Raw genomic sequence first — 462914 nt, forward strand, 5'->3', positions numbered from 1 at the left:
TTAGATAAATAGAATTACTAAGATAGTAAATTAGGTCCTTATACGCCGACTATGACCCTTTATTAATTACTACTAAAACGACTAGTCTAATCTTCTACTATTAATAGATTTAGCTTAGGCTACCCTTCTATATAAGGCTATAGGTCTTATACTAGTAGAAGTAGACCTTAGCTTCGTGCTACGTATGTATTATAACTAGACTACTTACATAATAATAACTACTTTACCTAAAGGTAGAACATAGTCTATAGCTTAGTCTCTCTAAAAAAGAAGATAAGAAGCCTATAAGTACGCCTATAAATTAATTCACTAATTATAAGAAAAGAACTACTAATAAGCTAATAAATACCGTTATATACCTAACTTTAATATTAGAGACTTTATTTATATTAAGAAGACTAGCTAGATAACAGACCGGCTAAATCTAAAATTAGACGCCCCTAATATAGGACCATTTAAGATTACTAGAATGAAAGGACATTCGTACGAATTAGATCTTCTAAAAAGCATGAAGGTTATAAACCTTTTCTACGCCGATTACCTACGTAAAGTAGCTATAGACCTATTACTATAATAGAGATATACTAAGCTAGAACCTAAGGTTATTAATGACTAGTAAGAATAGAAAGTTAACTTTATCCGCGTAAGTAAGGTTACTTACGGAATTTTAAGGTATTAGGTCTAATAGGTAGGATATAATTAAGATAATAAGTAGTATGTAGTAAGTTCTTTTATTAGGGCCCCCTAAAAAGTAGAGGACTTCTATACTACTAATCCTTCTACCCCTAGACTACTAAAGAACCTAGAAAAGTAGAAAAGAGCCTTCCTCTAATAAGAATCATAGGAAGAAACATAATTAGATAACTAACCCACCTATACTCTAGTAAAGAGAATCCTTTAATGCCGTAGTAAATAACCCTTATCTATATAAACTAATTTATCCTTATCCATCCTATTTTCCTATTTTAAATTTATCTCTTATCCTTTATACCCTTACTCCTCTTCCTCCTCTTTAGTAGGAACTAGAGCCGACTTCTTAAGTTTAGGCCTTATTACACCTTTAACTAAGTTCTAGAGAAAGTTATTAACCTAGTTATATGTTACGTAGCGAAGAGTAAGGTACTCTCTAGGCTATATCTCATCCTTACGCCTTTCGCGTTAATTAGGAGGATGAGTACCGGTAAGGTCACTTATAGTATAGTTAAGGTTACTAGTACCCTAGATGTAGTTCGCGTAATAACCCTATAAGAAACCTAGTAACTTACGGTAACCGTAGAAGACGTAAGTAGAGAGATTATCCTAGTACTTAGTATAACTAGTAGTCTAATTAATACCCGTATATTAGATTAAGTAAGCATTACGCGAAGAACTACGAGATTCCGTAGACATAATTAGCTATCACGCGAGGATAAGTAAGTAGTAATACATACCTAGACCTACTATAAACGGGAGGACTTACTATTATTACTAGAGTTATTACTAGAGCTAGTTACTTAAGTAAGAGATGGGCTAAGAGTAATAGTAAGATATAATAATAGAAGTAAGGTCTATTATTATTATTAAGGTAGTAGTAAAGAAGGTTAGTTAAACTATAAACCTAACGATAAGATATACCTAGTAGTCCTATACTTTACGCCCTTACCGAAATAGCGCCGGTTAGTCATCCGCGTAAGCACCTAATAAGCTAACTTAGGCTTCCTATTAGGGGGGAAATGTCGTAATAGCTATTAGACGCTAGTCGTAATAGCTATTAGATGCTAGTAACGCGAGTATATATTAGATACTAGTAATATAAGCACATCATAACTACGCCCTTACGCGATTACTTAATAAGCCGAAGCTAATTATAACTAAGCCGCGTAAACCGGCCGAGCTATATAAGCCGGCGGTACCGATAGATAATAAACACTCCTAAGGATATATAGCCTACTTAACGGCTAAACGAAACTTCGCGCAGTAATAAGAAGATTAATTTCTTATCTATTTTAATAATGTAACTAAAGTAGTAATTCGCGCAGTAAAGAGAGAGTTTAGTTCTCATTTTACTTCTTATATAAATACATATAGAAGATAGAAGAGTACATAGCATCTTCTATATTTACGATAATTAAGAAGACTTCACTTAACTTTATCTTTTAACTACTTAACTTTAATTAAGTTCTTTTTAATTTTATATACGTCCGACTAAGTAGACGTCCGACTAAGTAGATAGCCTCTAGGTAAACGCCTACATATTAGCCGCTTAACGATTCGTAATAGGTAAGGCGCTACGGTAACGGTTTACTTACCGCTCTTAGGCTACCTAGGCTATAGTTATTACGTTTTCTACCTAGGTAGTAGCCTCTTAGATCTTCACTATAATAGCATTACTATATACTACTAGCGTTTACGGGTTAGTAACGCTCTAAGGGCTTTCTAAGAGTCTTATCTATAAGGGGTTAGCGTAATAGCTATATAATAAGAAGAATAGGCTAAGGCCTATAGTAGCTAAGGTCCTATTATTTAGCGTAAACTTAATAACCGGTAGGTAGTTAGCCTAATTATTTTATGTACGGTTAACTAGTATGGCTAGTATCTATTTAACCTCTATGTTTACCCTCTTAGTTTAACCGTCCGTCTTAGGGTAGTAACTAGTAGAGAGGCGCCGTTAGATCTTTAATAGCTTATAAACGCGCTCCTATAAGAGACTTATAAACTAAGGACCGCGGTCTAATATAATAGCTTTAGGTAGCCTATAGTGCTAATAATACGTCTATAAGAATAATATTACTATAGCCTCCGCTATTAGATTATAGTAGGGCTCTAGGATTACGCCTTTTAATAGCCTATCTATAATAACTAATATATAGGTGTTTCCTTTACTTATTATGAGAGGGCCTATAAAATCCATAGATACCTCTTACTACGGTTAGTCTAGAACTAGGAGTAGTTAGAGTAGTCCTTATTTCTAGTCTCTCTAAAATTTAGTCACTCTATAGATGTCGTAATTACGCCTAAATCACTTTACCTAGGTACTATAGTTTAGCTAAAATAGCTTTAGGTAGTAGAGCTAGGATACTATTTTATTATTACTAGGGTAGATTACCTCTAGGGAGTTATATATTATCTAAAGGATACTCGTCCGAAGAGGTTTAGAATCTAGGACCTATAACCGACCGCGCTAATAAAGATTGCCCCTATTATCTATAGTAAGGTCGGACATTAATATCTTACTAAGAGAGAGTTCCGTTAGTAATATCTAGCTCTTACCTAGCACCGCTATCCTTAAAGCTTAGTAGGTTTCGTCTTTTTCTACTACTTCCTTCTACGCGTTAGTTATCTACTTACCCCTAATCTTATTATCTACTAGCATGATAGGATAGACGTACGCGGCGTCCTCTTCTACTAGTTCTTCCTCCCGGCCTACTCTTATTATTATAAGACCGGTAGGTAACGGTTTAAGTACTTACGTAAAACGGTACTTTAGGCGGCTATTATCCGCGTTAGTAGGTAAGTCTTACTCTCTCTATAATAACGCGTCTAGTTAAGCGTTATCTTTTCCTAGGATATACGTAATTATAAAGTTATAACGACTAAGCTTCTCTACCTAGTAAACCTAATGCTTATTTAGTTACTTACTAGTCGTAAAGTACTCTAGGTTTTTATGGTCCGTCTAGATAGTGAAGCTGCTAATGCTCCTTAATAGGTAGTCCTATTCATCTAACGCTTTAATAATCGCTAAGAGCTCTTTATTATGGATCTTATAATTCGCCTTATAGACGTTATTCTTCCTTAAGTAGAAGGCTATTAGCTGAAGAATGCCTTAGTTATCGCGTTAGTAAAGTACTCCTCTAGTAGTATAGCCTAATAAATCCGTTACTAATACCGTTTCCCTATCTAGATTAAACTATATTAACATAGGCGCCTCTATAAACGCCCGCTTTAACTGCTTAAACGCGCTCTTAGTCTTATTATCCTATTAGAACTCTTTATTCTTCCGTGTAAGTCTAACGAGAGGCTCCGCGATCTCTAAGAATCTACTAATAAAACGACGGTAGAAGTTAGTAAAACCTAAGAATCCTTATATAGCCTTAATAGTAGTTAGCCTAGTCTAGTTCTTTACTACCTTAACCTTTAATAGATCTATACGTACTCCCTACCTAGCCTTAATAATGTAGCCGAGATACTTTATTAACTAGACCTTAAACTCACATTTCCTAATATTAACGTAGAGGCCTGCCTTAAGTAGGCGGTCTATTACTATCTTAACCTAGTAATAGTGCTCTTTACGCGATCCTTTAGTAAAGATTAGAACGTCGTCTATATAGGCTAAGGTGTAATCATCTAGGAACTCCCTTAAGACCTAGTTAATATATTATTAGAAGATACTAGAAGTATTTACGAGGCCGAATAGCGTCACTATCCTGTTAAATAATCTAAACTAGGTATAGAAGGCCGTTAGCTACTTATCTCCCTTAGTAATATAAACGCGGTAGAACGCTAAGACTACGTCTAGTTTAGTAAACTAGCGCGCTTATCCGATTTAAGCTAGCATCTCGGTAATTAGTAGGAGCGGATAATAATCCTTTCTTATTAGGGCATTAAGGGCTTAGTAGTCGTAATAAAACCTTAATCCTCTACCGGGCTTTTTTATAAAGAGTACTAGAGCCGCGGCTAGAGAGCTACTTACGCGTATAAACCCCTTCTTAAGGAGCTCATATAACGTCTTATATAAGACTAGTAGCTCTTTACGGCTCATCCTATAGAGTAGCCCCTAGGGTAGATCCGGATCCTTACTATTAGGTAGTTTATTTAGCTTAATCTTATAGTTAATACCTAGTTAGTTAGGGGGAAGTAAGTCCGTAAGAGCCTTACTAAATAGCGGTAAGTACTTATTACTAATCTACTCCGGTAGCTAGCGGCGGATCTCCTCTTTACTAATAACTAGTTTAGTTATTAAGGCCTTATTAATATTAGTAAGGCTTACTATGAATACGTACCCCTTCTACTATTTCATTACCGTTTAAGTGAGTAGTTAGTATGCCGGGGTAGAGATGGCCTAAGTAAAACGGATTCCGTCTTTTACCTTTAGTCTTCCCTCCTCCCGTACTATTAGGCTAATATCCTTAAACGTAAGGTTCCTAGCTAATAGGTCTAATAGGACCCTCTCTTAGTAGAGCTATAGCGCTCCTATTAATAGCTTAATACTATTAGGGAGTTAGGGTACTATATAAGTAAGGATTATTTTTAAGTATCCTCCTAAGTCTAACGTAAACTCCGTTACTATCTTTACTAACCATCCTAAACTCTTTAGCCTAAGTATTAGTATAGGCGTAATCTTATAAGTTAAGAGATTTATGCGCGTTACGAACTAGAATGTTACTATTACGTATAGTTTACTCCCTAAATTAATAAGAGCTCTAGTATAAGAAGCTTAATTAACTAGCGCTAATACTAGTAGGGATTTACCCCTTATATACCGCTTAGCCTTATGCTAATAGGCTACTATCTCGTAATTTAACCCCCCCTAGTTCGTAACTTTACTCTAGACCGCGACTATAGCTAGAGCTCCTTATTTTCTAACTTAGACTCTAGGGCGTCTTTAACCTCGTCCTCTAGTAATAGTTAGATAACTATAGCTTAGGGAGGACGAGCCGGCTTATATAGGTACTTACTAATAAAGTAGGTGTTACTACTATAATATAGGTAGAGTTTAGACTCACGCTATCGGCTTACCTCTAAGTCTAATACCTACTTAGCGCGTTAGACGGCCGAGTAGGCCGGACTAGTAGGTTCCTATTCTATAGTTTTAGAGGTAGTACTTATTTAGTTTAACCGTCCTTATGATCTAGTTATAGAGCCGCTAGCGGCTAGACCTACTAACTTACCTCCGCGGAACTATCTATTAGCCTAATAACTACCGTTATGCGCGCTACTATTATTAGCTCTAAGCCTCTCTATAGAGTTACTAACCTAAGTAAGTAAGGCGACGTACTATTCCTATAATTCTCTTCCTAAGGCTAGACCTACTATCTAGGCTAATAACTCATAACTTAGCGCGTTTTTAAGGAGGCCGACCTTAGCTAAGTCCGGCTACTTATTACCTCTAGCTAACTATAAGACTCGGTTAAACTTAGTAAAAAACTCCTAAAATAATGCTCCTTACTAGTATAACGCGTATATTTAGCGTTACGCGTTCGCTACTTAGTAAGGATCGCTATAGATTAGTTCTAGGTAAGTAAGTAGTTACTTAAAGGTTATATTAGGATCGTCCCTATGTTATTTAAACTAAGGCGTCATTTAGTAAGCGGCTTTACTACCTAGTTTAGCCTAGACCGTAAATAACTAGGTCTTTAGCGCGTAGTTAGTATAGTCTAGGTTCATCTTATTATGAACTATATCTATCTACGCGTCTAATCCGTCCCTATTACCCTTATAAATAGGCATCTTAGGTAAGATCTTAGTTAGTTTACCTACTTAGCGCTCATACTCCTTCTTACTAGCCTAGTAGGCTATCTACTATTATAGTAGCTAAATAATGTTAGGGTTTAGTAGACTAGCGGCGGGTTAGTAGTAAGGCTACTAAGTCTACTATTACGCGCGGAGCGCTTCCTACTATTATTCTTTAAGTGCTTACTACTATTAGTACGCCTATTCTATAAGGTAGGCCTACTTATTTAGGGGTGTCCCCTATTACTACTATAAGGCCGCCTATTAGGGGGCCTAATCGTCTTACTACTACTACTACTCTATCGTCTAAGGTCTACTATAGACGACTAATTAAATGTTAGGAGATTAAGACGTAGGCACGTAAGTTAACTCCTTTTTAATAGTAATAATTAGTCGTAGTAAGCTAGTCTCACGACGGTAGGATTAAAGTACTAATCTAAGTAAGTATATATAGAGAATCGGCACTTTAAGCCTAATACTTTAACTATAGGATCTATCTAAGGATGTAAACGGTTAGAAACCGTAATAAGTAGTAGCTAGCTTTATAGTTATCTTTAGGTAAGGAGTTATTATATATAGTTTTCTAGTAGTAGTTACTTTCTAGGCTTAGGTTATATATAATAGTTTAGCTAGGTTTATAGGAAGGATAACCGGCTTTTATAGCTAGTAAACCTTTACTTCTAGTATATAAGTAGTATTTTTAAGGGAGTAAACTTAAGTAGTAAGAACTAATAATATATTACCTATATAACCTATCTTAGTATAATCCTATAGGATGTTACTAAGGTTAATAGAGTCTTTACTTTTTACCTATATTATATATAAGGTTTATTATATATAGGATGTAAGAGAGGGCTATATTAATTACCTTCTAGATAGTATTAAAGTTTAGATAAAATCTAAACCTAGTCCTTTTTTCTTAGTAGGTAGGGTTAGGTTTAGAAGTATCTACTAGGATAGTTCTCTTTAGTATAGTATACTATTTCTTAATTAGGCCTAGTATAATAATTAGTAGGGATAATAGGGGGATAGGGCTTATAGGGAAGTCCTAGTCTATTTTCTTAGGTTTATTAGCTAGTTAAGTAGGTAGTAGGCTAGGTAGTATAGGGGTATCCTAGATTTTATAGTTATAGCCGTCTAGTAGAAGGGAAACTAGGTTAGGTAGGGCCTTCCCTAGGGGGGTAGGTACGGGTATACTTATAGTATAATACTTTAGAGGGTAGGTTTTTACTTTCTAACTTTAGTTATATACGTATAAGCCCGTACTATAGAGTTATAGCGGGTATAGTGATTTTTAATTTTTTAAAAATTTTATATGTAGTAATAACTTATTAACGCATAGGCTTTTTCTAAGAAGTGGTGGCTAAACTAAAGAAGAGTGATGATTAATTAATTAAAGTGGACGGGTGAGCTTTACACCATGGACGTCTTCACCATCCATCATTTCCCGCCCACCTCAAATTCACTCGAGCATATGCTCCGAATTCATTCTTTCATTGCAGTCGGTGACACTCAAGAAACTAGATGGGGTTCGCGCTGTCCTTTAAAAGGCTAACCAGCGGATCTTCTAACCACGGGGACCAGATTTCCGACCTCAACGATTAATCCCCCGACGACTACATAGCGCTCCAGCACCTTGCCATGGCTTGCCAAACTCCCAACTCTTTGTCAATGCAAAAAAATTAAGAGGCCACGGAAAGTTCTACAGCGGCTTCAATGCAATCATCATCGCCAAGCCCTCCTAGACAAGCCCGCGAATCAGCGAATGCGCTAGTTCTGCATGGCCGGATGAGATGTACGGAACCAGCACAGTTCCGTGGCCGATCCGGGCGTGGCTAGACGACGGTCGAGGTCTGAGGGACGGATTCGCTTTTTCGGTGCGGCGTCCGGGGAAAGCGAGATATTAATGCGCCGTCAGCCTTGTGCGGACTTGAAGGTGCCTGGGACACGACTCATGGGCTTGAAATTATGCCGTCTGGGTGTTGGTAGGCGGCGTGCCTGTCTTGCTTCTTGAACCATCGAGTTGGTGGCTTTGAAAATGGCGGCGGAAAGAGAGGGAGAAACAAAGGAGACAGGCAGCAAAGACAAGTACTGAGAGATCTTGCTCGGATTCCTCGCAGCCGGCGGGTACCCTAGGCCGACGCACTCACAGACAGACGTATGCACGCTCGAGGGTCTGGCCTTTCGCAGAGCAGACAGACCACGCCACATCTGGCCAAACGCTGTGCCTTGTGGGGAGGGGGGGGGGGGGGGGGGGGGGGAATCGGCGGCCGCGCAATCGGGATCCCTCACCTTTCCCCTCGCTAAACGATACAAGACCGAGAGGGATCAGAGACGAAACCCAGAGACCACGCGTGCCGCGTGCTCGCCAGCAAAAAGAAATGGGGCGCCGCGCCGCCGCTCGGCCCGCTCTCTCCGGCTACCTTAGGTACTCTATATCGAAACGGTACGACATCGGCTGCGCTGCTTGAATCGGCCGTGTGACATGATGCCTCCTTAGGCCCGGAACCTGATCAGCTCCGCTCCCGTGAAGGAGACTACCGGAACTTCTGGACACCATGAGCACTTCGGCCTCCATCCACCCCACCGCATTACTTCGGCTCCCATCCGGGCCACCCAGGCAGCCCACCACCTCGCCGCAAACGGCTAGCGCCCGCGTTCGGCAAGAAGGTCTACGCGCCGACCCGTCGCCCGGGCCGGGATCTGTCTGCAGCCGTCTTCCGACCCACTCGCGCGCTCTTCTACTTCTGCCGGTCAGGCCCGCGATCCAGGCAGAGAGCGCAAGAGGCCCATGACGTAACTAATTTCTGCCGCGCCCAGTGGAAAAAGAGGGGACGACGACAATACAGCCGTTTGCAATAACGGTGTACAATCATCGTTTCGTTTACAATGGAATCCCTTACCACTTACTCCTTGATAAATCCCTTACCCTACTTGAATTTTCAGAGTAAAGCCTATGCCCCACCATATCTCTACGCCACTATTTACCTCGCATCTAGCTTTTAAATGAAGGGGTCAAGGGGGCTGTAGAGGCTGGGGTAACGTTGGGTACCTGAGATTTCAACCAGGGTAAGGGATTTATCTGTCAAGCAGTAACAAGGGATTTCATTGTGAACGAAACGATGATTCCACACCGTTATTGTAAACGGCTGTAGTAAAGAAATCGGGACTCGGCAGATGAAATTGAGAAAGGAGGGGAAATGCACCTGCCATGTATTTCCCGAGGCCTGGTTGCTTCGCGCCGAGGTTGAAAGTCCAGGCTCTCTCGTGCTTTTGAGAGAAAAAAGAGGAACCAACCTATTTTGGTCTTGCCGACCCATACTTGACTTGATTAGCGCGCATAAAAACTTTTTGTCATTCGAGACGACCTAAGCATACAAAAGAGAGCGGACAGAAGAGCATTGAAAGAAGTCAAGAGATCAAGAGAAGACCACAAGAAAGAACACGCACACCATGGCACAAAGCTTCGCGTTTGACGCGCTGTCTTCTACGGCCACACAAGCAATTGCAAGTCTCCAGAGCCTCGCCACAAAGGCAGAACCGTACCTCGAGAGGCTCCTTGCTCTGGCCGAAGAGCATCCAGGCAGCGCGGCTGGAGGTGCCTTTGTCTGCTACCTCGTCCTCTGCCGCGCGCTGCGCTTCCGCCGCACGCGCAAGAAGATGGCCTCATATCCGTACCGCACGCGCGCCGACTACCGCCACATGACGGCCCAGCACGCCTTCGAGATCCAAAAGTACCTGTTCGAGCTCGAGTTCCCCTTGTTGGCCAACAGGTCGCTCGAATTCGCCCTATTCCGCACCTATGGCATTCCGACCATCAGTCGGCTGCTGGTTGCGACCAAGCAACTGTCGACTCCGGAGTACGCGCCCAAGCGCTATGTCGACACCGAGGTCATTACCGGAGAGTTCATGTCGTTTGCGCCAGGCTCCGAGCGCGCCAACACGGCCATTGCCCGCCTGAACTACATCCACAGCATGTACCGAGCCAGCGGCAAAATTTCGAACGCCGACATGCTGTACACGCTCGCGCTGCTTGTGCTCGAGCCGGTGCGCTGGATCGACCGCTACGAGTGGAGGAAGCTGACCGAATTGGAGCGCTGCGCTTTCGGCACGTTTTGGAAGAGCGTGGGCGACGCCATGGAGATTTCATATCATGAATTGAAGAGCGCGGAGACGGGATGGACGGATGGTCTGCACTGGTTCGAAGAGCTCGAAGAGTGGACCAAGCAGTATGAAGAGACGCACATGGTACCAGACGTGGCCAACAAAAAGACGGCAGACGAAACAACGGCCATTTTGCTGTGGGACGTGCCCAAGGCAATGCGCCCCTTTGCCTTCAAGGTTGTGTCGTCGCTGATGGATGACCGCCTCCGCAAGGCCATGATGTGAGTGAATTGACAGGCCAAGTGGATTCCATGCTGATTGCACGCAGGTACGACGCTCCGTCAGACAGGTTCCAAAAGAACGTCTACTTGGCCTTTAGAATCCGCGCCTTTTTCATACGCCACTTTGCGCTCCCTCGTCCGTGGTTCCTGCGTTTCCAGAGGATTTCCGAGAAACCCAACAAGTATGGCAAGACGTACTTGCTGGAATGGCAAAACGAGCCATGGTAGGGCTCCACACAAGCTGGCATCCAAGTCGACCCTCTTTGCTGACCCTTTCTCAAGGTACTTGGAGCCCACCTTCTTCAACCGCTGGGGACCCAAGGCGTGGTTCAGGTGGGCAATGGGCCGGCCTTATCCCGCTGTAGGAAAGTATGGGTCCGAGGGATTCGACATTCAGCGCGTCGGCCCGGCAAAGTTTGATGGCAAAGGGCTGTCGGAGATTGACAAGACAAAGTCGATGCTCATGGCGCAGGGACGAAGTGGTTGCCCCTTTGCTTTTTCTGGCAAGCATTGATTGCCGGGCGTGGCCCATATTGAGTGTCGCAAGACGTTAAGCGCACTGTGATAGTGGATGGCAGCTGCCTAGCTTCATCCGAATGCTCACTGAGTGCAGTCGTAGGACCACAAGTCACCATTTCCTTTGACGCCTACTTTGGACCTATTGGCTTCATCTTCATTTCATATTCCGGCACCTGCGTGTCTTTTCAAATCATTCATCGGGTTGTCATAATAGCCCCATCGTCTCCTCGTATGAATCAAGTCAGCGTTAACCTTTTCCACTTCTGGCCAATAGTCGCCCAGGAGAGATCCACACTCAACGCCTGAGTCGCGCTCGATCTCAAACACTTTGGAGAGGTGCGCTGCGAAAGAAGAACCTTGATTCCCGGTGAAATGCCTCATGAGTTGTATGCTGTTATGCCGACGAGCCGCAAGATCTCTAACCGCCCAGACCTGCTGCCTGTCGAATTGGAACCAGAAATTGATCTGATCGCTTTGATTAGTTTCATGTAGAAGCACGACGTCTTTCCAAGCGATTGGGGATACTGACCGATCCCGAGATAGCCGTAGTGTTCCAACCCTTGGCGTTCCGAGTGCCCCCACTCTTAAAACTGTGCCACCAACCCTCAGGAATGAACAGAGACTGGTTCTTCTCGATTTTGCCCTCGAAAATCTCGATGTCCGGGTCTTGATTCTCCCAAACTGCGCGGTACAATTCTTCCCGCTGTGGGGAAACCATCATCTCTTCGCTGCGGATTATGCCTCTGGGGTCGGCGCCCGAGGCCAAGTCATAGGCAACATCGCCGCCGACAACCTTGCTGTAAACCTTGAGTCCCATTTCGGGGGACATGAGGCGGACCGTTTTTGAGCCGGCGATTTGTTGGAAGTAGTTGTGGTTAGGGTCGCGGTGAAGCGGCGTATACGTTGGCGGAAGACCAATCCAAATGTTGCGGCCATATAGGTGTTTTTTCGACGAGTACTTGCGCAAGAATCGAGGGTTTTCATGCAGGTACGCCCGCAGCTTTTCCGGGAAAGAGGTGAAGTCACATTGAGCGAGGTAGAGATTGAAATTCTTCGAGGGTGCCTCGACAAAGCTGGCGAATGTGGCCAGCGGGGCGTTGAAACGTTTGAAAGTAAATTTCTCGTTCGAAGGGTCCACTCCTAGGTATTCGAGCGGGACTAGCGTATGAGTTCCGTGTTCTTTGAAAAGGTCGGTCCTCAGCACGCTCTTATCAACGCCCTTTGTTTTAAACCATCCAAAGGACGCAGGAGAGGTCTCTAGGTGAGAAGATCTGACCCGGGAAGGCTTGTCCAGATTGCATGCAAGTGTTGAAACTCCAGGTTCGTTCAACTCGGCCGGTAGCGGCAAAGGTTTGATGGAGGGGCGTTTGGTTTTGGGAATGATGTATTCGGAAAGAGTGCCAATTCCGCGAACTTGCTGGCGCCGAGTCACGACGCCTTTCTGTAGCCTGGGCGGTAGCCGTGCCACCAGTCGGACCATGGTATACAGGGAGGGGTTGCTGGTCGAGGAGAAGGAGAAATGATGCCGGCGTTGACGTCGAAACAACATTTCATCTGACTCGCTCAGGCTCCGCCGCATGCATTGACCTGACTCAATCAAAAACTCAACACCAAGCAACTGCATCATCGCCCGTTCCAGCTCCGCAAGCAGTCCCGACAATGGCATCATCGAGCGAAAAAGGCGGACAGACCGGTGAGCCTGGCCCACGACAATCATGATCAACGACAGCAACTCCTCTAACAATTGGAATTTCCAGTCGATTTGGCATCCCTCTCCGTGCAACAGTTGTCGCAGCTCAAGAAGCAGCTCGACACGGAGCTCGAACACCTTACTGGCTCCTTCCAATCCCTTCGCGGCGCTCAGACTCGCTTTCGCGATTGCCTCAAGTCCATCAACACGGGCGTTTCGTCTGGCTCGACCGGTACGCTGCTCGCGCATCGCTATGCGCCCGCCATTCACACCCCGCCAACATCCCCTTAATATCTGCCCTCTCGCCGCGACACTTTCCCTCGAAGTCTAGGTACGCACAAGACGCTAACGAGCGCATCGACGGTCTTCACAGATAAACCCATCCTCGTTCCCCTCACCTCGTCCCTCTACGTTCCCGGCACGCTCGCCAACCTGAGCAGCGTCCTTGTCGACATCGGGACGGGCTTCTTTGTCGAAAAGAGCACGGCCGACGCCGCCGACTTCTACGACCGCAAGATCAAGGATCTCGAAAAGAACCTCAAGGATCTCGAGGCAATCGTCACTGGCAAGAGCGGTAACCTGCGCGTCGTCGAGGATGTTCTGAGGCAAAAGGTCCTCGCCGCTCAGGGGCAGGCGGGCGCGCAGGCGGCTGCGGCTGGGCCTCAGGCTACTGCTGCTGCGTCGTAAGAGAAGGGCAGCGTTGATTGGGACAGCAACGCAAGGCTCGGGTAGGCGAAAATAGGCCAGAGCACACTTGCTATGGACGGTGACTGGCTCCTGGTATTGCAAGAGACCTAGCAGGAGAAGCATTGGACATGCCAGAAGCTCGGAAGGGCGGGGTCAAGCTTGATACGTTACCTTGAATATGTCAACGCCATCGAGGCCGCGTACTGGGAGAGCAGCGAGAGCAGCACGTCGACCTGCCGCTGTGTCTACAAATGACACCAGCAACGTAGACTGTAGTACACGATGAAAATGTAATACACCAGATAAGGCTCAATGCTGAATCACACGTTGAGACTTTAATTCAACGACTGAGTTTCATTTGTTCTACTGGAAAGAAAGACTATCTAATGCAATGCGTGGTATTCGAAATTTCTCAAGAAGAAGCGCGTTCGTCGACGATAGCATCATAAAGACCATGGAGCAACCTCAACAACTGCGAGAGACCCTTAGACCTGTCGGTGTCAGGAACAGAATTTCCCATAGGATCTCCCGTGCTCTGTGGTTGCCATCCAGGTGGAAACAGTCCAACGACTGGGTCTTCCGACTCGCCCCATGCTGCTCTTTCTCCGATCTTGACTTGAGCGTTCGACTCGAAGTCGGATTGGTGCTTCGTGTTGAACACGTTTAAAGACCACTTTGGGTCCTCGCGCGTCATCATTCCTCCCACGTGGTATGTTCCGTATCCTTCAACTACGTCCACGGCCCAATAGCCGAATCCTGTTTCAAAGCGCCATATCCGCTTCTGCGACACCGAGAGCAAAGGGATAGCGGCGCCTCTCCTGTCTTGTGGAGGGACAACGAGGAAGGACTGGCTTTCAGGATTGATGCTCAAGGACTTAATGAAGTGGTCGTATTGCTTGGGTAGGGTGGATTTATCAACAGGATTGGCAGCGGTCATTTCCAGATGCCATGCAAAGCCTCGGCTCAAGTTAACCATGTTGACGTCGACAAGCCTTCGGACATCTTCCCTGCAAGACTCTGTTCTGTACCAACGACTGGAGGAAACTCCTGTTGATCCTGCCTCGTAAGAGAGCTCAATATCGACCATCAATTGACCACGCCGACCTGGATCGTCGAACTCGAGAGTTGCGGCGTAGATCATGCGCTTTGATTCGGGATTCTGCACGACAAGAAGATGGGTCGCCTGAGAGACGCGCTGGAGAAGAGTTGACTCTATCTTTGGGTCACCGATTTCATCTGTCACGAAGGCCTCCATTGTATCCTCGTCCATAATGTCATGGAAATTGGCATAATCGAATTCGCTGGCGCCTCGGGGATAGGTGGTCATGACAAATGTGCCAAGACGAATGTCGAGGCGGACGTAGCTGTGATAGGATCGAGATTCACTGATCATCGGTTCAATGTGTTCGAGAAAGCTTTGAATCGCATCCGATCCAGTATTTTCGAAGAATGTGACAGGGTTACTGGGGATGACGAAATTGGGAAGCTTGCCAAGAGACTCGCCCGAGGTGTCGAAATATTCTTGAAGCCGTACACGGGGCAGGGCCGAGTCATCAGCAACGTCCATGATGTGGAGAGTTTCGGCTTGGAACCGCTTTGCTTCTGCCTGGGCGTGAATATGGCCGACTCTTTGAGCAGCAGAGCGGACTTCTTGCTCGCTCTCTCCTTCAAGCTTGAACACAAAGTGGTCGCCGACTCTTTCGCATGTAATCCAACAGCTGTGTTGCATGCGGATAGGATCTAAGGCCTTGCAATTCGTCCCAAGCATGTGGTGAGGCGGAATCTTCGACGTCCATGGCACGCGATCGGTAGTCAGGGAAGCTGGGAGGACATCCGGGCGAGGCGTCAGGAATTGCTGTCTGCTTTCCGTGTCTCTCTGTTCCTTGGAACGTTGCTTCTCGACTTTAGGGATGAAGCCTCCAGGTCCATCAGCCCAAGTTTGATTGGGCGGACTGTGTTGAGGACGGCCGACGCGGCCAGCTCCACGGGGAGGAGCAGCAGCGGAGCGAGAGCCACGACCTCGGCCGGCTCCACGCGGAGGAGCGGCAGCGGAGCGAGAGTCAAAACCTCGGCCAACTCCACGCGGAGGAGCGGCGGCAGAGCGAGAGCCACGACCTCGGCCAGCTCCACGCGGAGAAGTGGCGGCGGAGCGAGAGTCAACACCTTGGCCAGCTCCACGCGGAGGAGCGGCGGCGGAGCGAGAATCACAACCTTGGCCAGCTTCACGTGGAGGAGCGGTGGCGGAATGAGAGCCACGAACCCGGCCCCAGGGACCACGACCTGCGCCCTGTTGAGTTGAGGGAGCTGGGCGCGTAGAGTTGTCGGTCCAGTCCTCGCTCCACTCTGATATTGGTTAGCATTTTAAAAGCAGGCGCGGCTCCCGGTGGTTGTGGGGACCAGGGATACAAGCTGGGCACGATCTGGACTGGGCGAGTAGAGTTCTTACCTTCTTCATGGTTCTTCTCAAAGCTGGACATGTGTTAGCAAATTCCTGAGCATTGGTGACTGAGAACTTGCATACCTGTTCATGTTGGGCGAACGGCAGAGTTAAGAGAGAGGGGGTGGGCGAAGGGTGGAGTTGAAGTCGTGAGAGAAGGCAGCAAGTGCGAGGGTTCGCCATCATGTTCGAAATGGGAAAATGCTGGCGGACACATAGGAATAAGGCAGTCGACAGCAACTGCTCCCGGCTTCGAATGCATCATATCTTTCCATTCTCTTCCACACGACTTGGCTGATGACGCTTAGTCACCTGCAAGCACCAAAGTCCACCGTCAAAGCCGCAGAATTGCAACTCTTCCGTCTTTCCGAGGCTACATCTTTAAGACATCCCCTAGAGCAGCTCGCTAACAGCCCAACTTTTTCGCGATGCTCGAAAGTTAAACGAGAGAGATTGCTTGCTACTGATTTGATGCACAAGGACAAGCTCAGCACCTGTAATCTAGTGGTCTATGGAACATGGCGGATTGTCCATGCGATCAATTGCAGCTTGATAGCAATGACCGACGCGTCAGATGCTGGGCTTGTTCGTCGGCATTTTGCCTTGCCATGTTGATGATGGTGAGGCTTCGGTCGGCAGTGCGGACAAAAGCAGGAGAGCCAACGAGCAAGGCGGCGCGTCAGCTCGGTTGAAGAATCAGACGGCGTCAGGGCATCGACGTGGGTGGTTGTGAGTTGGGGAGGCCGTGCCTATCGCATGGCGGCTCGCATCTGAGCAATTGACCGGTTCTGCCAACGCATCCTCACCGCCCCAGTCACCGCATCCCAAAAACTCCCCATAGCACACGCCCATTCTCCACCTCCAAGCTCCGCTTTGAACCTTCGAGACCCCCGAACACTCCTCGCCCGGCGCAATGGCTACCGCAACTACGACAAGAATAGCTTCGAGGCTCCTCGAGCCTTTTGCGCCTTTCAAGGTTGGCCAGAAGCAAGTCTTCATGTACGACACCAATTCCCTCCGACCATCTCGCGCATCTGGGCAGACAGCTAATCATATGCGCGGATATGCGCGCGCCGCTTCGATAGGCCCATGTTCACCGTGACACTGGTCAGAACGCCGTTCCTGCCGCCCAACTACGCCAAGTTCCTGGTGCCGCTGCACTTCAACAAGCTGGACATGCGCGATTACCTATGGCACGTGTACGGCATCGAGACGGTGGGGTCGATTCGGTCGTTTGTCCAGCAGCAGCCGCTGCGGATGGACAAGCCCGGCGCGACGCTGCCTCGCCAGCGCCATTGGTACCGCGAGCGCTCCATCAAGAAGATGACGGTCGAGATGGACAAGCCGTTCATATGGCCTGAGAAGCCCGAGGACCTGAGCCCGTACGTCTCATATGTCTTACCATTTCTTATTTGCGCCAATCTTCAGAACACTGGACCAATCGCTCTCATGGCCATTGGCTAATCTCTGCAACAGCTGGTCCCATGATCTCTACCACGCCGCCGAGGAGTTCAGAGGAGATCAGGAGTCAAAAGAGGACGACATTCATGCAAAGCCGGCAGATACAAAGACATTGCGAGAACAGGCCGAGGAGCTGCTCAGCGGCAAGACAAAATGGCAACCGGGTGGGCCGTTTCGGGTCAGGGCACCAGCGCAGTCCTTGGATGAGACTCAGGCAGGGGAGACGCCATCAAAGCAGAGGAGATCGTGAGGTGAGCGAGACGGCATGTCTTGGTGGATAGAGCAAGCCAATTTTCTGAACGCAGCGGCGAGCAGATACCTTTGGGGCGATGTATGGCGGTACGTGCGGTTCATCTAAAGGACCAGGATCTCTGTAGTTTCTGATTGGAACGGACGGGGCACAGCCAGAGGCGGGCTAGATATCCCCTGAGCAAAATTCCTGCCAACTTTAGCCCGGGTCAGATGCGACACGAAAAGGACCCACCGACGAGCGGCGTCTCAACAAAGGTGCCTCGCCCACGGTGCGGTGCGGCCGGTTGCCATCGGAATCCGTACAAGGCTCGAGAAAAAGCCTTGCTGAACGGGCTGAAAGGGGGCGATTTCATACCGCCGGCAAAAGACAGTGTACAAAAGGGCCATAGGAGGATCCAAGCGATCTTAGATAATAGGTAGAAAAGCATTCTCTGCTCCACTTCGAGTTGTCTTTTAAATGTCTCTATTGACGGAGAGCAAGGGGGGAATTACGTAGCTAGGAAGGGTATCTCTTTCGCCTACGTACGTCTGCCCATGGACGTTATGCCGCAAACGCAATGTCTTTGAGCTCCACGCGCCAAAGGAAAAAAAAAAAAAAAATAGAAAAATAAAAAAATTTGAAAACAATCCCATCCCATACCAACGAAGAGGATGCTTCGCTTTGCAGAGAGTACCAACAATGCATTCACCGCAGATGTCCAAAGAAATGACAGCTCCCTGTACGCACCCATGGTGGTGAACGCTTGCTCCCTGGATCCCGCTGCAGCGCAAGGAGTTGTCATTTCATCGGACACCTACTCATTGTGCCTTGATCATTTTTCAAATCACAAGCTAGAAATATATGCCACGACATGTTCCTCCACGCCACGCACGGGTCTCCCAACAATCAAGCCGGACCTTTGGCCTCGTACAAGTGGCCTGTCTTGCTCAACACGGTGCCCAAGCCGCGGTGGACCTCCGCCTGAAACGGCTCAAACGGGACGCGCTCGCCGTCGATGCTAATGTAGCCGTCCTTTTGGTCGCGGGGTACGATACGGTAGCCCGAAATCTTGCGGTAGCTGACGTGGGGCATGTCGAAGAAGGTCAGGCTCTCGACTGCGAGCATCGTGTTGAACGCCTTGGAGCGGGGGATATCGCCGTCGATGCAGACCAAGTCGAGGCAGCCATCCGACGGCAGCGCCGCCTGGAAGAAGTTGGCGTCGGCAGACATGTACGCCATGTTGCCGGCGTAGAAGTTTCCCATGTTGTCGTAGGGTTTGAGGCACCAGTCGCCGGGCAAGGCGTCGTTGATTGTGCCAAAGCGAAGTTGAGGGAGCCCAGTATTGTCTGGGTCGGAGCTGCAGATTGGCGAGCGTTCGTCAGTGCCATCGTTTGGCGGCTTGGCCGCCTCGTGGGCGTAGGCCTGCTTGATGGACGCCTTGTCTTCGATTTCTACTCCGACAGCCAAGTCGCATGGGTACACTGTCTTGTTGATAAGGCGGAGCAAGAAGCCAACGGTGAAGCGCGCTGAGCCCATCCAACGGATGTTATCCGTAGCCAAGTCGCTCTCGGCAACAATACCGACTGACTGAGAGAGAAAAGATAGGTAGCGCCGATCACCCTGAGTGATGGAGACCAGATCCAGGGGAGTTCGAAGACCCTTGACAACTGCAAGAGCTGCAGCGCTGCAGCTATTGGTTCCGTTCAAGTTCAAGCTCATGGCATTCCCACTTCCGCAAGGCAGTTGGACGACCGCGAGCTTCTGTAGAGCTTTGGCGGCGTTCTTCTTCTTCGCAAGACCATTGAAGACTTCGTGAGGGATGCCGTCCCCCGAGCAGCAAGCTACAACATCCCAATCGCCAATTTCGAGCTTCTCTGCAAGGTCGACTGCTTGCCCTTGGAAATTCGTTTGTTCGGCGTCAAGCGTACAGCGAGCTGCGGCGAATATGGGCTCAATCTCCTTGATGTACAGCCTTTGCGCATTGCCTTGGCCGCCGAACGGGTTGACCAGAACCTTGATGCGCTTTTGCTTCTGCGCCTTGCCATATGCGCGGTCAAGCAGCTGTTGGACCCAGCTCTGAGCATCGTCGTGACTACTCTTGTTCAAAGCGTAGTTGATGAAGGCCGGCCGGAGCACATCCGGGGACTCGTTTTGCGCATAGTGGACGGTGATCTCGAAGCCAGTGAGCTCGGCCCAAAGCACATTGTAGAGTGGAATGGCTCGCGTGGCCTTGAAATCTAGAACAAAGTGCACTCGTCAGCGCATTGGGGTCCAACAGAGTGCGGCGATGCGCGTACTGCACGGAACAAGACCACAGCATTTGGCGGAATCATCGTCGGTCAAAGCTCCATCTGCGGGGCGCAATTAGCCAAATGTGTCGCTAGAAGACGTCAAGAGCCGAGCGGTACCGAGGATGAGCAGCGAGTCGCCTTCAATGGTCAGGGTGATGTCTATGCCGACCTTGAGCATGGCGGGGATGTCGGAAGTGAAGAAGACGTCAGGCAGCGGGCGAGGCTCGAGTAGAAAGAGGCCTTGAGGTTGCTGAGGATCTCGGAACGGGTCGTCGCGGGACGACGGCTGACCGGGAGGGTCCTGAAAAGGATTTTGGCTTTGGTCCGAAGTCATGATGATGGCGGGCGGGAGAGAGCAGCAGGCTCGGGCATCGTGAGGCTCCAAAAGATGTCGTCGGTCATTAAATGCGCGCAAGAGACGACGCGTCGTGACAAGATTGCGATGGCGGGTGCGGCGGCGGGTCGAAGGGGAGGGAGGGAAGTGAAGGGAAGCGGTCCGTCTGCTCCCTCCTGTCGTCACACGCCACGCCTCACTCTTCGGTTCGGTGGTGCCCATTTGCCCATGGCAGCAACCGGGCTGGAGGTTGACTGCCCCTTGTCACCTCGTCCATGTGCTGTGCTGAATGAATGCTCTCAGTCAATAGCTCATCTCCCCCGCGCTTTTTGCCATGTGCCTCGCTTTTGGCACCAAGCCTCGGTGGCTGGCTACATGTGGTTTCTGGGAGCAGCTAAGGTAGGTAGGGACCGGCCCGCCCTGAAGAATCCACGAGGGATATCCAACATGCAGCCCCTTGCCGTCCCTCTCCGCATCGAGCTTCCTCCTTAAAACACTTTGTTCCGCATTGGCGTTAACTTCTTGCTACTTAATAAACTGCCGTCCTGCTTGCCGTCTGCAGCTCCTGCTAAGCTTATTTTCACACCATGGCTACTACGTCCCTCGCCCCAATGCAAGCAAACCACGCGTCTACCTGGCTCTGCCCGAGAAATTTCCTCCGCCAACACCTGCGCTCTCCTTCATGACATCCAACTAGACATGTCGTTAAAATTCCCGCGTTACCAAATCAATACAGACCGTCGACCGCCTCTCATGAATCGCCTGCCTTGTTGATGCCCTTGAGATGACCAAGCGCGAGAGCCAACCCTTGTGACCTGCTGCGGATGCGCACGAAACCCGTGATCGGCCCATCCTCGCCCTCCTTCTCGATGCTCAAGTTGGCCAGAGCATCCTCCCCTGCAATGACGTCAGCCTCAGCCCCCCCAGTCATGTCATGGAAGCGGGCAACTTACCAAATATGCTACGTGCGTACAAGTTGGCACTCAGGAACTGACAGTCGCCCTTCATCGAAGCTTCTGGCGTCAGGCAGCTCATGTTGGTCGCCGCCATCAGCTGCTTGAGGAACTCGCGCAGAGACTTGGCCTTTGAGTTGATATTGACCTTGTTCTCCCACTCGAATTCGGTCCACATTGTCCTGAATTGCGTTTCCGAGCAGTGAGCTGGTTGGATGTAATCCATAAAGTCCAGATGGACATCGTTGAGAATCACAACGTTGGTATCCGTCGAGCTGGGGCCGTCATAAACGACATTGCCAAAGATGACGCCCGTGTCCGTCGAAGACACCTTGATCGTGGCCTGCACGTTCAGGAAGTCGTGGGGTCCAAGGTTTTGCGTCGTTGGCCTCTCAACCACCTTCAGATCTCCGAGAGTGGCAAACTCCACCGAAAGATTCTGAAGCGTGTCTGTAGTCTGGTTGACAAGTAGCACGTCCAACATAATGTCAAACTGGTGAACCTTGACATACGCCTCAGCGTAAACCTGGTCCGAGAAACCAGTGAGCTGCACAACTCTGCTGAGCTTCGACGACAGGTCCTCGGTAGCCGTGTCACCACCAGTGGCTTTCTCCAGGTCGAGCTCAATTTCGTCGGCGCCATCAATCGTGTTCTTCTTGGCGAGCTGTCTGATGGGAATCACGTCGTCAACCTGGATGGCCGTCTTTGCCCTCTCGATGGCCTCCTTAGCTGCGCGCTTCTTCTCTTCAAACTGGACCATGGTGCGGAAGGCTTTCCGGGTGTCCTCGAGGAAAATAGCTTCAAGCTCCTTTTTCTGCTGGAACTCGGCCAGTGCCCGGACACAGGTCATGATTCTGTCGACAGAATCTTCATCAATTTGGTTCTTGACAAAGTGCGACTGTCCAACGCGAATAATGGATATCATGATGAGCATGGCCTCTGCCTTGAGAGCATTGACTCGAGTCACGTCATCGGTGATGTGAGAGTAGCGCATAAGAAGCTTGGTCAGGGTCGACGACAGCACTGTTGCGAGGAAGAAGTCGCCATCGAGGATGAGTTGGCGGAGCGGAGGTTTTTGAGCCGCCTTGACGGCTTCCAGTCTGGCGGTTTGCGCAGCCTGGCTGGTCAAGGCATTTTCAGTAGCGTAGGTGCCGTCTGGAAGCACTTTGCGGGACCCGGACGGCTGCGAAGGATTTGCGTGGCCATTGAGTTGATCCTTGGAGTCTTCTTGCCCATCGCGAACCTGATCCATGAGGCGTTGTTCAGAAGCAAGGATGGGGATTTCTCCAAGACTTGCACGGATGCGCTTCCAAGCATCGCGAATGTCCTTGGCCTCCAGCGAGTACTCTCCAACAATCCACAGCACACCACGGTACACCTTACCGGCCCTAACCTCGTTCAAAGTGGAGACCAGACGTTCGACAATGGCTGGCCTGAGGTCTGGGAACTTTTCCACAACTTCCTTGACAAACGAGATGACGTCGACAGCAGACGCGTTGTTGAAATCGGCAATGAAGTCCATAAGAGAGCCAACGACGCTGGCCGCAACCTGGGAGAATTTGATAGCGCATTGGTGAATGGAATGGATGAGCAGAGAACGGTACTCCGAGTTCTGCGACTGGTCAGCATTAATCCCAGGGTTGGAACGAACACGCTTGTTACCTTCTCGTACTGTTCATCCACGGTCTTGGAGAGCTCTTTCTTGAGCAGCATGACTACCTCCTCGACGTTCTTGCTGGACACCATCTCCATGGCGAGCTCCAGAGCCTTCTTCCGCACATCAATGTCGGGGCTTGAGAGCACACGCAAAATTTCCAGCGTCAAGTCATCAAGTATTCCCTCATTCTTTTGCCTCAACTGGTCAACCTTCTCAAGTACGATCAGCTTGACATTGTTGTCTGGCTCCTTGATGCTGAGTTCGATGAATTTAGAAGCGGCAGCTTTAACGGCGACTGGGTTACTCGTGAGAGCAGTGAGGGACGAGGCGGCTTCATAGACGACGGTCGAAGTGTTGGATTCGAGGAGGTCGAAGATGAGGCGCAAATATCTAGCCTGCGTGAAGTCAGTGCCAACACTCTCTTGTGGTCATGGACATTGTTGAACCTTGTTTTGCGGGTTGGTAACTGAGTCCTTGCGAATGAACTCGAGCTCCGCCAGCTGCAACAGCTCATCGGCGTTGGGGATTCCATCAAAAACGCCGCCGAGATATTCCAAAGCCTTCTCATGACTTATCGAGGCCAAGGCCGCAAAGGCGTTCCTCTTGCAAGTATGATCGCTCTCCTCCCCCAAAAAGTTCAGGAGCAGCTCCGGCGCATCGGGAATGAGCGACTCCAAATGCTGATATATCGACGCGATTGCAAACACGGCATTCTTGCGGACGTAGGCATGGCGGTGCTCGAGACATTGCCTTGCAGGTTGGAGAAGGGGCTCGACAAGCTCAGCGTCCCGAAGTTTGCATACGAAGCGCAGAGTGTTGCCGCGAATGTACTCGTTGGGGTGTTGCAAATCAAAGCGCATGCCGTTGCTTGAGGACATCAATCATCTAAGCCTCTAGCTTGCTCAAGCGGGTAACTTACCAAACCAAGATCCACTCTTGCTTGAGCTTGCCATTGGCGTCATGCTTCGGGCATATTTCGTAGTAGAGGTAGAGCAGCTTCTTCAGAGGCTTGCTCTTGGAGGGCATGACGAAGCGGATAATGTGCATGAGCAGGCCAGGCATTGGGTCTCCGTTCAACATGATTGTCAGGATCCTCTTCATCGTGTCAATCTTGGTGTCATCGGTCCCCTTCTCCAGCTGTGTCTTGAGCTCCTGCAACGTGGGCTGATCGGCGGCATTGTCCTGGTGCACCAGGCTGTAGGCATGATCCAGAAAGGTCGCCATGGTGAGAGTGTGGCAGCGACTTGAGAAGAAGATTCGTGTCGGGGGAAGCTAAGGCGGCCACCTGCTCCGGTCTCCCGCTGCGGCCGTCGACGGTGATGCGCTGCCCAGTGCGGGGGGACAATAATTGGGACGGGGGGCGAGAGACGGAGGGAGCTGCGGGCGAACGGTTGAAGAGGTGGAGCGACAACAGCGTCCGACGCAGGTGGAGGAGAAGGAGTTGTGGCGTTTGGCGCTTGATGTGAGCAGTTGGGCCCCTTGGCTCGTTGATGACCTTTGGGATCTCCAGGTGTTCAATTTGACCCATAGGTCGGCTACACTCACCGCCTAGCCGCGTATCCTTGCTCCCGCCGCGCATCACGTCTCCCGCGGCGACAACATCCATCTTCAATCAACATTGGTTCGTTTGCTCGAGCCATGGCGCCCGACGGAGAGCAATTCTATCTGCGCTACTAGTGAGACCCTGTCTACCGTTGCTTGGATCTGGAGCTAATTTTTTTCAACAGCTCCGGGCACTCTGGCCGATTCGGTCACGAATTCTTGGGTACCTATGCGCCTTTCGCCTGTCAACCGCGACTTTGATACTGACCGGCTTCAAGAGTTTGACTTTCGCACCGTCGGCGATGGCCGTAGTGCGACTGCTCGCTACGCAAATAACTCCAACTATCGCAATGACTCTTTGATCCGCAAAGAGAGTGAGTATTGATCAAATCACATGCCATGCGCGAGAGGCTGATGGCTGTGCAGTGTGCGTCAGCTCTACTTTGATTGCTGAGATCAAGCGCATCATCAAGGAGAGCGAGATCATGAAGTAAGCTGTGTGCCAATTCCGAGCATCGACTGAACCGCGGCTGACTCTCGCAAAGGGAAGACGACGCCAAATGGCCCCAGAAGAACAAGGACGGTCGTCAAGAGCTGGAGATCAAGCTGGGAAATGAGCACATCTCGTTCGAGGTACCCTCCTCTCTGGAACTCCAATCCGTGCTTGCACTGACGCCGAGCGCAGACGGCCAAGATAGGATCTCTGGTCGATGTCACCGAATCGGCGGATCCTGAAGGCCTTCGCGTCTTTTATTATCTCGTGCAGGACTTGAAGGCGCTTGTCTTTTCGCTCATATCGCTCCACTTCAAGGTTAGTCTGATGCCGCGCCGTCACTGGAGAAACGTAGTCTCACGCGTTGCGCCCACAACAGATCAAGCCCATTTGAGGCCGCTAAGGGTGGAATAGACTTTGAGGAAGATTCGCCGGTCTATCTGTCTGTCTGTCTGTCTGTCTGTCTGTCTGTCTGTCTGTCTGTCTGTCGACCAGCATCGGGCACTTTTGAACGGAGGGAGGGCTGGGTCAACTGAATGCCATGCGACGTCACTTGATCATGAGTGCATCCAGCACGGTCGGAAAACAGCCATTGAGAAGTGGGCTGTCGGAGCGCCAGCGCCAACATTGCGCCTCTTCCGGACAAGAGGAAACAACTGTACAGCACACAGGAATTCGACGCCAAGAATAAATGATGATGAAGCGTGCGAGTTATCAATGGGGCCCCACCCACTGCTGGAGAAGCACACACCGAAGTTGGCAGTGAAGCGATGATGCAATACGACACAACAGGTCCCTCGCTCAACGACCCTACTCCTACCTTACAGCAGCTCAAGAAAGGCGCAGCGCCGTTGAAGTTTGCAGCGCCACGTGATTGTCGCTCATGGCTTCCCCGCAGGGCGCCGCCGACAAGCAATTCCTAGGCCCAAAAGGTTAAGCCCCGAGCCGGGGACCACGAGCCTCCCGCCGCTGCTTTGCGCTCGCTCGCTCGCTGTCTCCATCTCTCTCCTACAACCCTACTCAAAAGCCCGCCATGAAAACCGCCCTCTCGCGCAGCTCCCTGCTGTAGCCGCTCTCCTCTTTGCTTGCCTTCTTCTGACTTTGCGCCCCTGCTCAATTCCGTTGGGGCCGCTTGACGCGCTCTTCTGATGTTGATTCTCGCCTATCTCCCTGATACCTGCACCGAGCGACCTCCAGTACCATGCCGCAACCGAGTCAAGACACCCTGATGCTTTCGCCTCCACCAGACTCGACCTCTGCTCGCACGACATGTCCCCCGGAGAACACGCGCCCTCACGCGCGCCCCGAGGATAGTGCAATCCATAGCCAGCCCGCAGACCACGACCACCTCTCTTCGCCCCATCCTGAACCATCGCAGCTCGCAACGCCGCCTGCCGACCACGACAACGTCAGACCGGATGGCTTGCCCCGGAGTGACATGCAGACCAAGCAAATGGACACTGATGACGATGGTCCGCTGAGGGACACTCCCAGCCCTCTCAGCGCCACCGGCGACGCTTCCTACACCGACCGCGCCTTGCATCAAAGCCCTCCGCTTCCGCCAGCTGCCTCCTGGTCCCCCAAGCTTTTAAGCTCTGCGTGGCCTGAACACAGAGTAAGTTGCCAATTCGGTCCTGACCACACCCCTTCTGTTCTGACACAAACAACCGCAGTTTCTACCCAACTCGACGTCTTCTTTCCTCAAACCTGGTAGCAAGTTCAAGGGTACCCAACAATCCGACCGCCAAGTGTACGAAGTCCAAGTCGAGATCAAATATGTCGACATGGAACAACATTGTTTGTGTGGCTATCTCCGGATACAAGGTGGGTTTCACGCGCAAACCTCCATCACGCCATGTCATGTAGTACAAACTGTTGACGGGCCAGCAGGATTGACCGATGACCATCCTACCCTCACGACCTATTTCGAAGGCGAAATTATCGGCACAAAGTACACTTTCCAAACCAATCGGCCGGAGTGGGGGTCCAACGAAAAGGTTGACATGCAACACTGGGGCCGGTTCCCTGCCTGGCGCCCCTTGGCCAAGCAGGCCAAACGTGCCGACTTTACGTACAAGAACTTTGCTCAACGAGAGTACCTCTTTATGAGATGGAAGGAGCATTTCCTCGTGCCCGACCACACCGTCCGGACTATATCCGGCGCTAGTTTTGAGGGGTTCTACTACATATGTTTCAGTCAGGTTACAGGCAAGATCAGCGGCATCTACTTTCATGCTAAGAGCGAAAAGTGAGTATGGCTCATAATCACGGCAGTCGTCGCACACTAACCCACTCTTCTTCGACAGGTACCAGCAGTTGGACTTGGAGCACGTCGACGACCACGGGTGCTCGGGCGCGATTGAGTTTCGATGAGATACGAGTGACGACTAGCAGTTGCATCTTCTGAGATCCCCGCAGCGTTAAGCTGCGAGTTTTATGGGGTCGCCGGCGTGAATTTTGTGTCTCCAAGAGTTTTGTGAACGGGATGATTGCGTTAATATCATGGCGGGCTCTGGTTTCCCAGGATGGCACTTGGGGGTTTGGGACTCTGCGGGTATTTGGAGCCCCTCTATTCGACTTTCTTGATGTAGTGTGTACACTACAGCTTTCGGGACACGACACCACGGTGCACAAACAGGCGAAAAGTGCGTTTTGAGGCGGAATGAATTCAGTCTTCTTCCTATTGCTTTTGGAACAGAATTGCATGATCTAACTTGGCACGCGCTCAACAGAGACCAAGCTGCCGTGCCGCAAGGCGTTGGTGGGCTTGCGGACGCCGATGGTGGCGTTGTGGAGAGTGGTAGCGAGCGGCAACGACTAAATTCTCCCGACCCTTGATGGCGCTAGCGCAGTTTGGCTGCACTTTTGAGTCCAGGTCAATAGATCTTTCAACTCCTCCACCAACACTACACCATGGCGGGCCACGCAAGTAAAAAGCAAAAACGAGATGCCTACCGCGATGATCTGGCGCACAAGGGCGGCGAGGCGCAAATCGCAGAGCTGCCCAAGAAAAAGTTCTACCGGCAGCGTGCCCACGCAAATCCCTTCTCGGACCACATGCTGACTTAGTACGATCTCACCTTCCTAAAGAGAAAAGAGTTGCAGAGCGTGGGAGAAGCGCGTCTGTTGTTCGGTGGATCGGTTTTGGGGGGACTGGGAGGAAGGAAAATCTGGGGCTTTTGTTGACTGATTTGACTGACTGATGATGCGTCCTACAGCCCCGTCGCGCCAGAGCATATGGACTGGACCAGCCTTTACCCAGCTTATGCGGTGGAGAAACAGCCCCAGGAGCAATCCCAGCAGCAGCAGCAGCAGCAGCCGGAATCGGAGGACGCGCAAGGAGCAAGAGCAGGGGATGTCGAAATGACCGATGATGCTGCGGGGGAGCAGCAGCAAGAGGGGGAGCAAGCAGAGAACTCAGAACATCGCGTGGCTGAGAAGACCCTGAGCCAAAGGCGCATTTCGAAAGACGTCGAGATTGCTGACATAGGCTGCGGTTTTGGTGGACTGCTGTTCGCCCTGGCGCCCAAGTTGCCCGACTCTTTATTGCTAGGTTGGTGGAATTGCTTTTCCTATTCTTGCTTCTTGACTGTTGCTCTTAATCGATTGCTCCGTGGCTATTTTGATGAGCTTTGCTCTGCACAGCCCAATTCTTCCCATCCAGATTATCTAACCGCTCATGCAGGCCTCGAAATCCGGACGTCAGTCACGGAGTTTGTGCAAGAAAAGGCCAAGGCGCTGCGTATCCAAAATGCGTCGACGGGCCAGTATCAGAACGTGGCGTGCCTGCGGGCCAACACGATGAAGTTCCTGCCCAACTTCTTCCGCAAGGGCCAGCTGTCCAAGATCTTCCTTTGCTTCCCGGACCCGCACTTCAAGGCGCGCAAGCACAAGGCCCGCATCGTCAGCTACACGCTCAACTCCGAGTACGCCTACGTGCTGCGCCCTGGCGGCATCGTCTACACCATCACCGACGTCGAGGACCTGCACCTGTGGATGGTCGACCACTTTGAAAAGCACCCCAGCTTCGAGAGGATTTCGGAGGCGGAGCTGGAGAGCGATGTTTGCGTTGAGGTCATGAAGACGGAGACGGAAGAGGGTAAGAAGGTCACAAGAAATGGCGGCAAGAAGTACGTCGCTTGCTTCAGGAGGCCGGAGGATCCCCCGTGGCCATGATAGCTTGGCTTCCACATGAAGCCTTTTCTATATGACCATGGCAAAAAGTATCAATCAATTCAAATGAACCCATTTTTGACCCAAAACGCCGCGCTGTGATCCCCAAGAGAATAGAAACGAGTTTTGGATATCAGTCGTCAATGCCGCCCCATTCCTCATCCTGGTCCTGCTCGCCATTCTCGTCCTCTCCCTCCTTCTCTTCCCCCGTCTTGTTCCAATTCCTCAACTTCTTTGCCTCGTCATCCAACGTCTCCTTGACTCTTTGCCGCACAGCCTTGGTGACGCTCTTCTCGCCCAGCTCGCGCAGCGGCGCCAGCACCTCGTCCAACGGCATATTGCCCTCACGCTTCTCATCCACCTTGTCCAACTCGTCGACATAAATGTCAACGACGTGGTACCTCAGACCGTTGGGAATGCGAGCGTCGGTCGGGTTCAGCGGCGTCGCGCGCAAAACGTCGAGGTATTCGTACAGGCGGGTCGAGTCGCGCCAGCGGCGCGCGGCAAAGTGGCGCCAACCGGCGGCCAGGTAGCAGCGGACGAGGTACAGAAACTTGTCCATGCGCAGCGCGTCGATGCCGTTCCACTCGCGCGCCATGGTCTGCCAGAAGGCGGCCAGGAAGGGCAGCACCAGCGCCTGCGGCAGCGTGTCGACGATGCCGGCCAGCTCGCGCGCCAGGTTTTGCTGCGTCAGCATCTTGTCGGATTGCCACATGCCTGCGTGCGGAGCGTGTGGTGGTTAGCGGGATCCGTCGTTGCTGCGTCGAGGGAGCGTTCGTGTGGAGCGCCGAGGTGGTTGTTGCGTACAGAAGAAGAGGCCTTTCCATAGCTTGAGGAGCTCAATCTCGTCAAGTCCGTCTGTCCGACTCTGGAGGAAAAGCTTGAGGCTTTCGAGCGCCTTGTCGCGAATGCGCTTGTCTGTTGCGAGTCTGCCATTAGCACTCGAAGTCGATCCACCAAGGCAGGGAAATTGGAGCATTTTGCGCATTACCATTTGCAGCGAGCTGCCTAATGAATGGACTGTTTGGGGAGGTGGATTCGGCCATGGCGCTCGACTTGCTTCGACAATCTTTAAAACAGTCTCTCGAACAAACGTGTGTAGAGGTTGAGGATATATTGCTGGAGAGCTCTGAGCAAAAAGTCGCGGAGGACCGTTATCGATAAGCAAGGCATATGCAAAGGTTATGCAAAGGGGGAACTTCGGGTCAAACACAACGTCGAACGTCGCGACATTGCTGAAGGTCTTGGCGTTGATTATGCACGGACCCTGGCGTCTTGAGATGTGTCTGCCTTAGGCTACATTTGAGGGACCATCCTTTATCTCCTGCAAATGAAGAAATGTAAATGGCTTTAGCTGCTAATTTGCGCCTGAGATTCTGTCGTCCTATTGAAACTAGACCTAAGGAGGATCACCCAATGTGGACCAAAGTAACTCGATGTCTCAGCTCGTAGAGCCTCGCGCTTCAGGGTGTTATCAAGAGGGACAGGAAGCAAACAAAATCAAATGAAATGAAAGACTCCTTCAACCAGGGTTTCGGGCAGAATCGCTCCATAGACTGGTCCCTGGAATTGGTAGAGAGAACAAAGTCGAAAGACAGAATTTTGATCGATGCCATGAACTCAAGCTGCTCGAGAAATTCAGGAAATCGTGTCGTCTGTATCTAGCCGCTCTTCTTCTGCCCCCTTCCCTGCCCCCTCCTCCTTTCGTCTTGTCTTTCATCGTTGATGTACAAGCAAGGAAATTTAGGAACAGGCAGATTTTGAGCTCACTCAGTATATGTCCCCGAGGAGCATTCGCGGCGACAATGGCTTAAAATTAAAAAAACAAGGAAGTCGGTATCCAGAGGCTTTCAAGCGAGTCTGCCTTTTCCTTTTCCTTTTTTTTTTTTTTCCTTTTTTTTCTTCTTCTTCTTTTTCAGGCTGATAGGAAAGCGTCCGCTCGTAATGGCGTAATCCTTTCAACAGAAAGCGTGCGTCGTGGGACCTTGCATGTCATGTCTCGTCCATTGCCGCATTAAAACACCATTCAACTGTTCGACTACGGACTCTTCTTATTTCTTATTTTTCTTCGACTTCTTCGCCTTCTTCGACGGTCTGTTGGCTCGATTCGTGTTCTTGGAAGACCCAGACGCGATGCTCGCTTTGGAAGCCGCGCATGCACGGCAATTGGTGACATTGACAGGCGTCGGCGGTTTGCAAGCCTTCTTCTTCTTACAACGGGTTGTCTGCCCGGGGCAACCACAAGCGAGCTTGGTTCTGGTGCACATTGTTGACTCTTGTTGTTTGAGGTGGTGGTTCTGAGGTGGTTCTGGAGGCTGGTGAGTAAGTAGTCTTCCTCCTGGCGGATGGGGGCTCCTTATAAGCAGCACGACCACTGTGAAGGGAACTTGTAATGGAACTAGTATTCACAAATCCTTTTCAGCATGCGGCGTCACAGAGTGACTCTTTCGACTTGAAGCTCGAGCTTGTCTCTCGCTCGAGGTGTTTAGGGGCGGTCTGAGACTGCATTGTTCGTGAGACAGAGAATGACCTTGTGCGCAACAATGCCATTGAGGAGTCTCGCGTCGACATTGGACACTCTAAGCAAGACTCGTGCCGTATCTGTGAAGTTAGAGCAGCTGGTACGCATGCTTTTTCAGAAGAGATCACCCAGACTGCAAACAGGAAGCATGCTTGAAAATACCGAATGTCTAGCTTTTCCCAAGTCTATCCAATCAACCGTTTGCAGGCCGTGCGTGTCGCATAGACGTCGTTACATTCAACCCGTCCAAAAGAGTCGGTCTGTTTGTACCTCACGTCACAGTGTCGATGCCAACTCTCTTGAGCGTGTCTTTTGCTGTGACAATCTTGAGGCCAAACCTGTCATGTGGTTAGTAAGAAACTCAAAGTAGACAGCGTCTCATGAAGAAAACTCACCTGGAATCCAAATCGTACCCCTCGCCCCACTTCGCCACTTTCTCAACCCACCTTCCACACTCTCTCAGCCTCTCCTTCTCCTGGGGGTCTTCGCCAACTGGTCCCACTGTTGCCGGCCCCTTTTTCTTCCTGAGTGCCTCGTTCTCAACCCACAGGCAAGCTGCCATCTCGTAAGTCGCGGCCGGCAAGACCCAAGTGTCGGCCTCGCGGCCGAGTGCCTTGAGTGCCGTCCAATCGTAGCACAGCACGCCGTCTCGGAGGCGGTCCTTGGCGGCGTCAATATGGCCACGGGCGCGCAGAGCCACGGCAGTCAAGAGGGCGTGCAAGGCCCGCTCGTCGATTGGTTCTGAAGTCGAATCGGGCATACTGGGCGCGGCTTCGACTCCAGAGGCCGAGTCTGACTCGAGCGAGTCGGCAGTCTCCCTCGAGATCGAGGTCTCTGTCTTCTTGATCTTTTCCGGGTTCTCTTTCTCTAAGTCTTTCGACCCCGGGGTCGACTCTGCCACTTTGCCCTTTCCAGCTTGTGCAGACTCGCTCAAGCAGCTCCATCGCAACGCCTCCATCGAATCGCTCAAATGCCGGTCGCCCATGCGCTTGTAACCGTTCCAAAAGTAAATCATCTCTTCTATCGGTGAGACGCCGACTGCATCAATCAAGGATACACCACGTGCGGCTACACGTGCTTGCCATTTTGCCAACTTGCGGGCGACAAAAAGATCGAAAGGGAGCTGGCGCGCCATGAGTCGGCGCTTGGACGTGTGTGCCGGAGTGCGGAGAAGCAGGTCCTCGGCGCGTTTCGCATGTTTGACCTGTCTTCAGTTAGCTTGGGACGAGTCGGACGATAGCCTGTGGGTCCCCAAAGTAGGAACCATCACGGGAGCCAGAAGCAACAACAGGTCCCGAGGCACGGCTGCAAACGTGTTGACAGCTGCCCAGGTGCCGCTGTGATGGCGGAAGGCAGTCTCCTGGGTCTAGCCGCAATTCGGGGAGGTGCCAATCTTGTCGAGAGCCGCTGTGGGACGAGAATTCAAAGCGCAAACGTACCGCAGCTTTTCCATCTGACTTCTGCAGCTTGCGATACACCTCTACATGAGCGCAAGCCGAAATGTACAGATACAGTCCCTGGCTCCAGTTGTTCATTTCGCAGCAACGCTGGAAGCCCTCGCTACACTCCTCGTACCGATGCACAAACATCAATGTCAAGCTTCGCTCGAACCAGTGAAGCGCCTCCACCTGTCTGAGAGGACTCGCCTTGCTGCCCTCAAGCAACGCCAGACTCTCATCCAGCTGCCTTTCCGCAACTCGACGCCGCGCATCCTCTAGCAACCACAAGTGGCTACGTGGATAACGTCGCCGCATCTCCTCCAGAAGAAGCTTGCATCTCTCGCGGGGATACGAACCACGCCCACTGCTCGGCACAATGTCACACACGCCCATCAAGCCATTGTAGTAGCCTAGTAGCATGAGACCGGCAAGCCCGCCGTAGATGTTGTCGTACAGAGTGCTTTGCCACAGCATGGCGAGACCTCGCTCGCGGTCTCCACGGAATCCCACGATCTTGAGGAGCGTTCCAAAGGCAGGAGGTACAAGGGAGAGGAGGATCATGAAGACTCCAAAGCACATGTTGGTTGAAGAGTGAATGTAAACGTCAATGGGGTCCTGGCCAATGAAAGACGGGTCCGTGGCGTTGATATCAGTTGCCATGTTGAGCGCCTCGTTCAAGTCGGAGGCAAGGGCTTCGACGTCGGCAATGTCCGAGGAAGCTGGCGAGTGGGATGCCGGAGTTGAGTCTGACGGAGAAGACTTTGATTCTTCTTGCCCCTGAATCTTGCTGTTCTTAACCTCCAAATGTCCCTCGTACTTGGAGGTCTTGGGCGAGTCTGGATGCGACTCGTCTGCATCGACAAAGCTGTTGACGCTGTCTGAGTCGTCCGAGTCTTTCTCAACTCCGGTAGAGCTTTCAGTCGTGATTTTGGAACTGCTCCCTGCTCCTGAGTCTGGCTTGGAGTGCGTCAGGGCAGCCAAGCCTTTTGCGTCTGTGGAGTTTAAGTCTCGCTGCTTGCTTTCTCGGAAATTGAGGCTCGATCGACTGCTCTGAGCTTGCCCTGTACCGTTTGCCTTTGCGGTATCCAAACTCTTTAGGTAGGTCAACTCCGACTCCATGATTGTGGTCAGCGCAATGAAGCCTTTGCGCAATTTGTAGAATCCACGAATACTCTCAGTCAAGCTCTCGTTCAAGATGCATATTATGGCGTTCATGAGCTGGGCCTGAGCCTGTATTGACGCATATTCTGATCCAGCAGGATAGATTGCGGAGCGCGAGGGGCGTCGTTGAGCGCGGCGCAGATAGTCGGCGGCCGTGTTCTCAGCTTCGGAAAGGGCGTCGGCGGCTTTGTCGAAGGACGTATCCTCAGTTCATCTGTTCCTCAGGCTCTGAATATTAAGGGACAGCTGGCGCACCTTCTTTCATTGCGCCTTGCTCGAAACCAAGTGTTGCGCGCATGAAGACGACGACTCCCCATCCTAGCTGATGAATGTCAACCGATGGAGACTTTTTAGTGCGGCAGCGCTCGTACTTTGTGGAAGGGCGTATGCTTGTCTTTGAGAAGACGCTCGGCAGTCTTCATGTCGTCGTTGATCATGTGGGCAGCAGCTATCTAGGTCAGCGGCTCGGGTTCTAGTCTGCGCATGTTTCCCGTGGTATAGACTCGTTCGCACCGGACAAGGCATCTTGCACTAGAAAAGTGTCAGTTTTCGGGAAATGTGTATGGTGAAGGGCTTGGGGGTTACATTGCTGGGCTTCATCCTCGGTGCTAAGAGAAGAATTGGAGCCGTTTTTTCCTCTGGAGCCCAGCAGCCCGCCGAGAGGCATGGCGGGCAGCAAAACGGTTGGAGAGCGTGTAGCGAAGAGGCGAGGGAGAAACGAGAACTAGAAGTGCACAGCAGGCAGCAACGAACCAAGAGCCGCAGCATTCAGGGTTTTGGGGCTGGAGCTGAGGAGGTGGAATGAAGACGGAGCGGGCTAGCTGGAGGCGGGCGAGGAGGGGCGGGCTGATATGCGGAGGGGGAGAGTTGGAGATGATGTAGGGGAACAGGAGTCGAGGAGTAGTGCCCTGGCATTATTCCTTGTCTGGCTCGGGATTCGAGCTGGGTGGCGTCCACTGCTCTCCACCACTGTCAGTCGTCGACGTCTAAGGTACCGGCACCTCGACCTGTGACATCGCCTGGGTGGTCCGTGCCTCGCGTCTCCTGCGCCCCGGCCGGCTGCCTGCCGCCTTCCTCGCCTTGGCGCGCCGCATGCCTGACCGCCCCAGAAGCTTCATTGACCTCCATCTACACCACCACACCTTGTCCATCCCCGCTACGGCCATCACGCATTACCCGTCTACTTCTCCACCGCCAGTTCCAGTCCACGTGCCGCACACCTCTCGCTTCCTCCTCGCATCTCGACAGCGCCGGCCTGATAGCTAGCCGGACTCTCATCCTCCCACCAACCCGCCCACCTCCCAAGCTTCCAAGCTACCAGCCCATCTCGCCGATCCGTCCCTCCGCCCCTCATCCACCATGTCTGCCCCGCAAAACAACAACAACAACAACAACGCCGCCGCGACCAACAAACCTAGCACCGCTGACCCCAAGGACGCGGGCGACAAGGCTACCGAGAACAGCAAGCCCGCCGCCGCGCTGGAGGAGGACGACGAGTTTGAAGACTTTCCCGCTGAAGGTATATAGTCTGTCTTCGCCTGCTGTTAAAATGATGAGCTAGGGAGGGATTAGCCGCTAATACTCCCATCACTGCGCAGACTGGGCCACCGAAGACGCCGAACTCCCCGCCGCCGCGGCCGCAAACACGCATCTGTGGGAGGAGAGCTGGGATGACGACGACACGAGCGAGGACTTTTCAGCACAACTAAAGTATGTTGGTCCCATCTTGGGATACTTCGCCCCTCAGTCATATCGCTCATATCGCCGGCGGCTGCTATCTGGTACGGATGTAGCTAACACTGCACACAGGGAGGAACTGAAAAAGGTCGACCAGAAGAGGGCTTGATTATTCCTGCCAGCGTTTACGGCGTCATAGCGAACACCGCGGCATTGTGCCCCCACGAATGGAGAGGCGAAGACGATTGTTGCCACTCGCGGCATAGAGATACAAGAACCACAAGGAATGTCGGGATAGAAGTTTACGGGGCTTGAACATCTACACAAGGGCATGATGAAGAAGGAGTGCGAGCGAGTCTAGAACTAGGCTAAAAGGAAATCTATAGTCACACAAAGCATTCGACGTCTGGTGACTCCTATCGCAGGACACAGGAAATGAGATAGAAGTGCCCAATCGGATTCCTCCCTGTTGAATGCGGCACTTGGGGCCGATGCGCATTGAAGAAAAATTTGATTCATCATCGTCGTTATCTACTATTATATGCCAATGAGCCGCCCAGAGAAATCAAAGCCTGGGGGGGCTCCCTTTTCGATGCACACCATCAGAGCCATTCGCTCACTCGTGCGCAACCGTCTAGGACTTACTCGACAGGGCAACAACACCGGGCAGAGCCTTGCCCTCGAGCAGCTCGAGCGAAGCACCACCACCCGTCGACACGTGGCTGAGCTTGTCCTCGACGCCGTACTTGGCCGCCACGGTGGCAGTGTCACCACCACCAATGATGACAATCTTGCCGTTCTGAGCAGCGGCGACGACCGTGTCGAGCGTGGCCTTGGTGCCCGAGGCGAACTTCTCAAACTCAAAGACACCGGCGGGTCCGTTCCACAGAATGGTCGACGACTCGTCAATGGCCTGCTTGTAGAGCTTGACCGACTCGGCACCACAGTCGAGACCCATCCAGCCGTCGGGGATGCCGTCCTTGTCGGTGGCGTAACCAGTGTTGGCGTCCTTGTCGAATTTGTCGGCAGTGATGAAGTCACAGGGCAGAACAATCTTGACATTGTTCTTCTTGGCCTTCTCGACCAGGTTGGGGACGGTCTCGGCACCGGCCTTGTCGAAGAGCGAGTCACCAATGGCCATGTTCTCGAGCGTCTTCTTGAAGGTGAAGGCCATACCACCGCAGATGATGATGGTGTTGACCTTGTCGAGCAGGTTGTCAATCAGCTGGATCTTGTCCGAAACCTTGGCACCACCGAGGATGGCGAGGAAGGGGCGCTGAGGGTTCTCAAGAGCCTTGGCGAAGTACTCGAGCTCCTTCTTTACGAGGAAGCCAGAGGCCTTCTGGGGCAGGTCGACACCGACCATGGAGCTGTGTGCGCGGTGGGCAGTGCCAAAGGCGTCGTCTGTGACAAGTCAGCGTCTGCTCAGGTGCGTCGCATTTCTTGACAACTGCGGGTTTGGTGACGACTCACTGATGTAGACATCGCCCAGAGCAGTGAGACCCTTCCTGAATTGGTCAACGGCGGCCTTGTCGGCCTTGACCTTCTTGCCCTCGGCATCCTTGGAGCTGCCCTCCTCCTCGGCATGGAAGCGCAAGTTCTCGAGCAAGACAATCTGGCCGTCGGTGGCCTTGTTGACGGCCTCCTCGACCTCGGGGCCAACGCAGTCCTTGGTGAAGACGACGCTGCGGCCCAGAAGCTTCTCGAGCTCGGGAACGACGGGGGCCAGGCTGTACTTGGGGTTGGGCTTGCCGTCGGGACGGCCCAGGTGCGACATCAGGACCACTGCCTTGGCGCCATTCTCAATGGCGTACTTGATGGTGGGCAGAGCACCGACGATGCGCTGGTTGTTGGTGATCTTCTTGTCGCCATCGAGGGGGACGTTGAAGTCTACCTATGGATGTATTAGCCCTGCGCCTTTGCCACTGTGAATGTAGTTTTTAGGAGACGTACGCGGATCAGGACGCGCTTGCCCTTGAGGTCGACGTCAGTGATGGCGAGCTTGTTGGAGAGAGACATTTTACTGTGCAGTGGTTAGCTTGATCTGACAGGACGCCAGAGAAAAGAAAAGATGGCAAGCTCCAGAGATTGCGCCTAGTTCTTGCAGCCCGGAATCGGCGTGCCAACGTGGAGGGATGTCTCCATATGAGGGGCACTCTTGGCGCGGCAAGCCGTGGCATCGTCACCAGGGCAATCGATCGCAGCTCACAAGCCGTGAATGAAGCAAGACAAGGACAAACTTACTTGTGTGGTGGAGGGTATGTGTTGAGGAATTGAAGAGGAAACGATGGAGGGGGGAAGAAGAGGGGCTCGACTCAATGTTTTCTGTGCTGAGGCGCGGGGTCTTTTAACTTGGGTAGTGGGGCAGACCCGAGAGTCAGGGACGCACGTCCGCCCCTCCTGCCTGACTGACAACAATAATCGTCAACAACATCATACATCTTTCGAGATGACATTGATATCGTCTGATTGCGCTTCTTTCGCTGCCGTTTTGCTCCACTGCGAGCCCCTGGATCCGCTCCCTCACACCAGCTCCATGCCCCGCTATAATTCACCTCGGACGCTACGGCCAACTGTGTCTGACTTCGGGACTTTTCGCCGACCTTCGCCTCGTCGGATACCGTGATGGATGCTCCACAAATTGTTGATGGATTCTTTGGCTGGAATACTCCAATGCTGGCCAAGCCTCGCCAGGCTGGAGTATTTAGCCGCTCGACCTCGCACAAGAGACTACCAACATGTACATTGGTCAATTTCAAGTTTATCACATGGATCCAACCATCAACTTTGCATCGAGGCTTGGAAGCAAGAGTCGTAGCACGCAGGACCAAAGACTGGCAAGCAGTGAGCATTCATCGCGCCAAAGGAGTGCGGACATGAAGCAGTCAAGATCTCAGCTACACGGGGACAGGGAGCGCTCACGGATGCATCATACCAAGCGATGATGACAGGTGAGGTAAGCTCCCCTAATCCCGTCTTTGCAGATTTCAGAGTCTTGTTCCCCTCGATTCCTTCCTTTTCATGAGAATTCCTCAATTACCATATCCTTCTCCAAACACAACAGGAACAATTTCAGAGGTGCAAGTAGAGAAGTAAAAAGTAAATTATTACCCGTTCGCCTTTGCACTTCAACGCCTCATCCTCGTCATCTCAGTCATTTTCACTTCTTCTCTGCACCAGGCACTTGTATCTTTTCCTCCTTCTGCCCATTCTCTTCGGCAAATCTAACCCTTTTGCCGTTTTCATTACTCCCACCGTTTCTCCCATGGCCCCCGCCGATCCACCACTCTCTCAATTCCTTCGTCCTTCCCAGGGAGGCCTCGATCCTTTCACCCCAATTCGCCCGCTCAACTCTCCTGGCGCTCTCTTCTTTCCTCGCCGCTGCAGTGCGTGGGTCGGTAGGTCCAAACACGCGGGATGTGGCCTTTACCCAGACTCGCGCGTTCAGGATTTGCGTGAGGAGTGAGGGACCTCGTGAGCTTTGATTCTCACTACCGCTGGGCTGCAAAGATGCCGAAGAAGGAGGGCCAGCTGCAGATACTAACTGCGTCCCCAAGCGTATTCGAGATGGAAGAGAAGGCGGTGCAGGTGCTGCACGCAGCGGCGTCATCGCCTCATTGCTTCCCTCCCTGCCACCCGTCGAACGGGACTGCGATATTGAGCCCAAGCCCCAAGGCAGACTTCTTTTCCAGCCCCACAACTTGGCAGCCTCTCCCTCTCTTGCCGTCGTTGCTGCCTTCGCGCGGAATGGACTCCAGTCGATCGGCGAACCAGATCCAGACGACTTGTTTGACCGAAAAGAAGTGGGCGACGAGGAAGATGACGAACCGCTCGTCCACGGCCTCGCCACGACGTTGACGCCCGCCAGCGCCAGTGGGTACGGCGTCGCTGGCGGTGCGAAGATTGCGTCGCGCGTCGGCGGGTGTCCCGGAGGTCGCGCGATGCCAGCTGGAAGCGGCTGCGGCGTCCAGTCTCGCTGGTAAGTGCATGAGGAACCATTAGGATCGGAGGGGATGGCACTGTCGGAAATGGACCGTGTATGGCTGTTTAGGCGCTGACCTTTGTGGTATTGACTTGGACAGCGGTCCGAAGGAATTGGGGGAGTTGGGAAATAAGAGGGGGGTTGCTCGAGAGGGCTACACTCGTACCCGCTGTCCGATTGCGGGCAAGAAATTAAGTCCGTTGGAGGGCTGACAGGCGAAGGTACGGTGAATCCGTGCGGTCCTCTTTCTTCCTCTTCTGCATACGTATAATCTCCAGCTTCCACGCTCGTGTTTTCTGGGAGCGCTTTTCTTGTCGCCATCTTCGTCCTCGTCGTTGTTGATTCAGGCGAAGGACTACCACTTCCCAACCTCCGCAAGCCTCGGTCACCTCGGACCCGACCGGTAGGTAGCGCAGCAGGAGAAGTCGTCGGTCGAGGCAGCAGTTGCTGCGCAGGCATGCGGCGATAGGGCCGCAGGAAAGGCAAGGGACTCGTTTGGTGCCGCGTGCGGCTGCACGGTTCAGGAGGGCTTGCTTCTGGCGCCATCTTTTTTGATGGTTTGATGGGACACAGGCTATCAAAGACTGAGGTCAATGTCGGTCTCCTTCGCGGAGAGCTAATCGAGAAGTTGGTGAGAGGGGGTTTGACTGAACAGACGCGCCGGGCGTCAGCAGGCTTGGTCAATTGAAGTTTTGTTGGTCCTTGGCTGAAGGATAGAGCTGAAGATGTGGAAAAAATTTCGTCGAAGTCAGGTAAGAATGATGATATATGTAAATTTAGCAGTGTCGGAGCTACTGAACGTCACTGCGCCAGGAGGGTTGAGTGAGTCAAGAAATGCAACTGAGACAGTTCCTGGGTTGGTCTCTGCGTTGTCTTCGAAAGCACCGAAGCGAAAACAGAAGCACATTTGGCACAGAGCACAGTGACAACGGAAAGTGGAAAGGCTCCTGCTTGCCGTCATTGGTTTGACCACAGACATGTCGTGCGAACGGACGTCGAATAGGCTCGAGCTAAAGCGCTGAGTGATGCACATATTTCTCTCTTGCAATACTTGCCATGCCATGTAGATATGCCCAAAAAAAAAAAAAAAAAAAAAAAAAAAAAAAAAAGGCTTCCAGATGCAATTGAGCATGTCAACAACTCATGATTTGACTTTGCAAAATGCAAAAAGGGACGCAGGAATGTTTAAAGCTTCCCCCTTTCCAAAAATCGCACCGGCAAGTCGACATGTCGTGCGCGCAAAAACTCGGCAATGTTCTTGCCCAAGAAGTCGTAAGAGCTGGAGCAGCTGACGCCGCGGTCGAGATGATCGTGGAGCAGGAAGTGGACGGCACGGAGATTGGGAAGTTCGAAGCGGTCCTGAACATGGATCAGCAAATCAGTCACTTAACACCAGGTATCAGAGGCATCACAGCGGGTGTCGAAAGGAAATGGCAGGTCGCTCGGTCTACCCTTGGGATAGAACAAGTGCTCCTCCGGACCGGCTTCCTTGCCAGGGACTGCCGATTTCCGCCGCGCCATGGGGACATGAACTCACAATTGCCTTCCCGGTGTATTCCTCGGCCAACAACTCCTTGACCGCGTCCACGCTCAACAAGCCCTTCAGCCAGTCCCACTCGTCCGCAAAACGTACCCAGAACCCAACGTTGGCGTTGCTGCCCTTGTCGCCGCTTCTGGCATGGACAATCCATCCCAGAGGGCCCCTGACCGTCTTTCCGTATGCTTCCAAGCTCACTTGTCCGTCTGTTGTCGGCTGGCTTGGCTGCTGCTTTGGCCAAACCTTCGTCTCCGATGGTGGCGCTACTTCCACTTCCTCACCTGTGTGCATGTAGACTTTGTGCTGCAGGTCTGCCTGCGGCAGCAGAGTCACGTAGTACTCGTAGATGGGGCGGGGGAAGGCCTGACGGAAGTCTAGATGGGGCGTCGCACCCGGATAACCTTCCATGACAGGATCCATACACGGCCGCAAGAAGCGCTCGGGCATCAAATCTTTGGCATTCGGCGCCTGGGCAAAGACGCGAAAGTCGACCGTGGCGGCATTTTGATTGGTAGGATTTTCCGGAACTGACCCGTTGGTGGTGAAGGCTAGCTTCGAGAAGCGGTGGATATGCGGAGACAGCATTTTGCGGATTTGAGACTCCATCATGGTCGCCTTCTCCTTGATGTCCAGCCCAACGAGGAACCAGTGGAATTCGGCTTGATAGCCTCCTTTTGCCGTGATGCCGACCTTGGTTGTTGGCGGGGGAAGGTCTGCCTTGACACCATGCAGGGCGACTCGGTCGGTGGAGAGCTGCTCGAACCAGAGGTCAGAAAGCAGGGCGGTCACGTCCGAGTTGAAGTACCAAGGCCCTTGAATTTCGTACAGTAGTTGACTGGTGCAGGTGTCGACAGACACCTCTCCGCCAGTACCGAGATTTTTGGTAATTACGACGGCCCCTGAGCTCGAGATTTCGGCAATGGGGTACCCAATGTCGTCCCAGCCCTTGGATGCGAGACGTTTGAAGCCACTGAAGTTACCGCCGCAGACGTAGTTGGAACATTCAATCAAGTGGCCGGCTACAAAAGCGTTGGCAAGCTGGAGTAGGTCGCTACGAGTCCAGTTGTGCCACCAGTACGCGGCGCCGATTACCGGGGCAGCGTCTGACACTCGGCCGCAGACGACGATGTCTATTTGATTCAGCATAGAGATTCACGATGAGGGCGTGTCTACAAACCGGCTCCACGAGCAAAGGCCTCTGCAATGCCCAAGCCACCAAGATAAGCTTGAGCATACGTGGGTTCAAAGTTCCAGTCTTTAAGAATCTCTCCAGTGCAAATGTTTTCAAATTGAGACTGCCCCGACTCGAGAGCGTTTTGGACTGCTGGCAGGACCTCGTCTCCGGATATCCAAGCCACATTCAGATCCAAGCCTTGGTCTTGGACCATCTTGGTGACGATTTCATGGAGCTTGCGGGTGTCGGAAGCCCCGGCATTGGCAGCGACTTTGATGCCATGTTTGGCAATGTGCGGCAATGCTGGGCCAAGGGCTTCGAGAAATGTTGGCTCATAGGCATCCCCTTCGGCATCTGTTTTGGCAACGCCACGGGAAGTCATGTTGGCCTCTGACATCCAGTCTCCGATGATGACGTCAACAGGGTCCGTAGCAAAGTTGGCTGACAGAGCGCGCATGGCATCGCGCCGGTCTGTTGTTGAGCCAGAGCATCCTGTCATTGTTGGCAAACGGATTTGACAAATGGGAACTGAGCGGCTGGGTACCTGCAATTCGAACTGGTCGCTTCTCAGACATGGCTAGAGGATGTTGAGTTAGATTCGAAAAAAGAAGAAGACAATCGGATGCTGCTTCTACGTCCGGAGAGAGTGGAGGGCAAAGAGTGAAATTTGCAAGTTATAGGAAAAGGAGACAGCGCGTATCACTTTCCAGGCCGAGGCTAATGCCATGACGTTGAAGAGGGTCCTGTCGTGGGGAAGCAGTAGTCCATAGTTGCCCCTCGGCCGGATACCGAGACGTGCGGGGACGTTGCTCGAAGCTGGAGGCTTGTCCCCGCCTGTGATACTAAGGCACACATCAGTCATCGGCTAGCTCGGTCCGGGCCTTGGAGACGTGAGCACAACAGCTGGTCGTTCTCAGCATATCGGCCGTGTCTTGTGGAATCGAAAGTTGCAGTCCAAGATGGGCGACAGTGTTTGAGGTGGGTGTGGCTCGAACAAGCCTCTCGGGGAAACTTTGTGCCTCAGGCATAAGTCGACGCTAGGCAGCAAGAGCATGTGAGGGCGCGATTCGCCACTCCACTTTGCCAACGCGTCGCCTTCGTCTAGGTGTCGCGCGTCCATTCTCCCTCTGTCAACACGCCCGCGCCACCCCAACCCTCGCTCACCAGACTCCTTTGCAGCCAACAACACACTTCACCCAGCCTCCAGAAGCCGTCCGTAATCATCATGAGCGCCGAAGAGGACCAGCAGTCCCAATCGGGCTTTGACGATGGCTCCATGGGCGCGCCCGGTGCCCCGACGCCCCTCACAGCGCTCGAGGGTGTGAATGGCCTGACGGCGCGCGACATCAAGCTCATCATGGATGGTGGTTATCATACCGTCGAGTCTGTGGCTTACACGTATGTCCCCACGCATTCCAAGGCCATCTTTCCAACGCTGACATGACCACAGGCCTCGGAGGCTATTGGAGCAAATAAAGGGAATCTCGGAGCAGAAAGCCTCAAAGATATTGGCTGAAGGTCAGTCATGATCATCCGGGCCTCGTCGACAGCTCCGGCTGACCCTCGTCTAGCGTCGAAACTCGTTCCTATGGGCTTCACAACAGCAACCGAAATGCATCAACGTCGAAGTGAGCTCATCTCCATTACAACCGGGTCCAAGCAGCTGGACACCCTTCTCGCTGGTGGTATCGAGACTGGCTCAATCACCGAGATATTTGGAGAATTCAGGACCGGTAAAAGTCAAATATGCCACACGCTTGCTGTGACATGCCAATTACCCTTTGACATGGGTGGCGGCGAGGGCAAGTGTCTCTACATTGACACAGAAGGAACTTTCAGGTCAGCATCATTCTCACCAAGATGTCCTTGCTGCGACGAACCCACTGACCTGAATCAGACCTGTGCGTTTGCTAGCTGTTGCGAACCGCTACGGCCTCTCCGGCGAAGAAGTCCTTGACAATGTCGCCTATGCTCGTGCATACAACTCGGACCATCAACTCTCGCTTCTCCAACAGGCCGCTCAGATGATGACAGAAACGCGATTTTCCCTTCTTGTAGTCGACTCCGCAACATCCTTGTATCGTACAGATTTCATGGGCCGAGGAGAGCTGTCGGCGCGTCAAGTTCACCTGGCCAAGTTCATGCGCAACCTGCAACGGCTTGCCGACGAGTTCGGCATCGCGGTCGTCATCACGAATCAGGTCGTAGCCCAGGTCGATGGAGGACCCAGCGCCATGTTCAATCCAGACCCGAAGAAGCCTATTGGCGGCAACATAATTGCCCATGCCAGTACGACAAGACTGAGCTTGCGCAAGGGCCGTGGCGAGACGCGAGTTTGCAAAATCTACGACAGCCCGTGCTTGCCTGAAAGCGACGCCATGTTTGCCATCAACGAGGATGGAATTGGTGACCCAAGCCCGAAGGATCTCGAAAAGGACTAGAGGGCAAATAAGCAGGTTGATCATCAGACGAACTTCTCTTCTTTTTGCATGTTTTGTTGCTTGTCATGAGTGGCATCGATGGAGTTTGTTTAGCAAGGCGTTGTGAAGGACTTTTGGCTACGGAAATGGTGTTTTAGCTCAGGTACTTGCGTAAATGGTAGATTGCTAGAGATTGTTCAAATGAACAAAGCAGCGAGCAACTGTGGCTGTTGTGGCGGTGCACGCGTCGATCCCAGTCGGCGAAGCTCCAAAGTTTCGCGTTGCGTGTAGCTGCAGACGCTCCAGCTCCACAACCGTCAACACCGCTGCCTGTCCCCCGCGCCCGTCGACCACCACCTTGCCATTCCAGCCCGCGCCTGTTCCTCACTGAATGGCGCAGGCATGGCCACCTCTGTTGCTCCTCTCCTCCATCGGGAGACGCGCCTGAATCTCGACCCATCCTACGCCGGCACCACCATTGGCTTCATCCTACCGTCCCACGGCAATTCGTCCTTCTTGTCCCGGTCCAAGGGCACGCGCCGAGTCCTCCAAGACCACTACCAGGGCTCTGACGAGACTGGCTTCGTGCGCCAGCATCTCGCTGCGGGGGAGTCATCCATCTTCTTCCGCCAGAAACACACCCATCCGCGAAGCTTCCTGTGGAGGATCTTGTCTGAGCGCAAGATATTAGAGTTGCGCTCGGTGGACCTCACAGTCGACAAACACCAAAAGGGTGAAGCTATCTTGACCCTACTCCTGGAGTTTCCAAATCCAATCCAGCCTTTTGGTGTCGCCCTCGCGGAGCCTGCTGAGAAAGACTCACTGAATGTTTTCGTCCTCACAATCGCGCGCGAGCTTTACACCCTCGATCTTCCGAAGGACTTTTTTATCCGACCAGCAGCATCAGAAGTAGAGGCCGACATTTGGTGCAAGTCATGCATTCCCTCGGCGTTCACTTTGCGCACTCCGTACCGCTTAGTCGCCCCAAGCGCTCAAGAGCTGCTCATTTCTCTTGAAGATGGACTTTTGTTGCGCTTGACAAGGAATGCTGCCGACGACGGTAGGAGCGATCCAGCACACTCATTGAGATTCCGCTAAACTTGCTACAGGCTCATCGTGGCGCGAAACTTTTTATGGCGAGGGCGGCTTTGGCTCTGCATTGAAAAGCTTCTTGCCATGGAAGGGCAGCCGAACCATTCGCTTTGGAGATCGCGACCTCCAAGCTTCGACCGCCGCTGCGATAGAGCATTCCCCCGATCAACAACACATATGGACCGTCTCGCTGAACCACACACTCAGATCATGGAATGTAAAGAATGGCAGAGTGGGGCTGGAGACTGACCTCCTCGGCGAAAACAATCGAGATCCACAGAACATGGCTCCGTTTTTCGTCGGTGCCGAGCAGCGCAAGCTGATGCAAATACTGGAGGTCCAGGCGCCTCGGGACGGTGATGAATATTTCATCGTAACCTACTCGCCAAAGCGCCACCAATTCAAGTTCTGGGGCGTAAGAGATGCGGATTACCAAGGCCATGGCATCCATGACGTCCAGCCCGATTTTGTCTTTACACCTCCAGTCGACGAGCTAATGAACACGACGGTTTGGAACTTGGAGGAATTCTGCATCAAGCCCAAGTCTGGCTGGCGAGATGCGGACCTCTGGATCCAAGTCAGATCAGGGCCAAGATGCTCCGTCTTCAACCTCCGTTTCAGCCTGTACGACGACCTGGAGCAGCTCGAAGACACATGGAGAAACAACTGGACCACCGTCGATGCAGGATCGCTTACCGCAGATTCGTTGAAGGCAACTCCATCAAATCCGCGTGATCTCGATATGGAAGACCCGTCATTCCATTCCCGCAGCGTCACGGAGAAGTACCTCGAATTCCTCTTCTACCCCGGCCGATTTACCATTCCCACGCTCGAGGCGGCTCTTGGGGTTTATCTTAGGGGCCTGTCAGACGAGTCTATGCGGCTATACACCGCTGCAGGCAAGATGTCTCTGAAGGAAAAGATTTCCATCGCCGTTGCAGTAAAGGTTCAGAGACGACAGGGATCAGACGGCTTGGATCACGATAAGCAGGAGCTGGACCTAGCAAATCAATGGCAGGTGTTTTATGGAGTTGTCGAAGACTTCCACAAGCGACGAGGAGAACCCATCGGTCTTGTTTATGACTTCGACAACAGCCTGCCATGGTTACTCCACGCAGACTACGTGTCTCCAATCCGTACATGCTCCGAAGTCGAGATCCTTCGTTTGAACGAGGACAAGTTTGCCGGCTCTGAAGATCCTCCGCTCTCCCGACCCTTATTCTCTTCTCTCCAGGATGACTTGTCGATCAATGTAGCAAAGCTGCTCACAGCCGCTGCAGTCTTCCGCAAATCCTTCCCTTCTTCCTTCAATTACCAGCTCGAACTCGCAGTTCGACGCGAGGTCGCGCAAGAATCGTCATTTTCAATTCTCGACCGCATGGCGCAATTTGAAGCCTACTGCAGCATTTGCGATCAAGTAACGGATGACGATTTTGAGAAGCTCAGCTCACATCTCGACGATCTGGGTGGCTTCCAGGGAATTACGCAAGAGCTCGTCGTCGCTGCATTGGAACGACTAGACGAAAGTACCCGTGGACATTCGCAGTTAAAAGCTATTGCAGGTTATGGGGCAAAAACGCTCATCCGCGGTGCACAAGAAACCTTGGAGTTGACATATGAGATTCTTCTGGACCTCCTGGTGCTCATTGCCTTTGTTGGCACAGATTTTGAGAACCCCCAAGAGTCTCTACCCGATCTCGATGTGGCCGAAATATACCCCGTGTTGATAGAGAGGTTGAAGGGAGCTCTGATTACCAGGTGGCTGGCACGAACCGTCCGGGCAGATCCACAAAAGACTCGGAGACGGTCTTCGTCAGTGACTTCTGAAATGGACATTGGCGAAAACCCCGTCAAGAAATGCACAGCAACAGTCACCATTTTCGAGAGTCTATTCATCGGCGATTGGGCAACAATGCGCACGCCTGATGGGACTCTGCCTGAGCTCATCACCTACTGGTGTCGCGCGTGGACCTTTGGACTCCCATTGCCTGAAAGCTGGGAATTTGTGTCTGGCGGTGTCATGAGCAATCTGCTCAAGCATGGAAATATCGACCTCGCATCAGAGTTTCTGCCTTTTCTGCCAAGTAATGTCTGGGGAACCTATCTCAGGGCTCGTTACTACCTCGCCATCGGAAAGGATGAGATGGCGAGCATCTACTTCAACAAGGCGAGCTACGGTTGTGGTACGTTATGGACACTCTGCAAAGGGGAATTCTTGCTGACAGTAGCAGGTTTCTTTGACATTTTCAACGTCGACACGTACGGCTTCTTGAATGCGGAAGAAAGAGACTCGTTCCGCAGGGGACTTGGCCCTTTCTGCCATCACGTAATGAACCTCTTTGACCGAGCAAAATCTCACGTTTTCGTGGTGCAGTGGGCGGAACAGGCGCTCATGTACCAGGAGGCAGCGTCACACCCCAAGGTATGTCGTAATTGCAAGACGCGAGCGTCTATATTGACATCAGCTCACCTCTACGTTCTGCAGAGCATTCAAGAAATCCTTTCTCGCCTCTTTCACGCCAGCGTCGCCTGCTCCAACTTCCGCAGCGCATACGGCGCGCTCATCCGCTACGAAGATGTGCGACTTCGCAAAGCATCGCTTGCTTCGCTCGTCAAAGCCATGGTGACGCAGCATCGTGAAAAGGCGCTCATCGCCCTGCCTTTCAGTCACGATCTAGACGCCGTCGACGAAGTGCTGGCCTCGCTAGCGCGCGACGCGCTTAATGTGGCCTCAGGGCCCGGCGAGTCATACCACCGCACGCTGTACGCGTTCCCGCGTCGCCAAGAACAACTACCGCGGCGCTGCGCACGCCCTGTACGACCAAATCTCGCGGCTCAAGGCGTCGGCGACGGCGCTGCACGACCCCAAGGACGCGCGCATCGTCAATCTCTTCCTCGTCCTCATCAACACGCTCGCCCTCGTCAAGGACGACGACCGCTACCTGCTCGTCGGCCAGCGCGAGAGCACCTCGGCCGACGGCGTCGGCTTGGCCAAGCAGGTCGTCAAGCGCCGCATCCTCACGCTCGACGACATCCGTCGCGAGTACCAGGACGAGCTGGATCGCGTCGCGGCCATGGAGACGGGCAGGTTCGCTTTTGGCATGGCGGCAGCGGGCGACGGCGATGTCGATATGCTCTAATTGATAGAGTGATGGGATGAAGGCCTTGCTTGCAGCATGGTATGGCATAGCGTAGCCTAGTTTTGGGGTTGCTGCTGGCTGGGGATGGATGGCATCTCCTTTTCTTTTCATGATTCACTTCCAAACGTTTCTTCCATGGGTCTGTCTGTCTTGACAGCAAAGCGAGGAGTTTTTTCGGTCGGGTGGTGGGGAACGTATGGGGGTAGGTAGTCAGGCAGGATGAGACGAGGCCAGAAAAGGCATATGCACAACACATACATGGCAGAATCATTCAGCTTTTCTTTCCAGCAGACTTGCGCGTTTCATACTTCCATGATGGACAAAAGTTTCATCTGCAGGCGTGTCACTGGAGGGGAGTGAGTGCACAGACGAGATGGATGATCTCATAGCCGCCCGCACAACGGCGAAATTTTCATTTGTGCTTGCATCACACCACGTCGTACCCACACACATGTTAGAGCTTAGATTTCACCTATGCAGGTATCCACTATCATACGTAGCTGTTGTACGCGACACATTATCGGGCGCTTCCATTAAATCACAGACCGCATCATCATACTCTATGGGTTGGTTGATGATCTTGGTGGTACAAAGAAACCGTTGGGGGGAGGAGAGGGGGAGGGGAAAGGAAAGAAAGGAAAAAAAATTTCATCATTCTTTTTTATGTGCGCACACCTTCAAGGTGTGGCTGGCGGCTGCACAGAAACGTCGTACAGAAAAATTGGGAATAAGTAAAAGCCAAAAAGGAAAGAGGACCTGACGGCGAAAACATGTCTCTCGACGCAAGCGATCAACGACAATATCATGGATAATGGCCAAAAGGCAAGGGACAAGAGAAAAGCGGCATTTCGTTACTCGCAGGAGGAGAAATCTTACAATACAACGACGGGCAACAGACTGGGTGCTTAGACTCCCTAACCTGATCGGCTCGTTGCGACCAAGATCCATCCATCGTACCACACTGCTCGGCTTGCGCTTTAACCTATCTGCAAAACTGAAACTGCTATCCCCAACGCAAGGAGGGAGAGGGAGAGAGAGAGATAGAGGAAAAACCTGCGGAGCGCAAACGCGGGCATAGACAGGCATAGAACGGCTATTGCTGCTTAAGAAGTTCGCGGCAGGTCTTTTACGCCCTGGCGCGGGGGGCCTCGACGCCGAAGACACTCTTGTACTCCTTCAAGTAGCGCTGAAGGTCTTGAAGGGCGATTTCTTCGTACTTCTGCAAAAGTTGGTGAAAAGACGCGTGTCAGTTCCAATCGATCAAATTGATGCGCTTTGGATGGGGCCAACACAAACCTGCTTCTGAGCGGCAGACATGTTCTTCCACTCCTGGCTAGCTTGCTTCGCCCGCTCTGGGACGGACCCTTCGCTCGAGCCAGCCCTTTCCAGAAAGAAGGTGAAGTAAGCAGTCTTGGGCGCCTTGACAAGACGATCATCATTGATCTTGTTCTTCTTGTAGACAGCCAACTTCCTCTTGAGAGAATTGCGGGCCTTGTTGGCATCAAGAATCTGCTGAGGCGTGTGCGAGCGGACCCATTTCGTGTAGGCCTCATGGTTGCGCTTCTTGTTGTCGCTGGCCTGGGTTTGGAGGCGCTGTATCGATTCAAGTCAGCCACAGCGTTTTTGAAATGGTTTCCGCTGGCACACAGGATGCAAACATACCTCCAGCTCAGAGGAGCCAATGTTCTTGAAATCGGCCGCGGCCTTCTTGATAACATCGACACTGTTGGTCTTCTCGCCCTGCGGCAGCTTGCGGAACACTTCAGAAACGTAAAGGACCCATGCACTGGCCGGAAGCGCCTTGGGCTCCTCGAGAGCAGTAGCTTTCAGCTGCGCAATGTTCTCCCTGGTCTTGACCTTCTCCTTCAGCAGCTTTTGCCTCTCAGTCAAACCTCTCCTCTTGGGAGCAGGCTTCTTGACAGGCTTCTTAGCGGCCCTCTTCCTGACAGGCTTCTTGACGGCCTTCTTGACGGCCTTCTTGACAGGCTTCTTGGCAGTCTTCCTGGTGGCAGTCTTTCTGGTAGCAGTCTTCCTGGTAGCAGTCTTCTTGGCAGGGCTCTTCTTGGTAGTGGCCTTCTTGGTCTTGGTGGCAGTAGCGTAAGAGCGGAAGGTCTTGACAACCGGGGCGATGGCCAAGTGGGTGGTGGCGGTGGTGGACGTCAGGTAAGTGTGGGCAAGCTGGCGCGAAATGTGTGCGACGTCGCGTGCTGAGCTCGCCGGGCCGTGGGCGCGCAGGCGGGCCAAGGCGGTGCGAGCGAGCATTGTGGCGGATGACGCGATGGGAGCAATTGGAGCGATAGACGGGGTGGAACAGAGATTGAAGCGCCGGCGAGGTGCGTGCAGGTGTGGTGTTGTTGATGGCTGAGGTTGGACGTGTTGGAGAGCAGGCGCTGACTTGTTTGAAGTTAGGGTGCAAGCTAGCCGCCTTGAGAGTAGCGCAACGCAACACGGGCAGACACGTCGGCGGGCGGCAGAACTTGGGCTCCGGGTGATGACATGACAGTTGATGACTGATGATAGCATTGTTATGAAATTAAAAGACAAAGGCGCTGATTACGTGCCCGTCGCTGTGCGAGTGGCTGTGGCTGTGGCTGTGGCTGTAGCTGTACCTGTACCCCTGGCCCGCCAGACTCTCGTTTTCGCGCAGCAGCTTGCCCATGTACGCCAAGCGCACCCGACAACCTGGCGGTAGCTATCGTGTGCCCTCTGTCAGCATCTCAACATGTCTCTTTCTTCCATTTCAGTTCGACTCACCTCGGCTGCTTGCACCACTCTCGCAATCACGTTGCGCACGTTCTCGTCCAGGTCCACCTTCACCACCGCATCTGTCCCTCTGTCGCTGAGGCGAACCCTGATCTTGACCATGTCTCCCATCTTGCCTTTGCCCTTTTCGTCGACTCCCGCCATGTCCTCGCTCTCGCCTTCGCCATCTCCGCCCTCTTCATCGTCATCCACTACAATGTCCGCCGGCTCGACAACCACCCACTCGGGCACCTTGTACTCGCTGCCCAACTCGTCGTAGATTCCCTTCCACACCTGACCCGTCGGACACGTCCCTCCAGCAGCATCCAGCACGCCCTGCGCTCCCTTGACGTCTCCCTGCTGTACCATTTCCACCACCAATCGCACCGCGCCCCACATCTCCGCCCTCCCCGTTACCCGCGTCTCCCAAAACGCCCTGCGTTCCGTTTCGAGCCGCGCCCGCGTCAGCGGCATTCCCGGTGACGCCGCCACGCTGCCCTCGAGCACCGCCTTTTTGCACCGTCGCTTTCTGTCCAGCCCCGCCAGCGGCCTGTTGGGTCTGCTGTCCTTTTTGCCGCGACTCCTGCCTCGTGCCGACGACGCCGCTGCCGCCGCGTTGCTGTCGTGGGCCGGCTTGTTGCCATTTTCGCCGCTGCGTCGCGACGCTGCTGCTGCCGGAGGGGGCCGAGAATGCGACGCTCGCCGACTGGTGCCGATGGATTCGGTTGCCGATAGAAAAGACTGCGTTGAGTGTGGCTGTGGTGCTGTGCTTGGGTTATAGATGTGAGCGCGCGAAGAGTCGTGGTTTTGCGACGTGGACAAGGAAGATGCGACGCCATGGGAGCGCCTCGATGAACAACAGGAGCCCTGCCCTCTGTTAGTAAATTGCGCTGCAGCGTGAGACGGCGAACGTCGTCTCGCAAGGAAAAATGCGCAAGAAATGCTGAGAGTCGAAACATGGGCTGGAATGACGCCGGCCAGGGGAGCTGCGCTGCCGCATGCATCGCGAAGCTAAGACGTCGTACTCACCATGGTCGTCGCCCTCCATCAAATGCAACAAGTTCGACCAAGTCCGAGAATCAGTTGAGCAAGCGCATCAGAAAGCTGTTGAGTAAGGTAGGTAGGTAGGTAGGTAGGTAGGTAGCGAGAGACTTCCAACGGCCGTGGCAAGCTAGCCTGGAACTTGGGCCGGTAGCGCGAGCGGAAGTGGAAGAGCGCAGTGGTGCTGTCCACCAAAGCGCACGTAGCGTGGGTAGGCCGGCCACTCGCAGGCTGTGCAGTCGACCGTTGTGGTGCAAGCTGACCAGGGATGATTTTCCAAATTTTAGCCTTCGGTCGACCTCAGTCAGTTGGGCAGACGGGGACGAGGTCTTCGCTCCGCCAGCTCGTTCGCGCTTCGCCCTAGCTGTGCCGTTCGATCCATGAACAATCGGGGTCCAGGCCGTATCTGCACCTCGTGCTTGGCTGCAGCCGTTTGTTGGTGCCAGGTACACCTTTTTTTGAGTCCTTCTGCCATGGCATTTGCAGACTTGCATGCCATTTTGCAAACGCCAAATCCACTCCATGTTTCGTGTCTTGCGCCTTGGCAGCCGTCACCAAACAAACGGCATGTTTTCAGCCATGTGTTTCGACAGGCATGATTCAGGTTCACTCTGCAAACAACCATATGGTCAACGGCAATGTTGTATTAGATATTACGAGTGTCGGTGCCCTAGCGGCCACTTGTACATGTCCCGATAAGGCTAGTACGCAGGGTATCAAGGGGGGTATACGCAGTTGCCTCAAACCCAGAGCAACGCAAACTGAAAAAGCAAAAAGAAACGTCAAAGAAAACCCAGACAGCTTAGCAGCGCAATGGTGGTATCAATCTAGACGGAGGAACGAAAGACCGCCAATGAGCCGCAGATGCAAGGAAAACAGCAGACCCCTTGTAATGAAAGACGCGAGTGAGAAGAGGATGTGGAAAGTGGGTATTTTTTGCACGAGGAAAATTTTGGAGCTTCGAGGAAGAACGGCGCCTGTGATCGCAGAATAGCTTAACCAACAAACGGCGAGTTGCGGCCAGGCTTTTCCGTCGTTGCATCATGACAGTCGTCGACGGGAGCGATCCACCACACCTTAGGCCGTGGCCTGGACGGTGGGCGTGGCCTGGTTCTCGTTGGTCTGAACAGCCTCGGGGACTACGTCGCCAATGGTGGGCTTGGTCTCTTCAGTGGTGTTTTCCTCAGCCTTGGGCTCCTCGACCTTGTCCTCAGCCTTGGACTCCTCAGGCTTGGCCTCTTCGGCCTTGGTCTCGGGCTCCTCCTCAACCTTGGCGGGGGCGGCCTCCTTGTCTTTGTTGGACTTGACGGCCTTGCTGGGGTTGCGGAACAGACCACCAAGACCCTTCTTTTTCTCACCCTCGGTCTCGCCGCCCTTGGCACCAAAGTTGCCGAAGAAGGAAGTGCGGCGCTTCTCCTTGTTGATGGGCTCAGGGGTGGCCTTGGTAGCGGCAGCGGCCTCGCCATCAACAGCGGGGGTGGTGGTCTCCTCGGGCTTGGCCTCGACGGGAGCAGGGGTCTCAGCAGCGGGAGACTCGACCTCCTTCTTCTTGCCGAACTTGCTGAAGAAACCAGCCTTCTCCTTGGCGGGAGTAGGGGTCGTGGCCGGCTTGGGCTCAGCAGCCTCATTGGCGGGCTCGATGGCGGTAGAAGCAGGCTCAGCAGCTTCGGTGGTGGCGGCAACACCCTCCTCGGCGGGAGCAGCGGCGGCAACCTCGTTGTCCTTGGGCGGGACGGTGGGGGCGACATCGGCCTCCTTCTTCTCAGCAGCGGGGCTGCGGACCTTCTCGAAGAAGTTGCCAAAGATGGAGGTGCGCTTGTTGGCCTTAGGAGTGGGCGTAGGCTTGACCTCAGGCTCAGCAGCAGCAGCCTCGCCCTCGGCAGGTTTGCTCTCCTCAGCGGGCTTCGCCTCGTCGGCAACAGTCTCGGCAACAGGCTCGACTGATGATGCATTAGCAACTAATCGACAAAAGTGCACGTTACGATGCGTACCAGCAGCGCCCTCGGTGGTAGGAGCGGCCTCGGCCTCAGCCTTCTGCTCCTCCTTGGCCTCTTCCTTAGACTCCTCCTCCTTCTTCACCTCCTTCTTGTCGTCCTTCTTGCCGAGGAGACCAAAGACGGACGCCCTCTTGCGGGAAACAGAGCGGCTCTTGTTCTTTTTGGTGTTCTTCTTGCCCTCGGCGTTCTCGTCAGAGCTGCTGGTGGAGGAGGGGCGCTCAGCACCCTCGGCAGGCTTGACCTCGGTACTCTTCTTGGGAGCGCTCTCATCAGCCTTACCGGTAGTGGCGGCGGCGGGTTTGGCTAAGCGAGTATTAGCCTGATCCACTTTGGAACATGGAGCGTGGAGCGGGAGCAAGCGAGATGCAGGCGCATTGACATCCGTGCGCCGACGCTTGGCTGATAAACACAACTTACCGAGAGCCTCAATGGTCGCCTTGTACTCGTCGCTGCCAGTAACCTCCTCGCTGGCGGCCTTGGCCTCTTCGATGCCCTTCTCAATGGAGACGATCCAGCCGTCGCGCTCGGCCTGGCTCGAGGCCTCGAATTGGTGCTTGTGGCCGTGGAACTTGAAAAAGAAGGCAACGTTGCCCTCCTTGGTAACGTCGGAGGCGTCGGCCTAAGAGAAGTTAGCGTGTGCGCGCAGGTGGCGAAGTCGTTCAAGTGTTGACATACCAGCTTCAAAGCGCCAGCGGGGTTGGCCTTTTGCTCAGCGTTCTTGGCGAAGAAGAGGATGCCCTTGCCGGTCTTGCTCGCCCAAGCAGCGGTGGAGTGGCCAACTTCGGCTTTCTCGCCACGGAGGTAGGCGGAAAGGCTGTCCTTGGAGACGGGCTCCTCGCCAAACCAAAAGAACTTCTTGGAGTAGGTCAGGCTCCTTTCGCACGGCGTTAGAAACCTAGATGTTGTGTGGAAGTGGAGGGAAAAACATACTTGAGAAGACCAGGAGCCTTGTAGCCCAGCGAACCCGAGTAGATGGGCTCAGCGGTGATCTTGACCTCATCCTCACCCTTCTTCTCCTCGACGGGCAGAGCGGTCGTCTCTTCGGTAGCCGGAGCAGTGGCCTCGGCAGCAGGAGTTTCGGTGGTGGTGGTGGCGGCGGGCGCGTCGGTGGCGGGAGCTTCAGCAGCGGGCGCGGCCTCGGTGACAGCGGGGGCAGAGGTGTCGCTGACGGGAGCAGCGGCAACAGGCTCAGTGGCCGGAGTGTCGACGGGCTTGGAGTCAGACATTTTTGATGTCGAAGTTGTGGATGTTGTTTGTTGGTGGGTGTGGGTGTGTTTTGGAATAATTAAGGGTCGGCGACGGGTAGGCGCGAGGGAGGAAGGGAAGGAAGGTGGAAAGAAAACAAAGACGTGAGTATCTAGGGTATCACTGGAATGGTCGAAGCAACAATGAGAGCCTTTCTCGTGGGAAGTCGAGGCTGGCGGATTGTTGGATGGGGAGAGCGAGAAGTAGGAGGAAGAAGAAGAACAAGACGAAGAAGGGGAGGGATGGCAGGATAAGAGGACGAACAGAGGCAGGGCAAGCGAACAAAAGTAGGGGAGGGAAGCGATTTGGTCTGGGCGCTAGGCGCTAGGGCTTGATCTGGGCTCGTCTCTGAATCCAGCAATCAACGTGAATCGTCATAACATTCATGCACCATGAGATGAGAATTAACGGCCACGACGGCGAAAACCCGGTCGCATGACCTGCCCGACGACCTGATCTTTGCGCCGTCGCCGTCGCCATCGCCATCGCCGCCCTCTCCCACAACCTCTTTTTCTTCTTCTTCTAATTCTTCTTCGTCAATGAGTAGGTATTGACAAGCAGCCAGGTCGTCGTCGTCGTCGTCGTCGTCGTCGTCGTCGTCGCAGGGCGCTAGTGGACCGGGCGAAATTGCAGGTTGCAGTCGATCAGTCGTTGGCGCCGGCGCGACCCTGTCGCCAATATGTCAGTGCCAGCCCCTCCTACTGCCCCCAGTCCACACCCAGTCCACACCCAGTCCACACCCAGTCCACCCTCCCCTGCACCCACGCTGCACCTCTTCCGTCCCTCACCTCAACCGTGGAAGCGTTGGGAATGCGTCAAGCCACCACACAACTTACTACTACCTACCCATTTTGCCCACTTCCTCTGCCTCTGCCTCTCCCTCTCCCTCTCCCTCTCCCTCTCGCTCTCGCATCGCACGGCGCCGTTGCGTCTAGACACGGCTGCGAGACACAAAATCAATGCAGCCGACCACGTTGCGCAACGCTGCGGTTGAGACGAAATTGTCGACTGCTGCCACCTGCGTCCATCATCCATCGGCTGCACGGCTGGCCCGTCATGTGAAGCTTTTTCCGCTGAGGTGCCTCGTCGTAGGGCGCTAGCGCTATCATATCTCTCTCTCTCTCTCTCTCTCTCTCTCTCTCTCTCGCGTTGTGGCCCGCTCGTCGACTCGGCTGCACATCATTGGGCGATCCCATGGCTCCACCGCTGCTCTCCTTTTCCCGCTCAAAAAGGGTCCGCCAGAATTCCTGTGCCTCCGCCCAAGCCACGCGCAGCCGCCGAGCCTCCAAACCACCCTGCTATGACCCGTGGTTCTGCTCTGAATCCCATGGCTGGCGCGACACAAGAGAAGGGGGTCGACGTTGGACAGCAACCAGGGCCAAGACCCAGTCCTCTCCCTCAAGGCCCCAAATTATTCTTCACCCCCTGAATCACCCTTTTACCCCTCTTGCAATCTTGCCGTGCAAATGAGAAAAGACTTCCGTCCGTAACCCCTGCTTGCTGCCCTCTTTCGCCATCAACGTCTTGGCCACCACCTGCCAAGTTCCGCGCTACCCCAATCTCCAGTTATGGCCAACGTCGTCCATGGCCAATATTCCTCCCGCCCAAACTCGGTGCATTGGGTGGGGTTAAGTGTCTGAAATTGCTCATCAAGACTATTGCCCGTTAGAGTTGGCTGCTACATGACAAGACATGAACCTCTCGACGCCATGTTACGTACCCATCTTCATGTGAGACCTCATCGTTCAGAATGTGAAACGTGCAGCATTTTTTCTTTTGCTGAGCCATCACATTTTTTTGCCGCCGGTCGGCGATCGATCTGCTGGGATTTTTAGCGGCGCTTTCGGCGACATGACGAAGATCACGACCAGGTGGACTTGTTCCATGACCACCAACGGTGCTGCTTCTTGTTGGTCTGATAAGAGCCGTCGAACCCCTGTCGCTCAGCCATTGGGCGGACCATGGCGTCAAATCAAGTTCGATACCGAGGCCATGAGAGCCATCGCAAAGACTATCGCTGTCAGTTTACACGCAGAAATAGCGACTCATGAATAGCCTCAGCGCACAACGTGGGTGACCACGACCTAGGAGCAGAATCGCAACATCAAGCCACCAACATCCTTACCTCAAGAACCCACCCCACCACAAGAACTTTTCTCCAATGCAAAAACAAAGACCACGGCCAGAGTCCCGCTCGCTCGGGAGCGGAAGCACCCATGACGCATCATCCCGGCCACCCATTGCTCGCTCACCACTCAACTCCGCCGACCTGACCGGACAAGTCACTCTCTCCTTGCCATGTGTTTCAGAACAGTCGTCCGCCGCTGCGCCACGAATGTCATGGCCAGGGCCAAAAAATAGCCAGAGCCAAGGACAATACAACCTTGCTTGCCGAAATCCGCTTAGCACCTGATGGGGTTACCTTGGCATCGCGCGCGCAGCGTTATCCGGCTGCTGGATAGGTAGATAGGCAAAGGAGAATCATGGGCCAAAAAAAAAAATAAAAAAAAGAAAAAATTAAAAAATAAAAAATACTTAGCATCACCTGCCTCTCCCCAATATCGTCCGCCCTTTCTTCGTCTTGGGAAACCGCTGCCGCCGCCGCCGTCTCGTGTGGGTGGCGGGTAGGCAGGTAGGCTGCTGATCTCTCGCCTCGTCGGTGTGACGATGCTACTCCCCCGCCCGCAGCCGCAAATCTAGACACCATGCTCTCTCACAGCCACATGACCGTCTCTTGCCATCTTTCCAGCGGATCCCGTCATCATCATCCTGCTCTTCCTCGGACCGGTGAACCCGCATCGCAGCGCAGCGCAGCGCGCCGGTATTATGCTCCCGCGCCGTGTCAGCGGCACAACGCAGCGAAACGCAGGGCAAACCGGTGGTTGACGTCGAAACGGCGGGTCGTCGGCCGGCTGGTGCCGTCGGTTGGCGGACTGGCTGGCCACCTAGCTGGTGGTTACTACATGCGGGGATGGGTGGTGGGAAAGAAAGACGTACGTTCGTGGCTGAGGCACGACTTGGCCGCCCTACCTAAGGGTTCCTACCTACTACTAGGCGCCGTGTCATGCCCTGGCGCCGCCTTTTTTTCGGGCATAGCTGAACCAAACGTCGTCGCAAACGTGGTAGAGAGGGTCGTATTGCCTTGCTCGCGTGGCTCTCGACTCAACTGTGGATCTGCCAGGTCCGTATCAACGTCGGCTCAGCTCTATGGCTTGCCGGAAATGGAAGCGAGGGTGCTCTTCGTGTCTATCTGCCTAGGGTACCGCGCTATCTGCGTGCGGAGCTCCCCCTTCGCAACCTCCCTCATCGCCCGATTTGACGCAAAGACGATTTTGGTCCCGGCACTTGAACATTTGGACGCCAAGGTCCTCTGTTGATGTCTCGCATCCATGCATCTCTTTACAACCCTCTCATCCGCACCCATGCATCAACAAGAATCTCGCGGAATAGTGCGCTTTCTCTCTCTTCTCTTCTATTCGTTTCTCTTCTTTTCGGACTCTTCTGGCCACTTCGACCCTCGCTCTGGAAAGTGGGTCCAATACTGACAGACATGTGTTTAGAGTATGCGTAGTGACATGCATGCACACATCCATGCCTACCCGCCCCACCTCTCCACATGCATCAACCAAGCATTCAACAGCGGAGGAGACGGCGAGTGGGTTGGATTGGGTGGGTGGGTACATGTGGGGTAAACTTACTACTTGCAGTACGTACCCATCTGCCCACCTACCCCCCGGTAGCCAAATATGCATGGGAGCCATTATGGCAATGGGCCACGTGAGGAGAGAAGAGAAGAGCAGGATCTCGGCCAGCCCATTGTCTGCTTGCTTGCTTGCTTGCTTGCCCGCCCTCCGAGGCTTGATAGCAAAAAGTACTGGCACACGCACCATTCGCTGTATTCATATCTCTTTTCTTCTTGGGAGTACCCCTAGCTTGAATGCTCCCTGTCTGCGCTCTTGGACAAGAAACATTTGATCTTCCATTCCGCTTGTTTCTGCCACCATCTATTGCTACCATTGCCTCCCTTTCGCCACTCACCCACCCACCTCCATTATCTCCACATGCACTAGGCAAAGGTGTGCATGTCGGCACGGGAAATGAACGGCATCGCCCACTCTCAAGCGCGCGTTGGCAGCTTCTTGGCCGCTGGTACGCTCCACATGGTCGGCCGGCTAGTTCGCCTTGTCTCGTCTTGTCGTTCCATGGTAGTGGCGGTAGTGGTAGTAGTAGTAGTAGAGGAAGCAGTAGCAGTATCATCTGCGCAATCGTAGGATTGCAGCAGTGACCTGTGTCAGTGGGTGGTCCGCGTCTGTGTGTTTACACATGAAGTTGGAACAGATGGCTGGCTGGTGGGCTGGTCGGGCTAGTGCCCGCTCCGCATGCATGCATTCATACATACATGCCGCCTGCGCAATCCATGTAGTCTGCGTGGGTTGTGGTGCTGGGCTGCTGGGCTGCTGGTGGCTGGAGTCGACGACGACGACGACGCAGCATCAGTGGCGGGGTCGATCACCTACGTTGGGTTGGCAACGTGAGGTGGACGCATGAGCATCGTCGTCACAGCACGAACAAGCTGGCTTCTCCGCCTCGGCATCTTGCAGTCTTGGTCTCCGTTTTCAGTCTTGTCCAAAACTTAGGTTGGGTGACAAAAAAAAAAAAAAAAAAAGAACGCCGAATCAGCAAAGGAGATAATACTTTTGATCCTTGTCCCACAGAACGAAGACAGCGAGAATGAGTACAAGCGAATGAGGACGAAGACAACATCAATGCCTCGCAATAAGAAGAACATGGGCTCGCTGTTGCAAAGATGCTATTAAAGCCGCATGACATCACTACTAGAACATGCACGGTCTCGACGAATGACATTTGACGACAACGCTTGCTCGCTCGCTCGCTCGCTGGACTTTTGACATGGACCAAAAGACCACTTGCCTCCAAACGACCAACCCGACATCCCAAGAAATCCAAATGGGGTCAGTCTTTACAAATTCATTAAAAAGAAAAAAAAGTCCAAAGGCTGCCAAACTTTTTTTGTAATGTCTATATGCGGCAGAGAACAGACATGTATCTGTGCCAATGACGTATGAACAAGGAAAAGTCGAAGAGCGCGATCAGAAGAAAAATAGACATAGCGAGGGCGTGAAAGACGTGATACTGTATCTTTGCCGGCCGCACGATTCAATCATCAGGAAGAACGTGGGTCTGGCCAGCATCGATGGAGAGCAGTGTCGAGGTCGAAAGGGAGCGTAGTTTGAATAAGCCTCGGCTCCGGTTGATCTCCCACTCGGCCAGCGAGATGAGCAGGCGACGGGGTGGAGAGGAAGGAGCAACAGTAGGCACCCTCCCGCATAGGGCGTGCCCAACTCGCACGTGCTTGCGTCTGGTAAACAACAAGACGCAGTCGAATAAGGACCCGTGCGCTGATTCGGCGACACCCGCGCTGCTTCCACCGAGCGATCCCATGGGAAAGGGCGATTGCATTCGGGCTAGCGCCAGGGCCAGAAAGAGTTCGCAGCGACGAAACAGTCCAACGGCCTTCCGCCTTCGAGATGAGTCGATATTCCAACATGGTGGAGGTGATGTTCGCAGTGGGGTTGCGGCGGCGGAGATTGACGAAAAAGGAAATGCTCATATCCGGCCGCGAGGACCAGCGATCGGTTGATCGTCGTTGTGCGCGCACTACGACGCCGTTACGAGCACGTACCTGCGTCGCGCATTTCTCGTTAGCCAATCTTTATTGCCTCTTTTTTTTTTTCCCCCTTGTTTCGCCCCTTCAGACAATAAACCACTTCGGGGAAAATCGTGCGCGTGGGCCAAGGCAATTTCTTGTGTTTGTGCTTGAGTGGTAATGAACACATCTCAGTTCAGGGGGGCGGATGAACGGCTTGAAATGAGGGGTGGGGGAGTAAGGGTTATGTGCGATCCCTCATTTGATCAAGGGGGCGACAATATCTTGAGGAGAGAGATGGAAAGGGGTATTGAATGGAGGGCGGGCATTGCAGAATGAGCTGCAAAATGGACAAAAAACGAAAGAGAGAGACTCACGAAGTAATGGCGTTCATCCGCTCACAAGTTAGCTTGAGGCAAATTCGTAACAACTCGCTCGCAACCTCGGGCTGCTTCCTCTCCAACTCGCGCCACTTCTCGCGTGTCATGACCCAGGCTACGGTGCTGGCCTCCGCCGCAACGGTACCGCTCCGTTCAGTCTCGCTAAAAAAGGGCAACTCTCCGCACGTCGTGCCTGCTTGGATGCTTTCATGGTACGTTCCTTGCTCAAGGATGTAGTCTGCACGCAAGCTGCCGCTCTCGACCAAGTAGAAGCCATTCGGCTTGTCACCGCGGGAGTAGAGTACAGTACCGGCCGGAATCTCTCGGCGTGTAAAGTACGGCACAGCGCGATGCCAAAAATCAATATCCTTGTCAGACAAGTCTTGAAAAGTGAGGAGCAGGAGCGGGATTGGCTGAGCAAAGTTCTTCCATTTGTCAGGCGTGAGCATGTTGGTGTTGTTGTCGATGATCACATTCTTTTGGTTGCCAAGGGCCATCTCGGCAGCCTCCTGCAGGAGGGCTCGGCGTGGAGAATTGAAGGCCCCGTCAAATGGGTTCGGTGCGTTGCTTCGCTGCTTCGGCGGGGAGATCGAAACGGGCGAGGCTTCCTTAGGCGATCCCAGCGATCGCGTTCGCTCGTGCAACGTCCCCAGAAGCTCATTCTCACACCATTCAAGAGCCTTGTTGAGCGTCTCGAACCGCTTGGGCGGGGGGCAGTGCTCGTCATTGCTCTCGGCAGGAGCAAACAAGCCTACCATGGAGAGGCCCTGGCCTACGTCATCGTTGAGAGAGACGCTGGAGATGACCAGTTCCACGTGGCGGCGGTGGAGGATGCGGTTTAGCCGCACCAGCACTTCGGCAGCCGAGTAATCTATGCCAATTACGTGGACTAAATCAAGCACGACATACTTGATCGGACGCGCGCGAAACTGCTCCTCATCCACGAGCTTCCGGATGTTGTTCTCAACCGACACAATGGTGCCAAAGAAGAGATAGCCCGCTATCTTTGCCACGAAGATCTGTTGGCCAACCTCATCGAGGTATTTGCGGTGGAGAGGAGGCCGGCGCACAGTGGATTGCGCAATTGTGCCGGTATAGGTCGAGCGGATGACGGGAGTTTGAGACGTCTGCACGACGTACGTGAGGCAGGCAAGCATGATACCAGCAAGGACGCCCCAGACGAAGTCATAAACTCCCATGATCAGAACAATAGTGATGATCTGATTTAGTAAGCTTGTGCACCAAAGTTGACCAATTGAACCACTTACCGTGAGGTACTCCAGCAGCCGCAACCTGCCAAAGGTGTCCCACAGAGCCTCCTTGAGAAGATCAATGCCCAAGTAGAAAATCAGGGTTCCCACTACCATGACGGGCACGTACCCAATGAGACCCGGACCGGCCATCCAGACCCCTATCGTGGCAGCAGCAAGCAGCAGGCCTGCGACACGGCTGTTGCCTCCATGATCCATGAACATGACGCTGTTGACGTAAACAAGGTAGTTCTGCTCGTGTCAGTCAGGGTCTAGTAAACCATAAATCTTGACGCTTACCTGGATGGATCCGACGAAGCCCGATAGGGCATTTGACAAGCCATGAGCTACGAGTTCACGATTAATGCTCACATCATCCTCCTTGGCTGAAAGCGCAAGAGCGGGGACATTGATGGGCACGTGGATGATGCCAAAGAATGATAGGGCAAACATGGTCGGGATCGTTTTGGCAAGCGCGCCCCAGTCAACAACGCTGAAGTCTGCACACAGGTCAGCATCGTCTTTCTGCTTACACGGCGTGTTTTGTATACTTACCATATAAGGAGTAAAAGTGGTAAAAAGGAACACCAGATTCAGGTTTCTCGAATACCCAACCAGCATGCCGGGCCTTGTCGAGGTTGAAATGATCGACTGCCGCAACGACAATGTGGAAGACAGCAGTGATGAGAACAATGAATGCAGGCATAAGGGCCGGATGATCGTAGAAATGCTTGATGACCATGTACATAATGGCCAAGGCAAGAGGTGACGTCCAGAGTCCAACGGTGTCGCCGGAAAAGAGAGCTTTGAGCGTTGCGAAATTGTACTCGAGGTTTCCCTTAAGCCGGGCGGAGACTTCAATCCCCGTGACAAACAGGAAAAATCCAACGCCTCCAATGCATCCGTTCAGAATGTTGCGAGGAAAGAAGCTGACGAGATTTCCGAGCTTGAATACGCCGAGCGCTAAGAAAATTGAACCTGTTATGATGGAGCTGGTGGCATATGCCAGGACGACGGTTGCGATGATGGCATTCGGTTCAGCCGGTCCCATGTGCCCCATGATCACGTATGTCATTTTGTGAAAGAAAGGGACCACCTCTATCTGATGATCAAATCCGCGTCAGTGACATTATCAATAATGTGGTACTATAGGTTATGTTTGTACTTACCATCTCAGAGCCAACAGCCCCCTTGAAAGTCGAGCCACCCAACGAGTAGACCAGCTGCGACACTATGCAACTGACGAAGAACATGGACAGCCCATCCACGCCGAGCTTCGCAAATATTGGCTCCCCCAGCGGAAAGAGAATTATGCCTGAATAAGGTTAGAATTTTGGATTGGCTGGAACGATGAGCGACCCGCAGTCATGGTAGCGAGAAGCCTTCGGACAACCCTGCAAGACTAAAAAAAAAAAAGCTCGTTCCCTGAGAGCAACCGGAGACGACATGCGGAATTGCTTTTGCGAGTGGGCCCCCAAGGTACACCATCGCGCTAAACATGTGAAATCAGGAAAAAGAACCATGGCCAAAAATAACCAGACTTTGAAATGCGGAGTCTGCATGAAGCAGTCGGATTTTGGGGTACAGAAAAGCGAAAAAATGAGAGCAAAACGACACCCACTTACCATAGGAAAGGCCATCAAGAACGTTGAGCAGCAAACCAAGAAAGACTGCAGGAAGACTCTTGACGGGATCAATGAAGCCCGCATGAAGAATGGCTTTCCTATCCCAGGTTTTGGGATTCCTGGCTCTTTGAAGAAATTCTGCCGCCTGATGGGCAGTCTCCGACGCGCTGTGCCAAAATTTTGAACGTCTGCCACGGAGCTCCCCTTGGCACTCGACGTCTGAAGTTGTCCCGTACGGCTTCCTGTCACCGGTCCTGGACGGAGCCAAGAGAGATGTGGTCTCGGTAGCTCCATTTCCGTGACCAGCAAGATGGTCCGTTTGTCCATTCACCGGCGTGGGTGACTTGCCAGCCCTTGGGATCCTCTCCTGGGGCAATCCTCCGAATACTTCGGGTGAAGCGGTACCGGACTGTTGTGATATGATGCCAGACGGAGGGATATCAGACGAGGTTCTGCTCCAATCATGGTCGAAGCTGTCGTGGGGAAAGTCCGGGGAATCACGGCCGTGGGGGCTCTCTGCGGCGGAGAGGCGTCGAGCGAGGATGCTTTTGGAGCGGAACGAGCCTGACTGGGACAGAGCGTGCATGGAGAGCTCTTGAGTTTTACCCCGGACGCCGTAGGAGGAGTACTGGGGAGTATCTGGCACGTAATTTGTTAGTAATGGAAAAGCACGAATGGTCCAGGGAGAGTACCTAATTGGCCATGCGAGGTGTGATGGTGAAAGGACCGGGCAGGAGTTCTCGCATAAGACGAAGAGAGGTAGCCCCCTGGAGCGGAATTGGATTTTGAGGGAGAGGGGCATGAAATGGGCTGCGGATGGGATCCAGTTGCGGTCCTGGAGGTCTCGGCAGCCGAGAAGTCGGCATCGTCGACGGCCAGGCTCGTAAAAGGCAATTGGTGTTGGACGGCGGCAGCGGAGGTCGAAGGACGGTCGGGACTGGGCCTGATGCTATCATGGCCGGGCATGGCGCGTTTTTCGTGTCAAAGGCGGGAGCTGCAGAACAATGCGTCGAAAGCTTGCCCACTAAAATGGCGCAAGGAGGCTGGCGGGCGTGCGCGGTGTCGCAGCGTCTGCGGAACGAGTTTGCGAGGCTTTTGATGAAGCTTCTCGCAAGAACCGGGAGCAATTGCGTGTCTCTTGAAGCGGAAGCGGTGGGCAGTGGTTGGAGTGATTGGGCAAAATGTCAAGCCGGGCAGATCAACGGCAGCGGGCGGGCCACAGCCGGGGTCATGGATGCTGTGGTGCTGTGCGCTGAGCTGTGCCTTGGAGCGGACCGCGTCAAAAATTTCTCATGAGGCAGCACCATCATGTCGAGCCGTGTTGGATTTAGTCGCGTCAAGGACGAGAGGGGAGCCGCATCGAGGAACAAAGGCCATGGCTTTTTTTTTTTTTTTTTTTTTTTCCAGCGCCCACGTCAGGCGGGCCGGGGTAGACGGCCTTCCGCCCCAGCCTACTGGCCACGGCTGCACGCGCATGGTCAGTATGGATAAGCCAGTTCGAAGAGGATAAGCAAACCATGAGTCGTTGTTGTTGACATTGTCTAGGATGCATTACATGGTCATGTTGTAGGCGCCGTCGTCTGTCGGCCACTTGTTCCTCCACTTGTTCCACCACGTCGGATCTCTCCTGGCTACAGGTACAGCACGCCACACAACTGGAATGCTGCAGCCAGACCGGTCACACAGCTTCTGAGGTGTTGTGCTGCGCTGTGCCATCGCACCGTCGCTTGTAGCCATCCGCTTCACTCTGCCCATGACTTAGTCCTGCCCAACACCCCCATCTTGCCCATTCCCCGCCTTTGCATGTGCGCAGTCTTCATTTGCTGTCGGGAGTCGGTGAAGTCAAGCGGGCTCGTCCCGGACGGCTTGCTGAGGGGTGCTGGGACTGCCCTGCACCGTCTAGTTGCAATCACCCTGTCTTTGGTGGCGCCTTTCAAGCGAGTCGCTGCAGGTAACCTTGGGCAATAAGCCTTTCAACGTCGCCTTGCCGTACGTAGAACTGGCTGTTCTTGGTCAACGTGATGGCGCTGCCAACATTGATTGTGTCAGTACGCGCACCCTTGAAGCAGAACAAGCACTTGCCCGTATTCGGTTTGGATTTCCCCCGCGTCCTTCAGCACGCGCACGTCGATGAACAAGTCGCGCGGCGGTTCCAAGCTGCCCGTCAGATCAATGTCCGTCCACTGCCCTTTGTAGGCAGCCAGCAAGTCGCTGTACTGCCGAACATATTCCTCCTCCTCAGGGCTCAGGCTGCTAGTGTTTCCCATTTCCCCGCTCAAACCCTTGCCAGTTTGCTGCTGTTGCTGTTGCTGCTGCTGCATGAGCTGCTGCCGCTCCAGTACGTCGACGCCTGCCCAGCACATTTCTTCAAGCTTGTCTGACCGCACTCTGTGGTATGCCAACAGGCACCGTTTGTTGCGCCGCATTGCGAGATGGTCGACGAGCAGCGCACACGCCGTCGCAGGGTCTGCAGAGGGGTTGAAGAAGCCCGAAATGGACGACATGATGTCGTTGACATGTTGGTTGAGCTCGCGCACCTCGCGCGTCACGGCGCGCACAATCTCCGTCTGGTAGGGTGGTAGGTGGGCGAGCGACTGGGTACGTTTGGCATGTTGGACCTGCTGCGCGTCAGATGTGACATGCGGACGAGGCGAGTGATGGAGAGAAAATCACCAGCTTGTTGCCCAGCTCGCCGTACATGGTGATGGAATCGGGTCGGTCGTGGGCGTGTTCTGAGGGCGCGAATCCTCGGGGATTGGAACGGACCGTGGGTCCCGACGGCTGCCGGCAGTGGAGATCCCTGATCGCCTTACGAGATCTTCCTGCCCCATTGGGACGTTACCTCTTCGACCTCTATCAAGCGTCCAAAACACCAAAAATGGTGGCAGAAGCATTGTTGCTGTCCTCCCACTTTTGTGCCATTTCATCGCTCTGCCGCGACCTCCTGAAACAAGTCCCAATGTGCACACGTGCCTGTAGTACAACTCGCTGCGGAGGACCCCTCTCCTGCCAACGCCCCCAACAACAAGGGTCGTGTTTGTTCTTCCAGCCACTTGTGTTGGCTTCCCTTCAATCTTCTCTTGTCGTGGTCTCGGAAGACGTCTTTGTCGCCGCCGCCAATCTTTGATCCATACCTCACGCCCTCTCCCCGTTGAAGCCGCCACATACAAAAGACTGCCCCCCTCGTTAGTCTTTTCATTTACTCTCGTCGAAACCTTCCTGTTGGACTTCGCCTGTACACTCAGAAGTCGGACATGGATTAGGTCTACCGCGACTCTACAAAGCCACCAAAGCCACCCACACAAACCCTCAACCATATCGTTCCCCGTCACCATGCCTTTTTACAATAAAATAAGCCAACCAGTACAAGAGAGGCCAAGAAAAGAAACGGCAACAATAAAATATGAAGAATGAGGGTCGGTGAGCACCAAAGCAGAAGCAGAAGACGAGCGTAGCCAAGAACCCACTGACGCAAATAAGCCAATCAGCCGCCACCGCTGGCAGGCCAAAACAGTATACAGACAGCCTCTCCACAAGTTATCTCCATCGCGGATTGTATCCTGACGCCGTTTGCTGTCGAATTCCGCAAGGCTTTCTTGGCGAGAACACCAAAAGTCCCAACGCCCCAAGGCCGAAAGAATCATCCTCGCTGTCAGTTTCCTTGCGTCGCCTCGTCCACCCACTTGTCGAACTCACTTCCAGACTCCAATGGCATCAGGACTGAGTCGACCTGCCAGTCGGCAGATCTGGCACCTCCGTTCGTACCGCTAGCTCCAGCGTGCAAAGCGCCAGTCGCGTCCCCCACATATCCAGCAATATCGTCGTCCGTGCCGTATAACGCTGTGTGAAAACCGGTACCGTCGTCATGCGCGAATGGGTGCTCAGTAGTGCTGGCGTAAGCCAGCAGCATGGGGTCCACCTGGGCTGGGTCATGCGGACCAGTTGTGCCCGCCACGTTGCCTGACCCAGACCCAAAGGACATTTGAAGAAGATCGTGGTGCTGGCCGCATCCAGGAAGCCCCAGTACCGATTGTGAAACCATGTGCTGAGGCTGCAGCAGCTGCTGGTGCTGTTGCATTTGCGGTTGTTGGTGTGCCGCAAAGTGTCGTGGGTAACCAGTCGCGCGGAAGTTGTTTGCAGCATGCTCCATGCGGTGTAGTCGAACATCTTCGACGCCAGAGGCTCCATGTGGCTGAACAGATGTTTGGTAATACTGGTTATGGCCAAGGTCATTGGAGCCTAAGGCCATTGGCAGCGGGCGGCCTTCATTGGTCGCCTCCCAGCTCGACTTGTTGATGCCATGGTCGTTTGGGCCAAAGTTGTGGTCGTCAAAGGCGGGTTGGCGCCTCGTACGATCAACACGGACACGGCGTGATGGCGCCCATTCTGCGTCAGGATCGTCCACATCGCTGGCTTGACTGCCGGCCTCATCGTCAGAGTGAAAGCCTTTGCGCTTGCGCGCCGTCGACGCAGACTTGCTGGGGCAGAACTTGTATTCAGGATGCGCCTTCTGGTGGTTTAGTCGCTCAATCCTGGCCAGTTCGTTGTAGTGTTCCCTGATTTCAGGTGGCTCCATTGGCCAGCTCTCGCCGGAGACCGAAGACACAACCTGGTGGTTATTCTGCAGACACCAGATCTTCGTGCGATCGGCATACGCTGACCGATACAGCATGAACGAGTTCATCGGCCTTGTAATGTAGCCGTGACGCTTCGCAACCTCTTCTCTGCGGACCGCTTCTGACCTCTTGACCCATTCTTCCATATTTTTGACAGGTATTTCGTCGTAATCCTTGGTCAAAACGCTCAGTGGTGCCGTGAGCTTCGGCGTCTTGACCTTGGTCTTGTTTTCCGGCTTCTTCTTCGGCTTCGATGGACGCGGTTTTGAGGTTGGAGAGGCAGTGCGGGCCGCCGAGGTACCACTCCTGGTCCTCCGACCAGCGTCGCTCGCAGTGGCTGACCTTGGAGTTGGCGGAGTATGCGAATGTATGCCCTGTTGCATGTACTGCAGCGCGTCGTCAGCGAATCTCCAGGCCGTTCAAAACGACATAGCACTCACGGGAATCTGGTGGTAAATTTGGCCCTCATTGTAGTAGGTTTGACTCGATGTGCCATAGCCGTCGTCCTGAAAGAGCCGGTTAGTTGCCAAAATACCCGCAATCGAAAACATTGTCTTCATTGTCGGTGATGTTGAGTTGGTCAAATTGTGGGGGGTTGTGTACCTGGTTGCAATAGAAAGGGTGGCTTACAATAGAAATACCCAGGCCAACGTCGCCGCGATGGTCATGAGGTGGCTCTGGGTACTGATTGATGGCGTACTGTGGGCTCAAGTATGGGTCACCAGAGTGCTGCTGGTGCATAATTGGAGTAGGAGACCCAAAGACGGAGTATGACTGAGAGTGTCCATACGGCGAGTCGTCCAAGTCATGCTTGAAAGAGGTGTTGGCATTTTGCTGGGCCAGCTGACGAAGGTCATAGTGCTGCTCAGAAGGTCCGCTGGGCGGTGTTGGGGGATGACGCTGGACCATCGATTCCGTTTTCAACATGATACGTCAAAATTCGTGCCGTACGAAGCCGCCGATGGCCTTCAAGAAAATCGCCAAAAAGAAAAGGCTGTGCGCCCCTGACAAGTCAGTCAAGGCTGAGAGAAGAGGCGACTGCTGTGCCTTTGCCTTCGAGGCGTACAAGGCTTTCCGTGTTTCACTGTTCCGAATCTCGCGATGGATGACGTCGAATACTGCTCGATGGTTGAATCACGAAGGCCGTATGAACAGTCTCGACTTGGATCAGCCAATCTTCCGCGCGATAGTCTTCTGGAAGAAGACTCTAGATCAAAGATGGACTCCTGGCCAAAGTGTCGTGGAAATCAATTGGCCTAGTTGCATTAGTGAATGATTCTCCCATAAGTTCTGCACTGCAAAGGGTTTGTAGCTGACGGATCGTTGCAGCAGCAGACTGTGGGAATTCTTTGAGACGAACCAGTTGCAAGTACCCGCTGTGACTGTGCGTTGTTGGCTCTGGCGAGCATGCGAGAGGACTGGGATTCCACAGAAATCACTCGCAGAGGCACGGCGCGGCTCCGGGCGTGGCGAGCGGACGCCGTCTTAGAGCTCGTTCTTTGTTGCGGAAGCCGGAGCGCGGGCAAGCAAACGGGGGCAAATTGGCTGGTAGATTTGGCAGCAGTTCCTCTTTGTCTGAGTCTGGTGAGTACCCCGGGCAGTTATTTGTAGCGGAGGCGAGGTTCAAGGTTGACCGCATACGTATCAGATCAGAGGCTGGTCAACTGAGAACGGACAGCCAATGAGGACCGGATTCGTAGAGGCGAAGACCACAGCCCAAGATGGCCTCTTGGTGGCTGCTTTGGGAAGATAGCTCAGGATTGAAGTCTCGAGAGATTTTGAGGACTCAAGAAGTGGAGAGGGGAGAGAGATGGCACCCGCCACGCGCGGACGTTGCTTGGACGGCCTGAAATGGAACGAAAACGGTCAAACAAACCAAATGTCCAGGCAGAGTAGGATATCAGTAGTACAGGCAAGGCTTCGAGGGCTTCGCATTCCATCTACCAGTTATCAATTTACCAGTCTCTGTCCACCACGACGCCAAGTCGCTACGCGCCTTGGTTGGACCGAAAGCAGTATGTTTCGCGGCCATGGTATGCGCGGCACCACTTGCAAAGCTCTAGAGCTGCCTCCCCGACTCAATGGCACAGGCGCAAGTCCGTTTGAAGAATGACTGTCTCACACTGGGACTGGCAGGGATGTGCCAACGCCGCGGGTGACTAAGCTTAGCAGCATATTGAACCTGCAGCTGTGTTAAGGGCCGCGATACTGAGACAGGATCCAGTGTCACGGCTGCGAGGGCCTCTCCCAGTGGATGCGGGCTATGGCCCCGCCCTTCCAACCGGCCAGCCGTGGCTGTAGTAGAGGCGTCAAGGCCGTCATGCCCACAGACGGCGACGAGTTTTCACACTGCGCAGTTCACAGCTGAGCCGCATCGGGCACTTTGCAGGCGCCTTGGGCATGTTTTTGCCTGATGCAGGGTTCGGTTGCTTCCGGACGATGCGAGAGACGGCGCATGCGCGCGGCCGATTGGCGCTGCGCCGTCAAGCGGTGACGGGGAGGTGGGCGCTGCGGCGTCCCTACGCAATGCGGCTGTCCGACTCTTGGATGCGCCCTCCTTTGGCGTTCAACTTGTTATGCGGAACCACTGGAAGCAGAGCGTATCCCAGGAATTAGATGACGAGTCTGCTGTGATGGCACATTCGGTCAGCAAGATATCACACCAACAAATCTTCCGATTGTTGTAGCACAGATTCTTCAATTGGCAAGGGTGGTAGCTCCACAGAAACTAGAGATGCGGAGATGGGCGACGATCAGTGATGAATAGCCGCAAGCATGCTGAGATGGTGGCCCAAGATGCGAAAACGTTCGCTTGGAGACTCACAATGCCACATGACTCGATTGAGCCCTATGAACAAAGGGGGTTTAGGGCAATTACCTGAGCACTTGTGCAAAGGTTAATTCGTAGGTTGTCAGGCTGAGTTGGTGAATGGGGCGTCTCGGTGAGAGTTCCGACTCGAAGCCATGAAGCAAATGTTCCAAAGTCGAATGTGCTTTCGTTCAGAACACGGCCATGACCTTGGCCCGGAAGGGATTGATAGGACCCTTACCATCATTTGCTTCCTGGACAAACCTCAGCCAGCACTGTCGAGAAGCCAACGGGAAGGGCGACACGAAAGTGACGCCAGGAGTTGGCACTGCCCTGTAGCACTTCTAAACTCCCACACGAGGACGCTGGCGGCGGTCACTCCGAGAGAGCCTAGCACGCCAGTCTCCCTTGACAGTGCAATGTCAATGATGGCTCAGTAGTCTTCAGGGTGGGATGCCGGTCCCCAGAATTCGCGATCCATCCAACACTGGCCAAAAGCTGCCAGGAGGCTACACGCAAATCCACCGGACCAAGTGGACGTGACGCAACACTTTACCCTTTCTTCACAGCAGGGGCGCGCCTGCGGAGACTGGGAAGGTGAAGGTGTCGTCGATCCAAGGCCGGTTGAAGGACGCAGAGGCGTCGCGGAGTCGTACAAAGACTCTCGGGAGATGAAGATTCGCAAGGATCAGGCGCAACTCGGCGGATGGAGCACGTGTGATGTCTGCACAGGAGCGGTGGCGCTCAGGAGGACCAGGTCGACGAGTAGAGATCCCTTTGGTGCACGCAGACATGCACTGGAAATGAACCAGAAAAGTTGGTTCCTCGTTCCACCTTGGCCATTTAGACATTTTGCCAAGCTCATTCTTCAAGGGACGCCAGTGCATGCTGCAAGGTACACGGCGTCTGCCCAGCCGTGACGATGGTGTTCTGCAGCGCCTGCTGGTCGCTAGGAGGATGGATCCATTCCTCGTGGGCTCAAGTCTGCATAAGGACGCTCATCCGACTCGACTTTGACAACGGTCAAGCCACGGCCAGCAAAACCAGGTCCATCGCAACGACGGCAGCTCGAAGAGTGCGGCGAGACAAGGACCCAAATGAGACGAGTGGTGGGTGGGTGATTCACACACAGGATTCCGCGGCAGGAGAGGCGACTGAGACAGTCTGGTTGCGCGGATGGCGACGTATCAGGCCAGATCCGACGCGTGCACGCCGTGACACGGTGGCGGGCGCAGCCGAAGGTCGACGGTCGGCCAGGGATTCAAGAGGGGGCTGTACATGTCGTCGCGATAGAGTTCATGGGCGGAGCATCATTCTTCCCGTGGTGAAGACTGGAGCACGGCGACGGGGATGGTTAGATTCGTGTTGGGGATTGCGCGTTAGCGGGCCAGGAGCCCTTGCAGTGGGTTGCGTAACTACCAACGCACCGTACCTTTCCCCAGCTGGTAGTTCAGGCCACTCAAGCTCTTCCTATTGCACCTCACATCGCTCAACCATCCCGCGCCTTCACGTCCTCCGTCTGTCCCTCCCGCATGCTTGCCGTGCCGACGACCTGCACCACACTCCCTTGTCCACCGCCCTAGCCGTCCGAGCAATGACTCTGCCGAACCCAAGTCGTTACACTGCAGCATGAGCGCGCCGCCAAAGCCCAAACAATCCACCAAGTGGGGTGGCTTCCTGTCCAGCGCTGTTGCAGGCCTCGAGTCGCGCCTCGACACCATACTGGCCGAGGATGACCAGGCCTCGGCGCGCAGCAGGGCTGAGGAGGCCGCCTTGAAGAAGGCCGCTTATGAGCAAGGTAGCCCGCCGTGAGCTGTCTGCGCTGCGCACTGCGTGCTGAATACTTTCGTAGCCCTCAATCGGAACCCCTCTCGCACAGGGAATAAAGCGAATGACCGTCTCCAGGAGCGACTGGCGAAAGCCGTCAAGGAGCAGCGGTCACGGTCTTCCTCCGAGTTGCCCTCCCGCACAGCTTCTCCCAGTCTCGCCGAGACTTCACGAACCAGTGTAGATTCGCGCACCTCGGACGCGCCGACGCCTGCGATCAAGGAAACAGCGAAACTTTCCGATGAAGTCGCGGAGCGGATGGCCGCCGACGAATCGAAGGACGACGACGCCGCAACGATCCCGGACATAGCAATCGAAGATGACGTGCTGGAGCAAGACGACGCCTCGACACCACATGAAGCTCTCCAATCCGATCCTTCCATTATACCAATCTCACGACCCGATATCCCTCAGAAACCACAATCTGCCGTCCCAAATTTCACAGAAGAAGCCGAAGACGCAGCTGCCCTCCGCGAAGCTTACGAAGAGCTCTCCAAGACGCACCGCGAGGAAATCACCGCAAACCTCGAGCGAATAGATGCACTCCAAGCAAAGCTCGAGTACCTGGCTAGCCAAGCGGCTACCTCCGCTCGCTCCGCCGCCGACGATAGTGAGGCTGGGTCAGTGGATCGGAAGCTGGCGGAAAAGGATGAGCAGATAGCGCTGCTGATGGAAGAGGGCCAGGCACTATCAAAAAAGGAATTGAACTACTTGAATACGATCAAAAAGTTGCGCGCCAAAGTTGGAGAGGATGAAAAAGCCATTGCTGACCTACGACGGCGATTGGCCAAGGCCGAGGGAAGCGTCAGCGATGTTGCAGACCGAGCAAAGAGGGCTGAAGCGCAAGCCAAGGCCACAGAGAGCAAGGTGAAACAGCTTGAAAAAGCGGAGAAGGAAAAGAGATCCTTGAAAGCTGAGCGAGACGAAGCCATCCGCCAAGTGGAGGAGCTCAAAAGACAGCTGGTCGCAGCCAATGACAGGGCTGACGAGGCAGAGAAAAAAGCACAAAGAAATGCTGGTGAGGATGCTAAACGACGTGTTGCTGAATTGCAGGACGAGCTCTCCGACGCTAGGATAGAGAAGAAGCTGGCGGAGGACCGGGCAAGGAAAGAAGCACAGGATGTCAAAGATGAGGCCGCACGGCAAAGTGAGCGGGCCAAGATCGTCGAGAATGAGCTCCGTGGAGAGATTGGGGTAAGTACGCCATGTTGGTGATGTTGATCAAGCAAAGCACTGACACGTCTCCAGAATCTCGAAACGAAGCTCGAAGTCCTCCGCTCTCGCACTGAAGAGGTGTCCTCAGCTGCTTCAGGTGACTCTCAAATCAAGCTACTCCGGCAAATCGAAACCCTCCAAACCCAGTATGCTCTCGCCAGCGAAAATTGGCAAGGCATTGAAAGCAGCCTCACGTCGCGAGTGGTGGCATTAGGGAAGGAACGGGATGAGTTGGCGAAGCGAGAGAGCGAGGTTAGGCGCCGCGCACGAGAAGCCAACTCGAAAAGCAGAAAACTGGAAGATGAGCTGGACAGCACAGGTGAACGGGCGAGGGCGCTGGAGCACGAGCTTAGCCAGCAAAAGACCGCAATGGCGGATCTTCAGGCCAAAGTCAAGCAAGCCGACAAGGAACTCGAGGCAACTAATGCGAAACTCGAGCAGCGCAAGAAGATCTGGGACACTGAGCTGCAGCAAAGGCTCGATGAAGAAAGGTCAAAGTTGCGCAACGTAATGCAGGCTGCGCTACAATCGCCAATCAGCCCGGAAGCGCCCCTACCGCATCTCCTGGGCCCACAGACACCATCGACACAGGGTGGGACTTTCAGTCGGAAACAGTCATCACCTGCAGGAGATGGGGGTATTCACAGTCGCCGCAACATCAGCAGAAATGTATCATCGGAGCTCCTCCTTTCTCTGGAGCACCAGTCCCCAGGAAGCGGCCGGCGCACGTCCAATTTTGCCCAACGCCCACCGGGTGTCCCCCCCTCGATTCGCCAAGAGTCTTCTTCGTCAGTGGCTCGTCTCAACGGCTCCAAGAATGTTCCAAGTCCTCCTTCGATCCACCCAATTGAGCCCGAAGAAGACTTTGAGCGCACATCATCTCCGCACCGTACAGTTGCCGACATGATTTCCGTCTCGACCGTGGGCGCAGGACCGTCGGTCCAGCTCGTCGAACGTATGAGTGCCGCAGTGCGCCGTCTCGAGTCGGAGAAAGCCGTATCCAAAGAGGAAATGGCGCGTCTGGCGGTGCAGCGAGACGAGGCGCGCGAAGAGGTCGTTGCTTTGATGCGCGAGATTGAGACCAAGCGAGCGGCGGATCAAAAGGTGGAGAGGCTCCAGAAGGAGCTCAAAGAGCTGAATGACCGGTACGAGACGACGCTCGAAATGCTGGGCGAGAAGAGCGAACAGGTCGAAGAGCTGAAGAACGACGTCGAGGACCTCAAGAAGATCTACAAGGATCTGGTTGAGAGGACCATGAAGTGAGGCAGTTGGGAACATTGGACAAAAGGGATGATCAACGAGCTGGGGCTCTGCAACATCTCAACTTATTGATTGACGAATTTATGGTATCTCCGGGGAACCAAGGGTTGCTTCTCTTGTTTGTATCTATCTGTGACGAGGTCGGGTATATCATGGTTCATGTCAAGTCATGCCTACCGCAAATGGTGCCAGTGAGTCGTCGTTCTCAACATCGACGCCATCAAGAGTGTGGGCTTTTCCAGGCTCCCGGGTCGCGCAGGAGCGAGGTGCATCTACCTATGAAAGCTCAATGCCTTCCAGTTCGGCGTTGTGGATTACGTATTTTGCAATCTGTTCAATTAGCGTCGCAAACCGCCGGTGGTGCTCGGGTCGAACGATACCTTTGCGTCAGGGGCCAGCGCGATGGCGGTCGCGCCGTCGGTGTTCTTTTTGTCCGGTTCTGCGCCAGCTTTGAGCAATTCGACCGCCGCGTCACCGTGGCCCTCGGCAACAGCTTCGGCGCGTTAGCGAAGAAGAGGTGAAGTGGCGGATGGTTTCTTGCTCACCGTGGTGCAGCGCAGTCATGCCGTCAATGTCAGTCGCGTTCACCGGGCTCTTAGCCTCCAATAGTAATTTGATCAGGGGTACCGAACCAACGGCAGCAGCCCGGTGCAGGGGTAGCTGGCCACGCTTGTCCTTGACGCGCGCCGAAGCCTTATTTTCGACAAGCTTGCGGGCTATGTCGAGATTGCTTTTGGAGGCTGTGAAATGGAGCGCCGTCTGTCGCAGTGTCATTGGCGGGGCGTTTGCGACGTGTGTGCGCCGCGGGGGGGCGGGCGCGAGAGGAGGCTCGTACATTACCGTTGTTGTCTGCCGCAACGCTGGTCAGTTGGTGCGCGTCAGAGCTCGAGCATGGTTGGCATACTCTTGATATTCACATCTGCACCGCGCGAGATGAGCAGGTCGACGAGCTCGTCTGAGTCCTTGAGGCTCGCGGCCATCATGAGCGGCGTCCAGCCCGAACCGTCCTGCAGCACACATAGTCTTAGCGTGCGGAAGCGTCGGTTTCCCCGTGGCACAAAGTACCTGCTCATCGACGTCGAAGTTTTTGGTCTGCACGAACAAGCGGACTATGGGCATGTGGTTGTAGGACACGGCCCAGTGGATAGGGAGGCGGTCATCGTCGTCTCTGCGGTTGGCGAGCTTTGGATTTGCCTGCGATTGCGGGGTTGAGCGGTTGGGGGATGTTGTTTGGAACCATGGCAAGGCATACGTTCAACAGCGACTCGACTACCACGGCTGGGGGTTGAAGGTTAGCGGGTGCAGAAGAGCGAATGTTGGGAGCGTGCGTACTCTTGCCTTCACGACAGGCTTCGTGGATGGCAAAGCGAGCGTCGTCGGTCGCCATGGTGGAGTGAGCTGGAAGGCGATGGTGGAGAGTTGGCGGCGGCGCATGAATCGGAGGCGCGCATGGAGCTGGGTGGGAGCTGGTGGACATGGAGCAGCGGTCGGGCATGCCCCTCACTGCACACTCACCCCTTGACCCCCCTACCAGACTTCCTCGGTGCACACCCACCTCTCTCCCCCTCTTTGTGCCGTCCGTCCTGTCTCCTCGTCGCCGGTTCCTGTCCTGTCCTATCCTGTCCTGTCCTGTCCTGTCCTGTCCTGTGCTGTCCTGGGGTTTCCTTCCCTTTCCTTTCCTCTTCTCTCCTGTCCTCTGCCCTCCTGCTCTACTTCCCTCCTCTCTCACTCTCTCACACACTCTTTCTCTTTCTCTCTTTTTCTCTCCATACTGCTCCCGTCCCGTTTGCATGTCTTGCGCAGGTTCCCGTCTCCACCAAGGGCGCTCGCACAAGAGTCGCCTCCGCCAACATGATTCCGCTCATCGCCCTCGAGGAACACTTTCAAGACGCGCGCCTGCTCCCTGAGTCGTCGCCGCACGATGCGCGCCCTCCGCCTTTCCCAAAGCCCATCATGGATCGCCTCTATTCGCTCGGCGACGACCGTCTCGACGACATGGACCGCAACAACATCGCCCTCCAGGTCCTGTCCCACACCCCCGTCAATCCCACTCCTGACATGTCACGCGCCGTAAATGACCGCCTGGCCTCCATCACCAAACGCCACCCCTCACGCTATGCCGGCTTTGCCCTGCTTCCCCTGCGCGAACCCCAACAAGCCGCCAAGGAGCTCAAACGCTGTGTCCGCGAGCTCGGCTTCGTTGGCGCCCTGATCAGCAACCACTGCAATGGCCACTTTTATGATGGCCCCAAGTTCTGGCCCCTCTTTGCGGCTGCCCAGGACCTCGACGTGCCCATTTACCTTCACCCCACCTTGCCGACTGATGAGACCAAGCAAGCTCTCTACGATGGAGAATATCCAGAACCCATTGCCCAGCTCCTTGGTTCTTTCGGCTGGGGATGGCACAGCGAAACTGGACTTCACATCCTGCGCCTATTTGCTGCCGGCGTCTTTGATTGCTTTCCTAGATTGAAAATCATCATTGGCCACATGGGCGAAATGCTCCCCTTCCAGCTGGATCGCATCATCGACGTCACCTCAAGCATCAAGGATTCCGAGTGGAGTGGCCGCGAGTTCGACCTCAGCCATGTCTGGAAAAACAACATCTGGATCACCACGTCTGGAATGTTTTCATTGGCGCCAATGGCCTGCCTGTTGCGCGTCACAACCATCGACAAGATCATGCTCAGCGTCGACTACCCATTTTCCAAGAACAAACAAGCCAGGGCTTTTGTTGAAGAATTAGCTCAAAGCAACCTTGTCAGCCGCTGGGAACTCGAGTCTATCGCCTACAGGAACGCGCAAAACTTGCTGCGTATTCCTGCCGTGCAGGAGTGAGTTTTGCCCCTTGCTCGAACCCTGGTCCCCCTCTTTCCCCCCTTGACTTGTGTCCACCATTTCGGCATAAATTTGCCCAAAGCCAAGGCTTTTGGAATTTAACAACATGTGTCAATAGGGCACCGGCAGTGCGCTCTCCGGCGAGAAATCAGCCTCAGCCAACACCCAATACCCCCAACCAAGTCGGAACCAAGCGCTCTCGATCAACAGAAGATGAAAACGAACCCAATGTCAGCAAGTGAGTAATGAATGTGACCCAATAGCCTCAGTCACTGGAACTCTAACGCCGCTTCAGACGAGTGGAGCGATCCGTCTTGCTTGAGACACCCAACATTACACCTGCCATGCAAAGAGCTGTCCGGAAAGAAGAAAGGCGTAAATGTCAGTTCTGTGACCGCGTGTTTAGCAGGGTGGAACACAAAGTCAGGCACGAAAAGACGACGCGTAAGTATTGCGTCCTGCCACAAGTCCATCACGTGCTTACAAGTCTAGACATGGGTGAACGTCCTCACAAGTGCTCCCACTGCTCCAAAGCTTTCTCCAGAAGCGACAACCTGCTCCAGCACTATCGCACCGTGCATGGCTTGGATGGCGGTCCGCCGCACAACGGGGAGCGATCGCGCGGTGGCCGACGAAAAACAAAAGGCACGCATGCAAACAGCCCTGAAATAGACGGTTACGCTGGAAACGATGAACACGGCTATATCCACCACTCGGATGAGCTTTCGCCCGGCATTGATTCGAACTCGAATCCACGTTCTCCGGGACAAGACTCGCTCGAGCTGGATCGATTGGCAGGAAATGATCCCGATCAACCGGAAGATCAAGAGTCAGAATATGAGCAGGTTGAGAAGGTTGACGAAGACGTGGAAGACCAAGACCAAATGGATCTCAAGCCAGACGTCAACGCGGAAGGTTCGTCCTCAATACGCCATCCCCAAGTCGTCTGTTACAGGTGTAACGAGTCCATCACCCAGACTCCGCTCCGGGATCGGGATAACCGCCCAATATGTGAAAGCTGCCTCGATAAACTGCCCGAAAGTCTTTCAAGTCTGGAAGCAAGCACAGCGAAACTTCAATGCCGAAACTGCTTCGCAAAGAAAACGTCCAAGTGGCGCAAAGATGGGAATGGACATGTTGCTTGCAGCGCCTGCTATCTCTATTTCCGAAAACATAAGAAGAACAGACCTCGAGAATTGCAGGATCTGAAAGACATGAAAAGCTGCTACTACTGCAACACATATCTCGGCTTTGTGCCGCCCACGTTGGACGAGGATGGTCGTACTCGATGCGAATCATGCTTGGGCCCAGCTCAAAGATCTGTTTTGAGAGGTGGTTCAAGTGCAGCTGAGCTTCGAGTGATAGACAAGCCTGATCTATCGGGCAATCGACCATCTCAATCCGGTTCTCTTCTATCCCGTTCACAAGGTAGCGGCTGGCAAGCCATTAATCGGAATACTTCTGCAGAGCCCGCCGCTCATCATTTCCTGCAGCGCGCCTCACCACCAGGGCCAGGCAAGAAAAGTCAGAGTGAGCCAGTCGAAAAGCGTCCCAGGGACATTGGCTCTGCAAAAAAGGGCTCGCAAGACACGGCATCGCTCGGATGTCAAGAGGAGGAATCTTATGATCATTCTTGTTCCAATTGCCAAACTGCAGATACTTCAGTGTGGCAGTTTGACGTAGTCGGCAGGCGCGTTTGCAATGCTTGTTACCAATATCACGAGATTCACGGTGTCAATCGTCCGCCGTATCTGAGAAGGGAGCATGTCTTGGAGAGGAGTCAATCCAGAGCACGAGATCAAAGTCACCGTCCTATGGCCGTGGGCAAAGCTGCACAAGAAGCTTCTCCAGAACAGGAACCATCTTCAGCCGTCAACGAAGCTTCTGCAATGCAATCTGAGGCGGAACCTGCAAACTTGGAAGACGTCCAAGATGACAGCAGCGGCGAAGAGAAACATGCAACTGCAGGCGGCACAGCCGGTGAGGAGATGCACAAGAAAACGAGGAGTACTCCAAGAGAGCAAACCGGCAAAGACACTGATGACGCGTGTAAAGCGAGAAACGTCAATGATGAGGATGACAAAGACTAGGCCGCCTACCTTTTGATCGAAGGAGAGATTTGCTCCACTACCGGCACAGGTCCACCATTAATTTGGCATTCTTTGATTTTTGGTGGCTCACGGGGGAGCATGATTCACGAGATTTATTTCAGCTTCATTCTTTACTTTTCTTCACCTTTCAACTGTCGAGCACTTCTTTTCATGGCAGATCAGCACCTGGTCTGTCCAAGCTTCCGGCGCATTCTCGACATCTGGCTGGAGTCTCTCTGCGCATGCTCAAAGGTTGGGCCATATGGTTGCATTCCCGAATACAGATAGTTGATGGCTTCATTGCTTAGCATGCTCGCCGCTATCAAGTACGACTGCTTCGCAACATGCAGCACACGTGGGTGCATTAGCTGCGGCTGTGGTTGCTACTATGTCAAAAGCCCTTCCTTCGGCGTTACTGCAGTGTAGCTGTCGTGGTGCTTTTCCTTTCGTCTCGTGACCTTTTGCCTGTTCTGCTGCCATCTGCTTTGGGTTTCCGGCAAGCACCCTGTCACAAAGTGGCTCCGACCCGTTGTCGACCAAGCCTTGCCAGGTTGCGCAGTCCAGTTTCCCTGTGTCTGTCCTTCGCGGTTAAGTGCCGAGACCAAAACAAAACAACGCGTATGCGCGTACACTGTCCGCGTGTATAGGTACGGAACTTAATCTACACACGAGCAGCGAAAGAACAAGCAACTGCACGCCTACCCAAGGTAATCAATGCTACAGCAGGCGTCTTCCTAGCCACACCAACAACCCCGCACCTCACAATCTATCCAACCATCTATCAATGCCGTCCACCCTCCCCGAATCGTCCCCGCCTCTTGCCGTTCCCTACCGCGGCGGATCCAGTGCCTGAGCACATAGGCCGGCTAGCGGGTTGACAACGTCGGATCTCTGACACTTTGCAACTATCCACCAACGCCATCATCAGCGGCAGCCGAAGCAGCAACGACACCCGCTCGACCGACCTTGTTCCTCTCTTCCCCTCCCGTACGCCGACGTATTGACTCGCCATGATCAACCTCGAGCTTGGAGCCAAATTGGGCGGCACGCTTCATTAACATCGACGATGTCTCGAGCCTGAACATGGTTACTTGCTTGTGCCTGGCCGTCCTGTCGCCTTGCCCCGCATGTACTTTGACGAGCCAAGAAGCTCGCGCGTGCGTGGGCCAGGTCGGGCCATGCAAGACGAAGTCGTGAGCCGGGTCAGGTCAGGTCAGGTCAGGTCGCGTGCGCGGTTCGTCGTACCGCATCGTGTCGCAGCTGCCTCGCAGCGCAGCGCATGGCATGGCATGGCATTGAAATTCGCATCGCACCGTACCGCTGTGACTGAGACGTCAGTCAGTGGTGGTTCTCGCAGCAATTTGGCTCAGCCTGACTCGTATCTTCTGCTGTCGTGAGCTGGGTTATGGATTCCTCGCCGGGCCTCGAACGCTCCGTTTGCTCTGTCCCCTCTTGGATGACTGGTCTTTTTTCTACCTCTCCTTCGCAGTGACTCAGACGACAGCTGCTACAGGTTTGTCATGTGTGATGACGATGGCTACAGTAGAGAGAACTACCATGGCCGCTGTACTTTGTCTGCATCAAATTGCTGACTGTCTCCCGCTGCTTTCTTTAGCGATTCACTGCATCACAAGTTCGCGGGCACAAAGGCGTGAGGTTTTGAATGACCTACCTAGCTGCTCCAGCTGGCATATTGGGGACCAATGCCAGACGAAATAGCGTCAAGATTCAATGTGGTTGCATGGGACAGGCGGCGACTGAAAGCAATTGCCAGCTTAAACCCGGGGCTAACCTAGATTGGACGGGTAGGAGGGGAGCGAGGGCCGGGCGGGCGGATTCGGTGCCTAGGTACCGGCTCACTGACATTTCTAGATCCCTTCGATCCAGCCAGTCAACAGTTTTCAGTGTGCTTGAACGATGTTGGTAAGCTGGAGCTGCTGAACCTTCGTCGCCTCTTCTCATGATTTCTCTCCTTCCCGTTTTCTGGGAGAACGCTCTGCCGAACTGGGATCGAGCTGGACGCGTGCGCGCCCGAAGAAGTGCTCCCAACAGTCGTTTAAGGCTGCAGCTGGGATAACAAGCTGAGGGAGACCAAGCATGCACTCTCTGCAGTGGCAGACCAGATGTTCAGCTCAGTCCAATTCGGCAAAGCGCGGCGGCCGGTTCGTCATTCAGGTACAGAACCATTAGTGCCGGCAGCGGTAGCGGTAACGGTAGGCAATAGTGTCTTTCACGGCTCTGTCTGCCCTGGATGAACCGCCCTCTGTGCGCGCGAGAGCCCCAATTCCTGCTTTGCACCAGTGCCACCGCGCAATTCCAGTGCCTTCGCGAGTGAGGCGGCGGTACTGGCTCACGGTTCAGGCTATTGGCCCAACCATCAGCAGTGCATATTAGACTCCTCCCACTGTCACTGGATGACAGCAAGACAGTCTCTAGGCACACAAGACAGCAGGATAACACACGTGTCAGCCACACACTTACCAGCACCGCCGACGGCCGACGTCCATGTCGACGGAGACGGGAGCGATGCTATGTGCGATGACGACAGTTCAAGAAAACGTCGAATCTGCACATGTTGCCGCTGCTGCTGCGCCCGCCCCGCCGGCCGAGCTCCGCATCTCTGCAGGCCTGATCTCATCATCATGAACATCATCATGGTTGTCGTCGTCGTCGTTGTTGTCGTCGTCGTCGTCGTCGTCGTCGTCACCTCCATCATCGATTTTCCCATGCACAGCCTCGACTTGGAGAGGCTTGGCTGACGACATGCACACAACAAGCCGCCGTATGAATGCCGCCGCTCGGTCCCCTCGCGTCCGTTATCCGCCCGCGCTTCCCTGCCCTGTCAATTGTCCTTTGTCGGTCGTGTCTGGAGATGTGGTTGACGAATGGACTGGTGTGGTACCTGATCTGGCTTTCAATCGTGGGTCAGTTGGCAGTTTTGTTTGGTGCCGGCGGGTACCCACGATGACAGGTGCCCGGTTGACCCCGGATGCGGCGTTTGTTCTTTCGATAGGGCGAGATTGTGTGGAGCGGGCGGCGGAAGACGATGAGGGGCTACTGGTGAGCGAGGATAGTGTGAGCACTCATTGGTCTCGATTTTGGCTCCCTGACTATTGGTCGCTGTAGTGCGAGCAACATGGTTTTCTGTTGTCGATGATGTTTGTGAACTCGGTGAATTGCGCAATAAGTTACGTGGGCGGCAGCATGTGCGCGGCGCTGCGCGTGGAGCAGTACTTGCCAGAGCACGAATGAAATAGGGGAAGAATAACACGCACAACACATTCGGAGTATCCGGATGGGTATATTGTTGATTTTCGGGCTCAATTCATGGTGGGTGGGAAAGGGACATGATAGGCAAGTCAATACGACACCACCCACTTTCATCCCAAAGGCAACTGACCATGGCGCCACGACACTCCATGAAACTGCTCATTGCCGGGTCCAACCTCGCGATTATTCCTTCTTGGAACTATTCAGTACTTCTTGTCTTTCGAATCAAAGGGATCTTTATAACTCCGAAGTGACGCGAACGTGTGCTTAATCATACTAACTCTGCCATCCTGTCTTCAACCCTCCATTTCCAACGTCAGTAGCCGCTAGCAATTGCCTTCAAGCGAACAGTATTTAGAGAAGTTGTATGAGAAGACGTAACAAAAAAAAAAAAAATTCAAAGTATCCACACCCATGGCAAGCCGTAACGTACTGAAGAGCGGCGTGGGTAGGGGACAAAAGTTGAAGTGTAAGCACTCAGAATCCCGGTGCACTCCTCTCTTGGATTGATCAATACACAAACAAAGCACATTGACGAGCGGCCCAGACGGGGTCGCGTCAGCCGTGTTGGCAGTCAGTGTTCGGCCGGACGAGGAGACGGCCCGGGAACTCTTGGACAGCATCAAAGCCACTCGGGAGGTGCGGCGGGCGAGAAGGGAGGCCGTCCGACAATGAGAGACTGACGGTAACCAGCCTTGATGGTGGCCCATACTCAATTCTGTCGGCAGCAAATCCGAAAGCCATGAAGAGCCGGTAGCGCCGGGATCAAAAGGCGCGCGAAGGACCGACTAAGGCCCCAAAAGTCAAACACAATTGCAAAAAGGCAGTGCGCATCCTTTTCCGCGAGGCTATGGTCTTTGGATTTGAGCTTAGAATAGAGTTTTGGAGCTCGCGTCCGACAGGCGCGCGAAGGCGCAACGGTCAGCCGCCAGAGCGTGCAGGCGTGCAGTGCAAAACAAGATGGGTAGCGCCAACACCCTCAGCCGATAAGGCTGGGCATTTCGGGTTGCCATCAGGGGACGGGGACCCCCTGGTTGCGCATCATTTCAGTCGCTCCAGCCACCAGCCGCGCACGGCGGAGCCATTCATGGGGCCAGAACTGCTGTGGCTGGGATACGTGCCCAAGGATAACTGTAGGTAGCTGGTTGGGCCTGCCATGATCCATGGTCGTGGAGGTGAGCCAGGCGAGGCTGGCGGACGGGACGGTGGAGTACTAGGCAGCCCCCAGTTGTCCCGACAAACAACAATGGTGCGGGTTGAGATTTCGAAATGGCGCAGTCATCCAAGCCGTGCGTTGACGGGTGGCACCGTTGCAAGCACAGAGTCGGACGGCGTGCATTGGGTGCCTCAGTGCCTAGGTCGTTCCGCCGTCCCAGACGTCGTAAATAGATGTGCTGACATGTGCATGGTCGCTGATCTAGCACTGGGTCCACGCATGGCGCGGTCGGCCGACTATAGTGCATCCAATAAGACAGCCGGGAAGGTGGCGCCTGGCCTAGACATGCAACCAGTGGGTCGACTACTTGATCAACGTGGGGAAATAAGGCGCAACACAACGCTTGGCGAAGGGTGAAGCAGAAGTGGTTGAAAGTACTTCTTCGGTCGGAGTTCAAAGCGTTGCTGGGAGACAGCGGGGAAGATCGGACGTGTAACACGTGAGATGAGCCACGACAGATTCAAGTCGTGTGACGAGCGCCACGAAACATCGCTCGACCATGCTTCCACCAGATTCCGGGCGGGAGCGGACAAGTCCCCGGCAACGCACAAGAAAACGACTTGTTGATGTAGTACATGGCTCAAATGCAAAACGCGAACAACGGCAGGATGCAAGTACAACAGTGTCGGAGATGTCGCAAACGCCCGCTTTCCAAAAGTATCAACGACTAGAATGATCCAAGCTCTTTCATGGTGGTGAAGGTGACAACAATCTTTAATCGCGACTTGGGCTTCCAGCGTGGAGGTTCAACCGCCGCAGTCGTGTCTTGACAGCCGCAATTGGGCTGGTGGGGGATGTTGGACTCGAAGGAGGGCTGGATGGATTTGAGAGGGAGGAGCTCTTGCGGTTGTTGCTAGCGCTGCTGCGGCTGCTTGAGGAACTGCTGGCGCTGTAGCGGCCAAGAGCATTTTGCTGGGAGAAGAAGTCTGCGGCAGATGCGCGACGAGCTGTCTCAGCGAGGATATCTTCGAGGGAAATGTTGTAGCCCGGATGTGTTGGCTGTGTGTCGGCGTCGAGACACTCGACGAATTTGGAAGTAGCCATGATGGTGACGTAGAGAATGGAAGAGGTTATGATGGCGGAGAAGAGATGTGGACTGGACAGTGCTTGAGAGTAGAAGGTCGATCCGATCGGAAGAGTAATATTTAGATCTGGAATATTTTGGAAGATAGTTTAATCAAGGGGCCGGTGTGGGTGGGAGGACTGACTCAATATAACGTTGTCGGCAGGGTCGTGGGGCTTTTGAGTTGAGGTGCAGGCTGGCGGACCTGGACCTGGACCTGGACCTGGACCAAGCAGCCAACCCCAGACGCTCCGTCCCGCATGGTCCACCATCCCTACAACGACGCGCCGATCGAGCCCAGGTTGCGCCTCCCGCTAGCACTGACAGCCACGGACAGTAGCGCTCTCGTGAGCACGGCCTGGACGGCTTCTTCTTCTTCTTCTTCTTCTTCTTCTTCGTCTTCATCTTCATGTTGCGTAGACTCTGGTGATACCTATCTACATGTAGGTATCTACAGCTCAGGAATTGAACTGAAGGGAACATGGCTCCGACGTCATTGCCAGGGTCTGGCTGCGCCGATCTTGGCCGAGGCTCAGAAGAAGACGAACACGAGGACAAGGACGACCACAACCAACAAAACAAGATGCAGATGAAGCCAAACACAAAGCATATGCACATCAACTTTTGCCTGGCGACTAATCCCGAGCCCTGGCCGTCCTCATTCTCTACTGCACATGTTTCTACTCACTTACTCGTTGGCCAGTTGCACGCCTTTTTGTGCGTCGCCCGTTCCCTTCACTGCCCCATTTCCCGCTGCGTGCCGAGTGGGGTCTCTCTCCAAGCCCAATGACGACCTGAAGGCTGCTCCACCGTCGTCTGCCCGTCATCATCTGCCATTTGCAATATTTTTTTTTTTTTTAAATTTTTTTTCACTTGTTGCAGTGTAGCCGCAACTCTCCCTGACTCGCTCCGTCCCGCCGCCTACAGAGTTTGATTACATGAGCCTCAATCAAGACTTGGAAATTGCGGCGGCCCATCACCAACACATTGTAGACGCGCAACAACTGAGCGCCACCGTCTCTTGTCGACATGTCGTGATGCTGGCCAAGCCACCAAAGCCCGGCGTCCACGTACTACAGGGTCGCTCCATTTCCGCAGTTGTTGATTCGCCACTGCCAGCGTGGAAGCCTCCACATCAGCCTTTTGCCCTGGATATGCAGGGTCTTCAAGACGGCTGCCAGTTTCACCATCCGGTCCCCTTTCTCAGCCCCAGCCGACTGTTTGGAAACCGCGAACCTGGCGTCCACCTGCTGTACTTACAGTGCTGTACACCTCTGGTCCTACCCGCGGCCTTGGGGAAAAGCCGTCAATATGAGTCGATGGCTGCTGCATCCACGACACGCAAGCTCTTGTGTCCTGTGGAATAAGGTCCGATAGCCACAACCTGACGGCAATCAAACCGAATACTACTGGACAGTTTTTTGCTCTTGCATCTGCTGTAGACGCTCAACACACGGAGAAATGGTGGTGAACGTTATGCTAGCGATGCGGCACACGTATCATGTCGGTTTCCGCTCCTGCCTCTTGCATCGGAAAGTTTCAAAATTCACTGTAGTGGGAGCCAGAAGCCTATTTCAGCCATGCTTCAGCGCGCGTGGCGGCCAGAGCACAAAGCATTGAGGCTATAGCCTTCTCCCGCGGGCGCCATCTTACGCCTATCCGCTTGACAAAATCCATGCCGTGCTGTCTTGAGTGCTCGTTGGCCGGGCAGCTTCATCCTTGCAAGCAGTGCCTCGAAATAGCATCACCTTTCGTCATTACACTAGCTCTTGTCAGCATCCATCAACGACCTCGATTGGCGGGGCGAGGCTGATCACACAAACCATTGAGGTAGTCAGCGGCCATGAGCAGCTCCAAGCACAACTCCGGCGGAATGTCCATGTCCGACACGTCCTTGGCGTCCTGGTGCTTCTGGTTGTAGTAGAGGTACTCGCAAACCTTTTCGAGCACATTGCCATTGATGTTTTCGAATACGCAGCGGTTGCTTTTGGCTTCTTGGAAGTTGTCTGCAGAGCAAAGTGTGAGAAGACGCGTCTGTGTTCGGGGAGCGGCGAGGAATTTTTTCTGTCGGTGGGGAAAACGCACTGGTCGGGTCTAGCATGCGCTTGACAGCGCCCGAGACGCACGCCGCAGAGCGCAAGATGTTGAACTCGAAGCCATCGCGCGACACCAGCGTCACATAGTCCGTCTGCGAAGCACTGCTCTGCTCCTCAATATCCGCCATGGTAAAGACTGCGGCTGCGGTCGTCGAGAATCGGGCAGGCGAGATGCTGGAGTTGGGCGATGCGGGTGGATAGATGGCTCTCTGTGTCGGCGGTCGGCGGCCAGTGCATCACCTCGGGGCATACCTACCTGGCAGACGTCACTTTCACAGCTCCCGTCCGCCCGCTTCACTCACCATCAAACATCTTTCGCGACCGCCAAACCTCCATGCGTCGTTCAGCACTTCCTCGCCTGCAAACGCTCAAGACTTGCACCCATGGTCGCCAGCTCCATCATGACGAAAGCCATCGCCCATTGACTACCAACCGCCATCTGAGCATCTTCATCACCGGAGGCTCTCGCGGCATAGGCCTCGCCATTGCCAGACAATTCGCTCGTCATCCCAACGTCAACACTTGTATAATCGGGCGCGACGAAACCTCGCTCCGCTCCGCCGCTCAGTCCATTGCCGATTTGCATGCAACCCCGGCGAACGCACACCCTCCCTCCCCCGCGCGGGAGCGTGCAAGCAGCTACATCGTCGGCGACGTCACGAGCAGGGAATTTTGGCAATCCCTCGCTCGCGGGACCTTGTCTGTCACGGAAACATCGGGCAAATCCGCGCCAGCTGACCCCGCTGCGTGGGATGTTCTTGTTAACGCGGCAGGCGTCTCCAAGACGGCCATCTTTGTGCGCCAGAGCGCCGACGCCATCGACCACGTATTCCAAACAAATTTAATGGGTACGACGTGGGCATGCAAGTACATGATTCCTGGCATGATGAAAAGGCTGCGCCTCTTGCGCGAAGACGTTGAGCTTGACCATCACCCAGGAGCGTCCATCGTGAATGTAAGCAGCCTTCTCGGCGTCAAAGGCGGCGTTGGAAGTGCTGCCTATGCTGCCTCCAAGGCTGGTGTCTTGGGTCAGTATCCCTTCCGTACTTCTTGACGTGCAAGTCGCGCTGTTTGGGCGTCGACGGCTCACCTTTCGCCAGGTCTTACTCGAGCTCTGGCCGCTGAGTACGGTCCGCTCGGCCTACGAGTCAATGCACTAGTCCCAGGTTATGTTGAAACCGCCATGACCGATGGTACGTGGTGAAATCTTTTGCTTCTATCTGTTTGAATGGGTCCATTCCGGTCTTTGCCGGAATGATACCTGATGCCGACCTGCGTCTCGCAGATGGCATCGTCTCATCTTGTGAATCTGGGGGATGTTCTAATATACAAGAACTCGCAGCCATGGAGACCAAGGCTCATGATGCAGCTCGCGACTCCATTCCCTTGAAACGCTTTGCAACTGCCGACGAAATCGCTTCTGCCGCCGTCTTTCTCGTTACCAACCGGTACGCCAATAATTGCGTCCTCAACCTCGATGGTGGGTTGAGCGCCATGTAGGGCTTGGGCTGTCTCTAGGTGCTGTTCCGCACCAAGCCTGCTGCCTCGCGCAATCCCAAGGTGCGGGCGGTACGGAAACCGCTCCTGTGCACATCAGATTCAACCAATTCGGTGTTATGCAAATGAGCAGACAGGCTGTCCGAGCCTTGCCTGGTTCCCAGAACCCTTAAAGACGATGTGGGCTTTTCTTGACAACTAGTCCAAAGGCTGCTGGAGATGCAGCCTTGTCTCAGTCGTCGTCTATGACAATGGGTGCCGAGTCCTCGACATCGATGGTTTCCGGGTCCTTGACTTTGGGACGTTCCTCAAGGACTTTGCCGCGCTTGTGGCTTTGCTCTTCATCGTTCGGGTCGAGGCCTGCGTCTGCGGCGCCACGCTTGACACCAGTGTTGACCCCATTGGTGAACGCGCGGTCTCCATTCGTGGCATTTGCCTGCTCATGATCGCTAGCTGGCTTTGGCTTGATCGGGAGGTCTGGTTTGCTGGGAAGATAGATCGGTTTGGCATCTTCAGATATTGTCCTGAACATATAGACCGTCAGTCGGCATTTCACCCAGCGGAACTCAAGTTGACTTACTTTTCCGAAATAGACAAGCATAGATCAATGCGAGGGTTGTCTTCCCCATCCCTGACAATGACGAAGCTATGACCACTGATGCCCATCTCTTTGAACTTCTTGGCCAGGTTGTCCTCCAAATCAGGCTCGTAGACGACGCCTGCGTTGGTCTCGACGCTGAGCTCTTCGCCGTATCCCAGCTGTAGCCGAAGCACGTCCTCTACGAGCTCCTTGAGCGTCGCGCGAGACGTGTCTACCTCGAGCAAAGCCTGTGCCGGGCTGCAGACCGGACAATCAGGCTTGGGCTCGTGCAACCGCAGAGGATTGAGCACTCGATCCACATCACGAGGCATCAACAACACATCCCTTGCCCTGTCATACTCTTCCTTCATCACCTTGAACGCCTGCAGGACGCACAGTCCTGCCACCATGGCGTTGGTCGTCGCAATTGCAGGAATGATGTTGCCAGCCATCTCTGTCGTTGCTGGTTAGGGCTGTTTTGGATCACGGCGTGCCGGGATGGGGAACGCTTACGTTTAATGTCGAACTTCGACTTGTTCTCGATGCCGAAAATGTAGGACCGGAGATTCGCTGCTGCCGCGACGAAATCCAACGTGTCCGCATCGTCCTTGTCGAAACTCAGCACTGGCGGTGCGTCTCCAGGTGCCGCCCCGGACTTGAGCGCTTCCAAGCGAGAACTGAGCCGACGCAGACTGTCGTTGAATACAACAAAGTTTTCCACCAAGCTCCAGGCGCGTTGGTCTTGCTGGGCAACAGTAGGTGCGACGTCGCTGCTAGCTGCTGACAATTCTTCCCACTCTTGAGGCTCAGGAGCTCTCCTGTGACGCCACATGTCTTCCGTTGACAACAAACGTTCAATGTCTTCCTTGAAAACCTTGTTGAACAAGCGTTGAGGAAACTCAATCGAGCCCATAGACTTGCGAACTTCTTTCAATGCCGTTGCCTCCTTGCGCAGCTTTTCAATCTCCTTGCTGTTTTCGCGATCCTCGGTGTGGTCAAACTCAGGCATCTCCGCCTCATCTTCGCTAACACCAAATATTTCGGCGAATAGATAGCTTTTGGCCCAAACAATGCAGTGAATCGATTGGCTAGGCGTGCTACGAATCGTGCATGTAGGGAAGGTCTTGGGTGTTTCTTTTGGATTGCAATCATAGCATTCCGTCTTGCCTTTCCTGATGACGTGGACCTGGCCATCGAAACCAGTGGTGCCACTCTCAATCAGAGGAATGTCGGCCGCCAGGCACATCTTGTTTACATGACGGCGCGCGTCGAGATTGTCCAGCGCATTGAAGACGACGGTGAAGGATTTGAACCAGTCGACGTTGAAATTGAGGTCCTTGATGTTGGCGTGGTGTGCTTCGATATTCACCTTGGGGTTGAACTTTCCAGCAGACTCTTTGGCCACCTAGACATCGTCAGCCCTCGACTCCGAGCCAAGGTATAGATTTTGTAAGGATTCGAAAAGTAGCTGACCAGAGCCTTTGGTTTCTTGATATGCTCCTGGCGAAACAGGAACTGGCGGTTGAGGTTGGATAGGTCGATGGTATCGAGGTCGACGATGTGAATGTCGCCAAAGCCGGTGAGGACGAGGTTTTTGAGCAGCTCGCATCCGATGCCGCCAGCGCCTACCATGAGGACGCGCGACTGTGACGTCGTTGTCAGTGAAGGCGAGGCTGGAGCGGCAAACAAAGGTACCTGTTGGATGTGACTGTACAGGCTCGTCCCAAGGGACTGCTTTGCGAACTTGTCGCGACCCATTGTGAGGGTAGCGGTGCTCGTCGGGCTTGTCGTGGTGACGAGCAAGAAGGGACAGGCGAGCGAGTGAGCTAGAGGAAGTAAAAGTCCATGCAGGAGGACGTGGGAGGTGGACGCGACTTGGAGGTGAACGGGACTCTCCCGCGGCGCTACAGCTATGGAAATGGTTAGCGTGACGACGGGACAATTATGTCAGAGGGACCGGACTGCAAACGCAACAAACTCGGACGTTGCGGCGAACACGACTCAATCCGGAAGGTGGTCCTGACTCGCGGGCGCGCTTCGCTTCACTTCGCTTCTTGCCTTGCACCAGCTTGGCGCAACCCGCTCGCGCTCGAACCCATCTCGATCTCCGCCATCCGTGCGCAAACCTCAGTCGAAAAGCAACTCTTGTGTATTCACGATCCGCTATCCATGTCAAGTTTTAGACGACTACCCAGAGAGAGCCACAAACAGAGGAGGCCGACCACGTCCCCCCAGAAGCGAAGCCCAGAGCGCCGCTATACAACGAGAACAAATCGACGTGATGAGAACCAGGGCTCGTCCGGACGCTCCAGTGCAACCGCTCATGCTTCTCCATCTCTCTGGCACCCACTCAGGCACTTGGGTCCGTTCCCATTTTCCCTGACGCTGTGAAAACAAAACTCTCCATTGTCAACGGCAGAAGACTGGTCGTGGAGGTCTATTTTCATGAAATGTAGCAACCACAGCAATCATGCATCGCATCCGCCCCAATATGCCCGAAGAAAACGCCCATTAGACACTTTTTGTGTGGAGTTTGACCGCAAACCGAATGCGCGGTGATAATGACGTGCTGAAAAAAAAAAAAAAAAAAAAAAAACAAAGAGGGGGGGGGGGGGGGGGGGGTCGGTTCGGCGGGGAGAGAGAGGAGGGGAAAAAAGGGCCCTCGAAAAAAGGAGGAAAAAGCAAAACAAGAAATTTGGAGACATGGCAGGTTGATCGCCGCCGGGAAATAATTGTGCAGAAGCGCTGAAACAACCAGAATGTCGAGACATGCTGAAATTGGATGCAAGGGGAGTTGAGACGATCATTGCACGAGAGCCGCCTTGAGATCGTCGTCCATCAAGGCACTCAGTTTCTTCCGGTTCCTCCCAGTAACCGAACCATTGCGCCAGTCTGATCGAAGTTGCTTGAGCGTCGGTTGATCCTCATGGCTGCCTTCCGATTGCGCGAGCTCGACGTAGTGTTGGGCCACGTGCTCCCGAATTTCGACATGACTTGTGAGCGCCTCGCTATAGTACTTGATCAAGCTCGTCAATCCCACGTCAGTGGCTCGATGGCCAGCATCTTCGAGGGCAAGCCGCCGGAATTCATGGTACATGCGAGAGTTGAAGTTTCGAACAAGGAAATGAGACCAGAACTGGTAGAGGACGTCCATATCGTAAGGGCAACTGCCCATTGGAGCAGCATCGCGACGACTAGATGCTGTCCTGTACAAGTCGGTGTAGAGAACAACGTGAACGTCAGCAGGAAGCGACTGCGACGGATCCTGTTGGTCTTTGACCCAGTATAGTCGCATAGAAGAAGTTTCAGATGGTGAAGGGGGATTCAATGATCTCGTGAGGACGTCAGATGACTTGCGAACCTCATTCCTGATCGTGCCGTTAGCACGAAACAGCTCCCGTTGCGCTTGCATGGTTGAGCTTACGCTTCAACTAGACCGTGCCCATTGATGCCTGGCCCAGTCTGGTGCAGTTCGCTGGCAGAGGTTTCTTCTTCCTCATGGTTCGAGGGAACCGACTGAGGCTGAGACTGCTTTTCAGTCTTGCGTATGATGACGGTGAGCCCCTTGGTCTGAGAGTCCGCGAAAGAGTCCGCTTCGGGATTGACGCCATTCGAGGAAGAGTTGGGAGCGAAAGAAGGAACAGCAGCCACGTTCAAGCCCGAAAACTGTGAAGGCAGTGCCTCTGAGTGAGGGCCGCCGTTGGGTAGATCAGAGCCATTCATCGGCGAAGAGGCGTGAACGACCCCATTGAGAGGCTGGAAAGAGCCCGGGCCCGGAGTTGGACTACTTGGCATTTCCGCTGGCGCCATGGGGTACTGCATCATGTATCGCGGGTCGAAAGGCTGCGGGGGCACGACTGAAGGCTGGTTGACCTCCCCCGGACCATCATTCTGCGCCGTGGAGTCTCGGTCACCCATAGGCAGAACCCACTGCTCCCAGCCCTCCCGACGACGCAGTCTGTCCTTGCCGTCCGAGCCGACCTTGATCTCGATGGAAGTTGAAAGCGAGCAAGCATATCTGACGAGGTTCATGTCTGTCGTCAATTGCTTGACACGGTTGAATTCCGAGATGAAGTTGAGGAAGACGAATCCCTGGGAATCCATGTGCTTGCGCAGGTACATGTCCTTGCACAAGTTGTCAACCGAGAAATAGTAGTCCCTAGACGAGCCCGTTAGTTTGTTTCCAAGGGAACCTGGGGCTGCAGCACTTACAATTGCATCAAAACAGCTCTGACCAGGTTGAACGGATCAACGTAAGAAGCGTAAGGTACTGCACTCAGCGGCGGCATTGTATATTCATAGGCTCCGTTCATGTAGGTTTGAACAGGAGCCATGCCAGGCTGGCCTCCAGGGTAGCCTGGGTGGGGGCGTCCGTAAAAGGCATCAGTTTGGAGTGACTGCGAGCGAGCACCTCGGTAGCCGCGTTGCTGCTGCGAGCCTTGGGGAAAGTAATGTTCTGCAGAGTATCCTCCAGGCGGCGAACGAGGAAGAGAGAAATGGCCGTTCCCAAAATTCCCATGTTGGCCATTCGAGTAGCCGTGTCCGCCGTTATTACGACCGCGGCCGTTTCCTCGACTGCGATTTTCACCGCGCTCCCGGCCAGAGATTGATCCAAACTGACCGTTTCGGCGCTCAGACCCGTTTGCGCGGTGTGGAAATTGCTGACCATCGCCTTGGGAGAAAGACCTCCGGCGACCTTGTTCTCCTAGACACGTGTCTGTTAGACATGGACTTCAAAACACAACTTGCAAGCCTCCTTACCATCGTTGCCAAACGCAGATGAGCGTCGAGGTCCATTCGCGCCTGTTTCGGAGGGAGAGACGGAGCCGTCGTCCTTGCGCCTGTCTCCGAGGCCACCTTGCATATATTTGCGACTCGACTTGTGACGAGGTGCGCCATTGTTCCTGCCTGCGTGGTGGGAACCGGTGAAGGTTGCGGATGATCCTTCTGCGTGAGGGGACCTTGCTACCTGCGCATTGCCCTCATTCCTTTGGATTTCCCCATTTCCATCGGCAGAGGAGCCGGCACTAGAAGTCCGCTTCGACTTTGTAGGAGCAGCTTCCTGGGAGGCAGCTTCGGCTCTACCGCGTCGGGGCTGTTCGCTGTTGGCTACGCCAGAGTCTTTGTCCGAAGCAGAGGAGCCGTTTGTATTGGTAGGCGCAGAGCGTCCTGGGCCCACACCGCTGCGACCTCCGCCACGGCCACCTCTCCTTGGGTTCGTGTTCGGAATAGCTGTGCTGAAAACCACGGACGGCACATAGGGCATGGACACCCACTCATTCTTGCCGTGGGTCTTGAGAGAGCTGGAAGTCTTGTCCTTCTCGCTCTTCTCGCTCTTTTCTTGAGCCTTTCTGCGATCCTCATCCACGGCGCCAACAGGGGTCGGCCAGGACTCTTGGTCCTTGACTGGTGGCAACTGCTGCGCCGAGCTTGGTTGCTGGCCTGCTTTTCGTGTCCTCGTGGCGTCAGTCTGAAGCCTCCGAGCAGCATGCTCATCGTCCTTGCTCTTGCTAGAAGTCTTGAGAGTCTCGTCTTCAACAGATCCATCCTTGCCCTTCTTCCCAACATTGACCTTGATGGGCTCGTTGGCCTTGGCAGCACCAGTCTGCCCGGCTGGCTTCGAGGCCGTGGGCGTCTGTTTGGACGGAGCAGGAGCAACTGTTTTCGCCTTTGCGCTGGCTTCGGCCCTTTGCTTCCAAATGTTGACAACGGGAATGGGAGCATCCTGAAGCGGCTTGGCCGGCACCTTTTCCTTTTCCTTCTCTTTCTCATTTTCCTTGTCGTCCTTCCTGTCCTCTCTCTTTTTCCTTTCCTTGGCCGGCTTCTTGTCCAAATTCTGTTCGCTCTGCTCAGCAGGCTTGTCTGCAGCATTGGACGCCTGCGACTTGCTGTCCCACGTGGATTCTGAGGAAGCGTTGGGAACAGAGGAAATGTCGTCCTTCTTGGTAGCAGAAGTAGAAGAAGCGCCGATGCTCGGAGAAGAAACGCCAGAGTCGGCAACCTGCAGTGAGTTTAGTCCCTGCTTCTGGCTGTGGGTGGCTGTGCCATTGGAGGCGGTCTCGTCAGTCTTGGCCGGAGGCGGTGCGCCATTCTCGGCCACAGAGGCAGAGGCAGAAGCTTCGGAGTCTTCAGCCCAATTTGTCGCGCCGGGCTCCGAGGTGTATGGAGTAGTGGCTCCAGATGGAGCTTTGCTCGATTGCGAAGTGGTCGTGGGAGCCGAGGACATGCCCTTGGCGGCCTGGGCGTAGGAAAAAGTTGCTGCCATGTTGGTATTGCGGAGAGAGGGTCTCTGGAGCAAATTCCAGCAACAGGCGAGTGGTCTTTGGCGGCGCAAGGACAAGCGTGGCCGTGTGTTCCTGGCTGGAGAGGCGCTGCGCTCAACCTCCCCGCACCAAGCAGCTTTTTTCTACGGAACCCTTCAGGCCCGCGTGGGTGTGGTGCTCGCCCAGGCTGAGGAGCAGAGCAGAGTAGCGAAGTGAGGATCGAGGCGGGAGTCAATGACGGCGCTAATGGAAGGGCGGAGGAAAAGTTAGCAGAGACGGTCGACGCGAAGCGAGACGGGCGCGAGGATGAAGCAGGCGCGGGAGCGGCGGGGCGCGGGCGTGTGAGGGAAGCGGAGTTGGTAGCGCGACGAACCTGAGGAGCGAAATCAAAAAATGGTGTGCGGTGGTGGAATTGGGCCTTGTGCGGGATTGGCGATGACGGTGCTTAGGCACGACAGGACCCACAACCAGACGAGCGGGCGGGCAGTCAGTAGCAGCAACGCGAGAGGAGGCCGTGGCACGAGGGCAGCGAACAGAAGCGAAGGAAGCGTGTGAGGGAGGCGGCGGTAGGAGCAGAGCAGACGGCACTGACGGACGAGACGAGCACGGGAGAGGAAGAGGACGAGGTGGCCAAGGTAAGAGGGAGAGAGGTGGCAGAGCAGCGGACAGAGGGCGCAGAGAAGGTACGTGGATGGCAGCGTTGTGGGTTGCAATTTGGAAAAGTTTGGACCTAGAAAAGCCGGTAGCCGACCTTTCGCCTGCGGAGTGCTGCTGACTGACTGACTGACTCCGGCCGCACACGACGACGACGACGACGACGACGACGACGATGACGACAATGACGACAACGTTTATCTGTCTTTCTGTCTGTCTGTCTGTCTGTCTGTCTGTCTGTGTCTATCTTCCGTCTTCTGTCTGCTTGGTAGGTGCCATGTATGCGCTGGTATTTGCTTGGCTCATTCAATGCCCTGCCCTGCCCTGCTTACATGAGGTGTACCCTACTACCCTGCGCCAACCAGGTACCTAAGTCACAGCTAACACGGTTACAGTCACAAGCACAGTCATATATTTCTTTGCTTTGTCTGTCTGCCTGTCTGTCTGTCTGTCTGTCTGTCTGAGGCTGCTGCTGTTGCTACTGCTGTGACCTGCCTCCCTACCTTGGCCGTCGACACGAGAAAAAAAAAAAAAAAAAAAAAACCGCTTAAAAAAGACGTCGTATTTGCGAGCGACGGCCGAGGCCGTCCGATGATGTTTTTTCTTCTTCTTCTCTTTCTTCTTCTTCCTGACCTTCCCGGCTGTACCGGCTACATGTACCTAATCTGAACATCTACCTACCTAGGTATCTACCTTGGTACCACTGCACCTCCGCTTCCCTTCACAACCCACCTCAACCAAGTGCAGTGAGGTGCCTGGACACGTGAACCGCATCATGACCTCACCTTTGCCAAGCCCTGAGGTACCTGACCTACCGGACCGTAGGTCAACCGGCCAACTCCGTACCTACAGTCCCTTGTCGTCCGACTCCCCCTCTCTCCAGTCGTCTTTACCCGGCTCTCTACCTAGTAGTCCCTCAATCCCTCTGTCAATTCAGCAGACTCACTCGCCCTGCCGCTATCGCTGAGCACGCGGCCGTAACCTTGGTCCAATCCATGCCCTCCATCAGCTCCATGTGCCCGACCCTCCTCCGTTGCCTGTAGCCCGCAGCATCCAGCTCTTTGCACTCGCCGTGCGGCCCAAATGCAAACGTCTGCCCGCCTGCCCATGGCTCCTCGCCCCGAACAAATGCAATCCATCGCCGCCGCATCTCGGCCCCCACCGCCTCGGCCGTTGCGTTGAACGACAGATCCAGTCCGTTGAACAGCATCAGCAGCTCCACAGCGTGGTGTGCTCTGCTCGATGCTTGCCAAGGGTTCGCCTGGTCGAACGCGTACGAGTATACCTTCCGCCCCGCCGACAGCCACAATTCGCTCAGCTTCCTGATGGGAAACGAGTACCGAACGTCGCCGCAAAAGTCGAGCGCTCCCGTCTTGCTCGCCGTCGGGCGATTGGCCGAGATGCCATACATGCGCCCGAGGTCGCGGCTCCCATGCCCAGCCAAGTTAAACGCGCTGAGGATCATTCCTGGCGTCATTTTTTCGACCCCGTTCCTCCACAACACCGACTGTCCGGCGTCAGCCGCCCTTCGCACTTGACAAGACCCTTGCTTACCTCGTACTCGTTGTCCCCAATCACAAATGCTTCAACGTTACCTGTCCTGGCCGCCCAATCATTCAGCTGCGGTAGTTCGTCGTCCAACTGCAGCCATAACGCGTTGACCTCCAAGACGGCCAGATTCTCCACAATCTCCTTGACTGCCGCTCCTCGCAGCGCTGGGCCTCCCAAAGAGGCAATGATCGCGTCGCCTCGGGAGGGCGGTTGCGGAGGCGACATTCCAAGCGACCCCGATTGCAAGATTGCTCTTTTCACAGGAGCATCCGTTACCACGTGTGCGTGCACGTAGACTGCCCCTCCACTCTCACCCGCCAGGGTGATGTTGCTCTAAGCCTTCTCGTCAGTTTGCTTTTTGACTTTTGCCCGGGCGGCCTCTCCTTACCGGGTCACCTCCAAAACCGCCTATGTGTTTTCGAACCCATTCGATGGCTAGTCTTTGGTCTTTTAGCGCGAGATTCCTGCTGCCAGTTCCGTCCCCAAACCCGAAAATATTCAGTCGATACTGCACCGACACAAAAATGATTGGCTTGCCCAGCCTTGCCGAGTCTTGGACAAGGTGGACAGGGTCTTCGCCCGAATCAGCACATTAGCTTGCGGGATCGGAGAGTACTCACCGCATATACCAGAAGCTGCGCTGCCAAAGGTAACGACCTGAGAACCGCCTTTACCAATGTCAAAAGAGCATGAAGACACACGTGCACTCCGGAAGGAACTGACCGTGAATCCAAACCATGACAGGCACTGGACCGCTGACTCCAGCCGGGACACAAACGTCGAGGTTGAGGCACTCAAATTCGTCTTCGGGCTCATTTTGGAAAGGGATGTCCTCGGGCACACGCAACAAATGGCCGACATCAACGTGTACCTGGGGACATCGTGGCCTGCATTCGCTGTTAGCGTTAATAAATAGTGAGCGGCAGGAATTCATGACAGACCCATACTGGGTGCAATTCATGTCCCTCCCGTGCCAGTCGTCCACCGGAAATGGTCGCGCAAACCGCGCTGGGACGTATCCATAGCGTATGCCACGAAAGTGGAGAGTGGAGCCGGTGACGAGGCCAAAAAGAGTGGCATTGAGAGTGCCATGCCTGAGAACGGCCATTGGCGTGGCTTCAAGAGCAAAGACGATGTGTGCGGCGCGCGACGCGTCTTGGAGAGCTGGCTGGAGAGGTTAACATTGAAAGAGCAGAGCGACAACGGCCGAGTAGGGTACATGTAGGGATGATGGCGGCGACCAAGGAAGTGACGCGACCATGGGGTGGCCAACTGAAGGGAGAGCATCAATCCATTCATCCATCCATCTCGCGTCCTGGCCAGGCTTGCTCGTATCGCCCGGCACTTGCAGCCAACGGCGGCCATCCGCCGAGCCAAGCCATGGATGGGCAGGATTCAAGACGTTGCGGCGGTGCCTATTGCGCTGTGCCTGATTGGTCCAATCCGACCCCCAGACGGCACATCCGCCTATGCCGGCCAACTCGACCTGGTTGTCCATTGTTGGACCTGGTCCTCCATCTCTTTCAAAAACACCGGTCTTTTGCCCGGTTGCTCGCATGCTCTCTTTACCTACCTTTGCCAACGGCATGTGATGGCCTAGATCTCTGATCTCTGATTGTTGGTTTCCTTTTGTTTGGACTTGACTCGCAGACTTGGAGTTGCTGCCCAGCCTCGTTGCTCCTTTTAGCCATGCTTTTGGTGCATGTCTGGTCGACAATCTGGTACTCGTCCTTTTGTTTTGACCCACTCGAGGACATCACTGACATGGAAGACTGCTCTGCACAGCATTAGCCCTCCTGTCCAATTCGCGAGCATCGCTCTATTGATGTTGCTACAGAGGCTTTTTCACGAAATCAAGTAAATGAGCCTCACTGGGCCAGTTGAGAACCGTCGATGCCAGTGGTGAATCCACGCTTTGCGGACGTTTGCCCGACAGCGAGATGCAAATGAGCCTGGAAACCGAACCGCAACCCTGACTCCATGCCCTGAATTTGAAGTATGCACCAACTCCTTCCGCTGTTGTCATGTGCAATGGCAGATGGGAAACGCGTCAAAGCCAAAGGTATTTGCGACACCTCCTGCTTCCGCAGCGGCATTTGACGCGTTCCTTGCCCGGGCCCGCACCGTCATCCATGTCTTCTTCGTCCCCTTCCTCTTTATCCAAGTAATCGAACGTCAACTCTTCTCCTGCCTCTATGTCTCGGGTGGAGAAGAAGGCAATTTCGTAGACCTTGGGATCATGTTTGTTATATGACACGACGTACTGTCGACAATTTGGATCGCATGAGTGGTTGAGGAACCGTGTCGGCCCGCCGCAGAACTGGCCATCGATGACGTAGAGCTCTTCTTGTTCAAAGCCACAGGTTTCCGCAAACTTGTCGAGAGAGTACAAATACGAATCTTTGCTGTCATGGGCAAGTCTCTCACGCCGCGATGCTTCTGCGTCGGTGATAATTTCGCCACGATACGTGTCGACAAACTGCCCCGTCCTCAGGCTAGTTTTGCAACGAAGACCCCAGCCTCTCCCGTCCGATGTTTTGAATATCTCCAATGGAACTTTTCGGCCGTGTTGGACTACTCTTGTCTTGCATCCTGGTCCACACTTGCATTTGGTGTTGCATTCATAAATGGGGTGCCGTCGTTCGAGGTAAAATGGAACAAGGCAGCCTGTGCGAGGTCCGCTTGAAAAATATGGAAATTTCTTCGGCAATCCAGATGTGTCGCCGTCCCCAGTACGCTGGATGCGCTCCCAGCGCTCTCGCTCCTCGGCCAACATGCGCTCCGTGTCGTTGACGGCGGCGTACTCGAGGCAATCGCAAAGCTTGGAGTACTCGCAGCCGATCCCTTGGCCCATGTGAGCCCGACACTTGCTACAGCCGGTGATGGTCTCTTCATGTGCAGCATGTACGCCGTCACCGAGGATGTTGCTGTCAATGAAGGTGAAGACAAGAGGGGGGGATGAGTTGTCGACGTCATTGACGATGCTGACTTTTGGGCCAGGTATTTGCTCCAGGCGCCGTAGGACCTCTTCCCACACCATTCTCTCCGCTGTAGTGGTATTGGCGCGCTTTGCAGCTTGGAGCATTGATGGCGTCACAACATGACGAATATCCATGCGACGGATGCTGGGATGTGTGGACTATGATTTTTGTGAGCATGATGGATGATTCTAGCTGTTCAGCTTGCTTACAGGCACCGCCACCGTCATCCCATCGACCACCTTGATTATACCGTTGTACACCTGCGCATCGTCCTGCTGCGTCTGCTGTTGTGTCTGTAGTTGTGTCTGCCGTTTTGTTGTGTCGTTCCTGCCTTTGACGCGACTACCAGTGCCACGACACGCGCTGAAGTGCCATCACGTGATAAGTCAGCTAGCGCGATTCTGGGTTCAACAAAGCAAGGTGAGAGAGGGTAGCGAGGCAAACGCCGCACCTGCTTGACACCGACTCAAGGTATAGCTGTAGCTTATCCACGCATGTAGCCAGCTCGGCGACGCTGTGCCATGATAGAGGTATGGCAGCAGCGTCACCGGCTGGCGCTACCCATCGGATCAAGTATTCCTCAACCTGAAGACGCGTTAGCTTTGAGAGTGCCCAACAATGAGTTGAAAAGTCTTACTTCTGAGTCTTTATTGGCGCGATGGCAAACAATTTCAGCGACCTGGTGCCGTTTTTAGTGACGCGGTCAAGACGTATGACAGGTAGGTCACCACTTAGGTTCAGGGGTTGACAGACTTGACCTCGATTAAGTGCCCGGCGTGGAACCTGAACCACACCTGACGACTGGTTTAGCATGATTGGCCCTAAATAGAAACATTAGTCCTCCTTCTCTAGTCATGTTTTATAGGCCTATATTTAGAAGAAAGGGTATAATTAAAGGAAGAGAAAGAAGAGAGTAATAAGAGAATAAGAATAAGAGGGAGATCTTACCTCTTAGTTTTTTCTTTAGAGTAAGTAGGAGTATATAAAGTACTAGGCTACTTAATAAGGTAGAGGTAAATCTTAGATATTCTTAGAAAAAAAAATCTCGCTTAAATTTTTTAGCTTATATAAGCTAAATTAGACTAAGCCTAAAAGAGAATAGCTTCTAAAAATTATTTACTTAGTAAATTATAAGTCTTAGTATTCTTTCTAGTTTACTTCTTTAACCTAAAATAGAAGCTTAACTAAATTTATATCTAAAAAGCTTTAAGAGCTAAAATCTACTCTATTCACTATCTACTACTTTAGACCTAGTACTTTTCTATCTAAAGAAAAGTAGGTATAGTGAAGGATAGTGTATAAATAAGAAAAGTAATTAAAGGCGCCTTATTCTATAGCATATAGCAATCTAGAAGACTATATAATATGATTCTGTCCGTTCTCCTGATCTCCTCCAGGTCAGGGGGTATCAAAGTATTCTTTCGAAGACTTGCGCGGGAAAACGCACGTAGTACCCATGAGAGGGGAAAACTATGGGGATGTTGAAAAAGAAAAGAAAACATCAAAGTCAAGCCTCATCATGTAAGGCAGGTAGTGAGAAAGAATGTACTTGTCGCCGGACAAGCGAGGCGATATGTGAGCAAATATCGACACGACACTCTGGTGGAAAACATGATAAGAAATCTATGAGAGATTGTTTCAATCTTGATGAAAGATGTGGCCGGCCGCCACATTTATCCCAAGCCTCCAAATGGTTCAAATGGCTGCAGTCCATCCATAGGGTCGCGGTCGTGCATTTCCATCGATGCGAGATTCCGGTCCATGGTCATAACCTCGTGGATGCTCAAGCCCTCGTGCCTAGTCGATGCGTCGTAGTCAAACCCACTAGGCGAGAACGTGCTGTCCTCGGCGTCTTGATCGTAGGCTCCTCTGTGGAGTAGACCGTCACGACTCCTGGGCGGAGTTGCAGGGACCTCGCTAAGCCGCGGATCTGCTTGCATGGCTGAGCTCGAAGCAAGACCGCTGTAGCGACTCGAATCAGAGGTGAACGAGGCGCCACGAGGGCGCAGACCTGATCTCTGGGGCAGTTTTCCAGACCGCAAGGCACTGGTCGGAGGTGTCATGAGACCAGAGAGCAATCCAGACGTTGATGGAAGATTTCTCGAGGGTGTTTGCTCCGGGCCACTTTCCCCATTGGACCTGTTGCTTGCACCAACGATGCTCTCTCGTCCCTTGCGCCAGTTGCCGAATGCCGCAGCAAGCTGTGCAGCCTTGGGCGAGGCAAAGTTGGAGATGCTTGCGAGAGCCGGGAATGACAGGTTGCCCCCACCCGCTATAAGCCGTTCTTTTTCGTGCTGCTCCATCTGCAGGTTGGTCCGGATCCTGATGGCGGCATTCTGCACAACCTCACGATCAAAGTTGGGCGTCGCGAGCGCGTTGACAAGGTCCGTGATGTCATCAATCCGTACGCCGAGAAGCTCCCGCAACCACCCGATTTCTGTCTCCATTTGCTTTACCCTCTGTGGTGAGTCTGGTCCAACTTCATGCAACTGCTGTTCCAAATGCTCGATCCGCTGCTCGCGCTCTTGAAGCTGCTCTTGGAGCACGACGATGGATTCACGAAGAGCTTGCGGCGACACCTTTTCCTGGGCGCTGGGGAGAGCTGATTCTTGGGAAGGTCCAGATGGAGATTTGGCAGTCTGAGCTGCGAGGGCAGCGGCGTGTGCGGCAGACTTCGCGACCTCGAGCTTCTCTTCCATATGCAAGACCTTGTCCTGCAGGTAGTCGACTTTCTCGTTGGCAAGAGAAAGACGATCATTCAGGTGCTCTTCGGCGTGTTGCTTGTCTTCGATGGTTGTGGCCAAGTCGCGGTTATGCTGACGGTGCAATTCCTCAATCTCCTTCTCATAACGTCGCTGCTGATCTTCCATCCTCTGGGCAACCCTCTGTTGTTGTATCTGAATCTCTTTCTCGTAGCGTTGCTGTTGCTCTTCCAGACTTCTATCATAGCGCTGTTGTTGTTCTTCCATCGCCTTCTCGTAGCGATGCTGCTGCTCCTTCAGCGCACGGTCGCGACCCTCATGGGCCTCGCGAACAGCATCCCTCTTGGAATCAGCTTCGCTTTCGAGCAGGATTTCATGCCGGGCCTTTTCGGTATCCCTTTCCATCCGAACGCTGTCGATTTCTTGCCGGAGTCTGTTGTTCTCGATTTCGAGTTCAGCCCGAACAACATTGACCTGATTGTTGGCAGCCTCGAGGTCTGCTTCCATCAGGACCCGCGTGCGCTTGATTTCAGCCCGCGCAGCTTCCCGCGATTCGTGGAATTCGCGTTCAAAGCGTTCGGCCCTCTTCTGAAACTCCAAGGACTCCAAACGAAATTTGTTGGCAGTCTCTTCCATGACCACGGTCTGCCTCTGTGTTTGCTCCAAAACGACCTTTAACTTCATGCCCTCGCGCTCTTGAGCTTCGAGTCTTTCCATCTCCCGCTCCAACCTTTCGCGGGTGCGAGCCTCGGCCTCGATCCTCGCACGGAGCGTCTCGAATCTCTTGACATGATCCTCTTCCTGTTTCTGCCATTTCGCCTTCTCCTCTGCGACTTGGCTCGCCGCGGAAACCATGTCCTTCTGGAGCTGTTCAAGTTTCGCGCGCATCTTCTCTCTGCCGCGAATAGACTCGTGATTCTGTGACTCGAGAGTACTAATATTGCGGCGAAGGATTTCGTTGTCCTCATTGGCCTGTTGAATCTCCGAGTGCCATTTCTTCGATGAGAGACGGTACTCGTCCAGGGTTGCTTCGAGAGCTTCATTCTGCGTTTCGAGTGTGATCAGACGACGGCGAAGCTCTTCTTGGTCCCTTTCCGAAGATTGCAAGCTCAATTTGAGATCGTGGATCCCCTCAGTCATGGACCGCATTCTTTGGTCATCATCCCGAACTTGGGCTCGAAGAAGCTGAAGCTCTTCCTCGGTGAGAGCAAGTCTCCGTTGCGCATCATGCTCAGCACTTTCAGCGATCCTGCGACTCTCGGTTGCGACTTCGATGAGTTGCTTGTTTTCATCAAGTGTCTTCTTGAGCTCTGCAATCTTCGCTTCAGCCTCGGCATCCATTTCAGCTCTCTTAGCGTCAACTAGTGCCATGCTTTGGCGGTTGAGAGCTTCTTCCATGATCTCTCGTAGGTCATCCAACTGGCCAGTCGAGGTTGATCTGGCGATGGACACCTTGAGGTCCGCCAGCGCTTGGTAGAATTCGGCAACATCAAGACCTCCGGCATTGTTGGCTGACTGCGTGGGAATGTGTTGGCTCAAGGCATCGGCAACGACGCTCTTGATCTTTTCGAGTTTGCGATTCCTTCCGGGAGACCGATTGCGGTGGAACGACTCAAGTTCATCGTCCTCGTCGTCGGCGTCGCTTTCTCCAGTCCCGATGGATGGGCTTCTTCGGAGACTGCGCCCGGATTGTTTTGCTGTTAGAGCGGAAACAGAGTCCCGGATAAGGCGGATACTCTTTTCAAGAGGGCCGAGACGGCTTTGCAACACACTATCGATAATGTTGTCAACATGATGATCAAAGAATCTGCTTCGCGCTTGGACTTTGGCTTCCTCTTCTGTCGAGACAATGTCATCCCAATCGCTGACTGGCACATCGTCTCGATCATTCAATCTGTGCACGGGAGAATCGTACGCCAAGCCAGCCTTTGAGTCGCTGAATGGATCTTGAGCTGATGGAGAGTCCTGTGCCCCAGCAGATGGATACAAGTGCTGAGTCTGAGTGCTAGGGGATGGGCTCCTGAACAGAACCGCTTCGGGCCGTTCGACTGGTCGCCTCCGAAGGGGACTCGAACGTGTCCAGGGAGGAGTTTCTTTCAACACACCATATTCGGATCCTTGGTCGTTCATGGCCCTCATGACGTCGTCAATTTCATCGAATGTGGGCCTCTCCTCAACCTCGCTGTCGCCATAGTGTGCAGGCTTGTTGGGTTCCAGAGCTGTCATGAACGAGCCGCCCTCGCTGGGCTGGTACGAATTCGTATGAGCCGGGCTACGAGGCATCGCACCGAGACCAGTACCAGCGCGTTCGGTGATGTGATCGCCTCCGTCGACATCAATCGAGGGCTTGGTGACGTGCAAGCCGAAATTTAAGGTATTCTCCAACTCCAAGTTCTGTGGGCCAGCAAAGTCTTTGCTTCCTTGTTGGTGGTGATAGGCCAATGGTGAGTGCATGGGCGGTTCAAAGATCGATGAAGCAGTGGGATCAAATGGCGAGGCTTGGGGTGACCGGCTGTCGGGGGTTTGGTTCTCTTTCCCTTCCGGGATTGGGCTGACTGCAGGTCGAGTCAAATCCAACCTTGCTGCATTCTGTGCAAAAGTAGCATCACCAAGGGGCTTGGTCGGAGCATTTGATGGGAGGATATGCGGTCTAGCAAATTGTGGCTCCGTATCGCCGTCCTGGCCACCGCGACGCGCCTTCTTTTGCCGCCACTCGGCCTGAACTGGCCGACCTGATTCGTCGAGCGTCTCTTCGTCTGTTTGAGCCTGTTGATTCGGATCTGGGCGGATGATTGGAATCGCTTTGGAGCGTCTGGCGGGCTTGACAATGTCCGCATCTTGGATGTCAATGTTGAACAGCCTCTTTCCTCCAGATTCGTTGTTGGCTTGGGCACGGCTGGCAGCACTGTTCTGCGCACTCGCGGCATCTGATCTGAAAGCAGGACCTTGTGCGGAGAAGTCGAAAGTAGAGCGCGGCATAGAGGACACCGTTTGTTGAGGCTGCGCGGAACCGAAGCTCGCAACTTTGAAAGAGGGAACGAAACTGGGGACGGCAGCATGAAGCTTGGTACTGCCTGTCCTTGAAGATGGAGCGTGGACATTCTGCTCTTGTTGTTGCTGTATCGGAGCAAATTGGAAGGTGGTAGGGGTCGAAGAGGCGGAGGAGGCGCCCGGGTTGAATTTGAATTCCTTCGCATTGACATTCAATCTTGATGCTGTCGATTTGATAGAGCCCTGGCTAGAGTGGCTGACATGGAGGCTGCCGTTGTTGTACTGGGAGCTGCCGAAAGTCTGTTGCGAGGAAGACGTCCCAGCGGTAGCTGTCGAACGATCGTTCAGGCCCTCGAAGCTAGGGTTAGTTCCAGCATCCGAGCTGGTCGTCTTGGTCTCTTCGTCGCCACGCTCATGATACACCGGTCCGGGCCCTCCGAGATGCTCTGAGAAAGGTTGGTCTGATGGTTGAGGCTGATTTGTCTGCCACATGGTCTCATAACCATTCGCCTGCGTTGGTTTGTTTGGAGGGCTATGAATTCCATATTTGTTGCCAGTGCCAAATTCACCGTCCTCGTCTAGTTGGCGATCGATGGCTTGCTCAAGATGATATTCAGCATCGCGTATTTCTCTTTCCAAATTCTCGCTGATGTTGTGGCGATGACCACCACGCGGAGTTGGAACGACGATGTTCTGATGGTGGTTCTGCATTTGAGTTGGGCGTGGCGGGGTGCGAGGTCTCTCCTGAACGCCCTCCTCCTCGGTTTCCTCTTCCGGCAACTTGTCTAGTGTTGACTGCGGCCGAGTAGAAAACAATTGTTGCTGTTGCTGCTGCTGTTGCTGGAGGAGTTGCGCCTGCAAATGTTGTTGCTGCTGCTGCATTTGAGAGAAGACGTCATTCGACTTGGGAAAGGGATATTGATGAGCCTGCTGTGCGCCAAATGGCAAGACCGGCGAGGTTATATCCCCAAGCATAGGCGTGCTGGTTGGCATAGCCGGAGAGCCTCCGCGAAAGGCGTTGTGCCCCATGAATAAGCCGGGCGAGATGCCGACAAGTGGGGGCGTTGGTTGCTGCTGAGGAACGTTTGCAGGCGATGCATATGTCGAGTGTCTTGACAGGTGTCCACTGGGGCGGGCATTCCCGAATGGCGAGATTGGCGAGGCGATTGAGGTTCTGGACATATGACCTGGAATTCCTGGAGAGGGTCCAGAGGGCAGGGAAAAAGGCGCAGAAACAGCTCCAAATCCAGAGCTTCCCACAGAAGCAGGTTGCGGTTGGGGAGAGAAAGCCGAAAATTGTGCAGACGCTGAACGGGACATTGTTTGTGGATCATCCACTGGTTCATCGCCTCCCAAACTGACTCCGAGAGCGGCAAGCCTCTGTTCAGTCAGAAAGTTTACATATCGCTCCCATTCCGCCTTGTCGGGTATGTGGATACTGGTTCTCCCAGTATTCTTCCACTGCTCGGCCTCTTCCTCGGGGTCCGGGAAAATTGCGCGTGCTTGGGATAGCGCAGATGGCTCTTGATCATTGCTGTCACCTGTATCGAAACCCCGAGTGCTGTACCCGGCCTGCTCAAATTTCCTCAATCGCTGCTCCAGCTCGCCACTGGACAGGGGAGGCGGTGGCCCTCCCTGCCTGCCTCTCAAGTGATCCTGCGGGACTTGAATGACAATGTTCCGACCTCTCCACAGAACACGCTTCTTCGGGCGCGGTTTAGGATAATCGACGACCTTTGGAGGAGGTGCTGGTGGATTTTCGATCTTCGACGACACGGTCGAAGAAAGTGCACCGGGCGGTGCTGGAGAAGAAGCTCTCGAGCCCGGACGGGAGGCAAGTGGAGAAGGGGGCCGTGAACGAGACCCTGGAGGTGGAAGAGTATCCTTTGGGGGGGGACGAGGAGGTGCGGAAACTTTGTCATGGGACTGCGGCTCTGGACCGTGGCGACTTGAGAGGCTACGCACGTCACTCCGAGCGTCCGCATCGAATATGATTTCGGCCTTGAGATCTGAGTCGCTTGGCTCAGGCACCACAGGGGGTGCTGGGTCTGCAAACCGTGAAGCCATCATCTTTTCAATGGTCTCTCGGCCCTTTTGGCCGAATTGCGCCCAGAAATCAGCTTGCTTCAGAGTCAAATTGCTTTTATGTGACTTGTGGCTTTTGCGTTTCTTTCGTGTCGATCCCTCAGCTCTTGGGCGGCGCTTGAAAGAAGTGCCGGCCGGATGCTCCTCGTCAGACTCGTCTTCAGTCGAGCCGTCGCTCCACCAATTGGCCTTTTCTGACTGCCACTGGCCGGTGAGGAACTGCTTGATCCAGCGCTCTGTAGGCTCCTTGGGGAAAAAGAGCTGGGGTTGGCCGGTTCTGGACGAGCCGGTGGCCTGGTCCTGCTCCTTTGCTTGCCAGTATTCAGCAGTCAGCGTCGGACTTGAAGGGTCCTGTTTGAGAAAGGGGATTCGCTTTGGGAGAAGGTGGTCAAGACCAAAGCGAAGTTTGGGCGAGCTTGAGTCTTCCAAGCGATTGGGAATTAGGTGGTCCAAGCCAAACTTGGGCGACGGCTCGTCTTCTTCGTCGCTGCTCACAAGAGTGTCCCTATTATGGCGCGTCGACTTTTCCTTGAGGCCGGGCGGAGGGGCTTGGTATGGAGATCCCCAGCTGGTGGTGAAGTAGGCCGCGTCGTCGGCCGGACGCTTTGACGCGCTCAACGGCGTTCGAGGGAGGCCCCCAAGCGACGGCAAGGTTGGGAGCGGAGGAAGCTCAGGACTCGAGTGACCGAGGGTCTGGGTGGGAGAGGGTGCAGACCACGAATCTTGCGAAGGAGAGGCAGCGGGATCTCGGCCGCTTTTCCCTTGGACTGGAACGGTGGGAGCGCGTTGGGCTTGCATCCAACATCAAAGTTGCGGCTTGGCGAGGACGGACGGCGAGCGAGCGGACGCGTCGCTGCAAGGACTGAAATTCTCACGAAAGCCGGCGTGGCTATGACGCGCAAAGATGCACGGGAGGGCGGACCCGGGAGACGAAAGGAATGTTGACAAGGCCAAGAAAGGACAGGACGCGGCGGCGGAGCTTAGACAAGCAGGGTCGAAGGCATAGTCGTGCGATGGTTTGGATTGGTTTGGTTTGGTTGGACGAGGAGTGCGGTGCAGGGTGCAGGCGCGTCGCAGGGCAGAGCAGGGCAGGGCAGGGCGGATTGGTTCGAGGAAGAGGAAGCGGAGAGAACAAGAGCAAGCGAGCAGCAAGAGGATCGAGCACGAGCACCTCAGGTGGAGAGCGCAGGGTGCTAGGTACGTGACGACGATGATTCGGTTGGTTGTCCACGACAGGAGGCGGAGCAGCGCAGAGCAGGTTTGGCCGTCGGCAAAAGACGCGGAGCGCGACGCCCGCTTCCCTGCTCCCGTCGCCGTGATGCGTTGGCACCACCCACAACAAATAAACATCAACACCATTGGATTGACTACAATCGTCGGCCCATGTCGGCGCCTTGTCCACCACCGGCTCTCTGCCATTGTGTCAGGAAACAAAAAAAACATCCCTCACCACTGAACTCCACGTCGTCCACATGGTCGCCCGCCCCGAACGCTGTGCGGCCCGCTGCCACTCTGTCTCATCCCTGCCCGTGAACCTTAAATCGGCCCTGTGTGTTCCCCGGATTCTGGCTGTCTGTTGCTTGTCTTCTTTCCCTGTTCCCTTGACCATTACAACTGTCGGTCCTTCGGTCCCACGACGGCACCAAGCCACCCGCGCCACGCCACTCGTGTTCCATGGCCATGGTACATTCATCCAAACGTATCTCTTGATACACTATCAACGCCTCAAAAAAAAAAACCCCCCATCTACAGGCCCGAGTCACCCTTTTCTCTTTCCCAGTACGGCTTGTAAGCTTTCCAGTCTGCGCAAGTTTGCTGCATGTCTGAAATATCCCCAATCGTCCCCAGAATCTGATCCGCCGATTCGAGAAATTGTACACTCAGTCCGTCAGTAACGTGCCTAGGTATCCAAATTAGTGATTCGTGGCCCCGACATCGTGCTACGGAGCATTGACTCACCAAGCAATGTGGCAATGCATGAGCTGGGGGAAAAAAGGTCAGCATGATTTGTCTGCGCACAGTGGACTATAGAACAAGGGGGGTTGGCGAAAAAATCCGGGGGGCGAGACTCACCCATGCGCCGGGATTATCTGCGGGAAATGCGACTAGCAAATGCCCACCGGTCGCCGAGCCGGGCATAATGGCGACATCTCGGCGCGGTGGGTTGTCCCACACAATGTCGTCCAGGTTGCCGTCCCAGTCTCCGACTCCAGCTTTCAGGATGAAAAAGTCGTGTCCATGCAGGTGAATTGGGTGCTCGATTGGAACTGCAGCCGTATTGTGGATGACCCAAAAGTACCACTGGATTATTACGTCTGTTAGTAATTGAACATGGCAAACGTGCCTTGTCTTCCTACGTACCTTTCCAGGTTGGTCCATGTGGTAGATGTTCTGGCTCTTCTCATAGCTGCTATCTCCATCCAAGACATACTGCAACGTCGGTCTCGACCAGTCGATATCCATTGCACTGTCATTGAGATACCACCTGCGCAGTTTAGCAACGATAGGGTTGATTCCTCCTTAACCGACAACTTACTGAACAAGCCCGTCAGATGTCGCGCCGTTGAACGTCAAGCTGAGTCCAGAGAAGAATTGAGCAAACTCATCCCTGGGCACTTTGGTTTCCCAGTACGGCTGTAGTCCCGAAGGGTCATTGCAAGCTTTGTCGATGCCCGTTGCAGATGCCGTCGTTGGCAGAGCCGTCCCTGCCAGTTCGTAATGCAGGACAGCCCCCAGCACAGTACTGGCTGCCGCAGTAGTCATGGCGTTGGTGCTGCACGATGCAATGTCGGTCCGTATCCAGTAGTTGCCATTTTCTTGGTCCGCAGTAAAGACAATGTCATATCTTTGACCAATTCCAATCATGATGGACGTCTTCTGAATTGGATGGATTGGGACAAAGTCTGCTGCGATTACTTCGAAGTCATGTCCATCCTAGAAAGGGTTAGAATTTCTCTCATCTGGCGCTTTGTGCATGTTACTTACTATTGAGAAGACAAAATAGGTATCGACAGACATGTTAATCAGTCTGAGGCGGTACTTTTTGCCCTTAGTGACTGTGACTGTTGTGTATTGGCCGCCGCCTGTTGCATTGACCATGGACCCGTTCACTAGCACATTCAACGGGAGAGGCGGGGCAGGAAAGTGAAGTGCGAGCGAGTTTTTCGTCCACGCTGTCTCGTCGTAAGTTTCGGAGAGCGGTAGAGGACCAAGATCAACGTCGTAGTTGGCCGTCGCTGGACCATTGATCACGAGTGGGCCAGTAATCCCATCTCCGTACTGAGCAGAGTGATGCGAATGATACCACGAAACTTGCGGCCATATTAGCCAGTGTTGATGAAAGCAACAGGGAAACCAAACCTCCAAATTGGGTTGCCTTGAACCGATATGTGTGGCTTTTTCCAGGAGCAATAGGACACTCGGTGATACCATTGGCTCCATCATGCTGATTGGTGTTCAATTGTCTGATGCCATGCCAGTGAATGCTGGTTCCGTTGTCTTGCATTCTGTTGATGACTGTCACCTCGAAGTAATCACCCCAGTCTGGGCTCGGTTAGAAACGTTGATATCTGTGAGATAAATTGGGAAGCATGCACACGTACTTCCAGTGAGGGTAGGGCCTGGAAATTGACCATTGATGAGAAGCATTGGTCTGCAAAAGCCATCACCTATACCTTTCCTCATGTATTCAGCACATTCCGTGACGTTCGAAATCTCAAGCGTGTAATAATTCGTCTTGCCAGTGGTTGGGTGCTTGGTGTCAAAATCAGTTGCGATGCTGAATCCACCGCCCCAGCAAGCTCTCGAGGTCGGTCCATTGGTGCATTCCGAGTCAGGGACTCTTGACGTGGTGGAAGTGCTTGTCGTGGTCAACGAGGCGTCAGCCCGCCGTACAAGATCCGCAAATGCGGGTGGAATAGTTGCAGCAAAACCCTGGGTGATGAACACCGCGAGGAACGTCCCAAAGACCCAAAGTTGAATCATGTTGAGGCGAAAGAGTACTCAGTGAGAGAAGGGTGTTTGGCTTAACGAAGGAACAAGCAACGGACTGGTCGGTCCTCAGCCTCATCCAAAACGAAGGTGAGAACTGGAAGTTGACGATGATACCAAGGAACCGGGCGAAGTTGGAATTTTTAAAGCAAATCTGTGTTTGGTGTGCTTTCGTGGTGATGAGGATAACATGAAGGCCCTGAAACGCCATGATGCAGCCAGTCTCAGGGGGCCAGAACGGCGGCAGAGAGGTTCAGAGTGGTCAATTCGTCTGGCCTCAAGTTCAGCAGTGATTGTGGATGCCCATGCAATCCGACTAAGCGATGCTTAGGATGAACATTGTTATCCGCCAGCATCCACAACTCGAGCGTCTTGGGCCTTGTCGGCCCACAGCTTCTATTGTCCGCTGTAGCTTATGCTTGGCGATGCGGCCCTGGCAATGGCGGAGGATCGTGGGATGCCGACCCAAGAATATCTTACTTTGGCAATATATCCAAGAGATGAGGCGTGATGCAGCTTCAAGGTGGAGTGGCAATAAGGCTGCCTAGCCCTTCAGCATGCGGAGCTGAGCTGACGTGCGGACGCCAGATACAACCACATGCCCGACAAAGCCTCTCTGGTCAATTCTTGTGGTTAGTGTGCTCTGAAACATGAAATGACCACTGCTTTCTCTGGGTCCCTTTTTCTTTGCTTTCTTTTTAACTCCTGGTTTTTGTGGGGAAAGTCCAAGTGCGCAGCCTGTCCAGTGACGAATCCGAGACGGGTTGAAGCCTTGAGCTTACATTCATCTTACCGGGCAGAAACCTCCGCACACGGTAATTCAATCGGTTTAGCCGGGATACGCGATGAGTTATGCGGGTCATTTTGGCAAGCGAGTGCCAGAAAGCCAGGCTGAGCAGTCAGTAAAATGCTAGATTCGGTAAGTGAGGGCAGGGAGTCTCCAATTGCCTGCTCAAGTGACTTTTCGAAAGGATGTTAACTTTGGAACGGGTCACCGAGTGGTGGCACATGGAGGACCAGAGAGCGGGAGTCTGGCCTGTCTTGCGTAGGAAGTAAGAGGGTTGGAGCTTCCAGGATGTTGGCTTCGGCAGTCACCAAAACAGCCGGAGGGGAAGACCTCATGGCAGGGAAATTTTTATTTCGTTCCTCAGCACGAGGTCGGCAACATGGCAGTCAGGACTTGGGTTGGATTGACGTAGTCATTGTGCATATGATCTGCCTACTGGGATAAGACACATCAGCAATAAAACCCAACCGAACGCCTTCGCGATTACTCACCTGCATGTCCACCACCACCAATCTGTCAGAAGGTTTCCAATTCGGGCTGTTCGACGATGGAGGTTCGAAAGCACAAGCAACAGTGCCTGGGCTGGGCTGAGCTGGTCAGCCGCATGGCCAATGGTAGTTGGCAGCGCTGGTTGGTGGCGACATGCAGTCCGGAGGATAACACCACGGGGGATTGCTGGCTCCGCGAGTTCCTTTTGCGAGTCGGAGGAAAAGAGGGCTGCAGACACCAAACAATGAGGCCGCGGGTACCCAAAGGCCCATCCATCAAAACTGGCTTTCCGATCGTCTGCCGAGGCTTCCCAGGGCCCTGGTAATTGGCTTGCCCAGACGGTGAAGGCTTTGGCTGGCGACTGCATCATCAACACCACGTTTTTGGACCATCAGCATCAATAATGGATCACGAAGACAGCGGACGAGATGGCGCGCGCACCCGACCGGGGACCCAAAATTGGCGATACGAAAAGCCCATCGTTGCAGCAGAGCAGAACAGCCCAGGCAGGCATCCGTGAGAGCTGCAGTTGACGTATGACACAGCGCGCTTGACGTCGCCGTCAGCCAACAACCTTGAACAGAAGTCTAAAGATAGTTGGAAGAGTGGCGTCAGTCCCGCTACGCTACAGTACCGTACTGATCTGATAAGATCATGCACCCTGACTCGACCCCAACCGAGAGATGGGGATTTTTTGGTGTCTGTCCGCGCCTCATCCGCCTACCCCTGCCCCTGACCCGCTGGCATGCCTGACGAATCCCAGAGCAAACAACAACAATCCTCTCTCTGCGAACCTCCTTTTCCCCCACCTCGTCACTCTTGACATCGCTACATCCGGTGGCTTTTTGCTTCGCTCACGAGAGCCGCCACACTTCGCTTCCGTGTGACTTTCCGCCCGGTTCTCTGTCACGTCACTGTTACTGTACATACCCTTTCCATGCGACAGACCATTGTGCCTTGGCAGCTAGGAAGCATCCTGGCAACATTCGTCTCAATGTGGTCGGCCGTTTCTGCGGGATGGAGTCATTTTCCTTCTTTCTCTCCGCCTCCAAAATATGCTGAGGGTTGAGGTCCTTGCCTCAGCACCCTGCGACTTATAATCCTGGATTGTCCATGCCAATATGACTTGTCGATCAAGTTCACTCTTCACTTCAGTTTTATTCGGAGGCGCTCCGCTTCGTTCGTTCCATTAACCGGAGCCTCGGTTTCGTCCAAATAATGCCGTTGTCTATTTTGTTGGGCATGCCTTCTTATCGGTCCATCCTCGTTGCTGTTGGCATTGTGCTTTTCTCTGCCGGCGCAGCCTCTGCAGACTGCGTCTCTTACGGAATCGATTTCCAAAATGGAGGTCGATACTTCATCAACAAAGCATTGACACAGAACTTCACCTCTGTCTCGCAGTTCGAGGGTTGCTCGGCTGGTTACTCGGACGTTCTACTCGTGGATCCCACGGGAGAGGAGTATGTCTGTACTGATATCCCCGTCACTCCCGAAGACGTCTCACAGCTATCTACCTGTCCCATCTTCAAGAGCCAAATGTTTTCAGGGGAATGGAAGCTACTCTTGCTTGGAAACAACGGCCCCAAGAATGCATCCTTCGCATACGAAAGAGATTTGTTCCTCACAGTGGGCGAGCAAATCACGAGCGCCATAACCAGCACCGTCACATGGAATGTCACGTTAACGCCAATTACTACGACCACCTTGCCTTCGACTGTCACGGTTGTAAATACTGCTCAGAACAATCAGACAATTACCTCGCCTTCAGCTACTGCCCGAAGGACGATTACACCCCAAGCAGTCACTTCAACTTTAACCAAGTTCTTCACCCGGACTCGCCAGAGCTTTACCAAATCCCTCAAAGTTGTCACAGAGACAGAGACCGCATCATGCACGATTCCACCAAAACCCAAATTCCCGGACCCCAAGGCCACCTTCGTCCCGACAAAGCCCAGATTTGCAGCATTCGCAAGTCTCATTGCTGTCCAGGCCCAGGGTGTGGACAAACCCACGGATCCTGTGGAAGTTCGCCGCCGGATGCGAGAAGCCCGTCTGAGACGTGGCATGGAAATTCCCGAGCGCCTCTTGGAGCATCAACCCCGAAAGCGATCTCCGGATTCGTCGACCGTGTTTGTCACTGCAGATACGGTTGTCAACACGACCATCACGTACATGGCCCCAGCTACGACGACGACAGAATACGAGTTGACCACACGTACGGGCACAACGACGCTTCCGCCAAAGACCGTCTTCTCGGGAAGACAGACCATTACAATCACAGCGCCGACTCCCACTAAGACTCGGACGACTTTCGCATACATGACCATTACGAAGATAGCAACACTGTACAAAACGTAAGTCATCCAGTGTTCGCTCATGGAACCCGCCGTAAAGTCTAATATTACCCAGGTTTACTTTCACAACGACTGTGACGCCAACAGCATCGGTGTCTGCGTGCAAGCATCATGGAGGGCATTTTCCAGGGCATTGATAATTATGGGGTGCTTGTCCCTTGTTCCATCGCTGCAGTCAGCGGCGTTTGCTCTGGCTTTTCAGGTTTTGCGAAACCTGCCATTTAAAGTAATGTTTTGAAGCTCAACGGGCCCAAGGCTCGTAAAACTGCTTTTCATGTCCGGAACTATTCGAAACCGTGCAAAAGCGGCACGTGGCCGCCTGACGTGCAGAAAACTGATGCATGCGCAGTTGTCCAAATGAGGCAACAAGTCCAGACTGGGAGCCGATGTGTTGTTGCCAGGCGCCACCTACCGACGGCGGCGTCATCAGCCCTACGAGCTGCACGATAATTTTCGGCTCGGTCACTTTGACCAAAACCGCCACTGTTCCAAGAGGGTGGTCAGCATCGCCGCCGAATAGCCTCCCATATCTGGACCGGCCTTGTTGTATCTTCAGCATCCCACAAGGCAGATGCGCCACTCGCGCCTGTCCTTGTGGAGATTTCCAACTGATAGAGACGAGATCGACGTCAACACCTAGAGCGGCCGAAATACCAATCCATCTGCCAACTTCTTCTGGGCGAGATGATGATGATGATGATGAAGATATTCATTGGTCGTCTCAGCTTGCGTTTTCGCCTGCTGAGAACCGGATCTATATGCCGCCGACACCCGTTCCCACGTGACTAACACTAATCCCGTTTGGGCGATCCCCCATGTGGGGGGCCTTTTATGGCTCCTCGCCACTAAAGAAAGTGGTCTTCTGGGCGAGAGGTGCGCCAACCCGGAGCATTCAGCATCTACGCCGGGACCCCAATCTGAGCGAGAGGTGCGTGACCGGAGCATTCAGCATTTAGGCCTGGCCAAAGCCATCGGATACCATCCGACGCTCTGTTCGCAGCACCCCTACTCCTAGCAGGAGTTCTTGAGAAATCCAACCATGTCGTCGATTCCTTGGGGTTCGTTAATCCAGTGGCCGCCAAGCTTGTAAGTATGCCACTCAACAGACATTCCCAGCTCTATAAATCCTCTTGACAGCCTTTCTCCATTCTGAATAGGGACTACGTCGTCGTCTTCGGAGTGGGCAAGCAGTACGGGAGTCTCCAGGGCGAAGTTCGATTCACTTCCTTCGTTTTCGCTGTGGTGCCGCAGTTGGAACAGACCGCGCAGTCGGTTTTGTTTCTCTGCTGGAGTTCTTGAGTTCTTTGCGATTGACTGTATTTCGCTCTGGAAAGGAAGCCAGCTGCATACTCCAACAAAGGCACCGAGTCTTCGCTCTCCTTGGAGGAGGGCATGTATGGCCGTAGCACAGCCCTGGCTGATGCCGGCGAGGATAATCTTTTCCGTTCCTATTAAAGAGGCTTCGAATTCGATGACTTCGATGACAGAGCTGATGCTCTCAGACAAACCCGCTTTTTGTATGTCCTTCAGTTCCTCCGGATTTTCTAGTGACCAAATATCGAACCACTGGGACATTTTGACACCGAATCGTGCGGAATTCCGCGTGGCAGAGGCTGGGAAGACCCACTTAAAGCCTGGAAATATTTCTTGGAGTGTTTTGTCGTCGGAGGCCTGACTTTCGAAAAACTCTCCGGCAAATTCTAATGCCGTACTATCGCGTCCATGGAGGAAAATTACCGTGTGACTGTGTGTAGCACTAGGTGTCAGAACATGGTGTGCAGCCATTATTAGTGATTTTGCCTCTAGTGATTAATTAGTATAGTAAGAACAGGTATCTAGACGAAACTTAAATAAAAATCTTAACTAAAAATCTTTATACCTAGATTCTATCGCGATGGCTGCTAGGCTACGTAACCTAAGGCTACACGATAAGGTTAGCTAGGCTACACGCTAGTAATACGAAAACACTGCTACTATGCTATTACGCGATCATTTAATAAGCTAAAGCTCATAATAACTAAGCTATATAAGCTAGCTAAGCTATATAAGCTAACTAAGCTAATAGATAATATATACTCCCTTAACCTTACGGCTAAATAGAGCTTTATGTAATGATAAGAAAGTTTAATTCTTATTTATTTTTAATAATATAGTTAAAGTAGAAATTCGCGTAGTAATAAGAGGAGAGGGTCTAGGTCTCATTTTAGTTCTTATATAAATACATATAGAAGATAGTAGAGTACATAGCATCTTCTATATTCACTATAATTAAGAGAATTTACTTAACTTCTTCTTTCTACTTAACTTTAATTTATTTCTTTTAACTTTATACATATCTAACTAAGTAGATAGCTTTTATACCTAAGCCTATAAATTAGCTACTTAATGATTCATGATAGATATAGAAGATTATTCTATATATTATCCCTATCCTACTTTTTTATCACCTAAGGGAGGTATTAGAATACCTAAACTAGGTATACTATATATATAGCCCTAGCCTTATACATGACTATCTATTATTTAAGAAGGTAATTTAAGTTATCTTAGTAAGGTATATTAGTATTATCTAAGGACTAAGGAGTATTAAGTATATGTTAACTATAGAAGTCTTTAGAAACTATAGGGTAGTATATAAACTTTAAGGAGGTATCCTCTCCATACCTACTTATAAGAAAGTAGAAGACTATTCTATATATAGATAGTATAGCTAAGAATTAAGCCTATATATCTAGTACCTAAGAGGGGTCTAGTAGTTAATAAATATAAGAAATTCCCTTATATAGAGGTACTAAGTTACCTTACAAGTCTAAGGAAGGAAGAGGATAGGCATTCCCCTTCATATTATAATCTTTTTACTCCCTTTTACTAATAGAGCTTAATACATAACTATAAGAGAAAGGTATATTTTATATAATATAATTCTAGGTTGAAGAAGCCTTTAGGCATGTTCTACTAGAATATATAAGCCATTATTAATAAGATATATCTCCCCTTATAAAGGGATAGACTTAGGAAATTACTATTTACGCGAAAATATAAATTAAAACTCTTAAATAAGTGATCATTAATTTAGTAGAAAAGATTATAAGTCTTTTATCTTCTTTACGTAAAGATACTATTAAGTTAATAAATTCATAGTACTTAGAAGAAGGTAAACTCTAAAGGAAGAAGAAATATATACTAAAGGTATCTAACCTACTAGAATTAATAAATAGCTGAAATCCTATATATAAGTATTAGTGTCTTCTTATAAATAATAAAATCTATAGTAACTAGGACCACTTTAAAAGAAGTACTACTACGGAAATAGAAGAAGCTATTACAAGTTATATTCTCTTAAGGATATAAGGTAAGGCAGTAAAGTATCTAGTACTATTCTTATATACTTATATAAAGATAGATGATCTAGTCCTAGATACTAACCTATACCACTAGCTTAAGTAAGTATTTAATAATCCGTACTAGTAGAAGGATATAAAGAAGTTAAAGGACCTCTATTCTATTCTTCCTTAGATTCCCTACTATAAACTCATTTAGTAGGGATATAATAGGATAACTCTATCTTATTTAAGGAGTATCTTTAAAAGGTATATCCTATTACATAAAGCATCATTAAATACTAAAATAATAAAAATGTACCTTCATCATTATAGGAAGACTACGTAAAGAAATAACAGTGGGAATAAGCTAGTAAATCTACTTTTTTAATAGGTAGAAGTTTAAGAGAACACCCTTCTTCTAAGCTATTATAGCGTTCTACTCCTTACATGATAATAGAAAACCTAATATATAAAGGTAGAGTAGAGCTTTAAGGGGATATTAGGCCGTACTATTAGTATAGAAAGTTTAGCTACCTTATTTAATAGTGCCTAGAAACTAAAGTAAAGATAGTAGATACTATATTAGAATAAGAAGATAAGTATATAAACTTTAAAGCCTACTCTTCTTCTTTAGAAAATAATAAGTCTTAGGGGAAGTCTCCTCCCTAAGACCTAAGCTTAGAGCTCTATAGATTACTAGTTCCTAGGTAAATATTTATGACCTTATTAGAGGAAATCTATTTACTATATAAACTATAATTATAGCTAGTAGTTATGCTATGCCTATTTATACCCTAGTTAATACTAGCATAAATAGATCTAGCTTTATGTACCCCTAACTCCTACTATAACTTAAGGAACTAGAGGTAAAGAAAAGAAAGATTACTAGCGGGAACCTTAAAGTCTCTAGGTTTAACTAACGCATAAATAAGTAACTTAATTTTATTTATTAATTAACATTTCATTTTTAATACTAGCTAGTTATAATATATACCTTTATACTAGATATTAGGCGCTATAATATTATCTTAGGCTATTAGTTCCTTATATAATATTATATCCTTCTAGATTACTCTAGCTAATAGCTTATTTAACTAGACTCTCTAGATTAAATTTCTTTTTAAAATCTTTTAAACATTCTAAAAGCACTCATGTAAAGTAAAATTCTATAGATAAAATAACTTTAAACTACCTATTAATTAATTTCATTAAAATATATTTCTAATAATATTAAATATAATAATTAAGAAACCTTTCTCTCTTTACTTATAGAAATTAGCCTACCTATAAATGCACTAATAGAAGTAGTAGATCTTTATTCTATTATACTAGATAATACTAATAAAGTAATTAAAGATAATACTTTTAAAGGATATCTTAATAACTATTTAACTCCTAAGTATAATAGCTATTATAATATTTTTTTAAAATAGGAATCTAATTAGCTACTACCTTATCATTTAGGAGTAGATTATTAAATCTCTCTTACGGATAATGGTCCTCTACGGTTACTACTAAGCCCTCTCTATAGAATATCCCTAGAATAGCTTATAGCTATAAAGGAATATATCTAGGAGAACCTAAAGAAAGGATTCATTACTAAAAGCTATATACCTTATACTTTACCCGTATTAGTAGTAAAAAAACCCGGAAGTAGATAGTGAATTTATATTAACTACTAACGGTTAAATAATTAGACTAAGAAAGACTTACACCCTTTACCTCTTATCTCTAAACTCCTATAGAGAGTAGGTAAGTGTAATGCCATAACTAAGGCGGGGCCTAGGGAACTCTAACTAGGACCCGAAGAGGGCTATGCGTATTAGTAAGGACATATAAATGCCTAAAGAGACGAAACCTTATAAACTAAGGTTTAGTCTAATATCTATACTAAATACATTATTATTATTCATACTCGATTTAACTCCCTACGGTGCTAAATCTCATATTTAAAACCTTTAACTACTACGGCTAGTTAAATTAAAAATGGCTCCTATAACTCGTTTAGGAAGCATTAACCTAGAGGCTAGCTCTCTAGCTATAAACTAGCTAGTTAGAGGCTAAGAGGCTACTAACTAGAGGATAGTCCTCCCCCTAGTTAATGAAGATGCTTATATTAAAATCTAGTCCCTAAATAATAGTGAGAGCTAGCTCTTAGCTACTCTAATACTAAATCTACACGTTATAACCATTAATAATAAGATCATGGCGCTCTTAGTAACGCTTAATTCTATGAATGTAGAGGAGCTTACTAGTATATACTAATAGGTTTAGGGGCTTTAGGAGATTAAATAAAGTCTCTTAGGGCTACCTATTATAACCCTAGTTAGGTCTAACTCATAACCTAACTTATAAGCTCCCTATTATAACCCCCTTAGCTCCCTTATTAAGGCCCCTACGCCTAAGCTTATAAGCTTAGAGGTAAAGGATATAGACTCCTAGTTTTAGGCCCTAAATAACATGTTTAAGACATACGGTGCCTCTAAAGATTTAGGGTATTAGTTATAATAGGCTACCTAGAGGTTAGCTATTAGTAAGGTAAACCTGCGTGATAAGGTATTTAACACCCTTAACTTAAAAATAGACCCCCTAGTCTACTTTAAAGACTTCTACATGTTTATTACGGACTAGATCTAGGACCCTAATATATAGAGGTTTAAGATATACACGAAATTCTTTAGCATAACCTAAATAAAGGGGTAAGAGTTTAAAAGCCTATAGTCTATGCTAGAAGCTAAGGAGTAACATCTTAAGTTTAAGATTATTAATAAGGAGCACTGCGTTACATACTAGTTCTTATAGGTATACCTAATCTTACGCACTAAGCTAACTAAGATGAGCGCTAAGAGTCATATAAAGACTAAGTATAATGTATTTACTAAAGTTAAGAAGGTAGAGGAGCTCCTAGGATAGGCATCCCTAAAGGGTAACCCTAAAGGGGCGCCTAAAAGGGGCCGGTTTAAACCTAGCTTAGTACGCCCCTAGGGGCTAAGGCCTAAGAAGAAATACTAGGGCTCCCTATCTAGAGGCATGGCTAATAAAGTAACCTACTAGGGGAGTAGGCTAAAGAATAATTAGACTAGTAATTAGTACTAAAAGGGTAGTACTCCCTAGCTAAGGAGAGACTAACCGCTACTAACTAATAAAAAGTTAGAAAAAGGCGTGCCCTAGTTACATACCTAAGAGTATCTTAGTAACTAGGGTAGGAGAATTAATAAAGAGACTATTAAGTAATATATAACTTATTAGTAGTTCATGTTATATGTAATATAGCTACTAGGACATACTCCCTAATAGCCCTTATTAATAACGGCGCTACCCTAAACCTAGTTTAGAGGTTAGTAGCTTAGGATAAGGGCCTAGTCCCTACCTAAGAGCTACCTAGTTACTACCTAAACGCTACCTTAGCTAATAGGTCTCCTCTTACCTTAGGACCGGCCTATTAGCTCACTATAACTATATAAGATAATTAAGGTCGGAGCTAAGCTATAGGCCCCTAACTATTCTAGGAGAGCTAAGATATAGTATTTAAACTCATCCTTAGCCTAGAATAGATTTCTAAGGCTAAATACTATTTTAAGTACTTCTAGGGACGTAGGCCGTCTTTCTTCTAGGCTAACCTAGACTATAAACCTATAATTAAATAAGTATTATTAGAGGAATTAAGAAAGGAGGTTAGCCCTAAGGGATATATCTATAGTGCCTAGACCTATAGGTCTATAGTATAATAACCTTAGTAGGTTAGCTACCTAGGTCCTAGTAGGACCCTATAGGGCATATAATTACTAGTAACTACTAGTTACCCTAATAAAGGTAGTTATACTCCATACCTAGTAGCCTATACGGGTACTAGTAGGAGCCTAATCTAGGGCCTCCTAGAGTAATACGCTAAATTTAATAACGTCTTTAACAGTAATCTTACTAGTATATTAGCCTAGAACTTAGTATATAACTACGTAATTAATCTTAAGAACGGTAGAATGCTACTATAGTTACCTATATATAACCTATCTAAGAGAGAATTAAGTATCCTTAGAGAGTACCTAGAAAAAGTGCTACACCTTAGATAGATTAGACTAAGTAAGTCACCTATAGGGGCCCTAATCCTCTTCGTGCCTAAGGCTAATAGGACCCTATACCTTTATATAGACTACTAGGGACTTAATAAGGTCACTATTAAGAACTACTACCCCTTACCCCTTATTAGGGAGCTAATAGACCGTATATTAGGGGCTACTATGTATATAAAGTTAGACCTCCGTGACGCCTACTATAGACTCTAGATTAAGGTAGGAGATGAGTAGAAGACGGCCTTTAAGACACGGTATAGCTACTATAAGTATCTAGTTATGCCTTTTAGGCTAGCTAATACTCCTATATCTTTCTAAGCGTATATCTACTAAGCTATAGCTAGGCTCCTAGACTCTATCTATATCATCTACCTAGATGACATTCTTATATACTTCTAAAATAAGGTAGACTATATACGGCACGTAAAGTAAATCTTATAATATCTATAGGAATAGAGACTATATGCTAAAATCTTAAAGTGTACATTCTATATAAAACGTATTAAGTTCCTAGGTTTCATAATTACCCCTAATAGCGTCTAAATAGACGCTAAGAGGGTCTAGACTATTAAAGAATAGCCGGAACTATAAAGCTATAAGGATATCTAAGTATTCCTAGGCTTTACTAACTTCTATTACTAGTTCATTATGAGATTTAGCACCGTAGAGAGTCGAATCGAGGGTGAATAATAATAATGTATTTAGTATAGATATTAGACGAAACCTTAGTTTATTAGGTTTCGTCTCTTAGGGCGTTTATATGTCCTTACTAATACGTACGGCCCTCTTTAGGTCCTAGTACGGCCCCCTTCGGGTTCTAGTTAGAGTTCTCTAGGCCCCGCCTTAGTTATGGCATTATACTATCCCCCCCTCTAAAAGGGCTATCCTTAGACTATTAGTAAGTAGCCGTCTTAGGGGCGCTAAGTTAGAGTTAAGCGGTAGCGTTACCTATTAGGTCATTATGTTATCCGGCCTAAGGGTATAGTTATGCTATTAGGCGTGTTCTAGCCCGTAATTAGCGTTGTTATGGCCCTAAGCATTATTATATAGTGATAGGGTTTTCTTTATTTAAGCCTATAGAGTTATCTACTTTATTATTAGCCTTATAGCTTATATATAAGCGCCTAGGTGTTAGCTTATAGGTGTAGAGTTAGTAGCTAGTAGTAGCGGCGTATAAATAGGGTCGCTTATCTTGCCTACTATCTATCTTTTTTAACTATTACCTTTATACGACTTTTACTATAGCCCCCCCCCGTCTTATATATAACGAGGTTTATAGCTACCCGGTTTATTTCTAGCCTTAGCTACTATTAGATCACCCTACTTATGCGTAATACATTTACTACTAGTCTAGAGTGCTACTAGGCGACCCTTTAGCCCCCGTTATAAAGCTATAGACCTCTCCTTATAAGTATAAGGCGCCTAGCAGCTCTCCTAGGGGTAATACTAGTACATTATCATCCGGTAGTTATAAGCTATAGGCTTACTTATAGTAAGTTATTAGGGCTAATTTCCTAAACGGCCGTAGCTAACTATTCTAGGGACCCTTTAATTATTTAGGCCTAGATCTATATATTATTTATTAGTTATAAGGCGCTAATAGGTAGGAGTAGTAAGTATATATACTATACTACTATAGCTGATTAGTATAAATAGGTATGCTATTCGGGTACTACTTAGGCGTGTTACTAACCGGTTATTAGTAGATTAATGAGTATTTTTACCACGCGGTTAACATTATACTAGAGGAGCATAAGTACTTAATTAACTACACTTACTATACTATAGTGTATAATAAGTTAGAGTCTTATTACTAGACCTAGTCTTAGACTTAGGTATCTTATACGTCTCCTATTCCTATATCTACTAGCGGTATAGCTACTATTCCTCTACTAGCAGCCTATTCTAAGGCTAAGCTAGATCATGCTTATAGGCTTTTAGATAAGGATACGTACGACGCTACTACTCTAGCCTAGTAAGACATATTTATGCGTCCCTTAGCTTTATAGTTCGGCTATTTAAACATACTAGAGCGTATAGCTTAGAACTATACTAAGGCTATAGGTAATAGTATAAAGAGTAAAGGGGTTATGCTAGTAGAGTTAGGTTATCATTATTAGGTAAGTTACCGCGCCGCGTAGGAGTATTAGAAGGTAAGTTATCACCATTTATAACCCTATTTAGGTTCCTATTAGCTAACCTATAGTAGAATACTAGCGGTCTCTTTAGCCCTAATAAGCCTACTAATATTATTATGAATAAGGAGTTAGAGTAGTTATAGCTATCGCGTATATATATTATGCCTACCTACCGTAACACCCTTTACTATAGTAGCTAAACTAGGTTTTCTTTTCTACAGGATCTATTTATGCTAGTTAGGTGTTCCTATTATCCCTAGTTCCTATGTAGGGTCTAGTTAGTAGAGTAATTAGGTCTTTTTTAATACCCTTACGTACCCTTATGGTGATTAAGGTCTTTTACGGGTATAGTTAGTAGAATAGTCTACTTACATTAGGCTAAGTCTATAGGATAGTTTCTAAGATATGCTTATTCCTATCTAGCGCTTACTCTTACCTATTACTACCTATAATCCTTTCTATACTCCTCTTTAAGTTAATATATCTATGTTATTACTTAGGCTATTACCTAAGTTATCTCCTAGTTTCTATAGGGTGTTATTAGGGTCTATTAGGGTCCTAAGGGGGCTCCCTACTACTACTATTACCCCTTTAGATTTATTTTAGGACCCTAGGGGTTATCCTTATCCTTACTTTATAGGGCCTACTAGGGCTAGCCTATTAGTTACCCCTTTAGGTACTATCCGCTTATGTTTAGCCGGGTTTTTTAAAACGTTATAGGTAGACTTATACGCGTCTATTATTTCTTAGTAGTTATCTAGGCCGTCCTTATATATCTATTTATTAAATTTATTCCTATAGCCTACCTACTTAACATAGTACTATACCCCTCTAGGGGTAAGTTTATAGTTAATAATAGTTTCTACTTCCTAGTACTCATCACCCTCGTTATTAATCTTAACGGGGTAGGGTTTAGTATCTACTAGGCCCTAATAGGGTTCTAGTAGGGAGATATAGAATGTTAGGTAGATCCTTACTATGCTTAGTAGGAGGTCTAATTTATATATTAGCCTGCCGTATTATTAGATAATAGGGAAAGGGCCTAGATAGTAGGTGTCTAACTTCTTTATTAGTTATTTAGTACGGATGTTCTTTAATAAAAGAAGCACTCTTTCTCCTATATTAAATTATTTATCTAATTAGTAATAGTTAGCGTACTTAGCCTAGAGTACTTAGGTGTGCTCTATATACTCCTTAGCCTTCTTATATGTTTTAGTTAGCTAGCGGAGGTAGCTCTCTACCTAATAAGCTTACTTAGAGTCTGTTATTACTATAATGTTAGGGTCTATAGTAACCCCTTTATTATTAATTAGGTGCCCTATAGTAGCCCTATTAGTTCCCCCCCCCATCTAGGGTATAGTATCTAGTATGCTATTAGGGAGATTAGGTACCTAGCTATAGGCTAGGTATATTAGAGTGAACTTAGTTATTAAGTAGACTTTACTATTATAGGTAAAGGCCGCCTCCTATAGGTATAAGGCCTAGTCTAATTATTTATAGTTAATATATATATATAAGTATACCTCTAGCTCCTAGTTTTAGTGCTTAGTTTACCTATTAGTCTATAGGTAGAATGCTATGCTTAACTTTTAGATAATTCCTAAGTAGTAGTAGAATGCGCTCTAGTAGTTACTTATAAAGAGGCTACCCTAGTCTAAGATAATATTAATTAGGCACCTAGTTACTATAATAACCTTATACTAGATAAGAGTACCTAAGCTATCTATACTTATAGTTATTTATATAGGAAAGTACTATGCGTATTTTATAAACCTATCTACTAGGACTAGGATGGCGTTATATTTACATCCTAATAGGTCCTAGGAGGCTAGAAGGTCTATGATAAAATCTATTATAAAATGTTACTAGGGCATTATAGGTCTTTAGACTAGTTTAAGGAGCCTATATAGCTTATACCACCGCGGCTTATTTTACTAGTAGGCATTATAGTCTCCTATATACGCGGTTATGTCTTTAGCTAGTATTAGCTACTAGTATTTATAGCTAATAACCTCTATCATATATTTAATGCTAAAGTATCTACCTACTAGGTCATTATAGTTCTATATAAAGATCTTACCGTGTAGTAGGGTGCTATTAGGTACCTATACTTTACTATTCTAGTGGATAAGACCTTAGGGGTCTATAGAATACCCCTCTCTAGCACTATCTACCCCTATTATACCGTCTATATAGACCTCCTAAGATAGAGGGTCCTTCCTCTAGCTATCTAGAAGTAGTTAGAGAAGGGACTTAGGGGGGTTAGTATATACTATTTTACTAAGAGTAGCTACTACTACTTCTTAGTAAGGTGTTAGACTTAGCGCTAAGCTAATACTAGTAAGTAAGGATACTATAAGGGGGTATTACTTATATTATTAGACTTATTTTAAGGGTAGCTTTACTAGTACCTCTACTCTAAGTAGGTACCATAATGTGTCTATCTAGCTAGTAACTAGGGGTATAGTAGTACCTAGTAACTCCTTAAGGTCTTTTACTTAGAGCTTCTATTATAGAGTAGGTAATAGTACATCTAATACTAGCTATTTATCCGCTTCTTTAAAGCCCTTTACATAGTCTAGGTAGTAGGATAAACTATTAGTAGGGTTAATTAAGCTAGGTTTATAGCTAATCTTAAAGTTAAATTCTGCTAATAACTCCGCGTACCTAGCCTACCTTATAGTTAGGTGTTTAGTATCTATAAAATAGTAGAGGTTATTATAATCCGTAAGGACTCACGTTAGGGCAGGCATATATACTAGGTAGTACCACTACGTCTTAAAGCACTCTATAATTATAAGTAATTCTTTATTATAGGTGTCGTACTATACCTCTATAGTAATAAATTTATGTAAGTAGTAGGTGATTAGGTGCTAATAGGTAGCCCTATTACTACTAACGGCTAGCTATAGGAGTATTCCTATATATATATAGTTAGATATATCTATAATTAGGATTAATAGGCACTTTAGATTATAGTACTATAGTAGGGGGCCTTCTAGGAAGGCTACTTATAGCTATTTAAAGGCTATCTAGGTGGCCTCTAGCTAGTACTAGGGTTAGTACTACCTTATAGGCCCCTTTCTAGTCTTTTTCATCTTCACTTCTACGGCATCTAATAAGGCACCGGCTAGGGCCTAACTAGCCTCCTATAGGAGTTCATATAGGGGTTAGGTTAGCGCGGAGTAGTTCTAGATAAACTAGTAATAGAAGTTAGTAAAGCCTAGGAACACTTAGATATCCTTATAGCTTTATAGTTCTAGCTATTCTTTAATAGTCTAGACCCTCTTAGCGTCTATTTAGATACTATTATAGGTAATTACAAACCCTAGGAACTTAACGCGTTTTATATAGAATGCGCACTTTAAGATTTTAGCGTATAGTTTCTATTCCTATAGATATTATAAGATTTACTTTACGTACTATATATGGTCTACCTCATTTTAGAAGTATATAAGAATGTTATCTAGGTAGATAATATAGATAGAATCTAGGAGCCTAGCTATAGCTTAGTAGATGTATACTTAGAAAGATATAGGAGTATTAGCTAGCCTAAAAGGCATAACTAGATACTTATAGTAGCTATACCGCGTCTTAAAGGCTATCTTCTACTTATCTCCTACCTTAATCCGGAGTCTATAGTAGGCGTTATAGAGGTCTAACTTTATATATATAGTAGCCCCTAATACGCGGTCTATTAGCTCCCTAATTAGGGGTAAGGGGTAGTAGTTCTTAATAGTAACCTTATTAAGTCCCTAGTAGTCTATATAAAGGTATAGGGTCCTATTAGCCTTAGGTATAAAGAGGATTAGGGCCCCTATAGGTGACTTACTTAGTCTAATCTATCTAAGGTATAGTACCTTTTCTAGGTACTCTCTAAGGATACTTAATTCTCTCTTAGATAGGTTATATATAGGTAACTATAGTAGTATTCTACCGTCCTTAAGATTAATTACATAGTTATATACTAAGTTCTAGGCTAATATACCGGTAAGATTACTATTAAAGATGTTATTAAATTTAGTATATTACTCTAGGAGGCCCTAGATTAGGCTCCTACTAGTACCTATATAGGCTACTAGGTATAGAGCATAACCACCTTTATTAGGGTAACTAGTAGTTACTAGTAATTATATACCCTATAGGGTCCTACTAGGACCTAGGTAGCTAACCTACTAAGGTTATTATACTATAGACCCGTAGGTCTAGGCACTATAGATATATCCCTTAGGGCTAACCTCCTTTCTTAATTCCTCTAATAATACTTATTTAATTATAGGTTTATAGTCTAGGTTAGCCTAGAAGAAAGACGGCCTATGTCCCTAGAAGTACTTAAAATAGTATTTAGCCTTAGAAATCTATTCTAGGCTAAGGATAAGTTTAAATACTATATCTTAGCTCTCCTAGAATAGTTAGGGGCCTATAGCTTAGCTCCGACCTTAATTATCTTATATAGTTATAGTAAGCTAATAGGCCGGTCCTAAGGTAAGAGGAGACCTATTAGCTAAGGTAGTATTTAGGTAGTAACTAGGTAGCTCTTAGGTAGGGACTAGGCCCTTATCCTAAGCTACTAACCTCTAAACTAGGTTTAGGGTAGCGCTATTATTAATAAGAGCTATTAGGAAGTATATCCTAGTAGCTATATTACATGCGATATAAACTACTAATAAGTTATATATTACTTAACGGTCTCCTTATTAATTCTCCTACCCTAGTTACTAAGATGCTCTTAGGTATATAACTAGGGCACACCTTTTTCTAACTTTTTATTAGTTAGTAGCGGTTAGTCTCTCCTTAGCTAGGGAGTGCTACCCTTTTAGTACTAATTACTAGTCTAACGGTTCTTTAGCCTACTCCCCTATTAGGTTACTTTATTAGCCGTGCCCCTAGATAGGGAGCCCTAGTATTTCTTCTTAGGCCTTAGCCCCTAGGGGGGTACTAAGCTAGGTTTAAACCGGCCCCTTTTAGGTACCCCTTTAGGGTTACCCTTTAGGGATGCCTACCCTAGGAGCTCCTCTACCTTCTTAACTTTAGTAAATACATCATGCTTAGTCTTTATATAACTCTTAGCACTTATCTTAGTTAGCTTAGTGCGTAAGATTAGGTATACCTATAAGAACTAGTATATAACGCGGTGCTCCTTATTAATAATCTTAAACTTAAGATGTTACTCCTTAGCTTCTAGTATAGACTATAGGCTTTTAAACTCTTATCCCTTTATTTAGGTCATATTAAAGAACTTCATATATATCTTAAACCTCTATATATTAGGGTCCTAGATCTAGTCTATAATAAACATATAGAAGTCTTTAAAGTAGACTAGGGGGTTTATTTTTAAGTTAAGGGCGTTAAATACTTTATTATATAGGTTTACCTTACTAATAGCTAACCCCTAGGTAGCCTATCATAACTGACACCCTAAATCTTTAGAGGCACCATATGTCTTAAACGCGTTATTTAGGGCCTAAAACTAGGAGTCTATATCCTTTACCTCTAAGCTTATAAGCTTAGGTGTAGGGGCCTTAATAAGGGAGCTAAGGGGGTTATAATAGGGAGCTTATAAATTAGGTCATAAGTTAGGCCTAACTAGGGTCATAATAGGTAGCCCTAAGAGACTTTATTTAATCTCCTAAAGCCCCTAAACCCGTTAGTATAAGTTAGTAAGCTCCTCTATATTTATAGAATTAAGCGTTACTAAGAGCACCGTAATTTTATCATTAATAGTTATAACGTGTGGATTTAGTGTTAGAGTAGCTAAGAGCTAGCTCTTACTATTATTTAGGGACCAGATTTTAATATAAGCATCTTTATTAACTAGGGGGAGGACTATCCTCTAGTTAGTAGCCTCTTAGCCTCTAACTAGCTAGTTTATAGCTAGAGAGCTAGCCTCTAGGTTAATGCTTCCTAAATGAGTTATAGGAGCTATTTTTAATTTAACTAGCCGCGGTAGTTAAAGGTTTTAAATGTAAGATTTAGCACCGTAGGGAGTTAAATTAAGGGTGAATAATAATGATATATTTAGTATAGATATTAGACGAAACCTTAGTTTATTAGGTTTTATCTCTTAGGGTGTTTATATGTCCTCGCTAATACGCACGGCCCTCTTTAGGTTCTAGTACGGCCCCCTTCGGGTCCTAGTCGGAGTTCTCTAGGCCCCGCCTTAGTTATAGCATTACATTCATCTAGAACTACTCCGCGCTAACCTAACCCCTATATAAACTCCTATAGGAGGCTAGTTAGGCCCTAGCCGGCGCCTTATTAGATACTATAGAAGTAAAGAAGAAAAAGACTAGAAAGAGGCCTATAAGGTAGTACTAACCCTAGTACTAGCTAGAGGCCACCTAGATAGCCTTTAAATAGCTATAAGTAGCCTTCCTAGAAGGCCCCCTACTATAGTACTATAATCTAAAGTGCCTACTAACCCTAATTACGGACGCATCTAACTATATATATATAGGAATACTCCTATAGCTAGCTATTAGTAGTAATAGGGCCACCTATTAGCACCTAATCACCTACTACTTACGTAAATTTATTACTATAGAGGTATAGTATAATACCTATAATAAAGAATTACTTATAATTATGGAGTGCTTTAAGATGTAGTAGTACTACCTAGTATATATACCTACCCCTATGCGAGTCCTTATAGATTATAATAACCTCTGCTATTTTATAGATACTAAACACCTAACTATGAGGTAGGCTAGGTATATAGAGTTATTAGCGGAATTTAACTTTAAGATTAGCTATAAACCTAGCTTTAGTAACCCTACTAATAGTTTATCCTACCACCCTAACTACATAAAGGGCTTTAAAGAAGCGGATAAATAGCTAGCATTAGATATACTATTACCTACTCTATAATAGAAGCTCTAAGTAAAAGACCTTAAGAAGTTACTAGGTACTACTATACCCCTAGTTACTAGCTAGACGGACGCGTTACGGTACCTACTTAAAGCGGAGGTACTAGTAAAGCTACCCTTAAAATAAGTCTAATAATATAAGTAATACCCCCTTATAGCATCCTTACTTACTAGCGTTAGCTTAGCGCTAAGTCTAATACCTTACTAAGAAGTAGTAGTAGCTACTCTTAGTAAAATAGTATATACTAACCCCCCTAAGTCCCTCCTCTAGCTACTTCTAGATAGCTAGAGGAAGGACCCTCTATCTTAGGAGGTCCGTATAGACGGCGTAATAGGGGTAGATAGTACTAGAGAGGGGTATTCTATAGACCCCTAAGGTCTTATCTACTAGAATAGTAAAGTATAGGTACCTAATAGCACCCTACTATATAGTAAGATCTTTATATAGAACTATAATAACCTAGTAGGCAGATACTTTAGTGTTAAATATATAATAGAGGTTATTAGCCGTAAATACTAGTAGCTAATACTAGCTAAAGACGTAACTATATATATAGGAGACTATAATGCCTACTAGTGAAATAAGCTATAGTAGTATAAGCTATATAGGCTCCTTAAACTAGTCTAAAGACCTATAATGCCCTAGTAACATTTCATAATAGATTTTATCATAGACCTTCTAGCCTCCTAGGACCTATTAGGACGTAAATATAACGCTATCCTAGTCCTAGTAGATAGGTTTATAAAATATATATAGTATTTTCCTATATAAATAACTATAAGCATAGATAGCTTAGGTACTCTTATCTAGTATAAGGTTATTATAGTAACTAGGTGCCTAATTAATATTATCTTAGACTAGGGTAGCCTCTTCATAAGTAACTACTAGAGCGCATTCTACTACTACTTAAGGATTATCTAAAAGTTAAGTATAGCATTCTACTATAGACTAATAGGTAAACTAAGCGCTAAAACTAGGAGCTAGAGGTATACTTACGCATGTATGTTAACTATAAATAATTAGACTAGGCCTTATACCTATATAAGGTAGCCTTTACCTATAATAGTAAAGTCTACTTAATAACTAAGTTCACTCTAATATACCTAGCCTACGGCTAGGTGCCTAATCTCCCTAATAGTATACTAGATACTACACCCTAGATAGGGGGGGAACTAATAAGGCTGCTATAGGGCACCTAATTAATAATAAAGGGGTTACTATAGACCCTAATATTATAGTGCTAACAGACTCTAAGTAAGCTTAGTAGGTAGAGAGCTACCTCTACTAGCTAACTAAAATATATAAGAAGGCTAAGGAGTATATAGAGTACGCCTAAGTACTCTAGGCTAAGTATACTAACCATTACTAATTAGATAAATAATTTAATATAGGAGAAAGAGTACTTCTTTTATTAAAGAATATCCGTACTAAATGACTAATAAAGAAGTTAGACGCCTACTATCTAGGCCCTTTCCCTATTATCTAATAATATAGTAGGCTAATATATAAATTAGACCTCCTACTAAGCATGGTAAGGATCTACCTAATATTCTATATCTTCCTACTAGAACCCTATTAGGGCCTAGTAGATACTAAACCCTACCCCGTTAAGATTAATGATGAGGGTAATGAGTACTAGGAAGTAGAAACTATTATTAACCATAAACTTACCCCTAGAGGGGTATAGTACTATGTTAAGTAGGTAGGCTATAGGAATGAATTTAATGAATAGATATATAAGGACAGCCTAGATAACTACTAAGAAATAATAGACGCGTATAAGTCTACCTATAACGTTTTAAAAAACCCGGCTAAACGTAAGTAGATAGTATCTAAAGGGGTAACTAACAGGCTAGCCCTAGCGGGCCCTATAAAGTGAGGATAAGAACGGCCCCTAGGGTCCTAAAATAAACCTAAAGGGTTAATAGTAGTAGTAGGGACCCCCCTTAGGACCCTAACGGACCCTAATAATACCCTATAGAAACTAGGAGATAACTTAGGCGGCGGCCTAAGTAATAACATAGATATATTAACTTAAAAAGGAGTATAGAAAGGATTATAGAGAGTAATAGGTAAGAGTAAGCGCTAGATAGGAATAAGCATATCTTAGAAACTATCCTATAGACTTAGCCTAATGTAAGTAGACTACTTCTACTAACTACACCCATAAAAGACCTTAATCGCCGTAAGGGTATTAAAAAGGACCTAATAACTCTACTAACTAGACCCCGTACGGGAACTAGGGATAATAGGAACGCCTAACCGGCATAAATAGATCCTATAGAAAAGAAAACCTAGCTTAGCTACTATAGTAAAGGGCGTTATAATGGGCGGGCGTAATATATATATATAATAGCCATAACTACTCTAACTCCTTATTTATAATAATATTAGCGGGCTTATTAGGGCTAAAGAGGCTACTAGTATTCTACTATAGGTTAGCTAATAGGAACCTAAATAGAGTTATAAATAGTAATAACTTACCTTCTAATTGTTATAGCCTATACCCTAGATAATAGATACGGCCCGATATGCTTCCTAATAAACCGACTTAGTAGAACTAATAGATGAACTAACTTAGCCCGCCTAAATAGCTAACTATTTAACTGCCTAGGCATAAGCTATAATGACTAACTCGTTACATAAGGGTCGTACGAAATAGTTACTACTCTAGATAAATCCTTTAACTACGTATACTACTTTAGATATATATATAGAGTAGTAGACTACGGTATAAGGCTAGATAGCGGTTAGCTTACGGATAAAGGTAATCCTATTATTATCTAACTAAGGCATATAAAAGGTAGCATGGCCTAGGGTAGATTAAGAAGCATTCTTAGAATTACGTATAATTAAGTACTTCTTAGCGGATCTACTTCAGCTATACCCCCTACTTATAAGTTATTTTACTACTACGTAATATAATTCTAAGAATCCTTTTCTTTATTAGAGGAATTGTACGACCTAGGAAGGTCTCCTAATATCTAACCTACTATTAAGTAACGGTAGAGTAACGCTTACCGCATATATGACTATCTCTAGCTAATTTTTCCTATCCTAAGTCCTTATTTTTTAGGGTAATAGTAGTATCCCTAAATTAGGAGGGACCCCTATATATATAGTAGATTATTAACTATGTGAGGTTATAAGATGGCATATAAAGAATTTAGGTTAAGTAAGGAGTTCTTCCTAACCGTATCCTACTAAGAACCGTTTTTTCTTAAGTAGAAGGTCATACCTAAGCGTACGATAATATAGCCTTTTAGGCTACTAAACCTAGAGTAGAGGCTCTACTATTACCTAATCTATTTATAAGACTAGACTTTCACGCTAGTACGAACCCGTCTAAAGCTAAGGGAACTATGCTAACCTTACCTAAAATAGACGTAGAGCATTTTAACGCTCTTATCTAGGAATAGCTCTACTTAGATGATATTATAGTTACCCTTAGTTAAGTGCTTATAGAGTACTTAGGGGATCCTAATACTACACTTAATACTAGTATATAATAGGTATAGGATTATACCCCCTAGCTTACTTAGGCGGAGAAAGAGCGCCTTATTTAGGTAAGGAACATAACTAAGGATACCTTAATTAAGAACTACTAGCATATATAATAATATATAGAGGTATTAGCTAAAACCCTTAGCCTATATAAGAATACTCCTTTTCTACTTTCCCCTAATATAGTTTCTCTATACCCTAATAAGTAATCTAGGAGGTAAGAACTAATAACTAATACTACTTATATAGTTACCTTAAGTGGTATTAGGAAAACTAAGTAATTAGCCTATTTCCTAGACCTACCTCTCCTAATAGATAGAAAGGACCCTAAGTACCGCTTCTAGTTAATATAGATGAAGGCTAAGATTTCCTATAATAGTAACTACTTTAAAGGCTAAACCGTGATAGAAAAAGAGACTACTATTATATAGTATATCTTTAGTCGTATGAGTAGTAATGCTATAGACTATTTATATTCTTTTCTTAATTCTTAGGAAAAGAATAGGGAAGTAATATATGATAATAATATCTATAAACTATTAGATTCTATTTTTAAGAATCTATATAAGAGAAAGGAAGCTTAGGATACTCTCTAGAAGCTCTTCTTTAAAATTAGTAATAATTTTAAGGCATACTAGGCCTGCTTTTCTTACCTAGCATTAGATGTGGATGTTCCCTAGGCCTAGTAGAAAGAGGATTTCCATGTATCCCTTAATCCCTCTTTCTAGACATAGATGATCATGTACGAAGAAGACCTAAAAATTACTTTCCGTAACTATGTTAATAAGGGTCTATTAGTCGCTCGTACGATGAAAACACATTAATAAAACCTAGACCTATAAAAGGAATTACGAGTAAAGAAACGTGATGTAGAATAGTAAAAGTAATCGTCCGCCATAATAATAGTAGACCGGACGATATCTATACCTAAGGACCGGATAATAAGCTATAATAAACCCTTAGAGGGGAGTTTAGACCTCTCCTATATTTACTACTATAAGTATAGTTAGTACGGGCATTTAGTAAAGGATTATCTAAGTAAAGTTAAGGTTAAAGAGGTTAACTTAATTAGCTTAAAGACCTGCTATATGATATTAGTAAGTTAGATAATAATCTTATATCTAGTATATAGCTTAGTATAGTGTATATTACTAGCTAACCTAGCTTAGACCTATAGGAAATTATTAGAGGACCTAGGTTTACTATACGCGTTAAGGTATATATAAATAGAGTAGTAATAAATGTAACTATACTAGCTAATTTAGGTGTAAGCGTAATATGCCTTATCTACTCTTAAGTAGTTACCTTTCTCTAATAGAGGGGTATCTAAAGATAGAGGATTACTAGTAGAATCCTATAAGCCTTAGGATTTAATGATAAGACTAGGGTGAATATTTATTTTACATACTACCTAAACCTAGAAATTAATAAGAGAATTATCTATATATAGGCTTTTATCTATAATATAGGTAGCTATTCTCTTATCCTTAGATGATAGTTCTTTAAATAGAATGAAGTTCTTTTAGACTACCGGATAAATATACTTATTTAGTATAATAAGAAAACTACTCCTTCCTTTTAGAAATTACTTATAGTTCTGAATACCTTTATAAAAAAGAAAAACCTTCATCTAACGGACTAAGTAGACCTAGGAGGAGGGGATAAGCTCTATACTTTAATTTATACTTTTAGATAAGAAGTTAATTATAAATTACTTATAGATACTACTAGAGAATATTAGGTAGATATATACATCCTTACTATTAATAATATTAAAAGAGCCTAAAAAGAAGTATTAGATAAAGATAAGGATACTAAAATACTTATCTAAGAGAAGCTTCCCCTAGCGTATAAGGACTTCACTAATATATTTTTAAAATAAGATTTAGATACCCTACTACTATACTATCTAGGTATAGACTACTAGATTGAATTTAACCTAGGCTAGGATTTTCATTTACACCTAAGCCTATTATATAGCATGATATATAAGTAACTCTAGGCTATAAAGGAATATATTTATGAAAATTTATAGAAGGGATTCATTATGCCTAGCTATTCTCCGTACGGATCTCTAGTACTTATAGTAAAGAAACTAGGAGGAGGATAGAGATTTTATATAGACTACTACTAGCTTAATAAGCTAATAAAAAAGGATGTATACCCTCTCCCCCTTATCTCTAAATTACTATAGTATATAGGAAAGGGTAAGGTATTTATAAAGCTTAATATCTAATAAGCATTTCATTAAATCTAAATAGATAAAGCGTCTAAAGAGTTTACTACTTTTCGTACGAGATATAGGATGTATAAGTATTAAGTTTTACCTTTTAGATTAAGTAATAGACCGGCCGCCTTCTAGTAATTTATTAACTTAATCCTGCTTCCCTATTTAGACGACTTCATTATTACCTTTATTAATAATTTATTAATTATTTTAGAGAACCTAGAAGAACACGAAAAACACGTCTAGATGGTGCTTATAATTCTACGTAACATAGACCTTTAAGTAGACATTAAAAAGTCTAAGTTTTCTATTACTCGTACGAAGTTTCTAGGATATATCATTTTAACTAAGGGAATTACTATAGACCTAGAGAAGGCCTAGACCGTATGAATATAGGAGATACCTACTACCTTAAAGGGACTTTAATCTTTCCTTAGGTTTTATAACTTTTAGTATAACTTCATACTAGAATATAGATGAGCTACTTATCTACTTAAGAAACTTAGTTCTAAGTAGAAGTAGTACCCCCTAGGAGAAGTTAAAAAAGAATCTTTCTTTTAGCTATGCGAAATGATAGCTAGTAACCTAGTACTTATACACTATAACCCCTCGTATGAAACCTAGATTAAGACTAATGTAAGTAATAGAGTAGTAGCCGGAGTCCTCTCATAGAGATAACCTATAAAAGAGTAGTAACTAGTTACTTTCTACTCTAAGGTGATGTCTAACCCTAAGATATAGTATAAGATTTATAATAAAGAGCTTTTAGCCATTATCTAAGGACTATAAGAGTAGAGGAGTATACTACTAGGCCTATAAAATCCCTTCCTAGCTCTTATAGACTATTTAGCGCTATAGTATTTTAATAAAAAAGGCCCTTATAGCTAGATAAGCTTATTAGTTAGAGAAAATTACTAAGTTCACCGTACGATTCACCTACTAGCTAGGAAAGGAGAACATTATAGTAGACATTCTAACTTATAAGCATGAGGAGTTATAAACCTAGAAGGTAAAGGCTAAGGCATCTTATATAATATATCTAATTCCCCCTAATAACATTTTAGACGTAGATATTAACATTATAAGCTTTAACTAAGGGCATGAACTAGACCTAATTAACTAAATACTCTAGGCTAACTAGACGGACCTAGTACTATAGGACTAGAGGAATAAGGTAAAGATAAATTATAATAACTAGGAGTTAAAGAATAGCCTACTTACTTATTTTAGCTAACTATTAGTGCCTATATAAGGTGACCTTCGTACGAAACTAATTAAGTCTATCTACTCTTCCCCTATTCTTACACATCCCGGATAAACGAAGATAAAGAAGATATTAATGTAACTTTACTACTAGCCTAGTATAGGCTAGACCATTAAAGAATTTATCTAAGGATATATGACATGCTAATATTTAAAAAACTTTAGGGATAAGACCCTAGGACTACTAAAACTACTACTAATACTAGACTAAGTATGGTAGTATATTAGAATAGATTTTAAGGAAATACTAAAGGACTATATAGGGTATAATGCTATACTTATTATTATTAACCGCCTAAGTAAATAAGTGTTTAGCCTACCCTGCTATAAGAGTATTATAGCTTAGGGAGTAGCTAAACTGTTCTATAAGTAAATTTAGCGCACGTACGGAGCTCTAGAGATAATTATTTCTAACTAAGGGCCATAATTCATCTTAGCTTTCTAGGATGAGTTATGTAGGCTAACTAGTATATAAGTAAAACTTACCTTAGCATATTACTCGTAAATAAATAGTAGTACGGAAATTATGAACTAATTAAATAATTTAAGACTATGTCTATTTATTAGTTATTTTTAAGATGATTAGGTAGTACGCCTACTAGTACTAGACTTTATATAAGCTATCTTACCGTACGAATTAATAGGAGTATCCCTATATAAAATGGTACTTAGATATCTCTCCTAGCTAGAATTTAATTAGGAGCACCGTATAAAGTTAGTAAAACTAAGTAAGAAGATTAGTTATAAGTTAGCCTAGGCCTTCGTATACTAGGCGTACGATACTATAGAATAGACTAAGAAATACCTAAGTAAAACTTAGGAGCGCATAGTCTATTAAGTAAATCATTCTAGGCGTAAGCTAGATTTTAGTATTAGTAATAAGGTATATATCTATAAAATAGGTTAGATGACTAATTAGCCTAGTATGAAGTTAGACTAACTAAATAGTAGTCCCTATTAGATTACTAGCATGAAAGGCTACTTATACGTTTTAGACCTTCTATACTACATTAAAGTTAATAACCTATTCTATATAGATTACCTTTATAAAGCCTATAATCCTATTCTAGGCTAGTAACTAGAGCTAGAACCTCCTACTATATACATAAATAAGGAAGAGTACGAAGTAGACTTTATACATAGTAGTTAAATCATCTAAGGTAGGCTTAAGTACTAAGTATAATAGAAAGCGTATAACTAGGATGATATATAGTACCTAGCATAGAACTTTATAGGGATTCCTTTCCTTATTAAGGACTATTATTAAAGGAACCTAAATGCCCTAGGACTACTAGTATAACTCTATACCTAGGTAGATACTTTTATATAGAAAAAGGACTATATTAGAACTAATATAGATAATATCCTAGTCATCTAAGAGAATATATAAAGAAAACTATACTACTGCGTGAAGTAGTTATACTTAATAGCTTTTATTATCCTCCTATTCTAGTATATGAACCCCTATACTAGGCTTAGTAACCTAGTATACTAGATAACGTGTGCCTCTACTTCTATTACCTACTACTATTATAACGGATAATCTAATGCTCCCTAACCTTAAAATTACCTCTCTACTCCTTATCATCTAACGGACTAGGACTAGGACTATTTAATTATTTAGACATTTTTTTATTATAATTCTAGTACCCCGTACCTAATACCTATTTTAAGTTTAATTTTAGTTTAGCATTTCCCTTATACTCTTTTATACGAAGCTACTCTAACTATTATTATTATGCCTACTTTTAGGGGGGGGGTAATGTTATAGCCTATACCCTAGATAATAGATATAGCCTAATATGCTTCCTAATAAACTAACTTAGTAGAACTAATAGATGAACTAACTCAGCCTACCTAAGTAGTAAACCATCTAACTACCTAGGTATAAGCCGTAATAACTAACTCGTCGTACGAGGGTCGTACGAAATAGTCGCTACTCTAGATAAATCCTTCGACTACGTATACTACTTTAGATATATATATAGAGTAGTAGACTACGGTATGAGGCTAGATAGCAGTTAGCTTATAGATGAAGGTAATCCCATTATCATCTAACTAAGGCATATAAAAGGTAGCATAGCCTAGGGTAGATTAAGGAGCATTCTTAGAATTATGTATAATTAAGCGCTTCTTAGCGGATCTACTTCGGCCATACCCCCTACTTATAAGTTATTTTACTACTACGTGATACTAATGCTCCTATACAGCGTAGCGACTTACCTAATAATAATAACCTAACTCTACTAGTATAACCCCCTTACTCTTTATACTATTACCTATAGCCTTAGTATAGTTCTAAGCTATACGCTCTAGCGTGTTTAAATAGCCGAACCACGAAGCTAAGGGACGCATAAATATGTCTTACTAGGCTAGAGTAGTAGCGTCGTACGTATCCTTATCTAAAAGTCTATAAGCATAATCTAGCTTAGCCTTAGAATAGGCTACTAGTAGAGGAGTAGTAGCTATACCACTAGTAGATATGAGAAGGGGAGATAAATAAGACACCTAAGTCTAAGACTAGGTCTAGTAATAAGACTCTAACTCATTATGCGCTATAGTATAGTAAGCGTAGTTAATTAAGTACTTACGCTCCTCTAGCGTAATGTTAACTACGCGGTGAAAATTCTCGTTAATCTACTAATAACTAGTTAGTAATATGCCTAAGTAGTACCTAAATAGTATACCTATTTATACTAATTAGCTATAGTAGTATAGTATATATACTTACTACTCCTACCTATTAACGCCTTATAACTAATAAATAATATGTAGATCTAGGCCTAAATGATTAAAGGGTCCCTAGAATAGTTAGCTATAGCCGTTTAGGAAATTAGCCCTAATAACTTACTATAAGTAAACCTACGGCTTATAACTACTAGATAATAACGTGCTAGTATTACCCCTAGGAGAGCTGCTAGGCACCTTATACTTATAAGGAGAGGTCTATAGCTTCGTAATAGGAGCTAAAGGGTTACCTAGTAGCACCCTAGACTAGTAGTAAATGCATTATGCATAAGTAGGGTGATCTAATAGTAGCTAAGGCTAGAAATAAACCGGGTAGCTACGAACCTTATTATATATAAGATGGGGGGGGGGGGGGGGGGGGCTATAGTAAAAGTCATATAAAGGTAATAGATAGAAAAGATAGATAGTAGGTAAGATAAGTAACCCTATTTATACGCTACTAGCTACTAACTCTACACCTATAAGCTAATACCTAGGCGCTTATATATAAGCTATAAGGCTAACGATAAAGTAGATAACTCTATAGACTTAAATAAAGAAACCCTATTACTATATAATGATGCTTAGGGCTATAATAACGCTAATTACTAGCTAGAACACGCCTAACGGCATAACTATACCCTTAGGCCGGATAACATAATAACCTAATAGGTAATACTAGCGCCTAACTCTACGCTACTTAGTACCCCTAAGACGGCTACTTACTAACGGTCTAAGAATAGCCCTTTTAGAGGGGGGGGGATAGTATTATTACGGCCTATACCCTAGATAATAGACACGGCCTAACATGCTTCCTAATAAACCGACTTAGTAGAACTAATAGATGAACTAACTTAGCCCGCCTAAGTAGCGAACCATCTAACTGCCTAGGTATAAGCTGTAACGACTAACTCGTCGTATGAGGGTCGTACGAAATAGTCGCTACTCTAGATAAATCCTTTAACTATGTATACTACTTTAGATACGTCTATAGAGTAGTAGACTATAGTATGAGGCTAGATAGCGGTTAGCTTATAGATGAAGGTAATCCTATCATCGTCTAATAAAGGTATATAAAAGGTAGTATAGCCTAGGGTAGATTAAGGAGTATTCTTAGAATTATGTATAATTAAGCGCTTCTTAGCGGATCTACTTTAGCTATACCCCCTGCTTATAAGTTATTTTACTACTACGTAATATAATTCTAAGAATCCTTTTCTTTATTAGAGGAATCGTACGACCTAGAAAGGTCTCCTAATATCTAACCTGCTATTAAGTAACGGTAGAGTAACGCTTACCGTATATATAACTATCTCTAGCTAATTTTTCTAGTCCTAAGTCCTTATTTTTTAGGATAACGGTGGTATCCCTAAATTAGGAGGGACCCCTATATATATAGTAGATTATTAACCGTATGAGGTTATAAGACGGTATATAAAGAATTTAGGTTAAGTAAGGAGTTCTTCCTAACTATATCCTACTAAGAACCGTTTTTTCTTAAGTAGAAGGTTATACCTAAGCATATAATAATATAGCCTTTTAGGCTACTAAACCTAGAGTAGAGACTCTACTATTACCTAATCCATTTTTAAGACCGGACTTTTATACTAGTATAAACCCGTCTAAAGCTAAGGGAACTATACTAACCTTACCTAAAATAGATATAGAGCATTTTAATGCTCTTATCTAGGAATAGCTCTACTTAGATAATATTACTATTACCCTTAGTTAAGTACTTATAGAGTACTTAGGGGATCCTAATACTACGCTTAATGCTAGTATATAATAGGTATAGGATCATACCCCCTAGCTTACTTAAGCGGAGAAAGAGCACCTTATTTAGGTAAGGAATATAACTAAGGACACCTTAATTAAGAACTACTAGCACGTATAATAACATATAGAGGTATTAGTAAAAACCCTTAGCCTATATAAGAATGCTCCTTTTCTACTTCCCCCTAATACGGTCTCTCTACCCCCTAATAATTAATCTAGGAGGTAAGAACTAATAACTAATACTACTTATACGGTTACCTTAAGTAGTATTAGAAAAACTAAGTAATTAGCCTACTTCCTAGACCTACCTCTCCTAATAGATAGAAAGGACCCTAAGTACCGCTTCTAGTTAATATAGATAAAGGCTAAGATCTCCTATAATAATAACTACTTTAAAGGCTAAACCGTAATAGAAAAAGAGACTACTATTATGTAGTACATCTTTAGTTATATGAGTAGTAATGCTATAGACTATTTATATTCTTTTCTTAATTCTTAGGATAAGAATAGGGAAGTAATATATAATAATAATATCTATAAACTATTAGATTCTATTTTTAAGAATCTATATAAGAGAAAGGAAGCTTAGGATACACTCTAGAAGCTCTCCTTTAAAATTAGTAATAATTTTAAGGTATACTAGGCCCGCTTTTCTTACCTTATATTAGATATAGACATTCCCTAGGCCTAGTAGAAAGAGGATTTCCATACATCCCTTAATCCCTCCTTCTAGACGTAGATAATCATGTATGAAGAAGACCTAAAAATTACTTTCCGCGACTATGTTAATAAGGGTCTATTAGTTGCTCGTACGATGAAAACACATTAATAAAACCTAGACCTATAAAAGGAACTATAAGTGAAGAAATACATTAGATAACATCTATACTTAAGAACCGGATGATAAGCCGCGATAAAACCTTAGAGGGAAGTTTAGACCTCTCCTATATTTACTACTATAAGTATAGTTAGTATAGGTATTTAGTAAAGGACTATCTAAGTAAAGTTAAGGTTAAAGAGATTAACTTAATTAAGCTTAAAGACCCGCTATATAATAGTAGTAAGTTAGATAATAATCTTATATCTAGTATATAGCTTAGTATAGTATATATTACTAGCTAACCTAGCTTAGACCTATAGGAAATTATTAGAGGACCTAGGTTCACTATATATATTAAGGTATATATAAATAGAGTAGTAATAAATGTAACTATACTAGCTAATTTAGGCGTAAGCGTAACATGCCTTATCTACTCTTAAGTAGTTACCTTTCTCTAATAGAGGGGTATCTAAAGATAGAGGATTACTAGTAGAATCCTATAAGCCTTAGGATTTAATGATAAGACTAGGGTGAATATTTATTTTACATACTACCTAAACCTAGAAATTAATAAGAGAATTATCTATATATAGGCTTTTATCTATGATATAGGTAGCTATTCTCTTATCCTTAGATGATAGTTCTTTAAATAGAACGAAGTTCTTTTAGACTACCGGACGAACATACTTATTTAGTATAATAAGAAAACTACTCCTTCCTTTTAGAAATTACTTATAGTTCCGAATACCTTTATAAAAAAGAAAAACCTTTATCTAACGGACTAAGTAGACCTAGGAGGAGGGGATAAGCTCTATGCTTTAATTTATACTTTTAGATAAGAAGTTAACTATAGATTACTTATAGATACTACTAGAGAATATTAGGTAGATATATACATCCTTACTATTAATAACATTAAAAGAGCCTAAAAAGAAGTATTAGATAAAGATAAGGATACTAAAATACTTATCTAAGAGAAACTTCCCCTAGTATATAAGGACTTTACTAATATATTTTTAAAATGAGATTTAGATACCCTACTACTATACTATCTAGGTATAGACTACTAGATTAAATTTAACCTAGGCTAGGATTTTTATTTACCCCTAAGCCCGTTATATAGCATGATATATGAGTAACTCTAGGCCGTAAAGGAATATATTCATGAAAATTTATAGAAGGGATTCATTATGCCTAGCTATTCTCCGTACGGATCTCTAGTACTTATAGTAAAGAAACTAGGAGGAGGATAGAGATTTTATATAGACTACTACTAGCTTAATAAGCTAATAAAAAAGGATGTATACCCTCTCCCCCTTATCTCTAAATTACTATAGCGTATAGGAAAGGGTAAGGTATTTATAAAGCTTAACATCTAATAAGTATTTCATTAAATCTAAATAGATAAAGCGTCTAAAGAGTTTACTACTTTTTATATAAGATATAGGATATATAAGTATTAAGTCTTACCTTTTAGATTAAGTAATAGACCGGCTGCCTTCTAGTAATTTATTAACTTAATCCTACTTCCCTATTTAGATAACTTCATTATTACCTTTATTAATGATTTATTAATTATTTCGGAGAACCTAGAAGACTATGAAAAACACGTCTAGATGGTACTTATAATTCTACGTAACGTAGACCTTTAAGCGGATATTAGAAAGTCTAAGTTTTCTATTACTCATACGAAGTTTCTAGGATATATCATTTTAACTAAGGGAATTACTATAGACCTAGAGAAGGCCTAGACCGTATGAATATAGGAGATACCTACTACCTTAAAGGGACTTTAATCTTTCCTTAGGTTTTATAACTTTTACTATAACTTTATACTAGAATATAGATAAGCTACTTATCTACTTAAGAAACTTAGTTCTAAGTAGAAGTAGCACCCCCTAGGTGAAGTTAAAAAAGAGTCTTTCTTTTAGCTACGTGAGATAATAGCTAGTAACCTAGTACTTACATACTATAACCCTTCATATGAAACTTAGATTAAGACTAATGTAAGTAATAGAGTAGTAGCCGGAGTCCTCTTATAGAGATAACCCATAAAAGAGTGGTGACCGGTTACTTTCTACTCTAAGGTAATATCTAACCCTAAGATATAATATAAGATTTATGATAAAGAGCTTTTAGCTATCATCTAAGGACTATAAGAGTAGTAGAGTATACTACTTAGCCTATAAAATCCCTTTCTAGCCCTTACGGACCATTTAGTACTATAGTATTTCTTAATAAAAAAGGCCCTTATAGCTAGATAAGCTTATTAGTTAGAGAAAATTACTAAGTTCACTATATAATTCGCCTACCGGCCGGGAAAGGAGAATATTATAGTAGATATTCTAACTCATAAGCATGAGGAGTTATAAACCTAGAAGGTAAAGGCTAAGGCATCTCATATAATGTATCTAATTCCCCCTAATAACCTTTTAGACGTAGACATTAACATTATAAGCTTTAACTAAGGGCATGAACTAGACCTAATTAATTAAATACTCTAGGCTAACCGGACGGACCTAGCACTATAGGACTAGAGAAATAAGGTAAAGATAAATTACGATAACTAGGAGTTAAAGAATAGTCTACTTACTCATTTTAGCTAACTATTAGTACCCGTATAAGGCGACCTTCGTACGAAACTAATTAAGTCTATCTACTCTTCCCCTATTCTTACACATCCCGGATAAACGAAGATAAAGAAGATGTTAATGTAACTTTACTACTAGCCTAGCATAGGCCGGACTATTAAAGAATTTATCTAAGGATGTACGACATGCTAATATTTAAAAAACTTTAGGAATAAGACCCTAGGACTACTAAAACTACTACTAATACTAGACTAAGTATGGTAGTATATTAGAATGGATTTTAAGGAAATGCTAAAGGACTATATAGGGTATAATGCTATACTTATTATTATTAACCGCCTAAGTAAATAAGTGTTTAGCCTACCCTACTATAAGAGTATTACAGCTTAGGGAGTAGCTAAACTATTCTATAAGTGAATTTAGCGCACGTACGGAGCTCTAGAGATAATTATTTCTAACTAAGGGCCATAATTCATCTTAGCTTTCTAGGATGAGTTATGTAGGCTAACTAGTATATAAGTAAAACTTACCTTAGCATATCACTTATAGATAAACGGTGGTACGGAAATTATAAACTAATTAATTAATCTAAGACTACGTCCGTTTATTAGTCATTTTTAAGACGATTAGGCAGTATACCTACTAGTACTAGACTTTACATAAGCCATCTTACCGTACGAATTAATAGGAGTATCCCCGTACGAAATAGTACTTAGATACCTCCCCCGGCTAGAATTTAATTAGGAGCGCCATATAAAGTTAGTAAAACTAAGTAAGAAGATTAGTTATAAGTTAGCCTAGGCCTTTATGTACTGGGCGTACGACACTATAGAATAGGCTAAGGAATACCTAAGTAAAACTTAGGAGCGCATAGTCTATTAAGTAAATTAGTCTAGGCATAAGCTAGATTTTAGTATTAGTAATAAGGTATATATCTATAAAATAGGTTAGATGACTAATTAGCCTAGTATGAAGTTAGACTGACCTAATAGCGGCCCCTATTAGATTACTAGTATGAAAGGCTACTTATACGTTTTAGACCTTCCATACTATATTAAAGTTAATAACCTATTCTATGCGGATCACCTTTATAAGGCCTATAACCCTATTCTAGGCTAGTAACTAGAGCTAGAACCTCCTACTATTTATATAAATAAGGAAGAGTACGAAGTAGACTTTATACGTAGTAGTTAAATCGTCTAAGGCAGGCTTAAGTACTAAGTATAATAGAAAGCATATAACTAGGATGATATATAGTACCTAGCATAGAACTTTATAGGAATTCCTTTCCTCATTACGGACTATTATTAAAGGAACCTAAATGCCCTAGGACTACTAGCATAACTCTATACCTAGGTAGATACTTTTATATAGAAAAAGGACTATGTTAGAACTAATATAGATAACATCCTAGTTATCTAGAAGAATGCATAAAGAAAACTATACTGCTACACGAAGTAGTTATACTAAATAGCTTTTATTATCCTCCTATTCCGGTATATAAACCCCTATACTAGGCTTAGTAACCTAGTATACTAGATAATACGCGCCTCTACTTCTATTACCTACTACTATTATAGCGGACGATCTAACACTCCTTAACCTTAAAATTACCTCTCTACTCCTTATTATCTAACGGACTAGAACTATGACTATTTACTCATTTAGACGTTTTTTTTTTTTATTATAATTCTAGTACCTCGTACCTAATACCTATTTTGATTTAAGTTTAGCATTCCCTTATACTCTTTTATACGAAGCCACTCTAACTATTATTATTATGCCTACTTTTTAGGGGGGGGGGGTAATGTTACGGCCTACACCCTAGACAATAGATACGGCCTAACATGCTTCCTAATAAACTAACTTAGTAGAACTAATAGATGAACTAACTTAGCCCGCCTAAGCAGCGAACCATCTAACTACCTAGGCATAAGCTATAATAACTAACTCATTACATGAGGGTTATACAAAATAGTCGCTGCTCTAGATAAATCCTTTAACTACATATACTACTATAGATGCGTCTATAGAGTAGTAGACTATGGTATGAGGCTAGATGGCGGTTAGCTTATAGATAAAGGTAATCCCATCATCATCCGATAAAGGCATATAAAAGGTAGCATAGCCTAGGGTAGATTAAGGAGCATTCTTAGAATTACGTATAATTAAGCGCTTCTTAGCGGATCTGCTTCGGCCATACCCCCTACTTACAAGTTATTTTGCTGCTACGTAACAAGTATAATGCTATAACTAAGGTAAGGGCCTAGGGAACTCTAACTAGGACCTAAAGGGGGCCGTTCTAGGACCTAAAGAGGGCTATACATATTAGCGAGGACATATAAACGCCCTAAGAGACGAAACCTTAGTTTATAAGGTTTCATCTAATATCTATACTAAATACATTATTATTATTCACACTTAATTCGACTCCCTATAGTGCTAAATCTCATAGTCTTACTACTATTAGTAACCTATTCTAGCTCACTTCTACGGGAAAAAGGTAAAATTAACTATATAGCTCTATTATAGTATCCTTTATAAATGAAAAGGACTATAATAAGGCCCTATTATCCCGGCTAAATATAGTAGGGATGGCCCTATAAATAGAAAAATTAGTTCTTACACCTAAGACCTATAGGTGTAAGAACTACTAGTAATTTAGACACCTAGAAAATAGGTATAAAAATAAGGCTACCTACTAAGTCTATATATAGTCTTATAGTACTACCTAGTACTATTATGGGATAAGTAGCTACTATAAAGGGTAAATCTATACCTATATAGAACCTAAATGCGCTAATTATAGTGAAAACTACTAATCTAGCTATAAGAGGTACTCTACGTTCTTAGTAATTAAAAATAGCACCTTATGAGTATAAAGGAATCAAGGGTCTTATAAATTAACGTTAATAAAAGCCGCTTAGCTATAGAAAGCGCTTTTTAGAAACGGCTATTAATTTAAATATAGACCTTATTTTTTATATAAGAGCCTTATTCAATTAATAGTAAAGAGATACCTAAAAATTATCTTAACTTAAGGTCTATTAGTCATTCATTATGTGGTTCATTTCTCCTAGTATATGGTAACTCCCTGATTTACCCTAGAGTATTAATATATAAGAGGAGATCTCTCCCCTTAGAAATTAATCCTGGGGAGGATATAATTAAAGATCCTAACCTTATAGTTATAGATATAATAGGCCTAAATACTCCTTTACGGGTCTATAATGTTTATAACTAAAAAGGGCAAGATAATATATAAGAAATAATAGATAGGTGTCTATATAATCTCACTATAGACACCCCTTCTATAATTCTTAGGGACTTTAATTCCTACTACCCCTAGTAGGACCCCTATAACCCTAAATCTTCTAATTTAGTAAGGTTAGTAGAATGGCTTCAGTCTAATAATTTATCTCTAGTAAACATAATAGGTGAAGGCACCTTTTATAGGCCTAACCTAACTAGAGAATCTATTATAGACCTAGTCTTTACTACTAGGGATATCCTAGAGAAGATACTTAATTAGCAGACTATTAGAGATATAGGATCTAACCATTATGGTATCTTTTTTACTATCCATAATTCCTACTCTTTACTAGTAGAGAATCCTACCTACACCTAAAGATTTAATCTTAAAAAGGAAGACTAGACTAAATTTAGCTCCTAGTTAGTTAATTTAGTAGAGGATAGTTCTATGCTAAACTCTACTAATTTAATATATCTAGAATAAAAAGTTAGCACTATGGATATACTAAATTAGGACCTCTTAGTTATAAGGGACCTAGATTTATTAGCTGAGGAGCTTAGTAATTTAATTACTACTTCTACTAATAGTAGTATTCCTAAGCTATCTAATAAGATTATCTCTAAACCTTAGTGGGATGAATCTCTTACTAAGTTAAAGAGGGAATATAGGACTAGTAAAAACTACTCTAATCCATAGAGTATAAAGGCCTGTCTAGTTACTAAAAATAAGTACTTTTTAGCTATTAAAAATGCTAAAAGGGAACATTAGTAGTAGTTCCTTTTAAATACGGACTCTAAGTCAGTATTTAAAGTAATATAGTATACTAAGGATAGTAAAGTAGAGTTTATACCTCGTATAAAATCTATGTTAGGAGAATTAGCTAATTCTTTTAATGAAAAATGCTTTACTTTTAGGGAGGCTTTATTTCCTAAGCCCCCTACTACTCCACCTATTATATAGGATAATTATATCTCTAATAATAGCTGGAAGTGGCCTAAATTAGACTCTAAGGAACTAGAACTAGCTTATTCTACATAAATTAAGGGTAAAACCCCTAGACCTGATGCAATAAATTAAGACATTGTTATAGCTGCCTATAAGGCCAGCCCTAATACCTTTTTTAGAGTATTTAGCCTACTATTTAATAGTGGCTATCACCCTAAAGCGTAGAGATAAGCAACAGGCGCAATTTTAAAGAAACCTAATAAACTAGACTATACTAGTCCTAAGTCTTATAGGGTTATATCTTTACTAAATTACCTTAGAAAAATAAATAAGAGAATTATAGCTAAAAGATTAGGCTATTTAGCTGAAACCACCTACTTACTAGACCCTAGTCAAGTAGGTGGACGTCTTAAAAAATCAGCTATAGATGCCGCCCTATTTTTATCTAATTTAGTGGAAGAGAATAAGCTATCTAATAGGATAACCTCTACACTATTTTTAGATATAAAAGGTGCTTTTAACTACATGGTTAAAAATAATCTTTTACTATTATTAAAGAAGAAAGGCCTCCCACTATCCCTTATTAGTTAGGTGTCTAGCTTCCTAAATAATAGGCTATTAAGACTATCATTTAATGGATAAATAGAGGAGTTTAGGGATATAGAGACTGGAATCCCCTAGGGTAGTCCTATATCCCCTATACTCTTTCTTATATATATCTCTAAGTTATTCCCTTCTTAGGCAGTAAAGTTTCTCTCTTATATAGATGATATTAGTCTATCTATATCATCTACTAGTATAAAGAAAAACCTTAAAATACTAGAGAGAGAAGCAAAACTCCTATATGAGCTAGGTGCTATAAAGGGTATAAAATTCGATCTATCTAAGACAGAATTAATACACTTTACTAGCTGGAATAAGGTAAAAAATAGTACTATTAAGCTCCTAGACGCTAGTATTATAAAGCCTAAAGAGACTGTCCGCTAGTTAGGAGTCCACTTTAATAATAAGCTAAAATATAAATAATATGTTAATATTTTAGCTTCTAAAGCAAGAAATGCCTTATTTTGGCTTAATAGACTTACTACTATTAATTTAGGCCTTGGTCCTCATGCTATAAGGCAGTTACATATAACTTACGTTATTAGTATAGTGGACTACGGCTACTAATTATGGTATAAGTCTAAAAGAATAGACTATCTATTAAAAACTCTAAAATCAATTTAGAATCTAGCTCTCCGCAAGATTCTTGGAGTTTTTAAGACTAGTCCTATTAAAGTAATGGAAATAGAGGCAGGACTCCTTCCTACTAAGGCTAGACTAAATGCTACTATTAAAAAGTATGCCTTTAGGGTCTTAAACCTCCTATGGAACCACCCCATCCCTAGAGAATTAAGCAGAATTAACTCTATAGAGAATAAACTAAGGAGACTTACCTAATTAGAGTATATATATAATAGTATTAGTATAGGGGATAGATAACGTCTAGAACCTATTAAATACTATTATTTTCCACCGTGGGATAAGGCCCTCCCATTCTCTTATAGGATTAGTTCTCTTAGTAAAGAGGATGCGCTATTAGAGCACCTAAACCTTAATAGCTAAAGGAAGGGACCTAATACTAATTATATCTATACTGATACCTCTAGTCTATCTAGTAGGAAAGGTATAGGTGTAGGCTTAGTAGTATTACCTAGTAACCTATTAAATAGTAGGTCTGAATCCCTAAATATAGGGTGTTCTAACCTAGTATATAATAGAGAACTAGAAGGTATTACTAGGGCGTTTAAATACGCTAGTAGAACTGTAAAAAACGGTCATATATACTATATATATGCAGATAACCAGGCTGCTATATATAGGATTATAAATCCTTCTAATAACCTAGGACAGTCCTAGTAAATAAGGGCTATAGAAGCTGCTAAAATAGTAGCTTCTAAAGGTGCATCTATAGTACTAGAATGGGTGCCGAGTCATATAGATATATACGGTAATGAATTAGCTGACTCCTTAGCTAAGGAGGTAACTAATAAAGAGCCTGAGAATTACCCGAAAGTACTAGTAGTAATAGGAATGGATATAAAGGCTACTATAACTCAGGACTAGCAGTCTATTATAGATAAGGCAAAAGCTAAATCTAATAATAACTCCTCCTATTATAGCACCTTTATAGCTAAACCTAGCTATAAGCTTAAGGTGCCTATAGGTACACCTAGACCTATAGCCTTAGCTTTTTATCAGCTAAAAATTGGACATGGATACTTTAAATCCGATCTACTACGTATTAAGAGGTCTCCTACTAGTACGTGTAGGTGTAGTAGTCCTAAAGAAACCCCTTTACACCTCCTACTATCCTGTAGGGAGTATAAAGAATAAAGAAAACAGCTATCTGAGGATATCCCCTTACTAAGCATGAAAAACCTGTTTAAAATTTCAGAAACTATAAAGGCCACTCTAGCCTTTATACAAAATACTTAAATAGCTACTAAACAGTGGCATATAGAGAGAGAACCCACCACGTAGCAGGGTTAAGGAGTTATAGGGGTATATATATATATATATATGTATATATATGTATATATATGTGTATATATATATATCTTTATATATTCGACTCCCTTGCCTATAAAACACACTAATTTCCTTTATTATCTCATACTCATTTAGTATTTACTTATTCCTACCTATATTACTAATTTAGTAATTTTACTATAAGGGCTTAGCCCGAAATATCTAATCATAACCATTAAAAACACCCTTAGAGAGAAATGCCCTATGTATATATACTAGTCTAATATGGTCTAAACCTTCATTAGCTAATCATATACTATTAGGATAGCTATCCTCATCTCTTATAGTCTTAGACTCGAGGGACGTTAAACTAAATAAACAAAAATAAATAAATAAATAAATGGTCTTAGACTTAAGAGGGACGTTAAACTAACTAAATAAATAAATTAATGTAGCTAGTAGTGTGGCTAGTATATAAGTAGTCTATTAGCGTAGGCGTCATCTAGCTGCGGGCGTAACAATTAACATATTAAAAATATTACTAAAAATACATTATAGCGCCACTCTACTGTTAGCGTTATTTACATCCTTATCCTTCTACTTAGACCCTGCGCGGTCTAGGCCTTGCTAGCGTGTACCCTATGATAGGAAGAGAAAGGCTCTAAACACACCAGCTTTGAATCAATCACAGTATAACAAGGGCAGCCCCTGGCCTGCAGATTCCTGGCACCCATCATCCATACCCAAAGACACCGGCACAAATTTGAATTCAAAATGGGAGACACAATTAAGACATTCTTTCGCAACGGTAGCCTCCGAAAACAAAACAAACCAATCAGGCCAGTCCAGTCTCTACCATATACTATTGCTGCCTCCGGAGCACCGCCGCGGCAAGGACTCGCACCTCTGAAGGGAGACATTTCACCCGCAACACACGGTATCTGGACATCGACAATCGAGACTTTTGACCACCTGGATTCGCAAACTGAACAGAAACAACAACCCGAGGCAGACGTTGCCCAGATTGACAGCCACATCTCCACCATCAAGGCCAATACTGAGCAAGCTCGATCGCCCGTCGCACAAAGACCTGAGAACGGCCGATTATCCGGCGTCAAGATGGAGGAGATTCCAGACTTGAGCGAAGCAGACGCCTGGGACCCTACAATCGGTCTCGCTCTTACCACAGACCATGTGAGGTACATCGAGCGTGCTGAAGGAGTTGACAGTCATCGTGCAAATGCTGGCATGGCACATGCAGGTGCGGATCTGACATCCTGGAATCACGCCGCCAAGAAGAGCTCGGAAGAAACGGGCGCGAATCAGGACGATTTTGCCTTCGATCTCCAAGCGGCGTTGGACAGGGCCTCGGACTTCACAGAGAACCAGTCGAGATCCAGGCAAGCGTCGCACGGCACCGTCGGCGAAGTGTACGGGAATCAAAGCCAGATGCTGCCCAAGATGATGGAATTCTAGAACCAGGGCACGGCCAAAGAAAGACAGCTGGCAACCATGACTCGCCACCAAATAACCAAAAATTTGCAGGAATTCCCCCAGTACCCGAATTTCAGTAGATGGACAGCCTGGCGGCAGAAAGGACTTCAAAGACGAGAACTAGCCGCCTTTGGACGACCAGAAGAATAACAAAGACGCCTCAAGTCCAAAGCCCACGACGGTACATCCGCATGCGATGTGAATCGCAGTCACAACTCAGTTAACCAGAAGTGGATTGATTCGTCGGGACTTTTTATCAAAGGGGATGATTGGGCACTGGCTAGTCTGTGGTGAAAGCGTTTCTTGGAGTCCTGCGATCCCATGAGAAACGCCTTGCACCAGATGAAAGCGAAGGCCTGGGGACGATCAAACTCCGGCGAGGAGTTCCTCGGTCAACTCGCGATGAGAGTCTTCGCCCTGGAGCAGAGGGTTCTTCTCATCGTGGAAGCAGCATCGAATGTTGAGAGTCGTCAGGTACAAGGGACAAATTCGGAATCCACAAGCCAGAAGGCGCGAGAAGGTGGGCAGTCTAGCCTATGGACCGCGTGGATCCTCGGGCTAAGAAGATCAATGCCTGGTTGACTTTAATGGTCTGCTGCATGTACTATACAGCTGTGGGTGGGCAAGTTGCGTCTTCTCTGGACAATTCAACTGCGTCATGTCGAATGGGCGACGGTAGTCGATGGAAGCTCTGTCAAATGAGAAGCTTCCAACAGATGTAGTTGGATAGCGGATGGCATAGGTACCAATTATTCCATGTTCCAACGCTGACCTGACATGACGACGGGGGCGTGCACTGGGGCAGGTAACGATGAAATGGAACACGAGGGTGCCATTGAAATTGAACCGAATTGATGCTGAGATGTTGGCAGGCGGACAAGGCCAGCCAACTACTACTAAGCGAAGGCCGAAGTAGGTCGCCTCCTCGTATTGGCGGAGGTGGGACTCTGACTTCTATTTTTGCGGTGCGAACACGATCTGCTGTCACGTCCGTCACCGCTTCCCCCTCAACCACCAACACCACAACCACGCAGCCAAGACGTGGGTAAAGTGGTGCGCCGCCGATGATCGCTTCCTCGTCCGACTGGTGCTTCTCGTATAGGCCGCACCGCTTTCCCGTCGACTGCCTTCTGTTGTCGACCCAGTATTGGCAGTGCCAGCCTTAGCGGCCTGAAAGAGATGGAGTCCGAGCCGGTATCCGAACAGGAGGCTCTCAATGATGCATGTGAACTTGGACCAAAATTGCGGCTACATCACCTGGTAAGGTACTGAGAGACTGCGGCGCCTCGGAGGTCACGGCGGCAGCTGAAGGAAAACCGTTGCTGCAGACGTGGGATCTCGATGCTACATGGAGAGGGCACGCAGAGCAGAGACGGACCATAGATTCCCTCGTTCGCATGCCACAAGCGACGGGCTGACCGGTGCTCATTGCCACCTCTGGATGTCTCTCAACGCTCCATGGTATCATCGCGCAGCTTAGTCAAGCCATGACCATTTGCGTTGCTGTCTTCAGGTGATGCCAGCCTTGGCAACTTCCTGTTCGAACGGAGCTGGGCTGAGCAAGACACAGGGATGCGCCCTCAGACGAAGGGCCTACTGGCCATGTCACGAGCTGCTCAACGACTCCGGCCATTTACGACACGCCCAAAGGCAAGGACCTCTTGATCATGAGGTATAAGTAGGTCCATTGATCGTCGTCTTCTTCCCTCTCCATCAACATCACAATCCACAACAGTCTCATCCACGCCGACATTCCACCTCTCGACTCCTCCAGCATCCCATCGCCGCTCTTGACGTTGTAACGAAGCACCAAAGATTCTTAAGCCTCTTTCAAAATGAAGTTCTTCGCCACCATCGCCTCTCTTGCTTCCATGGCCTCGGCCATTACCCTCTCCTACGACCCCAGCTATGACGACTCGACCCGCTCCCTGTCGGTCGTGTCCTGCTCTGACGGTGCCAATGGCCTCCTCACCAAGGGCTACACCACCCAGGGATCACTCCCCAAGTTCCCCTACATTGGTGGCTCAGAATTCATTGCCGGATGGGGCTCTGCCAACGTGGGTACCCTAAAATGTCACAGCAAGCACCAAAAGACGCATGACTGACAACTCAACTCGCAGTGCGGCAAGTGCTACTCCTTGACTTACAACGGCAAGACGATCAACGTGCTCGCCATCGACCACGCCGGCGCTGGGTTCAACATCGCTCAGGCTGCCATGAACGATTTGACCAACAACCAGGCGGCAAACCTGGGTCGTGTCGACGTGTCGTACGCCGAGGTCCCTGCCAGCAACTGTGGATTGTAAAAAGGAGAGACAGATAAGAGCAATTGGCCTAGTGTGGTGCATGGATGGCGCAGAAATGTTTGCATCCTTCAGTAATGATTAATGTGTCTTGTTTCTTGAATGTTTGTGCCAACTATTGCTGCCATCACAAGCTCATGACTGTGATGATACTGTTGACGGAGACCACGAATGATTGTTGTTGTCGAAGAGAACACCAGTGGTGAAGAGGAGGTGGATTTAGCCTTGAAACCAAGCACCAGGAGGTTCAAGGATGTCGGGAGCCATGGATTTGGTTTTCGGCGAGCATATGCACGGACCATTCAGAAAGTACATGTACCCGGGATGGACGGGACCGTCCAGCCGGAGGCCCGATCAGGACCTTCCTTGGCTCCCGTCGTCTCCATGATCAATCATACATACCTGACTCCGCGCCTGGGTTTGACCTGACGGACGCAATCGGCATGCTCGAAAGACGGCAACCATGCATCCACCGCTGATACGATATCAATTCCATTTTCCCACCAGCGCTCTCAAGCTTTGCTACCCGTGCCAACACCGCGCAATCCGCACGTCTTCCCGTCTTCTTGCTGCGCCGTCACCGCAACCGCAAGGAAAGTCTTCGCCCACGCCAGTCGGCCAAGCCCCTGAAAGCTACAAGGCGCCTACAAAGAGTGACGGGTTCAGATTGGAAACACTAGGGAGGCCAATTGGCTTCCACCGACCGCCTCTGCCCGGCGACAACTCCGGAGAGGACATACGGTCTTTGAAGGAGAGACGTGATGACTTTGTGGATTGGGGCAACCATCTCCAAAGACGAAAAGAGCTGTACATCACTCTTTGGGACAAGCTTGACAAACGATCGGAGCTGATGTCATTGCGCGTAGAACCAAAGCCGTAAGCAAGCCCTACTTCCGCGACTTCACAAACGTCAAGTACGAGCGTGGCAAGTCGTTCCTGGCCAATCCACGTGTATTTCGAGCCGATCGCGCACTCTTCTTCCCCAACTTTGTCGGCACAACCTTGGCCGACTCTAGCAAGCCCGCCGACACCACGCTCGTCCTTCTCAATCGCATATCGCTTGTCAGCGTCTACAGTTCAGACTGGGCCTGGAGACAGGTCCGAACATGGACATCCGAGAGCCAAAATCCAGGACTATCTAAAAATTTGAAAGGAAGTAAAGGAATCGCCCAGCAGGTTGAGGTGAACATTGAAACCAATTGGCTCAAAAATGCTATTTTGTCTCTGTTCAAGGGACGCCTGCGGAACGAACGCGCCCGAGAAGATTGGGACAAGTACTTTCTCGTCCGCAAGGGCATCACAGACGAAATTCGCGAAAACGTAGGAATCATGAACGCCAAAGTGGGATATGTGTTCCTGGTGGATGGAGCCTGCAGGATTCGGTGGGCCGGTAGTGGAGACGCGCAAGAGGAGGAAAAGCAATTCTTGAACAAAGGTCTCGGGACTCTCATCAGTGAGACGACGGGAAGCGCAAAGACAAACCCCAAAGCACACGCACCGTAGGGGAGACTCTGGAGACTCGATACAGGCCGAGATCAAAGTTGGCCCGGAAACGAATGTAGCCAAGTAGAATCGAAGAGGTATCAGTCCCGAAATGAAAACACCCAAACACCGAGCCATGATCCAGGCAAAGTGACCGTCCGCAACGCCGCTTTACAAGCCCGCAGTTCATCGAGCTTATACTCGGAAAACTGCTACGAGAACCATAGCAACATGAGAAAGCAAAACGCAACGAAACTTCCCAAAATTACACCATCTCTTCTCCTCTTTGCGCCAATGCGGTTGATCAAAGTATTGATGCCAGGCACTTGGCTCGCTGCGCTTGTAATGCGGCGGTTGATATTTGCCAGCGTTTCCCTTTGCAGCCCGAAGTTCTCGTTGATGGCATAGGCCTGGCTCAGAACGCTGTCGGTCATGTTGTGCGAGTTGTCGATGCGCCTGCGTTCGTCGAGCATGTAGTCGGCTTCTGCTTGCTCGGGGTTGGATGCTCGATAGGCGTCGATGTCGGAGCGCACATCTGAGAGGAGGTTCGCGCGATCGCGGGCAGTTCCGATGGCCGACTTGAGGCGTGACAGCTCCCTGCGATGGTCGGAGAGTACCTCGCGGTGTCTGGCTAAGTTATTTTGCTTCAAGGCAGACGATGTCAAGTCGGCAGAGGAGTCGAGTAGACGGGTCAGCTGTCCGACCGTGGTCTCGCGCTACGGCAGCTGAGCAATGCGGAGCAGAAATTGATGGGCGGAACAGCACTGTGATACCTTTTCGAGGAGCTCGCGGATCTGTGACTCTGTTCGCAATTCTTCTTCGGTGGGCTTGGGGGGGATGTTGGTCATGGATGCGAACTGCGAGTATGTGTGGAACAGGGACTCTGTCTTGTCCAAGTTAGCTGATAGCCACGCGCGGCGGAGACTGCGGTGCATACTTGCGACTCCAAAGAACGGGCTTGTTGTCGCAGCTGCGCCCACCCACCGCCTGTCGAGGCCATGGCTATAGAGGAGGAGATGGTCGGGGTCGCGGTGGTTGTGTCCAAGTACGGTAGACGAGGATTATGGCCAGGCATGCTCATCGCTGAGCGAAGCGCCTGCCTACCTACCTAAGGTACGCGGCCGGCGGCGACACGTGACGGTGACCGGCCTGCCTACAGCCCAGGTACCCGCCGTGTGGCCAAGGTGTCGGCGTTTTTCTAAGCGAGGCGCCGGTCGTGAGCCGCCCACACCTCTGCTCGAAAAGTCTCTAGAACGTCTGCTTGACGAGACGACCCGACGACGACCACCCTCCACACGACGACGACACATCGACCCGATTCAATCTCGCCACCATGGTGAGCGACTCCGCGATCCTGAACGAGTTTCCGTGAGAATGGGCGGCTAACGCGGCTTTTGCAGTCGTCCGGAAAGGTCAAGGCCAGCCAGCTCGTCGGAAAGAGCAAGGACGACCTCAAGAAGCAGCTCGATGAGCTGAAGACCGAGCTCGTCGGTCTGCGCACCCAGAAGATCGCCGGCGGTGCTGCCTCCAAGCTCACCAAGATGTATGGCCCACCCCCTCCAAGCGCCGCTCCGCACAAACGCCACATTTCCAGCCGACCGACCCCAAGCACAATAGTCCCGACATTCCTGTATTGAACCTGAAGCGCTGACTGGGTCCTTTTGCAGCCACGACGTCCGCAAGTCGATCGCCCGCGTCCTTACCGTCATCAACTCCAGCCAGCGTCAGCAGCTGCGCCTTTTCTACAAGGGCAAGAAGTACCTGCCTCTTGACCTCCGCCGCAAGCAGACCCGCGCTCTGCGCAGGCGGTTAACCAAGCACGAGGTCTCTCTGGTCACCGAGAAGCAGAAGAAGAAGCAGACCCACTTCCCCCAGAGGGTTTACGCTGTCAAGGTAGGAAGACTAGCAGCTTACGGAAGCGCAGCGACTGACGGGAAACATTAGGCTTAAGCGTGGGCGATCGCGGTGTCTCGGGGTTTCTTCTTTCATGCATTTCCCGGCGGGCCATTGAATCGGTTGCGGAGGTGGTCAAAGATGTACCTTACCAAAAAACTAAGGTGGCCTAAAAAAAAGTTACGACAACAGGCAATGGCTTCGACGTCATGCGGAAGCGGATGCGTCAATTGTGCTCAGTCTCGAGGGAGGCGTGGATACCCAGCAGTATGCACATAGGACATGGAAATCAACAACGGTCTGAATAAAACGAGCCGGGCCGCCACGAACCTCGCCTCTTTACATCGCCGTCCCTTTCGTCAAAACGGCCACAAATGCGCTTCCGCCAATCTCCCATTTCCCGAGCCTTCCCACGCTGAGATTCCGTCTTTCATTCTCTCGGCGACGTCGCAGCTTCCACAAATTGTTTTTTTTTGTGACTTTGAGCCAATGCCCTGGATGGTGGTGTTCATCAATGCCTTGGTGACAAGCATACTGTCATTCCCATTGACAAAGCCGCAAGGTGTGGAAGATTCGGCATTCTCAGGGTCAGTGGTGTAGAAGACTTGGCGTCTTCTGTACAAACAGCATGCAACTTCAAATATGATAATCTCCAATTGTTTCAGATTCATCGTGCACAAATCAAGCGCCAAGGTAGCCAAGCATTTACGCGCTCACGTTCAACCATACCACCCACTCGTCCATCTAACTTCTTTTCTAACGGCATTGCGCATCCAGCTTGACCAGAGAATGATAGCCAAACATAAGCTGCCCGCATGTTTATCTACCGAAATTCCCCACGCAATGAACCGAGGGATGCAGTTCGTATCGTCATAGGTTGCAATGTGATTTCGAACCAAGCTCAATTGTAGCAGCCATGTCGTTAGATCTTGTAACTGAAGGATACATTAGCGTTTTTTTGTTTTTTTTTCCCTCCCAATTTCACTTTGCGTAGACTTACCTCCACGGGTGTTGTTCATCGCCATATTGGATTCCCATGATCCAATCCAACATCTTCTTCGCAATGGGACCCGCTTCCTCACCCTCATTCAACCCACAGTCAACCAACCGGTTCTTCCAGCTGATCTTCCTCACAGGGCTGACAATGGCCGCTGTTCCTGCGCCAAACACCTCGAGCATCCTGCCCTCATCCGCTGCTTGTGCGAGCTCCTTCATTGTGAACTTACGCTCACTGATTTTCCAGCCCTCAGCCGTCAATCTCTCCCGGGCCAGCGCCAGGATGGAGTCCCGCGTTACTCCTTCGAGGATCGTGCCATCGAGCGGTGCGGTCAAGAGCTCCTTTTGCCCCGTCTCCTTGTTCTTGATAGCAGCGAATAGGTTCATGGTGCCAACCTCTGTCACATATTCCTCCTCGCCGAACAGCCACAGGTTTTGGTGGAAGCCGCGCGAAGCGGCTTGCATTTGGGGTACAATGCATGGTGCATAATTGGCACCAAGTTTCTTATCACCAACACCCCCAGGCCAAGCGCGCACAGCATAGTCGGTTGCCTCCAGAGAGACTGCCTTGAAGCCCGTGGGGTAGTAAGGCCCGACAGGAGACGCAATAACGTAGAGAAGCGCTGAGCCTGGGGGACCGACACCCAATGTGCGTTGCGTGCCAATTATCGTTGGTCGTACATATAGAGAGTAGCCACGGGCAGAAGGGATGAAGCGATCCTCGAGCTGGCAGAACTGGGCAATGAGGTTTGTGAAGGCTTCGCCATCGAAGGTGGGCAACGCAATACGAGCAGACGACTTGTTGAGACGAGCCATGTTCTTATCTGGGCGGAATAGGCGGATGCGGCCATCTTTATCCTTGTAGGCCTTCATGCCCTCGAAGGCTTCGAAGGCGTAGTGGAAGACACACGTTGCGGGATCCAGGGACAGGTTCTGGTATGGAGTTATCCGTGGAGATAACCAGCCCTCGGAGGCCGTCCACTCGATCGAGAGCATGTGGTCTGCATGGATAAGTGAGCTCGGCGTGGTCTAATATCAGGTACTTGTCGCGCCGCGATTGAGATACCAGTGAAAGTGCGGCCAAAGACCAATTCCTCTGGAGGCAAAAGGTCCTTGGGAGTTGTAGTCTTGGTGATCGACAGCTTGGAAGGGTCGATTCGCGCCAGCTTGGAGACCGAGGCCTCGTCGGCATGGGTGCTGCTGTAGGCCCTCCGACATCGCTGAACGGCAAAGAAGGCGGGCGCAGGGCGAGTTGTGCGGAGGGAGAGGGATCTGAGGCTGGCGAGCAGCGCGGATGATCGCTGTTGAAGCATTGTGGGTGTGCGGCCTCGAGTCGGGCCTGGTGGGGAGCAACAATGGAGACGGGGAGAGAGGAAGTCTGGAGAGATGGAAATTCCAAGCAGCGCGGTATGACTGGGTGGCTCGGAGACCCAATCGGAGCCGATCGACTCGAACCCTGCTGCCATGGGGGCCGATCCACCCATGCAACAATGCCCGCCTGCCAGATACATGTCTCCAATATTTACACCTCACCCCTCGCCACTGCTCCAGTCGCGTCGCCCTCTGTTCTTCCGCTTTGCTGTCGTCGACGTCGACGTGTGCCAAGCTCTTCCTGTCTTGGTCGTCTCTCAGGCATGCCGCAATGCTGACTGCTGGTCGGCCCTTACTTGTCCGCCGCCGCCGCCCTGTCGCTTGAAGCCCCCCAACTGCTCTCCCCTCGCCGCAGCTTGCGCGCCGCAGGTCAAACCCTCGCCATGGCTGCCCAGTTCTTCTCTTCTGCTGTCAAGTCATTGACCTCCAACATTGGCGCCAATTACAGTATCGCCTCAAGCCCGTCGACGACGTCGGGGCCCTGGAAGATATTCGATGCAAAAAAGAAGAGCACGGGAAAGGCCGTCTCCGTCTTTGTGTTCGAGAAAAAGTCTCTGGAACTCAACGGCGGCGGATTTGGCCCGAGATCCACGGCTGGGTCACTGAAAAGAGCGCACGAGGAAGTGGTTGAGCGTTTAAAAAAAGAAGTCAGCTGTTTGGCTCGTCTTAGGCACCCCAGTGTCCTCGAACTTGCCGAGCCCGTTGAGGAAACTCGGACAGGTGGGCTTATTTTTGCGACTGAACCAGTGACTGCGTCGCTTGCCGGGCTTCTCCAAGAAAAAGATGACCAGGAGCGATCTGGCGGTCCAGGTGGCAGAAGCAGCCGATATGTCGTAGAAGAGGATGGTAGCCGACGTCGTCGCGAGGTGGAAATCGACGAATTGGAAATCCAAAAGGGGCTCCTCCAAATTGGCAAAGGCTTGGAGTTTTTGCACGAAAGCGCTGGCCTTGTTCACGGCAACCTGACGCCAGACGCCATCTTTGTCAATGCCAAAGTATGGTTTGCGCTTTTCTAACTATCAGAGAACATGTGCTAATTGAGACTCATAGTCTGACTGGAAAATTTCGGGCCTGGGGTTTTGTAGTCCGCCCGAGAATTCTACGAAAGCCACCTCAGTGACACCTGTATCGCTCTCAGAGATCCTGAACTACGACCCTAGACTGCCGCGCTCTGTGCAAATCAACATGGATTTTGTCTCCCCAGACTTTGTCATGGATAACAACATCACTACTGCTGCAGACATGTTCTCCCTTGGCCTGCTTATCATCGCTCTATACAACTCTCCCCATCAGAGTCCGTTGGAAACAAACCAGAGCGCATCAACCTACAAGAGACTATTTTCCTCGTCGTCGTCTATTCCCACCCAGAACAACAACTTTCTGTCCAGAAATCCCTTGCCCCGCGATCTTGCCTCGAGCGTCCTTCCGCGTCTTATCACCAGACGACCAGCGCAAAGATTGAACGCTCGAGAGTTCCAGCAAGCGCAATACTTTGACAATATTCTGGTGTCGACGATTCGCTTTCTAGACTCCTTACCAGCCAAGACAGCGGCCGAGAAATCGCAGTTCTTGCGGGGACTTCCCAGAGTCTTGAACCAATTTCCAAAGTCGGTTCTGGAGAAGAAAGTACTCCCCGCCTTGCTAGAGGAAATGAAAGACAGGGAACTACTCTCCCTCGTGCTTCAGAATGTGTTCAAGATTATCACGATGATGCCATCCGGTCGGCGCGCTTTCTCGGAAAGGGTTATCCCCAAACTCCGCCAAGTATTCCTCTCCACTACCGGGGGCAAACCCGTGCAGGCCGAGCGCGATACTGCCAAGGAAGCTGGCCTCATGATAATCCTCGAGCAAATGCGTCTGATATCCGAAAGCTGCAACGGAAAGGAGTTTAAAGATGGTGAGTGCAGAACAGGAAATTGTTTGACTGATGCTGACCGCTACAAAGATGTCCTACCACTTATACAGCTCGCTCTTGAGTCACCAACTCACTCAATCGTCGATGCTGCATTGCGTACATTGCCGGTAATAATCTACGTTTTAGATTTTTCGACAATCAAAAATGAGTTCTTCCCCGTCGTTGCCAATGTTTTCGCCAAGACAACCAGCATGGGAATCAAGATTCGGGGCCTTCAGGCATTCAGAACTCTCTGTGGTGGTGGAACGGGCGAAGAAAATGGCGAAGGTCTGGAAGGAATGACTCTGGATAGATCAAGCCAAAAGCAGAACCCCGCTGTCCTTGACAAGTACACTATCCAGGAGAAGGTTGTGCCGTTGCTGAAAGCGATAAAGACAAAGGAGCCAGCTGTCATGGTGAGACTCCATTTCGATTCGACTCTACAGTTGAATATCCACTAATGCGATACAGATGGCTGCTCTCGAAGTGTTCCAGGAGGTGGGGAAGATTGCGGATTCCGACTTTCTTGCAATGGACGTGCTTCCGATCCTTTGGAACTATTCTCTCGGCCCACTTCTCAATCTACAACAATTCCAATCATTCATGACACTGATCAAACAACTATCGACTCGTATAGAGCAGGAGCACACCCGAAAGCTACAAGAACTTTCTACGACTAACGCCGCCTCCGGGAGCGCGACCGCCAACGACTTTATGTCTTTCGGAAACGGACCTGGAACTTCAACCAACGGCTTTGGTGGCAGTCAAAACGGCGGTGATGACGATTTCGAGAGCCTTGTTACTGGCAGGGGACCAACGAGTGGACCCATCGACGCGTTCGACGGTGGATGGGGCTCAAGCTCGCGTACAACGAGTCCGCCTCTATCTGCGGGCTTCTCACAATCGGTGAGCGGTCTGCAAAGCCAACCTGATGGCCCAAGATTCTCATGGAGCACGCCTCCGCCGCAGCAGCAAGCCTTGACCCCATCGCCACAAATGGGAATGGGAAATCGTAGACCGTATCCCGCGAGCAACATGCCGGCCATGACCTCGGGCAATTCCCTCAACAATTTTGTATCACCTCAATCACCTGCGGCAGGATCTGCGAATAGCCTCACTCAAACCCAAACGTTCTCTCTGCCGCTTCAACCCAGTCGTCCGTCTCAGAACACCCCTGGCTTCGGTGGCATGGGAACACTCAACCAAACAAAGCCACAGACAAACACAGGGGCTACAAACTCCTACTCCAACTCATCTTCACAGGGGAACAGCGCATCGATTGACTGGTCCGCTGCGGCTCGGCCAGTTAATCCCCCTACTGGCACCTCTTTTGGCAGAATGGGCCATGTTGGAAACGCGACGCAAAAGAACCAATCGCCCTACTCGAATTTCAGTATCGCTCCGCCTCCCATGGCTTCGACTGCGCAATCTTCCAGTGGAACATTGACAGGAATGAATCTTGGCGGCCAAAAACAAAATCAACCCTCGGGGCAGGGGGGCAAGTTTGGGATGGAGAAATATGAAAGCTTGCTCTAGGCTAATGGAGAAGCCCTCAATATGAGGCGATGCATTTGAAGCCAAGCTTCCTCGGAAAAACTAAAGACTTTGGCCATTCCGGATGACCGACCTGGCCTCATTCAAAATGGCCAAATCCACTGTGCCCCTCCTTCCTTTCACTCTGGAGAGCAACCAGCCACTCGGCAGAATCATGCTCTAATTCCATTCAATTAAGATACCAGATACAATTATCTTCAATGCCTGACGTACTTGGGTCTCATTTTACTAACAGTAACTCGAACAAAGTTTGCAGTGAGATATGCTTGCTAAGCCGATCCCGCCCAGAAAAGAGCAGGCTGACGGATCCATCTTAAGCTACGTCCCGGACTCGTCGATACATTATTTTGCGACGTGCTTTCGTGATTTCTCAACGCATCAAAGAGCATGTGCGGGAGCTGCCGTGGACGACACGGACTTGATCGCGAAAATGTCTACGCGACAAAAGAGGCTGGACCGGTGGCAGACATTCATGTGGAAGATGGAGAGGCGGGCATTGTTTTCGCTCCAAGATCCATAAGGCGCGGCCCGTTGGCGCCACCACGCCGTCGAATGTCGTGCGAGCACGCAACCCACTCGAGTAAGCTTCAACCGCAGCGAAAGACACCACCTCTCCGCGTTGCCAGGATTAGGGGACCTCTCAAGGTGATTGAACGCTGGACTGGAGCTAAATCAGGATGTTTCAGCGAGGGCGGCGGGCCGTTACTTTCCTCTCTGATCTAGACATCCAGAAAACGTGCCGATAATGATTGTTCGTCATTTCTAGCTTCGATGACCCAGACGAAGTCCCGTGTAGTTGCTGAGGAATTGTATTTGAGCGGGCCCCTTCACGATCGCTGCAGGAGGATGCGGCGCCTCCCCCAGTGCGGTTACTTGAAAGGCGCATTCGACGAAGATACAGTCCCACACCCCTGGTTGCACCCAAGTCTCACTGCTGAGGCAACATGGCAGATGTAAAAGAGAATGTGGAGCCGACGGATGTCGAAATCATTCAACCGGACAGAAGAATTGTGAAGCGTGAGTTTCTTGCAGCAATTATCCCACTGCATCACCAAGTAGCTAACAAAGATGTAGCCAAATGGTGTCGCTCGACACTATACAATGCCCTGATACTCGGAACTTGCAACCTGCTCGCGCCAGGCATTTGGGGAGCCATGAATTCGCTGGGCGCAGGTGGTGCAGAGAAGCCATACCTGGTTAACACGGCCAATGCACTCACGTTTTGTCTCATGGTCCTCTCGTGCATTTTTTCCAGTATAATTGTCCGAGCCATTGGCATCAAGTGGACCCTTATACTGGGCACAATAGGATACGCTCCCTACGCTGCCGGTCTCTACACAAACAATCGCTACGGTAACGAATGGTTCGTCTTGGTCGGTGCAGCACTGTGCGGTCTCTCTGCTGGAATCTTTTGGATGGCGGAAGCGGCGGTCGCGCTTTCATACCCGGAACCGTATAACCAAGGCCGCTTTCTAGGCCTCTGGCTCAGTTTCCGTCTCGGTGGGCAGATCTTGGGAGGCGCCATCAACTTGGGCATAAATGCTAAACACAACAAAGCGGGCAAGGTATCGTACACGGTATTCCTCATATTTGTGGCTCTCCAGGCATGCGCTCCCATTGCCGGACTGTTGCTCAATCACCCGCACCAGGTCCAGCGCAAAGATGGCGTCAAGGTACACCTCAAGATCACAGAGAGCAGTCTGCATGAGTTCAAGGCGTCTGGAAAAATGTTCATCAGCAAGAACTTTCTCCTCATCATTCCACTCATTTGCCAATCTGTTTACTCCGAGGCAGTCATTTTCACCTACCAGTCGCAGTGGTTCAGCGTACGAGCGCGTGCTCTGGGATCTTTCCTCTCTGGAATTGTTGCGTTGACTGCTGGAAACATTCTTGGTGCCTTCCTCGATCGCACAAACATCAGCCTGCACAAACGGGCCCGCTGGTCCTTTTTGGTCATCCTCGGGCTCCAAGGGGCTTGGTGGATTTGGGCAACGGTACTTGTCACCGAGTTCCATAGAACTCAGCCTAGCTATGACTGGGTCGACCCAGGTTTCGGGAGAGGATTTGCTTTGTTTATTTTTGTCATCATTGGGTTCCAGCTCAATTACATGTTTCTGTAAGGAAGAGCGAAGACTTGCATCTCGAGTCACGCTAACGGCCCTGGGCAGTTACTTCATCGTTGGTAACCTGGCGGGAGACGAAGCAGAGGTCATTCGGATTGCTGGCCTGCTTCGAGCAACAGAATCGGCAGCCCAAGCTGTCAGTGTAAGTCGACTTCTCGCCAACGAGACATGAGGCCCCGCTAACATGTTGGCCTGTGCAGTATGGTCTGGATAGCATAGACATCTTTGGGCAGGTTGCGGGTGTCTATTTGAACTTCGGGCTCTGGGGAATCTCGTTGTTTCCAGCCTGGCTAGTTATCCGACAGATTGGATTCGGTCTTGGAGATCGAAAGGTAGAGCGTGAGCGTGGACTAGCCTCACAGGATTCCTGAAGGTAGACGCTGCCAAATGAGAGTGAGAGCGGAATGAGCCTCTTGCGCGAGGCGCTTTGAAGAAGTGATGTAGATCGGAAAGACAATTAGCCACGGCCGAAAGTTGCGGCAATCTAGTTTGACATTGCCGTTAGAATGGTGACATGATGTTGAAATTATGTACCTGGTGTTGGTTGGGTACAGGGCACTGCGGCAGACGGGCATCGTAATTATTGTTGCCCGTCCCGGCCCTTCTCCGTCCCCCGACCCAGTCCAATGGGAATTTCTCTCCCCCGACCATTCCTGGTGCACGACGACTCATCTTGAGCTCTACCACCATGTCCGACATTGACGAAGAGGACGTTCCCCAAAACTCCAATCAAAATGCCGAGCAAATTGACCTCAGCGACGAGACGCAAGATTTCCGATTTCTGAGTAGCTTGTCGTGGGTCAAATCCAAGCAACAACCACACGCTTCTCTCACTTACTTGCTGCAGTATCACCGAAAATGGTGCCTCCGGACTGCCAAAGCGCGGCGAGAAGGACTTTGAGCCACACTCGACGTCGTTGCAGGCATCAGCGCTCGAAGCTTCGCGTCTCGCCATGCACGCCGCCATTTCCACTACCCGCATTCACAATCCCAAGAACCATGTCCTGGCGACTTACGATCCGGCATCGAACATGACATTCGTAGAAAGCATCAAGGGGCAGGCTTTTCGCACAGTCGGAAAATACGTAGATGGCAAGATGGCCCTGTTCCCGGAAGAAATGCTCTATTTACTCGAGCGAGGCTCCCTGGATGTGAGATGGCCCCCAACTGAAGATGAAGCCGAAGGTCTGCCCATGAGCTTGCAGGGCGCTTATGCGACATGTCTCGGAATGGAAGAAGCTTTTGGGGGCAACCTTAGCATGGAAAGATACGTCGTTTACGCTGGTCTGAAGAGAGCAGGGTACATTGTTACCCGCGCGGAGAGTTGGAATGGGACCAAATTGTTGGACGGGGATGGGGAAGCCCAGCAATATTCCGTGCTCAGTCTTTTTAGATCATTCTGGGGGCGTATATTTGGAGCAAGATCCAGCACGATATCTTCTCTTGGCCCTCTGGTTTCACCTGGACTCTATAGAAATATTGGTATGATCTTCCTATCGAACCACCACGGGCGCCTACTGACGCGGAGCAGGTGATGTTTACCGTCTTCTCGACGTTATCCCATTTCATGACCCAAGGGCAGCGGCCGAATTTTCGCCAAAGGAGAGCAGTGATGATCCTTTTCACATTGCCTACCTGGTGTACAAACCATCTCCTGGCTGGAAGAAATCTAGCCCTGGACTTCCCGACTTCCGCGTCAGCGTGATCAATGCTCGAGAAACAACGGTGCCGGCACTTCATCAGCTCAACGACCTTTTGGCATGCACACCGTATCAACCGCTTCCAAACCAAGGCCACGTGTATCAAAGGGTCAAGCATGGTTACCGCAATGTCATTATTGCTGTGGTTGATCAAGGCATCGTAAGCTACATCCGTGTTGCCGATGCCGGGTTTGGGCACCAAAAGCTCTACGAAAGCATTCCCAGGGGCGCAGGAGCGAAGAGAGGGGGCTTCAGGGGCCGTGGCCGTGGAGGAGGTCGTGGACGCGGCCGTGGTCGTGGAAGATAAACGATGTCTGAAAGCTTGATGGCGACGAAGTTCTCTAAATGCGGCCTTCCATGATCCTTCTACTGAGCCAGCGAACCACAAAAGCACTCGAGAGGGCAAGAGCTCTCATCAGCACCAAGAGAAGCAGCCGACGCGCACCTCCAGACATTCATGGAAGACCACGTCGGTCCAAATGGATCAGAGTGAAAGCCGCTGTTGATTACCAAGAAGAAGCATGGCAACCCGAAGGCTTCTAGCTCCTGGTCCAGCTAATTACACCAAAAAGCAGAATCTTAGCCTTCGCATGGCACTCGTGGGAGGTACATGTGCTTGAAATGGCAAACGCTCAAACGAGAATGGAAGCAGCCTTGAAGAGGACGCGGAAGCACTGGCCCACGCTGAAAAAGTAGAAGACGGTCCTGAGATAGGACTGGGCCTGGGTTGCATTGAGGGCGTAGACAATGTTGTAGCCCGTGCGGGCTAGCAGGAAGCTTGCGGCAAACCAATTGAGGCCATCGGAGCCTTCGACCTTGTGGAGGCCGGCCATGTTCCCAAAGACAATGGCGGCAACGAAGAGGGGCATGTTTTCCATGCAGTTTGCGTGGGCTGCCTTGAGGCGCTCGTAGACGGCGTATCTCTGGGGGCCGATTTTCTTGTTGATGGCGGTCTTTGTGGATTCTGCTCTGGGATTGACGTTTTCCCATTTGCTGACTTGGCCGTTGGTTGTGTAGATCAAGGCGGCGGCATGAGGGGAGAGTGCGACCAAGTAGTAGGCGGGTATGGCGGCAATTGACAGGTTGCCATTTTCGAGCAGCGACGTGAGAGACATGTTGGCTGGAAGCGTTTTCAGATGGCTACGCACAGAGCGCGCGACCCCTCTTTAAAAGCTGAGCGGAGGCTTGGTCGGTCTGGGGTTTCGGCCGCCGAGAGAGCATCGAACCGAGGTCGAGATGTGTTGAAGAAGTAACCCGACCAGGAACACGTCCTGTCCTGTGCGTCAATTTCTGGTACGCGCGTAGCATAAACATGACTGTGTATTATTTATTGTATTCTTTGCCATGAATTACTGCTTGGTCAGGTCTCCACTTCTCGAAGACTCAGCATGCACATGAAGACTGAATCGCGTGTGTTGACGAATCAGCCTGCCGCCTGGGCGGGCAGCGGGCAGCGGGCACCTCAGGTCTAGGGAAGCTGCAGCTCCCGGACAACAGAGCCTCATCATCCACCCACAACCAACTCACAATCAACGCACCAGCGCCGTCAACCCGCCTCCTCAACTGCCATAAGATCCTCACAGTCCATCTTCGCCCAAACGTCAAAATGGTACTGCTTAATCCGTGACTCCATGCTCTTGCACCACCGCACTGCTAACACGCCTTGTTCGCCGCCGACAGTCGCTCCGCATCACGCCTACACCTAGCAAGCCCTCGACGACGCCCGCCGCTCTGGGCGCGCCATCGGCACCTGGCGTGCACGATACGCTGCGCTCGCACATGGGCCTGACGGCACCGTCTGCCGTCGCAACAGCAGCCGCCCCCTCGTCGTCGTCGTCGTCGACGACCGCGACCGAACCCGAACTGCAATCCTCGCACCCGCTCGAGGCCCGCCTGGCCAAGTGGCGTGCCACACAGGATGCTCTGAAGATGGAGGGTCTCCGGCGCAACTTTGGCATGGCGGAGCCCATCCGCCGCGGCATGGAGCTCAAGGTTGTCAAGGCCGGCGAGTGGAGGCCTGCGCAGCTGGGCGGCGCCAGCGGTCTGCACAGCGATATTCTTACCGGCAGAGACGCTGAGATTGACTGGGAGGATGTGTTCAAGGGTGAGTACTTGCCATTCTGGTCCATCTCCTTCGTGGCATGTGCATGATACTGACGTCAAACGCTAGGCAACGAACTTCGTCCAGTCCCCGATTTCCATACCGAGATGGAGACGCGCATGAAGATGAACTGGTGAAGGAGCGTCACTCTTACATGAATAAGCCGAGTTGATAGATGGACATGGCCAACAACGGGGAAGAGACGCACATTCCCTTCGTGATGGGGCATGTGTATGGCTTGAAGAAGAAATATCTTGAGGCTTGTAACAAGCCGCCGGAATCTATCTGGCGGTCAAATGCCTTGCTGCAATGATGAAAGCCGACTATAGAGATTAAAAAGGAAGTGATTATGGTGGTCCCAACGCCGTGTGTGCCCGCAACCGCTGTACCATACGCCAACCTCGAGACCAGTAGGGGTGGAGCAAGCAAGTAGGCAAGCGTCCCAAGCCCATCCCAACTATTTACTTTTTTCCCGCGATGCTTCTTATGCCCCTCGTCTTGACCCTCTGCCATGTGACGCTCCAAAAGTCACTCTTCACGTCGGGGTATTTGCAAGAAGAGTCGCCGTTCCAGGCACCTCCAACGAGCACTCGCATGCGATTGTACAGCGCTACAAAATGATACAACGGCACCGGGCCGTCGGCTCTCCGTCATCGTCTGTTCGTCCACCGCCCTTTGCCGTCTTGGCGTCCTCCTCGTCGATTGCCTCTTGGGGCTTGACCGTCATGTGCACGACGTTGGGCGACTCTGTCTGAAAGCGACAATCCTTGAGGTGTTGCTTATCGTCGAGCATGCGGCCAAAGGAAATCAAACGTATTGAGCTGGGCGAGGTCGGACGGGGTTCCCACTCTATGTATTCCGTTAGCACAGATGGGCGCGCAGTCTTGGATGCTCCTTGGCAGGCTTACCCTCACGCCAGTCCCGCCATATTAACTCTTTGAGAGTGTAGACGCTGATGTTAAACGGGTCCATGTTGTCGGGCGCGACATTGCGCTTACGCAGGTACTTTTCGTCAATCTTGTAAGGATGACGTGCGCCACTCGTGAGCAGCAGAGTAATGACGACGACGGGCCCGGCGGTGGTGTCTGGCTTCGCGGCGGGCGTGTCCGAGGCGGGGCCAATGGCCTCGGTCTCTGATCGGACGACGCCGAGGGCAGGAGCAGAAGCAGTAGACGACGACTCTGGCTGGGCAGTCTTGTCCGGGGCGTCTGCAGGCGGCGGAGGAGGTGGAGGAGGTGGAGGCGGCGATAATGAGGGGTCGGTATCGTGGGCATTCGCGTGCGGCGACGTCGGGGCCAGATCGGTCATCTCGACAGAGGTGGAGGCTTCTTTGGAAAGGTTGTCGTCGTCGGCAGCGGCATGCGCGTCTTGGGGTTGGGACGGGGGTGGTGCGTCGGGAGAGGAAGATGAGGCTCTGTCGAGAGCTGGTGGAGGAGCGGCAGCCATGGCTATGGGGGGGGGCGTGGGTGGACTGGCAGAGAGACAAGGCACCGGGGGGTCGACAGGACAGGACAGGATTGGATAGGACTGGACAGGACTGGACTGGTGACAAGCGGCAGGGAAGAGGGCGGTCGGGGGTGGTGCCGGAAGTGATAACGATGGACGAAAGTGCTGCTGACGCAGACAGTGGAGGGAGGCAGGATCGAGATGCTACATGTAGCTAGGTTGGCCTCATCAGACGATCAGACGTCACAGCGAGCGAGCGAACGAGCGAGCGAGCAGACGGACAAGAGCGAGAAGAAGAGGTGGATGAATTGATGGTAAATTGATTGAGGTGCCCTGGAGTCGGCGGCGCTTGGCGGCGGGTCGTCGGGGCAGGCAGGGTGCGAGACGACTTGGACCGACCCACCGACGGGCGCAGACAGTGCGACGACGCTATGTCTCCCTCGACTTGTCTATGGTGCCGCGCTCCTTCAGAACCTCCCAAACGTCTATTGTATTCCTCCACCGTTCCTCCAATCCCTTCTCCCTCCAGACGTTCCACCCTTGCCCCAGCCCATCGCTATAGTTGCCGATCTTCCGCGCTACCACGGGGACGCCCAATCGAACTGCATCGCGTCTGGGGAACATGTAACTTGACCTTGCATTACGTCTTTCGACCCTTTTTGCGCTGTCCTTCTACAGACTGGTACATTACTGCAGCCAATTGCTGTATATCGCGTCCTTTTCTGCCCTCACTCCTTCCATTTCTTCTCGCACTCCAAGCATACTCACCCTGCCGACTGAACCATCGTCGCCGAATTTCCAACCCGACAGCACTTGCTCTAGGCTTGCAATCGTCTCTGATCTATCCTCAACCAGTAGGGCGACGGCGTCGAAGCCTCCGGCCCCCGGAACCACGCCGCCAATCACTCCAGGCACTTTGGAACAAGCATCGAGCAGCTCCGTCTGTTCTGGCGGCTCAATGGGCACGCCCGAAAGTTTGGACATTTCGCGAATCAATGCGCGGACGCCGTGGATGCTCGTTCGCAGGCCGTTGTAATCACGACTTTTTGTCTCGCTGAGCCGAACCAGTTCGGCGGCAAGGTTCTCGTTAGCTTGCTGGAGATTGTTCCACAGCTTGCCTGCCTGCTCGGGCCTCTCTTGTCGCCATGCGAGGACTTGCTTGACCATGCCTGGCGTCTTGGACCCGCAGTCAACATCGCACATGACGAGGCGGATGCCTCTGGGCACAGACACGGCCGACTTGGTCACGCCTGTGTCCCACCTTTTGGCGGGGTCCGTCTCGTCGACCAGGGCTTTGAGCGACTCGGCGAAGCCATCCGAACCTGCTTCTCCGAGAGAGGACAGTAGCGAGGGCGAAAATCTCTTGTAGAGACAGGATCCAAAGACAGCCGAGGCGACGTCAAATCCAGAGCCAACCTTGCCCTGGGCGGCGCAGTGGGCGGCTTGGGCAAGATTGTGTAGGCGAGACCTGCCCGAGTCCGAGTCGAGCGAGAAGACGGACTGAGGCAGATAGTGGGAGAGCACAGCGGCGGTAAAGGCCGTGACCAGAGCGGCCGACGAACCCAGGCCCGTCTTGTGGGCTTCCCACAGGGGCAGGTGGAAGTTTCTAAAGTGGTCACCGGGGGATTGGGTGTGCGCTGGACCTGAAGAGTAGTAGTCATTGTCGGCCAAGATGGTGATGGAGGCCGGCTTGATGCGGTGGGAGCTTAGGGGTGAGATGTAGGTGAGAGCATAGCTGAGGGCTGTCTCGACGAACGGGTTGCGGTGGATGGCTTCTGTTGCGCTCCTACACCAGCGGTTGGAATGAGTTGATGACGAGGGAGCGAGCAAAGACGGACGGAATGGCACAGATTGGTCTACACAAGGTACATGTACCGGCGTCCCTGACGAGGAGAAGCAGCAGAGAAGCGCCAGGGGGATGTTTACTTACGTTCTAAGCTGCGTCACCTGGACGCCGCCACCATCTTCGGCTAAGCGGTAGCCGTAGTCCCAGGTGGCGCCCACGAACTGCGGCGACTTGACAATGATTTCGGAGAGGCTGACGCCAGAGCCCGTAGGTAGCGGGCGGACGACAACGTGGATGCGGGCGCTGAGGCCAAAGACGAGGCCAGTGTAGTCTCTATCGAGCACGAGATAACCCCCGGCGAGCAAGACCTTGCCAGGCGCAGAGATGGCGACCGAGGCCATGGATCTGAATGCTGGGGATGGATCGTCGGTTACGATAAAAGGGACAATTGCAGCAGAAGGGGTTTCAGGTGCGACTGGCTGACGGGACGAGTCGGAGGGGTGATGAGTCAACGACGGGGGGGGGGGGGGGGGGAACTGCGTAGGTGGAGAGCAGGACAGTAGGAATTGAAGCTGCGATTGTGCGGCCTTTTTACCAGTATGATGATTATTGTTTTTTTTTTTTTCTTTTTTTTTTTTTCCTCCTTGTCTTGGGCCCTTGTCTTGGGAGAGAGACGTTGGCGGCGACTTTTCAATTGGGTAGGTTGTAGTTGTGAGTGAGGGCATCCCGTCGGTCAGCGTCAGGGCAGCGTTCCATTGCACTTGACCTCCCTCATCGACCACCTCAAACTGCTGCACCAGTCACGTGGAGTCCGATGTTACAAGGAATGGATGTAGTTCCCGGCGTCCTTCCTTCCTTGTCCCCGAAGACTGCCGAAGAGGTGCCGGCTTCTGCCTGTTCCCTTCTGGTTCCATTCCTCTTCCGTGATCGCCCGCTGGTTAACCGACCTACGGGTAGTTTCCATCGTTGCCGTCACCAGTCACACCCTCAGGTCTCCCACGCACTCAGCCTCCTACACACCCTCTTTTTCTTCCTCGGCCTCCCCCTCTTCCTCTTCAAGTCCATCCTCCTCCTCTTGTCATAGCTTCAATTGCCGCTTCTTCTCCCTTGTCAGGTCCAACTGCACCCAAATTCCTCTTCCAGACTTGACCCTCGCTTCGCGCTGCTTCTTCCGCTAGAGCTTGGGCCTTTTAGTCCGTCGCGGTTTTTTTTCTTTTTTCTTTTTTTTCTTTCCCTCTTCGCCACTACATCTTTGAATACCACCCAGATACGCGCGTTTACTTGGCGGCTCGTGGTCGCCAAATGAACCTGCATTTTTCACTTCCCTACATATCAAGGTTTGCTCTCTCAGTTACCTGCGCCCCAGGCATCCATATGCTGACAAGCTCACCCACCAGGCTTACCCTTTGGAGCTGAAGGGTTCCTCACCTCTCTAAATGGTCTTCAAGACCCTCAACCTCAGAAGCCTTAGCCTCGCCAAAACTATTACCCATGGCTACGCCCAGTCCGTTGTAGCCGCCTCTCAATCCTCCTACGCCTCCCAAAACTTTGGTCACGTCTCCGGCCGCTTCTCCAAGCTTCAGTCACATCAGGCCCAAAATGCTTACTCCGTCGGCACCTCTTCCGCCAAGGCGGTACATCCAGATCACCATGACTCTGGGTTAGCTGCATACTTTGAGGCATGGAACAAGCACCAGAAGCTTGAAAATCGGGAATGGCAACAGTTTCAATTCGCCAAGCGAATCGAGTGGAAACCTCAAGGCTCTACCCCTGAGGGCGTCGTCGAGGACGAGGGCTCGTTTAAACCTGCCGAAGATGCCGATGCGAACGCCACTGCCTCTCACGGTGGTCTGGACAGATCCTACAGCGCCAATGCCGTCGACGACTTCAAGCAGGTTGTTGATGGCAGGGCTGAGGCTGAAGCTCTCGCCCAGATTGATGAAGCCATCAACAAGGAAATCGAGCGCCGAAAATTTGTGTCCGAGGAATGCCTCGTTCAAGACGTCTCTGAGAACGCCAGCGCCCAGGAGTCTCGTGCCAAGTCTCCCGCCACGCCCTCGAGCTCATCGCTCAAAGAGTCGTCGCCTAAGTCTTCGGTTCCCAGCAGCCAAACATCGTCGTCAATCATTGAGTCCGAGGCTTATGCCGCTCAACTGGGGAAGCTCGCCGAGAACCACCACTATGCCGAAATCCCCGCCGTTTTCGAGAGCATGCTGGTCGCTGGCGTCAGGCCCACAGCAGCTGCGTACAATGCGCTTCTCGTATCGGCCATCCATTTGCCTCGTCACAGGCACCAGGTTGTGCCCAAGGCCCTCGATGTGTACTCTGACATGTTGCGGCGCCGAGTTCTGCCAGACGCCACGACCTACGCTACCTTGATCGAATTGCTTTCCGTCCGTTCTCTGGAAGTTCTGTCATCGAAGAAGGTCCTGGACGAAAAGCGCACAAGGTTCGGTGGCATGGAAGAAGAAGGCAAATTTTTGCTGCGATCTAACGAGGCAGATTTTGCCATTCTGCTCGAGGACAACTCCCTCAGTGTCGCGGTCAAGCTCTTTGACACGGCCTCGACTGTTCGTGCTGATTCCATCTTCTCCGAAACCACGTATAGGAAGCTCATTACTGCATGTGCTGAGATGGGTAGAGTCGAGGACATGGTTAGGATCTACACCCACATGGAAGCCCGCAACGTCCTTCCCCGGGCTGAAATGTTCGTTCCCATGATCCAAGCCTTTGCCAACTCCGGTGATCTTCGATCTTCGGTTGAGTGTTATGACGAGTACAAGGCTTTGGCGATTGCGAACGATCAAGGCCATAACGAGCTTGTCCGCAAGGATGACGATGTGTACGCCGCTGTCATCAAGGCCTACATCATCTGTGGCCGTGAGGAGGGGGGTCGAAAATTCCTCCTTAAACTCCAAGAATCTCTGGCGGCCCCCGACCGGCTCACTTCTCTCACCGACATCGTGGGCTTGAAGGCTTTCATTCCCGCTTGGTTGAACAATGGCTCCTTTGGGGTTGCAGTCGCTCACGCTCGCGGCGAACTTAGCAAAGACGCGCGGGTGATTGCCATGGCTGCAATTTGCGTCAGAGCTGCGGATCAGGACAAGACTGATATTGCTACTGAGGCATGGGAAAGTCTTCCCCAGTCCATGGAAATGACGGTGCCGGCCATTGCCATGGTTGCCATGCATGTTCGCAACGGGAACACAGATGCTGCTCAGCAGTTCTGGGAAGTCGTCGAAAAGGCACCCGCGACGCCATCACTTATTGAGCCTGTTACCATGTACGCTGTCGCCCTCATTGGCAGTGGACATGTCGAGCGTGGCATCTCACAGAGCCGCCGCATGTTTGCGCGGATCCGTGACTCCTTCAATGGTTCTAGCCCAGCAAGTGTGGATGTGGTCGAACAGATCGACGAATCTATCGAGGTCATGGGTCATTTCATGAGCAAGAATGGCATCACTATTGCTGCCAAGCCGAGCATGGACTTGCTCTGGACCATGGTTGAAAATGGCGGTCTCGTCCCATCAGTGGCCACTCATTTGCTCGCTGGCTTTGGTCCCGAATGTGTCGCGCAGCTCGGATGGGAAGACTTGCAACTTTTGATGCAAGTGCAGGCTGGTATGATTCTCCGTACATCGGCGCCCGATGTTGCCAATCAGGCCCGCTTCTCTCACATCCTTGAGGTCCTCATGTCTTACGGTGTTCCCCTTGACAAGCACACCAGCATAGTTGAAAAGGTTCTCATGAAGCTTGAGCGTTCCGACCTGGCTCAACGCTGGCAGGCATACCGCTACTCGACCATGATGTTCCAGCCATCCGTATTCCCGAGTTACGCCCCTGCCCCAATAACGCTGATGTCTGCCTACGAGGACAACTACGACCCCTATGCAGCGAACACCGACAATAAGGGATCTGTCGCCATTACCGACCTTCTGGACAAGCCTGCCGGCCGATCAGCGTCTCGCCTTAACGAAGCGTTGGTTAAGTTCAAGAACATGCGCCGCGTTGGCAGACATCCTCGCTACTTCACGTATTCCAAGTTGATCGCCGCGGCGGCCAAAGACGGACGTATGCAGGTCGCGCAGGAAGTCCTCAACGCTGCGAGGCAAGACGTTCCCTTCCAGCCGCAGCACCGAATCGTCAAGCATGGATGGATCACGATTCTAGACGCCATGGTTGCGGCTTGTCTTCAGACCGGCGACCGGAAAATGGCTGAAGTATACCATCAAGAGTTGCTGGACATGGGAGCAGCTCCATCGGCGAACACCTTTGGACTATACATTACTACGCTCAAGGAGTCTACCAAGACCTTTGACGAGGCATCTGAGGCGGTCAAGATTTTCCATCGTGCCAAGGCTGAGGGCGTCGAGCCCTCGTCCTTCCTGTACAATGCCCTGATTGGAAAGCTTGGCAAGGCGCGCAGGATCGACGACTGCCTCTTTTTCTTCCAGGAAATGCGCAACCTTGGTATCAGGCCGACAAGCGTCACTTACGGTACGGTTGTCAACGCCCTGTGTCGGGTCAGCGATGAGAGGTTTGCGGAGGAGCTCTTTGAAGAGATGGAAAGCATGCCAAACTACAAGCCTCGACCCGCCCCTTATCACAGCCTGATGCAATTTTTCCTCGCAACCAAGCGCGACCGCAGCAAGGTTCTCAATTATTACGAACGCATGCGCTCCAAGGGAATCGAGCCTACCGCCCACACGTACAAGCTTCTCGTCGACACCCACGCTACTCTGGAGCCCGTAAACATGGAGGCCGCCGAAGCTGTTCTGAAACAAATTCACGCAGCTGGCCAGCAACCCGAAGCGGTTCACTACGCCTCTTTGATCCACGCCAAAGGTTGTGTTCTACACGATATGGAGGGTGCGAAGAGATTGTTTGACAGTGTTTTCACCGAGCGGAAGGTTGCTCCACAGGCTTGTCTCTACCAGGCTTTGTACGAGGCCATGGTTGCCAACCGCAACATCCAAGCAACTGAAGAGTACCTTGAAGACATGAGACAGCGCGGTGTAGAGTTGACTCCGTACATTGCGAATTCCCTGATTCATGGTTGGGCAATGGCTCAGGACATTGACAAGGCTCGGAAAATTTACTCCTCCGTGCCAATGGAAAAGCGCGAGCCAAGCACGTACGAGGCCATGACCAAAGCCCTGTTGGCGGTCCAAGACCGTTCGGGAGCTCTGGAAGTCGTCAAGGAAGGACTTTCTCGCGGATATCCTACGGCAGTCGCAACTAAGATCAAGGAACTTGTGAATGGCGGTGTCGAGGGTATAGAGTTGACTCTTGATTAAAGTCGTTTGCAGACTTTTTTTTTTTTTTTTTCACTTCAGTCTCTTTATTTCCTCGTTCTAAACAGTAACCGCAAACCGGAGTTTTTGGCTTGGTTAGGGTCGATCAAGCAGGTGGTCCGAATTACTTGGTAGGCCCGCCTTTTCATTTGTACAACAAGACGGAGGAACTAGGTGACCATCCTCAAGTCGCTGTAGATCGCGTTTGTGTCCAGCGCCGGCGTTTTCGGCGTGTACCGCCGCAGGCTCATGCAGCGGCAATCTGGTCCCGGGGTATTTTCATCATGTGCGATCGGATTTCTGAAAAAGACAAATCCCTGTTCTGAAGCGGCTGGCCTGCGAGGGAACCCTCCTCACGCAGTGGTTGCGAAGCAGGATTGCTTTTTTGTGTTCTTTTTCTTCAAATTACATTTGTCTGTAATATACCCGGGATAGACCCATCTCCTCTCTGGTACAAGAAATAGCTGCTAAAGAGCAAAAGCTGTCAGAACTCCAAACTCCGCACTGCTGAGTTGTGTGACATGTCGGGAAAAGGACTTGCAATTTCTCGCACTAACAGCTGACACTTTGCACGCATACGTCTGTTCTTGGCCACCGCGAGCTTCCCACGTTCTCTTGCTAGACGGACGGAATCGGTTGATCGTTAATTCTGCTAGAGCCTTCGACTCCCTCGACGAAACACTTCGTTCCGCTCAACTGACGGAAAAATCTTTTGCGCAGTGACTGCTCTTGCCAGCAACTTGCAAGCACTGATCGCACGCTCAGTCGTCCTCACACAACAAGTCCTGCCCATTTTGTTTGTTCCAAGCAAGGACGAGAAATTGGAGGCTTCAAGGCAGGGAGGGAGGCCGAGATGGTGTGGTGCGCGAGCGCGCGAGCAACGCAAGGAGGACGGCGCACTATCACACGCCTCGCGTCTCTTCTTCACCAGAGACAACGCGCCGCGTCGCGACAGATGGATGCATACTGTTCTTCCTGGGGGAGCGCAAGGGAATGAGACTTGTAGCCGACAGACGCAAGGGAACGCACTTCGGGAGCTTCACCAGTAAGACGAACGGGACGGGGATGACGGCACTTTCTGCTAAACAACGACGTTCGCTGACCAGCAAAAAGACGCGATGTTCAGAGAAGATCGAGACGAAGATCGCGAGCGAGATCAACCTTACGTCTGTCGGCTCCAGCTCGTAAGAGAAGTCTTATTTTAGTAGTCCTATTCAGCTGTCACTTAGCCGCCGACTAGGACTAACGCACGCGTCAACTTGTCGCCAAGCACATGTCTCCATCAAAACCGTTGACGATTCAAGTCTCTCTACTTATATGCTCGCTTCGCAGCGGCGCCGTCTGAATAAGGCGCAGTCGGAGCATTGCAACTGTGCATGTATGCATCCATCCTCCCACTTGGTCAACCAAGAAGCCGTCTTCAGGCAGGGAAAAGCTCAACGCTCAGCTCGCACGCACCAATGCTTCCCCAATGCATCCATGTGTCCAGCTCAAAAACGTCAAAAAAAGAATTGTAAAAAAATTTCCCAAGCCGACAATCAATCGCAGTGGCGCGGCCCGCGTTCCTGCTGAAGTGGCAAACAAGATTATGGCTGAGACGATGTTTTGACAAGCAGGCAACCAGCAAAGCAGTGTCCATCCCAGCAAAACTCGAATGAAGCCGTCGAAATTGTTTTGTCCACAAAGCGGGAAAAACATCGTCCGTCCAAGGAAAATGGCGGCACGTGTTTCGTGTTGCGAGCGCGAGTGCGCGCAGGAAAAGGAGCGCTAACCAGGTTGCTAGCAGTAACGGGGATGCTTCTATATGCCAATCCCAGCAATGCATCATTCCCATGAAACAAAAGAGGCAAAAATGCAGTTGGACAAGAGAGAAAATCATGCGCCATGCGACGCCTGAACAACAGGACTGAATCGAATTTCGGGCTGCAACGTGGGGTATCGAACAATCAACGGGAGGAGAGAAAGCCAAAGAGCAGTGAGCGCTGATTAGGTAGACCGGTGGCACCTTCACGGTGTTGACACACAAGCCTGCCTGTGTCGTGGCTAGATGTTGGCCAAGGTCTTCGTCGGGAATATCTGAATCGGCGTAAAACTTCGTCATCCCAGCATCAAATTAATCGCCTGAGATGCGAGGGAATTCGAAGATGGAGATCAAGCGGGACGTCAAGCGAGCTACGGAGCAGAGGGTCCGTCTTCGCCGTCGATGGTCCTGCGCCAATGCTGAGGCAGGCAGACGCATACAAGCTGTTGTCCACGTTAGCAATTTCGAGTCTTCGGTGTTCGACCGCGAGTATCGACGTACAGGGAAGGCCTTAACGTCTCCAACGGTGTTGAGCGGTCTCTGCTGAGTTCCGCTGGACATGCCGCTATCCCTCTGCATCTTCCTTCGCGAGTCCCAGTCTTCTGCGCTGTCGGCGACCTTCAGTCCCGTCGCCCAGCCATCATCCCAAATGCCAATGATTTTGATCATTTCACCTCGTTCAAGCTCGAACTCGTCGTTGGCGCGTGGTTGGTAAGCCCAAAGCACGGCGACCAAATCCCCAGGTCGGATCTCATCCTGCGAGTAATAATCTTTGAAGAAGGCCAACTGCTCTGACTGGCCGCTATCGTACTCGGGGGACGATGGCTCACCAGCACCATCTCTTTGATCAGGGGACTGTGCTTCTTCCGAAATCCCGAGCTTCGATGAACTCGAAAGGGAACCCCGGCGTTTGGGAAGCCGACCGGCCGCGACCATCGACTGGGGACTGCTTGTGCTGGATTCGGAATTGTAGGCGACGGCTCCATGGTCCCTGCTTATGTAAGGGTCCGTGTTGGATCTCGTTTCGAGGGCAGACATGCGAGCGACGCGTCCAGTAGGAGGTGGGACGGGGGCCGCTGATGGTGCCCCGTCGGTGGAAGACATGGCGGGACCGGCGACTGCTGATCGAGACGGGGCTGGTAGATTGAATACACTGCTGATCTGGCTCGCATCTCGTCTCCGGCGCATGTACACGCAGGCGAAGATGATGAGACCGACAAGAACCGCAGCTCCAAGAACTGATCCAATGACTATGCCGGCAATCTTGCCCCCAGATAATCCGCTTCCATCATTCGTTGCATTATGTGCTCCGGACGTCGGACTCGCAGTTGCTGTAGTCGTGAAGAGAGGCGGAAGCGAGGTCGTTGTGGGCAAGCGGACGTTTTTGCAGCGGTTGTTTACGTCGGAATTGACACAACAGGAATCAGTTGCGTTGGGAGAGCTCGTTGCGCAAAAACCACACAAGCCTTCGAGATTGCTGGAGTAGCCGCAGTCGTCCGGCTCGTTTTCCACACCGGAGATGCATGAACCACTCAAGGAATCAGCGGGCAGGGCGCAATTGGTGAAATCGGCGCGGATTTGACTATTGACTTCGGAGCTGTTGGAATAGCATATTTGAGGAGTAGCGACGATTTCCTGTTCGCTGATAGCGTAATCGGCCTGCGATCAATTAGCCATTGGGGGCCAGATGAAGAACTTGATAGGGGGACGAACACAGGTGTCGGCGCACAGCGGACGCGACTGTTGAGAAGTCAAGTTGCAGGGCGTGAGAGAGTTCTGTACTATGGCATTACACAATACGCTAGTTGTGTACCTCGCGTAAAGGTCTGTTGTGTTATCAAGATTAACTTTGGTGCAACCCAGCAGCTTGACATATCTACGAGTCGGTCAGCAGCTTGGAGGTGTTGACAGGAGTGACAAAGGGTACCTCTGCTGAACGAAACTAGAGTTGACGTAAGAGGACAGGTACCGGTCAAAGGAAGCGCTATCGGATACGTAGCTGAGAAATGGACTGATTGAAGGTCAGCGCTGGGTGAGAAGGCCGAGGGGCGAGAAAGCAACTGACAAGAGGCCGGTCAAGGTGGAATCAGTCGATATGCTTGCCGAACTGAAAGCTGAGCATTGAGTCGAGCCGGCCAGCGGTATGCATGAGTCTGCGGCGGAGACGGAAGACAAAAAGGTCGCAAAAAGGGCCAGAAAGAGGGCGGGGGTTGTCTTCAAAGGCGGTGACATGGTGGTGACCTCTGGATGCTGGCAGCGCCAATTGGCGACGCGCAGCAGCAATTGGCGGATGAGGTCGTGTGCGTTGCTGGGCCGAGCAGGTCGATCAATGGTCGGAGCAAACGGAGGGACAGCGGGGGTCTCAAAGATCCATGCCGCGGGCGTTGTCGATTAGAAGTGGAGAGGAGTTTCGGGTAGAGAAGAAGGACGGGCTATTGTTGTTGTTGTAGTTGTTGTTGTTGCGGTAAATGGGTTGTCGGGAGGCGTTTGCTAAGGTTGGAAGGAGCCGAAGGAACGAAGGGACGAAGACGAAGGAAGGAGCGATAGGACGCGCCGAGACACAAGTCGGGCGGCAGAGCAAAAGAAAGACTTTTTGTCCAAAGCAATGGACGGGAGCAGCCTTGTGACAGAGCAAGCAAGGTTGGTTGGGACGAGGAGGAGAGGCGAAGTGAGGGCCTGAACTGTTTGGCGGACGGCTAAGTACAGGGACAGAGCTCTGCCATTGGCCGGCGCGGTCGTGGGAAATTGCGCCTCCAGTTCCGCCTTTCTCTCCCCGTGCGTGAAGACGATCAGCAGAGTCCGAAGATACTGGTGCACAGCACAGCGTGAGCGAGGCCAAGCAACTGTCTGTCGTTCGGTGCGGTCCGTTTGTTTCACTCGCGCCGCCGCGGCCAACCCCAGCCCCTGCAACCATCAGGTACTCGTCGGCCGTCGGGTTGTAACCAGGTACAGAATGGATACATGTGTAGAGAGAAGAGAAGAGACCCTGAGCTGAGCTGCCTAGGTGCCTGTCATCTGGCTCCCACGTGCCTGGATGGACTACCTACCTTAGCCCGAGCCGAAACCACCGTTGATTTTATCCACACACTGCGGCCCATCCCATTGCATCGCATCTCATCGCATCGCCCGTCGTATTCTCCGCAACCTTAACTCTGCCTCGCTGACCAGAATCTCCCTGCGCTTGATTTATAGATCGCGTACAAAACTTCGTCCATCTCCTCTCAACCAGGGTCCATGCCAGCAGTCCCGTCCCAACTCGCTTACTACCGCAATGCCCTCATTGCTACCCACTCGCCAATGACTTGTGTTGCCCCATGCTAAAATACATGTCAACTCGACTATTTCCAACTATCCTCATCCTTCTTCTTCTGCTGCGGCGGTGCGCCTTGTTGATTCTGCAGTCTAATTCTGTCCCATGCTCCCAAGTTTTGCTGTGGCTGCTGTGGCGATGCCTCCGGGGAAATCCAGTCGTTTTCTGGAGAAGTCGCCTTTGGAGCTTGCCCTGTCGGTCTCGTGCTTGCCGACTGCTGTCTGATTCGATCCCACGAGGATTCCGTCGATGCCGACTCACTGTCATCGTCCCAGAGGCCTAAGCCCCTAGTCGGCGACGCATCGTCCTGGGGTACAGGGTCCGAAGTAGGACTTGTCGACCAATGACTAGCCTGACGCGTCGAACCTTGGCCTTCTCCACCAAAGCCAGCCGAACTGGAGAACGAGTAGCTTTCGCCAGTCGGGGACCCGTCGTCTCCCTCCACCTTGACTGGCGGCGCTGAAAGGCGAGAGCCGCCCGCTGCCTGGGATGTCTGCCGTTCTGTCCAATTCCGTTTCCGTGCCTCCATAACAGCCTTTAACCGGTCGTCGGTCATCAATTGCCTGGCGGCGCGAATAGAGGCATAGTTTTCGAACAAGAAAAGGCCCAAAGCCCCACCGAAGAGAGCCCATGCGCCAATCCGAGCAGTATGACGGAACAAGAGGGCTGGCTGCCCTTCGAACCACCAGAATTTCTTCGGATTGAAATCGGCATATTTTTTGTACGGTTGGATGAACGGCCAGTTGTACTCTTTGCGCGTGGCCCACGAACGCCAGAGGCCCCAATAAATGCCCATTTGTGTGCCGTTGACTGCGATCCGATTCTTGTCCGCAATGTGGTAGGCATGGGCCTCCCACTCTGTTTGTGTGGGCGGTCGACAGAGCAGACCTGCCAAGTGTACAGTGTGTTGTCGGATTTCGCGTGTGGTTAAGTCGGCCCACCATAGGCGATGGAAGCCTCCAACTAAAGGCAATCCCATTGGCTGGGGCACCTTTGTGAGATCGAAATGATAACCTTGTGTAGGGGAATTGTCTGCTTGTTCCGAGTCGATCGATCCTTCGGGCATTCCGCCCAAGGAAGCCTCCCCCAGCACCATTTTGGAAGATGTCGAATGCGGGCGACGACTGCAATAATTGACTCGGGTATGGCGTTCCGACGGAAAGGTTGGGCGAAACGGAGGTAGAGAGGGGACGTTGATGGAATGACTCCAGCAAGCTGGTGTGCCATACCTAGCTTACGGCGGCAGAGGGCGGAGGTCAGAGCTTCAAGGCGGTCAAGATGGCTCTAAGATAATTGTGGATGATCTGCTGGCAGAACAAAGTGACACTAAAGTCATCAACACAGAGACAAGGAACCCAACAAAAACATGCCATACTAGATAGCAGAGCTACTTTCCTTACGGATGACTTCCTTCGCCAAAGAGGGCCTCCAACGCGGTCACGGTGGGCCAAACTCCAGCAAGACCTCAGCGGAGCTTTCCTTTTACGGTTTAGCCCCAGGAACCCCTTGGCGTGCGTAGTTGAGTGCCCTTCTGCGTGAGCCACGCCCGCGGGACACCATCATCTTTTCTCTCAGCAGCAATGCCCGTTCCCATCGCTACTCAGGTCGTTTTCGATGGCATTGGCAGCATCCCATTCGCATGGACTGTTATCAAACTTGTACCATGGCTGCTCGCTCTATACGTGCTCAAGAGGTACTTCGGTGGAAGTGTCAACACCTCTGAGCGGAAGATGCACGCCAAAGTTGTCTTGTTGACAGTAGGTTTTGTCCTTGGTTACAACGAGGTCCAAAGTGCGCTAACTGGATCTTTCAGGGCGGAACCTCTGGAATAGGAGCCCAAGTTGCCCGCGAACTCGCCCTCCGTGGAGCCCACCTGGTCCTGTTGACCCAGCATGAGCTTTCCGACCCGTTCCTGGTGGATTACATCGACGATTTACGCGAGCAGACGAACAATCAGCTCATCACCGCCGAACACGTCGACCTTGGCTCTCTTCACAGTGTCCGCAAGTTCGCTACAAAATGGATCGACAACGTGCCTGCGCGCCGATTGGACATGATCATCTTTTGCGCCAACACATTCACGCCCAAGGGAGCCGAGGTCAAGGTGACCGAGGATGGCCTCGAGGAAAGCTGGGGTGTCAACTACCTGGCAAACTTCCACCTCCTCAGCATTCTCAGCCCTGCTTTGCGCTCGCAACCACCGGACCGTGACATTCGGATACTTTTCAGCACTTGCAGCAACTACATGGGTGGACAGTTGCCGGACTTCAAACAACATGTTGAAGAAGACAAGAAGGCTGGCAAAAACAAGACAAAAAAGGGCCAGGCTAAAGAGACTGTGGCCTTTGAAGCGTCCTCCGCTGATGCCACTTCGAAGCTTGCACTCATGACCTTCGCGTCTGCCTTCCAGAAGCACTTATCTTCATGGAAAAGGCCTGATCAATTCCCCATGTCTGCACGTGTCTTCACCATCGACCCAGGTTTCACCCGAACACCTGGTATGCGCAGGTACTTGACCTTTGGGAGTCTGTGGGGGCTTGTGCTCTACTTGATCTCCTGGCCATTGTGGTGGCTGGTTCTGAAGAGTCCCGAACAAGGTGCTCAGACATATTTGTGGGCTGCCATGGACGACAGGCTAGGCCGCGAGTCGGGGGGAAAGTTTCTGAAGGAGTGCAGAGAGATCAAGTACATGAGGAGTGAGATTGAGGACGAGCAAGTGCAACAGGGACTCTGGAAGGCTAGCGAAAAGACAGTTGAGGAACTCGAGACGAGGGGCGCTTTGAAACGGGCAACTGAGAAGAAACAAGGAGAGGAACTAGACAAGGCGAAGAAGCAGAAGGATGAGCTTGCAGCTCTAGAGGACCTCGTGCGGAAAGCCAAGGCAGCGAAAGACCTGGAGAAGGAGAGCGTGAATGAGGAGCAAGCCATGAAGGGGAAGAAATCCAAGTCTCGCAAGGGGAAATAGAGCGATGCTTGAAGAGTAGGACAGACAAAATGTTCACTGTGAAAAGTGATTGCTAGACTGAATCTTTCCATTGAACATGCCATGGGCAGGGACACATAGATGATAGACCTTGTTGGCAGATGCCAGACGTCGATCCCGGTTCCTTTTCTTGTCCCTACCGCGTCCGGCTGGCGGGTGCCCAAGGTAACTGGCCTGGCAACAAGAACAACCTCGTAGCGCGCGGATTGTTTCGACGCGTTGTTTGACGGTGCCTTGGGTACCAGACAGTCCGACGCAGTGAGTGAAGGAAGACCTGGCCGGATTGGCCGATGTGACTGAGACGTGTGCTGTACAGGGTGGCTGCTGAGCCTCACTGTAGGGCTGGTCCTAAAGCATCAGACTCCAACCAGGTTCTTTCTCTCTCCTTTCCTGCTTTGGGCCTCTATTGCGTGGCCCCGCCGCAACTAGCGTGGAATATCGGCAGTTTTGAGGCGACTCTACAAGGGACAAGCCAGATTATCGTAAACGCTCGTCCACTCAGACGACACTCTTAACCTCAGCAGGCTGCCGTGAGGAATCCAAGAGATGCCCCTTCAGTCGGGCCGGGCTGCCATGTTGCTCGAAGATGCGTGCCATTGCCTACCTGTACTAGCTCGCCAGAGGATTGGCGTGGATGGTGACATTTTTGATGACCACCCTGTCCTTGGGCCGATGTTTCTTGTCTACTTCGAGGGCTTCCAACTCATCCAGGACATGGTCGCCGTGGATGACGCGTCCAAAGACGGTGTTTTTGCCATCAAGATGCGGCGCCGGGGCCAGACATATGAAGAACTGGCTGCCGTTGGTATTGGGGCCCTTGTTCGCCATGCTCACAATGCCGCGCGAGTTGTGGCGCAATGCTGGTTTGATCTCATCGTCGAAAAGGCGGTCCGGGGTCGTGTAGATGGAGTGGGAGGACTTGGACTTGGGGTCTGATGCAGGACTGCCGGTCTGGATCATGAAGGAGGGGATCAGCCGGTGAAAGGGCGAGCCATCGTACTGGCCAGAGGCGCAAAGCGCAAGAAAATTCTGCGGGATAGGCGTCAGCATCGCATGCGCGTCGAATGGGGGGCCAATGGCTACCTCGGCGGTTTTGGGGACGCTTTCGCAGAAGACTTCGATCTTGAGGTCGCCGCGGTCAGTGTGAAGCTGGACGAGCGATGTGTCAGTGGATTGAATGAAGAGCAACAACCAAGGCGCGACAGGGGATGGTGGACTCACGGTGACAGACATGGCGCGCAGAGGAGGAGCGGAGGTGACGTCGGGCTGGGGTGGGAGACGCCCGGGCGATGGTGGCAGCGGAGAGCAACCTATTCTCGCCCACGGGGCAGCGGGCGGCGCCGGCTCGCATCCAGTGGACCTGAGCAGTGTCTGGTCGCCGGGTCGTTGGCTCTCTCTGGGTCCTTGGTCCCTCGTGCTGTCAGGCAGTCCCTGCACTGCACTGCACTGCACCCATCCCATCCCATCCCATCCCATCCCCAAGCAACGCTGAGAAGGTTGGAGGCCGTCAGACGCCACATATGCTCACCTCCGCTCCCGGACCAGGCGACGACTTTGAAACCGCTGTCCTCAAACATCCTCCCATCGTCACCTCACCCTCCATCCGCTCCTACCACGCGGTGCCGCCGCAGCCTGCCGCACTGCACCGCTCCGCTCCGCTGCCCTACATTACCTTGCCTTACCAACCTAACCCTACCTACCACCCACCGTCCATCCAACCACTACCACCACCACCACCACCACCACCACCACCACCTCTTCCTACTACCACGTCTCCACCGTCGCCGCTGCTCGCCCACCACGCTCGTCGCCGAACCTCTTCGTTTCCCATCTCCAGCCTTGCACCTGTCGGCTTTTGCTCCACTCTCCGCCGTTGCCTCGTCCCGCTGCGCCTGCCTTGCTGCCTGTCCGGCCCCTCCCACCCACCTCCCACAGAAGCTTTCGTTTGTCGGCCTTGAAGCTTGGGCGACCGTCGTGCGCAGAGCCGTTTCCCCATGCGGCTCCCACTGCTGGCCAGCGCCCGACCACTGACGAATAGACCGCAGCCATGTCGGCTCTCGTGCGCGTGTCTGGCCCGCCAAACAGCAATTTCTTGGTCGGCTACCCAGGCATCTCGGCGACATTGGTATGTCGACGCCCAGCGTCACAAGCTTTCTGGCGTGTGCGGGAAAGCTGTGTTACAACGCGCGTGCCTCGCCAGCTAACCATGTGCCCATAGCCGCGAATAGAGGGCAAAGTCGAGATCAGACCTGCTCTAGGCATCACAAAGCCCCTCACCATATCGCTCGTCACCATCGCTCTGCAGCGTCGCGAGAGCATTCACCCCGCCGCCGACTCGGTGACCAAGAAGCACCTTGCAGCCCCGCGCAAGGAGATTACCGACATTGTGGGGAAAGAAATGCTCCTCTACCGATCTCCACTCGGTCGCGAAGCAGTGGAAATATTCGCAATGGACTTGCCCTTTGTCATCTTCATTCCGTACGGACGTGGAGGTGAAGAAATCGCCCGCCGAGTACCACCCGCAAGTCTGCAGTTGCCCAGTCGAACCGCAGAGACTTTTTACGAGCTGGTCGTCACCGTCCAACAAGGTGCACAGGAGCAGCGAAAATACCCGTTTCCCGTTCCAATCCAACGTTACGACACTCTTTCAACGTTTGGCATGTACAACAGGCCAGAATCTGCCGAGCGCGTCTCGGATCACTTGGTCACCCTGGGCATCTCGTTACCACGATGGTCCTACGGCCCTCTCGACCCGGTCAGCGTGTATATCAAACTGTCGCCCAATCCAGACTGGATGGCCAAGGCAAGAAAGGTCACGATTCAAAAAATCACTGTCGGGATTGATGAGGAAATCGTGTACAACCATGAGGGAGACGAACCCACGAGGAAGGTTAAGTGCCTAACGAAGACCACCCAGGCGGTTGGCGTGCGCATGCCCGAGGCCGGCTACTTTACAAATCTGGGTCTCATGTTTCCGGCAAAGGACTACAGGGACAATGAGGGCATTCTGCCCAGAGGGAACTCAAGATTTCCCCGATATGCCATCAGCGGATTCACAACAACCGGAACGCTTTACAAGATTGAATACTATCTCACGGTAAAGGTAAGTAGAGTTTTGGCCTCTTTTGACGATACACGGGCGGTACTGATCAACAAAGGCGACAATGTCATCGGCCAAAGACATTCTGCTGCGGCAACCGATTGTCGTTTGCCCATTCGACCACGCCGGGTGTAAGCAAGAGATGGAGGCCATCGAGCAAGCAGCCAAGGACGCTGCGCACGTCAGCCCAGACAACCCTATGCTTCCTGCAGCACATGTCGTCAGAGCTAGCGAACCAAACGGCCTCGCAGCTCTGGGCATGGCCATTGTCGGAGGCGCTACGAAACCGCTAATCGACTGAAGGCCCGCTGGGCATGGAAACGATCAGACTCGGAACTCAACCCGTTGACGAAATTTGAGTGCGTAATTCAGCGACTGTGGATACAACGACCAAGATGCGAGGACACGAAAGTAAAGATTCTACGAAGAAGCCGAGCTGGGGCTTCCTAATGTCGATCAAGAGACAAACGGACGAGTGCATAAATTCTGTCATCTTTCTACTCAGGGGGGACGAGCCAGTTGGGCTTGGGATTGGAGAAGCGGCGTCACAAAAAAAGGCCATGGTGGGTTTTGATAAAGAGCAAAGCAACCAAGGACCACGCGTGGCTGGATTGGGAGCCACGGCCGGGGGTGGGAGTGGATTCAGCGGGCTCTCTGTCGTGGCGCTTTGGTTGGAGGACTGGCTTCTGATTGCTTTCGGGGGATACCAGCATTGCACGGAGTTCAAGTGTAAATTTCTTGTTGTGTACCCGCTCGCCAGGTTCATTTTTCGTTGGTCTGGTTTTCCTGGGCCCCGATGATGGCGACGGCGGGATTGGGTTTGACCTGCGTTCGACCCAGAGACGATGAGCGGCTTCGAACGATTCCTTTCTACGATGCTTTCGAGCTTCTGCTTCCCCCCCTAGTGCCTTGAGGGCACGTCGAAGGACTACGCTGGACTACTCCTTAGTTTCGGCCGTGCATGGCGGCCTACACTCGTAATTGATAAAAAAAAAATCATTGACCAGGTCGGGGCCGGAAGGCGAGGTCGAAGAAGTGCGTTTGGTGGTTCTGGTCAGGGGGTTGCTGCTGTTGCTGCGGCCCTGTCGGCTTGGGTTCCGAGGGAGCCATGGCAGCATTGGCAATGTGCTCGTCGACCATGGCCTTCAGCTCTTGATAGCGAGGGCTATCTTCTCCCAGGGTGGCTTTGGCATTGCGTAGATTGGTGAGCAGCTAAGATCAGTCAGACGGCTTGCATTTTCAGGTCTGCTTACACGGTAACAGGAGCGAGGACGTACAGCTGCAACGAGGTCAAGAGGGTCGCTTTCAGCCATGATTGAATGCAGCTTGCAGATGCGATCAGACGCTCCGAGACAGGCCGCCGTGCGCGGGAGGAGATGTGGTTTGGGAGGATGGAATGGGAGGAGCACCCGACGGCGGGACAGCATCGGCCCCCGGGGCCGGGGGCCCTAGGTGGGCTCAGAGCTCCTCACGTGCTTTGGCGCTCAGCGGGTGACGCGATCGCGTCTTGCAGCCTGAGGCTATTCCGTTTTGGGTCTGCTGCCTGCTGAATGCTCCTCCGGCGTGTTTACTACTTAAGAGCGAGCCTTCTGTCGTCTTCACTTGACACGGTTATCACCAGACTCCTCTCTATCTTCCATCCAATTCCCCTGTTGCAGTCACCTTCACGCGAGGTTTGTCAGCTCCATATCGTTCCGCTGCTGAAATCATGGCTCACCCGACCACAGTTCCAGCTGACCAACCTTCTGTTTCCTCTCAAGCTCATCCGCCATCTCTTCTCTCACGCTGCTATAATGCCTTCTTCAAAGGTCTTCATCGTCATGTCCGAGGACGACTTGGCCGTCCTCGAAGTCTGTGCATCCAAGGCCTGCGCCAAGGCATATGCCGACGCCTCTGAGGAACCTGTTACAATAGAAGAGTACAATTTGACCGGTGGCACCGTCACAGTCTCCAAGCCAAAGGCTGCCACCAAGGCCAAGAAGTCCACCAAGACCAAGAGTACCGCCAATGGCGAAGACGATGACGACATCCCCACTATTCCGAAGGCAACCAAGAATGCTCTCAAAGACGAGGTCATTGTCTTCACCGGCGAACTCGACAACATGACTCGCAAGGAGGCTCAAGACCTGGCCAAGGCCGCTGGCGCCTCGACTCTGTCTGCCATTTCCAAGAACTGCACCCTCGTCGTCGTGGGCAGCAAGCCTGGCGAAAAGAAGCTGGAACAGATTGCCAAGCTCGACATCGACACTGTTTCCGAGACCGACTTCCTTGACATGGTTCAGAAGGGCGCTGCTGCCGGCTTCAAGAGGGCCTCCGAGGACGAGGATGACGAAGACGACGACGCTCCCGTGCCCACAAAGAAGCTCAAGGCATGAAGGAAGACGGACTAGTCCTCTTACCATCTCTCACCAACAACAACTGCCCGTGCCTTCGGCAAGGCATTACTAAAACAGTCGGGCCAAGGATTAATCGAGGACCCGGTTGTTTTTCATTTTGTCAGCGATGGGCACTGCTGTCCCTTTTTCGCCAACTTTCCTTCTTCACGACTTGATGGTGGGACTGCGCATTTCAGGAGTTTGATGGGTCCTTTGCTACGCACTGTGTTAGTATGATTTCCACGTCATTAATGTGTTTAGCTCTCCCTTCTGCATCAAGACCATGAACTTTCATTTCGTTCAAGTTGTGTGAATCGTTTTTGGCCTGGCTTCATGGCATCGTATATTGCAAGCGACTCAACCACACAGGTACTAGAATCCCCAGCATTGCAGTCGTATCAGAGGTTTGGCAGATTACACTGAAGATGTACAGAGAATAATGTATGGAATGTTCCAACTGGTATCGCTCGCGCAGGATCCCCATTTATACCAAGACACCCAACGCCTGTGGACTGACAACGGCCAGCTTCCGGTTCCTGTACCCTCATGGAAACGTGTAGGCTTGACCTTGAACCTCGAAATATCATACAACCTCATCCCTCACTCGGGTGCCATCTCGATGCTGACGCTTCGGGGGACTTTGGCTTCGCTCATTGCTATTCCGTCCGGAGCCTGCGACGCTGGCAATCTGCGACTCAGAATCCACCTCTTCGACTTCGACTTCGCGCGTCTGCTCTTTTGTCACGACGATCCTGTCAAGCCGGTAGTCGCCATCCACCGCGGTTGCCATAACTACCTCACGAGGAGATTTATCACCCGAATTTATCGGCACCGCTTCGCACTGAGCATGCACCGTTGCCTTTGCGCCGTCCCAACCATCGTAGCCGTTGCGCGTTCCGCTGTTCGCACTCGGATCAGACGTTGCGGGATGCGCGCGATTCCAGCTCATGTGCACCCTTTCCGCCCGACTTAGCGTACTATTGAGCTCTTCTTCGTCACCCAGGTCAAAGTCGACGCCATCGCGTCCCGCCTTCGAGTGCACTGGGCTACGCCTGTCGGCGCTTGGCTGTGGATGCAGCTTGTTGTGGAAGCCGCCACGTGCACCACCCGCACTCCCTCGTGAGTTGTTTTGCAGCGAACTGCCTTGGCGGCCAGCACTGTCGAAAGATGTAACCCAGTGGAGAACAATGACGGAGAAAAGTACTGGAGCAGCCGGTCAGTATTTTCTCGGGGGTTTGCATGCATATGCAAGACTTACTGTCGGCATTGCAGCACATGAGGCATATCCATCCGGGTTCTCCAACAAGGACCATGAGAATGGTAAGATTGGTGACGCTCGAGGTGAGGGTTGCGCAGCTGCCGAAGAAGGTACGAATGGCCATCCTGCGGAGCGTCCTGTTTGTTCTCTCTCGGTACGAATAAAGCTCTGTCAACAATCAGTAACCGCTACAGAAGACATCGAGAACAAACTTACGCCTAAGGGGTAGGAGGAAGAGCGAGGTCAAGTACACCTGGAAGGATCAGTCAATTGCTGATCTGTGTCAACAGGGTAGGCGTATACACACATTAACAACGACATCGAAGACGATGAGCGGCATCATGGCTTTCTTTTTCATGCCGATGATACACATGCCTTGCTCATTCTTGTATGATATCCTCCTGCGCAACTGTTAGCTTGGCACGTATTGTCTTACGGAGCTTGTGGCGCGACGTACCACACAAAGTTCAAGATGACCACGACGGTGTAGGGCAACAGCATGCCGAAACAATTGAAAAGGTACAGTGGGTCCCTCATCCTGAGTATCCGTGAGCCTCTTATGATGTACTGTTTGAAGTTCGGTCAGCATGCCGTCCACGAAGCGATGATGCATTTTGCAACCTACCACTTTCTCGACCAAGAAGCAGTAAATTAATATTTTGGAACTCATGTAGCAAACAAGACCTAGTGTCGTCAGTGAATGAATCTTACTGGCCAGTTGATGCGGCAGACTTACATAGCAGTATGGCGCCATCGCAAATGGTCTCATCCTCGTTTATGCCCAAGTCTTTAAACATGGCAGTAACAAAAACAAAAATGTAAGAATCGAAGTAGATCAGAATGATTAGCCAAGCGGTCAAGGGCAGCGCAAGCCATCGTCCCACTTTCTGTACGCGGCGAGTAATGAGAACGGAGAGTACAGAGAGGGTGAGCAAGGACAAAATCATCTGTTGTGGGGAAAAGGTACGGTCAGCTCACCACCTCACGAAGTCGCTTGTAGCAGTCACCTTTCGGACCGGCTCTCAACCACTCACCGATGTGATTCGACCACCTTCTGGGATGGGCGCGGCTTTGTCCGGCCCCGCCCTGACCACGAGCTGGGCGATTTTCTCCATGTTGAGCGTTCTCGTTTGCTCAAAAAAGGCACCTAGAAGGAAGAATGGCCAGAGAAGAAGTAGGATCAGACCAGCTGCAAGCAAGCATTAGGTTTGCCAACATGGTCTGCAGGTATTAGTAACTAAACTCTACTGGGCGCCCGCGGCTCCTTCGAGACTTTCCGTCTCTGCTCCCCCTTCTCCAAAAAAGCCTTCTTGGTGCGCGTTGCACGCGATAATTCATCTGCGCCAATCATTTGGACCGGACAAGTAGGCTCGTTGCGCCCATGCTTCGTTTCAACGGCCCCAGTCAACGGCCCCAGTCGAAGGTTTGCTGCATCTAGCGTGAAGGTTGTGGTTAGCAAGGGGACGAATAGGATAGACCCAGCGGCCACATGCTTGGGGTCGCGGCCTTCTTTGCGCTCCACTTCAGTCGCATGCAGTACCAATTTCGCTTCCGTTTGCCCAAAGCCGTAACAAGAAGCAACAAGCTCGCCTCGAACGTGTCGCCTGGCGCAGGCACATGTATCCTTGCGTTGGCCAAGGGTAATGACGTCTGTTCAGAGCTGGGCACTTACTTGGGAGGCAGACAGTATGCCGAAGACTCAAGTTGACAAGATCCTAGATGCCCATACGTGCCCGACACTGCCATCCATGGACGCGCGTGGTCGTGACGGCACGTTGTTGCAGATTCGGTGAGAAGCCGTCAGTTCTCAGTTATCCCGATACGACTGCATGACCATGCGGCCTTCCCAAACGAAAAACTGGGTCTACGTTTCCTCAGCAGTTCTCGGTAGCAGTGGTAGTGGCACTGGAAAGAAGTCCACAAGCTATTTAATGGGGCTTGCGTCCGCGGTGATACTTATGGCCCTTTGCGCCTTTTGATTCACTGACTTCTTGACCGACTCCAGCACACGTTCTGCCATGTGAGATCGGATCTGAAGAACGACTCCTATCCGACTCGGAACATGCTTCACGAGAGTTTGTCCAATTCCTTTTCTTCTGCAGAACGCGTTCCGTCTCTCGAAAAGAAGGGACCCAAAACATGTGGCGCGCTTCGACACCTTCGCGCGGCACGCTTTTTCACCCTGTGCAAAATTGACCGGAGCGCGCAAGCCGCGAAGGGATGCGGTGGACGTGGCCAGAAAGAACGATCTGATTTCCCAGCTGCCCGCAAAGTAAAAACCAACGGCGTCCCCAAAAGTTGTGAGCGAGTCATCTGCTTCGGGAGCCCGCACGGGGGGCATGCCTGGTCTTTGGGCGGCTGGGCGGGAGGCGGGAGAGGAGGGATGCCAGTCCTTCTTCGCAGACCGCCTATCTCAACGGCCAGGCGTGATCTGCTCTTCAGCCACGGAAAAGCACGTGTCGAACGCGCGCGCTGCGTCATATCTGGCTGAGCTCGCGGGGTAATTGTCCTGGAATGGCGATGGGAATCTGCTAGTGTTTGGAAACGGCGCAGCGCTTGGACCTGCCGGCAGTTCAATTGGGTTCATTGCTTAGCTGCCGCTACCCTGCATTCTATTAGTGAGCAAAGGCGGGCAAAACTTCCCAACTGAATGGATTTCGCTCCAAGAGAAACGTATCGCAGATCTGTGACGGATGCTCCTTGAACGGCACGCAAAACACAGTCCGCTGGCACTGCAATTCCAAACGAGCTTGTAGATGCTTTGCCGTTTCAAGTGACTCCGGCCGCTCTGCAAGCTCTCTAAGTATTCAACATCAGGTTCAGTTCTCTGATACACCAGGGGCGCTTTTGAGCGCACGAATACCGAGAATGCGGAGATAGTAGGTCCAGAGGCTTGCATGACCTGAAAGTCAGACTTGGGAATGACTAAACAATGATGCAAGAATATCTTGCCCGAAAATTGCGGATAGACATAGGCCTGAGGCACTAAGAAGATGGAATGCGAAACTTGAGCATCGAGAAAGACATAGTCCTTATGGCTTCAGTGGGATAGTTGGTATATTTGCCGATGTTTTGACCGCCTCAATACCAAATGCTCCGTGTGCGATGATGCGGTATCTGTTCTAGTCCGGTCTTTTCAAGCTCCTTCATGGTGTCGTACAAGAAGAAGTCTATCAATATCGCATTGACCTTGGCTTCTGGATGGTTCTTGACGATTTCCCGTCTAAGTTGCTCGACACACCAGATACTGCAACCTGTGGCCATCGAAAGTAAGCAGCAGTCAAGGAAAACAGACGTTCGAGTTACCTCGTAGCTGGATTTCCCACGAATGACCGGATTCTATTTCTTCTTGACGCCGAATGCGACCCTCCAATGATGGGCTGTACCACATGCACCCGAGGGTGTGTAGGATTTGAGGCACTCGATAGTCTGCAGCTCGATTAGCGCAGGCAATGTTTCACTGGGGACAAACTTACCAGCAAACATGGTGATTTTGTCAATATCGTGGAATTTGCCATAACCTTCGCCGTTGAAGGCGGCCCATAGATCTGCCACGAAAATCTGGGCACGCTTCAAGATGCGGACTTTCTTGCCCTCGAATTTTGTCTCATCGCGAAAGCAGGGGAAGTGGTCAGCTAAAAGATTGACCAGCTTGGCCGCAGAGTTTTGAGCTTCTGAAATAAGGTTGACCACACTTCCATCGAAATCCTGAAAGACCAAGTGAGCATACCACTGGAAAACGGCGGGGTGTAGAAGCATCCATACCTCACGTAGAACCTGACCTGCTTCCCGCAGACAGACCATGCGCTCATGGAAAAGGGGAATTTCTTCGTCCGTCGCGGAGCTGAAGACTGTGCGGAGGAAATCCTCAGTGAACAAGTCGTTGTCGGTCCAGAAAGACGGATCTGTAATGGGAATTTCTAGGGGGCGTCATCAGAAGTTGGATCGCTCGTAGGTTGGTGGCACAAACCTCCATCGAGAGCCCTTTGTAGAATGGCTACCAAGCTCCAATAGCCAGTCCACTTCTTGCCCTTGTAAATGACAGCAAAGCGCTCATCTTCATTCTTGTCCGACCAAAAGGAGAAGTTGAGCAGGTCCATTGTGAAGATGAAATTGACAGTGGCTTCATCCTTGGTCTTGGGGTGTAGCTCATGCTCTGACCATGAGTTTGTGCCGTAGCTCTTGGCTTGCATCTGCTTCCAGATGGATTCTGCAGCCCGCTGGGTCCCTTTCATGTCCAGGGCGACATCGATGCTGTTGTTGTAGATAAACGAGGCATGATCAAGGACCTTTGTGTCTGCAGGCAGAGATGGATCTGGCGGACCAAGGCCTAGATGGGCCTTGAGCAGCGAGACGAGCTCAGGGTCTGCTTCGTCGTCGGACATGATAGGTGCAGACAGAAAGATTGCATGCGTCGGCCGACCAGGCCAGCGGGCGTGGAGCCGGGCAGCGCCAGCGGCTCTCCGTTCCTCTCTCGGGCCGTGTCCGGGGCGGGGTTCGGAGGTCCGTGTGGCCGACCCTGCAGATCATTTCCTGCCCGTGGCTCCCGTCTGCTGCCCTGCTCCACCAGAACTCACATGACGTGACTGGCACCGCCACCGCACCCGGTGGAATGACTGGGTCGCCATCCACTCCCCACGCTCCTTCGTCTCCATCACTGCACCTCTACACTCTCCTCTCAGCTCTGTGAGGCGCAACACTTCCAACATGGCGCCGTCTGCTGGGCATCTGCATAAGCTGTTGGCCCGGAACTCCAAGCTGCTCCGGTGATTCTTGCTCGTCCACTCCGGTCCAACCGCCCAGGCTCCCCTACTGACTGAACTCAAACAGGCAGGCTTGGAAGAAGACCCAACAGCTCATTCGAGACAAACTCCCTCCTTCACTACGTCCTACCGAGGCCGAACTGGTCCCCGTATACGCTCGCAATGGACCCAAGCACCCACTTCCGCGCGCTGCCGCCCTCAGGCAAAGTAAGGGTCGCTGGTACACGACTCACAGCTACATCAACGCTGCTGTCCGTCGCTTCACCACAGAAGCCCGCCAGGCTTCCAAGCTCGACCGCCCTAGCTCGCGCGTCTGGACTGCCGTCAACCAGTCCGCTGGTCGTGCTCCCTTTGCCACCACCCTCCGGCCAAACCTTACTGGAGGCACTCTCGGCCGTACCGCTGGAGGGTACTCTATCGGAGGTGGGAGAGTTGGTGGTGCGAGGTACTTCTCGCATGGCCCCGCTGCTCCCGCTCAAGTCGTACACAACGTTTCTCAGGCTGTGCGCGCTTTCATGATCGGTGGCCAGAAGGCGCAGTTCGACGGCTTTGATCCGAGAACCGGAGAAAAACGGTTCAGGGCAGTCAGCGCTACCCAAGAGGATGTTATCCGGAAGATGGCTTCTCTCCCCCGGACAACCCCAGGATCATCGATTGAGTTCAGCGTCAATCCTACCATTACTGCCCTGACGCCTCTTGGATCCGTCGCTGGATTCTCGCGAAAAACCGAGACCCCCAACCTCAACACCGAGGGTCTGCTTGACGTCCTCTCTGCCGACTTCTCCCGGGCTTTGAAGGAGCTTGCCATGGTGCTCAATGACTTGAAATCGCTGTCCCAGCTCGGCGACTTGCCGCTTACATATCAAGACGCGACTCTACGTGTCCACTTCCCGGGCTGCGACGCGGACACCGTTGAGAAGCTTTGTGATGAACTAGGTGTACGGGGCGGCTTTGTTCGTCAAGATGAAGAATTCGACACATTCGTCGGCACGGAAATTGCCCTGCTCTTTCCATTTGCTCCAAGCAAGACCCCGTCCGAGGCCTCTTTCTACACCAAACCGGCAGAAACGCGTCCAATGTACCAGGCTCCAATTGAGTGGCAGTCGATGCTTTCACAAGACAAGCTAAGCACCGTCGACTACTCAATCCAGTCCGATTTGGGACTAGAGGGGCTTGACGAAGTCAACCCATGGGTCTCGATGTCCTCACCTTCCGGGTACGAAAGTATCCACAGTAGTCACGCTCGCGAGTCTGCGCCTTCGGACGCCCAGACTCCTTTGGAATACCAAGGCTTCGAGGGCATCTACCAGTTTATCCAAGAGTGCGACAATGCGCCACGCTGCTTCTAGATTCCCCCACACTGCTTCTTTCATTGGCTCAGATTGACGATTTTCATCCAGTTGGATGGGTAGGATAGGCCTTTCTTTTTTTGTTTCCATCAACAAGTGGCAGTCGCCAATTTCATGTCACGACAGCATTTGCATCTAGCAACGTCATTTCTCATTTTCTGAATCATTCACGTTGTTCACCGTTAAGTCTTGTGTCAGTTGTGGCTGTGTCCGAATTGCGTCCGGCGCTTGCTGACTGCAGGAGACGTCATCCGTAGAACTCCAAGCACCCTTGTGAAACGTTGATCAGACCGCTAGATCTTCAACAAGCTAAGCATTTTCACACAGGCATTTAAGTTGCGTCGCGCTGTTCTACGAGTCGCTTGTGTCGCCAAGTTTTTAACAAAACTCGAGTCCGTCATGCAACATTTCGCGCCGCATCCGAGATCGGCTTTCGAAGGATACTACTCCAAATTTAAATTACCATCAGGCTCCTACTTGGCGCTGATAATCTGCAGCGTACCAAAAGCATCTGCAAAGCCTCATATGGTGTCGTTTACCTATGTACCCAAGGACATTTCCCATATTTATCAGCGCGAAATTTGGGTTGAAGGTATTGAGCGTGTAACCAAAGGATCCCAGGGGGCATTCGAGCTACGCATCCCGAGATTTGGCACCGTGTCTTGCTCAATCGACTCCACCACCAGGTACTCGCTCTCTTGCGAGTTTTTTTCCTTCGAGGCGACTGTCTATGGAAGCACCAGAGTTCCATGGAACAGGGAATCAGCGGAGTCTACGCCAGAGGGCCAGCTAGTCCATCTCCCACTCCCCCTTCACTGGCACGTCCACACACTTGGATCGCTTGCCAATTTTCGATTGAGCATACCAGAGACGCTGTATGATTTGGCGGTTGTTGATCTAGAGGGCGTTGCCCTCGTTCACCAGGAGAAGAATTGGGCATCTAGCTTTCCTTCCGCACACATCTGGATCCAAGCATGCGAGCCGATTCATGGTCCCCTTCCAACTCCTGTCGTACCGTCTCCATCTTCAAGCACCTCGACCGAAAGCACAGCTACGGACTCATACAGCCCTTCGTCTAGCGACCGTTTAATCCCGTCATCCTCATCATCGTCTCCAAGGTCATCCAGCACTTCTCCCTCTCCTTCCCCAAGTCCTCCTCTTTCGGTTCCTGTCCGCGCCTTTTGCCTTGCTGGCGGTCAGATTCTAGGCACCACTGCCTTTCTACTTGCCCACCACTCACCGTCTTTCAAGCGGCCTCTTACCTTCACACCTCCTTTATCGATGCGGGCACTTAATTTCTCTCCCTTCATGAGTACGCACATTGACTGGGCGTCTCGGAGCGTCCATATCGAAGTGCGCGGGTGGCGTCGTAAGACTAACGTTCACGCTCGAGGGGAAAGGGAAGACTTCTTCGGATTGAGCGCACCATTTGTAGATGGGCACAGGAAGAATTGGTGTGCAGAGAGCTTCAATGCACTGATTGAGGTGGAGGTGCACGAGTGGAGATGGACAAAATGGCAATGGGAGCGCGTCAGTGTCGAGAAATTTGAGAAGGCGAGTTTGGAGTTCGGGGGCGAGTGGTACGGTGACAGAGGGGATCGCTGCACCACAGGCTAATCGTGTGGAATTCAAGAGACCACAGAGAAAATCTACCATCAGCCAGAGTAAGATCTTAGTGCCAAAGAAAAGTTGGAGGAAGGACCCGAGGACATTCAAGCATCCAATTGGATGCTTCCTCTCCACATTTCCTCGGTCAGCCTTACTTCCTCTCTGCAACGCCTGTGTGAGAAGACCCCTGTCTGATCTGAGAAGCCCCGCTGAAAAGATTTGTCTCTTGGTTCCAAACCTCTTGTGCCCTTATTTGTATCCCCGTGTCTAAGTCCTTAACTCCGTCCATCCAATTGACCTCTTGTTCCAGCACCCTCAAGCCCCACAAGACAAAAAGGGACCCGTCACGTCAAGACCTCCAAGATACCGTCATACATTTTCGAGACACCACATGCTGAGTAGCTGCAGGCTGCGAATCCCATCAAGCGAATGCATGCGGATGTGTGATGATGGCGCGTAGCACGAAAACCCCATGTTCTTGTCAGCTTTGGTGTCCATTTGGGGTCCAGGGGCTGAGACCGACTGTTCCACTGCGTATGGCCTCCACCCCTCAATCTCTCGTCATCATCAACATCGTCGTCCCCAAATCGCCCAACCTAGCACCTCTCGAGTCCCCACTCCCTGGGCGCTGGGATCCGGGACCACCCGCGTCTGACATGGAACCTCTCAATTGCTCTGACCAAGGTCGGTCTCCGTGCACAGCCCGCTGGGCGGGCCACGTGGGAGAAGCTAGGATGAGATGATGGGTTTGCCCGTGCGCTGTGCTTGTGGGACTGAGCTGACCCAGGCTGACGGCTTTCGAAGTGCCACCCGGCAGTTGGGATTCGACATCGTCGCATGCAGCAGAAGAGAAGAAAAAGGACAGAGAGAACGAGAGGAGACAGAGACAGGAGGCGTGAAGCACTGGAAAGAAACAGCCGGTAGTCTGCCACGGTACAAATGTCAGACTTTACTGCTGACCACATTGACTTTGAGACGTCAAGGCATCCATTCCCCACTGCACCGCTGCCATCCCGCCTGCGTACTTCCGTTCCATTCATTACCTTGTCGCGAGGCTGCTCCTGCCATGTGCTAAGACAACAGATGAGAGGCGTCGGTGCTGCCTTCATCGACGGCTCTCAGCTCAGCTCCTCTTCGCTCGACAACTCCCGGAAAACGCCCCCTCGATGGCGCTCTGGACCACCAACCTGCACGTATCCGCGTCGCGTTTACGAACTAGCCCAAGAGAAGGGCTAAATCGACCTATGTGTCGCGCGGACAGTTCGGAGAGGTACTCGCGCGCAGGTACCTCACTCCCAAAAGTCAATCCCGCGTCCTTGACCCTTTTCCCCCTTCGCGAGGTAAGCAGAGCCGGAAGAACGAGCGTAGACGGCGGCCTGGACCGCGCTTATTCGCTTGTTGGCGGCTGGGCCCGGGTGGGCGCGGTCCAGAATTAGCACATGTTGGTGTTTAGGAAGTCAGAGACGAACGTGTGGGCGGGGGAGAAACAGACACGAGGGGGAGAAGAGTCACTCGGACAGGTGGAGACAGCGGAAGGCGAGGTGCCAAGCACCGAGGCGGAGTTAGCATGACATGAGGATGGAAATGAGTAATGGAGATGTTCAGTTAAGCTTTTTGATCGAGCTTCTTCCGGGTTATTTGGCGAGCGCGCCGGGGGTGGTCCTTGAGTCATGCTTGGCGGCTGCCGTCTTGATTGGTTAGAGCTTCATTTTTCTTTTGTTATCTTACGTCATCTTTGAGATCAGAGACACGAGACCGAGAGCGAGAATAGGTGTCGGTGGTAAATGTGTTGGTGGTTTGCCTGTGCGTGCTTTGATTGGCTCGGATGCCTCTGGCGAATGGAACAGTGCCTAGGTAGGCTGCGAGCTCGAGGCTGACAAGGTCCAATCAGCCACTCAGAATGCATGTAGCCGCGCGCACAAATGTATCAGTGCCGTCTGTTTACTTGTTGCAACTTTGGCTGCGCTCGACTTGTCATCCCGTTTGCGTGTGCGCTCGCTCTTGCTGCCTCTTCTGTGCAGGATAGGCGAGCGGCTGGCTGGTGTTACCTCAGCTCGCGGCCTGCATCTGCGTCGTCGTTGGGGGGCGGTTACTTAGTTCTGACTTTTGAGACACAACCGGAGAGCGCATGCATCGACATGTGCGGATGACCGTGACTAGCGGTCGGGGACTTCGCACCGAATATGCACTCCTGCTGGACGTTGGCAGTGCAGATTGACAAAAAAGATAGGCCGCTCTTGGCTGTGGTTGGCTTGCATTTTGCTTCCGAGACAGCATCAATGTGGAAGCATTCAGCGGTGACTGCAAAGCTGACGAAGGAAGAGTGGTTGATCAATTTTTCTCTTGGATTGCGCAAGGTCCCAGATACAGCCTCGCTCCGGTACGGACTTCGAGGTCGCCACCTGGAAATCTAAGCTGACAGATTGGAGACTTCTCTAAGCGCAAGAAAGCAATACTGCAAAACGCAATTGGGGTATGAAATGTCATGCCTTGCTTAAGTTCATCCTGCTTCGCCATTCTGCCAATTTTCCGTCAAATTATACACATTGAAACTTAGGAGTTGGCTTCGTAGGAGTATTAACATTATGTAATTATTCATCAAGTCCAAATGCGATTGATGTAGCTGTGGACTGGAGGAGGTGGATGGATGTGACGTCATGAAATCGTGAGAACAGCAAAGAAACTTGGAATAGCGGGACACGCAGATTAGAAATCCTTCCGCGCGTGGCGGCTCATCTTGCGCAGTCGCTCACCGACGTAGTAGAGCACGAACGGAATTGGAATGAATGCGATCGAGAGGAAGCCAAGCGTGCTGCTGGCCCACGCGGTACCGAGCTGTTGAGAATCATTGTCAGCGACTGGCTCGTCATGATCGCACCACTGCTGATCCGACTTGACCAGGGGGCGTGCAGGGATTTCAAACTTACATTGACATACATGGCCCTGGCGAAGAGCGGGAACCCAGCACCGAAGCTAGAACGCATGATGTCATTGCCAGCAAGAACGCTAGCCACATAATCCGGATAGGCATCGCTGAGGTAATTGAGAACCGAGTTGAAGAGAAGCATAGCCCCCATGCTGAAAAAGGATGAGCCAATGATTGGCATGATCCAGTGGATATCTTCGCGAGCACTCCAACCGAACCAGAATAGACAGACGGGAATGAAGAACGCTCCAACACATGCGGCGGGAAGACGCTTCTCCGGTTGAATCTCGCCATTTTCATTGAAGTGCTTTTCCTGTACCTTGTAAAGATACCAGAAGAAGGGCGGAACGACGACCAGGACTCCGATGAAAATGCCGAGGAATGCAAGGCCGAGTTGTCCAAGATTGAAGCCGTGCAGCTCGACAAAGACGATAGGGAAGGACTCGAACCAGATGTACAAGAGACCATAAATCAATGCAATGTACAGGTTGAGCAAGAAGACCATGGGCTCGGTGAAGTTCAGTGTGATGGGGCGAACAAGAACCATCATGGCAACCTGGACTTCATTAGCGTGAAACTATGGAACTTAAAGGCCAAGTGCGTACGTCAGAAGGCTTCATGTGCTCGGAAGCCAGCTCAGGCTCGCATTTCAGCTTCTCGTTGCCGGTGATCTTGCGAAGACGGCGAGTCCGTCGGTACAAGATGTTCGCTGAGCTCGTCTCAGGGAGGAGGAAGAAGATGAAGACGAGGCAGAATCCAGACAACCACATGAGTTCCCAAATGGTCCAGGTCCAGCCTTTCGCCTGGACGGCAAATCCTCCTACCAAAGGCCCCATGGTCGGTCCGCAGACAGCGGCGATTCCCCAGATGGTGATTCCGTACGCGCGCTTTCTTGGGGCGTACATGTCTGCAATGGAGGCGCCACCGGTTGCCAGGACCGGTGATCCGAAGAAGCCAGTCAAGAAACGAAATGCAAGGAGCATGCCAAAGTTGGTCGCCAAAGCAGTAGGAACCTGGAAAATGACGAAGATTATGAGAGTTACGATGTAGATAGGACCACGACCAATGAAGGGCATCTCAGACATGGGGGCCCATAACATCTTTGAAATCGTCAGCAATACCGCAGCTCAATGTGGGAAACACCCGCACTTACAGGTCCAACTCCGTACCCTGCCACGAAAAGACACAGGCCAAGGACAGCTGCAACGTCGGAGACGCCAAACTTTTGCATGACATCCTGAACGCCAGCGCTGAAGATAGCAGAACCGATGTAGATACTGAAGGTAAGAAGACAAATTTCGAATGTGACAAAGAACTTTTTTGCTTGAGACCAATTTTGTGGATTCTGTAATGAAGTCAGATGATGTGAGACTTGATGTGACAAGATTGAATACTTGCCTCCGGATCCTTTGGACCCCACCAGCCGACGATATGGAGGTCTTTGCCCTTCTCAGGATCCACTGCGGCTCCACTGGCGGCGTTGACTCCTTCAGCATGGTTGCTCCATGCGCTCCGCAGTGAAGCGCCGTCAGTCTCTTTGTCTTTTTCTTCACTGGCGGTCCTGAAACTTCCCAAGGTGTGGGTGGACTCGACCGGAGGACCAGTAAGTTGACCAAAGCGGGCTACGTTGGCGGACTTTTCTTTGTCGATGAATTCTTTCCATATCGAAGGATCCTGTTCCTCTGGGTATTGGAAAAATTTGGTGCCACCAACGAGGCGCACAAGCTGGCCAAAGGCAGAGTCTCGCATCAAAGTCGCCATGGTGGAGGTATGGAGGACGAAGAGTGCTGGGCCTTGAATTGGACAAGGAGCAGGCGTGGTTGATAAAGCACTGGCGTGGTGCTCTCTTGGCGTCGACGGGTGGCAGATGGAAGACAGCGGAACACAGCATCATACATGTTTATCTAGTCAGCGCCATCTGAAACGGAGCTCGGAGTGACGCAGTAACCCGACCCTAATGAAGCAAGCGTTCCCTGGAGCGGACGGGAGCTGGGGCGACACAAAAAGTGTCTATGACGTTTGTGTGGATTGTCACATCAGCCTTGCGGCGATGTGCCCTGAGAGTGGCGACGAGTCCCGGCTCGATCGTCGTCGTCGACGGTCCCTGCCGAGATGCTCGACGTCCACTCCCTCACAAATCGGCTTTCCGCTCTTTGTCTTTGGTGTTGAAGGCCGATCATTGACCAGTGTCTCTTGCAATGATCATACAGCATGCCCGGTCCAAAATCGTCGATCAACAGTCAGCACGTGGTAAGCTTCCGTGCAACGGGCCAAGCAACGGAGACGACCTGGGCGGAGGGTCGCTGTTGGCATTGATTCGGCTCTGATAAGCTGGTACTGGTACCGACCGGCCCCGCCGACGTAAATGCGACGGCAGACAGCAGACAGGACGGGACCTGGAGACTTGTAACTCAAGAACGAAGGTAGCTCTATGTTCCGAAAGCCACGCGCCACAGCACGTGATGTGGTGACACCCGACGGTCCAGTGCCCGTGCCCATCCTTTGAATGACGCGACCGATCTGGACCGTGTTCCAGTTCCAGTTCCAGTTCCAGTTCCAGTTCCAGTTCCAGTTCTAGTTCCAGTCCCCGCCGGCACTTGGATTTCTGCTGTGGCTTGACGTGGCGGTGCAGCGTCGGCGCTGGACCTGGAGGCTGCAACTGGGGTCGTCGGTACGGCACCGTGATGTCCTGCCATGACCCATCTTTCTCTCTCGCGCATTCTGCTTTGGCAATGCCTTCATCTTCGCTTCCATCAAGGTGGTTGGTCTCTGCCCCATAATCTCCTCTCAGTCTTCCCTGCGCTCTTTTCAATCCAACACTTCCTCTCCTCATTATTGCTCTTGCATACATATACCAACCACATGGCACCGTCAACACCAAGCAGCTTGGCGCTGTCGCCCGCAGGCTGGACGTCCGCACCGCCTGAGATAGTCTTGGAGATTGTCAGTTGCTTGGACTATGACCCCGAGGCCTTGCGCAACCTCATGCGCGTCGACAAGCGGACTTGCCGCATCATGCGCGACTACGAGCACAGCGTGTGCAAAGCTTTCGCTACTGGCCAGTTGCGCCTCAGCATCCTGCGCTCCCCGGACCTCATCACTCCCTCTTGTAAGTCTGCAATCAACTTTCCCCGCATGTCACCATCACAACTCTGACAGTGGTACGCAGCCGGCGATGTTGCAGCAGACATTTCATACGGCGCGCTGGCCGCCGTCCACCATCGAACAGAAGCCGTGACGGAGCTCGCTCATACCATCAAGTCCAGTTCCCCGCATTGTTGGCTTCTCACTTGGCGCCACACTTTCGAAGCGGGCATCAGGCTCCTCCATCGTCTCCATGCGTGCCGTAAGCTGCTTAGGCCCGAGGAACGAACCCAAAGTGCGGACGCTGACGAGAATCCGCAGCCACGTATAATTCCAAAGCCAATTTCATATACGACATGCCGCTCCACGCACTTGTTGCTGTGTTTGTAATTCTCTACTACGGCGGCGAAGCGGCCGAGAACATTGGAGTAGGAATCATCCGCCGCGGCAATCAACCGCCAGATGGAGGCGACCGTCGAGACTTATTCCTCATGTTTCAAGACTTGTGCCTGCAGTGCGGGCCCGATTTCCTTTCGTATGTCGTGCCGAGCAGCGTACCAGCCATTTAGCAACCCCAGCTGACTCTGATAGGAGCATTCTAAACCACGACAAGGACGCTGAAGCGTGAGTCGAGTCCCATCGCGCACCACAACGTTGCTAATTGCGATTTGTCCTTCAGAAAGCTCCGGTCAGGGTGGCAGGCCCTGGACTCGCTCCAGTCCCCAGACGCGAACGGCAATCCGCCGCGTCCGTCCTTGATCAGTCATTTCAACAGGGCAATATCCTTTAGGCTCGAATGCAGACTCAACGAGATCCTTTGCATGTCCCTAGATGTCGCTACCCGCAAGGCAATGCGAAAGATGACCGAGGCCGACGTCACCAAGCTTGTCTGCTTCGATTGTTCCATCGGTTGAGAATTTTCTTTTGATGTTGAGGACAGACTTAGTCACATGGCTTGCGATACCCAATACCCTGGTGTTTGATCTTAGCATTTTGCATGACGGCGGAGTACGGAAGGACAGCTTGGATTTTCTCATCATCGGTCTTGTTCTTTCGCCCACCAAATTGGCTCATCGACGAAGTCGAAGATCAACGACCTTTGACGAACAAGAAGAACAGCAAAAATCGTCCGAGCGAGCTGCTGCTTTGGCATGTGTGAGCAGTTGATGGGTCATTAGTTTGGTCACCTTGGGATGTATTGATTTTTGGATGCTGCGCGAAATGACTTGCACGAGGAGAGAGGTCGAGGAGTTGTTTGGATATGCAAGGTTGAAAGGCTAAGGAGGAGAAGCACGAGAGTTGCAGTGACAGGATAGGGCGCTGTCGAAGGATAGGCAGAAGAGCAACATGCGGAGCTGTGCTGTGCTGGGTTGGGCGGGGTTACAGAGCGAGAGGTTCGCAGGAAGCGTCGATGGTGAAGCCAAATTGAGATGACGATTGGTTGACTGTGATCTAAGATGATGAGCGTTGATTGTTACGACCAGAAGCACAAACAAGTTTGCCTGAGGTGTTGACAGAGTTGGTCAAAGCGCTGCACCAGCCATAAGCGAGGTTCTTGCCGCGCTCCTCCCCGCAACACCACTCCACTCTTATCCACTCCTCTCCACTTCCACTGTGCCATGACTGCTCCTGTCCCTTACACCATTCGCGTATCAGATGAGGCTATCAATCGCCTTCAAGCAAAACTCGCCGTCTCCGATTTCCCTGTTGAGCTAGAAGATCCAGATCAATGGCGCTATGGAGCTCCTCTCGCCGACGTCAAGAGGCTTTCCAACTATTGGAAGGAGGGATTCGATTGGAGAAAAGCCGAAGCGATGCTCAACGAGCTACCAAATTTCAAGACTGAAATCGTCGTCGAAGGCTTCCGACCCATTGATCTCCATTTCATACACCAAAGGAGCGACTTGCCGAGCGCGATTCCGTTGCTCTTTTCTCATGGCTGTATTGACCCTTTTCCTCACGTTTCAGCTCCTCCTCAACAATGTGGCTTTTGACGCCTATTCTGCCATTCAAACCCCATCTAGAGCCTCGACATAGCTCTTGCGTTCCATTACGTCGATTGAAAACAGTCCTCCTTCCATTCTGTTGAGCGCCCGTTGGCTCCCCATTGCACCTGCAAGTGGTATCACAACGTCGGCCACCACGTTCAAATTTTCGAATTTTTCATTCCCTAAGTTCCTTGAGATTGATTTCATCTTAAACCGCGCGCGGACGTCTGCTTGCTGTATGTTGTTGTGGATGCATCAGTTGACTAATGTGTTCAAGGGCCCGGATCCTTCATCGAGGTCACCAAAATACTCCGTGCACTGAAAGACTCTACTCCCGCATTCCACGTTGTAGCACCATCTCTGCCAAACTTTGGTTTCTCCAGTGGGGTAAAAGAGCCAGGCTTCGCCGTTGAGCAGTATGCGGAGGTTTGCCACAAGTTGATGAAACAGCTGGGATATGAGAGATACGTTACTCAAGGGGGAGATTGGGGATTCTTGTATGGCAGGTCATCCTTTCGAAACATGTTCACTGACCTCGTGTCTCTTCAGCATCACTCGAGCCATGGGTTTGTTGTATCCGGAATCCTGCTTAGCTAGCCACATCAACGTGGTTAGAGCGTTTCCTCCCAAGTTCGCGAAACAGCCTCTTCTTGCTGCCAAACACAGTATTACATCCTATTCCAAAGCAGAAAAGCAAGGACTCGAACGATCAGCGTGGTTTGTCAAAGAGGGGGCTGGCTACAACTTGCAGCAGCGGACAAAGCCACAGACAGTCGGGTATGCTCTCGCCGACTCGCCCGTTGCTTGTTTGGCCTGGATTTACGAAAAATTGCATGACTGGACCGATACCTACCCCTGGACAGATGACGAGGTGCTTACGTGGATAAGCATCTACTGGTTTTCGACTGCAGGCCCAGCAGCAAGCGTGAGGATCTACTACGAGGCAGTCCACACACAACCCGGGCGTCACGTCGTCGGCCACAGAGATAGGCTCAGTGAATGGGTTCCCAAGGTGAAACTCGGTGTAGCTCATTTTCCCAAAGAGCTGTACGTGGTGCCACGTTCGTGGGCTCATACACTTGGTAAGTGCTGACCGGAATGCTAAGATCAAGCAGAAAGCTCAAATTGTCCTAGGTCCTGTCGTGCATGAGAGTGAGCATAGTGGTGGTGGCCATTTCGCAGCCTGGGAGCGCCCAGAAGACATTGTCCACGACCTACAGGCAATGTTTGAAAAGAAGGGTCCCTGCTTCAACATTGTTGATGGCAATAGCGGATACGATGACTCTTTCCTAAGAGCCAACATGTAACTCTGCTCGATCCCGAGCCACTTATGCAAGAACATTGCCGTCTCTATTGCGGAATGACATGTGGCTCTATGTGACGTTTGCGACATCAAAGGATTCCTACCTCCCAATCCCTTGGTCGACCGGGATAGCTAAGGCGCGAGTATATGTCTTCAGACACTTAACCGCCCAGTCGGCGATCTCAAGATGCTGAACGGCTTCGCACTCCATCTAGCATCGATTAGCAAGACTTGTAGTCCTACGCTCAACTCGCAATACTTCACGCGCATAAAACGGCCGCCTGCGCATCAATAGACCATTTTGCCTTGGTCCTCACAATATTACACATGTTCGCTTCGAGATTGATTCACTTCGGTCAACTTCAAGAAGGCACCGCTGCTGCTGCGCCCGCCCCGTGCACCCGCGCCGGCCTACATCGGCGGGTCAACACCACTCGAGGCCAGAAGCTAAATATCCAACCGCCCACGACCCTGAACCTTCCACCCTCCACGTCCTTCTGCTCAAGTTTCTCATCTCATCTCTTCGGACATCTCGCTGAGGCTTCGTCCATCAAGACCTCGTTGTACGGTCTCTTCCCCTGATATTCAAGGTGGCGCATTGCGTGATCTCCCCCCCCCCCCCCCCCCCCCCCCCCTTTGTGCCACGACTAACCCTCCATTCTTCAGCAATCGCTTGCAATCATGAGTCCGTTTGGATGCATTGACATGGCGCACCCTAAGGCTTTCCAAATCATGCCAGTTGAGGTTTGTTGGCTCTTCTCCCATGCTCTCGGGCAAAACTCTGACCAAGCTATCTGCAGCTCAACCAGGAGATTGCTCAACACTTGGACGATGACAAGGACTTGGTGTCCTTTCGCGCCTCTTGCCGCCAGGCTCGAGACTCGATTGATGATCAAGACTCGTTCTGGCACAAGCGCTTTGGCACGGTCTATGACCACAACCGCCGCCTTGCCCATCAAGGTGGAACGAACAGACGCTTGCGAATCACTTACCAGACTCGTAAGAACATCTTGCGCGACGGCGTCGGTTTCGCCAAGGGCAACACCAGGAAGGAGAAAGAAGCCGTCGCTGTGCTCATCGACATGATCAGAGGTATGAGAGAACCCCCTTCACCAGTCTTTCGGTCTATGTTTACCCCACCTCCACAAAACCTTTCCATGGCTACCGGCGCTAACCTCCCTCATAGAGTCTTACGAAGGAGGCTTTCTCCGCGACGATTACCTCACTTCCTGTCGCAACCTGGAGGAAATCTCCAAGTTCGCCAAGAGCACCAATTTGCTGGATGCAGTCTTCTGTGGCAGAGGCAAGGTCAGCCGGGACGGCAGGGTCATTGACTTCGGCTTGAACCAGGACTTTGTTGCTGTCCAGCTGATGCTTGCTCCCTTGCTCCTTGATTGTGAGGATTACAGAAGGCCTCTCAACTTTTCCGACTCGCAAAAGGTCGTCTACTCCAACGATGGTTCCATGACAATGTGGAGGAACAACACTCTCGAGCTCAACCTTGAATGGTTGCTGCACATGCTCAACTTCTTCAAGTTTCACATGGTCGGCGACGACAACACACTTCGGGACCCCATGTTGGACCTTGAGCGCGAGCAGAGGCCTCAGTTCTGGACAGGCCTGCTCACGAGCGCCCCCAAGAAGCTCGGCCGTCGCTGGATGGGCACTTATGCCTACCTGGACCGTGACGAGATGGCGCAACTTCGCGGGAACAATGCCGACAACATTCTTCTCATGGACAAGAACGTTGACCACGGCGATGGCGCCATTCAGACTCTCTGGATCGATCTCGATGAGCAGCACGAATTCGAGTGGCCAGCGCTCTTCGAGCAGCACCTGAAATCGCAGACGCTGCCTCCTCCGGCCCACCCGCACGCGCAGCACCGATCTCCTACAGGTCACGACAGCGACAGCTCTAGGGTCGCCAATGATGACTTGAAGAGCTACATGTTCCGGGCGGGTGGCTACGATGATGAGCACTTCCAAGCCACCGGCTGGGTCAACCAGCTGCCGGCGCAGCGCGGCATTCCCGGATGGCAGCGCATCACCATGATGAAGTACTTCGATGATCACGAGGGAGGCTTCGACCCCAACTCCCTGTGGGCGTACGAGGGAGTCGTGCTGCCGGGTGGAAAGGTCATTTTGGGCAGGTGGTGGAGCCCTGATGCGAATGTTCCAGCTGACCAGGTAAGCTCATATGCTTCTCATCCCATTTCTAAACGGGATGTGATAGACTGACGAATGCTCCGTAGAGGTACTCTGGCCCTTTCATCTTCTGGAACGTCGACGCGTGTGATCAACCCCTCCTCGGCGAAGATGATGACCAGGAGCCAGACGAAATGGAAGAGTGAAGGCTGGACGATTGTGGATACTCAGCTCACAACTTCGGCTTGCAACGCGACTTCCTGACTGTCGATCGCCTTTCCTCATGGTTATAACGGCGGGAGACGGTGCAGAATTTCTCGTTCGCACTCTAACGTCTTCAAGTCCGACGGCGAGCATCAACACAGCACCTGTTTCCCCTCAAAAGCACACCAAACCTCCCCCCAAAACGACACTCTCTTTCTCAAAGCGAAAGCGGGCGTCATAAAAGTTTCGCTTCGGTCATTCACGGTTCGTTTACAGCACCCATGAGCATTCCTCCCAGCTTGGTCCTTTCGTCTCTTTTCCGCGAGCGCATACCGAATGGCTAAGTGGCATGGCCCTCACTTGCATACCAAAAGCCTGCGCTTATTTCAACTTGCGATTGGCAAATACTCCGGTTGGGTCCTCTCGTCTTCTTCTTTTCTTCTCGTTGGACACCTTCGCCCGAAGAGCCCTTCGTCTATCAAGGAGTCGACGGACGCCCAGTTGTTTCGGCCTCCAAAGTCTACACCCACTTCATTCACTCATTCTTTCGTTCATTCAATCATTCGGCAGCCAGCAAGCGAAAACGTCCTTTCCTCGGCATAAAAAGGCGCGGCAGATGGAGGCGAGCAAAAGGCAACTACAGCCTCGACTGATCAATTGATCAGTCAATCAAAACCACAAAAACACCGGGAAAAACTTCAAACCAACAAAAAAACACACCACTTTTGCGAAAAATCCTCCTTCTTCCCCTCCGCTCATCACGACTTCAAGGCCGCCTACCTCACTGACTCCTCGATGTCAGCAAACAGGCACGTCGCGAGGCGGAGACGGACACAAAAATCCTGCAACCCCTCTTGCTTTTCACTGCCTTCTTTTTCGTGCTTCTTACTCCTCTTCTTCTTCCTCCCTTTCTCTGCACGGCATGGCATGGCGCGGTTCAAGCGGTCAGTCTTTCACATTGATTCCAGCTCAGATACCCAGCGTGCTTCGAAAGGCACGAGCGAGTCCATGGCGTTGGGAGTTGCTTGAAATCGACGGCGCAAACAAAAAAACACCCCCCCCAAAAAAAAAAAAAAAAAAAACCAAAGAAACAGAAAAAATTGGAGGAGGGCGGAAAAGACGGTCGGTTGTCATTCGGCTCTGGAGGTCCGGTTAAGAGCAGGGATATTCTGAGAGCCTCAAGGTTACACGTAGCCAGGGTTGGCAGACGGCGGTGGTAGTGGTGGGTTGGTGGTGGCGTTTTTGGCGGGTAGTCTGTCCACTTATTACTGGCCTTTGATCACTTTCTGAGCGATCTAGGTTCCGTAGACTGGTAGACACGAAACCTCAGCTAGACGCCATCACGTAGTATAGGATACAAAATTGAATCTTCGGGTTTCAAAGAGCTTGCATTAGGGTATGATTTGGCTACCTTTGCCTTCTGGCCTGCCTGTGTCTTCCATTCCCGTCTGTGCTTGCGTGACATTTCGCCTGCTCTTCCCACTCGAGCTCTTCACCAAAACAGGGAGCTGGGAGGTGCTCTCCAAATGTGCTCGACGTAGTGCTACAGGGGTACAATGTGGGTCTGAACCGGCATAGAAACCGGTATGCTTGCTTCTGATGATTGAAAATTTCATTCCATTCCTCTGACTTGCAGCCATCTCATTCGTCAATTGTCTTGATGCACTCCCATCCGCCCGTCAGCTTCTCTTTCCATAAGCTGACCTTGTTGTCGCCGGTGCTGACAGCCAGAACGTTGCCGCTCAAGCTCCACGAGGCGCGCCATGCTACGGCGTCAAAGGTAAGGGTCGTATGTTGCCAGTCGCCTACAGAAATGAGTTTGTCAGCAAAAGCATCCGCTCCGCACATTCGAATGTCGCCATACCGAGACTGGGATTCGTGCTCGTCCAAATCTTGACCGTCTTGTCCTGACTGGCGCTGGCAATGTAGGCCTTGCTCAGCACCGTGGGGCTCCAGGCCACATCGCGCACCCAATCTTGGTGCCCACTCAGAGTATTCGTGTTGCTATACGTCTGCGTCTCCGCATCCCACTCCCAGATTCTGACAGCGCAGTCGCTGCCTCCGGTAACGAACCTCCTCAGCGGGCCGGGCGAGGGCTGCGCTGAGGCAATGGCCCCCGGGGCGATGCTGGGGGCCCAAGAGACAGCATTGACGCCTAGACTGTGCGCGGGGAGAATCTGATGTGCCCAGGCGCCATCGCGGAATTCGAGGACCGACACGTTGCCATCGGAGCTGGCGCAGGCGAGGACGCAGCCAGCGTCATGGGGTGCCCAAGAGACGAGGTTCACCGAGGCTGAGTGCAGCTCGGAGACGTGGACCCGTGTCCAGACATTGTTTTGCTCACGCCATATGAAGACCTTGCCGTCGTACGAGGCCGACGCTAGAATGTTGCCGTACTTGGGGTGGGCCTGTTTGGACGCGTTGGCGGTTAAATGGTGGCCATACGCGATTTCGTGGGAGAGTCACATACCCATGAGACACACCAGACTGCACCCTCATGGCTGCGATTGCGTCAATTCAAGACGTTTACCATGGCACCGAAGTTGGGCAGCTCTTACCCCTTCAGCGTCTCGGTCAGGCGGTGTGTGTCGCCCTCGACCTCGAATATCTTGATTGTTTTGTCCGAGGAACATGTCGCAAGTCGCCGGCCGTAGTAGTCAAGAACCGCATCGTGCTGAAAGGCGCAGAATGTTAGCAGGGGTTCAACGGAGGACATGGCGCGCTCAGTAGCAACTAGAATAGCTTACGATCATGTCATCGTGGCCAGAGTTGGCAATTACTTGCGCCTGGTACTTGTTAGAGAGGTTCAATTAAAAACATCGAGGGAGGACTGACCATGATTGTGGAGAAGAGTCGGAATTGGGGATAGTGTTGAGTCGCAGACAGTGAACGTGGAAGCTGTCATGGTCCAAGCAGGCCAGGCCAGGATGCCGGGATGCTGCAAATGGAGCAAACTTGCCAAGTCGCTTAGTCAGGCCTGGCCGCGTTTGGACTTCCTCTGAACAAACACCAACCTGCGAAAAGACTGCATCTGACCCACTCTAACTGGATGCGAAAAAACCATCGGCCGAAAGGAGCTGTCTCTGCGAATGGCTGAACCATCTACGAGACTGGATCCTGGCCACACCTTTGACTACCACCAGCACCTCGCCCGTGTCAGACCAAAAAAGCGCAATAGCGGCCCGCAAACTCACTCTGACCCACTTCTGCCATGGTTCCCTCCTTCGATCGAGCTGTATTTTCAATTTCCAGACTGCCGAGACCCTGAAGATGACCCAGGGCTTCTTCATCACCGTCTGGCTGCTCCTTGCCTACGCCTTGAAACTGACCAAACACCGACAGCTTCTTATCTCAACCCTCGAGAGGGTCGGTATCGATTCGTATGCCTGTTGGTAAGATTAATTGCTGCCTACACGAGCTTCGCGACTTCGACAGGCCAGCGGGTTTGCACTGTCCACTGCTATCACACTCGGCCCCTAAAGCCCACCCAAATATGCGAAGTGCCTTACCAGATTTGACCTTATTCCGCGCGGCCTTCGCAACTTCGTCGGATCTCCTCTTCCAGCTTCAAGTATAAAAAGGTAGGCTCTTGTGGGATGTCGTGAAATCCGACCAACTCAATCAAGGCCCTCAATCTTTCAAAATGGGCTCAATCGCTCCGAACCTTGCTCCTTCCAACATTCCCCTCGAACCAATCTTTCCCAAGGGATGGATACTTTCACGTCTTCGAGTTGGCCGAAAACTATAACATTGACGTCGTGTCAGACATCTTCCGCCGCGGCTACCAAGCAATCAAGAAGCGCTCCGCCATTGTTGGTTGCGACGCCGTTCCCGACTTGTCTTCCAAGCAAGACAGCATGTTGAAGCTTCGCGAGTATGGCGACAAAATCGAGGATTTCACTGTCAAGGACCTCCGCAGCACCGACTTTCCGAGCTTCTCGGAGCTGAAAGAAAAGAACTTCCCAGCCTCTATTTTCCGCGCCAAGGATCTCTGTCCGCATGGAGTCTGGCCTGCACCGGGAGAGGGCTTGCCCATGACCTTTGTCCGACCAAATCCCATTCGTGGGGGTGTCATTCTGAGCTGGTATATTCTCCATGCTTGGGCGGACCAGACTACCATCCACGAATGGGCAATGGTTTGAGCCGAAGAGTGCAGATGGGCCCAGGGCATCCCAACTGCTGAACCTGTACAACTCCATTGGGAGAACAGGGAGAAAGTTTTGGCAAGCACGGGAAAAAATCCTAGGAAATTTGAAGACCACCCTCAGTTCGCGCCCATCCCTTTCACCCCAACGGAGCTGCCACCCAGTCTCGCGGCAGACAACCATCTCGGAGACGTTTTTTACTTCTCGCCAGAGTCCGTGAGGAAGCTCAAAGCGGGGGCATCCCCTGAAAATGCAAAGATCACCCCTGGATCGGAGCGACCCGAATGGATCTCCACAGCGGATGCCATGGCAGCGCTGATCTGGCGCTCTGTCATGAGCGCTCAGCACGACCTGGACACGATGCAGGGCAACCCGCAATCGATTTTGGCCGGCACCTTGGACGTGCGGAGACGGATGCATGTGCCCATACACCCGCAGACGCTGGGAAACTTCTGGGCCCTCTCACACACGACCTTGGACGTGCGGAGACGGATGCATGTGCCCATACACCCGCAGACGCTGGGAAACTTCTGGGCCCTCTCACACACGACCTTGGACATCCGCAGCATCTTTGGCAGATTTGGCCATCGCGGTACGACGCACCCTTCAGGATGTGAACAGGCAGAGTTATTACGAAAATCGCGTCGCTAGTAGAGCAGCTGGAGGATGTTCACCGCCTTCCACTGATTAAATGTGCCAGGGATTGGCTGCATTCTCACGACTTGGGTCGACTATCCCCTGTTTGACCTGGATTGGGACACCGCGCTCGGCAAAGTGCAAACAATGAGACTTCCAGTCACGGGTATGCTGCAGTGCTTGGAAGCTGTGTTCCCAAGACTGCCGGATGGCGGGTTGGAAGTGTATGTTGGTGTTAAAAAGAGTCGGTTGGATCGGCTTAGGAAGAACCCTGAGTGGAGAAGGTTCGCCGAGCTCAGGTGAAGTCGAAAGGGAGCGAATAGAAAAGGGATTTGTGCATTATTTGCGATTTTTCTAGATCATAATGTAAGACTTTGTAATATCCACGGGCAAAACTAGAATGAAGCTGTTGATTCGGCAGTTGGCACTAGCACTCGTTATCGCTTACCTGGTACCTGAGCTGCATCACGGACCTCGGCCCAGGCGGAGGTCAAGCGACCAGGATTCCTCCCGCTTGTTACTACCTCACATCCACCACCTTCTCCACGTCTTCTCTGCCCCGCTGTCTACGATACCCATCCTTTATTCTTCATTTGGCTATCCTTCCCGCCATGTCCGACGCCCTTTGCGGTCCGTCGAATGCGCTCCAAAACTTCCAGAAGCACAGCTCTGTAGATCGGACTCTCCAGCAAGACCGCCTAGTCTCTCGACCTTCGCCGTCGCAGGTGCGGCGCACAACCCGCCCTCTTCACTTTCGCCGCTGACGGCCCTCTAGAACTTCCGGTCAAATTCTGTGCAAAATGCCGGCATATTAGATCCCGAGTTTGAAGCCTTTCAAGCGGGTCGACCGCAAGATGGCATGCATTTCCCTCCCCACAGCATCCCACAGCCGAATCTCACAGGCCCGCCTGGGCTTCCTGACTGGGCCGCCGACTTCCAACGGCTTCATGTTTCCTCGCCGCCTCCTGCTATCATGTCCCCGCAGAGTCGCTTCCAACCTCAAGCTTCAAGCCACAATTACACGACGTCATGGAGCAATGACTTTCTTCGGCAACAACCGCAAAGCCCAACGTCGCGGCAGATATCCCATACACCAAACACCTCCATGTATGCAGGCGCGCCTATGCTTGGGTGGGCGAATGGACCGCTACATCAACACCAGCCATTCACATCGGCACAAGGAAATCTGAATTCGCCTGCACCCAGCCAACAGCATGCACAGGTGGCGCCGCATGACGCGGCTTTCGAAAGAGCATTCGAACAAGCACACGCAGATCTGCTCAACGCCGAAAAGGCACAAAGTTCACCCGAGCAGACTGGATCGTCACGCGAAAGCCAAGACGTGGGAGTGGCAGATGCATTAGAAAGGGCGCAGGCAGAAGAGCAAGCTGCACTTGGGGGATATCGGACATCTGAGGATATTCTGGAAGCCGTGGACTCGTTTAGCCCGTCTCGTGCTCAGAGGGATTCCCAACAACCAAACATTGATCCGGTCAGGACTGAGGCGAGGGAGCCGGAGGTCAGGCATGTGGATGCAAGAGAGGATGCCCAGCAGGAGCAACAGCACGTGCCCAACCAGGAGGATGAAGAGCTAGCCCGTACAGCAGGCCAGCTTCTCGACAGTGTATCGCACGACACTAGCGAAAAATTCCAGCAAAGCAACTTTCTGGCCCTGATGAGGAAACTCCGGGACTACGAAGTGCGGGTCGATGGCGACAAGGTGGTAGAAGTCAGTACAACTCCAAGCCCTTCTCTGATTCCGCCCTTGGCGTTTGACGGCTACGTGGAGTGGATGCAAGAGCAGGCTAAGCAGTTGTTGTCGGTGCGACACCATCACCACAACCACCACTACACGCCGACGTCGGATGTGACGTGCAAAGTTTTTGGATGCTCCCTTGAACACCATGGCTGATTCCTCTCTTTCGACAGACGAACAACCCGCGGATACCCGATAGCCAGCAGGACCTAGACATGGGCCGCGACGACGCCAGAACTATGACGGGCGCTTTGCAGGCAGACGCTGACGACCACGACATGGGTGAGTCGCGGGCTTAGTTCTCGTTCGTGTCTGCCCACCTATTTCCACCCTTCCATCTAGTCCACGGTGTGAGCCTGTGTGGTGCCGAAGCGCTTCCTGCTACTTGCTATGCCCCAGCATCGCAGCAGGGCGCTCGCTACTCGCTGCGCGCGATGAAGTGAAGAAGAGAGGGTGCCCCAACCCCCCAAAATATCTACCACATTCTCTAGCTTCACTTCTATCAATTCCTCTCCGAGGCAGATAATAATCAGCAGGGTGCTCTGGGCCCGCCCGCCGCCGGGGGACGCGACGCACCACCCTCGTCTCAACAGACATATCCGTTGCAAAAATGTACTCGGGCGCGGGAGGCGTCTGCCTAGCACCTTGACTCGCAAAATACACACATCTAGCGCCTTAGCCCTTCCCTTAGATCTTTTCCTCCAAGAAGAACAAAAAGCGACACAAAAGAAAAGAGAGCGTGAAGCTGACGACGAGGCTCTCGGTCGCTGTCAAAGAAGAAGAGAAAAGCCGTCGTCTTCATGGTTACGATGACTTTTACCCCCGTTCATCACCGCCGCCTATACCTGATGTCGATTCCCGCCGGTCGTACGTTAATGGATGCTTTTTCCGGAGGGACGGCCAATTGATGTAGTTGGTAGGAAAGGAGAGCCTACATAAGGAGAGATGGGTTGGGGACAATCGGAACCGCAATATGTGCTGTTGCGGATTATGGATCCGACGTCGGCTTTGCCCTGGTCAAGTAGAAGTTGGATGCTGGGGAATCCGTCGTCTAGGACCGACAGACAAGCAGCAATTTAAGATGTATCAAACAGTCTATCCAAGCCTTTTCACATGTCATACTTTGCGGACCCCTTGAAGCCAGGAATCGTGAAGCATTCGCACAGCGAAAGGATATAGGGCCTTCGAATCCGCGGCAGAGAGGAGACACAAAGGAGCACTCCATTCCATGGCGGAGAGGAACACGGATGTTTCGAGGTCCACCTTAATGACGCGGCGCGCGGCGCGGACAAGAAGCATCCAACACCATGTCGAGGGGCGTTGAGGAGCATTCGGTAGCGGATGGGACATGAGTGCTCAACCACATACTGGCAATATATATCGATGCCATCCATTACTCTCTACCGAAGTCAATAGAGGGGCGTCATTCACAATGTAGGTATATAACCACATTCGCCCACTCTTTCTGTCATCATTCATCCACCGGACTCAGCAAAACTTGACCGCTACTTAATCGACTCGAAGTTGTTGATGAGCAAGAATCACTTTTCCTTTTGCCTATTTGAGTGTAAGAGAGGACAGACAGTGGACCGGTGTTCGAAATGCCTTTCGCGCTTTCTTTTGGTTGTCAAATGGAGATGCACGACAGAGTACTTGTCTTTTACTTTGTCATGACACATGGCAGACACACGTGGTTGATATAGCAGAAGTCCTGATGCGCTGTGGAGTTACCTTGTCGATTTCTTTCTTTTTTCAATCACGAAGTGGGAGCTTTGCCCGCCCGACAATTCATTCCCTGGCCCTTTTCCACGGTGCCAATCTCGGCCGCCTGCTCCTCGCAATACCGCGCCATGTCGATGTCTTTGGACGAGAGACCGCGCGGCACGTGGGTGGTCCAGTGCACGTCGACGGAGGAGGGTTTCTTTTTGCCTCAATTTAGTTGGCACTGTGCTTTAAACCCTCACGACTCATGTAGGAGGGAAGGCAGGAAGAGCAGAAATAGGGCAAGCAGACTTACGATTGTCATGGTAGCATGGTGGCTCCTAGATTTACTCCGCACGCCAATGATGTTGAGGAAGTCCTGCAAATCACCGAGAAAAAGCACCATCAGAAAACCAATCAACAAATAACAGACCAAGATCAAAAACCCGCGCCGAGTGGAACACATACCAAAGCCTTGGTATACGTCTTGAAATTGAACGTTTTGAGCAGCCCCATCTCCTCTTGATCCAACTCCCACCCGTGCTCCTGCACGAGCGCCTGCGTCTGCTGCGCCAACAGGCCCTCGTCCGAACCAGGCGCAAACTTGGGCGCCATCTGGATACTGCTGCTGCTTCTGCTGCAGAACGCGCGGCGCGATTGGCTGGCGTGGAAGAAGTTGGGGCCTCCGCTGCGGCGGGGGCACAGAATCGGCGAGCGCGGTGCTTGCGGAATCAGGCGCTTGAGGCACTGCGATTGCGGCCCTGCGATGCGGGCGAAGGCTGGCATCGACTGTGATGTCGTGACTTTGGGATCACAGAAGACTGTTTGTTGGCGAGTGAATGATTGCGTTTTGCCTGCACGTGCTGGCAGCTGCATGCCGAATGGGAGAGCGATGGATGACGTAAGGCATGCTGTGCGGCATCCATGAGGTGTTCTTCGGTGGTGCCACACACGTCGATAATTTTCTCTTGCTTCTTCTGCGACTGTTGCAAACCTTTTTGACGATCGCAAAAGCGTCAGTTTGATTCCTTCAAAAATAAAAGAATGTCAGCTCTTTCTCGCAGGCGCTGAGACGCACACCAACCAACTTTTCTCAGCTGAAGATGCAGAAGCAAGCAGCAGCAACGGCGATCAGTCCGTGTCCTCTGTTCGTCTTCTCCAGGGCATTCGACGCATGATGAGGACATCTTGCATCAAGAGTGGGACGGGGACAAACCCCGTCTGAACAGCCAACTTCAAGCAGTTCGTTTGAAAGAATTATATTCCGCTAAGAACGCGCCAATATGCAACTACTTCTGCCTCAGATGCCCCAAATCACGAAACCATCTACAACTGCGCCCTCTCGCCACCAACCGGCTTATCTACAAAGGTGTCAAAATACTCATTCAGCGCGTCGACGGTGCCTGTCCCTTCCACCAACTTGACGACCGCGCCGACGTAGCCATCCGGCCGGACGACGACAACGCCGCCCGTCTCCTCGCTCAGTCCCATCTTCGCGTGAGCTGCTGCGTTTGCGCTTGGCTCGCGCGCGTCTTTGATGTCGTCGGCGAACACCAGGTCCTTGTAACGCGCCAGCAGGGCGGGAAGCAGCTCCAAAATTTCAATCTCGCTCCGCCGCGCCGCAAAGACGGTGGCAAAAGTGAAGAAGTGCGAGTGCGGATTGTAGCGCTCATGATACGATACCGAGTCCTTATCCTTGCGCTCGAAGACAGACAGGAAGCTGTTGCTCTTCGTGAGGGCGGCAGCGAAATCGGCCAGCGCTTTCTTTGTCCGTTGCGGCTTGCCGCCGAAAACGAAGATGCGGAATGACCCGTTGAGCGGAATCTGCTGCTCCAAATGAACCACGTTGGCGTCGACGACGCGAGTCACTGTCGCATTGTGAAGAATACGGCCGGTGCGGAGTTTGGTGCCGTTTCGGTAGGAGAGGAAGAGTGGCGAGCGCGCCGGATGTGACGTTGACCAGTTGAAGATGTTGGGGTTGTATGCGACGCCATAGCCCGAGGTGAACTCGCACGACTCCTTGAACGTCTTGACGAACTCGTTTTCTTCGGCATGATGGTGGTTTGCCTGTGCGCTTGCAGCGCCAACCTCATGGCTAGAGGGAATGCGCGATGAGAAGAGCTTGGCGTACTTGGCGTCAAAGTTGAGAAGATTCTCCGCGATCAGGCGGCGCTCGGATTCGTACGTCTTCAAGGTATCGCGTTTTGCGACGCCGGACTCGACATAGTGAATCTTCCAGGCCAGATTCGCTGCATCAAGGAAAGCCGTGTTCATTCCCTGACCAGCCTTGGGACTGTGGGTATGGCAACAGTCCCCGCCCATGAACACCCGCTCGTCAAGAGTGTAGCGGTCCGCGAGGCCCTGGCCGATCGGGTAGACGGAATACCACTCGACTCGATCCCATTTGATGTCGTAGGGCTTCATGATTCTCCTGGCCGCGTTTTGGACGTCCTCTTCGCTTGCGGTTTTTCGAGGATTCCAGTCCGGATCTGTCGACGAGGCAATCTGAATGTAAAGGCGAACCATGTTGTCTTCTCGAGGGATTACCATGATTGATCCAGCGTCGGAGTGAATGGTGCATTTCATCTGCAAAGGTCAGTCTCGCTCCGACGTTTGGAGAAGAGGGTTGGTTACCTTGATATCCGGAAAGTCAGTCTGGACCACTCCATCCATCACGCCCCATACGTGGGCAATAGGATCCTTGTGCCGGATTTCGACACCTAGCTGATTCCGGATGAAGCTTCTTGCACCTTCGCCGCTGAAGAGATATTTTGCTCGCATGTCTTCCTTTGCTCCGCCATCGACGTGAGCTATGCTGACAGAAACAGGGTACTCTGGATCTTTGCCGTCGTTCTCAAAAGCAGTAATGGTCCATGGTCTTTGGATCTGGCCGCCGTTCTTTTCAATGTCTTCAATGAATGCTCGCTCAATCAACCCCTGATGCAGCAACGTCGTGAAAGGGTACCGAGCATCGATGAAGTTGGGACAACTCGCCCACGTCCCAGTCCTGAGGATGCCGTTGGCGCCAGGGTCCCAAAAGGCCACTTCATAAACCTTTGCCGGGTCGTGGGACATGATTTTCCGCTTGAGCCCCATGTTTCGGAGCAGGTCCAGTGACCGAGGTTGGATGCCATCAGCGCGACCTGTTGGTGTGGGCTCTGGCCGGTTGTCTATGTGCTTGATCTTGTAGCCCCATCTTTGGAGCTGGCATCCGAGCATCAGTCCAACGGGACCAGCGCCAACAATGACAACGTCGTATTTTTCCATCTTGGGCTAACCGTGCGGGAGGAGAAAGGAGGATGGCAAAAGAACGAAGCTACCGAGAGAGCTCAACGGATAGAGCTTAATATGCGGTTTCCGCCCTACGCCACGGCAACTGGATAAGGCAGATGGCAAGCAGTGAAGAGGACAGGCACGATGGAGCCGTCATCGCGAAGGAAGCTCGGCAACGTGGCGCAGGTCGCGGTACAAAAATCGGCTATCATCATACGCTTTAACAAACGACGAGTTGTGATGCGGGGAGCAAGGGTGCACAGGCGTCATGCGGCTGCTCCGGATTCCAGAGTCGGCATGTCAGCCCTTGCGGAATGCGGACACGGCAACTCGTCGACCACAAGCCGACCAATCACGCTCGACTACTCTGCATCGCATCAGCCACACGCCCAACTATCTCCCATCACATACATCACTTTGCCTCGGCCACCGAATGTCGTAGCTCCACGGCCATGAATGCAGCGAATCCACCAAATCCACCGTATCCATTCTTTCTTTCTTTGTCTCCCCGTTGGCGACAAACCGCTTGGCATGCATCCAGTCACCCCCGGATTGCCGCATAATCCCGGCACAGTGGCTATATCCGCACACAAGAAGCTTACCTTGACCCCTCACCTCCACGACCACATGCCGAACATGCCGAACACGCCGAGTTATACACCCTGCACACTGGCGCTCGTTTTCGAGAATCGCGCTTTCATGTCAAACACCAAACATGGCCCTCCCCCATGAAGTTTATTCTCTTGTCGCAAACCACCAGACCGTGACTTGGTTTGCTGCCACTTTTGCAGCGCTCGCAGCATGGATTGTTTACCAACGCTTCTTTTCTCCCCTTGCAAAAATACCCGGTCCCTTCTGGGCTAGTATTTCGAGGTACTGGATCACCAAACACTCATGGACGGGCGACCTCCATCGAACCATGATTGCGCTCCACGCAAAACACGGTAACCTTGTCCGAATAGCCCCAAACGAGGTCAGCGTCGCGGATCTCAACGCCATCAAGAAAATCTACGGCGCAGGGACCAAATTCCAGAAGAGTGATTGGTACAGTGTTTGGCAGGGTCGTCGCAAGTTTGATCTTTTCGCCGGCCGAGATGAAGCTATCCACGGCCAACACCGCCGCCTTGTCGCCAGGGCATACTCCATGGAATCGCTTAAGGACCTCGAGCCATACGTGAACGAGTCAATCGGCTTGTTTATGAGAAAAATGGAAGAGCGACAGGGAAGAGCGGTAGACATGGGCAACTGGGTCCAACTGTTTGCTTTCGACATTATCGGTGAAATCACCTTCTCAAAAGCGTTTGGATTTATGGACATGGGCGCCGACGACGGCTCGTTCCAAGCCATTGAAAAGGCGCTTCAATCTGCTTCCTGGGTGGGACAGGTGCCGTGGCTTTTCTGGCTCCACGACTATCTACAGCCCGTGATTGGAAATCACCTAGCTTTGACTGCGCGCAATGGATCCCTCCGCCAATTCGCTCTGCGAGAAACCGAAGGCCGCAAAGACAGAGGAACAGATCGCAAGGATATCCTCAGCAAGCTTTTTGCAGTCCACAAGGAGAAACCATTGCAGTTTGGCTACAACGACCTCGTCTCAATGGCTTCGTCCAACATCTTTGCCGGAAGTGACACGACGGCCATCTCGACTCGCGCCATTATCTACTACATCCTCAAAAATCCAAACGTCAAGCGCAAGCTGGTCGCCGAGATTGACGATTTTCACCGCCACGGAAAAATCAGTGACCCCGTCACGCTCACCGAAGCCGACAACATGCCGTATCTCCAAGCGGTCATGTACGAAGCACTGCGGATGCACCCTGCTGTTGGGATGAGTCTGCCCCGTGTAGTGCCGCCTGGAGGGACGGAAATCGATGGCACGTACATCCCTGCTGGAACTATCGTCGGTGTCAACCCCTGGGTTGTCCACCGGAACGAGCAGGTCTACGGTCACGACGCTGAAGCCTTCCGGCCTGAAAGGTGGCTGGAGAAGGAGAGCGACGACATGCATCGCTTCTTTTTCGCTTTCGGGGCTGGAGCCAGAACCTGCATTGGACGAAGTAAGTGGGCCACAACCAAAGCTTGAGGTTCTTACTGACAGTCTGCAGATATCAGTTGGATGGAGATGTCCAAGGTAATTTCGCTTTTGTTACCTAAGTTGGGGTTCTAGCTAACATTCTGTAGCTGATCCCGACGCTGTTCCTGCGCTATGATCTGCAGCTTGTGGATCCGGAAGCTGAGTGGACCGAGGATTGCCGGTATGAATTCCGTTGGGCCAGCGTGAAGTCTGAATGTAGTCCAAGCGAAGCAATACTGACCATCATGACAGGTGGTTTGTCATTCAAAAAGGCGTTCACACAGTTTTACGTTCGAGAAAGTAGGATTGAGTTTGTCCAGGGGCACTCTCATATTGGGATGCCCACACTTTTCAAGAACGCTGAGTCCGTCCTTGTGACGCCAGACCCAATTGTGCGAATTGACGGAACCGGGCAAAATCTCATTACAACCCACGGCTTCCCCTATTCCAAGACAAGATCCTGCATCAATGTACAATTTGCATCAAACCCCCGCATTCATATTCAAGCAAAGCCACTCACTTAAAGCCATCTCATCCGCTCACGCGCCTCATTGCCCAAAACTGCAACATACACCCCTTAGGCTCAAACGGCACGTAGTTGTGATCAAGCTCCATCTCGCTGTACTCAATCTCCCACTTAGACCCGGTCCGCTGCCCAATCTCATCCCACAGCATCCTCCACGTCTCCTCAGTGTGGCGATACGCCGTCATGCCCTCTTTCCCGCTCTTGTGCGGGATCTTGTCGGCATACTCACCGGGGGTGTGGCAGCCAACGTGGCGGCCGACCATCAAGGCTCCCGGGACGGGCCGCAGCACGTTGACAAGGCGCTCGCCGACTTTGAGCTGCTCGGCGCGCGTAAAGAGGTGGAAGTAGAAAGACGCGTGGATGATGTCGATGGTGCCGGCGATGCCGTCGGGCGGCGGCATGGTCAGTGGGCTCGACGCGGCCGTCACGTCGGCTGCGATGAAGCGCACGCCGAGCCGTGACTCGTCTTTGAAAAGCGAGTAGCCGACTTGCCAGAAGTCGTCCGAGAGGTCGGTCGCGACGAGGTTCGAAGGTGGTGCGCCGTCTTTGATCTTTTTTTTTTTTTCCTGGTGCGTCAGATGGCAATGAATGGTTTGGTGGTCGTGGGGAGGGGAGCCGCCATATCAAAGGGGCGCTCATTCAGAACGGTAATGACTGACCAGTCTGCGAAGGTCCTGGCCGAAGGCACAACCGACCTCGAGGTACTTTTGGCCGTTCTTGACGCGCTCCAGGATCTCGGGGTATGCGGCAGAGCTGCTGATGCCGCATTCGAGAAATTTCCATTTTCCGACACAGGGGTACGGAAAGACTTTCCACGCCTTGTCTCTCTGCGCAGGCGTTATGACATGTCAGCGTGATGATTTCCCTCACCTCGCTCCCATTTTCCCCACATCAAACTGACAGGATGACGGATAAAGCATGAAGACATTGTACAAACGGTAAAGAAATGGGCGCCGACTTCGATTCGAACAAACGCGCCAACACATGCGCTTTTGCGCTTCAATGGCGGCACAACCGAAAAGTTGCAAACCAAAAGTGGCATGGGATCGCCTCGCCACATCTCCAAGCCCCCGTGCCACAAAAGATGGATAGTTTTGACGAGTTATAACCCAACAATGCCTAGCAGGTGCACTACCACGTGCGCTTTTGGGGCACAACGCCTGAAGCCAGCTCACCAAAGAATTGAAAAAGGCAAAGAACATGACGTGGTGGGCAGCTTGTACCAATGGTTGGAGTTGGCGACGCACCTGCTCCGTGACGTGCTTCAAGACTTCTTGCTCCGGGATCCCGCTATGATGAATCAGAATGTCGTATGTGGCCATTTTCTTGAGGCGCTCCGGGTCGATATCTTTTTCGTAGTAGTATGGCGGTGGGTCTGGTCCCAAGCACATGTTAGCAACCTTTTGGACACTTTCCTTCGGAGCCTGCCTGTTGTTGCGCTCAACGGCGGCGGCGGCGGCGGCGCCGAGTTGTTAAGAAATCATCGTACCGTCAGACCAGGCGCCCTCGCACGTCAGAGGCGCCAGGTCGCTCGCATTGTTGTGTGCGTCGAAGTCTGCCATTTTGCTTGCTTGCTTGCTTGCTTCCATCTCGTGCGCAAAATCTTTTCCCAATTCGCCAATTCCAATGTCAAGAGCTTCTCCAACAAATAGCTCTTCACCTTTCTTTTCCGTTTGCCAAAATGATCAACGTCCAAATGCAGGAGGACGATAGGATGGAGGGCAGCTTATGAACTAGAGCAGAGCGAAGATACGCATGAGCTCAAAATGCTCATACAAAGATAGGTACTCTCCCGCCTGTTTTCAGCGTCAGTAACTTTTGAATGAAAGAACGCAAGATGGACGGGAGATTTTGTTTAGATACTGGGAGATAATGTTTACTCTTCCCCTTTAATATATAGCCTTCGAAAACTAACTGGCGCTGAAATCCGGTGGGAGAGTACGGAAAAGACGGCATTTAGACATTTCGACACCACACTGTCCAAGCCTTTTACTTCCTCTCCGCGACTCCGCTCCCCGCCATACAGGAACCGCGCCGCTCCTCTTCTTGCTACGCACGTCTGTATGTGGCGTGACCCCAGCGAGCGACGGCGGCAGTTGGTTCCGTGCCACTGTATGGCGCGGAAGCGCCTCCGTTGTTGTCGCGTAATCGGGAGGGAGGCCTGCTGGAGTCCTTTTGTTTCCCGGTTCTCCAGCGGCGGCGCTATTTGTGGCCGTATTGAGCCGTCTTGTCTACCTAGTAGTAAGCGCCGAGATGTTGCGGTAGGCCGATTTTGCCGGCTTGGAGTGGCAGAGGGACTGGAAGAAGAAGGAGAAGGAGGAGCAGAAGAAGGAGAAGAAGAAGAAGAAGAAACATTATTGTTGATATGGTGATATGGTACATGGAGACTAGACTGCGCTGCTTGCATCAGGATCGCACTGCGCCAGTGTTCTCCAACCCAATTCGGAGCTATAACTAGCAAACAGCAGTTAGACGGCCTCGTAACGAACGAAGCCCACAGTGTCTTCCACTGACATAACACGAGAAGAGAAAGACTCAGGCGACGCTCAATGAGGCATTTATTGCGCGAGAGGAGCGAAGCTTAACCGGGGTGGCAGGTCGTGCGGAAAAGCTAAGCCGTTTGGAGGATTGGAACTGTCGAATGCCACGGCGGGACAGTGCCAGATAACTTTGGATTCGTGATTGTAGGAAACAGCTCTGCTGAGGTGGTGACGCTTGGTCAGTGGAGGCACGAACTTGAAAGGGAGAGAGATAAGAATACAACCGGTTTCGTTGCTGTGCGAGTTTGCTGTTGTCGGTTTTCGAATCAACAGCGAGCATTCCATCAGTTGAACTGCATATCTAAATGCTCATCTCTCCTAATCCCATCATCACGAAGGTCTCGGAGCCATCTGAAACGAAGGGAATACCCACTCACTTCATATCCAGAACCACCAACCTCTACATGAACAAGCAATGCAGCTCATCCCACCCCTCCCCCTCCCACCCCGTCTCCGAACAAACGTAGCCCTCACCCCCTGATTTTCCCTTCTACCTCTCACACCACAACAAACAAACAAACAAACAGCGACAGCCCTGGAAGCGATGCCAGCTAGCCGAGGCTAGCCGCCACAACCGCCCGCGCCTCCCGCGCCTCCCGCTGCCTGCCGCCGCCGCCGCTTTGCGCCGCGTTGCGTCGGCCGGTCAAGGCTTAGCTGGTGGATTGCTGAGTGCTTGGTGCAGATTGGATGCAGGATGAGAAGGGGATGGAGCGCCGCTGCCAAGGTACATGTTTAAGCGTTTGTGGGAAGGGGGTTGGTGGGTCTGTTGGCATACGAAGGTTGGGGGATCCCAGAGAGTATCGTGGAGGGTCGCGTGACTGGATTGAGATGAATAAGGAAGGACAGTAGCAAGGGCAACAAACGGTTTATCAAACTGAAAACAGGTCGACGGGAAAGGAGGAGTAAAGGTCGAGTAAATGGTGAGAATGATCTCGTATCGCACTTCCCTCTCTTTTTCCAATCATGCCTCATATTCTCTATGCAATATGGATGTGACGGATGGATGCGACAAGAGACCAAGGTAGATGCACAGATGAGAACAAGAAGACAACACAACACCAGAGACATGCAGTGGCCACACAGTGCGGCAGCGCTACTTCATGACGACCAACCACGCAGCCGGATCCTCCAGACACGCCCTCACCACCTCGGCGCACCTAGCCACCATAGCGCCATCAACGACGCGGTGGTCCGCCGCCCAGCTCAATACAGCCTCGTCCCTCCTCACAACGCTGCCATCTGGTGCAAAAGCCGGGACAGCACGCGCGCGGCCAACGCCCAGGATGCCAACCTGGGGAGGCACAATGACTGGTGCGACAGCGCCGCCACCGATGCTGCCAATATTGCTAACAGTAAAGGATGGACCGGCTAGGTCAGCAGAGGCGAGCTTGCCGTCGCGCGCGAGGGCCGACAGACGCGCGATTTCGGCGGCCAAGCTGTGGATTGTGTGCGCCTGGACAGCGCGGACGACAGGGACGAGCAGGCCCGAGGGCGAGTCGACCGCGATACCAATGTCGTGCGAGGCTTTGTGGATGAGCTTGGGTGACGAGGGCGACGAATCGTCGACATGCGCGTTGAGGGAGGGGAAGTGCGTCAGGGCATGGGACACGGCTTTGAGGATGAATGGGAGCGCGGAGAGCTTAGGGCAGGGGGCTGGTGCGAGAGCGGTGCTGGTAGTGTTTAATCTGTGACGGAGGTCGTTGAGGGGCGTGAAATCAATGCTGTCTGTGTAGAGAAAGTGTGGAATCGAGAGGGACTTGGTCATTGTCTTGAACATCTGCCGTTGTATGGGCGTTAGGGGAACTGTGCGGTCCTCAGGGAGCGGACTGGGAGTCATGGCCGTGGTACTGGCTTCTGGAGGATTGTCTTTCGATGCAGCGTATCTCTGCACGTCCTCCTTGAGTACCCGCCCATCTTTTCCGGTTCCTTGCACGTCGGTTATTTCGATGTTGAGCTGCTTGAGCATATGCCGAACAGCGGGCGTAGCCAGATTGGCATATTTGCCACGAGCAGCCTTTTCCGAAGACTGATAGGGACGGATGGGCGCTTCCCCTGTCGACGCATCTGGAGCGCTTGCTTCTGAAGGTTGCCCCGATGACGTCGGTGACGCTCGGCCGGGTTGCGCGGACGCCTCTGGTTCTGGCGACTCCACGATTGCCGCGTCTGCGGCCGAAATTTCGCCTTGTATGTCGATATCGACCAATGGCTGCGACGGCAGTCAGTCTACACCGTGGTGATGCATCGCTGCCCAGGCAACTGACCTTGCCGACCTTGGCTACCTCATCGGCCTCATAGTGCAACTTCTTTATGACGCCGTCGAATCGAGAGGTAATCTGCTGAGTGGTTGGCACATGGTCTCCGGGCTCGGCAAAGTTTGTTTGGGCGGTTACTTCGACAGTGGCCTTATCCGACTGCACCTCGCAGATCTTGTCGAATTGCTCGACTCGGGCGCCTGGGCGGACAAACCATTGGATGACTTGACATTCGGTAATGCCTATTTTCATTAGCCCCTGCAGCCGACCGGAAAAGTAGGAAGGGGAGGGAAAACCTTCGCCAATGTCGGCCAAAAGGTAGGGCTTGACCACAGTGCGTCTGGCTGATGCGTGGAAGCAGCGTGCGGGGCAATGGCGGAGAGGCGCTGATGAGCGGAGAGGACGAGCCAAGAGAGGCGGTCTCGATGCCGGACGGAGGCCGGTGAAGAAGTGCCTCATGGTGAAGTGTTACTCATGAAAAGACAGCGCGGCAGATGGATATATCCCAGTTGGGGTGGGATGTCGGATGCGTCAAAGCCGACGGTAAGCGGGGCGCGGAGTGCGGACGAGCTGGGGCTGGGGCTGGGGCTGGGGTATATGCTGCTGTGGTGTGGAGAGAGGTGAGTCAGCATCAGATCGAGCCATTCCCTGTCTGCCCTGGTCCCGGAAACCCCTTGGTTTCTATTCCGTTCCTTGTCCTTGGCAGATGACACAACAAGGCCCGACGCTCGATTTGCACAGACAAGTGTCGACGTAAATTTAGGTACGTACTATGCTGGTATACCTGGAATTCCCAACGCCGTCCATGATCCCAGAGTGCGCCCATCATGCCATCGCTCAATGCTCGCCAAATGAGACAAGAATGTACCAAACAGAATTGCAACGAGGTAGGGAAAAGCGCTGTCATGGCGAGACCAGAGTGTCTCGCTTCAGCACTTCGGTGACAACCTTCAGGGCCAGCATTTGAACCTCGCTCATGCCTCCGCTGACGTCGACGCTCAACACGTCGCGCGACAGCTCCTCGTCATTTGGCTCTTCAAGACTTTCGAATTGGCTGTTGACCATGTTGTCCTTCATGTAGTGACCGGCGCGTGAGCGCACTCTTTGGAGCAGCAACTCCTTGGAGGCCTTGAGGTAGACGAAGTGAACGACGACGTTGGCGTTGTTGTAGGATGCGACGCGAATAACGTCGCGATATTTCTTCTTCAGAGCGCTGCAAGTGACAACGACTCCCGAGGCGCCAACATTGAGGTGCTTGACAGCCTCTTCGCGCAGCTGGATCAGCCAATCCCACCTATCCGCGTCGGTGAGCGGGATGCCGGCAGCCATTTTGTCAATGTTCGTCTTGGGGTGGAACTGTGGGGGGGATGAGTCAGCGCGTGCGGCGCATGGAGTCGGCAAGCGCAGTCAAGACCCACCTCGTCGCCCTCAATGTATGGAAGCTGGAGCTGGCCAGCCAGATATTTGGCCACGGTACTCTTCCCACAGCCAGCGGGGCCAGTGATGATCCAGATGTGGCGGTGGTGGGGAGTCGGGCGCACGCCGTTTGTTGTGGGGATGGCAGGAGACATGGTGTTGTTTGTCGGGGCAGAGCCATGGATGCCCGGGGTCTTGTCGTATGTCAACATGTTGTTGATGGATGGTAGTAGAATCCAGGGGCTGACTGAGAGAAGGTAAGACAGGACGCAGTGAAGAGGAGGATCCAACAGGAGCGATTGGAAGGAAGGGGAGGGTTTTTGGGTTAAAGAGTGGGAGAGGACGCGGATTCGCATTATGAAGGCATCCTTGGGCTCGTCCAGGGCAGTGCACGATGGGCAGCCAGTGCACGATGGGCAGCCAGCCGCAAGGGCGCTTGACATCACTGGCCTGGGCGGGAACCGTAAGCCGGGGCGAATAGGAGGCTATCGGCGTTTGAAGAGTGCAACAGTCTTGGCGTGGGGAGCGCAGGCAGATCTGTTGCATGGTCCTCCTGAGTTGCGAGGCTACTGTAATTGTTGCCATGGACAAAGTTTGGCGGAAGCGGAACGCTCTGGCCGGGTCCTGGAGTTTCTCGGCTGTGGTCTCTGAGAGAAAGTGTTTGTGGTGCCCTTCCATGTCCTGTCCTGTCCTGTCCTGTCCGTAGTCTGCGTGGGATGCCGCGTGGGGGTGCGGCCATCGGCAACCAGATTCCCTTGTTCTCGCTGCTCAGCTTAACTTAGGTTGGGACCGTACCTAGCACAGAATAGCGGCCGCCGCCGCCGCTGCCGCTGCCACTGCCGCTGCTGCTGCTGCCGCTGGGTGCCCTGGCCTGCACTACTCTCATCCGGAGCCTCCATGTCCAGCGCTGTGGCATGGCACTCACTGTGCTGCGTGCGACAAAACAAACGACGTGTCGCAAGTCGCGTGTCTGATATCGGTCGGGAATGTGCTGTGGGCCGTGAGACTTGGTCGCTGCTCGCACCATCAGCGTTTCGCCGTGTAAGGCTGAGACCGACTCGGGACTTCTAGAAACACTGACGGGACGAAAAAAACACATGCACACTCCGTCTGCGCCACTGCACCGCCGCTCCCCGGATAAACACTTCTCCCGCAGCCACACCCAGTCTCTCCAGCTCCTGTGCTCCCGCCCGCCGCCGCCATGCACCAGTAGCTCCGCTGCCTGACGTTCGAGCTACCGCGCTGGTCCACTTGCTCCAAACTGACCCTTCAACCTCTTGTCCTCCGCCGATCCCAAGAATCGACGCGCTCAGAACGCGCCTAATCTATCCGACCGCCTCTCCCCACGACTCAACCCCCACCACCATGTCCCTCTTCTTCTCCACCCCCGTCGACATAGACATTGTCCTCGAGGACAGCGATGAGCGCGCCACCGTCGACGTCAAGCTGGACAAGAACCGCAGGGAAAAGGTCCCCCTGTACATGGATGGAGAGTCTGTCAAGGGTCAGGTCACCATTCGCCCCAAAGATGGCAAGCGGTTGGAGCACATGGGCATCAAGGTCCAATTCATTGGCACCATAGGTTCGTTCCCCACGCTTCCCCAACATCTGCTGCTAACTCCTCCCCCAAGAAATGTTCTTTGACCGCGGTAATCATTACGAGTTCCTCTCGCTTGGCCAAGAGCTCGCCGCCCCGGGCGACCTGCAGCACCCCCAGACCTTCGACTTCAACTTCAAAAACGTCGAGAAGCAGTACGAGTCATACAATGGCATCAACGTCCGCCTACGCTACTTTGTGCGCGTCACCGTCTCGCGGAGAATGGCCGATGTCGTGCGGGAAAAGGACATTTGGGTCTACTCCTATCGCATACCCCCAGAGACCAACAGCTCCATCAAGATGGACGTTGGCATCGAAGACTGCCTACACATTGAATTCGAGTACTCCAAGTCAAAGTACCATCTCAAGGACGTCATTGTAGGGAGGATCTATTTCCTGCTCGTGCGATTAAAGATAAAACACATGGAACTATCCATAATTCGTCGCGAGACAACGGGGGCCCCGCCCAATCAGTACAACGAGAGCGAGACATTGGTGCGCTTCGAGGTTTGTACAATGCTCACCGACTTCTACACATGCGCTGATTCAAACTATAGATCATGGACGGTTCTCCATCCCGAGGTAAGCTTCTTGGCGCCACTGACGCGACTCTAGCTTACATGTACAAGGCGAGACCATTCCCATCAGACTCTTCCTGGGCGGTTTCGACTTGACCCCCACGTTCCGCGAAGTCAACAAGAAATACTCGACGCGCTACTACCTCAGCTTGGTCTTGATAGACGAAGGCAAGCAACCCCAGCTCAACGCCTGGCCCATACTGACGCCGAGCAGACGCGCGCCGCTATTTCAAGCAATCGGAAATCGTCCTCTTTCGCCAGGCCCCCGAAGGTCTTGCCGCTGCCGTGGCCCAAAACCAACAGATTCAGCAGCCATGAGTTGTGGGCCGACAATCTCCGCGAAAACAAGACATCCCACTTCGTCCCTGCGCCAACCCTGGGCACACATGGCAAGGGTCCGAGTGCGAAATGGGAACATTTGACCTGATCAACGCCTCGGGCTAGACTTACTTTTTTCCAATGAGGCACCAGCTGCTCAATGCATGCACCCCACACGACAAACCAAACACTTGATCTGACTCTGACTCTCCGACCCGACCGACCCCGCTTGTCTACCCGTCCGCTCATCCGCAACAGTTTCTTCATCTGGACACTCTACGTATACCGATTCTCATAGTGTCGGGGAGCGGCAGCGTGGCTTCCTCTCTTCGCATCACGCAGCAGCAGCAGCAGCAGCAGCAGCAGCAGCAGCACCACCACCACCACCACCACCGCACCTTTCCCAGTCTACCAAAAAGACAAAGAGTCGTTGGTCGGTTCCGTGTATCAAACTACCTCGAGGCCATTGGCAGAAATAATACCACACCACGAATAATGTCATATCCTATCACGAACGCAACCATGTTGTGTTCCCATCATTCCGAGGTCATTCGTTAGCCCGTTCCGTGTGCAGAGTGCGTGATCTCAAGGAGCAATTGTCCACAGGCGAGAAGAGAGCGAGCTGATCCGATTCGCCTCGTGTCGAGTCACCTGCTCCCCCATCTACCCGGCATCTGGCCCATCCGCCTGCCTGCCCACCTGCGATCCACCTGGCTCCCGGCACGCATCGCCGCCCCCATTCACACGCCCCTACTTCATGATACAGGCAGGCCCAGTCCAAGCCCACCACCAGCTCGCTGCCTAGACGTCGGAGCGGACGACAAGACGCGCAGGCAGAGTCCACGCACCGCACCGCACCGCACCGCACCTTGTGTCGTCGTCCTCGTTGCCCTTGCCAATGCCAATGCCCCCCTCTGCCCTTACCCCGCCTTGTGCTGACCGACTTTCGTTCGCTGATTGGCCCTGATTGACGAGCCAATGAACCATCCGAGCCGGGGACAGACGCAACGGTCGAGGATAGAATGACGGATGGACGGACGGCCTTACCTGACCTAATACCCGCGCTCGCCCGCCTGCCCGCCGCATCGTCGTCGTCGTCGCTTCGTCCCGCCCGCCGCGAACGCGCATTTTCCGCCGTTCTTCGGCTTGCGGCGTTTTTGCGGGCGGCACCGTTGCTGGCTGCCGATCCGTTCGTTGCTGTGTCCTGCCCCTGCGTCGGGAACTCACTCGTCTGCTACCTACCTACTTACCTACCTGTTTCGGAAGTTGTTCGCTCGCTCGTGATGGACGGTTATCTGCCAGTCATCATCATCATCTTCTTCTTCTTCTTCTTCGCCGTCGTCTTTCTTTCTCTCTCGCCTGTGTACATCCGTATATCTACGATGGATACATCCCGTTTCTCCGTCTGTTTTTCATCCCACGCGCTTAGACGTCGAGTTGTAGGCAAGGCAGGAAGGGTGTCGTCGATTGGCGTGGGGGAGCGAGATAAGATATAGGTACCTACCACCTAAGGGTATTGTTGATTTGTGCAAAGCAAACTGCGGACCGCGTCGGTTGCGCGGCACGGCACGCAGGAACGCTGCTGCTCTGCCTCTTGGGACAGCGCCTGGCTGGTCGTCGGGCTGCCCGTCTCTGTTTGGAGTCTGCGTCCCGTTGTTGGTTCTTGAGCAGTCTCGTATCGTATCTATCCATCTGTCTGTCTGTCTGTCTGTCTGTCTGTCTGTCTGTAGTCACGGGATGAGACGATCCGGGCACTTCATGGATGTGAGTGAGGCAAGGGCCGGGTGGAGAGAGTGGGATAGAGATGAAGCTCACAACGTATATCAAAGAAGGGAGAACGAAGCCGTAATTGTCGCTGTGCCGTGAGGACCGGCTATTCGGATGTAGACATGGATTTGGTAAGAAGTGTTCGCCTGGCCGCAAATCAAGACTTTGGGCAGTAGTTGGAAGATGGGGTGGACGAATGGGATAAGTGCTTGAGTATCTAGGTGGAGCGTAGTCGAGAGAACCATCTCACGGCAGGCGTGTTGAATGAATTTGCTGCATTCGTTTCTGTCTCGCTTTCATTGTGCTGCTGCTGCTGCTGCTGCCGCTGCTGTGAAGAGCCTTCCTTATCCCCATAGTCCCGTCACTTGACACGTCTGCTTCGTGGGCACACGAAGCACGCACGCACGCCTTCTAGAAAAGGCAACTATTTACTTGCGTGTAAATGTCCACACAAAGTACACTTATGTATTGGATGGGGTATCTCGAAACAAGAAACACGATCAAACGCGGCGGCGATCGTCGTGCTGCCGACTGTACAAGGACCACATTAATCAGAAGAATTTGACGCCCAGCGAGTCGTCGCTACCAAAGATTTGCGCCTTGCCGCGCTTGACCAGCACCTGCAGCGATTTCTGGAGCAGCGAGGCGTCCATGCCGTGGAATTCTGCGTTGGTTTGCGCGGGTCAGACGAGGAATGTGTGAGATTGGAAGCTTGGAGGATGGGCCACATGAGTTGGGAAGGGGGAGGGAGCGTAGAGCCGTACGTACCTTGAGATGCTGTGGCGTCGCTTTCGGTGAGTTCGTAGAGGGTGAGGACCGTGTTTTTCTGGCCTGTTGCGTCGACCTGTAGGGAATACAATATCAGTCCATCTTCTAGATGCAGCGATTCATGGGATGAGTGGAAAGATGGACGCCAATTGCCTGCCGTCTCCCAAAACATGCAGAGCAATCCCCCGTGAGCAATCTTCCAACAACGAAAAGAGGACCAACTTACCCAGCCCTCCAACACTCCCGCCCACTCCTCCGGCCTGCGCCAATATATCCACACCCTCCCAGACGCATTACCTTCTCCCGCCGAACTTCTCCCCCCCGCACCCCCACCGACCACGCCCAACCCCCCAACCAACGAGGCCGCCGCACCACCCGCACCACCACCGCCGCCGCCGCCGCCGCCGCCACCACTACCATCGGCAGCCCCATCGACCCACTCGGCCCTGTACCCGCCTTCGGCGCTGGCCATGTACGAGATGACGGCGCGGGCGTCCTGCGCGCTGAGCCGCTTGCCGATGCGGCGGTTCCAGAACAGGTCCGACTCGAGCGCGTCGACCAGCGACAGCGCGAAGCGCCGCTGGTGCCGGCAGTATGATTGGATGAAGGCCGACCACGATGCTAGCTGTGATGTGCGCGTGCTCAGCACGGGTTGGAGCGTGAAGAAGGGCGGGAAGCTGTAGTGCGGCGGGTAGCTGAAGGACGGGGAAGTGTTGTTGTTGTTGTTGTTGTTGGAAGCGGTAGGGTTGGGCGATGTTGATGTTGTCGGTATGCTGCTGGTGCGCAGGTGCGATGATGGCGATGGTGAGTATGGTGGTTGCGGCGTTGTGCTGGTCATTTTCGAGGTGTGGTGGAGGTTGGGTTGCGGTCGAGGCTATGTCGATCGTGGGCGAGAGATATGGCGGGACTGAAGCTGCCTGTCGATATTCTCCCTTCTCTTGCTTTGCGAAAGTCGTGCTGCAAATCGGGGTGTTTGCGTTGGATGTGGTTGGAGTTAAGCTGCGGCGCGTTCGTGTTTCGACGTCGGACGCGTGCCGAAGCTTGTACCATGTTCGTCATCAAGTGCACGGTCCGCTCTCTCCAACGACCACGAGAGAATTCGCGTCTTTTTGACATGACTTTCCAATGGAATTTGGCTTGATCTTCATCAATCATTTCGCATGAAGCTAGAATCTTCAGAGTATAGGCATATCTTACAGTTCATCTGAAATATGCCTTACTTCACATCAAGGTTTCAGAATACCACAAAAGGTTGACACAGTAAAATCGCTTTTGTTCGTTTATGCAGGTCGATGCTGCAGATAGATGCCATGATGCCTTTAAAACACAAAACCCCCTGAGGTTGAAATATCATTCCCAAAAAAAACCCATCCAAATACACCGCCTACTCGTTGCTGGGGTACGTAACCTTCTCCAGGGGCACAAACTCTTCCTTAATTGCCCTCATGCTCACAAACCGGCTAAGCAAGTTGCCACTGCCCGCCTTGTCGTTGGTGCCCGATGCCCTCGCACCGCCAAACGGCTGCTGGCCGACAACCGCGCCGGTGCTCTTCGCGTTGACGTAAAAGTTGCCGGCGGAGTTGCGCAGCGCCTCCTCAGCGAAGCGGATGGCGTAGCGGTCCTGTGCAAAGATACTGCCGGTCAGGGCGTAGTCGGTTGCGGAGTCGATCGTCTTGCAGATGTTGGCAAAGGCGTTGGGCGCCGCGTCGTCGTACACGTGGGCGACGAGGACGGGGCCAAAGAGTTCACGCGAGAGGAGGGGGTGCGCCGGGTTGCGCGTCTCGTAGACAGTCGGGTGAATGAAGTAGCCCTTAGAAGAGTCGTGCTTGCCACCGACGACAAGCTTGAGCTCAGAGTCGTTCTTGGCCTCATCAATGACCGAAGAGAGCTTCTTGAACGAAGCGTCGTGGATGACGGGACCAATGAAGTTGGAGAAGTCGTTGGGAGGACCAATCTTGAGCGCTGAGACCTCGTCGATGATTTGTTGCTTGAACTCTGGCCAGAGCGAGGCGGGCACGTAGATGCGCGAAGTAGCGCTGCACTTTTGGCCCTGGAACTCAAAGGCTCCACGGACCGTCTGCTTGACGGCATTGCCAATGTCGGCGGAGGGGTGAATCAGGTGGAAGTTCTTGCCGCCAGTCTCGCCGACAATGCGGGGGTAACCTCTGTATCCGCCCTCGGCGACACGCGAGGCAATTTGGCCGTAGAGACTGCGGAAGACGGCGGTACTGCCGGTAAAGTGCAGAGCGGAGAATTCGCGGTGACCGAGAACAACCTTGGTGACTTCCTGGGCGTCACCAGGGACGAACTGAATGACGTTGGGTGGCAGGCCGGCTTCCAGGAGGATCTTGTAGAGCAGCCAGTTGGAGAGCATGGCCGAGGGAGATGGCTTCCAAACAACCACGTTGCCCATCAGAGCAGGGGCTCCAGGCAGGTTACCAGCAATGGCAGTGAAGTTGAAGGGGCTGATGGCGTAGACAAAGCCCTCGAGCGGGCGGTATTCGACACGGCTACTCCTGTCAATTTCATTCCTGAAAGGTGCAATCGTGGAGAACTTACTTCCACACACCAGGAGCGTTGTGCACGGGCTGCTGCGCATACATCTCCTGGGCGTATGAGACGTTGAACCTCAAAAAGTCGCAGAGCTCAGCAGCAGAGTCAATCTCAGCCTGCCATGCGTTCTTGCCCTGTCCGACCATGGTGGCGGCCATAATGTCATATCTGTATTTGCCAGAGATCAAGTCGGCAGCCTTGAGGAAAACAGCGGCGCGGTCCGCGAAAGGGAGGGCCTCCCACTCAGGCTTTGCCTTGAGTGCAGCATCAATTGCGGACTGGACATTTTCCGAAGTGGCATTGGAGTAGTTGGCAATGACGTCGGCGTGCGAGGAGGGGTTGACTTGAGTGTGGGTGCGGGAGCTGGTAATCTGGATTGGATCCGTCAATCTCTAGTTGCCATGAATTCGTCGTACTTCGCACCTGCTTGCCGCCGACAAAGGCGGGAATGTCGATGGGTCCCTGCTTCTTTATCCGCTCAACGGCGTCCTGGAGCTTTTGGCGGTCGACGGAGCCCTTGATGTAGTGTTTCTGGTCCAATGCGTTAGCTCGGTGTTGTTTGCATCATTATCGAGAGAATTGCTCACGTTGGGCTCGTTGTCGACCTTGGGGACCTTGAAGGTAGCCAGCGTCCCCGCGTTCCTCACGGCGCACCGTGATGGCCATTGCGCAGCCAGCATGCGGGGCCGCGAAGCCGTCGCGAACTGGCCGAACCTTTGAAGCTGACGCGTAGAACCCATCATCATGAAGGCGAAGAGACAGGTCAGACGGTGCTAAAACTCGCCTTTTGCACAGCGAACGGAGATGGTTTTGTAGTAGCTCCAGAAGTATAAATTCGTCGGCTAGTGTCGGATTTGGCCATAGCTCCCAGCTGCCCTCAATCCGCCGACACCGGCATACTGTCCGTCATCTACAAATGGGCTGATTGGCCAACTCGCTCCATGTTACGTCTGAGTTGACGGCCTCGTGGAGATCATGCAAATCAGCCGGCCAGCCAGGCGAGCCTTGAGCAAACCCTGTGGTTTTCGCATGGGAGCGGATACATCGACAACTTGTCAAATCATAGCATTGTAAAAGCCCAGCCTGACTGAGCTACTCGTTTAATTTTGAACCGATTTTTCTTGAACAGTGCCCGCCTTAGAGCATCCAGTCTGATCCAACGCCAAACACCTTTTGTGCTTTTATGCCCAAGTCTCATCGCAGTCATTCCATCAAGCCTCCATGGCCTCGCCCTGGGTATCCGCATCATCTCCCCACAATCCATCGAGCTTGAACTCTGCTGCCCACTCCGTGACAATCTGCTTGTGGTCACCGGCCGGGGCTGGGGCGCCGTCAGGCGTTGTCACGGCCAGCGACGCGTCAGGTGCCAATTGCAACGTCGGCGCGTCCATCCACCCCTGGATCCTGCCATCCCGCCAGTCTGTAATAACGGTCAGAGCAGCAGCGTGCAAGTTCGGCACGCCTCCCTTGCCAAGACGACCGCGCTTCCGTGCCACTTGCACAAGGAAGTCGGTTGTGAGTTCGCCGTCTGAAGCCATGAGCGCAGGGAGCTGGTAAACTGCCAGGAGTTTGTTGAACATGTCTTCCGTCTTCGAAAGACGCTGGAGGAGGAGATTGACAGCGGGGACTGGGTCGTCAATTTCCTTGGGAGGAATGGCATTGAGCAGGACCAGGCGCGCCTGCTCTTCGGCCTTTTGAGCATTGTTGTGGGACGATGGGAAGACGATACCAGGGGAATCGATGAGCTTGAGCTTGCTGTCTAGCTTCACCTCACGGAGGCTGGTAGTCACGCCGGCTTCAGCACCTGTGGGGCAGGCCGCTTGGCGGTTGCCAATGCGAGAAGTCAAGGCGTTGATGACGGATGACTTGCCGACGTTGGGGTAGCCAATGATGCCGACGGAGATGGCCCTCTTCAGCTGCTTGGACTGGGCGTACGACTTGAGCGCCTTGAACAGAGCCTCGGACGTGCCTTTGACAGTGAGCTGTTTGTGGTCAAATGTTCGAGCGTTGGGCGCAGGGTTCGAGGCGCGGAGAGGAAGCGTGGGAAAGTAGCGGCGGAGGTGCGTGAGCCAGGCCTTGAGGGTTGGAGGAGGGATCAGATCAATCTTGTTGAGGATGAGAATGAGACGCTTGTTGCCCGCCTCTGCTGCCATAACCTGGCGCTCGACCTCTTTTGACCTGGTGCCCTCGGGATCTCGGGCGTCCAAGACGTATAGGATGACATCGGCCGCTTCCACCACTTGTTTGAAAACCTTGTCGTATGCTTTTCTCGAGGAGTCTTTCCGCAGAGATGTTTCGTCATCGTCCATGGCGTTCCAGCCATCGTCGTCCTCGTCCATCTCGTCGTCGTCGTGTTGTGCTTCGTACTCTGCTGCGCGAGCTCTAGCAGATGCGATCAGGGCGGCCATGGGATTCGAATCGTCCTGAGAACCGTCAGCCAGTCTACTTCGTCCCTTGCAGTCAACTGACATACCTCATCCATGGCGTTGTCGTCATCTTCCTCCAAATCAAACATGTCATCCTCATCGTCGTCTTCCATTTCCTCGGCGCCATCCGCAGCGCCGGCCTTTTTCTTCTCAGCCTTGCGCATCCTAGCTTCTTCGCGGCGCTTGGCCTGTTTCTCCTCCTTCAATCGCTTCTCCTCCTCAATCTCGGCCAGAATCTTGTCCTTGAACGGGAATAGGTTAGGGATGCCGGGGTCCTTTTTGACCTTGGACCTCCATTCAGGGTTCTGCAAAAGCTGTAAGCATTTTGCGAAAATGATAGCGACTCAACAGAAGGGTATCGCGCACCTTCTTGGCCTGCTTCCGCTCTTTGCGCTGCTTGTTGGCAGAAGCCTTTTCGATCTTGTGGCGCAGGCGCACAGGAACGCGCTTCGACTTGGGCTCTAGAAAAGATTGTCAGCACGATCACCAAAGGGCTAGATCGCACGTTTACGTACTTCCGACCTTCATGGCGTGTTGTGGCAGATTGCGGGTTCTGGTCGCAAAAGTGAATTGTTGCTCGAAATTTTGGCCGGACTTGGGCCAAGATTTGGCGGATAAACGCCGGTCTGGCCGCGGCCCAATCACATGCACCGTCCCCACCAAGGCCCTTAGACCCGTCGGATTGGCGGGACGAGAGCGCGTCAAGCCACCATTTTGGCTTTTGGCTCTCGGATAGCTCGACCGGAGACGACTTTGTTATTTTGGCGGTGCGCTTGAGTTAGCTTGCAGCCCGCGTGGGCTGAGAATCACGGCAGATTGACCGGTAACGGACGGCCGATTTTGTCAGACGAAGAAAAGCAGGCTTTCGTCGAGAATGGCAAGCCTCATGCAGGAACAGTCGACTGTTGACGCGTCCAGAGACGAGACGAGACGAACGAACGAACGAACTCGTGGCGGAGAACGCGCTCGGCCCGCGCCGCCCTTGAGCTTTGCTTGGCCACCATCGACGCGTTGCCCAAGAAGTTGGACGCGATGCTTTAGCAGTCAACGTGATCTGTGGGCGCACTACTTGGGTTGGAGTGGCCAGAAGCTCGGTGGCTTTGCGTGATCCAACAATGACGGTTGACTGGTCGACCTGACAATGCACTGGAATCCGACGGTGCGTAGGGCTGGCGGACCGAGCAGACTCGACCTTGGACCCTCGCAGCAGCCGGCGGGTGGAGCCACGATGCCGAAGGAGCGACGGGACTGTCCTTTGTGGGAGGATTTCCAACAACAGCAGCGCTTCCGCCGGGGCCATTTCGGACACGTCTCTATAAGATGACAGACGTCAATTACCCCAGTCCCTGCTGCACAAAGCCTCGTTACAAGTCCGTCTTGCGCCTCCCGGGTCCTCTGCCATCCTCCGGCTATTTTCTCTCATCTCCACAGCCATTCCCACCCCCTCGGTTCCTGCCATGCTAAGCGAATCCCGATTCTCGGCACCTCCCGAGGTCCACGACTTTGTTGGCTTGGTAAGGCCCAGCCAGAGTCGCTCATCATGGCTTGCTCGGGACCAAGCTGACCTGACGGGCCCCTATAGCTGTGGGACTGTGATGGCACAATTATAGATTCGACGGCCGCCATTGTCAAGTACTGGCACAAGTAGGTCATGATGCCTGCTCCTACTAGTGCCGGTGGCCCGAGTGCTGATTTGCCGTATGCAGGATGGGGAAGCTGCTGGGAGTAGATCCCAATACCATTCTGGAGACTTCGCATGGGAGGCGGTCAATCGACGTAATAAGGATTTACAACCCAAGCCTCGCCACATGGGACTGTCAGTCGTGGCCTCTTGGTGCCCCTAATGATGTGAGAATTACTACATACATACTGACACCAAGCTGGCAGATGTGTCGTCGATGGAAGGCACAATCCCAAAGGAATTTGGCCAGGACGTTGTGGAGATTCCCGGCAGCCGAGACCTGTTGGGCAAGCTCGAAGCAGCGGGAGCACCATGGGCGATTGTGACATCGGGCACGAGGCCTCTGGTGAAGGGATGGCTCGAGAGGCTCGAGCTGGCGCAGCCAAAGCACGTCGTCACGGCCGAGGACGTGGTCCACGGCAAGCCCGACCCGGCGTGCTACTTGCTCGGGGCGGAGAAGCTCCAGCTGCCGTCGGATTCACGGTCAGAGGTGCTGGTGTTGGAGGACGCTCCGGCTGGAGTGAGGGCTGGCAAAGCAGCGGGCTTCAAAGTGGTTGCACTGGCGACGACACACGATGTTGATCAGCTGAAGGAGGCCGGGGCGGACTGGATCGTAGGCGACGTGCGGAGCATGACGCTGAGGGGATACGACAAGGAGAGCGGGCGAATCACCATTGAGATTGGCAACGCCTGGCAGGGCTAGAGATCAGGAACAGGAGCACCCGAGGGAGGGAGGGCTGTCGTCATGACGCGTGGGTCGGGGTTTAGAAATTTGGTTTTGTCCGGGCGCGAGGTGGGAGGAATCGATTCGGCGTGGGTTGCATTGCATCAGGTGCATTCATGTATGTAGACTGCAGGATATTTCTAGAAGGGTTACAGCGCATTGCTTGGACATGATGAGGTTTTCTTTCCCCTTGCGTTGGAGACACGAATCAAAAGATGAACAAGAATTGATCAGTTCCGTCAGTCAGTCAGCGCGGGGCCCTGTCGACGGGAGATGACGAGGGGGGCAGCGAATCAGAATGGAAGCCGACGGCTGGGCTGGGGAGCTGGGTGGGTGGATGGTGGTGAGGTGCCAGGTGCCAGGTGCCAGATGGCAGATGGCAGATGGTGGTTATGGTCGGGTCGGCAGCTGGCTGGTGTTGGGCGGAGGCTGAGGGTCTGGCGCTGGGAGTTGGGCAAGGAAGGTGATGGGATGGGATGGGCAGCTGCAAGGTACATACAGGTAGCTAGGTTGGAGCAGGACCCCTTGACCGTGCTTGAAGGCGCTGCGCAAAGAAAAGGCGATGCGACGCGATGACAAGAATACCCACATTACCTTACACCTACCACTGCCAGCCCAGTGACGACGGGAGGGAAAAAGGCACATGTTGACCCGAGCGCGGGCGTGGCGTTGCGGCGGCGGCGGCGGCGGAGGCGGGCAAATTCGCTCCTCTCTGGGCTCTCTGGGCTCTCTGGGCTCTCTGGGCTCTCTCTCTCTCTCTCTCTCTCTCTCTCTCTCTCTCTCTCTTCCTCTCCCGCTCTGCGGCTGCGCTGCGCTGTGCTGCGGGCTGCCATCCATTGCTGGTCCTGGTCCTGGTCCTGGTCCTGGTCCTGGCCCTAGCCCCGGGCACACGCACACGCACACGCACACATCCCTCCCTCCCTCCCTCCCTCCCCAGTCGTCCTTCCACTCGACGGCTCTCGCTAAAGCCAGCCCAAGCTCAGGTCGGTCTCGTCGCTCGCTCTCTCTCTCTCTCTCGTCTCGCCTCGTCTCGTCTCGTCTCGCTCCCAATCAGCCCTCCTTTCTTGCCGTCCTTTCTCCCTCGACCAACCTTTCTTTACTGCTCGTCGTCGCTCGTTCCTTCCCATTTTGTCCCAAACGTCCGCTTCCGACTCTTCCCCCCGTTCAACTCCACTCCCTCGACTAAGCCACACCCACTGCCAACCTGACCCTCCCTCCCTCCCTCCCTCCCTCCCTCCCTCCCCTCGCCCCGTACGCAGCCTTGCCCTCCACCTTACCACCACTTGCTCCACTCCACCAGAGCCGCGATCCGACAACACCACCATCGGCCATCATGGCCCAGTACGCTGCCGCCATGGCCTTTCATGGCGCCCCGAACCCGCCCGACCAGCTTCACCACCCAAATCACCCTCACCACCACTTGATCAAGGTCTCGTCCGAACCAAACGTCAGGCTGCCCCAGCATCCCATGCACCCCCACCCCGTCTGCCAGGAGGCCAAACCGCGCCTGACAAAGGAGCAACACGACATTCTCGAGGCACACTTTCAGCAGCAGAACAAGCCGAGTACTTCGACAAAAAAGGGCTTCGCCGAGGCCCTGGGCGTGCCCCTGGAGAAGATCAACGTAGGTTGCCGGATATCGCGTCAGGGTCCACTCCGCTTCCCGTGCTGACAATGCTCAGAACTGGTTCCAAAACCGTCGCGCAAAGGTTAAGCAGGAATTGAAAAAGGCCCAGGCGCAGCGAGACCAGCTTGAGCAGCAAATGCAGCAACAGATGCAGCAGCAGCACCAGCACCAGCACCAGCAGCCCCAGCAGCACCAGCAGCCGCCGCCGTCGCCGTCGCCGCCCCAACTCCAACAGCCACCGCAACAGCAGCACCAGCCTCACCAGCCTCACCAGCCTCAGCAGCAATCGCAACAGCTTCCTATGCGGCCCATGATGCAGGTTCCCCAGCAGTCGCAACCTCAAGACTTTTACGCCAACTCCAACATGACCTCGTCCTCGCTGCCCGGCAATGGATTCGCCGTCGCTCCCTCTCCAGAAATGGGCATGCCCCAAATAGCGACCCAGGACTACAGCAGTCCGCACGGACACGCCTTGCAATCGATATCGGAATCGACTCAGCCAGGATCCTACGACGGCATCATGGCCTCCTTGGCCCGCGCCGGCTACGACGTGCACACCACCAACGGCCTCTCCATGTCGCAAAGCCTTCCTATGGATGCCCCTTTTATGGCTTCCGATCCCGCGGGCCTTTCCAACATGTCGGAGGATCAGCTTCAATTTTCCGACTTTCACGGCCCGGCCGATCTTCTTGGTGGGGGCTTTGGGGGAATGCCTGGCGGGGATTTTGAGTTTGACGCCCTCGCCTCATCCGCGCCAGCCTCATTTGCCCGTAAATCCTTGTCCACTTCCGCTTCGCCTTGCTCCGGTCCGCAATCTCTCAACAATGCCAACTCTTCGGCGACGTCTTTGCAGTCCGGTTGGATGGACGACGGAGGCGCCACTCCGTCCAACCAAATCGCCCACGAACGGTCAGGAAGCATTGATCCGACAGATACCCAATGGATGCAAAATTTTGGTCAAGAAATGTATCATCACAGCAACACGTCGAACCAGACGCTCATGTCGAGCGCACCTGATTTTAACCACCAGTTGGGCTTTGCGGATGATTCTGCCAATAACGACTCTCCCGCGGGGCTCCTCAGCCAGTCGATGAGCAACGTTGACATTCAAGGGCCCGGCTCCGACATGGTCTTCAAACATGACCAATCCTCGAGCATCGCGGCGCGGAGGCAAAGACCACGGCCTGCGGCATTGGGCCAAGCATCGTTGCGCAGTGCATCGTACAGTGGCGGAATGCCTTCTTCTCCCGGCGCTTCCAATCAACACCTCAAGGCCAACATGCGCGTCCGCAAGACTCGCTCTACCGGGCTGTTTAGCGGTGGCGGGCGCATTCAGAAACCAATGCCAGGGCCTCCTCAGCGTTCGCCCCTCCAGTTTGCTTTCAATGACGATGTGCTCTCTGGATATGGCAATGCCAACATCAATGGCCCTCCCATGGCAAGAAGCGCGTCGCTGGCTCCACCTACGCCTCTGACACCAGGTGTTCCGACCTGGAGCTGTCCACCAGGGAGCGCCGGCATGCATAGCCACGAAGACCTCAGCCAGGTCGATGCGCCAAGTTCAGCTTTTAGCATGGCTCCTTCGACTTCTGTCTTTTCCAGCGCATCGCCGCCCGAGACCCCACATTCCTTGATATCGCTGATGGCGGCTCGGCCGACTTTCAAAGACACGCCTCCGCAATCTGCTCCTGCAACTCAGCAGAGCTTTCCTCGGAGTTTGTTCGTACCTCATCCCGCGATTGGCGAGCCTCAGATGGACCACCACCACTCTTTCCGCAGACCGTCGATGCCCGAGGCCGGCATGTTTCAACCTGGCTTTGACTTCCCCATGCATCCCGGCGTGCCCATCATCAACACCGGCGAGATGGATCTAGCCCAATCCATGCAATTTGCGCAGGACCCGTCTTCAATGGATAAGCAGATGCACCTGGGTCCCGATATGCATCACATGCCTGGAAACATGCAGCAGGACTTGTTTGTGCATCAGTACTCGCCGCCAGATCCGCCTGGCTTTGGGGGCAATGCGCCTAGGCGGCGCGAGTCTCAGCCAAAGAGCTACATTTTTGCGAATCAAACTCCTGGCGACTTCAAGGCTTGAGCGCGCTCTCGTTTTTGCATGCCAAAGAGGCTTTTCTTATTGACAGACTCGGACCATTTCGAACACGGCACGAGCATCTTGGTTGTTGATGTCTCTGCACATTTGTTTCTCTCACGGATTTGGCCTCCTGGATATACCCCGGCTCTGGAGGCGAGCCGATCTGCGAATACTTTTGCAGCTCCGAAGCTGCTGTTTGTCGCATTACTTGATTGATCTTTCTGCCAAAATCTTTTCGCGGCCTTGTCTCCATGGTGTTCTCTGGGACGGTGGCAGCGTCGGCGTCGGAGCTTGTTTGAATCGATGATCCGTCTGTACTTCTTCAGCCGGAGCGAGCGACAACGGCCATTGTCCACCATCTGACTCGACTCGATGCGTTTGGATCAGCTTGATGCTTTGATACGTTCATTGCTACTTAATACGCCAATCCGGGGCCTTTTCCCGGCGCGGACAGCTTCGACGCGAATTAGACGGGAAAGGGAGCGGTTTCTTTTCCTGCTTCGCTCTCCAGAAGCGCGTTCTCGGGCCTCCTCACGGATCAGCTCATCATTCGTTGATTTCGGCGTCTGGAGACAGTGTCTACTTGTCTCCCTCACTCCCTGAACAGTCATTACAATACTCGACTTTAATATTAATGCGACGATTTCCTCAACCTTTTTTCGGCTAATCTTTTTCAAAACAGACAGACGAGAAAGACAAATGGGTTTCAATTGTCTGCAAGTTTTGCCAACCAACATCCAGTACATTGTTTAATATGTTCAACACCTTTCCCTCGATTGGGTCATTTCTTTGCTCTCTGCGGCGGCATGGTCTGGCTATCTAAGCACAACAGTTTTACGTTTCTTTCATCCACCACATTTTCGCACGGTCCTGGACGGGTTTGATATGGAGAAAGAGCCGTGTTTACAAAAAATGGGTCATCAGTATTGGCTGGACCGCACACAATTTTCGGCTATGGGATGGAATTGGATGGAGCAAGACGGGGCTGTCTCCCCCTCTCGGCTTGTGAGAGCTTTTGGAGTTTTGTTTGCTATTTTTGGCTTTTCCTCTTTCCTTTTTTGAAAGTCTTGCAAGTGCTTGCTATATTCATACACACAACTGTATGTTTTGAGAGAAAGAGACGAGATGAGACGAGGAGGACACGTTGGGGTAAAACGAAGAAGAAGAAGAAGAAGAAGAAGTGCCATCATCACTCCTCCGTTTCTCGTTACGGTAGGGAAGGCCACCTGCGCTCCTGGCCGGCCGGTATGTACGGTATATCGTCATTGCTACTTGCTAGATTACCTGAAAAGTACCTCCCACCTACATACCCACCTACCACCTACCAACAATATAAAAGGCCGGTCCACCAAGTTTCCTGACATGGTTTTTTTTCTGCGTGTCGCTGCATCTTCCTCTTCCTCATCTTTCCCTCACTCCATCGTCGTCATGTCACTGCCATGCAACTCTCTAGCTACAATGTACAGGCCACGTAGCCACATCAAGCAGCTGCATGGCATTGGGCTCGAACGGTGGTCGGGCGAGTAGCCTATTCTGTTCTGTTCGCGCCAAGGTAGGGCAGGTTGGCAGGCAGTTGGGCAACGTCGACGAGCTACTGTAGCTACATGTGTCATGTCATGCCATGCCATGCCATGCGACGCGATGCAAGGCAAGGCAAGGCAAGGCAAGGCAAGGTCAGGCAAGGTCAGGCAAGGCAAGACAGACAAGCCGGTCGTCGTTCGCGCGGGCGCGGGCGCGGGCGCGCGGGGAAAAACGAAACAAACATACAAACAAACAAACAAACAGACAAACATGTCTGTTCGTTTTTGTCAGCTGCATGTGTGTTTCTTTGGGTTTGGTTTACGGTGCGCGCGCGCGCGCGCGCGTGTGTGCTGTGGCTAGGTAGCTAGATAGCTAGATAGCTAGATACTGTAGGTAGCCAAGTGAGGAGGTGGCTAGGTAGCTAAGGTAGTTAGTCGGGCGAGCAAGGTACGTAGTTGGAGTTTGTCGGGTTGGTCTCGCTGAGCCGGCTGCTCGGGCATGCAGCTAGCTGTGTAGATAGGTAGGTAGGTAGGTAGTGTAGTGTAGTGTAGTATTGTGCGAACTGCGCTGTTGGCTATGTGCCTAGATGACTGACTACTTGGGTACCCTAGGGAAGTAGGTGTTTGTTTGGCTGCCTGGGTGCATACACTTGTTGTCCCTTTCTGCTGCATACCAATCAATCTACATAGCTATCTATATGGCTGCCCTACCTACTTACACGGCCGCACTCTTCTGGGATCAGGTTAGGAAGGTACGGTAGCTAGCATGTACCTAACGTGCAAACCCCAACCTCCCCCCTTTTTTTTTTTTTTTTTTTTTTTCCTACTCGCTCGCTCGTCCCACCGGGCACACTACTATCTACCTACCTACCTATCTAACTACCTACTTGCGCGGCATGACGAAAGCGCGGGGTACTGTGCCAGTAGGTAGGTAGGTAGGTAGGTAGGTAGGCAGGCAGCTTTTCTTCCTTCTACAAAAGAATGGAATGCTTCTTGTGCGCGTGGCGCTACTCACTGGTGTTGTCCATGTGTATGGGCATATGTACATGTGTAATTACTGCGATGGTGTTTGCTCCCTTCCTTTTTCACCTCTTTATTTGGCTATCCGCCGCCCCCCTCCTTTGCTGTCGCTCCTCTTTCTCCTGCAAGGTAGGTAGGTTGGCTACATGCTTGCTGTGCCAAGGCATTTAGACATGGACGGACCGGTTGACGGACTGGTTCGCTTGGTCGTTAGCCGGACTGTTGCCCTGCATCGCGAGCGAGCCTGCGTGGTAGGTCTGACCGGTGGAATGGAGGGGAACTGTTGAGTTGGGATTTCCTGGAAGGGTGGACGAATATAGCAGGGAGGTGGTTGGAGAGATATGGAGGGGGCAACGGAGAAGTTGTAGGAATGCTGTCAAATGGTCATCGTTCTCATGTCGTATGGCTTACACTGTACATTATGTGACTCTCGTGGTCGACGCCTTCTTCGTCCCTCGTCCTCGTCCTCCGCCTCACGTACTCATCACCTGTCTTCCCTCTCCACAGCCCCTATGCCAGCTTCCCTGGCACAAAGGGGTGTCCGGCACTCAGGCCCCCGTCCACCGCCCAAGCCTGCCCGTTGACTGTTGTGGCGTCAGCGAACGTACATACATACGACAGCCAAGGCTTTTCCCGCTTCTCAACAACAACCGAAGAAGAAACTTACCGTAGCTAGCCTCATCACTGGCCAAGAACAAGACGACGCGCGCGACCTCGTCGGCGACGGCGCCGCGCTGCAGCGGATTCAGCTGGCCGATGCGGCGCTGGGTGCCGCGGGCGCGGGCCATGTCATACATGGCCTTGGTCATGCCGGTTTCGATGACGCCCGGGCAGATGGCGTTGCAGCGCACGCCCGAGCCCGTCAGCTGGAAGGCGGCCGTCTGCATGATGGAGATGACGGCCGCCTTGGAGGCCGAGTAGTCGGTGGCCCCCGCATTGGAGCGCAGCCCGGCCACCGACGCCGTCGACACAATCGACCCGGACGGATACGGCTTGCTGGCCGACGTGACCGTCATTGCTTTGGCTGCGTACTTTGCTGCCAGGAAGACGCTTGGATCTTGTCAGGATTGGAGCGATTGGTGGGGAGGGGGACCGCGGTACCTGAGAGCATTGACGCGCATCGACTTCATGAAGCTCTCGCCCTCGGTGTCAAACAGATGCTCCCCCTGGGCGATGCCGGCGTTGGCAAACATGACGTCCAGTCTTCCATACTTTTTCAGCGCCTCCTCGACGACGCCCTTGACCGACGCCTCGTCGGCGGCGTCGAATCGGCGGGCGTGCACGTCGACGTCTGGATACAGCGCCTTCAGCTCTCGCTTATGCGTCTCGAGGTGGTCGCCGCCAAAGTCGCACAGGAACACTGCTTTTGCGCCGTTTTGGGCAAACTGGTGCGCCGTGGCCCGCCCGATGCCCAGGGCGCTGTTTGCGCCTGCGGAGAAGTAATTTGGATTAGCAAGTCGATGTCTTGGTTTGGCGCACGTGAGTTCTTTTGTTGGTTGGCAGTCGGCCTGGCTCCCTTGCCGTTGTAGCTGCTGTACGCACCGGTAATGATGGCTACTTTACCCTTAAGCCGTCTTGGGTTTGAACATGAGTTAGACGCCTTGGTAGAACAAGAAATCTCCGGGAGACAACATACGGCCCTGCCGAGTCATCGGCGATGCGCTGAATCTTGGGGATATCTTCAAAGGTGCCTGGGTCTGGTGGCGGTTCCGAAAGTTCCTTGCTCTTGGGAAGGGCCGGGATGTCTTTGCGCTTTGCGCTCATGCCGGCAAACTCGATTCAGCAAGAAGAAGAATTCCACTGTATCTGTTGTCAGGGCAATGGAGGCGTGTGCTGTCAATGAGAAGCAGACGGTCAAGATGATGTTGCGGGGAAGTCGACCTCGGCACAGGCGTCTGAGGCAAGGATCTGTTCGTTCGCTTACCTGACAGGCTACATACATACATACATGATGGCCTCTCGCGACATCCAACGTCTTGACCGTTCACTCCGTGTCCCTCTCCACTGCCCATGCCTAGGTACTCGCCAAGTCGGTCTGACCGTTGCAAGTCGCACGCGCAACACCATCATGGACGCGGATGCAACGACGCCCGTTTCAAACCATCGACAGTCGCACCTGACGTTTGCAAAACGCAACAACAACGCAGATGACGACTTCAACCGACAGGCTGTGCGACTGGTCGGGTTGGGGATGATATCAGTAGGTTGGTTGTTCAAAGGTTTCTTTTTCACTCAGTGAGCCAGCCCAGCCGTCCGTGTTCATCGTTGCTGCCCAGCCAGACAAGAAAGACAGTCGACGCACCGCACCCCTGCATCAGCTTCTCAGTCAGCCCCCCCCCCCCCCCCCTGGCCTGGCCTGGCCAAACAATGTCGCCCTCACTCTCATTCCCACTGATTAAAGCTCTGCGCTCCCTCACTCCGCGCCAGCCCATCCGAGATCTATCTCCCTCACTGCGAGCGACCCTTTCCAAATTTCTGAACACCCCGGAGCACAAGCAGGCCAAGGTCAAACCCTAAACAATCGCAAATCAACCGACCAACCACGCGTCCCACGTGCTGCCATGGCCGACACCCTCACCCTCTCGACCACGCCCGCCGCCAACCTTGAAAAGGGCCATCCTGGCATGTTCGACAGCAGGCCTAGCTTCAGACGCGCTCACTCGAAGCCTTCCCCTATTCCTGCTGCACCCCGGCCGGATCAGCTTCTCCAAGTGCCCGAGAAACAGGCCTCGACCACCTCCGGCAGCGACACGATGGACCAATTCACCCCCTTTCTCATCTCCAAAAGCTGCCATGTCTTCATGCTCAACAGCACGCTGCACCCGGGCGGACAAGCAACTAAAGCCGCCGTCTCCGCCGTCCTCAGCGCCATGCAGTCTTTGCTGGCATCCCCGACCTCGCCCTCGCTCTCCGCCCTCGAAGAAACCTACAGCTCGTGCGTCTCGGCAGCTTCCGCCAACGGCCAGCCTTGGTCTGTCCATCAAAAGAACCTCTTCGGCGCAACCTTGCGCAAGCTCGGCCACGAGCCCGCCGTCGACCAGCTCGACTCGTGGTTCCGCCTCTACAAGAAGACGTACTACACGCACCTGTTGCCGCCGAGGGGCCTGCTGGCGCTGTTTCGCACTCTCATGCGCGCGGGCGCTAAGATCATTGTCGGTGTCGAGCCAGATGTGAGCCGCGATCAGGCGGCGTGGGCCATCGAGCACCTGTACCTGTCCAACTTTGTCGACGCCATGACGGTGGTGGGAAGCAGCGAGAGAGACGCAGAGACAGGGCAGACGCCGTTTGCAGACATGCTAGCGCGGTTGGGCGTCGGGCGCGAAGAGGTGGTCATGTTCTGCGGCGAGCAGAGCGACTGCGAGGGCGCGCGCAGAGAGGACGTGGATGCGGTGCTGGTCGATTTGGATGCAGAGGAGAGTGGTGTGCGTTGGGATGGAGAGGGAAGCAAATGGCGCGTGGCAGGCTTCCTCCCCGTTCGCGAGGCGATACGCCGGTCCTTGCCAGACGACATGCAGCGCGACAGGAGCGTGGATTCGGCGCGCATGTGAGCGCCAACCCATCATCCACCCACCCTCCCGCCGAACCAACCACCTCGACGCATCCAAACACGCAACTAAAACACAAACTACCGCATCGCCTGCCGTCGCGCGGCTTCGGCGGTACGGGACCACGCGGGCGAGCGGAAGAGCTTGGCCGCTGGGTACCTCGATGTCTCTCTCGCGTCGCGTCTCTTCAGGCGTGCACGCACCGCGCTAAGCATGACACCTTTTGCTCCGGCATCTCACACACAAGAAACCTCATACTCCACAGACATCCGCAAACCATGATGGCAGCAGCAACCCCGTGCGCAACGCACCATGCACCAACCTCTCTCCGGTCCGCGGCGAGGGCACCCCCACATACATGTCAAGAAGCTGTCGGGTGGACCAGCGTCCGTGTCCGTCCGTATCTTTCCACCCCCAGTTTTTTTTTTTAAAACCTCCTCCCCCATGCACCTGGATCCCCCACCTAACCGCGCTGCGCCCGGGCGGCGGGCGCTTTTCTTGTCGATTCGAAATACCTGCCACTCCCCCCTCTTCCACCTCTCTTCGTCGCTCGCCTCTTGCCTGCTTACTGATACTTCTACCGCCTATCTTGCAGTCATTCCCCCTTGCTGGACGACCCCCTTCCCCTTGTTCCCCCCCAAACTTAAAAAGTAAACTCCCTTTTCTTCTTCCATACTCGATTGATCTTTACTGTAACGGGCGTTTGGCGGACGGGCGGAGGGGCTGGCGAATCAGGACAATCACAGATTGCGTGTGTTGCTGTGCTTTGCTAGGCAGATGTGCCCGCGTTGCTCTTCCTCCTTCTACCCTCTCTGTGTTGTATTGTACTTCAGGCATCAAATTGTTGGAAGCAATGGCCTCTGCCGCCGCTAGTGTGTTTCCATCGCCGGCTGCAGTCTGACCCTGTGAAGGACTGGGAGACAACGTCAGCGACGCTTATCGACCACCCACCCATCCATCTGCTTGCTTGCTTGCTTAATTGATCGCCCCAAATGTTTTGCCGCAAAGACGAGCTGCTGGCTCTTCTCGATACGCAGGCTTTCTGTCCCTTTCCAGTCTTTCAGTTGGTTAAGCCTTGCTGGATGACGAGGACAAGCATGGCGCACCGAATGGCAAAACAAAATATTTTACATGGAAGTAGGCACTTTGATTGAACCCAGCAGCAGCTGTCATACCGTCCAGAACTTTCCATCCACGTCCCAATCCAACCACTTCCTCATGACCCCAGATCCCCCCCCCCCCCCCCCCCAATCTTCCACAGAAACTCCCAGTACCGTCCACAGGTTCCGGAATCAACACAACTTGGGCCCATCTCAGCATCACCCTCCAGATCAGATCCACCGAGGAAAGGAAGAGAGAAGTCTCCACCTGGCACGGTCGTGGACCTGTGGGCATCGTTCACCAGGCCGATTTTTTTTCACGTGGTTTACTCCACGATTGGAATGCGTCCGATGCCAGTTGTGACCGTGCAGGTACAGCTCTAGGGATACAATCGCCGAAGCCGCGCGCGATCAATCAGACATGGTGGCCGTAGCGGAGAAGTGTGACGGCTACTTGTGTTTTTTGGAGTTCTTGCTCTCGTGCTTTTGTTCTGGGGGGGTTTTTTTTTTCTTCCCCTATTCCTTCGAAGCCTTGGTGGCAGTGACGTTGGCAGCTTCCTTGGACCTCTTCTTCTTCTTCTTCTTCTTCTTCTTCTTCTTCTTCTTCTTCTTCTTCTTCTTCTCCTCTTTCTTCACCTTTTGCTCTGGCTGCGGCGCCTCTCTCTTGGATTTTTGAAATCCCGAATCATTGACCTTGCGCCTCTTCGGCCTTGGCGGCAATTCTTCGTCACTGCTGGTCTCTGTGTCGTCGCTACTAGTCTCGCCGTCGTCGCTACTAGTCTCGGGCTCTCCCTTGATGTGTTGCTTGGCCTTGGCCTTGACCTTCGACTTCAGATTGACAAGCTGTCTCTCATTTTGGGCGTTGCGTCTCTTGGTCCTCGCCGCAGGGACAGGCTTTTCATCCTCCAGTTCGCTCTCGCTTTCATGTTTACGTTTCTTGGAACGCTGGACCATTTTCGGCCCGGACTGCTTAGCCTTGGACTTCTGCTCTGTGTCGTAGTGTGCTGCCTTTTTCTTTTGTCCGTGCTGGAATTTCGAAAGGCCATCGTAGTCGTCCTGATCATTGTGCTTGCGCTCGCCCTTTTCGCACGCCTTTTCGAGGAATCCGACTCTCCTCTTCACTTTTCGACGTGTAATCAGTGCTCCAATCTGTAGAATCGTCTCCTAAAGGCTGCTGGTGCTTGACTTTCTTATGGTTCGCAGGCGGCGGCTGCACCATGGGCTTTTCAATGGAGCGAACGATAGGACTAGAAGCTTGTGGCGATGGACGGATTGGAAGTTGAACTTGTTGGTCACCGCTGAATCGAGCGAAGAAAGCATATGCACCCTCGGTTCCATCCTTTTCATAAAAGAAATTCAACGCTTCCGAAAACAGATCCTGATCATGTCGAACCTTGCGCAGATGCTCCGGGAGGATCTCTGGAAGGATTTGTGGTTGCGGCAATTGGATTTCGGGAAGGGGCTTTGCTTTCGGCTCTGGCTGAGGCTCCGACCGAGCCTTTACACTGCTTTCTTTCGTCGCATAGAAGGCGTCTCTCTGTGTCCTCATGGCGCCAGCCTCGAAGCAGTTGAATTTGGTGGTGTGATGAGAACAGCGATGGCGACAGAACGGCGTTCGACATGGCTCTTCGTGGATGTATCCGCACTGACTGCATTGTTTTTCAACGCTGTCACCACTTGCCGTGCTCTTTCCAAAATCATTTTCCCGAGTCTTGCTGGTTACCTCTGCACTGGCAAAAGCATTGCCCTCGTCTCGCTGCGATAATTGTTGGAAATTCCTTGTCTCTTCGACAGCTTCTCTTTCGGCCTTTTGCCGGGCAGCTTGGGAGCAAGTGATTCCCTTGACGTGGAAGAGACCACACTTGGGGCACTTTTTCACTTTGCATCTCAAGGTTTTGTGATGTCCTCCGCAACGATTGCAGACACTGGGCTGTCCATTTTTAGCACTCATTTTCTGGGTCTTTATCTCTGAGTGTGTCTTGAAAGTTGCTTATTTTATCCTGCCGATTGGACTGACGCAGCAGTCGTGAGGGAGAACTGAAGGCGGAGAGGAAAGAAGAGCGAGAGAGAGAGAGAGAGCGAGGAGGGCGAAGGGCGAAGGACATTGATTGAACGGGGTTGTTCAGATCACGGCGGCGCTAACAGTGCCTGATGGGCTCAGCGGCACTCAGGTCGTCGACGTGGAAGGGACGCGCCTTCCTGCTCGCTGCCCACAGCCTACCTTACACGCAAAACACTGCCCGAAAGAATTGCCGCCAAAGAAGAAATGACGGACACTTCTCGGTTCGAGCTACAGGTATGGACAGGCTGTGATGGCGGACGACTGCTCCCTAGAGGATGTCTCACACTGTGTGGTCTTCGACGTTCAAGACAATGAAGGCGGGGAAAGACTGATAGCTGATGGCGCGACCATCATCCTCATGTCGAGACAGTCCTATGTCCTTCCTTGCTCTTTTCGACTGACGAAGGAAAACATGATACCTGACCGATGCCTACGAACTGAGCCCATTCGGTTCCAGGGTCAATCTCCAGCAGTTCGATGCACAGGCCACTCAAGATTCCAAATTTGGAAAGCGCAGGAGGTCCTTCTCCAGACCATGGCCAAGCAGCCACGAAATGATCATTGAAAGTTTCGATAACCACTTCTCGCAATTACCAAAATCTCTCCTGACAAGCCAACAACTCCCATCGAGCAACAAGCTGACAGGCCCCATCAACAATGTCAGCTAGAGCCTGCAAGGATAGCAACTCGCGCAACCGCAACAGCGAACCAAACCTTCTCAGCTGCGCTCTCGCCACCACTCTCAAGACAGTACAACCCCCGACCGCGGACAGCGAGGCCTAACGAGCACGCCACCCTCTACCGGGGCTTTCGGTGGTGGTGTGGTGATAGCCCGGTGAACAATGACCCGAAGCACGCCTTCGCTGGCTTTCGCAACGAGGCCTGGCCTGGTCTCGTCGATAGAGCTTTACTAGAAGCGATCGATTTGCGGCACAATTATTCCGCAGCTGGGGGGGGGGGAAAGATGATGCCGTCCCTTGACACCGTTGTTTGTGAGTTGTCGGTTGTGAGCAAGGCAACAGACTCCCGTACCGCATTTGCCGTTATCGTGCTTCCGCGTGTTTCAAGACCGAATCAGAGAGCAGAGGAGCCTTGCAGAAGAGGAATGGAGAGCGCGGTGTCTCGAACAAACAAGAAAATATTAGCGCGGGCTATCATTGACTGTTGTGACAAGAGTGATGAGGTCACCTCAGAGACAAGACTTTTCGGTCAACCAAGCTTTCGGTCGACGTTTGGATTTGGCGCTATGCTGCTTGAAGGATAGCCTGCCGACGCGGCCGTTGGACACCGGATGCCGCAAAAGGAAATGAAGTCGTCGCCCCGGGACAGCGCACTCCAATGGTGCGTGCATGTTTGATGCAAGGCTCAGTGAAATCGATGCAAGGCTCAATGAAATCAAAAAGCTTGTGAATATTTACAGGTACTAGGTCAACTTGGCCCCTCCCGCAGAAAAAGAAGGTGGCTTGTCGGCACGTTGCTCACCTCCAATCGTGATCTGGACATTGCATCTGCAAGCCCCCGCGAAACACTCCTATTCAACTTTTACTCATGAACTTGCTCTCAGAACCGCCAATCCCCTGACTGTCTCAAACTCAAAGCTCTACTCGCTCGCGGCAATCTAGAAAAGCGAACCAGCCAACCTGATGTTGACTGTCTTGGTCTGCGTGTAGTTGGCAAGAGCCTCCTCGCCGAGCTCACGGCCAATACCGCTCTCCTTGTAACCACCGAATGGCAGGGCGTGGTGCAGCTGGTTGTAGTTGTTGACCCAGACAGTGCCAGCGCGGAGGTCGTTGGACACGCGAATAGCAGTGTTGATGTCCTTGGTGTGGACCTGTAAAGAATTGCGTCAGTCATAGCGCAGGGGCGATAGCAAAAGGGCCGGGGAGGAAAAGAGGGGGGAATGGGGCAAAGCCTCGGGGCAAAGGAGCCCGAACCGCGAGCGGAGCACAGATTTTCCGGAGCTGCGAACGTTTGCGGAGGTGGCGAGCGGGGGATGACGAGAGGTGTCATTGGTCAAGAGCCAGTGAACTTACAGCTGCAGCCAATCCGTAGTTTGTGTCGTTACCAATCCTAACGGCCTCGTCTGCGTCCTTGAACTTTGAAATAGTCTGTTCCGATGAGTTAGCAAAGTCTACAATAGCGGAGGTCCAGTTCCGCCGGTGGGACAGAGGGGAACGTACCACCACGGGGCCGAAGATCTCCTCATTGCCTATTCTCGCATCATCCGGGACGTTGGAGAAGATGGTCGGCTCAATGAAGTAGCCCTTGTCACCCTTGCGCTTTCCACCAGTCTCGAGGGTTGCTCCCGATTGCTTGCCGTGCTCAATGTACCTATCAGAGAGTCAGCGGAGCACCGCCAGTGCAAAAGAAGGCGCCTTACTCCATGATGCGGTCAAACTGCAATTGAGAGACCTGGGGCCCTTGGAAAGTGGCAGCATCGAAGGGGTTGCCAACGACGTTCTTGGTAGCGCGCTCCTTGAAGCGAGCCAAAAACTTGTCGTAAATGCTCTCCTGCACGTAGATACGAGAACCAGCACAGCAGCACTGGCCGTGGTTGAAGAAAATGCCAAAGTTGGCCCACGAGATAGCGTCGTCAATGTCGGCATCCGCGAAGATAATGTTAGGGCTCTTGCCGCCAAGCTCGAGCGTCACCTTCTTCAGGTTGGAGCCCGCAGCAGCCTTGAGGATTTGACGGCCGACAAGCGTCGAGCCGGTGAAGGCAACCTTGTCAATGTCCATGTGCGAAGCAATCGCCGCTCCGCAAATCCTGCCAAAGCCAGTGATGTTGTTGATGACACCAGGGGGGAAGCCCGCCTCCTTAATGAGGGTCGAGGCAACAAGGGCGGAAAGGGGAGTCTGCTCAGCCGTCTTCATGACAATGGTGTTGCCAGTGGCAATGGCAGGGCCAATCTTCCAGGCCCACATGAGCAGAGGAAAGTTCCAGGGAATGATTTGACCGCAAACGCCAATCTAGCATGCTAGTTAGAGACGCGGAGACGACCAATTGATTGTACAACTTACCGGCTCCTTCTTCACGTAGGCGAAGACGTCGTTGTTGGTGTGGACGACCTTGCCCTCGACCTTGTCTGCCCAACCTCCGTAGTATCGCAGAGTGGAAGCTGCCATGTTGACGTCGGACATGGCCATGGACAAGGCCTTGCCGTTGTCCAGAGATTCCACAGCAGCAAGCTTGTCGGCATTCTTCTCGAAGAGCTCGGCGAGCTTCACGAGCAGCCTTCCACGGTTCTCGGGAGTGACGTGTCTCCACTCGCCCTCAAAAGCCTTGCGGGCAGCAGAAACGGCAATGTCGACATCCTTCTCGGTGGCCTCGTGTACGGAGCAAATGACCTCTTCGGTCGAGGGGTTGATGACCTCGAAGGTCTTGCCGTCGACGCCCTTGACGAACTCGTTGTTGATGAAGCTGTAGCAGAGCCGGCGTCAGCTGCGGGAGCGCCTCTGGCAGCGCGGACACACTTACAGGCCGGTGGGCTGCTCGTACTTGCCGGTGGACGGCGTCGAGAGAGTGGTCGTAGTCATTGTGAAACGTGGGAGAAACGGGGTATCTTGGAAACAAAGAGAAAAGCAGGACGAGTGTGAGGGGTGGCTGAAGGAATGCACGCGGGGTAGAAGAGATCTTTAAGTAATGCACTGGATCATGTTGGCAAAGGAAGCAACCCCACAAGGACCGGCCATCTTGCCAGTGGCGCTTGACGGTGCCGGGCTAGGATGGTTGGACTCGGGTTGAGGGAGACGGATGGAGAGAGGGGCCCTCGGGCTGAGGGCGGGGTAATTGTTGCGAATCAGCGTCTGGCCTCGACGCGCCGTTACTTATCACGCAAAACTCCACGGTCCGTCCATCCTAGACGTCTTGAGCGATCCAGGTCCACCTCTTTGTTCACTTTGCGCAGCTCAACCGCCCCGTTGTGCCCGCCTCAACAGCGAGGCCCTGCTGCGGGCCCCACGAGAGCACCCCAGGGGCCCCACCACCGCCTCGCCAGCCATCTTCCCTTCGAGCGAGCGCCCGAGCAGGGGGTTCCACGATCCTTCATCCGGCCACCGAGGTAGACGAGCTCCATCAGGCAATTATTCAGCACCTTTCGTTTTTGTCGTGCGCGCCTTGGCTCTCCTTCGTCGTGTCGTGCTCTCTTGATCCTCACCTCCGCGTCTCCACAGCCGCGTCTGGGGCTGGGGGAGCCCAAGCTTGAGCCCGCCCCGCAATGCGACCTTTACGCCGCCGTCTTTGTTGTGCGGTGTGGGCTGTGTTCTCCTTTTTAAACGTCACACATGACGCACCCACCCATGCCATCGTGTCCATTACCTCGTCTGCCAAGCATCGTCACAAGGCGCGTGCCTTTCAAGTTCTCGTTGTGGGTTGCCAATTTCCTTTTGGAATTTTATGCTCGTCTCTATGTATTCGCAAACTTCGATTCCGTCCGTGGGCAAGACCAATCCGCCGTCGAGAATAAAGGGTTTGGTTGGAGAAACAGGAAAAGAAAAGGCAACTCTCAGCCAGGCGAAGAAAGCATTCTGATCGTCGAGCGCCCCAAGTCATTTTACAAGTGAGAGGAAAGAAGCACCGGTATCCGCCGGTAGCGATGAGTAAGGTAAACGTCAGGCCTTGAGTTGGGCCTATGTTGAGTCATCTCAATTTGTCATCTCCTCATCCGATTTTCGAGCTGCGTCCCTTCACTGTTCATGTCGTCAACTTGGCACATTTAAAAACTCTTTGGTGTGCAACTCACCATAACCTCATCTTCCATGCCGGTGTCGCCTCCGTTGGCAATTGCCTGCACAGCGCCTCCGTTGGTCGCCATGGCAGTGTCGCCATCCGCAGCGGCAGGGTTGGAGCTGTCAAAGTAGTCTTGCATCTCCGCATCAAGCTCCTCCGCCGTCTTAGGCTTCGCGCGGTTGGCGTTCCTGCCACGACGCTTCTTGCCCGCTTTCGCAGCAGCCGGCTTGGCAGTCGCCGGCTTTGGCTGGGCCTTCGCGGCTGGCTTCGGTTGCCTTTGGAATATTAGCGGAGATCAACAAACGTTCTAGGTCACACTTACTGGACGCGCTCGGAGAGCGACTTCGCCGGGGTCGGGGCGGGAACTTCTGAGGCTCCGAGAATTACTTCAACCTGAACGTTGTCAGCAAACCTGCTTTATCCAGCTTGTCAGGCAACACTAACCTTCATTGGCCTGTTGTCAACTTTGATTCCGTTGTACTTGGCAGCAGCCTGTGCCGCCGCACCAGCCTGAGAGAAGATGACCGTGGCAACACCGCGGCTCTGACCATTGGGGCCGTACGTCAAGAGAACCTTTTTGACGGGTCCAACTGATTTACTGAAGTACTCCTATGAAGAACGATGGGATTAGTCGGGAGTCACCACAAAAGTTTCGAGTCCCAGAAGGTCTTTGAGCGCGAAGAATGTGCACGGCTTCTCGACACCATCGCGACCAGACGGCGGTCCAAAGAGGAACATCAATAACAACATCAGTTCAGCGAGCCAGCAGTGAAAGTTAGTAAGCGGAAGAGCCAGAATAGTAAGCCAAGCCCCTGGCAAGCTGTCTGGATCCCGGGATAGCGATCCACACCGTGCATGGCCTCCAAGCCATCGGTCGCTCACTCAGATCTCTTCGACAAGGTTTGGAGACCCTTTGATCAGTGCCGGATTCCTCGGTTACGATCCGATAGGGTCTTCAAACACGCCCTGGTGGCCTCGGAGCAAAGAGAGCCCGTCGAACGCTTGGCCTTTTCCAAAGTAGACCAGTCGCCAGCTGCATCAGCCCATTGCCGCTGGCTAAATTGTCCGCCGCATGGTTCCAGTCAAAAAAGTCGTGGACATTCTGGGACAGGATGATTGTTGCCGACCGGTTGACTCTTCCAATCCCAGTGTAATGCTGTGCTGTTCACTGCTGCTCGCTGACACCAATGCTGCCAAAGACAGTGTCAGAGTCCAAGTTGTGGATGGGGATCACCAGTGAAGGTGGGCCCCTTGACCAGCACTCTCAACCATCTGCATCTCTCTAGCTGAGCTGCTTGCCAGGCAGTCAACTATGCTGGAGTAGATGTAACGCAGGACGGTGCAACAGGGATCTATCTCGCTCTCTGCATCAGGCAATTTTCAATGCGAGCAAGAGAATGCGAGAGATCTGCCTTGTTGGAGTGAGGTCTACCAGCATGTGCGCGCGGTATCTGAAAAACTTCCATGTGCCCCCCGGAGGTTCTCAAAGAAGATGCGAGGATCGTGCGTCTCAAAAGGAACGGCGATAGGAGTCCAAGGCTAAGCGGCCTTCGCGCTCAACATACCTTAATCTGAGCTTCATCGACATCATGAGGCTAAGGCGAGTTAGAAAGTAATCTCCATGTCTGAGTCGGATGCACATACCAAGTTGCTGACGAGGATCTTGCTGTCGCCAGAGGCTTTCGCAGACGGTCCAGTGGGGATGGGTTGCGTGGTGGGCTTGGAAACCTTGGTCTTCTTCTTCACTCCTCCAACGGGAGCAGCGCTGGCAGCAGGCTTTCCGCCAACGGAGCGACGGACACCCTTGGCGCGAACATTCTTGCGGCGGTTGGCCTTGAGGATGTCGTCGAGAGACTGGTTGAGCTTGTCGGCCATTTTTGAGCGACGGTGAAGTTGTGTTGGTCGTTTGAGAGCTGGCGATGCAAGGCTGAAGCCTGGATAGAAGAGTAGGGGGTTTTTAGAAGCTGGCTAAGCTTCAAGCAAGAGCGCAGAAGGAGGAGCTGGCAGTGGGAGTTGGCTTTGGAAAGACCTGTCCTCAAGAACGGGATGCACCAGGCGCGACAAGCCGGAAGACGGGCGGCAGCTGGTCCCAGGCTTTGAGCAGAGGTGAAAGACGCGGCAAAAGGAAACAAGTTTCGAGCGACACAGTAGAAGAGATGGGGCAGGCTGTAGTCGCGACAGGTCGGTGGCGGTTGATGGCGAGATGGGTTTGGGTGGAAGTGGAGTGTATGAGCGAGGGCGACGAGACGCTGAACAACGGCGCAGGACGCTCAATCGCGCGGTCGCGGCAGGGCCCCGTTCGTCTTGGCACAACAGAGATGAGATAAGATTAGATCTCCGCTTTGGCCATGCCTCCATGTTACCGCAAGCTCGCGACCATCAAGCTATCTCCATCCACAAGCTCCTACAGCGGACTATGGGCTGTCGAAATGGCGCTCCCAGGGGTATGTCCTCACCTCTTCTTCCTACAGTTTTCTCTAGGCTAACTTTTGCAGTGGAAATCTTTCAAATTCTTCGATGTCTCTCAAGTCCAGCTTCCCGACGATGAGAGCTCGTCGCTCTTCGAGGTATCCGATCCGCGTCGATACGCAAGAGGCCAACCTGACACATCTTAGAGGGGAAACATAACCGCCGTTGCGTCTGGATCCGAAAATATCTTTCTGGGCAGTGCAGATGGCATCGTTCGCATCGTGTCGAGTGCCTTCAAGGTTGCTCGCTCGTTCCAGGCCCATGAAACCGGCGCCATCACGCACATAAAGCAAATTCAGGGTACCCCATTGCTGGTCACGATCGCAGAAGACTTGCCCAGTGAGCCGACTCTCAAAGTATGGGCTCTCGACAAGTTGGAGAAGAAGACAGGCATTCCTCGATGTCAATCGACTCTGACCATTCATAATGGTCGTAAACCATTCCCTGTCAGTATCTAACATCTCGACCAACTTTTCTTTGCTAACTTGGGAGCAGATTTCTGCATTCGCCGCCATGGAAGATCTCTCTCAGCTCGCAGTGGGCTTCGCGAACGGTGCTGTCACGGTCGTAAGAGGTGACTTGATCCACGACCGTGGTGCACGTCAACGTACCGTTTTCGAGACAGAGGAGCCAATTACTGGAATTACTTTCAGCGAAGGGAACATCACCACGCTCTACATTGCAACCACCGGCAGAATTTCAACCCTCGTGATATCGGGCAGGGGCCAGGGACAGCCCGCCCGATCTCTGGACGAGCAAGGTTGTGGAATCGGCTGCATGACTGTTGATAAAACTACTGGAGACGTTATTATGGCCCGGGACGATGCCATAGTAACCTATCGGTTGAATGGAAAAGGGCCACAATTCGCATACGAAGGTCCTAAGAAGAACATTACTACTTACAAAGAGTACATCGCGGTCGTATCGCCTCCGAAAGCCAATACTATCACAAGAAATCCGACCATGCGCGCCTTCGGGAGTAGCCAAGTCGACGACTTCTTTTCGACCTCAAACTTCACATTGCTGAACCCTGAGTTGCACATTATTGCACATCAAGAAGCCCTCTCTGCTCAAGTGCAGACCGTCTTTGTGGAATGGGGGGATTTGTTTCTCCTCACTTCAGATGGAAAAGTAAGGCGCCAATTGTTTTGATGACAGCCAACACGCTGACGTATGTCAGCTCTACAGATATCATGAAAAGTCGCTGCAGCAAAGACTCGAATTGACCTATCTACGAAACCTTTATCCCCTAGCAATCAATATGGCGCAACGAGCCGGTGTAGATCCTGCACAGATGAACATAATCTTGCGGAAATACGGTGATCACCTTTATCAGAAGGGTGACTACGATACCGCGATGCAAATGTACCTCAAAGCCATCGACAATACCGAGCCATCTCAGGTCATTCGAAAAGTGAGATTGGTTCGAGTGCCACCTTTCCTGGATCCAACGCTTACAATTCATAGTTTCTAGACTCTCAACGCATACACAACCTCATTGAGTATTTGGAAGAACTCCACGAGCACCAAAGGGCTACGCCAGACCACACAACCTTGCTATTGAATTGCTACGCCAAACTCAAGGATGTAGAGAAACTTGAGACGTTCATAAAATCGCCCGGAGACCCAAAATTCGATCTCGATACCGCAATTTCAATGTGTCGCCAAGGTGGATACTACGACCAAGCTGCTTACCTGGCTCGAAAACACAATGAACATGAGCTTGTCGTGGACATCTTGATTGAAGATTCAAAGAAGTACGCCGAGGTTTTAGCATACATTTGGCGGCTCGAACCGGAGCAGGCGTACCAAAATTTCATTAAGTACGCAACGGTACTGCTCGAGCATTGTCCAAGAGATACAACACAAATCTTCATCGACTATTACACAGGAAGCTTCCGGCCCAAGAAAGATGCAGTCATAATCCAAAACGCCCCCGCTTCTTCCGGAGGGATTGGCATCGCGACATCTGCGGTGCAAAATCTTGCCGCACTCCTGCCGCTGCCCTACATGAACACCAACAGCATTCAATCCCCTGGCGTCGGGGACCAGAAAACCACTGCAAGCCAAGCCCAAATCATAGAAACCACAAACGATGAGACTCCCGTTGAGTACGAAGTTCCGAAGCCGCGTACAGCCTTTTCCTCCTTCGTGGACCATCCAGATGAATTCATCGTGTTCCTCGAGGCATGTATCGATTCGTCGGGCCTGAGCGACGACGATAAGGGCGATCTCTACACAACTCTGTTCGAGATGTATTTGCATACAGCCGCCAGCAACAAGGGCAGTGAAAAGCAAGATTGGGAAAACAAGGCAAAGCAATTGGTGGAGCGAAAAATCGTTTCCATTGACAGTTCAAACGTTCTCCTACTTTCTGAGCTCACCAACTTCAGAGACGGTACCATACTTGTCCGGGAGCAGCAAGGACTTCGCGCCGACATCTTCCGCGCTTATACTGCTGCCAAGGACACATCTGGCGCCATCAAGGCGCTCCGCAAATACGGCCCCGAGGAGCCCTCGTTGTATCCCGTTGCACTGGCATATTTCACCTCCTCTCCCGACATTCTGGAGGAAGCAGGTGACGAGTTGGCCATTGTGCTACGCAAGATTGACGAAGACGGTCTCATGGCGCCTCTTCAAGTCATTCAAACACTCAGCAGCAACGGAGTTGCCACTATGGGCATGATTAAGAGATATCTGGCCACAACAATCGAGCGCGAGCGCGCTGACATCTCCACAAACCGGAAAATGATCGCTACCTTTGCATCAGACACAGCGGCGAAACGTGCGGAGCTGGAGGCATTAAATACCAAGCCTCTTGCCTTTACTGCGGCCCGCTGTCAGAGCTGTGGTGCCGGGCTCGATCATCCGACGGTCCACTTCATGTGCAACCATTCATTTCACCAAAGATGCTTGAATGTGGACTCCGAACGTGATGTCGAGCACCCCATGAGCAAAGTCGAGTGTCCCAAGTGTGCTCCGCAAAATGCAACCATACGGGCAATCAAGAAAGCACAAGAGGAAAGTGCAGACAGACATGACATCTTCTTGGACGCCTTGTTAAGAAGTAGGGACAAGTTTGGGACGGTGAGCGAGTGGTTTGGCAGAGGGGTAATGAGTGCCGGGTCCTCCGAGTGAAAGCAGACCCCTGGGTATGGCCCTTCCCGGACTCAAGACATGTGGCACGGTTTTCTCTTCTTTGTTGATACGCTTCGCTGAATACCTTTCAGACCCCCCGGGAAACTGACAACGACGAGGCGATAAATAGGATATGGCGCGTCAGTGCGCTGCGCGGAAATCCAACCTTGTTGACCAATCACGCATCGTGACCTTTTTCGTGTGCTGGTCATGGATATACTCCTGTTGCGCTTCCTGAAGTACTTAGCTGCATCTACAGATTCGACCTACAATACAAGGCACCCAGATCACAAGTATGACGCGCCTGCAAAGCACAATTCCTGTTTTCGCGCCCAACATTGGCCTCGCACTAATCGTATTCTGTCTATAGCTTAAAAAGAACAGAAGAGGTTATCTTACGAAAAGCCAGATTTTCATGCTTACCCTGCACCAGCCGCTGTGAAGCTTTGAAGATTTGATTGCAAATTCTAGCCCTGCCGACCTTCGACGCTTGGCTTTTCTCTTCTCCGGCCGTTGCTGCCCACCAATATTCAATCCAAGGCGCTCAATTCCCCGAGGCCTTTGAGGGCTTGCGCTCCACTCGTGAACACAAGCCTTCCCGGCCGCAGCGTTCTCTATCCATACCAACTCGCGCTAGCGCGTTCATCTTCGTCCAAAATCTTGGAATTTCTATCCAACTGAACGCCAGGTTCATGTAGCATTTGTAAGCGAAACCCAGGGCTTCGAGAATACGCGCTTACTAGTGGAGCAAAGCTAGAATTAACACTAGGCTGAGCCGAAGTATCGTACAATTGACTTCATGAGCCAGGCTTCGTCTCCAATGGCCGGGCAACGGCTGCAAGCCTGCCGCTGCTCCTTTGACCAATGATGTTATTGTGCTAAGTGCACAAAGTTGAAAATGGTCTGCCTGAAGGACATATGCCCCGTCCGCCGCTGGAGCTTCGCCGAACCAACCCTGCTAGTACTCCCGAACCTCCCGACTTGGGTATCTAGGCATTGACAACCGGAGAACCGGTTGCCAACAGCAGTTCGCGCATTAGCGGTGTTTCTCTTTTGCGCTTCAGGGCTCATGCCAAATGCGAATGCGAGCGCGTCCTTCGACCTGCTTGAGCTTGGTAGCGGTAAGTGCCAATCCCGTTTTTACGCCGCGGCTGATTTTGTGTGCTCAATCCAACAAAGTTGATCATTCGGGAACAGTATTGGATCCATCATTTGTTGACGAGACTCCCTGAGCCCTTTTATCCAAAGTTGTTGTGGCTCAGTTACTCGTGTTATCAAACGACTGCCAAGAGCCAAATGAGAGGCATTGCCTTACACGTCGTATTATCCTTGATCTTGGCTGTCGAGGCACGTGCTGGTAATACCGTATAATCTGTGCATGGGTGCTCCTTAAAGTGCCTGCCTTCCCCCCACGATTTAAATCCAAGTTTTAATCGCTGATCACCAGTCACTATTCTCGAAAAATGGTGTTGAAAACAACAACAGTATTGTTTGGGCTTGGAGCGCTACTCACAGGAACCTTTGCTTCCCCCGTGGCCGTGGGGCCCGATCCAGAGGCCGACGTCTTTTATGTCTGGTCCGACTCATCACGTACACGTTCCACGTCACTTACTCGACAACTTTGAACGACTTTACTGATCATCATTTACTAGGATGCGACCCTGCCAACCCGCTTGATATCAAGATCACAGGCTCCTCAAACGGAGTTGCTAAGGGAACCGTGCAGTCCGATTCTGACATTGTGGGCCAACAGCTGCCCACAGGGGAGCTCCAGTTCAAGCTCAAGGCCCCCTTCGTAGGAAACTACGTTGTCTCCCGTAAGCGCGGCCAGCCATACCCCTCACCTGAAATCAAGATCGAGCTCTCTGCGAAGGGCACTCAGCCGGCGGGCATGGCGACTTACGTCCCCGGCTGGATACCTGCCGAACTGGACAGAATTTCCTGGACCCCCGACCCAAATGTCAAAGACCAGAAGGTCCTCAAGCCGAGCTTGGACTACGTGGCTCAGCTCGGGGAACCGAAGCAGGGCAAGGAGGAAACCATCACGACCAACACGTATGCGGATGCGCTTTGGATCGTTTGGGTATGTCATGAACAAATGTACTTTGTTCGGAAAGTATATACTGACTTTGCAAAGTGCTCTGGCGAGAGAACGAGAGCTCTCAACACTAATCTGCGCACGAGACTGACAGGTGAGTTCCCCATCTTCTGATTCCATGGATGTTCTTTCGCTGACCCGATGCAGCTGCACCTCCAACAACAAATCAGAAATCTGGCGGCGGTGGCGGGGGCGCTTGGAATGCTGGTTAAGTGCGTATCGCAAGCTTAACATTTGTACAAATTGAAATTATGAAGCTCACAGCCTGACAATATTTTCCCATCCGGAGTGACAATCGATTCATTTCCCGCTCGGTGGAATCGTTCCCACGTGGACGCTGATTCGCTGCGAGGCCCCAAGACTTGTCGATTTAGGCTCCACCTTGCATTTAACCTTAACTTACCCCCGCCCTTTTGCCTTATTGTAGACTTGCCGCCTGAGTCCATTTAATTCCAACTCTGGCATTTTGCCGCACAACCCTAACGATTCCCACATTTGGTGCCCCGAAAGGTTGATGCGGAGCGGGATGTCCGCTCACATCGAAGGCTAAAAAGATTCATCATTTAATACGGTCCGATTACGAAGCCTATAGTCTATTCCCCTCTTTTTGTGCCTCTAAGTGTTGACACTAAAGAGCGTTCATACTTTCCCGCCGGAATTCAGCGTGAGCGAGTTAGAACTCTTCTTTTTTCAACTTCCAGTTAGGTAATCAGTTAAAAGGTCCATCTTCTGGCTTTCTAACTCCAGTATTTGATATTAAATCTATATGTATATATGTAAAAGAGTTGCGTCTCATTGAGGGGTGTAGTAAGGGGATTTTAGCTGCCTTATTGGCCGTGCTAAATGAAAGGGACAAAATCAACACGATTCCCCATCATTCTTCCGCCCCGCTCTCGTTTTTTCTTTGAGAGTCGCTGACGCTGAACACCGGTCTGAGAGTAGCACAGAGCAGACCATCCAGCAACTTCGATTCCAACAAACTACACCCTCCGACAAAAAGTGCCCAACCCCAGAAGGCATCCCACGCAGAACAGGCAGACACGAAGTTCCCGGAAGTAAGCGAAAGTCTACTGCGCCCTTCCTCCGCTCTGCACTACGTACGCCGCGCTGCACAGCTGATGCTGGGCCTGCCGTAAAACTAGGACAGACCAACCCCGGCGTCACAGGTATGGGACTACCGGTGAGCTGGCGCATGGGTCTCTGAGGCTCCCACCGCATATACGACTGACTGGGGCGCGAGAACCGGTGTTGTGGACTTTTGTGCTGTTGGGTCTTGCGCCGCCTAGACCTGCCAGGCTCGATCCTCCCAAAACCACGCGACGGGCAAGAGAAGGGCGTTTTGGTGGGTGGGACAGGTGCACACGGTTCAAAAGAAAGTGTTGGACTGTGTTGTCCCATTAGGCTTCCCTGTCCTGAGGCGGACACGGACGTATGAGGGCTTTTGATGACTCTGGCGCCTAGGAGCTGTTGGGTGCCAGCTGGACGGGTCTGCGGAGGCAGAAGAAAGGAATTGCGCACGGCTGGGGCGTACAGGAGAGAGAATTAATCTTGATGGTGCCCGCTTGGAGCAGACTGGGGTCAGTTGGAGACGGTGAGGGTGTGCTGTTTGACTTACCAATTGCGGTTGAGGCGTTTGGCACGCTTCATCTTGACCCTTTCAGACAAGTCAGTCCAACGGGCTGGGACACATGGCATCGCCCTGGACTTGGAAGCGCCTTGGTTCTGATGGTGGGCCCCACCTGAGTATGCACGGCAGCCTCATGTGTTGGAGGCTTGCGGGTCAGTGGAGAAGTCCGGTGTCTGGTACACCCTTGGGTGCTCAGGGGCAAATGTGAGTATGCTGCCAGCATGCCCAAGATACGAAGACGGACATGCCGTCGGCCATTCGGGCATGTGCGGTCCACACCATCTTCCTTCCGAATGTTCCCCAGGTCAAATCTTTTCCAGTGACCCGGTGTTCGGTCTCGATGAACAACTCCGCTGACATGGGATGTGGCACTGCTAGCACACCTCCTCTGCGTGAGTCTGCCGCCTGGGCTTGGCGATTATGCCAGGACACTCTCACGGGTACAGTGCTTCGGCTGCTTCACACTCCGATTCGAGCCCTCTTGCTTGTGTCGCTCGTTGTCACCGCTCCTTGGGATCACTGCCTGGAAGAGCCGAGATTACCGCATCTCAAATTTCCCTAAAACCCGGAAATGCATGTTGCCGGATGCCTTTCTGAGGTTGATTGACGAGAGAACTCTCGTGACCGCCTTGTACAAGTCATACGGAACCCCTGTCTCAGCCATCGCCGGCGGCTCTTGCCTGGCGAAACTCCAGCCTTCCGTCTGCCAAAGACCTGACAGTCGTTGCGTCCAAGATTCTCGTGGGTGGGCGGCATGGGCTCGGGCCAGTGGAAGTCGAACGGGATTTCCCAGCAGCCACCTAGGGCGTTAGACTTGCGCCATTGAGCAGGCTGCTTCAGGTTGCTTTTGTTCTCAAGGCTTCGAGCATGAGCATCACCAGATCTGGCTTGGGGAGTATCAGGAACGGTTAGCATCGGCATCTCCAACTTGGAGGACTGGATGGCAACACCAGACTAAAGCGCAACATGTAGGGTAGCATCCCAAACGAAATTTCCGATTAGCTAAAGTAGTGATCACTTTTCACTAACAAATTCGCCAGGCTTGCTTCTTCCCGAAGGATTCTGCAAGCGAAGCGAACCGCTTGTTTTCTTTTGACACGCTCCGAGCGCCACTCTCCAGTGCGCTGCACGCAAAGTGCTTTTTCCCTTCTCATTGGAACACTTCGCCATGTGCAAGCTTCCCCTGTCCTGCAACGTCGATCCCACGAGGGCCTGAAAGTAAGCAAAAAGAAGCACGAGCACGAGTAGAGGCGTCGGCGTGCACGAGCATTTCCTACTTGCAGATGCCCGGGTGAAGAACCCACAGCGCCAGTATCAAGGCGCCGACGACGTACAATACTTTGTACATCGACGGGGTGGCTCTGGCGACAGACGGAGCTTGCCCATCCAAGGTTTTCTTTTGACAGTCGCTTAGCAGGAATTAGGTAATTGGCTCTGGGATCACGCACCTTGTCTCCTGATGATACGTCACTACTGTAGAGGGCTTTCTCCTGCTTCTCGAGGTCACGATCGGGTGGGCTCATGCACTTGCTGTCTCCAGCAGGCTGCACTTCCAGAACCTCCACTTGCCTCTCGGGATCGGAACTCGGAATCTCTCCGACGTGCGCACCTTCATGTGCGTAGTCAGATCCCGAGGCTGCACTTGGGCGATCTTCATGCTTGACTTTGACTGCCGCAATGGACTTCAGGAGGAGAGAAAAGTCACCATCTTGCCCACCGAAGAAGCTGGACCTCAATTCAGTATGAAAAAGCAATATACAAAATGATCATAATGATGCAACACTGACCTTCTTATCATTATGCCGAATCTCTTGATGTTTTTCAAGTCGATTTTCGGCGCGTCATGATCCTCGCGGCCCCTGTAGGTGGCTCGGAATTCTTTCCAGGGGATAAAAAGTGCGACTGTCTGGTTGTGTTCGACACTGAGCTCTGTGATATCAAAGTCAAATTCGTATGAGATAGTTGATTGCTCCCGTCCAGTATCCGGATCCCGAGGAAGGAGTTGGTTCTTGATGTTGAATGTGTATTTCTTGTCTGAATCTTGAGATTAGTAGAATAGCCATTGAAATTGATTCCGAGCTTTCTTTACCATCGGTATCGGCATTCTTGACGACTTCAATTTGGATTCCGTCATAGCCTTCAAGATTCCAAGTCCGATCCTCGCCCACTGTGCGCTGACTAGCAAAGCCCGCACCTCCGAGCGTCTTGATGTCGAGATGACCGTAAAACCGGGCGACGTCGTTTGGAGGCGAAGTTCCAAGATGAGACTGGCGTGATAGTTATTCTCAAGTCAGAGGCAAGCCAACGATCCTGTGTAACTCACAACAGAGCGCCCACCTCGGACACGATCGTCGCTCGACGTCCAGTCCGATGAATTCCAAGCGCTGTGATGATTCAGCAAGTCTGCTCCATATCTTCTGAGTTTAAACATACAGCTCGCCACCAAATATGGGCAATGCTTCAGCAAAAGGCATCATTTCGATGAGTTGTTGATGTGTTGTTGTTCGAGTGCAACACGGGACAATGATGTAAACTCTGATGATATTGGGCAGGCGCTTGGGCCAGTGACGCTAGCCTCTATAGTCAAAGAAAACCAAGTTTTCCGGCTGGTTGGCTCTTGCAAGCCAATCATAGAAGATATATTTTACATAATTCCATTTGCGGTCTGCCCCATCCGTTGTCACCATCTCGAAGCAGACCGCTTTCGTTCTCCCAACTCACCAAAATCCAGCATCATTGAGGCCGGAGCTTTCCTTCAAGATGACAACCGTTCAGTACACAGATGAAGATTTGTTGCACGAGCCGTACAATCCATTTTACCACGTTTTGCCGACAAAGCCCGTCATAATTAACCAGTGAGTGGCACGGCGCAATATTGGGGAGCCAGCAAGCTAATACAACGGACATTTTCAAGAGATAACAACTACGATCGATTCGTCTTTACAGAACGCCCGATATGTGGACCTCTGTTGTTTGCAAACAACACGTCGGACGCCAGAGACCATTGTGCGAATGAACGGAGTATGGTTGCACCTGCTTCTTCTCTGGCCCGAGTCTGACATGAACATCAAGCATTCCTCTCATGGCTCCGACTCTCTATATATATGGCCATCGTGTCGGTCGCCATAGTCATCAGTTTCCATGTCAAGAACGAGCCATCTGATTTCGGTATGTCACGTGAGTTGAACAAGACATTCCGTCTTCCAACTTCTCTCCAGGCCGGGTCTGAACCTCGAGTTTTCTCACTGACACTTCTCTTAGAGAAGCGGATGGCACTGCCATTTGGAATCATCTTTTGGCTGTTGTCTCTAGCATGTCTTGCGTCAGGCATGGCGAATTACATCCACACCGTAACTCGATACAGTACAAGACGTGCCTTGGTGCAGTCAGGATGGAAGACACAAACGGTGAGACTTCTCCCCAAACAAGAATCCTTTGTGACTCACGGTCAAAACAGGTCTTCACCGTTGTGGCAATAGCCATTGTTGCAGCCTGCATATTGTTTCTATCCACTAACGCAAAAGCGAATAGATGAGCTGCCGCCTCGTAAGCTCCCATCAATCGACGATCCCCCCAATCATTTTTCACATACTCATACCGCGTGCATAGCTATAAAGCAATGCCTCTCCAAGTCGTCGTAGATAATGAAATCAAACGTCAAGCATCGCCCAGGTCGTGTCATCAACGGTCGTGTAGATTACGCCAGCCCCCAGCAGCTCGTCACCCGCCTTTGCAACGTCGGCCATGTCCAGGCGCGTCCTCGCCGCAATTTCCTGCATGTGCAAGCCCTCGCTGCTCTGCGGCGCTGTTCGCATAATCTGCACCACCCTCTGTGCGTCCCTGCTGAGATGGCGAATATCCGGACCGCCTGCGTCGTATCCGCCCATTGGGTGGTCACCACCCGCATCGCCGTTGGCATTTTGGACAGGCTTTGCATCTCCTCCAGGCACACCTCTCGTGAAGAACAGGTGTACGGCTGTCGCTTCCAGCAGGTGGTACTGGACTTCGTTGTAATCGGAGAGGGGGCGGACAATGTGGCCACCAACGTGGCGCTTGCTGCCATAAATGCGCAGCTTGCCGAAGACACGAGCGTACGCATTCTCTGTAAGTTTATTATCGACCGACTCGAGTGGGTTCTCGGCGTCCGAGTCGATCCACTGCTTGACCTCAACCGTGCCGGTGCCGTCGTCGAACTTGTAGGTTATGTTTGTGCTTTGTTGCGAGATGTTGCGGATCTGTCCAACGAAGGTGATCTGTACATCCTCAGTCTAAGTTCCCGGAGTATCCTGCTGTGTCTGCCTCTACCTGCGATATGCCTTGGCCGTCGATGGTGAACTCGGACTCGTGGGTGTTGTGTGCATCGTTGATTTGCTTGATTGTGACTGGTCTGAGGGTGTCCTTTGCGTAGCCCTGGAGAAGATCAGTAATGACGAGACGGTGAGTACAGAGCATCCTACCTTGGACGCGCTTCCAGGACTTCCTTGGCTGCCATCAGGTGGCATGAAGCCTCCACCACCGGCACCGCCTTGAGCGCCGTAAGAGGTGGTGGAGTAGTTACCGTAGTTGTTTCCGTAGTCTGGGTGAGATTAGCCGTGTCATCTCGAAGAATCCAAAAGATTGCAGTGTATGCATACCCATTTTGAAGGGTGGCGATGAGGTTGGAGATCAGTTGGTGCGGATCCCGTCGAAATGTCCAGTCAACACGAATCCCGCCGACGCGCAAACGCGCCCGCGGCTGGTGAACGCGATTCCCTGCAAATTAGGCAGTCAGTCTCTTATCGATAAGCGCGAGTCGTTAGTTTGCCAAGATTTCGGGGTGTCCTCTGCCAGAATTATTCTCCCAGGCGTTGGGACTCTGCACACCACACTGCCGCGCAGCACAGCCGGCCTCCAAACCCTTTGAAAACCGACCACAGAATGCCTCACCGCCATGTTTCTCCGGCGCTGTCCGAAAACGAATTCGACATTTCGAAAAACCTGCTCGGCGACGTGAGCGACGGCGACTTCGAAGCTGCCGCTCTTCGGAGGAAAAACAAGTCAAGCAAAGACGACCTCGCCGACATTGAAGCAGAATTGAATCTGGGAGGTGCAGGCGAAGACAATAGCGACGATGAGGCGTTTATTGCAGACCAGATGGCGGCGGCGAACCGCAAGGCCTCGAATCTCAAGGGCAGAACAGTGAAAAAGGGCGGTGGATTCCAGGCCATGGGCCTGAACGCCAACCTGCTGAAAGCCATCACAAGGAAAGGATTTTCGGTCCCAACTCCCATTCAGAGAAAGACTATTCCCCTGGTGTTGGAAGGCCAGGATGTCGTGGGTATGGCAAGAACTGGTTCGGGAAAGACGGCCGCTTTCGTCGTGCCTATGCTTGAGAAGCTGAAAAAACACAGCGCAAAGGTTGGCGCGAGAGCAATCATCATGTCGCCTTCTCGTGAACTGGCGCTACAGACCCTCAAGGTCGTGAAAGAGCTAGGACGCGGTACAGATTTGAGAACTATCCTCCTTGTCGGCGGTGACAGCCTCGAGGACCAGTTTTCTTCCATGGCAACCAACCCAGACATCATCATCGCCACGCCTGGGCGTTTTCTGCATTTGAAGGTAGAGATGGATTTGGATCTTTCGTCGATCCAGTACATTGTTTTCGACGAAGCAGATCGCCTATTCGAAATGGGTTTCGCAACGCAACTAGCTGAGATTCTCCACGCGCTCCCAGCCTCCCGACAAACGCTCTTGTTTTCCGCCACACTTCCCAAGTCCCTTGTTGAATTTGCGAGAGCCGGCCTGCAGGAACCGAAACTAGTCCGCCTGGACGCAGAAAGCAAGGTTTCTCCTGATCTTGAGAGCGCATTTTTTACGGTCAAGAGTGCAGAGAAAGAGGGAGCACTGATTCACATTCTGTCCGACGTGATCAAAATCCCGCTTGGCGAGACTGAAGCCGCCAAAAAGGCAAAAGAAAAGAAGAGCGATTCAAAAAGCAAGAAGCGCAAGCGCGACTCGGACGCCCCCAGCGCTACCGATTCGCCCACCGAGCACTCGACTATTATCTTCGCCGCCACCAAACACCATGTTGAGTATCTGACGCAGCTGCTGCTTGCCTCGGGCTATGCCGTTTCACACGTCTACGGTTCGCTTGATCAAACTGCGCGCAAAATCCAAGTCAACGAGTTCCGCTCCGGTTTGACAAACATTCTCGTTGTGACCGACGTAGCTGCGCGTGGTATTGACATGCCCATGCTTGCCAATGTCATCAACTACGATTTCCCGGCGCAGCCCAAAATCTTTGTGCACCGCGTCGGCCGCACGGCGCGTGCAGGCCGCAAGGGTTGGGCCTACAGCTTGGTGCGCGACTCGGACATGCCGTACCTCATCGACCTGCAGCTGTTCCTGAGCCGCAAGCTGGTCGTGGGCCGGACGGACGAACCAGTTAGCTTCGCTAACGATGTGGTGGTCGGAGGCTTCGTCCGCGATAAGTTGTCGCAGGGCTGCGAGTGGGTAAACAAATTGCTCGACGAGGACGCCGACCTGGCAAATCTGCGCACTGTTGCCGCAAAGGGCGAGAAGCTCTACATGCGCACGCGCAACTCAGCATCGAGCGAGAGCGCCAAACGGGCCAAGGAGATTACTTCGTCCGAGGCAGTCTCGGAGCTCAATATGCTCTTCAACGACGAGGTCGACAAGGCAGAGGTGGAGAGAGAAAAGATGCTTGCTCGTATCAGTGGCTTCCGGCCTGCTGAAACTATTTTTGAAATTGGCAAAAGGGGCCAGGCCGAAGAGGCGGCCGAAGTCATGCGCCAAAGGCGAGCAAAGATTGAACCACGGCGGCGCCAGCAAGCGGCTGAGCCATCACACGACATGTCACTCAGGAAGACGGGCAACAACGAAGACGGAGAGAACGCAAGCGACGACGACATGGACGATGCCTTTGGCGACGCAGACGTTGATGTAGACATGGCATCGGCGTCGGAAGACGAGCTGGAAATCACCTTTTCCAACCCCCAGTCAGACAAGAAAAAGGCCGTGTCGGCGGCCGCCTGGCAGGACCCGGAGCACTTCATGTCATACACACCGAAGACGCTCAATCTGGCAGAGTCGCGCGGATACGGAGTTCACAGCGGAGGGGCCGACAAGTTCGGGGGCAAAGGTGCAGGCACGTTTGTAGAAGAAGCACGAGGCGCGGCCATGGACCTGGGTCAGGACGAAGCGCGCGGGTTCGGCGAGGCGAGCCGGCCGCGCGGGGTGCGGTGGGACAAGAAGAGCAAAAAGTACGTTGCGCGGGCCAACGACGAGGACGGCAGCAAGGGCGCCAAGATGATTGTTGGCGAGAGCGGGCAAAAGATTCCGGCCAGCTTCCGCTCGGGGCGCTTTGAGGCGTGGAAGAAGACGAACAAGGTCGGCCGCATGCAGCGCTCGGGCGAAATGGAGTCGTCGTCGACGTCGTTCCAGGGGCCTGGCGATGCGGCTGGTGGTGGTGGAAGGCGGTTCAAGCATAAGATGATCAAGGCACCCAAGGAGGCGGACAAGTACCGCGACGACTACAAGGAGCGCAAGAAGAGAGTCGACGAGGCCAAGGAGAAGCGCATTGGGCGGTTCAGGGACGGCGTGGGGGCCAAGAGTGAGCTCAAGGGCGTGGAAGATGTGCGCAAGTCGCGGGCGCTTCAGGAGAGAAGGAAGGCGAAGAACGCGAGACCATCGAAGAAGCGGAAATTCTAAGCGCGTGGGGGAAGCGGGCACTGGGGAAAGCATGTAATGGAGGTGGTGGGCAGCGGGTACTTGCGGTTGAGCGGTGGTGCATGGCAGGCAGGTCAAGGATGAGGGGAAGGGAAGCAAAGCGTCTTCTTGATTAGGATGGTAACGGTCAAAGGCAGCGAATACATTGTCGATCTGCCGGTTCGAATCAGAGCTTACGCACCTCTTCCTAATATTGTCCACCTCGGCTGTAACCCGAGCAGAGGGTTCGTGATGTCGGAGTGGCCTCCTAGTACCCTTGTTGCTGCTGCTGCTGCTGCTGCTGCTGCTGCTGCATCTATACGTAGCTTGCCATCAATGGTCCGAAAGGGGGGGGGGGGGGGGGGGGGGGGGGGGGGGTGTTTGAGTGGGTAGGTACCTAGACGAGGCAGCTGAGCAGCGGCCCGGGAACGAATCGAGAAAGACGAAGAGAAATGAGGGTCGGTCGGAGCATGGAGGGACCGGGATGGTGGCCCAGGTAAGCAAGCTACATCAGCTGTTATTTGGACATTGTCCAAGTCGAAGGAAGAGACGGAGACCAAGAGGGAACAGATATAATGAAGGGCGGGCGGCGGCGATACTTCCACGGCGAGGGCAGCGGCATGCTGCTGTGCCACATGAGGAAATGGGGACGGAGGTTTGGGCCAGAGCATGGTCTCGGCTACGCGTCGGCGGAGCTGCCCTTTCGCCCTCTGGACTGCCTGCCTGTGAGATTTCATTTTATTCTCCGCAGCCAGCCATCATCCATTGCAGGATGACGGCTTGGCGCATGGGCGAGCACGCGCAGCGCACAGTTCCCACTCGGGCGGGAGGAAAGAGACAGACATACAGAGCGACAATTGACAGCCACCAAATTTCGGAAAGAGAAGACAGCGTGTGACAAGAGGCTGGCTGCGTGCAAATTTTTTTTTTTTTTTTTTTTTTTTTTTATAGTAGTTGGTGTTGGTGTAGGATCGGCAGTCTGCCGGCTTCTGGGTCTGTGGGGGGGGGGGGGCGGGGGGGGGGGGCGGGGGTGTGCTGTGCTCGACAACCCAGGGAGACATCATGCGACGGGTCGACGGACGCCATGGTGGATCAGCCGCAAGCGCCCGAGCCGCTGGAGATTCAAACGACTTCGGAGATGACGACAGGAAGCGATTCATTGCTCTTTATTTTTGGTCCACATGGGGTGGATCCATCCTTTAGGTTGGTCTCCCCCAGCCCTTCGATAGCTGGTACCGTACGGTAGCCTCGAGCCATGACGACGACGCGTAGACGAGGGAGGCATTCGGGGTGGGCGTCGTGCTGAGGGCGTGAAGAGGCAACTTACATGTGCATACGTACAGAAAAGCATTGTGAGCTGAATCAGCATCTCCAACGCATGGCCAACAAGGACCAGGACGGCGGCGAAGACGACAGGGACAAGGATGACGACAAGGGCAAGGATAATGACAAGGACATGGACTGTGTGGGCCAGGGTGCGGGCTCCGGCGGCAATGCTAATGCAATGCAAAGCAAATGCAAGTGCAACTCACCCACTCTCTCTGTCCAAATGGAGATTAATCAACCTCGACCACATGTCCCTTCATTGGAACGGCATCCAGAGGGAGGAGAATAATTGCCACGCTGCCGGCCGGCGCCACATCTCCCACTCGCTAGGGAGGGAGGCGCTCCGTCTTTCCTGACAACCACAACCCAAGTCCGTCGCTTATGCGCTCAACCCCTCTGTCCAACAGCGAGCGAGAGCGAGAGAGAGAGAGAGAGAGAGAGAGAGAAAAAGCACTCCTCTTGTTCCAAGCATAATCTGGGCGTCCACACTCGACAAAACAACAGAGCCTCAATCATGAGTCGTCTGGCACCCTTGAAGGATTACAGCCTCCACACAAGCGTTGCGTAGACCGACACCACGAGGAACAAGAAAAATGAAAGCACAGACGGACGACGAGAAGCAGCCCTACTACGCTCAACGACCGGATGCACCCTCCCGCCGTCAACGCAGCCATTTTAGCCCGCCGACTCTCGCTCAGGACGATCGTGGCCCAGGCCCCAAGCTAGAAGCCGTTGTATGCGCAAGCCATGGCATCTGCTCCGGGACTTTGATTGCTTCGTTGGGATGGACTCGGAACGCGGCCATGGACGCTGACCGAGGGCACCCACCTCACCCACATGACATGACGCTCCATTCGTCACGGCTCCCCTGCGTGCATCGGCTTGCTTCTTGTGACCAATTGCCGCCGCTTGGCCCAAAACCGTCCATCTCCACCATGCCCCGGCCCAAGCCCAAGCCTCATCCGCACTGCAGCATGGAATCGTTGACGGTGGGGCCTCGGGAAGAAGCAAAGCTGCTGAGTCGAACGAGATCTGCAGTCGCCGTGACAGCGTGGAGAAAAGCTGGACCACAAACAGAAGGAGACCGACCCTTCTCCAATACCACTCGCTGCAGGGCCTTGTCTGTGAGAAAAGCCACATTCGCAATCTCCATGCTCGCAACATCAAAAGAAACGAACGCCTTCCTGATGCCACCGCCAACTATTGGAGCTGACCTCGAGCCAAGCACGCCCCTGGCCGCCGCCCCTCCCCCCTTTTAGGCACGCTTCAACGTGAGCAACCACGGCTGTGTCAGCGCCCGCCCGCCCAACTGCCTGCCACGCCCAGACGGTCTGCCTGAACGCCTGCGGCTGCTCCAACAACTGCCAGATTTGCTCGAGCACGCCCTCGATCTGATCAATGCTTGCTTGCTTGCTTGCTTGCTTGCGCCCGCTTGACCGACACCATGATCAGCCGGAGCGAAAGCTGTCGCCCACCAAGCTCCACCCTTTCCCCCCCCCCCATGCCCCGTCTCGCGCCGCGCCGCAATGCACCTCACACTCCTCCTCCTCCTCCTCCCCACGGCTGTGAACCGACCCGGCAACGGGCCTCGTGGCACGGTCGTCGTCCAATTATGCAACTGTCAACTAGGATCTAGAAGGGGAGATCTAAGCACCTAATCCGCAGAGCGCCCAAGCCGATCTCTCGCCTTCTCTTATTGCCATGATCACCACTTGGACAGGGTCTCTTCTTGTTTGCTCTCGTTTTTGTTGTTTCTTCTTCTACTTTTACTGGCTTGCCCTGCCCCCGTCGCTGACAGCCACTCCCCGGCTCGCTGCCCCTTGGTCCTCGTGGGGCCCGCACCACGTCCCATGTGCAGAACTTGCCTTTGATGCAACTCTAAGGTCCGTTCCTCGGGGGCCTGTGTGCCTTTTCTTTTTGCTCGAGCCCTTCCCGGCACATCATCCGTCAGTCATTACCTGCACAAGCTGAGAGCAAAAGAAAAACAAAAAATAAGAGGAGGAGCTTGCGAGCGTGCCAGGGCCCTGCCCGCCTCAAACGCCCAGGATTGTCGTCATTCCAGGTATTGCCCACCCCCCATCTATTCTCCTGCGTACTGCATGTCTGGGACGTCTTTTTATTTTTTTCCCTCCCCCAAATACCTCTTGTGCTACTCGCCAGCAAATCTCCAAGACATACGACTGACAGGGAACCGCCCCGTAAAAGACGTGCTCGAGCTACATAACTCTTAATCCACCGCATACATGGTCATCAAACAACCCCGACCAGGACCACTGACCCACTCCACTATAGCCGCGTGGTAAACAGAGCGCGCCCACCTACAAGGCGCAAAAAGTCATTCGCTGTGTTCCTGGCCCATTGGCGCTATGCATGTACTGGAGCTACCTCCTTGTTCGAGCTTTGTCGCGCCGTCCATTGGACACCTCCAGCATTACGGGATACTGAGCCCGAGCGGCCGTGGGGAAGCCTCATACGGACCCAATTCTGCCGCATCCGAACTGCAGCAGAGTTACCCGTCCCCTCCCATGTCCGACAAGCCGCCATCACCACCACCACGCGCGAGAACGCATCTCCAGCAGAAGGAAAAATTCGACCGCTTCCCAGAGCAGCATGAGCACCCGCGTCCCCAGGGGCCTGCATCAGAAGATCCTGGAAACCGTTTGTCGGGTAGGCTCGAGCCTCGCCAAGTGGAGCTACAACCAAGGAGGATTCATCAAAGTCAACGGGAACCTACAGCGACCAATACAAGTGATCCGCCACAGGACCCGCGAAATCTGGCAATTCAGGAAAGACTCCCCACCGCTTCAATGCTTGCAGAGCCACGAGCGCCCCAGATGGGCCCATTCGACTACCAGTCTCTTGCAAGGACTGCTGGTTTCGGCTCTGGCTATGGTGGACCAACGCTTGCTTCTGTTCCCCAGGACGCAGCTTTCGCCGGTCAGATTCCCCTTCGAAACCAAAAGACTGCTCGCCGAAACAAGGCCCATGTTGCCTCGGCCTGTGTCAATTGCAAACGGGCCCACCTGAGTTGCGATGTTCAACGGCCGTGCATGCGCTGCGTGGCTTCTGGGAAAGAGGTGCGAGTACCCGACGATGCTGTGTCTTTCATTGCTAACGTAGCTACCCATCGCAGGCCACTTGCTTCGACGTTCAACACAAGAAACGAGGACGACCACGGCTTCGAGACGTACACGGCAGTTCCAGTCAACATGAGCTGGAAACCTCTGCTTCAACGAGTGAGCAATCGGCCATCTCAGGGATCGTGTCGGCACTTGCAAGACCCGAGCCAATTCGACCGCTCAGAGCTAATCGTAGAATTTCAGGCTTGCCGACAGGTAGCCGCTTCTCAGGAACGCGTCCGGCACCGAGTCCCCTCTCCGAGAGACGTGTAGCCCAATACCCAGCACCTCCTTCCCCAAGGCCATACATGGTCACGCCAATCGCGCTTCTAAACCTGGACCTCCGCATCATCAAGACGAATCCCGCCTTTGACAATCTCTTTGGTCGAAGAGACATGCAAGACTTCGAGCTGGCCGACTTGATCGAAGCAAATCCCTTGGACATGTTCCAACGACTCCGCAGTGAGCTCCGGGAAGAACGAGACCGAGTCGAGCCCGCCTATCTTGCGCCAATATTCGCTCCTCAGGAGCACGAGATGCTGCAGTCAGTGGAAGACGATGACCTCGAACGACTCAGCCGGCCATACAGTAACCGCATCTTCACCTGCCGCTTCAAGGCTCTCTTCATTGGGCCTCGCGATATTCAGGTCAACATACGTCTCGCAAAATCCACCATATACTTCGTTTCCCTCACCCTTCCACCATATCCGCCACAGAGTCCGCAGTCTCAGACTCCCGAACATCGCCCTACTCCTCTCCTTGCGACTCCGAATCATTCGCTCGTCTCGGCGCACCACCACACGCCACAAGGCGCAGCTGCCCGCACCCCTACCTCTTCCGAATATCCCTTTCCGACCTCATACGAAACACGCGACCTACAGGCATCTCCCCTGGCTACGGTTTCACAACCCTCTTCACCTTATTCGTCATACTTTAGCTTTCAAGCAATGAGCTCCTCATTACCCGCTCCGTCAATGCCCACCCCAGCACCCTCGCACCCATCCTTCACACAACAGCACCAATCTTCAAGTTCATCAGCTACAGCTCCTCGGTTCCGCCCTTCCAGCTGGTCTAGTAGCGGATCAGCACCGGAGCAATATCAAATTACGGGCGGTAGCGGCGGCGGGGGCACACTTCCATCTCTCCGGAGCGCATACGAAGGTTCTGCTCGACCACACCGCGATCCATATCACTATAGTGAACCGCGCTACTTCAGTGGCAGTGGAGGAGGAGGCGGTGGTGGCGGACAGGTGCAAATGCACGCGCAGCCATCCTCTGCCTTGCCATCGCCCTCATTCTACGGCCGCAGCTCGAGCTCTACGGCGGCGGCAGCAGGACATCAGCACCACACAGCTGGGTCATTATCACATCATCACTATCAGCAGCAGCAGCAGCAGCAGCAGCAGAGCCACGTCCACGGCGGCGGCGCTGAATCGAGCCACGGCCCCACGCCGCCGGCGTCGCTCTACCGCGCAAGCAGCTACTTTGCACGACACGATGCCGGCACCGCGGCCACCAGTGGCGGCATGAGCATCGGCAGTGCGAGCCGCGACGTGTTGCTCGAGCCGCTGCCCAGTAACAGTGGACGCGTCACGCCCGGCGGACGGACCCGCGATCAGGGGGTGCAGACGCCGGTGGCTTTTGCAGACCGCGCGGGGAGGTCGGGGAGAGATGTCGAAGGGTGGGAGAGGGAGAGGGAGAGGGAGAGGGAGAGGGAGAGGGAGAGGGAGAGGGAGAGGGAGAGGGAGAGGGAGAGGGAGAGGGAGAGGGAGAGGGAGAGGGAGAGGGAGAGGGAGAGGGAGAGGGACAGAGAAAGAGAGAGGGAAAGAGAGAGTGACAGAGAGCGGGAGAGAGAAGAAGGCGGCAAGAGAAGGAAGTTGAACATTAGAGATGTGTTGAGTGGGTGATGTTGTCCCTGCATTGACATGCACTACCTCTTCCTATCACCATCGTCACCATCACCATCACCATCACCATCACCATAATGACGGGGCTTTTCCTTTTCATAGTTATTTCGGACGCCGTTGTACAGATTGCGAGAGGAGAGTTTAAAAGCTCGACGGAAGACGTACTCGCTCGCTGCCCACATTTTTCTTCCCCTTTTACTTTCCTTTAATTCCTTTCCTTTGTAATAACGAACTGCCTACTTGCTTTATATCCGCGTCGGTCAGTCGGTCGGTCGGTCAGTCAGTCGGTTCCACGCTCACCATCACAATCCATCCATATACATCCTATCAGGACAGGGAAAGAAAGGAATGAAGCAAGCAAGAAAGAGGGAAAGGAACGGCAGATCGGGGAGGCAAGATCGTGTTTTACTCAGATACTCATTCGGTTTGTTCTACTGTTTTTCTCGCTTCTGTCATTTTGGTTGATAAAGTGGGTGTGGACGTGGGCACTACTATACCATCTTGTCCGCGAAAGTTGGAGCAGGGAAAGAGAGAGAGAGAGGATAGGGGATGATTCAATTCAGGTTTACAACTACTACTACTACCTTGCCCACCGCGCTTGTTGTTTGTACAGTGTTATTATACATGCGTATATATGTGCATCATCACCTCAGTCTAGGCACTTTTTCTTTTGGGCTCGGGTTTGCATTGTCGACGTTGCACCGGTCTGCCATATGTTCACTTGACGTCTAATCGCTGGATGCTCGCTGGATGCCGCTCGCTCTCCTTTCCTTCCTCTCCACTTCATTCGCGTCATCTTCTATTGATCCGTAACCTTTCCTTTTCCCTTGAAACACCCACCCACCTGACTCACCATCTTTACCAAGATCCTCACCAAGATGATACAGCTTTAGAATGGTCGATTCGTGCGTGCTCTCTTGCCAAAAAAAAAAAAAAAAAAATTTAACAATCATCCAACAACCCATCCACCCCCCCCCCCCCCCCTTTTTTTTTAAAAAAAAAAAAAAAAAAACTTTCGACGGCGGCCCCCAACCGCTCTAATCTGTCCCCCTTACCTGTAATGTGCGGCCGAATCGCGATTAAACGCTGCCCCTTCCTGACGTCGAAGCCGAGCGCTGCGCGACCCTGGCTAGCTAACCCGCTGACTGGCTATGCACATGGTACATACCTTGGTAGCCGGGCAGTGCTGGAGCTCAAGACGACCGTCGCCACTGCCTGGGTGCTCTGTTCCTGCGCTATCGCATCGCATGTGGTATTTTTGTGTCGGAGCCAATGGAGCGACAGCGCGTACGGATGGGTAAATGTGTAGCGTAGCGACTACCACATAGGTAGGTAGGTAGGTAGGTAGGTAGGTGGTGCTGTGTGGAGGCCAGCCCGCCAACTTACCTGCATACTAGCTAATGTGGCGCACACGTGGCCGCCACGGACCCGATAGACGCAGGAATCTGCAAATTACGGGACGCGATGTTGGTTGTTGCCAAAGGGGCTGGACGCACCCGGGGGGGGGGGTCAGCCAGGAATGGGAGACGGGAATGAAGCTTCCACGTTTATTTGCTTGCTTGCTTGCTTGCTCTCTCTGTCTTTTCGGAACGAGACCTGCCTGACGCACTGGAAGGCAAGGGCATCGGAGACAGAAAGCCAACACGAAAACCACCGCACACGTACATGTACATGTACATGGGCAGGCAAGAGGAGAGAGGGGCAAAAGGGACAGGAAGCAGGGGGAAGATACGACGAGTCGACGAGAAATTTCCGGGCAGTTTTCGAGATGCGCGCGCGAGGTGGGTACGCGCAGCAAGTCGTCGACAACGGCGAGAAGATGCAACGGACCGACTGGGTCCATCAGACTTTCCCCCCTCCCCCGATTTTGTCAGCACGTTGGTTGGCGAGAGACGACCGAGGGCGACGGACGTCGGTACCGGCGTCTTGGAGACACGCCTCACTTCAATGCTGGCTGGCTGTACGGACGGCCTGCGCAAACTGCATCTATGCTGGAGAAGCAGGGACGTTCGGAGTTTGGTTGATTCGGGTTCGCTGAAGAGCACGAGCAAGTCCAGCCGTCGCCCTTGCCGTCGTCCAAATGATGCTGCTCCTGCCATTACCTAGTTCAGTTCGTCTTGAGGCCCGCATCGCCGTCGTTGTGCCTGGAAATTTCCAGCGTCGACTGATGTCTTTTTCGTAAACGCCGGTCTTGCTTTGTCCGTTGCGCCTGCGCGACATTTCTTGGCTGCACAGGAAATTAATGCCTGTTGTTGCTTTGCCGCTGCTGTACCTACCAGCAGCGTTCGGGGTTCTGTCCGCCTGCTTCCCATGTAGGTACCTGGTAGCTAAGGTACATATCTGGCTGCAGTGCAAGTCCGGCGCAGGTTCGCGTGAGCTCGTCGTCGCTAAAGAGTGGGACTTTATGTTGGCAAGGACGGCGGGGGCCAGCAGTAGCCAGGGGTATGCTTCGTTTGTCAGCTCCGGGGAAGGAAATGAGCACGATTGAGCGAGCTCTCTTTGGTGAAGGGAGCGGGCCAACAGAGCGGACGATGGGGCGAAGTCAAGCAGTAAGCTGATATACGAAGCTGTCAGACGGCTGTCAAAGGCATGGCATTGTTGTTCTTTTTCCCTCTTGGGACGTCAGGGGCACTCCATCGGGGCGAAGGCGGTTCTTTTTTGTCCAGTGCTGATGATCACTGGTAGGCCGAGGCAGGATACAGGTTTGGAGGTTGATAATGCATGCGCACATGCCGCATGATATTTGCATTCGGAGAGCGGGTATGCGTGAATGATGGAGGGTTGGGTGCGCCGTGCCGGGTACTAAGAGTTGAAGAGTTGCAGGCGCTGGGTACCATAGGCTGCATGGGACCGCTCTGCCGGTTCTGGTGTTTATTGGCTGCATGCTGTCAACATGCAAAGGCAAGACGCCGCGTGCTGTCTCCAAGACCCGGCACTCCACCGCAGAGAGCGATCAGGTCTTGGATGTTGCTCTGGCGTCCTCGTGGATACGGGTCTCACATGGGGGGGTTCTACAGTGCGTGAAAAACCTACCACCTGGCTTGAAGCCGTCGTCTTTCGGGTATGCAGGACTCACTTGATCTGTGGTGTTCCATCAGAGGGCACGCATGCGCCTCGATGACGGACCCGGGGCCAAAACTTGTCAAGCTTTTATTGAGAATGAGTATACCTACTTTGGGAGTAGAGACCTTTGTTACTCACGATAAACTCGTCCACGACCTCGATCGTCAAATGTTGCCTAGAACGCCGCGTGGCTCAGCCTGAAGCCACTGTCTCAAGCAATGCCGGACCCAATCAAGCCCGACCATCAAACCACGCCGAGACTTGTTCTATGGAATCTGTCGTAATGAATGAAGCAAAAGTGCTCCGAGGTTAGTTCCGTTTGGCATTGCTCAACCGATGGGCTTGAGCTTCTTCTTTTTCTTCTTATCACCGGAGGATCCCTTCTTCTGAAAGTCCCGCCAGCTGTCGATGCGCTGATCGCGCGTCTTCTCCCATGCCTCTTCGTGGTCCCTCTTGCGCTTGCGCTCAGCAATGTCGGCGTCTTCCTTTTTCTGTATGCGACCCTCTTCGCGCATCGCTGCCTGCGCCTGCTTGCGGCGACGCATCTCGTTGTCTATCAAGACGTGTTTGGTCTTTTCACGCCATTGGACTTCAAACTCGGGCGTCTTGAGTTCCGGACTGTCAACTGTCCACTTGTTCTCGCGAATCAACAGCATGCGCGCGTCAGCTATGGCCTCGTCGAGTCGCGCCCGAGCCTTCTCGTCCATCAGTTCGGTTTGTGCCTTCTTGAGCCTATCGAACGCATCCGGGGCAGAGGGGTTGGAGGTTTTATCCGGATGTATTAACAGCGACTTGATGCGGTAGCACTTCTTGATGTCGGACTCGGGGACACCGGGCTTGAGGTCGAGGACGGCGTAGGCATCGAGCTTGAATGCCTTGAGAATGCCTGTATTTCTGTTAGTCCGTCGGTCAAGTTGGTTGTCTGAGGGGTTGATGTACGGTCGATCTCGGCATCCTGTCGCATCTGTTAGTAAAGGCACGATGGGTTGGTTTTGGAGGTCTCACCTTGTCAAACTCCTTGGCCTCCTTCTCGAGTTCGCTGAGAGCTTCGAGGTCGTCAGCCATGGTGCACAAGGCGATAGAGGGGTGAGGGTAAAGGTGGCGGATAGCGTTGGAGAGTGGTGATGAGGTGGAGGCGGACCCAACGCGGTAGGGCTGCGCGCGACCTTTCGCCTTCGTTCCTGGGACGGGACCATGTCCATGCTTCAGGTCCCGCCCGGAGATCGTCGCCCTGGCTCGTGCATCTCCCAAATTTCTTGACGACCGCCTTCAACTCACTCTCCAGTCCTCAGCGCACATTCCACACTCAAGCCATGGCTGGATCTCTGACAGGCCATACCAAGCCGACCAAGATCAAGAAGCTGCAGCAGTCGCAGAAGCGCAAGCGCAGCGATGTCGACGTCGAGAAGCTTGCACAAGCAGTCCAAGAACTCGTGAGCGCCTCCATCATGTCGCTGACGACCCGGGCATGAAGGCTGACCACCTCCTAGGACCTTCAAGGACAGGAGTTCAAATCTTTCACCGATCTACCTCTCTCCGAACCCACCAAAGCTGGTCTCAAGGCCAGCCACTTTACCACTCTGACCGACATCCAAGCAAAGGCTATACCTCTGGCCTTGAAAGGCGCAGACATACTCGGCGCGGCCAAGACTGGAAGTGGAAAAACGCTCGCTTTTGTCATTCCCGTTCTCGAAAATTTGTACCGCTCGCAATGTGTTGGCCAAGATGCTGGACTCGGCGCCATGATTATTTCGCCGACGCGCGAGCTCGCCATTCAGATTTTCGAGGTCTTGTACAATGTCGGAAAGAAAGGGCACTTGTTCGCAGCAGGCCTGATAATAGGGGGCAAAAGCTTGTCGGAGGAGAGAGACGCCTTGGTGCGTATGAACATTGTCGTTTGTACGCCTGGCCGTATTCTCCAGCACCTCAGTCAAACGGTCGGATTCAACGTGGACAATCTGCAAGTGCTGGTACTGGATGAGGCCGACCGTATCCTGGACATGGGTTTCCAACGTGATTTGGACGCCATCATCGACTATCTTCCAAAACAGAGACAGACGCTGCTGTTCAGTGCTACGCAAACGAAAAAGGTTTCTGATCTTGCCAGACTGAGCCTGCAGGACCCAGAGTATGTTGCGGTACACGAAGCTGCTGAGACCGCAACACCGAAGTCACTACAGCAAAACTACGTGGTCTGTCCACTCTCGGAAAAGCTCGACACGTTGTGGTCGTTCATCCAGGCCAGCAAGAAGTCCAAGATTATCGTCTTCCTCTCCTCCGGCAAGCAGGTTCGATTTGTTTACGAGAGTTTTCGCCACATGCAACCTGGTATACCGCTACTGCACTTGCACGGACGTCAGAAGCAAACCGCGCGCCTCGACATCACCTCCAAATTCTCCGCTGCTAAACACTCATGTTTATTCGCAACCGATGTTGCTGCTCGTGGACTTGATTTTCCTGCCGTCGATTGGGTTGTCCAGGTCGACTGTCCCGAGGACTCAGACACTTACATCCATCGTGTTGGTCGAACTGCGCGATATGAGCGCAAGGGCCGTGCTGTTCTTTTCTTGGACCCGAGCGAAGAGGAAGGCATGCTCAAGCGGCTCGAGGCAAAAAAGGTACCAATTGAAAGGATCAATATTCGCCAAAAGAAGCAGCAAAGCATCAAGAACCAGTTGCAGAACATGTGTTTCAAGGACCCGCAACTCAAGTATCTTGGTCAAAAGGCATTCGTTTCATACGTCAAATCGATACATGTCATGAAGGACAAGGAAATCTTTCAGCTGAAAAAACTGCCGCTTGAGGATTTTGCGGGCAGCCTCGGACTGCCTGGAGCGCCACGCATCAAATTCATGAAGGGCGACAATGCCAAGGAACTGAAAAACGCTCCACGCCAGACTTTATCGTCATCCGAAGACGAGAGCTCCGAGGACGAGGAATCGAAGGGTAAGAAGAAGGCCAAGGAGCAAGTGCGCACAAAATACGACCGCATGTTCGAGCGCACCAACCAAGACGTTCTTTCTGGACACTACAGCAAGCTCATCCAGCACGAGTTCTCTGGTGATGAGGACGAGGATGAGGGCGCCGCATCCAAGGCGGACCAGGGCTCCGATTCCGACGATGATCTCATGACGGTCAAGAGGGTCATTCCTGCTGCGGAAGGAGCGCCAGCTGAAACTGTGGGCACGGATGCTCTCGATGCAGATGGCAAGAAAATTGTTTCTCTGCCAGGCGCCAAGGACCCGCTCCTTATCGACAGCAAGCGTCGCGAAAAGCTGCTCAAGAGCAAGAAGAAACTACTCAAGTTCAAGGGCAACGGGCAAAAACTCGTCTTCGACGACGAAGGAAACGCTCACCAGCTGTACGAACTCGAGGACGAGCAAGACTTCAAGAAGAGGGGCACAGCAGAAGAGCAACGCCAGCGTTTCTTGGAAGAGGAACGCGAACGCGTCGAACAAGCCGATGTGGCAGACAAGGCTCTCGCGAAAGAGAAGCGTTTGGCCAAGAAGATCAAGAGAAAGGAACGTGCCAAGGCAGACCCCGAGGCAGACAGCGAAGATGGCGGCGTTGAACTTGGCAGTGGACAAGATCAACAGCAAGCGTTTGACGACTTTGCCAAATTTCTGGACGACACAAGAGATGGTGATGCTGAGAGTGAGGAAGCTCAAGAGCGGCCTCAGAAGAAGAGGCCTAAGAAGTGGTTCGAAGATGACTCGGACGGTGAGGAAGGTCCCAAGCACAAGAAGAAGAAGGGTGGGAAGAAGGCCAAGGCTGTGGAGGAACCAGAGACTTTTGAAGACTTGGAAGCTCTGGCGGCCGGCATGCTGAACGAGTAGGTAAAGATGGATTTTTGATGATTTGCTCGAGTGCTGTGGTAAAAATAGGTGATGTGCCTTAGGCAGGGTTCAGGGTAAGGTTATTAAATTTGGAACGCAGAGCATACCTTGCAGCCACTCAGGTGAGCTTGTGGCTGCAGTTACTCAAGCGTGTCATGAACCACAGAGAATATCCAACACCTTTTACTTTCGCGATTTTACTCTCCACCATCTTCTCTTGCTCGCGTATCACTCGTTTGGCCACGATTCAAACAGCATTGGCCTGCTACGGACCACACTTTAACCTCTGCCCTCTAGGTGTGCGCCTGTCCTTTCCTTCTCCACAGTCCAATTGCCAACTGTGACGCGGCAGTCCCGGGACAGCGTCAAACATACAACCTCCTCAAATACCACCCAATCCCACTTTGCCGCCGCCATTCGTAATCAATCATGCGCCTCTCTTCTGTCCTCACTCTGTCGACAGCCCTCCTAATGGCGCCGGCGGCTGCCGACCCTGCCGGACGCCTGGGCTTAGCTCTGGGCACCAACAAGATCGACGGCAGCTGCAAAGAGCAGCGAGACTACGAAGACGACTTCGACGCCATCAAGGCGCAATCCGGCGCCACAATGGTGCGCGGATATTCATCGAGCTCCTGCAACGTTGCGCAGAATATTTTGCCCGCCGCCAAGGCCAAGGGTTTCCAGGTCATGCTGGGCGTGTGGTGCGTAGTGAGCCCTGTCTCCTATTCCCCTGTTTTGTTTCTCTTGGTGGAGCAAGTGGTGTCGTGTGGAGCTGCGACACTGGCCGGCCGGCCAGCCAGCCAGCCACCCCCACATCTTTCCCCAGATGAGCAGGGACGCCTGAGGGATCTCCGCTCATGACGGCGTGGCCTGGACTGCATTGAGACGCATTGATCAAACACATGCCATCACCGCCATCACCAACAGCTCAATCCATTTTCCCTCGGATTTACATGCTAATTTCCATGTCTCCCACAGGCCCGACACAGACGAGTCGTTCCAAGCCGACAAGGAAGCGCTTCAAAAGTTCGCTACTGATGAGTTCGCGAAAGTGCTGATCGGCGTGTCAGTGGGCTCTGAGGCGCTGTACCGCGGCAATTTCACCGCAAAGCAGCTGCTCGACAAGGTCAACGAGATCAAGCGCATCCTGCCCAAGGGCGTCCCGTGCGGCCCAGCAGACAGCTGGAACAAGTATGCCGATGGTACCGCCGATGACCTTATTAGGGGTGGCGTCGATTTGCTGTAAGTCTTGATTGTCCTATGCTTCTTGGTGTCTAATGCTGCGTCGAACGTGTGGACCCTGATCGCTCCTCCGAGTGGACCCTCGTTGGACCCTGACTTTTTGAAAACGCTCCGCAAGAATGAAAGCTAACGCACACGCGCCAGCCTCGTCAACGGCTTCGCCTACTGGCAAGGCCAGCCCATCGCCCACGCCTCCGCAACCTTCTTCAACGACATATCAACGGCCATAGCACACATCCAGACAGTCGCGGGCGGCCCGGACAAGACGCCGGCGATCTACGTCGGCGAGTCTGGGTGGCCGAGCACAGGAGGGTCCAAGTATGGGGAAGCAGAAGCCAGCACCGAAAACGCCGCCACCTACTTCTCGCAGAGCATCTGCGGCATGATCAAGTGGGGCATCAACGCGTTTGTCTTCTCGGCCTTCGACGAGCCCGGGAAGCCCGACTCGGTGGGCAAGAGCGGCCAGAGTGCTGATGAGAAGCATTGGGGTGTCATGACGCCGGATCGGAAGGCCAAGTACGATTTGAAGTGCAAGTAATTGGTAATGATATCCTGGCTGGGATTGACAAGAGGAGGACGGATGGATGGCGGCTTTAGTGGCGGGCTCATTGGCCTCTTTTGTTGTGGAGACATGTCCACTGGCATCGGTGGACAACGGCGGCTTGCACTTCTTTTCTTTGGCTGCAATCACGACCGTAGGGACAAGCAGCCTATATTTCGTTCTGAATCAGTGCAGGTGGTCAATATGCGTGCTTACATGCCCCCTTTCCACGCAATCGAGCCGTCGAATTCAGTCAACAGTGATACGTAAAACATTAGCCACAATTACCAATCGACTGTGGTCAGTCGAAGTGTTCCCACTCATGCCTCCCAAATCTTCATCCAGCCTGCCGCAGCGCCTTGATTGCTTCGCTCATTATTCGACTCAGACAGCGTGCGCGAGCTACTTGCAGCTTCCGCACAAGAGGTCCCGCTTTCGCTGCCGTCGCTCTCGGAACTGCTTTCAGAGCTATCGCTTGCGTCGTCATCATCACTTTCGTAGTCCTCTTCCAAGGACCAACGCCAATGGCCAGCGCTCGTGGCGAGCATCGGATACCATGGATTGACAGCGATGCCGCAGACAGTTTCTGTGAGGCGTTAACGGGGCAAGCACTGGGGAAAGGATTTTGAAACGTACCCTCGTGCGCCTGCCACTCATAAGTATGCTCGATCTGATCTCCCTTCTCGTGCGGCTTTTCCCAAACACGCACAACGCCATCGGTGCCGCCGGAGACGATGTTGTAACCGTCCCAGTCGCCAGCGCCATCAGTACGCGGTGCGATGTCGAAGTCGATTCGCTGAGATGAGTTGCCACGGCGGCCAACGAGCGCGCCGAGACAGCGCCCCGTGTGACGGATGTCGTACATGTGGATGCGATCCGAGTTGAGTTCGGCAGCATAGAGGTAGCTCCCGCTCGGGCACCAGCGCACCATGCTGACACCGGCGTCCGTCCCGCCAACACGCTCGCTGCGGCTTGCAAGGGAAAAAGACGTGACGCACTCTCCGGCGCCATCGTCGGCGAAGATGCCAATATTGCGGGCAAAAGTGCCGGCGGCGAGCAGGCCGTCGGGGCTCATGCTCATTGAAGACACTTTGCCTCTGAGGTCCGCCAGTTCGTGGCGGCGCTGGGCCTTGCGGCCGGGGCTGGTCTTGAATAGGGAGACTGGCTTCGCGCCCGGACGCGTCAGGTCGAACGTGGCGATGTGGGCTTGCGAGCCGCAGAGCAGGTGCTGGCCGTCGCGCGAAAAGGCCATGCAGTACACCCTCATCGGCTCCTCGGTCTGCGGGTTGAATAGTGGGTACGCCGCCAGCACTTTGCTGGGCTCGAAGACGTTGCGGCATTGCACGGGCTGGTCGTAGGTCGAGTGGAAGACGCACGTTGTGGACGGGTCTGCGATGCTGAAGAAGGGGCTCACGGCGAACGATGTGATGTTGTCCGCAGTCTCGAGTGTTGAATATGGCGCAATGGTTGGCTCTGCCATCATATCATCTGCGAGCTATTCAACTTCTAGCAGCAGTCGGACGATTCATAGTCAAAAACCCACGTTGTTTGACACGGTAAAGGTCCGGAGCGTGTTGTCGAAGCTGTGGGTGACGAGACAGCTGCCATCGGGAGACCAGGCAAGTGATTTTTGAACATGAGGCTGGCTGATATTCGACGAGCCATATGGAATAGCTGCTGCAATCAAGCGGGTTTTCGCTGCGTCGTAGGAAGACCTCAGGTGCAACTGCCAGTTGCTGTTTGTAGAGGCGGTAAAATCATGTCGCGGGTTTTCTTCTTCCTTGCTAGATGGACGTTCGTCATCTTCATCCTGAGCTCTTTCTGCGATCACATCTTCTTTTCCCGCGTTTGCCTCCGCATTTGGCGGGTTGGCCGATAATGCGTCCATGATGTCGTTGAGAAAAGAGATCGGGATCCACGACGCCGTCATAGCACACGACACAGGCTTATCGATAAGGAGGTTTAAGAAATGTCCATCTCCGGCTTCGCAGTACAATCTGGTTACCTCACCAAATGCAATCGTCACCCAAGAGCCCCTCGCGGGTCGAATCGCCCTACGTGCGCTCGCTACTGGTACGGTTCGACGTCTCCTGAAGAGGACAGACATGGTCTATCCGCCCGCCATGGAAGCGCACTTAGTTGACTGATTGGCCCAGGCCGGCGGCGTAGCTGGCACCACCGTCGACCTGTCCCTGTTCCCGCTCGACACGCTCAAGACGCGTCTCCAGGCCCGCGAAGGCTTCCTCGCAGCTGGCGGCTTTCGGGGCATCTATCGCGGCATTGGCTCGACCGTCGTAGGATCCGCACCGGGTGCCGCTCTCTTCTTCGTCACCTACGATAGCGTCAAGCGCTTCCTTGCGCAGCGGGCACCGAAGCAGTCCTTCACCACTCTCGATGGCAAAAGCTCAACGACACGGGCGCAGATTGGCGGCTGGAGCGAACCTTTGAACCACATGGTTGCCGCAAGCTTGGGAGAAGTTGCTGCATGCGCAGTCAGGGTGCCCACCGAGGTCGTCAAGCAAAGAGCTCAGGCATTTCAGCATCCGTCGAGCATGGCCGCATTCACGCACATTATTGGCCAATGGCGAACCAGTGGCTTCGCGCGTGTATGGATGGAATTGTACAGAGGATGGGGCATCACTATCATGCGCGAAGTGCCATTCACGGTGATTCAGTTTCCGCTGTGGGAGGGAATGAAGACATGGAGAAAGAGCAATTCTGGCAAGGACACGGTCAGCGCAACGGAGGGGGCGGTCTTTGGCAGTTTGGCAGGGGCCATCGCAGCAGGCATCACAACACCACTGGACGTGCTGAAGACGAGAATGATGCTGTCTACGGAGAAGCAGAGCCTGGCACCACTGTTGACATCGATATTGCGGGAGAGCGGTCCGAGGGCCTTCTTTGCAGGTATCGGGCCAAGGGTGTTCTGGATCAGCGCCGGAGGTGCCATTTTCTTGGGGAGTTATCAATGGGCGATGAACGCCATGGGAGGAGAAGCGCAGTGAAAACGTAGTTGTTGCATCAAATGTACAGATAGCGCATCAGAGAGGCGTTTACATGTCTGGGACAGCAATGTAGAATGATTTCTTGACCAAGCGTATGCGACTCCAGCGTGTTGTTGCTCAATAGGTCTTGAGGGGAGATGGATTCGTTATTCATAGAATAATACATGGCTCGGTTGCCAGACTTGAGAGCGCTTTTTCGTGCCATACGCCGCGCGTCCAACGGTATTTGTTTTCGAAGCAAGATGAATTAACACATGAAGATTACAGAAGACGAGATTCAGCCAGCCTAGGACTCATTGATCTTGGCAAGAATCCTGGGAATTGTTAGCCAGAGTTTCCGAAACTTTGGGGCGGGAATTGACATACTCAGAGTCCCTGAAAAGGTGGTACTCCTCCTCGGCGACCTTGATGGGGGTGCCACCGTACTGGAAATTCTATCAGCCGAATCCAAACGCAGTGTCGCACGCATTATGACCTACTTGAGGAATGAGGACCTTGTCGCCGGCCTTGACGCTGGGCAGTATCCTCTTGCCCTCCCTGTCAACGGCACCGGGACCAACAGCCAGAACCTGGGCCTCGTTCAACTCCTTGACGGCAGTCTCGGGCAGGAAGATGCCGCTAGCAGTCTTGGCCTCAGCCTTGATGCGCTGGACGAGGACGCGGTCGAGGAGGGGAGCGAGGGACTTGATGGACTTGAGGGCGCTCTGGGAAGAGTTAGCAAATAGGCGAAGAAGTCGTGTCAGAGTCGGAGACTGGTACCATTTTGACAGAATTGTAGAAGCAGCGAACCGAGAGAAAAGGCGAGCTAGAGACGGACGACGAAGAATTGCAGCGACGGGGAGTTTGCGAAGAGAGAAATTCTGGCAAACGAGGAGCAAAAGATTCTCGAAGACGTTAGAATCTTGAGGGACAGACCCGGAGCCGCGACTGGCGGCCCGTGCTGGCGTGAAGCTCCCTCATGCCCTCCGCTGGCTGGCCTCCCCTCCGCCTCCGCCCGGGACAAGCCTCGGAGAAACAGAGCCCACCGCATCCATCAGCCCGGCCCCCGTACCCGACCATCTTCTCCATTCGATCTTCTCACAATGTGATGTTTGCTCCAACGGCTCGCCGCTTCGTGGCTCTCCCTGTTAGCCTGCAAGAGTTCCGCGACTCACTTGCTTCAATATGGCTGCCGCGCCTCCACGTCCAGACTCCGCGTCTCGGTATGTCTTTGCCATGAAGGACTCCGAGTCATTTGCTGATGCCTCTCTCTCTCTCTCAAGGACTCGCTGTCAGTGGCGGCGTCGACTCCATGGCGCTCGCGACCCTCGCCGCTGAACTCTCCTCCGAGATCGATGGCAGCGAGGAGAACGATGTCTTTACCGCATTCATAGTGGACCACCAGTTGCGCCAAGGCAGCGATGAAGAAGCCTCGCTCGTACAGCGAAGCCTGGATCACCTAGGAATCGACTCAGAAATCTTGCGCATGCAATGGCCCGCAGACCTGGACACTCGTAATCTTCCCAACGTTGAAACCCTCGCACGGAGGCTCAGATACCGACTACTAGGCACCGCATGCCGCGACCACGGAATCGAAGCCCTTCTTGTCGCACATCACAGCGATGACCAGGCTGAGACGGTCATGATGCGGCTTCTCAAGGGCCACCACGGCGAGGGTCTCCGTGGAATCAAGCCTTCGGGAGATATACCAGAATGCTATGGAATCCACGGTGTACACCAGAGCTACGCTGAATGGTTCACCAGTAACATGGCACCAGCACCCCAAGAGCAGCATGGTGTCGACATTGAGCACTGGGGCATTCAGGTCCTACGCCCGTTGCTCCCATTCAGCAAAGAACGGCTTACTGCAACCTGCAAAGCATCGGCAACAAGTTGGGTTGAAGATCACACCAACAAAGACCGAACCTTGACTCTCCGGAATGCCGTACGACATGTTTATGACAAGTACAAACTGCCGACGCCGCTAGGGAAACCGGCGCTATTACAATTGTCTGAAAGAGCAAACCAGAGGATTCGGAGGCGGGAGGAAGAAGTCCAGCGGCTCGCAGAAAGTTTGGATGCTGTGCTGGACGTGCGTTCAGGCCAAGTCGCCATTCTGTTCCATCGCAACTTTTACCCTCCCTCTCTGCGAAAGCTCACCACTCTGCGAAAGCTCACCAACGACCCGTGGGATGACCCATCGTTTGATTTTGAAGAGGGCAAGATGATAGCCGCCATGTTGGTCCGTCATCTCGCGACTCTGGTGTCACCACGAGAATCAATTGAGCTTTCGTCTCTCCACATTGCCGTCCACAACATGTTCCCTAGCTTGTTCCGCCAACACGGGATCTTCTCGGAGCCCATCGACGTCGCCCCATTCACTGCCGGCGGTGTGCATTTTGAGCGAACCAACGCACCCAGTCATCTTTTCCCATACTACACGTGGATGCTTTCGCGACAACCTTATCTGCGAAACGAGAGCCCTACCATGTGGATACCGCCTCTCCCTCGATCGGACCTGTCAGACGACAGTGAAATCTTCATGATCCCGCCAGAAACGTCGCCCGAGCATCCGCAATTTGAGCTCTATGATGGCCGCTGGTGGCTGCGCGTGTACAACCCCTCCGAGCACGACCTTATCGTCCGGCCGCTGCGTCCAGACGACCTCAAGCCATTCCGGGCATCGTTGCAGGGCACGATGCACGAGCGCTTTGAAGCTCTGCTCCAAGACGCGGCCAAGGCCAAGTCGCGATTCACGCTGCCCGTCATTGCCGCGCCAAGGGACCCCGAAGACGAGTCGGCGGGCGATTACGTCGTTGCTCTGCCGACTTTTGGAGTGCGAATCAATGCTGGACCTGATGCGGCCGAGTGGGAGAGTCTCAGGTGGAATGTCAGGTACAGGCGAATGGACATACCGACCAAGGTGCGAGATACCTGGGATGACTATCCAATCCAGGTAGGCAAGGGCCGTGACAGGCAGGTGCAGGAGCCAGAGCAGTCGCAGCAGCAGCATGTCGAGCCCCATGAGGATGTGCCGTTTGTGCTTGACTGAGGGATTAGAGGGGAGTTTTCATTTCATGGGCGTCAGGTGCATTCACATGATATCACGGCAGCGGGTTCGGTTTTGAAGATAAGAGGGAATCTTGGGCATGAGGGTTGACGAAAGGTGTACAGTACATTGACCTCGTGAGCATTGAGCCATCAGCCAGCCAGCCAGCCAGCCAGCCAGCCAGCCAGCGCGCGCTCAAAAGCGCGTCTGGCAGTCACTGTAACATGACCAGGTCTCTGAGATGACTTAACTAGAGGCCAACCATGGTCTTTGAGCTTTATTCTATTCTTTATCATCAAAGAACCATCACAATTCTTCGTCCCTTTCAACTCGGCCACCACAGTGCACAAACAAACAAGAGTAGAGCAAGAAATCGTGCCGCCGAGGTCACCCTCTCTTTATCCTGGATACAACCAGGCGCCCACACAAAGCGACAATGTGGATGTGGCGCCATCCTCCTTGTTGACTTGTTCGGGGGGGTAAAAGCATTCAAATAAATGCGTAGTTCGCACCGTATTTTGAACGATTGGCTAGCCGACCAAGCAATTTCATTCATTCATTCACTCACATGCTGCTTCTTTCCTCTCCTTACTTCCCGTTAAAGTTGTTCTCCTATTGACGGACGGGCTGTCTATCCCCTTAGTGACCTGCACATACCTACTACCTACCTTTATCCTCATTTCTCATTCGAGCGGCCTTTTATTGCGTACATTACATCTACTTGATCCGCGGCGGTAACAACACACATGTTCTGCATTCCAACATGTCTCCCCGAACCAACAGCACAAGCATCGGCAGCATCGGCTTCAGCATCGGCTTCAGCATGAGCATCATCAGCATGAGCAGCGGCAGCGGCAGCGGCCACAGTCCGAGTCCGAGTCCGAGTCCGCGCCCCTCCTGCTGCTCCCCCACGTCAACAACCATGACGGTCCACCACCGCAAGATGCTTTCGCTCACGGTCGTCGCCATGGCAGCGGTGCCAGCGTCGAGGGCTGAAGAGAGCAGCGGGTGGCAGGAGCCGTGTGCGTGTGACGAGTGCGTTGGCAGGCGCAGGGCGCGGGCTATGATAGCGGAGGAGAGGAGGGAGAAGGAGAAGACGAGGGGGAGGGGCAGGAGGAGTGTGGGGGTGGAGAAGGAGGGTGGTGGGTGGGAGAGAGTGGGGAGGGGTAGGGCGCGGGAGAGGTGTTGATTTTGTGGTGTTTTGCTGTGTGGTTGGTTGATTTACTGATGGAGCTTGGATGTGGATTTTCTTTTCGCGACTCCCACATACCTATGTACCTTCTCGCTTTTGCCTTGGGTGTAAGTGTCGTCATATTCAAGCCTAGGTAGGTGCCAGGTGGAGCAGAGGCGGGAAGTCTGCACGTCCTTTGCGCCTATCTATCTGAGCACGAGAACACATGCATGCCGTCTTTCTCTGCCGTCTGCGTGAGGATGGAGGAGCGATAGGATAGGAAATCGTCTTTGGCCAAAGTATGGCAGAACGGCAGGCAGTGCACTTGTGGGGGGCTTTGTGAAAGAGCAGGACGACGACGACGACGACGACGACGACGACGACGACGACGACGACGACGACGACGACGCTGTCCAGCTGAGTGTCATCCAGTCGGATCCACGCGTCCTCTGTCGATTGCACACCCATACGAACACGTCTCGCATAGTCCTCCCGTTGGTTCGACAGGATTGCTTTTTTTTTTTTTTTTCTGTCTTGGCCTTGTCCTTCCCTACCTCTAGTAGGTAGTCGTCAGCTAGCCATAGTCAGCCAGCTAGCCATAGCCAGCCAGCCAGCCAGCCTATTGTCAATCAATGACTCCCGTGCCAGCTGCCGCGACATCACGCCACACATACGACGACACATTTGGATACTTGGGTCAGGCTTCTCTGTGGTGTCTGCACAGGATAAGCATCTTTTGACAGCCAGCGTGCTGGCAGGCAGTAACTTGCCCACATCCGTCCATTTAAAGTGCCGTGATCTGCGGGGCCTGACCGCTTGTGGACGTCTTGTCCGGCAGAGCGGCATGTTGGGCCTTGTGGTCTTTTTGGCCGTTGGCGGGGTTTTACCTACACGCCAGACGGCCTTCAGCTCGCCAGGCATGGGTGCGCGGGTGCGCTTGTGCGCTTTGGCAGGAACACGCGCGACGCCATTGGTGGAGTAGCCGGCATCACGATGCCGTCAGTTCTGCCAGTAAGGTAAGCTGAGGTCCAGTTAGTTGGTGCTTGGTTTGGTCAGAGCTGGCCGTATGTAAGTAGCTAGTCAATAGGAGCAGGGATGCTGGGGGCCATGGGATATTTTAGAGTTGGCTGCAATGGACGAGTGGTGGTTGTTCCTGCATGTCAGCGGGCGGGCGGATGCTTGCATACATACATGTAGTGCTGCGGCTCGTCAGGCACTGCCCCAGCATGGGAACGACGGGGAAGACGCTGATTGGGGGATAAAAGAGGCGCCATTTGCGACGACACTGGACATCAGGCTCGAGGGCGCAGAGATAGAGTTTTGCAACGAAGCGCACGGAACTTGCATGGAACTTTTCTGGAAGATGCATTTGTTTAGTGGGCAGTGGGGTGGTGGTGGTGGTGGTGAGGGGCGCTGCTAGGGTCAGCGGGCTAAAAATACAGGGCGAGGCTTGGTAACGTCCAAGCAGTCTGACAGGAACCGAAGACACCCATCAATGGTCGGGCAGCAGAGTCGGGACGGAAGCTGGAATCGTGAAGGGGATGCTCGCAGAGCAGAGCAGAGCAGAGCAGAGCAGAGCAGAGCAGAGCAGAGCAGAGGATGGGACGCTACCGAGGAAGGATGGCATAGGGTAGCCTTTCATTTGCCAAGAGCAGGTGTGATTCGCCGGCGGTGGATCTGGACGTGCGGTCGAGAGATGGGCGGTCCATGGTTGGACTTTGGACTTTGGACTTTGCTTTGGACAGAAGACAGAGAAAGAAAGGAGTTGGTATCTCGGCTCGCAGCGGACCGTATTGCAAGGCGTGCAGCAAAATTGGCAAAGACGATCCGCATTTGTGGTGTGTTTACACCATGGGGTCTTGTGCTCTCGCAGCGGCATGCTTGTGTCGGGGTCGGCATGTCTTCTGTGTCGCTTGGCGCCATCACAGCATGCATCCATACATGATGTAGCATAGCATGCCTCTGGTGTGGCTGGCATGCAGAAGCAGAGACGACGATGATGATGGCATGAGAAGCCCCTGATGAAAGGGAGCCGGGCGTCTTTTGTTCCTCGCGTGCACCTCCGAAACGTCGCTGGTCCCTCGCTTGGCCCGCCGTTAGCTTGTGCTCGCTTCGCGTGTGGTGTCGCCCGTCTGCCCTGTGCCCCCCTTCCCTCCTACACAGCGCCCCATTTCTCGACGACTCCTCTCTCTGTCTCTCTGTCTCTCTCTCCTCCTCTTCCGCAGCCGTCCCCTCTGGCTACTCACATTCGTTTCTGTCCAACTCGCCAGCCAGCCATCTCCTCCTCCTCCTCCTCCTCCTCCTCCTCCTCCTCCTCCTCCTCCGCGCTCTTTGACAGAGTCACGTCTCGCCTTAGCTTCCGTGTTTCATTCTCCGACGACCCTCCTCCCCGCGACGAGGTCCCCCCTACCACCTCTCCCGGCTCCCGTCCACTATCCACACGTTCCCTGTCGCCGTCGTTTGTTTCTCTCCCAGGCCCCCGTTTGCCTGCCAACCACCACTGGACAGAGGTGCTCTGCGGAGCACTTCCGAGTCCCGGCTCTCTACCATTCTGTACCATTGGACCAGGATCAACTGCACGTCGTCACCTTCTGTCGCACCAACTAGGAACAGAGTCAGCCCGCGACCAAGCTGAACATCTTTTTTTTTAAAAAAATTTTTTTTTTTCCTTCTTCGTTCTCCGCCTCAAGGTATCCAAAGCCACCTCTCCCCCTAGGACCACTCACTACACACCATGAGAGCGAGACTTGCTTTCTAAATCCTCTACGCCTTCAATTGTCGCATAGCCCCACTCCTCATCAACCTTGGCCTTTGACCCCCAACCTCGGCGTATTCATTCTTCACTTGACTCATTGCCTCGTATAGCTATGGGTGTCCCCTCACCACCGGTGGCTTTTTCAGACCACTGCTCCGTCGTCCACGATAATACCCTCTACGTCTACCAGCCAAACGCGTTCCAATCTCTATCTCTCAAAGAAGGCGGAAAATGGAAGTCCTTGACCAACGGCGTCTCGGCCACAGGCGCCCAGTGCGTCCTGGTGACCCCAAACGGTGACGACAGCCAGGCCGCTCTTTGGATCGTTGGAGGCACCGCCGATGCTTCCCTGAACTACCCCGGACTGCAAAAGTATACCTTTTCCACATCGACCTGGGAGACCATTACCCCTGCCGACGTCATCACCTCGGATCGCCAATACCATGGCGCAACGTTCCTCAGCTCGACATCGCAGATTCTTGTTTACGCCGGCTCCCAGGATGGAAGCACCGGCAAGGCCTCGGGCACCTTCACCATCAACATCGATGCTCCCTACAACGTTCAATCATACACCTCTGCTGGCGCGCCGGGCGTCGTCAACCCCCTCGTCATGCCGTGGAACGAGACCACTGCCCTCATGATTGGCGGCGACGTAGAAAACACGGCCGTTTGGACCTTTAGCACGGCCGCGGGCTGGTCGAATCTTGGAGTCTATCTCTCGGCAGCCATTACCGACCAACAAACCACCAAAGTCACGCTGGTGGACGGCAGCGACGGCAGCAAGGTCCTGGAAGAGTATAACTTTGCGACTGCGCCCAACGAAGTTACGAGAATGGCGTTGTTGGATGCAGGGGGAGCTGTTGCCTCTTCTGGACAGGCCGTGGGCGCTAGAAAACGAGATCTTACTATTGCAGACTGGCCGTCTTACAACACGACATTTGCACCAAACACGACGCGCTACGGCGCTTCTCTCGCCCAAGACTCCTCTGGCCGGACATGGATCATCGGAGGAAATGCGCAAGAGCCATTGGCCGTTTTTGACGAAGAAAAGAATTCATGGATGAATGCCACGGCCTTTTTCGACGGTACCTCGACGTCTTCCAAATTCCACAGCTCCACCAGTTCGTCCGCGTCCCTCACATCTTCAACTGGACTTTCCTCATCGCTTGGACTCGCAAGCAACGCCGCGTCTGCCACTGCCGCCAGCAGCTCTACCGCTGCCGCCGCTGCTTCTGGCGACGGCGGGCACAACACCCGCTTGGTGACGGTCTTGGCCGCGACCTTGGGCAGCATTGCGGGTTTCGCACTTTTCCTCGTCATCATTCTAGTGGTCCTGCGTTGCAGAAATGATCGGAAGAAGAAGCAAGTCGGACCGAGAGGAGACGAAAAGGACCGCCTCAGCTTCGCCGATCGGGGCGTCAGCCAAATGGGCACGTTGCCAGCGTACCCGGGACCGGACAAGAATGCTTCCATGACTTCGCTCGCCATCATGTCCGGCAATGTAAGCAATGGCAAGGGAAGCAGTGGGCACAAGGGTACCGCCAGCGACGCCAGCAACGCTCCCATGGTGAAGAAACCAGCCAACAGCCCCCTTGCCTTCAACGACCCCATGGAAATGGACAAGATGGCCGAAATTGCACCTGCCTACTCGACTCAGATTGAAGCCGAGAGCTCCGACAAGGCACCCAAGGATCGCAGCCGTAGCTCAGGATGGAGTCGCTACTTTGCCAACAACGAAGCGACAAACCTTCAGGAACCCTACAACCGCGACACGTATCTTTCCGCAGGATCTCGCAACAGCGACCTGAGCGTTACAGAAATCACATCGACTGGACCAGTTGGAGCGAGCAAGACTACTTCTAAATTGAACGCGCAAATGGTGCCACCGCTTGACCTCAGCTTCACACTCGATGGAGCTCCGCTCAGTCGGGTAGCCACAGCCAGCCCTACCATTTCGCACTCGAGAGAAGATTTGTCCAGCGGTATGGGCACACCTATGCGGGCGAAGCTTGAACGCGCGCCCAGCGTAAGCTCCGACGGCAGTGCCGAGGAACGCAGAATGTCTACGCTGGACCCCGAAAAGGCTTGGACGCCCATGGGCGGAAGCGACTGGAACAACCGCGTGCCGAGCAGCGTGTACCCCGATAGTAGACCAGGCAGCCAGGTGGCTGCTGATACGACAAGCTCGTACTATCCTGATGGTGCTAGCACCATTGGATTCCCTACACCAGGGGGACGCGCCAACTCACTTTACCCGCCCAGCTTGCACCCCAACCCACCAGCAGCACAGGACAACAATCGCGACAGCACAAACACCGTCTTCCCCAGAGGAGTGCCGTCGATGCCGCCATCAGACGAGGAGAGGCAAAAGGCCATTGGCAACCAGGACATGAGTTGGCTCAAGTTTTGATCAAGTCGTGTAATCTGATGCAACCATTCCTGTCCCCATCTCCAACACCTCGAATCACCTCACCTCAAGCTCCCTCATCTTTTCAACAAGCAGCATCAAAAAATTTCCTCTCTCGCTGCATCTCCAACCCTTACTATTCCTGTCAATATTAAATCATCTTCTCTGTACAAATTCACCCCCATCATCCACCCTCTTAGTTACCTCTCGTCCTCGTCAATAGTCATGTTGTTCTTCGGCATTCTCGGTATGCGTGCTTCGTATTTGGTTGTCCCTGTGAAGGAAGGGGGGGGGGGGGGGGGGGGAGGGGGCAAAGGGGTTTGGGTTGCCCGCGCAAATGCATGCTTTTTTTCGAGTCTGCTATAGCACACAGCCAGCCAGCCAGCCCGAGCTGTCGTTACAGATACCCAGCGCAGTATTCGTTGTTCCTGTTTTAAACTTTTTGTCTTTCTTTTTTTCCACTCGTTTCTCCTCGAGCGTCTATTGCGTCTGGTCGGCCGCTTTCTGTTGGTCGCAGCATGACATGACGTGACGCTTTGCTGCGTCCCGGGTGTGTTGGGGGGATGGCGGCCGTTTTGACAGTTTTGACGTTCCATCTTCCATCGTTATCTCTCTCTCTGTGTGTCTCATGAATCATCATCATCATCATCTTTGCCACCTGTCCATCACCTCCTCCATCTCTTCGTCTTCTCCCTCTTCCTCTCTCCTCGATGCAGCAGTAGAAGCGGTAGTAGATGAAGAAGTGGCAGCAGAAGCAGTAGAGGTAGCATTAGAATAGAAGCATCAGATTTGCATTGGCTCGGCGATAGCGACGGCTTCTGCTTTTAATCATGTCATGCTTTTGTCTGGGAGAGTTATAAAAAAAAGAGTTGTTGCATCTACCTTTCCGTCTCTCCATCTCCCTGCTAAATTTGTAACTCCATTTGGTTGTCTGTGTGTGTTGGGGTGTATGTACTCTTGCCAAGATGGTCAGACCACTTTGTGTGCGCGAGCGAAAGCATGATGAAAGACGAAAAGAAAGCACTGCAATTGGCGAAGAACAAGTAAGGAAGCAGCTAGTTTTATTTAAGCGTCTAATCACACAAATCAATCATCATCATCATCATCATCATCATCATCATAGAACCATTCCATCCCTGGCATTCAACCTTTGGCATCTCACAATCGTCTTTCCACCTTCCTCTCACTCCCGGTCAAAAGCGCCACATACAACTTCTCTCTCTCTCTCTCTCTCTCTCTCTCTACTAATGACCTCACCACCGTTATCTCTTCCCTAATCCTATCTACCAATCTTACTAACCACCACCATCCAACCATCCAACCATCCAACCAACCAACCAACCAACCAACCAACCAATCACTCTCGCATCACCATCCGATCAAAGAAAGGGGGAAAAAAAAGAAAAAAGAAGAAAAAAAAAAAAAGAAATCATTGGCACGTGCGTGCATCGGCATCGATCTCGTCCTAGAATGATGGATGATGGATGATGGATGATGGTGGTGGTGGTGTGGTCAGGAATAAGTCTTCTTGTTAATCCGTTCCGTGTGTCTGTTGTTTGATGTAGAGTATAACGTACCGGGGTTGTTTGACACGCGTGTGTGGATTTGCTTTTTTTTTTTTTTTTTCTTTCTTTCTTTCTTTCCCCTCTGGTGTGGTGGGTGTGGTGGTGTGGAGTGGGAAAAGAAAGGAAAGGAGGGAGGGGAAGAGAGGGAAAAGGGAAAAGGGAAAGGGAAAAAGGAAAAGGGAAAGGGAAAAGGGAAAAGGGACGGGGATGGATGGATGGATGGGGTTTGGCCTGTGTGTGTGTGTGTCTGTGTTGGGTATGCGTAGGACATGTAGAAAGGCAAGTGGAGAGGTTGTTGGAAGCAGAGTCTTCTTGCTTTGTGTCAACTCGCTGGCAAACGTCTGTCTGTCAATGAGCATCTCTGTCTGCATCTGTATCTACATTAGAGATGATTACACGCACAGAGCCAAAGCTCACACGACGACGCTATCGTCCCGTTCCGCCCCCCCCCCCCCCCCCCCCCCCAAAAAAAAAACCCCCCCCTAAACCCCACTCACCTTTTCACCACCCCAGCACAATCACCTCCATCACACCTCAACGCCAAAAATCCTACCCAATAAAACCCCCGCAAACGCATCCGGCCCGGGACTTTTCACCATCCGCGTAACGCGATTCCCAGCAACCTCACTAAGCCAATTCCCCGCATCGCCGGGGACCTCGCGATCCAGGGGGCCAGAGGTGCGTCTAGCGCGCAGCCGCTCGTCAACGACGCACATGCCGCGCGTCCACTGGCCGGCCGTCTCGACGCGAATGTCCTCGTACGGCATGACCTCGCCGCCTCCAATGACGGTCGTGCCGGCCTTCCACCCCTCGTGCCCCGGACACAGCGCGTACCATACGGTGAGCGGGTCGTGCAGGGCGAGCGCGACGGCGGCGGCGTCGGGCGGCGGCTCGGACGCGAGCGACGTGATTTTGGCGAAGGTCGAGGTCACGAAGGCTGTGACCCACGTTGCGAGCGGCGAGGGTGAGGGGGTGGCGGAGATGAGGGGGTGGGTTAGAGTGGTGAAGTGGCCGGCTGTCAGCACGTGCGTTTCGGTGATGTCGAGGGGGAAGAGGACGAGCTTGAGGGTGCGCGAGAGGGAGGGCGGGTACGGGCCGAGGTGTTTTGGGTGCGTTGGTGGTGATGGTGGTGCCGGCGGCATCGTTGTCGAGGGCGTGGGCGATGTCAGCGCGAAGACGCGCGCGGCGGCAACGCTGTCGGCGTAGACGTTGAATTCCGCGACGGGAGTCACCTGGTTTCGCGCCATCAGCGATGCTCTGAGCGGCGTGGGGGGTTGCTTGATGAGGTTGAAAGGGGGTGCTTTGATAGAGCAGCAGGACAGATGAGAAAGGGGTGGTGGTACGTTTCCTATCTCTTTGATGGCGCCGCCCATGACGATGACTTCTTTGACGCGGAGGAACGTCTCGGGGTCCTCGGCGGCTGCCAGAGCGAGGTTGGTGAGCGGGCCAATGGCCACGATGCTGATGGTGTTGGGCCCGTTTTCCTTGAGGACGCGGAGGATTTCGTGGTGGGCGCGGCGGTTGGATGGCGTGAATAGGGCGTTTGGCTGCTGTGCTTCTCGGGCAGCTTCTCTGGTCTCCTGGTCCGCGGAAGATAGCGCCGAGGCAAACAAGTCTCTCCATGTCTCTTCTGGAGTGAGGTGTGGGTGCTGTCTTGGGTCAGATAAGTGTTTTCACAGAAGGAGGAGAACATACGGTAGAATGGATACCACCGAGCCCGTCGATGCCGTCTGTAAATGTCAGCTAATTGACTGAATGACATGTCCATGTCGACTTCCAACTCACGGAAATAATCAGCCATCACAATCTGATCGGCCAGAGGTTCTTGCGCGCCCACGGCAACTGTTCTGACTTTTAGCAAGCCACTTGGCCGTGGGCTAGAAGATCATTCAAAACATACCGAATGGCTTCGTATTTCTCAAAGTCTCAAAGCCTTCGGGTTGACCCCTCTCCTTTCTCCACGCCATTTCCTTTTCGATCCAATGAAACATGGAGACGACATTGCGCAGACAGCTGCAGCATGATCAGAAAACCAGTCTCGAAAAGACGCACCAAAGAGAATTGCGGGCAGACACCAAAAAGAGAGACTCGAAAGAGCGGATGGAGTTTGAAGGTAAACGGGAAAGTCGTAGCAAACTCACCTCACAACATCGATATTGCCCCACGTCAACGACAAACCCAGAACCTCCAACTCATCGCTGCGCGCCGAAAACGCCAGCAGCAGCGCAAGCACGTCGTCGACGCCCTGCCACCGAGAGCCAAGTCAGCCAATCAATCAAAAACTTGACCGCTCATTCTACCGTCAGTACCGCAGCCTGTCCCCACTCTTCGATTCCATCTCTTCTTCTCGCAGTGTAACAGACTCCGGGGGAAACTTGGCAAAAGCAAGCAAGAAATTATTCTCTTTAGATCACGATTCGGCAGGCAGCAAAGCCGCATAGACAAATAAAAAGCACTGACTGGATCCGTGTCAATAATGACCCTATTGGCGCCGCCGCCGCCGCCGCCGGCACTCCTCGTTTCGGCCGCCATGTCAGGGAGCCAAGGATGCCGCAAGTGACGTGACAAAACCAAACAGACGAGCGACAAGAAACGAAAGCTCGAAGCCGGGTGCCGTTGTCGAAGAAGCAGGCAGTGGCAATAGCGATGAGACGGAGTGATGATCGTGATGAATCAATGGATGGATGGCCGATGAACGATGGGTGATGTCGTTATCAGAGAGTTTGGCAGTCCAGTCCAGTGCAGCCAGCCAGGGTCCGTCCCCGTCCATCCGTCCATCCGTCTGTCCGTCTGTCTGGCCGTACTCGGTCCAATCCATCCACCGGCGGGGGGGGGGGGGGGGGGGGGGGGGGGGGGGGGGGGACCTGACATGGAACTTAGGTAGCCGCTCCCTGCATGTTCTGCTGGGTTCCTTGATCGCTGGCCCGCGCGCTCTTTTCGGAACCGAACACCACCCACATCACCCTTCTTACACACCTTCCTGATTGGTGTTATGAGCGCGTGCTCGTCGTGCTCCATACACACGGAAGCCGAGTGATGCCGATTAGAGGAACCGCTCTCCTCGTGTCAAGATGGGTCGATGGGACAGGCAGACACACGGTTGAGGTGCATGCCTTCTCGTAGCACATCCATCCACGCCTTGGAGGGAATTGGCATTGCGGGGGAAAAAAAAAACAAAAACCCCGACATTGATATGCGCAAATTCAATCTAATCCAGGTCCAGATCCAACTCGACAGACTCTATATATCCTACACAAAAGGGTAAATCGAGGACCAACGGGACGAGAAATGCAAAACACACAACAGGGACAAGCTAAAACAAAACCAAACAAATCTCTCCACCAAACAGAGAACAAACGCCGCTCAACTCCATCCATCCATCCAAACGGAATCCGATTCAGCGACAGACACCGCGACACTGGCTCAGCCCGAGTCATTGACAGCCTTGACGGCGGAAAGGTAGACGTTGACGGGACAATCATGACGAGAAATGGCGGAGCAAAATGCGAGGGGAGATGGTGATGTTGGTCGCTATGGTCGTGCACCAACAACTCTTGACGAATTCCCAAGATTTTGCGTCTCTTGTCTCGTTGTTGTACCAGAAAGTGTGTGGCTTGATTGTATGTACTGTACGCCCGCGCAATCGTCGTCCATCCATCAACGCGTCCGACCTTCCATCCACCCATCAATTCGTCCCAAACCGAAACGGCTCCCGCCCTCCTTCTCTTGCGGCCGAACCCATCCCCCCCCCCCCCAAAGCGCGACAACTACTCGGAGCCTTCCCGCGTCGTGCGTTGCGTATCGCTTGGTGGCTATGCTTTTTATCGTTCCCGTTCCCTCGCTGACCGACGAGAACTCCCTTTCCTTCTCCCCTCGGCTCCGAGGGGAAGTGGTGAATCTTTGCATGCACTGCACCCAAAACAACAGTGGTGAAACAAAAAAGCAGCGCTGCTTCCGAGACTGGTGTGTGAAAAAATTCGACATGGTAAAGAGAAGTACAATGGTCTCTCTTTTCTCGCCCCCAAGCTTGCCAGCTCGCCCATAGTAGCGCTTTGGCGCGGCGCGGCGCAAGGCTTAGTAGACCTTCTTCTTCTCGTCGACGCTGAATTGACCGGGACCCATGTTGACCAGGAGCAAAAGGCCACCGCTGCCATGTGTTAGCAGCGAATTTGGCAGTGACAAAGGGTGTGGCACTTACACAATTGATAGAATCTGGAAAAAGTCGTACTTGGCAAAGTCCTTGTGGGGATGGAGGGGGTGCAGAGTCCAAAAGTTGTTGACCAGCACGTTGAAGATGCTGAGAATCAGCACCAGCATCGTGGCGCTCCACTTGGCCTTGAAACCCACGACGACCATGACGCACGAGATGAAGCCCAGAACCGAGACGAGGACGCGCCAGAAGCTCCAGTCGCCCGAGTAGACGAAGCCAACGAAGAGGAAGATGAGGAGCACGCGACCCGCCAGCTGGAAGTACATCTTGCGGTCCTTTTCGTCGATCTGGGGCAGGCCGGCCGGGGCAAACTTCTTGCGCACCCACGAGTCCGACAGCACCATCAGAAGACCACCGACGACCGAAAGATTGCGCAGGAAGAAGTTGAGGTCAAAAATGAGACCGTAGCCGACCGCCTGCGTCACGACGACTCCGAGGAGGCCGCCCACTGCGTATTCAGAATACCTCCGTACAATGATGAAGAAGGAACAGGTGGTCATGGCGACGACATTGGCAATGAGGAACAAATGAGTGATGCCCGAGGGAACTGCACGAACGGAAAGATCAGCAACGTGCTCAATGCCATGTCTCATGATGGGACTCGGCGAGTCTTACTGTGCCTGAAGTCATTGAGGTAGATGAGCTGGTCGCTCCACTGCGTGATGATGCGCAGCGCATCTTCCAAAAAGGTGACGACAATCAGGAAGCGTCCAATCGCCGGGAGATAGCTAGAATGCGCGCAGCGTCAGCTTGTCGGTCCGTATTATGGTGTCTGGGGGCCCGGCCGGCGCTGCATGATAATGGTGGCAAGCCGCGTGCACGAGCAAGGAGCACTCACGGCTTCACAGGATCGGCCAGCGTGTCCAGCCAGTCCTCAATCTTGCTTGTCTGCTCCCTGATGGCGTCCAGCGGACTCGGGTCGTTGGTGGCTTCGGCTCGGCCAGGGCCGCCGAAGGGGCTTTGGTTGCCGAGGTGGTAGCCCGCGGTGCCTCTTATCTGGGCCATGGCGAGATGGAGGGCAGGGAGGTAGAGAGCGTGGTCGGAGGAGAGGAGGCAAGCAACGGAGGGAGAGAGGTGAGGTTGGCCGCGGAGGTTGGCGGGGATGGGAGCTGGAGGGGGAGCGAAGCGCAACGTGGCTGTTCGAACAAGACACCGCAGACAGTCTGAGGGCGGCGTCGGAGGAGAGGAGCAGGCTCGCGGCGCGGAGGGAGGGACGAAAACGGGAGCTGTTCGCAGGCCAGGACAGGACAGGGCAGAACAGGACAAGACAAGAGAGGGAGAGGGGGGCTTTGGCTAGCCTTTTAAAGATCGAATGAATGGCCTTTCAAAGGTCCAGCGGGTGTAGCATGGCATGTACCTATTGACTTGCTTGCTGTACCGACCCTACCTACCCTACCTACCCTACCAATTTATGCCTTCCTTGGCCGCCAAGCCCGTTGCTCTCCCGCCCGCCGCCCGCCGCCCGCCGCGGCCACCAGACCTGGACAGACACATGTACAACCCCTACTCACCCAAGTCATCAATGGCATGCTTCACACGTTAATCTACACAACAACTTCGCTGTCTACTCCAACCGCGCCTTGGACTGCGACCAAGACCAAACTCGCAAAGAAACCAATTCAACGCGCTGTGCACTGCCGCCGTCCATGCTCACCTAGTCCTCTTTCTCCATCATCACATGGCATCCTCTGCACTGCCTCTTGCTGTCCACTTCGGCCCCATCCTTCAGCCCAATCTGTCCGCCCCTGCACGTGCTCATGTCGGCCTCCTAGACCAGAAAACCTGTCGCAGAATACAAGTAAATGGAAATGAAGCGCCCCCTCCGCGCGCGTGAAGAAAGAGGGATATATGCCACTCAACGCTCATGCACCTACACCGCCGTCTGACGACATGGCTGCCGTGCGTAATGGACGTGCCCGCAAATGCGGCGAACTCTTGTTCGCGCCTCGCCATGGTTCTACTGTCGACGTGTGGGCGATTCAGGGCCTCACACAACCGCCCAGTCGGAATCTTGAGGATGGCTGCCAATGTCGCCCCTCATGTAATCAACGTTGACGGCGCTGGCGTCGAGTCCGCTGGGCTTCACCTCGTTGTCCGTGGACATGGTGTTGGACCGAGAAGTGTTGCTCGTGTCCGTCAACGCCAGCGATTGAACTTCCGGCGCCTCCTTGGCCGAAACAGCTTCGGGCTCGGCGTTGGCCGTCTTCTTCTTGCCCTTCTTGCCCTTCTCGACCGTGTTCCAGCCAGAGTCGGCCATGGCCATGCGCATCTGCTCTTCCTCTGAGGGAAGGTCACGCTCCCAACTCTTCCCAGAAGGAGCCGAAGAACGACTGTTGGTAGCCTGGGGCTCAAACGTGTCCAGAAGAGGGCCATTGCCGTTGGACGTGTTCTCCCTTTTAGCCGTCCAGGCGTTGGAGGCCGGAGCCGCTCCGATGCCGTTCTTGGCCGGCTCGCCGCGAGCCTCCCTGGCGGTCCTGCGTTGCTGTTCGAGCTGGACGCGACGCGCCGCCTCGGCCTCCTCGCGAATGGCCCTTTCTTGCTCGACCTTTTTCCTATTCTGGCGTTGCTTCTTGGACTCCTTGGGCTCGGGGGCAGCCTTTTTCTGAGTCTTCTTCTGGGCCACCGGGTTGGTGGGCTCGGTCAGACGCAGAACGGAGGGGCCCGGTGCGGCCTCTTCCAACATGTCTGCAACGCCTCCAGCCGCAGCGTTCAGGGCGGGAGAGTGAGCGGGCGAGGTTTCGGCGTCAGCGTCGGCACCATTGGTAGAGGAACCAGAGGTGAGGCCGCGGTCGACATCAGCAGCGCGCTGCTTGACAGTCTTGCTGTGCACATTCTTGCGCTCGGGAGGGGCCAAAGACGTGCCCTTCTTGAGGCCGGCGAGCTGGTGGGCCCACTGCTTGTCCTGGTCTTGCTCCTCTTCCCCGACCTGCTGGGAGACAATGGCTGACGCCTTGTTGGCGGCCTCCTGATCTTTCTTCTTGTTGGCCGCGTCGGGCTTGCGCTTCGGTTTCGGTTCGTCTCGCTTGCGAGTGGCGCGGGCGGGCGTTTCTTCTGAGAAGGACGAAGCACGAGCGGGGCGAACAGCGTTCTTCCTGCTGTTGAGGCTGTAGTAGTAATAGGCGGCTGCGCCCAGCACAAGGGTCAAGGCCCACGACTGCCAGGGCTCCATGATTGCGAAAGCGATTGCTGCGACATGTTAGCCTGAAGAGTCGAGGTGCATTGGCACTGAGGACATTACGTCAAAGAGACTGCGTGCCAGGTGTAGGCTGGACAAGTCGTCACGGCTGGGGAGGATCGTGATCAGCGGAGCGGAGGAGCAGCGCAAGCGTTGCGAAGCCTCGCACCGTGAGGTGGAATTGGTGGACAGCACGGGGAGGAAGTCGAGCCGTACGAGGCAGGCGAGCAGGACCGAGTTGATTATCTGGCCTGTGACTATGGTACTCAACAGGTGGACTGGTGGAGTGGCGTCGCGCGAACCGGTGTGAGGAAGATGGTGGATGTGGGTGGTCGAGGTGCAGTGCAGTGCAGTGCAGTGCAGCTCAGGGCGGACGAGATGCAGGGGTGGGTGTGCTCCTGCTCCTGGGGGGGGGGCTTGGATCTCCTGACCGCCCCAGCCCGAGCGGGAGGAGAAGCAGAAAAAGATGGGCAGGGAGGAGTGCAACGGCACGGGCAGTGTCGGTTGACAAGGTCAAGGTCTTGTGAGGACGAAGGTTGGAAGATAAAAAAGAAGCTGGAGTACGAGCAGCAGACGGACGAAGACTCGCTCCGTGGTAGCCAAGGGCAGGGCGCCAGCACGGCGGGCACGGCGACGGCGATACAGGGAATAAACCAAAGGATAAAAAAATAAAATAGTCAAGAAAAGAGACGGCCAAAGTGCCTGATTGGCATCTGTTGGCCAAGTGGAGACGGGCTGTTGCTGCTGCTGCTGCCACCGTGTCCTGTACTTTGGTGTCTACAACCGAAGCTCCCTCGCTCTCACCATTCCCTCTCCCTTTCGCTCTCCCTCTCCCTCTCCCTCTCCCTCTCCCTCCCCCTCCGTGCCGCCCTCCCTCCGCTCTCTCTCCATCGCCTTCCTCCGGCCTGACCCTTGCTGTGTTCCCCGGCATCCCATCATCCATGTTCTCTGTCTTGCCTTCAAATCTCTTGAAACCGAAACCCGCCGCTTCTCATCCCTGTCGCAACTGTTTTGTACTGTACCTGAACCTGAACCTGAATCTGAGCCTGAACCTCCCAGCCTCCATCCACCTGCAGCTGTTTGGTTCGTAGCATTCATTCCACCACTCATTGCACCTCCCTCGGCGCGCCCCTCGATCCGGTAATGTATCCACGTGCGTGGCTGCACTTCGCTCCCCCGGCTCAACAACCAACTACGCCATAACTGATATGACCTGATGACCTGACTTGCCCATTGGCTCCCTATCTGCGTGCCTTTTTCCTCGCCTGCCCTTTTCGGTGCAACACGATCTCGTCTTCCTCCCACAAAGCCGTCTCCTTGGGCGCCGCGGCAACTGCGTGCACTCGGACCCGTTCTGATGCCATGGTCCTTCCGCTGTCCGTCGTGAACGTCGTCCCGCTGAGCAGCCAGAACCACCTGTCGTCGATGAATCGGTACGTCAGGCAGCGCGCCTTGAACTTGAGTCGCTGTCGCCGGAGTCGTTCGTTTTCTCGAAACACGTCTGCCATGATCCGGTCGAAATGCTGTATCACCGCCGTGCCAAGCTGAGGCTCCAGCCGCTTCTCCTGCACGAGGCCATCCAGGACGTCAACCAGCGTTTGGCCAATCGTGGTTTGCCGATAGTTCTGCTCAGCACTCAGATTGGCCATGTTTTTTTTTTTTTTTTTTTGTCGCTGTCTCAACTGACAGGGAAGGTGGGTGTGCTTGTGTCTCCACCAAGACTGCTGTTTGCTGCTGCAAATGTCATCATTTTATTCACCTGCATCGCAATGGCGTCTGTGGGTCAGGACAAAGAAGCATCCTTCAGGTCTGAGACAACAGCCATGCGCCAGAGCAATTGGCCCTGTGTTGGACACGCGGCGACCCGTCACCCAAAGCGGAAACAATAGCAGTGGCCGCCCTCAATAGCAGCTATTGTCGCCGACCTTGCCCGCTGCCATCTTCACAATAGCAGTGGCTGTTCAAACTTTGCAGATGCAAGCTGGGCGCAACAAACACTGCGCCATGCTGCCCGAGGGAGCATACATGCATGTGTTGGTGCCAGATTGTTTCGTTTGCTTGCAGTCTGAATGTATAATTTAGCTCTGTCCCCACCTGAACAAACTTCAATTTCTCTTTCCACCTGCTCTCCCTCATCTTCGATTTTTTGCCTTCACAAGTCGCAATAGACTTGACATTTCCAAGAGCACTCTAGCTGTCACGTACCATTCTCACAACCAATGACGTTGTAGTAACCTTGGCCAACCATGGATCTCAATGCGCTAAACCACGAATATCACAAGATCATGGTTGACCCCAATGTCACGACTGTGCGGAACAGAGACCCTGATGCGGGCTCTCCGCCTCCAGCGTATACACCTCATGACCAAAGAACGCCCCAATCCATTTCCGACGGCACCCTCGACGACGACGACGACGACGACGACGACGAAGAGGAAGATGAAGAAGACGACCTATACGCCGACCCAGCTCTCGCGCGCTCTAGAGCCGGATCTCATTCGCGCTCCCTCTCCCCGGAATCAACTCAAGACGACGAAACCAAAGACGGCGAAAAGACGATCCACATCAACAACAAACTGACGGTGCTCGGCTCGCAAAACATCATCACGGCATCACCACTCGACGGCATGCGCTGGACAGCCTCAATTCTGGCCATCTTGAATGGAAACCGGCCGCTTCCGTATCAAGAGCACCAGAACCAGAACCAGAATCAGAACCAGAACTACCAGCAGCGCGCCGCCGCCGCCGCCGCTGCTCCCGCCGTGACCGAGGGCCACACGACCACCGCGCACTCCATCTTCGCACCGCACGCCGCCGCCGCGCCCGTCAACATCCTCATCGACTGCAGCGTTCACGTCGTCGGCAACAGGAATATTGTCGGTGGCAACCCGGCCACCGCCGCATACGGTGCTCTTGCCGCTGCCGGTGCTCGCAACAGCAACAGCAACAGCAACAGCAATGCCGCCGCTGTGCGGTCGCAGACGCAGACGCAAACTCAGAATCAAGCGCAGGCGCAGACGAACAACAGTGGCATTTCGCATGCCGCCGCTGCTGCTCCTGGCGCTGCGCCAAATAGCACGGCCAATCGAAACGACGACCACAATCACAACGAGACAGCGCCCCTGACGCACCCTTCTGCCGCCGCTCTTCCTCCACCTCCACCTCCACCTCCTCGCCCCACCTCCCTCGCCGGCTCTTCTTCCCCACCAGTTTCCAGCAATGGCGGCAGCAGCAACAGCACCACCACCACCACCACCACCACCACCAACCACCAACCACCGCACGCCAACGGCGCCCGAAAGCGGCGCTGCGCCGGCCACGGCGTGGCTTCTACGTCTGCTGCTGCTGCTGCTGCTGCTGCTGCTCACTCTTTTCCTTCCCCTCCTCATCCTCCCGCCAGCACGGCTTACGTCAATATCAACGCTGTTGCGGCGCAATTGGCGGATGCGGGCGTGTGTGCGGGGTTCGAGAGGGGCGTGACGAGTGTGCGGAAGAGGGGGCGTGAGGAGGGTGATGACGACGACGACGACGACGACGACGAGGAGGAGGAGGGGGGAAAGGGAAAGGGAAAGGGAACAGATGGTGATGCTGAGGGTTAAGCATGAGTATCGATGCGGGAGAAGAGAAGGGAGAGAGAGATGGCAGTGCGTGTCTAGTGGGTGGATCAGTGGATCGGTGGATCTTTTGAACAGGGCATGGAATAGACTCTAGTTGGTGATGGTGCGTTGGGAAGGAGAATGAACGAACGAACGAACAAACGGCATTTGGCGTAATGAATGACACAGGAAAGGAAAAGGGTGCGGATGGATGGAGTAGCGGAGCACTTGGGTCGTCTTCGGCTGGCCATTTTTTACTTCACTGACTTGGCTTTTAGTTGACGACGATGACGACGATGACGACGATGACGACGATGATGACGACGCAGTCACGACATGCAATCAACCATCAGATCAATATTCAACATAGAGTAACAACCATGATATCTTGAACATCATTTTTGGCATTTTTCGCATTCATCAACGAATGCTTTATATGTCTGCCTGCATGCCTGCCTGCCTGCGAACAACGACCCTGTCCTGACTGTCTGTCTCTGTCTCTTGTCTGTCTCTCTGTCTAGGTATCGTACACACAACAACAACAACAACAACAACAACAACAAGGCAACGACGAGCACGGGAACGCAGGAGGAAGAGAGAAAAAAGACAACCGGAAGCCTTTCCTCAGCGCCCTTCTGAGGCCATGTTGGTGGGAAAGGTGGGATGGTGATGGCTGAGACCAGCACGAGGGCCCCATTTTTTGCCGTTTCGACGCCAGGCAGATGGCGCCGTGGCGGTCTATGGAGCAAGCATGCAAACTGGTTGCAGGAGCAGGTCTTGCTCGCCGTCTGTAGGTACGATGGATGGTGATTCGTTGGTGTGATGGTGTGGCTGTTCTTCCTCGGTAACATGCCGAGAAGAATTTGGAGAAGTCGAGGGGTCGGGTGGCGCTCGGGGTGATGCGATGTACGATGGGTACAGAGGCAGACGCGGAGTGTGGCCCAGCACTCGAGCGCTGATTTGGGACGAAAGGTCGCATCTCTCACAGCGCGGACGGCGGGGAATTAGGCGGATGTGGTAAGAGTGCGGAGCATCACCGCTTCAGATGCAAGTCGTAGAGGAAGAGTTGGTGAGACCATGCTGGCAGCCGCTTGTCGCGCTCGTACAGGTACCCGCAGTTGTGGCAGAGAGACTGAAGCAATGGTCAGCCGGTTGGGTATGAAGGCAGCACAGCATTAAAAGGGAGATGAAAATCAAGGAGCGACGGATGGGGTGCAAGAAACGTACCCTTGGCCCGTTTGGTCCATCTCTGACTGCCCAAGCCGCCTGCCCCGATACCAAACAATGCGAGCAGCGCCAATTTTGTCGTTCCCTGAGAAAAATTGATTAGCACATGCACGATAACTTTCCTTGCGCCCAGTGTGGAGCTGAGCCAGCACACGTACCAATCTGCCAGACCACCCCCTTGGCCACCATAGCCTCCTGTCGTGTCCGGACTATCCCGTGCTTGCGGGCTCAGGCTCCGGAATCGCCGTTTCTTCTTGCTTCGTTCACCCCTCCCCATGCGCTCTTCCGCTTGCTCAAGAGCAAAGTAGTCGCTCCCCTGCGGCATGCCCCCTTGCATGTTGGCCGTGCTTGAAAATCTTGCAGTTTCTCTCCTCAGCCGCCGAATCTGTCTCTCGCGGTCGCCCTCTCTCTTCTCGATCTCCTCCTTGGACAATGTCTCCACTTTGGGCTCCCACTCGTCAGCCAGATGCTCTGGGTCATATCTCCACCCTGCCTCAACCCCTTCCGCCGCATCATTGTCGATCTCGCCGTATCCAACCAGCCCTCCATTTTCGCAAGCTTCTTTTTTCAATCGTAACACTGCTTCGTATATTGCGTGCGTCATGGCAGGGACCCACTCGCCGGCGAGACCCAAGTCGGCGCAGGTTTGCTTGGCGAAAATCTCGGCGAAGCCAGGAGGATGTAATAACGACCATTCAAATTTGTCGCTGTACAATCGGTTCATGAGGTTTATCGTGAGGCTTATGATGCAGCGATAAGTGTCATCGGGATTTAGGACATCATCCGTGGGCAAGGGCGCAGCTGTGGCAGACACGCTGCCGCCGTTTGGCCCGACAGGTACCGGCGTGCTAGCTCCACCGGTGCCATTCGGACCTAATGAAGGAGTCGGGGCGAAGTTGCTGGTTGGTGCCGGGGTGGATGATTGGTCTCTGGAGGCGCCCGACTGGGCCGATCGGAAGGGGGGAATGTTGGAAGCGCTGTTGATGGAGTGGAAGAGGGGATGCATGGCCACGCCAGCGTACTCCTCTAATTGTTGGCGGATTTGGTTTGCGATCTCAAGAATAATCAAGGGCTTTCGATCGTGAGGAAAATCCATTTCGTCCACAAAGACTTTCGCAAACTGGTCAGGCGTAGTGAGGGCCTCGTGTAAGTTCCACAGAAAAGAGTCCTTGAGCCTGAACGCTGGTGTGACATCTGGCTGCTTGTATGCAGGGAGATTTTCATCAATGCCGAACTCGCGCGCATTGTGCGGAGTGGGCAAAGGCGCCTCGGGTCGAAAGGGTTGGATTGTGAGGTCGATGCGAATGGGTATCAAATTGAGAGGGAGATGCGATTGAACTTGGAGCTGCTTCTCGGTCCTTTTATCCGTCAGCTACGAACTCACTCATGGGCATGGAGTCACTCACATGGCGCGCTTTGGTTTGCCCATCCATTCTCTCCATATTCCTTGAACCTCGACCGGAGCGGTCAGCTCTTTGCCCAGCAGTGAGGCGTCAGGTCCCTGCCTTATTGTGGAATCCTCCTGTTGTCTCAAGCTCCGCAGACCAGTTGGACGTCTTCTGGGCCCTTCGCTGTCGTCGAAGTCGTCATCGTCGTATCCGTCCTCGGCGTAGTTTATGGCGGTGGTTCCGCGCTTGGTGGTGCGCACGGGAGGAAGCTGCTGCGACTGCTGGATGACGGGCTGCAAAAGAGAATTGCCATATGTGCGGATGCGCGGAGCATAGCTGGATATGAAGGCCTGGGGCGGGTTGGTTTTGGCCGTGAGAGAGGACATGGCGTCTCAACGATGCCGTACGCGCGCGCAACTCGCAGTCGAAGGCCGAGTGGCAGAGGGTCAAAGCCGGGTCGCAACAAGGTCCGAGGGTATGATGCAGATTTGCAGATTTGCAGACGAGCGGATGAGCAACAATCCAAGGTGCGCCAGGCGCCGGGCGCGTGCAATCGACGAGAATGCAGAGATGGGTCTTGGGTGCTGCGCGTTGGCGCGAGTCGACATAGGAACTGGGGCCCGCAGGCGCCATCCGAACGGCCCGACCTTTCTCCCGCGTTTTTCCTCCCGGAGCGGTCCCCTACTGTACCTACCTGGCAGTGACGTCATCTCCAATTCGCCCTCTCATCCATCTCCACTGTCAACACTTGGGCACCTCTTCGACTGTCAGGAACCCAGCAAGATTGCTATCTCGAGGCCATTGTTATGCATTCGCACCCGGGTTGTCAAACGACATGAGCCGCTCAATGATCCACAGCACGACTCCCGGCGCTTACAATTACGCCAATGACAACGCGGCGCCAAAGATCCAGCAGCGCTTCGTGAAGCACCATCCCCCTGATGCTCCGCCCAACCAAGACAGACCTGCAAGCTCTTGTCCATAGACATCTTTGGCGACTGCATATCCCTGGCATTCGTGACCCATGCGGCTTCCTCGGTCACAAGGCCACAGCTGCTTCCCGAATCACTGCAACCGTATTTCCAGCTTCACCGTGTCTTCTTCCACTTTTGTAAAACAATGACGATCACTAACCTCCATGGCTCCCACAACGTCGCTTCAGGGATGTTTACTGCAATCCTTCCTCCGGGGAAGCCCACAACTACGCCGGTCTTATGCACCGACTCGTTTGAGCCGCTCGAATTTTGACCAATGACTGTTCCGGCAAGCGACAACAGTCGAGCGGTGTTGCTGAGCCGAAGGAAGACTACATCCTCACAATCATCGCACAGGCACCAGTCATATCCCAAGCTGTGTGCTGTCAACCCTCGCTTGCATCCCAAAGGTGACTGTAACGTCCAGGCGCCGTGGACGCAGTTGAAACCTCCATCGAAACTCGTGTAGGTGATTCCCAACTTGGTGTTAGTCCATGTTCAGTCGCCCCGGTTTTCGCTTCGCTGTGCTGCGTCGGCATAGGCGCGCGACACAATCGCTATGCAAATGCCAGACCTTTTAAGAATCTCCATCGTCTTCCGCTCTCTCCATCTCTTCATCAACTGTGGTCACTGCCTTTCCATTCAATCCCCTTTTTTCTCAGCATCATTGAAGCAGGTCTTCTTTTCAACCAATTCACTCCTTCACACCCAAAATGGCGCCCATTGCTTCTACCCTTCTCTTTGCCACTTCCTTCATGGCCTCGATGGTCAAGGGGCATATGATCCTGACCAACCCCGTTCCCTACGGCAAGAGCAGTCTCAACAACAGCCCTCTCTCGAGTTCTGGAAGCGACTTTCCATGCAAGCAGCGCTCCGGCGTCTACGACATCTCCACCATGAATAAGATGGCCGTGGGCCAAGAGCAGACGCTTTCGTTTCAGGGCTCTGCTGTCCACGGCGGCGGCAGCTGCCAACTTTCCGTCTCTCTCGACCCGGAACCCACCAAGAGCTCGACTTTCAAGGTCATCAAGAGCTTCGAGGGAGGATGTCCTGGCACTGATGGTGGCCCCTCTTCATTCAAGTTTTCCATGCCGAAGGAGATCCCCAACGGCAAGGCCACCTTTGCGTGGACTTGGTTCAACAGGATTGGCAATCGGGAAATGTACATGAACTGCGCTCCCATTACGGTGACAGGCGGATCCGACAGCAAAGATGCCTTCAACAAGCTTCCGGACATGTTTGTTGCCAACACGGGTGATGGCTGCACCACCAAGGAGTCAGGAGACCTCGTATTCCCGAACCCAGGTCAGACTGTGCAGAAGATTGGCTCGGGTCCTTTCTATGGTGCGGTTGGAAGCAGCTGTCAGAAAGCCAGCAGTGGCTCTTCGGGGAGCTCTGGGGCCTCGGGCAGCTCTGGGGCTTCTGGCAGCAGCGCTGCTGTCATGGCACCTGGTGCGTCTTCAGCTGCTGCAACTCCAATGGCCTCCACTCTTGCAACTGTGTACACGCCAACCACTCCTGCGGCCAACGCGAACAACACGCCCGCTGCCAATGCCAACAACAGTCCTGTTGGTGTCAACACTCCTGCAGCCTCGACTCCACTCAGCTCTTCTGGCTCCTCTGGCTCCTCGAGCTGTTCTGAAAACGGAGCGATCGTCTGCAATGGCACCGACAAATTCGGCATCTGTAACAGCGGCTCTGTTATCTGGCAGTCTGTTGCCTCTGGAACCAAGTGCCAAAACGGCAGCATTTCCAAAATCTAGACGCCCGGCTTCGCCCACCGCTTTCACTCATTCCCTGGCTCTGTGAGTCTTGGGACACGAATTGAACGACTTGCAACGTTTGTGCTCGGCTGCTTCTGGTCTCCGTCTTTTCTCTTTCTCTTCTTCGCATAGGAATTGGGGCACAGCATTTTGGATGGCAACACGCATTGGGAACGGATCGGTTGGACCGTCGGTTGGCTGTCTGGTCATTCAGCAGGCGCGGGTTTCTCGATTGCATCTCCAGGAGTTCGAGCACTTGACCGACCCTCAGTCTCTCGCTAGCTTGCTTATCACTTTCTAGAGATGATGTCCCCAGAAGGATGGCGGGGTAGGCAGATTTTTATGGCAGGACCACTCAAAATCCACCAAATGATAACTACAGTCTGATGAAGACCTCTTGCTGCCCGGCTTGCAAATGAATTTGTGGGTGCTCATGCTGAAGTAGACCTCGCATGCGACTGCTCGTGCTTGCTTTGTTCCCTTTGCGCATCGCGACAGGAAAATGAAAGAGACTAGATCGACCTGATCTGGACCCGAACCTAGCACAAAGCTGCTTCAACAAAGAGACTCACCTCTCACGACCGCCACTCACGTTTCCAAATAAAGCCCAGTATGCTAGGTAGAGAAACGCTGCAAAGACGCATCGCGAATTTCTGCCTTTTCACTTCCACTTCTGCTTCGCTCTGTGGCACATAGACTCGAACAAAACACAAGATATATCTGATTGTCATCCATGTCTGACGAACAACGACTTAGCGCTGGCCAGACAGTGGCAACTGCACCTCCGTCCGGAAAGCGCACAGCAGAGGGCACGACTTTGGGCGGTCCGCACGTCTACAATGGCAGCGGCGGCGCTACGACCCTGTCGATCAGCAGCAGCAGCAGCAGCAGCAACCTGCAGTCCAACGGACGCACTGAGACAGTCGCTGAAACAGTTGACCATGCTATCATCCCGCAGCTCGCTCTCGACATTGGCTCAGAGCAAACACCAACCCGCGCTTCGTCAGCATCGCCTGTTCCCAGCATCACAATCAGTGGCCCTGCCAGCCCCGAAGGAGAAGAAGGAGAAGAGCCACGACCCGCTATGCAGCGAATCCCAAGCATCGGAGCGAGCGGCGGCGGACTGCATCCTCGTCGATCCCGCTCCCTTTCGGCTGGCGCTCGCGTCGGCGGCGGCCCGTCGATGGACATGAAGGCCATGGAGACGCCGTGCGAGGTGCCGGAACACAGCAAGGCGGTGAACACAATTCGCGACTTGAAAAGCGAGATTGAGGAGCTTAAGGAGCTGGTGGAGCAGGGGGGGAAGAGAGAGGACGAGTTTTCGAAGCTGGTCGACGAGAAGAGGACTTTGGAGAAGCGATTTGAAGAGCGCGAGGCTGAGATGCAAGAGCTAAGGACGAAGACGGAAAAGTTTAAAAGGGAGAGGGATGACTATCTGCGCATCAAGAACCGCTTGAATAGAGAGCTGCAGGAGAGGAGAAAGGATAAGCCGTGTCGCGTCGCCGAGCACGAGGAGCTGAGTCTTCGCGTTCAGAGGATGGAGTCGGAGCAGGAGGAGATGAGGAATTCGAGAGAGTGCAGCATGCCGATTCACCACCAGTTTCTTGCCGAATACGCGGCAAAAATTAACGAACAGGACAAGGAGATACGGACTTTGTGGGCCGTGAATGATAAACTGTCGGCCATGGACCCCTGCAACTTACCGATGCACAAGGTCATCCTTAAGGAGTACCATGACCAAGTCAACATTATGGACAAGGAGATACAGGCCAAGGACAAGGTCATAGAGGAGCAAGAGAGGATGGCGCAACAAGATGGCCTTGAGATTTCGGGTCATCGCTCGCAATTGGAGGCCATGGAGGGCCATCTCGAAGGTCAAAAGGCAAAGTTGGGGCAAGATTTAAAGTCGGTGATAGACGAGATGAAGAGACAAGAAAAGGACATGGACGGGTGGATTGCAAACATTGCGCAGCGCGATGTGTATACAAGAGAAATCACAGACGAAGACCTGGAAAGACTGCACAAGATTTACCTAGATCGATCCAACGGCTTCCGCGCGCTCAAGAAAACGATGGTTTCGAGCCAGCCAGAGGAACCGGCGAATCAAGGGAAGGGCGACCAAGTCGACAAGTCGACGAGGCTTGAGCAATGGGCCAAGAAGAAGGAAGATGTGGTGGCAAAATCAATCGAGATTGTGGAGAGATTGCAGAAGGAATTGAAAGAACGCGACGTTGAAATGATTGCGTTGAAGAAGGGGGCCAAGATATCGATTGATCAGTCCGCGATGGATCCGGATCACTTTGATCTCAAATGGGAGCTCGACGACAAGTATCGCACGCTGATCAACTTTGGCGTCCACTTGAAGCTTGTGGACCAGGAAGAGGCGTTGAAGAAGTTGCAGGAGGTCGAGTTGCCGAACGCGAAGACAAACTTGGAAGCTTTCAAAAAGGCAATCGAGGAGAAGAGGCAGGAGGTTCATAACAGGATCATGCACCGGACTGGAGAAGCACCCAAGACTGATAAGGGGCTGAGAAGAGGAATGAGGAACGAGTAGGTAGGATGGTTCGGAGGATGGATGGCAGAATGGAACAGAGGTGGTGGCTATGTATGCAGGTTAGGTAGTGAGATACGTGGATCCATCTTCAGCCCTTTACCGAGCCACAAACTGCAACGTCACTTGGCCCGTGCGCATTCCCAGTTCAGCTCGCCGCCCTCCAGTCGCAACCGCAACCGCAACCGCAACCGCAACCTCTGCACCACGCCATACCTACCAACCTGAACACCCTCTTAAAAAGCCCCATCCGCCGTGGTCCGATCATCCGAAGCTCCACACTGTCTATCCTCTCATTTCACAAGGCTGGCCAACCATCATGCGGCGCCTCCATGTCACCCTCTTTGTCGTCTTCATCGTCCTTTTCTGTCTGGCCCGCCCTTCGCTGCAGTTTGGCGCTGGCAACATTGCAAGCATCTCCACCGTCGAGGGAGTCAACTGGCGCCATGGCGACATTGAAGACATGCTCAAAAAGGTCGCGTGCCTCAAGGGCCACAAATGGTCCTCCATGATGATCAAACGCGTCTACTTTGGGTGAGGCTTGTGCAACCCATTCATCATGAGCGCGCTTCTGACAAGACAAGAAACTTTTTGAGAGACTATTCGCAAGCCGTCGATGTGGGCACTTTGAAGGGCGTCCAGGCCGATACGGTTCGTCTCCCGCTTGACTTGTTCCATCAACGGCACTGACCAGCCCTAGATTCGCATACTTGTGTGGATCCTGGCCTTTATGTCCTTTGGATATGCGACCAAGGAATTTGAAGTTACCCACGAGCGTCTCGGCGGTACGCGGCCCCCGCGGTTCTCACAGTCGACTATCAGCTGACATTTGACCAGTCTATCGCCCAGAGGAGCACATTGACAACCCAAAGGCAACTCTCTCGTCTCCCTGGATTTTCCACAACGCCTGCTAATTCTTTCCAGGACTACGCGGACAACGAGGATGCCCGCAAGTATGACCCTCGTCTCCGCGGCCCCGTCTCCCCAGAAGAATTAGCAGTCGACCCCAATACGGGTATGGCCCCCGCGCACGTGCTTGCATGAGTGTGCTGACGTTCCTCAGGAATGAAGAATTACATCGCCAATGAACATGGAGGCTGGGCCACGAGTGTAGGCTACGTCAAACACAGCTTTGCCCGTGCTATCCACTATGGTCGCATGTATACTCATGGTACTGGCGGCTCTAAGGGTCGCGAAGAAGACCTTTGCGAAGCTCTCCGTTGTCTGGGCCAAGGGCTTCACACTCTCGAGGATTTTGGAGCCCACACCAACTACACGGAGCTTGCATTGCGAGAGCTCGGCTTTCACAATGTCTTTCCTCACACTGGCACAGCTACGCAAATGAATGTCCATGGCAAGCACATTTTCCCCCTTGTCACTGGCACATTTGGTGCTGTTGATTTCCTCCATTCTGTTCTTGGTGAAGCCACGGACCATTTTACCCAGTCTGAAGTCGACGTGCCGTCAGAAATGGACGAACTGACGCAGCAGCTGAACAACTCGGGCGGCGCGACCGGCAAGCGATCAGGTAGTGGCTCGGGTGCTGACGCTGATGGCTTGGTGAGCTTGCTATCAAAAATTCCCGGCACTTCGTCGCTTTGCCAGGAGGCGCAGTCCTTGAAGGCTGCTTCCGATGCCCAAGCAGCCCAGAATGCATCCCGTGGGGTTGGACACGACAACTACAGCGGATCCCGCGCTCAAGCTCCTCAGTTCGCCGCACCACCTGGCTCGGCCGGCGGTCCTCCAGGCCCTGGAGTGCCGGGAATGGATCCCAACTTTGACCCTCAGAGCGTTGTCCCCAAGATCTATCCCATCCTCGAGTTCAGGGACAAGGTCGTTCGTTCAATCAGCAACGTCATTTCCAAGATCCCTGGTCTTGAGAGCTTGGTTGAGAAGATCAGCGAGAGAATCACGCAGTTCGTTTTTGCTCTTCTCGCTCCGTTTGTCCTGCCCATCATCACCGCTGTTTCCAAGCAATTGAAGCAAGGTTCCTCGGTGGTCATCGATGCCAGCGGTAAGCATCAGTACGAGCCGTGGACTGATCCCTACTGCACGGATCCTACCCATTCGCTCCTTTCCAAGGATCACTTTGCCAACGTTCTCAACGAACCCGCTGGTCAAGTCGCCTGCGCTATTCTTGAATACGTCGCTCCACGCGTCATCTATGCCATGGACCATCCCAACACCAATGTCGACGAGGTTTTGCACGATGTCGTCCGCGTCTTCCACCATCCAGCTCTCCGCGACAACCACTGCGAAATTCATCGCAAGATGTTTTCGGTGGTCGAGAACTGGGCGCATTCCCGACCTGACCGCGGCCATAACCTCAACAACCTTCTCAGTTCCGAAAGCGTCCGTGCCGGCAAGAATAACATTGGTGGACAGGGTCACACCCATGGCGGTCAAAAACCACCCCAACAGCCCTCCAGTGGAGGCGGTTTTGGCGGTGCTTTGGGTGGACTGGCCAACCTTGGTAGCAGCTCTTCCGGGCACAGTGGTGGCGGCAGTGGTGGTGGCATCGGCGGCCTTTTGGGCAACATCAACAAGTTGTCTGGGGGCAAGAATCCGCTCAGTAGCATACTCGGCGGTGGTAACGGCGGCTTTGGAAAACGCGAAGCCGACACGCCGCCTCCGCCTCAGCAACAGCACGGTGGTCACCCGTACCAGCAACACACGCCATCCTACGAACAAGGCCCGCCTTCGTACCACTCAACACCACCACCTCCTCCTCCTCCTTCTCATCACCAGCAATACGCCTATCAGCCTGAGGCCCCGCTCCCGCCAGGTCCACCCCAAAATAACCCTCAGGACCCCTACGCCTTTCCCTCGCACTACCAACAAGGCTGGAACGATCAGGGTCCCTCTCCCGGACCGTACGGTCACCAGCAGCCGCCTCCCCCGCAGGGAGGCTATCCAGGCTACGGCGGCGACCAGCCAGGCGCGGGACAGTGGGGACAAGGAGGCGCCTATGGTGGTGGTGGATATGGACAGCAATCCCCGCAGCCGCCGCCAGGTGGCCACTGGGGTGGCCAGTATTAGGCACTCCATCGAACTGATCAGATGGCGGAGCTAGCTGCGTTGGCCGTCCTCAAAAACGCATCGTGATTGTCCTTCGTTCAGCTTGGGCTGATGGACCTGGCCACTTTATCCCCATGTCGACAAACAGTGCGCAGCGAGACACGATAAGAAACGGTAGTTCCCTGAAACCTTGCCTATATGGCTTCCCAGCTGCTCGCTCCACCAGTCACCGATCATGTGCCAAAGACGTCGATGATTCTGCTCTACCACGTCGACAATTGTGGCAAACGACGAGCACTTTGAACGAGAGAAAAATGAACAAATTGCTGGGGTTGATGACGGTGTCTCTAACATTTCGGCGCGATGGCCCCGGGGGGGTTGCCGGTAGCATCTAGATACCCAGGACTCTCGGGCTTGGGATGGCTGGTTGGGGGTGGAGGTGGTGGGGTGGGTAGGCGGCGCGGTGTCCGGGGGTGGGAGTGTCATTTCAAGTCCGTCTGGTTGGCTGGCTCAATCAAGTCTTGTTGTTCCTTGCAAAGAAAGTCTTTTGATTGATTGACGAATTGAATGATTTATGCGTGCACCATCAGTTTGACGTTGGAGTGAAAAACAGCGCCGGTTTTGTCTTACACCTTTCCATTTCGTCTGACAAACACGGCAACTTTCTTCACATTCATCGTGGGTGCTTTGGCAGAACAGCACGGATACATGCACCGATCAAGGACCATCACTGTATGCGGCAGAGGAGAAGAAGGAGGTTTCGAAATCATGATCATGCTCTTCTTTTTTGCTCATCTTTTTGTCGGCTGCTGAAAGGGGACGGAATACTGGACTACAGAATCAACGCCAACACCAGAACCACTACTACTAACTACTACGACGACGACGACGACGACGACGAGACGCAACCAGAGCTTGAAAGTGAGTAGCGATGCATGCAACAACCCCCGCCGCGTTCATCAATCCATCTCAACCCACCTTAATCACAAATGGGCTGCTCTCTCTCCCGACTTCGCCTCTCCCTGTCGTCCTCGCTACCTCACAAAAGCGCCTTCAACGCAACGACGCCCTCCTGCAAAATTGCCGGATTCTTCGTCTCCTTGAGCACCTCCTTCAAAACGGCCGGACCATTCAGCGCCTTGACCTTCTCTCTGCCCCTACCACCGACGGGACCGGGCGCCGTGACGAGGTTCTTGAGACAGACGACGCCGCGATGCCGCAGGTCGTCGGCGTCGTCCTCGACGAGGCCCATGACGATGTCGACGCCGCGCTCGCGCTGCAGCACCGCGTCGGCTGCCGCGTCCCACTCGGTCAGCATGGCGAGCGCGCCGCCGGCCGCGCGCCGCGTCGCCGCGTCCTCGGCGTCGGCCAGCGCGAGCAGGATGTGCAGGCGGTTGCGCGCGGCGGGCGTGCCGTCGGCAAACTTGATGGCGCCGTGCGGCGAGAGTTGCAGGTTGCAGACTAGTTCGACGGCTGCCCGCTGCACCATTGGATTGTTGGCCAGCAGCAGGTCTTCGATGCGCGTCCACGCGAGCTTGATGATGGCTTCGCGCGCGTCGTCTTCGGCGGATGCGAGATTGGTCAGTGCGAGGAGTGATTCGAAGACAGGCAGCAGGTCGCGCTGCTCTTGTTCAGGGTCGTCGTCGAGGAGGTGGACGAGCGGTCGTACGGCGGTCGTGATGGGGAGCGTGGAGTTGGAGAAGATGTGATGTGGGTTGACGGAAATGAGAATGCGCGCGAGGATGTGGGCGGCGGTCCGCGAGGCAGATTTGCCATATGATGCTTGCGTATGCGACGTGTGCTGCTGGACCGTCTCGTTGACTTGGACAAGGGCTTTGATAACACCCTGCTGGGCCATAGTGCCCCTGTGCTTCTGCTCCTTTGACAATGAAAGGAGAATTCCCAAGATCTGAGAGAGGACGTTTGGTGATGCCTTCTTGCACTCATGCACCAAAAAGGGGACAACGTTTGCCTGCAGTACCTTGGCACACCTGGCTGTGACATGGGCGTCATCGTCAAGAGGATCATCCGGCGCTGGCTTCTTCGAGTTTGCATAGGCCTTGAGCTGCGAGATTCTCTTCTGCTCTTCGGTACTTACAGGACGATACGCGGTCAGGTTGCTCAAGATTGTCAAGCCGCCAAAAATCAGCGGCTTCGCTGCCCCTTCAGCATTCATCACTTTGACCAACTCGCGCAGGAACACCTTGTCTTTCGCAAGTTCTTCCTTGATCCGGGGCTTGAGAGATGAGTATGCCAGACCCTCAACTGACTCTTGCTTGACGACCTCATCAGACGAGAGAACAACCTTCTTAAACCTTGCTACGAGCTCGTCCTGGCTGTGGTCATCAGAGTCAGACACCATTGCGCTGTCTTCTCCGGCGGGTGCCTCGTGGATTTTGACGAGAATAAGAGCCGCCTTATTCGCTTTGGCCTTGTCCAAGCTAGTCTTTGCAACATCCTCGAGCCAGAATTTGACGTGTTTTGCAATGGCTTCTCTGCAAGTCTTCTCAATGCAGGCCGCGCTAAGCAGCTCAAGGGCAGCCTGCTCCAGGCGCTGGCTTCTCCGCGACATGACAAGCTCCGGCAGTCCTTCGAGGAAGCCTTGGGTCAGAAAGAGAGCGGCACTCTGTTGCGGGGCGATGGGAAAAATGGCAGCGGCAGCGGAAAAGGCCAGGACGAGGCCATCGGTCGTGGGATACTGCACCTTGTGGGCGACGTAGCGCGAGATCAATTTTTGCGAGTTTTCCGGAGAGAGCTCCAGGAGCTTCGCGGTTGCCAGCGTTGCTTGGCTGCGAAGAGCTGGAGGCGCTCGAATGTCCATGGACGACAAAATGACATCAAAGCCGTCGGCGTCAATGATGCCATTGAGGTGGTTTGCCTCGGCCACGAGGGCCCTCGAAATCGACTTCATGGCGCGTTCAGGGTGGGCCAAGCCGGCCTCCATCATCTGCGCCAAGGAAAGCATGAAGATGTCTCTCAATGCGGTGATGCGCTCATCCTCTGAAGTCCAGGCAGAAGAGTCGAGTAGAACGACAAAGAGGCCCTCGGTGCTGTCATCGCCACGGTCAAAAAAGCGCTCGAAAATGTTGTGAGGTTTCTCTTTGAAATGCGCGGCCAGGTACTTGCGGGCGTGCAAATGGCCCTTGAGCAGGCGACCAGTGATTCTGTCGGCAATGGCGTCCTCGCCGGTGAAGTCCATGAGGATCTGGGTCGCTTCTTCTGCGACATCCCGGCTAAGCTGGTTGTGCTCGGCGTAGGCGACGGCGTCCCAGCCATGCTTTTCATTCTTTGAATTCAGATAGCTCCTGACCAAACTCACGAAGGGCCCGCGGCTCTCTTGGGCATGCAGCCTCTGCCACGTATCCCTGATCAGGGCGTTTTCGGGATGGATGGCGGAGGCTTCTCGGAGCAGGTCGGCTGCATGGAGGTAGTTTGCGGCCTCAATGTCGGCGTCGGCCTGGCTAACGAGCTGTGTGATTCTGCTTTGGTCGTGGTCTTCGGCCATGGTGGGATGGAAGGGGCATTGCTAGCTGAGTACGAACGGCCGGCGGGATTGTGGGGGGGGGGGGGGGGGGGGGGCCAACCTTGGGCCGTCCGTGTGCGGTGAGGTGGGGATGGAGTTGAGAGAGAGAGAGAGAGATCGGGGAAGGCGCGTGCACGTGGTGGCAGCCCCGCCACTGTGCCTGCTTTCGCGCGCCACCAGGAACATACGTCAGTCGACAATGCCCGTGCAATTGAATCGAATATTTATCTGCCAACAACCTTTGCCATCTTGTCGACATCGAATTCATCCTCCCAATTGACCTGTCCGTCATTGCGTATCTCCCCACGACCGTCGCCCACGATGCCAGGTAGCGTTCCAACGAATCCATTCCTCCACCACCCCCCCTCCAAAAAAAAAAAAAAAAAAAAAAGAAAAAAAAAACAACCCCGCGACGTCACATGTTCCCCGCCAGCCAGGGCAGCGCTCATGAATGCTCCATGTAATAGGCTGCTCACTCTGGCTCGTTCCGCCCAAGGACTCGCCCATCTACGACAAGCTCACCACCCTCATCTGCAAAACGCTGCCAGCCCAATTCCCAGAAGCGACGCCTGAACGGCTCGTGGCCGCCGGATTCGTCCCACACGTGACATTGACATCAGACGTCCCTCTCGACCTTTTCACGCGGGCCCAAGACGTCGACGAGGCGCGCTGCAAAGCCGATGCGCAGGCGTGGCTGGATAGCATAAGGGTCTCGTTGCCCCGTGGCAGCGAGGTCGATGTGCGGTTCCGGGGCCTCGACGTTGGCAACAAGTTTGTCCAGAAGCTTACGCTGCGCGTCGAGAGACAAGGCGTGAGAGATTTGGCTCTCTGGTCGAGAGTACTTGCCGTGGAAGATGGTCTCAACACGCCTGCGCAGCGGTGGGCTGATGAGGCTTACTGGCCCCATTGCAGTCTGATCTAGTAAGAGCTGCTCGTCCTTCTTACTTCTTTTATGCTTACAGAAGAGCAGTGGAAGCATAGACATTTCCGAAGAGAAAAAGGCACAACTGCAGAAGCTCGTAGAAGCTGCCGGTATTAGCATCGATGGGTCTGGGGATCTCGGTGGTTGGAAAGGAGGAACTGTTTGGCTTGTGCCAACATACAAGCCAATCCCCGAATGGACGCCATGGGCCGAAGTTCTCATATAGACTGAAAAGTTTCTTGAATTGATTGCCTTTTGCGCATCATAAAGACGCGTGCTCTCAAAACGCCGATGCCATGTCTCTGCCTGTTGTGGACCAGAAAACCCTCCCTTCTGCAACATTAACAAATCACGAAAGCTTCTCGAGCAGTATCCTAGACCCAGGATTGCCCTTTGCCGCCGGCTTCTCCACCTTCTTCTTCTCTGCCTTGTCCTTCGGCTTCTCCGACTCCTTTCCTTGAGCGGCCTTTTCCAGCTTGGCCTTCTCCTTCTTCAGCGCCTTCAGTACCTTGTCCTTGCTCTCAAATCCGTCTGCTTCCACCATGGCAACCACGGTAAAAGAGCTAGGCCCAGTGGCCCACTCGACAATGTGGTCCTTGATGTGTGCGTAGAGGGCATTGTGGAAGTTGAGCGGCGGGTCAATGCGCTTCAGCTGCTTGGTTTGTGGGTCAAAGTGGCCACCGGTGGCAAGAATCTTCAGCATACGACCAGCGTGCGATGACTGCGACAAGTGGTCTTCTGAGTTGGGATTGCCTCCAGCGAGGGCGGCCACGGCCTCAACGGCTTCGGTCTTGTCGCCCTCGGCGCCCAGCAACGTCTCGGTGATGAACTGGCAACCAAAAGATGATTGCGCGAGCACTGAAGGGTCAGCAGCAAGGACGCTGAGGAGATTGGGCGAGTATGTGCGGACAATCTCCTTTCGCCTGACTTCTGGATCCTTCTTCGAGGTTTGCTTGCGGATTTCGTGAACTTCGTCCAGGAGGGCCTGGTCTTCGGCAGTGGGGAACAGCCACTTTGTTGGGCCTGACAGAGGGTAAAGGAGTACGATGCGACCACCCTTATCCAAGGCAAGATTCAGAAGTTTCTCTTGCTGCACCTCCATACTTGATGTGGTGTTGAGGAGTTCCGGGTAGATGAGCTTGGAGGTCAGGACGGTGTCGTCGACCACGTCCAAAGCAGCCAGGAGAACCTGGTGGGCCCATTGGTCATATGCCATGATTTCTATGTTGCTCTTGTAAATCTTGAGGATGTTCTTGCGGTCCTTTGCCGTGCCATAAGCTAGAGCTAGCGCCACAACCCGGGCACCATTCTTCGTAAAGGCCAAGTTCTTCAACAAGTCTCCCTCCTCGTCGCCCTTGATCAACTCCAGGAACTCAGTCGCCTCTTCAGTTCCGGGCTTGGTGTTGAGGAAGTACTGGAGCATGGCATCATGGAGCATCGTGAATCCGGTCATCTTCTTCTGGATGAGCTGGTTGATGAGACCACGTAGGTTATCCATGATGGGCTTGCGCTTTTCGGGTGTCTTTTCGAGAATGCTCGCCAATGTTGCGTCGTCTGCCTCGCCCTTCTTGCTCTTGAACAGAGCAAATTCTGGGCCGTACCACTCCTGGAGCATGATGGCCTTTTGTTTCTTCGTCGCCATGCCACGGTAAATATCGTCTAGAATCCAGGATGCCTCGGGGTTGTTGATCAGGCGCTTAACGCATCCGTAGAACTCTGAAATGACCATTTCTCTGGTTTCCTCGTCTCTGTATCAACATGTCAGCGGTTATTCCCAAAGGGACTGGAGAACTGCGCACCCGCCAACAAGAATCTTTCCAACCAGGAATTTGGCATATCTACTTTCAGCCAGGCTCTTATAAGTCCCCTTGAGCTCGGTCGCGATCATTTTGCGCTGGGCTGGCGTGCCATATTTCAGAGCGGTCTGTATAACGCGAGTAGAGTCGTGCTTGAAGACAAAGTCCTGGACTCTGCCGGTAATGATGCCAAAAAGCTCGGTGAGAAGCTCATGACGCTCCGCCTTGGGGACGCTAGACTTTATCCTCAGACGTTCCCAAATCTTCTTGGACCTGTGAATGTCATCGCCATGTGGTTTGGCCAATTTGCGTTCCTTTGCGAGTTGCTTTTGCTTTTGGTGGGCTTCGCGCGAGTTGGAGGCTGGTGTTCTTGTCAGGAAATGCCATAGGAATCCGCAAAGGCCAGCCGCAGACTTACCTCCAGCGCCCTTGTCACCACCAGATGCTGGCGTTTTCGAATCCTTCTTTCCACCACCAATCTTCACACCCCCATCCTCGTTGTCGCTGTCCATGGAGTCGTCGCTATCGCTCGCTTCTTCCGCTGCGCCGTCTTGGGCCGAGGTGCCGTAAAAGCCAGTGTCGCTTTCGGTCGTGTCCGACTCGATCAGTTCTTCGGAACTCTGCTGCTTCTTCTTCGCAAGCTTGGCTGGCTTCGCGATCTTTGCACCAGCAGCGGACCGCGCCCTCTTCTTCTTGTCGCCGACATCTTTGGTCGATTCCGACTGCTTGCGCTTGACTCCTGCCATTGTTTGCTGTCGCGGGCGGATGGTGATTGCGCTATGCACAAAAGTTCCAATTTTTTGGAAACAGTCGGTGCTCGGACCAAGGGACTCTAGGCGGTGGCAGAATCTTGACTCGCGCAGCGGCCGTCAGCGCCCGCGATGACGCATGACAAGCCGGAATCGCGACATGGGTGCTTTCAAGATCGAGGGCAACCGGATGCTGCTTGGTCCGACCATTTACATCAGCTGAGCCTCCATTGACCTCGGGCAGCATTGGCTTGTCCAAAGCAGTGACTCATGCAGAGCGCCATGGCTCGGCTTTCCGTCTGCACCCGCACGTCGGGAACGAGGCCCTGCGTCTTCATCTGTGTAGCCCCTCTGCAGATGAACCACGAAAACACAATTCTGGACTGTTGAACTGATAACTGCCTGCCTTGAGCCTAAGCATAACGGCAAATAGATATTAGAATGTGACGTCTGTGGAACCATGCCCAAGCCCTTCGTAATCATGACGATGCGAATGTCGACTCCTTCCTGCCTGCTGAGCGTGCCGTGCCCGAGGACTTCCGTTGTGCCAAAAACGCCAAAAGGTAATCAAAATCCGTCCCATCATGCTGCCTGTACGGTGCCTGCCGCTATCAATGGCAATCAAAATATTGCGCCTCTCCAAACTCCAATGCCACTTCAAAATGCCTCAGTTTGATTCTTCTGGGATCCCGCCATTTGGAGTTTGAGCAGGCCGAGGTAGAGGGCCCAGCTCAGAGCCATGTCCACTCTGCCCTCTCTTCCGGCCTGGGACAGGAATGTGGAATGAAGAAGACCTGCTGGTGGAAACGAGGCTCTCGGATGAATCGCCGAATCTGGAGAAGAACCCCTTCTTTTTGGGCTTCGGGTCGTCGTTTAGTCCCACATCTTCGAACCCCTCATCGGCAGTCGACAGCGGTCGCTCGAAGCGACGCTCGTTCAATGAAGAGCGCGGCAGGCGTGCTGCCCTCGAGTCAAGACTCTGACGGGGCCGAATGTCCAAGTTGTCGACAACGGGAGACCGGGCGGAAATATCCTAGACACTATGAGTACAAGATGTTTGTGCAGCGAAGCTCTTGTTCGCGTACAAAGGATCGCCGGTACGAGTCGAATGACTCTCGCGAGATGCTAAAAGGCTCGTTTTCAGTCAAAGCCTTGCGGTGGTTCAAGGATGACGTTGACGATTTGGTAGACCAGAAGCTGGTCTTCTTCTCTGGCGGCGACGGCTGCGAAATTGGTGTTAGCAGGAAATTGCGCTGGATCGCCATGGCGCATGTCTCGTACCGGAAGATAGACGCCGCTGTCATTGATTTCTACGACATGGTCAGATGTTGCGCCAGAGGACAGGAAGGGACTACATACCACTTAGTTTGTACTCTGCTGGTTCCTTGATATCAATGGGTTTGACGCCAACGGCCTTTTCGTGCTGGAAACCGGTAGCGGCGCCGTTGGGGCGCTGGTTCTCGTCGGCGACGTCGAGAGAACCGGGCGTTCTCCTGAATGGGTTTCGGATGGGCATTGTTGCAAAGGATATTCAATGCAAGCGGGGTGAAGATGGATGGGATTGAAACAGAACGCGCCAGGTAAAAGTGTGCAGATAAAGTCGGGCGCACGGTAGAGGCCGGACGTGGTGGATAAAGGAAGACAGGAAGCGGACGTTTCGGGGGGCAGTGCTGGCGGCAGCCCAGTACAGGTGCAGTGGGTGCAGGGTGCAGGGCGGGCTGGGGCAATGAGCGAGCGGAAGGAAGAGGAGAGGGCGCGGGCATCCATTCAGCAAGACCGACCGGCCACCGCCTCGACGGACGACGAGTTACCACTCATCACACCTCACAGTCCGTCCGAGCAGTTGTGGATAATCAGGCAAGGAGCGCGAGAGGATCGACAGGGCTTTCCTGGCCCCACCCCCGTCGTCGACGACCGGACGACCTGACGACCTGACGAAGAAACTTTTGACTTGCCGCGCCGGCCCGCTGCCACTTGACTGCCGCCGCTATTCGGGACCCTTTGGATGCGAAACCGACAAGCCAACAGCCCGAGGCCCGTTGCGCCGTCATTCAGGACATGTTGCTTCCGAGCCGACAGCATTCCACGGCCGCGGCCGCAACCAAGGTTGGCAGACGTCATCGCCACACAAAGACACATCGGTCGACCATTGCACGTTGTTTGCGTGGGATAATGTCGTTGCATGCCCCGACTCGGCGCCCCCACTGGCGTCCTCTGCATGTTTAGCAGCAAAACCTGTGGACTCGTGTGTTCGACAGCAGGCCTGTATACGTCGCATGTCTCGCATTCAAGACCCAGGGAACCTTGTCTCTCTCTTGAAAAGCAAGGCATGGGGGGCAACGGCAAAATCTTCGACGACGGCAGCATTCCTGCGAATACCTCATGTGGACTGCAAGGTACCCGACTGCAAGAGACTGAGACTGGAACGTGCACCTCCTTGCTGGGTGTCGAGGGCGAGAGGGATCGATCAGAGGAAGCCGAAAACGGATTGGGGGGGGGTTACCGACGCTGGGCCTCAGCAGGACAATTTCATTGTGCGCCTCGTTCTTTCTGGGCTCAAGCAACTACTCCACGTTCGGGATTCTCGGGAGTACCTCTTGGACTCGGGCCCAAATGGAATAAGGCTGAGGGACACAGTGTGTGTGTCTTTGCTGCAAGTAAGCTGCCTAACCGATCGACGCATCATGGCACTGCAGACGTGGTGATGAGATGGGCGGGCATGGCTCGACACTCGCCCGGGAAAAAGATGAGTCGTCGAGGCGGCAGGCAAGTCGAGACGTGAAGCGGGACGCTGGTGATAATTAGAGTGTTCTGGAGGGCTTCCAGCCATCGGGAAGTTCTGGTAGTTAGCTGATGGGCCCGACAATAAAGCAACGGTATTTCGGGAGTATTTGTAGCACTCGGCGCTGACGCGAGGCAGAATACGGCAAGGCATGAGCCGCAGCGCGAGCGCGAGGACCAAGTTTGGCAGCTGGAGAGGGCAAAGGAAGGAAAGGTCCGCAATGGAACCACGACTGCATGCGGCCATGTCGCTTGAAGATGGCGCACATGGTCGCGGTCGGGGGATCAGGGCCACATTGGGTCAGGCACCTCATCGCAGGCAGACCTGAGAGAGTGGTGTCGTCCTAAAATTAGAGGGCTGCATGGCACATCATCTGGCATCGCGCAGCGCAGGGCGGTGGGGTCAAAGTAGACAGAGTCGAAGACATTCTCCAGGCGCAGAGGCCAACAGAGACAGAGACGAGACGCAGATCATCTCAATCAAACAAGGGCCCAGCCCCAGTCGCACACCAAGAGACGGACGTCCCACGACATGGCAACACCTTCAGCGCCTCTTGGACCTAACCACACGCCTCCAGCGGCCGCGGCGCGCGCTCCCTCGTGCTCGATTGTCTGCTTTGATTGTTCCGGGACCCGCTGTCGCATGTATTGGACGGTGCTGCAGCAATCCCGATCCAGGACTTCGTGTGCGTGATTACGGCGTTTATTCTGCTGTACCGCCAGTCCGACGCGCCCTCTCCTGGCGCCAGGTCGTAATTTTGCAGCCCATGCATGCAACCGAACAGGAGAGAGACACGTTAACGTCTCTTTTGATTGATTGCCACCAAGGCCATGCCCGTCCCTCTTTCACCTTCCTGCCTGCCTGCCTGCCTGCCTGTCTGCCTGTCTGCTTGCTTGCTCTGCACGTCATCCTCACCCTCCCTTCCCTCCCTCTCTCCCCCCAGTCCCTTTTTTGCCTCCCGTCCCCTTCTGGCCCTGGTGCTTCCTCTCTGGTCTGGTCTGCTCTGCTCTGGTCTGGTAACCGACGGCCTGGCCCTTAACCTCTCCGTCTGCGCCGCTTTTTCAGCCTCAATCCTTTAGTTCCTGTTCCTGGTCCACCCAGTGCGTCCTGCCAAGCGCTTTACGAGCCAGCCCCGGGTGGCTTGCTTTCCAGAAGCTCTTGCCTTAAGAGGCCGCGGGTCAAGCACGTTTTTGCTGCCAAGCCCAATCCCAAACCTCTCGCCGCCCCAATATCAGGTCGTCGCCTCTTCCATTCTGCCTGCGTCGGCTGCCCTGCCAGTCCTTTTAGCCCCCCCACACCCGCAGTACTTCATTTAGCCTCCTCTTCCACTCTCGTTTCTCTAGCCTCCTAGCCGCCTAACCTCTTACCCTCCTCTTCATTCACTCCCGCTTCTCCCGATCACCTTTTCACTGAGCGTGATCGCTCAACTCCAAATCCAGCCATGGGCAAAGCCTTTTTCGCAGGTTGGGCCTTGTGGCAGCAAATGACCTTTGTGAGTCGCGGCCCTTCCCGTGCGTGGTACCCGTTCCGTCTGCTAACACTGTTCTCTGCTAGGTCCTTGCCGCCGCAATTGTACGACCTCTTCGGCTTCTGGCATTCCGATCACGGCCGCTAACCTCGATAGGTCCTCACCATCTCTGCTGGCTATGTCAAGGTGGCATATACCTATCGCAAGATGAAGAAGCTCACCGCCGCAGCTCCCGGCGGCAGGGCCCAGCAAGAACCGCAAATGGTCGAATCGGGGATGCGTGGGAAAAAGGAGGACGAAATCCCATTTGGAATCAGGGCCATCCAGAGCGGTATCGAGATCGAGGGTGTGTGGATTTCGGGGGCCAATACGCCTGCCAACAGGAGCCCAACCAACTCCGTTTTCGAAAAGCAGCAGCCCGAGCCGCCTGTTGTCAACATCAGATCCATCTCTTACGAAATTCCCCACTCTGCCGGCCCTTCGAGCGTTGCCTCCTCTTCGCGCCCGTCGGCTTTTGACCGCGCCGTGTCTGCCGAACGTCTGCCCAACGACTATCCACGGGATACTTCGCCTCCTGATTCGATCGGTGCGGGAAAGGCGCGCCAGCACCGTCCGCCTCCAACGGCGTATTCGCGGTACAGCGCCACTGTCTTGAAAAATGAGGGAGACACCTATGACACGAGGTCGACTGCAAGCGAGCGTGGTGGTGAGTTGAAACAACGGCGCGGGATGACTTGGCAGCTTACTGATGAGCTTATTTTGAAGACATCGATCAACCTCGCGCGTCAACGGCAACCTTTGACCATTACCGTCACCAACAGAGCTACACCGACGATAGCTACCTGAGCACTTCTCCTGAGACTATTCGGACATCACCAAACCCAAAAGACCCTCGTGCCGACCTTCGCCTGCTGCAAAGCCACCGCATGTCCCACGTTGCTGAGACAGGCTCCCTCGCACGTCGCGAGCGCCGAAAGACGAGCCAGTCTGGGTACAGCAACTACTCGATTGACGTCTCCCACATCCGCTATCCCTCTTCGTCTGGCCCGCCATCTCTGCCTTCGGTTGACTCGGAGCCGCTGCCTCCTCTTCCTGCTGGGTACGATGCGGCAAACCCGTTCATGTCGCCGTCGGAACTCAACCTTGCCAGCCCTAGCCGCGACAGCCACCCCGAAAACGCCACTGTGCAGGGTCAGCCGCTCCTTGAGTCTTACCAACCCCGTCGGCCAAACCTTGACGATGACGACGAAGACATGGACGCTGATGCTCACGACGCCCAGCAAAGCTCACAAGTCCTGCGCAAAGTGAACTCAGGCTTTGAGATTCTCAAGCCTGGCACTTTCCCCCAAGTGCCCCAGCACGAGGCGGCGCCGCAACCAAAAAAGCTGCAAAAGAAGCGGCAAGGCTCGACCAGCTCACGAACATCCAACTTCATTGAGCAGGTTTAATGAATGAAATGTCTAGACTTTCTCCCTTCCGCAGGGGTTGCGCTCCCCCTTACGACTCTTGCAAATAATCTCTATTATCTGTCTTTTTGGCTGCTGCAAATTTTCATGTTGGGTGCCGGTCGGCTTGTTGGTGCTTTTTTACTCTTTCTCAGTGAACTGCTGCGCTCCCCCTCCCCTCCCCCCTCCCCCCCCCCCCCCCCCCTCCTCCTCGCTTCCTTCTCTTTCGAACCAAAAAAAAAAAAAAAAAAAAAATTTAAAAAACTTCACCACTTGGACTCGGTGTTTGTCAACGACGAGCCACAGCCCCACAAATGCATATACATACATATAAAGGACCACTCTCGAAAAGAATGGCTCGCTCCAGTTCAAACGGCGGAGCTACGTACCACAAACATCATCATCAGCAGCAGCACTAGCAGCGGGTAGCAGCATCACGAACCGGCGTTTGCACGACACCACATTGATTCATTGACATGGCGTTTGTCTTGATTTTTTTTTTCCTTTTCTTTTTTTTTTTTCGTCTTCGGTTTTGCGTCTTTGGGTCCGGATTACTTGTTTGCGAATAGAAGGAGGGAGGGAGGGCGACGACGGGATGCGCGGCACATAAAACTCTTCAATGACGGAAAGTGGATGAGGAGTGGTTGGTTTGGGTCGATCGTGTCTCATGTACGCACGTTGAAAATGCGAACTTTGAACTGTATCCATCTGGCGAGCGGGAAGGTGATGAAGTGATTTGGTGACCGTTTGGTGAAGCGGCTACTTTGACGACGGGTCTGGCGCCGTGACGAGTTGAGCCGCTACTTTGCCTGCTTTACCTACTCTTGCTTGTAGACTTGGTTCGTTCTAGGTGGCTACTTTCTCGTCTCCACTTGTACTGTACATACCATGTGTAGGTAAGGTACTCAAAGTACCGTAGTCGACCACCACTTGGCCGATATATCCCATCTTGAACCACTTCCTCTACTCCCTCAGCAAGAGCACCTCGTTCACCGCTCCATCCCCTCTCCAACAAAAACAACAACACCCTAAACAGATCACCATCACATCAACAGATCGCCGCTCAACAACAACAACAACGACGACGACGACGACGACGAGAAAAACGACATTAAAGGGCGAGCTAGTGCAGCCACCCACCACGACACGACAGAGCGAGCTGAGCCCCACACAGCTGAAGGAGCGAGGGAAGGATGGAAGGAGTAGGCGGGGTAGCGGCGGCGGCGGCGGCGGCGCGGCTGATGAATCGAGCGAAGAGGGAAGAGGGGAGAGCGAAAAGGGTGGATCGGTCTGGTGCGCCACTGACCTGGCTACATATATACTTAGGTACCGACCTATATAGGTGCTTGGGTGCTTGGTACAAGGAGGGCTGTATTTCATCTAGGCAGTCTCTTGGCTGGCAATAAAAGGTAAACAAAATGAAACAACTCCAACGACCACACTTCGTCAACCACCCAAGAGGGGAAAAAAAGAAAATAGACATCGACATCGGCCCCGGCCAGGTATGTACTGTCGAACAGCAGAGGAAGAAAGGCTCGGGCTGCTGGACCTCAAAGTCGATGTAAATGGCGTAATGGAGAAGAGGCAATGTTAAAAAATTGAGAAAAGAAAGGGAAAAAAAAGATAACTGGATTCGCGGACATCAGGCGTGGCCAGGTTGGGATAGAATAGGAATGAATTCGAACTCGGGCGCCCGAGTACATTCACGTGTTGCTTTAGCACACGCAGACAAGCACTTCATCGTGAAGCAGCTTCGGCACTGGACTCCGGAAAAGCGACAGGATGAAGCATGGCGGAGAAAGGTGGAGGAGTGGTAGATGTTAGGGTGACGGTGATGGAACTTCTTTTGTCCCCAAAGGCCAAGGTGCTTTTACTTGGTGTGGTTTTAGAGATGGGCTCGCCTGATTGCCTGTGGTTTGTTGGGTTCCGTGCTATTTACTAATTACTTTACTGATTGATGAAGTCTTGCTTCTTTTTACTGTTGGTGACGCACGGTTTGAATGACGAAAAGATCGACGGATTGCGGAACAAGAGACGCGGAAAGTCTGTTGTATGCATGTGACTTTGTTCAAAGAAAGATACGCATAAATTAGAAATGCAAACCAATGTTTCGATGACGCAAGGAAGGGAAAACTTGGGGGGGGGTTCTTTGATATGCATGCAGAGTGTAGGCTAAAGAGAGAGAAATGGTTGCTGTGCTGTCTGGAACAGGGGTTCTGGAGGGTCCAGGGGAGAGGAATGAAAATGTAGAAGCTAGGCTCAGTGGGGCAAAAGAAAAGAAAAGGGGTACTCTGCTCTTTCCAAATGCCCAAAAGAAACTGTACAATTCGGACTTTTCGTACCAATTGACTTTCTCTTGCGCCCACCAGACATTGCGTCGCTCATCTCTTGCCCCCTCGGCACCAACCTCACTCGCACCTACAATCAAGCCACAACCTCAACCCTCAACCGCCCAAGCCAAATCAGCATCGCAGCCACCGCGATGGCAACGATCAAGCCCATCAGGACGCCCTCCCACTGCGCATAAACAGCGCGCCGCGCTTTCGCCTTGAAGTCGGCGAGGCCGACCCACTCGCCCTTGGCGGCGCGCGCCGTGCGCAGTCCGGGGCAGCCGTCCAGGCTGCGGACGTTGTTCTGCATATGGTAGTCGAGCAAGGCATTGGGCGACCTGGCGGCGAGCTTGCGGGCATAGCTGCCCAGCGTCTGCCGGTCCGTAAAAGCTTGCTGGTGTGGGGGCCGTTGCGATTGGGCTTCTGGATCTGCTGTATTACTCGGCGGGGACGAGGGACGTGGCGGCGCGTTGGTGGTGGTGGTGGTGGTGGTGGTTGTGTCGCTGAGGTTGTTGGCGAAGGGGACGCCGTAACCGCACGAGGTTTGCACCTGGGGGTTGGGGAGGGTGCATTAGTTGGTGGGGGGGGGAAAAGTATGAAGGTAGACAAGGAAAATCCCCCAAAAGACGGACCGCGGCGGCAGGGGTGCTTGTGACGCCTATTTGTGCTTTTTTGTGCTTTGTCCACTTTTAATTGACCAATGGTGGGGCGGCCGACGACGACATGTAGTCACTCACCTTGAACACATCCAGCACGATGACGGCTCTGCACGCTTCCACGCCGTGCTTGATGCCAGTCCGCTTCAACCACGCTTCAAAGTTGTCCGCGCTGGGGCCCCTTTCAATCACCCGCCCAGTGCAATACAGGCGCATGATGCGCGGCACCTTGCCAAAGCTGCAGGTCATGAGCGTCACGCGGCCATTTTCGTAAATGTGCGATATGGTCTCGCAGCCGGAGCCCGTCGCATCCAGGTACGCTACTTGGTTCGGGCCCAGCACGGCCAGCGACTGCGAGGGGAGACCCTTGGGCGAGACGTTGATGTGTGTTCCCGTCAGTGGCGCCGATGCGACGTAGAACAAGGGTTGCGAAAGCAGCCAGTCTTTGAAGTCATCGCTGATGGAGGGGTAGTAGTTCGGCATGCTGGCGGACGACAAAAAATAGCAATAACGGTAATTGAAAGTTCAAGTAGATTGGACCGATTGGACCGGGGAGGGGGGGAGGGGAACAAGGTTATCTGGAGCGGAGGAGGACAGTGGTAACTCAAGAATGGGGGGGGGGGGGGCCCAGTTGACAAGGACTCTAGTCAGCGCCTATGTTCGGGGGATGTTAGTACGGTAGACCAAATGCTTGCGCGGGCCGAATTCCTGCAGATTGACTCCAAGCCGTTATGTTGGTACTAAGTTAGCGAACAACGGATGCGAAGATGAAAGACTGCTAGACAATGCTGGTGTCTCGACCAGATGATTGACCGAAACCCCGCGTTTGCACGAATCGCGTAGTCTCCATCACTAAGACCATCAAGGTAGACGATGGTACATTGGGAACAGAATAGGTAGGTAGCTGGTCGGGTCAGCAGTTGATCTACAGTAGCCGCGTCGCAAAACGAGGACCAGGATGCACGATGGATTTTCTACGAGTTTGCAGGTGGGAAGCGAGGGCGTACCTAGCGAAGGCGGCAGAGACGGTGGAGGCGCTGCAGTTGCAGGGGACAAGGAAGGATCGCCGGGCTGATGACGACCACGGTCCGTGGCTCACCTGCTCAGTCAACCGCATCGCCCATTGAACATGGCAGACTAGGTCGTCAATGGCGGGCGGCATGGATGCATTGGCTCGTCTGGCAGCGCAAAGGCTTAGATGATGTTAGTCAGAGCGGTGGCAGAGCACCTACCAAATAGGACTGACGGGAAGGTCACGTAGGTCGTCTCAATGTCGTCATCTGCATTTTGCATTTCACCCATGTAGGTTGCGTGGCCGTGGTGCTTGATGTCCCAGCGAATAGCATGCTTGTCTCGAATCGCGTGCGTGCAGTTGGCATTGGTGATGAGCCGACCGAGGCAGCGAAGGAGAGGTGAAACTCGAGAATTTGCGAAACAGAGAGGGTTCCTGGGGCGTCGAACTAGCGGCTTGCAATGAGGCTTGTTCTTTTTTTTTCTTTTTTTCTTTTTTTTTTCTTTTTTTTTCTTTACCTTTTTCTTTTTTCTTTTCTTTCTCAGCCCTGTCCAAGTTGGAGCCCAAGCCAACCGCAGCCACAGCTTTTGTAGGTGTCAGTCGTCTTGACATCTCCTAGGGTTCAGTTCAATCCGATGCGAGTCGTTGTGGACCGTCGTCCATGGCTACCTATGGGCCCCTTGCAGTTCAGTCCACCATGTCAGCGGGCACGTTCTTGGACCATTGGAGAATCAAGCGTTGGTGAGCATCCATCATGAAACGGAGCAAACGTGAGCCGGCCACGCGCTCTGAGCGGTGCAACAGTGGCAGAGGGCGCGGGCAGATCTGAGAGGCAGCTGGCCAGCACCGAGTCAGTTCCCAATGTGGTTCGCCTTGGCCACTTTCACCCACACCAACTTCCTCTCTCTCTCTCTCTCTCCCCCTCTCCCTCTCTCTTTCTCGCTCTCTCTCGCTCTGTTTGCTCTGCCCAACCTAACCCCGCCGCTGCGACGCAACCCTCGCTCACCTCACCTCACCTCACCTCACCCCCGACCCCCTGTCCCTCGCCCCGTCTCCCAAGGTACACACTTTCCCCGTCGAGCCTTATCGGCTGTCTCGGCGCGCCCTGGCACCCGTGCGCTGCGCAGCCATCGCTCCAAGGAAAGCCAACTTCTTCACTCCTTCAACCCTCCACTCCCCCCCCCCCAAAAAAAACCACAGCACGTCAGCCAACCAATCCAGCCACGAGCCCGTCAAGTCTGACCAATGTACGCTCCATGTCCTCCGTTCCTCCTGCTTCGGATAATACCTCACCTTCCATCCCGGTGAGGTCCAACACAAATTCCCGGGACCGCCACCATGTCTCGCCGCCGCCCTCTCCGTCGCCCACCTGCGACCACGACGCTGTCGTGAACCCCAAGAAGCTCTCGCAAACGGGCCGCTCCAGCACGGCCCCGCTGTCTCTTGAGGCCCTGTATCCCTCCGCTGGCCCTCAGCTCTCGGAGCGAGACAGCATCTTTGCAACAAACTACGTTACCACCGACAGTCCTGCCGACTCGCCGAATTTGCAGCCATCTAGTCCCCAGCCTTCTTCTCCTCAAGATCAATCTTCCTCGGAAGACATGGCAGAGGTTTCCCACTTTAGGAAGCTCGTCGATCCTCCTCTCCTCCGCCAACCTCACCACCTTTACACCCCTTCACGTCCTTCCGCGGCTACGCCAATCGATTGCGCCGCCTTTGCAGACGAGCTTCACAAATTCACCCAAAACGCCCAGAGCCCACAGCCCGAGGCACAACGAAGGCAATCAAAAGAGGCCCTGATAAGCAAATTTCTGGACATTGGTCGATTTGCGCCAGTGGCCCAGCAAGACCACTCGACCACTACCAACACTCTTGACAGTCTCAAAAGGACGCGCACTACCTCGCGCGAACACTCTGTAGGGCAAGAGTCTTGGGACAATGATGAGCGGGTTCGGTATCGCTCGTGGCGCGAAGGCAATTCGGCATTGAGCATGTCTGCACATCAGAGTGTAAAAGAAGGCAGCGGCACACGGGTGGACAAGAAGATTGAAGCCACCCTTCCAAAGGCCGAGCCAAGTGCCGCTGCGCGAAGCCGCAAAGCGAGCCACTACTTGGGACTGTTCAAGGAAAATGACGCCGCCCTAGACCAGAAAAAGCGAGAGAAGGATCGTTCTACCACTGATGCTGTCAATGAAGGCCGAGATGTATCGGCCGTCTCTCATGGTGGACACCCACCAACACCAAAGGCCGAGAAGGGCTCCGACTCGGCTAAACTTTTGCCCGTGAGAGAAAGCCGTCTCCCTGAATCTGCTCTTGGATCGCCAAGAAAGACACCGCTTCCAGAGACGCCTCGGAAAACCCAAAAGAATCCTCCGGATGCCGACTTTGCTACGGAAATCCCACCGAACCGCCCAAAGCAAACGCCCCACCCCATACCCATCAATCTGCTGGAGGAGATTCGCAACTATCACAATTTAACGCCAGGTGCTAAAAGAGGATCCTCGTTGTCTCGAAGCTTCCAAGCCACCGGATCGGGACGAGCCAAGGACTCGTTGGCGAAGCCTATTACGGATCCCAGCGGGAAAGAACCTAATGACTACTTTGGCGATGCCAGAAGCTCGCCTGAGGAAAAGGCTCATGCAAGTGACGAGGATGATGAGTCGGAGAAGGAGCACATTTCTTCTGCTCTCTACATCCCCCACCGGCAATTGACACCGACCAAAGCCACACCCCATCAGCTGAGCCCAGCAAGGGACGAGACAGACCTGTCAGAAGACGCTTCCAGAGGCCCCAGCCGGCAGGACAGGGAAGCAACGCCAACTCCGGACGAGGTCCAAATCTCTTTGCAGACGCAAGACGAAGAGCAATACCTCCATGGCGATTTGAAGGGTCCTCCGCAACCACCAGAGGCGGACAAGCCTGAAAGTCTCGTCTCGGAATCGGAACAGTCCGTTTCATACTCTGAATCTGAGTGCGAGTCCTGGGACGAGTCAGTCCGATCGACCCATGGCAACGAAAGCGCGACCGAGGAGTTGGGCACAACTCCAACCCAAGACTCCTACAAGCAAATTGGAACGTCAACGCCCAAACCCCACCACCGTCATCATCACCGACGCCGACCGACTGCTCCACTAGGCGCTGTTGAATTGAAGCCTTATGACCACCAAGTTGGCGGCCACTCGACGGTGTACCGCTTCTCCAGACGTGCCGTGTGTAAGCAATTGAACAACAGGGAGAATGAGTTTTACGAAACAGTGGAACGAAACCACCCCGAGTTGCTGGATTTCTTACCCAGGTAAGGGAACCCTGTCCCTGCGCCAGGGTTGAAAGCTGAAACTCGGGCACAAGACCCCCAGCTGTCCATACTGGTGCCGACCAAGTAATTGATTTTTGGCTGACTGTCTGATTGCAGGTACATTGGAGTGCTGAACGTGACGTATCGGAAAGCGCCAAAGAAGAAAAAGGCAGTCAAAGACTCTACCAAGGAGCAGGAGCCTGAAAAGCATCACAAAAAGGCATTTGAGGCAGTTCAATCTGAACTTGAATCCCCAGTGAAGTCGAATGGTGTATCTGAACATCAACCGCGAGTTGTAAGCCATTCGCAACAGATACTGCCAGTGCCACAAGTGATCTTTGAGAACAATAGGCATATCATTCCAGAAAATCTATTCCACCTGCCTCCACGCCCCAGTGCTCCAAGACCACACACTGGGGATGCCTCTCTCCTTTCTCAGCAGCACCGGCGACATCTAAGCATGGAAGCTGTCCAGAGGTCAGGAAAATCTTCTTCCGAAGCTAGTCGTAGCAGACCCGAGCTGAGGCACAATACCAGCTGGGGCGCCACCACCGTGAATAACAGGCTCCGTGAGCAGGTGCTAAAGGAGGTCTTCACCCCTCCGACAATCCACCATCACTTTCGGCATGATCGGAACCACCACAGCTTGCCTGGTCGGAAACGCGGGCTAAATTCCGCAGACTTGAACGGGGCAAGTCCCTTGGGTCGCAGAGGAAGCGCTGACGTGATGGCAAGGCGTTCCCAGGATGAAGAAAATCCGAGAAAGCAGGTCTTGTTGGCAGAGACGGAACGTCATTTCCCAGAGCACTACGAAGAAGGGCGAGAGAGCAGGTCTCTGGAAAGGTTTCCCTCCCTCCCGCAACTCAAAGGCCTAGACTCGGCCAAGGACGTCGAGGAGACGGCTGTGACTAGCAACAATCAGAGGCCACGGCGACGTCACTCTGGGGGTGGACTTCGACGAAGGCTTTACGAGATCGACAGCAAGACCCGAGGCGATCTCGAGTACCACGAGGAAGACGGCTACGGAGGCGATCGAGAGGAAGACGTCTTTACCATGGACGAGGAGAAATCTGCAGACAATTGCCAAAACGTCGCATTGGTTTCACCGCCGACTAATGGCATCCAAGATCCTAGCAGTCTAGAAATGCTCCCTGCTCCAGTCTCCATCCCCAGCTTTCTGCCCCCTGCGCCAATGGACAGCCCACAGAATCCAAAGCAATCCGTCGTTCAGTCCGACGAACGTGTGCAGCACTTCATTCTACTCGAAGATCTCACTGCCGGCATGTCGAGGCCTTGCGTTCTAGACCTCAAGATGGGCACGCGGCAGTACGGCATCGAGGCCGGCGAGAAAAAGCAACGCTCTCAAAGACGCAAGTGTCAAATGACCACGTCGCGCCAGCTCGGCGTCCGCGTTTGCGGCATGCAAGTCTGGAACGCCAAAACGCAGTCGTTCATTTTTGAGGACAAGTACTTTGGACGCGACTTGAAGGCTGGCAAAGAATTCCAGGATGCTCTCACCCGCTTCTTCTTTGACGGCCACGGCTACACTTGTGCGACCAAGCACATACCGGTAATTCTCGAAAAGATTGCACAGCTTGAGCGCATGATCCGAGGATTGCCGGGTTACAGGTTCTACGCAAGCAGCCTGCTCATGCTTTACGATCACAACGACGTCTCCGATGCTGATGCCAACGGAACGGCGAATGGCACTGACAGCAAAGCTGCAAAGAAGGCAGCCGAGGGAGACAAAAGGTCATCCAAGTCGGAAATCAAGCTCAAGATTGTCGACTTTGCAAACTGTGTTACGGCTGAAGACAAGCTCCCGGAGGACGTGCCTTGTCCACCATCCAACCCAAACGGTGTCGACAGAGGCTATCTCCGAGGCCTGCGGACTTTGCGCATGTACTTTCAGCGCATCTGGCGCGATATGAACCAGGGCAAGGAATATGTGGAGCGTGGCGAGTGTGAAGGTCTCAGCCTTGGCGAAGGCGACCTCGGCCACGGCATGACGGTCGATGGGTGGGACGATGGATTGGTCATGGATGATGACCCGGGCAATGTTAGCGTGTAAGATATCTCTTTTGGTGTTTGCGGTGTTGTGGAACAAGGTGGCTGGGGTCACGGACGGATTCTGGCATTGCGTCAAGGCGTTTTCTCTTGTCGGGCAATACCAAGGCGCTCAGGGCCGAATGCCTCGCTCAAGAGGTCTTTCATCACTCCAAAAAGCGACGAGTCTCAGGGGGTGCGCTTCGTTCTGCACAGGTGTTGACTGCAGGCTCGGATGGGGATGTCCGGCTTAGATTCCCTGTTCTAAACTATGTACCATCCACTTTGAATGACGAAAGCTCATGCCTAACCAACTGCTTGAGAATGTGGAGACAGTCCGTTCAGCCTCCTACTTAAAGTTTCGTATCATTTCCGCTTTTGAACGGAGATGGGAGAGTGCTGGAATGAGAGCGGTTTGGACGGTCGAATGGCAGTGATACGAGGCAGAGGCGCCGAGCGGGGGATCAGCCGCCTTGCGACGCGGCGAGCACTAAGCACCATCCTTACCTCTCGAGACCTGACCACTGTGCGCCAAACGTCATCCTCACTGGCCTCTGAGATTCCTCGACTCCCGACTGAGATGGAGCTTCCCAAATGCCGGCATTGTTCAACCTAGAAAGCCATGTACTGGCCTATTGGGAGTCCCAGAGTCTATGCCACCAGCCAACGCCAGCTCACTCGAGAGCTCCGCACTACGACCGACGATGGCATTGGCACGGCACCGGATTCTTCATCGTCCCCTCCGCGGCACGCGCCCGGCAATGCACAAGATAATCTGGTGACACAAAGGCAGAATGGGACCGCGCAGCGTTTGTTGAGCGCGAGCGCGTCTACCAACGGTACACTGCAAGGGAGCAGCGATTTCGAAGCAGGCATTGAGGGCGAGATAGTCGCCTTGCGCATGTCTCGCAATGACCAGCTGTTCGCGACAATCTCGCGCTCGACGCTTTCCATTTGGCAGACCAAGGTAAAGTCCTTCTCGTGCGGAATACCATCATTGCTAACAAAGGCCCAGCCCACAGCAGTGCTTGCGTCTGTCCTGCGATCACCCGCCTCAATCAAAACCTATGGCCACAACGTCGAAATCCTCGTCCGGCCTGACTCGGGCGTAGTCGTCATCCAGACATCCTTGGGCTTCCTCATCACCTACACTCTTGCGACAGATCCCAATTCCCATGTCTACGGGCACCATTTCGACCCCAACGTCAGTGGACGCGCGCGGCGGCAAAGCATCACCGGCAACAGGACGACTTCGCATGCGGACAAGTTTAGTGGGCCCGGAGAGGGCAACGGAGTGCGGGAAGTCAGCATTCGCTTCAGGATGGTCATCAAGGTCGACGCTGGAATCTCAAAGGCCCTGGCGCTGGATGATGAGCTCGTGGTGGCGACCGAGCACCCCGCCGCCATGCAGTGCATACGCTGGGCGCCAGATAGCAGTGGGACGCAAACAAGAACGGAGCTACTTTACAAAATGCCATGGCTTGGAAAGAAGGCTGCAGTGGTTGACATTTTATACGACCGGCCCATGAACTTGTATGCGTGGGTCATGAACGACGGGAGAGCATATGCGGTCCAGCGAACAAAGCCAAACACGACACAGCCGGAAGCGCTGAGGAGCCTCTTCAAGGGATACTGCTTCCACGAGCCGGCGACTGAGGATACCCACGCGGTCAAGGCCGCAATCAACGCGCGATTCTCGCTCCTTGCGGTTGGCTGCGCAAACGGCGAGATCCACGTCCACACGGTGCGAGACTACGATGGCAACGTCCCACTATCGCATAAGCTCCAGACCGGCCTTACATCCGCCTCCTCGGGCAGGTTGACGTTCCTCAGCTACTCGCCCGACGGATATAGTCTTTTCGCGGGCTACGAGCGGGGCTGGATGATGTGGAGCGTATACGGCAAGCCTGGAGCAAGCAGTTTCACAGCGACCCGGCCCATGTCTGAAACCAACGACGAGGGATGGCTGCTCGGGGTGAGCGATGGGTTTTGGGTTGGTGGAGGCTCCGAAATCATACTCCTCGGCCAACAAGACAACCGGCTGTGGCTCCTCGAAATGGCTCGCAGCGCAGTGGCCGGATGTTTCTCGTCGGCGAACGTCTCTCGCTCGCTCCTGCAGACCAACGCCGGCTTCATGATCTACCGCGGTTATGACATGCCTGACCTGACGGCCATTTCGGCAGAAGTTTCCCTGTGGCATCATGTCCAAGTGCCAAATGTCTACCTCGTTGACCAGTGGCCAATCCGCAGCGCGGTGATATCTCCGGATGGGCGGTACGTGGCGGTGGCAGGGCGTCGCGGCTTGGCTCACTACAGCGTGAGCAGCGGCAGATGGAAGACGTTCGACGACCCCCTGATGGAAAAAGAATTTAGTGTCCGTGGTGGCATGTGCTGGCATCAGCATGTCCTGATTGCGGCTGTGGAGGCTAACAATTCCTACGAGGTGAGATTTTGCACGAGCCCCTGATTTTGGCTCGTCGTCTAATGCAAGACAGCTTCGCGTCTACTCACGAGAAAAGGAGCTCGACAACAACAAAATCATGCATGTTGAGCGCTTGCCGGCACCCATAGTGCTGATTGCCCCTTCGGGTGATGATTCTCTTTTGGTTTACACCTATGAGAACATTCTCTACCATTACATCATCCACGTCGCCAATTCGTCGGTGAGAATAGTTCGGGTTGGACAGATTGCCCTCCACGGTATCATCCGAGCGCCACCGCGCGTGCGGGCGCTCAGTTGGATTCTACCCGAGGACCAGCTAGGTAAGATACGGGTCAGCGCCTGATGCGCAGGGCATGCGTTGATGGGTTATAGACCACGGAGATCCCTCCAAGGACGTTGCAGTGGCGACGGTGCTGTTCCTGGTTGACGGGAAACTGGTGCTGCTCCAGCCAACGACGAGCGAGGACGGGGTCCTCAAGTACGAGATGCGCATCATTGCTCAGAATGTCGAGTACTATGCGCTGATGCGCGACCATCCGTCATTCAAGCTGTCGGATGGTGATTACCTCCCGCCCAGCCCTTCTTTAGGGCTTCCCCACAATAGCCTGCAGGGCCACGACCTCCGCGATTCGCTGTGGTATTTTGACGGGCAAGACATGAAGCTATGGATAGACGCCCAAGATGTCTTGGTGTCTGCGAGCGTGGAACTGGGGAGGGACTTGCCGGCCACGGTTAGCATCCCCGTCGACTTTTATCCCCTGTCTCCGCTCCTCAACAAGGGCATCTTGTTTGGCGTGGAGTCGGACCTGGTGCAAAGGCGCGACATTGACTTTGCTTACTTTCGGTTTGCAACGAGGGTAAGTCTGCAGGCTACAGACCCAAGGCGGGCGAGGGTGGTTGCTGACAGGTCCAGACTCACCTCTTCATCCCGCCGCTTCTGCGACATCACCTCTCGCAGTACAACTCCCCTGCAGCGTTGCATTTGTCACATCATTACCAACACCTGCTCTACTTTCCGCACGCACTGGAGATTTTGCTGCACGACGTGCTGGATGACGAAGTCGATAACGCACCACCTCCGGAACAGGCGCTGCTGCCCAGCGTGCTGTCGTTCCTATCTTCGTTCCCACAGTATCTCGACATCGTGGTACAATGCACGCGCAAGACGGAGCTGCGGTCGTGGCGGACGCTGTTTGCGCACCTGCCTCCACCGCAAGAGCTTTTCGAGGAGTCACTGCAGCGCGGCTCGCTCAAGACGGCGGGCGGATACCTGCTGGTGTTGCACACGTTTGAGGAGCTCAGCTCCAGCTCGCAGCAACTGGTGCGGCTTCTCGAGCGCGCCAAAAGGGAGCAGGACTGGGATCTTTGCAAGGAGCTGGCGCGTTTTCTGGTGGCTCTCGACGAGTCGGGGGCCACGCTGCGGGAAGCGCTCGAGAAGGTGGAGCTTGGGAGCGGCGGGGGGGTTGGGCTAAAGAATGGAGGTGCAGGAGGGAAAAGCAATGTTTTGACCGAGTCGGCAGGCAGGAATGGCATGGGCGGCGGGATCGACCTGGCATCAGCGACTCGGACCAGATCGACCAGCAGCAGGACGAGTGCCACGGGAGCAGTAGCCAATGGTGGAGGGGCCACTGGGGCCGACGAGGCAGAGGCAGAGACAGAGGCAGAGGCACACGCCGACGGGGTAGAAGACGACGACGACGACGACGACGACGACGACGACGACGACGACGACCATTTGCTCGTTCTAAGCGCAGCAGCGGCGCAGCATTGAATAGAAAATTCATGCGTGGCTCCTCCTGTCTCTGGTCTGATCTCTGGCAGGGACCAAGTGCCCGCGGGCCGCAGGGCTGAACCAAGGCTGACGCGACAACACGGAAATGAAAGAAAGCAGAATTCAAAAAGAGCAAAACAGCGGTGATGAAAGCCGGGGAGCGCGAAGGGAGCGGTGCGGATGCGGCCGTAGAGAGAGAGAGAGAGAGAGAGAGAGAGAGTAGGGCTAAGGGCTTGCACACCGATGGCTCGACGTGGCTGCAGCCGTGCAGGTACCGACTGACCTCACCGCCATGGAACGTCGCACACCTTCATTGTTGATTTGATTTATATCCCCCATTCGCCACCTTGCTCCAACACCGCACCCCGTAGAGCTATGAGCAACACCGCGCCTCTGCCATCACGGCCCCAAGCCCGCCACTACACAGCATCACCAATCGCGAGTTAGGCTCCCAGCCTCCATGTCTGGCCCGTCCAAAGCCCACTCCACGACCCCGCAGTCCGCAATGTCCAGTACCACCACCATGGAGCTCCCCCAATGGCCTGCGCCAGCCGCCCCAGATCCCTTCCCCGACGCTACCAGCAGCAGGCCCTCTTCGCGCTCGTCCACCGAAGACGGCGGCATGTTCAAGTTTGTCACGGCCACCAAGCCCGAGGAGTTCAAAGACCGCGACTTGATGCGGGGCGTGCGCTCCCACGTCATGTACCAGGTCGTGGAGCATCGCAATCAGAAGCAGACGACGGGTTCAGATGCCAGGATATCATCAACGCCCCGAAAGACAAGGGGCGGTAGCAGCGGCAGTGCCGCCAGTGCCAGCACTTCCATGACGCCGACCGCCCGTCCATCCGGCTCCTCATCCAACCCAAAAAACCCGGAGACAATCAGCAACCGCGATGCTGCTTTGGAGATTTTCGCCAAGTATCAACGGCCCCGGTCTGCCACTGCATCGCAGGCGAGTGGTACTCCTCGCAGCGAGGGGACCCCAGAGGGCAGCAGCCCGGAATCTGCAAGGTCGGTGGCAGCTCGTCCCCGGCTCAAGCGTCCGCGAACCATTCCGCGCTCAGCGATCGAGCAAAGGCGAGACGAGGCGGTGGACGAGCAGGTCTTGGTCCAGGCCCCAGAGTTTGGCCGAGTGCACATGAATCCTCTCTTCAAAGCCGCACAACCGGGATCTTTCAGTTCTCTACGTTCAGACGCCCAAGCCGGCCTGCCTCTTTTGTCCAACTTTTTTTCTCCCTATGACCCTTTTTACACGCTTCCACAGCCCTCGGATCCCCGCATCAATGTCGAGCAGGTCAAGTGGTATTGTAAGTCGTTTGGGCTGTCGTTGGATTTGGAGCACTGCGCTAACAGGGTAGGCCACAACTACTTTGGCACCAAGGCCATGGCGCGAGCGTGGCTGCCGCAGATGATTGGATCTCGCGAGTCGTTTTTGAGTACCCTGGGCATCTCCACGGCACATCAAGATGCCATTGAGGGCAGGTCCGAGCCGAGTTTCATGACGTCGCTTGTCAATACCGAAGCCATTCGCTTGATCAATGATGCCCTGGCAGATCGCTGGACGAGAATACGGGACAGTACCATTATGAGCGTGTGCCAACTGCTGGCCAGCCGCGTCGTCACTGCAGACAATAACGAGCTGCAGAGACATGAAAACGGGCTGCGGGAGCTGATTGTTGAAAGAGGCGGCCTGGAGTCGCTGGGTGTGAGTGGGGATCTGGCATCCGTGGCTTGCGCGTAGGTTGCCATCCTTCCAACCGCTTCTCACAACCTCAAATTTCTAACAGTCTCCAGCATGGCATACACATCAGCAATCATCCGCGAAAGCCAACCAGACGCCTTTTTCCTCAGCCACCGTCCCGAACGCAAAGTGTACGACAACAACACCGTGCTCCCTGAATCGCCGCTCTTCTACCCCCGCTCCGGCTTCGTCACGCTGTCGCGCTCCAAATCGTGCATCAAGCCCCTCCTCTCCCTGATCGAAAAACTCAAAGCCCTGACCGAAGCCTGCGTCTCCCTCCCCGCGCACACGTCGACCTGGGACCTCGCCGACTACCGCCGCTCGATCCTGCTCCACATCCAAGCGCTGCCGTACGCGGAGAACCTGACACCGGCCCAGCTCGTCGGCTCGCCGCCCACGCCCTCGTCGTCGCCGTCGTCGTCGTCGACCCACCACCAGAGCTCGCCGCCAGCGCACCACCTCGCGCGCTACGAAGCCGCCCGTCTGGCTGCCAAGCTGTACGCCTACGCCCTCGCGCACCGCGTGCCCCTGTCGGCTGCCGCCGCCGCTCACGAGGGCATCCTCGCGCAGCTCGTCGCGGCGCTCAAGCTGTCGCACTGTCCCTACAGCGACTGCTGGGACGACATGACGGGCGTGCTGTACTGGATCACGCTGGTAGGCGCGGCGGCAGCGGCGGCAGAGCGGTCCGCAAACGTAGCGGGAATGGGGGCAGACGGCACAAGACGCCATGAGCGCGAGCGCCGCTGGCTCGCTGCGCTGAATATCCGCTGCGCCATTGTTCTCGCGTTTGAGCATCGCGCCGCGCTGGTCGGCAGTCTGCGCACGATGCTTGACGCGCTCGCTGGGTGCGGAAGCGTTTCATCGTCGTTGTCTAACTCGTCCTTGTTCAACGGTACCGTCCAGTCGCTGGACGACGACGCGCTGTTTTTGGTGTAGGATGGGCGATGGGCGGCAAGCTTTGTGGGCGTATTGGTAGTTGGGGCAGTGCAGAATAAAATGATGAGGCCGCTGTGTGTGTATGTGTGTGATACTTGGCGTCTGGCAGCATTTTGTTGTCTGCAGCATGTCAGGGACTTGATTGAGTTGTTGCAATTCGACACGACCACGTGCGGAATTTTTGCTCTCGTGACGCGGCGGGTCAATTCAATCGTTCCTTTCCCCTTCTCCTTCGTCATTGTTTTCTTTCTAGCTACATTTTCTATTTGGTTTTCTAAGTTGATGAAAAAAAAAAAAAAAAAAAAATTACCTACCTACCACCAACCACATCTCCAAGAGACAAAGACGGAAATCTATATACGTACTTTACATTTTTTACACACGGACACCTCTGCGCCCTTTTCCTCATTTCCTGTTCTTCTCTTCGCCATTTATTTTCATAACCTTGGTCCCCACCATCTAACCAACCATCCAACCAACCAACCGACCAACCTCCATAAACCAGCACTGCCACTCGCCATCCACCATTAACCATCTACCTGCACACCAAATGATATCTCCCCCTCACTCCATCAAAACAAAACAAAACAAAACCGGGAATTCGCGGCAGCCCCCACAACCAACGTCCAAAACACTTGTGTAGCAACGCCGTCCGATAGCTAGATAGACAAATCAATTTGTCAATCAGTGCGTGCGTCGTCTTGCCATGTGTGTGTGCGAAGTCATCAACACACGCGCTGATTCGTCGAGGGATTTGTGTGGGAGTTGGGCCGAGGGATAGCCGCAGGATTGGGGAAAATGGGGAGGAGGGGGGGGGGGACTTCTGTCAGGATTGTCTGTGCGCCCACCCCGGATTGGCGAGCTGGCGGTGGGTGGTTGGTGCGCTACAAGATGTACGATGTACATGTGTTTGGATGACGATGGATAAATGACGGGGTAGATGCCGGTGAGAAGGGGACAGAGGGATTTGGATGAATAGATTCTTCATGTGGTGTTAGAGTTGTGTCGGATAGCAAGCAAGAGAAACAGTCGTTTAAATCGTAATCATTACATCGAAAGTCGCCTTGCTCTGTCCACCATCATGGTGTCTCTGTCCCTCCAGCCGTACTCATCCCACACAGCCCAAGCTCTCAATCGGCAGAGGCAAGGTCTAATTCGTTCTCGCGTCTAGCCGTGCTGCACCTTGTGCACGGTGCCGTCGTCGTCGACGTGGATATTGAGTCTAAATGTATGCCATCGTTAGCACGTTGACGATGCAAATGCCATTGAAAACGGCGTATTCCTCATGGCGTGTAGAGGGTATGCGGAAAACAACGGATTTCGATCAAACGCACCTCTCGGGCTTGTGGTCCTGCGTCACCATCTCGCCTTGCTTGATGATGCGGTGCTCCTCGGGGAGGTCCTGCTTGGCGAAGGTCTGTCGGAGCGGCTATCAGCAGTTGTGATTTGAAACCAGAGCGCGCAACGAAAGCACGTTTGAATTGTGCCGCCAGACAAAGGATTCAAGACACGCAAAAAGAGAGAACAAATCGTAGACGTAGACCACGAGAAGCAAAGACGCAGCTATCTGGAACGAAGGAGAAGCAGAGTAACTCGTCGTTGAACATACCACGTTGTCGTGGGCATCGCCAATTTTCTTGCCCAGCAGCTTCTCCTCCCATTCACCGGTTGTGGCCTGAGGAATGACAAGAGGCATGTTGAGGAAGTGCGTGCGTGTGCTGCTTGTAAAACGCGAGTCGGTGGGGTCAAGTCCGTGGATGTCAAAGTGGCAGTGGCCGTGATAGCGCTGGCTGTAGGGTGAAGAAAGGATGTGATGTCGGGCCAAGAGGGGCGCAGTGCTGCCAGCTTTCTTTTATAGCGCAGTCGTATGGCAGGCAGGGTGTCAGGTTGGTTGAGAAGATGGACAAGAAGGTTGGCGCCTTGAGTCTGACGGGACTGAGGTGAGCCTGTGAGGTGATGGACGCCAGCGGAGACCGGGCTGCTACGTCATCGCTGCTTGGGCCGCGCTCTGCCCTGCCCCCGTCACCCGCAGCTTGCTTACATAGGTACCTTTCCTCTTTGGGCCGCGGGGTTGTGGGAGAGGCTGGCGACTGGACATCATTGCATTGCCTCTGAAGAAATGACATGTGAAGTGGGAGTCGTTGACTATTCTGGAGGACCGAAGTGGCACTCATGGCCCGACATTTCACATGAGTAGTTATTTTTTCAAGCGTACGCATCTTTTCGACAAGGCAAGCAGGCTCAAGAGATGGCTGCAGTGGATTGAATTGAGTTGTGTGGGGTCAGACAGATTGACCCATTTTATTTTCCACCAGAAAATCACTGTTCCCATTGCTTCCATTCAAGTTCCCGTAGCGAATGCCTGCCAGAGAAAAGATCCAAGGCCATACTACAGACCAGACCATTTAAATTGTCAACGCCTGTGTGGCGCGCGACGAGGAGGGATGCTTTTAGGGCTGGATGAGGAAGCGGAAGAAGGCCTTGACACGATTCTTCCTCTATGGCATGGTGAGCTGGGCGAATTTTGGGCCATGAATGTTGTCTAACCTTCTCCTTCTTGCGCGTCTTCTCGGCCTCTTTGCGTTCGTCTTCGAGCTTGACGAGAGCCGCCATGTATGGATAGAGATGAGAAAGGCAGCTGAAGAGGTCGACCGTTGCATCCTGCATGCCTGAGAGGAGACGGATGATCAGCTGCACGTTGGCTTCGACAGCCACAACGTTGCTAATGTCAGGCGTTACTTCAGGCATGGCTGTCAAAGCCTCCTTCAGCTCGCCACTGACACCAGGCGAGCTTGGTTGACAAGGCTGTAGATTGCGCAGGGCGAAAACCGTCTCCAAAAAAACCTGGAAGCCCCGAGCCATCTTCTCCATCTCAAAGCGCTGCTACAGTATACTGGTCAGTATGGGAACGGCAATGAGAGGCGGATGACATGCATCGGAAAGAGCAGGATCCGGGATTGAGGACATGGAGTCGAGCAGGCGGCGCAGCTCATCACATCCAACATCCTTTTGAGTGCCTTTTACGGAAAACGCCTTGAGGACTTCCTGAAAGGCGGTCTCCGACATTTTGAAGGTCTAACCTGTTGGAAACATTGTCAGCTACAGAATTGGATGCATTAAATGTTGAGAAATTGAACATACCAGCAAAGAAGCTCGAAGATAGAAGAGACGACGGGAGTTGAGGATGATCCGCGCGTTGTTGTCGTAGCCGTAAGTGGAAATCACAGAGTTGCCGTTTGTAGTCTTGGAGCACAGCACCTTCCCTCTGCTTTCCAGCACCGCGTCCGTGGGCACAGATGCCACTCTCTTCCGGTCACCCATCCTTCAAAACCCTCTTCCACCCTCTATCAGTGACAACTGCCGCTGAGCACACCATGGTAAGTCCTAGAGCTCTTCTCTCTTGCCGCACCCAAGTGTTTAAACAATCAACCCACGCTGACAATCATGAACAAACAAAGGACAATTCAGACCCTTCTGACGCCTCTGCCTCTACCTCTGAGGCGGGCACGGCTGATGGTGCCAACACCACAGCCATGCCTGGGCCTTCACCCGAAATTGCTCAGTACATCCACTCTCTGATCTACCAGATCCCCGAAATTCGACAGTTGGTCGAGGCTCAGGGTGCTGCTATCCAGCAGCACAATGAGGTCCTTGGCCACACCCAAAGCAAGTTTGATGAGCTTGCTGCCCAGCTTGGCGAGGTCACCAAGCGCATCGCCCATTTGGCGGAGCACGAGGAGGGCGAAATGTTAGAGCACAGCGGTGCTTCTCCCCCAAAGACGTCTCCCCTCGCCAAGGACGTGCAGGACCTCCAGCAGGAGGTCAAAAAGATGCGTGGCGAGCTCTTCAACTTGCAGAGCAAAGCCGTCAAATATGAGAGCCTCGTGTCCCGGGGCGCTGCTGATTCAAGCGCTGCTCAGCGTCCAGGTCTTCCTACCCGACCCAAGTTGCCAGCTGCTAGCACCGCAGCTGGCAGCGAGATTCCCAAGGCTCCCGCGAGCATGCGCCAGCAAAACCACCACCGCTCTGCCCAGGATGTCGACGCTATGAACAACAAATTGAGAGGCCTGATTGGAGAGATTGAGAATCTCAAGAAAGACCAGCAGAACCCTTCCCAGCCTCGGAACCAGTTGGCCAAGGTCCCTGAAAAGCTGCCAACAATTCAGAATAACCAGCTTGTCAAGCGTAAAGACAATGACAAACTCGTCTTGAAGAGCAGCAGCACGCAGTCTCAGTCCATGACTGTCTTCAATGGAAAGGTTCGTTCCGAGTTTATCACTGGTTGCCGTCAACGCCTCTTGTTCGAAGGCAGAACCGCCATTGAAGAGTTTGTCAAGCGCCACGAGTATGAAGTCGCGATGCGTCAGAACGGGGCTGGCATCCATGCGTCCAGGAAAAACTTTTCTGTAGGTCGTTCCTCTCGTTTCCCTTTTCAATCGAAATGGACTAAGACGGACGGGCAGTTTGACTCTAGATTTCGCTTTGCCGAGACAGCCAAGCTGCACACCAACATGAACTTCTGGAACGGTCGCATCATCAACGCCCTCGACCAGGCTGCCATGAAGGGTCGCGAAAAGGCGGGAGTCAAGGTTGTCAAGGACCTTGTCCACCAGATGGAGCGTTACCGTGCGGGTGAAGTCTCGGTTCCTGAGCAATGCATCAAGTGGGAGGTAAATCACGAGGGCATTGAGATCATCAAGAGCTGGTTCAAGTGGACGGATGATCTCTTTGACGAGCTCCGCCGCCATGAACTTCTTGAGGTTCCCGGCATACCCAACGCCACATTCGCCAGGACCAATGATGATCGAAGCAAGTGGGAGCTGGCTTCGAAGCGCCTCATGGGGTCGCCTCCTTCGCACTACGACGGTGCGAAGCGCCAAGTTCCCAACTCTTTCAACTCTTCCAGCAAGCGTCGTGCCATTTCGCCAGCCAGGCACGACAATGCTAAGCGCCATGCTCCCGGAGTCTTCAGCTCTCCGATCAAGCGTCGTGCTGCCTCGCCGCCCTCGTCGCCCTACAGCGTCCACGACACGAGGCGACACGATTTCGACGTCTTCAGGCCTTTCGACAAGCGTCGGGCGCTCTCGCCGCTCTCGGACGCTGAGATAGCGAGACGCCACGCTGATAGCTTCTTGAAGAACCTCGACCTCCAGGAGGCTTCGTTGACGCACCACTCACACCAGTACCGCAGCCCCAGGGGAGAGCCGTACCGGGTCCCGGAGTACCACAGGGATCGGGACTACTACGGCCCGGGTACTAACATTAGGAGTGACTTCTACCCGGACATGCCAATCCAGGAGAGGAGGTTCAGACGCGGTGACTACATGTAGTGCAGGAGGGATGATAGAGGCGGACAGGGCGGAGCAGGAATTGAGCTTCTAGGTAGGGTAATAGAAAGCCTATCTAGAACCCGGCGTGCTCGTGACGAGTGCCGTTCTCGTGTTCGTGTGTTTACGCCTTGAACGAGATATCGCCAGAACTGGCTCAGTGTGCCCGGGATATCCAGATGCCTTCATCCCACGGGGAGTGGAAATAGCCGGGTTCCTCAGCGGAGGCTAGGTGCGGATGCAACAAGGCTTGTATGTGAGCTGCCATGCTCTATACCATCTAGACCCCTTTTCTCTTATTTTTTGCTTTTTCAGCGTGACGATCTGAATGTTTCCAATCACTCTTCACGCATTCTGACATTTCTATCCTGACCCTCGCTCCTCCAACCAGTGACGGCCTCCTCTATCAACTGGCGCAGCTGCTGCTGGCCTTGGTCGGTGTGAAAGTCGTCGCGGGCCGCCAGTTCATCAATCCTGCGCTTCAACTCGGGATCGACAACCTCGTCTGGCACCTCGTCCTCGCCGGTAGTTCCAACGTTTACGGTGACACCGTCAGGCAAAGGCGGCGGATGCATGGCCGACGACGTTCCGCCATTCTGCTGAGCGGCGGCCTCGGCGGCAGCGGCAGTCGGCGGAGCGACGCCCATCTTGGAGCGCAAATAGGCGGAAACAAGGGGGAACTCGGCGTCCTGCTCGACGCGCTCTTCGGCCGTCAGGCCATCCGCGTTCTTGGCGTGGACGTCGGCGCCAAGCTCTTCAACGAGGCATTGCGCGGCCTCGACAGTCTCGGCGGCGAAGAGCGGCGTCTCGTCGTCCTCGTCGCGGATGTTGGGGTCGACGTTGTAGGTGCGCACGAGGGCGCGCAGCAGGTCGAGCTGGGCGTACGAGACGGCAGCGTGGGCGAGCGAGTAGCCGTGGGCGTCGCGGGCGGAGGCTAGGTGCGGGTTCGACTGGAGGAGAGCCAAGGCTTGGGCAGGGTTGTCAGGGGCGAGGTTGAGCAGGCGGTCGATGGTGACGGATGCCATTGTTTGCTGAAAGTGTTGTGGTGGAAGATGAGATTGCAAGGCGAGACTGTGGCGCAGAAAAAAGTGTCGGCTGGCTTGGTGTTTGGTCGATCAACGACTTCCCCAGTAATGATGGCCGCACCCCAGCAGCCTCCCCAGCTCGTCTCCGTCAGTGGCGGCCATGAACACCTCAGCAATTGCAGCACTGCCGCTCTGGGACCGGCAGCACAGCCTTCTCGTTTGGTGTTCCGTTCGGTTTCGGAGCTCTATTCCACCCGCTTTGACCTGACCGACCGCTGAATCCGCATGTGGAGTGGAGAAGGAAGCACATGCAGCTAGACCACAGACAGCCACAAGCCCCAAGCCATGTCTGTCTCTCACGCGCCTGGCACTTGGCTCACCCACTTTCCGTCTTTTCTCTCTCTCAACTCCAATCGCCGCCGTCCTTCCACTTCTCAAACTTCGTACTGGCAGCTTGACTCGCCTTCGCCATCGCACATGATGCGTGCTGCTTTAGCTATACCCTCCAAGCGTTTAGTCGCCTCATATGTCTTCGACTGGATTGTCATATTGTAAGTCTTGCCCATGCGACTGTTTATTGCTAGCACTAACGCTTGCGATGCAGCGCAATAGCTGCCGTTGGCGGCGGCTGGTCATACATCAGTCCCTATCATCGACCATTTTCACTGCTAAATCTCGACATCGCCTTTCCGCACGATAACAGTGAGACCATTCCTACCTGGCTGCTGGTTGTTCTTGGTCTCATCGTGCCGGCCGCCTTCATCTTTCTCGTCTGCTTGTTCTTTGTTCCAGGGCCCACGGCCAACAAGCAAACCCCTCAGTCGCTCATCTGGCGCCGCAAATTTTGGGAACTGAATGCCGGCTACATGGGACTCGGCCTTAGTCTGGCCTCCACCTTTCTCCTTACTCAGGGCATGAAGAATCTATTTGGCATGCCGCGCCCCGACTTGCTCTCACGCTGCCAGCCCGACCTGGCGAACGTGGGAGACTACGTTGTTGGCGGCTATGGCCAGGATATTTCTGACCGATGGACGCTCGTCAATTCTGCAATCTGCCAGCAGACGGACAAGAGCACTCTCGACGACGGTTTCAGGAGCTTCCCAAGTGGCCACTCTTCCTGTGAGTAACACAAAATCAACACTTGACCATCACACGCGCACTGCCCCACTGCGTACCAAGCAAATCGAACCATGTCTTGCTGACACGCCTGCAGTTGCCTGGTCTGGCCTCCTTTACCTCACATTTTTCCTCTGTTCCAAATTCGCCATCGCCATCCCTTTTCTTCCACCTCGCCCTTACTCCCTCGACGCGACGCACACGGCTATTGAGCGCAGGCAATCCTTTGCCCTGCCGCTCTACAACTCCCCCAATGCATCCACACTCCACAACAAGCCGACGACCGACGGTCTGCACGATCTGTCCCCGCCATCATCCTCAGCCGGGCTCGACACAGCCGCCTCCCCAGCCACCGGCATCGTCCCCATCCGTAACCAAGCCGCCGCGCCCCCGACATACACGCTCGTGCTGGCGGTGCTCCCCGTCGGCGTCGCCATCTTCGTCTCGGCGTCGCGCTACTTCGACTTCCGCCACCACGGCTTCGACATCTTGTTCGGCAGCTTCATCGGCATCGCCATGGCCTGGTTGAGCTTCCGCTGGTACCATCTGCCTATCCGCGAGGGTGCCGGCTGGGCGTGGGGCGCCAGGAGTAGGAATCGCGCGTGGGGTGTGGGAATTGGCGTGCTGGGGTACGTGGGCAGTGAGGGGTGGGGCCCTGCAAAGGGCGATGGCGTCGTCACTTTTCCCGTCGGTCGGTCTACCGCTAGAGATGGCGGGCTCGGTATGAACGGTGCCGCAGAGGCTTAATTGGGATGTGTCTTGGGGATTGCATTATGTGCATGGCGTTAATGGGCGGTTTTGGTTTTGGGTTGGCTGATTGCTTCTTGTCACAGCTGGGGCGATCGTTCCATCTGGGGTCCTGTAAGATTTGTTTGTACGACTTGGTCTGGGGTTGCATTCGTCAGAGAGGTCATGTTAGATTCGCTGCGTGTCGTATTTGCTGCCATTATACGTCCATTGCCTTTACTCACGAGTTTCATTCTCACCTGGATGGCTCCATCGTTTCCTTTGCTCCTTACTTCTTCTCCTCATCTACGCGCGTTGTAGTAATCCGTCAAAAATTCCAAAAGCCTAACATCACGTTTACCTACTTCTTCTGCCAGTCAATGGCACTTTTAAGCAAGCCCCCTTCCTTCCTTCCTTCCCTTTCCCCTGCTCCATCGTCAAAGCCATCAAATTCATTCATCATCAAAATCACAAAGCCAGATCAACAACAGCAATCGTAACGAAATCCACTACCCGTCTCACCAAAGCCCTACCTACGCCCTCTTCTCCCTCTCCCTCTCCCTCTCCCTCTCCCTCTCCCTCTCCCTCCCCTCCCCCCGCATCCCCTCACAACCCACAACACCACCGACAACCTCCTCCGCCTTCGCCGCCAGTCCGCCCTTACCCACAGGACCCTCACCCTCACCCTCACCCTTCCCCGCACTCCCCATCACTCTCCTCCGTCGGTGTCTCGTTCGCAGCCGCCCGCATTTCCTCGACGGCGTGCTTTTTCGTCGCGTCGCCCGAGTGTTGCAGGGCCGGGTTCGAGGTTAGGGTGCCGATGGTGGACTTTTCTTTGTGTGAGGGATGTTGATGGGGTTGGGGGAATGGAGAGGAACAGCGTGCGTACTTCGGCGGCGCCTTTGGCGTACGAGGCGTGCGATGCGAGGAGGGAGGGGGCTGTTGTCGTGTCGTTGGAGGTGGTTTGGTTGGTGCTGGTGTTGGTGTGGGACGACGACATGGTGGTGGTAGTGGTGGTGGTGGTGATGGTGGTGGTGGAGGGCGATACCGTACTCGTGCAACGATGCTACGTTTGATAGGTTTATAGATGGCAAGGGTTGAGATGGGGTTCTTGAGGGAGTGTTTATACGTCAGGTGTTGTGCGAGTTTTCTATCTATGTACCCAAGCAAGGCGTGCCTGAGACGAGTGGGAGGAGGGAGACTGGGCGCGGGGGCGGGCGATGATGTATTCGATTCCAGCTCGATCCCTTACAACGACCGAGCGAAGGAGCGCAACCTGACGGATTGCAAGGGCCGGCGAGATCAATCAAGATCCGATGGATGCAAATGTTGACTTGACGTCACCGTACAACCACCAAACGACGTCCCGCTGTGCCACACGCGGCTGATCGACAACGACGCCCCAAACCCTCGGTAACTTTTTTCCCCCTGTTGCGAGTCATCACTTGCAACCACCAAGACAAATATTAAAAAGGTTAAAGCCTTTTTCTTATTTCTGCTGTGGCTGTTGCGCTGTTGAGGAGCCGTTACCCAGCGATTCTACCGACGCGGCGGCAGCGGCTGCTTCTTGCGCCAGCTCTTCTGGTGTCTTAAAGCCTTGGAAATACTGCTCACACCATTAGACATGATCGAGCGCTCGAGAATTGCAGATACTTACCTTTCGCCTAAACGCATTGAGCTCGTCGGCGGCCGCTCCAGCGCCCCCATCGACCCTCTTCTCCCAGCGCACGCCGGGGTCGACATCGCCGTCCGCACGCCTCTCGTACGTCAACAGCCGGCGCGACCACTTGTTGAACGGCTGCACGCACACGCTGACGAGCCGCAGCGCCGGGTGCGCCGGGATGGGCAGGTCGATGTCGTCGTCGTTGGCCGTCGGCATCCACATGGAGAGCCGGCCGCCGTCGACGAGCGTGCGCACTGCAAAGTCGAGAATGTCGTCGAGCATCACGTCGAAGCTGTAGGGCCGCTTCGGCGGGACGTAGCCATCTCTCCTTTTGGTGGTGGGTGGGTTAGTTGGGCTGGGGAGAGGAAATTGGGAATGGGAATGGGGATGGAGATGAGAGACGAACAGATGTGCCAGTTGCCCGTCAATAATGACTGCCTCCTTGCCTCCACCGTCTTTTCTTCCCAGCACTTTGAGCCCTTCTCTCACTCCGTACGGCGGATCGCACACGATGCCGTCCAACCATCTCGCGGCGCCAATCCTCAAAGGCGTATTCGTCAGATCAGAAATGAAATTGTCCAGCAACCTGCCGGTCGTCCCATACTGCACAAAGTTGGCCCTTACGCAGCGGTCCTTGCCCTTTCCCCTGATGCTCCGCCCATCAATATCGGAGCCCATGGCCGTGGCGCCAAAGTGCGCAGCGGCGACGGAGAAGCTGCCGGTGCCGACAAACGGGTCGAAGAACAGGCGCCCCGGGGCCGCGAGCGCCATGTTCGCCGTGACAAGCGCCAGCTCCGCGTCCATGCTCGTCGTGCTAATGTAGCGGCGCTTCTTGAGGTCGTAAGTGACAATGGCCCTGCGGTCACCGTCGGCGAGCCAGCGCCCCAGAAACAGCCGCCGCGGCGCCGCCGCGCCCAGCTCCCAGTCCTCGTGGATGCACAGATGCAGCGAAGGCGACTTCAGGTCGATCACGCCTTCGAGCTCCATGTACCGGAAGCTGTTGATTAGTTCGCGTTGCTGTGATGGGCTGCGCTTGCCTTGGAAGGCGTCGACGCTAAATCGGAACGACGTTTGCTTGTAGGCGGCCCATTTTGACGCCGTGCGCGCCTTGACGTCGGCGTGGAGCTCCTCGTACGTGCTGCCCTGCCCCCAGAGCTCGTAAATTCCCGCGCTGAGGATGCTCCGGCGGATGAGCGCGCGGGCTTCATCAGAAGACGCGAGTTTAATTATGCAGAAGGGGGTCTGAAATCTGCATGAGTATCGTGGAGAAATCGACAACAACGTGAGTCACCGCGGGACTTTGGCGTGGTGTTGAGCGTTTTGACAAGCAGAGAGAGATAAACGAGTACATTGAGAATTGAACACGCGACAGTATGAAGAGTAGAGAAGCAATTCGAAGATGGAAAATCCATGGCAAAAAAACTTACGTTTTGCTCGTAAAAAACGAATTCCAAAGGCGATAGACCAGCAAGAGTAGCCAGAGCCTCGAGCTCCGCCTTGCGAAAGCTCTCGTGCACTTGCACCAGGCGGATGAGGTACTCCATGCGCTCTACTTATGCAAGCTTGGTGTTTCTTGCGGCGCTGCCAAAACTTGCACCGCAACGGCCTTGCGACGGAGGCTCTGGCTTGGTTGATGGGGACGGCACAGGGACAAGAATGGTTGGGCTTGCTGGTGGTGACTGGGAGGGACGTTGCTACTCTGCGCGCCTTCCAGATGGACTGTGACGGGTTGATTGGGCGAGGCTTGGTTCAGCGCAAGCGAAAAGCAAACGAAAAATCTTCTCCACACCATGGTCGGCGCGGCTAGCACCAACATGCCTAAATATAACAAAAGGACCTGTTTCCAATCACGACATGGCGAGAACGAGGTGAAATGAATCTCAAACGTCGAGGCGTATTTATATTTCTCGCGACTTCTATCTTTTCGGAAGCAAATCATGCCAGCTCACTATCACGGCGGCCATGTTGCCCATCGTTCCGTTTCTCCTTCCCCGATGGCATTCCTGCCAAACCTCAAACCTCATGGCCTCAAATCAAGGGTATCATGCCATGAATCATGGAGACGCAGCTCCTTGTGGTTGAGAAAACGAATGCGAAGCAAGCGCCTCACTCGGAGGACCTTGCTGAGCAGCACCAATGCAAAAAGGCCACAGTACGAACCAAATCAAGACGAGCCGCTGTGCTCGTCTGCGTGTTCCTTCAAAACTCCGATGAAATGCAACCGCCTTTTTTTTTTTTTTTTTTTTTTTCGTTCAACATGCCTGTTGAAGATGAGTGTAGCCTGCCGTGAATCAATGGCAATGGCACTCCTGTAGTCGTAAAATGCGCCGATCAAGATCGTTGATTCCTTCGCAATTTTGACGAAAAACGAGAACGCAGAGCCGTGATTGGATTCCGCGCCACGCCGCGCAGTCAATCCAGTATTTTCCTCATGTCATTTGGCACATAGCCCGTAGGAGAGATGGTCTTGTCTGAACGAGGGGATGACTTTGGGGTGGTAGCCAACTCCTTGACCAAGGGCTCGCTGTGTGGAGGAGCAGTATTGTTCTTGGCCGATTGTGGTGACACTGGAGCCATAACCATGGGAGGATGTTTGGAATCTGCGCCGCAAGCTTGCTCCTTTTCCAGAGTCTTCGCGGGCGCCTGGGCTCTCGCCTTTGTTGACTTGAATCCGAGTTTGAGCATAATTTTGCCGCCCACTTTCTTATCTGCTTCCGCCACTTGCACCGACTTTTTCTTTTGCTGAGTCTTCTTGGTGGTTCCTGTGGCCGGATTCTTCTTGCGGCCTTTGGGCTGCTTGGCGCCTGCGTTGGAGTCTTCAGGCTTTATGGTTGTTTGAACAAGATTGCCCCATGATTTGCCCTCGAGCTTTGGACTTGCTGAAGGCGTCATGATACCCTTGGCCTTGTCGACGTGCTTCTTGCGTGGAGAAATTGGAACCTGAACTGTTGGGCTGGGCCTCTTGGCTATTTCACGATATTCTTCCTCGGTGACTTCCCTCGCGTCGATAGGCTGATCCCATTTGCGCATGGCGGCTTGCTTCGCCACTGCATCGCAAGGCCCGCGTACAATGAGATCCCAGCAGTTGTTCAAGTCGACGCCCTTGGGCTCAGGTTCATTGTTGATCCAGATAGAGATGCCATCCTTGCGGTCTCTCACTGTATTAATCATTTCACGTGCGATGCGCCTGACACCAGGCACCTTCAAGGTCGTTCCAACGACTACGACCGCATCTGGTCGAGCGCGTAGATCGGCAGTTGTGACACGGCCGATAGCATCCTCATCGGGTCCATTTTCATTGTACAGGACCATGCGCGGGCGTAGTCGGCCGATTCCATGGCTCCTCTTCCCAGCAACGTTGGTGCGCACATTGTCCGTTACGACGCAGGAAGCGCACTCGGGTGGAGTTGGGCCGTCGAAAAGGGCTGCGTCAAAGTCTTTGACTTCTTTGCATTTGACGCAAAACATTTTCTCGAGGCCGCCGTGGAGCAAGACCGTTTTCGGCCAAGGGGCCTTTTGGGGGAGTGGAGTCTCGGTCGCCAACGGTTCCAGCGCGGTTTCCAGGCCATCGACGTTTTGGGAATAAAGCCGAAGTAACCTGCCCTCGTCGGCCAGCGTCGCGATCAGATGGTGAAAATCGGTCGAACGGGCCTCCTTGGACTTTTCCGACAGCGACCGAACCATTTGATGAAATGTCGCAGTCGTGGCAGGATCGCGATAGACAGACGCGTCAAAGAGATCTTTGCCAGAGGTTTTGAGGTTATGCTCTTGGCGAAGGCTGTTGAATAGTCCAGTAGATGATCGGAAATCGGGGACTGGTAGGGTTAGCGTCGTTGCGCGCAGGCTTCGCGAGGTGAGGTGAGGCGAGGCGGGTGAGGTGAGGGTGGAACTTACTGCCGGCCGAAACCGATATCCCTGCGCCCACAATCATGACGATTTTGCGCTTCTTGTGGAGGACCTTGAGCAGCAAGTCGAGAGCCTCACGCTCGCCCGGCTGAGTCTTGTCAATGTCGTCGCCGGACAGGTCCAAATGGCGCGTTACGCGTGGCTTTGGCTCAGCGACCCGCCTCTTCTTCCGGGGTGGGCCGTCGTCGTTGGGCTGACGCGCGCGTTGTTCCATGTTGTCGGGGAGCGGTGAGCCCTTGGTCGAAGGATGTTGTGAGGGAGGAGGAGAAGGATAGAGTTCGGATGGTGGAGTAGGAGAGCGCGAAAGAAACGAGCATTGTGAACTGTCGTCGTCGGAAGACATTGTGAACGAGTGGCAGTCTGGCGACGGCGGTGGGCGGAGGAGAATGCGGCAGGCACGAAACGGGCGGGGGTCCTTCTACAACATGGACAACAACAGCAGCAGCAGCAGCAGCAGCAGGTGGCAGGCCAAGTCGATCAAAGAAGGCGGAGGATGAAGTGGCCAAGGACGGTGGAGACGGCGACGGAGCGAGGGCGGCAAAGAATGGGATGGTGTGAGGGTGGAGGTCGGGGGGTGTGAAGGGTGAGAGATGGATCTGGGGTGAGGTTCAGGTTGGTAAGTTAGTGGCTCGCTTGGCTTGGCGTAGGTACGTAGCGTAGCGTAAGGAAAGGCGCGGTAGTAGGTACGTACCTAGTGAGGCCGCGGCTCGACGTGGGACGTGGGACGTGGGACGTGGGACGTGGACGTGGACGTGGACGTGAGGTGCCGTACATGTGCCGGCTTGTTTACCACTCGGCCTTCCATTATTTTCAGTCTGTGCGTGTTCGCGCGGCTTCTCGTTGACACTCTCCCGCTTTCAAAGGCCCATTTCCAAGTCATAGATAATTCTGCTCTCGACGTCATGATTGCTCCTCCCCTGCGCCGTCGGTCATGTCTTTTGGCTGCAGACGGCCTGGCGCAGCACTACCGCACCGAAGAGTGCAGCATGCCAGCCAGCATCAATTGCGGTACTCGACGTAGTTGATTTTGCAGACCCACAGCAAGCGACTGGCCGGGCAACGTCTTCTTCCCCAACGCATCGTTGTTCAAACCACAGTTCAGTGGGTGCGCAGTTGAGGGTGTCCTCCAGATGCCCAAACATGGCTAGCGTGCCAGCTGAGTCAGCTCCCATGCTTCCAGGCCTGGCTTCATTTCATTGCACCTGATCGCTGATCACAACCCTCCAGCTTCCACTTCTCGCTTGTCGATACGTATTGTTGCAGCGTTGGATCTTCTTGTTAGCATTCTGTGCATTCTTCTCGCGCCGTATCTACGTATCCTGCTTGGCAACACTGGCTTGTTGCAGCCTTCTTGCGCTAGAGCGGCTGGTGCCGCCGCATCTCTTGGTGCTTCCACAATCAACTTCCCCGTAATCGTCCTGCCACGATATGCCCTTGATGATGGACGACGACGACCAGTACATGGAAGATCTCTTCAATGATTCAGCCGAGCAAATCCCCATTTCTGTTGGTGCCCCTCCAGTCAAACGGTTGGCTCAACGCCTCGACGAGTTGCAAGAAAACGGCTGTTGCCAGTAAGGCTGCCTTTAACCCCACCGTGGAAACATGCGACTGACAACGTTACCCGCCTAGAAAAATTGCATGGTCAAAGAGTGGTTGTGTGGCCAGCATCACCCGTGACGGTCGAGGCGTGAACCTCCGCGCTTTCCAGCGGGACTCGTCCACAGGCAAATGGGTGCTGGGGGACGCATCGCCTCTTGAAATCCTGTCGTCGCACGATGAATATCCTCTGGTCCATGTCTCCTGGGGCCATCTGGGAGTCGATCTCACCATCATTGACGCGGCCGGTAGAGTTTTGATTTTCACCGCAACCCAAGCAGTAGACAGATTGAAGCTCGCCAGGGACAATGTCACTGACCAAGAAAGTGAACATAATGCAGTCGTTGGCTTACACTGGCTTCCTGTTGCTCCTCAACAAACCAAAGTAAGCGAACTCATCTTCCCAGCCACAGTCCCTCCTGACATGGCCCAGTATCACGTCGTCTGGTCAGGCGAACGCGGTGAAGAAAGATGGCGATACCATATAACGAGTCATGAGTGGAAAGAACCTCACAACCCTTTGCGTGTGTCACTGGCAGGTTTTCTGTGCTTTACCCGTGGCGGCACTGTACGCCTTTTCTTCCAGCAGCCGGACCAGCAGTGGGCCGACACATCCACAGACATTGAACCGGCCACTTCTGCAAAAGACGTCTTCACCCATGCCTCTTTTGCATCAGACACGGCAAGCTCCATCCTACTCGCTGCACACACCGTCACTGGCTCAATCCTCGTCTACCGCGTAAAAATCAACTGGAATGCTCAGGCCGGAAAACCTGCATCGCCTGCCCTTGATGTTTCGCCTCTAAAGACGGAGCTCAACTGCTCAGCCCAGGTGTCAGACTTGGGCACGGGCGACGCTACACTGGGAACGAGTGCAAAAATCTCATATCCTGCAAAACTCACACATTTGGAATTCGTCCCCAACGGCCCAGAAAACGGCTCTCTCGAACCTTCCCACCCCACCATCCTTGCCGTCTTCGCACACACTCCGCCCCCCATACCATCAATAATGGACCAAACACAGTCCCATCAGCCTCCTTTTAGCATCATCTCGAGGTGGGAGCTGCATGAAAGTAGACATGGCCTTCTCCCTGGATTCGAGTCGATCAAGAAAAGACCCGTCAACCCTGCGGAGCGACGAGTACGTGAAGATCTTTTATCCTATACTCAAGTCGCTAACCTGGATTAGCATGAGGTGACTCTCAAACGACTACCAGACATTGTCATGGGCACAGCGACCATTGGGCTTTTTTGTCTCAACTTCTACACAAGGTTTGCCTTTTGCCAGAGCAACGGTTTCGTCGAATTCCGCGACAGGTACTCCATGGAGGTAATTTCTGCGGATATGAACCAAAATCGGGTCACTTCTCTTATCCAGTCGGGATTCTCTTTCACAACAAATGAACCAGGTAGGTCAAAGGAACTCTTTTGGCATATGTCTACTAATCCATGCTTGAAGGCTTGCACGTGGCACTGTCTCCAAGTGCATGTATCCTGGCCACCATACAACCTGATGGTCAAATAACGTGCAAAAACATGGAATTTACATCGGGTTCATTGAACGATGGGACTAACAGCCGTACGTATCGTCCTCCCTCATGCTGATTCCAGGATCTGATGAAAAACAGCGGAGACAACAGCCGCAATTGCAGCATTGGTGCTTCAGTACAGCTCCGCTTCGCTGTCATACTTGACTGTGGATGACCTGTTTGCCATCATGCCTCAAGACATGGACCCTCGTGAGCACTGTTCCAAACGCCGTCGTCAAGATTTTGCCAACTGACGATCGACAGGGTTGAAATACCTTTTCCTCAGCGAAACCTACCACTGTTTGAATGCTCCTGCGGAATGGTCCAAGGAGGATACTGGGGAAGGCGCCGTCAAAGAAGTTATGCGCCAAAACGTCATCCGGGCGTGTCTGAGTACGCAAAGCCTGCTCGGATTACGCAGCGATGGAACGAGGTCCTTGAGCGGCAAGTTGGCTTGGACGATTTTAAGTCTTCGCTTTACGTCCACGATCATGAGCCTGCCCGTATATCAGGTTCGCTCCACGCGAACCGAAAGTTTCACGCCAGGTAGGTCGCGTTAGAGAATGATTTAGGACAAGACTCACCTGGACACAGAAATCGCGGCACACATCAAGGGTCTCGTCAAGTGGAACGTAGATCTGGTGGTTTACATCTTCGAAGAGTTGATAGAGCTCTTGAGCTCATGTCGAGGGCGTGAAAATGACAGGGGCTTTGTTCAACGAAGACGTACGCAGCTACCTGATCTCCCTCCCTCCCGCAACTGATTGCTAATGCTCCAGCCACAGTCAACGAGATGTGCTCGCCAGGCTTGCTGCTGCTTTTGTGCAGCTTCCCTCGTTTTATCATCCGACTTATGCGCCCGGTTTTCCAAGGACTTCTGTCAATTTGCAACGCGCAAATAAGGAATGCGCCCACGGTAGCGGCACGCACGGAATTCCATGCCATCTTTTCAACGATATTCTCGTCGCCAGTGCCCGCCATCCAAATGATTCTCATAGTCGACGAGGTGGACAAAGCGGTCCGGCATGCGTACGAGAAGGCTCAGTTTAGCGATGAGCGACGCAAGGCAACCGAACGAGAAATGCTCATAAGTGCCGAAATCCCAGACGTTCTAATGCCTGTGGTAACGCATCTGTTCCGCTTGACAGCCAAGATCCTGGAAAGTGTCGACGCCTCGAGAGTCATGTACTACGATCTACGGTGGCTAGGTCTAGGAGAAGATCGCAGGACAAAGCAGTGGAACGAGAGGAACACAGTCGACGTGCTCAGGAAGGTGGTGCTGACTGAGAAGGACGTTAAACGCAAATGCGTCAAATGTGGCAGCCTGAGTAAGGATATGGAATGGAGGGGCATCCACAACAGATGCAGCTGTGGCAGCCCTTGGGTTATGGGTGGAGCCAAGTCCTGATGAATTGGACTGGACACATGGCATTGGAAGTAGAGGAAGAGAATTCTGGTTTCTTATTTACTGTAATTAGAGTTGCTTGCGGGCCAACAACCACAGTAAGCGCTGATTGGACAAGGCCTCATCCCGCCTCTCAAACGCGCTTGGCCTAACCGCCCGAGCTCTCTGTTTGGTCCAGCTACGCGTGGTCAGTTCTCCTGCCCATTCTCTGCATTACAGGGGATAATTTTCTCGCTGTTGGAGTACAAATCAATTCTTCGCCTTCGCGCCGTTTGGTGGTACCGTACTGTCCCTGTCTCGGTCGTCAAGGTTTAGCCGTAGCTCCGATCTCGACCGATAGACATGTCTCTCGCTGCTCCGCTTACCATTCGCAACCTCACTTCCACGCCTCTTGAACTGAAAGTCATTGAGCGCTACGATCGCGAGAATCCGCTCAAGAAGGGCGTCGAAAAGATATCGCACAATGTGACGACCCTAGGCCGAGGCCATGCGAAACACAACGAAAACGACCACAACTTCGAGTCTCAAGGTGCGTCATGCCGCAATTGAATACTGACTCTTTCACTGACGAACCCTGAAGATGTCAGCATCCGCATTGCACCTTTTGCGATCCACAAGACAGAGATTGCGTGCCCCGATCACGCCAAAGAGACGTTGCGCTTGACGTTCGAGTACGACGGCCAACGATACCGCATAGACACGCCGCAGAAGAACGAATCGCAAGCCTTCGTGCCACTCGCAACCGACCCCAAGCGCCAGTATGTCGGAATCTTTCTGCAACAGCATGGCCACCTCGCCATATACTCGTCAGCCAAGCTCAGCTGTTGGATGAAGGAGCTGAAAGACTCGACGCCCCTGTCTGGCATTTCCATTCCTGGAACGCATAATTCACCCACCTACCACCGCGCCCTCCCTTCGGTGCGGTGTCAGGCCGTGTCTCCTAGAGAGCAGCTCGACAATGGCGTGCGATTCTTCGACATTCGCGTCCAGCCCAAGTACCCCAACGACCCAAACAAGGATACGCTGATCCTCGTCCATGGCGTTTTTCCCATATCTCTGACAGGCAGCAAGACCTTTCGCTCTCTCGTTCACGACGTGGAGGCTTTCCTGCAGCAAAACCCTTCCGAAACCGTCATTATTTCCCTCAAGCGCGAGGGCACAGGCCCCGCAACCGATGCGCAGCTCTCGACCATTATCCACGACCACTACGCGAACCCAGAAAAGAACACGAACTGGTATACAGAGCCGCGAGTACCGTCGTTGGGTGAGGTACGTGGCAAGATTGTCCTCGTCCGGCGCTTTGGGCTTGAGGAGAGGGTCAGAGCTGCCCACGATGGTGGTTGGGGCCTCGACGCCGAAAACTGGGCGGACAACACGGCCGATGACACGCACGGCGCTGTCAGGGTCCAAGATTTTTACGAGGTCCTCGAGCCTACTTTGATTGACAAAAAGTCGACGTACGCCCTCGAACATTTGGCGCGCGCCGCTGAATGCGTCGTTCCCATCCCGGGTGTCACCTGCGACGTTGACAACCCGGTGCCTCCTGGCCCGTTGTTCTTGAACTTCTTGAGCGCGTCCAATTTCTTCAAGATTGCCTGTTGGCCGGAGAAGGTTGCTGCCAAACTCAACCCGGCCGTGGTTGAGTACTTGTGCACCCAGCACCACGCTTCAGAGACGCAGAACGGAGACGGATCAACAGGCGTCGTGGTCTGTGATTGGGTTGGCGGCACTCAAGGTTGGGACCTGGTCAAATGCATTGTGGGAATGAACGCATTGCTCGAAAGAGAACGAGGATCGTAAGCGCGAAGCGTGAGGAAGATCGTGGCTGGCAAGTGTACATTCGCCCTTGGTGGGCTGGCCCCGTTGATTTTTGTCCGTTCTTGCTCCATCTTTGTAGTTCTGCGAAACCCTCAGCTTACTGGGCATAATGACACAGCTAATTTTGACTTCAATCAACACGCCACAGCTTTAGAGTTGTGACGAGACGTACGAACAAGAGCATACAGCCGCTGGACACACCAACACATTAAGCAGTTGTAACATTTTGTCCGTTAGATGTTGTCCGTTAGGATGACTACTTTGCGAAGCTTTGCATCCTTCCCAGTCAAAAAAGTCGGGAAACCGAACTAATCCGGGGCCACGGGGCCCGACTCAGACCCGGACCAGCCGCCGAGCCATGGACAGGGCAGAAACTTGCCGATGACAAGTCGCGTTTTCTGAGCGTGTGACAACTCTACGACAACAAACCGGAAGCCGTCATGCCATAGCCGCCACAAACTTTGTTTCCTTTTGTCATAACATGCTCTCTCCTAGCAGCGAAGCACTGCACGTCTCGCCGCCCTTGGACGCATCCGGCTCTTTGTTGCCGACTAGTGTCGAGCCCTCAGGAGATGCCGAGCGGCACATGAGAGTTTACTGAAAGCATTGAGCTGAAGTCAATCAGTGCACAGGCACCCAAATCGACTGGACCTTGCTGTCAACGGCAGAGCAGTCAACAACCACAACCATCAAGATGGTCTGCTTCACAGCTCCTTCAGGTGTGGATACACGTCAGTAAATTGGAACCACCCAGGTCGACGCAGCTCGGAGCAGTCAAATCTTGCTCTTTCTATGCAATTCGAATGCAGGAAAAGCTGCATGCCATTTCCTCGGAGAGGCTGCCGGCGGCGGTGGTGTTAGTAAAGGATGACCGCCAAGCTGGCGTCTGATTGGCTCGCTGTCACTTGCCGTGTCCAAATTTCCCACGCCCCCCTGCGCCCTAGTATCGACCAGCAGCAATTGTTTGACTAAGCCTGTCCCGCCCTCGAGGGCGTCATTGAACAGTCTGTGGTTCTTGACACACACTTTTTCGGGGCCTTATTTAAATCCTCCTCTGTCTTCTCCTGGTGTCTTCATTCCAACCGCTCCTTGCCGTTATGGATTCAGAAATCTCGTCTGCTTTGCAATAACATCAACCTTTCTTGGACTTTTCGAGTCGAAATAAACACTTCCCTGCACCCTGTTATCTTCTGCAATAGCGAGCTCGTCAACCACCATCACTAGCCATGGCAGCCGGACCGAGCAGCATGGAGAAGACGACGAGGTTTGTTTGCTCTTTTCTCAAAAATTCCAGAGCCCTCTATGTCACTGAATCGTCACAAGAGCCAAGACTTACGCCATGCTACATACAGGCCTACCGAATCTCCTGAGCGGGTGAATCCACCCCAAAGCCCGGAGTCGGAAAGAAACTCTATGGATTCCATCGAAGAGTCTGCTGAAGCTCGTCTGGAGCGTCTGGGCCGCCAACGGCCAGAGGTTTTTCGTTCGAAATGGGAAGAAATTGGATTCATCTACTCCGTGACCATGTCACAAATGTTGACTGTAGGTCAAGCCCCGTCCATTGAGTAACCACAACTGACGTAGAATCAGGAATACTTTGTCTCGGGCTTCAGTGTCATCCTGCCGACGGTTTCCCGCGAACTGAACATCCCCGACTCATCCAGCACCTGGCCCATGAACACCTTCTCGCTAGTCGTGGCCTGCTTCTTGTTGATCTTCGGCCGCCTGGGCGACATCTACGGCGGCTTCCCCGTCTACGTCGGCGGCATCATCTGGTTCACCTTGTGGTCCTTCATCTGCGGATGGTCACAGAATGAACTGATGATGGACTTTTGCCGCGCGCTCCAGGGCCTCGGGCCCGCCGCGTACCTCCCAACGGGCCTCATGCTGCTGGGCAGCTTTTACCGGCCGGGGCCGCGTAAGAACATCGTCTTCAGCCTGTACGGCGCCATGGCGCCGCTGGGCTTCTTCGTCGGCATCTTCTTCGCAGGCGTTACGGCTCAGTACACCACGTGGCGCTGGTACTTCTTCATCGGCACCATTCTCTCGCTCAGCACCGTTGTGGTCGCCTACTTTGCCATCCCGTCGGACAGCCAGACACGCAAGAACTTGGGGGTCAAGATGGACTGGTGGGGCGCGCTGCTCTCATCCGTCGGCCTGATCTTGCTCGTCTTTGCCATTACGGACAGCTCGAGCGCGCCCAATGGCTGGGCCACGCCGTACATTCCGGCGCTGCTGGCGGTTGGCATTCTCGTGCTTGTTGCCTGCGTGTACGTCGAGGGCTGGGTGTCGGAACAGCCGCTCTTGCCTTTCGACATCTTCAAGGTCAAGTACATGAGTCCGCTGTGCATCGCGCTGCTCTTTCAATACGGCAGCTTCGGAATTTTCCTCCTTTACGCTACATTCTAGTAAATCTATACCCTGAACCCCTATACTTCTACCACCTATTAACTCACCCTCCCAACAGCATGGAGAAAATCATGGGCGCCAACCCCCTCCAAGTAACAGCCTGGTTCGCGCCCATGGCCGTCGGCGGCATCATCATCTCGACGGTCGGCGGCATGGTCCTGCACCACCTCCCGGGCACAGTGCTCATCTTGGTCTCGGGCGTAGCCTTCACCATCAGCCCGCTGCTCTTCGCGCTTGCGCCGGCGGGCGCCAACTACTGGGCGTGGGTGTTTCCGGCCATGATCTGCGCAACCATCGGCATCGACGTGACGTTCAACGTGGCCAACATCTTCATCACGACGGCCATGCCGCTACGGCGCCAGGGCCTCGCCGGCGCCCTCATCAACTCGCTCGTCCAGCTCGCCATCGCCGTTTTTCTCGGCTGGGCCGACGTCGCCGCCGCGAACACCGAGCACAGGGGCCGCAGGGAGAGCTACAAGATTGTCTTTTGGTTCGAGCTGGCGTGTGCGGCCGTGGGCCTTGTCATTTTGGCCCTGTTTGTCAAGATTCGTCCCGCCACGAGCGAGTTGACGGCTGATGAGAAGGCCGAGCTGGCTGCCGAGGAGGCCGAAGTGATGCGGAGATCGAGGGAGGAGCCGGTAGGCGTGCAGACTTGAGGAGAGGGACAGCTGTCAGTCGCCTGACAGCGCCCTGCTCTGCTGTCTTAATGCCCGCTATGAGATATGAACGCCACGGCCATGGACATATGTTAGACTAGATAGGTAGCCTGTTAATACGCGGAAGATCACATCTAAGCAATAGACGGTTGTTATCTCAGATCCCATTCCAACTGTGACTCAAAAAAGAGTCCCCAAGGAAAAGCTGCCAGTCACCATATAGAATATCTACCCCGCGAGATAAGGCTGATCGAATCCTGCTCTACAGCGAATTGACCGCTGGGGCGAAGAAAAGAAAAATGTCCCCCCCCAGTGTCCTCCTCGGATGGGAGGACGGGTCCCCGCAGAAATGCTCAGCAAAAGTGACACAAAACGAAAAGAAAAAGCCAACGCCAAAAGGACGAATCCCCCAAGGCCATGTATCGCTTTGGCCGGTTTTTTTTTTTTTTTCCGCAGCAACAACACCAGGTATCCGCCAAAACAACAACTCTCCCGGCCCCAGTCCCCCGTCCAATTCAAAGAAGATGGTGTTTTGAAATGCCAACTCAAGCCGCCGCAGCCTATACGGCTCCACCGCCGAATTCGGTAGCCAAGCGCTCTTGCTCCTTCTCTTCCCGCAGCGCGTCCGTCTCTTTCCGCAGCGCCTCGAGGTCCCAGCTGTCGTCCTCGTCCTCACTCTCGCTCTCGTTCTCCCAGTCGCCCTGCTCGAACAGCGCACGACCGGTGGCCTCCTTCATCTTCTTGGCCTCCTCCTCGGCGGCCTTCTTGTCCTTGCGCTCCTTCTTCCACTTGGCAAACGAGTCGGGGGTGACGGGGGTGCCGGGCCCGCTCAGCTTGTGGCGCTCCGACTCCAAAAAGTCCTCGAGCGTGAGCGTGTTGAGCGGGCTCTTGTCCATGGCAGCCTTTTCGGCGGCGCGCTGCTCCTTGGTCTTGAGCACGAAGCCCGGCGGCAGCATGTGCTTGTACATGCACTTGTCGCCGCCGTTGGGGCACACCCAGAACCAGCCGTACTTTTGGTCTTCGATGGCGGCGATGAAGTACTTGCACACCTTGTCCGTTGTCGTCCTCGGGTTGCCGTGCTTGGACTTGACCACGTCGCGCAGCTTCTCCTCGTCCCAGTTGGACATGTCGTCCTTCTTCTTGGCCTCCTCTTCTTGCTCCCGCGGGTCGATGTAGACGTTCTTCTTCTCGGCCTTGCGCTCCACCGAGAGGTCGTGCGAGAATTTGCATTTCTTGCCTATTCATGGCAACATTTGTGTCAGCAACATGAATCGATAGTAGCGACTCTCAATCCATCATGATGCCCATCGCGCGCGGCAAGGCTGTTTGCGATCGCGTCGAACTCACCTTTTTCGCAGCCGCCTTTCTTGAAAAACTGACACACAATCGTCTTTGGGTCGACGCCAAAGGGCACCTTTTGCACTTGCACAGGCTTGAAGAGCTCAGCTGCCTCTCTTTGCGCCTGCTCCGCTGCCTTCTTCTCCCTCTCGCGCTGCTCCTTCATTGCCTGCTTGCGCTTTTCGTCTGCCGACATGTTGCTTGACGAGGAGGCCTTCAGCTGCGCAATCTGCTTCTGGGCCGCTCCTCCCTTCTTGTTCTTCATGCCAAAGGTCTTGTCGACGGCGACCTTCTTTTCCTTGGGCTTGTTGTCCTGCTTTTTGGGCGGCATGGTGGCGGTATTTGATCTGGGTTTCCTTCAAGGGACGAGTAGGTAAAAGAGTGGGTTCCTGGGTCGGGACGCCGGTGGTGCGGTCGAGCCTTATTTTTGGGGTGATGGTGGTGGATGTTCTCCGCGCGTGCGGATTGTCAGAGTCAGTTCAATGACGTGGGGTGGAAACGTCGGAATAATCCGTTTCCGCTGCGAAGGAAACACATGGCCGGCACCTGCAGTTCTGCCTGCCCCATGCGCTGCCCGACGACCGACTGGACGCAACACTGGCAAGGTACCCGGATCTCTTACGTGTGCATAGCTCTCGACAGTCGCAACGCCGAACCCCATCATTGAACCCGTAATCCTCGTTGGTCGCGTCCAATCTCTCAAGCTTCAGTATGTCAAGTATCCTCCGATTCCCTTGTTTCCTGTTGACGCAATTCCAGACCTCCACGCTCTACACTCCCTCCCGCAAACACCACCGATCCCCAACCAACATGATTACCGACACGGGTCTTTACACGCTGGCCATTTTCCTCGGCAGCGCGGCCATGCTCATGATCGTCCTTTACCACTTCCTCGAGATCAATGCTAAAGACGCCGAGCCCCTCTCGAAAGAACGCAAGGCGGACGCCCTGCCCGCAGGAAAGGGAAGGAGCTAGACGGAGCCTCAAAGTCGAGCTGCAAAGGACACTTGGCCACAACTGCATGTCGGGCATCGCTCCATTTTGCGATAGGTAGGAGGGAACAGGCATCGCCGGTCATGGTCTGGTCGCCAGCGTCCTTCTCATGACGGCGCGTGCGCATGAGCAGCGCTGGAGATGTAAAAGCGTTGAAGATACCAAAGCAACTTCAATCAGGGCGGCGTTCGCGGAGTCAACCAATCAAGGATATGGAATGGATTATTGCTTCTCTGACCGAGGTCATGTTTTGAACAACCAAATTATCTAGCATAACATTTTCCAACCCAACCCAGTGATCACCTTTCTGCCACCTTGAGCAAACGACCAGAACCTCAATCCCGTTGCCGATCGCAACTACAATCTGTGCTGGTGTATTGTGCCCTCTTCTCAGTCGCTGTGATCCTCTTGTTGCTCGCGACGCCGCACGAAGCGCCTCTGAGCCTCTGCCACCTTTTCCGCAATCGTCATATCGGCTTCATCCTTCCGCAGACTGTCTTTTGGCTTGACTGCGGGGTCAGAGATGACGAAGCCGCCGAAGGCGTCCCTTTTCCGTGGGAAAATCTTGGGAGTCACCTGTCTGCCTGTCTTTGGGTCGTAGAGATAGGCTTCACTGTTCGAGTCTTGCGACTCTAATCGCCCTTGTCCATTAGCATGCCTGGAAAGACCCTGGAGTGATATACAAAATCGCGCTACTCAAACGCAAGCACTAACCCGAAAGGCCACCAGCCTGGCCGTCTCCGAGCTCCCAAGAAGTGGGCCCAAGGTGAGCGAATTCTATGTGGTCCACAAAATCCTCTGGGACTGAGAATCCATTCGGCTTGCCTGTTCGCGGATTGACGCTCAAATGGTTCTCTGAGCAGCCTTCCCAGAAGCAGGGGAATTTCTTGTGCTGGTTTACGGCCTGGTGAAACTTGAAGACGTGTTTGCGAAGTGTCTCCATGTTGTGTAGTTCCGCCACGCATCCCTCCCACTGGCACTTGAAAACGCTGTATGGAGCTGTGCGGCGCGATGCAACGCTCGATGCACGCGAACCGCCACCTGCTGGAGTTTTCGCGTTTCGCTGGAGCGCAGCAAGTTCTTCGGGTGTGAGGCCGGCGGCTCGGGCCTGCGCCTCTTTGCTGTGAATGGCCTTGCGCCATCCGACAGGACGACCTTTCTTCTTGGGCGCGGGAGTGCCATCTGGATTGAGTTCTTGTCGACGAAAAGCGGAGTACCCGCCGAATGAGCCGGCCGATTGCGAGCCTTCGGCCATGGCTGGGGAGTGGTGGATGAACGTTGTTGGTGGGGTTGTACGCGGGTGGTCGGGCTGCGGGACGCGGTCGCGTTGAACAGGAGTGGCCCGAGCGTCGGCGCCAAGTTCGTCCGCCCTGAACGGGAAGCTGCTGTTCCGTGCTGTTGCTGGAAACTTTGGAGTGCCCGTTCTCGGTCTTCCGGGCCCACGTTCCTTTGCAACTGCAAGCCAAGGATCAGGAGTGGCGTTGCTTGAGACTACATCTGGTTTTGGGAGGATTTGTTGGAGTGCTCCAGGGCGATGCTCTGGAGTTGCATTGCTTGGAATCTTGGGCGGTGGACGAACTTTTTGCTGCTGCGGAGACTCTTCGTCCTCTTCATCAGCGTCGTCATCGTCAATCTCGATGACATTGGCGTCGAAAGCATCTGCTGGAGGATCTCCGGGATCTATCAGATCCCATCGAATCGTGCTCAAGTCCGAGTTGTTGTCGACGTTTTTGAATGATTCTTTGAGAATGTCCAGATGCCCATTTAAAGGCCTCATTTCTGGGTGCTTGCCCGTTGCGAGAAGCACGTCTCGAGCAATTGTTCTCACGTCGTAGCTCGAGCGACGAAGAGCATTCTTCTTCTCGATAGACCGCACGATGTCCATGTTTCTCGTTCTGTCCTCAACCGCGGAAGCAACTGGAGTGGCGACGTGGGCGCTATAAGATGCAGGCGTTGGTTGGCTCGGATTAACGGCCGATGAAGGCAGAGCCCACGTGGGTGTGATGTCCTCATCTGGACCATTGTCTTGCTTTTTGGCAGGTGGTAGATCCTCGTCGTCGTCTTCGTCATCGTCGAGGGCTGTCAAGTCGATGATCTCACTGAAGTCGCGTTTTCGTGCTGCCTCTGCCTTTGTAGCAGGTTTTTGACTGGTTTCCCTGCTCCCCGAGCCTTGTCGACTACTAGATTCGTGCCTGGTATGCGGCATACGGGCGACAGGAATCTGTGGGGGTGGCTTCGGCAAAAGTGGTTGAGTGCTGGTGGGCTTTTCAGCCGCTGCAAAGTACGGGCTGCTGTGTTGGGTTGCTTCTGGGGGAGGGTAACTCGGTTGCTGGGCGTGTAAATGCCCTGTAATCATTTGTGAATGACCCGCTTGAGAATGGGCACTTGTGTTTCCGTTGTTTGGAACAACAGTCTGTTTCTGGGTCAAATCGATGGTTGGCGGCGGATTTACGACACCGTTTGCCTGTGTAGCAACCGGCGGTTGCGCACGCGTTGAAGCTTGATTGATGTCAGGAACAGCACTCAGAAGAGACCGAGCAAATGATGCGCGCTCTAGCTTCAAGCCTGTAGACTCGAGCCACTGACACAATTCAATGTACTTGGGATTGCGATTCAAGAGAGTGCATATCTCTTCTGGGGTCACTTGCTTGTCCGCATTTTCAGGAATGGCGTTCAGCCAGTTCGAGGCAGCCTTGGAAATTTGGTCCTTTTTGTCAGCTGGCCACATAGTGTTTCCAGATGGAGGTGGAGGTTTCATTTGAGGCTGAGGTGGTTTCGGTGCATGGCTCACTGCTGGTCCTGACGGCTGACGCGGAGTTGGCGCTTGTTGAGAATGGTCTGTAGGCGGAGGGGGCCGATTTGTAGGAGCGGCTGGTGTAGCAGTCTGTCGGGCAGGCTGGGCCTGGGGTTGGTTTTGAGGTCGTGGTGATTGTGCTGAACCGTTTCTTGAAGCCGCTTGTGAGGGTGGCAAGTGACTCCTACGTTCTTCCTCCCATATGCGAGCAAGCGTTGTGGGATCTTTTGAATTCAATACGCGCATTTTTGCCATCAGCTCTCTTATCTGAGCCTCGGTATCCTCTGTATCCCCTTCCGCGGCGGATAATGGCGCGGGATTGTCGGCAGCCCTCGACATCTTGCTCGTGGTGTTTGCTATCTTTTTTGCCTTGGCTGTTGATTGTGCTGCTTGCTGCTGGGCCGCAACTGCTAGACGATGCTCTTCCTGCTGTCTCTGCTGCTCTGCCTGCCGCCGCTCCTCTACCTGTCGTCGTTCTTCGGCCTGCCGCCGCTCCTCGATCTGTCGTTGCTCTTCGGCTTTCCGTGCCTCTTCCTTGCGCACTTCTTCTTGTCTCCTTGTGTCAGCCTCCTGCTCTGCCCTTCTCCTCTCTACTTGAGCTCGTTCCTCAAGCTCTTTGGCTGCCCTTAGAGCTTCTCGTTTCCGTTGAATTTCGGGCCAAGGGTCGTATATTTGAGTTGGATCCACGGTCTCAAAGCCTCGTTGATCTGCTGCAGTTGTCTGATTTTGCTGGCCACCGGTCCACTGGCAAGATGCGGCAGAGGTTCCGGTCTGTGTCACTTGTGCAATGTTTGGGAGTTGCCGGCTGGAGTAATCAGGAGTATTGGCTGGCGCAACAGTGTGAACCTGTGGGTGAGAGAGGGCGTGTGTTGCCGAGGGCAGCTGCGGAGTTGATGACAGCGGCATGGGTTGCGCCACCGGCTTCGGTGTTGGACTCGCGTTAGCAAAAGTTGGTGTTTGATTCAATCCAGTAGCAGTTGGGCTTTGCAAATTCCTGGAATTAAGCGCAGGTGAGCGCTGTTGCGTCCTGCCCGCGAGTGAATTTTCACTTTTTGGCCTGGCTTGCTGCGTCCCAAATCCAGTCCCGAACGATGTGTTTGAATTGTTGGAGTATGTTCTTGTATGGTCGTACGATTGAGCGACCGATGCTGCTTTTTGGGAGGAGGTCACTGGAGACTGAGCGGTAGAACGTTGATTGGCATTGTGCAGACCAGATGCATAGGCAAGCTGTTGTAGATCAGTTGATCTAGTGTTCCGGACCGCGCCCGTCGATGAGTTTCCCGTTCCATAACCCGTAGCGCCGTAGTATTCGGATGGGTAGTTATAGCTGCTCGATGACGCGTACGTTGGTGCGGTATAGGACGAGTAGGACTCAGAAGCCGGCTGGGCCTGGGACGGATATTGGCCTCCTGAGTTTGTCGCAGACCGTTGCTGGTAGTTACTGTATGGCTGCGATGCTGATTGCTGGCTGTGTGCGCCGAAATATGTCTGATTATGGGCCATTTACTTTTGAGAAACAGGCAACGGCCAATGTAGACTCTGCAATGGCTCCAAGACCGCGTCTAGCCTTTCGTGAGTTAAAGCACGCAGACAGGGTTGATCATAATGCGCTGGGTGTCACGAGACGCAGTGGCAAATGGCTGACAAAAAACGCGTCGCGGCGCGTAGGCGACGGAGATGAAGAAGTTGGAGTTGGGCGCGTAAGCATTCGGATGGGGCGGACGTGCTGAGAGCTGCCTGGATGCCGTTGAGTTGTTAGTTGCACGGATACCGGGCAAGTCCCCGTCGTCGAGTAGGTCCACAGTCAAGCGTCCTGTGGTTGCAGGGCAGCCGGCGGGGAGCAACTTTAGTCCGGTCGGCTGCACTTCGGCGAACCAATTTTCGACGCACACCAGAATTGACCTGCCGGGCGACAACTCTTGACTTCGACGAGACGACCAAGTACCCGCCCTACGACAACACCACCCAACACCTCCGCGATGACCAAGATCAACCAGAGTACGCTACCGGCCACCACTGCGCCGATACTCACGACCTTTCCGCTAATGTAACCTCGCGCAGGCATCGCCTCCTCGCGGAGGAAGTCGCGCAAGGCGCACTTCGGCGCTCCCTCCAGCGTCCGCCGCACTATCATGAGCGCTCCCCTGAGCAAGGAGCTTCGCGAGAAGTACAACGTACGATTCCGACCCAATTCGAGCTTTCAGACGTTGCTGGATCTTGGAAACCCCACTGAGCGACCCCGGAGGTGCCACGACAAACAAGACACGTGCTGATGATGCTCGCGAGCAGGTTCGCTCTATCCCCATCCGCAAGGACGACGAGGTCACCGTTGTCCGGGGAACCCACAAGGGCCGTGAGGGCAAGATCACTTCCGTCTACCGTCTGAAGTACGTTATCCACGTCGAGCGTCTCACCCGCGACAAGTCGAACGGTCAAGCCGTCCCCGTCGGCCTCGCTCCCTCCAACGTCGTCGTCACCAAGCTCAAGCTCGACAAGGACCGCGAGAGGATCCTGGAGAGGAAGGGCAAGGGCCGTGAGGCCAAGAAGTCGGCCCAGAAGGCATAAATGCGGTCGGAGAGGTGAAGGGTTGATGATTTTCTCATGGCTTGTCAAGCCGGACAAAAGGACTCGGTCTGGCTTTTATGGTGTCAATCGGACGAATGCATACCAATTCGGCGTCTCCAAATACATCGAGTCGTGCGGCCCTAAATGCGGGTGGTCTAAGGATTGTGGACATGAAAAACCAATCAAAGAAGTCCAAGTTGTGGCGCCAGTTGGAATCGAATCTGGCGAGAGACTGTGTGCTGACCCAGGATGCTAACGACGTAGAGATCGGGATGCCCAATCTGCCTCCGTTTCCCCAAGGCTCCGGAAATGTCTCGACTCCGGTGCGACCACCGCTAGGATATCTACTCGGCAGACTCCAACCGTGACTGCAAGCAGTTATACGACTAGCGAAGAGCGAAACTTGGTCTATTCAGACTAATTCTCGCCTGCAGACTGTCTACGAGGTTACGACCAATGACATGGATAGTTTGATGGGGAGAGACAATTGAATTGTGGGCTTCGGACAGTCCATCGTGCACCAATTACAACTAATGAATACAATCGGATTGAGCAAACATTGTCTTCCATTCTTGAAAAGCGTGCAAACGAGGTCTTCACACGGAGCAAGGTCTGAGGGTATCAACCGTACTCGACCGGCTGAGGCGTCCCCGAGTATTGCACTGTGGTGTGACTCCAAAACACCTACTTGAAGGGGCTTGAAGACAAACGTTCCATTGCAATTGCCAAATTACTAGTGAGCGCGAAGTCTCGGGACTATGCGTTCAAACTCAAACATGGCTCATTCATTCGACATACGAGCAGGGTCCATCACCCACAGGACTGCCATTCCTTGCCGATCACACGGCAGCTCTCCATTCCATTGACAACGCACTGACATGCTACACTCCACCTTGCCCGGCACGGCTAGTCTTGCATCGCAACCTTATCGATAGAGCAAGCGTGCCGCGTTGGTGTAAATGACGCAATTGGAGCTTTACAAATCAACGACGGGCTCGGGACTGTACAACGCGCGGGGGCGGCTCCAACCCACTGAATACTTGTCAGCAGCTTGTGCCTCACGACATTGACCTTGACACGAGTATTATATAAAATCCCACGTCGACGGAGCTCACGGAGATACATCAAAGCACACTACCCTCGTCGCAGCAAGGAAACCATAAACACCATGTCTTCAGCTCTCATTGCAGTCATTGCCGGCGTCGGCCCAGGAACAGGCGCAGCTGTCGCGCGCAAATTCTCGTCTCTTTACCCCGTCGTCTGCTTGGCCCGCAACCCGGACAACTACAATGACCTGGTCAAAGAGATCAACGGCAACGGCGGCAAGGCCATTGGCATCTCCACCGACATCTCCGACTCGAGCAGCGTCAAGGCCGCCTTCTCCAAGATTGGCGACGAGTTTGGGAAGGACTACTCCCTTGCTGTACGTATCGAAAGGCTTGCGTTCTCGACTACTCGACTAAGTTCTGTCTAGGCAGCCATCTTCAACGCCTCTGGCGGCTTCGCCCGGAAGCCCTTCCTCGAGCTCACCGAAGACGAGTTCCAAACCCCTCTGAACGTCTCAGCACGTGGAGCTTTCCTCTTCTCGCAAGCCACCCTGCCACTGCTGCTCAATGCCACCTCCAAGTCCAAGTACCCGCCGTCCCTAATCTTCACCGGCGCGACGGCGTCGGTCAAGGGATCTGCCCTCATGTCTTCGTTTGCCACTGGCAAGTGGGCTGTGAGGAGCTTGAGCCAGAGCTTGGCGAGAGAGTTCGGCCCCAAGGGCGTCCATGTGAGCCATGCCATCATTGACGGCATCATTGACATCCCGAGGACCAAGGAGTGGCTCAAGGACTTGGGCCCCGAAGCCAAGATTAGCGCGGAAGGGGTAAGTCATTTTTTTCAAACCAGATTGATATCCATGCTAAGTTCGTCTAGATTGCGGATTCGTACTGGCACTTGCACACACAGCCAAAGACTGCTTTCACTTGGGAGGTTGACATCAGACCGGCCGTGGAGAAGTGGTAAGGATGGAATATACTGCCCTGCAAAAATTCATTGCATGAGTCGTCCAAAAAATGCTAGTCAGATTAGGAAAGTGGGTATCTCATCAACGGAAATTGATTTCTTGCCATCCTTTGTTTCCTCCTTTCTCTTTTTGATAGCCGCATTTTGTGTTGGCATGCTGTCTTTCGCCGAGACGTCCTCTGTAGATGTCCACAGTGACGTAACGGATGGTCTCACTCGTCTTGAGAAAGCCGAAGTTCTCGACGGAGTGCCGAGTATCTCTTCTCTTGGAGGGCTGTGCTGGAGCTTCGGCAAACGGTTTGTGGCATCAGCCGAGCGGCGGATTGCGCTGCTTCCGCTGCTTCCACCTTCTTCGAACAGTGGACGTTTTAATGATGACCGTCGCTGGCTTTGGAGGGGATCCGAGGTTTGTCGCTGCGGCTGTGATGGATTCTCGTTCTCTCTTCGTGAAATGGAGGATGGTGGGACCGATTTGCTGCTCTCCCTTTGCAATGAAGGTCCGTCCAAGTCGTCGCTGTCCGCCTCTTCATCACTGGCTGCTACGCGCTGGATCTCTTGGGCCAACCCGTCCATGGTGCTCTTCTTGTTTGAGGCCGCTTGCTTGGACCTTGAATCAATGATGGACTTCATCGTTGCCTTTTGGTCTGTTGCCCGAAAGCCTGCTGCCGCCCTGGTATTGGATTTGGAACCTGCCAGCTTTGCCAACTGTTGGGAAGAACTCGGAGCATTGCCAGCCATCAATCCACCAAGTTGAGGATCAAACATCCATGGCGTTGCATCGTCTCCAGAATCGTCCGAATTTCGGGTTGCCTCTACATTCTTGGCGCCCAAATTTCTAAGTGTCTCCGCCTGCTTTTCTGCCTTTATTTTGGACTCTTTCATTTTGCGCTTTTCGATCGACATTTCAAAGCGGAGGTCTACCGGTCGAGCCATGTTCTGGAGAACTGACTCGTTCTTCGCCCGTACGAGACGCTTCAAGCGATGGTATTCTGCGTGGTGGAGGTGCTGCGTAAACAGGCGCGATGTATCGAGGAATTCATCTTCGACCATGACCCAAATATCGTCGGCATCGAGGCCATCCCTCATAAATCTGGGCGGTGTGAGGATTTGGCCTCGTTCTACTCAATGGTAATGCACGTACTCTTGCGTTGGTGGTTGCGGAGGGGGAGATGTAGATGGTGTTCGGTCTGCAATGGATCAATACACTATTTCCAAGCTGTTTTGTCCGTCTAATACCTGTTCTCATCCCATGCTCTCTACCACGAGAACTCCGCTTGTCGTTGCTCGTCTCATTTGATGCTGCCGGTGTTATTCGCGCTGGTTGCTGTTTGGATGGAGGGATGGTAGGGCTTGTATCGCTTCGGGGACGTGATTCCCTATCTTTGAGCCACGGTAATTTGCGTCGCATCACGTCAATGTCGAATGGATGGGTTGGTTACGCAGTTGATCGGAGGTGAAGTTGACGGGCAGATCAACCGAAGGTCTACCATGAAGTTTATCGATTAGGGTTGAGGCGCGCGTCATCAGGCGCGTCAACAATTATCGAAGCGCTGCAGCCTGCTAAACCCTAGACCCTCCACTTGTCAACATCACTCACCACTTCACATTCCGCATCCTCGCTATCCACCCGGCCAGTCCTTCATCACTTCCTCTCGGCCTTTGCGCCCATAGCTGCGTCACTCTTTGGCAGCTATGTTCGTGAGGTGCAACCCAGGTTGAGCAAACCCTTCAGCCTGTCGTAAAGCCTTCTCGTCGTCCAACATGCCATCGCTCTTCTTTCGATCGCCTCTAGAAGATTCTTCGTCCGCCGAAGAGACTTCAAGCGTCATTTCTCGGCAAGACGAGCAATCCCAACGGCCTAGTCCGCCTGCCAACAATCCCGGTCTCACTCGCGTTCAGTCTCTTGAATCCGAATCGACCGAAAACCTGTCCCGCTCGCTTTCCGCTGCTCAGATTAGCCCTCAGCCTATTGATATCAAAGATGTAGCCTTGACTGCGCTATTGGAAGATAAAGCTTTGCGCGAAGCCATACAGTTCCTCAACGAACGCCGCGACCTCAAGACCCAACGACCCCTCACCAAACATGACCCCGAGGTCCAAATACTGGCCAAGGAGAAATACATGTTCATGTTCGAACAATTCAGGTCGAATGGTGTCGTGGACTCGAATGTTCATCGGCCGGAGTTCCAGGCCGTTCGAGATAACGTCAACAAAGCTCTAGAGACGGCTACAAGGAAACACAATGAATTGCTGCGTGTGAGACACTTGGAAGGCGTCACCACCTCATCTGGAAATGCGGTCTTGCATTCGAACGGCGTTTACCCCAAAGATTCATCGGAAAATCAATTGGTCGTCCGCGATCCCGCTCTTGCGCACGACCGCAGCCCCCTCTTTGTTCATCCTTTGTTCAATTCCACAGCACCGCTCGAGTACTACGCGGAAATAGGTCGAGGTGGCTATGGAAGAGTCTACAAGGTCAAGAACGTCTTGGACAATGGGTTCTATGCGGTCAAGCAGATCCCTTTCAGCCAAACTCGTCTCCGTCGCATCTACAACAGGGGAGTGGAGGAATTGGACGCTTTGCTCAAGGAAGTCCGGACAATGCAGAAGCTTGATCACCCTCACATTGTCCGTTACTACAGCGCTTGGGTAGAGGTCAAGCCTTTGGACAAAAATGCGCCGAAGCGCATCGGAAACACCACTACGGAGACAGCGACGGATCCTAGTCGGCCAACGCAAAGTCAGAGCGCGATATTCCAAATGTCACTTGGAGACGACGGTATTGTCTTTGGCGATGACTCGGAACCTGCACAGAAGCTTGCTGTGCCTCTACCAGAAAAGAGTCGCCCTCGGCGCGGCAGCCACGCTACAATCGACTCGGTTTCTGATGAATTCATTGCTCCCAATTGCATCGACCCCAACGCTGAAAACTCCGGCAAGTCCCCGAAATCGGGATTCAAGCCCGCGTCTGAAGAGACTGAGGAAGAAATCGAAACGATTCCGAGAGATTTCATTGCAGAACCCAGCTCTCGAAAGGCTTCGCAAAAGTTTACCCAGAATGGCGATGACACAGACAACGAGCCGCCGCCGCTCATCGAATACATTCTCAACATCCAGATGGCGCTCTACCCCATGAACCTGGCGGAGTATCTGTCGGCCAACACTGTCGTCCTTCCCGATGGCGACTATGAGGCACGGCATTGCTTCCATCTTGGTGTCTCGTTGAAGATCCTCCTGGCCATCCTAGACGGCGTCAGTTATCTCCATTCGCGTGATCTGGTACACCGCGACCTCAAGCCCGCAAACATCTTCGTTGCTCCCACCAAAGACAGGTACAGGAGCAAGCATGGGATTTTCCTTGGAGACTGCAAGGGCTGCCAGGCTGCAGGAGTCTCGAACAACGCGCAGCTCGGCATCCGCATTGGTGACTTTGGTTTGGTCACTGACATTGCGCACCTAGAAGATGACGTGCTCGATGCTCGGGCTAAGGTAGTTGGTACAGAGTTCTACAGGCCTCCCTCGCCGTCCACCTGCCCGAACGAGAAGCTGGATGTCTTTGCCCTTGGCGTCATTGCGTTCGAGCTGCTGTGGAAGTTTACCACGGGCATGGAACGCTTCCAGACGCTCGCGGAGCTCAAGAAGGGCCATCTCCCATCTACTTTCGCCCAGCACGTTGGCGATGAGCGTGTTGCTAGTCTGATCCGGTACATGGTTAGTTCGGACGAGAAGCTGCGGCCTACCTGCGATGAAGTACAGAAAGAGCTAGAGGATATTGTCGGCTCTTTGGCGTGATGATTGGAAAGCCAGGTAGGTAGGTGCGTAGGATACACAAATCTCAAATTCACCAAGTCATCCATCACATAAACTCAACCTTCCTGCTGCAGCTGTGGAAGTAGAGCCAGGCGCATTCAGTTGATCATGATGAATGCACGTTCTACAGCTGTTTCGAACACACGATCTCACGGCTACTGCTGTCCCAAGGCGGACATGCCTACTTCCCGGATGCTGCTCTGTCTTGTCTCTGGCGTGGACAACGCCAACTAGACTACGCTGGACGTTGTTGGATGTTTGGCTGGTTTCTTTGACATCTATATGGCATGCATGCAAGGTATATGCCTGCTGGTACTGCACACATAGTAGGAACTAAGGGTGGGTGGGTATTCTCTGCGAATTTCGGTAGGAAGAAGGGGGACAGCCACATGAATGCTCCCTAGGTGCGCTCTTGGTGAAAAACAAAGAGTGAGGATGCTCCCAGAGAGGGGGTCACAGTTGAGCTGCTGCATGAATGCTCCCTCGCTGCGCGCTCAGTGGACAGGAAGGAGTTTATGGATGCTCCCGGAGAGATGTTATTGTTGAGCTGCACGCATGAATGCTTCCAAGTCGGCTGCAGTAGAGCCGTACGTATGAATGCTCCCAGTGTGCTTACGGGACAGGCGAGCAGGAGTATGAATGCTTCTTAGTGGTCTACAAAGGCAGCTGTTAGAGCATATGGATGCTACCCATCTGGACACTCACAGCGATGTCCTCATGTAGCGAGCACATCATAATCACAGTTCAACATCAAAAAGCACAAGCATGCCCAAGAGGAGTCCATAGGGAAAGACAGTATATATCCACAATCGGAAAAAAAAACCCTATGCCATGTACAGAAGGAGGGAAAAAGATGAAAAGAAAAAAAGAGGCTTCAGAAGAAGCAGAAGAATGAAGAAGCCATCCTAAAAAAACCCCAGTCATTGTCCCAAAAGTTCCGTTCTAATGCAAACGCTCTCAGTCTATCAGTCAGTCAACCACCCACCCCACCCGCACTCCGTTGTTGCGTTTTCGTTTGGTTTGATCCTCTAGTCCGTCCGGTGACACCACAGAGAGAGAAAAAGAAAAGACCCCATCCACCTTCCAAGGAGAAAACATTTTGCAGTTTGTTAAACATTAGACATGATGCGGCGTTGGTGTGTGCGTGTGTGAGAAAGGTCGCAGACAAGTCAAGTCAAAGTCAGATCCTCTAACTAAACCAGCAGCTACCAAATTTATTCTGGCAGCCGTTAGCGCACGCGAAAAAGGAGCCACAGTAGTTATCCTGGCCGCAGCAGCCGCCGAAGTAAGAGCCAGAGCAGGTTGAGCCGGCGGCAGCGCCGCATCGTCCGTCGGTGCTGGTCTTGAGCGCTGTGGAAGTGGGAGCAGACGAACTCTTGGTGCTGGAGGCCGCGGCCTTGACCGAGGACGCCGACGAGGCCTTGGCGGTCGTGCTCGACAACGACGAGGCCTTGGCCGTGGTGCTGGACGCAACGGTGGACTTGACGGTAGTGGTGGAGGTGGATGTCGTCTTGGTCACAAGACTGGACGCGCCAACGGAAACGGACGGGGTGGAAACGACAGCTTTAACAGACGAGAGCGAAACAGAAACGCTGGGGACGACTGGGGCACTGCTCGACTTTACTGCGGAGGGGGTCAGTATGGAAGATCCCGCGGCAGAGGACACAATGGGGGCCTTGGAGGAAACAGAGGAAATAGAGTTGGATACTTGGGAGGAAGAGCCACAAGTGCCAAAGCCAGATTGACAGGTGGAGCCACAGTAGTCGCTCGTCGAGCCGCTGCAAATGGTGAGCCCATGTTCCCCTTAACTAAGAAGTTTTCAGCTCGAGACTTACCAGTAGCCATACTGGGAGCAGCAGTTGCCGAAGCCAGAGTTAAGGCAAGTGTACCCCTTGGTACCTCCACAGCTGCCGTCCGGGGTGACCTGCCGAGTTCCGGTTGGTGCGCTTGCGCTTCCAGATCCAGAGGGGGTAGAGAGGGGAGTAGACATGGCAGAAACCGAGACATTGCTTACAGGGCCCGAGCTACCGGAACAGTTTCCAAATTGGACCTGGCATCCGTCGGCACAGTAATCGCTAGTAGATCCACTGTCAAGTCGTTAGCTTTTGCCGTGGCAGTCTTTTAGTGGGCGCAACTTACCACCAGCCGTTGACAGAACAGCAGTTTCCGAAGGAGGAGCCAAGACAGGTATTGCCAGTGGTTCCGCCGCAGGTTGCGTCCTGGGAAATTCCAGTAGGAGTCACAACGGGGCTAGTGGTGGTGGTCTTGGAGTTGACGGGAAGGGTAGAGGTGGGGGCATTGGTCACCGGTCCAGTCGCAGAGGTGAAGACACTGCCGCTGGAAGAGCGGTACCAGTTGGCCCTGGGGTCACCCAGACATTCACCAACAGTGACAGCCTTGTAGCCCTGGTTCTGGAGCTGGATGAGCATGTACTCGGTAAGGTTGCGAGCAGTCTGCTCGTGAATGTCGTGACCAATGACGAGGTAGTCGCTGGTGGACGGGTCACCGCCAGCCATGGCCTTGTCATAGTTGTCCTTGGCGTTTTGGATGAGTTCCGGGCTCTCATTGTTGTAGTCGTCGGTGTCAACGTCAAAGTAAGTGACGTGGTAGCCAAGGTTCTTCATGTCCCTCCAGCATCCGGAAGGCTGGTCACAAGCAGAGTAAGGAGGACGCATGTAGGTAGGGAAGAAGCCCAAGATGTTCCTGAGAGCCATCTCGTTCTTGTACATTTGGTCCTTGCGCTGAGCAGAAGTGATCTGGCTCAGATTCTGGTGACTCCAGGTGTGGCTGGCAATCTGGTGACCTTCGGCGTGCATCCTCTTAATGACCGTATCCCAACCGTAGGCGGCGTTGTCAATCTCGCCTTTGCCAATGTTGTTACCAGTAATGAAAAAGGTAGCACTGGCGTTGTACCTCTTCAAAAGGTCGAGGACGCCGTCGGTGTAGATGTAAGGACCATCATCAAAGGTGAGGGCAACAGTACCGGGGACAGTGCAGTCATAGATACCACCGTTGCCAACGGGCACACTGCCCATGACCGGGCGAGCAACCGAAGAAGTATTGGTTCCAGGAGGAATGGTGTTGGCATCACAGCCCGAGCCAAACTGGAACTGACAGTCTGGGGCAGCACAGTAATCCTTGCCAATACCGCACCAACCCTGCATAAAAATCAGTGACAAGCATTGCGAGCAAGTTCAGAGGGCACAAACAGCGAGAGAGCAGCAGTAGCCCTTGGCACAAGAGCCGATACCAGCACCACACTGGCCGTCGGCGCCGCCGACCTGGCGCTTCTCGCCAGCAGGGCGTTGAGGCACTGCAGGTGCGGCGACCGGAGCGCGAGGAGCGCGAGGAGCGTCAAAGGCATTCCTCGCCTTCAGGTCAGCAATGGCATTGCGACCAAAGAGCTTGGGAGCTGTAGGGATGCCGCCGTGAGCCGAGGCGGCGCCGGCGAGGATCGAGGCTGCAACAAGGGAAGAGACGTGCATGATGAAGGCGACTCAAAGCAGTAATGGCAAAGGGTGTTGAGGAGGGTGAGTGTGGAGCAAGGTGGAAAGAGTGTCACCGGTCAAGGACGGCGTCAACGAGAGGATGGGGCTCCAAAGACACACGAAAAGAGGGACACGTTGGTGAGTCGTGAAGAACAAGAGCGAGTCGGAGAGCGAGTGGCAGCAAGATAAATACCGTATGCGTCTTTGGGGAGAGAGCGCGACAGGTTGGCGGCGGTCGATGGCGCCGGAAGAGGACATGGGCAGGGGATCCAAACAAGCCACATGGCTCCCCATGTGGAGTGGTGAAGGTCTTGACTATAGCCCGTACCGAAGACAAGAGGCTACTGGGCTGGACGCTGTGCCCTCAGATGCGGCTCTCGAGCCAAAAATGGATAGGATCATGTCCTGCAGGCCTTTGACGCAGAAATGCATCAAAGGCAGCCGTCAGTCGAGCCCAAGGGTGGTGAATGTGTACAGGCGCAGATACGACACGACGTCGGGAGCTGCACGGCCGGGGGAGGCGAGGGGCGACAGACAGACAGACAGACAGACAGACAGACAGACAGGCGGGCGGTCCATGGCGTCTGCGGAGCGGCCAACTAGTGCTTGGGACCTGAAGGATGACGGCCGTGAGCGGCGTTTGCGAGGTGGAAATTTCGACGTCTAGACGGTTGAGTGGTTGGTTAGCCAGCGGCTATTTTTGCGCGTCCCAAGAACCAAACCGAGTCCAGTCCAGTCCAGTCCAGTCGACCCCAAAATACCTTCCTGCCTACCCTACACAGCAATCTCGACGCCTCTGCCGTGCGACCACCTGGCTGCTGTCGATCCGAATCCTCAACTCCACGTCCATTTCTCGTCAAATTTCCTTTTGCCATGGTGAAACGATAGCAAAGCCGTCGACATCAGGCCCGCCAACGCCAACTATTTCTCCGGATATCGGCATATTCTTGTCGTCACGCCGCTCCCGACGGGAACCTCGTGGGAGTTCGCCGCGCGAACCCCTGTAGCACAACCAACCGCCGTGGCAAAACCCAACCAACGTGCTTGATGGCCTTTGGTCCCCTCAATTCTCCCGTCTCCCTCACTCTTTGACCACCATATGCCATGGTTCTGTCGCGCCCCTTTGTCGTGTCATGGCGTCCTCGGCAGGTTCCCGTTCGCCGCGTGTTTGGTGCAAAGGACGACGCCTCTTGGAGAAAGTCGGACATGCTTACTATTCCCGTTCGCGAGCAACAAGCAAACGAAGCGACATGTGGGCGATCTCCCCATGTTCATGGCCATTTCGGTTTAGCCCCCTCGTAACTGCAAATCCTCCCCGCCAACACCCCAAGCAGCCAAGCCATGCTACTCTCAAAATCTGCTTGTATCCGACAACATCAAAGCTCAGGGCCTGAAAATTCAGCACACAAGTACCTTACCGAGCCTAGTGATGTGACGCGCCGTCTTTTGGCCCCCTTGCCATCAACAAGTCCTGGCCGCTCCACCTGCATATTGTAATCCTCGTTATTTTTTCACAATTTTCAAGAGCGGTGCGATCCTTGCTCTCCTGCTCAAGCCCACTCTGTAAGGCACTTTGCCTTTGCCAGCAGGCGACCGATTCAATTTCTTGGCGCTGGCCATATCCGGTGTCTGCGGTGCGTTGGCAATGGCTGTCTGCAATGCAGACCTGGATTCTGGGGACGTCACATTCAGTGGCGTGCTAACTGGCGCCTCTCGTATCGAACCGTGTTCTGGTGTTTCTTTTCGACCTTCTTCCGATTCGGAGCCTTGTGACACCTCTGCCCCTCGTGTTGCCTGCATGTCACTGTTCGTGGCCTCGTGCCTGGCTGCTGTCGCTGGCTCGGGTGACTGGTGTTTCCGCGGCCGTCCTCGACCTCGTTTCTTCGGCAGGGATTCTTGCGCTTCAGGGATCTGTGCGGCCCGCTCCTCTAGCTTGTTCGATTCAGCCGTGGTCATCACCGGCCGTGCAGAACCAGGCGGCGTAGGATTCACCGTGGGAGATGGATGTCGCTTGAGCGGACTTGCATTCTGCCGATCTTCATCAGGCTCGAGAAGCATCATGTTTGCGTGATCATCACTCTTAAGTCCGTCCTGTGATCCTCTTGCTTTGTGCATGACATTTGCACCCTGCGCGCCCTCGGTGGCGTTTTCACGGACGCTTGAAGGCCGGGCCTTGGGCGGTCTTCCTCTTTTTCTCTTGGTCTGAGTTGTGTTGGTATCGGGACTGTCCAAGACCGTTGAGCTGGGCCTATTTTTAATGGCCACCACAGCGCCTTTCTCAGCACGGGGTGTTTCCTCCAGTTGCCCATTTTCAGATTTTGCCGCCACATAGTCTTTGGCCATGTCTTTGATTTCCTCTTCGAATGCGATACCTGTAGCTTGGACCTGGTCCCCAGTGCTCAATGCTCCGATTGCTCTGTCCAAGTCGTTGCCATTGTCCTTTAAAGCTCTTTTGTACGATGTTGGACTGAATCCCATTTCAGCCATCCGCTGGCGCTTCTCTGCGACTGATAGTTTCAGGCGGCCGATGGTCGAAGCATCTTCGGTTTTTCTACGCGTGGCTCTCTGTTTCGCTGCTTTTTCGGGAGTGACATAGTAGTCTGTCGGCTCTTCAACAGCCAGGCGACTGGACCGAGACCTGCTTGGACGTGGCTGATATCTTTCCTCGGGAAGACCGACGAGGACATCATCACTGTTCAGGGGCTCGATGCTGTTGTTGTTTTGTGCTTTGGCCGCTTTCGATGCTCTGACAGCACGAATTGATTCTTGTATTGAATGATCGACCTTTTGTGACCTGGTCATCAAATTGTCATCTTCATGTGCCAGTTCGTCCGCCTCGTCTGCCGGTTCGCGTCGAAGTCTTTTTGGAGAGTGGCCCGTCGGTCGAGGACCAGTATCAGCAAGCGATATCCGCCTCTTCTTTGCGCTCGCCGACGAAGGATCTTGCCGAAGAAAGATATCTCTTAAGTTTTGATCACTGGACTGGGATAGTCGTGGTTGGCCAAAAGATTTGGAGCGACACAGGTTTGATTTGGGTTCAGGCGTGCTGTGATGTATCGGCGAGACCTGGGTATTCTCTTTGGAAGCTCGGGGGTTCTGGACCATGAATTCAGTATGGGCAAAAGACAGGACACGAAGTCGTACCACTAGACTCTGTAGAAAATCTGACCACGGCGGCGAAGGGTCCTCCAGCTCCTTTTCCTCAGGGACATTCGCATTCCCGTCATGTGTAAGACCGTAATGCACGTTTGCTGCAATGGCAGCCTCCACGAGCCGCTCTCCGTCCAATGTACCGTCGGGAACAGTATCTGACGTGCTAAACATATCCGGATTGTGAAATGCAAACTCCTGTTCGAGAGAGCCAGCAATCACGCGTTGCCGTCCGGAGTCTTCCAATAGCCTTCCATGAGTGGTTCCAGAGGCGACAAGCTCAACATCACCAGGCGAAGAGTCAACTTGAGCTTCCATAGCAACAACTTCTTGTCCTCTCATCGACTCGAACGCCTCATCTTCATATGTGCTCTGACGCCGTCGACTCGAGCTTCCATATGTAACCATAGTACTTCTCCGCTGAGCATTTCTTGTGGGTGGAGAACCACGAGTGAGCTCTGTCATGGTATTCCTGCGATGCATGCTTGGAGAGCTGCGGATCTCGGGTGGAACAAAGGTCGGGAGGGCGGATTTCTCAATGACTTCGCGGTGGGCAGCAGCAATTTCTCGCTGGAGAGCTTCTGTTTCGTGTCAATCAAATGGCAACGCAAATTGGTGGTGGACATACCAGTCGAGCTCGTGCCCCCAGGCGCTGTCACTTGGCTCCGCGACAAGGCATCTCTGATTTGATGGTTGCGGGCAGGAGTCCTTTCCGACGCGGGGGATGGGGAATCGAAATCACCATCATCATCGGAGTCCTGGATCGCACGCGGCATCGGTGACCATAAAGGCAGAGGTATAGGGAGTGCCGTCCGTCGGTTGGTGTTGGGAGACGCGTCGCCGACGGCTTCCGCGTTGTTCGCGCCCTCACGTTGAGATAAGATAAGCTGCCAACCAGGGTAGCAGCCGAGCCGTCTTGAGGGCTCTAGTCGCGCTTTTTCCTTTGTCCAACTCCAACACCACAGCAATCCATAGCTTGTTCCTCTCCCATTACATCGACACGCACCTCTTTTGTACAATTCCGCTCTCTTCGTGTCGCACTTGGCCCGATTTCCTTGAGGCGCTCGCAGGTCCTTTGCCATGGACAATCAACGCGCTCACAAGCTCCTCCGCCTCCTTCCTGCGTTGCCATTGTGGACCAAACATTGACGACTGCGTTCTCAGGGATTTTTCAAAGCTGCACCCGAAATACATGAAAAAATTTCTACATGCTTTCGAGCTTCAAGCTTCGAGCTCTACCGATGGCGCGCCGTAATTCCTTTCCCCGCAACACGCACACCCCGCGAACCGAAACAACATCATCGCGCCACGGTGGCATTGCAGTCTTTCACAGAGCCTACCAATAGTCTTCTCGACCACGCAAATTCCCAGTATCCTTGATCGACGTTGTGCCCCAGTTGTTCAAGTACACATCGGCCGCCCCGGAAAGGTCATGACAGACTGCTGCGGAGGAGCATCCAAACGATTCCATCTCTGGACATACCGTCCACCATCGGACCTTAGTGAATATGATACATCCATTCCAGTTCCATCCTTACGACTTTCAAAGGAATGGGGCGGTCGGACTTCAACATTTGATTGGGGGCCTCCCGAGTCGCCTCTATCTCTTCCATTTTGACCCCATGTTCAACCCTTTCAAGCTCAACGCTTTCACAAGGATCGATTCTACTCGATTCAATTCTCAATCCTGCGCCCTGGTCTCCCTTAAAAACCCCTCTGTCGCGTGTTTAACAGCGCTTCAAGGGGCTGGTTCTGTTCGTAAACAATATTGTATTGTTGCGAAAATGCGTCCCAAGATTTTTGCAACAGGTCGCTTAGCTCAGTTGGTTAGAGCGTGGTGCTAATATGGCGGCTCTCAGAATGAGTCTAGTTAACGCCAAGGTCGCGAGTTCGACCCTCGTAGTGACCAGCCCGTTTAGATTTTTTTTTTTGGTGTGTCATTGCACGTCACCCTGAGGTTTTATTTTTGCGCACTACTTCTTGCGGTTGACTGTGGAATGGCCATCACGCAGTCCGACTAGAACAGCATGGCGATCGGCTGAGATTGGAAACTCCACTACTCCTAGGAACAGAACTGAACTCTACGCTTGGTTTAGTTGTACTGGACATGATTGCTCGGGCGATGCATCAGCATTAAGATCCTGGATTCAAGAAAGTGCGCCTACGCTAAGGGCTAAGACATTATTGCAGGTGCGGATTACAAGAAACTTAGGTACGTGGTTAGACGTTGATACGCTCAGTCGTCAAGAGCGCGTCTTTACGCGCTACTTCCATTTTACTCTCCCACCTGTTTTCAGCGTCAGTTAGCTTAGATAAAAGGCTTGAACTTTTAGTTAGGCAGCCTGCTTATTCTTACTTTTCCACCCTGGTATCTAATGTTAACTCTATCTCTACATGAAATGCTAAGCCTTAGTAATAGGTGTAGTAATAGAATCCCATATACCCAATTAGCTAGGATGATATTAGAGGGCAAGAGTAAACAAGATCTCTTAGTATGTAAACATAATTTCCCGTCCTTTTTGAATTCTTTGACTCAAAAATTACTGACGCCGAAAACCGGTGGGAGGGTAGGCCAGGCCAGACTTCAGCGTTGGTAAGGTATAACTTTTTTTTTTTTTTTTTTATATTCCCAACTCTCAGTCAGGCAACCCATTGAGAGGTCTAGCTTCCAGCTTTCTAGCCTGAATCTCTGACGTTAAGCTGTTACGTGACAGGCTACACCTCAGGGAAGCTGCCTCATTGGCTGGGCTAAATAAGGGGGCTGAAATTAACATACTCTCTTACCATTCTCCCGTCCTATTCAGTTTTGTTCTTTGAAAATCGATGACGCTGAACTCCGGCCAAAAAGTACCTGACGGTGGAGCAGATCTTGAAAAATAACCATGAATGGAAACTTTAACCTTCTCCAAAACAGACAGCATCTCAAAATATGTCAAGGCGCCATAGAAGTCTTTCAGCTCTCGAGGTTGCGGCTGATGCGATTGACACTTAGGTTACGGCCAAGCCTCTAATAGGCGATTAACTTTTCTAAATAGGAGAACACTTAGTATTACCGAGGGAGAAGAAGTCGTATGGTTGAAGTCAAGGGCCGAATAAAGTTTCTGGGTGCTTGGCCACGTTTCTCGGACTTCGGTGTACCTGGCAGGCGAAGGCTGAGAAATCTCAGGTCGTGTTAGCAAGACGGGAAAGACCTGTCAGACCGCCTGCCCGCGAGATCTGAGGAAGCGTTTAAGAGGACTGCATGGCCAAATTACAAGCCAGGATAACGGACGTCGCAAGGTACGTAAGAGCAAATGAGCGGCATCCCAAGTTGGAAATTGGAAGTGCCGGAAGGAACCCAGTCGATGCGGAGACGGCCGTCTTTCCAGAACAGATGTCGAATTATTTGCCCCGCGCTAGGAATGGGACAGATTCCACTGAATCCCTGCTTGACCCCAGAATCCCTGATCGCAGGCTGCTCAGATATACGCCCAAAGGGATAAGTGGAAGCTAGCAACTAGGAAGTGAGACGATGACTTGGTCACAGAGAGGCAGCGGATCCCAGCCCACCACTTCGAAAGACAATGTCGACCGTTACGATGAACAGCTGGATAGTCAACGGGTGTCTAGCTGTTTTGACAAGAATTCAACTGCGAAAAAGCTGATGAATGCCTACGCCGAGACACAGCTTGAACAACACAAACGATGCGATCCTACGCAGGTTCCCCAAAGCGCAACCCTCAACGAAAGGAAGTCCAAAAGCATGGGTAGTCCGGTCGATCGGAACGTGCGGAACTCTACGCTTCTTTGCGAGCAGAGCCCATCGTGCGACACAGCCTTCTGCGGATGCTATGGAAATCGACGTGGACATGGCCATAGCTGTTGTTAATCCGATACGCTTAATGCTTATTCTGCGTTGAGGCTCAGATGATATGCAGGATAGGCGGAGAGGAGTGTTGTAGTGTAGAGTATATATATTCTGCACATCTTTTCCCCTCCCCACACTCAAACTTCGCTGGTTGCTATTAATCACCTTCTTTCCCCCGGTAAACTGCCGCCTCGTTTCCCTGTTGCTCCCACGGTAGGAAACCTGCAATTATCTTCCCAGCTGAGGAGACAATCCACTACCAAGATGTACATTCTCTCCTTCTTCCTCTTCTTCACTCTCGCCCTCTCAAGTCCGCTTTGGGACTTGACACGCAATCCGGGCAACGCCCTCAATCTCTTCAAGCGGCAAAATGGCGAGTGCAAGACATCAGCAAGGACGCCCAAGTCCGATAAACTTGGTCCCGTCACGGTCACCAACTTGAAGGTCGTCGGCAACCGCAACGCCTACCACATTTCCTTTGCGCTTAAGAACACCAACACCGGCATTGACACTACGTGCGATGCCGATTTGTCGATTGGAAATACCGATCAGTACACCGAGTGCAAGCGCGCCAACACGGGCGCCATCGCGCGCTTCAAGTACTCGACGGATGATGACGACTGGACCCGTGCCAATGGTCCTCAGAGCGTCACCATCGATATTATTTGGCAGTTTGTTCGAGCGTAAGTTTGCAGTTTTTTTCCTATCCCCCCTTTCTCTCTCCTTGGATTTCCCACCATCCTCCCCCCCACTCAAGTACATTTCCACTAACACCCCACTCCACTCAGCTGCGCCATCTGTCCCGATCCCAATGTCGACTATTACTCCTACGGCAATATCAATCGCGACATCCCCTGCAAGCCCAGCTCCAACCGCGCCCCGCGCCAGGGCGGCAATCAGCAGGCGGGTAAGCAGGAGTACCCGCCCAAGGATTGCTCTTCGAATGAGGCGATACCTGTCTCTGTTACCAACGTTTGCGAGGGGCCGTTCCCGCCAGTTGGTGGGTTGGGTTGAGCGGGAAGGACTTTAGGTTGGATGGGGTCAGGGGGAAAAGGGGATTTCGGACGTTTTGGTCTGGTGATGATGGTGCATTCTTCGTTCTTCATTTCAATAGATGAGTCTTCTTTTCACTTTTGGTAGATTCAGGCTTATGATGTGAGAAAGTAACTCAATTTATCAACAAAACTGTTTCTGAATGGAAGAGTAGAGGCGTCTGAAGTCCCACATGCGGATTTCCCTACCTACCACCGATGCTGTTCCCACGTTTTGGTCTGGTGGTGAAGATGTGTTATTCATTCTTCGTCCAATAGACGAGTCTTCTTTAATGCTGGTAGATTCAGGCTTGTGAAGTGAGAAGCATTTCAATCTATCAACAATATTGTTTCTGAAAGCACAGAAGCGTCGAGGTTTCGCATGTGGATTCCCCTTCGCATCACCAATACTGTTCCCAGATACCTGCGACCTGGTAAAGCTTCCGCTTGCTTCGTTTTGGTATTAACCTTTCCGAACTGTTGGAAAAGACCCACGTTTGATGTGGGAAAACGACTTACTTTGTCACTCACAAAATTTGAGCAAACATACAGATACCGTTCTGCTCTTTGGCCACGATCCGCCGCCCGGGCACAACCTTGCGTGCGACATACCGCACGCATAGCACAATAAGGCAGATGTCAAAGCTTTACACTATGTCACTTCCTGTCGACGCCCAAATTACAACAACTTGACACTCCGCCCCACTATGTTACAGCACCTTCGCCAACAGCAGCGAAACACAGAGCCCAACATACAAGCCAGCAACTCCATCACGGACATTACCGCGCGAACAGTTTCGCCCTCTCCAACACGCGCTCCCGCAGAACCTTTTCCTTAATCTTCTTGTCTCTGGTTTCGACTTCGCGCCTCTTGTTCTCCACCGTCTGCATTACCGTCTGCCAGATGTCGCTCTCCTTCTTGGCTCTTGCCTTTTCCCTCTCCGCTGCATCTTCTTCTAACGCACTTTCTTCGGCTGAAAGACTCTGCTCCTCTTCACCATCATCATCATCATCATTCTCTCCCTGCCCTAAGAGATTGGTCACGTCGGCCAAAGGAATGTTGTCCCCAGCGACAGTGTCGTCCTCTTCCGCCGCCGCCGCCGCCTCCAGCCCCTCATGCTCCTCGTGCTCCTCTTGCTCCTGCTCCTTCCTCTTCCACGGCATCGCCGCGACAATCTCGTCGACCGTCAGCTTCTGGCTGTCGACGTCGCGCGTCAGCGCCCTCGTCTCCCTGACACGCACTCTGAACCGCTGCAAACGGGCCGGGACGCCGCGTACGCCATTGGCAGCGGCGACGACATTTTCGCAAGCGTGTTTTCCCGCGCTCTTGACGAAGCGTACGACGCGGTATTCGTCTTTCTTGGTGTCCTTCTTCTTGCCGCCGCTGCCGCCGTCGCCGCCGTCACTGTCGGACGCAATCTTGCGCACCGTGGCATAAGGGTCGGCATTGGACTCGAGGAACAAGACAGCGAGCTTTGCGAGGCGCATGCGGCGGGCTTGGTCTGCTTCGCGCTTCTTGCGGTCCGCTCTGACCTGCTCAGGACTCCGGGGTTGTGCTTTGCTGTCAGCTTGTGGCCGAATCTGTTCTGCTCCCTTTGGTGCTCGTTTCGGTCCTGCGTTTTGCTTTTTGGTCTCCTTAGGCATTTCGGCTGCCATGGCTTTGAGCAGTGCTTGCCAGGCCGTGGTGCTGGCCGGCTCGGCCGTCTGTTTGTCGTTTGCGTCGGCGCCGTATCTGAAGAGTATGCGGGCCATTTTGATCGAGATGGGCTGCAGGTTGGCCGTTGTGTGTTGAGTCCGTGCGATGAGAGTCAGGGGGAGGATTCGTCCGCTGACGAAATCGCGGTGGTCGTCGCGCCCTTGCTCCCCGTTCTGGCACTCTACTGCGCCATTGCCCTCGTGGTTCTGGACCAGACGGCCGTTGCCGTTGCCGTTGCCGTTGGTCTGGCTTGCTTTCTGCTGCAAATGATGTTCGACGATGGAGTAGAGCCCATGTTGCAGCCCAAAGTCGAAGAATGATGAGGGTGGTTGGTAGTTGACAATTTCGCAGACGTTTGTCCAGTGCGGGTGTATCGTGAGGTAGGCGTCCTTGTTGCTTTGAACTTTGACGGACCATGCAGGCGGATCGGAATGGCTGGTTTTGAGAAACTTTGCATTGGGTGGTTGAGGCATCCCGAGAAGGCTCTCTGCGTCTGTGTTGAGAGCGACCAGGATCTTCAAGTTGGGGTTTTCTCCGGGCCCTGTCTCTTTCCTGAGGGGCTCTTCAATTTTGATCGAGTATTTGAGACAGGCGGTCGCCAGAGAACGGAACGTGGTGAAAAAGGTGGGCTGCGTGGTATCCAAAGATTTGATGCGCCGCAAGTAGGCTGCGCGTAGATCTCTTTGAAGATGAAGGGGCTTGAGATTGGGCTTGAGATTGGAATGTTCGTCGATGATTTTCCACATCGTGTCTTTCCAATCCCCTACCACCTCGTGATGGCGTACTTGGCCCAAAGAGCCATCAACAGCATGTGGTGCTTCCAAAGTCGTATCCTTCGATTCCGCTACTGCCTTGTGATGGCGCGCATGTGTGTCGACAGCAGCGTCCGGGGCCTCTACAAGTCCTCCACACCGAATGAATAGATGGCGCCTCAATTGATCCAATCTTTGGTCGATCTCGCTGCTCGTGGCAGCTCTGACGCCCGGTTTCATATTTTCGACGTAGGGCTCCTCCGCAAAGGATAATACGAGCGGCGACAGGGGCTCTTTTTCACGCTCGGCCTGACCGAAAAGTCCAAACAAGGTCAGAGCTGAGGGTCCTAAAGGCCACTCATGATCCAGCATCTCCTTGAACATTTTTTCTGACGTCGTTGGAATGTGCTTGAAAAGCTCTTTGACTGCCTCTGAATCCTGGCACCAGCTTGAGATGTTCTTCATCCTGACAAGCCTGGCAACGAACCACGCCGCCGCAAGACGGGCGTACAAGAAAGATCCCTCTGCGCTTTCGACAACCAAGCGTATAGCCTCTTGAGCTTGGGGGAGGGCAAGCTTGCAAAGTTCCGAAAACTCTTTGTTTTCATTCAACTCGTCCGATATGGTCCGCCAGAGGTCAAATCTTGTCAAATTTTCCATGAGAACCGATGGTCCAAAGGCATCGCATAGAAGAGAGCTGTCGTAGGGGGTCGAGATGCAGACCTTTATAGATGACCCTGGGGAGTCGGTATGCCGGAGCAACCTCGACAGCATTTTGGAGAGTCTGTAGCCACCATCTTCCAAATGTTCAACTCCATCGATCATGATCAAAAAGTTTCCATGGCCTCCAGTGGCTAGCTCACCGAGGAATTGGTCGACGAAAACATCGTCTAGCTCGGGCGCGGCAAGATTGGGAAGGTCGGGAAGGTCGGGAAACATGTCAGGTCGTCCATCTGCGGCTCGGTAAAGAAGTTCTCTCAGGAAATCAGGATAAGTCGTAGGCTGTCGAAGGAAGAAGCAGATTCTGACAAGTCTGGAACCACTTGCCCACAGGCGCGCACGAGCCTGGACAGTCTTATCGCCGCGGAGGAATCTCATCAAGGTCGATTTTCCTGAACGCTGGTATCCTACAATCCAGTACACGAGGCCATTACTTTGAAGCCAGTCTGTGTAGGGTTCCCAGAGGCCTTGGTCTTGTCGAGTCTGGTCCAAAAGTCCATTCGTCATGCCGTTGGTTCCGAGTGCATTCGCAAGGCCTGGAGGCTGGAGAGAAGTGTGTTTTGCATTGTGAAGGTCGGACGGTGCAGCATCCTGCGACTTGATTGGATGCTGGGCAAGCAATCGCCTCTGCTGCCCATGGGTGAAATTGATCCTCTCACAAGTCACATTGTACTTGGTTGGAACTTCCTCAAGACGGTCTGGGATGGAACGATGAAGAAGAGTACACGTAGACTCGTCCATATGGTCACTGCTCATCGATATCAACAAACAGGCCACTCGATGCGCAAGAAGCTGTGTTTGGGAGAATTAGTGGATGGCGGTTGAGGCGAAATTTCCTGTATCAAGCAGATAGGTCTTTTTACTGAGGCTGAAAATGTGCATAGCCGACTGTGCCCCCAGGGGCCCCCAGGGGCCAGGTAGGCGCTGGACTTCAGCGTCAAAGTGGAGCCTGGGGTCCATTGGTGATCAGCAACCGCGGTGAGCTGTTGTCATCCATTCTTGGTGGGAACGGTACGAAGGTTCGTGCATAGCACGAGGAAAGCCCAGGAAGACTGGCTGAAGAAAGGCATGAGACTTGAATTCAGAGACAGTGCGGCAGCGCATGAACTCAAACGGACACAGGGGATAGATCGCCCAGAGCGCTTGCGTATGCAGGCTGCAGGAGCCATCATCACTAAGCAGACAAGATGATGGCGAGGCTGAAGGTTAGCCTCGTTGAAGCACGAAATGTTGCCATGGGCAGATGATCAAGGCAACGAGGTAGCGTATTGAGCAAATTCGGGAAAATCGATCAAGGGGCTAGATAGCAACAGCGATAGCTTGTTGATGTTGTTGTTGAAGCCAGCAGGACCGGGCGAAAGTGGTCCCACGACGAGATGGATGAGACCCGACGGGACGCGGACCCAGTGCAAGGAATGGATCTGGGTCAGCTAACGCCGAAGATCGGCCGTGGCCAACCCCGAGGAGTAAGGAATCCATCGAAGACGAGGGGAAAGGGTCTGGTGCCGGCCGCGGCCGTGAGCGAGTGTCTGACTTTGCCCACCACCACCATCGGCGATCAGGGCAGCATGGAATAGCGTGTAGAGACGCCTACCCGGCGATTGACACCTTCCACGTTCCATCTGGCGGAGCGGATAGGAAATGGTCGAGGTCGACGAGCGCCCGCCCCGGGCAAGATCGGAACGACGCCGCTGCAGCCCGCATTCCAACGGATCGTCCCCCGGCCTTGACCATCACGTCAAAGGTGGTGAGACCTCCCGTCGGAGCTCTGGTCAAGTGGAGGATCATCGTGCCGCAAGAGGCATCAATCGGAGCAGCGTCTTTTGCCACGCTCGACTGTCAACACAGGGCCACACTCTAACCATGTCCGCCGTAAGACGGCGTCGCAGCCGCCAAGAGCCCCGCGATGGTATTTCCTGGCATCCAATGACACGTGCAGACTTGAAGCTATTCTAGCAGCAGGGCGCTAAACGCAGGGCTTTGACAGAGCAGAGTCAGTCTAAGCTTGTCAAGACCCCCACGCCATGAGGGTGCGTTTGTGGTTGGCAAATGGCAAGACATGGACTCGGATCGCTGAATCGTTTGGTCGAGTCTCGGTAGAGCATGGAGTAGTCGAGGCTCCGTGGTCGATCTGGGCTGGGGCCTTAGAAAGACCATCGAATCAAGAGTACAACGCAGCAAACGGGGGACGAGACTCGTCGAGGGAGGGGTATGGCGGCTGGTTAGCCGCATGCTGCTACTGGTGCGTGTGCGGCCGGCGGGCTAGCGAGCAGCCGAGCGGTGACAGGTCAGCGATGAAGCCCAATGTTGAGACATGGACAATAGAGCACCTTGACGGCCAAATTGTCGAGGGGACAGCGGCAACACGCACACACCAGCGAGGCTTACGTCAAGAGCAGAATGGAAACACCACATAGGCATATGCACTCGCTCGATGGTGGAGTGGCTGGGAGAGGTGGGCCAGCTTCTGGAACCGCGAGGGCGGGAGAGAGAGAGAGAGAACAAGGCGGACCTGGACAGCCAAAGGAGCGGTGGGGATGGGGGGGGGCTGAGCCGGCGCGCTGTCCAATGAATGAGACACAGGGTGGGTGGGTGCCGGTGCCGACGACCTACTGCTCCCACAACGACGACGACGACGACGACGACGACGACGACGATGCAGACTGTTGTTGTATTGTACTAAAAGACCCTGTGTGCGAGTTATTCCCAAAGAGTGCCAGTGGCAAAGTGGAAGCGCGCAGGTCGACGATGCATGTCGACTTGGTGTGGGTGGTGGCTTTGGCGCACGTTCCTACGAAATTGCCACCGGCCCAGGTGCACCTAAAGCTGACTAGCGCCTGGGTAGCCCAAGCCCATTTCACCTCCCCAGTGGCCGCTACCTCCCCCTCCTCTCCGTCCCTCCCTCGCACACACGCACACTCCCTCTCCGCTACTGCGCCCATCTCACCACTCACAACCTCGTACTTCAAACCACCACTCCGCAACCCAACCCCAACGCGATCCCTCCGTTCTGCATACCTCGTTCTTCCGCTCGACCGACCAGACTCGACTCTTTGCGCTGCACTGCACTGCGACCGCCGCCGAGCCTTGCTTCGTTTCATCCCTTTGTTTGACCTTTGTTGTGCCTCTTCGCATCGGGTGACCCGTACCAACGACGAGCTACCACCAACCAAAGTCTCACCACTCTTGCGATATACTTCGGCCCTGGAGCCTTGCAATTTTCAACCTCTTCGCTCCTGCCGCTCCATAACCAAGTCATGTCGAGTTCCAACTTCTACTACGGCGCTCCGCAGCATGCTGCCGCCCACATGAACCACCCTCAACACCACCACCCCGGTGGTCGTCCTAGAAGAGCCCCCAGGTCCGCCGCTGCACACAACCACAAGCAATTCAGGGCCGCCCGCGCACCCAAGGAGGCTGTTGAGGCCCCAGGCATCGCTGCTTTCCGCCGCGACTTCGAGGCCGCCCGATCCTTCGACCTCGAGGATGACGAGCTCTTTTGTCCCTTCCATCTCCTTACCGATGACGACGTAAGTATCTGTGATGGAGCACTCCTGCATCGATGGATTTGATGGCTCATTGTGCCGCCCCAACAGTTGCAGTCCATCCACTCTTCCGGGTCGGACCGATCTTCGCTCTCGAGCGGCTCGCCCGAATCTTCTCCTCTTCAACAACAGCTTCAGCCTACGCCCAGCTTCGTCTTGCCCGCTGCCGCCAACACCTTTACGCCGGCTAGCTTCTCTCACCAAACTCAAGCAACGAAGCTCCACCAGCCACTGGCTCAGCGCACCCGCAATGCGATTCCCATTGTCGACCCGACCACCCGCAACGTTGCCAGCCCGCCGCCTTCCGTGTCGCCCGCACGGCAGATGCAGCAGCAATTCGTGCCTCGTCGCTGGTAGACTCGCTAGCTGATGCGATGTTTGCTACGGTCTGTTCGCTCGCATTGTGGCGCGCTGCGTCGTTGGGCTGGGTCTTGTTCGCTTCTTCTTCCCCCGGATCTCCACTCTCGACTTTCGACTTCTTCTCCGAGGTTCTCTTCTCCCGCTACCAGGTTATTTTGTACAAAGATCCACGAACTTTTACCCCTCGGATACCCATTCAATCCTGGACGACGGCGTTACAATGCGACGACCTATTAAACATTGCATTCTAATTTTCATTGAATAGACCTGTAGCTGGCTTTGCGCGTTGGCTCGGCTCTTTACGGCATTCATGGACGGCTTCTGTTGCTCTCTCACAAGGGTGTTTTTCGGCTTTTTTGACAAGAAAACCACAAAAAGAGGTGTTCTCGGCTGGGTGGTACGCGCCCGGGCAGTCTTTGGAAACTGGGATCAGGCGCTGGATTTATTTTGTCGGTGGGCTCGCATTAACGCCCGCGTAGGGTGAGTTGGTTCTTGGCGGTTGTATTGGTGTTGTCTGAATGGGTCCGGATTCTGCTGGTATACCACGGCGAAAGTCTTTCTCATGCACAAGAATATAGCGGCGGTGTCGGTTGGGCTTCTCTCTGTCTTGACGCATTGTTGGCGGAGACAGCGCATAAATTTTGGTCATCCGGTCATGCCGGGTCTTGTGTTCTTGCTCTATTCGTTTTTTGGCGGATACAAAGTTCAAAGATTCACATGTACGCTGGCACGATATCACGCCGTTTACTTTATCTGGTTTCTCTGCTCTCTTGTTAGTTGATGTAGGCACCAACTGGAATGGACTCCAAAGATTTTTTATTCTCAGTTTGCTCAAGGGTATTTCGAATCGACTTCCACTTGTCCATAGCACTCAATGGCACTCGCTCTTATCCGGAAAAGGTGTGCTAGAATCCGTTGGTCTCTGCTTGATTGCCTGACCCGCACGTGTGCCGATCCTGATAGCCATCTGACGAACTTCCTCAGGGGAACGAACGGGGTCGATTAGAGAGCAGCGGGGCCAAGCCGACGTGGACGTAATAATCAGCGCTCCATTGCTGGTGGACAGGAAGCTGTCTCGCACAGACCACCTATGACGACATGAGGGCTCACCCGGGTCCAGCACCTGGGTACCTACAGCTGGAAGCTCTCGACAACTCGAACCGAGGATTCCTTTTAACCAGCTCACCTCTTTCTTTCCTCTTTCTCGTACCATCTAGCTCTCACCTTCAATTCATCCATCAATCACGTCCAAAACAGCCTCGAGCTACTACTGAGGTACCTATGATACATTCCGCACTGGACCCCGCCGCCCACTCTGCCTATGGCTCTCTTTTCCCCGATTGCTGTCTCTCATCCCTTGTTCCTCGACGTCGAATGCGGGAGATTCAGCTCTTTGCCTGACTGACAGCTGACTGGTACATAGACCCTACCTACTCCTCCCTTATCCCCAAATCCGCTCGCCAATTTCCTCGCCATTACCCTCTACCTTCCTCCGTCTTCCACGAAACGCACAATGTCTGCTCTCAGGAATTTCGCCCGCGTGCCCCGCATCAACGTCTTTGCTATGCAGCGCATGGGCTTCCAGACCTCGGCGCTGCGGATGGTGGGCAAGGAGTCGGCATTGAGTAAGTAGATGACCTTTTTCCATACTGCTGCGATTGAACCGAATTTGGAGCACGCACCTCCTCAACAACCACCAATCGTTCACCCCTCCCCACAATCCCGAAAAATACAAAAGCGGCTCCCACCGACCCTTCGTCCCGTCCCGTCTGCGCGTCTGGGACCGGGGCCGCTGCCATCCCGTCCCATCCACTTTATCTGAAGACAAGAGTAATCTACATGTGCCGTGGCTAACGACTCGAAATAGACCAAGAAGGCCGCGCTGAGGAAGCCGAAGCGCACAAGCAAGAGCTGCTCAAGAAGCATAAGCAGGGCAAGGGTCACTGGAAGGCCGAGCTGGCTTCGGACAGCGAGTCGGCGGTACGTTGACGATTCCATCTCTCCCATCTCCCTACCTACCTACCTACCTACCTACCTACCTCTCTATCCGTCTCTCCCCTCTGGATCACCCTTCTCCAGTCCTTTTACCTACATGGTGCTAACTCGCGTTGGGTGCACAGGTCAAGGCCGACCGCGGCGAAGTCGAGTCGTCCAAGGACACGATTGAAAAGCTGCAGAAGGAGGGCGAAAAGCTGGCCAAGAAGAAATAAACAAACTAGCTCGTTCCATAGACACGCGAGCGAGTTTTGTTGCTTCCTTCGCTTAAAGCAGCAGCAGCATTTTGCTTCTTTCCGGCTTTTGCTTCCTTGATTGGATTGGTTAGATTGGAGTTGATTTGAGACTGCTGAACGGATGACCGTGACGTCCGAGGACTTTTCATAGCATCATCATCATCATCATCATCGGCAGGATAATGAATTGCATTTGGTTTCTCCGAATACTTGTCGAGGTCGAATGCCTGTGTTGTCGCAGTGTTATTTTGGAGGCATCAATGCGTGTGATAGGCATCACCGCGTCCGATCCATTGGTGCCATTGAACGGTAATGCTTTTGGGGTCTCTGATTCCCGTCTGCTTCTGACGTCGCTCTGTACTAACTACAGACACACCACCTAGACTTGGCTACGCAATGGCACCAGCCAGTCACTTTCCCACCTCAGATATTCACATGCCGACTTCGTTGGATGCGCCTAGCTATACACATGGCGCTTTCTCCCGATTTCCCTCGCCAATGGCTGTTCAGACAGGTCACAGAGGCGTGGCGGGGACGATGTGTATCGAGTAAATGCCACAGCGGCTTCAAAAAAAAAAAAAAAAAAAGAAAAAAAAAAAGGCTTTTTTGGTATATATTTATTTGCCTGAGCCCGCCCACCATTCTAAACTGCCTCTTTCCACATCTCCCTCTCACCACCCCCCCGCGACCCAAGGCGATCAAAACTTCTGCCTCCCGAGCGTCGGCTTCCAATCCAACGGATGCGTCTCGGGCGTGGCATCCTCATCCTGACGCCAAACCTTGATAGTCTTGTCGGCCTCGCCGGTAATCAGACGGAGGCCGGTGAGGTCAAAGGTGGAGCTCATGACGCCGGCCTCGGCGTCGAGGGAGCCGGGCTGGGCGACGGCGTCGAGCGTCTGGAAGCGGTGGCCCGTCTTCCAGTCCCAGAAGGAGACGGACCCGTTGTCGCCGCCCGAGAAGAGCACGTTGTCCTCGTTGACGGCCAGCGTGTTGATGATGGCGTTGTGCCCGTCGAAGTTTTGCATAAAGGCGCCTTCCGGGCACTTCCATTGCTTGATCGAGCCCGTGCTGGCTGACGCGAAGGTGAATTCTTTTGGATGCGTCGTTAGGGCGCGCACGCCCTTCTTGTGGTGCGTCAGGACGCCCATGGTCTTGCCGGCCGCCAAGTCCCACATGCGGACGTGCGAGTCCAGCGACGCCGACAGCACCTGCGGATCCGACTCCTGGCACTTGACGTCGCAGACGGTGCCCTTGTGGCCGGCGAGGACATGGACGTTGGAGCGCGTGCGCATGTCCCAGACGCGCGCGACGCCGTCGCGGCCGCCCGTCACTAACACGTCGAGTGTCGGGTGCAGCGACAGCGTATACACGCCGCTCAGGTGCCCGTGGTAGTCGCGAATCACCTTGTTCGTCTCCAGGTCCCAGCACTTGACCTTCTTGTCCTCACCGCACGAAAACAGATAAGGGTGCCGCGGCGACACGGCAAGCCCGCGCACCGTCGATATGTGGCCCGTCAGCGTGAGCTTGAGGTTGCCCGACGCCATATCCCAGATCTTGATTGTGCGATCCCCTGCACCTGACGCGAACCACTGGTTTCCCGGCTCCATTGCCAGCGCCCGCACCCATCCCAGATGCCCAGAGATGACCCGCATCAGCTTCCACGGCGCGTGCCAGTCGGGCTTTGGCTGGCGAACAGCCTCGCGCCGTACCAGACCCGACCCAGGCAAGTCGCGCTGCGGCGTCGGGCCGTGGGCGTTTGGTGGCAGCTTTCCGCTGGCGTTTTTGCCGCGCACTGTCAGTGCCATCGAGTCTGCCGCCGTGTTTCGCCGCTCTTCGTCTGCAGCTGATATGCCCTCAATCATCTTCACCATCTTAGGGTCCGACGGCTGGTCCTCGGTTGTCTGTTTGGCCTTTTTGCGTCGTGCCGCTGCGCTGGCCGCGGCGCTGGCTTGTTTGGCGGCCAGTGCGGCTGGGAGCTCCTTGACGTCTGCGTATTCATTACGGATGCGAGTGCTAACATTGGCGCGTTCTGCGACGTCGGCGGGAGAGGTGGCGGGGGGCGCGGTGATGAAGGCCGACGTTGATGAGGGTTCGAGGGCAGAGGGAGAGGCAAAGTCGGAGGCGAATATTTCTCGTGTACGTTTGGCCGAGGTACGTACGAGATTCTGTGGTCTTTGTGTTAACCCTTGCGCAGAAAATCCTTGGATCGAGGTGCTCACAATGTTCTCGGGGGAAATGAGCGTCGAGGAGGATGCTACGTCGGCCATGGTGGGTATCAATCGATTGTTGGGGGCTGAAGAGATTACGGCGGGATTAGGGTATCATTGGGTCCTGGGATGGTGAGATTGGTGGGTGTAAGCTGCTTGGTGTCGTCGCGTTTGAAGCTCGAAGTTGCCGGTGAGAGTCGCGCTAGTGATTGACGTAGGGCTGAACGTCTTACCTAAGCCACGGCTTCCATCAAAAGACATGAGCTTTTTCCAACGACGACTCTCCGACTTCCAAATTTCAACATCAATTCCGCGCACACCCGATCTTCTGCACCGGGAGGCTATCATCAGTCAAGATACCTGGTCACGTCTGCATCAGACCTTGACCAAATTTGCTCAAATTTCTGTCTACCCCATCAAATGCTCTGTCAACGAATTCACGTCCACTTTCATGCGCGGGTCTATACTTTCTTCCAAGGAACTCATCTTGGGCTGATCCTTCTCAAATTCCTTTTCTTCGTGGACAATGTCACTCCTCCCCGGTCACTCACCGTACATCCTGGAATCCAAAGAATCTCATATTTCTCTGATGTAGCTAACGCCTCACTGAGGGTTGGCGCCCCTTAGAATCTACCATGTGTTAAACCGACGTTTTATTTCAATTTCAAGCTAATATGAATAGACCCGAAAGACGAATGCGCTCTAGGTCATCTTCGAATTTCGTAAGGGAACATGCAATGCGACAATTTGCGCTGATTTTCTCACTCCGAGCCTGCTTACCAAAACCACACGGCTCAATATCACAAAGATCAAAGCTACCGAAGATGCGGATGGATCTAAGCGTTGAGAAAGGTAACTAGTCCGATTCTCAGCACATCGGACTGGTCATGAAGAGAGTCAGTTTCACGCCTAGCTCTGGACAAATTCTCGTGTCCATCGCGAATGGAGTCGACGGTTTGAGCAAGGTTCAGTGGGATGCGAAGTGACTTCTAGTCACCTGCCACAGGCTCACATGGCATTCGATGTGAGCTAATCTTGCATGCGGGGCCGCTTGCTCGTCTGGCTTAGTCCCTCCAAGTCAAAGGATATGCTTGCAAGGCCCGCGCGCTCAGGAACAGCGCTCAAAGCCATCTTAGATCCTTCGTTCGTGGCGGAGTACTCAGAGGACCAACTCCGTGGATCAACTTGCCGGCTGAAGAAGAATCATACATCAACTCCCACTCGTTGAATGGGCCAGGCCTCGGAGTCCAAGACAGGATCGCCATACTACGGGTTACAACGTGGAATCAAAGCAAGGTCTCCCTCTCATGGTGTTCTGGACATGACTAGTGCCCGCTGCAGTCGCACGTCTATCCAGGTCCAAGACATACGAGAGCAGTAGGCTTCGCTTCGCAGCGCTTCGCGCCGCTCCGGACGGATGACGCACTTGTCTTCGGATACTAGCCTACCCGCAGTCCGGAACTACCTTGCTGATTGGCCGCGATCGCGATGTGGCTAAATCGCTGAGAACTTTCTTGCAAAGCAGTCACTGCACTTTCCTTTGACGGACTATGACACCTCACTGTACAGTGCCTGTCGACTGACCACGTGTATTTGACATGATTCCACGAAAATCCGTGCAAAGGCTCGAAAGCATACCCCTCTATCCACAAGTGTTGATCGGTTGTGGAGGCTGGCTCTTACCGCTCCCTATTTACTCCTGGTGCACTCGAAGGAATCCCACGGCAGGAAGACAAGCCACGCAAATTTGCCACATTTGAGGCTATAAACGCTGTGGCAGAGATGCCACGCGGTTAGTGGGATTACAAGGGAGGTGTCCATCAACGTCTCGGCCAATTTCAAAGTGCGTGGAGAGGCGCCGCTTTGTGCGGCTTCCCCAGATTCCACCCTACAGCCCCAAAAACAGCACAGGTCCTTGCAAACAAAAAGTAAGCTTATCCTCGTTGTGGTATAGGGACAATGCGCAAGGACCAATGACTTGCTTGGTGGCGCCCTAAGAGGAGAGATCACGCCCCTATTTAGAGCAGTCGCCGACCACTAGCGCCACCGCTTGCAAAGGACACCCTCCTCAACATGGACGACTCAAAATCAAGGCTGAGCTGAGCCTCCCCTGCACTTAGTCGCCGCGCGATGACGGCGTTGGCAGACTGTCGCCAAGTTGGCAGGGTTGGGCGCAATATCCAACATCCGATAACGCTCCACTTGGGAGGGTCACTTGGTGCAAAGGCTCTTTTTAGACCATTGTATCTTTCCTTCTCTACGAGCATCGTCACTGTTAGTTCCTTGAATCTGTGACTACTTTCCACAAGGGTACAAACGTCCGGCAAAGGCGCAGGCGCCTCGAGCGCCGCACCGCAACGCGCGAGCACGCATGTATTTCCACCCCATCCATGTGATGGACGGCGCCGCAGACGGTGTCGAATCCTCGCACGAAGGCGTTGCCCAAAAGACCAAGGTATAAAGAAGAGCGAGGACAAAGGCCGGTTCAACTTTCCTGCCAGCCTTGTCCTCTGGAGCTTATTTTTCTGTCGAGCCCGTACAGTCCATCCCAAGTCCCAAGAGCCTAATCCCTCGTTCAAAGGCATCTCGATCAAGACACTCGCCCAAGATGAAGACTGCCGTCGCTGCTATTGCCCTCTCCATGGCCTCGGTCGCCTACTCGCAGGCGGTCACTGACCTGCCCAACTGCGCGGTGAGTTGCGCTCCAAAGTGGCTTGACCTAACCAGAGCTTGAGCTGATAGAATTCTACAGGTGAACTGCTTCGTCCAGGTCCTCTCCAACGACGGATGCAGCTCCCTTGGTGACTTCGAGTGTCACTGCAAGAAGCCCGGCCTCGTGGAATCGGTGACGCCGTGCGTGGAAAAGGCCTGCTCTGTGGCAGACCAGGAGAGTACGTCATTGCTTGCGTTGCCTATCTCTGCACTCCATCTCTCAGCCCGTCCCCCTATTTCTTCGCATGCCAACACAGTGGCTGTCAAAGGAAGTATCAGCTTCCAAACGATTTTATACTGCGGGAGGTGGCATTTACTTTGCTATCCACCATAGTTGTTGTCTTATTTTCCACTTACCCCTATTGCATCTCATGACTCTATGCTCCCAATGTACCCGATCCAGCTTGCTAACACTACCTCTTCACAGCCGTCGTAAAAGACGTCGTCGCCCTGTGTCAAGAATATGGCGTCCAGCTCACCATCCCGGCCACCAAAACGGCCACCATGCCCGGCTACGCCTCGCCCACCTCGCCGGCCACCGCTCCTCCCGTCAACAACAACCCTGCCCCAACAACCACCGTCGGCGCTCCAGCAGGCGGCAACAACGGCGGCAACAGCCCCCCCACAACCTCTTCCCCAGGTGTCGTCGCTCCTCCCAACAAATCCGCGCCCGTGGCGCCCTACTCGTCCGCGCCCGCCAACGGCGGTAACAACGGCGGCGCCCCCATGACCTCGTCCTTAGGCCTCATCGCGACCATCCCGCTGGCCTCGAGCCCCGTCATCGTCGGCGGTGGCAACAGCGGCATCGGCGGCGGCAGCTCCTCTACTTCGCGCGCAGCTGGCGGTGTGGGTGGTGGGTATACGACGCCGTACCGCGGCATGACGCCTACGACGCCGGGCGTGCCGCAGTTTACGGGCGGTGCGGCGGCGGGCAAGGGCGTCGGTGCTGCGGTGGGCGTGGCGGCGGCGTTCGTTGCGGCTGTGTTTTAAGGATGAGGCGGAGTGAGGTGAAGGGATGGGAGGGGACACGGAGGTGGGGACAAAGGGGTTTTTTGGTGCAGGAAAGGATTAAGACAGGGGGTTCTGGGCGAGCTGCTTCATCATCTTCCTCTCCCTCTTCTTGTTTGCGGATCGGTCTTTTCTTCTTCTTCTTCTTCTTCTTGGGCGACGGGTACACGGGCGGGTACATTCTTCTCGAGTCGACAATTGGGATGGATATGCATGCAGATTTTGCTTAAGATCGAACGCTCTTCTCGTGACACTTTTCCTTTCTCCTTCTACGTCGAATAGCCAGCCAGCCAGCCAGCCAGCCAGCTAGCTAGTCCGGTCATAGCTGCTTCTGCCCTTCCTGCTGCCTTTCTTGCGTGCCAGCGCCGCGTGTGCTTACTTGCGTGTAGTTGAGAGATAAGGCGACTGACTGCCTGTTAGTCAGGTCTACTTAGCACGTGTATGAAATTGTGATCCACGTCGTCGTCCGTATGTCAAGACAGAAAGTTGCGGAAGTCGAGTAAACCAGAGATGATAGTGTGCCCACTCTGCGCTCTTTAATTTGCCAGCCTGATTCAATGCGCTGCTCATTTGAGAACTTCTTGAAAGTCATGTCTTTCATTGAATCCACTGCAGTGTCATTTCGGCCAAGAAAGAAAAACACCAGGTATATCACACATCTCAAAATCTCGCTCCAGGCCATCTCACCTCCCAAGTCTACCTTATCTGTCCCCCGTCTATCCAAATCCGAACCCCTTGACCTCATCATCCTCTCGCAAAGCCAACCGCACCTCTTCATCGCTAACGCCCAACCTCACCCTGCCGACCCGCTCTCCCCTCCTCGCCTCGAGCCCCACGATGCCAGCCTCCATCAACTCGACCGCCGCGGCGCCCATCCCGACAACTCGCGCCGCCCTCATAGCCTTCGCCTTCGCGCCGGCCCTGCCCTCTGCCAGCGCAACGACAGCAGGCCGCCGGCCCCTGCGCGGCGTCACCGGCGAACGCTGCTGCGCCACGGCGCTCGACCCAGCGCCGCCAAGCGCCTCGAGAGCGTCGAACGCGGCGTCGCCGTCGCCAGCCGTGATCGTCGCGCCGGCCAGCAGGAAGTCTGAAATGGCGTCGCCGCTGCTGCTCATGGCAGCCAGGTTCTTGGCCTCGTCCAGCACGTCGCCCAGGACGGCTTCGGCGATACCGGTGCGGCGAACGCGCGCCAGCAGCGCGGCCAGGAAGAGCTTGTTGCTCAGGGGCAGCGCGCGCAGGTGTTGTTGCAGCGGCGAGCTCGTGGCTTCAGCGATAGCTTGCTTGATTGTTTGGATCGTGACGATGGGGGTTTTACCGCTCGTTGTAGAGTTCTGCGGAGGCGGCTTTTTGCGACCAGGCGTTTTGCTGGGCGTGTTAGGAGCGGACGCGGAGTCAGCACCATTGGTGTCGTGGGAGGCGTCAATCGAGGCTGCTTCGGCGATCTCGACGGCGCGTCGACATATGTCGAGGGCCCGGCGGGCGTCTCCTGACACAGCGGCCACTTTTCGAGATGCAAATTGGATAGCATCGGGATGGACAATATTGCCCGGGACGTTGGCAAGGCGGGACTGAATGATTGACATGAGTTGATCGTGCGTGTAGCCTGGAAAGGTTATTCTAGTGAGGCCTACGACAGTTGTCAGTCAAGATTCGATTGTGAGTAGTGATGTTGCGAATTGAAGGGCGGTGGAATTGCCACGATGGTGGTGCAAAACTTTCGAAGTCGAGGCAGACTGAAAGGCCACATTGGAAGTGCCGCAAAACTCGATGGAAAGCATGCGGCAGTCGATATAGGCATGGAAATTTTGAATCAGGGGCGGAACAAACTTACCAAGTCGACTACTAATCTTGTTGCTCAACGTCCTCTCTGGCAAATCCATGGTGTTTGCAACGGCGAGCACAATCAATCTACTATGCCGCAAGCCGGGCCAGTTGAAAAAATTGTACATGACGCTCTGACTCTTGGTGACCAGCTGGTCCAGTTCATCCATCAAGACGACGCATGGTACCCTTCGAGGGCTAGGAGTCGAGAATTCCCGCTCAAGAAGCTCTAGGGCATGAGAAGGGCTCACTCTATCCCCTCGCAGAGCTTCCCATAAGAGCGAGTACGATTGATGTGGATCCGTTACCTTCATACCGTTGACCTCGACAAAGATGAAATCATCCAGCTCTTCGGCTTGGACTGAAGCATTGAGCTGGGCGACTACTTCTCGGACTGTCGCCGTCTTGCCGGTGCCAGGGGTACCCGAAATGTAAATGCACGAGCCCGAGCCGTCCGTAATGGCGGCCTCGAGGTGGGAATATACGGTCGAAAACTCTTCTTCGCGGCATGGCAACGACGCAGGCACAGACGACACATGTAGCTGGTTTCGAGCAACTTGATAAGGCGAGGATAGGACGTTAGGAGATAGAACTCGGGTTCCGAGTGGCGTGAATTCCAGTGGTTTCTTGACCACTATCCGCTTGTGCGTCGGAGTCACAAACTTCCGAGGAGTCAAATCTTTTCTTCTCGAGGGCGTTGTGGCGTCGTTCAGTCTTCGCCGCTTCCTTGGCGTCTCTGGAGCATCGTCGTCATCATCGTCCCCGGCAACAAAGTCGTCAACTTCGTCCCTGGTCGTCTTGCGTGGCTCCCGTCGCTTGCGGCTTTCCTTTGTTTGGCTCTTGACAAGGTCCAACAGGGCATGCACGCTGTCCTCGCCATGATAAACATCTTCCCAAACGAACTCATCCGTATACGTGACTGTGCGGGTGTTGACTCCGCGCCTGCAGACAAATGTCTTGCCAAAGTCTTTTGCTGTGCGGGGGACCTTGCCTCCAGGGTACTTTTTGAGGAATTCGTCTTTCGATAGTACGGTTGCACTACCATTGATCGACACCAATGGGTTGTCGTCGAAATCAGCAGTAATGTAGAGCTCGTTCTGCTTTTTGTCAGCATGGCGGACGTCGGAGCTTGGACCAAAGCACTTACTTCCAAATAATCCGACCTCATTCTGGCCTTGTTGCGGATCTCGCGCGGAGTACTAAACCACATCATGTTGGCCATCTTGGTGTCCTCGCCAGTTTCCTCGTCGCTTCCATCAAACAGGTCGACCACTAGGCCAACATACGCCTCATTGGTCTCTGCCTTGAGGAGCACCGCGTCTCCAAGCTGGCACTCGAAGCTTCCATTGCGCGCGCCAACAATCCTTTTCTTCCGAGGCCGTCCCCTTTTGCGCGGCTTGTCTTGAGACGCGTCGTCTGCATCTTGTCCACCGCTGTATATCCATTCCCACGGGAGATCCTCGAGGCCGAGCTCATCGTCTGAATCCTCGCGCAGCACGCCGCCTCCCCGGAGCCACTGCCGGGCGCGCTCAGTTGTCGTCTTCTTTCGGGTTGGCGCCATGCGTTAGGCTCGACGGTGGTGGCAAACTGAGGTGGACAGGCTTCACGAAACAGGCGCGGTCGCGGTTGAGGAGCGTCAGAGGCGGCGTCTGGAAGTCGCGTTGGCCCAGCGGAACGGTTTCACGTGAGCCATTTCGACACCTCAGGCATAGCTAAAACGCAACCAATGAGATGGCGTCATGAAAGGAGAGCCCGTGCCTCCCGGTCCCGACTTTGCCGACCGACGACGAACATCGCCCGTTCTAGACAACGACAACAAACCACTCATCGGCAACTCCACTGACATCACTGAGAGGCTCGAAGGATCAATACGCACATCGAGTTAAGCAGGCTTGGTCTATTATAAATTGCCAATTTTAGCTCTGTTACCCTAGCATCCTCAGGATCTGGCGGGACCCCAACGGCAGCAGCAAAGCCACGATCCCCAGTGGGTCGACGTTGGCCACTATCCATGGGGCCAAACCGAAGACTGCGACAATCCCAAAATATTTCCCCTAACGCTTGTGACCAAAAAAAAGAAGGGGGCCAGATCTCAGAAACGCCTTTCGCACCGATGCGAGAATCCCCTGGGGACCGTATCCAAAAAAGATTTCGCAAACATGCCTCCATCCATGAGTTTCCTGCGGCACGTGCCATGAGCCTATGGCTTGCCGATTCAAAACGACCGTGATTCTTCAAAACGCCGACGCTGAACGAATGATGGAAGGATGCAAATGCAGATCCCAAAAAAGCAAGACTCTGCGCGAGGCCACCGCGACATGAGGTAATATACACGAGAGGAGAAGTGGTGGGCAATGGGAGAGAAGCGCGCGCGTGACGGCGCCTCAAGCTTTGAAATTCGTAACCATGCTCGTTTGGCTCGTACGCTCTTACGCATCGTAAACAAGGAAAGGAGGCTCAGTAGCAGCCAAGATGTGGAGGCGACGCTGGCAACGACCCCGGTGTTGCGGGGTTGTAGAGCGAGCACGATTCTGGTGGCGAGCCCGATTGTGATTCGAATGAGTCGGAAAGAGGAGGCGTCTGACAGGAAGCGTTGTCAGCGGGACGGCTCTTCAATGTCGTCGAAGCTGTCGGGGAGGGTGCTTTACATGAGGATTTGAGTCCTGGTATGCGTTGGTGTGGATGTCGATGCCAGTGAGCGTGGCGTAGTTCATGCTGAACGGGCTGATCTCCTCCTCGCCGTAAAACTCCTGCTTCACCGGAACCACCATGCTGGGAAGAGCGCCGGCGTATGATGAAGAGATGGGCGGCAAGTACGGCGTGTAGGGCATTTGCAGCTCTGCCGTCGTGGCGGGGATGGCGTGGTAGGGCGTGTTGGAGTAGGATGCGTACGACACGGCGTCAGGAGCCGGGTATGCCGAGTAGGTGAAAGGAGGAGGAGATGTCGAGATTTGGCGCGTGTTCTGGTACGCAAACATGCCCCGGTCGTCATGGGCGTAGTACTGGGGCTGGGGAATCTCTGCCGTTCGCGGGTACTCGTGCGTCTCTTCTGTCTTTGCGGGTGCTGGGTCTTCGCGAGGCTGGACCTGGGAGAGCTCGGCGGGCTTTTGCTCCGGAGACGCAGAGTTGGAGGCGGCCCTCCTCTCGAGGTCTTCAAGCCTCTTCTTGAGCTTCTTGCCTGGGAAACAAATCAGTCGACGCTCAACTCGGAGGCGGCTCCCGAATGGCACTCACGGTAGTTGCGCTGGGCAATGCGGTTCTGTATCCGCCTGCGCTCAGCCAGGTCGGAGATCTTGGTCCAGTCCTCGTTGGGGTTGGCGCTGGGGCTGAAGGCACTGCTGGTGCTCGAGTATCTCTGGGTTGGCACGTGGGCCTGGGGGTGGTAGGCATAACCGGCGTGCCTGTTCATGGTGGCGAAGGAGGAGGTGTTGGTGTCAAGGTCGAGGGCGAAGATGGAGAAGAAGAAGAAGAAGAAGAAGATGAAGATGATGATGATGGTGATGTCGAGTTGATATGGCCAGAAGAGTCTATGAAAGCGTGGGAATAAGGCTGCTGCAAGACGATCATGGCCGGGGAGGCGGCTTGATATTTATCAGCTCGAGGCCGTCGAGTCGTCGGCAGCGCAGTCGAGCTACCTACCTACGCAGCTGTGACCCTTGCAAGCCACCAAGCCAGCAATCCTGAGCGCCGGGAGCAGATGCATAGGGCACCGGCACCCTTGCAACGGCGAGCATGGGCCAGGGCATCTTGCAGACGCAGCCTTGGCCGTTAGGCTCAGACCTGCAGTCGTCCAGAAAAGGAGCTAGCGCTTAGCAATCCTGCGCTTCCCAGGTAGCAACATGGCCGTGCCTTATATTTGGCAGCTCGCTAAGCCAGCTACAACTGCTGTCCTGGCCGACGGGCAACGAAAGTGCTCGACGAGGACGAGAACAACGACGACGACGACGACGACGATGACTGAACCTGAGCTAGAGCACGTTAAGCGTCTTGCCAGGATCCTCGTGTGTTTTCTACTCCAAGGCGGTCAGGTCGGTCGGGGCCAGTGGCTGTTGGATCGCCCGCAGCGACGTCGGGTTGGGTAGGTGGATTGATTCAATTGGATTGGAGACGAGACGAGAGGGGAGGGACCACACGCACATCGAAAAGGGCACCATTGTGCGATCGGCCGAACGATGGGCCAGGGCTTTGCGTTCTGGGGCTCACAGTGCGAGCGGACCCTAAGGGCCTGGCTGGCTGGCTTGCGGGCGGGCTGGCTGCTGGTTGCTGGCTGCTGGCTGCTGGCTGCTGGGCTGGCCTCCCATCTTTTCGGCTTGCTGCGTGCGCACCGCACCTCCAGTCCCATTCAGCTTGGGGGCCACGACGGACCGACCGACTGCGAGAGCGACATGGGGCATCTGTCGACGTGCATGGCCAAAAATAATCCCGATTCACACACGCACTCGCACATACACACACTGTGTGTGTAGGGCTAGCAGACACACCGCTTGCGTCTTTTGCTCGTCCTTCGACGCAAGTGGCCTCGACCGTTTGCCCAAAGCGGCAAGCGGCGCAGTGCGTGTCTGGATGCCTTCTTGCGCGACTTGGGACTCTCAAGGCCGGCCGAGGCGGAGGCGGAGGTGGAGGCAGCGTTTCGATTCCATCCCCAGCTCAAGTTCCAGCTCGAGTTTTGGTACGACGTCGACATGTGTTGCATATCCTCACGCTGTGGCAGGGATGGCCGGCGCAGCTGCCAGCTGCTAAAGCCAACTAAGCGTCTTACACTCGGCCCCGTCCCAACCCCATCCCCGCTGTGCCGCCAGCCCTATGCACCACTCGAGAGTACCTACACGTCTCGACTCGACTCGACTCTGAAGCAGACGCAGACCTAGAGGGTCGGTGACCTAGCTCTGTGCCCGCACACCGTTTGGCCTGGAAACAAGCTGCTCCCTGGCCGTTTCGACTTGGCTGCCCCCAGTCCCCCCCCCCCCCCACAGCGGCGGCGATAGCCCTAACTCCGCCTGCCCTTTCTCCGCAACTACCACTACCTCCATCGCCCTCGACCACGAAACATCTTGGGCGCCACCGAGGATTCCCGTCATCGCCACCATCCGTCGTTGTCCTGAGCAGCCACCCCTACTCCCCACCCGCGTGGCTAGGCACAGAGCGTACGTGGGGCTGGGCACGCCCTCAGATCTCCCGCCCCGCGTCTTGGGCCGTGGGCGGCTTGCGAGTGACCTGCTGCGGCACAGCAACGACTGTCGTAATGGCCACTTTCATCTCGTCTCCCCGCTCCGTTTGTGCCAATCCGGGCAGCGACGCCGTGCAGCTTTTTCGCTATCGCAATAATGCATCCGGCTGGGGATCAAGGATCAATCACTAGGGAAAGCTTGTCGCCAGTCGCCCAATCGCCGAAGCCCGACTTTTCCGATGCCAGCCCCCCCCTGCTTCAGAAACGAAGCACCATCGGCCACAAAACGTGCTCCGAGAGGACGCGTCGCCGCCGACGACGAGGAGAAGGGCGAAGTACGCCTGTCACAGTCGACGGCTCGACGATGGTCGCCGCCGTTGATACAATCCAAAAACCAAGTAAGCAAAGACCCCGCACTTTGGGTGCGCACTTTTTTCACCCTGATCTCCCACCGTTCCCCTCTGTCCTGGGTCACTGTCCCAACCCGCTGGAATGGCGCCCGCGGGCCCTCCCGGTCTCTTCTCAGCGCCTTGAACAGAGAGTCAGTGCCCACCACCGACCAGACAGCCTTTCGGGGCATGGTGGCCGGCGCGGCACATGATAAGCACTACCGTCTCGGGGCCCTGCTTTTCTTGCTGTCGAGATTAGCGACAATTAGCACCAACAAAAATTATTTTTTGCCCGTTTGAACCTGGCCGTGTGCCCTTGACGTCTGGCGTCTCGCTGTCCGGCCACCAACGTCCAACTCAAAACCCTCTCGCGGCGTCGGTGGCTGCTGTATGGCTCGAGAGAGGCCAGTCTCGTGCACGCGTTGCTGCGACGCTCTTTCTGGACCCAGTTTCAGTTCTGTTTTTAGCATGGGGAGCATAGGGCTGCGCCGACTGCAAGAGCTGAGGCTATTGCTATGCCTTGTTCTACTCGTCACCACTGCCGTAACCAGAAAAAGGCCACAGAAAAAAAAGTTGCAACTGAGAATCCTCCATGCAGATCCGGCGCTTGCCCTGCGGCTGCCGCTGCTGCTGCTGCTCTTCTGTTGGGGCCGCGCGTTTTCATAGCCTCCGAAGGATTCTGGGCGACCACTGTCTTGTGTCTCCAAAAAAACAAGTCTCCGACTGGCCTGTCCATCATTCCAACAACGGCACTTTTTGGTCCCTAATTTAGAAATTAACGTCGCAAGGTTGGGTCTACTGCCTCATCGAGTACAAGACGTTTTAGGCTTGTTTCTGCGCGCCCTGGAGCGAGCTAGTCGGCGTCCCTATCAACCGACGCCAAATGGTGCTCGTCGTTTCCTATCACTTCCTTCTCTCCGTCCACTCATCCTGCGCCCAGCTACTTTGGCCTGCGTTGGATGTTTATGCTTTTCGCTCTCCGTCATTGAAACCTCTCGGCAGTCTTGAACCGGCCTTTTCGCGTTCCCCAGCCAAGACCCATCTGTACTAACATGGCACCTAGGGCATCTTGAACTTGAAGCCGTCCATCATTCGAAGCCGTCAAACTCTGTGCCTGCCAGTGTCCGCGGGCTACATTTTCCACCCCGCCACTTGTCCGGACAGCACCATGCATGGCCCCCCGTCGAAGGAGCGTCTGCCGCCATCTGCAGCCTGAGAGGGCTGGTAGTCGCCGTCAAACGACGTTGATGCATCCTTTGATATCACATGCGAGCCTGTGATATTCGCCAGGGTCGCTGATGGTTGTTTTTGGTGTGATTGGAAGCTCGTTTCCATGCTTGGTAATTCTCTATCGAACCCATGTCGCAATGGCACAGGACCGCCCTCTTTCTCAGTGACCTATACGGGATCGCCGTGCTCGAGCTGCATTGTGGCCTGCTCGTCGGCTGGCGCTGCTGCATGAGCGGCGCATTGTTTGACTGTTTTGCAGCAAAACGGTGCATCTGCTTTGGAAACTGCCACACCTGTTGGATTCTGTTGCCTTGGGGCTTTGCAAGCAGCGGTCAAGAGATTTGCTTCAAGAGACGTGCGACGTATCTGTAAGCAAGCGGCTCCTCCAGCCCTACGAACCAGCGACTTGGAACGGCCTTTACTGCTCACCGTCATGACCCTTGGCGACCAACATGGCGCCGCAACGTTGTCCTCATGTGGAAAAAAAAATCATGTACCGCAGGCCATCACGTTCGACTCTGGCAATCTTGGAGTCCTGACAACGGACCCGGCGTCGACTGCGGCATTCGCCGGGGGGGGCCTCTATTATTAGCAGGCGAATGGCCGCATCGTACTCAACGTCGCGGGACGAATGGCCCCCATGGGATCAAACAGAAACGCCCGCTGGGCACAGGCATACATACGACTGGCTTGCTTAAAGTTTAACAAAGGTGCTACGGCTTGGACTCTCAGCTCGTGGGCATATGACGAGGCCGGGGGACTCGGCGAGCACGGCAGAGGGCTTGCGAATCCTCCGGGACAGCGGACGTCATGATGCAGTCTGGAACTGGACAAAGTGATTGCCGGTCCGGATGGCAAAAGCAGCCAGCGGTGGCGGTCTCGACTTGTGCGTAGCCGGATGGACTCGGTCCCCGCGTGCTCCCACACAAAACACCATGCCCAAGACAGCGGGCGCATAACCCACCACCCAACACACGGTCGGATGGCACAGCATTTGCACGCTCGCATGGCCCACGTGGCCGCGCACAGTGCTCAGTAATCAAGTCGAGGCGCTGGATACACGGGAACAAGGCCTCGGGCCATTCAGCTCGTTGTCCCCAGATTTGCGATTGATTGCCGTTGGCAGTGGGCAGCACAGCTGAAGCGATGGAGCTTGGCGGGTGTCTAATCATTCGCAATCTTCTAGCTGCAGGACGGGTTGGAGAAAAAGCCGTGGAGAAAAGGGCTCGCATGCGCACACGAAAAGCCAGAAGGAGTAGAGGTTTAGCGACAAAGGCTTGGTTGCCGAATTGGATAACCATTCTCCCACGCGTCCCTTGTACTATTGATGCGGGGATTGCGCACATCCATCCATCCATCCATCCATCCATCCATCCATCTGGCCCATCCATCCATCCATCTGGCTGCCTGCCTGGAAGGAAGTCGGTCGGGTTGGGGGCTGAAAGTGATCACCTGTTTGTTGGTCTCGCTCGCTTCACACAGCGAGCGGTACAAGCCGAGCACGACACAATAGCTTTGTGCGAGCCGATGCATGTTTCGACTCTCCCGGGCCCCAAGCTCCAATCGCCGCCGGCCAGATATTCTGCCTGGCCCATTGCTTCACGCTGCATCGACACCATCACCACCCACTCCCATGCTCCGGACCGAGCGCGTGCTGCTGTCCTCCCGTGCCATGCCGCCCCTCTCAGCTCGAGCCCAAGTTCCAGAATGCGCATCTGCGATGCACTGCATGAGGCCAGGACCCGAAAGAGCCTCAGTCATTTCCTCGTCGTCGTCCTTCAGCCTATTCCAAATCTCCCGCATACATGTTCCTTTTGGTCTTTTTGAGCCCAACCGGCCAGTCTTCTGCTTTCCATTTCCCGCTGCCCTGCTGCGCATCCCCCGGCCCACGTCCACCCCTCCTCTCTTGCCCTTTGGTGTCCAAAGGAAATCAACATCCGCCCATCTGCACCCGGATAGCTGCCGGATCGGGCCCAAATCCAATCCCAGCTGCCCGCCATCTCTCTGTTCCGCTCGGAACCCGAACCAATGCACGTGGTACGGGCACCTGGAAAGAGAGGGTGCGCTTCGCGCGGCGTCTCCATGCGCAAGCCCAGCCAACACCGAGGCGGGGCCAAGCGTGGCGAGCGAACAGAGCTACACCTGTGTCCTCGCTCGTCCTTGTTGTGTGCCCCACTCTAGCAGAGCGAGAGCAAAAGGAGGGGGAATTGCGGTGGAGCAAGCGAGGACATGATCCAATGCCCGAGCTCGTCACGTTGCCTACCTGCCTTGCCCTGCTCGCCTGCTGTTGACTGGGCATGGTTCAGCGGCGTTTGTACTTTTCGCGCTCGCACTCGCATCGGCCGGCCACATGTCCCTCGGGCTTGGGCTTGGGCTTGGGCTTTTCCTGGAGGGGGCTTGGGGCCTTGGCCTCTCGTCGTCCGTTACTCAGATCGTTCAGTTTCGGACAGTCGGCCGCGGCGCAATAATGCAAAGCATGGAGTGCTGGTTGTGGGTGGTGAACCACGTCTCGCATGAACCCGTGTCCTGTTTCTTTGCGTTGCGCGCAGAGAAGCCTGGAGCTGAAAGACGGTGTCCCGCCTTGGTCGGTTCATGAATTGAACGAGAGGCGTCTACAGGGCGTTTCCGGTCGACCACCAGCCCGTCGAGTCACAACGCCGCCTGCTTTGATTCGTTGCATGCTGCCGTCCTCTATTTTTTTTTTTTTTTTTTTTTCCTATTGCATCAGCAGCACTACGCGCAGGGCTGTCCACTAGCTAAGCACTTGGTCTGCCCACACCCCTCATGCATGTGGCTGATCGCCGCGTGGCGGGCGGCGGACGGGACGGACGGATAGCCAGACGGACGACGGACGAATGGTCCGGAGGCGGGCGGGACGACCACCACCAGGCAAGACCACATCACGCCAGCAGCAGCATTCAAGGCGGCCTGGCTGGCTGGCTGGCACGCAGGCGGTCGGTCAGTTGCCCAGCTGGTGGCCAAGTCGGAGTTCTATGTGTGTGTGTGTGTGTGTGTGTGTCGACGGGAAGGCAGAATCCGGGTTTGGAAAAGAGAAAACGCCCCCTTGGCGCAGCCAGCCAGCCAGCCAGCCAGCTGCTGTGCGTGCGCGATGAGTCGTCGATGAAGAGAGGAAAGCAGCACCCCTCTCGATCGTTGTGGATTGCCGAAAAAAGCCATGGACAAAATGGTGCCTGATCTCTGCCAGCAGACCTGACCGCTTCGACGCTGGACCCTCCACAACCGCCACCCCAAGAGATTCACATACCCTTTTCAGCCTTGCATTGGCTGCAGAACTCGAACACTTGTCGCGGCGCCCCGAGACATGTTGCCTCTTTGCTGTGCTGCTGCAATGCTGCATCTCAGCCATCGATTTCGCGTTGTTGCTGCGACGGGCGACAACGCAAAAGGGAGAAAGAACGCCAGGAATCAACACCGGTCTACCGGCATGCTCATTTCGCGGCCAGCATCTCGCTCGAATGTTTCCCATCGTTGCTCTGCTTCACACCGTGCGGTTGATTTCTCTTCTGTCCATTGTCTCCTTCTCCTCTTCAGCGGACTGTCGTCGCACTCATCTATTCTCCCTACCACCAAAAAATCAACAACAACGCACCCCAGACCAGCCCAACTCCACCGCTCAACCTCGCTAGCGGGGACACCCTCGCCAACTCATCTGGCGGGGGCGTCCCATCATCCAGGTTCGTCTTCTTCTCCGCGCCGGCGGTATGGGTGCCCGCCCGCTCGCCCGCCCGTCTTGGCTGAACTCCAACCCGGGAGCACCTTGTTTGCGTTCCGCTCTGTGGCTCTTCCCAGCGAAGCGGTGGCGTTAGTCGATTAACTCGAGCTCCTTACCGCACTTTTGGCTATTGCCGTCTGTACATGTTTGTACTGAGCTGGCCGGGCCTGCTTGCGTTCTGGGGTGGCGCGCTATAGCCATTGCTGCGGCTGCGGCATGGGACATTGCTGAAACGGCGCGACTGCTGGTGGCGAGGTGGGTTGGCGTGCGCGAGAAAGTAAGTGTGGCGAGTTGCGGTGATGCAGCTCTACCGAAAAGAACGGTTTGGCAAGGCCCTGGAGGTGAGTTCAGCCTCTGTCCGGAGCTCGCCGCTGGTCGTTTCCTTCAGTAAGTCAGACGAAATGGTCACCGAGAAAGGTAGCAACGGCACGTGTGTGTGCCGTGCAAGGCGCCGCAGCGATCAATATCTCTGTCCAGTCAGTCCGGCTTCACCGTCTCTGCGCATCGACGTGTGCTGTGGCGTTGAACAAATATATTGCTTGCCAGACACCCACCACACCCTACACAATCTGCATCAGACCAATGCAGGCAATATATACAAGCAAGCGGCAAAGACGATGGGTAGGTGCTGGTGGATGGTTGCCAGCACCAGCCCAGCAACAAGCAAAGAGGACATCCCTATCCATGGACGGGCAGTCAAATAATTTGTGGTGGCTTCACCGCTCGTGCTCCTGCTCTGGACGTCTGCTGAGGTTCGCTATTCAACGGTGGAGCCGGCACGGTAAGGAACCAGGTAGGTGAGTCGTTTGTCGACGATACGGTGGAGCAGGGAGGGAGATCAGAGAGGCACGGTCTGGCGGAGCGTGCGCTGTCGTTTGGCAGTGGCCATCCGCCGCCCCCTCTGTGCCGCTCCCCGTTCCATTGAAATTAACGCGTGGACAAACTGCAAATTAGCAGTCTATGAGTTTCTGGGTAAGTTGTTGGCAGTGAGACCAATCCAAGCATTTCACTTGGTCTTGACATATGCTGAAGAAAGAAGGAAGTTTCAGTTTTTCCCAGCCTTGTATTGCCTCTTGTTACATCACCACTTTTCTCGTTTCTTTCTCTCTCTCGAGAACGCCTCCAGAGCAAGCTGGATGCACACAGCCGACTGCTGCAAACCGGTGAGCTATGCTGTATATCCTCGGTCGTATGTCTGTTTGTCCGTCTGCCTGTCTGTCCCATACTCACGCCGTCTCGCTTCACCTCGCCTCCTCCTCCTCCTCCTCCTCCACCTCGTTGTTTGGCGTATTCCCCGTTGCGCATCGAGAACTTGACTCCATTACCACGCCGCCACATGCAGACAGGTATGCGAGGGGAGTCGGCCAAGCGGCACAGAAGCTTTCCGCCAAATGGAGCTGTGCGGCACGCCGCCGACAACGACGACACTAACACTGACAGCCAAGTCGACGAGGAGGCGAAGCAAAACCGTTGCCACGCCTCACCGACCCGCATTCACCCGTTTGAATTCCTTGGTCTTGCTTGTCCGCCTCCCTCGCCACTACATACCTATTCAGTTGCTTGCTCCAGCGCAACAGCGGCAGCGGCAGCAGTGGTGAGGTAGGTGTACGCGTAATGGCGTGCTTCAGGAACGGGGCAAGGGGCGACGACAAAGGACGAGACCAGACGGGACGTGAAGAAGAAGCAGCAGCCGCACGAGTAGAAGGTACCAAGAAAGACAAGAAGGACAAGAGAACGACGAGCAAAGAAGCGCGACGGTCAAGACAACGACAAGACCTTGGCCTTGCCTGCCGACGCACATGTAGCTAGCAGCTGCGATTGCTGTATCCGCGCTCTATGACACGGCTGGTCGCAGTGCGGGCAGGCGGGCGGGCGTGGCGTGGCGTCTGGAGCCGTACGAGCTACCAGCAGCGTAGCGTAGCGTGCGCCGTGGGATGCGTGGAGTGGAGTGGAGTGGAGTGGAGTGGCGTCGCGTCGACCCATCGCGTCGCGTGAGAGAGCGCAGCGCAGCGCAGCACAGTGTGTATATGTTAGCCCAAAGCGAGGTAGCGTGGGAGGGAAGGGTATGATGTGGCGTCCATGGCGCCCGCATCGCACCACGACACAGCGCGCACAGCACACGGCGCAAGACTGCGCTCGTCGAGCCTGGTCCAGCCTGGCCGGCCTGAGGAGCTGGTCTGTCCATCTTTTGCCTGCGGGAGCAGGAGGGCAGAGACTGTTGCTGCTTTGGCCCCGTGGCCTCCTCGTCCTCTTACCCTGCCGTCTATGTTTCTTCTTCAGCTCGCCCCGTCCACGAAGGGGGGAGGGAGAGAGAAAGTGTAGCAACAGTCAGCTAGCGCGCATTGACGGCTCCTTCAGTCCACCTGACGATGAATCGATGTGCTGCCTGTGTGTGGCGAAAGAGCGACAGCGCTGGTTCACTGGCTCTCCCGTCCATGTGTTTCTCCCCTGTGTGCTGCCGCGGCAAGGAACAGAGAGAGCGAAAGACGTATTGGGTATTTTTGGCATCATCTGAGACAGGCACACGCGTGGACAAAGGGAGACGGAGGGGTGGGGGGGGGGGGCTCTCAATGTGGCGCTCACATGGGACGCACCCTCGTTTGAGAAGTTGTTTTGGTTTCCCCTTTGCAGCTGTAGCAGCGGCGTCTCCATTCAGGAGGAACAGGGGGGAGCGGGGGAGCAAAATGCGAGAGCGTGGTCACAGGCTTTTCGAATCGCATTCTCTCTGTTTCCCCATCATCCTTTTTCCCCTATTCCTTACCCCTCCCTCCCTGTCTCCCAAACCGTCGTCATCGGCCGGTCTTTTGTCGTCGGCCCTTGGTCCGGGTCCTGGCCACAGAGTCTGGAATCTGGGTCTGCGTCTAGAGCTGGCCGCAGCGGGACGGCGAGACGTTTGGAGCTTGGCACAAGGTGGCGCAGCCGCAATGATGCAACTTTTCTGGTGAGTGAGTAGCTCTTTTGCGCCTTTTTCTCCTTAATTTCTTTCCTCCTATCAGTTTCCCCTTGTTTCTTATGCCTTCGATGTTGGAGTCTGTCGAGTCTTGTCTTGCGTCAGTCCATCCATCACAAGCTACCTCTCTACCTACGTCAAAGCCCACGCGTTGCGCGGGACACGCTCTCACATGCCTTGAGCGAAGGCCAGAAAGGATGTCTTGGTTTCTCTTGTATTTGCACTCCATCCAATGATAGTGACTGTCTTGTCTTCTTTCTTTCCCGTTTCTCTTGGCTAGTTTAGCAGACGGATGGGTTGGTCGCTGCTGGCAAGAGTATGTGTGTGTGTGTGCACGCGCGCGGTAAGCAGAGAAAGAAAGGGCAAGGTTTGCGTTAGGCCGGAGCCAGCACCGATCAGCCGCACATGGTGCCTGGGTACAGCAAGCAGCTGGGTAGGTAGCTAGCTACCTTAGTGTGTGGCTCGCTCGGATACTTTTCTCCTTCTTTTCTTGGTTCCCGCTCTGCTGCTAGCCGTTTCCGCTGCGTTTTGATGGGGCGGCGCGCGCGCAGACGCCGCGCTGCCGCGCCGGCGGCGACGACAACGACGACGATTGACAGGAGTACCCTGAGTGCAAATGGATGGTTTCTCCTTGACGTGAGGTGTGTGTCAAGTTTCGTTTGGCGAGTCTGCCGGGAGCGCAGTACGTCCATGTCTTTTGTTGCCCTTTGTTTGTCGTATTCTCACTCGTCTCATCTGGACTTCATGGTGAAGCAGGCTGACCGGATAGGGAGGATTCGTCGTCGTTTTAACGAAGCTTGTCAGGGGGGATTCATTTTCTCGAAAGCTGTCAAACAAGAACTTTTCAGGCTGGTAAATGGGGAATGAGCCTGCAAGTGTCCATGAGGAATAGTAACAGCGAATGTGCAAGTCTCAGTCAATGAAGCCCCACAGTTGCGTGTGCCACAATTTTCGCTGTTCAGTATCGCACAGTCATCTCATCCCCATGTATGGCAACGGCATTTCTTGTGCTCTATTCTGTTCACATTTTCCTCGCGCTCGCGTGTGCTCGGTGTGATGAAGTGTGGCACAGTTTTTGCGGACCAAAGCACCCAGCTCCAACTTTCTGCCAGGGATCAGTTGCATGTTGTTGTTGGGTTACACGCGTTATGATCCAACAATGTAGAGAAATTCACACAGCCGCCCCGGTCGACCAATAATTAGGCTCCTTTGCCGCTACTTCGCCGCGCAGATCGACACGCAGGCAATTATCACAACAACGTCCGAACTTGCATGGCGAAGTTTTCACTGGTTCTTCTTGTATAGCCGCGTAGAGTGGCACAGGTACGAGGTGCGCGTATATTCATCATCTGATTTGATATTTGACGGCGCCTCCCTTTGACGCGAATACCTAGCGAGAGTGATGAAGCAGTCTCGTATTGGTTTTGTCTATCAACAATGCCTTGTGATGCTCTGAATGGTCAATATTGTCCCTGTGCCTGCATCCAACTCGTTGCGACATGTGGGTGGAGTACTTGGACTTGATTGACTGTTTAAACGAACAGTGCATGGGACTGTGACTATTCTTGTGTTGGAAACATTCCTGGTTGGTGAATTCGAAGAGCTCAGCGGTAACTTGAATCTCACAATCTCGAGGCTCCCATTCCTATTTAACCGCCCGGGATGGATGCTCTTTTACTCATTCACCACTTACAAACTCAAGACCTCTCTGCCTTCAATCATTTCTCCCATCTCATTCTCTCCTTCGAAATGCCTGACATCAGCGACAAAAAGAAGGCTAGCAGCAGCACAAGCAATGATGGGGCCAAGCGTGCATCCGAGGGGCCGAAGGGAGCTTTACAGGCTCTCGAAGGAAAAGGCCCGCAGAAGAAAGTAGTCGCACAGCTCGATTGGACAGGCCAGAAAACGAAGCAGATGAAGAAGGCTGCCGAATCTTCGAAGAACAAACGCAATAAATGAGGCGATTGTTACAGTCATCAATCACATCAACCGAGTGAGTACCAAAGTTGATTTCGTAGTCTTCAGCTGACAGATCTGTTCAGTCCTCGCAATTAACTACGTTGAGGCACTACATCCGGGATCGAGGGGAGTAGATGTGATGTTCAAAGCTTGGATTTACGCAGGAAACCTTTGCTGGTACGCGTTGGAAGGGTTATGGCAAGTTACTCAGTTCCGCTATTTTCGACTCCGATCAGTGAATATGAAGACAAAAGGAAGCCTTGCTTGACATAATCAATTTTCCCCCTTTTTTGTGTCACATTAGAGCATGTCCCTTCCGTGCCTTGTTGTAGAAACAGCATTGCATGACGCGAATACAAAACAGGGATAGGGCTAAGATCCCTGCAGGTCACAGGGGAAGCGAGATTTGGGGTATAAAGTCGTCGTTGCCCGGCATCTCTATCTCTCTTCGTTTCTTCAACAATCTCAAAACCAGACCTACGATCTCCATTCACAACCTTCCTTCATCAGCGTTTTCACCGCTTTTAAGCCTTGGAGACGCATTCCTGCCACCAAGGCGTTCATTAATTGCCGCAACTCCTGAGCCTCAGTATGGACCATGATGATATCGCGGAAGGCAACTTCGAAATAGAGAGTTATGATTACGGATACCACCTCGCTGAACACAAAAAATGGATCTACGAGGAAGTCGGCAAAATCCGTGGCAGCAGTGATCCCGCCGTTTGCACAGGCATCATGGGCGGCTCGTTCAACTTCGCATTGAAGTTGGACTTTGTCGACGGCGGACCGCCCTGGCTGATACGGTTTCCTCTCTTGGGAAGGGTCATGTTTCCTGACGAAAAGACGCTCAACGAGATCGCTGTGATGGAGTACCTCAGAGAAAAGACGTCGCTCCCTGTCCCTGAGGTTGTGGCATATTCTCTTACAAAAGACACTCCTCAGGGGGTCGGCCCATTCATAATTACGACTTTCTTCGAAGGCGGCACGCGTCTCATCGACCGGATGAGGAAGGAGGCTGCGGATCGCAAGGCTGGGTTGGACTTGGACTTGTCCGAGGAGATCCTGGAAAAGTCCTATCGCGTCATGGCGAAGATTACGCTCGAGCTCTCGCGCTGCACATTTGATCGGGTTGGGTCGATTGAAAGAGATGGCGACGAAGGTAATTCCGAGTGGAAGATCGGAGAGCGCGCGGCAATCACGCACTGCATCAACGAAACCATGCGCTGCTGCGGAGTGCGCCCAGAGCGTATTCTCGAAGGATCCTTCACCGTTGATCAGTACTTTACTGCCCTGCTGGACGAACACATGCACCAGCTTCAAACGCAGCGCAATGCGGCCGAGATCATACGGAAGAAGGAGGGCTCTGAGGACGACATGGAAATGTGTGCCGAAGACTTCAGGAAGAAATTCCTTGCTCGCCATTTCTTCCGCAACACGATTTTGCCCAAGTTTCCTGCGTCTCCAGATCTCCCTGCAGCGGCGCTCTTCTGCGATGACCTGTCCCCAGGCAACGTCCTCGTCGACGACGACTTCAACATCGTGGCAGCGATAGACTGGGAATTTTCGTACGCAGCACCGTACCAGTACACTTGCAGTCCTCCTCACTGGTTACTGATAAATAATCCCGGCGATTGGATGTGGGAGCACGGGATCACAAATTTTTTGGACACATACCGCCCTAGGTTCGAGACTTTCTTAAAGATCTTGCGGCAGCTCGAGGAAGAAGACAAAGCCAAAGACGATACGGCGGACTCTGTGTCTAAGAGTGATCAATCATCAAATCGCCCTCGCCTTTCGACATTGATGCAGCAATCGTGGGACGACGGGACTTTTTGGCTTGTCGAAGCAGTGAAAAGGTCGGGTGATATTGATCAGGTTTATTGGGACTGCTTAGATGAGCGCTTTCATGGGAATAGAGTGTCTGCACTTAAGAGGGAGAAGCTTCTAGATGAAGAGACGCGTCGTGAAATGGAGCTCTTAGTCGAGAAGAAGCTCGAAGACTTAAGACTATACAATGCTGAACTAGAGGTTTTCCAAAAGAAGAAAAAGGAATATGAGGAGAGGGTAGAAAGAGACACGGAGGCAGAGGCGGAGAACAGGAAGGGGCAAGAGCACGTGGAGAGCAAGATAGAGGACAAGGATGGAGAGGAAATAATCGAAGTGAATGGGCAAGAAGTAAAGGACGAAAAAGACGCATAAAGGACGAGAGAAGAACCTAAGACCGCGAATTTAGGATCCTATATAGTAGTAAACATCATAAATAGAAAGTTTAAAGAGCCTCTTAGTATAATACTAACGCCTATAGACCCTAATAGAGATTAGGGATTAAGGTAGGGCCTAGTAGCTACTAACTAGGACCTAAATAGGGCTATATATATAAGTAAGGATATATAAAAAGCCCTTTATAGATAAAACCTTATAAACTAAGGTTTTATATAATATCTACTCTAAATACATTATTATTACTACTTAATTTAACCCTCTATAGTGCTAAATCTTATATTTAAAACCTTTAACTACTATAGCTAGTTAAATAAAAAAATAGCTCCTATAACTTATTTAGGAAGTATTAACCTAGAGGCTAGTATACTAGCTATAAACCTACTAGTTAGAGGCTAAGAGGCTACTAACCTAAGGATAGTTCCTCCCTAGGTTAATAAAGATACTTATATTAAAGTATAGTCCCTAAATAAGAGTAAGAGCTAGCTCTTAGTTATGCTAGCACTAAATCTATATATTATAACTATTAATAATAAGATTATAGCACTCTTAGTAATACTAGACTCTATAAATATAGAAGAACTTATTATTAGGAGATTAAGACGTAGATATATAAGTTAACTCCTTTTTTATAGTAATAATTAGTCGTAGTAAGCTAGTCTTATAACGGTAGGATTAAAGTACTAATCTAAGTAAGTATATATAGAGAATTAGCACTTTAAGCCTAACGCTTTAACCGTAGGATCTATCTAAGGATATAAATAGTTAGAAACTATAATAATACCCCCCCCTTTATGCTATTAAATGTAGCGCTAATCTACTATATAAAAAAAAAAAAGGAATAGTAAGGAAAGGGTATAGGCTAAGGTAGCTACTAGGGTTACTATAGTAGCTTACTTATTAGTAAAGCCGTAAGAGATAAGGCGGGCCTAGAACTCTTTATTACTAGGGTACTTATAGAGGATATAGCCTAGGTTAGGGAGGTTCCTAATACGGACGAAGACTAGGTAGTGGAACTACTTAATAGGGAGGATGAGACCCTAGCTAGACTTATACTTATTAGGTAGCTAGCTAAATAGTAGGATGTTAGTACTAGTAGAGTAGGTAAGGAACTAGGTCTTATAGTTAGGTAGGCTACTAGGGCGGTTAAGAATAAGGCTACCTATAGCCTTAATTATATCGCTAAGGGAGAGGGATAGAAAGAGGTAGGCATTAGGGTAGTAAATAATAAACGTGTTATACTCTAGCTTATCACTATAGATCTACTATAAGTAGATGTAGTAGTTAGTAATATAGCTAGGTAATAGGTAGCCCTACTAGACTATAAAGCGCTTATTAATACTAAGGTAAGGGAATAGGGGTAGGGTATAGATTAAATAGTACTAGCCTTAGGGTAGCTTAGTAATACTAATAGTAATAAGCATATATAGCTTAGTAGGTAAGATCTAGCGCGTATTATAACTAGGTATAGGTAGGGCATTATAAGGGGTAAGACTAATAATAACCTTATCTATAATAATCTAATGCTAGATAGAGCTAGGAGGGAATAGACCTAAGTAGTCCTCCTCTTTATCCTTAGTATTACTAAAGTTAGGGAAGGGGAGGATTATACTACTAGTAGTAGTAATAATTTTATAGATAGAGTTATTAAGGTTATCCTAACTAGAGCCTAACATGATATAAAAGTAGTAACCGTAGAGCTTAACGCTAAGGAGGTCTTTAATATTACTAAAGATAGGAGGGATATAGAGAGTAGTACTAAAGTAAGGGTTACTAGGGTAAGTATTAGGGTAGGTAGTAGGGTTAGCCTTATTAGGAGGAGGGGCTAGGTCTATAGGATCTATAGTATTAATTAGAGGAGGAGGATTCTTAAGCTTAGTAACGTAGTTATGTAAGTTACGTAAGTAGTTATTATTAGCGTCTATAGTGTAGTAAGATGATAAGGTTATAAGGTAGTATAGTTATAAAGATTATAGAGTTAATAGAACGGTAAGTAGAGTATAAGTAGGGTTTAGTAGTTCTAGACCTCATAAAGAGGATTATTATAGGTAGGCTTATATAGTTAGTATGTATTACTAGCGGCCCCCTATTAGTTAGAGTTATAATCTAGCTAGTTCGCTTACTTAAGCCTAGTACTATAGCGCCTAGGTATAGGTAGTACTACTAGTAGCTTATTTAGATAGTACTATTACTTATTAGATATTCCGCTACTAGGGTCCGCTATTATTTACTTATTATTTAGTAGCGCTCCCTTACTTCTAACCTAAACTTATTAACTAGCTTTAAACTTACTAACGGCCGCTATATCTTTAAATATAGACGCTAGTTCCTATATTAGTCTTACGTACCTAGTCTACTTTACTAGGAACTCTTAGCAGTTTTAACGCTAATACTTATCTAGTATACGTTCTACCTCCTACTTATTCTTATTATTAATAACGACTATAGGCGGCTAATAATCCGTACATGCCTAGCTTAGTAAGGCGTTATTAGATGCCGGTTATAGTAGGTCTATATTAAAGATGTTATAGATAGTGCCTAGTATATCTAACTAGTAGGCCTTATTTAAAATAACTTATATTATAGTATACTTCGCTAACTAGTAATCTAGCTTCTAAATAGGACGGTCTATAGATACGTTATAGAGGCTTAACTAAACTTTATTACCTACTTTATATGTAGGTAAGGTATTATAATAGTAGTTTACCTACTACTTCTAGGCTACCTAGGACGCGGTTATTATATTTTCCGCCTAAGTATCACGAATCGTTAAGCGGCTAATATGTAGGCTTTTACCTAGAGGCTATCTACTTAGTCGGACGTATATGAAATTAAAAAGAACTTAATTAAAGTTAAGTAGTTAAAAGATGAAGTTAAGTGAAGTCTTCTTAATTATTATAAATATAGAAGATGCTATATACTCTTCTATCTTCTATAGGTATTTATATAAGAAGTGAAATGAGAACTAAACTCTCTCTTTACTACGCGAATTACTACTTTAGTTACGTTATTAAAATAGATAAGAAATTAATCTTCTTATTACTATACGAAGTTTCGTTAGCTATTAAGTAGGCTATATATCCTTAGTAGTATTTATTATCTATTAGTACTACCGGCTTATATAGCTTAGCTAGTTTAGATTAGCTTTAGCTTATTAAGTAATCGCATAAGGGCGTAGTTATAATATGCTTACGTTACTAGTATCTAATAGCTATCACGTCTAATAGCTATCGCGATATTCCCCCCCTAATAGGAAGCCTAAGTTAGCTTATTAGGTACTTACGCGGATAACTAACCGGCGTTATTTTAGTAAGAGCGTAAAGTATAGGACTATTAGGTATATCTTATCGTTAGGTTTATAGTTTAACTAACCTTCCTTACTACTAACCTTCCTTACTACTACCTTAATAATAATAACCGATCTTACTTCTATTATTACATCTTCCTATTACTCTTAGCCCATCTCTTACTTAAGTAACTAGCTCTAGTAATAACTCTAGTAATAATAGTAAGTCCTCCCGTTTATATTAGGTCTAAAAACGCTTAACTAATTATTACGTAATAGTATCCGATTAACTTTATTACTCTAAGCGCCCTAAAGGTAATATAATGCCTTAAGAGGATGCTAAGGCAACTTAAGACTATTATATAAGATATTACGCATAATTAGCTAATCGTTTATATATCCGGAGTTTTTAAAAAGGTAAAGTGAAGCTAACTAGTCTAGGTATAGTACCTAGCTCCTAAGAGCTAGTATATATTACTATTCTACCTATAAATCCTTACGCGAATGTTATATAAGCTAATTTACCTACTTTACCTTTATATATACGTTCTAGTAGCCGTTATATCGGTATACTACTAAGTATACCTTTACGTAAAAGTGATAATAGTAGCATTATTCATCTAGCTACTTTACCTACGGAATTACTAGTAGAACCTTTAGATTAGGACTTAGAGGTAGATACTTCTAATAAGATTATAGTCTTTATCCCGCGTAAGGCCTTTAAAAAACTCACTAAGGTATATATTACTACTTACTTATCTTTACGTAATAGCTAACTTATTATAGAAATCCCTTAGTAGTAATGAAACTAGCTAACGCGTAATATATATATTAGGCCTTAGTAACTTAGCTTATTATACTATTATCCTAGTTTCTAAGGATTATTTTAACATTATATCTATAGAATCTTATAGCTCTTTACGCGATGCTTACTTAATCTAATATATAGGTATTAATTAAGCTACTAGTTATACTAAGTACTAGGATAATCTCTCTACTTATATCTTCTATAGTTACTATAAGTTACTAGGGTTCTTATAGGGTTATTATATAAACTGCGTCTAGGGTACTAGTAACCTTAACTATACTATAAGTAACCTTACTAGTACTTATCCTCCTAATTAATATAAAAGATGTAAGGATAAGATATAGCCTAGAGAGTACCTTACTCTTTACTATGTAATAGATAACTAGGTTAATAACTTTCTCTAGGGCTCTATTAAAGGTATAATGAGGCCTAAACTTAAGAAGTTAGCTCTAATTCCTACTAAAGAGGAGGAAGAGGAGTAGGGGTATAAAAGATAAGGAATAAAATTAAAATAGGGAATAGGATAGATAAGGATAAATTAGTTTATACGGATAAGGGTTATTTACTATAGTGTTAGAGGATTCTCTTTACTAGAGTATAGGTAGGTTAGTTATCTAATTACGTTTCTTCCTATAATTCTTATTAGAGGAAGGCTCTTTTCTACTTTTCTAGGTTCTTTAGTAGTCTAGGGGTAGAAGGATTAGTAGTATAGAAGTCCTCTACTTTTTAGGGGGCCCTAATAAAAGAACTTACTATATACTACTTATCATCTTAATTATATCCTACCTATTAAACCTAATACTTTAAAGTTCTATAAGTAACCTTACTCGCATAGATAAAGTTAACTTCCTATTCTTACTAGTTATTAATAACCTTAGGTTCTAGTTCTATGTATCTCTATTATAGTAATAGGTCTATAGCTACTTTATATAGGTAATTAGTATGGAAAAGGTTTATAATCTTCATGCTTTTTAGGAGATCTAATTCATACGAATGTCCTTTCATTCTAGTAATCTTAAATAGTCCTATGTTAGGAGCATCTAATTTTAGATTTAGCCGGTCTATTATCTAGCTAGTCTTCTTAATATAAATAAAGTCTCTAATGTTAAAGTTAGGTATATAATAGTATTTATTAGCTTATTAGTAGTTCTTTTCTTATAATTAGTAAATTAATTCGTAGGCGTACTTATAGGCTTCTTATCTTCTTTTTTAGAGAGACTAAGCTATAGACTATGTTCTACCTTTAGGTAAAGTAGTTATTATTATGTAAGTAGTCTAGTTATAATATATATATAGCATGAAGCTAAGGTCTACTTCTACTAGTATAAGACCTATAGCCTTATATAGGAGGGTAGCCTAAGCTAAGTCTATTAATAGTAGAAGATTAGACTAGTCGTTTTAGTAGTAATTAATAAAGGGTTATAGTTAGTATATAAGGACCTAATTTACTATCTTAGTAATTCCGTTTATCTAAGAGTAATAGGCTAAATTAAAGTGTTATTTAATACTAGTTAACTTATATAGCTCCTACGTAAAGGCTAAAATGAACTAAGGACCTTAATCTAATAGTATACTTTTAGGATTTCTAAAAATTCGGTAGACGTAATTATAAAAAAGTTAAGATACTCCTTTAGTATTAATTTTCTTCATATAAGGTAAACTAAAGGTTCTTTAGGATAACCGGTCTATAATAATAAGGATATAATTAAATCCCTTTTAGTCTTATAGTATCTCTTTAAAATCTATAGCTAGGTGTTACTAGGAACGGTTAGGAATTAGTAGAGGATATAGAAGGCTAGGTATCTTATTAGTAAATTCATAGTTCTAGTAGTAAATATGGTAGTTTTAGCTATATCTCTTAATTATATAAGTCTAGCTAGGCTAGTAATAGTATTACTATAATAGCTTTTACATTTTATTAATTCCTAGATAGGTAGTAATGTAAGTAGTATATATTACTTTAATTATTCTTATATAAAGGTTATCCTAGTTAGGAATAACTAATGCGCTATAGTAAAGAAGTAATCTATCCTATAGCTTCTAATATAATTCATTTTCCGGTTAAAATGATTCATTTTCCGGTTAAAGACGGGCTATTTCTCTCTATAGTTTAAGATCTAGGTTTTCTCTATTTACGTAGAGAAGTTCATTAAGGAAAATTATTAGTAGAGAAACTTCCGGCTCTATTATTATAAGTAGGACTACCTAGGAAGTAGGAATGAGATACTACTCTTATACGGCCTTTACTTTCTCTTTTTAAGTCTTAAGTTACTCTTACTTTCTTATAAGAATATCTATAATAATGTTTTCCTTTCCTAGTTAGTAGGTAAACTAGACTTAGTACTTAGTAAGTTACTTAGCCTATCTTACTTATTATATAGATAATTAGCGCTTAGAAGTAAAGTGTTCTAATGCTTAATAGTCTATAATTATAAGAAAAGGTTTATAAAGGCCTATAAGTATAGATCTCTATTCCTCTAGTCCTTATATAATAGCTAGAAGTTCTTTATTAGGTATTCCGTAACGGAGTTTAGCATCTAATATTTCCTTAGAATAAAAGAATACTAGTTTCTATTTATAATTTTCTTAATATTATAATAGAACTCCTATAACTACTCTATTACTTACGTCTATTTCTATATAAGTATCTAAAGTTAGATTATAGTTTATAAGTAGTAATTTACTATATATTAGTTTCTTAAGGTTTCTAAAAGATTCTTCCTTAACTAGCCTAAGTTATTACTACTTTACTTTTAAACATAGTTTTTCTAGTAGCTAGCTAATTCGTCTATAGTTAGGAAGGAATCTCTAATAGAAGTTATAGAATCCTAAGAAAGACTAAAGAGATTAGAGGGTTATAGGTAATTACTAGGTATAAATAGGTTTAATTTTTTACGGGTCTATTAATATACCCTTAGTAGAGATAATATATCCTAAGAATTTCGTATAAGTAGTTAAAAACTTACTCTTTTTTATATTAGCTTATAGTCCCGCTTTTCGTAATTATTATAGAACTTTAATGATATGTTAAGTATAATTATATAGGTTTTTAGAAATAATAAGAATATTATCTATAAAAGTAATAATAAAATCATCTAAATAGTTAAAGAGAACTTAGTTAATAAAACATTAAAAGTAGTAGGCCTATTACTTAGCCGAAAAGGTAAAATGTAGTATTTAAATAGTCTATATCTTATATAGAAGGTAGTATATTCTTTAGACTATTCTTAAAGTTAGATTTAATAGAAAGCTTATTAAATATCTAGTTTTATGTAGACCTTTCCTTTACCTACTCTCTATAAGAGTTCTAAGATAAGAGGTAAAGGATATAAGTCCTTCTTTATTTAATCATTTATCCGTTAGTAGTTAATATAAATTTACTAGCTACCTCTAGGTTTTTTTACTACTAATACTAGAGAGGTATAGGGCGCGAAACTCTTAGTAATAAATCCTTTCTTTAAATTCTCTTAGACGTATTCCTTTACTATAGTAAGCTATTCTAGAGATATTCTATAGAGGGGACTTATTAGTAGGCGTAGAGAATCCTCATGCATAAGAGAAATTTAATAATTAACTCCTATATAAGAAGGTAGTAGCTAGTTAGACTCTTATTTTAAAAAGACATCACGGTAGTTCTTATACTTAGAGGGTAAATAATTATTAAGGTATTTATTAAAGGCTTTATCTTTATTAGCTTCATTAATATCATCTAGTATAATAGAATAAAGATCTACTACTTCTATTAGTATTTTTATAGGTAGGTTAATTTCTATAAGAGAGGTAAAAAAGGTTTCTTAGTTATTAACTTTAATATTATTAGAGATGTATATTAAAGAAATTAATTAGTTTATCTACATAACTTTACTTTATGCGGATAATTTTAGAATATTTAAAAGATTTAAAAAAGAAATTCGGTCCGGAGGACTTAACTAAATAAGTTATTAGTTACGGTAATCTAGAAGAATATAATAATATATAAGGAACTAGTAGCCTAGAATAATATTATAGCACCTAATATCTAGTATAAAGGCGTATATTATAACTAGCTAATATTAGAAATAGAATTATAATTAATAAATAAAATTAAGTTACTTATTTATGCGTTAGTTAAACCTAGAGACTTTAAGGTTCCTACTAGTAATCTTTCTTTTCTTAATCCCTAATTCCCTAAGTTATAGAAGAAGTTAAGGATAGATAAAGCTAGATCTATTTATACTAGTATTAACTAGGGTATAAATAGGTATAGTATAACTACTAGCTATAATTATAGTTTATATAGTAAATAGGTATCCTCTAATAAGGTTATAAATGTTTACCTATAAATTAGTAATTTATAGAGCTCTAAGCTTATATCTTAGGAAGGAGACTTCCCCTAAGACTTATTATTTTCTAATAAAGAAGAGTATAGTTCTAATATTATATACTCTTCTTCTTCTTCTTCTATTACGGTATTAACTATCTTTACTTTAGTTTCTAGGCACTATTAGATAAGGTATCTAAATTTTCTACATTAATAGTAGGGTCTAATATTACCTTAGAGTTCCGCTTTTCCTTTACGTATTAGATTTTCCATTATTATATAAGAAGTAGATCTCTATAATAACCTTAAAAAAGGCTATTCTCTTAAACTTCTACCTATTAAAAGAGTAGATTTACCTACTTATTCCTATTATTATTTCTTTATACGGTCTTCCTAGGATAATAAAGATATATTTTAACTATTTTAGTACTTAATTATACTTTATATAATAGGGTATACCTTTTAAAGGTATTCTTTAAATGAAATAGAGTCATCTTATTTAATTCCTACTAAATAAGTTTATAGTAGGGGATCTAATAAAGAGTGAAAATCCTCTTTCTATTATTTATGCGGAAGGTTAGCTTCTAAAGCTAGGTATATAAACTCTAACTAGAACTTCTAAAGATCTATAGGAATTTTATAATAAAGGTCCTTTAGCTTCTTCTTTACATCCTTTTATAAGTGTAGATTCTTAAATACTTACTTAAGCTAGTAATATAAGTTAGTATTAAGGACTAGATTATCTATCTTTACGTAGGTATAAAGAAATAGTACTAAATACTATACTACCTTACTCTATATCCTAGAGAGGATATAACTTATAATAGCTTCCTTAGTATCTATAGTAGTACCTCTTTTAAAGTGGTCCTTATTACTATAGATTTTATTATTTATAAGGAGCCGCTAATACTTATATATAGGGTTTTAGCTATTTATTAATTTAGGTAGGTTAGGCACTCTTAGTATATATTTCTTCTTCTTCTAGGATCTATTCTCTTCTAAATACTATGAACTTATTAACTTAATAGTATCTTCGCGTAATAAAGTTTAATGATTTAAAATCCTTTCTACTAAGTTAAGAATAACTTATTTAAGAGTCTTAATTTATATCTTCGCGTAAATAGTAATATCCTAGGTTTATCCCTTTATAAGAGGAGTAATCTTAGATTAATAGTTATTAGCTTCTTCTAGTAGAATATGCCTAAAAGCTTCTTTAACCTAAAATTATATTACGTAAAAAAGACCTTTCTCTTATACTTACATATTAAGCTTAACTAGTAATAGGGAATAAAAAGATTATAATAAGAAGGGGAGTACCTATCCTCTTCCTTCCTCTAATTTATAAGGTAATTTAGTACCTCCGTATAAGGGTGTTTATTATTAACTACTAGACTCCTCTTAAGTACTAGTTATATAGGCTTAATTCTTAGCTATACTATCCGCGCATAGAATAGTCTTCTACTTTCTTATAAGTAGGTATAGAGAGGATACCTCCTTAATATTTATACACTATACTATAGCCTTATAAAGACTTCTATAGTTAATATATACTTAATGCTCTTTAGTCCTTAGATAATACTAATACGCCTTACTAAGATGACTTAAATTTCCTTCTTAAATAATAGACGGTTATGTATAAGGCTTAGGCTATATATATAGTATACCTAGTTTAGGTATTCTAATACCTCCCTTAGGTGATAAAAAAGTAGGATAGGGATAATACCTAGAATGATCTTCTATATCTATCATAAATCATTAAGTAGCTAATATATAGGCTTTTACCTAGAGGCTATCTACTTAGTTAGATGTATATAAAATTAAAAAGAACTTAATTAAAGTTAAGTAGTTAAAAGATGAAGTTAAGTAAAGTCTTCTTAATTATTATAAATATAGAAGATGCTATATACTCTTCTATCTTCTATAGGTATTTATATAAGAAGTAAAATGAGAACTAAACTCTCTCTTTACTACGTGAATTACTACTTTAGTTATATTATTAAAATAGATAAGAAATTAATCTTCTTATTACTATACGGAGTTTTATTAGCTATTAAGTAGGCTATGTATCCTTAGTAGTATTTATTATCTATTAGTACTACTAGCTTACACGGCTTAGCCGGTTTAGATTAGCTTTAGCTTATTAAGTAATCGCGTAAGGGCGTAGTTATAATATGCTCACGTTACTAGTATCTAATAGCTATCGCGTCTAATAGCTATCGCGATAAAACTAAAGGTTCTTTAGGATAACTAGTCTATAATAATAAGGATATAATTAAATTCCTTTTAGTCTTACGGCATCTCTTTAAAATCTATAGCTAGGTATTACTAGGGATAGTTAGGAATTAGTAGAGGATATAGAAGGCTAGGTATCTTATTAGTAAATTTATAGTTCTAGCGGTAAATATAGTAGTTTTAGCTATATCTCTTAATTATGTGATTCTAGCTAGGCTAGTAATAGTATTACCGTAATAGCTTTTATATTTTATTAATTCTAGGATAGGTAGTAATATAAGTAGTATATATTACTTTAATTATTCTTATATGAAGGTTATCCTAGTTAGGAATAACTAATGCGCTATAGTAAAGAAGTAATCTATCCTATAGCTTCTAATATAATTTATTTTCTAGTTAAAGACGGGCTATTTCTCTCTATAGTTTAAGATCTAGGTTTTCTCTATTCGCGCGGAGAAGTTTATTAAGGAAAATTATTAGTAGAGAAACTTCTAGCTCTATCATTATAAGTAGGACTACCTAGGAAGTAGGAATGAGATACTACTCTTATACGGCCTTTACTTTCTCTTTTTAAGTCTTAAGTTACTCTTACTTTCTTATAAGAATATCTATAATAATGTTTTTCTTTCCTAGTTAGTAGGTAAACTAGACTTAGTACTTAGTAAGTTACTTAGCCTATCTTACTTATTATATAGATAATTAGCGCTTAGAAGTAAAGTGTTCTAATGCTTAATAGTCTATAATTATAAGAAAAGGTTTATAAAGGCCTATAAGTATAGATCTCTATTCCTCTAGTCCTTATATAATAGCTAGAAGTTCTTTATTAGGTATTCCGTAACGGAGTTTAGCATCTAATATTTCCTTAGAATAAAAGAATACTAGTTTCTATTTATAATTTTCTTAATATTATAATAGAACTCCTATAACTACTCTATTACTTACGTCTATTTCTATATAAGTATCTAAAGTTAGATTATAGTTTATAAGTAGTAATTCACTATATATTAGTTTCTTAAGGTTTCTAAAAGATTCTTCCTTAACTAGCCTAAGTTATTACTACTTTACTTTTAAACATAGTTTTTCTAGTAGCCGGCTAATTTATCTATAGTTAGGAAGGAATCTCTAATAGAAGTTATAGAATCCTAAGAAAGACTAAAGAGATTAGAGGGTTATAGGTAATTACTAGGTATAAATAGGTTTAATTTTTTACGGGTCTATTAATATACCCTTAGTAGAGATAATATATCCTAAGAATTTCGTATAAGTAGTTAAAAACTTACTCTTTTTTATATTAGCTTATAGTCCCGCTTTTCGTAATTATTATAGAACTTTAATGATATGTTAAGTATAATTATATAGGTTTTTAGAAATAATAAGAATATTATCTATAAAAGTAATAATAAAATCATCTAAATAGTTAAAGAGAACTTAGTTAATAAAATATTAAAAAGTAGCAGGCCTATTACTTAGCCTAAAAGGTAAAACATAGTATTTAAATAGTCCGTATCTTATACGGAAGGTAGTATATTCTTTAGACTATTCTTAAAGTTAGATTTAATAGAAAGCTTATTAAATATCTAGTTTTATGTAGACCTTTCCTTTACCTACTCTCTATAAGAGTTCTAAGATAAGAGGTAAAGGATATAAGTCCTTCTTTATTTAATCATTTATCCGTTAGTAGTTAATATAAATTTACTAGCTACCTCTAGGTTTTTTTACTACTAATACTAGAGAGGTATAGGGCGCGAAACTCTTAGTAATAAATCCTTTCTTTAAATTCTCTTAGACGTATTCCTTTACTATAGTAAGCTATTCTAGAGATATTCTATAGAGGGGACTTATTAGTAGGCGTAGAGAATCCTCATGCATAAGAGAAATTTAATAATTAACTCCTATATAAGAAGGTAGTAGCTAGTTAGACTCTTATTTTAAAAAGACATCACGGTAGTTCTTATACTTAGAGGGTAAATAATTATTAAGGTATTTATTAAAGGCTTTATCTTTATTAGCTTCATTAATATCATCTAGTATAATAGAATAAAGATCTACTACTTCTATTAGTATTTTTATAGGTAGGTTAATTTCTATAAGAGAGGTAAAAAAGGTTTCTTAGTTATTAACTTTAATATTATTAGAGATGTATATTAAAGAAATTAATTAGTTTATCTACATAACTTTACTTTATGCGGATAATTTTAGAATATTTAAAAGATTTAAAAAAGAAATTCGGTCCGGAGGACTTAACTAAATAAGTTATTAGTTACGGTAATCTAGAAGAATATAATAATATATAAGGAACTAGTAGCCTAGAATAATATTATAGCACCTAATATCTAGTATAAAGGCGTATATTATAACTAGCTAATATTAGAAATAGAATTATAATTAATAAATAAAATTAAGTTACTTATTTATGCGTTAGTTAAACCTAGAGACTTTAAGGTTCCTACTAGTAATCTTTCTTTTCTTAATCCCTAATTCCCTAAGTTATAGAAGAAGTTAAGGATAGATAAAGCTAGATCTATTTATACTAGTATTAACTAGGGTATAAATAGGTATAGTATAACTACTAGCTATAATTATAGTTTATATAGTAAATAGGTATCCTCTAATAAGGTTATAAATGTTTACCTATAAATTAGTAATTTATAGAGCTCTAAGCTTATATCTTAGGAAGGAGACTTCCCCTAAGACTTATTATTTTCTAATAAAGAAGAGTATAGTTCTAATATTATATACTCTTCTTCTTCTTCTTCTATTACGGTATTAACTATCTTTACTTTAGTTTCTAGGCACTATTAGATAAGGTATCTAAATTTTCTACATTAATAGTAGGGTCTAATATTACCTTAGAGTTCCGCTTTTCCTTTACGTATTAGATTTTCCATTATTATATAAGAAGTAGATCTCTATAATAACCTTAAAAAAGGCTATTCTCTTAAACTTCTACCTATTAAAAGAGTAGATTTACCTACTTATTCCTATTATTATTTCTTTATACGGTCTTCCTAGGATAATAAAGATATATTTTAACTATTTTAGTACTTAATTATACTTTATATAATAGGGTATACCTTTTAAAGGTATTCTTTAAATGAAATAGAGTCATCTTATTTAATTCCTACTAAATAAGTTTATAGTAGGGGATCTAATAAAGAGTGAAAATCCTCTTTCTATTATTTATGCGGAAGGTTAGCTTCTAAAGCTAGGTATATAAACTCTAACTAGAACTTCTAAAGATCTATAGGAATTTTATAATAAAGGTCCTTTAGCTTCTTCTTTACATCCTTTTATAAGTGTAGATTCTTAAATACTTACTTAAGCTAGTAATATAAGTTAGTATTAAGGACTAGATTATCTATCTTTACGTAGGTATAAAGAAATAGTACTAAATACTATACTACCTTACTCTATATCCTAGAGAGGATATAACTTATAATAGCTTCCTTAGTATCTATAGTAGTACCTCTTTTAAAGTGGTCCTTATTACTATAGATTTTATTATTTATAAGGAGCCGCTAATACTTATATATAGGGTTTTAGCTATTTATTAATTTAGGTAGGTTAGGCACTCTTAGTATATATTTCTTCTTCTTCTAGGATCTATTCTCTTCTAAATACTATGAACTTATTAACTTAATAGTATCTTCGCGTAATAAAGTTTAATGATTTAAAATCCTTTCTACTAAGTTAAGAATAACTTATTTAAGAGTCTTAATTTATATCTTCGCGTAAATAGTAATATCCTAGGTTTATCCCTTTATAAGAGGAGTAATCTTAGATTAATAGTTATTAGCTTCTTCTAGTAGAATATGCCTAAAAGCTTCTTTAACCTAAAATTATATTACGTAAAAAAGACCTTTCTCTTATACTTACATATTAAGCT

The 462914-nt window shown here is 52.2% G+C and overlaps 160 protein-coding genes and 1 non-coding gene across 161 annotated transcripts; 81 read left to right on the top strand and 80 right to left on the bottom strand.

The window, feature by feature from the left end:
- The first annotated feature begins 9553 nt into the window (after nt 1–9553).
- Nucleotides 9554–11410, top strand: IWZ02DRAFT_19630 (uncharacterized protein). Its single transcript, XM_066762505.1, has 3 exons — nt 9554–10814; nt 10862–11038; nt 11097–11410. The coding sequence occupies exons 1-3, from the start codon at nt 9883–9885 to the stop codon at nt 11326–11328; spliced, it is 1341 nt and encodes a 446-aa protein (XP_066627220.1). The 5' UTR covers nt 9554–9882; the 3' UTR covers nt 11329–11410.
- Nucleotides 11411–11492: 82 nt separating this feature from the next.
- IWZ02DRAFT_486722 (uncharacterized protein) lies at nt 11493–12813 on the bottom strand (the record flags this gene model as incomplete). The annotated part of the gene is made up of 2 exons (XM_066769290.1): nt 11493–11798; nt 11863–12813. 2 exons carry the CDS (start codon nt 12811–12813, stop codon nt 11493–11495), a joined length of 1257 nt encoding a protein of 418 aa, XP_066627221.1.
- A 179-nt stretch (nt 12814–12992) lies between these two features.
- On the top strand, nt 12993–13710 carry IWZ02DRAFT_467094 (Prefoldin; the record flags this gene model as incomplete). The annotated part of the gene is made up of 3 exons (XM_066768538.1): nt 12993–13026; nt 13091–13255; nt 13355–13710. The coding sequence occupies 3 exons, from the start codon at nt 12993–12995 to the stop codon at nt 13708–13710; spliced, it is 555 nt and encodes a 184-aa protein (XP_066627222.1).
- Nucleotides 13711–14122: 412 nt separating this feature from the next.
- On the bottom strand, nt 14123–16239 carry IWZ02DRAFT_429281 (uncharacterized protein; the record flags this gene model as incomplete). The annotated part of the gene is made up of 3 exons (XM_066765979.1): nt 14123–16053; nt 16157–16179; nt 16232–16239. The coding sequence occupies 3 exons, from the start codon at nt 16237–16239 to the stop codon at nt 14123–14125; spliced, it is 1962 nt and encodes a 653-aa protein (XP_066627223.1).
- A 649-nt stretch (nt 16240–16888) lies between these two features.
- On the top strand, nt 16889–18288 carry IWZ02DRAFT_439718 (mitochondrial 54S ribosomal protein uL23m). Its single transcript, XM_066766793.1, has 4 exons — nt 16889–17146; nt 17233–17529; nt 17624–17859; nt 17924–18288. The coding sequence occupies exons 1-3, from the start codon at nt 17061–17063 to the stop codon at nt 17856–17858; spliced, it is 618 nt and encodes a 205-aa protein (XP_066627224.1). The 5' UTR covers nt 16889–17060; the 3' UTR covers nt 17859; nt 17924–18288.
- Nucleotides 18289–20619, bottom strand: IWZ02DRAFT_439721 (sphingoid long chain base kinase-like protein). Its single transcript, XM_066766794.1, has 3 exons — nt 20249–20619; nt 20138–20191; nt 18289–20077 (listed from the first exon to the last, which is right to left on the bottom strand). Exons 1-3 carry the CDS (start codon nt 20463–20465, stop codon nt 18747–18749), a joined length of 1602 nt encoding a protein of 533 aa, XP_066627225.1. The 5' UTR covers nt 20466–20619; the 3' UTR covers nt 18289–18746.
- A 332-nt stretch (nt 20620–20951) lies between these two features.
- On the bottom strand, nt 20952–24565 carry IWZ02DRAFT_19598 (adaptin N terminal region-domain-containing protein). The gene is made up of 5 exons (XM_066762503.1): nt 23995–24565; nt 23522–23942; nt 23081–23470; nt 21419–23030; nt 20952–21362 (listed from the first exon to the last, which is right to left on the bottom strand). The coding sequence occupies exons 1-5, from the start codon at nt 24297–24299 to the stop codon at nt 21217–21219; spliced, it is 2874 nt and encodes a 957-aa protein (XP_066627226.1). The 5' UTR covers nt 24300–24565; the 3' UTR covers nt 20952–21216.
- A 148-nt stretch (nt 24566–24713) lies between these two features.
- Nucleotides 24714–25504, top strand: IWZ02DRAFT_467118 (mago nashi domain-containing protein; the record flags this gene model as incomplete). Its single annotated transcript, XM_066768539.1, has 7 exons — nt 24714–24751; nt 24803–24840; nt 24896–24991; nt 25044–25107; nt 25163–25250; nt 25303–25428; nt 25490–25504. 7 exons carry the CDS (start codon nt 24714–24716, stop codon nt 25502–25504), a joined length of 465 nt encoding a protein of 154 aa, XP_066627227.1.
- A 343-nt stretch (nt 25505–25847) lies between these two features.
- IWZ02DRAFT_19811 (vacuolar import and degradation protein) lies at nt 25848–27753 on the top strand. Its single transcript, XM_066762522.1, has 4 exons — nt 25848–26725; nt 26784–26934; nt 27001–27358; nt 27417–27753. Exons 1-4 carry the CDS (start codon nt 26312–26314, stop codon nt 27481–27483), a joined length of 990 nt encoding a protein of 329 aa, XP_066627228.1. The 5' UTR covers nt 25848–26311; the 3' UTR covers nt 27484–27753.
- Nucleotides 27754–28023: 270 nt separating this feature from the next.
- On the top strand, nt 28024–29286 carry IWZ02DRAFT_369928 (putative methyltransferase-domain-containing protein; the record flags this gene model as incomplete). The annotated part of the gene is made up of 4 exons (XM_066764469.1): nt 28024–28178; nt 28329–28467; nt 28552–28663; nt 28796–29286. The coding sequence occupies 4 exons, from the start codon at nt 28024–28026 to the stop codon at nt 29284–29286; spliced, it is 897 nt and encodes a 298-aa protein (XP_066627229.1).
- Nucleotides 29287–29351: 65 nt separating this feature from the next.
- Nucleotides 29352–30448, bottom strand: IWZ02DRAFT_19863 (uncharacterized protein). Its single transcript, XM_066762528.1, has 3 exons — nt 30275–30448; nt 30091–30201; nt 29352–30000 (listed from the first exon to the last, which is right to left on the bottom strand). The coding sequence occupies exons 1-3, from the start codon at nt 30327–30329 to the stop codon at nt 29417–29419; spliced, it is 750 nt and encodes a 249-aa protein (XP_066627230.1). The 5' UTR covers nt 30330–30448; the 3' UTR covers nt 29352–29416.
- Nucleotides 30449–32122: 1674 nt separating this feature from the next.
- IWZ02DRAFT_439750 (uncharacterized protein) lies at nt 32123–35406 on the bottom strand. Its single transcript, XM_066766795.1, has 6 exons — nt 34990–35406; nt 34918–34935; nt 34776–34852; nt 34660–34726; nt 33244–34589; nt 32123–33008 (listed from the first exon to the last, which is right to left on the bottom strand). Exons 1-6 carry the CDS (start codon nt 35069–35071, stop codon nt 32196–32198), a joined length of 2403 nt encoding a protein of 800 aa, XP_066627231.1. The 5' UTR covers nt 35072–35406; the 3' UTR covers nt 32123–32195.
- A 357-nt stretch (nt 35407–35763) lies between these two features.
- Nucleotides 35764–36250, top strand: IWZ02DRAFT_486733 (26 proteasome complex subunit DSS1; the record flags this gene model as incomplete). Its single annotated transcript, XM_066769291.1, has 3 exons — nt 35764–35923; nt 36003–36114; nt 36214–36250. 3 exons carry the CDS (start codon nt 35764–35766, stop codon nt 36248–36250), a joined length of 309 nt encoding a protein of 102 aa, XP_066627232.1.
- A 465-nt stretch (nt 36251–36715) lies between these two features.
- On the bottom strand, nt 36716–38100 carry IWZ02DRAFT_368737 (phosphoglycerate kinase; the record flags this gene model as incomplete). Its single annotated transcript, XM_066764395.1, has 3 exons — nt 36716–37485; nt 37555–37975; nt 38035–38100. 3 exons carry the CDS (start codon nt 38098–38100, stop codon nt 36716–36718), a joined length of 1257 nt encoding a protein of 418 aa, XP_066627233.1.
- Nucleotides 38083–39087, bottom strand: IWZ02DRAFT_21392 (uncharacterized protein). Its single transcript, XM_066762722.1, has 2 exons — nt 38326–39087; nt 38083–38104 (listed from the first exon to the last, which is right to left on the bottom strand). Exon 1 carries the CDS (start codon nt 38931–38933, stop codon nt 38397–38399), a length of 537 nt encoding a protein of 178 aa, XP_066627234.1. The 5' UTR covers nt 38934–39087; the 3' UTR covers nt 38083–38104; nt 38326–38396.
- IWZ02DRAFT_19880 (uncharacterized protein) lies at nt 39088–40928 on the bottom strand. Its single transcript, XM_066762532.1, has one exon. It carries the CDS (start codon nt 40607–40609, stop codon nt 39242–39244), a length of 1368 nt encoding a protein of 455 aa, XP_066627235.1. The 5' UTR covers nt 40610–40928; the 3' UTR covers nt 39088–39241.
- Nucleotides 40929–41149: 221 nt separating this feature from the next.
- On the bottom strand, nt 41150–43614 carry IWZ02DRAFT_439769 (uncharacterized protein). Its single transcript, XM_066766796.1, has 4 exons — nt 43319–43614; nt 42778–43266; nt 41601–42730; nt 41150–41422 (listed from the first exon to the last, which is right to left on the bottom strand). Exons 1-4 carry the CDS (start codon nt 43347–43349, stop codon nt 41249–41251), a joined length of 1824 nt encoding a protein of 607 aa, XP_066627236.1. The 5' UTR covers nt 43350–43614; the 3' UTR covers nt 41150–41248.
- IWZ02DRAFT_472977 (Rad51-domain-containing protein) lies at nt 43615–45451 on the top strand. Its single transcript, XM_066768980.1, has 4 exons — nt 43615–44172; nt 44225–44292; nt 44346–44613; nt 44672–45451. The coding sequence occupies exons 1-4, from the start codon at nt 44000–44002 to the stop codon at nt 45213–45215; spliced, it is 1053 nt and encodes a 350-aa protein (XP_066627237.1). The 5' UTR covers nt 43615–43999; the 3' UTR covers nt 45216–45451.
- Nucleotides 45452–45596: 145 nt separating this feature from the next.
- Nucleotides 45597–49426, top strand: IWZ02DRAFT_429295 (nucleoporin Nup120/160-domain-containing protein; the record flags this gene model as incomplete). Its single annotated transcript, XM_066765980.1, has 5 exons — nt 45597–46254; nt 46304–48469; nt 48518–48708; nt 48772–49101; nt 49127–49426. The coding sequence occupies 5 exons, from the start codon at nt 45597–45599 to the stop codon at nt 49424–49426; spliced, it is 3645 nt and encodes a 1214-aa protein (XP_066627238.1).
- A 1126-nt stretch (nt 49427–50552) lies between these two features.
- On the bottom strand, nt 50553–51688 carry IWZ02DRAFT_486739 (uncharacterized protein; the record flags this gene model as incomplete). The annotated part of the gene is made up of 3 exons (XM_066769292.1): nt 50553–50645; nt 50723–51019; nt 51089–51688. The coding sequence occupies 3 exons, from the start codon at nt 51686–51688 to the stop codon at nt 50553–50555; spliced, it is 990 nt and encodes a 329-aa protein (XP_066627239.1).
- A 271-nt stretch (nt 51689–51959) lies between these two features.
- IWZ02DRAFT_369469 (uncharacterized protein) lies at nt 51960–52642 on the bottom strand (the record flags this gene model as incomplete). The annotated part of the gene is made up of 2 exons (XM_066764436.1): nt 51960–52118; nt 52181–52642. The coding sequence occupies 2 exons, from the start codon at nt 52640–52642 to the stop codon at nt 51960–51962; spliced, it is 621 nt and encodes a 206-aa protein (XP_066627240.1).
- A 1178-nt stretch (nt 52643–53820) lies between these two features.
- IWZ02DRAFT_439773 (Pleckstrin homology domain-containing protein) lies at nt 53821–56694 on the bottom strand. The gene is made up of 5 exons (XM_066766797.1): nt 56137–56694; nt 55882–56080; nt 55624–55825; nt 55201–55509; nt 53821–55149 (listed from the first exon to the last, which is right to left on the bottom strand). Exons 1-5 carry the CDS (start codon nt 56430–56432, stop codon nt 54287–54289), a joined length of 1869 nt encoding a protein of 622 aa, XP_066627241.1. The 5' UTR covers nt 56433–56694; the 3' UTR covers nt 53821–54286.
- Nucleotides 56695–62287: 5593 nt separating this feature from the next.
- IWZ02DRAFT_20122 (sulfate transporter family-domain-containing protein) lies at nt 62288–66474 on the bottom strand. Its single transcript, XM_066762571.1, has 7 exons — nt 66067–66474; nt 65375–66013; nt 64919–65064; nt 64305–64851; nt 64050–64249; nt 63768–64001; nt 62288–63719 (listed from the first exon to the last, which is right to left on the bottom strand). Exons 1-7 carry the CDS (start codon nt 66338–66340, stop codon nt 62493–62495), a joined length of 3267 nt encoding a protein of 1088 aa, XP_066627242.1. The 5' UTR covers nt 66341–66474; the 3' UTR covers nt 62288–62492.
- A 366-nt stretch (nt 66475–66840) lies between these two features.
- On the bottom strand, nt 66841–68285 carry IWZ02DRAFT_439790 (uncharacterized protein). Its single transcript, XM_066766798.1, has 3 exons — nt 68048–68285; nt 67457–67992; nt 66841–67401 (listed from the first exon to the last, which is right to left on the bottom strand). Exons 1-3 carry the CDS (start codon nt 68072–68074, stop codon nt 67308–67310), a joined length of 657 nt encoding a protein of 218 aa, XP_066627243.1. The 5' UTR covers nt 68075–68285; the 3' UTR covers nt 66841–67307.
- Nucleotides 68286–68622: 337 nt separating this feature from the next.
- Nucleotides 68623–70612, bottom strand: IWZ02DRAFT_439792 (uncharacterized protein). Its single transcript, XM_066766799.1, has one exon. The coding sequence runs from the start codon at nt 70371–70373 to the stop codon at nt 69027–69029; it is 1347 nt and encodes a 448-aa protein (XP_066627244.1). The 5' UTR covers nt 70374–70612; the 3' UTR covers nt 68623–69026.
- Nucleotides 70613–74057: 3445 nt separating this feature from the next.
- On the top strand, nt 74058–76063 carry IWZ02DRAFT_21655 (TATA element modulatory factor 1 DNA binding-domain-containing protein). The gene is made up of 3 exons (XM_066762750.1): nt 74058–74597; nt 74652–75824; nt 75875–76063. Exons 1-3 carry the CDS (start codon nt 74429–74431, stop codon nt 75913–75915), a joined length of 1383 nt encoding a protein of 460 aa, XP_066627245.1. The 5' UTR covers nt 74058–74428; the 3' UTR covers nt 75916–76063.
- A 1124-nt stretch (nt 76064–77187) lies between these two features.
- Nucleotides 77188–78488, bottom strand: IWZ02DRAFT_504783 (ankyrin repeat-containing domain protein; the record flags this gene model as incomplete). Its single annotated transcript, XM_066770366.1, has 8 exons — nt 77188–77431; nt 77482–77594; nt 77647–77860; nt 77937–77950; nt 78006–78108; nt 78167–78295; nt 78354–78379; nt 78434–78488. The coding sequence occupies 8 exons, from the start codon at nt 78486–78488 to the stop codon at nt 77378–77380; spliced, it is 708 nt and encodes a 235-aa protein (XP_066627246.1). The 3' UTR covers nt 77188–77377.
- A 464-nt stretch (nt 78489–78952) lies between these two features.
- On the top strand, nt 78953–79939 carry IWZ02DRAFT_368479 (putative metal-dependent hydrolase; the record flags this gene model as incomplete). Its single annotated transcript, XM_066764381.1, has 1 exon — nt 78953–79939. The coding sequence occupies one exon, from the start codon at nt 78953–78955 to the stop codon at nt 79937–79939; it is 987 nt and encodes a 328-aa protein (XP_066627247.1).
- Nucleotides 79940–80283: 344 nt separating this feature from the next.
- IWZ02DRAFT_353856 (uncharacterized protein) lies at nt 80284–80520 on the top strand (the record flags this gene model as incomplete). Its single annotated transcript, XM_066764268.1, has 2 exons — nt 80284–80383; nt 80432–80520. Coding segments are annotated over 2 exons (189 nt in total), but the record flags the coding sequence as incomplete, so codon positions are not given.
- A 1050-nt stretch (nt 80521–81570) lies between these two features.
- Nucleotides 81571–81723, top strand: IWZ02DRAFT_362213 (uncharacterized protein; the record flags this gene model as incomplete). The annotated part of the gene is made up of 1 exon (XM_066764337.1): nt 81571–81723. A coding segment is annotated over one exon (153 nt), but the record flags the coding sequence as incomplete, so codon positions are not given.
- Nucleotides 81724–89360: 7637 nt separating this feature from the next.
- IWZ02DRAFT_369964 (putative transcriptional elongation regulator Elc1/Elongin C) lies at nt 89361–89802 on the bottom strand (the record flags this gene model as incomplete). The annotated part of the gene is made up of 2 exons (XM_066764475.1): nt 89361–89584; nt 89664–89802. The coding sequence occupies 2 exons, from the start codon at nt 89800–89802 to the stop codon at nt 89361–89363; spliced, it is 363 nt and encodes a 120-aa protein (XP_066627250.1).
- Nucleotides 89803–90008: 206 nt separating this feature from the next.
- IWZ02DRAFT_369582 (uncharacterized protein) lies at nt 90009–91174 on the top strand (the record flags this gene model as incomplete). Its single annotated transcript, XM_066764443.1, has 3 exons — nt 90009–90702; nt 90775–90867; nt 91017–91174. The coding sequence occupies 3 exons, from the start codon at nt 90009–90011 to the stop codon at nt 91172–91174; spliced, it is 945 nt and encodes a 314-aa protein (XP_066627251.1).
- Nucleotides 91175–91211: 37 nt separating this feature from the next.
- Nucleotides 91212–93865, bottom strand: IWZ02DRAFT_20584 (ubiquitin-activating enzyme E1 3). The gene is made up of 6 exons (XM_066762637.1): nt 93714–93865; nt 93447–93661; nt 93225–93395; nt 92265–93156; nt 91752–92205; nt 91212–91695 (listed from the first exon to the last, which is right to left on the bottom strand). Exons 2-6 carry the CDS (start codon nt 93507–93509, stop codon nt 91404–91406), a joined length of 1872 nt encoding a protein of 623 aa, XP_066627252.1. The 5' UTR covers nt 93510–93661; nt 93714–93865; the 3' UTR covers nt 91212–91403.
- A 689-nt stretch (nt 93866–94554) lies between these two features.
- IWZ02DRAFT_369242 (uncharacterized protein) lies at nt 94555–95046 on the bottom strand (the record flags this gene model as incomplete). The annotated part of the gene is made up of 1 exon (XM_066764417.1): nt 94555–95046. One exon carries the CDS (start codon nt 95044–95046, stop codon nt 94555–94557), a length of 492 nt encoding a protein of 163 aa, XP_066627253.1.
- A 125-nt stretch (nt 95047–95171) lies between these two features.
- Nucleotides 95172–98016, bottom strand: IWZ02DRAFT_368877 (uncharacterized protein; the record flags this gene model as incomplete). Its single annotated transcript, XM_066764402.1, has 3 exons — nt 95172–95910; nt 95964–96482; nt 96527–98016. The coding sequence occupies 3 exons, from the start codon at nt 98014–98016 to the stop codon at nt 95172–95174; spliced, it is 2748 nt and encodes a 915-aa protein (XP_066627254.1).
- Nucleotides 98017–98711: 695 nt separating this feature from the next.
- On the top strand, nt 98712–99467 carry IWZ02DRAFT_21878 (uncharacterized protein). The gene is made up of 2 exons (XM_066762783.1): nt 98712–98947; nt 99064–99467. The coding sequence occupies exons 1-2, from the start codon at nt 98844–98846 to the stop codon at nt 99335–99337; spliced, it is 378 nt and encodes a 125-aa protein (XP_066627255.1). The 5' UTR covers nt 98712–98843; the 3' UTR covers nt 99338–99467.
- Nucleotides 99468–99596: 129 nt separating this feature from the next.
- Nucleotides 99597–101327, bottom strand: IWZ02DRAFT_369838 (carboxylesterase; the record flags this gene model as incomplete). The annotated part of the gene is made up of 6 exons (XM_066764463.1): nt 99597–100175; nt 100223–100552; nt 100608–100792; nt 100840–100887; nt 100943–101106; nt 101161–101327. The coding sequence occupies 6 exons, from the start codon at nt 101325–101327 to the stop codon at nt 99597–99599; spliced, it is 1473 nt and encodes a 490-aa protein (XP_066627256.1).
- Nucleotides 101328–102038: 711 nt separating this feature from the next.
- IWZ02DRAFT_21924 (uncharacterized protein) lies at nt 102039–104137 on the bottom strand. The gene is made up of 5 exons (XM_066762790.1): nt 103954–104137; nt 103838–103879; nt 103652–103785; nt 103410–103563; nt 102039–103358 (listed from the first exon to the last, which is right to left on the bottom strand). Exons 1-5 carry the CDS (start codon nt 104011–104013, stop codon nt 102270–102272), a joined length of 1479 nt encoding a protein of 492 aa, XP_066627257.1. The 5' UTR covers nt 104014–104137; the 3' UTR covers nt 102039–102269.
- A 650-nt stretch (nt 104138–104787) lies between these two features.
- On the bottom strand, nt 104788–112207 carry IWZ02DRAFT_22093 (uncharacterized protein). The gene has a single exon (XM_066762813.1). The coding sequence runs from the start codon at nt 111774–111776 to the stop codon at nt 104874–104876; it is 6903 nt and encodes a 2300-aa protein (XP_066627258.1). The 5' UTR covers nt 111777–112207; the 3' UTR covers nt 104788–104873.
- Nucleotides 112208–112617: 410 nt separating this feature from the next.
- On the bottom strand, nt 112618–115292 carry IWZ02DRAFT_22122 (laccase-1 precursor). Its single transcript, XM_066762818.1, has 8 exons — nt 114581–115292; nt 114339–114521; nt 113964–114289; nt 113515–113912; nt 113340–113463; nt 113052–113279; nt 112938–112960; nt 112618–112878 (listed from the first exon to the last, which is right to left on the bottom strand). Exons 1-8 carry the CDS (start codon nt 114960–114962, stop codon nt 112725–112727), a joined length of 1818 nt encoding a protein of 605 aa, XP_066627259.1. The 5' UTR covers nt 114963–115292; the 3' UTR covers nt 112618–112724.
- Nucleotides 115293–117486: 2194 nt separating this feature from the next.
- On the top strand, nt 117487–118735 carry IWZ02DRAFT_369799 (uncharacterized protein; the record flags this gene model as incomplete). The annotated part of the gene is made up of 2 exons (XM_066764460.1): nt 117487–118598; nt 118654–118735. The coding sequence occupies 2 exons, from the start codon at nt 117487–117489 to the stop codon at nt 118733–118735; spliced, it is 1194 nt and encodes a 397-aa protein (XP_066627260.1).
- An 874-nt stretch (nt 118736–119609) lies between these two features.
- IWZ02DRAFT_369718 (Alpha/Beta hydrolase protein) lies at nt 119610–120383 on the bottom strand (the record flags this gene model as incomplete). The annotated part of the gene is made up of 2 exons (XM_066764454.1): nt 119610–119835; nt 119914–120383. 2 exons carry the CDS (start codon nt 120381–120383, stop codon nt 119610–119612), a joined length of 696 nt encoding a protein of 231 aa, XP_066627261.1.
- A 37004-nt stretch (nt 120384–157387) lies between these two features.
- On the top strand, nt 157388–158089 carry IWZ02DRAFT_429313 (uncharacterized protein; the record flags this gene model as incomplete). Its single annotated transcript, XM_066765981.1, has 1 exon — nt 157388–158089. One exon carries the CDS (start codon nt 157388–157390, stop codon nt 158087–158089), a length of 702 nt encoding a protein of 233 aa, XP_066627262.1.
- Nucleotides 158090–159787: 1698 nt separating this feature from the next.
- IWZ02DRAFT_22367 (heat-stable 19 kDa antigen precursor) lies at nt 159788–160643 on the top strand. The gene is made up of 2 exons (XM_066762860.1): nt 159788–160164; nt 160228–160643. Exons 1-2 carry the CDS (start codon nt 159943–159945, stop codon nt 160411–160413), a joined length of 408 nt encoding a protein of 135 aa, XP_066627263.1. The 5' UTR covers nt 159788–159942; the 3' UTR covers nt 160414–160643.
- On the top strand, nt 160644–162232 carry IWZ02DRAFT_22391 (putative F1F0 ATP synthase assembly protein Atp10). Its single transcript, XM_066762864.1, has 2 exons — nt 160644–161217; nt 161277–162232. Exons 1-2 carry the CDS (start codon nt 160874–160876, stop codon nt 161911–161913), a joined length of 981 nt encoding a protein of 326 aa, XP_066627264.1. The 5' UTR covers nt 160644–160873; the 3' UTR covers nt 161914–162232.
- Nucleotides 162105–162892, bottom strand: IWZ02DRAFT_369617 (uncharacterized protein; the record flags this gene model as incomplete). The annotated part of the gene is made up of 3 exons (XM_066764445.1): nt 162105–162608; nt 162666–162779; nt 162830–162892. 3 exons carry the CDS (start codon nt 162890–162892, stop codon nt 162105–162107), a joined length of 681 nt encoding a protein of 226 aa, XP_066627265.1.
- A 182-nt stretch (nt 162893–163074) lies between these two features.
- IWZ02DRAFT_22463 (60S ribosomal uL29 domain-containing protein) lies at nt 163075–163952 on the top strand. Its single transcript, XM_066762867.1, has 3 exons — nt 163075–163228; nt 163293–163435; nt 163560–163952. The coding sequence occupies exons 1-3, from the start codon at nt 163226–163228 to the stop codon at nt 163834–163836; spliced, it is 423 nt and encodes a 140-aa protein (XP_066627266.1). The 5' UTR covers nt 163075–163225; the 3' UTR covers nt 163837–163952.
- Nucleotides 163953–164424: 472 nt separating this feature from the next.
- Nucleotides 164425–166152, bottom strand: IWZ02DRAFT_439888 (aminotransferase). The gene is made up of 3 exons (XM_066766800.1): nt 165848–166152; nt 164786–165782; nt 164425–164720 (listed from the first exon to the last, which is right to left on the bottom strand). Exons 1-3 carry the CDS (start codon nt 166092–166094, stop codon nt 164708–164710), a joined length of 1257 nt encoding a protein of 418 aa, XP_066627267.1. The 5' UTR covers nt 166095–166152; the 3' UTR covers nt 164425–164707.
- Nucleotides 166153–166287: 135 nt separating this feature from the next.
- Nucleotides 166288–170063, top strand: IWZ02DRAFT_22570 (protein kinase domain-containing protein ppk32). The gene is made up of 4 exons (XM_066762887.1): nt 166288–167147; nt 167203–168049; nt 168098–168462; nt 168518–170063. Exons 1-4 carry the CDS (start codon nt 166536–166538, stop codon nt 169580–169582), a joined length of 2889 nt encoding a protein of 962 aa, XP_066627268.1. The 5' UTR covers nt 166288–166535; the 3' UTR covers nt 169583–170063.
- IWZ02DRAFT_22571 (major facilitator superfamily domain-containing protein) lies at nt 170064–172213 on the top strand. Its single transcript, XM_066762888.1, has 4 exons — nt 170064–170617; nt 170675–171716; nt 171769–171865; nt 171924–172213. Exons 1-4 carry the CDS (start codon nt 170545–170547, stop codon nt 172092–172094), a joined length of 1383 nt encoding a protein of 460 aa, XP_066627269.1. The 5' UTR covers nt 170064–170544; the 3' UTR covers nt 172095–172213.
- Nucleotide 172214: 1 nt separating this feature from the next.
- Nucleotides 172215–173893, top strand: IWZ02DRAFT_22526 (putative tRNA splicing endonuclease subunit). The gene is made up of 3 exons (XM_066762874.1): nt 172215–172518; nt 172571–173205; nt 173255–173893. The coding sequence occupies exons 1-3, from the start codon at nt 172412–172414 to the stop codon at nt 173728–173730; spliced, it is 1218 nt and encodes a 405-aa protein (XP_066627270.1). The 5' UTR covers nt 172215–172411; the 3' UTR covers nt 173731–173893.
- Nucleotides 173894–174756, bottom strand: IWZ02DRAFT_22527 (uncharacterized protein). Its single transcript, XM_066762875.1, has one exon. It carries the CDS (start codon nt 174536–174538, stop codon nt 174056–174058), a length of 483 nt encoding a protein of 160 aa, XP_066627271.1. The 5' UTR covers nt 174539–174756; the 3' UTR covers nt 173894–174055.
- A 1-nt stretch (nt 174757) lies between these two features.
- IWZ02DRAFT_22528 (proteasome maturation factor UMP1-domain-containing protein) lies at nt 174758–176069 on the top strand. Its single transcript, XM_066762876.1, has 3 exons — nt 174758–175032; nt 175104–175527; nt 175594–176069. The coding sequence occupies exons 1-3, from the start codon at nt 175030–175032 to the stop codon at nt 175659–175661; spliced, it is 495 nt and encodes a 164-aa protein (XP_066627272.1). The 5' UTR covers nt 174758–175029; the 3' UTR covers nt 175662–176069.
- On the bottom strand, nt 175844–177313 carry IWZ02DRAFT_22559 (ubiquitin-related domain-containing protein). Its single transcript, XM_066762884.1, has 2 exons — nt 176433–177313; nt 175844–176373 (listed from the first exon to the last, which is right to left on the bottom strand). Exons 1-2 carry the CDS (start codon nt 176968–176970, stop codon nt 176135–176137), a joined length of 777 nt encoding a protein of 258 aa, XP_066627273.1. The 5' UTR covers nt 176971–177313; the 3' UTR covers nt 175844–176134.
- A 344-nt stretch (nt 177314–177657) lies between these two features.
- IWZ02DRAFT_486772 (ribosomal protein S5 domain 2-type protein) lies at nt 177658–179157 on the bottom strand (the record flags this gene model as incomplete). The annotated part of the gene is made up of 2 exons (XM_066769293.1): nt 177658–178756; nt 178901–179157. The coding sequence occupies 2 exons, from the start codon at nt 179155–179157 to the stop codon at nt 177658–177660; spliced, it is 1356 nt and encodes a 451-aa protein (XP_066627274.1).
- A 595-nt stretch (nt 179158–179752) lies between these two features.
- IWZ02DRAFT_439898 (uncharacterized protein) lies at nt 179753–184084 on the top strand. Its single transcript, XM_066766801.1, has 2 exons — nt 179753–180093; nt 180154–184084. Exon 2 carries the CDS (start codon nt 180193–180195, stop codon nt 184051–184053), a length of 3861 nt encoding a protein of 1286 aa, XP_066627275.1. The 5' UTR covers nt 179753–180093; nt 180154–180192; the 3' UTR covers nt 184054–184084.
- A 2138-nt stretch (nt 184085–186222) lies between these two features.
- IWZ02DRAFT_368791 (SH3 domain-containing protein) lies at nt 186223–188083 on the bottom strand (the record flags this gene model as incomplete). The annotated part of the gene is made up of 5 exons (XM_066764399.1): nt 186223–186294; nt 186353–187510; nt 187565–187727; nt 187779–187862; nt 187917–188083. The coding sequence occupies 5 exons, from the start codon at nt 188081–188083 to the stop codon at nt 186223–186225; spliced, it is 1644 nt and encodes a 547-aa protein (XP_066627276.1).
- An 894-nt stretch (nt 188084–188977) lies between these two features.
- Nucleotides 188978–190375, bottom strand: IWZ02DRAFT_22566 (uncharacterized protein). The gene has a single exon (XM_066762886.1). The coding sequence runs from the start codon at nt 190255–190257 to the stop codon at nt 189190–189192; it is 1068 nt and encodes a 355-aa protein (XP_066627277.1). The 5' UTR covers nt 190258–190375; the 3' UTR covers nt 188978–189189.
- Nucleotides 190376–190741: 366 nt separating this feature from the next.
- IWZ02DRAFT_467136 (uncharacterized protein) lies at nt 190742–192126 on the top strand (the record flags this gene model as incomplete). Its single annotated transcript, XM_066768540.1, has 3 exons — nt 190742–190918; nt 190975–192027; nt 192064–192126. 3 exons carry the CDS (start codon nt 190742–190744, stop codon nt 192124–192126), a joined length of 1293 nt encoding a protein of 430 aa, XP_066627278.1.
- A 313-nt stretch (nt 192127–192439) lies between these two features.
- On the bottom strand, nt 192440–193473 carry IWZ02DRAFT_22495 (peptidyl-prolyl cis-trans isomerase-like protein-like 3). The gene is made up of 3 exons (XM_066762870.1): nt 193366–193473; nt 193228–193293; nt 192440–193173 (listed from the first exon to the last, which is right to left on the bottom strand). The coding sequence occupies exons 1-3, from the start codon at nt 193375–193377 to the stop codon at nt 192754–192756; spliced, it is 498 nt and encodes a 165-aa protein (XP_066627279.1). The 5' UTR covers nt 193378–193473; the 3' UTR covers nt 192440–192753.
- A 718-nt stretch (nt 193474–194191) lies between these two features.
- On the top strand, nt 194192–195545 carry IWZ02DRAFT_369405 (arrestin domain conatining protein; the record flags this gene model as incomplete). Its single annotated transcript, XM_066764428.1, has 3 exons — nt 194192–194269; nt 194363–195247; nt 195303–195545. 3 exons carry the CDS (start codon nt 194192–194194, stop codon nt 195543–195545), a joined length of 1206 nt encoding a protein of 401 aa, XP_066627280.1.
- A 1492-nt stretch (nt 195546–197037) lies between these two features.
- On the top strand, nt 197038–197619 carry IWZ02DRAFT_486780 (uncharacterized protein; the record flags this gene model as incomplete). The annotated part of the gene is made up of 1 exon (XM_066769294.1): nt 197038–197619. One exon carries the CDS (start codon nt 197038–197040, stop codon nt 197617–197619), a length of 582 nt encoding a protein of 193 aa, XP_066627281.1.
- Nucleotides 197620–198202: 583 nt separating this feature from the next.
- On the bottom strand, nt 198203–200104 carry IWZ02DRAFT_496000 (uncharacterized protein; the record flags this gene model as incomplete). The annotated part of the gene is made up of 8 exons (XM_066770159.1): nt 199912–200104; nt 199614–199824; nt 199503–199561; nt 199335–199444; nt 199185–199278; nt 199094–199130; nt 198878–199045; nt 198203–198822 (listed from the first exon to the last, which is right to left on the bottom strand). The coding sequence occupies exons 1-8, from the start codon at nt 199990–199992 to the stop codon at nt 198203–198205; spliced, it is 1380 nt and encodes a 459-aa protein (XP_066627282.1). The 5' UTR covers nt 199993–200104.
- A 1391-nt stretch (nt 200105–201495) lies between these two features.
- IWZ02DRAFT_439917 (uncharacterized protein) lies at nt 201496–203304 on the bottom strand. Its single transcript, XM_066766802.1, has 5 exons — nt 202848–203304; nt 202643–202797; nt 202354–202585; nt 202184–202306; nt 201496–202131 (listed from the first exon to the last, which is right to left on the bottom strand). The coding sequence occupies exons 1-5, from the start codon at nt 203260–203262 to the stop codon at nt 201959–201961; spliced, it is 1098 nt and encodes a 365-aa protein (XP_066627283.1). The 5' UTR covers nt 203263–203304; the 3' UTR covers nt 201496–201958.
- A 147-nt stretch (nt 203305–203451) lies between these two features.
- Nucleotides 203452–205189, top strand: IWZ02DRAFT_23015 (uncharacterized protein). Its single transcript, XM_066762938.1, has 2 exons — nt 203452–203643; nt 203708–205189. Exons 1-2 carry the CDS (start codon nt 203585–203587, stop codon nt 204987–204989), a joined length of 1341 nt encoding a protein of 446 aa, XP_066627284.1. The 5' UTR covers nt 203452–203584; the 3' UTR covers nt 204990–205189.
- Nucleotides 205190–205388: 199 nt separating this feature from the next.
- Nucleotides 205389–206606, top strand: IWZ02DRAFT_467141 (uncharacterized protein; the record flags this gene model as incomplete). Its single annotated transcript, XM_066768541.1, has 3 exons — nt 205389–205980; nt 206041–206062; nt 206141–206606. The coding sequence occupies 3 exons, from the start codon at nt 205389–205391 to the stop codon at nt 206604–206606; spliced, it is 1080 nt and encodes a 359-aa protein (XP_066627285.1).
- Nucleotides 206607–209157: 2551 nt separating this feature from the next.
- Nucleotides 209158–211409, bottom strand: IWZ02DRAFT_23226 (putative caffeine resistance protein 5). Its single transcript, XM_066762961.1, has 5 exons — nt 210922–211409; nt 210677–210868; nt 210129–210623; nt 209525–210079; nt 209158–209432 (listed from the first exon to the last, which is right to left on the bottom strand). The coding sequence occupies exons 1-5, from the start codon at nt 211282–211284 to the stop codon at nt 209304–209306; spliced, it is 1734 nt and encodes a 577-aa protein (XP_066627286.1). The 5' UTR covers nt 211285–211409; the 3' UTR covers nt 209158–209303.
- A 976-nt stretch (nt 211410–212385) lies between these two features.
- On the top strand, nt 212386–213521 carry IWZ02DRAFT_486785 (uncharacterized protein; the record flags this gene model as incomplete). The annotated part of the gene is made up of 5 exons (XM_066769295.1): nt 212386–212632; nt 212693–212869; nt 212929–213142; nt 213199–213231; nt 213287–213521. 5 exons carry the CDS (start codon nt 212386–212388, stop codon nt 213519–213521), a joined length of 906 nt encoding a protein of 301 aa, XP_066627287.1.
- A 643-nt stretch (nt 213522–214164) lies between these two features.
- Nucleotides 214165–215971, top strand: IWZ02DRAFT_23102 (Alpha/Beta hydrolase protein). Its single transcript, XM_066762945.1, has 4 exons — nt 214165–214548; nt 214873–215092; nt 215145–215677; nt 215730–215971. Exons 1-4 carry the CDS (start codon nt 214227–214229, stop codon nt 215900–215902), a joined length of 1248 nt encoding a protein of 415 aa, XP_066627288.1. The 5' UTR covers nt 214165–214226; the 3' UTR covers nt 215903–215971.
- Nucleotides 215972–216579: 608 nt separating this feature from the next.
- On the top strand, nt 216580–218249 carry IWZ02DRAFT_429339 (uncharacterized protein; the record flags this gene model as incomplete). The annotated part of the gene is made up of 4 exons (XM_066765982.1): nt 216580–216642; nt 216699–216990; nt 217085–218085; nt 218151–218249. The coding sequence occupies 4 exons, from the start codon at nt 216580–216582 to the stop codon at nt 218247–218249; spliced, it is 1455 nt and encodes a 484-aa protein (XP_066627289.1).
- Nucleotides 218250–219616: 1367 nt separating this feature from the next.
- IWZ02DRAFT_439936 (Sec13 protein-like protein) lies at nt 219617–221146 on the bottom strand. The gene is made up of 6 exons (XM_066766803.1): nt 221083–221146; nt 220995–221033; nt 220806–220921; nt 220718–220748; nt 220112–220655; nt 219617–220052 (listed from the first exon to the last, which is right to left on the bottom strand). Exons 1-6 carry the CDS (start codon nt 221083–221085, stop codon nt 219889–219891), a joined length of 897 nt encoding a protein of 298 aa, XP_066627290.1. The 5' UTR covers nt 221086–221146; the 3' UTR covers nt 219617–219888.
- A 121-nt stretch (nt 221147–221267) lies between these two features.
- Nucleotides 221268–223331, top strand: IWZ02DRAFT_496007 (trichothecene 3-o-acetyltransferase; the record flags this gene model as incomplete). The annotated part of the gene is made up of 4 exons (XM_066770160.1): nt 221268–221639; nt 221954–222383; nt 222516–222984; nt 223093–223331. Exons 1-4 carry the CDS (start codon nt 221518–221520, stop codon nt 223329–223331), a joined length of 1260 nt encoding a protein of 419 aa, XP_066627291.1. The 5' UTR covers nt 221268–221517.
- A 308-nt stretch (nt 223332–223639) lies between these two features.
- On the top strand, nt 223640–224940 carry IWZ02DRAFT_368704 (peroxin 20; the record flags this gene model as incomplete). The annotated part of the gene is made up of 2 exons (XM_066764393.1): nt 223640–223753; nt 223804–224940. 2 exons carry the CDS (start codon nt 223640–223642, stop codon nt 224938–224940), a joined length of 1251 nt encoding a protein of 416 aa, XP_066627292.1.
- Nucleotides 224941–226540: 1600 nt separating this feature from the next.
- On the bottom strand, nt 226541–227271 carry IWZ02DRAFT_486791 (pterin 4 alpha carbinolamine dehydratase-domain-containing protein; the record flags this gene model as incomplete). The annotated part of the gene is made up of 3 exons (XM_066769296.1): nt 226541–226705; nt 226802–226864; nt 226954–227271. The coding sequence occupies 3 exons, from the start codon at nt 227269–227271 to the stop codon at nt 226541–226543; spliced, it is 546 nt and encodes a 181-aa protein (XP_066627293.1).
- A 315-nt stretch (nt 227272–227586) lies between these two features.
- Nucleotides 227587–230112, bottom strand: IWZ02DRAFT_23522 (FAD binding domain-containing protein). The gene is made up of 2 exons (XM_066763002.1): nt 229120–230112; nt 227587–229071 (listed from the first exon to the last, which is right to left on the bottom strand). The coding sequence occupies exons 1-2, from the start codon at nt 229750–229752 to the stop codon at nt 227812–227814; spliced, it is 1893 nt and encodes a 630-aa protein (XP_066627294.1). The 5' UTR covers nt 229753–230112; the 3' UTR covers nt 227587–227811.
- A 232-nt stretch (nt 230113–230344) lies between these two features.
- On the top strand, nt 230345–232449 carry IWZ02DRAFT_23388 (cytochrome P450 family protein). The gene is made up of 3 exons (XM_066762981.1): nt 230345–231815; nt 231864–231889; nt 231940–232449. The coding sequence occupies exons 1-3, from the start codon at nt 230474–230476 to the stop codon at nt 232354–232356; spliced, it is 1785 nt and encodes a 594-aa protein (XP_066627295.1). The 5' UTR covers nt 230345–230473; the 3' UTR covers nt 232357–232449.
- IWZ02DRAFT_504861 (uncharacterized protein) lies at nt 232071–233920 on the bottom strand (the record flags this gene model as incomplete). The annotated part of the gene is made up of 4 exons (XM_066770367.1): nt 232071–232909; nt 233018–233185; nt 233606–233733; nt 233848–233920. 4 exons carry the CDS (start codon nt 233918–233920, stop codon nt 232364–232366), a joined length of 915 nt encoding a protein of 304 aa, XP_066627296.1. The 3' UTR covers nt 232071–232363.
- A 2071-nt stretch (nt 233921–235991) lies between these two features.
- On the bottom strand, nt 235992–237609 carry IWZ02DRAFT_486795 (2-oxoacid dehydrogenases acyltransferase-domain-containing protein; the record flags this gene model as incomplete). The annotated part of the gene is made up of 3 exons (XM_066769297.1): nt 235992–237104; nt 237160–237392; nt 237447–237609. 3 exons carry the CDS (start codon nt 237607–237609, stop codon nt 235992–235994), a joined length of 1509 nt encoding a protein of 502 aa, XP_066627297.1.
- Nucleotides 237610–237740: 131 nt separating this feature from the next.
- IWZ02DRAFT_439960 (P-loop containing nucleoside triphosphate hydrolase protein) lies at nt 237741–239468 on the bottom strand. The gene is made up of 2 exons (XM_066766804.1): nt 238569–239468; nt 237741–238506 (listed from the first exon to the last, which is right to left on the bottom strand). Exons 1-2 carry the CDS (start codon nt 239007–239009, stop codon nt 238054–238056), a joined length of 894 nt encoding a protein of 297 aa, XP_066627298.1. The 5' UTR covers nt 239010–239468; the 3' UTR covers nt 237741–238053.
- A 316-nt stretch (nt 239469–239784) lies between these two features.
- On the top strand, nt 239785–241226 carry IWZ02DRAFT_23408 (vacuolar protein sorting-associated protein 26B-A). The gene is made up of 5 exons (XM_066762983.1): nt 239785–240148; nt 240198–240670; nt 240721–240745; nt 240793–240909; nt 240956–241226. The coding sequence occupies exons 1-5, from the start codon at nt 239932–239934 to the stop codon at nt 241057–241059; spliced, it is 936 nt and encodes a 311-aa protein (XP_066627299.1). The 5' UTR covers nt 239785–239931; the 3' UTR covers nt 241060–241226.
- A 1860-nt stretch (nt 241227–243086) lies between these two features.
- Nucleotides 243087–244667, bottom strand: IWZ02DRAFT_412386 (putative vacuolar protein-sorting-associated protein). The gene is made up of 4 exons (XM_066765730.1): nt 244006–244667; nt 243821–243891; nt 243595–243670; nt 243087–243490 (listed from the first exon to the last, which is right to left on the bottom strand). Exons 1-4 carry the CDS (start codon nt 244430–244432, stop codon nt 243378–243380), a joined length of 687 nt encoding a protein of 228 aa, XP_066627300.1. The 5' UTR covers nt 244433–244667; the 3' UTR covers nt 243087–243377.
- An 85-nt stretch (nt 244668–244752) lies between these two features.
- On the bottom strand, nt 244753–246951 carry IWZ02DRAFT_439972 (Aldehyde/histidinol dehydrogenase). The gene is made up of 4 exons (XM_066766805.1): nt 246735–246951; nt 246571–246678; nt 246154–246518; nt 244753–246104 (listed from the first exon to the last, which is right to left on the bottom strand). The coding sequence occupies exons 1-4, from the start codon at nt 246891–246893 to the stop codon at nt 244979–244981; spliced, it is 1758 nt and encodes a 585-aa protein (XP_066627301.1). The 5' UTR covers nt 246894–246951; the 3' UTR covers nt 244753–244978.
- Nucleotides 246952–247298: 347 nt separating this feature from the next.
- Nucleotides 247299–249226, bottom strand: IWZ02DRAFT_23900 (nucleolar GTP-binding protein 2). The gene is made up of 4 exons (XM_066763047.1): nt 249089–249226; nt 248940–249034; nt 248621–248878; nt 247299–248570 (listed from the first exon to the last, which is right to left on the bottom strand). Exons 1-4 carry the CDS (start codon nt 249099–249101, stop codon nt 247359–247361), a joined length of 1578 nt encoding a protein of 525 aa, XP_066627302.1. The 5' UTR covers nt 249102–249226; the 3' UTR covers nt 247299–247358.
- A 630-nt stretch (nt 249227–249856) lies between these two features.
- IWZ02DRAFT_23889 (glycerol-3-phosphate phosphatase) lies at nt 249857–251104 on the top strand. The gene is made up of 4 exons (XM_066763046.1): nt 249857–250087; nt 250156–250217; nt 250280–250389; nt 250461–251104. The coding sequence occupies exons 1-4, from the start codon at nt 250031–250033 to the stop codon at nt 250955–250957; spliced, it is 726 nt and encodes a 241-aa protein (XP_066627303.1). The 5' UTR covers nt 249857–250030; the 3' UTR covers nt 250958–251104.
- A 1342-nt stretch (nt 251105–252446) lies between these two features.
- Nucleotides 252447–254703, top strand: IWZ02DRAFT_369328 (uncharacterized protein; the record flags this gene model as incomplete). The annotated part of the gene is made up of 2 exons (XM_066764424.1): nt 252447–252602; nt 252661–254703. The coding sequence occupies 2 exons, from the start codon at nt 252447–252449 to the stop codon at nt 254701–254703; spliced, it is 2199 nt and encodes a 732-aa protein (XP_066627304.1).
- A 3047-nt stretch (nt 254704–257750) lies between these two features.
- Nucleotides 257751–259004, bottom strand: IWZ02DRAFT_486803 (uncharacterized protein; the record flags this gene model as incomplete). Its single annotated transcript, XM_066769298.1, has 5 exons — nt 257751–257824; nt 257908–258290; nt 258342–258669; nt 258720–258814; nt 258877–259004. 5 exons carry the CDS (start codon nt 259002–259004, stop codon nt 257751–257753), a joined length of 1008 nt encoding a protein of 335 aa, XP_066627305.1.
- A 674-nt stretch (nt 259005–259678) lies between these two features.
- Nucleotides 259679–260966, top strand: IWZ02DRAFT_24030 (uncharacterized protein). The gene has a single exon (XM_066763057.1). It carries the CDS (start codon nt 259802–259804, stop codon nt 260786–260788), a length of 987 nt encoding a protein of 328 aa, XP_066627306.1. The 5' UTR covers nt 259679–259801; the 3' UTR covers nt 260789–260966.
- IWZ02DRAFT_24147 (uncharacterized protein) lies at nt 260940–261766 on the top strand. The gene is made up of 2 exons (XM_066763080.1): nt 260940–260996; nt 261051–261766. Exon 2 carries the CDS (start codon nt 261144–261146, stop codon nt 261684–261686), a length of 543 nt encoding a protein of 180 aa, XP_066627307.1. The 5' UTR covers nt 260940–260996; nt 261051–261143; the 3' UTR covers nt 261687–261766.
- A 635-nt stretch (nt 261767–262401) lies between these two features.
- On the bottom strand, nt 262402–263434 carry IWZ02DRAFT_496023 (uncharacterized protein; the record flags this gene model as incomplete). Its single annotated transcript, XM_066770161.1, has 2 exons — nt 262402–263049; nt 263102–263434. 2 exons carry the CDS (start codon nt 263432–263434, stop codon nt 262402–262404), a joined length of 981 nt encoding a protein of 326 aa, XP_066627308.1.
- Nucleotides 263435–265755: 2321 nt separating this feature from the next.
- IWZ02DRAFT_439999 (putative aldehyde dehydrogenase) lies at nt 265756–267560 on the bottom strand. Its single transcript, XM_066766806.1, has 5 exons — nt 267426–267560; nt 266969–267368; nt 266328–266917; nt 266128–266278; nt 265756–266055 (listed from the first exon to the last, which is right to left on the bottom strand). Exons 1-5 carry the CDS (start codon nt 267482–267484, stop codon nt 265954–265956), a joined length of 1302 nt encoding a protein of 433 aa, XP_066627309.1. The 5' UTR covers nt 267485–267560; the 3' UTR covers nt 265756–265953.
- Nucleotides 267561–268571: 1011 nt separating this feature from the next.
- Nucleotides 268572–270715, bottom strand: IWZ02DRAFT_24232 (uncharacterized protein). Its single transcript, XM_066763093.1, has 6 exons — nt 270321–270715; nt 270242–270271; nt 269121–269285; nt 268999–269069; nt 268690–268951; nt 268572–268636 (listed from the first exon to the last, which is right to left on the bottom strand). Exons 1-6 carry the CDS (start codon nt 270549–270551, stop codon nt 268634–268636), a joined length of 762 nt encoding a protein of 253 aa, XP_066627310.1. The 5' UTR covers nt 270552–270715; the 3' UTR covers nt 268572–268633.
- An 81-nt stretch (nt 270716–270796) lies between these two features.
- IWZ02DRAFT_24268 (uncharacterized protein) lies at nt 270797–274690 on the top strand. Its single transcript, XM_066763096.1, has 6 exons — nt 270797–271120; nt 271172–271243; nt 271292–271591; nt 271641–272276; nt 272326–272559; nt 272613–274690. The coding sequence occupies exons 1-6, from the start codon at nt 271025–271027 to the stop codon at nt 274281–274283; spliced, it is 3009 nt and encodes a 1002-aa protein (XP_066627311.1). The 5' UTR covers nt 270797–271024; the 3' UTR covers nt 274284–274690.
- Nucleotides 274691–275588: 898 nt separating this feature from the next.
- On the top strand, nt 275589–276655 carry IWZ02DRAFT_24631 (uncharacterized protein). Its single transcript, XM_066763118.1, has 3 exons — nt 275589–275873; nt 275936–276475; nt 276529–276655. The coding sequence occupies exons 1-3, from the start codon at nt 275747–275749 to the stop codon at nt 276591–276593; spliced, it is 732 nt and encodes a 243-aa protein (XP_066627312.1). The 5' UTR covers nt 275589–275746; the 3' UTR covers nt 276594–276655.
- Nucleotides 276656–278976: 2321 nt separating this feature from the next.
- Nucleotides 278977–280513, bottom strand: IWZ02DRAFT_440018 (complex I intermediate-associated protein 30-domain-containing protein). The gene is made up of 6 exons (XM_066766807.1): nt 280442–280513; nt 280332–280392; nt 280098–280275; nt 279796–280042; nt 279457–279733; nt 278977–279404 (listed from the first exon to the last, which is right to left on the bottom strand). The coding sequence occupies exons 1-6, from the start codon at nt 280483–280485 to the stop codon at nt 279282–279284; spliced, it is 930 nt and encodes a 309-aa protein (XP_066627313.1). The 5' UTR covers nt 280486–280513; the 3' UTR covers nt 278977–279281.
- A 255-nt stretch (nt 280514–280768) lies between these two features.
- Nucleotides 280769–281543, top strand: IWZ02DRAFT_504913 (uncharacterized protein; the record flags this gene model as incomplete). The annotated part of the gene is made up of 5 exons (XM_066770369.1): nt 280769–280863; nt 280923–281029; nt 281081–281176; nt 281270–281415; nt 281466–281543. 5 exons carry the CDS (start codon nt 280769–280771, stop codon nt 281541–281543), a joined length of 522 nt encoding a protein of 173 aa, XP_066627314.1.
- Nucleotides 281544–281569: 26 nt separating this feature from the next.
- On the bottom strand, nt 281570–282756 carry IWZ02DRAFT_24705 (replication factor A2). The gene is made up of 4 exons (XM_066763130.1): nt 282643–282756; nt 282466–282584; nt 282314–282418; nt 281570–282261 (listed from the first exon to the last, which is right to left on the bottom strand). Exons 1-4 carry the CDS (start codon nt 282644–282646, stop codon nt 281659–281661), a joined length of 831 nt encoding a protein of 276 aa, XP_066627315.1. The 5' UTR covers nt 282647–282756; the 3' UTR covers nt 281570–281658.
- A 1-nt stretch (nt 282757) lies between these two features.
- IWZ02DRAFT_24704 (ATP-dependent RNA helicase dbp10) lies at nt 282758–285813 on the top strand. Its single transcript, XM_066763129.1, has one exon. The coding sequence runs from the start codon at nt 282926–282928 to the stop codon at nt 285716–285718; it is 2793 nt and encodes a 930-aa protein (XP_066627316.1). The 5' UTR covers nt 282758–282925; the 3' UTR covers nt 285719–285813.
- A 1633-nt stretch (nt 285814–287446) lies between these two features.
- IWZ02DRAFT_440028 (uncharacterized protein) lies at nt 287447–288200 on the bottom strand. Its single transcript, XM_066766808.1, has one exon. The coding sequence runs from the start codon at nt 288179–288181 to the stop codon at nt 287717–287719; it is 465 nt and encodes a 154-aa protein (XP_066627317.1). The 5' UTR covers nt 288182–288200; the 3' UTR covers nt 287447–287716.
- A 410-nt stretch (nt 288201–288610) lies between these two features.
- On the top strand, nt 288611–289281 carry IWZ02DRAFT_24776 (uncharacterized protein). Its single transcript, XM_066763137.1, has 2 exons — nt 288611–289103; nt 289247–289281. Exon 1 carries the CDS (start codon nt 288743–288745, stop codon nt 289010–289012), a length of 270 nt encoding a protein of 89 aa, XP_066627318.1. The 5' UTR covers nt 288611–288742; the 3' UTR covers nt 289013–289103; nt 289247–289281.
- Nucleotides 289282–289407: 126 nt separating this feature from the next.
- On the top strand, nt 289408–292067 carry IWZ02DRAFT_429367 (uncharacterized protein; the record flags this gene model as incomplete). Its single annotated transcript, XM_066765983.1, has 2 exons — nt 289408–290118; nt 290175–292067. The coding sequence occupies 2 exons, from the start codon at nt 289408–289410 to the stop codon at nt 292065–292067; spliced, it is 2604 nt and encodes an 867-aa protein (XP_066627319.1).
- A 3392-nt stretch (nt 292068–295459) lies between these two features.
- Nucleotides 295460–296195, bottom strand: IWZ02DRAFT_467161 (uncharacterized protein; the record flags this gene model as incomplete). Its single annotated transcript, XM_066768542.1, has 3 exons — nt 295460–296016; nt 296070–296094; nt 296136–296195. 3 exons carry the CDS (start codon nt 296193–296195, stop codon nt 295460–295462), a joined length of 642 nt encoding a protein of 213 aa, XP_066627320.1.
- A 248-nt stretch (nt 296196–296443) lies between these two features.
- IWZ02DRAFT_368514 (P-loop containing nucleoside triphosphate hydrolase protein) lies at nt 296444–298966 on the top strand (the record flags this gene model as incomplete). Its single annotated transcript, XM_066764383.1, has 2 exons — nt 296444–296563; nt 296621–298966. The coding sequence occupies 2 exons, from the start codon at nt 296444–296446 to the stop codon at nt 298964–298966; spliced, it is 2466 nt and encodes an 821-aa protein (XP_066627321.1).
- A 188-nt stretch (nt 298967–299154) lies between these two features.
- IWZ02DRAFT_24865 (beta-glucosidase) lies at nt 299155–300992 on the top strand. The gene is made up of 4 exons (XM_066763153.1): nt 299155–299265; nt 299319–299667; nt 299945–300208; nt 300353–300992. Exons 2-4 carry the CDS (start codon nt 299396–299398, stop codon nt 300744–300746), a joined length of 930 nt encoding a protein of 309 aa, XP_066627322.1. The 5' UTR covers nt 299155–299265; nt 299319–299395; the 3' UTR covers nt 300747–300992.
- Nucleotides 300962–302433, bottom strand: IWZ02DRAFT_24900 (uncharacterized protein). The gene is made up of 2 exons (XM_066763159.1): nt 301386–302433; nt 300962–301335 (listed from the first exon to the last, which is right to left on the bottom strand). Exons 1-2 carry the CDS (start codon nt 302230–302232, stop codon nt 301070–301072), a joined length of 1113 nt encoding a protein of 370 aa, XP_066627323.1. The 5' UTR covers nt 302233–302433; the 3' UTR covers nt 300962–301069.
- Nucleotides 302434–302647: 214 nt separating this feature from the next.
- IWZ02DRAFT_24910 (mitochondrial carrier domain-containing protein) lies at nt 302648–303762 on the top strand. The gene is made up of 2 exons (XM_066763161.1): nt 302648–302822; nt 302906–303762. The coding sequence occupies exons 1-2, from the start codon at nt 302763–302765 to the stop codon at nt 303752–303754; spliced, it is 909 nt and encodes a 302-aa protein (XP_066627324.1). The 5' UTR covers nt 302648–302762; the 3' UTR covers nt 303755–303762.
- A 278-nt stretch (nt 303763–304040) lies between these two features.
- Nucleotides 304041–304516, bottom strand: IWZ02DRAFT_486818 (putative mitochondrial 10 kDa heat shock protein; the record flags this gene model as incomplete). The annotated part of the gene is made up of 4 exons (XM_066769299.1): nt 304041–304068; nt 304121–304179; nt 304234–304458; nt 304508–304516. 4 exons carry the CDS (start codon nt 304514–304516, stop codon nt 304041–304043), a joined length of 321 nt encoding a protein of 106 aa, XP_066627325.1.
- A 238-nt stretch (nt 304517–304754) lies between these two features.
- Nucleotides 304755–306915, top strand: IWZ02DRAFT_24959 (mitochondrial tRNA-lysidine synthetase). The gene is made up of 2 exons (XM_066763172.1): nt 304755–304956; nt 305017–306915. The coding sequence occupies exons 1-2, from the start codon at nt 304842–304844 to the stop codon at nt 306783–306785; spliced, it is 1884 nt and encodes a 627-aa protein (XP_066627326.1). The 5' UTR covers nt 304755–304841; the 3' UTR covers nt 306786–306915.
- A 1148-nt stretch (nt 306916–308063) lies between these two features.
- On the bottom strand, nt 308064–310666 carry IWZ02DRAFT_25005 (uncharacterized protein). Its single transcript, XM_066763176.1, has 2 exons — nt 310229–310666; nt 308064–308338 (listed from the first exon to the last, which is right to left on the bottom strand). Exons 1-2 carry the CDS (start codon nt 310511–310513, stop codon nt 308156–308158), a joined length of 468 nt encoding a protein of 155 aa, XP_066627327.1. The 5' UTR covers nt 310514–310666; the 3' UTR covers nt 308064–308155.
- Nucleotide 310667: 1 nt separating this feature from the next.
- IWZ02DRAFT_24995 (uncharacterized protein) lies at nt 310668–313404 on the top strand. Its single transcript, XM_066763175.1, has one exon. The coding sequence runs from the start codon at nt 310821–310823 to the stop codon at nt 313116–313118; it is 2298 nt and encodes a 765-aa protein (XP_066627328.1). The 5' UTR covers nt 310668–310820; the 3' UTR covers nt 313119–313404.
- Nucleotides 313405–315157: 1753 nt separating this feature from the next.
- Nucleotides 315158–317506, bottom strand: IWZ02DRAFT_440062 (Inosine/uridine-preferring nucleoside hydrolase domain-containing protein). Its single transcript, XM_066766809.1, has 7 exons — nt 317141–317506; nt 316822–316925; nt 316581–316693; nt 316466–316522; nt 316376–316410; nt 316024–316329; nt 315158–315912 (listed from the first exon to the last, which is right to left on the bottom strand). Exons 1-7 carry the CDS (start codon nt 317210–317212, stop codon nt 315208–315210), a joined length of 1392 nt encoding a protein of 463 aa, XP_066627329.1. The 5' UTR covers nt 317213–317506; the 3' UTR covers nt 315158–315207.
- Nucleotides 317507–318621: 1115 nt separating this feature from the next.
- On the bottom strand, nt 318622–320312 carry IWZ02DRAFT_25087 (putative COPII-coated vesicle protein SurF4/Erv29). The gene is made up of 4 exons (XM_066763187.1): nt 319729–320312; nt 319506–319618; nt 318879–319437; nt 318622–318827 (listed from the first exon to the last, which is right to left on the bottom strand). The coding sequence occupies exons 1-4, from the start codon at nt 319893–319895 to the stop codon at nt 318755–318757; spliced, it is 912 nt and encodes a 303-aa protein (XP_066627330.1). The 5' UTR covers nt 319896–320312; the 3' UTR covers nt 318622–318754.
- A 477-nt stretch (nt 320313–320789) lies between these two features.
- IWZ02DRAFT_25058 (uncharacterized protein) lies at nt 320790–322270 on the bottom strand. Its single transcript, XM_066763182.1, has 2 exons — nt 322129–322270; nt 320790–322076 (listed from the first exon to the last, which is right to left on the bottom strand). The coding sequence occupies exon 2, from the start codon at nt 322057–322059 to the stop codon at nt 320878–320880; it is 1182 nt and encodes a 393-aa protein (XP_066627331.1). The 5' UTR covers nt 322060–322076; nt 322129–322270; the 3' UTR covers nt 320790–320877.
- Nucleotides 322271–322910: 640 nt separating this feature from the next.
- On the bottom strand, nt 322911–324159 carry IWZ02DRAFT_440070 (uncharacterized protein). The gene has a single exon (XM_066766810.1). The coding sequence runs from the start codon at nt 323712–323714 to the stop codon at nt 323307–323309; it is 408 nt and encodes a 135-aa protein (XP_066627332.1). The 5' UTR covers nt 323715–324159; the 3' UTR covers nt 322911–323306.
- A 19-nt stretch (nt 324160–324178) lies between these two features.
- IWZ02DRAFT_496040 (uncharacterized protein) lies at nt 324179–326055 on the top strand. The gene has a single exon (XM_066770162.1). The coding sequence runs from the start codon at nt 324312–324314 to the stop codon at nt 325662–325664; it is 1353 nt and encodes a 450-aa protein (XP_066627333.1). The 5' UTR covers nt 324179–324311; the 3' UTR covers nt 325665–326055.
- Nucleotides 326056–326603: 548 nt separating this feature from the next.
- On the bottom strand, nt 326604–329046 carry IWZ02DRAFT_25125 (uncharacterized protein). Its single transcript, XM_066763191.1, has 4 exons — nt 328295–329046; nt 327047–328246; nt 326889–326973; nt 326604–326793 (listed from the first exon to the last, which is right to left on the bottom strand). Exons 1-4 carry the CDS (start codon nt 328660–328662, stop codon nt 326695–326697), a joined length of 1752 nt encoding a protein of 583 aa, XP_066627334.1. The 5' UTR covers nt 328663–329046; the 3' UTR covers nt 326604–326694.
- Nucleotides 329047–330148: 1102 nt separating this feature from the next.
- IWZ02DRAFT_440077 (uncharacterized protein) lies at nt 330149–331414 on the top strand. The gene has a single exon (XM_066766811.1). The coding sequence runs from the start codon at nt 330156–330158 to the stop codon at nt 331011–331013; it is 858 nt and encodes a 285-aa protein (XP_066627335.1). The 5' UTR covers nt 330149–330155; the 3' UTR covers nt 331014–331414.
- Nucleotides 331415–333626, top strand: IWZ02DRAFT_440078 (uncharacterized protein). The gene has a single exon (XM_066766812.1). The coding sequence runs from the start codon at nt 331747–331749 to the stop codon at nt 333565–333567; it is 1821 nt and encodes a 606-aa protein (XP_066627336.1). The 5' UTR covers nt 331415–331746; the 3' UTR covers nt 333568–333626.
- A 109-nt stretch (nt 333627–333735) lies between these two features.
- Nucleotides 333736–336656, top strand: IWZ02DRAFT_25159 (heterokaryon incompatibility protein Het-C-domain-containing protein). The gene is made up of 6 exons (XM_066763196.1): nt 333736–334098; nt 334149–334215; nt 334265–334349; nt 334402–334436; nt 334489–334579; nt 334628–336656. The coding sequence occupies exons 1-6, from the start codon at nt 333884–333886 to the stop codon at nt 336601–336603; spliced, it is 2469 nt and encodes an 822-aa protein (XP_066627337.1). The 5' UTR covers nt 333736–333883; the 3' UTR covers nt 336604–336656.
- Nucleotides 336657–337336: 680 nt separating this feature from the next.
- IWZ02DRAFT_394734 (myosin-binding striated muscle assembly central-domain-containing protein) lies at nt 337337–340149 on the bottom strand. The gene has a single exon (XM_066765568.1). It carries the CDS (start codon nt 340085–340087, stop codon nt 337622–337624), a length of 2466 nt encoding a protein of 821 aa, XP_066627338.1. The 5' UTR covers nt 340088–340149; the 3' UTR covers nt 337337–337621.
- A 157-nt stretch (nt 340150–340306) lies between these two features.
- On the top strand, nt 340307–341249 carry IWZ02DRAFT_440085 (2',3'-cyclic-nucleotide 3'-phosphodiesterase). Its single transcript, XM_066766813.1, has 2 exons — nt 340307–340433; nt 340573–341249. The coding sequence occupies exons 1-2, from the start codon at nt 340427–340429 to the stop codon at nt 341025–341027; spliced, it is 462 nt and encodes a 153-aa protein (XP_066627339.1). The 5' UTR covers nt 340307–340426; the 3' UTR covers nt 341028–341249.
- On the bottom strand, nt 341250–343730 carry IWZ02DRAFT_394740 (pumilio domain-containing protein). The gene is made up of 3 exons (XM_066765569.1): nt 343242–343730; nt 342827–343184; nt 341250–342775 (listed from the first exon to the last, which is right to left on the bottom strand). Exons 1-3 carry the CDS (start codon nt 343567–343569, stop codon nt 341377–341379), a joined length of 2085 nt encoding a protein of 694 aa, XP_066627340.1. The 5' UTR covers nt 343570–343730; the 3' UTR covers nt 341250–341376.
- A 417-nt stretch (nt 343731–344147) lies between these two features.
- Nucleotides 344148–345193, bottom strand: IWZ02DRAFT_25215 (uncharacterized protein). The gene is made up of 4 exons (XM_066763202.1): nt 344932–345193; nt 344854–344882; nt 344658–344795; nt 344148–344605 (listed from the first exon to the last, which is right to left on the bottom strand). Exons 1-4 carry the CDS (start codon nt 345086–345088, stop codon nt 344240–344242), a joined length of 690 nt encoding a protein of 229 aa, XP_066627341.1. The 5' UTR covers nt 345089–345193; the 3' UTR covers nt 344148–344239.
- IWZ02DRAFT_25262 (uncharacterized protein) lies at nt 345131–346518 on the top strand. The gene is made up of 3 exons (XM_066763205.1): nt 345131–345325; nt 345558–346448; nt 346493–346518. The coding sequence occupies exons 1-2, from the start codon at nt 345299–345301 to the stop codon at nt 346275–346277; spliced, it is 747 nt and encodes a 248-aa protein (XP_066627342.1). The 5' UTR covers nt 345131–345298; the 3' UTR covers nt 346278–346448; nt 346493–346518.
- Nucleotides 346519–347614: 1096 nt separating this feature from the next.
- IWZ02DRAFT_25277 (uncharacterized protein) lies at nt 347615–349442 on the top strand. Its single transcript, XM_066763209.1, has 4 exons — nt 347615–347846; nt 347909–347926; nt 347979–348528; nt 348588–349442. The coding sequence occupies exons 1-4, from the start codon at nt 347796–347798 to the stop codon at nt 349268–349270; spliced, it is 1302 nt and encodes a 433-aa protein (XP_066627343.1). The 5' UTR covers nt 347615–347795; the 3' UTR covers nt 349271–349442.
- Nucleotides 349443–351691: 2249 nt separating this feature from the next.
- IWZ02DRAFT_369652 (pyridoxamine phosphate oxidase family protein) lies at nt 351692–352736 on the bottom strand (the record flags this gene model as incomplete). Its single annotated transcript, XM_066764450.1, has 2 exons — nt 351692–352147; nt 352335–352736. The coding sequence occupies 2 exons, from the start codon at nt 352734–352736 to the stop codon at nt 351692–351694; spliced, it is 858 nt and encodes a 285-aa protein (XP_066627344.1).
- Nucleotides 352737–354521: 1785 nt separating this feature from the next.
- On the top strand, nt 354522–358631 carry IWZ02DRAFT_429391 (uncharacterized protein; the record flags this gene model as incomplete). Its single annotated transcript, XM_066765984.1, has 2 exons — nt 354522–356560; nt 356678–358631. The coding sequence occupies 2 exons, from the start codon at nt 354522–354524 to the stop codon at nt 358629–358631; spliced, it is 3993 nt and encodes a 1330-aa protein (XP_066627345.1).
- A 468-nt stretch (nt 358632–359099) lies between these two features.
- Nucleotides 359100–363050, top strand: IWZ02DRAFT_25449 (RIC1-domain-containing protein). The gene is made up of 5 exons (XM_066763242.1): nt 359100–359573; nt 359622–361049; nt 361102–361369; nt 361422–361906; nt 361963–363050. Exons 1-5 carry the CDS (start codon nt 359229–359231, stop codon nt 362818–362820), a joined length of 3384 nt encoding a protein of 1127 aa, XP_066627346.1. The 5' UTR covers nt 359100–359228; the 3' UTR covers nt 362821–363050.
- Nucleotides 363051–363325: 275 nt separating this feature from the next.
- IWZ02DRAFT_486838 (uncharacterized protein) lies at nt 363326–365497 on the top strand (the record flags this gene model as incomplete). Its single annotated transcript, XM_066769300.1, has 3 exons — nt 363326–364127; nt 364179–364557; nt 364615–365497. The coding sequence occupies 3 exons, from the start codon at nt 363326–363328 to the stop codon at nt 365495–365497; spliced, it is 2064 nt and encodes a 687-aa protein (XP_066627347.1).
- An 808-nt stretch (nt 365498–366305) lies between these two features.
- IWZ02DRAFT_412477 (uncharacterized protein) lies at nt 366306–367193 on the bottom strand (the record flags this gene model as incomplete). Its single annotated transcript, XM_066765731.1, has 3 exons — nt 366306–366719; nt 366832–366914; nt 367107–367193. 3 exons carry the CDS (start codon nt 367191–367193, stop codon nt 366665–366667), a joined length of 225 nt encoding a protein of 74 aa, XP_066627348.1. The 3' UTR covers nt 366306–366664.
- A 1388-nt stretch (nt 367194–368581) lies between these two features.
- On the top strand, nt 368582–371029 carry IWZ02DRAFT_25579 (uncharacterized protein). Its single transcript, XM_066763262.1, has one exon. The coding sequence runs from the start codon at nt 368794–368796 to the stop codon at nt 370825–370827; it is 2034 nt and encodes a 677-aa protein (XP_066627349.1). The 5' UTR covers nt 368582–368793; the 3' UTR covers nt 370828–371029.
- IWZ02DRAFT_25562 (uncharacterized protein) lies at nt 370995–371917 on the bottom strand. The gene has a single exon (XM_066763257.1). It carries the CDS (start codon nt 371847–371849, stop codon nt 371163–371165), a length of 687 nt encoding a protein of 228 aa, XP_066627350.1. The 5' UTR covers nt 371850–371917; the 3' UTR covers nt 370995–371162.
- Nucleotides 371918–372329: 412 nt separating this feature from the next.
- IWZ02DRAFT_369446 (PAP2 domain-containing protein) lies at nt 372330–373712 on the top strand (the record flags this gene model as incomplete). Its single annotated transcript, XM_066764434.1, has 4 exons — nt 372330–372400; nt 372454–372968; nt 373063–373254; nt 373315–373712. The coding sequence occupies 4 exons, from the start codon at nt 372330–372332 to the stop codon at nt 373710–373712; spliced, it is 1176 nt and encodes a 391-aa protein (XP_066627351.1).
- Nucleotides 373713–374935: 1223 nt separating this feature from the next.
- IWZ02DRAFT_25609 (RNA methylase family protein) lies at nt 374936–377083 on the bottom strand. Its single transcript, XM_066763265.1, has 4 exons — nt 376782–377083; nt 375761–376596; nt 375349–375682; nt 374936–375297 (listed from the first exon to the last, which is right to left on the bottom strand). Exons 1-4 carry the CDS (start codon nt 376896–376898, stop codon nt 375181–375183), a joined length of 1404 nt encoding a protein of 467 aa, XP_066627352.1. The 5' UTR covers nt 376899–377083; the 3' UTR covers nt 374936–375180.
- Nucleotides 377084–377480: 397 nt separating this feature from the next.
- On the bottom strand, nt 377481–379885 carry IWZ02DRAFT_412487 (DHS-like NAD/FAD-binding domain-containing protein). Its single transcript, XM_066765732.1, has 2 exons — nt 379249–379885; nt 377481–379169 (listed from the first exon to the last, which is right to left on the bottom strand). Exons 1-2 carry the CDS (start codon nt 379601–379603, stop codon nt 377767–377769), a joined length of 1758 nt encoding a protein of 585 aa, XP_066627353.1. The 5' UTR covers nt 379604–379885; the 3' UTR covers nt 377481–377766.
- A 559-nt stretch (nt 379886–380444) lies between these two features.
- Nucleotides 380445–383966, top strand: IWZ02DRAFT_25837 (mediator complex, subunit Med16). The gene is made up of 9 exons (XM_066763289.1): nt 380445–380834; nt 380893–381244; nt 381293–382000; nt 382049–382268; nt 382319–382438; nt 382488–382598; nt 382653–382934; nt 382983–383114; nt 383174–383966. The coding sequence occupies exons 1-9, from the start codon at nt 380689–380691 to the stop codon at nt 383794–383796; spliced, it is 2694 nt and encodes an 897-aa protein (XP_066627354.1). The 5' UTR covers nt 380445–380688; the 3' UTR covers nt 383797–383966.
- Nucleotides 383967–384135: 169 nt separating this feature from the next.
- On the top strand, nt 384136–385593 carry IWZ02DRAFT_369883 (phosphatidylinositol phospholipase C; the record flags this gene model as incomplete). The annotated part of the gene is made up of 2 exons (XM_066764465.1): nt 384136–384322; nt 384374–385593. The coding sequence occupies 2 exons, from the start codon at nt 384136–384138 to the stop codon at nt 385591–385593; spliced, it is 1407 nt and encodes a 468-aa protein (XP_066627355.1).
- Nucleotides 385594–386837: 1244 nt separating this feature from the next.
- On the top strand, nt 386838–388676 carry IWZ02DRAFT_429403 (MFS multidrug transporter; the record flags this gene model as incomplete). Its single annotated transcript, XM_066765986.1, has 4 exons — nt 386838–386875; nt 386964–387153; nt 387202–388019; nt 388079–388676. 4 exons carry the CDS (start codon nt 386838–386840, stop codon nt 388674–388676), a joined length of 1644 nt encoding a protein of 547 aa, XP_066627356.1.
- Nucleotides 388677–388829: 153 nt separating this feature from the next.
- On the bottom strand, nt 388830–390484 carry IWZ02DRAFT_440147 (uncharacterized protein). Its single transcript, XM_066766814.1, has 2 exons — nt 390024–390484; nt 388830–389913 (listed from the first exon to the last, which is right to left on the bottom strand). Exons 1-2 carry the CDS (start codon nt 390343–390345, stop codon nt 389237–389239), a joined length of 999 nt encoding a protein of 332 aa, XP_066627357.1. The 5' UTR covers nt 390346–390484; the 3' UTR covers nt 388830–389236.
- A 7-nt stretch (nt 390485–390491) lies between these two features.
- On the top strand, nt 390492–391269 carry IWZ02DRAFT_440149 (Oligosaccaryltransferase-domain-containing protein). The gene is made up of 2 exons (XM_066766815.1): nt 390492–390723; nt 390774–391269. The coding sequence occupies exon 2, from the start codon at nt 390825–390827 to the stop codon at nt 390987–390989; it is 165 nt and encodes a 54-aa protein (XP_066627358.1). The 5' UTR covers nt 390492–390723; nt 390774–390824; the 3' UTR covers nt 390990–391269.
- Nucleotides 391240–395587, bottom strand: IWZ02DRAFT_25883 (uncharacterized protein). The gene is made up of 3 exons (XM_066763300.1): nt 394720–395587; nt 391722–394260; nt 391240–391639 (listed from the first exon to the last, which is right to left on the bottom strand). The coding sequence occupies exons 1-3, from the start codon at nt 395302–395304 to the stop codon at nt 391398–391400; spliced, it is 3366 nt and encodes a 1121-aa protein (XP_066627359.1). The 5' UTR covers nt 395305–395587; the 3' UTR covers nt 391240–391397.
- A 193-nt stretch (nt 395588–395780) lies between these two features.
- IWZ02DRAFT_467183 (60S ribosomal protein uL24) lies at nt 395781–396366 on the top strand (the record flags this gene model as incomplete). The annotated part of the gene is made up of 3 exons (XM_066768543.1): nt 395781–395799; nt 395863–395975; nt 396091–396366. The coding sequence occupies 3 exons, from the start codon at nt 395781–395783 to the stop codon at nt 396364–396366; spliced, it is 408 nt and encodes a 135-aa protein (XP_066627360.1).
- Nucleotides 396367–397534: 1168 nt separating this feature from the next.
- IWZ02DRAFT_486852 (uncharacterized protein) lies at nt 397535–398376 on the top strand (the record flags this gene model as incomplete). Its single annotated transcript, XM_066769301.1, has 3 exons — nt 397535–397789; nt 397841–398236; nt 398287–398376. The coding sequence occupies 3 exons, from the start codon at nt 397535–397537 to the stop codon at nt 398374–398376; spliced, it is 741 nt and encodes a 246-aa protein (XP_066627361.1).
- On the bottom strand, nt 398305–399873 carry IWZ02DRAFT_25666 (uncharacterized protein). The gene is made up of 3 exons (XM_066763278.1): nt 399613–399873; nt 399518–399563; nt 398305–399466 (listed from the first exon to the last, which is right to left on the bottom strand). Exons 1-3 carry the CDS (start codon nt 399782–399784, stop codon nt 398434–398436), a joined length of 1251 nt encoding a protein of 416 aa, XP_066627362.1. The 5' UTR covers nt 399785–399873; the 3' UTR covers nt 398305–398433.
- A 56-nt stretch (nt 399874–399929) lies between these two features.
- On the top strand, nt 399930–402316 carry IWZ02DRAFT_25990 (kinase-like domain-containing protein). Its single transcript, XM_066763323.1, has one exon. The coding sequence runs from the start codon at nt 400138–400140 to the stop codon at nt 402166–402168; it is 2031 nt and encodes a 676-aa protein (XP_066627363.1). The 5' UTR covers nt 399930–400137; the 3' UTR covers nt 402169–402316.
- Nucleotides 402317–402950: 634 nt separating this feature from the next.
- Nucleotides 402951–406079, bottom strand: IWZ02DRAFT_440166 (uncharacterized protein; the record flags this gene model as incomplete). Its single annotated transcript, XM_066766816.1, has 4 exons — nt 405396–406079; nt 404326–405344; nt 404022–404273; nt 402951–403964 (listed from the first exon to the last, which is right to left on the bottom strand). Coding segments are annotated over exons 1-4 (2132 nt in total), but the record flags the coding sequence as incomplete, so codon positions are not given.
- A 1069-nt stretch (nt 406080–407148) lies between these two features.
- IWZ02DRAFT_26120 (uncharacterized protein) lies at nt 407149–409639 on the bottom strand. Its single transcript, XM_066763354.1, has 4 exons — nt 409453–409639; nt 408819–409405; nt 407753–408770; nt 407149–407702 (listed from the first exon to the last, which is right to left on the bottom strand). Exons 1-4 carry the CDS (start codon nt 409598–409600, stop codon nt 407617–407619), a joined length of 1839 nt encoding a protein of 612 aa, XP_066627365.1. The 5' UTR covers nt 409601–409639; the 3' UTR covers nt 407149–407616.
- Nucleotides 409640–410632: 993 nt separating this feature from the next.
- Nucleotides 410633–410733, top strand: IWZ02DRAFT_t6. The gene has a single exon. It is a non-coding gene; the product is annotated as a tRNA-Ile (tRNA).
- Nucleotides 410734–412901: 2168 nt separating this feature from the next.
- Nucleotides 412902–413788, top strand: IWZ02DRAFT_496068 (uncharacterized protein). The gene is made up of 2 exons (XM_066770163.1): nt 412902–413354; nt 413460–413788. Exons 1-2 carry the CDS (start codon nt 412936–412938, stop codon nt 413683–413685), a joined length of 645 nt encoding a protein of 214 aa, XP_066627366.1. The 5' UTR covers nt 412902–412935; the 3' UTR covers nt 413686–413788.
- Nucleotides 413789–414438: 650 nt separating this feature from the next.
- Nucleotides 414439–417742, bottom strand: IWZ02DRAFT_26212 (uncharacterized protein). Its single transcript, XM_066763370.1, has 2 exons — nt 414945–417742; nt 414439–414878 (listed from the first exon to the last, which is right to left on the bottom strand). The coding sequence occupies exons 1-2, from the start codon at nt 417624–417626 to the stop codon at nt 414483–414485; spliced, it is 3078 nt and encodes a 1025-aa protein (XP_066627367.1). The 5' UTR covers nt 417627–417742; the 3' UTR covers nt 414439–414482.
- A 2385-nt stretch (nt 417743–420127) lies between these two features.
- IWZ02DRAFT_486859 (uncharacterized protein) lies at nt 420128–420772 on the top strand (the record flags this gene model as incomplete). Its single annotated transcript, XM_066769302.1, has 2 exons — nt 420128–420400; nt 420467–420772. 2 exons carry the CDS (start codon nt 420128–420130, stop codon nt 420770–420772), a joined length of 579 nt encoding a protein of 192 aa, XP_066627368.1.
- Nucleotides 420773–422288: 1516 nt separating this feature from the next.
- Nucleotides 422289–422985, top strand: IWZ02DRAFT_486860 (uncharacterized protein; the record flags this gene model as incomplete). The annotated part of the gene is made up of 3 exons (XM_066769303.1): nt 422289–422400; nt 422643–422755; nt 422896–422985. The coding sequence occupies 3 exons, from the start codon at nt 422289–422291 to the stop codon at nt 422983–422985; spliced, it is 315 nt and encodes a 104-aa protein (XP_066627369.1).
- A 561-nt stretch (nt 422986–423546) lies between these two features.
- Nucleotides 423547–425385, bottom strand: IWZ02DRAFT_26270 (WD40-repeat-containing domain protein). The gene is made up of 2 exons (XM_066763371.1): nt 425226–425385; nt 423547–425171 (listed from the first exon to the last, which is right to left on the bottom strand). Exons 1-2 carry the CDS (start codon nt 425271–425273, stop codon nt 423705–423707), a joined length of 1515 nt encoding a protein of 504 aa, XP_066627370.1. The 5' UTR covers nt 425274–425385; the 3' UTR covers nt 423547–423704.
- A 2436-nt stretch (nt 425386–427821) lies between these two features.
- IWZ02DRAFT_429417 (uncharacterized protein) lies at nt 427822–428915 on the top strand (the record flags this gene model as incomplete). The annotated part of the gene is made up of 4 exons (XM_066765987.1): nt 427822–427905; nt 427966–428104; nt 428150–428197; nt 428353–428915. The coding sequence occupies 4 exons, from the start codon at nt 427822–427824 to the stop codon at nt 428913–428915; spliced, it is 834 nt and encodes a 277-aa protein (XP_066627371.1).
- Nucleotides 428916–429428: 513 nt separating this feature from the next.
- IWZ02DRAFT_504983 (P-loop containing nucleoside triphosphate hydrolase protein) lies at nt 429429–432438 on the bottom strand. Its single transcript, XM_066770371.1, has 3 exons — nt 431902–432438; nt 430765–431851; nt 429429–430560 (listed from the first exon to the last, which is right to left on the bottom strand). Exons 1-3 carry the CDS (start codon nt 432313–432315, stop codon nt 429650–429652), a joined length of 2412 nt encoding a protein of 803 aa, XP_066627372.1. The 5' UTR covers nt 432316–432438; the 3' UTR covers nt 429429–429649.
- Nucleotides 432439–432953: 515 nt separating this feature from the next.
- IWZ02DRAFT_504995 (uncharacterized protein) lies at nt 432954–434163 on the bottom strand (the record flags this gene model as incomplete). The annotated part of the gene is made up of 2 exons (XM_066770372.1): nt 432954–433932; nt 433989–434163. 2 exons carry the CDS (start codon nt 434161–434163, stop codon nt 433367–433369), a joined length of 741 nt encoding a protein of 246 aa, XP_066627373.1. The 3' UTR covers nt 432954–433366.
- Nucleotides 434164–436612: 2449 nt separating this feature from the next.
- On the top strand, nt 436613–437142 carry IWZ02DRAFT_440196 (uncharacterized protein). Its single transcript, XM_066766817.1, has one exon. The coding sequence runs from the start codon at nt 436701–436703 to the stop codon at nt 436974–436976; it is 276 nt and encodes a 91-aa protein (XP_066627374.1). The 5' UTR covers nt 436613–436700; the 3' UTR covers nt 436977–437142.
- A 435-nt stretch (nt 437143–437577) lies between these two features.
- On the top strand, nt 437578–438020 carry IWZ02DRAFT_26414 (uncharacterized protein). Its single transcript, XM_066763385.1, has one exon. The coding sequence runs from the start codon at nt 437670–437672 to the stop codon at nt 437910–437912; it is 243 nt and encodes an 80-aa protein (XP_066627375.1). The 5' UTR covers nt 437578–437669; the 3' UTR covers nt 437913–438020.
- Nucleotides 438021–438810: 790 nt separating this feature from the next.
- On the top strand, nt 438811–439808 carry IWZ02DRAFT_26402 (uncharacterized protein). Its single transcript, XM_066763382.1, has one exon. It carries the CDS (start codon nt 439072–439074, stop codon nt 439771–439773), a length of 702 nt encoding a protein of 233 aa, XP_066627376.1. The 5' UTR covers nt 438811–439071; the 3' UTR covers nt 439774–439808.
- A 2281-nt stretch (nt 439809–442089) lies between these two features.
- IWZ02DRAFT_26434 (uncharacterized protein) lies at nt 442090–442937 on the bottom strand. The gene has a single exon (XM_066763388.1). The coding sequence runs from the start codon at nt 442765–442767 to the stop codon at nt 442201–442203; it is 567 nt and encodes a 188-aa protein (XP_066627377.1). The 5' UTR covers nt 442768–442937; the 3' UTR covers nt 442090–442200.
- Nucleotides 442938–443173: 236 nt separating this feature from the next.
- On the top strand, nt 443174–443821 carry IWZ02DRAFT_440202 (uncharacterized protein). The gene has a single exon (XM_066766818.1). It carries the CDS (start codon nt 443339–443341, stop codon nt 443786–443788), a length of 450 nt encoding a protein of 149 aa, XP_066627378.1. The 5' UTR covers nt 443174–443338; the 3' UTR covers nt 443789–443821.
- Nucleotides 443822–446638: 2817 nt separating this feature from the next.
- Nucleotides 446639–448551, top strand: IWZ02DRAFT_440207 (kinase-like domain-containing protein). The gene has a single exon (XM_066766819.1). It carries the CDS (start codon nt 446774–446776, stop codon nt 448379–448381), a length of 1608 nt encoding a protein of 535 aa, XP_066627379.1. The 5' UTR covers nt 446639–446773; the 3' UTR covers nt 448382–448551.
- Nucleotides 448552–462914: the final 14363 nt, after the last annotated feature.

This window comes from Phyllosticta citriasiana, assembly GCF_038021145.1.
Source record: "Phyllosticta citriasiana strain CBS 120426 chromosome Unknown IWZ02scaffold_1, whole genome shotgun sequence".
NCBI lineage: Eukaryota > Fungi > Ascomycota > Dothideomycetes > Botryosphaeriales > Phyllostictaceae > Phyllosticta > Phyllosticta citriasiana.

What these genes read in the sequence shown, in the direction of transcription:
- IWZ02DRAFT_19630 (XM_066762505.1), top strand. Translation starts at nt 9,883, where the DNA reads ATGGCACAAAGCTTCGCGTTTGACGCGCTGTCTTCTACGGCCACACAA. An exon ending in CGCCTCCGCAAGGCCATGAT is followed by an intron (nt 10,815 to 10,861) that starts GTGAGTGAATTG and finishes GATTGCACGCAG; the next exon opens with GTACGACGCTCCGTCAGACA. An exon ending in GAATGGCAAAACGAGCCATG is followed by an intron (nt 11,039 to 11,096) that starts GTAGGGCTCCAC and finishes CCCTTTCTCAAG; the next exon opens with GTACTTGGAGCCCACCTTCT.
- IWZ02DRAFT_439718 (XM_066766793.1), top strand. Translation starts at nt 17,061, where the DNA reads ATGGCTACCGCAACTACGACAAGAATAGCTTCGAGGCTCCTCGAGCCT. An exon ending in GGCCAGAAGCAAGTCTTCAT is followed by an intron (nt 17,147 to 17,232) that starts GTACGACACCAA and finishes CCGCTTCGATAG; the next exon opens with GCCCATGTTCACCGTGACAC. An exon ending in AAGCCCGAGGACCTGAGCCC is followed by an intron (nt 17,530 to 17,623) that starts GTACGTCTCATA and finishes TCTCTGCAACAG; the next exon opens with CTGGTCCCATGATCTCTACC.
- IWZ02DRAFT_439721 (XM_066766794.1), bottom strand. Translation starts at nt 20,465, where the DNA reads ATGACTTCGGACCAAAGCCAAAATCCTTTTCAGGACCCTCCCGGTCAG. An exon ending in CGACTCGCTGCTCATCCTCG is followed by an intron (nt 20,192 to 20,248) that starts GTACCGCTCGGC and finishes TGCGCCCCGCAG; the next exon opens with ATGGAGCTTTGACCGACGAT. An exon ending in CTGTGGTCTTGTTCCGTGCA is followed by an intron (nt 20,078 to 20,137) that starts GTACGCGCATCG and finishes ACTTTGTTCTAG; the next exon opens with ATTTCAAGGCCACGCGAGCC.
- IWZ02DRAFT_19598 (XM_066762503.1), bottom strand. Translation starts at nt 24,299, where the DNA reads ATGGCGACCTTTCTGGATCATGCCTACAGCCTGGTGCACCAGGACAAT. An exon ending in CAAGAGTGGATCTTGGTTTG is followed by an intron (nt 23,943 to 23,994) that starts GTAAGTTACCCG and finishes GATGTCCTCAAG; the next exon opens with CAACGGCATGCGCTTTGATT. An exon ending in TTACCAACCCGCAAAACAAG is followed by an intron (nt 23,471 to 23,521) that starts GTTCAACAATGT and finishes GACTTCACGCAG; the next exon opens with GCTAGATATTTGCGCCTCAT.
- IWZ02DRAFT_19811 (XM_066762522.1), top strand. Translation starts at nt 26,312, where the DNA reads ATGCCGCAACCGAGTCAAGACACCCTGATGCTTTCGCCTCCACCAGAC. An exon ending in CTGCGTGGCCTGAACACAGA is followed by an intron (nt 26,726 to 26,783) that starts GTAAGTTGCCAA and finishes AAACAACCGCAG; the next exon opens with TTTCTACCCAACTCGACGTC. An exon ending in TGGCTATCTCCGGATACAAG is followed by an intron (nt 26,935 to 27,000) that starts GTGGGTTTCACG and finishes ACGGGCCAGCAG; the next exon opens with GATTGACCGATGACCATCCT.
- IWZ02DRAFT_19863 (XM_066762528.1), bottom strand. Translation starts at nt 30,329, where the DNA reads ATGGCCGAATCCACCTCCCCAAACAGTCCATTCATTAGGCAGCTCGCT. An exon ending in TAGGCAGCTCGCTGCAAATG is followed by an intron (nt 30,202 to 30,274) that starts GTAATGCGCAAA and finishes GACTCGCAACAG; the next exon opens with ACAAGCGCATTCGCGACAAG. An exon ending in ATGGAAAGGCCTCTTCTTCT is followed by an intron (nt 30,001 to 30,090) that starts GTACGCAACAAC and finishes CTCCGCACGCAG; the next exon opens with GCATGTGGCAATCCGACAAG.
- IWZ02DRAFT_439750 (XM_066766795.1), bottom strand. Translation starts at nt 35,071, where the DNA reads ATGCCTCTCGGCGGGCTGCTGGGCTCCAGAGGAAAAAACGGCTCCAAT. An exon ending in AGCATACGCCCTTCCACAAA is followed by an intron (nt 34,727 to 34,775) that starts GTACGAGCGCTG and finishes GACATTCATCAG; the next exon opens with CTAGGATGGGGAGTCGTCGT. An exon ending in AGTCAGATGGAAAAGCTGCG is followed by an intron (nt 33,009 to 33,243) that starts GTACGTTTGCGC and finishes AACTGAAGACAG; the next exon opens with GTCAAACATGCGAAACGCGC.
- IWZ02DRAFT_21392 (XM_066762722.1), bottom strand. Translation starts at nt 38,933, where the DNA reads ATGCTCACTGCTTGCCAGTCTTTGGTCCTGCGTGCTACGACTCTTGCT.
- IWZ02DRAFT_19880 (XM_066762532.1), bottom strand. Translation starts at nt 40,609, where the DNA reads ATGGCGCCAGAAGCAAGCCCTCCTGAACCGTGCAGCCGCACGCGGCAC.
- IWZ02DRAFT_439769 (XM_066766796.1), bottom strand. Translation starts at nt 43,349, where the DNA reads ATGTCTGAGAAGCGACCAGTTCGAATTGCAG. An exon ending in GGCCTTTGCTCGTGGAGCCG is followed by an intron (nt 42,731 to 42,777) that starts GTTTGTAGACAC and finishes TGAATCAAATAG; the next exon opens with ACATCGTCGTCTGCGGCCGA. An exon ending in AATACACCGGGAAGGCAATT is followed by an intron (nt 41,423 to 41,600) that starts GTGAGTTCATGT and finishes ATCCATGTTCAG; the next exon opens with GACCGCTTCGAACTTCCCAA.
- IWZ02DRAFT_472977 (XM_066768980.1), top strand. Translation starts at nt 44,000, where the DNA reads ATGAGCGCCGAAGAGGACCAGCAGTCCCAATCGGGCTTTGACGATGGC. An exon ending in GTCGAGTCTGTGGCTTACAC is followed by an intron (nt 44,173 to 44,224) that starts GTATGTCCCCAC and finishes ACATGACCACAG; the next exon opens with GCCTCGGAGGCTATTGGAGC. An exon ending in GACACAGAAGGAACTTTCAG is followed by an intron (nt 44,614 to 44,671) that starts GTCAGCATCATT and finishes GACCTGAATCAG; the next exon opens with ACCTGTGCGTTTGCTAGCTG.
- IWZ02DRAFT_439773 (XM_066766797.1), bottom strand. Translation starts at nt 56,432, where the DNA reads ATGTCTGACTCCAAGCCCGTCGACACTCCGGCCACTGAGCCTGTTGCC. An exon ending in AAGGCTCCTGGTCTTCTCAA is followed by an intron (nt 56,081 to 56,136) that starts GTATGTTTTTCC and finishes GCCGTGCGAAAG; the next exon opens with GAGCCTGACCTACTCCAAGA. An exon ending in TACCACCGAGGGCGCTGCTG is followed by an intron (nt 55,150 to 55,200) that starts GTACGCATCGTA and finishes ATGCATCATCAG; the next exon opens with TCGAGCCTGTTGCCGAGACT.
- IWZ02DRAFT_20122 (XM_066762571.1), bottom strand. Translation starts at nt 66,340, where the DNA reads ATGCCCGGCCATGATAGCATCAGGCCCAGTCCCGACCGTCCTTCGACC. An exon ending in GCTTCGTCGGATCCATCCAG is followed by an intron (nt 64,002 to 64,049) that starts GTAAGCGTCAAG and finishes TGACACGAGCAG; the next exon opens with AACTACCTTGTTTACGTCAA. An exon ending in GGCTGCTGGAGTACCTCACG is followed by an intron (nt 63,720 to 63,767) that starts GTAAGTGGTTCA and finishes TTACTAAATCAG; the next exon opens with ATCATCACTATTGTTCTGAT.
- IWZ02DRAFT_439790 (XM_066766798.1), bottom strand. Translation starts at nt 68,074, where the DNA reads ATGTACGGCGAGCTGGGCAACAAGCTG. An exon ending in GCGAGCTGGGCAACAAGCTG is followed by an intron (nt 67,993 to 68,047) that starts GTGATTTTCTCT and finishes GACGCGCAGCAG; the next exon opens with GTCCAACATGCCAAACGTAC. An exon ending in GAAATCCAAACCGAATACGG is followed by an intron (nt 67,402 to 67,456) that starts GCAAGTGCTTGT and finishes CAATGTTGGCAG; the next exon opens with CGCCATCACGTTGACCAAGA.
- IWZ02DRAFT_439792 (XM_066766799.1), bottom strand. Translation starts at nt 70,373, where the DNA reads ATGCAACAGGGCATACATTCGCATACTCCGCCAACTCCAAGGTCAGCC.
- IWZ02DRAFT_21655 (XM_066762750.1), top strand. Translation starts at nt 74,429, where the DNA reads ATGAGCGCGCCGCCAAAGCCCAAACAATCCACCAAGTGGGGTGGCTTC. An exon ending in GAAGGCCGCTTATGAGCAAG is followed by an intron (nt 74,598 to 74,651) that starts GTAGCCCGCCGT and finishes ATACTTTCGTAG; the next exon opens with CCCTCAATCGGAACCCCTCT. An exon ending in CCGTGGAGAGATTGGGGTAA is followed by an intron (nt 75,825 to 75,874) that starts GTACGCCATGTT and finishes ACACGTCTCCAG; the next exon opens with AATCTCGAAACGAAGCTCGA.
- IWZ02DRAFT_20584 (XM_066762637.1), bottom strand. Translation starts at nt 93,509, where the DNA reads ATGGGTCGCGACAAGTTCGCAAAGCAGTCCCTTGGGACGAGCCTGTAC. An exon ending in TGTACAGTCACATCCAACAG is followed by an intron (nt 93,396 to 93,446) that starts GTACCTTTGTTT and finishes ACGACGTCACAG; the next exon opens with TCGCGCGTCCTCATGGTAGG. An exon ending in GTCGAAGTTCGACATTAAAC is followed by an intron (nt 92,206 to 92,264) that starts GTAAGCGTTCCC and finishes CAGCAACGACAG; the next exon opens with AGATGGCTGGCAACATCATT.
- IWZ02DRAFT_21878 (XM_066762783.1), top strand. Translation starts at nt 98,844, where the DNA reads ATGACGACAATGACGACAACGTTTATCTGTCTTTCTGTCTGTCTGTCT. An exon ending in GTCTGCTTGGTAGGTGCCAT is followed by an intron (nt 98,948 to 99,063) that starts GTATGCGCTGGT and finishes ACACGGTTACAG; the next exon opens with TCACAAGCACAGTCATATAT.
- IWZ02DRAFT_21924 (XM_066762790.1), bottom strand. Translation starts at nt 104,013, where the DNA reads ATGCTAAACCAGTCGTCAGGTGTGGTTCAGGTTCCACGCCGGGCACTT. An exon ending in GGGCACTTAATCGAGGTCAA is followed by an intron (nt 103,880 to 103,953) that starts GTCTGTCAACCC and finishes AAACGGCACCAG; the next exon opens with GTCGCTGAAATTGTTTGCCA. An exon ending in CTTGAGTCGGTGTCAAGCAG is followed by an intron (nt 103,564 to 103,651) that starts GTGCGGCGTTTG and finishes ATGGCACTTCAG; the next exon opens with CGCGTGTCGTGGCACTGGTA.
- IWZ02DRAFT_22093 (XM_066762813.1), bottom strand. Translation starts at nt 111,776, where the DNA reads ATGCAAGCCCAACGCGCTCCCACCGTTCCAGTCCAAGGGAAAAGCGGC.
- IWZ02DRAFT_22122 (XM_066762818.1), bottom strand. Translation starts at nt 114,962, where the DNA reads ATGATTCAACTTTGGGTCTTTGGGACGTTCCTCGCGGTGTTCATCACC. An exon ending in CAAGGCAACCCAATTTGGAG is followed by an intron (nt 114,290 to 114,338) that starts GTTTGGTTTCCC and finishes TATGGCCGCAAG; the next exon opens with TTTCGTGGTATCATTCGCAT. An exon ending in ACATCTGACGGGCTTGTTCA is followed by an intron (nt 113,464 to 113,514) that starts GTAAGTTGTCGG and finishes TAAACTGCGCAG; the next exon opens with GTGGTATCTCAATGACAGTG.
- IWZ02DRAFT_22367 (XM_066762860.1), top strand. Translation starts at nt 159,943, where the DNA reads ATGAAGTTCTTCGCCACCATCGCCTCTCTTGCTTCCATGGCCTCGGCC. An exon ending in CCGGATGGGGCTCTGCCAAC is followed by an intron (nt 160,165 to 160,227) that starts GTGGGTACCCTA and finishes CTCAACTCGCAG; the next exon opens with TGCGGCAAGTGCTACTCCTT.
- IWZ02DRAFT_22391 (XM_066762864.1), top strand. Translation starts at nt 160,874, where the DNA reads ATGCATCCACCGCTGATACGATATCAATTCCATTTTCCCACCAGCGCT. An exon ending in CTCCAAAGACGAAAAGAGCT is followed by an intron (nt 161,218 to 161,276) that starts GTACATCACTCT and finishes CATTGCGCGTAG; the next exon opens with AACCAAAGCCGTAAGCAAGC.
- IWZ02DRAFT_22463 (XM_066762867.1), top strand. An exon ending in GCCTCCAAGCTCACCAAGAT is followed by an intron (nt 163,436 to 163,559) that starts GTATGGCCCACC and finishes GTCCTTTTGCAG; the next exon opens with CCACGACGTCCGCAAGTCGA.
- IWZ02DRAFT_439888 (XM_066766800.1), bottom strand. Translation starts at nt 166,094, where the DNA reads ATGCTTCAACAGCGATCATCCGCGCTGCTCGCCAGCCTCAGATCCCTC. An exon ending in CTTTGGCCGCACTTTCACTG is followed by an intron (nt 165,783 to 165,847) that starts GTATCTCAATCG and finishes TTATCCATGCAG; the next exon opens with ACCACATGCTCTCGATCGAG.
- IWZ02DRAFT_22570 (XM_066762887.1), top strand. Translation starts at nt 166,536, where the DNA reads ATGGCTGCCCAGTTCTTCTCTTCTGCTGTCAAGTCATTGACCTCCAAC. An exon ending in CCATCTTTGTCAATGCCAAA is followed by an intron (nt 167,148 to 167,202) that starts GTATGGTTTGCG and finishes TGAGACTCATAG; the next exon opens with TCTGACTGGAAAATTTCGGG. An exon ending in CAAAGGAGCCAGCTGTCATG is followed by an intron (nt 168,463 to 168,517) that starts GTGAGACTCCAT and finishes AATGCGATACAG; the next exon opens with ATGGCTGCTCTCGAAGTGTT.
- IWZ02DRAFT_22571 (XM_066762888.1), top strand. Translation starts at nt 170,545, where the DNA reads ATGGCAGATGTAAAAGAGAATGTGGAGCCGACGGATGTCGAAATCATT. An exon ending in GGACAGAAGAATTGTGAAGC is followed by an intron (nt 170,618 to 170,674) that starts GTGAGTTTCTTG and finishes ACAAAGATGTAG; the next exon opens with CCAAATGGTGTCGCTCGACA. An exon ending in CGGCAGCCCAAGCTGTCAGT is followed by an intron (nt 171,866 to 171,923) that starts GTAAGTCGACTT and finishes TGGCCTGTGCAG; the next exon opens with TATGGTCTGGATAGCATAGA.
- IWZ02DRAFT_22526 (XM_066762874.1), top strand. Translation starts at nt 172,412, where the DNA reads ATGTCCGACATTGACGAAGAGGACGTTCCCCAAAACTCCAATCAAAAT. An exon ending in CGATTTCTGAGTAGCTTGTC is followed by an intron (nt 172,519 to 172,570) that starts GTGGGTCAAATC and finishes TACTTGCTGCAG; the next exon opens with TATCACCGAAAATGGTGCCT. An exon ending in TGGACTCTATAGAAATATTG is followed by an intron (nt 173,206 to 173,254) that starts GTATGATCTTCC and finishes GACGCGGAGCAG; the next exon opens with GTGATGTTTACCGTCTTCTC.
- IWZ02DRAFT_22527 (XM_066762875.1), bottom strand. Translation starts at nt 174,538, where the DNA reads ATGTCTCTCACGTCGCTGCTCGAAAATGGCAACCTGTCAATTGCCGCC.
- IWZ02DRAFT_22528 (XM_066762876.1), top strand. An exon ending in CTGGGAGGATGTGTTCAAGG is followed by an intron (nt 175,528 to 175,593) that starts GTGAGTACTTGC and finishes GTCAAACGCTAG; the next exon opens with GCAACGAACTTCGTCCAGTC.
- IWZ02DRAFT_22559 (XM_066762884.1), bottom strand. Translation starts at nt 176,970, where the DNA reads ATGGCTGCCGCTCCTCCACCAGCTCTCGACAGAGCCTCATCTTCCTCT. An exon ending in ATGGCGGGACTGGCGTGAGG is followed by an intron (nt 176,374 to 176,432) that starts GTAAGCCTGCCA and finishes CGGAATACATAG; the next exon opens with AGTGGGAACCCCGTCCGACC.
- IWZ02DRAFT_439898 (XM_066766801.1), top strand. Translation starts at nt 180,193, where the DNA reads ATGGTCTTCAAGACCCTCAACCTCAGAAGCCTTAGCCTCGCCAAAACT.
- IWZ02DRAFT_22566 (XM_066762886.1), bottom strand. Translation starts at nt 190,257, where the DNA reads ATGGTGCTGGGGGAGGCTTCCTTGGGCGGAATGCCCGAAGGATCGATC.
- IWZ02DRAFT_22495 (XM_066762870.1), bottom strand. An exon ending in GCGTCCCCAAAACCGCCGAG is followed by an intron (nt 193,174 to 193,227) that starts GTAGCCATTGGC and finishes CCTATCCCGCAG; the next exon opens with AATTTTCTTGCGCTTTGCGC.
- IWZ02DRAFT_439917 (XM_066766802.1), bottom strand. Translation starts at nt 203,262, where the DNA reads ATGTCCGACGACGAAGCAGACCCTGAGCTCGTCTCGCTGCTCAAGGCC. An exon ending in ACAAAGGGCTCTCGATGGAG is followed by an intron (nt 202,798 to 202,847) that starts GTTTGTGCCACC and finishes GACGCCCCCTAG; the next exon opens with AAATTCCCATTACAGATCCG. An exon ending in CAGGTCAGGTTCTACGTGAG is followed by an intron (nt 202,586 to 202,642) that starts GTATGGATGCTT and finishes TTGGTCTTTCAG; the next exon opens with GATTTCGATGGAAGTGTGGT.
- IWZ02DRAFT_23015 (XM_066762938.1), top strand. Translation starts at nt 203,585, where the DNA reads ATGGCGCCGTCTGCTGGGCATCTGCATAAGCTGTTGGCCCGGAACTCC. An exon ending in CGGAACTCCAAGCTGCTCCG is followed by an intron (nt 203,644 to 203,707) that starts GTGATTCTTGCT and finishes GAACTCAAACAG; the next exon opens with GCAGGCTTGGAAGAAGACCC.
- IWZ02DRAFT_23226 (XM_066762961.1), bottom strand. Translation starts at nt 211,284, where the DNA reads ATGGCGACTTTGATGCGAGACTCTGCCTTTGGCCAGCTTGTGCGCCTC. An exon ending in CAGGGTACGGAGTTGGACCT is followed by an intron (nt 210,624 to 210,676) that starts GTAAGTGCGGGT and finishes ACGATTTCAAAG; the next exon opens with ATGTTATGGGCCCCCATGTC. An exon ending in AGCACATGAAGCCTTCTGAC is followed by an intron (nt 210,080 to 210,128) that starts GTACGCACTTGG and finishes AATGAAGTCCAG; the next exon opens with GTTGCCATGATGGTTCTTGT.
- IWZ02DRAFT_23102 (XM_066762945.1), top strand. Translation starts at nt 214,227, where the DNA reads ATGACTGCTCCTGTCCCTTACACCATTCGCGTATCAGATGAGGCTATC. An exon ending in GTTGCTCTTTTCTCATGGCT is followed by an intron (nt 214,549 to 214,872) that starts GTATTGACCCTT and finishes AATGTGTTCAAG; the next exon opens with GGCCCGGATCCTTCATCGAG. An exon ending in GGGGGAGATTGGGGATTCTT is followed by an intron (nt 215,093 to 215,144) that starts GTATGGCAGGTC and finishes GTGTCTCTTCAG; the next exon opens with CATCACTCGAGCCATGGGTT.
- IWZ02DRAFT_439936 (XM_066766803.1), bottom strand. An exon ending in CTGGCCACGATGACATGATC is followed by an intron (nt 220,922 to 220,994) that starts GTAAGCTATTCT and finishes TGCGCCTTTCAG; the next exon opens with CACGATGCGGTTCTTGACTA. An exon ending in CAGTCTGGTGTGTCTCATGG is followed by an intron (nt 220,656 to 220,717) that starts GTATGTGACTCT and finishes GCGTCCAAACAG; the next exon opens with GCCCACCCCAAGTACGGCAA.
- IWZ02DRAFT_23522 (XM_066763002.1), bottom strand. Translation starts at nt 229,752, where the DNA reads ATGGAAAAATACGACGTTGTCATTGTTGGCGCTGGTCCCGTTGGACTG. An exon ending in CTGACTTTCCGGATATCAAG is followed by an intron (nt 229,072 to 229,119) that starts GTAACCAACCCT and finishes TGACCTTTGCAG; the next exon opens with ATGAAATGCACCATTCACTC.
- IWZ02DRAFT_23388 (XM_066762981.1), top strand. Translation starts at nt 230,474, where the DNA reads ATGGCCCTCCCCCATGAAGTTTATTCTCTTGTCGCAAACCACCAGACC. An exon ending in CAGAACCTGCATTGGACGAA is followed by an intron (nt 231,816 to 231,863) that starts GTAAGTGGGCCA and finishes GACAGTCTGCAG; the next exon opens with ATATCAGTTGGATGGAGATG. An exon ending in GTTGGATGGAGATGTCCAAG is followed by an intron (nt 231,890 to 231,939) that starts GTAATTTCGCTT and finishes AACATTCTGTAG; the next exon opens with CTGATCCCGACGCTGTTCCT.
- IWZ02DRAFT_439960 (XM_066766804.1), bottom strand. Translation starts at nt 239,009, where the DNA reads ATGTCAAGCGCCCTTGCGGCTGGCTGCCCATCGTGCACTGGCTGCCCA. An exon ending in CATACATTGAGGGCGACGAG is followed by an intron (nt 238,507 to 238,568) that starts GTGGGTCTTGAC and finishes TCCCCCCCACAG; the next exon opens with TTCCACCCCAAGACGAACAT.
- IWZ02DRAFT_23408 (XM_066762983.1), top strand. Translation starts at nt 239,932, where the DNA reads ATGTCCCTCTTCTTCTCCACCCCCGTCGACATAGACATTGTCCTCGAG. An exon ending in AGACATTGGTGCGCTTCGAG is followed by an intron (nt 240,671 to 240,720) that starts GTTTGTACAATG and finishes TTCAAACTATAG; the next exon opens with ATCATGGACGGTTCTCCATC. An exon ending in GGACGGTTCTCCATCCCGAG is followed by an intron (nt 240,746 to 240,792) that starts GTAAGCTTCTTG and finishes TACATGTACAAG; the next exon opens with GCGAGACCATTCCCATCAGA.
- IWZ02DRAFT_412386 (XM_066765730.1), bottom strand. Translation starts at nt 244,432, where the DNA reads ATGACCAGCACAACGCCGCAACCACCATACTCACCATCGCCATCATCG. An exon ending in CGGGAGTGTTGGAGGGCTGG is followed by an intron (nt 243,671 to 243,820) that starts GTAAGTTGGTCC and finishes TATTCCCTACAG; the next exon opens with GTCGACGCAACAGGCCAGAA. An exon ending in CGACGCCACAGCATCTCAAG is followed by an intron (nt 243,491 to 243,594) that starts GTACGTACGGCT and finishes AAACCAACGCAG; the next exon opens with AATTCCACGGCATGGACGCC.
- IWZ02DRAFT_439972 (XM_066766805.1), bottom strand. Translation starts at nt 246,893, where the DNA reads ATGATGATGGGTTCTACGCGTCAGCTTCAAAGGTTCGGCCAGTTCGCG. An exon ending in CCTTTGTCGGCGGCAAGCAG is followed by an intron (nt 246,519 to 246,570) that starts GTGCGAAGTACG and finishes GATCCAATCCAG; the next exon opens with ATTACCAGCTCCCGCACCCA. An exon ending in AACGCTCCTGGTGTGTGGAA is followed by an intron (nt 246,105 to 246,153) that starts GTAAGTTCTCCA and finishes TGACAGGAGTAG; the next exon opens with CCGTGTCGAATACCGCCCGC.
- IWZ02DRAFT_23900 (XM_066763047.1), bottom strand. An exon ending in AGCGGAAGCAGGCCAAGAAG is followed by an intron (nt 248,879 to 248,939) that starts GTGCGCGATACC and finishes CAGCTTTTGCAG; the next exon opens with AACCCTGAATGGAGGTCCAA. An exon ending in ACGACAACGCCATGGATGAG is followed by an intron (nt 248,571 to 248,620) that starts GTATGTCAGTTG and finishes GACGGTTCTCAG; the next exon opens with GACGATTCGAATCCCATGGC.
- IWZ02DRAFT_23889 (XM_066763046.1), top strand. Translation starts at nt 250,031, where the DNA reads ATGCTAAGCGAATCCCGATTCTCGGCACCTCCCGAGGTCCACGACTTT. An exon ending in TCCACGACTTTGTTGGCTTG is followed by an intron (nt 250,088 to 250,155) that starts GTAAGGCCCAGC and finishes GGGCCCCTATAG; the next exon opens with CTGTGGGACTGTGATGGCAC. An exon ending in AAGCCTCGCCACATGGGACT is followed by an intron (nt 250,390 to 250,460) that starts GTCAGTCGTGGC and finishes CCAAGCTGGCAG; the next exon opens with ATGTGTCGTCGATGGAAGGC.
- IWZ02DRAFT_24030 (XM_066763057.1), top strand. Translation starts at nt 259,802, where the DNA reads ATGGCCGACACCCTCACCCTCTCGACCACGCCCGCCGCCAACCTTGAA.
- IWZ02DRAFT_24147 (XM_066763080.1), top strand. Translation starts at nt 261,144, where the DNA reads ATGTCAAGAAGCTGTCGGGTGGACCAGCGTCCGTGTCCGTCCGTATCT.
- IWZ02DRAFT_439999 (XM_066766806.1), bottom strand. Translation starts at nt 267,484, where the DNA reads ATGACTACGACCACTCTCTCGACGCCGTCCACCGGCAAGTACGAGCAG. An exon ending in CCTACGTGAAGAAGGAGCCG is followed by an intron (nt 266,918 to 266,968) that starts GTAAGTTGTACA and finishes CTAGCATGCTAG; the next exon opens with ATTGGCGTTTGCGGTCAAAT. An exon ending in CAGTTTGACCGCATCATGGA is followed by an intron (nt 266,279 to 266,327) that starts GTAAGGCGCCTT and finishes ACTCTCTGATAG; the next exon opens with GTACATTGAGCACGGCAAGC.
- IWZ02DRAFT_24232 (XM_066763093.1), bottom strand. Translation starts at nt 270,551, where the DNA reads ATGGCCGACAAGCTCAACCAGTCTCTCGACGACATCCTCAAGGCCAAC. An exon ending in TTGACAACAGGCCAATGAAG is followed by an intron (nt 269,070 to 269,120) that starts GTTAGTGTTGCC and finishes GACAACGTTCAG; the next exon opens with GTTGAAGTAATTCTCGGAGC. An exon ending in TCGCTCTCCGAGCGCGTCCA is followed by an intron (nt 268,952 to 268,998) that starts GTAAGTGTGACC and finishes AATATTCCAAAG; the next exon opens with GCAACCGAAGCCAGCCGCGA.
- IWZ02DRAFT_24268 (XM_066763096.1), top strand. Translation starts at nt 271,025, where the DNA reads ATGCCTCCATGTTACCGCAAGCTCGCGACCATCAAGCTATCTCCATCC. An exon ending in AGAGCTCGTCGCTCTTCGAG is followed by an intron (nt 271,244 to 271,291) that starts GTATCCGATCCG and finishes GACACATCTTAG; the next exon opens with AGGGGAAACATAACCGCCGT. An exon ending in CATCTCAGGTCATTCGAAAA is followed by an intron (nt 272,560 to 272,612) that starts GTGAGATTGGTT and finishes TACAATTCATAG; the next exon opens with TTTCTAGACTCTCAACGCAT.
- IWZ02DRAFT_24631 (XM_066763118.1), top strand. Translation starts at nt 275,747, where the DNA reads ATGGTGTTGAAAACAACAACAGTATTGTTTGGGCTTGGAGCGCTACTC. An exon ending in TGTCTGGTCCGACTCATCAC is followed by an intron (nt 275,874 to 275,935) that starts GTACACGTTCCA and finishes ATCATTTACTAG; the next exon opens with GATGCGACCCTGCCAACCCG. An exon ending in TCTGCGCACGAGACTGACAG is followed by an intron (nt 276,476 to 276,528) that starts GTGAGTTCCCCA and finishes GACCCGATGCAG; the next exon opens with CTGCACCTCCAACAACAAAT.
- IWZ02DRAFT_440018 (XM_066766807.1), bottom strand. Translation starts at nt 280,485, where the DNA reads ATGATGCCTTTTGCTGAAGCATTGCCCATATTTGGTGGCGAGCT. An exon ending in CCCATATTTGGTGGCGAGCT is followed by an intron (nt 280,393 to 280,441) that starts GTATGTTTAAAC and finishes GAATCATCACAG; the next exon opens with CGCTTGGAATTCATCGGACT. An exon ending in ACGTATCATCAGGAGACAAG is followed by an intron (nt 279,405 to 279,456) that starts GTGCGTGATCCC and finishes GACTGTCAAAAG; the next exon opens with AAAACCTTGGATGGGCAAGC.
- IWZ02DRAFT_24705 (XM_066763130.1), bottom strand. An exon ending in GTCCTGGAAGCGCGTCCAAG is followed by an intron (nt 282,419 to 282,465) that starts GTAGGATGCTCT and finishes GATCTTCTCCAG; the next exon opens with GGCTACGCAAAGGACACCCT. An exon ending in ACGGCCAAGGCATATCGCAG is followed by an intron (nt 282,262 to 282,313) that starts GTAGAGGCAGAC and finishes GAGGATGTACAG; the next exon opens with ATCACCTTCGTTGGACAGAT.
- IWZ02DRAFT_24704 (XM_066763129.1), top strand. Translation starts at nt 282,926, where the DNA reads ATGCCTCACCGCCATGTTTCTCCGGCGCTGTCCGAAAACGAATTCGAC.
- IWZ02DRAFT_440028 (XM_066766808.1), bottom strand. Translation starts at nt 288,181, where the DNA reads ATGTGGCTTTTCTCACAGACAAGGCCCTGCAGCGAGTGGTATTGGAGA.
- IWZ02DRAFT_24776 (XM_066763137.1), top strand. Translation starts at nt 288,743, where the DNA reads ATGATCACCACTTGGACAGGGTCTCTTCTTGTTTGCTCTCGTTTTTGT.
- IWZ02DRAFT_24865 (XM_066763153.1), top strand. Translation starts at nt 299,396, where the DNA reads ATGCGCCTCTCTTCTGTCCTCACTCTGTCGACAGCCCTCCTAATGGCG. An exon ending in CAGGTCATGCTGGGCGTGTG is followed by an intron (nt 299,668 to 299,944) that starts GTGCGTAGTGAG and finishes TGTCTCCCACAG; the next exon opens with GCCCGACACAGACGAGTCGT. An exon ending in AGGGGTGGCGTCGATTTGCT is followed by an intron (nt 300,209 to 300,352) that starts GTAAGTCTTGAT and finishes CACACGCGCCAG; the next exon opens with CCTCGTCAACGGCTTCGCCT.
- IWZ02DRAFT_24900 (XM_066763159.1), bottom strand. Translation starts at nt 302,232, where the DNA reads ATGATGGCAGAGCCAACCATTGCGCCATATTCAACACTCGAGACTGCG. An exon ending in TGAGTGGCAGGCGCACGAGG is followed by an intron (nt 301,336 to 301,385) that starts GTACGTTTCAAA and finishes AACGCCTCACAG; the next exon opens with AAACTGTCTGCGGCATCGCT.
- IWZ02DRAFT_24910 (XM_066763161.1), top strand. Translation starts at nt 302,763, where the DNA reads ATGCAATCGTCACCCAAGAGCCCCTCGCGGGTCGAATCGCCCTACGTG. An exon ending in CCTACGTGCGCTCGCTACTG is followed by an intron (nt 302,823 to 302,905) that starts GTACGGTTCGAC and finishes TGATTGGCCCAG; the next exon opens with GCCGGCGGCGTAGCTGGCAC.
- IWZ02DRAFT_24959 (XM_066763172.1), top strand. Translation starts at nt 304,842, where the DNA reads ATGTTTGCTCCAACGGCTCGCCGCTTCGTGGCTCTCCCTGTTAGCCTG. An exon ending in CGTCCAGACTCCGCGTCTCG is followed by an intron (nt 304,957 to 305,016) that starts GTATGTCTTTGC and finishes CTCTCTCTCAAG; the next exon opens with GACTCGCTGTCAGTGGCGGC.
- IWZ02DRAFT_25005 (XM_066763176.1), bottom strand. Translation starts at nt 310,513, where the DNA reads ATGGTACAGAATGGTAGAGAGCCGGGACTCGGAAGTGCTCCGCAGAGC. An exon ending in AGGAGGAGGAGGAGGAGATG is followed by an intron (nt 308,339 to 310,228) that starts GCTGGCTGGCGA and finishes CGTCGTCGTCGT; the next exon opens with CGTCGTCGTCGTCGTCGTCG.
- IWZ02DRAFT_24995 (XM_066763175.1), top strand. Translation starts at nt 310,821, where the DNA reads ATGGGTGTCCCCTCACCACCGGTGGCTTTTTCAGACCACTGCTCCGTC.
- IWZ02DRAFT_440062 (XM_066766809.1), bottom strand. Translation starts at nt 317,212, where the DNA reads ATGGCGGCCGAAACGAGGAGTGCCGGCGGCGGCGGCGGCGGCGCCAAT. An exon ending in TCATTATTGACACGGATCCA is followed by an intron (nt 316,926 to 317,140) that starts GTCAGTGCTTTT and finishes TCTCGGTGGCAG; the next exon opens with GGCGTCGACGACGTGCTTGC. An exon ending in CCATCAAAGAGATAGGAAAC is followed by an intron (nt 315,913 to 316,023) that starts GTACCACCACCC and finishes GCGCGAAACCAG; the next exon opens with GTGACTCCCGTCGCGGAATT.
- IWZ02DRAFT_25087 (XM_066763187.1), bottom strand. Translation starts at nt 319,895, where the DNA reads ATGGCCCAGATAAGAGGCACCGCGGGCTACCACCTCGGCAACCAAAGC. An exon ending in CTGGCCGATCCTGTGAAGCC is followed by an intron (nt 319,619 to 319,728) that starts GTGAGTGCTCCT and finishes CGCGCATTCTAG; the next exon opens with CTATCTCCCGGCGATTGGAC. An exon ending in TTCCAGATTCTATCAATTGT is followed by an intron (nt 318,828 to 318,878) that starts GTAAGTGCCACA and finishes AACACATGGCAG; the next exon opens with CGGTGGCCTTTTGCTCCTGG.
- IWZ02DRAFT_25058 (XM_066763182.1), bottom strand. Translation starts at nt 322,059, where the DNA reads ATGGAGCCCTGGCAGTCGTGGGCCTTGACCCTTGTGCTGGGCGCAGCC.
- IWZ02DRAFT_440070 (XM_066766810.1), bottom strand. Translation starts at nt 323,714, where the DNA reads ATGGCCAATCTGAGTGCTGAGCAGAACTATCGGCAAACCACGATTGGC.
- IWZ02DRAFT_496040 (XM_066770162.1), top strand. Translation starts at nt 324,312, where the DNA reads ATGGATCTCAATGCGCTAAACCACGAATATCACAAGATCATGGTTGAC.
- IWZ02DRAFT_25125 (XM_066763191.1), bottom strand. Translation starts at nt 328,662, where the DNA reads ATGTCCTCTCTCACGGCCAAAACCAACCCGCCCCAGGCCTTCATATCC. An exon ending in GGCAAACCAAAGCGCGCCAT is followed by an intron (nt 328,247 to 328,294) that starts GTGAGTGACTCC and finishes GACGGATAAAAG; the next exon opens with GACCGAGAAGCAGCTCCAAG. An exon ending in ATGGACCAAACGGGCCAAGG is followed by an intron (nt 326,794 to 326,888) that starts GTACGTTTCTTG and finishes CCATTGCTTCAG; the next exon opens with TCTCTCTGCCACAACTGCGG.
- IWZ02DRAFT_440077 (XM_066766811.1), top strand. Translation starts at nt 330,156, where the DNA reads ATGGCCGTGGGCCAAGAGCAGACGCTTTCGTTTCAGGGCTCTGCTGTC.
- IWZ02DRAFT_440078 (XM_066766812.1), top strand. Translation starts at nt 331,747, where the DNA reads ATGTCTGACGAACAACGACTTAGCGCTGGCCAGACAGTGGCAACTGCA.
- IWZ02DRAFT_25159 (XM_066763196.1), top strand. Translation starts at nt 333,884, where the DNA reads ATGCGGCGCCTCCATGTCACCCTCTTTGTCGTCTTCATCGTCCTTTTC. An exon ending in TACCCACGAGCGTCTCGGCG is followed by an intron (nt 334,350 to 334,401) that starts GTACGCGGCCCC and finishes ACATTTGACCAG; the next exon opens with TCTATCGCCCAGAGGAGCAC. An exon ending in AGCACATTGACAACCCAAAG is followed by an intron (nt 334,437 to 334,488) that starts GCAACTCTCTCG and finishes AATTCTTTCCAG; the next exon opens with GACTACGCGGACAACGAGGA.
- IWZ02DRAFT_394734 (XM_066765568.1), bottom strand. Translation starts at nt 340,087, where the DNA reads ATGGCCGAAGACCACGACCAAAGCAGAATCACACAGCTCGTTAGCCAG.
- IWZ02DRAFT_394740 (XM_066765569.1), bottom strand. Translation starts at nt 343,569, where the DNA reads ATGGCAGGAGTCAAGCGCAAGCAGTCGGAATCGACCAAAGATGTCGGC. An exon ending in TGGTGACAAGGGCGCTGGAG is followed by an intron (nt 343,185 to 343,241) that starts GTAAGTCTGCGG and finishes CAAGAACACCAG; the next exon opens with CCTCCAACTCGCGCGAAGCC. An exon ending in GGAAAGATTCTTGTTGGCGG is followed by an intron (nt 342,776 to 342,826) that starts GTGCGCAGTTCT and finishes ATGTTGATACAG; the next exon opens with AGACGAGGAAACCAGAGAAA.
- IWZ02DRAFT_25215 (XM_066763202.1), bottom strand. Translation starts at nt 345,088, where the DNA reads ATGCCCATCCGAAACCCATTCAGGAGAACGCCCGGTTCTCTCGACGTC. An exon ending in AGCAGAGTACAAACTAAGTG is followed by an intron (nt 344,883 to 344,931) that starts GTATGTAGTCCC and finishes ACCATGTCGTAG; the next exon opens with AAATCAATGACAGCGGCGTC. An exon ending in ACTCGTACCGGCGATCCTTT is followed by an intron (nt 344,606 to 344,657) that starts GTACGCGAACAA and finishes CATAGTGTCTAG; the next exon opens with GATATTTCCGCCCGGTCTCC.
- IWZ02DRAFT_25262 (XM_066763205.1), top strand. Translation starts at nt 345,299, where the DNA reads ATGAGCGAGCGGAAGGAAGAGGAGAGG. An exon ending in AGCGGAAGGAAGAGGAGAGG is followed by an intron (nt 345,326 to 345,557) that starts GCGCGGGCATCC and finishes CTTGACTGCCGC; the next exon opens with CGCTATTCGGGACCCTTTGG.
- IWZ02DRAFT_25277 (XM_066763209.1), top strand. Translation starts at nt 347,796, where the DNA reads ATGGGCAAAGCCTTTTTCGCAGGTTGGGCCTTGTGGCAGCAAATGACC. An exon ending in GACTGCAAGCGAGCGTGGTG is followed by an intron (nt 348,529 to 348,587) that starts GTGAGTTGAAAC and finishes CTTATTTTGAAG; the next exon opens with ACATCGATCAACCTCGCGCG.
- IWZ02DRAFT_25449 (XM_066763242.1), top strand. Translation starts at nt 359,229, where the DNA reads ATGTACTGGCCTATTGGGAGTCCCAGAGTCTATGCCACCAGCCAACGC. An exon ending in TCTACCCGAGGACCAGCTAG is followed by an intron (nt 361,370 to 361,421) that starts GTAAGATACGGG and finishes GATGGGTTATAG; the next exon opens with ACCACGGAGATCCCTCCAAG. An exon ending in ACTTTCGGTTTGCAACGAGG is followed by an intron (nt 361,907 to 361,962) that starts GTAAGTCTGCAG and finishes TGACAGGTCCAG; the next exon opens with ACTCACCTCTTCATCCCGCC.
- IWZ02DRAFT_25579 (XM_066763262.1), top strand. Translation starts at nt 368,794, where the DNA reads ATGCCACTCTCTTCCGGTCACCCATCCTTCAAAACCCTCTTCCACCCT.
- IWZ02DRAFT_25562 (XM_066763257.1), bottom strand. Translation starts at nt 371,849, where the DNA reads ATGGCATCCGTCACCATCGACCGCCTGCTCAACCTCGCCCCTGACAAC.
- IWZ02DRAFT_25609 (XM_066763265.1), bottom strand. Translation starts at nt 376,898, where the DNA reads ATGGAGTACCTCATCCGCCTGGTGCAAGTGCACGAGAGCTTTCGCAAG. An exon ending in TCGTTTTTTACGAGCAAAAC is followed by an intron (nt 376,597 to 376,781) that starts GTAAGTTTTTTT and finishes TGCAGATTTCAG; the next exon opens with ACCCCCTTCTGCATAATTAA. An exon ending in GACGGGCAACTGGCACATCT is followed by an intron (nt 375,683 to 375,760) that starts GTTCGTCTCTCA and finishes CACCACCAAAAG; the next exon opens with GAGAGATGGCTACGTCCCGC.
- IWZ02DRAFT_412487 (XM_066765732.1), bottom strand. Translation starts at nt 379,603, where the DNA reads ATGTCTTCCGACGACGACAGTTCACAATGCTCGTTTCTTTCGCGCTCT. An exon ending in GATATCGGTTTCGGCCGGCA is followed by an intron (nt 379,170 to 379,248) that starts GTAAGTTCCACC and finishes TAACCCTACCAG; the next exon opens with TCCCCGATTTCCGATCATCT.
- IWZ02DRAFT_25837 (XM_066763289.1), top strand. Translation starts at nt 380,689, where the DNA reads ATGCCCTTGATGATGGACGACGACGACCAGTACATGGAAGATCTCTTC. An exon ending in TCAACCCTGCGGAGCGACGA is followed by an intron (nt 382,001 to 382,048) that starts GTACGTGAAGAT and finishes AACCTGGATTAG; the next exon opens with CATGAGGTGACTCTCAAACG. An exon ending in TTTCACAACAAATGAACCAG is followed by an intron (nt 382,269 to 382,318) that starts GTAGGTCAAAGG and finishes CCATGCTTGAAG; the next exon opens with GCTTGCACGTGGCACTGTCT.
- IWZ02DRAFT_440147 (XM_066766814.1), bottom strand. Translation starts at nt 390,345, where the DNA reads ATGCCGCCCAAAAAGCAGGACAACAAGCCCAAGGAAAAGAAGGTCGCC. An exon ending in GAAAGGCGGCTGCGAAAAAG is followed by an intron (nt 389,914 to 390,023) that starts GTGAGTTCGACG and finishes TGCCATGAATAG; the next exon opens with GCAAGAAATGCAAATTCTCG.
- IWZ02DRAFT_440149 (XM_066766815.1), top strand. Translation starts at nt 390,825, where the DNA reads ATGATTACCGACACGGGTCTTTACACGCTGGCCATTTTCCTCGGCAGC.
- IWZ02DRAFT_25883 (XM_066763300.1), bottom strand. Translation starts at nt 395,304, where the DNA reads ATGGCCCATAATCAGACATATTTCGGCGCACACAGCCAGCAATCAGCA. An exon ending in CGAGTCCAACACCGAAGCCG is followed by an intron (nt 394,261 to 394,719) that starts GTGGCGCAACCC and finishes CGACAGGTAGAG; the next exon opens with GAGCGGCGGCAGGCAGAGCA. An exon ending in CCAGGCTGGTGGCCTTTCGG is followed by an intron (nt 391,640 to 391,721) that starts GTTAGTGCTTGC and finishes AAGGGCGATTAG; the next exon opens with AGTCGCAAGACTCGAACAGT.
- IWZ02DRAFT_25666 (XM_066763278.1), bottom strand. Translation starts at nt 399,784, where the DNA reads ATGCGACGCAAATTACCGTGGCTCAAAGATAGGGAATCACGTCCCCGA. An exon ending in AGAGCATGGGATGAGAACAG is followed by an intron (nt 399,564 to 399,612) that starts GTATTAGACGGA and finishes GATCCATTGCAG; the next exon opens with ACCGAACACCATCTACATCT. An exon ending in CCGCAACCACCAACGCAAGA is followed by an intron (nt 399,467 to 399,517) that starts GTACGTGCATTA and finishes CACACCGCCCAG; the next exon opens with ATTTATGAGGGATGGCCTCG.
- IWZ02DRAFT_25990 (XM_066763323.1), top strand. Translation starts at nt 400,138, where the DNA reads ATGCCATCGCTCTTCTTTCGATCGCCTCTAGAAGATTCTTCGTCCGCC.
- IWZ02DRAFT_26120 (XM_066763354.1), bottom strand. Translation starts at nt 409,600, where the DNA reads ATGCCGCGTGCGATCCAGGACTCCGATGATGATGGTGATTTCGATTCC. An exon ending in ATTTTCTACAGAGTCTAGTG is followed by an intron (nt 408,771 to 408,818) that starts GTACGACTTCGT and finishes TTCATGGTCCAG; the next exon opens with AACCCCCGAGCTTCCAAAGA. An exon ending in ATCACAGGACGGACTTAAGA is followed by an intron (nt 407,703 to 407,752) that starts GTGATGATCACG and finishes GAAGATCGGCAG; the next exon opens with AATGCAAGTCCGCTCAAGCG.
- IWZ02DRAFT_496068 (XM_066770163.1), top strand. Translation starts at nt 412,936, where the DNA reads ATGTACATTCTCTCCTTCTTCCTCTTCTTCACTCTCGCCCTCTCAAGT. An exon ending in ATTTGGCAGTTTGTTCGAGC is followed by an intron (nt 413,355 to 413,459) that starts GTAAGTTTGCAG and finishes CACTCCACTCAG; the next exon opens with CTGCGCCATCTGTCCCGATC.
- IWZ02DRAFT_26212 (XM_066763370.1), bottom strand. Translation starts at nt 417,626, where the DNA reads ATGAGCAGTGACCATATGGACGAGTCTACGTGTACTCTTCTTCATCGT. An exon ending in CCCGTTTGCAGCGGTTCAGA is followed by an intron (nt 414,879 to 414,944) that starts GTGCGTGTCAGG and finishes ACGGTCGACGAG; the next exon opens with ATTGTCGCGGCGATGCCGTG.
- IWZ02DRAFT_26270 (XM_066763371.1), bottom strand. Translation starts at nt 425,273, where the DNA reads ATGGCCGACGTAGCATCCTCCTCGACGCTCATTTCCCCCGAGAACATT. An exon ending in TCATTTCCCCCGAGAACATT is followed by an intron (nt 425,172 to 425,225) that starts GTGAGCACCTCG and finishes CAAAGACCACAG; the next exon opens with AATCTCGTACGTACCTCGGC.
- IWZ02DRAFT_504983 (XM_066770371.1), bottom strand. Translation starts at nt 432,315, where the DNA reads ATGGCGCCAACCCGAAAGAAGACGACAACTGAGCGCGCCCGGCAGTGG. An exon ending in TGAGGTCGGATTATTTGGAA is followed by an intron (nt 431,852 to 431,901) that starts GTAAGTGCTTTG and finishes GACAAAAAGCAG; the next exon opens with AACGAGCTCTACATTACTGC. An exon ending in CAAGATTAGTAGTCGACTTG is followed by an intron (nt 430,561 to 430,764) that starts GTAAGTTTGTTC and finishes CAACTGTCGTAG; the next exon opens with GCCTCACTAGAATAACCTTT.
- IWZ02DRAFT_440196 (XM_066766817.1), top strand. Translation starts at nt 436,701, where the DNA reads ATGGCTCGAGAGAGGCCAGTCTCGTGCACGCGTTGCTGCGACGCTCTT.
- IWZ02DRAFT_26414 (XM_066763385.1), top strand. Translation starts at nt 437,670, where the DNA reads ATGTCGCAATGGCACAGGACCGCCCTCTTTCTCAGTGACCTATACGGG.
- IWZ02DRAFT_26402 (XM_066763382.1), top strand. Translation starts at nt 439,072, where the DNA reads ATGTTTCGACTCTCCCGGGCCCCAAGCTCCAATCGCCGCCGGCCAGAT.
- IWZ02DRAFT_26434 (XM_066763388.1), bottom strand. Translation starts at nt 442,767, where the DNA reads ATGCGGGTCGGTGAGGCGTGGCAACGGTTTTGCTTCGCCTCCTCGTCG.
- IWZ02DRAFT_440202 (XM_066766818.1), top strand. Translation starts at nt 443,339, where the DNA reads ATGATGTGGCGTCCATGGCGCCCGCATCGCACCACGACACAGCGCGCA.
- IWZ02DRAFT_440207 (XM_066766819.1), top strand. Translation starts at nt 446,774, where the DNA reads ATGGACCATGATGATATCGCGGAAGGCAACTTCGAAATAGAGAGTTAT.